The 528,142-nt window shown below is 42.7% G+C and overlaps 3 protein-coding genes, 3 long non-coding RNA genes, 1 other non-coding gene and 1 pseudogene across 12 annotated transcripts; 5 read left to right on the forward strand and 3 right to left on the reverse strand.

Moving 5' to 3' along the window:
• The first annotated feature begins 6,117 nt into the window (after window positions 1-6,117).
• LOC124082014 (uncharacterized) lies at window positions 6,118-382,760 on the forward strand. 2 transcript variants are annotated; one of them, XR_009225308.1, is made up of 3 exons: window positions 6,118-6,250; window positions 262,865-262,930; window positions 382,644-382,760. It is a non-coding gene; the product is annotated as an uncharacterized LOC124082014 (long non-coding RNA). The 2 variants fall into 2 exon arrangements; XR_006848222.2 differs by lacking the exon at window positions 6,118-6,250 and adding an exon at window positions 107,818-107,910.
• On the reverse strand, window positions 148,561-148,667 carry LOC124082017 (U6 spliceosomal RNA). Its single transcript, XR_006848225.1, has one exon. It is a non-coding gene; the product is annotated as a U6 spliceosomal RNA (small nuclear RNA).
• LOC124082013 (uncharacterized) lies at window positions 325,597-330,462 on the reverse strand. The gene is made up of 3 exons (XR_006848221.2): window positions 330,058-330,462; window positions 327,775-327,848; window positions 325,597-326,563 (listed from the first exon to the last, which is right to left on the reverse strand). It is a non-coding gene; the product is annotated as an uncharacterized LOC124082013 (long non-coding RNA).
• A 289-nt stretch (window positions 382,761-383,049) lies between the features above and the next one.
• Window positions 383,050-399,360, forward strand: LOC131423578 (urea transporter 2-like). The gene is made up of 9 exons (XM_058573942.1): window positions 383,050-383,229; window positions 384,726-384,906; window positions 385,887-386,076; window positions 390,352-390,480; window positions 393,390-393,582; window positions 396,183-396,330; window positions 397,291-397,425; window positions 397,813-397,862; window positions 398,364-399,360. The coding sequence occupies exons 1-9, from the start codon at window positions 383,050-383,052 to the stop codon at window positions 398,544-398,546; spliced, it is 1,389 nt and encodes a 462-aa protein (XP_058429925.1). The 3' UTR covers window positions 398,547-399,360.
• Window positions 399,361-403,167: 3,807 nt separating this feature from the next.
• On the forward strand, window positions 403,168-429,933 carry LOC124082003 (urea transporter 2). Of its 2 annotated transcripts, XM_046428460.2 has the most exons (12): window positions 403,168-403,917; window positions 407,173-407,280; window positions 412,508-412,630; window positions 414,918-415,000; window positions 415,620-415,779; window positions 416,497-416,686; window positions 417,249-417,377; window positions 418,210-418,402; window positions 421,173-421,320; window positions 421,988-422,122; window positions 425,639-425,688; window positions 428,934-429,933. In XM_046428460.2, exons 5-12 carry the CDS (start codon window positions 415,632-415,634, stop codon window positions 429,132-429,134), a joined length of 1,194 nt encoding a protein of 397 aa, XP_046284416.1. In that variant the 5' UTR covers window positions 403,168-403,917; window positions 407,173-407,280; window positions 412,508-412,630; window positions 414,918-415,000; window positions 415,620-415,631; the 3' UTR covers window positions 429,135-429,933. The 2 variants fall into 2 exon arrangements, with proteins under 2 accessions (XP_046284416.1, XP_046284417.1); XM_046428461.2 differs by lacking the exon at window positions 407,173-407,280.
• A 3,183-nt stretch (window positions 429,934-433,116) lies between these two features.
• Window positions 433,117-441,546, forward strand: LOC124082015 (uncharacterized). Its single transcript, XR_006848223.2, has 2 exons — window positions 433,117-433,259; window positions 437,739-441,546. It is a non-coding gene; the product is annotated as an uncharacterized LOC124082015 (long non-coding RNA).
• An 8,788-nt stretch (window positions 441,547-450,334) lies between these two features.
• Window positions 450,335-474,842, forward strand: LOC124082010 (urea transporter 1). 4 transcript variants are annotated; one of them, XM_046428467.1, is made up of 12 exons: window positions 450,397-450,472; window positions 450,581-450,641; window positions 451,142-451,204; window positions 453,261-453,418; window positions 456,280-456,436; window positions 456,971-457,160; window positions 459,273-459,401; window positions 461,160-461,352; window positions 463,879-464,026; window positions 464,246-464,380; window positions 470,852-470,901; window positions 472,805-474,842. In XM_046428467.1, exons 4-12 carry the CDS (start codon window positions 453,272-453,274, stop codon window positions 472,976-472,978), a joined length of 1,323 nt encoding a protein of 440 aa, XP_046284423.1. In that variant the 5' UTR covers window positions 450,397-450,472; window positions 450,581-450,641; window positions 451,142-451,204; window positions 453,261-453,271; the 3' UTR covers window positions 472,979-474,842. The 4 variants fall into 4 exon arrangements, with proteins under 4 accessions (XP_046284421.1, XP_046284424.1, XP_046284423.1 ...); XM_046428465.2 differs by lacking the exon at window positions 450,581-450,641 and having other exon boundaries at window positions 450,335-450,472; XM_046428469.2 differs by lacking the exon at window positions 453,261-453,418.
• A 4,227-nt stretch (window positions 474,843-479,069) lies between these two features.
• LOC124082005 (translationally-controlled tumor protein-like) lies at window positions 479,070-479,710 on the reverse strand (annotated as a pseudogene).
• Between the last annotated feature and the right edge of the window lie 48,432 nt (window positions 479,711-528,142).

Here is a 528,142-nt window from a genome sequence, read left to right on the forward strand (position 1 = left end):
AATTTTATTACATTTTATTTCAGTTTGGAAATTCTATGATTATGTTTTTATAGGGCTTTCTTGTTTATAATTGGGCATCTATGGCAATTCACTTATTATTTCCTAGGGGGTATTACTTTCCCTGAACTTGTATGTTTCATGGAAAGCTGAAATATTACATTTTAAAGAAAAAAAAATCATTTGAGCAGTTGGGGCCATAAGCAGCTGCTGTGCAGATGCGGGTCTGGGGAACTCCTGACGGAGGCATGCACATACAAGGAGCTAAGGACACCCAGAGGAGGCCTGCCAATCGTCTACAAACTGTGAATATGCAGGAAACTCAAGTCTCTGGCTTTTCAATCCATTGTGGAAAGTGGGCCTTTTCCAAGAGCATTCTGCTCTAGTGAGTCAATAATTCCCATCACATCATAAAAAACATATCATCCCCATAGGTCACATAATGCCTGGGGAATGTTTTCAGTAATCAAGTGTCCTTGTAGATTATACACTAACTTTACAGTCTGTTCGGGGACCTAATTGGTAAATAACATACAGTTAGGTGCATTTTACAGACTAGATTCACTCTCTCTCTCTCTCTCTCTCTCTCTCTCTCTCTCTCTCTGGAGAAAAGATAGAGAAACTGTGGCATTATAAGAATTTTGAATGGGCCCAGGCAGAAGAGAAGTTAAAGATTTGGGTGTTTGTAACATGGAGCAATCACACAAACACAAATGAATTTCAGGCAGTTAGAAACATCTCTAGTATTGCATTAACAAATTGGAGATGCCCATAATGTTTGATTAATAATAACGGACATTTGAGGAGCCCCTTATATTTTATATGGCATTCACAGCCATTGCCATAGTTAATTCCCATAACAATCCTGTAACTAAGTATTAGACTTCCTATTTTTCAGCAGAGAAAACTGTGGCTCAGGAAGGTTAAGTGGCTTTTCTCAGTATCTCTCAGGTGTCAGCTGTAAAAACTGGACCCCAAACCAGATATTTGACCTATGTATGGGTTGTCATTCTCCCTCAGCCTCCCTGTTGTCCTCTCTTTTGATCCTCCTACAGTTACCTCTGTGAGGCTGAGATGTAACTGCCTGAAGAACAGAGTAGGTATCTGGAGTGCTGCTGTACCCAACCTATTGCTGTGGCCGCAATACACGCTATTCCCATGACCAACAAAACAACTTGGTCTTCAAGATCTTGACTCCCAATAAACGTTTATAAAACATAGTAGTAAAATATGTACAGGTAGTTTCCCCCTTCAAATGCAATTGTTTTAAGGATTTCTAACTTCTATAATAATAATGCTTTATCACCATAGTTAAAGTTACAAAATAAAGTCACATGAGTTGTTGAGTATCAGGTCATCAAAACTTATGGACATTCATTTTTGTTTATTTGTTTGTTTTGGGTACCGGGGATTAAACTCAAGGACACTCAACCACAGAGCCACATCCCCAGCCCTATTTTATATTTTATTTAGGGACAAGTTCTCACTGAGTAGCTTAGTACCTCGCTATTGCTGAGGCTGGCTTTGAACTTGTGATCCTCCTGCCTCAGCTTCCTGAGCCACTGGACATTTATTTTTGAGAGATGCAGATGGGAGGTGAAGACATGGAAGGTGGCCAAATGTGGTTTGTTACAACATCCCTGCTACAGGTTCTATGAGAGAATCAATGATGTAGGTAGGAACCCACCCATGATCTCTTTTGTGCCCTGTCTGGGGATCAGAGAATGAGTTTGGTTGAATTAACCAAAGGGTTCACTTTGGAGAGCAGTGGGTTAAAAATGCAGGGGGCAGAGGGAGACTGAAGTCCAAACTGAGAAGTTGGGTTTTCTCCTGAGAACAGTGGGTTTTGATAGACGTGATGGATAAATGACAGAGTAAGAGAAGGACCAGCCAGTGGATCTGGGGAAGGTAAATCTATAGAGAATCAATCAGATGGGAAAAGTTGGTGTTATAAAGGCATAGTAGTATTCAGGAGTGAGATAGTATGAATATAGAAATATCAGTAAAAGGAAATTATTATCATTGTCATTCCTACCATCATTATTAATAAGAAGCACTCCCAGAAATGACTCTGAATCATTCTAAAATATATGATCCTAAATGAATTTGAGGGATACTGGCACCTCTGGATACTAACAAGTTTTTAAATTTTTGGAGGAAAAAAATACAATAAAATAAAAAATTTAAAGATTGGTCAAACCATCTGAAAGATATGGGCAAAGCCAAATTTAAAAAATTTCTAGCAGGATCTATGAAATTTTAATATGCAAAAATATGCTCTTGAATTTTTGAAAAAATGATAGTGGATACTGCGTTTCCTAAACATTTTAATTAATTAGGATTCCCCCTACCTTTCTTCCTCAAAAATGCATCTTTCAGAATTTGTGGAAATGCCTTGAATCAAAGATTATTTTTAACCAAGATATTAAAGACCTAGATGCTAGTTCAATTATAAACGAATGGTGAACCTTAGACAAAGTTGGGCTTCTATTTCTTCATTTATCTCGCTGTCCTAGCTTGGGGGTTAAGAAGATAAAAAGAAACTATAGGGAAAGAATTGAAGCAGCTCTTATGGAGGGGTATGTCCTCTAACTGAGCTAGCAATTAATTGATGGCTACTCTGCTGAGTGTTCCTGTGCTATATAGCCCTCTAATGGCTCAGGAAATTCTCTAATGGGAACAAGATTAAGGTGCTGTGGTTTAGATGTGGTATCCTCCAAAAGCTCATGTGTGAGACAATGCAAGAAGGGTTGGAGGAGAAATTTTGATTGGGTTACAGCCTTAACCTAATCAGTGAATTAATCCCTGATGGAATTAACTGAATGGTAACTGGAGGCAGGTGAAGTGTGGTTAAAGGAAGTGGTTCATTGGGGCGTGACTATAGGGTATATACTTTGCATCTGGAGAGTCCAGTCTCTCTCTGCTTCTCATCACCATGTGAGCTGCTTCCCTCTGCCACACTCTTCCTCCTTGATGTTCAGCCTCACCTCAAGCTCTCAGAAATGGAGCCTGCTATTTCTGAATTGAGACCTCTGAAATCGTGAGCCTGTAAATTAACTTTTCCTCCTCTACAGTTATTCTGGTCAGCTCCTTTTAGTCATAGCAGTGAAAAAGCTGACTAAAACACAAGGTTTGGGATTTTCCCCCTGTTTGTAGTAGTTTACATACCCCATGTGATCACCTAAGACTGAATGTGCAGAATAGGATGGAAAAAGAAGATCCAAGAGAGTCAAATGTCCTCCTTCTCTTCAGTATGTCTCACCTCCTCAAACATCTCCTCCCACTCCAAAGAGTGATGCTGGACTTTTATGCTAAGATCTAGAGTTTACAAAGCAGAAACATGACATTCTTTTTTAAATTTTTTTTTTAGTTATACATGGACACAATATCTTTATTTTGTTTATTTTTTATGTGGTGCTGAGGATCGAACCCACTACCTCACACGTGCGAGGCAAGCGCTCTGTCACTGAACCACAATCCTACCCCAGAAACATGACATTCTTAAAAACTGTGTGCAGAATAAAACAGAGCTTTGCTGACAGAGGAAACAATCCAAGGGCCATACTCCCTTAAAGAAAGCAAAGTGAGCATTACTGTTTATCAGCTATGTGTCAGATGCTGGCATAGAGGCTTTGAATGTTATATGAGTCTAGAACAGTGGACCACAGAAAGAGTTGGCTTCAGCCAGTCCCTGGTTTGAGTTTTAGTTCTATCACCTACAACATATGTGACTTTAACCAAATTCTTTGAATTTGCTGAGCCTCCTATTTTGCATTTTTAATATGGGACCACTCTTTAGAGTTGGATTGACTATAATGTGATATAGAACAGGGACAGTAAAGCTGCATGTATATAAGTACTCAGTAAATGGTAGCCTTCATTATTACTACTAAATTTTGTTACCAATTCAACTTCCAACACAAATGAAAGAAGAAACAAAAGACTGAGGTTTAAAATGGCAAAAATGTACTTATGAAATTTGCTAAGTAGAATTTTACTTTCAAAGGCAACAGTCTATTCCCGCCCCCCACCCCCACCCCCCTGCCTGGGTTCTGACCTCCCCTTTTAGATAATGTTCATTAGAGAACATTGCCTCTGTTGTTCTGTGACTTTTCTAGAGGGTACTTCTGTGTCTTCCATCTTGTTTTGAAGTGTCAGAGTTTGCCTTTATCTTGTGGCCAAAAAGTCCATTTGTAAACAGCACAACCTACATATTATCCAGCACCCAGAGCAGAGCAGGCTGGAATGCTGCTTGTCTTTCTCCCCTTTGCCAATCCCACAATCTCTGCCAGGGGCTCAGTTCTCAGCACATTCTTCTTTAGCCTACAGAAAATCCAACCAATTTCAGAGACAAACAGAAAACCGCACGGAGTCTAAAATGAATGCAAGAATGATTTGCAAGGTGCAGGGCAGATATTTAAAATTCCATATCGTTTCATATGATTTTTTTTGTTTTGTTTTGTTTTTTGGAACCTTCAGGGGAAAACTGTCATCAAGAAAAACTGCAAACTGTTGCCTTGATTCTTTACCTCCCCACAGTTCCACTTACTTCCTCTTCTCCTCTTTCTTGGTTCTCTCTCCCTCCTCTGCTTCCTTCCCTTCCTCCTGATGGTATCATAAGCACCAGTGTAGACTTCTATTCAGTGCTTGCTATTTGCCAAACACTTAGCTAAATACTCAATATATACTACATTCTTTAATCTGTCCCACAAAAACCACAATTTACAGAACAATACACTTTCCAGACAAGAAAAAAACACTGAGAGGCTGCTGCCCAAAGATTACAATGTCTTCAGTGACAATGAGTGGGTGATGCCAACCATTTCAATGGAAATGGTTCTTTTTGCAACATAAAGAGGCAATGTGAATGGCGTTTGTGTTGTTACCTTAATGCCTATGTATTATGAGGCAAAGAGTGGATGGCTTCAATTATGTCTCCATGTGGATTTGATATACCAACTTTAAAGTAAGCTTAATATTCTTTTAAATGACTTTTATTTTGATTGAATTATGTACTGGAATTCATTCTTGTATGTTTTTCTCTGATTGGATTCTTTAATAATCATTGGGGCAAAAAGGGAGAAAGTGGAATGCTTTATTTATTTAACTTTTTTACAAATATGTGCAGTCCAACATAGATCACGCTTTTGCATATACATGATTTTCGGTTTGTATAATGCACATGTCAGTATTGTTTGTGCAAACATACCACAAACCATATTCCCTGGAGTTAATTTTCACATTACAAGAAACTATAGAAAGTCTGTGGGATGTGAGGCATGACTATATTATGGTTTTGAAGACTGTATTACGGTTTTGAAGTTCAGTAGAACTGGATTTTAATCCAGGCATGGTAACTTTCTGACTATATGACCTTGGGCAAGTTCCATAACTGTATGGAATCTGTCAGATTTCCTGTTTAAAATAAGCAGGGGTTAATGATGGCTACCTTCCACAGTTACTGTGAAGGCTCAATGAAGGAGTACATGAAAAGGCTTAGCTCACAGTACACACTCAACAGAAGCCAGTCTCCTTCTTCCAACATGACTGCCAATTGTGTGACAATGTCCCCATCTGTGTCTATCCCTACATGGACCCATCTCTAAATAACCCAGTGTGTGTATGTGTATATTTACTTGTGTATGATTTCTTTTTTTGTCAGTGGTGGGGACTGAACCTGGGGCTTCACACATGCTAGGAAAGTGTTCTACCACTTGAGGTACATCTGTGTGTGTGTGTGTGTATGTGTGTGAACACATTCATACCCACATATGTAATCATATAAACACACATATATGCCACCACATGTATACCCTTCAATATAGCATCAAATCTAAGGAGGTCTGACATACCCAACTGTACTCACTACAATCTTTATAGTACTCCATATAAGACTTTGCTTAAGGAGGTGAGAAAGCTACCTCTAACCCTCTGCCCTGGGAACAGTACCCGTGGATGCCACAGATGTGTGCTAGCGCCATCTAGTGGGAAATCCCACTTTCTACCCTGTAGTATATATCATGGAAGCTCCAGCCATTCCTCCATCTTACCATTTTGGGAGCTGCCTCCATTACCCCAAAGAATGTCCATGCTCAATAAGCTCCTCTGTATTTCTATTTAGGTTTTTTCCAGTTTTCCTCCTGGGTGTTCCTGAAAGTGAATACATCTCATTGAATATTCCCACCTCTATCTAAGGATAAGGAAAAAGGCTTGGAGCTCCTCCATCCCCTGCACTAACAGAACCTGGATGACGGTGAGTACTCAATCATTTCTAAATCCACATCTTCATGAATTTCCTAGAAAGGAAACTTTACATCCTATAATGTGACTTCCCAAATTAATTCAGTTTATATATTTTTTTACTGGAAAAAAATTTTCTTTCTTTAATTTTGGCCCACAAAAAAAAAATGCAAGAGGTCAATTTTTTTTTCTAAGAGATGAGATGACATTGGTCTTCTTATGGCTATAAAGGAAACCAAATTGATATAGAAATTAGTACTGCTGTCTACTGTTAACCCGTGAATGCAATTGTCATTTCCTTTACCTGGTGGATTTTATACACCAAAAGGATTAATAATAGTGGAGTAAAACTAGGTCATTGGAGTCCTGTCTATGTAGTCAATTGTACAAATTCACTATCCTGTTCAAAATTTTGAAGGTGACTGAGAAACATGGATATAGATGAGGTAAGGAGTAAAACTAGCTTATATCTTGTTGACTGGTTAATTAGACCAAAGAGCTAATAAATGCTATTGAAAATCAGTCAAATCATTATCAATGTTCCAATGAAGTGGACCATTTAAATTACTTATCCTATTTGGGCTGCTCACTTAACAACAGGACATATAAAGTTGGGGAGAAAATAACCTGTGGTCCTCAGGCTCCAACCCACTATCCTAGACTTCTGCTAGGACCCAGGGACATTTGAATTAGTCTGATTTACTACTCACTGCTTTACTTTGGTCATTCCAATACTAGTGCTATATATGTTTCCTACACTTTCAATAAAAATGGTAGAGCTTTCTGCCTTATAATTCTTAACCTTCCAGGGTAAAAGACAGGGTGTAAGTAGAGAAAGGGTAAATGAGAGTTAGAAAAAGGCAAGATGAGGTTCATTGCAGGAATAGATTTGGCACAAACTCTCTGCTAGTAAGTCAAACCAAACATTGTGGAAGAAGATAGGAATTTGGATCAGAAATGGAGTATTCTACCTTTGTTTTGTGCACATCAAGAAGAATTGTACGAATTTACTCCACCTGTCTCATAGTGTGAGAACTTCGCCCACTTGAAAGGGTTGGGTTTGTTTCAGCAGAGGTAAAATGCCCAAGTTTGCCTTGTGGGCCATTTGTTTCAAGGGCAGTGCTGGGCAACCCATGTATCTGGAGGGAAATCAGAATCTCCGTCTCTGGGTTGGAGAGATAGAAAAGGAGGAAATGGAAATACTATGGTTGCTTTCATTATATTTGAAGTTACTTATTTGTAAAAAGGATCTTCATCGACTGAATGCTTCAGTTTCCCTAAGTGTGGCCACTCTGTTCTGCTGTCTTTGTTGGAACGTTAGGTTCTGTATCTAATATTTCTTGCTGCTGCTCAGAAATCATTGTGACTACATTGGTCTTTATCGATAATTTTATGTAGCACAATCCATCACCATGTTGGATGTTGGGCAGGGAGGAGGGTATTACTTTGTCTTTCACTCAGTGTTCAGACAGCTCTTCTATTGATTTCTTGGCTTGCATGTTCGTTAGATGATGATTTGCACTTTTCCTGTATTGTGTTTGTCCAGATTATGTTTCACATGCGTCTACAACGCATCATCATTAACAACAAACATTTATTGAACATTTATGGGCCGTGGATCAGTCTCCAGGCTAGGTACAGGGGATAATAAGAAGAATTTAATGTGATCCCTACACCCTGGAGGGTTTTATTATCTATTGGACCACGTTTGTTAAAGAAAAAAAGATACCTAATAGCTTGAGTCCAGTGAATACCACAAGCAATACATGCTGTTGGAGTCCAGAGAAGGACTTGATTGTGTGGCTGGATGGTCAGTATTTAGAGACGAAACTTGAGTGGCTTCTTAAAAAAAGAGTGAAGGCTCTTTTTATGGGATACTGATTATAATGTATTTCTGAATACTGTTGTGCCAGAAAAAGAAGTAATGCTTGTATCTTTAATCTACAATTGCCTTGTTAATTATTTATGAGCTCGAGACTAAGAATCAATATTCACCTGCATTCTGCAGCGCTTCTTGTAGAGTTATAATGTTAATAGTTGTGTACACCTTGTCTTGTGCATAAAGGAAAATCTGGCCAGGCTGCTGAATTTGTCATTAAGACTTCCCTGGCCTACTTGTCAACTTTTAAGATTGTCTTTTGCTTTGTCTAAAATTTGAGTAGCCCTAATCAAAAAAAAAAAAAAAGGAAATTCAATGACTTCTTCAAGCAAAGTGAAATGGAAGGTAAGAGAATAGGAAAGAAAAAAAAAGTGACTTTCCTGTGGATTTGCTGCACGGATTGGTAAAGAGAACTCCAAGTTTGACCTGGGAGAGGATAGTAATGCCCCAAGGGAAATATCCGTTTATGAGAAGTCCCAGCCTTTTCCTCTACAAGAGAGAGATGTTCAAACAGTTTTGAAAATTGAAAACTTCACTTATTACTTTTGTGGGACTTTACTGGCCCAGACAGATATTTGCCTCAGCTTATTGATGGAAAGCTTCACAGAAGGACCATCTGTGACCAGGATTATTAATATTCTAAGGGATAAGCCCTGTGTCTTTCCTAATACCAGTTTCTTTTTCTATGGCTGCCTTTGTGATTTCTCCTGTGATATTCTTTTAAAAATATCTCTGTTTTACAATATAGTTGGGCTCTGATGGAATGAGAAGCAAGGAAGAGGTGAAATCCACATTTTCCCTTTCCCTTCCTTCATATAGCATATATTTCAGGGCACCTGTTTCAAACAGCATGAAACACATCCAGGAAGTTCCAGCCTACTTCTCAAACACATGAAAAGGGATATCCTTGGTTAAATGGGTCAAAAAATAAAAGAATAAGTTTTTTTTTTAAAACTGTTCTCTCTATTCCTATGCATGGTATAAATTTAAATTGTCCAGTTAAAGGCAACTCAGTCTTTTTAATTTTCAAGTCATGTTTAGGTGCAATCTGTCTTAATTTGGGCAAATATTTAATGAATTTGAAGTATAGATGTTTGATCAAGAATATTTCCCCTTTCAGAGAAAAAAAAAATTTTTTCTCTGTTCCATCCCAAGATGACTGGATATGTGCAGGGAACATTTTCTCTGCTGGCCACCAGAGCGAGGTTGGTTTGTTCTATTCCTGCCCACTGTGGCTAATTTCATCTGGTGGGTTTTTGTTATGTTGCTATTGTTTGTGATTGTGAGACAGTGCCCACAGCAGAAGCCCAGAGTCATTAAAGTAAATGCACGTTGGGGAGGTCCTTGCATTTTTTTTTAAATCCTTCTCATTTAATGCAGTGTTGCAAGTCTTAGCATCCCTGTCATCCCTCACCACCTTCCCAAGCTGGAGTCAATGGGAAACTCAAGGGGCTCCTGCCTGGAACATACAAATCCATGGAATCAGAGCTCTCTCCCAGACCTACCTATTTAAGATGTCTCCTTGGCATTTTAGACCTAGAGAGGCAGAGCAGCCCAGGTGTTCTAAAAGATCTTGTACTATCTAGTCAGGTGTTTCAGTCCCATCTTGACTTGAAGGCTTTGGAAAGTTGGGGCCTTTGTTTCTCCAAGTTTCAGACTAGATTCTTACCCTGGAACAGGCACACAAAATCTTCCTCCTCTTCCTCCTCCTCCTCCTCCTCCTCCTCCTCCTCCTCCTCTAGAATTACTTTCTCTTCTTCTGACCTGGAAGGAACATCCCTTCTTGTCTCCATTCTCTGTACTGTGTGGTAGGGTAAAATGCTCTCACTGGGTTTGCCAGGACTGGCTTCTGACCTGGAAAGGGGAGCTTTTGGAATTTAAACAAATCTTTCTCTCTTGACATATCTGACTGGCTTTCAAAACTTTTTTTTTTCTCTAAGGACTCAAAACCCAATTTTCCTCCTTTTTCTATTTTTAAACAATCCCAATCATTCCCAATGCAATGGATGCCTTTAGCCAAATATGGAGAGGACACACACACACACACACACACACACACACACACACTAATTACCTAAAACTGCTGAGTAAAATGGGCAAAACAGAATGGTTATAAGAGTGTGATCATAGTAAGAGTTAAAAAGTTAGCCCACAGTGAGTTAGAACAATGATGCATGGCTTCTGTAGGCAGGGGAGCTTTCTCTGGACCCTAAAGATGGAAGAGTTAGGGCAGGTGTGAAGAAGAAGGAATGTTTCCACAATCAGTCTTAACATCTGTTCCACATACCTTGAAGTTCTGCATTTATAACTCATGCACATCTCTAAAAACAGATTGTATTGTCCCCAAGTTACTCTTGGATTTGTCTTCCTATACTATTACAAATTACCTGAGGCCAGGATAAACACATTTTGTATTTGTGTCTGTAGTATTACTTAGCCCTGTGTCCTCTTCTGTTTTCAAAATTGAACATGTTAAAATATTAGAATTTAAAAATTATCTTCCCCTTAGCTGTTTCCCCCAAAGTTACTGTGTTGCTTTATCTCCTTTATTATAGAAGAATATTCTGGAAACAGATATCTGTATAGAAATTGCCTTAAATATCCTTTAAATACCAGCCATTCATTCTCCTTTTTCTTCTTAATGTCTTTTCCTTCTGACCTGGGGATGCCCATGAGGTAGTCTACCTCAAGTTCTTCTTTATTATGGTAAAACACGGATAATTTAAAATTTACCTTTTTAACCATTTTTGGATGTACAGTTTAATGCATTAGGTATGTTCACAACACTATGCTACCATTGCCACCATCCACCCTTAGAACTCTTTCGGGAAACCCCCACTCTACTTTCTGTTGTCAAGTAGACAGACTACTTACTGTAAGTACCTTGCCGAGATGGGATCGTACAGCACTTTTGGTACCTGTCTATCTGTGTCTGGTTTCAATCATTTACCAAAATGTCTGCAAGTTTCCTCCTTATTGCAGCAAGTATCAGAATTGCCTTTCTTTAAAAGGATGACTAATATTCATGGTAGGGACATCCACCTGTTGTCTGTCGCATGAGGGTTTGGGGAAGATACAATGCTCATCCCCTGGGCATCTGCAGACATACAGACATCTCTGGGTGTGTTTTGTTGACTTAATCCTTTTTATATTATGATATAAATGTCTGGTTGACTTAAAGGCTTGAATATGATCTTTTCTAAAATGTGGCACCAACCAGAAATAGTATTTGTCCTGAGGCAGTTATTAGTCTTAAGGGGAAGTTAAGTACTATCTTAGATTAAAAAAAAAAACCTTTTAAAAACTCTTTAAATTTTCATTCTTGTATAAGTCTTTAAAGTGGTCAGAAAGATTAAACTTGATTTCCCCCAGACTTCTAACTCTAAAAGGTGTTCTGCACATAGGACATAGAAGATCAAATACACATCTAAACTGAGAATCTATTATTATTATTATTATATTATTATTATTATTATTGGTGTGTGTGTGTGCTCTGAAATATTCTATATTAAAACAAGGTAAAAGGTTTACATGATCACAATATCCAAGAGAGTGAAAAAATGGTTTCTTTGTAAGCCTTATACTGAGCAGATCATGATCTACAGATAGACAAATTTGCTTCAATGTTCCCAGCGTTAGGACAAAGGCACTTACATTCACACTCAGAAGATTCATTCGCTATTTGCTTTAGAATCCTTTAACTCAGCAAAAGAGTTTATCTTGTGTCTACGTAAAGAACGCTGAGAAATTGATGTAGTAAACATTTTAATATTTTTTGTCTGCATTTTTGTGGAAGACATAGTGATGCTATTTAAATGAATTTACTTTAATAAAACGCTATTTAAATAAACTGTTCCTCGTAATCTCTTGCTCTGTGAAGCAGGAAATACGTGCAGGCAGTTACATCCTTTGTAAGAAGTGTGCTCATGGGGAGGTCTGATTCTTCACCATGATTTCCCCAGCAAGAGAAACTGGTAAAGACAAGGAAGAAGTGAAAAGGTGGGAGGAGGTTATCAAAGCCAAGGGTAAAATATTTAGAGGCCTGGATGAGACTCATGGGGAGAGATGCATTTGTCAAAGAGCAAAGAGCAATTACAACAACAACAATAACAAAAACCAGTTTCCCATTTCCATGGCTCTGAGGACCTAAAATACCTGAAGACCTTTCATAGCTTCACTAAGTTTCTCATTGTTTTTAACCTTTTTTCCCAACTTTTCTGAGTAAAAACCTTTGGTTTGCTTTTAAAGAGGCAGTGGGGTTATTGAGGGATTGGAGGCAGAAGAATGCATTCAAACACTATATCTTAGGAAGCCAACAATCCCTGCAATGGTCTGGAGTGAGTGGGCAGTAAAAGTATCTGCCAACAAAATCATATGTGATAGACCATGAAGCTATTCCAGGTTTAAGAAGCAGTCCTCAAGGATGGGACTTATGGAAGGTGAGCACTTTGAATCTCAGTTCAATGATACATTTTTCTGGAGGAAGCTAAGTTAATGTAGTCTGGCTACTTTATTTTTGGATGGCCAGTAAGCATGCAGTAGCTATTTGATGAATGAATGAGGGGTCTAACTTATTGCTCAGATAACATTATTAAATGAAAAAAAAAATGAATGCTATTGATCTTTACCAGGCAAAGCTATTCATAATAGAGCTAGGAAGAACCGGTTCTGGTGGCAGCTGATTTGGAAGTTGGAAAAATGCCCCAGGAAGAAAGTGCCATCCAGTCCATTTAAAGTAAGTCACCTGGGCAAGTGACCACCTGCACTGGGTTTGTCTTGCAGGAGACACTATCTGAGGCAAATGTCACCTAGAAAGAAATGCCAAGCCTCATTTTGCAGTCAGAGTTATCCAGAACATTATTACTCACAAGCTAAGAATTGGTTTTGTCATCAATCAGTCCTAGATTTTTGGATTCTGTAAGGGGGAAAAGTTGTTTAACAAACAAAATATTTCAGGCAGTCCCTAATTTATTAAACTGAGGCATTTTAAACTTATATGATATAGGCTTGACCTGGGCCCATAAATGCAGCCATGGGTGAACGTGTTTATCTTCTTATTGTCATAGGCCTTGGGCCTCAGGATGGGTTGTAAAACTGTTTGAAGTACAGTCACCATTACATCTGAAGATATTTGACATCCTACCCTTGTGCCCTTTGACTGCAATACTTAGAAACTGATCTTGAACTAATTTGAACATATAAACAAAAGAATGGAATGCATGTAGAGATCTGTATTGATTTGCTGGGGCTGCTCTCAGAGTCTCACAGATCAGACGGCTTAAGCAGAAGAAACTTATGTCTTTACATTATAGAGAGTAGAAAGCCAAGATCAGCTATTATCATGTTTTAGTTTAGTTGTTTTTTTTTTTTTTTCTTGAGTCTCCTCTCCTTGGCTTGCAGATGGTCATCTTCTCTCTTGTCTTCAGATGGCCTTTTCTCTTTGTATGTGCATCATTGGTATATTTTTTAAACAAAAGAGACATAAATATGTCCAAAAATCCTCTTCTTATAGAGATATCAGGCATATTGGATTATGGCCTATCCTAATGGCCTCGTTTTAACTTAATCACTACTTTAAAAGCCTATCTCCAACTACAGTCAGTTCTGAGGCCCTGGGTATAAAAGCTTCTACATGTGAATCTTGGGAGCTACACTTCAGCCCACAATAAGAACATGTGATCAAACCATTTAGCTGATAGGGGTGAAACCACACTGGGAAATCAAGAAATCAGCCATGGCCAGATTCTCTTCCTCTAAATATTGTCTTTGTTCTTTTCTCTCAGTCTGCCTCATGGACTCAGAGCAGTAACTCAGACAAGAGGGAACCACAACTTTCTAGAATCTCTGGGTACATATCCTTAGTGCATTGTTAAAGAGGAAAAGGAGTGACTGCCTCCCAGCTTGAATTTAAACATTCCAGGGGAAAGCCTCTGATTGGCCTATCTTGCATCATGTGCTCTCTCATGGACCAATCAGTGTGTTGCGGGAGAGAGACACTTTGGTCCAGATTCACCCAGTGCTGACTACCAGAGCAGTTACTGCATAGCTGGAGGCAAGATCTTACCAAGATGGCAGCCCTCCTCTAGAATGTTTAAAAAAAAAAAAGTGAAATAAGCTGGGCCTGGTGGGCATGCCTGTAATCCTAATGGCTTGGAAGGCTGAGGCAAGAGGATCATGATTTCAAAGCCAGCCTCAGTAAAAGTAAGGTGCTAAGCAACTCAGTGAGACCCTGTCTCTAAATAAAATATAAAATAAATAGGGCTGGGGATGTGGCTCAGTAGTCGAGTGCCCCTGAGTTCAATCCCTGGTATCCACCTACCCCACCCCACCCCCGCCACCAAAAAAAAAAAAAAAAAGTGAAATGGGAGCAAGAGGGGTTCTCCCAAAGAAAAAATTCTAGGGGAAAAGACCCAAACAGATATTTAGTGTGTCATTAGGGATCTAAGACAGTCAAGCAAGCATAAGTGTTCTGAAGCAATGTAATAACAGTGATCTGAATAGGGATCAAATCTGACTCTCAGCAGGAAAATGCAGAGTCCTCCAATAGCACTTGTTGGAAAAACTCAATGTTGACTTGGGAAAGGTGTCAGCAAAGACTTCACATAGACCATGACCCTAAGACAAGTCCTGAGGAGGCGGGGTCTAGCCAAATGAAGTGAGGCTTGGGGAAGATGTGCAGAGGCTTACATGGTAGCTTTAGGGGGACTGTAGGAATTTCAGCACAGTGGAGTAGAATGTAAGAATGAGGCTGGAAAGGGCGTATCCTCAAAATATGCAAGGTTTGGAACACCCACAGTGGATCAAAAGTGAGCACACGTTTTTGGCTATTTTCCCCATTAAACAAAAAAACTCAGAATTCCCCTTAAGATAAAGCTACGAAGGGGAAAATTGATGGAAAATGTGATTTGATTTGGGTTTTCTTAGAAAGCTTATTTCCCATAGCCCGAATAGAGTAACACTAGCCTGATCTCTGACATTAACCATGACTCTGGACTAGAGATACCCTTACATTGATTCTCAGTTTACTCATTTATTTCACATGAAAGGATTTGGACCATAGGAACTTTGGGGATGCTGGCAGATCAGTTGGTTGCTACTTATCTTTCTGTCCAATAGGTATGTCGTTTAACAACTGGTTATCGGTTCCATCTGGCCTCAGTACTGACCTGGTTTTGGAATGCAAAAATCCTTATTTGGCACAGGTCCTATCCATGAAGAACCGAAAACTAATCATCAGGACTTAAATGTGAACAATGGACTATTAGTGCAAGTTCACTATGCTGAGACTAACCCATGAGAGGCCCAGACAGTTTTGTAGGCTCCAAGGGAGAAGAGGAGCATTTGAGAAATGGAGAGAAAAATTTCCCAGAGTGAGTAAGTTTCAACTGAGCTTTAAGGAGGGTTGTGTCTCCCATAGATAAAGATATCCAAGGAGGTAATAGTGCATGGGGGTTGGGTCCTAGCTGGAGGGATGTAAGTGAGGAAGTAAAGGTGGGAAATGGTAAAACATGGAGGTATTCAGATCTGCAAAAGTTACCAACTGCCCTTCTGATATCAATACACTTTCTCTTAAATATTATAAGCTATCTTAATCCCTTGTTTGATACGTCTTATGTTACCTGCTGGGGATCAACTTCCCAAAGAACTGGCTCTATACAGAGGCCTTTAGCCTCAGCATTTTCCAATGACCCTCAGCTAGGTCTTACCAAGAGAGGCTCAGCCAATCCATTAAGACTAACACAGCTATCTCTATCACAACACTCATTATCATTGACCAGACATGAGCCAGACAATCTCTACTAAGGCCTTTATTCCTTCCAAAGCCTTATGAGGTGGAGTCTGTATTATTATCTCTGTTTCTCTAAATAAGAAAAATATTGCCTAGAGAGGTGCAGCAGCCTGCCTAAGACGCCAGAGGTGGTATATGATAGATCTGGGACTCTACAGGGAGGGCACACTCATTGTGTGTGATGTCACCATGGAGGCTCACGAAAAAAACAAACCCTTGCCCACCCATGGATTCTAGAAGTCACTTGCCAGTATAGAGACTATCTGAACCTTTGTTCATTGATGTGGATTTCTTGATAAAATGCTTTTGTGGTGGCTATAATTGGGCATTAGTCTAGAAACCAGGTGAATTTAGAGTAGGGTTATGCTCTAAAGAATATGCAAACTTTTTGCTAAGAGAGGAAGGAGATATTTCAAACATGGAATTTCCATGGACCATATATGGTTGTGGACTTGATGGTGTAAAGATGAGGTTAGACTGGATGGAGAGGTGTGTAAGGCCCTGAAGAGAGGCAGAGATTTACAGCCAGAAAGAAATGGCTTCTAACCTTGACCTTGCCAAATCCACGGACAAGTTACAACATCCCTGAATCTCACTATCTGTAAAGTATGTTATTGGATGGACTGCAGTGAAGATTATACTTTTCAAAATATATAAAACTCTTAGCACAGTGCCAGGCCCTGCTTTTAATATGTAATTACCTTTGTGTTTGAGGATTGAAATCAACTCTGTGCCTGGTCAGCTCCCCAGGCACAGAGTGAACCCCTACCAGGACACTTTAACCTACCACGTACTTATTGTATCCACCTGATCCTTCGTTAACTGACTTCTGCTGGCATTTCATTGAAGAACACTTATTCAATCCCTACTCTCTATCAAGCACAGTGGAGACAAAGACAAAACAGGATACTCTGGTAGATGATTGAGTATCTCTTTTCTTTGAACAAAAATAAAAAGAAAGAAAAAAATCTTTACTATCATCCTGCATGGTGGAAACAATTGGGGGAAAACCACAGTCAGAAATCCTGGTTTCTGCTAAGGGATAGTTAGGGAGGAAACTCAACCCACACAGTGTCTTCTTCACAACATTTTTGTGGTGTATGCATGTGTGTGTGATGGTAGGAGGCAGGCACCCGTCTCATCCCTGCTTGGGCTTCCATGGCTAGTATCCATTAAGTGTCTTTACATGAAAGCCAGCCACTGTCACTGACCAGTGGGGACACAGATGCCCCCTCCCAGCTTCCTTAAAGGATCTGAGACTCGGCCAGCCCTGCGGACCAGGAACGGAGGTCCACCACCTTGGACAGAGCCCTGAGGCTCAGACCCCAAGGCTTTAGGCTCTTCCACGTTCAAGTTGAGCTCTGTGGGGCAACTCTGGGGAAAGAGGGCCTTTGTGAGATGCCCCTTTGATGAGAAGCATAATATAAATACAAATTGCTATTCTGTCAGCTTCTGAGGAGCCACTTCAATCCGTTTGGGCACCTTTGATTTTGCTCTCTCTAATTCCGTTCCTCCTTTAAAAAATTTAATAAGAGCCTGTTTTCATCTGGCCCCAAGGGAGTAATTTATTTATTGAAAGTAATAATAAAGTTTCAGCATAATCCCTCATTCCCAAGGGGTAAAGAGACTCTTTGAACAATTTATTTTTCCCATCCTTGAAGTGTGAGGGCAACCAAGAGGCTGCCGTGTGGGGTCCCGGATCCCACTGCCATGGCAACGGCCACAGCCTCTGGGCTGCCCAGCCACCGGCCGCTGGGAAACAGGAGTCAGATGACGGACTCATAACTCGCCTTTCTCTCCCCCTGCTGCAAGTTCCCCCTTTAAGAAACTGATAAATTAATAACAGTAACTATGGAAGCCCTCCATGGCCAAATCACCTGGGGCTCCAGGGGGGAGGCCCACAAAAGGAGGTCAGGGAAGACTTGGATGGGTGGCTGAATTTTGTCTTCATGATTCCGAGGCCAAGCATGGGGCTCTGAGAGATGGATGAGTGGGTCGAATTTTGGAAAAGAGAGTTCAGACAACTTGGTCTTCAGAGGGTGCTGGGGAATGATAGAACCGCCCGCCTCTACTAGGAAAACCATTGTTATTTGACTTCTATCTGCAAGCCAGTTTTTTTTAAATATTTTATGGACATATTTCATTTGACATTTATGTGAAGCACATACCAGTATTATTCTCATATTTTGGATAAGTAAAATGAGATTTATATAAATTGCATAACTAGTTCAAGGTTATATAGCTAGCAAGGGATAGACCTGCATTCAAAACTGAAATTGGCTCTGGAACCTGTTTTTGAATCTACTATGTTCATTTCCTCTCAGGGTGGACTGGTTAGAGGAGAATGATGAAGGTGGGCATAGTTTCAAATGTAAGTAATAAAAACACCTAACCTGTGGTGACTTAAGCCATTGAGAGTTTAATTTTTCTCTTGAAAAGAGTCTTGAGGTAGGCTACTGTGGCCTCAAACTTGATAGCTCGGGTAGATAGTATAGTTTTCCAGCACTTTCCCTCATGCTCATCACCTCCTTGGCACAAGAGGGCTGCATAACTCCAGACACCACATTTCTCTGTATGCAAGGCCTGAAAGTCACAGTAAGTTTGGTGCCAGCACCATCACCTTCTAGCAAGAGGGGAAATGCTTTTCAGAACTAACTGCTCTACAATAAAAGCAGACTCCACTCCTGTGTCTCATGGGTGAGAAAGGAGTCACCGGACCTTCACTAGCTGGAAGACAGGCTGAGGAAAGCAAGAATGCCTTTCCATGCTCTGCATGGAGAAACAGAATAGTTCATTTTAATTGTGAGGTGGGCATTGGGGGGGTCGGGGAGAAGGGGAAGTCACTAGAGAGGAAAGGTGCAAATATAAGGGTGGGGTCTCCATCACCTTGTTCTACTGTAACACAAAATCGCTGACTGGGTAATTTATAAAGACAGAGGGTTCTCTCTCACAACTCTGGAGGATGGGATGTCCAATGTTGAGGCATTGGCATCTGGTCTGGTGATAACCTTCTTGCTGTGTCCTTATGTAGAGCAGGTGGAAGGTCCAATTAGACAAGAGAAGCCTTTATTGTAATGTCCTTAGTCACATTAATGGGGAGGAGCCCTCCTAACCCAATCACCTCCTAGAGGCCCATCTCTCTCACCTTCTTTTTGGTGACAGTGGGATTTCAGAGGGTGTTTTATTAGCTTTTGTGCTGCTGTGACTTAAAGACCCAACCAGAACAATCGTAGAGGAGGAAAAGTTTATTTGGTGGCACATGGTTTCGTAGGTCTCAGTCCATAGACAACCAGTTCCATTTCTTGGGCCTCAAGGTAAGGCAGCACATCATCACAGAAGATTATGGTGGAGAGGAACATCTTACAGGATATCAGGAAGCAGAGAGAGACTCCACTCTCTGGATACAAAATATATGCTCTAAAGGCACATCCCCAATGGCCACTTCCTCCAGCCACACCCTACCTGCCTTCAGTTACCACCCAGTTAATGGCATCAGGGGATGAAGTCACTGATTGGGTTCAGGCTCTCAGAACTCCAACACACGAGCTTTTGGGGGACACCTCATATCCAAACTATAACAGAGGTGACACTTCCAAACCACAGAAGATGGTGGAGCTTGACTCGGTGTGGGTCTGAGGTTTGCAAGGAGAACTGGTGGAAGAATGGATTGGAAGCCAACTGCGCTTGGGTTACATTAGAACAAATGCACTAGTCCAGAAACCCGAGCTTCCTGTGCACAGGCTCACACTGTTGTTTCCATACTCCTGTCAGCCACATTCTCGGGCTTTAACGAGATGCATATGTTAGTTACTTTAATTTGCTAAATTTCAAAGAACTGGTCCTGAGCCTTGGGGCTGGATTCCTTTGCAGGAAAGAAGGTTCTAGGTTCATATGCGAAGAGATCCTTTGTGCTCCACTTAAAGCAGATCGTATCAGCTTTAAGTAGATAATGGAAGAATTCTTCCTTTTCTATTCCATTTTCCCATTGACAATGTCTTTTCTATAAGACAAGAGAGAATCTGTCATTGATTAAAGGGATTAAGACTATGAACAATGACAATGGGGGTTGTGTGAGCGACAGGATATGGGTGATTTATTATTGTTATTGCAACATTTTCTTTAAAGTTGAATTGTGTTTTAGTTAAAAAGAAAAAATACTTAAGGTCATTGGAGAAGAATATATGGCCAAGTTACAGTGACAGTGGTGAGTTTGAACCAATGTAATTGTCAGAAGCTTGCAAGGTGGAGGCTTGTGGGGGACCCCCAAGGAACACCCTCTCACTAGATGGGTTTCATGCACCCTTGGAGTCTTCCAGCCTCTGTACAGAAATTCTGTTCTCCTAATGATGTATATATCATGCCAGATGACTGCCACCAGCTCAGGATGCAGGTCTTCAGTATCCCTGTTAAAGGGAGATTTTTTTCATGGGGTCCCTCTGGGCCTACCCCACTTCCTCAGCTGATGGAGGAGATGCCCTGTTCAATCTGCAGAGTAACCAAAAGTCCAGGGTGTCTCATAGGACCTTCTCTTGCTTTTCAAAGTTAATTAATTTATTTATTTGTTCTAATTTGTTACACATGACAGTAGAATGCATTTCAGTTCACAGTCACATATAGAGCACAATTTTCATGTCTCTGGTTGTACACAAAGTAGAGTGACTCCATTCGTGTCTTCATACACGTGCCTAGGGTAATGATGTCCATCTCATTCTACCATTTTTCTTACTCCTATGCCCCCTCCCTTCCCCTCCCTCCCTTTTGCCCTATCCAAAGTTCCTCCATTCCTCCCATGACCCCCCACACACACCTCCATTATGGATCAGCACCCACTTATCAGAGAAAACATTCGACCTTTGGTTTTTGGGGATTGGTTTACTTTACTTAGCATGATATTCTCCAGTTCCATCCATTTGCCTGCAAATGGCATGATTTTATTCTCTTTTAATGCTAAGTAATATTCCATTGTGTATATATACCACAGTTTCTTTATCCATTCATCTATTGAATGACATCTAGGTTAGTTTCACAATTTAGCTATTGTGAATTATGCTGCTATAAACATTGATGTGGCTGCATCACTATAGTATGCTGTTTTTAAGTTCTTTGGGTATAGACCAAGGAGTGTAATATCTGAGTCAAATGGTAGGTCCATTCCAAGTTTTCTAAGGAATCTCCCTACTGCTTTCCAGATTGGCTGCACCAATTTGCAGTCCCACCAGCAATGAATGAGTGTGCCTTTTCCCCCACATACTCGCCAGCTCTTATCGTTGCTTGTATTCCTAATAACTGCCATTCTGACTAGAGTGAGATGAAATCTTAGAGTAGTTTTGATTTGCATTTCTCTAATTGCTACAGATTTGAAATTTTTTCATATATTTGTTGGTCGATTGTATATCTTCTTCTGAGAAGTGTCTCACAGGGCCTTCTCTTGTACTCTCTCCTGGCGTCAGATGGCCTTTCACCACCATTAGACTCTGATGCTAAGTGTCACCCTTCTTTGCTCTGAGACTGATTGTATTCTGCACTTGGAACTTGACCAATGCTATGTGAGGCTGCAGGCAGACACCCCGTGCATGTGATCCAGACTCCAGCTGTCTTCCCTGGATGTCACATTTCTTGGTCCCCATCCTTTAAATATCCAGCATTCCTATCATGTGACTGTCTATGCTCACAAGCCCCTGAGCACTTGACCCTGCCCGCCTCTCTAGTGGTCTCCAGGGCCTTCCCCAGCACACACCATCACATGTCTGCCAGGGAAGGAATCACAGAAGCTGCTCAGATGTGGCATTCAAAGACCCTCTCCAACTGTCAGAAGACTGGTTTAGCAGATACATGTTTCCTTAGAATTGCAATACGCATTACTAGCCTTTAGTCTTTTCAGAAAGCAAACGAACAAAAAACTTCAATGAGAAAAAAGCAGGAATGCATGACATAACTGAGATGTTCATTCATTTATTAAATTCTTCTGTAGGAAGCCCTTATGCTAAGTTAGGCCTGCTAGGTGCTTGGATGTCCACAGACAGAAGTCAGATCCTGCACAACCAGGAGATTAGAAGTCAGGAATTAAGAACTAAGAAGCTAAATGTTGAAAGAAGACAATTTGGAAATTAAGAAGCAAATATTAAATACTGATATCCTTTGAGAAAAGCAAGACAGTGGTCCTAAAACCAACTTTAAAAAAAATTATTCCCTTTCACCATTTTCCAACTTTTGCTTTCCTGGTAGGCCAAGTGAGAGCTCACTGAGCCCTACCATGTCTATCTGTGTCTGCCAGGATTCCCTCTGGCACTCTAAATGGCATTAATCCAAGCTTATCCATCCCCAAGTTCAGAGATGTCCCTGGACGCCACTTATGCTACTTCTAGCACAAAGTGGTCTTCTTAGTTTTTTCACTCAAACTCTACTCACCAAATCCAGGAAGTAATCTTCACCTAATCCAGGAAGTGGCTGCTGGGTTCCCAGTACAAGTCTCCACTCTGTGGAATGAACATAGTTAGCAGTATAGATCTACAGCCAGATTCCTTGGATTCATATCCTGGATCTGGGTGGGCTTGATGCATGTCCTTGGGCAAGTTAGTTAATATTCTTGTGTCTCAGTTTCCCCATCTGTAAATTGGGGTCAATAATAAAATGTATCTGGAGCATTCTATGAACGAACATGTGGATGGCTTAGAGCAGGGCTTGGCATACACTAAGTGTTGTTTCAGGGTTATCATTTTTGTCATCATCATCATCGTCATTAATATTGGCTGGTCCCATTCTTGCAAAATTAATCCAGATGCTCTTGGTTTCTGGCAAGTTCTTCTCTTGTTCCTCCCTCATTATGTCATGAGGCCTGTGTTAGCATTTGATTGCCGCCTACAGAAAGTTACCACAAATTTAGTGACTTAAGCGCCATAGTTTATTATCTTACTGTTGTGTAGGTCAGAAGTCCAACATGGGCCTCACTGGGTGGTGCCATGTTTTTTTTTCTGGAGGCCAGGGGAGAGCCCATAGTGTGCTTTCTTCAGCCTCCAGAGGCACCTGCATTTCTTGGCTTGTGGACTTTTTCTTCCATCTTCAGAGACAGTAGCAATGCTTCTGTCTACCATTCTTCTGTAGTTATACCTCCCTCTATGACTGCAGTCAGGAAAGGATCTCTAGTTTTAAGTAGCTGGTGGTTAGATTGTGCCCACTCGGGCTAATCCAGCAAAATCTCCCCATCCCAAGACTCTCAGCTAAATCACACATGTGAGCCCCATTATCCAAGCAAGGTGACATAGTTACAGGTTCTAATAATTCAAATGGTGGACATCTTGGGTGGCTGTGACTCTGCCTACCACAAGATCCTTGAAGAAAAATCTTTCCCCACCCCCAACTATTCCTCATGAAAGCTGGCATAAAAAGGATTTTTTTTTTTTAATGTTGTGGAACTGGGTCCAGTGCTCAGAGTTCCAGCGAGGACTCCAGGAGAATTTTGAAGAGGGAGTTATTTTCCAGAATATATTTCTTAATATTATGATTGGAATTGTTATGTTTTAGGAAGTTATTTCAGGCAGAAAAAGAATAAGTTTTGATCCCAGGTCTCAATCATGTTCAACTTTTAACAACAAAATAGGATATTGGCAGGAGTGCCAAAGCCCATGGTGCTCTACAGTTGTCCTACACAGCCTCCTAGAAACTTCAAGGAGTAGAGTAGTATTACTTTCCATCCTTTCTGGAGGAAGGAACCAATGCATAGAGAGGCTAGGTAATTTACCCAAAGTCACAGTGAGTCAAAAACGGAAAGAATAAACTCTTGGTATTTGGATGATTGAGCTAGTCCTTTCTCAAAGTCTGTGATTTCTAAAAATCCTCTTTTGGATTTGTCTAGACACCCTGAGTATTCCTTTCTCATCATTAACCATTCAAATTATGCCCAATCGCTTTTTTTCCCTGTGTCTTTGACATCATCTTAATATGGCCATAACCCAAACTACTTAAGCCAATGACCTGAGTGGCGATATAGCGCAGGAGAGTTGGGGGCCATGTTTGAAAATGGCACACACTTCAATTGCACTATAGAGTTTATAGAGGAACCGGGTGGTTCATTCAATGAGTAGTTATTGTGCATCTGTGTTTTGGGTTCCCCCACACCCCTTGGGGAGTTTTATAGGTTAGTAGTATAAACCATTCTTCAAATAGATAAGAATATGTAAGAGAGTGTTACCAAAGAAGAATCACAGACTGCTCTGGGAAGGAGTGAGTGATGAAACTAGAAGCCTTTCATATAGTGTCTTGAGAACCAGTCTCAGGGATTTCAACTCAAAGCCATCCCAATCATGAAACCGCAAGGTAATGAGAGCTTGAACAGTGGCTGAACCTATGGGAACAGAGAGAGAAGGACCAACTAGGTCATGATAGGAACATGCCTCAACCCATTGTTCTCATTCTTTGGTGTTCCAGTGATTATTTAGAAATGTGGGAGAATTAACCAATTTGACTTCCAGCTTTGAAGATCCATTTGGCTAACCAGGCTGGCACCATAGACAATCTCTTGGTGACACAACCCCAGAGACTACATTTAAATACACTTTGGATTGTTACTTTTTAAAAAATCCTGTTATAAGTTCAGTTTAATTGGCTTAGTTACAAGGGCTTTAAAGAGCACCTCCTGGGCAGCCTGCTCCAGGCTGGATGTCATGGGAGATGCCACTAAGCAGCTTATGTGCCACTTGAAGGGCATGAAACCGCAAAAGGATAATGTGATTAAAATATAATCAAGTGCCAAGGCTATGTGGCCCAGACTCCCAAGGCTGTGCTGGTTCAAGAGGAGGTCATGAGAGGAGGGTGCAGGTCAACTGCCTGAACCCCAATTTTTCTCCAACTTTAATGCCTGAGATTTTTACCTTGCGAAGTACATTCTCCCTGGTCAAACATTTTTCTCTTCTTGTAATTGTCTTTGGAGTGGTGGGAAATGTTAGCTTTACTCTAAGGAACAACTCTCTAACACTGAGACTTGTCCAGCACCATGCAGTGTGGTGTGGTCGTGAGCACAGAGGCTCACCTGGAACCTGGGTGACCCTCTTCCTGCAGCATCATCACAAGGCGGACTCCTGTGTGGTTCAAGAGTTTCTACCAATCAGCCTCTTAAGATCAGCATTCCAGTCTAAGCCCACTTGACTAACTAAAATATAATATTGGAATGTTGTTCTTGTTCAGGATGCACACCCCCCAACTAATTTCTTGCGTATAGATCACATAATCCTTTGCTCTTGAGGAAAGGCTTGTGTTTTTCTCTTGATGGGGTAAAAATTCAGAAAGGGAGTACTGAGCATCCAAAGGCACTGGAAGAAACCAAACACCTAATTACCCTTGGTCATGACCTTGCTTGGGATCCTTCCTGTAGTCATGAAAACTTTCTTTGAAGAAAGGGCAATTTCAGTGGCTCTGAACAGAAGCAAAGGTCAGCTGTCATTGGTCCCTATGTTTGGCACGACAGACTGACTCATAGTTCATAGTTTCTTTTGGTTTGTTGAGTTGACTTTTGTGAGTACCTCTCAGCCTTATTGCTTCCCAAGGGTGTCTCTGTGTTTCTGGGTTCATTCCTAAGTGCTCTTCCCTTCCCACCCCACCCACTGCCACCCACAGGCATTTGCTGGTGGCCACAGAGCCTTCATGGAGGAAAGCACAATAGCTCATCTCCACTCACTCTGCTTTTCATGGGCAAGGGTGACTTTAAGAAAAGTGAGAAATTAGCTTAGAAGAATAAAGATTTGCTTAGCTCCTCGCTTTTGCTGAGGCTGGCTTGGAACTCACAATCCTCTTGCCTCAGCCTCCTGAGCCACTGGGATTACAGGCATGCACCACCATGCCAGTGAGAACCTGTCTCTAAATAAAATCCAAACAGGGCTGGGGATGTGGCTCAGTGGTCGACTGCCTGTGAGTTCAATCCCCATACTCTCTTCCCAGTAAAAAAGAAGGAAGATTGGATATGAAAGAAAGACTGACTGGTCTATTCATTGTCTAGATTGCTTTCTAGGCATTGTCAGACCTAATTTCTTCACATTATACTTTTGTTCAGGGTCAAATATTCTGTTTGGAAAATTCAGAAAAATTAAATGCTAATTATTAGATTCCTTTATCAGCCGCACACTGCCAGACTACTCAAGAATGTCAAAGGAATTGTAGATATAGTCCCAGGCTGAGGATCTGGCACTTAGGCCACTAGAGATTATTGCCCTAAATAATTTCCAAGGAGCTCCTGTTAGAGTTGCTAGGAAGGATGGCATCTGCTACTAGCAGGATATGGACAAATTTTGGAAGATTACCATTTATTTCTGACTCTACTCAAACAATTTATCTCAGTGCATTTGGGAAGGTCGGGTATCTGATAAGTCTTTGCTTGTACAAAGTATTCTATGACTTAAAACAATTTTAAAAAACACTGATTTTAGTCTAACTCCCTTATTTCACGTGTGGGAAACTGAATCTCAAAATGAGGAAGTGATTCTAAAATATAGAAAATTTTGGAGGTAAACCTAAAGGAGTCGCAGTTATTGTAACAGTAGATGACTGGGAAATGCCAGTTCATGATGCTCTTCTAAATGATTTCATTTCATTTCAGTCATTCTATATTTCTGGCTTCCACTCTGTATGCGAACCACAAATCAAGCATGCTCTGTCCTGGACTTTCCTTGGGTAACCAATTTTCATTCTGTACTGCCTCTTGGGAAGCCCTACCTGCCCAGAAGTCACCCAGAGTTTCCAGAACAAAACACTGTTTCTAATAGACTGAATCATTTATGTAGCAATTCCTTGTTTTTATTAGGTTTTTTTTTTTTTTGCTTGTCAAAATGCATGTTTTTATTTAATGCCTTTTTAAATTCTTACAACATCTAGTGAGACAGAGGTTATATGTTTAGCAAAGTATATGTAAGGGTTGAAGTTGAAAAAATGTGTTGACTATTTTATTATCTAGATGAGCACAGAAAATTGCTTTGGAAGTCTTCAAATTTGCCTCTTTCTTGAATGAACAGATATCTCTTCTAATTAGACAAATGTAAACCTTTTATGTCTTTCAATATCCTGTAGTTTGCTTAGCTGGAAAAGAGAAGTGCAAATTTGTATAGGTGTCTGGGGACCCTTGGGAGGCCAGGGAGACTCTAACTCTAAATGACCTCTTTTAGATCTTCTATGATAGCTTGAGATACCTGCCCTGATGTCTTTTGGTGAGAGAGAACTTTCAACATCTGAAGCTATTGGTGTGGTCTCAAACCCAGGGCCTGAGAGTATTGAGTGGGAGCCCAGAAATCCTGCTGGTGGGCACATGAGTGGAACCACTGGTGGCTGTGAAGAGGGAGGCCCAAGGAGGGAGGTCCAGGTAGGGAGACCCACTGTGGCCAGAACACAGGGACTGTGTGGTGTAGGACCATTTTTATCAGCAGGACCTCTGATGACAACAGAAAAAAAGAGGTGACTCCGTTGGGGAACCATTAAAGGACACCCCAGGCCCCCTAGTTGTCTCCCTTCTGACATTTGAAAAGAAGATTGGCCTCAATGGCCACAGTTTTTGGATAATTCAAGAAGGGGACATTTCAAGAGGAAGATGCTAGCACCTCTGGTAGTATGAATAACAGTGTCCCCAGGAGGGTGACCTGGTTACCTATAGATGAGGTGAGGTATAGTTCTAGGAGAAAAATTCAAAGATTGTGCACAAGGTCAGTAGCTAGACAGAACCCAGGACTCTCAGCTTCCCTTCTGAGCAAGCATCTTGCTCATATTCCTCAAGGCAGGGAGCTTGACTCAGTTCCTAATGGCTCTGCCTTCACATTTCAATACACTCCCCATTTCTCAAGCCTAGGAGAGGAAACCTGACCTTGCAGTGGTGGCAAATCATAAATCCTCCTGAACCTTTCTCTGGCCTATGAGTTGGCAGTTTCCCATCTAATTCTTCATAGAATTAGGGACAGTTCTCGGAAACCATTAGATGCATCATCTAAAGGCCCTTAGGCACACCCTGGAATGCTGAGAGCTGGAGTTGCTTCTGAGAGTCTAGAGTAAAAGCTGATTCTCTTTCTTCAGATCCTTCCCTGAGAGACTGAGAGTGAGACTGGGGCACCCTAAGGTTTTAGCAGAGCCTGCAGGGCCCCTGGGAGTGCATTGTCCTGGCTCCTGCAGACTTCCATTGTGGTCAGTAGTATGCATGATAATGGCAGTTTAGTTCTTTTCCCTAGAAGATAGCTTTTAAATTTGCTCTGTTGGCCTCTTGATGAAATAGCTTCATGCATATTAATGACATCTTTTATTTACTGAGCGGCACCATTAAGCACTTTGAAATTCCAGATTCCACCCGAGGTCTCCGGGGAGACACGCCAACATCTCCAGACTTACTGGATGAATGGGAAACTGAGGAAACAAAAAAAGCTCAGTAACTTCCTGAAAGCAACAGAGAAAGTCCCTGAACTACATATGCTGTCTGCCTAGCAGACGGCTATGGTGTTGACTGGGCAGTATTATCCGGGCCTTCCTGCACACCCATTCAGTCTTAAGACAGGCTTCTATTGAGCCCTCGCCATGTGTCCTGCACTGTACAGGACACTGAGTGGGGAGGAAGATGAGAACAAGGCTAATGAAGCACAGGGGTACATAGAGGGATATGCTGCATTCAAGGAACAGCTAAGTCTCTGCCAAGATGAGTAAGAGGTCAGGGTGCAGAAAGTAAGATCCAGAAGGTCAGATGGCAGCACACTGTTGAAGATTTTGAGGAAGTTGCCCCCAAATGCTCATGCTTTTTTGACCCAATAACCCACTTTGAGGAGGCCAGCCATTGTTAAAAGTGAGTTGCATATGGATGACTTGGAAATGGTGACCTTGATTCAATGAGAGAAAAGTTTGCAGAGCAATGAATTTATTGTTATAAAGGGTATAATATATGCATGTTTGTGGATTTGTATGCAGGCATGATGTGTATGGATAAATGGGTGGGGGTAAAGTGGGTAGGTAGATAGAGAGATGATAAGAGACTAGGAGTGCTAGACAAGTAAAGAAACCTAGGGAATTCCAGGAGGAATATGCATGCATTAGGGAGAGGAGTAGAAAGGAGCATATTCTTATTATTAATTTTATATAATATTATAACATTCAAATTAGCATTGTGCTTTGACATTTTAAAACTAAAACATTCAAAAGTGAATACCTAAAAGCATTGTCCCAAACTTGAGGCCCTTCCAATGCAAGAGAAAAAACAAAAAGCATTAACCATGTTACCTGAAAGAACAATATAAAGACACCCAGAGTCCATGAAAGGTGTTTTCTTGAAAAGTTGCATATAAGGCAAAGAGGCTGCACATTGGAAGAAAGCTCTGCTCCAGGGAGATGGACAAGGGCTCTGTTCCTCCCCCGGGAACCCTGGCCAAGAGCAGTCCCTCTGTGGGCTCTCGGGAAGCCCCTCTTCCAAGCTTCCCACCTTAAGATGAGAACAAGGCTACTGAGGCAAAGGGGTACATAAAGGGATATGCACCTTAAGAGGCACCTTAAGAGGAAACCACAGTCAGCCCAGGCCCCTCAGGTAGGAAAGCATCTTGCCAATACTTGGAAGTTCCCTGTTCCAGTCCCCTGCTGCTCCTACCTGTCTGGAAGGCAGCCAGAAGGCGCCAAAGGGCTAAGGATAGGGAAGATGGTGGCAGTTCCATCAATCCAAATTTTCCCTAAAACTTAAGCTTTCCCTGACCTATGTTGACCCTGAATCTCAGGTAACATAACAGAATTAGATTTGCACTGTACACTTTGGCATGCACAGCAGGACCCCTGAGGTGGCTCACCTGTGGAGCTAGGAGGGCAAGCTGCTAATATTTAGCACAAGGAACCTGCTATGGTTCTGCTACTAGGAAAAAAAAAAGAAAAAAAAAATATATATATATATATATGCCCCACTGTGCAGAAGCATAGGCAGGATTACTAAAAGTTCTAAGTAAAAACCACCTGTGGAGGATGCATTCTGACTAGAAAATCTAGGCTGGCCTCACTGGGGAGAAAACACTTATGCTAAATATGAAAGAACTGGATTTTGATGGGCAGAGACCATGGAAAGGGTATTCTAGGAAGAAGCAATGCAGAAGAATCCAAAATTCCAATAGCTCACACTTTGAGAGCCCTTATTCTGTTAGGTACTGCTCTGAGTTCCTCACATGTATGCAAGGAATAAATCCCCCTAACAGTCTAGGAATCAGGTCCCAGTATTGTACCCATCTTATAGATGTGGAAACTGAGGCATAAAGAAGTTAAGTGATATTCTTATCATCTCAGAGGGAGGACATGGTAACACTGGGAATCAAACCAAGGGGCTTTAGCTCTAGAGTTAAGTTCAAGAACTTGAATAAGTGGAGAAACAATGGGCTACAGGTAAGAGGTAGGGAGCACCAGAGGTAAAAAGTGCAGGCGCACAGGGCCATCAGGCCTAGGAGTGGTGGTATACCTTAGAAGGTGAGCCCACGTTGCAACATGGTGGCTCGTGAGTTGGAGAAAGGTCTGGAAACATAACAGAGGAGCTGGAAGCTCCTGGATATATTTACAGAAGAGAGGTGACGTACTCTGTATGCTGTGTTAGGAAAATCCCTCTAGTGAGGATGGAAAGGCTGACTTGAGTGGCCACAGAAGAGCGACTCTGAATTGAAGTAGTCAATGGGAATGAACGGCCCTTTGGTGAGCAGAAACCACTTTTCTCCTTCTATTTGCTCTCAGGCTCCCAGTGGGAAGTGAAGGTGAAGACTGTGGTGCCATCCTGAGAACAGGTGACAACCGGCAGGAGTTAGCATCTTCAAACAGCCCCTGGGCCTCTTCTGTACTCCACTGATGTGTCTGCTTTTCAGAACCACCCCTGTCCCATCAGCTCTGTGCCCTCTCCCAGCATTTTCTCTCCCCTGACTTTGAAACTAGACACTGGTTGGTTCTGTGATCTAAGTGCCTGAGACGGTGTTCCGGAGTATGGAGCCAAGAGCAAGCATCATGGTCTTGGCCTTTCCTGATCCTGGTTCTGCAGGAGGTGATTTGGACAATTCCTAGGGGTTTGGAAGCAGAGGACGCTGAGCCAGGCCCAGTTTGCTCTGCCCCATTTGTAATTTCCTCACACTGTAAATCGCAGACATTATAGCCGGGCACTCTCTTTATGGCTTACTTTCATCTTGAAATGTTCCCGTGCTACATTTTCATGTAACTTATGCACCTCCAATGTTGTAAAAACTGCCGTAAAAGTCAATATAAATGCAATAATGTCACGTCAGTCAAAGGCAGCGGAGCAGCCCTTTTGAGCAAACAATTGGGAAACTAGAGGGAAAACTCAATTGCTCCATGTTGCAAATTGATTAAAGATATGAATCAGAAAATTAAAGGGCTTTTGGAGTTTAGGTTATTACTAACTGCTTTACTTTATGGAGCAATTACTTTGATTCTATCTCGAGTCCAGTAAAGTGACTGCCAGCATATGGTGAGATGGCGCCCTGTGTCTTCCTTATTAATGTGAATTACTCAAGATGAGGCTAGATGAACGCATACATGCATCTTAGCCACGTGGATTCATTTTTTAAGCCCTGTGTTTAAAACTGCAAAGAAATAATATATCATTGTGGTCACATCTCTGTTATCCTAAACCTGCATGGTGTTCTCACCAGCCAGGAGGACCAAACCAATTTTCAAGGAATGAGACTTTGCACTAGTCATACGCTGAGTTTAGATACATTTAGGCTGTGTTGGAAGTGCAGAGAAGGATGTAGTGTTCTTACCATGAGCTGATTTCTGCCCTATTGAGCTAAGTGCTGAAATGCCCTCCTCTTCTGATTGTCTCAGTATCTGAAAGTCCATAATTAGATAGCCATTCCTTTAGTGCTTAAGACTTTTTGTACTGAGCTCCTTCTATAAGCACCATAGAATCAAATAAATGTGAGTGCAGGAAAAAATCTTAGCAATAATTAATTTGGCCCTTTGGGCCTTGGCAGCCAGGAAGCTAAGAGCTAAATTTAATATTCAGTTGTAGTAATTACCCTGCGCTGGATTCCTGGCCTAGTATGGGGCCCAGCACATTCAGTGGGTGCTCAGGGAAGGAAAGCTGAATAGACGAATGAGAGATAATGAGTAATAGTGGCATTTATTATTGCTTACTGTGAGTGAGAGCTTGCACGGGTGCCAAGGGCTTCACTGTTACCATAATTAATCCCAACAATAGTCTTCTCAGCTATTTCCAGGACCATTTTACAGATGAGGAAGCAGGCTCAGAGAAGTTAAGTGACTTGCCCATGCTCTTCCAGCTTGGATTTCAAGCCAGGTCTATATGACCTCAGATCCAGCACTATGAGCTCCCACTCCAAAGGAATGATCATACTGGGGGGACAAAAGACAGGTACTTAAAAAGATTTGGAAGTAAGGAACTAGGATATCCCTGAGCATTAATTTAGAAATGCATGGTATATCAGAACAGATATTATCTGTCCCCTTGTAGAGAGGAAGGTTTCCAAGCAATTAGGTCTTAATTATAAATGGATTAAAAGTTTCAAGTTGTCTTAGGAAAATGGGATCAGGTAGAAGGAGTGTTGTTTAGCAGTAGATGTACCAATAGGATAATAAGTAAGAACTGAATGTGGGGGAGTGCATACCTGGTAATGAGATACCAGGCACCATTGCTTAGTCTTCAAACATCACAGGCCAACTGGTATCTGAATCTGAACCCATTAACTGTCCCTTTTTCTGATCCTGTGCTTACCGAGCAGCCTTCTTTGACTGTGGCATTCTAAGTGTGTGTATTTACAAGCAGAAATTTGCTACCTGTCTACAATCCAGCACAGGAATTATGGTATTTGGGGTAAATTAATTAATGAGAAGTTTGATTTATATGATGTCTCTGAGGTTCATTGGAGGCAATTTCTAGCCAGTCTACTGATTCTTGGGGACTGACCAAATCTGGTTTCTGATTCTTCAAGACCGTAAAACAGATCCTGAACTGCAGATTAGGCAGCAAGCCTTGGAAACTCCGGGCAGCCCAGCAATCCTTCATTCTGGAACTCTCATTTATTCAATTTTTTTCTTTTACAAATTATTTTCTCCCATTTTTTTTTTCTGCAATGACTCTGGATCTTTAGGTCACTATTTTCGTTTTTGGCTTTGTGTGCCTTCTGTCAGTTTTTTTTTTTTTTTTAAGAGAAGTACTTTTGAAATAAACAGATATGCCTATATGAGAAAAGCCCACTGATGGAAAGAAAGAGAGAGAGAGAGAGAGAGAGAGAGAGAGAGAGAGAGAGAGAGATCATCTATCACTCCGCTATGATCAGGGCCCTAAAGGAATAACAGACAGGGAAGTCATGGTGGAAATAAGCAGGAATAATAATAACCAGAATAATCAGAAAGAGAGAATTCCAAACACTCTTTATAAAATTTTGCCAAGGGAAGATTCCGCTGTCCCACATCTATTCATCTCTCCTGGCCAATGCTTAGAATCAGTCACATATCAAACACTATGGATCCTGGCAATGGAGGCTGAACGCTGATAGCAAGGTAGTTCAACTCTCTTCCTGCTAAATGACAACTGTGCCACATCCAGACATACTTGTCACACAGGTATATGAAGGATATCATGGAGACCCTATATGATTCCACTTAATGCCTCAATCATACTCCTAGGATTCATTACATCCTAGCCCTTTCCTGTACCTATTTTCTGCAGAGGGACCAAAGAAACTATAACAAACAGAGGAACCAATTTATAATTGAAGCTTCTAGGTTGGTGAGAAAGTGTTTGGGGTTCAAGATCTGGGGATTCCCATAGTCCTCCAAACATTCCATCACCTTTAAGAATGTACCTGGAGATTTCCCCAGGACCTCATGGTAGCCGGAATTTGTGACATCTACACTATATACTTGGTGCCACATTCCTGTCCTTTGTCACCACCTTTGTGACCTTTGATTTGCCTATTCTTCCTCAGACCCTATAATCTTTTTGTCACTTGAATGTACTATACCAAAGCTCTGTAAAGGATAATTTCATCATGTGATCTCAGAGGAAGAGAACCTGTTGGCCATTTGGGACTTCTGGAAGCTTTACAGGTGTCTCGCCTCCATGTTTTTTTTTATTAATATGTATGTTGACTCTGACTTGACCTTTTCTCAGTGGCCACAACTGGCTGCCATGTTGACAGGTAGAGTGCTGGTGAAGGGAAGGTGTTATCAGTAAATTTTGAATTTGTTCTGTGGAAACAGTATGGAGAAGATGCCATTTCCACACAATTTAATTCATATTCCTTCATAAGGTACTATGGTCCATGGATCCCTTCAAGCATTTTCTGAGTTCTGTTGAACCCCTCTCCTACCCAGTCATAAACTGCTGAAATTTTGAAGCTCTCAGACATGGTACATTTTCTTCAAGAACACACAGTTTGCTTGGGCTCTTTTAAAAGATTCTTTGAAACATTAGTCATCATCTTTCTAGAGCAGCTTCTGCTGCTTACTAGCTTCTGCGTGGATTATTATTGAATATTATTATGATCTCATTTTATGTCCCAACCCCAAACTCACAAATGGAAGCTGTAATCCCCAAGGTGATTGTATTTGGAGATAGGGTCTTTCAGCAGGTAATTAAGGTTAAATGGAGGTCATAAGGGTGGAGTTCTAATCCAGTAGGACTTCTATCCTGATAAGAAGAGGAAAAGACATCAGGAGTGTGCTCATACACATAGAAAGGCCACGTGAGGATGTAGCAAGCCAGCAGCCATCTACAAGCCCAGGAGAGAGACCTCAGAACAAAGAAAACCTTTCAATACCTTGACCTTGGACTTCCAGTCTCCAGAATTGTAAGAAAATAAATTTCTGTTGTTTAAACCACCCAGGCTATAGTACTTTGTTATGACAACCTGAGTAGACAAATACAGATGATAAGAAGGGATAATATAATGCGGTCCTAGCCAATAAGAAACTTACTAGCTAATACATTTATAACATTATACATATGTCATGACATATGTAATTTATTATATGAATACATATAATGTTATATATGTGTGTGTCTTATGGTAATATATAAGTAAAAAGATCTTTTCATCAGCTTATGTCATTTTGAAACTCTCATTAAGATCAAATAGCAAAAATACCTATACTTATAATCTCCATTTTCAGGGGAAGGAAATGAGACTTCGTAGAGATCTGTGACTTAATCAAGTTTTTTAAGTTAGAGAAGATACTGGAAGGTGAACTCTACCATGTAAGCCTTCCATATCCACAGGGGAAGGAAACACATGTGACACAACCCAAATATGGTTTTGAGAGCATGTGATGAACAGAATATCAAATTTAATGTGTAGGTGTTTGACATCTTAACTCTACTCCCTTCCAATTTAAGCAGGCCCAGTATACAATCTGCACTGGAACATGATGTAAATTCTAAGGCTATTTCAGCATTATCAACAAAATTATCACTTTATTTTAAATGTTGTTTGAATAGTAAATTCTCTAGTACATTTAAAATTTGATTCTCTCTTTAGAAAAACCGATTTACCCACAATTTACACAAATTCATCAATTGTACAAAAAGATATAACTGTTTTAGAGTCCAGCAGATGATGCTGAAAAGATACTGATCAGAAGAGAAATGGCCTCCTTTAATGGATTGTGGAGACCTATAACCTGTGACTGAATAGTCTCACATTCTGGCCTCATTTACTCATCTGCCTTGAGATTTAAATGAGGGAGAGATATTTGCCTAGCAAATATTTGTGGATTTATATGCCTTTGTCTATTCCATATTCCTAGAATTCCTCCCCTGCCCTATTTCCTCAGTAGTTCAAATAGCATCCCAGCTCCTGAGCAAAGGGGGTTCACTAGAGAACTTTACTTTGAGAATCTCAGTTGGTTTATCAGGTAATGTTGGTCTGATATATTAATATAATCAAAGCACTTCCTCTGAAGTTTTGAACTCCATTTCCAAGAGAGGAGACAACTCCCTGGTGATGTGATATAAGCAGTACCAATTTGGGAAACCATGTCCTCTGTTATAAAACAAGCCATTCTATCATAGGAGAAAACAGAGTTGACTCTGACAAACATGTAAATGAAAGAGGGAGAGGAAGAAGAAGGTGGAATTGTTACTTCTGATTCCGAGTGTCCCTGAGACCCAGAACACCCAGGGCTTCCAGCATTGAGTTCAGCTACCAAGTTCCCTTTGTGCCTAGACTAGCTCAGGGGAATTCGTCAATTTTGAAAGATACTTTCCTATCATTGAGGTTCTGGGAGTATATATCCAATAATCCTTAGAAAAGTTGGTGATAGAACAGTCTAGATTTATGTAGTTCATGCTTATCTGGAAGGGGTCACTGAATAGAAAATGATTGGGGGGCAGGAAGGTAGGAGAAAAGAAACCCCCTCCCTCAGTTAGGCCATGTATGAACTTTGCCCTGCAGAAGAAAGCTTCTCCAACACCGTGGAAAAAAAAAGGTCTTAAGCATGTCAAACCCGTTTTGCCCTTAGTAGTAAATGTGGGATGCTCTGATTGGATTTTGATTTCTTGTCTTCTTAAAACTTTGTGAGGCCCATGAAAGCCACTAGCTCTCACAGCAAGGCCCTGATTCCTCAAAGAAAGGGATTTGAGCTTGATTATTCTTATCCCCGTGAGGAACTGGAGGTCTTAGCCTGTTCCACCAGAAAACTCAGCCTTCATAAGACCCCCGGTCGGCAGATTGTGGGACTAAAAAGAAAAATTGGTTGAGCTTGCCCAAACAAAGTTTCAGTTTCCTGACAAGCAATTGGAACTTGGGGTTACGTGTTGAGGTAGACTTTTTAATGGCATTCAGAGACATGGTTCTCCAACCAATTGGCATTCAGGAAATGTTTATCAGTTCTGACAGCCACAAGTTCCACCCTGGCCAATTTTAGCTCCTATGACTGGAAATGACTTAGATGTTTGAAATTCTGTAAAACACAGGCTACTTTTGAAATGGAGCCACAGAATTACAATGGTATTTTGGCTTAGCTCTTAAGCAATTTAGGTCAAACTCCTCTCTCTTCTGAACAGGGGAAAGTTTCCCTGAAAGAACTGGTGATAAATTTTCAATAAATCTGCTGGGTGGCGGGAAATGAGAGAAGAATTTTTTAAATGATTTATGAACCTGAGTGAAATGATATTTTCATTGCTGTCCACTTTCCATAATTTTTCTCTGCTCAATTCCCTTTAATGTCTTTTCAAGGAAATAAGAGAAAAGATCCCTTCAAGACAGTGAGCTCAGAACCATGTATATGCACACCTCTGCTTGTGTGTAAGAAACTTTGCTTGGGAGTAACTGATAACTCTGTAAGTGTGCTTGCTTTGGTATCAAAAGAGAAGGGGATATTTTACCTAAATATGTTTTTTTGAGATGTTTCCTTCTTTAAGTACTCTAAATAAAAAGCATTCTTGTATGCTTTTTAAACTAGATATGGAAAGTAACCATCATTCATTCATTCATTTATTCACCCCTTTGCACTTCTACTTCATTACATTTGGATTTTAGCTACACCCCTGTGATGCCCTACAAAGGACAGTAAGTTTGTAGTCAATTCTGCAGTCTTAGTTTCCATTTGCCAGGCACATATAGGGCATATAGGGTGGAATGTTGGGAACTGCACACATGCACAGACGTACTTAACGTCATGAAATACTTACTTAAGGTTTGTGACATTTGCCTTCCCCACATTGTCATTGTTTTTCATTTGAAAAATCCTTGAAATAAATATCACAACACTCATTTCAAAGAAGACATGACTAGTCTCATAGAGGTGCAGTAACTGACCTGAGTAACCTGACCAGAGAGTGTGTGGCCACTTAAAAATCACCTGGCCTCTCCATCCTTGCCTCCTGTTCTGTCCAGTGAACAGCTGCTTTCCTTCCTCCAGCTGCAGCTCTCGGAAACAGTGACTTTCATAACTAGTTTAGAAAATGTTGAATTCATTCCATGGATCAGACTCCCTGGCTAAGTATCAACAGGTCCAATAGCCACCGGAAGAAAAGAAGGATGCTCACTAAAGCCAGATCCTGGTTTCGAAATAAAAAGAAAGTGGAATGTAAACTCATATGGAAATTCAAATATGATTTACCAATAAGTGCCAATGACACTACTGAAAGTGCAGTCACTATAAAGAAATAAGTGACTAAAGTCAACAATGGGCATTGTGAGAGTTCTTGACAGCGTCTGTGTTAATGCTTTTCTGATCGGTGCATTTAGCTCTAGTTTGCTCAGAGAAACTTTGACCAACACCCACACCTCTGAGAGTACATTTTTTATTAGTTCTTATTTGGTATTTTAATCTTGCTTTTATCCCATGAGCACTTTAAAATGCTTACTTTTCCTACATAGCCTACTTCTCCCCACTGCTTTGTTCTGTTTTCTCTTATTTTCTTTCTTCTGTTTTTTTCTTTCCTTCCTTTGTCTTACCTTTTCGATGACTCTTAGTTCTTCTCTAACCCTGAGTTTTCCTTTTCTTTCCTTGTGATACTCATTATTCTCTCTTTTACTATTTTGTATACACATTTCTCATTTCTCTTGTCCCCAGAGCACAAACAGGGGTCAGAGGGGATTCGATCAGAGATGTCTGTGGGGAGCCCACTGCAGAGGGCTGGCCTGGGATTCAGAAGTGGTGCTGACAGCTCCTGTGCTTCTCACAGAAACCTTGTCCTACAACGGAGTCTTCTGGATAGTTGCTTTTTGTGGCACGGATACATCTTAGAGGAAGAAAAAAGTGTTATCTTTATAGGTCTGTTTCCCTGAATTGAAAGCCAGTTGTGAACATTACTGGAAACTTTGAAGATGAGCCGTATGCGGCAAGTGAATTGGGAAGATGTGCAGGTCCCAAAGCCCTTCTAAAAGAGGTGGTGGCCCGTGGTAGAGAGGCCTCATGGGATGCTCCTGAAGATGAAGGGAAATGAGTTATTATATCTTTGGGAGCTGAGCTGAGCTTTCTTCCTTCTCTCGGCCTCTGTGTGATCTTTCTCTCCTCTCGGTATTTCTCATCTCTCTGTCTTCTTCATTTCTCTCTCTCTCTCTCTCTCTCTCTCTCACACACACACACACACACACATTGTGCGCACGCACTCACAACACTCACACACCCTCTCCATTCATATACCTAATTTTTAAAAATCTCATCACAACTTTTCTGTTGTACAGAGCCCTTGGCCTTAATCTAAAACTTTTAATAAAGCACAATCAACATAGTAGTTCAAGAAATGTGTGCAGAAAAGAAATCAAAGTCAGCTTGATGTGATTAAGAAAGCTGGAATTGGGGTCACGACCTTGGACTCAGTTATGGCTTTTCTGGTAGCTAACCAGCAACTCAGATAAAATCACTTGCCCTAGTAGGACTTTAGGTTTCCTTCTGTAAATGTGGGGGAGGGAAGGAAGGTGGACCAGATGACCTCTTAACTGTCAACCCCATCTTTCTAGGAAGGAGTGTTAGTGATTCTGAATATAAAAAATTAAAATATTGGATTGAAATTGGGTTAAGAAAACCTCATAATTCAATCATAGACATTAGAGAGGAATCTTGCTCAAGAGATTTTCTGTTTGAAAGGAATCCAAACTACCATCCGGGCAGAAAGGGATTATTCCTAGCCACTGGATGGGCAGTACATTCATTTCCTAGGATTGTTAAAACAAACCCCCACACAGTGGGTGGTTTAAACAATATATATTCAGTCACCAATTCTGGAGGGTAGAGGTTCAATATTAAACTATTGATAAGACCATTTCTTTTGAGAACACTCTCCTTGACATGCCAATGTCCATCTTCCCCCTTCTCATCACACTATCATCCCTCTGTATCTGAGTCCTAATCTCTTCTTCCTATCCTTATAGTCACATTGGAAAGAACCTACAATTATGACTTCATTTTAATTTTTTATTTATTAATTTATATTTTATTGGTATCAGAAATTGCACTTGGGGTGCTTAACCACTGAGCTACATCCTCAGCCTTTTTTATTTTGAGATAGGGTCTTGCTACGCTGCTGAGGCTGGCCTTGAACTTGCTGTTAGTCAGTTATTTCACTGCTTTGACTAAAAGACCCAAACAGCACAACTGTAGAGGAGAAAAGTTTATTTAAGGGCTCACAGTTCAGAGGTCTTAGTCTATGGAAGGCTGGCTTCCTCATGGTGGAAGAATGAGCAGAAGAAAACAGCTTACATGCTGATCAAGAAGCAGAGAAAGAGAGAGCGATAATCACTTGCCAGATACAAATCTTACCAAAGCCACGCCCCTAATTCTCACCTCCTCCAGCCATACCCCACCCCTTCAGTTACCACTCAATCAATCCCTATCAGAGGATTAACCACTGGTTGGGTTAAGACTCTCCTGGCCCAATAATTTCTCCTCTGAACCTTCTTGCATTGTCTCACACATGAGCTCTTGGGGTATACCTCACATCCAAACTGTAACACTGCAGTCCTCCTGCATCAGCCTCCAAGTTGTAGGAATTACAGCACATGCCACTGTGCCCAGCTAATGACTTCATTTTAACTTAATTACTTCTTTAAAAACCCTTTATTCAAATACATTCACATTCTAAGGTCCTGAGGGTTAGGTCTTAAACATGAATTTTAGGGAGATATAATTTAGACAGTGATAGATAGTAAGTGACTAGAGTATGCAAATAGCCACCTCTAGTTAGCCATGGTGACAGAATCTCTCCTGGTATCAAACAGAAAAAAAAGAGTAGATTATAGAACATTAAAGTCCTTGTCTTTAATGCAACAGCTTGCTTCAGAAGACTCTGTTACTGATAAAATGTGTTTCTGGAATAGAAAGTCCTTGGTTCCCTTCTCACCAAGGATGTACTGAGTCTCATGCCAAGCTCTGGATTGGACAGATCTTGCTCTCTGAACATCTACAAAAGAATCACAGACTGACTTTATTCATGAAAAAGCCCAGGAATCAATTCTATCATAAAAAAGATTTAAAATCTATTTTCACTTAAAGTTGGGATATTAGAGATGGGGATGAAACCACAGAATTTTGAAAGCTTTCAGGGACTTTAGATATTACATCTGTGTTTTCTAGACTTTGAGTTTTGCCACCAATACTTTTTTTTTACAAGGATATCTTTAGTGTTTCTAATTTTTGCTTTACCAAATACAGAAATTAAAAATGTAAAGAACATGTAAACAACCAGAAGTTTAAAGGCTATAATCCAGACCAAAAGAAGTCCATTAAATTGTATAGTTAACTTTAACGGGCAAATCAAAGGGGAAAAAAAATCTTTCTTTACTTACACATCTTGTCTCATTCTGACAAAAACTTAGAAATGGATCGAGAGCATCTGCTGACTGATGTTTGTGACCCCCACTGTTCTAGATCAATGTTGCTCAAACTTAAGAAAGTTCAGTCTCTCCAGGAACTCAATTTGAGGAACACTGTAATCAAAGTTAAATGTTTTCACTTCAGGTTTTATCTTGGTAGCAAAGTTGACAATGTTAACAATAAGCGATGATGACAACATAGAATTCTTCTTACAGGAAAGACAGCTCAGTGGAAAGAAGTCAAAGGGATGAGCTGGAATACAGTGAAAGTCACAGAAATGGTAGTTTTTCTCCCATTAGATAATTTTAAAAAACTAGATTTGAACATTTCTGCAGATAGGGCAATAGAAAGAGAACTGTTCAAGAAAAGAACAGCAGTTGTAATGGTTGGAAAACAAATCAGTGAGTGATGAAACATAAAAGGCCGAGTCCCTTTATCTTAGTCTTTTTCTGAACTAGTTCCAAATCTCTTCTTTCAACTCCACATCCTCAGACCTGGCATCAGAATCAACTGGAAGACTCATTGAAACCAGAGTGCTGGCCTATATGTCCAGAGTTTCTGATTCCACAGGTCAGGTGGGGCCCAAGAATGAGCATTGCTGCTAAGCTCCAGATGCTTGGGGAATTTTTGCTCCAACACAGTCTGCAAAGGGAAACATCCTCATGGCCCCATCTGGAGAAATAGGGGAAATCCAGAGTGGCAATCAGTAGGACAATGAAGAAGACTGAATGCAGACCAAGAAGCTACCCAGGAAGTTCAGAGATCATGAAGGAAGGAAGCAGATTACCTTTACATTATATTTCTTAAAATAGTTGCTATAAGCATTATGCTGGATGCTTTATAGTCACTCATTACAACTTTAAAAGTCAAATAAATGATTGCAAAAAAATCTTTTGAAAGTACAGAGCCCAGGCACCATCATATTTGGTGAGCACTCATGAAATTCCATCAGCAACTTAGGAGGATAATTAAGCATGAAATTTTTATTTAATCATTTTCAGATATGAATAAACTTCCTTGATCCCTCACCCCTACCCTAAATCATCTGAAAGACAGAACTAAATCTCAGGCTCCAAGTCTTATCTTTAGAGAACAAATAGATTTACTTCAATTTTGTAAACTCATTAAAGCGATTTAAGAAATATTTGATTTAATTCCTATTTCCTAAATTAAATTTTCAGAGCAAAGAGGTTTTTTTCCTTCCCCATAGAGTTCTGATGTACCTAAAAAGAATCTGAGCAAACCATATTTTATTTGAATCCAAGATTTGGATTTGTTAGAAATTGTTAAAAGTGGGCACTATTGGGAAGTGAAGAGGTTTCCTAGCAGAATCTCCAAAGGCTAGAAGGGGCCCTAGAAGTCACCTAGTTCTATCACTTCATTTCAAGGGAGGTACTCTAAGGTCCCTAAGGATTCTTGTGCCTACCGCACACAGCCAGGCAGTGTATTTCCTGGGGATAGGACCCAGGCCGTCTCATTTGCATTCAAGACACTCTTTTGAGCTGGCCTCATTGCCTCCTCAAAGAACCCATGGGGGGTGCTGATAGTCAGGTACCTCGTGATGTACTTACTCTGATTTTAACTTGAAGTCCCAGGACCCTGGGGAAAGATACAGGAATACAGAAGAGCTGGAGACAGCCCTGGGCTTGTGTTGCTCATTCAACATCTCTTGCCCACAGCCAGAGATCTAACATGTTGGAGATTGCACATGTATTTTAATCAAATGAGCTGAGATGCTTAAAATTTGGAAAGGGGTCCTGAGGGAATAAGAGAGGTTCAAATACAAACCACTCAACTGTATAATATGGCAAAGATTTTCCTTCCATCTACTGTAAAACACTTCAATTTTAATGCTTCGAAGGTCTGGGAGCAACTGACCGGATTTTGCTTTTTCTTTGAGAAGGATCTACACTCTTTGCCACTCTGTTTGAGGAGGAAAAAAAAAAATACCCTTGTTGGATTCTTTACTCCAGCACGCTGTGAAAGAAAGGCAGGACCTGGGTTTTCCTGTGGGCCTGGACTTCAGTCTGCAGCAGGCCCAGCTAGGCCACGTTCTCTCTGCTTTCCATGGCTGCCCCAAGGAGGCCATTGATGCTGGCAGGCTCCAGTCTTGTCCTGCCAAACCAGAGGGAAGGGCTTCCCACTGCTTCCCCAGGGCAGGCCTGGGCAGCCGTTCCGATTGATTCCAGCTGTGCAATGCCTTGCTGGCCAAGCCGCCTGCATGAGTAGCGCTCTCAGAAGGGGAAAGGGGCAACCAAATCTCTGCATCTCTGTTCATCTTCTTTTCTTCTGTGGTAGCCATCTTGCCTATTCTCTCCTATGCAATTCTGTTTCCTATTTCTTTCCTTCTCTCTCTTCTCATCCCCTCTCCTCATTTCTGTTACCCACTGTGCCACCTGGTTCTCCTCCTCTCTGCCTTTTTTTTTTTTAAGCTCCTCCCTGAGACCCATCCAACTTGTTATCTCTCCAGCCCTCAGACGTTTCTGTTCCCATCCCTGGCTCACACGTCACCTCTAGCATCACACCAGAGTGAAGTGCTCCTCCTTCCTCCTTTAAAACGGAGAGATCTTGATTTTGCACAGCTGCAAACAGGACTGAGCAAGCTGGTACTTAATAGCACCTCTTTTGTAGCCAAAGAGAAAGAGCGCATTTGTGTGTGTTTAGCTGCTTTGTCTGGGTTGCGTTGTTGTCCGGCGTTCAAGAGCAGATCCTTCATTTGCTGGAGAATCACAGACGAATAGTCAATTTGCTCTAAAAGACTCTTGATTTAAGCCTTCTGAGAGCTCTACCTCTGGCCATGGTTTTGGAAAGTGATTGCCTGTCATCTCCAACATTAGAGTAAACAGCAGTCTGCTCAGCATCACATGTTTATTTTCCACAGTGGCATTTGCTAGGTCACGTGGTGGCCATTTAATTTCCATGACTGACATTCCACAGGTCTGAGATTTCATTCCTCTGGGAGTATTTCAAATACTTGTGGTTTTAGCTAGGAATATTATATATATATATATATATATATATTTTTTTTTTTTTTCCTAAATATGCCACGAGCCCTAGTGCCTTGTTCTAGGCATCCCTGGCAGAATTTTGTAGGCAGTTCCACTGCCCTTAACCCTCAAGTACCTGTAGACACATGGATCTCAGAGAGGAGAGAAGACACCAACAGATGCTTTCCAGAAATTTTAAAAGACTCTGAAATAACTTTAGCATTGCACACTTGGGGGATTTATTTTACATTTGATTCCTGACGCTTGGTTTGGTCTCACCCATGGGAGAGCTGGAAGGTGGTTCTGTCCTGGGTTGTAGGGCTCTCTATGCTTTAAGAGTCTGAACGAATGTCCACCCCTCTCTCCCAGAGCCTTGGATTTTTCCTGGGTAAAGAAACTGATTGTGCCTTCTACCCTTAGTTAAATTACAGACAGTAGCAGGAACAGGAGAAGATTCTTATTGAAGAATTTGGATTGTTGACGCCTTATGGGGAATTAAAGTGAAGGAACAGAAATAGATAAGCTATGGCTACTAAGAAGGAATGAGGTGTCAATTACAAGGCCATCCTAAAGCCAAATCTCGTGGAAAGAAAGAAAACAACTGTATCACCTCCATTTCAACCACTTCTTGCCACTTCCTTGAATTCCAGTGGAACTTAGCACCTTTTTATGATCTTCCAGCTGCCTAGAGAATTCCCTGTGGGTATGTCCTGTGAGGGACAAGAAAGGCGTTTTTGTGTTCTGCCTCTAACTCTATGTGATCCTCCTGGCCTGATCTTTGCTAAGGAAGGTGAACTCAATTATGTGAAAGCATCTTAACCAATCATGTTTTTGTGTTGATCCTCTGATATAATTTCATTTTATCAAAGACCAAATTACCAATTACAGAATTATCATTAAAATTTCAAGTCCAACAGGAAACTTTCTATCACCAGTTGATCGCAGAAATAAGAACCTAATAGCAGTTTTTAACTTCTTAATCCTACTCTTCTTGACTGTCTGGGGAAACAAAGCAAAAACGAGTTAAATTGCAGGTCTACTATGAATTAAGACTTTGGAATGTCCGCACTGGAAAGACCCCAAAAGGTTGACTAAACATCATATATATACTGTGGGGTCCCTCAAAGCCTGGGGCCCAGGGAGAACACTTCAGTTGGTCAGACCCACAGAATGCTATAGATTATTCTTTTCCATAAGCCAGTGTTGCTGCTATCTTCAGATCATATTCCAATGTGGGAAAATTATATTTGCTTTCATCCTGAGAAACAATATTGGAAACTTAATTTTGCCAGAACCTGTTTCTTTTGCCTTCTTTCCTGATACTTCCACCAGTGTTGTTCTAAACAGCTTATCTCTAAAAAAGCGTCAGTGTAGTCGTGGTGGGTCTAGGCAGAGGCTAATAATGGGGACATGTTTTCAAAGAGATGGAAGGTGAACCTGTAGCTGATCACTACCTCCACATATACTAACCTTCATTTATAAAGGAAATTAATTGTCTCAAGGATGGTGGAGGCTGAAGAGTATTAGGTAAGTTCACATACTCCCTATGAATTTATTTAGGGCATTATTCCTAAGATTTGTGTTTGCTAGTGGGTGCAACATATGTATTTTTCAATACATTCCTTGTGGTCCTTGTGTTATTACTGAGGCTTATATTCCAATTCTTATCTGTTTTCTCTGTCTCTGTTTGTATTAAAATTGCAAGTCAGTATTTTATTTATTAATGTACAACATTTAGTTTTCTTTGCAAATTTTGCTAAATTCATTAACATGTCAATCATGGTAAAAAAAAAAATCGTAAATCAGCTGTTGGCCAGAGAGAAAAGTCAATATTTCAGTCAATCTTAATCTATTAAATAAAGAGCTAATAATTAAATAAAGCATGCAAATCATTTATTTGACAAGATTTTTAAAAATCACGCATATGGTTAATATTATTTCCAATTGATTTCCTTATTGCTGTACAGACCTTTAACTAAACTTAAAATATTTATAAATTAGATATTTCCTCCATTTGTCTTCCCCATGAAAGGATTCCTTCAAATGTGCCCTGAAGAAGACTAAGATCACTGGCATCATAGGAACCAAGGGCCCCCAGGGCCAAGTACATTTAGATTACCTAGTTGGTTAAATTCAATGTCTTTAAAGATTTCTCCTATGTTTCAATTCTTATGCATTTTTTATAGACACCCTTCTGAGGTCAGAACAGTTCTCATAAGAACTAGAACACATCGAGAAACACTATTTTAATAATAGTAGTGGTAACAACACTGACAGTAGTCACAACGACAGCTGGCATTGACTGAGCACTTAGTACATGCCAACCACTGTTCTTTGTACTTGGGATATAAGAGACATTAATGTCACCTTCCTCAGTTTTCATTCCTAGCCTCCATTATGACTCCCAAGGCATGTAGAGTGTAAATAATGTATCTGAGGCCACCAGCTGCTGCATTTGGCAAGTGTGATTAAATGATGCCAACCTACCCTACAGCCTGTACCCTCCACTCTTTTCACTGTGCTTCTTTTCACCTCTCTGGTCTGTGACATGAAGTTGATAATGATAGAATACAGTGGCCAGTAGCCTGAGTCCACTGAGCTAGGGATTCATATGCCTAGAGGTGCCTTCATCTCATGTACCACCTCCATTGCTCTCTGGTTAAAGCATTACGAGGAGTCCGGGTGGGGAAGCGCCGTCAGTGTCAGTGTTTCCTCACTGAGGTATGTAAGCATCTGAAATCGGAGCACCCAATTTTATCTGCTGTGTAAATCTGGACAAGCTGGGCACGTTTTGTCTCCTCAACTGAACTTTAAGTTTCTTGTGGTCAAGAACCTTGTCTAATGCTTCCTCCAGACGTGATAAGTGCCTATCATATTGATCAATTATATTAAATGGGCATTTTAATGCCATTCTTTGATTCATTGCTATCGGATCTGTTTTGAGAACCATCATCCACCTGGCCTTTTGAAGTTTGTACATGCTTTGGCAAGTGCTGGGTACTTTGATTCTCAGAGAGAAAGATGTAAGTTGTCCTTTCCCTTTCCACAGGGGATCAGGGATAAGATTTGATCAAAGTCACAGAGCTGAGGTAAAGATGGTGGAAAGGGGACTTCATGTAGATTCTTCACATTCAGACCTTGTCCTTCTGTCGGCTGCCCTGGTGCCCCACAAATGTGTGGAGAATCTCATTTAGTCGCTGCTGTTCTCCTTGGAGTACACCCCTCCATACACGTGAAAATTCCCCATTCAGAATAGAAGGCATTGGATTTGTCTTGCCTAAAACTAGTTTTTGTCTTGTCTTTCTTTTCATGCAGAAAATGAAAGAAGGGGAGGTTTGGAGCCTTCCGTGCCTGAGTTTTATCCTCTCCCTCTCCTCACTCCTTCTTAAGAGATGGTGAAAGACCACTATGGTTCTGGGAAAATTTTAGGGTCAGGAAAATGTAAAAGCTCCTTGGAATCAGGAATCATTTCCCCCATTGAGTTTTAGAGACAAAAAAAAAAAAAAAAGGAAATAATATACTGGAGAGAAATGACACCCTGGGGTGGAAAACAGCGACAGTGTTTGGATAATTCTCCACAGTACAATCACTGCAGTCTGCAAAAAAATAAAATAAAAAATAAAAAAAATAAAAGGAGTTTCAGCCTGGAATCTATGGGACCTCATTTCATACAAATGGCACCAAAGAAATGATCATAAAGATAGCTATAGACTCAGGATTCCAACACGGCTGCCTTATGTTTGGTCAGAAATAATTTAGAAGTATGTAAGTGGGAGAAACACAAAGAAAAGGAAAGGTGAAGAGTAAAGATAAGAGTGATTCATAAATTGAAAGATGATATTTTTTCTTCTATGGAATAATGCATTCAGTAAAGAAACAAGTTCATCTTCAAGGGCATTGAAGGAGTGCAGCACTTTAGACATTGAAAATGGAAGCACCCAGAAGAATACAGCCAAAATGCTTACTAAGAGGGTAACATTTTATTTCTTTAGTAATTTCCAAATTTGAAACTCGAATTGACTCTGACCATATATTATTGGAAGCAAAATATAAAGGAAGGACCTGGGAAAAGGGATGGCATGATTTCTTTCTTTCTTTCTTTCTTTCTTTCTTTCTTTCTTTCTTTCTTTCTTTCTTTCTTTCTTTCTTTCTTTCTTCCATATACAAGAGGAAAAGAGGACAGTGCAACAAGATTGAGCAATGGGCTCACTGCTTCTGAGCCTGCCTTCTCAGATGTGCTACTGACAGAATGATTTTTCACAGAAGAGGGATGGTAGGTGAGGGATGTGGAAAAGCTAACGACTCCCTTAGCCACCCTGATAGAGAACAGAAAAGACCAGTTCTAGCACTAAAGAATTTTCTATATCCCAAGTTTGTTTAAATACACACAGATGACAAGTTGGCCTGAAGCAAAATTGTGAATTTGGAGAACATTGGCTTTAAGGGCCGTAAGAATCTATCAACCCCCAGATATTGATTGAGCATCTTCTCTGTGCTAGGCATCTTACTGCGGACAGCAGAAAAACAAGGCACATACTTCCCTGCCCTCAAACAGCAGACAATTTACTTAGGAGGGCACAGATGGTTTACCCAGCAATGGTAAATACTATCCTGAATAGTTTCATAAAACAAGAAAAAAAATCTTAAAATAATGTTAAGAGCAAACACTGTACAGCTTTTACCATGTTGCAAGGAAACTTGTAAAAACTTCACCAATCTTCAAACAACCCTAGGAGGTAGGTTTTGTCACCACCCTCATTGTATAATTTAGGAAATTCCAACACAGCTCATAAGCAGTAGCATTAGGGTGTGAACTAGGCAACATTAGCCTAGAGCCTGCATCTTAACACCTGTGCATGCTGTTCCTCATAAAACACTACTATGTATGATGAAAGGTAGATATGTTAGGTCATAAATACAGAGGGGATTCTGAGTTACTGCTTTGGCCCAGTCTCTCATTATGTCTATTGAGCTTAACAATAGCTTTGTAAGGCAGAGTGAGTAGATCAGTGTTTATGCCTATTTTTACAATAGAAGTGAATGAACAATATTCTTATGGTCTTACTGCCAAAAAACAATGTGATGAAGCCAGAACTAGAATTAAAGTTACCTTATTGCGAGTGAGAGCTTCCAACTCTGGGGGGAGCCATACTACTTTTAAGTCTGGGCACCCAAAACTGTGAGTATGCTCACCCTGCCATCGTTCTCCCAGCCAACAATATTAATTGAGCATGTTGTGATAGGCTGTATAACTGTAAAACTAGAGCCAAAAAATTTCCTGATACCTGTCACCCAGCTTCCACTAATGTCAACATCTACATAACCATGACACAAATATCAAAACTAAGAGATTAACATTGATATAATGTTAATCACCACCTTTAGACTTTTTTTGTATTTCACCAATTTTTTCATTAATATCCCCTTTTTTCCCTTTCCAAATCTAACCATTGCATTTAATTCTCATCATTTCTAAATCTACTCCAATCTGTGACAGTTCTTTAATCTTTTCTTAACTTATGTAACCTTGATACTTTTGAAGAGTTTCGATCATTAATTTGGTAAAATGACCTTAGTCTGGGATTGTCTGATGTTTTCTCTTGATTAGATTGTAGTTACGTATTTTAAAATGTACCAAGGAAATGATGTTTTTCTCGGTGTCTCAGATCAGGGGTTGGGGTGTTGGATACTATTTCAGGTGTGAGGGGTGGAGCAGTTTTCAAAAGTGACAAAAATCCTTGCTTTTGTGTAGTGTGCATTCTCCTAGGCAGAAATAGAGAATAAAGACAATCATTAATCAAGGCATGTAGCAAGTTAAAGTTGATATGTAAAGTTGATTTTTAAAAAAAGGGGGGGGGGTGGTATAAGGAAACTCAAGTACATCAAGAAGTTGTGCTGTGAAATGCAAAGGTCAGGGTTTGTCTTCTTGAGGAGGTAACTTTGACCAGACTTATAGGAGGGATGGTGGTCTTTACTACTATGTCTCCATCCTGAGGAACAGGATAGAACAGTATTGTCAGGTTCCCTTCTGCATCTAGGAGGTCATGTGACCTGTCCTGGCCAATGAACTATAAGAGGAAGTGAAAATATCCCATCTTAGGTTGGAGCATTTATGTTGAATTTGAAAAATTCAGGTATCAATTCTAACAAGTTTCATTTCCTATTCATGATACACTAGAGGCTGATAAGGGAAACAGGACTGGGTCAAGCCATGATAATTTTAGAGATCTTTCAAGTCATGGACTTCATTCACCTATACTGACTCCTTCCATTTGTGTTCTCTAAATTTTTATACAGACTGAGTTAGCTGAAATTCATTGTTTGTAGGGCCTCATTTTCATGAAGAATTCAATCAAAACTCCTTTCATGTAGAAATATGTATATATAAATATATATATATATATATATATATATATATATATATATATAAACACATTAAATCTGGTCAAACAACAAATATTTTCAAAATTAGGTTATTTGTATGTCCTTTACATCATTTCAAGGCCATAGTTCTGTGAAAAGCTCATTATAAAGTAGAAATGATCAGTTGGTGTATGATCATTCTCTGGGTACCGAACACCCTTCACAGACACATGGCCAAATTATGTACACAAATTCTGCACATAACTTTGTTATAATTGGAGATTCATAATTTTATTGCTATGGCTGTTAGACTGGATGTTGAGCTAAGTGAGTAGAGTACTTCTAGCTGCAGATTGTGGGGAAGGAATGTAATGTGTGATCAAACAAATGCCAGGCTAATACCCTGTAGTTTTTGTAACATGTGAGAACATTTTCTTGTGAGTTAATGAGAGAATGGAGTCAGGGCACTGACCAAAACATGATACCAATTTGGAAAGTAACCAAGCAGCAGTGTATATCTTAAGGGCCCTGAAAGATTCTCTGGCTTTACCAGTGATGGTGTTCTCCTTGTTGTTATCTTGTCTACTAATATTTAGTGTTTATTATTCTGCCCAAAAGGTCAACTATTAAAATTTTTTTAACATTCTGACAATATACACAGAGAGAGGTCTGTCTTGTAAGGTTTATGTTTTCAAACATGAAGTTGGTGGGCATGTTAGTTAGAGAAGGCCTACTGAGAGTTGATCCTGTTCACACTACCAACTCTGCCTCCCTATCCAGACCTTTTCTTCTCCATACACTACTGTCCCATGTCATAACTCTATAACATTGTATGAGCATATTAGTCAGCTTTTTCACTGCTGTGACTAAAAGATCTGACCAGAACCACTGTAGAGGAGGAAAAGTTTATTTGCAGCTCACAATTTCAGAGGTCTTACTCTAGAGAAGGTTGGCTCCATTTCTTGGGGCTTGAGATGAGTCTGAACATCATTGTGGAAGAGGGTGGGGGAGGGAAGCAGCTCACATCACGGTGATCAGGAAACAGAGAGAGGTCTCCACTCACCAGATACAAATATATACCCAAAGCCACGCCCCAATTCCCACCTCCTCCAGCCACACTCTACCACTCAATTAATCTTATTAGGGGATTAATTCATTGATTGGGTTAAGACTCTCACAATTAAATCATTTCTCCTCTGAACCTTCTTGTATTGTCTCATATGTGAGCTTCTGGGGGACACCTCACATTCAAACCTTAACAGTGAGGTACCACCCTTCTTTGCTCTCCTCTTCCTGACCTCAGGATCAAGAAGATACAGTGCTCCATTCCACTGTGCTTTATCCCTTTGAGACTCCTGGTTTCCAATTTGGGGAGCAGTAGGCTACTAGCAATCCATTCTGCAGTAGGCATTCAGCAATCATTATTTAGAACCTAGTGCGTGCCTCTGCTAGGCATGGCCATGTAACCATGAAATAAAAATGTTCCAAAACCATCAAAGCTTTAGTTTCCAAAGTATTCCAGATCCTGCAACTCAAACACCCTTACCATTTACTAAATGTGGAAGACGCTCCTGGCCGTGAACATGATCATCATTGTTAATAGAAAGAAACCAAAGAATGAAGGACAAGAGAATGAGATAAGTGGAACTTTGGCCAATCCCGGCAAGGAGATGGAAAATAAAGTCACAAGCAGGAGTTGTGACTTGAGAAATGATGAAACTGTGAAAGGCACTATGAACCATAGCAGCAAAAGCTGAGCAGTAGAGAAACTTCCTGAGGCTGAGAACATTTAGGGTATGAAGGTGTTTCCCAATAGCCATGATAAAAACTGGATTCACACTACCAACTCTGATAGCAGCTTGCAAGACTAGACTAGGCAATTGTAAAGAGATCAATTGAAGGGAACAGTTTGGCATGGTATGAAGGATAGGCCTGTTTTGTGTGGTTCAATCTCATCTCAAGTTCATGACTAAAAATTTTACTTAATTAGGGATTTTTGCATGTTTGTTATGGCCCCTGTAGTCCAATGTCCACAATGTAGCACTTGGCTGGAAAATTCCTCACATCTAGCTCTATTTGCTTCAAGCTCATTAGTCTTAACTCCCCTCCTGCTAAATGCAATCTTCAGGGAAAGAAGAGTATTATAAAGTCTTCCTCTGTAAATCCCACAGTAACTAGAACAAAGTTGAAGAAAATACCAAGTGCTCAATAAATATGTATTGATAAACTATGGGTTTATTTAATGCAAATATCTGCCTAAGCCCTATGCCAGGAGCTGGGGAATGTAAATATGTCTTTTCCTCAAAGTATCAGAGAAGTAGAAAAAACCTACAAGTAGTTAAATATCCATATAAAAGTTAAATAGAAATTCTGAGCACTACTACTAATAATGATATATAATATAAAAGAGATCAAAAGCCATCTCTGATACATGATAAATAAGTGGTATGATATGATAGGTGCCACCATTGTAAATTGATCATTTCATAAATGGTTGAAGTTAAAATGACATAAGATTTTTGTCTTATCTGAAGTAAAAAAAAAAGGGTAATGCACTTATTGGCCTCTTTCCTTCTTGTCTCTTGGGATAGCAACATAGGAATGTAGTATTTAAATGTATGGCATGCAACAGTTTTTGAAGCACATTTATACAGTTATAGACAGTAAGGTCCAGCCTCAAGGGCAGGCAGCAGGTGGTAACAGTTCTGAACTCTAGGCATTCCATCTGACTTGGGTGGACATGAGTGGAGTGCTGGTAACCATCAGGGGTCAGGCAGACCAAGGTTGAGCATCACATGAGCATCAGTCATGGACCCTGAAAGTAATTAGAAAGGTCCAGCATGCAGCAGGTTAGAGTAGAGAAGCAGAACTGAACTGGAGACATCTGGGAAGTGCTGGCCAGGTGAAGAAAGCCTTCAGTATCACTTTTCTCCATTTTATATAGTTGGTGTATGTGTGTGTGTGTGTGTGTGTATACAAAATGTCATCTAAAGAAGCTTGGATCACTAGTAATGATCATTGACAGAAGGAAGGAGATCCTGAAGGTGAGTCCTGCTTCCAGAAAGAGACATTCATGAGCAGGCTTTACAGTGGTAAATCAGGATAAAACAGTGAGAAGGACCTGACCCTGAATCCCAGGAGTCTATCCTTTCATTTCCACTTTTAGGGCTTTCCTTTCTCAAAAGTGACCTGGGAAGGTCACTTTCATTAGTTTGTGAGTTATGCCTAAAAGTCATTCCTTTGGCTTATGTATTAGTCAGGGTTCTCTAGAGGAACCGAATCAATAGGAAGTATAGTTATAAAAATGGGACTTATTAGGTTGTCCTGTGCAACCAGAAGCTGGATAGCCTCAATGGCCCTCTGCAGGCTGAACAGCTGAAGAACCAGTAGCTGCATAGTCCAAGAGGCTGAAGCCCCAGAACAAGAGGGATCAATGCTGCTACCCTAGTCCAAGACCAAAGGCTTCTGGAGAATCACTGGCAGAGTCCACTTTGGAAGAGTGAAGAAGCAAGAAAACTGATATGCTCAGACAATTGATTGCAGCAGCAATCAAGACCTATTCAAGAAGAATTGAGCTTGCATCTGCTACTGCTTCCTTGTTCTTACAACTTTTATTCTATCCAAGCCATTATCCCTTTGGTTGGTGCTGCCCACATTTAGGGGGGGTCTCCATTTCAGTTGGCTATCCTACATGCCAATCATTCCTAGACACACCCTCATTGACCCACCACAATCCTCTGAATCCTTGGTATTTCTTAATTCAATCAAGTTGACGATTCAAGTTAACCATTACAGTTTAAGATTTCATCTTAAAACAGGGATATGCCTTATAGGAAAACACAGTAAGGTTTTAGCTGCCATTTGCATACGAATGAAGATGTTTCCAAATCCTTTCATATAGAGGAAGAGGCAGAAAGCAGGCATGGATAGAGAGGGGTGTAGCTGAAGATGCCAGTGCCCACATCCCCCAGCCTCACCATCCCCTGTGTATCCCCTCACCATCTCTTGTTGCAGACCCCAAGACTGTCTGAGGGTTAGCACTCATGGAAACTATCTTTGATTAATTATGGAGTGACTTGGTGGTTGGAGTCTTCTTGTCTCTTGGTGGGGCAGACCTAAGGCATGATACATACAGTCTTTTGGAGGTCCTCAGTGGAGTTGGGCGCCTCTCCCTTAGCAGAAACCCATTCACTAATGTAGTGCCCTTCCCTTCTTACTTCTTTCCCCATTTTTCTACTGCTGTTTCCATGGTTCCCTTCCCAAATAAACTATTCACATTCAGTTTTTGTATTTCTTTTCTTTCTTTTTTTTTTGGGGGGGGGGGGTGTGAGGTAGGGGGTACCAAGGATCAAACCCAGGTGGCTTAACCACTGAGCCACATCCCAGTCCTTTTTATTTTTATTTTTTTTTAATTTTGAGACAGGATCTTGCCAAGTTTCTGAGGCTGGCTTTGAACTTGATATCATCCTGCCTCAGTCTCCTGAGCCACTGGGATTGTACCTAGTTTTTATAACTTGACAATTACATCAAGAAAAACTGAATTCAAGACAGGGAAGGAGAAAAGAGATTGAGGGAGAGAAGGCACTTGTTGCTACCTTCACAATTATCTTGAGGTCTGACCCCAAATACCTCCTGGTACTGCATGGGTACTATTCATATGAGATCTACAAAATTACGAATCATTTGGTTCAATAACTTTATTTTATAGCTTAGACACTGAGTCTGAGAAGTTAAAGGACTCATTCTGGAATATATATTTGCCTAGTAGCAAAACCTGAACCAAGAAGGTGTGCTTAGTTCCTTCAACAAACTGTGAGGTTCTGTAAAAAGGAAATGGTCACTGGATATAATGACTATGCCACAGGTCACTTTCACTAAGAACTTGTATTGACAATTGTCTAATCTAAGCTCCATCTATGCTTAGATCTTTCTATGAGGTTCTAGGGAGTGAACAAGTCCAGAGATTTCCAGGAGAAATCAAATTCAGATAATAGAATCATTAATACTGTAGTATAATGAACTACATTATTAATTGAAATTAATAATTATTAAATAAAATAATTATTAAATGAAATTACTGAATTTTAGCCTAGGCTAAGTCCATAACTAGACCTTGGGCTTCACTCACTGAAATTAGCAAATGAAAAAAGTATTCTCAAAAAAGGGGGAGGCAAAAAGGCCTTATTGGTTTTAAGCAGATGGAAATTCAGCTTTCAGCAAAGATATCACAATTAATTTGTAATAGGGAAAATGCCTTTCTTTGTGAGTTTGTAAGGCAAAACAATTCTACAGCAATTTTATACTCTCTACTTCCTACACTCTTCCTCTTCTTGCAGCTCGTATGGGGGATCCCACTTCTAGGTAAAGAATACTGGTAATGCTTTTGCTTGAAAATCAAGCTGCATTTTCAGGGCCTAACCAAGTTACAAGAGCCAGGGGAAAAGTAGTTCTTGTCAAAGCAAATAGTTCTTGTCAGCCCTTCCCCAAAGGAAATGCCCTCTGTTGTACAGATATCTTAGTGATTGGGCCAGTCCCGTTTTAGTTATCTCTAGCGATAGTTGTTTTTCCCTTTTCCTCTGGGAGATAATTCCAGAGGTTAAAAGACCATTCTAGTCTCTTTCCTAGAAAAATCAGGAAATTCACAGCCTGACTGGAAATACAATCTATAGTTAACCGTAAGTCATGATATTATGTGGAAGAATGCAGAAGCTGGAAAGTGCCTTTAAAGGAATCAGCAAAACATCCTGATAAAAAGCTACCTAAGCCAGTAACCAAATCCCTTCTAAGGAGCCTAGTCATTAAGAAAACAACACTATAGTATCAGTCAGGAATTTTGCAATTTTAAGCATCAGACTAAGGGACCCAACTGGTTTAAACAAAGGCTGATGTTTTTCGTTTATGTAATTGAAATGTCTAATGGTTTTCAGATCAGATGGATCAAGGAGTTCTATCATCAGAATGGGTGTGCCTCCATTACTCCACTCTGCTTTGCATTGATTTTATTTTCAGTTCTTCCTTTCTTTGGAGAAGTGAAACGATCACCCAGCAGTTCCAGGAGCAGTTCCAGGATTGCGTTCTGATAGCTCTGAGTTCAGCCATGTAGAGAAAATGTCTCTCTAGCATAGTCCCAGAAGTCTTGTAACTGCTTCCTTGGCTCCGATTGGTTTACATTCTTATCCTTGAACCAATTACTATACCCAGAGCAAAGGGATGCTGTGACTGGTCATATTTCTGTCACATTCTTCTCCTTGGAGCAGGAGGTAAAAATCAAGTTAATACCTGAACCATGGAGATCTAAATTGGGAGAGGAATTCCCAGGGAAAAAAAAGAAATTCTTCTACCAGATGAAGAGGAAATGGGTGGTGAGCAATACAACTGTGAAATACCTCTACATTTTAGACTCAACTTTTTATTTGATAATGGGGGTATTTATGTGGTAAAGAGTATCCAAGAGGAGGGAGAGAGGGAGACAAGCAGGTAAGCAGAGTAATTGTGTCTGCAAACAAGTGACCAATAGTCTATAATGAAAGCATTAAGCAGGAGCTAAGAAGCAACATGTATACCAAGTAGGAAAACAAGTTAGATTCAGCATATTGGCACAGAGTTTCCTTTGGGTAAAACAAAATTCTCCTCTCTTTTGGAAATTAAGATTTAACTGTGACAACTGCAAGAGACTTTTCCTCTATGGGCTCAGCATGGTCATCTATAAAATGGAATCAAAGAATAAAAAGGATTTAGTTTGACCTCACACTAAGATTTCATTATGCTATAAATTTATGTTACATTTAATGTTTAATGAATTTAATTTAATTTGCCTTTTATTACAAAACAGGAAAATGAGAGGATTAAGAAAAATGTAGTCAATACACCAATACTTCCTTATGTCCTTGGATTCCATTGGATTCTGTTGATAGTGGCTTGCCAGGAATCCCTTTTACTGGTGATGGCATAACCTAACTTGATCAACAGTGACTATCACAACTTTGAGATCTTCTATGTAGTGAATGGGTATAGAATGGGAGATAGGTCAAAATAAATTAATTGTTTGGGATTGGAATGAATATTTTCACCCCTGTTGGATCAATTCAGGCAAGATATATGTTTTTCTTGTCAATGAGGTTAAACATCTGGCTTAGAGAAGAAATTTTAGTCTGCTTGTATTTAGACAGAAGAACTTAAACAGTGTTCTAGGATTATTTAAATTGTATACTATGTTCTTTTTTTCTATTTTATTTTTAGAAATCTTTGAGGTTAAAAGATGCCCTTTAACAAGACGCCACTGTTTGCCAAGGCTAAGACCCAGTTATATATTTTTTAGGATCTTTATTATAATCATAGTCCGGCCTTCCACAAAGTCCAGATTTTCCAAATATCTGATTCTTCTCCAATTTTAAATACAGAATTTTGTTAAGCTACCTTTTTTATTTAAGTCACCCAGAGAATAGGAAATCCATGCCATAGATAATTTATGTTTTTAGAACAGATCCTTCCAGTCAACAAATGCCTGATATGGGACTTCCATAGATCCAAATTTAAAAAGACCTCTGTAGTAGTATCTAGGCCTTGCACAAGAGTGTCCAGCTCACTTAATTTTGTTTGATTTCCTTAATACTCACATGCCATCTTGAACACCATTGGCCCATTTGTGAACACATCCCAAGCTCCCTTGGAAATGCCATTCCTGTGTTTCTCGAACACGGTTTTCCCAGAGCAGTGTTTCTAGGCTTGATTTTCTGTTTGATAATACATTTGATGGTGTCTTCCAGGGATAAGCCATGGAGATACATTAATAGAATTATCTCTCTTAAAATAACTCCTTAGCTATGATCTTTCCTTTTCTTATTTGAAGATTGTTTCCAAACTTTATAGAACCTAGGGCCTGGAAAAGAGTGGTATCATGTAGACAAAAGTAAAACACTGTTTTTCATGCTTCATAGAATGTGTGGTAGTTGTCAACATTCATGGTGACTTTATTGCTAGATGAAAGCAAATAATAATGAAAAGTTATGTGTATTACTTTTTATAAGCCTGTTTTTGAATACATATCTATGTATCTATCATCACCTTGGAAATAATATATGTCATATTTGTGCAATTCCTATAATACAAAGACTTGTATACATGCAATTCTAGTGGGAGATCAGAAGACCAGAATGCAGAGAGTAAAGTCTATGTTCATGAGGTTTCAGAGAAAAATGAGGCTTCTACTGGGAATTCGACTAGAAGCTACTCATATTCTGGCAAAAACTTAGCTACATTTTGTCCATTTTGTCTATGTCCTGAGACTTTGTATGAGACTGATTTTTAAAATGATGGGCAATTAATCTTTTGTAGGGAATTTCAAGGCAACCCAGCATTCCGTCAGTGGCATGGATAAAGCTGATATTTTTTTAAGGAGTATTTTATCTGAGAACCAGGAGCAGAAATCAGAGCTAAAGGATTTAAAAACTTGTAGTTTGACCTGAAATACACATGCAAAACTGGGCCAAGAAAGTTGTTCATATAGAAGAGATTATAGCCCCTACAGAGATGCCCAGTACTCTAAGAAGAGACAAAAAGAAAGATGCCTTGAGGGCATCTTGAGAATTTGTAAGACCACACCCATTGCAGACTCAAAGATGTAGAAGGGAAAATTCCTAGAAGAAGAGATCATGAGAGTACTCTGTTAGCATGAGAGGGATTTAGGAAGTTGTTTGGAAGATACTCAGCTACCTAGGCACTCAGAGGACTCTATAGCTGTGATCCCAAGGAACTGAACTACTGCAAGAGCTGGCAGCAAAACTTGGCATCATCCACTGCTTCTGCAGGAATGCAGAATGCTTAAGCTAAGGGGTCATGGAGGTTCCCATGGAAATTTCAAAGGAAGGCCTGGGAGTTTAGGTAAAGTGTAGCAGGGGCAAAATCTCTACAGGCTACTCTGTGAGGCAAATGCCTAAAACTGTTATGATGAACCCAAAGTTGGAATAGAGACCACAGGAACTAAAAGATGTCAATAATGTACACTGTCTGCCTCTGCTAGCTGCAGAAGGAGATAGGCTAAAAGAGAGGCCATGTGTGCTACAATGGGCAAGGCCAAAGGGGTGGAGCTGCTTAAGCCATTTGTGGCCTAGTTGCTATACCTGCAGTTACTGGACCTGTTTGCTTAGCTGGGTTCAGTCCTGTTTTAGTCCCATACCTTGTTTCTATGCCCCTTTTCCTTCATTTTGGCATGGGAATATTGACTCTGTACCACTGGATATTGGTTTTGATTTTTACAGGGGTTCACAACTGAGAGCCTGCCTTGAGTCTCAGAGGAAACTTTGGACTTAGACTTTTGAGTAATGATGAAAATTTTAAGACCATGGGACTTTTGGAGATAGACTAAATACAATTTGCACTGTGAGGTGGACATGAGCATTGGGGATCAGAGGTGGAATTTTATGGTTTGGATAGGAGGTATCCTCTAAAAACTCGTATGTTCATTGAGGAATAGTCAGAGGTGAAATTATTGGATTTTGAGAACTATGACCTTATCATCCATCCTAGCTCAAATATGCAGATGGGGCATGGCTGGAGGAGGTAGATCACTGGAGGCATGCTCTGTAAGTATTCGTCTTGCCTACAGTCCCATCCCATCCTCCTCTCTGCTTCTGACCCTACCATGAGCTAAGAAGCCTTTCTTCACTGGGCCCTTCCAGTGCTGATGTGCTGCCTCACCTTGGGCCCAGAGCAATGGACTCAGCTGTCTGTGGAATGAGCCCTCTGAAACCATGAGCCCTAAATAAACTTTTCCTCCTAAGTGGTTTTTTGTCAGGTATCTTGGTCACAGCAATGCAAAGTTAATTAAACCATTAATCAACTCACTCATTTTTAAAAAATTAACTTGAATTATTGGTTACCATTGGCAGAGAAAAAATCCATTGTCTTCATTGAATTCACATTTCAGTAGGAGAAACAGATAAAAATTTTCTTAAATTAGCATAAAATATGGAGGTCGTCGGTAAGTGCTAAGAAGAAAACAAAGCAGAGATGAAGGAAGAAAGGTGCTATTTTTGACAACATGGTCATGGTCAAGGATTACCTCTTCATGCAGTTGACATTGGAGCAGAGACTTAAGAGAAGGAATGAACCATGACATCGATTGGATGGCAGAGAACTCCAGGCAGTTGTAGCACCAAGTGTGAAGGTCTGACGCCAGGCATCTAGGAATAGTGAGTTTGGGTAGAAGTGTGTGTGACTGAGATGTCAGGGAAGTGTGGTCTATGAAGTAGCCCAAGCAGATCATATAGAGCTTGTAGGCATGGTAAAGACATGTTTGAAGTGGGCATACTTATTTATTCATCCTTAGCATACTCTGCCATGTGTGGATCAGGGGTTGTGTTTATGGGGGCTTTACAGATGAATACAAATGTTTAATGCAGTTATACAGTTATTATAACACAAGTGTGGGGAAAGTGCAGAGAAAGCCTGAGAGGTTCTTAAACCTGAGGAAATCAAGCAAGGCTCTCAGGACATTAGTTTCAATAAGCGAAGTTTGACTAGGAGTTTTCTTTTATATATATATTTTAGTTGTAGTTGGACACAATACCTTTATTTTATTCATTTATTTTTATGTGGTGCTGAGGATTGAACCCAGGGTCTTGCATGTGCCAGGCGAGCACTCTACCACTGAGCCAAGACCACAGCCCTGACTAGGAGTTTTCTAAGCAGGCAAAGGTATGAGGAGCAACTGAGGTAGAATAGTAATTTCTAATAATAGCAATAAGACATTAGAGAGTGTGGCATGTGTAGACACAAAGTCTGATAGAGAAAGCCTGCTATTGAGCATATAATTTGTTTCTTAATAAAATATTTTATTGAGCAAGTATATATTGGACATTACATGGGACATGTTAACATTGAGTTAGAATACCATTTGGAACAAGTTTAAAATAAAATTTTTTAACTAAGGACATATTAGTACCATTGGAATAGCTGAATTATCATCAAACACTCCTTAGCTAAAATTTATTTTGTTGGTTTGCAATCTCCAATATTAGTCTGAATCCCTGTTCCAGTATCCAAAATAACCTATCACAGAAAGGTTGATGTCTAGACCTAACTTCCAACTCTGGCCCTGACTACTACACCATGACATAACTTTCTTTTATAGCTTGTCTTCTCTAGTAGACTTAGATCCAATCTTTTCTTATAGATGTTAACAAGGGCAATCTCAGGCCTTTGGTGCTTATCTTCTTCATTCTCTCCTATTAGTTTAAAACTGCTCTAAAACCAGAATAACACAAATGTTCCATTTTTCTTAGCTTCTCACTGGAGCCATTCAGTCATCTCAGGAAAAAAAAAATACTCCTTAGCAACTTTCCTATAGGGCAGATACACCCCATACTTGAATTTCCTTGCTGGATTGTTGTGAAGATAAATGAGAAAACATATGTAATGTGGAATATCATATGTAAGAGACACACAAAAATATGCAGAGGTGAAGTTCCAATACTTTGTTATTCTCTTTTCCAAAGGAGCTTCTTTTGTCCCACCTTGTACACACATTTAACGTTGATACAAACAGCCTCACATTGTAGATTTCTCCCAATAAGTATAACATAGTCTTACTCCACCTCCTCTCCCATGACATCCTGTCTCCCTGTAATTGCTCACATGCCAGAAGACTTTACTTATGAAGTCAGCACTCATGGTCAAGATATTCCCCCAAACCCCCCAATTCTGTAATGACCATTGCGATTCTATGGTTTAGCAAACAAATGGTAGTTTACAAAGGGCTTTTTTCAGGAACTTCCCATGGAAACACAGCCCTTGAGATGAATCAATGACTTCCTTGTAGACTGTGGGGTTTTCTTATGTTTATTCAGTGTCTCATTCATGTAGTTGGAGGGAATAAGGAGAGATTTCCTGTTAAGACAGTGTTTCTCAATGTTGACACTAATGAGATTTGGGGTCAGATAATTTCTTGTTGTTGGGGGGGTGGGGGACTGTCCTGTGCATTGTATGATGTTTAGCAGAATCCCTGACCTCTCTCTGGTAGACTGACAGTATCCACCAGTTGTCCCCAAACTTCAAATATCCCCTGGGGGAAACAAAATTGCTCCAGTGAAGAACCACTGAATTAGGGCAGGACTTCTTACTCTGGACCTAGATGGGCACCTGACTTGGGCAGGAAATAGCAACATTGGTTCACATATGTCCCAGGGTGATGGCAGAATAGATAGAACTGAAGGTGTGACATACTGGTGTTACCATTCTTATTTTCTTCCTGAACTATGAAGGAAGACTGTCATTGGGTTTGCTTTGCTAAATGCCACAGTTGCTGCCTGATGCTTCCCATGACACTATATCGAAGGTGTGACTAAGACCCAGTATATATTATTTCACTGCAGTCCCAAGATACAGGCAGCATATGTACCCATTTCACAGGAAAGAGAAATATAAAAATGACAAGAAACTTCCCTGATAGCACCTGCTGGTGAGTCATGGAGCTGAGATGGGGTCCCAGAGCCTGGTTCTGATCAGTTTTGCAGGTCGTGGGGAGGGTTCTCTTCCTCAGAAGCCAGTGGGTCAAGTTCTCACTGGACACCGGGTAATAAAAGGGAATGTGAGAACAGCAGTTAACAGATGGTATGAGATATTTTAAGATAATTACAAAGGACCAATAGAAAGACCCTTTAAATTTACCTATGATATTTTCCAGCAAAAACAAGTCACTTGAAAGATTTCCGATGAATTTATGTGGAAAGGTGAAATTTCCTCACACTGGCCGGGCCCCCTTCATCTACCACTTTGATGGCTTGCAGAATTGCAAAGGGGGGGTTTAGTCAAACAGGGTTTCTTTTGTTGTCGACTTGTGGGAAAGCAGACTTGACTGTCTTTCTCTTTTTTAAATTGTTTTTGAGTGATCTGGATGTGGTTGTAGTGTGATCTACTGTTGGGTTCTGGGGATGGGGAGAGCACAGGGTTTGTGTAGTTTACTTCTGTCTCTGTGAATAATGAACTGAGGGCAGAATACCAGATTGATCCTTTTGCCAGCAGAATCAAAAGTCTTTTCTGTGATTCATTTTACTGAGCAGTTGATGACTTTCAGGGCTTTTCACTTTGAAAAGTTCTGAAGGAAAAGCAGTACCACCCCCTGCCTGCCTGCAAGGAGCTTATGACCATCCTAAACCCCACACAAGCGTAAGGAATATACAGAAGCCATCACTGTTGAAGAACCACTGTGCAAGCTGGGCATGGTGGCACATGCCTGTAATTCCAGCAGCTGGGGAGCCTGAGCCAGGAGGATCACGGGTTCCAACCCAGCCTCAGCAACTTAGCAAGACCCTAAGCAACTCAGCAAGACCCTGTCTCTAAATAAAAAATGAAAAGGGCTAGGGATGTGGCTCAGAAGTTAAGCACCCCTGGGTTCAATCCCCAGTACTCCAACACCTCCCGCCAAATAACCCACTGTGCACAAACATTTCATGTGCCTCAAAGAATCAGAACAAAGACATAACCATATGCAGCCCCCCAAGAGATTGGGTACCACCGGAGAAGGGACCTCAGTATAGATAGTTGAGATTAAAGAGAAGAGGGTGAGGTGCAGGCTGGGAGAAGAGGGCAAAAGCCACAGAGCGCAGAGTGACTCTATCCCTTCGGGGTGACATTTGTACAAGTCCTGGAAAGAGGACACTTTCCCTCTGTATGGTTAGCTCTGGTTGAGCTCTCCTGACCCTCAGCCCTCCCGGGAGGCATTTGTCATTGGGCTTTTCTTCCTGGAGCACTAAACGAGCCATGCTTGCCACAAACTGCAAAGAGAAATAAAGCACGGGGGAAGTGATGCTTATCCCTGCTTGGTCTGACTTTTGGCCCCTGCTCTTCCTCTTTAATAATCCCCCAAGAGGGAGACCTGGTAAATACAAGTCTGCCCTTCTCGCTTCACCCTGCCACCAACAGCCCAGCAGCCCAGCCTCTCACTGCGCCTTTATCTTCATATCACCTCTCTCCCCTCCCTCCACTTTGAAAAGAATTCCCGAGCAGGCTTGTCAATCTGTCACAGAGGTCTCCAGCCTCTCCCCCTCCCCCTCCCCACGCGCACCAAACCTCACCAACCAGCACCTCCTTGGCTCTGTCCTGAACATCAGTCTAAACAGTCATTCGGTGTCTGTCAAAATACTGACAGCGCTTCTCCCAGCTCGGAGACATCAGATCCCATCTGTATCGCAAACAGTCTTCCAGGTTTATTTTGCCTATCACTTCTGAACACTTGCTATTTAAATTCCAAATCATTTTTCTGGGGGTTAACAGTGTCCCTGCTATTCTTGGAGTTTACTCACTACATCTCCAACTCAGCCACCTTATTTGTATGCTGCTAGTATGATAGACCCATGCACTTACACACGCGTGGATCTGGTACACATGTGGTGTGTGCACAGATGTGTCAGTCAGGTCTCAGGCCACACCATGACCACCCTAAACATCAGGAAGGGCTCTCATTGATCTGTAAGTTACATGAGCAACAAAATATCTGAGATCGTTCCTGCTTTCAAAGACCATTTGAATCGTCAGCAGGGGGGAAATAAAATAGGAAACAAGTTTAGAAATTTTGTTTGTTTCTTCGGGTCCTTTCCAGTCAAAATTTAATTATGTGACTGTGTCAGTCGAAATATGTTGGGAACGCTTGTCATCAGTCTGTCCCTCTCTTAGACATTGGAGTTGGGGGAGTTTAAAGTATTCCTTGGTAAATAAAAGATGACTGTCACTTTCTCTGTCACTAGAAACAAGACTACTTAGTGGCCAGGGAAGTGCAGTAATACTGCCTGTGTCAAGGGCAGGACTCCCTTACCAAATGTGACCCTTGCCTGTTCATGTAAAAAGCTTCTGGGTCCAACAACATTGACATGCCACCTCCGTTGTCTTTCCTTCCCTCTCTTACTCACTCTCTTATTTATTTCCTTCCTTCTGTTACTCCTTACACCTTTTTCATTCACCTTTTGTGCATTTGTGTGAGTTCCCAGTATGAATGTATTAAACATCAAAAGAATTTGAAAACATTTATAAATTATGTGTAGAATATGAAGACTAGCAATGCAGTCAACACTCACGGGCCCAACCCTGAGTAGAAGCCATGACAAGGCCACTTTTAAAAGCCCCTGTCTCATTCTACCCTCTCCCATCAGAACTAATCAATACACCAACCTGGGTGTATGACTGTGAGCCTCATGGCCTATTGAGACTTCTCACAGCCCCTAGATTCTGCATCATTACCTGCTCCAAGGAAACTTTCCATCCAATTCTGGAAAGATCATAGTAGGACAGATTCAGAGCACTTCCAGTCTCCTTCATTGTGAAAGTAGAAACTATTACAAGTTAATATATCCTCATTCGACATCATCCAAAAGAAACCCACAGATCAATAACATAGCTTATGATTCTGAAGCTACTTAATATGATGTGTGAAGTAGTTTTAAATGTTATTAAATCTGGCGTCAACAGCACGTCACAATATACAGACTTCTACAATTTCTGTCCCACAGGTTTCTGTTGTGTTTTCCCTCTTTAAGTTCTGAGTCCAGTCAGAACTTGTGCAAATTTTCACTCTTGTGAGGTCTCAGATGTGTAGATGTACTCTAAGATGGACTCTTTCTGACCTCAAAAATCTTATACCTTCCTCAAACTTGAACCATAAGAAATCGCTGAGAGTTCTTAAAACTGTGATTTTTAATAGGGATCCTCTAAGCTCCCATGATCATTGAGCATTTGAAATGTCTGAATTGAGAAGTATTGTAGGTATAAAAAATATACTGGATTTCAGTATGAAAAAAAAAATAAGATATCTTATTAAACCTGGTAATATTGATTACATGTTGAAATGATAGTATTGTGGATATATTGAATGAAATTAAATAGTATTAAAATTCATTGCACTTCTTTTTATTTTTCAAATGTGGTTATAAGAGCATTTAAAATAGCAAATGTGGGTCATATATCATGGCTTGCATTATATTTCCATTGAATAGGGCATTCATCTGGTGTTGTTTTTCTTTTTGTTACTATAATGAAATATCTGAGGTTAGCTACTTTATTTTTTTACAAGAGGTTTATTTAGCTCACAGTTCTGGAGGTTCAAGGACATGTCACCAGCTTCAGCTCAGCTCTGGGGAGGACCTAATGATTGGAGCACATGCAGGAAGAAGAGATAACACTGCCAAACAGGAAGTCAGAAAATGATGCAGGGGTCAGGCTCAGGGTTTAATAAACACTCACTCTCTCAAGAACTAACTCATGAGTCCATGGGAACTGCCGTCATCCCTTCTGAGAGTATGCCCCAAAGACCCAAAGACCTCCTATTTTACCCACCTGTTAATGTCAACACACTGGGAGGATTAACTCAGACCATACCCAAATAACTGCAGTAGCTCTGTCTTGGAGGTATCCAACAAAACAGGATGCAGTGAGGTATTAGAGGGTGCTTCACAAGCCACAGGCACAGTGGGGGCTTTAGCATTTAGCTCCAGTCCATCCCTTTTATCTCCCCTCTTTGCTCTGCATCACAGTGAGGCTGACCCAGGGAGACTGTTTCCATGATATCTGGTTTTGATTGAGTTTCATCAATAGGTGGCATTGTTGGGAGATGAGAGGGCAGGAAGAAAGGAGAAGCCAGTGTGTTTCTCCCTTCTTCCCATCAGTAGAAGAACTGATAAAAGAAGATGTACTTCCGAATAGTCCAGGAATTATTCTATCAGCCACTGTGCTATTCCTGGGGCAGGTGATCTTCCCTACAGACAACAGGAAGGAAACCAGGGCTAGAGTTTGGTGCATGACATTCCTCAGGGTCGGTGCCTATCCAGCTCTCTCCTTTGGGGAACATGTTGGGCCATTGATTGAGGGAATCAGCCGCTGCCCCACATTTCCTCGACCTTGGCTTCCCATTAGAGTCAACTGAGGAACTTGAAAAACACCTGTGTCTGGACCCAGTTCTCATTTAACTGGTCTACTTAGGAGCCTGGACATTGGTAGTTTTAAAAAGTTTCCTATAAGTGTCCTAGATTGGCTAGCAGCTCTAGAAGGTCATACATTCTGGGTTGATAATTTCCCTCGCTATGCCATGGAGCTAGCTGATGCTCTGGGTATAGATTTCCACAAACACTGTATTCAGTCAGGTGCTTTTCCAAGGTTCCTCTTCCACACTTCCTAGGAAATATTCATTTATCACTTGGAGACTTCCCATTCATCTATATTACTATTAGCATAATCAAATATCTCATTTTTACCATGATCCATTATTTTCACCTTTTTTTTTCTTTATAATCACATGACCTTATGGTGACGCTCAAAGATATTTGGATTTAATTATGTATCAAAATTTTGAATTTGGTCTTTGCCAGCTCTAGCCTCCTTTGGTGTCTCTTACGATGCCCCACATCTGTACAAGTCTAAAGCTTTCATTGCATGTGGCCTCTCTTCCCTTCTTCGTTAAAATTGCAATTATAATTTCTGACTTATACTGAACCTCAAAACTTAGAATCCAAGAATTTTTTTTTGAATGTATAGAGCTAAGAGACTATCCCTACCCTCATTTCCTAGGAGACTAAGGGATGATGCTCTTGTTTTCAGCTGAATATTGCCTTTCCTCCACTCATACTCCTACAGCTCCCTTGCAGAAGTTGAGGAACCGAGGGCATTTCTTTCAACTGCTATTTGTGGTTCTAAGGTATGCATATCTGTGTGTGTGTGTGTGTGTGTGTGTGCATGTGTGCATGTATGTGTTAGGGTCACAATATACAGTACCCATAGATGCTCACAGATGTTATGGAAATAATGGAAGGGCTGTGCCAATCACTCACATACCAAGCATGCATTATCCTAAGACTTTGGCTTTCCAAATGGGAACCTGTAAAAACAGATGATAGATTTATGTTCATATATTAACCAGGCCACCCAGCCCCAGTGTAAAATTAGGGTGACAACTGAATACATCACTGTTCCCAGCAGCTACCTGGGTATAGTCATTACCCAGTGGAAAATGGTCCAGCCTTGCTCATTAGAACTCCCTTCTCCTAAGGAGAGTCATTTACACGCTGTCTCATTTAAAGCAAACCAACCAACCCCACAGAGACTTAAAAGAAAACAGAAAGACCTTTTCCTGAATAGCCCCCTGGAAGGTGGTGTGTGTTTCTCCTGTTTGCCTGTGTCTGGGTTGTCATGGATGACGGATAACTGCACACCTGCTCAGAAGAGGGAATTGTTTCCTTGTGGGAGGAGGGATTGCCTGCCAGCATTAATTAGAACGAGGTGAAATCTGGTAAATATTTTGGGAGAAATTACTGCAACTTGCACGAACAGCATATTGATTGTCACCACATCACCTCAGAGAAACAAATGGACTGATTGGATTTGGAGGAGGAAGCCTGGGGAAGCAGCGTGTAGCTCAAGACCCTGCAGGGCAAGCTTGAATGGCACAGGGAGAGGAGCAGCTTGTGGCCACCAGAAAGGAGCTCCTTGTTAGACCAGGAGAGTTCATGGGGACAGGGAGGAAAGGGCTGTATCCTGGGCTTTGCTGCCTGTAGCTTTACTCTCTCAAATTTTGGCATGATGGAATTTGGGAAGAGAAGCTGAGGCCGCAGGGCAGCATGGGAATCCAGTGATCCTGCTTTACTCTGCCCCTCTGTTCTCCTTCCTGCCCCCTCGACAGCTGTGGGCTCCCCACTTCCCTTTCTCTCTGGCCCTAGGGTTTCTCGACAGTTCTTCTCCTTCTCACTTGGGCCCTCCTTGATCTGATGAGCCAGGTGGGAAGCACCATGCTTTGACCTTTCTCCTAAGTGCCTCCCCATCCTCTCCCTCTGCCTGGATATAGGTTGTAGTGAATAAAAATTGGTCTTCCCAGCACCTCAGGACCTATGCTAGCACAGCCAGCCGCCAGCCCTGGCCATCCTTGACCCTAAGGTGTACTGGCCATCTCCAAAGCCATCTATTGCTACTGAGTTCTGCTGAGAGCAGGATAACTGCCCTTTAGTCCTTGTTCCCTCTTACACAGTGGTTTTGAACCAGTTGCTTTCATGCTACGTGCTTTCTCCTTTCTAAACAGGGAGACTATGGAACAGCCCCTTTACATACAGAAGCATTTTGTTTACAGGGGGAGTTTCTGTCTCCTCCTCCTCCTCCTCCTCCTTCTTTCTCCTCCTTCTCCTTCTCCTTCTTCTTCTTCTGTATCACTTAAACTGTTACTGTCCAAGTTAGAGACCTGAAAAACTCGAGAAGACCACTCAGCCATCTCCTATGTGAGTTGTGACACTGAGAAGGAATACAGAACTGGGCTGAGGTCTCCTCCCTTGCTGACAAAGTGGACAAAGTCAATGAGTTCTTGATAATAACTTTGACAAGCCTTCAACTGCCGAGATCCCATCTGTGGCTGATCTTCCCTCCTCCCATCAACCTTTAAAAGATTCTATTGTACTGTTTTAAGGTCGAATTCTTAAAAGCAAGGCAAACTAAATTTTTCCTGAAACTTCTCAGAGGTTTGGTGCACCTCGTTGCTTTCTTGAGGTGTTTGCTGGGTCCAGTTCCTGGCTGAGGCTGGGGTACATTGCCGGACTCAGGAACAGCGAAGCGGGATGAGCATTGTGGAAATCGTTTGCTTCTCCCTTGTGTACTGAAGAGTATCAGAGGGCTAGGAGATGTGACTTCTGTTTCTGACTCTGCTACTAACTGGAAATGAAAACTTAGACCCCTGTTGTTCAACCTACGACCACCAGACCCTGTGGCTACAGAGCACTTGAAATGTGGCCAGTCCCAAGTGAGATCTGTTGACAGTGTAAAACATGCAGAGTTTCACACTCTTGACACGAAAAAAAAAAAGAATGTAAACATATTAACAGTATTCATGTTGAATACTTGATGATATTTGGGATATATTGGGTTAAAATATATTATTAATATCCACTGTGTGTTTTTACTTTTTTAATACAGCTTGTGGGGGAGAGAGAGGCTTGTGGAAAGCCGGTGGTGGCAGTTGAGGCTCTGAGGGTTTTTCCTGAGAGACTATTTTGTTTGTCGTGTGTGGTTCTAAAAATAAAGTTAGTTTCTTTTGACAAGTGGCTCCTGATTGTGCCCAGCCAGACTGCGGCATTTGGTGGCCCGTACGGGGAACGAACCCGCGACCTTGGCGTTATCAGCACCAACGATTTGCTTGCTCATAAGCCAGGTGTTTTAGTAATGGCATTGCTTGTTCTGTATTCCCAAAAACTCTGGTAGCTGTTTGAATAAGCCTATCTACAAATTCAGCATAAGGTTCATTAGCTCCTTGTATTACCTTAGATAATTGACCTTGTAAACCTCCATGTCCTTGTAAAGTCTTCCATGCCTTAATTGCATCTGCAGCAATTTGTGCGTATACGCCAGGATCATATGCAATTTGTTGCTGCTGATCCTCATAAGGTCCCTTTCCTAACAACATATCTAGATTTCTCTGAGGATAACCAGCTGCTGCACCATTATTTGACCCATCAGTGAATATATTTGGAGCATTCATGATAGGTGTTTTTCTTGTCATTTTTGGAAAAATTACAGGATGCAATGACCAAAAAGACAATAAGCTACTAGAAAACAAGCTACTAGAAAAATAAAATTTCACCTGTGTCTTATATTTTGTATAGGACAGTGCTGCCTTAGACAAACTTGTATAGCTTCCCCAATTTGGAAAATTAGGGGCATTAGAAACCATCACTGACAAATAGTAATTTCCTTGCATGAGCTGTATCTTCCAAGGTTCACTGCTTAGTTGTTTTTTAAATGGTTTTCAGAATCACCAACAAATGTTAGAGTAGAATACAGAACATCTGTCATGTGCTGGCATTTGGGTGCCCACAGAGATACAGGAAAAAATAAAGAGAGGGAAGAATGGAACAGAAACACAATTCTTAGCCTTCACTAGCCAATGTTGGGGGTAAAGATAAAGACATATAAAATATAAACCAAGTACTAATGATATAAAGTCAAGTGTGATTAACTGCCTGGTTCATTTTCTCACAATTTAGGATGCATGAGGCTTTAACAGGTCCAGAGCACTTCAAAGTGGGGGACTATTTTCTATTGAGAAGCAATAGTTAAGAGCAGAAACAAAGAGGAGATTACCACGTCCATCTCTTTCTCCCATAAATAATTGCACGATAATCACAGGGAATGACAGTGAGCGTGGATGAGTTAAAGGTTGTTCACTGGTAACGGAACATGCCTTCTGGTTCATTATCTTTCCCTCTTGGAATTATTTCCCTTATTTTTCCCCAGCAAGACTGGGAATCATGTGTGGTAATACTCACTGCTCCTGGCTCCTCAGAAGCTCAGCATTTTCTCCTAACCCCCAAGAGTGGGGAGCTGGAGATGATGTGAGCCCCACCCCATCCTCCCATCCCAGGCAACAAGAAATTAAATTAGAAAATCCTAGTAGAGGACAGTAAGGGCATAAGGTCTCTGATACTCCTCAAGGAAAGAGAGGGAACGGTGATTGAACACCCCTCCTTGGAACTTTGGGGATCTTCCATGTCAGCTTTGTGAACTTCTTTCCCCCATCCTAGGACCAATCCCCCCCCTCTGCAAATCTGAACAGAGCATTCCAAGCTTCTGTGGGACTTGCAGTGACGAATCAATCGAATTGTCGTCATGTTTTTCTGGGTTCCTCTGGGGAAATAAATCCTTTGGAGAAAACCACAAACTGGCCAGCACCCTCTCTCTCCTTCAAAGTTCTCCTCCCAGGTAATTGAGGAAATAACATCTCAGAGGCTCCTATCTTGGCATGTGTGGTGTTTTTAAATCCTTTCTAAATGGCTAAGAAGGTAATTCTTTTCAGTCATTTGCTGTGTGCTGCCCCCCCCCCCCTTCCTGGCAGAGACAGTGTATGCACTCTATTAGAGCATTTTTTTTTCTTCATATAATGGCACCAATTAAATTACCTTGCAGCCCGACCTTAATCTGGCAGGAATGATTATTCCATGAAACAGTTAGGGCTCTAATTGACATGAAGTGCCTGCAAAATATGTCTTTTGCAGCAACCCCTGTCAAAGTCACATTGATATGCTAATCCCTATAGCTGGCAGAATCACTTCATAAAGAGAGACATTGAAAATTGAATTATTTCAATTTCAGTACCTAGGAATCTAGTGATCTGTCTGTATATGTAACTAAGTAGGTGCAATACTTTATATGGGTAAACAGCTGTACTAGGGCGTTGCCATGGAAACTGCTTGACTCATGGCAGTTGTGTTAGTGATGAAGTCATTAGCAGTGTGAAATGTACTTTGAGGTTGTCAAGTGTAACACTCCAGGAATATTTCAGCGGTATTAGTGGAGCCTTTTCATTTACATAATTTAGGTTTTCACACATGATCTCATTATGGTGCAAGAAAGGAATGGGTTGTGGGGGCAATCGTACCCAGACCAGATGAACCTTTGTTATGCCACTCAATAATTATTCTTCCTCCTCAAATAGGGTCCCCCAAATAAGTCTTATAGGAAATTGATTACTCCCTCAGAATAACGACTTTGCAACCCTGTTGGTGTGTGACCACCAGATTGGCCTCCATGTTGCTTGTACAGTTAGGAGCTTTCGAGGAGATTGGGATGGCACCTCCTCACACACACCAGTTACCTTTGTTCTGATCGTTCATTGACCCTGTGAGTTAGGAAATAAAATGTGACAGTCAGGATACACACTTTTAAATCAATATTCAAGTCAGTGTTGCCTACTTTCATGTACATCCCAGTGTCTCCGTAATAATCCCCATGATGATGGGATGGGCAAGGATTTCCAATTTGGAAATTGTCCTCCGGGCCTAATGATGAGTTTTGATTCTTGACGCTCACTGGCCCCCAAATATGACTCAGCTTCCTTTAAGCTCTCTAGATTCAGTTCTGAATAATTTCTGCCTATTTCCCCAAATCAGAACACCCTGAATCAGGCTCTAAAGAACCCATCAAAAGGAGAATTCTGAACAAGTTTCAGGCAGTAATCACATCATTAGAGTAAGCAGATGCCTTCCCATGGGGGAACTTTTTAGACCTGCCAAGCACTGTTATGCACTGAAGTACATGAGTATGTAGCCACTTCTTGGTGTTTAGTTTGGGGTTCTGGTGGGTTTTTTTTTTTAAATTTTTTTATTAAGTCATTCAATCTTTCGTGTATTTATTCACCAAATATCTACTGAGTTCATATAAAGTACATGCCAGAAAGTGTTCTAACTTTACTGGAGGTAAGTGGAAAATATATGGACACAGCCCCTGTCTTTACAAAGCTTGATTTAATGAAAAAAAAATATACTAAAATGTGTATTTGTGATTATAAGAACCAGAAACAATGAGACAGAATAATGGAAAGTGCCCAATTTAGATTGGCAGGCTTAGACAAGGTCCCCAAGAAGTGCTCTTTCCGCCTAGAACCAAGAGAGAAAGGGTCTGTCCAGTGAGAGTAAAAGGAAGCACATTTCACAGGAGACAATACTGATATTGTGCATCCTGGGCCAGAGGAGTTTTCTGGGACTGAGGAATTTAAAGAAAGAGGGTGTGATCCAGGCAACAGTTTGCCCTCAGCCTCACTAAGAAAACTAATATGGTAGGGAAGATAGATGCCACCTGAAAAGGTTATTGTGCTTACCATTTGAGTGGTGATTTATTAAAGGATGCCATCCATATAGATGGAAATCTTTACATTTATCAGAAATTTAAGTATGTGCCAAAATCTCAAATAACCATGTTTTTGTTTCTGCTTTTCCTTTGTGAGGGAGTGTGTGTGCATGGGTGACATACAGTCATTCCTCAATATCCACAGGGGATTTACTAAAGGATCCCTGTATATACCAAAATTCAAGGATGCCCAAGTCCTTTCTATCAAAAGGATTAGTATTTGCATATAACCTAAACTCATCCTCCTCTATACTTTAAATAATTTCTGGGTGACTTATACCTAATACAATGCAAATGCTACACAAATAATTATTATAGTGTATTGTTTAGGGCATAATTACAAGAAAAACATTTGCTCATGATCATAGATACAATTTTTTCCAAATATTTTTGTTCTGCGATTGGTTGAATCCATGAACGTAACCTGTGGTTATAGAGGGCTGTATATATGCTGAGATATCACACAGGTACTGAATTTTTACTTAAGAAAGTAACTTCTAGCCTATGTCATAGGGCCTGGACTAATTTGTTTTTCTTTTCTTAATATCTAAATACAGCTTCTTTCTAAAGAAATTACATTACATTTTGTGTATGCTGTCAACCCAAGGTGTGAATTAATATTAGCTACCATTAATATCAACATACCTGTTCCTGTTTATGTTTAATTATAATACTTTTAAGGGCAAGAACAGCTGTTATTTGTTTAGGATCCCATCAATTATCTTTTAGAACTATGTCCTAGAAATATCATAGAAGTTTCTGGAAGGAATGTATGAACAAAACTAATATGCAGCAAGACATGCACCAACCCTATAAAATTCCTAAGTGCCTACTAAATTCAACTGTTTTCTGCGGAAGAGTCTTGTACATGTTCATAGATACAACCTGAAGATGATTGCCATCATCAAATATATTTGGCTACACAATATGACACCTTTGTGAAGGCACACAGTGTGTGTCGGCATCTTACAAACCTGAAATCCTGCTTTAAAGATCAGACTTGAAGTTATATAAGTTCCCAAGCTTGGTTCATTATGGATCTCTCTCCAACCCCCTCTCCATTTTTGACTAAACCTATTTTAGCATTTATGGAATAGATGAGTTTGGAGACCTCAGTTCATTTCAAATCTTTTAAAAACATCTGAAATATACATAATTGCTTTCCATTTTTAAAAAGCATAAACATTCTTTAGTTAAAGTGAATATGTTATGATCCATCATATTTATCATTTCATTCCATTACTTATTCATCAAGCATATATTGATGATCTCCAGTAGGCAGGTAGTGTGCTGCGAGCCTCAGTCTAAGGGAAGTGACTGATGAGAAAATCCACTCCTGCACAACAGTAGGGCAAAGGATGGAGCTGAGTCCCAAGGCAGGCTGTGCTGACACAGAGGTGCAAGCCCTTCCACTCTGATTTGGATCCACAGAAGACAGTGCTATATATACAATAATGGGTGATTCTTCAATTTGTTTCACATTGTTCATCCATTTTAAGCATCAGCTTTAAAAGTAATATACCTATTGCATATATTTATAATTAAATATATATATATATATATATATATATATATATATATATATATATACACACACACATATATATATGTTTAGAAGGATAATTTCTGGGAATAGGGGGACCCTTGTGGGAAACACAGCTGCTCACAGCCCTCTGAGTCCCTCTACTCTTCCACTTGCAAGCTCACTGGTGACTGTGACCATCATGGGCATGGGCATCATTTTGTGTTGTTATAGATCATTGTCTGTCTAAAAGCATTGTTAAGGAACTGTCCCTCCTTTTCCCCTCCCTTAGCTTTCCATATCTAAAAGAGGAGGCACACCCGTAATCCCAGCTACTTGGGAGGCAGGAAGATCACAGGTTTGAGGCCAGCCTGGGTAACTTATCAAAAATTTTTTAATTTATCAAAAAAAAATGTTCTGGGGATGTAGCTCAGTGGTAGAGCGCCCCCAGGTTCCATGACAGGACTGCAGAGGGAGAAAAAGGAAAGAGTCCATTACAAACATTTTCCTAGATGTGTTTCCTCAGAAAAGGTCAGGGCGCAGTCACTGCTGGATAAGAATCAGCACATTTCTCGGAAGCAATCCCAATCCTTTCCATCAGTCCTCCCAGTGAGGCATGTCATGTTCTGTCCATTTTTGCAGGCCTTGTCTATCTGCAGCCTGCCTTTTTGACTTGATAACTGATTTCTGCACCATCAGTCGCATTGGCTGTGGGAACTATCTGAAGGACCGCAGAAGTGGGCAAAGGACCAGATTTACACTTTTTCCCTCTTTGGTGTCTTTTATCCTAGAAATACTTTGTTAGATCCTGATTTTAGTTTTAAGACCATGGGCTACTGTGCTCATCTCTAAGTTAACCATCTGCAGAATGAGAAAACACACACACACACACACACACACACACATACTCACACACACAAATACCTCAAAAAGGCTGATGTGATTATAAATGAGACAGTAGAGAGAAAACACTTGGATGTTAGGGTTTAGATATGAGGGGTCCCCTAAAATCTCATGTGTTAGACAATGCAAGAAAATTCAGAGATGAAAGGATTGAGTTATGAGAGTTTTAACTCAATCAGTGCATTAATCCACTAATAGGAATTGGGTTTGGCTGAAGGAGGTGCACCACTGCGGGCATGCCTTTGAGATTTATATTTTGTCCCTGGTAAGTAAAATTCTCTCTCCTTCCTTATTGCCATGTCCTGAGCTACTTCACGTCCTTCCATCATGATCTTGGATCCAGAGCAATGGAATCAGCCATCTTTGGACCAAGACCTCTGAAACCATGAACGCCAAATAAACTTTTCCTCTTTTCAATCGTTCTTGACAGGTCTTTTGGTCACAGTGGCAAAAAAAAAAATGCTGACTATAACATGAGAGGAACCTAACAGGTAGAGTGTACCCAAAATATGTGTTATATTTTTACCCATTTCTTAGCTGTCTTTGTCAAGGCAGGTGTGGAATCAATTTTTTAAAGTCTTACCTACTATTTGAGTTAAACAAGGCTTCATTGAGCACCAGATTTGTAATTCAGCAAATATTTGTTAAGTACCCATGATTTGCAAGGCTTTGCACAGGGCTCTGGGGAAATATAGGTAAATAGGATAGCAGTCCTGCCTCCAAAGGAAAGCACTGTGGAATAAAGGACCTCGGAGTTCAGTACTGTGCTAGAGACTGGGAAGGGGTGGGATAGTTACAAATGTAGAAAAAAAATAGTTCTCTTCTTGCAAGGATCCTATAATTTGGTTGTTATACAGAGACATCAACTTTTTATGGAAGTAGTAAGGTAAGCCGAGACCTAATTGGACCCCAAATTGTCAGGAGTGTTTCTGAGGCATTAAGTACAGAAGCCAGGTGTGAAGTTAACCTGGTTACAACCTCTTGCCACTCAGGAGTTAATTAGGTATTTTAGGATTAGCTGAGTCAGTGTCTTGGTCCTCTCAGCCTCCTAGGTGACCCAAGCTGCATGCCAAATCAGGAAGTCAACTTTCCCTCTGGAATTCTCTGTTGAACCAATCAGTTACAAGTGACTGTGTTCCTCTGCTAGGGACACAGCGCTCTAGACCCACTGATGGAAGCAGGCAGTCCCCAGGCTGTTTCTAAAGGAAGCAAGTGAAGGAACTGTGGTCTCTACTTCCCTGGTTTAGGGAGAAATGTAAGATAACTTCTTTTCTTACAGTATTTCCCCCAAGGTAGCCATCATAAAAGTGTCAGTCTCTGCTGACTGAGATATTTTTCTCTTTTTCAAATATCCTATTGTTCTTTTCATGTTTATTGTTTCCTTTATGCCCCTTGATAGCTGCTTTTTGAGGACTTGTAGGATATTTTGATACTGAGTTACGAAGCCAGATGTGAGACCCTCTATTATTCCGCCTCTTATTTTGATTTAAAGTTACATGCTCCCCTATGGAAGAAAACAATAAAGATACAGTCCTGGAAGAGAGAAGGAGTGTGGGAAGATGAATAGGAACCTATTTCATTGGAGAATGAAAGAAGAAGGATATTGAGTATAAACAATCAATACAAGAGATCATGAGTGACATTTAGGTAGTCCTTTAACCCAATAAAGTCGTGTTAGATGACTGTATTTCTTAAAGGTACAGCAGCTATTAGCAGTCAACCTGCAACTGTAATTTCTCTCAATATTTTATCCAATTCAGTGTCATCATCATCTTTGCATATTAATTGCAGCTTAGTTTTGCAATTGGAAAGAAGGAAAGAGCTGACGTTAGGCCAGATTTGATTAGCCTTCTTTGACAGGATTCTTATAGGAGCTGGCCTTCTGAATATCATACCCTCTAGGGACAAATGTCAGTAAGTTTTATTGTGAGCAGGGTGCAGGTCACCCTGGGTGCTCCGTGTTGGACATTACGTGCAGTGTGGAGGCAACACAGATTCAGCAAGACCTAGTTCTAATCCTGCTCTATTACTTGCCAGCTGTGGATTTAGGACAAGTCACTTAACCTTTCTGAGTCTCAGTTCACTTCATCTTTAAAACAGGAGTAAAAATAGCCAGTCTGTTGACCTATACATGATGGTTTGGAGGATCTCATGGGACCATGTACGTGAAGGCACATGTTGTAAACTTTCAATTGTTAAGCAAGTGTCAGAGTCGTCCCTGAATGACCAGAGACACCATTCCCTGTTGGACAAGTCAATCCATCTGGACTAGCGTTCAGGGTCTGGGCTCAGCATTTCTGTGATAGCAGGCACTCAACCCAGGGGACTGGCCAAATAGCCTGGCTGCCCAGTCCGGGCATCACCCTGAAGGACAGACTTTACAATCCCATTTAGGAGACAGATAAAATGTGACAAGCCACTCACTCAAAAGGTCAGAGGAAGTTCACTTTAAAAACAAAGAGGCATTTTAAACTCATGCCTATGTCTCCATTTGAAAAGTAAGTGGAAAAATCCTTCAAAGACACATTTGCTTAAGCCATAGTTTGAGCCGTGAAAAAGCTGTAATCATAATATAATATCTTCTGAATATTTATTACTTCTAACCTGACATAGCATCATTTCTTTTATTCCTACCATCATTCCCTGTAAAGTAGCAAGGGAGATAATTTAAGATTTAGGAAAGTGTGTTCCAAAACCATTTGTCTGAGGAGACATCCGGGTAATTGGTAGAGCAATGTTGAGAAAGCAGGTCATCCAGGGCCATGCTCGTTGCCGTTACTTAGAGGAAAGGCTAATGAAAAAACCATTTATTTAAAGTGGTCTGTTTGTTTTGTTTTTCCCTTGATGCAGATATAACCAGGTAGCATGAAAAAAATCTACTGAGAGCCCAGGCTACACCTACCCAAGGGCAATGTCAGGGAAAAGCATGGTGTTTGGGACTCTTACCTGTGTCCTCATCAGATAGGTTCAAATCGGGGTTTCTTTCTCTGGAGACCCCTTTATTCCACCTTCTAGGCCACAGTCAGGCCCCATATAGATGAATATTTTTTCCTCTTGTTTAGGTTAGTAAACATGATCAAAGACTATCAACCTGCTGGATTTCAGCTGAGGTTAGCCTAAGTCAGAATGTCATTAATGTCTGATTACATATTGACATCATTTTAATCACAGAAACCGAAAGTTAAATAAAAGTGCTCCACTTAAATGTCTCCTGGTTTCACCCTCTGTGGGGTTCTCTGGGTGAGAAGAAAGGGGTTTTCTCTGACCTATTTCAATGGAGGAATTCGTCTTACAGCTCTCAAAGACCTGGTTTCATTCCTTACTTTTTGATATTAAAATGACATCTTTCTCATTCTCCAGCATGAAATCATTTTTGAAAAATTTTGTGTTTCCCAAGATATAAGCTGGAGCTGAGGTACTTGACCAATTGGTTGAGAAGCCACTGTTTAGCTGTAAAACAAACAAACAAAATTACAGAATAACTTGAGAGAATCCATCACAACCCCTCTAACAGTTTTTTGTTTGTTTGTTTGTTTTGCAACAAATCAGATTCTTCCACACACTAAGAATTTGGTGATAGAGATAACAGCATTCAGCCTCAGCCTGGGTCCTGAATAGGTGATGGTCATCTAGAGGTAGCTCAGCTCCTAATACTGAAGCCAGGGGGTACATGTGAGCACAGTAACTGCTGAGGCCAAACGGTCACTGGGAATGAGAATTCTTTAAAAGGTGCAGCATTTTGAACAGTAGCAATTTTTCTAATGTTCTGGGCAAAGATAGGGTGTTAGGTAGTAGGTTTTGCATATCAGCTTGCCTGTCAATGGGATCCCCATGCTGTTTGATGTAGATTAGATGTCAGGAATAGTCAAGGGTGCATGGAGTGCACACACTCCCTACTTTAAATATAGCTGAGGAAAAAGGAAGGAGCACCAGAGTTCCCTCCATTGCCCGTTTCATGTCTCAAGTCCTGGCCTAAGAGAGGGTTTTGCATTTGCGTTCTTGCTATGTCTTGGCATGTCTTCCATGGCTGCCCACACCACCACCACCACTACAGAGAGCTGATGCTTATGGCTAGGATAAGAATGTACAGGAGATGGCTTCCTGGGTTTGAACTCTTTTTAGTTATTTGGTAACTAGGTGCAGTTTCACCTTATGCATTTTGAGCAGCAGGAAAAGGAGCCTCTCTGACATCCCTGATTATGGTCCCTTTGTCAGGTCAAGGTTTGACCTAGGCACATTTCAGAAAAGAAGGCCAGGACAGAAAAAGAAAGAACCTCTAGACCATTCTGTCTGGTGTCACACTGTTCCCTGCTACTGTTTTCTTTTGTGGGGATTAAGCCCTTTCTGAGGATTTGCAGCTTCCTGGGTGCTATAGGCACCATTCCTTGCATTTATCAATAGGACTGGGGAGTTAGGGACTATTGCATCTTCATTTTAAAGTGGAGGGTACTAAGTCTCAGAGAAGTTAAGTTGTGCTTCTATGCCAAGATTTGTCCACCCACAGATCAGCTATCTCCACTTTTATGGGGTGGCATTTGTAGTATTCTACGGGTGAGATGATATTCCATTGTATTTTTGATTTGCATTCTCCTTTTAGATAATGGTATTGAGCACATCTTCATATTTTTGTTGTACTTTGCACTTTTGAGAGGTGTAGTCAGATCATTGGATTATTTAATTGAGTTTATTATATATTTTTGTTATTAATCTTTTGTCAGAAGAATAGTTGGCAAATATTTTCTCTCATTCCATAGGTTGTCTCTGCACTGTTTCCCTCCATGTACGGAAGATTTTTAATTGGATGTCATTCCATTCATCTATCTTTGATTTTGTTTCCTGTGCTTCCAAAGAATCATTTTCTATTGTCTTGAAATGTTTCCCCTGTATTTTTTTCTGAGTAGTTTCATAGTTTCAGGACTTAAGTCTTTGATCTATTTTGAATTTATTTTTGTACAGAGTGAGAGACAGAGGTCAAATTTCCATTTTCTGTGTATGATTATCCAGTTTCCCAAATACCACATATTGAAGAAGTGTCTTTTCTCCAATGTATGGTTTTGGCACCTTTGTCAAGAGTGAGTTGGTTGTAGATGCTGGGTTTATTTACAAGGTCTCTATTGTTATAGTTTGGATATGATGTGTTCCCCAAGAGCTTATGCTTTTATTTGAGAAAATGCAAGGAGGTTTGGAGGAGAAATGACTAGGTTATAAGAACCTTACCCTAATCAGTGAATTAATCCCCTGACAGGATTCACTGAGTGGTAACTGAAGGCAGGTAGGACGATGTGGCTGGAGAAGGTAGGTCATTGGGGGCATGCCTTAGGGTGTATCTTTTGAATCCTGCCAGTGCAGTCTCTCTCTCTCTCTCTCTCTCTCTCTCTCTCTCTCTCTCTCCTTTCTGATCATCATGTGAGGCATTTCCCTCTGCCACACTCTTCCACCATGATGTTCTGCCTCACCTTGAACTCTGAGGTATGGAGTCAGCCGTCTATTGATTGAGACTTCTGAAACCATGACCCCTCAAATAAACTTTTTCTCCTCTAAAGTTGTTCTTATCAGGTCTTTTAGTCACAGCAGAAAAAAAAAAGCTGACTAAACATCTATTCTCTGCTATTGGTCTATATGTCTGATTTTATGGAAGTACTGTGCTGTTTTTGTTACAATTGCTCTACACTAAGTCTTGAAATAAGGTGATACCTCTAGCTTTGTTCTTTTCGTTCTGATTGCTTTGACTATTTGGTTCTTTTGTGCTTCTATAGAATTTCAGAATTGTTTGTCTTTAGTTCTTTTTTTAAGCTTTTTCCTTATTTTTTATTGGTGCATTATAGTTATACATAATGGTGGGGTTTCTTGTTATATATTTGTACATACACATTATATAACAATATACTTTGTCCAATATCATTCCCCAGTATTTTCCCTTACCCTGCCCTGTTCCCTCCTCCTGGAGCCTTCCCCTATTCTATTGATCTCTCTTCAATTTTCATAAGATTTGACTACTGCCTTTCTTTTCCCTTAGAAAAAATATATGACCGGGCTGGGGATGTGGCTCAAGCGGTAGCGCGCTCGCCTGGCATGCGTGCGGCCTGTGTTCGATCCTCAGCACCACATACAAACAAAGATGTTGTGTCCGCCGAAAACTAAAATAAATAAATAAATATTAAAATTCTCTCTCTCTCTCTCTTTAAAAAAATTGACCATTGACTTTTTGAATTTAACTCATTTAATTTAATATTTCCAAGTTCTATCCATTCCCCTGCCAGTGAGATAATTTTACTCTTCTTTATTGCTGAAGAAACTCCATTGAGCATATATACTATATTTTCTTTATGCATTCATCTGTTGATGGACATGTACGCTGGTTCCATAGTTTGACTATTGTGAATTAGGCTGCTATATACATGGGCATGCATGTATCACTATAGTATGATGACTTTAATTCTTCAGGATAAATACCAAGGAGTGATATAGCTGCACCATATGCTGGTTCCATGCCTAGTCTTTTGAGGAACCTCCATACTGATTTCCAGAGTCACTGTACTAATTTACAGTTCCACTAACACAAACATGTACATTTTTCTCCATTTCAACTAAAGCATTTATTCATTCTTTGTCTTCTCAATGGCTGCCAGTATAACTAGAGCAAGAAGAAATCTCAGTATGTTTTTTTAAATTTTTTTATTTGTTTTAATTAGTTACACATGAGAGTACAATGACTTTGACATATCATACATTTGAATCAGATGGGATATAATATCTCATTTTTCTGGGTATACAGCTTGCAGAATCACATTGGTCATGCATTCACATATATACACACAGTAATAATAATGTTTTTAGTTCTGTAAAGGATGTCATTTGTATTTTGAAGGGGATTTCATTGAATTTGTAAATCCCTTTGGATAGCATAGACATTTTAACAACATAATTAATAAAAATATTAATTATTACTTATACTATTTTTAATAATTAATAACAGTATTAGTTCTTCCAATCCATGAACATGGGAAGTCTTTGTTGCATGTTTTTCATTTCCTTCATCAGCGTTTTATAATTTTCATTATAGAAGTCTTTCACTTCCTTGTAAGAGACCATTTGAAAGGTAGAAAACACCCCTGGGACTCATTCCACAGTGTTCGTGGTCAAATGTAAAATAAGTACTTCCACCTTGACTTGTGTCCCAGGTTGGAAAAGTGGCTGAGTGCTGATGGCATGGGGTGGAGGGGGCCACAGCATTTCAGGAATAACAGCAAGGTCTAAGTGAAAGAGAGGGTAGACAGCATGGTTGTTTGGGAGATGAGATATAGCCCTAAATGGAAATAAGTATTAAGGAAGGAGTCTAAGGTCCCCAATCCTCTTTTTAGGCACCTAAAAGTGAGTCTGCCTCTAGATCATCAAGAGGAAAGTCACTGTATTGTCCATCAAAGGTCATGGGATTTCAAAATCTGAATCCTGAAGAGTACTTGAGTGCTCTCTAGGTCAATATCCACCCCAGTGGGAATCGTCACTCCAAGATTCTAGAGACTCTTCCACTTAAATTTTTTTCAGTGGCCAAATACACTGCTTCCTGAGGTGCTTGTTCCTTCCTGGTGGTTTCACTATCAGGGTGATTTCTTCCCACTTTTCCGACATTTCTCTTCTCCTGTTCTTCCTTCCCTCTATGACCAAATTCCCCCTGAAAGTTACCATGCTTTGCTCCAGCCCCACCTGACTCACCACACATCCACCTACTACTGGAAATACAGAGCTCTCCATTGGACCTGCTATCAGCCTTAGTCACCAGCTTATTGCTTCTTATTATATTAATTGCTATGTGTAGCAAAGATTATTTTTTTTCTTCCTGCCAGATTTCTCCTCAGCCTTATTATTGTTCGGAAACCATAAAACTGAAAACTGCATTTTTATGACTCCAAATGACCTTCAGAATTCCAGACACGGCTGACTCCTGCTTGGCTATAATATTTTGGCTCATTAATTTCAGAGAAGATATTCTGATGTATAATTTTATTAAGTTTCTGAGGATTTTTTAATACTGTGTTTCTAAATATGATGAACTTCCCTCCACCAAATTTTAATTAGGGAGCATATTAAATCCTCAATTAATGCTTGCAGTAATGCATATTTAATATCCAATAACATTTGATCAGGATCCTTCCAGAGGGAGGGACTGGAACATCATGGCTCCTTGGTTCTCATTGACCAATAGAATAGTCACATCTTTCTTTCAGTCTTCCTTTGCCAGTAGAATAGAAGCCCATTAGGAGCTATTGGCCAGAAACACAATTAACACTCTCATTATTAGCTTTCCCATTGGAGTGAGAGGGGAGTGACTACCTCTGGGTATGTTAGAGGAACAGTGTGGATTTTGTGAGCAAGCCATTCAAAGCACAGAGCAGAACTTTTAAAATTATGCACCTTAAAGATACCTCATTTCCTTTTTTCACTTCTAACCCTATTTCCCATGCATATGGGAAATATGCTTTAGTACAGATATCTGCAAATGCTTCCTGTAAATGTTCAAATAAAAATATTTTAGGTCGTGAGGGCCATAAAAATCTCTGTCACAGCTAAATGATACTGCCCTTTTAGCATGAGAACAGCCATAAACAATATGTAAATGAATGAGGGTGATTGTATTGCAATGAAACTTTATTGACACTGAAATTTGAATTTCATACAATTTTTTGTGTATTACAAAATACAGTTATTTGTTTAACTTTGTTTTCAAACATTTAAAAACAAACAAACAGAAAAACAAAAACAAACAAACAAAAAAAAACATTCTTGGCTCATGATCTAGCCAATGGCCATAGTATGCCAACCCCAGTTTGAAGGGGAAAAGTCCTGGAAAGAAATCTGGAATCTCAGTCTAACTCTGCCACTAGGTCACCAAGAGGAAAGCCATTGTACTGTCTTGGAAACCAGTTTCTTCATTTGAAAAATGATCATGATCATGCCAATGAAGTTTGAGTTAGATCTTGTTTGAAGGATGATTTCTTCCCCATGAGTAACTTGTTTGGATACTCTTTCTATAGTCCACAAGAACGGTCTCTACTCATTTTTTTCTTTCCTCTTAAAATAACCCCTTGCTTCCACTATCAGAAGACTAATAGAAAATAGGGCAAAAGTAGCCAGGTCAGCTCAGGAGTGCTGGTGGCTCATGATCTGCAGCATGGGAGAACAGAGCTTCATTCATTTCTTGGCTCTAACAGAAAATAATTCTTCCATGGTTCTCTGTCATCCCCATTCTCTAGAGAGCATTCAAATATTCATCTAGAAAACCTATCCAGAAAGAACCAATCACTGGGAGAGACCCATAAGATTCAGAAGCAATTGACATGGCTGTGGGATAGTGAGCATGCTACTTCTTCCAAGGGCTGACCCCATAATCAAGATGCTGAAGGAGGAAGAAGCCCCACCCCCAACCCACTCAGCACCCCTTTCTCGCTCTCTGTCCCTTTCATAGCCAGGTCCCTCCCTTAGTACTCTTCTATTAAAAATTATCCTTATGATAGGGATATAATTTGATGGTTCATGTTAAGATAAGAACTATTGCTGAAAATTTGTAGTACTGGAGAATGCTATAGGAAGTAGGCATTGATAACCATAGGAGCCAACTGGGTGCTTAGTGTATGCTAAGCTGTTTGCGGGGGGGATGAGTGGATGGGTGTATGTGTGTGTTTTCCTAAAACCTCAATTTATCCAAGGTCACTACCTAGTACGCAGCAGAACTGGGATCTGAACCCAAGCACTCTTACTCCACATGTAAGAGCTAACATTCTTACATCATACTGTTTCTAAAATGGTAAAATTTGGGGGAAACAGTAAATAGAAGAAATGTATTTGAAAGAGCTTGCCTGCACTACAGTACCACTCGTCCCCGATGCTGCTCTTTTTGTCTCTGTGGGGGCTGTCTCTCCAGTCCCCTGCTTTCCTTCTCTCTTTAACAATTTCCTGGGAGGGAGGGTTCTTGTGTACTAGAATCCAGGAGGTGATTTTCCTCAGAGCTGTTGGTTCTGCCTCCCTCCCTTCGTCCCAGGTGCCTTGCCATCCTTTGCAGTATGATTTCATCCAGATGGTCAAATAATAACTTCATTATAAAAATAATTGGTTAACTAAAGCTAATATTTATGATTTCTACTCGAGATTTTTCTTTCCTCCTCTTCTGAACATAACAAAAACACAACACTTTGAAATGCTATCACAGCCATCTGTTCGTTCCTATCAGTTCTTGACGTCATTTGAGTGGCTTGGTTATTTCGGGGTTTCTGTAATGGAGAGAGCACAAGAAGCATTTCAGAAAGTGCTAGGACCATCGAACAAGGACAGAGACTTGGAAGGGACCCATAGCTCTCTACTCCTCCCTTCCCTGTTCTCCGAGAATTATTTCTAAGAATGTCTGGTAGGTGGAGTTCAGTTTTGGAGTCCCCTGATCCAGTGATTGAGAGATTCATTTGTTAGGAAGTTCTCTATGTGCTAATGAATCATCCCTCCGTTCCTACCCTCTGGAACTACACGGAATACGGTGCTTGACATGGGCAGCTGTTCTGAACTTTTAAAGCATAAGCATGCCATTTAGGAGGCCTCCTTATTCCACAGGGAACAATTCCTTCAAAGGCCTTCCATTCATTATACTTGCTTTCCTAATCTTTCTCCTCCATTAACTTCAGGGCTCTTTTTTGACATGAGTTAACTAGTAATTCTCAGAAACACATTTAGAGTTGTCATACCATTGAAACTCCACAAATCCCCTGTGAACAAGAAGGACATTACAATCCCCATTGCACAGACAAGAACACTGATACCCAAGTGGATCAAATGATGTGTCCAAAATCTATCACCAACTTCTTTACAGTACAGTAGAAAGTCACCTTGTCCAATGCCCTTTTATCCTCAGCCTGTTACCTGCTGCTCATGGTTCAGGGCCTTGTAATGAAGATGTTTAGAATTAGTTTTCCTTTTTCTCCTCTCATTTTAAAATGAAACAGCATAAGAATTTAATTCACAAACACTTCTGTTGTCACTACCCAATATAATAAAGAAAACATAACCGATAACAATAGTATCTCTTTGAATAATAACCCAACCTATGTCCTTCCTTTTAGCTCAGAAGTAACCATTATTTTAAATTTGATGTTCATCACTCTCCATTTTACATCTCTTGCTATACAACATACAGTATCATTTTGTATTTTATTAAGTTTCATATAAATGCTGTTCATAATAGGTATCCTGACTTTTTTCGCTCAATACTTTGGTTTTGGGATTCATCCACATTGATACACATGACTATAGTTCATGTTTTTGCTATACCCTATAATATTCCTGTCAATGGATATTCTATTTATTTACCCATTTAACTTTTGATGAACATTTAGGTTCCTTCTCATTTTTGTCACTGCAATAATACTTCCACAAACATTGTGCTGGTCTCCCTGAGCTTACATTTTCTCTAGGGTTTGCTTAGAAATAGAATAGCCAGCTCATAGAATGTGTGCATTTTCAACTTTATGAGATATTGCCACATGGCTCTCCAAATTGGTATTTTATATCCAATAGCAATGGCTGAAGGACTCCATGGTGCCACCTCTTCATCTATACTTAGCTGTATCCTGCTTTGCCAGCTTCATAGACATGATCATTATTATTTTGAACAACAATATATTACTATTTCTAATTTATATTAGAGTGCTGAGAACTAAACTTTATTAAAGCTAATTGGCCACCACAAACCATACAATCCAAATTGGAATATGAAGACTTTGGCAGGACTTAGAATTTGGTCCATTAGTCACCATTTCCCAGGTGTTGCTGCAGGCAGTACACTACCCTAGGTGCCATGAAATTCACAGGAAATAAATGTATACTTGTTAATGCTGATGGAGGCAGGAGACAAGAAAAGTGAGTTTGTAGTTTGGACTTCTGCTACTTTCAGAGATGTGCAACATGTCATTTTTTAAATTTTTTTTAATCACAGGAAGATGTGCTCATGTGGTTCTATTGAGCCATGGCCTCAAGAAGGTTCTATTGAGGTTCCATAGCCTTAAGAAGGCCACCACTGAATAGGAGAGCCAGCTAAGACCACAACAGTATCCCAGAGGGAGGGTAGAGTGTTGCTTAGGCTCAAGTTGTAGAAATAAAAAGTCAACTCAACTTTGAATATGTGCTTGGAGAAGCATATCCTGCTGGCCTATGGGTGACAAGAAGGCACAAATGACTTGGGATATGAAGATTCGCTGGTCAGGGAGGGTCAATCAAATATTGAAAGCTAAGGTAGGTTGGTTATGGCAGGAAGAAGCAAGAGGTGGGGAGGTGGGTGCAGCAAGCCAAGTGCATCAGCTCTCCTAGGACAGTTCCCTTTAGGGGGCTTATAGGCAAATAGTACAGAGAAGGCAATTGCATCTCCCTTGACGCTGCTTGCTGGTTTGGGGATCCCAGGGAAATGGCTACATAATCAGGTCCAGAAAGCAAGCTTGTAGTGGTGTCTGTACATGCTTTTCTGCATGCCTACCAGTTCCAAACCCTGGAAGTACTGAGGAAGCAGGCTCAATCCTTGCCTCAGAGTTGATATCAAGTTGGAGAGCAAGAACAAGATACAAAAAGTCATCCTAGGCTTTGTACACACAGCCCCTAAGTTAAAAGAGAGAAGTGAACACACCATGGGGGGTCCAGAGTAGGGAATAACAGCACCAAAAGCTGAATGTCTGAACACAGTGGTGGGGCTTCTACGATGCTGGAAACGGTGACCATCTCTCACCTGATAAGAGCATCAGCACTCCTGGAACACAGCAGTGTTATACACGAGGCACTAAGCACTCTGAATACTTTATCTCATTTCATCCTCTCAGTAATCCTAGGAGGTAGGTATACTCTTATCCTCATTTTACAGATGAGAAAACTTGGCATAGAGAGATTGAGAGATGTCCAAAATCTCACATTATCCAGTGGCAGATCTAAGCTTTGGACCCACGTAGGGTGGCTACAGGGTCTGAGCTGCCAATGATCACATTTTAGTCCCACTACAGAATCTAGGGGTTTCTAAGTACAGGTGAGTTAAAAATTGATGTACAGGGCAGGATTGTGGCTCTGTGGCATAGCATTTGCCTCATATGTATGAGGCACTGATTTGATCCTCAGCACCACATAAATAAAATAAAGGTATTGTTTCCATCTACACCTAAAAAAAATTGATGTCCAAATGCTTGGCCCCATTCTAGACCAGATTTGATGCATCTGAAATATAGAAAAACCCCTGGTTGTGGTGGCAACCAGCTGCTTGGATTTCAGATAAGCCTGAAAGCATCCCCAAAGTTATATTTCTGATCAGGGGAGTGTCAGAATCAAAGGGGTTTTTCAGGATGGTGGATCTGGCAGTTGTGCAGTTTAGCAGGGACTAAGAAAGCCAAGAGTGCTTAGACAGGGAGGGAGGATTAGGAGAGAGTGGCAGGTTGTACAGAGGCCAAGACAAGGGAGATGAGAGGCTGGATCTGAATGGAAGAGGAGAAACAAGACAAACCATTGCTGCCAGAGATCAATTGAGATCATCTACAAAGAGTCATGGAAGACTGAGTGAGTGACAAAATCTTCATGCTACTGAGTCTACCAGCATGGTTAACATGAATCCTGTTCCACACTTACAAGCTGTGTGACTATGGGCAAGTTACTTAACCTTTCTTTGGCTCATTTATAAATGCAAAATAATAAAACTTCCCTTATTGGGTGATGAAATATACTTATAGGCCTAGGAGTATGTTTTTTCTCACAATACATGCTCAGTAAATGCTACCTCTTATTATTTATGATTAGAAGAAGGAAAACGGGTATGCGGTTAGTATGAGATAATAAAGTAAAATCTGAAGATTTTTGATCATAGCTGTGCCAAGATCTCTGATCCTTCAACAAGATACCTTCAAACTAGGGGAGAAAAAAAACACGCTGCTTTTTCCAAAATGATAGCAGCTTCATTTTCAATGAAAATGATGCTAATTACTGGGTATTGACCCAAGATGAATTTCTCTTTGATGAACTACATACTGCTCTTCTGAAAACCTAGCCAAATCATCTCAAATACCAGGAAGTGTGGGGTAATGCAGCAAATTGGGGGAAAATGTGTATCAGAAAAAATTATTGCTACAAAAATATTTTCAGTAAGTTTGTTCCCTTCATAAATAGTGTGAATGGAATGCCTCAGCAATCAGCTGAAAGCCCGATCTTCACTGTGGGCTAATTGCTCGTCTGGTTAGTGCAGAATTTAATTTGTGCAATTGTGCAGGCAAGGCTGAGAGCGTGAAATAAACAATGTGTGTTAATTTCACGTTTTCCAGTCTACTTAGCCAAAGCGAATGCTTAGGCTCCTCTGAGGTCTCAGCCCACCCCCTCCTCAGCTTCTCATCCTGGAGCCTACAGACCACTGAGTGGTGGCATGGTGTTAATGACAGGTGTGGATTCTTGCTCCAAGACCAAAGGCTCAGAGAAGCAGCTGGCCTGGGCAGTGATGCTAACTGAGGACATGCGGGGTGCAGTCCACCCATCCTGTGCCCAGGGTTGGCATTGAGATCATTCTTCCAGTGAACGCCTCCCCTCCAGTTGGATGATGCCTTTGGTTTCCTATGAAGCAGCTTTTAGAGACACAAATGAAGGGCTACCATATTGAATAGCATCTGCACTGAACAGATTAATCTGATGAACTGGGGGATTCTTTCCTGTGGAGGGCAGTAGAGGTATCCTGAAGATGGAGAAGAGATGCCAGCTTCTAGGATGGGATTGGAAAGAGGCCAACATGGCCTCCCTTTCTGCTCTGAGTAATTGGTGCTGAGCTGCTCTCACAATTTGTCCCTGTGGCTAAAGGTCCTGAGCACCAAGAGAAGTCACCGGGGTCATAGAGGTGATCAGTAGCTTGAGTAGGCCTCCAACTAAAGCTTGCATCCCCCTTGTACCAACCACTCTTTCCCTTGTGGTATTTCTCACCAGGGTTGCTAGAGTGAGCCACGTTATCTTCTCAATAGCTAATTTATGAGCAGAAACCTTGAGTAGGGTTGCTTAAATTCACATCCTGGTTCAGGTTAGGTTGTATTTCACAGGCTATTTAACCCTCTCCGTGCCTCAGTTTCTGCATCTATAAAATAGAAATAATGGCATATAGTTCACAATGTCATTATAAGTATCAAATTAATGAATACCGGAACAGTGCTTACAACAGTGCCCGGCAAAAAGTCCTCAGCAAACATCAGCTATGAATATTATTATATTAAGTATTATTTGAAATATTCTAAATTTCCAACCTATTCTTATCATAAGGTTATTTTCGTATGTGATCAGATATTCTTGTTCCCCCAGAAAAGGAGGACCTTCTGCTCCCTGGCCTTCACTTTCGCATCCATCCTGCTTTTATTTTTGAAAATCTAAGAGGGGAGTTCTAGTTGTTGGAAATGCCTGAGGTTTCCTTTTAATTGAGAGATGAGCAGAAGATCTAAAGTCATTGAGGCAAATCCTTGCAGTGTCAGGAATCTTGCCTGCTTTGTCCCACTCTCTCTGGTGCCGGCACAGGCCTGACACCTAACGCATTTGGAATGTATGAAGAAGCACCAGAGAGCATAGGGGAGTGGTCAGACATGGTTTTCAAGGCTTCAAAGCCAAAAAAGCACATGAAGAGAAATCCTTTACTTTGGGGGCTTCTCTTGATTGTGGAAATGACTTGCATTTCTTTTCAAAAAAAAAGATCAGTCTTATCTTAACCCATTAGAGCATAGGGTAGAGTCACCTCTGCCTGGTTCAGATACATGGACTGCTGTGTATGTGCTCAATGGAACTTGCATAAATATTTAGTAAGCCCTGTCTTATTCTGTTGAGGACATCAAACCCTGAGCATATGAAGATCAAGCATGTCCTCAGGGAGGCCTTATCCCCATAAGTAGGGATCATATTCAAAATTATGCAACTAGATATTGAAGTGGCTTCATGCAGTTTTTATGTACCATATTGACCATTCCTATATCAGGATATCAGGATGATAATGGATGGAGGGACTTGCCCAAGGTCTCCCAGCAAGGATGTGACCTGGTATTTCTTGAATTAAGGTTCTCTCTTCTCTCCACTACACTGATCTATCCTGCTATGAAATAAGGGACATTTGTCCTGACAAATTTGATCCACTCTTTGTTCAATGGCAGGAAAAAGGAATGTCTTATAATGGAGTTGGTGGGACAATATAACCTGGAGACACACACAAACACACACACACACACACACACACACATACACACACAAATGCTTCCAGAGTGTTGCAATGTATTTTAAGACCAGGAGTCTAGGGAAAGTTAATAGTGCTATCAATAAAGCATCTACTGTAAGAGTTGAGAAAGGAGGCCCAGAGATGAATCAGATACTATCCCTGCCTCCCGGTGCATCACAAATTCAAGAAAATAACATGAGTGTCCACAGGAGAGAGCTTCAAGTTAGTATGTGGAGGCAGCTACTTGAGTTGCATAGGCTGGATGTAGCTTAGCATTTGAGAGGAGATTAGAATCTAAAAACGCTGCACTGGAGTTCAGTGTACAAAAATAGAACCAAGTAAGAGAGGACCCCAAGAGCACATGACTGACTGCAGGTAGGTGTCATCAGGGGGAGCTTCAAGAACCTACAGGGCCTTAGAATTCAAATTACAGGAGGAGTGGGACAAGAGATTCCAGAAGGAAGAATCAAGATCAAAGGTACTTGGAAAGGTAAAGATTATCAAATCAGTCTCCAGTTGCAGTCTAATTGGAAAGTTCGGTGGACTTGAATATTCTTGAAAATGGAGAAGACATCTGTTTAGTGCCTCCTGCAATAAAAGATGGGTAGAAAGAAAGGGACACTTGGGATGAAGGCCCTTCCATCTGACTTTGCTCCCTGACCAGAATGATTGGCCAATGCTCACAGATTAGACATTGAATAGAGGTTGAACATTTTTGAACAAGTGGAGAGAAGCTAGGAATTTCCGTGGATTAAGGGTGCTTGAGAAGTTTCCCTCCATAATCACATCTTCCTTTCTCAGAACCATCCCCTGTGACTCAGAGCTTAGGGCTTGAGGATTCTCCAGTGTGTTGGCAGCTAGAAGGGCAGGAGAATGGTGTGAAATCTACAGTAGCTCATGACCCCACCAGCTTCAAGGAAACACTGCATGGCACCACCCCCGCCCACACACACACACACCGTCAAGATTCCCTTGAGTTCATTTGCAGCAAAAATGTACAGGTAAAGGGGAAGAGGTGGAGATGAAAGAAGAATGGAATGTTACCTATGAGAACCAAGCATTCCAGCTGGGGCCACCATTCGTCTCTTTATGCACTTGGAAGTGGCTTGGCTTGTTGGATTTTTCTCTATGCCTGTTCTGGAGAGTTGGCTTCTCTGCACAAAGTTGGGGTCTGCATTTAGAGACTTCTTTCTTGACATGGTAAACTGTGCAGCCAATTAAGAACCCAGAGGGAAAGGACACTGAATCAGGGGCCTCAAGGCAATCCCTTTGTCCTCACCATCTTTTAGCAGACTTATGCAGGCTTATCTTAGGCTTTCCTTCCTTGGAAAGGCCAAGGAAAGACTCGGCAGGGTCCAAAATTTGTGCCCTGCCCACCCCTCCCAAGGCAGAGTGGATGATGGTCACTAGGAGGCTGCAGAGTTGCAGAGGTCAAACAGAAGGAAAGGAAGTTCACTTGGGATGAACTCAGACACCATGTAGACCAAGAGGAAGATGAGGTGGCTTTTCTAAGTCCAGAACCAGACTGGAACCAGACTTTGGGACATTGGAAACTTCCAGACATAACAAACTGGCTTGGGTTTACATATTCCAGAGAAACTGATGGTTTGAGCACTTGTGAGGACTACAGCATAAGTTTATTTGATTATTTATTTACTAGATCTGGGAGAGCCTGAATTCTAGACTTCTCATGATGAACAGACCATCAAAAGTTACAAACATGAGAATTCTGAAGTAAGGTGCCAAGGGAAGGTGGCATTCCTCTGGATGTTCTGCCCTGAGAGATCACTGACTACAGGTTCTCTCTGTGGGGCAATGTCCTTGAAGTGTTTTTCCTCATTTTTAAAATTGGTGCATTATGGTTGTACATGTTGATGGGATTTATTGTTACATATTTGTTCATATTCATGACATAACAATATGATTTGGCCATATTCTTGAACTTATTTTCGAAGGATGGAAAAGGTTTAGGAGTTGGAAGAGAAGGCAAAGGTAATTTTGCCCTTGGAAGTTCTGCAGAGCTGTGTTCTTGAACCTCTTCTAGCCCTGACTGGGCACATTATTATTTGATGTTAAAACTGCCTTTGATTATAATTTATCTTGCTAGGCTCTATGAGAATGTGAAGCAATGTGACATATATACAACTTCTGTCCAGAAAACTGGAAATCTAGATAGAACAGTCAGGCAGTGAAAACACAGGGCCCACATGCACACATTGGATCACAATATCAACTGATATTTACTGAGCGTTTAGTATGGGGCAGGCATGGCGGTAAACTCCCACAAGACCCCAAGGGGGACCTCAGTCTCTCTTTCAGTCTCTATAGACCACCGAGGGAGCGAGTCCTTTAGCATTTGCAAACAACTGTATAATTTACAGTGTGAAATATTTGGGAGAGAAAGTTCCACCTGCTACAAGAGAGAGTAAGGGGACATGTTTCAGGTGAGAAGATCAGAGGTCTCCCTTGTTATTTCAGCTGAGATTTGAGAGATGAGCAAAAACTGGCAAAACTGAAAGAGATTGAGGTCTGGGGAAGGAAGATCTCCGGTCAGAACCCCAAGGCAAGAAGCAACTGGAGCTTTAGAGAAACACACCTAACCCAGGCAGCCAGCTGGGTGCCTCAGGCTTTTTCCATTCTCTTTTGGATTTTGGAGCCCCAGCGCCCACATTCTGAATGCCCTGGGCTGAGCAGATGGTTCCCCTTCTGTCTCCGCCCCTGGTTTATTGCTAATGACGTTATCCACAGCTTCATTGTGAGCTGGGCCTCTTTGCTTTGCCCATTTCCTCCTTTTGATCAAGGCGGGGGGCTCCTGGACCACATGGACAGTATGGCTCGTGGTTCGTCTCCTTGTCAGAACCCCTGGCTCGAAAACTGTGCTTTCATTTGGGCCTCCTCTTCCCCAGTCTCTGCGGGAGCTAGGACCTGGGAAGGACTGTAAATTGTATACATTATTTCCTTTTTGATTAGGTGAATAAATAACTTGATTGAGACGCGTCTCTTTGGAGGGCGCTGCTGGCAGGCTTCCAGGAGTGGAAGGCAGCTGGCTCGAGCACAGAACAGCCAGCAACAAAGGCCCGAGGGACAGACATATCGCAGGAGTCTTGGAATCCAGCCTGGCACTCGAGAGTGCTGGCCACAAACATTAAGGGAACGTGGTCTTGCTCTTCCCCGTCCATGAGAGAGAAGGCTCAGGTTTGAGATGCCTTTCTCAGCATTGAACCATCTAACCCATCTCCTGCCTTCCTAGGAAACAAACTTCAGCCAGGAGGAATGGGCACAGGCTCAGGAAACGGTTATGTGGCCTCAGTGAACAGGTCTCAGGGAATGTTCTTCACATCCTGGGTCCTTCACATATGTCTTGCCATCCTATGTGGAAAAAGGCTGTGGTTTAAGAAAGGCCTTTTGTAGAGGAATGTGCAAGGTGCGTTGCTGTGTAGAATGTATTCACTGGTCATTAGGTCAGACGCCTCCTCCTCACTCTCCAAATTTACTGTGTGAATCTAAGCTGGGATTCTCTGCCCTCTCCATACCCACCTGACAGCTAAGAAAAGCTCTGGTCATAATGACCCACCATGCTGTCTAGCAGGGGCAATTTCAAAGTGTATTTCTGTAAGTGTAAGATAGAAAGTGATTCCTATTCCAGCCGTACAACAGCCTCCAGAATCCTACCTGAAGGAAGGAGAGGTGAGTCAGTTATTTCTCAGCCCTATCATAGGTGCTAAGATTTGAGGCATCTGGAATAGGCATCTTAGTGAAAACTTGCTCTTCCTTGCTTGTCATTAATCTACCACCAGAGCCCTATTTTTCCAGTTAAATTAGGTGACTCTGGGGTTAAAAACCTTCCTGAGATAAAAAAAAAAACATATATATATTAATTCAATTTTCGTCATTAACATTTTGGTCAGAGAATAGCTCATGGCTACCCTTTGGAAAGAGTCTGTAGGGTCCAAAGGGAATAAGACCAGGGAGATGATGGAAACATAAAACAATGTGCTTCCATTTATGGGGCATATCTGAATCTATGAAAGTTCTGGGTCCATCACATATGCCTTGCCATTCAAGCTCCAGGATTTGAACTCAGGACTGTGCAGTGACAACTGTTATGCCCTTTCCACTACACCTGCTACCTCTGTCTGAATGGGATGTCAGGGACATGAAACTGTGCTTGAGAAATACTACCCAAGAGACCCCTGAGAGCTGCTCTTGAGTGTCCAGTCTTCAAGAGTAGAAGGGAGGTCAGCACCAGCCAGTAGTGTTCCAGGTTGGACTCTGGTCAGCCTGCGGCACAAGCCTCACACTGGCCCCATACTTTGTATTCCCCATTTCTGGGCACTGAGAGCCCTTCCTCAAGTCCTCCCCAGACTGTGGTCATCACTCAGCACCAGTCAGCTCGCCCGCTTCCAAGAAGGTGTCACTGAGTTCCAGGAAAGAAAGAATGCACAGCCACTGTTCTGAGCCACACCTGAGCTCATGGGGATGGAGGAGCTGTCAAAGGAAGCAAAGAACCTTACTTTGAGCTGGTGTATACATAAACTGCAGTGCTACTTCAGTAGCATGTTCTTCAACCTGCCGTGTGAACTCCAGGCTGGCTTCCCTCAGGAAAAGACTTCTCACCCACAGGAGTTCTGTTCAGCTTGGATGCTGACCTCCAGTTGCTCCAACTGCACCAGCTCTTCTTTATGAACATTATCTATGGTTCTCTCCTTGTTCTTGCTAATTCCCTCCCATGCTTCGAGGTTCACAGATGATCTTTCTGATGCAGGGTGACCTCACATCTCCCTCTTCTCATTGCTTGCTTAACCCTATAACAACACTTATTCCCCTGCCACACCTATCCTTCTCCCCTTCTAGATGGGAGACCTCTTGAAGGCAGTGTATTTCTAGTATCTAGCACAGGGTCTGGCATATAGTGGCTCTTGGAGGAAAACTTTCCTGGCCATCCCATACCAGCCTCTCACAGTCTTCATTGGCTATGAATTCTCTGTACACCCACATTGTGCTACTTACACATAAAAATGATTGGCACCATCCAATAGCCATAGCTCCAGGAGAATTGAGACCATGACCATCTTGTCCATCTGCCCAATGGCCAACACATTTTGACACTTTGGAAGTGCTTTATAAATACCATTGAGCAAATACACAAGTCAATCTGGGCTTCTGGAGACCAATTCAGTAATAGACTTTGCCTGAGCCCTGGGTTTATTCCAGCAAACACCTTGTTCTCTTAGTCCATAACCCTTGCTGTCACACTTGATCTGTAATTGCCCACAGTGACAATATCATCAACTGTGCTCACCTCAATCACTGTGCTGGGGGCAGTCATTGTAGATAAAGTGCTCTAGTAGGATGTTTAATTGTTTTTTCCAGAAGTGCTGGGTTTTTTTTCCTTTGCTGTAGTACAAACAGAACATCAACAACTACTGAATTTTTTTTTCCTATTATGCACAGGAGAGAAGAGAAAGTTTATTCCATAGCAGGTTTGGTACTTGGCAAACCTGGGAAATCTGTGAGTGCTATCTTGGAAACAGCTTTCTTCCCAAGAGTCAGCTGACCTCTCCATCATTTCCAGGAGACCTCAGGCAGATTCACTGAAGGGACCTGAGATTTCTAGTTTGTTTAATAATTATTGCAAAAATATTAAAAGTGCATTCCAGAAGTATAGCCTTTTAATGTTTGTGAAACTTACCATGTACTGTATCTTGTTTCCTGACTCTGCAAGGTAAGCAGGCCAGTGGGATCATTCTTAATAAGGACATTGCACTGAATGATCTCTAATTTTTGTCATAGCATTCAGTTTTTTAGAGATTCAATTTCAAAGCTTTGTTCCCTTTGACCCCTGTATGGAATCCCTTCCCCAAGGTGGGATGGAGGGCTCTCACATAGCCCAATCACATGAGTCACAAAAGATTAATTCATTCACATGAGATGCTAAGAAAGAAAACCCAAGGGATTTATCCTCCGAAGACAGGACTCCCTGGTGGAGCACTTTCCCACAATCATGACTAGATGTGGGGGTTTTTTGGCAAGAATATCTTCCTACTTTCTGAAAGTCACAGACCAGGGCTGCTGGTCCCTTGCAGTACATCAGGCTGACCTTGCCTTGTGGTTTAGTGGCCCTGGTACAGGGTCTTTTGTGCCTGGTAGGAATCAAAGTGCTGTCAAGTCAAGTCTGGACTTTTCAGTTGAAGCTCAGTTAAAGGTGTAGCTCAAATACTGTCAGCCAAGTTCTATCAATTACCATCATAAGACAACACAAGACAACTAATTTTTTATACTATTTTTGAAATATGAGATTTAAAGAGATGAAGCAGCGGGCCCAAGGTAGCCCCAAAATGTAGTAGTCAGGACAAGTGGATACACCACCCACACCCTGAAGGAGGAAATGCTACCTTTCCATCTGAAAGTGCCTTTCAACTTTGACTACAATGGTATCTATGTGCATGTTGTTATCACCAGTGTCGGTGAGCTTGAACTTAATAGAAATCATATGATTCTATAGAAAGAACTCTGGGCAAGAAGACAATGAACCAGAAGTCTGGCTGCAGTCCTGGAGAGGGAATCACTCTATGGGAAGAGCAATACCCTGGGCCAGTTTATTCCAGAAGATTGCCTGAGAGAAGCGGTTCTCGCTCTTTGGTCTGAGGAACCAACTATACCCAAATCATCTGGATCTGTGTTGATAAAGGCAGATATGCCTGGGCTTCCCCAAGGTCTATTGAATCAGAATATTAAGGGGCATATCATAGAAATCAGGGAGCAAAACAAGTTACCTGGTGATTATTTTATATACTAAGGCTGTCCAGTCACAAACATGGGCTGGGATGATCACTAAGACTTCTCCCCAAAATAGCACCTGATGTCATCAATATAATTGTTACAAGGTCTCAAGAAACAATAGCTAGGAACAGAGCCATGTTTTTGGCCTCCTGGTTCTTCATTCCTGACCCATCTGTCCAGTTTTATGCAGAAATGAGATGCCTTTTGAAGAGATAGTCCATTTTGTGAGGCACTGTAGTTACAGGCTCATTCTGAAGTTTCTTCTAGGCTGTTCTGGAACACGAAGCCTCTTGTGGTGGGGTGAGAGGAGAAGAAAGCCTGTTCTGTGTTCTGAGGGAGAGAGAGTCCCTATAAACAGCAGTCCCAGAATTATCCCCCAGCACCCGTGCTATTATAAAGAAGAGCTGACGCGGCAGAGTCCAGGGGATGCTGTGTGTCTGTGGCGCACTAATCACAGAGGCAGGCAGGCTAAATGCAAAAAGAACATTTGCACAAACAGCACCTGTACTGAGCAGTCATCTGCTATTTTTAGAGCTGCTGCAAAGAGCAGAGGGACACTTGGAGAGGCTCTCAAAGGGTGTCAGTTAGCAGGAAGGTAAAGGTTTTGGCAGATTGTGTGTGGCTGACTCTATAATCCCCTAACTGAATCACTGAAAACTTGGGTAGTCTGACATTTTTGTTTTGGGTTGGTTTTTTGGTTGAAGATGGGATGCAGACATGGTGGTACAAGAACAAGGGAGAAATTATAGGCGTCACCCTGATCAGTCACTGATATTTAAGATTACAGAACACACACTTAAAATTCAGGTGATTTTGATTCCAGAAAATAAGAAAGAACAGTTTGTTCTCCAGGATTGATTCTGGAGCAGCCCAAAGTAGGAATAAATGGCAAATACCTTTATTTCCGTCATTTAGTTCAACTTCAAACACATTGTCCCTTTTGAGATTGTCACCCTTTGCATTTGTGATAGAATAAATTATCTAATTTAGTGTTGGGCATCTGTTGGTTAGATCAGGTTAGAGCTTGGAGATGGTGGCTATTTAGAAAGAACACTGACTCATAACATCAATTCTTATTTTCAAATAAAAAAATAGTTGTAAAGACTAATTGAGGACTCAAGGAAACATTTCCAAGGGCGGGTCCGTTGACAGTTGGCTAATGACATCGACTCTACACACAAGGGTAAAACGGGACTTTCAAGGCATTCTGACATGTGGAATTTTCCATCAAAGTGCACCTAATCGATTTGATAAATGTTACACATTTGTTTGACCTTTCAGGTAGATTCAGAACACATCAGGTCAGCAAAGGTCATTTTCTGATGTACCTCCTCCTCTTCTCCCACTTGCAATTAGAAAATTCTTCTCTCTCTTTCAGCTTCACAAGGAAGGTTGAACTGTAATGAGGCATCTGGTTCAATCCTCTCCTCTTACAGATTAGTGATGATCTTTCTCAAACCTACTTTGTAAGCCCACTGTTGCCTGTTTGCACAGGTGGCATGAAGTTGGTTGCCTGACTCTCAGCCCAGAGCTTTCTGTGCTAAATCGGAGAACCTAAAGCTCCTGGAATTGGAAGGACCTTAAAGCCACTGTCATCCAGCATAATCCATTATCCTCAATGCTCAAATTGTCAAACTGCAGAACAGTGGACCTTTTTCTCATAATTGTTTTGAAATACAAAATTAGACATCAGAGATGGATGCCAAGTTCAAACAATTTTGAATTCTGCCTATAAATGAAGCAAACATACAAAAACTTCCACCTGGTTATATCCTAATTTGAAGTAGTCTCGAGCTGTGTAATTCAGAACTTGTGGACCTTTCGAGGCTATTTTTGCAGGGTAAACAAAATTGTGATGGGAACCAATCTGGGATTTTGCTACTTATATATATGTTCACTAATGTATTCTGACTAATGCAGACACTTTGAGACTGTTGGAACAATAACCTCAGTGAACTCACTATACACAGAACTATGAAATAACAAAATTCATCTTCTCTAATGCCCATTCTGTTTCCCAATGATTTTTCCCTCCCATTTTCCTGGATCAGACCTCTCCCCATATGCCCCGCTGTGTTAAACATCATCCTTTGGGGTCTTTCTCTCAGCCAACGGCTATATCCTCCCTTAACATATTTGCCCATGAAGATTTAATAAGTTTGGAGAGGGTAAAAAGAATAGGGAAGGGAAGGGAGGTTTACCAAGTTTTTCTCTGTCCTCCTTCTTATTATGTTTTATTCCATTGTGACTCTTTCAAATTCTGCTTTACATTAGCTTGAACCCTATAAAATTGTCTGTCACTGTCGTAGATCAAACCTGCTCAAATATCAAAAATTCAGTAGGGTTCAACCTGATGGCATTGGGTCAGTGTCTTCTGGTGCCTAATGAAGCACCACTGCATGAAGAACTTCCCCTGCAGCCACCCAAATAGACCAAGGTGCCCGACTCAATGGACTTTTTTGCCAAGGCAAGTTCCAAACACTTGTGTGTAGGTTGACCTCTCCCCTTTATCTTCCACCACCCAAAATACACCCTGTTTTCGGAGACCTTTGCTCTAATAAACATTGGGAAGTAGCAGGGTTTTCTCTTAGGCTTCATAGGTCTTCTCACAGATGACTGTTGAACTGCACTTAGCACTAGGTATAAAAATGCATGCACTGGAGATTTCAAGTTTAATGCCAATGGGGAATGAGGGCAAAAGGAGAATGTGAAAAAGGCATTATAATTTGAAAGCACAAAAAAGCACTGTGCTTTGTGGGTTCAGGGGATATATACCTATCTCAAAGGTAGGTATTGACTGTTTCAAACCCCAAATCAGCAGGAACATTAGAGTTGTTCAACAAGTGTCCATTGAATCAAAGTAGAACACTGTGTTGAGAGGCCATATTTGTGGATATAGGATATCTCTTTCTGGGTATTTTTCTTTTCTTTTCTTTTCTTTTTGCTGATTTTATTTTTTTTAATATTTAACTGATTTTATTTTTAAATACATGACAGTGGAATACATTACAATTATTATTACACATATAGAGCACAATTTTTCATACCTCTGTATATAATGTTTGTTCACACCAATTCATGTCTTTATACATGTACTTTTCAGGATGATGTCCATCACATTCTACTATCATTGCTAACCCACTGCCCCCTCTCTTCCCCTCCCACCCCTCTGCCCTATCTAGAGTTTGTCTATTCCTTCCATGCTCTCCCTCCCTACCCCATTATGGGTCAGTCACCTTATATCAGAGAAAACATTCGGCATTTGATTTTGGGGGATTAGCTGACTTCACTTAGCATTATTGTCTCCAACGCCATCCATTTACCTGTAAATGCCATGATTTTACTCTCTTTTATTGCTGAGTAATATTCCATTCTGTATATATGCCACTATTTTTAATCCATTCAAGTACTAAGGCATCTAGGTTGGCTCCACAGTTTAGCTATTGTGAATCGTGCTGCTATAAACATTGATGTGGCTGTGTTTCTGGGCATTTTTCAAACCACATCATGGAGCAGCCAGTGATTCTTTGTAGTCACAAAACCAGCTTTGATCCCAGTTTTTTTCAATCATTTTACTCTTCTCTGCACCCAGGCACTCTCCAACAATTATTTTAAGCAAGATTCACATCTCTAAGTCCTCCTTTATTCCTCTCCCCAGGACTCTAAAAGCAAAGAAAACAAGGACTCAGGAAAGTTGGAGTCTTTGAACTCCATCCTGGCCTCACCCCATCGTGTCACACCCTCCCAGCTTTTGCAGGACACAGCTCCACTCCCCTTCCAGCCTCTGCACCGGCTCCCGGGGGTCTGTTACCCTATCCCAAGAAATTCCAGCAAGTCTTGGAACAAAGACTGGCAGCAAATAAAAATTCCCTGTCTGGACTGAGACTAGAATGCAATTAGTCAAGGAAGGTTGTGAAATTTGTTTTTAAGCATGACGAATATTTTATCTCCTGACCCTCACCTCCAAGATATTCCCCTTCCAGCCCTCCCCCTTACCTCGAAACCCCTGCACACAGGATCTTTGCAAAGTAAAGTATGACCTTTAGATTGAGACGTCCTCTGTTGCAATATGTTGGAATATGTTTCAACACGGTAACTCGAGATCTATTTACTAAACTGTTTGGCACATTCCACACGTCCTGGGGGAAATGTTGGCAGGACCCGCGGTGCGCTTTCCGCTCCTCCCTGATGCATTACCAGACATAAGGTCATCCCAGTCTAGCAGAGATGGGTGCTGCACAGGGCTCATTACCTCGCAGCAAGCCAGCCAGATGAGGCCGTGGGATGTTTTCTCTTCATCATTCAAGCTTGAAAGGAAACTGTCAGCCTCCACTTGCTCTTAAAACAATGAAAATTTAGGTGACAGCGCTCTCATTAGCTCAATGGAAATGAAGGATTCTGGGCAAAGATGTCCCCCCTTCACAGCATGCTAACAACTCTTCCTCTGGAGTCATTCTGGCAGCCAAGACACAGGATGGGTCTCAGCCTCCTAGGCAAACATGGTGATCACATCGAGGACACATTCTTCTTTGGATGACCAGAAACTTACAGATATGCAGATTCTGAGCTTGGGAGAGAAAGGTAGATTTTTAGATAGATAACTGGTTTTCCCTGATTCCTCTGCAGGGAAGTAGATACATTTATGGGGCTGTCCTCTTGTGACTTACATACATTCACATTATCAGAAAATAAACAAAAGTATCATTACACTGCTAAATCCTTTCCCTAGGAGAGACTCAAACAAAAGTACCAAGTACAGACCCCATTCCTTAGACTTGCATTGCACAATTTCTTATCTAAGAGGGTTTTGTTAATATTTGATGAACCACTTGGATAATGCATGGGACTGTGGGAGCCCTGATAATTGCTTACATCTGTACAGCATTCTATTCTAGGACATCCTGTGCATTATATTCTCATTTGATCCTTTTAACAGCAATGTTTAAAGGCCTTGATAGGTATTCAGACTCCACATTTATAAAATCTTAACACTACTAGAACTGAAAGTGACCCTAGCTGTAGTTTTGATTAGTGGAGGCTAACACAGCTACAACAGATGCATATTAACTGACCAACGTTGCTGTTTTCTAAACCTATGCCCCAAGTCACCCTACTAACTCCCCAACTTTTTGTTGCACCCCAGCACACACATACAGGGTCTGAATCAGTAAATGGGAGTGAGATTTCAGGCACAAATATTTTTTAGAAAACACCCCGGGTGACTCCAAAACAACCTGGTTTATTGCACTGCTCTAGATTAAGCTGGCAATGAAAGCAGCAATGCGCTTGACCAGCTCACACGTGATGACAGGTCCCAGCCTCCTGACACTGAGTGAGGGCCCTTCTTTCACACTTTCCTACCATTTCTTTCTGAATTGCAAAGGGAACTGCCAAGATATTTTAGCCCATATTTTGCTTCTTCATATCCAGGAGGAAAAATAATAAGAAATTCTCTGTTCAAAATAGACCTGATGTGAGTAAAACTCCAAACACCGCAGTTTTCTATTCTATACTTTTCCACTCAAATGCATATTCTTAACGGGTTTGCCCCTCAGTTCTAAGATTGGTCTCAGACCCTTATCAATAGTGGTTCCCTCTTTCTCTTGGGGATGCCTCCTATTGATTGTCTACTAAACTACAGGAACATTCCATTGAATTGTGGGTTCATATTATCAATGACTTAAGATAGGTGGGAAAGTACTTGTGAAGAAGAGGCAGGACTCCATGTGTGCGTGAATTAGTGGAAGAGAGGAAAAACGTGTCTCTCCCCCACCTCTCTGCCTCTCTGACAACCAAATTCTTTGTAAGTAATTTCTCTATTCCCCTTGTCCTCTCAGACAGGAGGGTCTCATGGAATTGCTGAGTCCTTCACAGGGTCATATTCTACTCATAAGCAAATGACTGTGAAAAGGTAGAGCTCTTGGTCATGTGCATCCTAAACCCAAGCACAATATGCAAAATCAAAGGCAGATCTTTCTTCTAAGCATGTTTTTCCAAGGCACAGTTGGACAAGCAGCACAAAAGCAAGCTCTATGAACTTCCTACTCTCCATTCCTGGCCAGGGTACAGGATCCTCATTGAGGCCTCAACTCTATACCATACTTTCTCATCTAGATTCTAGTAGAGGGTCTTACATGGAGGTAAGGTGCAGGGAACAGGAGCACAGAGAGCTGATCTTCCTTACAACAGCCAAATCTCAGCAAAGAAGGGCTTCATTTCTCTCTTCTATATAATATGCATTATATGTGTAATAATGTCTGTATATGTATATATGTACAGATGTACATATACATGTATACGCACATCTGTACTTTGTGTTTACATATATGCATAAGCATGTATACTTGAGTATATATGTCCACGTGTATACACACACATACATAACCTATATATGCTCATTAGAAAATTTGACAGTAGAGAAAATGTAGTGCTGCCCATTCCATCTCTCAATAGAACACGTTCTATCCAAAATATCCCTAAATTGAATAAGTTTCTAAACATCATATTTTTTATTACAAAGCCATTCCATCTACTTGGTAGCAGCTACAATGTAATTAATTTACTTCTTTATTTTCAAAGAATATGCATTTAGTGCTATTTTTCTAATAATAAAGGGCTACAAATCAATAGCTCAGTCACTTTTTTATTGTGGTAAAATATACATTAACACTTTTGCCAATTTTCGCCATTTATGTATATAGATCAATGGTGTTAAATATCTGTACAATGTTGTGAAGCCATCACCGAAATCTAAGCCATCATGGAAAACACCTCCAGGAATTTTATCTCACATAGAAACCCTGTACCCATGAAAGAGCTCCATTCCCTCTTGCCTCCTTGTGCAAGCCCCCTCTATTCTACTTTCTGTCTCTAAGACTCTGCTCCAAATATGTCATGTAAGGATAATTATACAATATTTGTCCCTTTGTGGGCCGAATTATTTCACTTAGCATATGTCCTAAAGACTCATCTATGCTGTAGCTTGTGTTAGAATTTTATTTCTTTTTATAGCTGAATAGTATTCAATTGTGTAGGTGCCACCTTTGTTTATGCATTGTTCTTCAGTACTTCAGCATGTCACTGTTCGGGTTTGATGCATTTTTATCTAAGTTGCAGGATAGAGTCAGGGAAGGAAAAGATGGAGATTTGTGGGTTCACAGGAAACCTCTATGAGGCCCCATAAACTATAGAAATACTATAATGCTCATATTTTTTTCTAAACTAAAAATGAGGACATGATTGGACAGATACTGTTTGTGTAGGGATAACTGAAGGGAATTCAGAAACATACTATCTAGGAAATTAGGCAGGAGTAGTCACCATAACTCTTAGCAACCAAAAAGACTAAGTTGAAAAAAAAAAAAAAACTATAGCTCCGTAAGGATTCTCTTCTTCTCAAGCAAAGGTTACAGAACTCTCTGCTCCCTGCCCGCATTCTCCCTTCTTCCCAGGCCAATTCCTTGGCTCTTTAGTCCAGCCTCTTCTGTGAAGGCTAGTGTTCTTACTTCCCAAAGGTGTGGTCCCAGAGACCTGGGAAGAGCATCCTAGGGGAAGCAGCTAGTGGCCCAGATAAGATGTCTATGTCATCTCAGCCTCGTCACCTTCTATTCTATTATTGCAGGCATATGGACATAGCCATGAAAAGTAGGAAAAAGAAGCCAAAACCAACCCTGTCAGAACTTTCCAGGGCCTGATTTGCACTGAGATTGAGCCCAGTGCAGCTGCTCTGGGTTTGGATGATACAAATGAATATTGAGATTCCTGAAGTCTCAGAAACTCCCTCCGGGGCCATGTCATCTGCCTGGAGAGGTATCTGGACATTATGAAGTTGGTAGCACAACAAACGGATGAAATTTGCGATTGGATCTAGAATAAACTCCAATAAAGCCTCCTCTTTCTTTGCCCTAACGGGTGGATTCAGTTATGTAAGAAGCACATGCTTCACCCTGAGGGTGGGAGTTACCAAGGGGTGATGGTGGAACACTGGGGGAGGGGCTGAGTGGTTTTTATGAAAAGCAAAGGAATTATGGAAAGCACATTGCAAGTCTTGTTATTTTTCTCATAATATGTTCCAAACCCAAACAAACTCAAAAAAAAGTATGTGTGCAAAAGTAAACCTTAAACCATTTTGCGAATCCCGCCCTAGATTTCACATTTCTCCAGTGAGGCTCACATTCCTTTATTCAGATTCCAAAAGTAGAGATAATTTGTTCCAAATGTTTCCAAAGTCGACGAGCAGAAGGGCCTAACGATTTTTCCAGAGCTGGAGAAAACAGTGAAATCTTCTACACTCCACTGGAGCATTCAAACTGAAAGAAAAAGGTAGACAAGCGAGGGTAAGGGGGAAAGAAATGTTGTGATGATATATTTGTTTATTTTCTCAGTTAAGGCACTTTGACAAGGTCTAAGGAGGCATTGCCAATGTCCTATTTCCTTTGGCAAGGTAGCATTTTTTCTTTGTTATGAAGCATAGAGTGATGAAGAAAATGACCAAGCAATTAGACATTTCATGCAAGATGGTGAGGGAGCTTATTTCAAGGAGTCTCATCCTGGGAATCCTTGGGGATGGGTATAGATGTGTGTGCTAGGACACCCAAGCCTCTGCAATGATCCCCTTTCTCCACCCTAACAGTACTTCTGATAACTACCAACTTGCAGTCACAATTCCCTCTACTGGTAAAAAAGACTCTGTCCCAATGAAGCTTCCATATGGAAGCATGCTTGGGCACGAGGGGCCAATGCTGGTGATTAACTACAGGTGTAACTTCTAAGGACCAAGCAGGCATCCATTGAACTGATAGGAAAAGGGTTTTTTTTTTCTTTTTTTTTCTTTTTCTGTTACACAGCCAAAAGACTGTGATGTTACCCAGTAGTCTAAAAATCAGTCTTAATCTCTACAGTGCTAGAAGAGTGCTTGACCAATAATAAATATTTATTTGAAGAGGGGAGACAGAATGGAATATCTAATGCACTTTAGTTTATTAAATTTGTATGGAGCCAAAGAAAACTTAGGCAAACTCAAGTGGGGAGATAGCAGATCAGATTTCAAGCAATGATTTGTGATATAATACGAATATCTTATTACTATTGTTGTTATTACCTTGATCGCCATTTGTTGGAGTTAAACTCTGTGCTATTACAAGTGCTCTAGATACTTAATCTCCTTTAATCTTTACAACACCTCTGCAAAGGAGAAATGGTTCATTCTGCAAATGAGGAAACTGGGGCTCAAAGAATTAAATAATTTTGGATTTCAATGATTGAATGAGGGTCAGAACCAGCTTGGTTGGTGAATCCTTATGTATGAATCCAAATGTATGAAAGCAAACAGAGCTGGTGTCACAACCAACTTAGTCACTGGGGCCAGTGAGGCCAAGACCATGCTTGTAACTTGAGGGTTTGTGTTGCATCAGGAGAGACTTTTTGGGGGGAATTTCTAACCACACCCCTAAAGCCTCGTCATCTGGACTTGAGATTATACAGTCAGATATGTAGGTAGCCCAGGAAAAATGCATCACTAGGCTTAAGGCTGCATTTCAGAGCAAATGGTCTTCTGACTGGCAACTGGAGAAACATTTGCATTTATGAGAGATGATAGTGTGTGGTTGCCAGGGTCTGAGGGGGGATGGACACAGAATTCTCAAAGACTACTCACAGCCTTTGAGAAGTGAGGGATTTACTAGATAAGATAGGATGTGCATTCACCCTGAGTGGGATCCAGGAACATGGATATGGACTTCTTGGATGAGCACAAATATCCCCTTATACACAGATGTGACATCATTCTTATGATGCAGCCAGGCAAGTCTTTACTCTCCCAACCAGAATCAGCATCTATCACTCATGCTCAGACATCTAAGATCTTGCCCACCCCCAAGGACTACCATTATTAGGAAGTCTCGTGTTGGACCTGGAAACTGTTGAGTTTGAAATAAGAAGATCCTGAATCTCATTACCACTGAGTACTAGAGAAGCCATCTCTCTGAGTCTCCATTTCTTGAGATAAAAATTTGGTATAATCTATGACTTTCTGAACTTCCGTGATTGAATTGCACATAAAATTATACACACGTCATACCCACGAGCTTGAAATGCTCATGCATTTTCAAAAAGCATATGATTGAAAGGAAGTGTGATATATCATAAAACCCAAGGAACATAAGAAAAGAGAGAAGTGACTCAATTTATTGATAGATATTTCTGTACCCAAAATTCTGTTCCACACTTGGATGACATAACTAGAAACATGGCACATACTTTACCATGAGGCAGAGTAGGTAAAATTTTAGTTAAAACTAGCAAATGTAATTGGATTATTGGACAGTTGAACCAAGTAGGGTGAAAGCAGGAAACAAATTAATTCCTCCTGTCACTGGCTTGCTCCATCTTTGTTGATATCTCAAAGTTAATAATTTTCCAAGACACTTTTAGATTCAGAAAGTGACTTAAACCAGATACAGTGATGCACACCTGAAATCCCAGTGGCTTGGGAGGCTGAGGCAGGAGGAGCATGAGTTCAAGGCCAGGCTCAGCAATGTAGTAAGGCCCTAAGCAATACAGTGAGACCCTGTCTCTAAATAAAATATTAAAAAATGGCCAGGATGTGGCTCAGTGGTTAAGTGTTCCCGGGTTCAATTCCTGGTACCAAAAAAAAAAAAAGGGGGGGGTGGGGGGACTTGATTGATTTTCAGGCATTTGAATGTTCAATAAAATGTTTAACCCTACCCCACCTGAGCTCTGGAGAAAGTGGGAGCCACAACCTGTTTTCCATATTTACCCTCATACCTGCTCCTCTTGGGAGAATCTCAATGAGAAAAATCAATTCTCCCCAGCCTTCTCTCTCCAAAGTCCCATCCTATCTGGTCACAGAAGGACAGAAGAATCAAGGTGTGGCCACTGCATTAGATTCCCAGAGCTGTCATAATAATTACTACATGCAATTTCCCTTCTCTCTCCCTTTCCCTCCCACCTCTCATCCCTGTTAAATGTTAATCTTCTTCTCCTGCTCTTCGTCCCTACTCTGATCTTAGTTACTCTCCTTATATCAAAGAAGACATTTGGCATTTGTTTTTTAGGGATTGGCTAGCTTCACTTAGCATAATCTGCTCTAATGCCATCCATTTCCCTGTAAATTCTATGATTTTGTCATTTTTTAATGCAGAGTAATACTCCATTGTGTATAAATGCCACATTTTTTTTATCCATTCGTCTATTGAAGGGCATCTAGGTTGGTTCCACAGTCTTGCAATTGTGAACTGTGCTGCTATGAACATCGATGTAGCAGTGTCACAACAGACACTAGTATGGCAATATGTAAATCAATGGATGTGTAACTGATGTGATTCTGCAATCTGTGTATGGGGTGAAGGTGGGAGTTCATAACCCACTTGAATCAAAGTGTGGAATATGATATGTCAAGAAATTTGTAATGTTTTGAACAACCCACAATAAAAAATTAAAAATATAAAAAAAATCAGAATATAAAAAAAATAATAATAATTACTACAAACTGGGCACCTTAGAATATTAGAAATTTCCTTTCAGTTCTGGAGGCTTGCAGTCTGAATCAAGATTCTCTGACGGACAATCTAGTCCCTGACTCTCTGGCTTCTGATGGTTGCTAGCAATCATGATGTTCCTCAGCTTGTCAATGAATCATACTTGTCTCTCTTTTGTCTTCATATGACAAACTTCCCTTTTCATGAATCTCTGTGGGTCCTCTCCTTTTCTTATAAGGACACCAGCTATTGAATTTAGGTTTCGCCCTAAACCAGTATGACTGCATCTTAACTTGATGACATCTGCAAAGCATTTATTTACAAATAAAGTCATACTCTCAGGCAGCTGAAATCAGTGTGTGTGTGTGTGTGTGTGTGTGTGTTTTATATACATATATACGTAAAATTTTGGGGCAGTACAGGGGTAAGGAGACAATTCAACCAAGAACAGCCATCTTCCTAGCAAGCACAGCATATTTGTTTAGGCAGCCACTTTAGAAAATATAGACACCCAACTCCCTTTGTCTTCAGATTTTGGAAGTAAAGCCTAAAGTAACATCTCCTATAGCATTCTCTCATACAGATACAAAATTATTTTGAAATTTACATAAAAATTCTGACAAACAAAAAAAGTCCTCTTTCCTCAGTTTCTAAAGGTGATGAAGAATTAGCTTTCTCTTTTTTTACCTAATTTTTTAATGATCTGATATTTCATATATACACAAAAATTATGGTCAGATACCTCCAGGCACCCCCATTCACCTTGAGTGATATTCACATTCTAGTACTGTTGCTTCATCTATTTCCCTCCATCAAAAACACAAAAACAAAATACGTATTTCTGGATTATTTCAAAGCACATCCTTGGCATCATATCCTTTACCTGTAACTATGAAGTAATCTCTTCTGATTATTGGGGTTTAGGCTATATTTGGACCTTTAACTGTACAGACCATGGGTGGAATTAATAACAAGAAGCATCATCTCTACCCATGGATGACCGCTGTGTACATCAGGAAAATGTCATTATATGGAGGATAAATCCTGGCCCCTTTGAAACCTGTGTCCACTCTCACATCTCCTCTTAAACTTCTACAAAGCTAAGGGAGGCTATAACATTTCAATCAACTACTATGGTGGATTTTTCTGCTTTCATCCTGCTAGATTTATCTTGGGCCATCAATCTGTTCAAATATGCAATAAGGGCCTATGAATAATCAAGGACCTAGGTAGATGCTGCAGAAACTTCTTTCAAAGTTAGATGATATGAAGGAAGAAATAAGACAAGTGCACACAGAAACAAAAACCCAAAGAAATATAAAAACTTGCAAAGTTGAGTCAAAAGAATCACCCAGATTGATAACTGCCATTCTGGTGTCAAGAGAAATTTCTGGAATTATAATTTCTAAGCTAAAACCACAGCTTAAACTGCAGTACAAGTACTGGCAGCCATTCGGATGATACAATTTTGCATGAGGGGAACAGCAGAATAGCATGAAGTCTCTGGCCTAGAGACATGTGCACAGCGAATTTCCCAGCTGTGCTTCTCAAGGCTCAGTCCACCTTGGGGAGCAAAAGCAGCCATCCAGATCCTGACTTTCCATTTCCAAGTTCTTTCCTCAAGAATTCATAAAAATGCAGCTGGGGGTGAATGGGCTGAAACCTCCTAAGCTACACAGGGTCTGGCAATTTATCATTCAGCAAGCCTTTTCTCCAACTCAATTCAGCTTTTTTCCTCTTTGTTAATAATAGAGTGTTTAGGGCAGCTTGTGGTTTCAGGTTATCTCCTTCCTCAGCCAAATTATACTCCCAAATGCATCAATATCTTCCGGAGAATCATATCCATTGACAGAAGAAATTATTTCCCTTCTGAGAGGATCAGGGAGAGTGGTCTGGAACTGAGAGATGAAAATATTTAGATAGGCAAAAAAAATCCTTATTTATAGTAGTAGCTACATAATGCAATAGAGCCAGTGAGTGACCATCTCTTAGAGTCAGTATGTGGGTCTCATGAACACAGGAGGGAGGTAATTCAGGAATGAGGCATAATGCATGGAGGGGCTATTTTTTTGAAATCTAAAGCATGATATAATGCCATTTGTTTAATAATGGTGGTGTAATTTATATTTTAAAGTATACATTGTCCTAGAATTTGTCTTGAGAAAAATTGTGAAGTTTGTAAATTATATTCACTTAATCCATCAATCTTTGTTGAGCACTCAGGAGGAGCACCATCTTGCTCTAGGACATAATGAGAAGCTTGGAGGGTACCAATTCTGCTCCATGTCTCAAGCAGCTTATGCAGCCCATAACCCACCAGCTCTTAACACACCTTGTCAAAAAGGAACAGCAGGGTTATGTATGACTCATTGTACTTATCGTGGGCAACAGGATCTTGACTCTATTCATTAATGTAATAAGTGTTTATTGGGTGCCAGGTACTGAACTATGTACTAAGCCCACCCAACATCTATGCCTATTAATATAATATTTGTAATGGTTGTTTAACTTAATAAAGTGTCTGTTGAGATTAACTGAACCCAGGTATAAAATGAGAACTATTTATAGTTTATTGCACCTAGTGGTATACAATCCACTACAAAGATACCTAACAGGTCCTGACATTAGTCTCAATTTTTTCTTACAAAAACAAATAATCTAAGGGTAAAGGGACTACTTTTCATTTGCAATGTATTTTATTCCATGTGGCCCACCTTGCTTTTGTGCTTTGAGGTGTGATCAATGCTGAAATGTTTGGTTCAGAATCGGTCATCGGTGACATACTGGAAGAGATAATATAAAAATTGAATCAGGCATTGCCTTTTGTTGTAAGTGTAAGTTTGCATGTTAGGAATCCAAAGGGCAGTTGCATTCTATTTGGCCTATTAGATGAGAATTTCCTGTTGCTGCTCTGTTAAGGCCATTTAGACAGCAGCAGTAAAGCTAGGGGGCAGGAGAAATTTGGAGATGGGCAAGCGGTCGCCACATATTCTTTGTCCATGAAGACTGCACCAAGATATTCTCCCTCTTTCTCTCTCTCTCTTTCCCTTTCAATTTCTACCAACTTCCACGATAGTCACAGTTGCCAAATTCCCATTATGCTTACTGAAGAATAAAAGATAAATTCCTTAAGTATGTTGTCACCATATCAAATAAATGTATTTATCTCTGTGCATCTGTCTTGGTTTTTAAAGTCATAGAAGTTTGGAAAGCATCCTTTGGATGCCCCTTTTAAATGACCCCTCACATTCAGAACTCACTTTACCTTGATCTGTCTTTTCTTTCATCTATAAACAGGTACCACAAATAAACCAAAACCCACTTTGTGCCTTCATCTCATGGGGCTGTCATGATTAGTGCCTGAGTCATACCTGTGACATTTGCATTTGCATTCAGTGAACAGGGACAGTGACTCAGGACTCTCAGTCTTATGCTGGGCTCCCCTTACCATGGAGCAGGTTCGCTGCCTTCACCCTAGCTGAGAAGGGATGCTTGGAAAGCCCTGGGATTTGCCTCCCTTCCTCCACCTCTACTCCCACAAGTGCTTCCATGGGAGTGAATAAATGTATTGTCTTTATGTCTGTGTGTATTTAGGGAACTTTATGGAGGTATAATGACGATAAATAAGAGCCACTTATTTAAAATATGCAACTTAAGTTTTGACAAATGCATACATCCTTGAGAACATTATCACAATCAAAATAGTGAACATACCCACTTCCCCCAAGTTACCTGTGCCCTTGGTAATCTCTCCGTCCTGTCCTCCCTCCTTTCCTCCCCTACTCTCCACTCCAGGCAACTGCCAACCTGCAACCTAACCGGAAGGTCACTACAGATGACTTTGCATTCTCTAGAGTTTTATATAAATGAAACCACACAGTATAGATCCTATGATTTTCCTCTCCCACCATTCAGTTTTTTTCTTGGTCTTGCTTCTTTTGTTCACCATAATTATTTTGAGATCCATCTAAATCCTGTGTATAAATGAGACATTCTTTTGGGGGGACATCATACTAAAAGCAAAGTCATTAATTAGAGTAGAAAAGGGAATAATAAGAATGACTATATTCAGACAGAAGAATGCAAAGCATTTTTCATTCTGGGTATCACACCTCCTATTTTGCAAGTCTCATGTCATTCATTCATTTAAGCCAGTAGAACTTTGGTCAATGAAAATGGCTTCCCATAAGCAAGGAAAGATCAATTTGGGGTAGACATTCTCTATTTTAGAATATATGGCAATGAGGATATTTCTTCCCAAATATTTAGAATTATTTTGAATTTTCAAGCCAAAAGAAGGCATCTTAAACTACCTGGAAAACCTGGCATGCCAGATGATTCCTTCCACAGGATTCTGAGCAGCCAAGGTTTTGCTATACTTCACTCAAGGGGTTTCTTCTTCCAGCCAGGAGAGGAGGAGCCGTTCCTGACTAACTGGGTAAATGGCTTCTCTCAGAGGAAGGTGCTAAACTCTTGCTGGTTCTCTGGCCTGGACAGGTAGATGAAGCTCTGGGCTTCCATAGCATCTTTGCAGGCTTAATGGGGCGATAACGAGGAGAAAATGGCTTAATCCGTGTTTTGGCCTCCTTCTTGCCAAGCTGGTTGGAATGAGACAGGTTGTAACTTTGGGAAATCTGGTCATAAAATAGTTTTGTTGTTTTTTTTAAACATGGCTGGTTTTGGCAGGGGCAAAGAGACCCTAAAGGAGCAAGGCTCTGCCAGCTTTAGCTTTGAAAATGAACCAATTAATTAGGAAAGTGAGGGGTAGCGGAGGAGATACATCATATACCACCTGGACCGCCTGTTCCTCTGTTGCCTTATTTGTAAGAAAAACAGATTTAAAAGAAGTGTATTTAAAAGAAAACAAAAAGGTATTTGAACCAGGAAAATGTCATTTGGGAAGTAACCTAACTGAGTATAAAAGGTGAGGGAGAGAGCCGGGGAGAATGGAGCTTTCCAGGGGCAGCAGCAGGGACCCCCCTATTAACATCAGCCTGCCATAGTTAATAACCCTGTATTGGGCAGGAGGCTGAGCCAGATGATCTCTAAGGGCCCTTTCTCACTCCGAGATTCCAAGATGCTGATATTTATGGTGCAATATTCAGAACCTATAAATCGACTACTCTCGGAAGGTGTGCCTTATAATGTCTCTTTTATTTCATCAGTTTTCCCCCTGGATCTTGCCTCCTTCCCTCTGTTACCTCATTGCCAACAGAGAAGGAAAAGTGCATTCATAGATCCCTGAGTAACATCTGGAGGATGTGTGTTGGCCTCCGGCCCTAGACAGATGTTCTGAGACTATTCCTTTGGCCCCATATTTCACATGGAAATGTAACAATAACTGCCTATGATGGCTCCCAGTGTCCTCCACCACTAAATTTAAACCCACAGTCCAGAAGTGCAGATTTCAGCCTCCCCCATCAGCTGGCCTCTACTTGGTTGTACAATCCAAATACATGGAAACTCAAGAGTCAGGTCCTTCAGTCAGTTGATTGGCCAGCAAGCATTTACTAAGAATGTAATATGTGTTGACCTTTAAAGTACATCCAAGGAAAGAGGATATTTATACTTGGGATGTTAACAGCCCTGGTTTTTAAAAGTATTTATACAAAATTATTTAGAGAAGAAAAAAAATTCCTTAGACTATATAACCGTATACTAGGTTGTATGGATGCTCAGAAAAGGAATTCAACAGGACTTGAAGTAATAAGCATGATATTTGACTATGAGAACCACTTGAACTGGACTGAGAAGGATGGGATCGAATGGGGACGGGGAGGGGGATACAAAGAAGACATCATCAGGTAGATGAGAACAGGCAAAGGGCACAGAACTCTTTTCAGATTGATCCCTGCCAATTATTGAGTTATTTTTAGTAGGTAGTGGTAGCCTCCCAAGTTAGAAGTAGGAGAGGGCTATAGGTGTATCTCCCTACTAATTTTCTTCCAGGTTGTAATTTGCCAGGAGACCAGGCTTCTAGGTAGTACTCTATTCTGCCATGCACACACAGTTGGTTAGCCAGCAGCTAATCACACAATGAGCTGTAAGCAACCCGGGTCCCGTCCCACTATTCTTCAATGGAAACCTGCACTGAAGCAGATGTAGTGGTATTCTCCTGGCAGGATTCCATAATCCTCTAGCCTGACATGAAGACACAGGGCCCATTTGACTTAAGCCCTAGGGACATTATCCCAAAGTGAAGGAAAAAAAAAATCCCTGTTACTAGATTCTTAGACCTTCTTTCCATGCCAGTAGTATACTGCAAACTAAACTCACAATTGTAGGCATCAATGAAGAAATGGTTTCTAACATCGTTTAATTAGTCAGCCACTGGTCCTAAGCAGAATGACAGCGGAAAGCCTGCAGTAGGTGCCTCTGGAGTTATGGTTTCTGATTAAGGTCTTTCAAATGCTGGCTAACTACTTTCACCATTTGCCTCTAGAATATAGACTAAAATAAACACAGCATGCACGCGCACGCGCACACACACACTATGATGTCCATGCCAGTGCATTTTGAAATCAGGAATAATGTAACCAGATGAAGATGAGGATAATATAGGTTGTAGACAATGAAAGGCCCATCATCTGAACAATAGATAATGGGAAGAAAGGAGAGAATAGGCTGCATGTTGCATAGGTGGGTTTTTGGCAGACTGGTGACGTGTTAGATTCCAGGATGAACGGGTTTGCTAGTGTAGCCAACGGATGGGATGACTATGTAATTTATTGTTCAAAGAGTGATACTTTAGAGAGTAACAGGAGACATTGTTAATAATAACACAGGACGACAATTGAAAACTGGCTCTGTTCCAGGCAAACTAAGTCATGTAGTCGGCCTAGCTATGGTCCCTAGAGGAAACATGGAGAAGACCTGATGAAGCTGTTTCTCTGAAGAGTCATCCATCAGACACTAGAGTACAGACTCTGCTCTGTCTCATCAGGACACAGCAAAGATTGCTCTGTGTGACCTGGCAGGTCAGAGGTGCTACCTGGGAGGGGAACTTCCTGGGACTATACCTTGATTATCTTAGATATTTTGATCTGGAGCCAACCTGGAATCCTACCCTTCTCTGCATATCTTAAACATATTCTGTATTCCCCAATTTTGACTTGGCCATGAACAATTATATGACCGAGTAGAAACCACCTCCCTCACTATTTTGCTAATGTGAACTTGGATAATTATCTTAAGATTCAGAGAGTACTAAATGCTTTGGCACTTTATGTGGTATCACTTTGGGAATATCACAGTATGGATATGGGTGAAACTATTCGTGACTACTGGTGACCCAAGGAGTGGCCCATGCTATGAACTCAAGTGACCAGCAAATGATTAGAACTCAGAGGAGACAGTCCCATACAACATTGCAGCTGAGCCTGAAGAATATTATAATAGATGTCCTAGTAATAATCCTTATTATCCATCCCAGAATTTCCCGTCCAACAGAGACCACAAGGTTGTTGTAGAAGGGTTTGGATTATTTCCTAAAATGAATAGACAACAAACCAAGATTATTGTTTTAGTTTCAAAATAGTCTCAGGCATCCCTTGCCTTTGCTCTTTCACTGCACAGGTATTCATTAGGCCTCTTTCAGTTTCCAGGCATTATTAGGTGCTATGGATCAAATGTAAAGCAAAACCCCAACAACCCTCTTATCAGTGGAGGATTAAAATAGAGTTGATCCTTATGATTTGCCAATTCCACATTTGTGAATTTGCCTGCTCACTAAAATGTATTTAGAACCCCATTTGCAGACATGCACAGAGTGTGAAAAAATTGGAGTTGTCTGATGCTCAGGTTCCCAGCTCAGGTCAAACAACACAACACTGTCTATTGTTTCAGCTTTCACGTTGTCAACAAGTGACTTCTTATGGTCTCCTCAGGGTCACATTTTTTTTTTCATTTCTGTGCATTTCGTTGGCGAATTCACCCTTTCAACTAGGCCCAAGCATACAGCTGAAGTGCAGTCTCATGTTTCTAATTACAAGAAGACTCTGATAGGCCTTCCAAAGAAAATACCTACTAGATAAGCTTCCTTCAGGCTGGAGTGATAGTGCTGTTAGCCATGAGGTCAATGTTAATGAATTAACAATATATATTCAATTAGGCATCTTTAACCAGAAGCCCACATAAACCAAGGCTATATATTGATTGGTTGATGAAATTATTATGACCAGAGGCTTGCTTAGGAAATGAACCATACCTTTCCCTAGGACTAACAGTTCCATATTCCCTAATTCAGAGTTTGTGGCAACTTTATAGTGCGGATCTTCCATGAATAATGCAAATCAGCTCTGTTAACTAAAACACTCCAAAAAAATATGAATGCAGCTAGGAGAGCAGCTGGCACTCTGAGGCTAGGATGACCAGAGAAGATTTTTCTGGACAAAAGAGGCATAAGCTGCAGTGTAATAAATCAGGAGAGAGGTAAAGGAAGAGTACTGGGGAGCAGAAATAGCAGGGGGCTCTCCTGAAATGAGAGAGACAACAGGTCTCTATAGCTGGGTGGAGAGTGAAGAGAATGTAGTTCAAAGGCAGGGTCAGAAACAGACCATGGGCCAGTTTATGTTTGGTCCTATTGAATTTTAATTGAGAGCAAAGGTGGGAGCAAAGTCTGATTTACCTCATAAGGAGTTGCTTTGGCTGAAATGAAACTTTCGAGAGCAACCAGAGTGGATACAAGGAGTCCAAGAGATTATTGCTAATGTTTTGCTGAAAGATGTTGAGTGTTTGCGGCAGAATCTTGCTGATTAGAATGGAGAGACACAATTATTCAACACATATTTAGGAAGTAAACTGGGCAGAACTTGGTGATGAACTAGGATCACAAAGCTATCAGGATTGGACCGTGGTTTCAGAGACCCTCCCATGACAATGCATTTCAGTGACTGGGGATCTTCTGAAACCCAAGCATTGTCCTTGGGGGCCAACACAGGACTTCCAGACTCACTTCTATATGTGAAACTAGTTGTAGAGCAGGACCCTCCAGGTCTTCCAACCTTCCTGCATTGAATATTTGCTATTAAATCGGGCCTTTCATCAGTCTTTCTTTTTCAACTGAGTCACAAACCGAGAGCCATTGTCCCTGTGCTCTGAAACCCTGATGAGTTGCTCCATATGGCTGTAACCAGGGGTCAGAAAATTAGACACAGAACCTAAATCTGGACAGCCTCCATAGTGACCTCAACCATAATTTGACTTTGTCCTCCTACCAGGTGAGTGCTACTAGGTATTTTCCTTTAGTTCTACTGAAAACCCTTGTGTGAATTTGATCTTCATAAGTAAAGCCCTGATCCAAGTCCAAGAGAGGCCTCCCAAAGCTGCCTCCATTTTTTGAAGTTTGCTTAATAGAAGCTCTATTCCTTCTATAAGAATTTACATTTGAAATGAGCCTTGCAGAGGAGTTGGGTCTTTTATTTTTTTAATTTTTTTGTGGGGGGAGTACCAGGGATTGAACCCAGGGACACTCAATCACTGAGCCACATCCCCAGCCCTATTTTGTGTTTTATTTAGAGACAGGTTCTCACTGAGTTGCCTAAGGCCTCACTAAGTTGCTGAGGATGACTTTGAACTGGCGATCCTCCTGTCTCAGCTTCCCAAGCCACTGGGATTACAGGCATGCGCTGCCATGCCAGCTGCACTGGGTCTTTTTAATTTGGGCAGCATTCTGCCTATTGGTGTGTTGGTTCAAGCTGTTTAAAGGTAATTAGTAATGCTAGGGGCTGAGGGTACTCCTGGATGGTCCCTTTATTGACGGGGACGCTCCTGTGGACCTGTTTCCCTTGTGTTACCTGCCTCCTGTGACCCCGGTGGCCCTGCTGTGACAGAGCACAGAGCAGGCAGCTGATCCAGCGTCTGCACCATCCAATTAAAATGTTTTACTATCTTTCCTTTTTATCTTGCCTTTGTAATTGGATTCCTACTTTCTTAATTTTCATGGCAGCAAAAGGAGGGGGGAAATGATAGCAAGTATCTGATAAAAATAAAAAAGCTATGATTTAATTCCTGCTGAAGGGATTCTCTCTTGCCTTTATGAGGCCTTTGAAAGGGTTCCTGAGCACCTGACCCACTCAGATTGTGGCCCTAGTAATAATAGGCACCATAAGAACAGAAAAATTGAAAACCACCAAATGCACAAAGGATCCAGAAGGGACAATTTGTGAGGTGATGACAAGACTAGATCTTGTGTGACAGCAATATCTGATTATAGGAGACCTCAGGCATCCTATAACTATGAAGCTCCTGGAGTGGGATCAGGGAGGTCCTGTAAGACTACCCTTTCCTAAGAAAGGAGACATTCGCAATGCAATTTATGCATGAAATAAACTATCACTTGCTGGTTCTGTAAATTTCATAAACTGTAACATTCCAATTTTGGTATTAGGATGGAAAGGGTCAAAATGTGTGAAAGCCCTCTGTGTAATTCTCTAGACAAAGTTTGTTACGGTCATTGTCATTGTTATATTATTAGTACTCCTATTATGTTCCACAGTGCCTGGTAGATTCTCCTACTATATCATTTACTAAATAAATATGTGTACACTGATGGATTCACTGAGAGATTACTTAACCTTGATGCATTCCCAACACCAATTCTCCAACACTAACTGGGTGTCCTACAATTCAATTCAATTCTGAAGCCAACTGCCCAGAGTTCTACAAGACCCATTAGGCTAAAGGCTCAGGGAGACGAGACTATCTACTTCAGACACCAACTCTGAGTTCCAGGTGTCTCCAAGCACTTCCCACTACCTGGCTTGTAATTCAGGACTTCCCACAATGTCCTCAGATTCTATAATGCACTGAAACAACTCAGGAAAGCTTGATATTTACACTTACTAGTTATATTGTATAGGATACAAAGGAACAGCCAAATGAAGAGATATGTAGGGCAAGCTCTAAAAAAGTGGACAGCAGATATTTTAAATACAAGAGAGAAGAGTCAAATCCCAGGAATGTAGTCAGAACAGAGCCAGTGAGTACTCTGGGAAGAACCAGAGTGAGAAATAAAGTTGTCTGAAAGCAAATGCAATGAGGCCAGCCCCAAAGAACACACTATATCCACTGTGTGCATCTTTCTACAAAAAAAAATAGACTTAATTATTGTCATTATTCCTCCATTTAAATTACATTATTGAGTATTTATTATATGCCAGTAGGTGCTAAAGAGATAGGGATTTAAAAAAAAGCCTACTGAGATCACACTATGAACATGATGGCCTCAAAAAGATTTCCTACAAAGCACAGCCCTGACTGTCTTCCCTTTGATTTATTTTCTTGTTCTTTCTATGCAAACCTCTCCCACCAGATGTTTCCTCTACACTTAATTTATGAACTTTGTTGGGGGGGGGGGGGTGGTCAGGGTACTTGTGTTTAAACTCAGGGGCACTCGACCACTGAACCACATCCCCAGCCCTATTTTATATTTTATTTAGAGACAGGGTCTCAGTGAGTTGCTTAGTGTCTCGCTGTTGCTGAGGCTGGCTTTGAACTTGAGATCCTCTTGTCTCAGCCGCCTGAGCCACAGGGATTACAGACATGCACCATCATACCCAACTTAATTTATGAACTTGATCCACGTGTCCTGCCTGGTTCACTAGCCCTGCTCCATATTGCTCTACTGTAGGACCACTTCACAATTTACTCAATTGCTTTGATAGATTTGTGGGTTAGTTCCAGTTTTGCATCATGATTGATTCATATACAGATCCCTTGACCTCCCTATGATAATGTAGGAAAAATACTTACCAGAAGAACTGCAGGAATAAAGAAACTGTACATCTTCAATTTTTCTAGAAAATTTCAAATTTCTCTCTCCAAAATGAGAGAAGTACCAATTTATACTCTCATTAACAAGATATGAGAGTTCCATATCTACATTCTTGCCAACACTTGAAATTGTCATATTTTCGAATATTTGCTAACATCTTGAGTGAGAAACTCTAGCTCACTACAGTCTACTTTGAATTTCCCTAATAATAAGGGGTCAACTTCTGTTCATACATTGATTGGTGATTTGTATTCCTATTCTGTGAATTCTCTATCCAAGTAATTTTCTCAGTATTGAAAAATCCTATCTAACTTAATTCATGACATTTTATTCTTAAAAAATGTTTTGCTTTCCTTATTAAGGTCTTTACCTAACTTCATGTTCATGGTATGAAGTCAGGATCCAATATTCAACTTTATTTTATTTCCATGTATATTACCAGCTGTCTTCACACCAAAACTGGGCAAATCTAAAGAACCACCTCTGTCAGAATTCCAGAAAATTCAAAGAGTTTATTTCTGGCTCTTTATCCCGCTCTCCATCAATCCCTGTGCTAATACTATGTGGTCATAACAACTATAGCTTTGCAAGAAAACTTAAGATTGGGATGTTGTATTAGTCAGCTTTCAGTATTATAACAAAATGTCTGAGATAATTAACTTATAAAGAGAAAATATTTGTTTTGGCTCAGCATTTTGGAGTTTCCAATCCAACAATGCAGACCCATTAATGGCTCAAGGCCTCTGATGGCAGTGCCAGATGGCAATGGCAAGGAGCATGTGGTAGAGCAAACTGCTCACCTAGTGGCCAGGAAGCAAAAGGGAAAGAGGAAGAAGTGGAGGTTCCATTATTTCTTCAAGAATGGACCAAGAACCTTCCCCAGGCCCCACCTAAAAGTTCCACTGCATTCCAATAGCACTACCTTGGGACCAAGCCTTTAACACCTGGGCCTCTGGGAGACATTCAACAACCAAACTACACTAGACATGAATCCTGATCTATTCCGAATCTTTGGTCCCTTCTCTTTTTCCTTTAACTGCCTCTAGTTCCCACTCACTATCCACTCAATTTTCAGGACTCAGTATAAAATTCAGTACTGCCATAAGCTTTCCCAGAACAAACCATTCAGAATTATTATGGTCAATTGCCAGGCCCCTTTAACCCCTTTACCCTAATGGTAATATTACATTTTGAATTTTTTTTTTTTGGTAATTCCTCCTGACCCGCAGGGATTACAGGCATGCGCTACCACGCCCAGCTTAATTTATGAACTTGATCCACATGTCTTGCCTGGTTCACTAGCACTACTCTATATTGCTCTACTAAAGTCAGCCTTGAGTTCTGCCATTGTCCCAGGTGTCCTATCCCACTTCTCCTCATGCCCATGCATCTCTGAATGTCCTAAAAAACAAAACTTTCATCTGCATTCCAGTGGGACCTCACACAGAGTGCATAGCAAAGATAGACTCTAGGTCATTGTGTTGGCACTGACTTCTGTTGGTCACAGCATCCAGGGCACTGGGACAGTTTCCCCTGCAGAAGTTTACTCAATTCTTCTACCACATCTGGGTCACACTGACCCACAACCTACAGGAAGCCAAGAGTGTATAACATGGCATCTGTAAGGAATTCTAGCCTGTGAGACATGTGTGAAAATTACTTACAAAATCTGAAATACCATAGCAATAATATTTAGTTCTCTAATCCATTTATGAATGTACAAATAAAAATTTAGATTTTTTTTCAGAACTCTTGCACATTGCTTCTCTCACTTGGATGAGAAGACAAAAAGGGTCCAAACTGCTGAGTGGGAACCCCCTGTTTGCCCACTGATACCCAACTTCCTCTGCTTCTCTGGGACCCAATTTCCTGACTTTGGCATACTCTACAAGATCAGTCCCAAGGTCACGTCCAGCTCAAACATTCTATGACTGTGGTTTGCTCCTTCGTGGTCTCTATTGTTGCTCCTAAAGTGCCAATTCTGTGTCACCTTGACATCTCTGAATTCGATAGTATCATCTTTAACAGACAAATATGGGACTCTCCTGCCTCTGTCCAGCAGGGGCAGCTGAGTTAAGGTCGCTTGTGTGAATTTGTGGTGATGATGCAAAATAAAACACAGACAGAAATTACCTTTACACAAGCTTTAAGATGACTTCCTCCAGCTCTCAGTCTCAGGCTCCCCAAAAGGGAAAGCAAGAGAAAGTCACAAGAGGCTGATAAGAAAGAGAAGCAGGTTCGAAAGTGAGTTTTTGTGGGGGGGGGACACTGTTCTTAGAAAATTCTATCCATGAAAGGGCAGAAGGGGTAGGACTAAAAGGGAGCAGGTGAGTATAACTCAACCCCAGGGGTATGCCTACACCTGAAGACCCGCCTTGCTATCCCAGGTGGGACAATACACTACCACGAATGTAGTGATTGGTCAGAGCCTCATGTTTCAGGACTGGAAGGCACAGTCATTCAGAGTGGCTCCCCACAAGACTCACCAAGTGATTTTCATTTCCATTACTATGATTTTATGCATTTCCTAATCAACCTGCAAGACAAGTCTGACAGCAGTGACTTGCTGCAATTAAAAATAAGGAACCCAAGGCCAGAGAGGTTAAGTAGCTTGCCTAGGATCACACTGTAGGAAGTTTAAAAAAAAAAAAAAAAAGCAAAGCCTCAGAGTTTGGGCTGCAGAGGTAGAGCTCAGCATCTGCTTTCTGTCTCATTTTCTCCTTGTGGCTTTGCATGCAGACACCAGTTGTGTGGCTCTGCTTTTCTTTTGCATGGCTCATCACAGCATGGATTTATTCCTTGCAAAATTCAGCAGCAGTGAACAAAAATACCAGTGTCAGAGGTTTTTACTTGCTTCAGTTCCTACTACCCTCTTGTGTTGGTGATGACCTATCATTGACCCAAAAGAAAAGGCTGGGCGTTCAGTACAATTTGTGTAGCTTGAGACAGTTTGTAATGGGGTTTCAGTATGTTCTGCCCAATTTCTCTATGCTCATTTTGATTTCTTGTTCTCAAAGGTGCTTCATGTTCCCCATCCATTTGGACGTAGCAGATCATATTTGGAAGGGCTATAAGTTCACAGGGAAACTTCACTTGATCAAAAACACATGATTCAGTCTGGGGATAATATCAAGTGGGAGAAAAGCTATAGGGTGGGGATTGCATAGATATGTTCCAAGATGTATTTATACATATATGTGTGTGTGTGTGTGTGTGTGTATATATATATATATATATACATATATATATATATATATATATATAGAGAGAGAGAGAGAGAGAATATATATATATATATATATATAGAGAGAGAGAGAGAGAGAGAGAGATTATTTTTTGCATCCACTTGAAAATTTTCAATATAGCAAGAGTGTCATGTTAGGCCCACTGACCACGTTGCAATTACAGAAATGGATTCTGTAGTTAAAAAATATATATATATTGCCAGCAATTCTTTTCCCCTGTTCCATCTTTCAATTGGCTGGCCACATTCCAACCTCCTTCAGCAGATGGAATAGATATCAATGGACCTCCTAGGCAGCAGACCAGCACGAACACAGCAAAGGTCAGGCAGAGACAGGCAGCAACAGTTGTCCCTAAGTTGTACCGGGCATTTCAGTTCTGACATGTTGTACCGTGAGTCAGCAATCATGGAAAACCTGCACAAACATAACCCATGTTGGTTAAAGCACTTTCTTCTCCTGGGCATTTTCCAAAATGTTTTCTTTGAATTATCCAAGGTGCTGTCATCTGTAGATTGTAAAAAATTAAAAGGCAAGAAGTGGAACATAGATGAAGATTAAGAGAACTAACTAGGCATAGCTTAGCTACAGGAAAATGCCAAAGGACCTGAAAGACATCTCTAAGTATTTTCTGTGCCTAGGTAATTTGGCAAAAAGGCAACAAATAAATGCATCGATGGTGAGAAACAATGTCTGCTTACAGTAATATAAAAATCAGTCCAAAAAAATCACCATTGGGCTGGGGATATAGCTCAGTTGGTAGAGTGGTTGCCTTGCATGCACAGGCCCTGGGTTCAATCCCCAGCTCCACACACACACATACACACACACACACACAAAATCACCATATTGAACAAATATGATGTGTCCACCCCATTGCTGGGCACTGAAGAGAACTTAAAACAAAAGCAAAACATGCTATGGCAGCCTTCCTCCTTAAGGACAATGAGATAAAAGACAAAACACTTTCCCTGCAGTGGAGTCTAGGGAGATTGACAATATGCTAAAAGAGTTCAGAGCAGGGAGAGTGCCCTATGACCCAAGGTGACCAAATAGCCAGAGAAATGGATTTAGAGTATTTTCTCCAAAGTGAAGAATAAATGTCACTCCAAACCAACCGGGATCAAGCCCCACAAATCACCATGTGTCACTGAGATGCACGGAACAGTTGCTGTCTCTGATTTCTCTGAATCCCAAGAACACCCCTATGACTCAGGCAGGGCTGATTATCAAATAAACACACTCATAGCTCAAGGTCACAGGGACAGCACGTTCATCACAGTGAGGGAAATTCCTCAGGAAGAGGCTGGGTTCCTTCTCCTGACAGCAGGACCAGTGCGGCCCCACGTGCCTGATAATTAGGAAGCTCAGTTTAATTCCAAATATCTGGGCAACGATCGATAGTGGGAGCATGTGGGGTGTGTGGCTGGACTGGTTTATGTGACGGGTCACACATTAGGTACCTAATTGATGTGGCTTCTCGGGATGTGGTAATGCCGCTGACGCACACCACTTTCCTATTACTGGGCTTAATGGCTCATCTTTTGATTTCTGCCTCACTCCCAGCACAGTGTTATTTAAATAAGACCCTATTAGGAGATTTATTTATCACAAGAAAAAGATTTATCCAGGAAAAAAAAAATCCACTGAGACACAGCCATTCCCTTTTTCAGAGGCGCCATAATAAAGAAGACAATAGCAATATTTTTACTGTTTAGGTCGATACAATTATAGGATGGGAGAAAGCAAGAAGCAAAAAAATATAAATTTCACACTCAGTGACCTAGTAATTTGTCAGTCATTTTCTGCATTAAACCTAATGCATCCTCTGGGACTGGGGCAGAGGATACCAGAGAAATCCCACTCCTGGCCTGGCCATCCCTAGCTCCACGCCACCCCCTCCTTCATTCTCTCTCCTTGATCTTTTCTTCTATATTTAGTTGTCTTTGTCTTGGTTCCTGGGCCTTTCTGATGGCACTGTCCTTTGGTCTTCTATTCCAACACCAATTGCTCAAACATAATCTCCTCTTTACCTCCCAAATGAACATTTTTTTTTCTATTTACTGGAAGAAAGGGGCATAATATGGGCTGGAAGGAAATAAAAAACAGTTTAACTTGCACATCAAGGGAAAAGATGGACTCTCCATCCTTCTTGGGTACCAAGCCTAAACAACGTCTTTTTTCTCTTGCTAGCATTTCTCCCCTCCAAGGATGCTCTTTCAATTCTGCAAACCTTCAATTCCTCCTATATTTCCAGCCAAGTGTTGAGTTTGAGAAGCATATAAATGAGACATAAGGAGGATCATTCCCTTCAGGAGCCTATAGTCTGTGCAACAAGAAGAGACAAAATTAAGACAGAGAACTAAGAAGGATGCTATGGTGCTGGAGAGGTGAGCAAGTGAGCATGTGTAACAACTGTATCCAGATACCAGAAGGACGAGTGGATATATTGTGGGGCTTTGAGGAACCTGAATGGGATCAGAGCAGAGGATCGTTAGGGAAAACAGGTCAGAATAAGGAAACCTTCTCAATATATTGAGCAGACTCATCTGACAGAAGAAGATGATTTCTTTGAGGAGTTGCTGCACTGAGAAGGTATGAGATTGACCCATTTAAACCCCCAATTCTCTGATGTGACAAATATGTGCTTTAGGAACCAAAAGAAGGTACACATTCTTGCATGCTTCGGAAGACTTCAGAGGAAGGCTATAACAGAGTTTGCCCTATGAAAAAAACTGAACTTGCAGAGAGGACATGGGGAAGGGGCTTCTAAGGAGGGAACAACACACGTGCAACCCCCTGCCACATGCACAATGTGTAAACAGAAACACACGCCATTCTTTCCTCTGAATTTCTGTCCAGGGAGGAAATTTCCTTCTTTTAGACAGAGAGAAATGAGTTCATCCATAATCTAGTCAATTCACCTCTGAAAATTCTTGCATTGTCTCCTACATGAGGTTTTAGAAACATCTTGCTTTTTTTAAAATTTTTATTGTTGGTTGTTCAAAACATTACATAGTTCTTGACATATCATATTTCACACTTTGATTCAAGTGGGTTATGAACTCCCATTTTTACCCCGTATACAGATTGCAGAATCACATCGGTTACACATCCACTGATTTACATATTGCCATACTAGTGTCTATTGTATTCTGCTGCCTTTCCTATCCTCTACTATCCCCCCTCCCCTCCCCTCCCCTCCCCTCCCTTCCCCTCCCCTCCCCTCTTCTCTCTCTACCCCATCTACTGTCATTCATTTCTCCCCATTGTTTTTTTTCCCTTTCCCCTCACTTCCTCTTGTATGTAATTTTGTATAACCATGAGGGTCTCCTTCCATTTCCATGCAATTTCCCTTCTCTCTCCCTTTCCCTCCCACCTCTCATCCCTGTTTAATGTTAATCTTCTTCTCATGCTCTTCCTCCCTACGATGTTCTTAGTTACTCTCCTTATATCAAAGAAGACATTTGGCATTTGTTTTTTAGGGATTGGCTAGCTTCACTTAGCATAATCTGCTCTAATGCCATCCATTTCCCTGCAAATTCCATGATTTTGTCATTTTTTAATGCAGAGTAATACTCCATTGTGTATAAATGCCACATTTTTTTAATCCATTCGTCCATTGAAGGTATGTAGGTTGGTTCCACAATAGCAATACTGTGGAACCAACCTAGAAACATCTTGTATCTAAACATTTGCAGTTGCCTATATAGCAGTTCCTTCCCCAGAGAAGGAAGAGAACAAAAAATAGACCAAACTTTAAACTTTTTGTCTTTATTGTTTTTCTATTTTGCTCTTTAAATCCACTATTCTTTCTTCTAAAATGATATGCTGAGGACCTAGACCCCCAAACTAGGTTCAGAGATACATGGAAGTGCAAAGACAGATATAGTCCCTCCCCTCACAAAGCTTACCTTCTATCAGCATAGGCAGACCTTGGCCTAGCAATATTTATTTACAGATGATGCCAAAGAAAAATGGAAGAGGAGAGGTAAAATAGCACATAGCTAGGCCATGGTGGAGGCAGAACAAACTTCCATGAGTAATTTAAGCTGAGACCTAAGGTAAAGAGATGATGGTAGATAAAGGGAAGTGGCAGTGAAGAGTAGCAAGAAGGAAGGAGAGGAAGAAAAATGTTAAATAATATTCTAGGAAGAAGGCTTTGAATTTAGCTCAGTGATAGAGTCCTTGCCTCACGTGTACAACCTCTTGGTTTGATCCTCAGTCCTGAAAAAAAAATCAGGAAAAGAAAACAACATACACAAAGCAGGAGGGAGGCCTACATAGGCAACTGCAAACATTAAGATACAAGATGTCCCTAAAACCTCATGTATGAGACAATGCAAGAATTTTCAGAGGTGAATTGACTAGATTATAAGAGGTATAACCTAGTCAGTGATAGAAATTAACTGGTGGTAATTGTAGGCAGGTAGAGTGTGACTGGAAGTGGTAGGTCACTGGGGGCATGACATGGGGGTATATATTTTGTCCCTGATGGGTGGACCTATCCCTGCTTCCTGGTTGTCATGTCCTGATATGTTTTTGTCTGCCATGTCTGTCCACCATGATGTTTTGCCACCTTGGGTCAAGAGCTATGGAGTCAGCCTACCATGGACTGAATCTCTGAAACTAGGAGCCAATGTAAACTTTCCTTCCTCTATGTTATTCTTGCCAGGTATATTGGTCACAGAGAAACAAAATATGACTAAAACAGAAATTAGTACCTCAAAGTGGGGCTGTCCCTGTGACTAACCTGACCATGTGGTTCAGAAGCTGGTTTGAAGCTGGTTTGCCAGGGCCATATTCTTAAAAGTTTAGAGAGGCAAAGTAGAATAGTTTTAGAATTGGGTGATTATTGGGCAATTCTGGTGGAAGCTCAGAAGACCAGAATGTCAATAGGACTTAAGACAATGAAGACTGGGCTCAGGAGATTTCAGAAGAGAAGGGGGATTCTATTGAAAACTGGACTAGAGGCCATTCATATTATGTTCTAGCAAGGAAGTTGTCAGCATTTTGCCCAGGTCCTAAGACTTTTTGTGAGACTGAATTTAAAGGTGATGTACTAATTAATCTGGCCTAGCAAATTTCAGGGGAGCACAGTATTTAGGCAGTGACATGGCTATTGTTCACAACTTTTAGCCATGTTTGCTGCGATAATTAGAAGCAGAAAGCAAAGAGGAAAGCAAAGCAGAAAGATTTGGAAAAAAAAAATTGCAATTTGGACAGAAAAGTGAAAGTAAAACCGGAACTAAGGAAGGCATGGTTATTAAAGAGATGACAGCTAATAAAGCTATGCTAAATATTTTACCTAGATGACAATGGAAAAGGATAGTTTCAGGGCATCCTAGGAATTGGCAAGTCTATACCCATCTCAGGCTCAAGGGTGTAAAAGTAAAAATTCCTTTGAAAAAATAACATTTAGGTGCCAATCTTGCAGAGGGGGCAGGGCTGGGAAGCTATTTTGCTATGCTCAGTTGTCCAGGAACACAGAGGCTGATGCAACTGTGGTCCTAGGAGGCCTGCTACTGCTCAAGATGGTGGCAGACCTTAGCATCAACCACATGGTACTGGTTCTTCAGGATTGCAGGATGCTAGAAGTAAGGGATCATGGACACTTCCACTGAGATTTCAAAGGAAGGCGTGGGAGAGCAAGTAAAGTGTTGCAGGGTCCTGCATCCCTGTTTCCTATGCCCTATTTCTCCCTTCTGGGGTGGAAATGTTTACTTGATGCCATTATATATTGAATACATGTAACTTGCTTTTGATATTTACAAAACCACATAAGTTTCTCTTGAGTCTTAGATGAGATTTCAACTTGGATTTTTTGGGCAATGCTGAAACTGTGAAGACTATGAGCATTCTTAGAAATGGACTGAATGTATTTTTAACTGTGAGACAAGCATGAGCTTTGGGGGGGGCCAGGGATGGAATGTTATGGACCCATTGACATAGATTAATTAGATGCTAACTGGAGGAAGACAGGGTGTGACAGAAGGAGGTAGGTCACTGGAAGTGTGACTTTTGAACTCTGTTTCCTGGTTGCCATGCCATGAGCTGCTTTTCTCTGCCACATCCTTCTGCCATGATGCCTCAACTCAGGCTCAGATCTTTGGCATCAGCTCACTATGGATTGAACCTCTGAAACCATGAGCCAAAATAAATGTTTTCTCTTTCACGTTGTTCTTGTCAGGTATATTGATCACAGTGATACAAAAGTTGACTAAAACAGCAAGGCACTGAAAGGAAACTCTAGGAAAACTAGTAATCATACACTTCTACAGTGGTGGTGGAATGCAGTTGAATTAGGTCATGATTCATACCCAAGGAAGAAATGTGGATAAAATGATGAAATGTGGGAACCTGGAATTTCTGTAAATATTAAAGTTCTGATTTTGAAAGTTCTTTGAAAAATGGGAAGGTTAACATTCATCTTGTAGGTCAATTGGGTTATAGAAAATGCTTATGACTGGGGTCCATGTGACCTGGAATAGCACAATTTTCTTGCAGACCCATCAGAACTTACATACTAAAACTGTAGTTGTTTGTTAACTATCCAAGCAAGAATTACACTTAGGACACATGAATGGGCTTCCTCTCTACCACAGTATTAAGCCTCAGTAAGACAGGAAGAAGAAGACACATTTGGTGTAGAAAAATCCTTAGACTGGGTACAAAAGTGATAGAAATAATGTAATATGGTACATGTGCATGAGGGCTGTGACTAGTAGTTTCCTTCTTACTACCTTACCAGACTAAATACAGGCATCTAGATTACCCAGTTCTTTGCTACCTATGACTGCTTTAGCCTAGATCTACTCTGAAATCTTAAGAGATTTATGTTACATGGACAGATTAAATAAATTTCTAAGTGTTTTTTCCTTTCTAAGATTAAAAATATTTTTAACAAGGTGATGGGAACTCTTCCAAATAAGGAATCATGGTGGAGATGATGGGTAGTATGTCTCCATTTGGTCTCCTTCCACTATGAGACAAAGGCAAAACTCTTGGGCTCATCTTAAGAACATTGAAGGTACTTGAGATAGCTTTTCCAAGGAGGTAAGCTAAAAAGCAAATGAATAATTGTTCTCTTTAACATCAATACTAAGTAAATATAAAGACAAATTACCCAGACTATAACCAGTAGAAGTTGCTGATTCAAGCTTATCTAAGCTATTGATGTTCCCTGGATCACTAGTCCAACTTGTTAGCATTCTATTTACCAAATCAATAGGCTTCAAGAATCCAAGGTGAATCAATCAGCAAAGCTTCTAAGTATTGGAGTGGCCTGATTTCTGAAGATCCTTGAGAAATAGGCAGGGTGGGATGCATTGGCTTCTGGATTATCCTCATTTGCAGATGTAGCTGCAATTCAGCCCCCTACTCACCATAGCTCATCTTGGGTAATAGCTACCGTGTGACTGACATGGGAAAAAAACCATATCAGGACAGTTTTGACTTGTGGAAGCTCTCAGCTCTGTGGAGCAAATGGACTTGTAGGCATGTACCCAGATTCCTCTAGGATTCTCTGAGCCGTTTCTGTGGAACCAATAGCTCTCCAAGAGCTGGTAACAACTGGTTATGTAGTGGGATCAAGTTGTCAATGCTTTGGTAAAGCCACTGCTCTGATAAGATGATCTCCATGGAAACAGTCCAAAGAAGGAGATGAAGTTTTAGAATTTCATTCTGTATACTTCCCACCCAAACCCTCACTCTCTCAGAGCCATTTAGAGTCTACTGTTCCACACAGTGCCTTATGGATTTTCAACTGGTGTACTGGGAAGAACAAAGAAAATTCCCTTAAGGGTATGTAGTAAGTCCTTATTATTATTATTATTATTGTTATTATTATTATTATTTAAAAATATTTTTTAGTGTTGATGGACCTTTATTTTATTCATTTATTTATATGTGGTGCTGAGAATTGAACCCAGTGCCTCACACATGTGAGGCAAGCACTCTACCACTGAGCCACAACCCCAGCCCCTATGGTATTGTTTTTAAAAAGAAGTATCATATCCTCAGTGGAACATATATGGATGCAATGGAGGAAAATAACTTTATGGAAGAAACATTTGAGGCTGACCCACCTTTGAGATGTGGAAAAGGGCTCCTTCACTTCCTGGTTCTATGATCTGAGACAGAGAGATGATCATGAATTTGTATATTAATCTCTTTGAGGTCAAATGCCCACACCTACAAAATGGGGATGAACATACTCAATCCTCTGCAGGAAGACAGTGTGTTCAAACTACAGGGTCTGGCATGTAATAGATGTTCAGTGAAGGATGATTTGATGATGCTGATAAGGACTCTAATCCCACACAGATATGAGATACTTTTTCTGACTTCCAGGGAAGGTTGGAGAGGAGAGGTATATGGCAGTAGGAAGTGCAAAGACCCTGACCCATGCTCACACAGTCATAGCCTGCATAGGGATTACTATAGTTTCAGTGAGAATATCTGGGTGCAAAACCCCTCAACATTATGATCAGAATTCTGCCACCCTGTCTCAGGATGCTGAGTAGGTCGACCAGTGAGTCTGGCTGGATTTGATTAATAGGGAAGAGATGGGACCAGCTTACCACTAAAGGAAGCAAGAATCAAGGAGACTCAGGGAGAAAAATTCCACCCAAGACACAAGGGAGGAGCTGAATGCAGGAGCTAAGAAGATTAGAGACAAAAAGAAGACAGAGAGACAAACATACCTGGGGCAGGAGATGCTGGGTTTCATACTGCATTATAATATACTAAAACCAAACTCTGTGCAGCCTTTCATGGGCCCCAAACCCCAAAGAATAGGTCTTATGGAGGCTTCAACATATCCTTTACCTTCTCCAAGTTTCAGGTTCTAAATTCATACAATAGAAATGATGCTGGTGGGTTTTAGAGCTTTTATTGAAACTAAATAAGATAATGGATCTAGAACAGCTCTGATTCCTGGGACAGACTGCTATTATTATGCCTGTGCTTATTGTATTTTCAAAAATCATCACCGTATAGGGTACTGGTTAAATAGCAAAGCCTGGTCAACAGACTTTCATTCTATTCACAGAATTCCCCTAGAGTGTGATTATGTTCCACTTATAGATGCTACGAAAATAACCTGCTACATCAGCATAGACAGTGACAAATTGGTCTAATAGGATGTGGGGTCAGAAAGAAGAAAGATGTTGGAAATGCTGAAATCTGGGACCAGAAAGCTGATCCTACTTAAGGTGACAGCAAGAGGAAAAAGAAAAAAATAAAATGTAGGCTTAAAGTCTAGACACACAAGATCAAAATATGGGTTAGGAACAGTATGATAATTAGTGGTTCTTAAACCTGCCTGGATGTTACTAGAATTAGCCTGGGAACTTTTTACAAAAATAAAAAGATTTCCTGAATCAAAATCTTTGGGTGCTGTCGGGAGAAAATATTTTTGAAGTTCCCTAAATGATTGGCATGATCAGGTGACCAGATCTGGAAAGCAGAGGTTTGTACCAGGTCTTGAGGCCTGATGCAAGAAGCCATCTGTCCTTTAGGATCAAGGACCTGGGAGCCTGGGGCCAGGCAATTACCTAGACCACCATGGGGACATGGCAAGAGAGTAAAGGCAGGCTTTACTGGTCTGTGGATTTTGTTTATTTAATTAGGTTTATAGACATTCTAGAAAGATGCGGAAGGGCTTCTACTTGGATGTTGGAAAGGCTGAGTCTGTAGGTGTGAGGAAAAAGAAAGCTACAGAGTTAGCCAGGAGCCAGGAGGAGCATCTGAAAACCAGCACTGACATGAGCAGGTTTTCTCTTTTCATATTCCCTCTCTTCTTTCCCTACACGGTAGCCTTGGGATACACACAATTTTTTCACTGTTTTCAGAACAGGTGAAGAAAACAGCTTGGAGGTGAAAATATAGAGGAATTAGAAGATGGAGGAAAAGAAGGAAAGAAAAATAACAGCAATCCAGAGAGTGTGGATCTGGGTCCCCCTCAGTGACTCCAGTGTGCGGGAGGGTGTGTGAGGAGAAGCACAGGGAGCCCCCAGTCCTTCCCTGGGGTTCTGCTTTCAGGTGTGCCAAGGGTTAGTGGGGTCCAGTGGGTGAGCTGGCAGGGACCCTAGGGAGGATGCTGTCCTCCCACCTAGTGAAAGGCTGGGACCCTGCCACAGCTCAGGACATTCCGGAAAGCTCCCAGTTCTGTGATATGAAGTTGTTTTGGGGGATTTTGTTTTGTTTTGTTTTCTTGTTTTATTTGTTTTTTTGGTTTTTTTGGTAACCACAAATAAATGCTCTCCTTGGAGACACGGCGAAGTTCATAAATCACGACAGACAAGCAGGCAAGGGTAATTCCCTGATCAAGGTGGTTGTTTTTGCATATCTTCAGTTTAAGAAGAAATTAAAACTAAACTCCTGAAGGCAGGAGAGAGAGAGAGAGAGAGAGAGAGAGAGAGAGAGAGAGAGAGAGAGAGAGAGAGAGAGAGAGAGAACACAGATTTAGTTGTCTATGCTTTGTTCCTAATGAAATATCTAAATGAAGTGTCCACATTAAAATCTCCAAAAATTTCCTGGAGGGCGTGAACTGCAGTGAATGGTGTCCTGTGGAAGAAACAGTGGACACCAGCTTCGTTTTCCTGGTCAAAGCCTGTTTACCACATGTATTGATTACTTTCACAGCCACACTCTCTAATGGGCTTAGGTGGCCAGTGATTAATGATGCTCAGACATTGGCCTGATCGTATTAGTATGACAGATGCTACCTCACCCACTCTAACACTGGGGCTTCCTTTCCATGAAGGCCAAGCCCTCAGCAGTCACTGACCACTGACCACTCCTGCAGTCACTCTGGTTGGGCTGCCCTGCTGTGGCAGTGTCTGCTTGGGTTCAGATGAAACTCTGTGAATTGGGACTATTCATAGGAATCCCCAGAGCCCAATAGCTGATCAGAGGAATAGAATAAATCACTGGGTCATAAAGTTTGACTTGGATCAAGTAATTTTTCTTTTCTCATAATTAAATATATAAGGTGAGATCAAAATGGCACAATACAGAAGGGAAACAGAACTTTGAATATTGGATCCAAACCTGACTTCTAACACTTCAAAGTGAGTATATGGCCTTGAACAAGTTAATAAACACCTGAAAAATAGAGGCAAGGCATTAGAATCTGGGGGAGAATCAGATGAGAGAACATCACTATTCACTGTGTCTTAAATATACCAGGTTTCAATCCTATCTCCTAACTGTGATGGAGATTGGATGATCTGTCCATGATCCCTCCCAATTTTTCAGCCAGTTGCTTATATCTCTCAGGGTTCCTGAATCTTTCCATCTGTGGACAGCCATGGCTGGTTCTTTGGAGAAGATGATATTTGAGCTGAAAGGAAGCATTTGACTAGGCAAGCAGATCAGGAACTGGATCCCAGCATGGGCTACAGGAAGGCTCCACTTAGGGCCACTCTGAGCCGACGTGGCAAGTGGGCAGAGGTAAAAATGAGCTGGGAAAAGAGGTAAGGTCAGACAGAGGAGAGGTAAGAGGCAGGTCCACACTTCCCACATTTCTTCCAAAGTGGCTCTGAAGGGCAATAGCTCCTTTCCTTCTTCCCTCCTCCTTTCCCGCCCCTGTCACATCCAGTTAATGTGATACAGGTACCTGCAGGGCAGGAGGCCCTAGAGCCTGAGCCTCCCTTCTGGGAAGTGATCAGAAGCATCTTCTCTGGACAGCCTGGGCTGCACACCTCAGGCCCTAGGCCCTCCAGAGCGCACTTCTGTGATCAGGTGCTTATCTCCAGGTGTTCGCCTGAAGGGAGGTCATAAAAAATCAACACCAATCAGGGCAGTTTCCTTGGAAGCTGAAATTATCTCGCAGGCATCTCGGAGCAGGTGCAGGGCTATTTTGGGCCAGCAATCACTGTGTTCAGATGAGGGAGCATTGCTTCTCCTCTGGATCCAGGCAGCAGCCTGGAGAGCACCAATTATAGGCAGCCACTTCCAGCTCATTATGTCTGTGCCCAGGCAGAACAGAGCAGTGCAGGGCAGGGTCTGCGCAGGACCACCAGTGAGGGCTTCTTTCCAACTGATGAAATGATAGGGACTCAGCTTTCTGGTCTGAAAAAGAGCTTCCTTCACTTACAGGATAAAATTCACATTTCTTAGCGTAGGATTCGAGACCCCTGTGTAGCCAAACCCACGGGTCACCTTCACTCAAAATCTTTACATCCTCTCATGCCCACAGCCAGCACCCCTGTCAGGAGCGGTCTCTATTTCAGCCTACATTAGTTGAAATTAGAGGCCTCTAATCCCAGATTAAGCTGCTCTTCCTCTTCTCCCTTCCCAGGGCAGTCTCCATGTGGCTCTTCTCCCGATCCATCTTCCTCATCAAGGATGCTTCCTTCCCTCATGGCTACCCCAGCCTCACACAGAACTACCTTTTCCCACCCCACCTCCCACCCCACCACACTGGAACCATAGCAGCCAATAGTGCACCCACCTGGACTCCTCAGCTGTCAATAGTGACTTTTATACATACTATATATCTCTCTCCAAAGACCAAAGATCAAGTGGGGGTTGACTGCTTGGTGTCCCGAACATATCTAGAACTAAAGTCTAGGTACTGAATAACTAGTAATTCCATCCCCCTCTCTCCTAACTCCTAAACCTTCTGTAGAGCCTTGCTTATCTCTTCCCACCCCCAAAGCCATCTCTAGCCACTGAAACAATCAATGCCAGAAAGACATATAAGCCCCACCCCATTTTCTAAAGGTTTCTGTGAGCTCATCTGGTCTCTACAGACAGCCTGTTTCTGAGGACAGACCTGCCTTCCTTCCCCAGATGGCACAGAAAGTGGGTACTCCCTGTGTGTTCTGTTTGCCCGAAGGCTCTCCAGCTGGTGGTCTGGTTTCCAAGGAAGGAAACATTTGCACTGGAAACAGAGTTATTAAAATAGGTGCCCACCATTCCTGCCTTTGAAAAGCCAGCAATCTAAAAATATGTCACACAGAGAAAGAGCAATTGAAAAGACAAGAACAAAGAGTAGACAGTATTTAAAAATAGGACTCGGAACAGGAAAGGGAGGTTTTATGGTGTCACACATTCAAAGGTGTCTAAAGAAGTCCCCTTGCTCCCCTGTCCCTGACACCCCTAATTCCTTCAATTCTTTTTTCTATTTACTCCCTCCCTTCTAATATTTAAACTTAAAAAATAAAATAAAAATAGACTCTGATGGATGGCATCCATGTCCAGTACATGTTGCCTTACCCTGAAACTGAGTGGCACATTGTTTGGGTCCTGACAGACCACCCACCTAGATGTCCTCTCTCCTTCCTCTGAGACCTAAGACCAGACAGCATTTTTGTGTGTTTCTGAGATGGCACTGATGAAGTTACCCTGCATTGAAGTCATCATGTTGTAGTTTCCGTCTCTTAGTAGAGTATAAACCTCTTCATAAAAAAGACAGTGTCTCTTTCACCCTGCAGCAGCTGGGGAACACAGAGCAATATTTTTGGTGTAAGAGGCTGGTATTTTGCTAATGGAATGAGCAAGATATTATTTGATCCTCTTCAGGATTTGACAGCCTGTGGACACATGATACGGGTTTAGGTCCCATACAGTTCCTACCTACACAACCAGAGAATCTGCCCACATCAAGTGTATCAGAATTAGGAAGAAAGGAAAGGACACCTCTACAATTTTTTTGAATAGAATCTCAGAGAGAACCCTAATGTAAAAATAAACAGGTAGGACAGTTTAAAACTTTGGGATTTGACAGAAAGGGCTTGGTTGTCCACAGAGGCCTTGGAGTAACCCTAAGGGCCAAGAGCTCTGTGCCTGGACCTAAGGGACCATCCAAGGTGTCTCTCGCTCAGAGCCAGAGCAAGCTGAACAGAGGCTCAGGAGCCAATGTCCCTCCATCCCATCTGCCCTGCTTCTCTCCACTTTATAGTCTGAGATTCTATGTAGAATTTTGCTTGAAGATAGTCTTGCAGTAATTAAAAAATAATAATCTTGAAAACTTCTGGGTTATGACAAAGGGTCCCAATAACTGCTCCATGGCCTCACATCTGTCTTCCTCAGGAGCACCCAGTGACCACTGTTCCCAGAGCTGCTTTTAAACAACAGGTCACTGGGCAAAAGATTGAGCTAGGAGAGGTGGCTACCAGTTCCCCTTCCTCACTGATCAGTGGAAGGAAGCTCCCTCCTGGCCCCATACTCGCTTCCAAACCTTGTCATAAAGGGTCTTCATCATCACAAGTAAATAACTGAAAGAGAGAAAGACAGAGTGCATACAGTGGTCTTAGTACCTGTACCAACTTCCTGGTCAGAGAGAAAAAGAAATCCCCTATATGATAGAGACAGGCAAAGTGACTTCACAGAGCCCTTCTGCTAGATGGTGAACATACAGACTCATTCTCTGTAGGGTCTTTGCCTGTTTAACAAATGTAAAATTTCACACTAAGAATTGAGCACCCATCATTTCCCCTTGCACTATCCACAGCAGAGAAAGTCACTTCTCCCCAAGTCCAGACTCAATAGCCTGCCACCACCGTATCTGCTTATGTGCAAAAGCTGGTTCTGCACAAATGTTTTGTCTGATCAACTTTGGATAGTTTTAGTGGAAAGAGAGTGGCCTCAAACTCCAAGACAAGCATTTAACTCCCACCTGTCCTTTACATCCCTCGGGTATATGCTTGTCGGGCTGTGTTGGATGGAACTGCTCCCCAGGCTAGGGGCAGAGCTACCAGGGGACAGGAGCTTGCTATGGGACACCAGCTGACAGTGTCCAGCTTACAGAATCTGCCCCAGCCGGGCACTTTCCTGTCTGCTCACATCCATTGCCGTCTGCTCTCGCCTGCCCTCCCCTGAACTACCCCCCGCCCATCACCACCAATTCAAGAGTGCTGTATTTCCCAAACCCCATTTCACAGCTATATTGTTTTATAGGGCCCCTCCAAAATACCTTGAATAGTCCCTTTTTTATCGCTCCCATTTTTTGAAAACTCCAGCTGCTCCTCTGAAATCATCCAAATCTAATTAACCGCAGAAGCTGGAGTGAGGGAGAGTAGCTCACTTTCGGGTCCTTAGCATACCCATTCAGGCCTTCTTTCAATATGGGCACAAAACCAGGAATTTCTAATAATTGTATCTATGGGCCTGGAAGGGGGAAAAGAAAAGAAAAGAAAAGAAAAAGAAAGAAAGAAAGCTGCTAATAAGTATGTCTATGAAAGGAGGGAGATCAGCCCCTCGTATGAACTTGGCAGCCTGGCCCCGAGGAACTTGGAGACAATGCCACGGGGATCTAAAAGCTTAGCCTCCCGACTCAAATCTTGTGAGAACATACCCAGGCTGTGAATAGAGATCGGGGTCTCAGCTCTAAATTGTCCCAGCTCAGACTCATTGAAATGTCTTCTCACAGAATTAAAAGAGAGGAGGGCCGAGAGGGTTTGCTGAATATCAATGAGGCTATGCTTAGAAGTGCAAGATGGAGAAACTCAGAGGTTTGTTTCTGAATGACATGGATTAAGACAAAAGGAATATGTTGGGCCTTTGCCAGTGGTCTTGATGGAAAAGGGGCCTGTGCTCTTGGGAAGCTGTCAGGGATGGAACCTACCTGGAAGTACACCACTTCCCGGGGTGTCCCACAGGGCCGGGGGCCCTCAGGTCTTCTTTAACAGATGAGAAAGGAGACTTAGAGGAGGAAGGGGCTTTGGCATGTGCCCTCAGCTTCCTGCTTCCCTGTGCCACATCCCCAGAAGGGCCTTCCTCACAGTTACTCTTCAGTCACCTCCAATGCTTTGCCAAAAGAGGCCATGTACAAATAAATAATCATGTCTACCCTTCCTGCCAGATTTCAAATGGCAGTATCTCCTTGGAGTCTCCCATCGTCCCTGCCTCAGCCCCTTTCAACCCTTAGTTCTGCCCATGCTCTGATATCTCTTAAAGTCTGTCACTCAGCAGGTCAGTCCGGCCCCCTTCTTCTTATTCTAGACATTTTATTCCCTGATCTAGATAACTGATTCCAGGGGACTGTCTTTTACACTTTTGGTATTCCCTGAAATTCCTTATGTTTAAGAGAACTTAAGTCCTCAAATACTGTTTGATTAGAAAAATGAGTGGTCCAGAATGACGCTCGAATTTGGTTCTTCTAACTCTTAAAAGAATTAAAAAATTCACTACATGATGCTTACAGACTCTCAGTGATGGTTGCATGGTTTACTTATTTTGATCATTGCAGAGACAGAAGTGAAAGGAGAGCAGAGGAGTTACTTTTCTGCGGTATGTGGTATGTTGAAGGTGGAAAATTCCAGGAAGACTGTACATGAACATGCATATGCATATATATACATACACATGCATATCAGGAAAGGGAGTGGATGTGGTTTAACAGAACAGTCACAACAAGAGAGGAAGCAGTTTCTTCTGGAGAGATGTCTATAGTCTCATTATAAGGAAAAAGAACTCGAGGTTTTTACAAGCATAGACTGGGTAACCCACAATACTTAGAATTATGCTTGGCACCTAGAAAGCATGATAAGTTTTATGTGATAAGTTTTACTCATTTTTCTTATTGGTGTATGCTGAGTCGCCTTTCCAGGATTCCTTCTCCCATATGAGTGGGAATCTCCCCCAGGGCCACCTAGCCGGTCAGCCTTTTTCTCTTGGTGATGGTGATTTGAAGCCCAAGTGCTGTCCTAGATAGGAAGAAGGACAAAACCAGGATAGAGTAAATCACAAGCTTTCTTGAAGCCATGGAAGCCCTTTCAGATGATGTCATGGGAAGGTAAATAAGTCAAGAGGACCTTCTCTGACTGAGTGAGGCCTGCAAGGTGTTTTCTCCCTCTGGCCTCCTCCACCCCTTCCCACTGCTGGAGTCTAACTCATGGACCTCCCCAGTCCATGGCTCAGAGGAATACTACACAAAATCAGAGCCAGCAGCCCTGGCTACAGGTCCAAATCCTGCCTTTTTCTAGCTCTATGGCCTTGTGAGATCATTCCTAGAGTAATCTTTGTACTCTTGCCTGGGCAACAGTCACCATAGGAGTTTACTTTATATACCCAATAGGGTATATTAGAGAATCCAATGAGATCATGTATATTAAGTGCTTATTAAACAATTAACTCACCCATTCATTTAATAAAAGTTTGTTGAGCACTTGCTATGTGTTAGGCACTTGCAAGTCACTAGCTGCACAGAAATGAACAAAACAAGCATGCATCCCTGCTCTTGCAGAACTCGAAGGACACCAAACACAAAACTAAATTCTTAATAATGTAACTGTTCTGGCTGGGTCATCTTTGCTACCTTATCATTTAGAGAAGAAATTAAAGATGAGAGAGACTTGGTATTAGACACCATGTCACAGAGATTGCAGGTCACCTACAGCTTCTGCTCTTTCTCTGTGGTGATACTTTGGGAGAGGAGGGGATACTGTCTTTGGTTATAATCACACCAGAGTCATGAGACTGGGTTCAGATCACAGCTACCACCACCTAGCCTATAGCAAGCACTGTATGTGTTAGCTATTACTATTACTAGTATTGTTACTGGTAACGGTTTTTCCAGTTCTGTGAATGAGCTCTGTCTTGTACAGTCAGCACACCATAAATTGTCCAATTGGCAACTGGACAACTGCTAGGGCTGCAGCTGGGCCTAGATGATCCCATATGCAGACTAAGCCCCTACACTCAAGCAAAGCAAAAGGACCAAGCCAAAAGTAAATAAATAAACTTCAATAAACTTTGTTTTATGATTTTAAAAAATTCCACCAGCACTGATAGAGTAAGCACCACTATATTTTTTTAGCTTTGTCCCAAAAGACTTACCAGGAAGCACGGTATGACTTGGAACAGAGAACACAGCTGCCTCTTTGGTCAGGTGTCTGAGCCAAGCACCTTGACTTCCTCAAGCTCCCTGTGCTCACTAAGCTCAGCTGTCACCAGGCTCAATCCTCCACTTCACCCAGGGGTCTCTTTCCTGTCTTCCCCATCTCTGCTCTTGTCCTGTTTCATCTCCCAGCAGGGGTGGCTGGATCAGCTAAGACTCTGAGCTGTGTCTAGCCAGGTGCAACCCGGTAGGCAAGGCAGATGTGGATACTCATAGAGACAGAGACACTAACGTAGCTCAGGCTGAGGATCTCTACTGCCATTCCCACCTAGAGCAAAGACACTTTGAAATGTGCAAGGTGGAGCCGCAGCGAGCTCTACACTGTCCATCACTTGCTCTCTCCCTTTTCAGGAGATTTCTTTGTCCTTTAGTGCCTTCTCTTCTCCCACCACCCAGAAGCTACCCTCTAGCAGCCCTCTGGCTGCCCAGGAGCACTAGCTATGGTCAAGGAAATACCTCTGCTCCACTAGGAACTAGGTTTTCATCTTTCTCTCACATTTGCTCACCTTTGCATTTCCCCTGAGGTGCAACTGTCATTATTGGAGGAATTGGCTCCGCTGGTTTCTGGTGTCATACTTATGGATACAGAAGCACCCATGGCTGCTGATGAATTTGATCTGCTTCGGAGTGGTCTATGCATTTCAGAATGGAATAGAGTTTGTATGTAAAGAAGAACATCAGGTCAAATAACAGACCTGTGGGAAAGGAGCTTAAGGACACAGCCTAGTCTTGTGGTATCTTTTCAAATCATACAGCATGCTGAAGCCCTACATGCAGAAAGAGAAATAAAATCTATCAGAATCATAGCTTAATTTAGTTATAGGACAGGCAGTCAGTTATCCAGCAGCATACAAACAAACATGTTACTTTGATTGGAAATTTTCACTTATTTTATGCTTTGGATCTGCAGCTTTTAGACTTTCGGTTTTGAATTAGAAGGATGTAGAACCAAGACTCAGGAAAGTTTGTAACATTCTCATTTTACAGCTGTGAAAAACAGGATAAGAAAATAACTTGGACAAGATCCCATGGCAAGATGGTAGCCTATGGGTCTGGGAAAAGCTACCAAGATTTTATATATATAAGATGGAACAAGGCTTCCAGCAGGTTAGGGGAAGAATGAGATCCCCTTTGACACAATAGATCTTTCTCCTTGTTTGAAAGGATTCTCAGAAACCAGCTGAATCTGTCATGTCCAAGAACAAAAGTACAACTAAAGAAAAAATATTCCTAGTGTATGTAAAAAAATTACCATCTTCCCATTTTAAATAATACATTGGTCAAAGCAGTGAGCAGGCAGAATGGTATGTCATCAACCTGTGTCCTCAACATATTGGTAACCCTACACTCTTGCAAAGGTTTTGTCCCCCATGGTGTGGTGCGGTTTCCACCAAGACAACAGTGGGCATTTTTCCCCAGCTCCAATTTCAGCAACCTCATGTTGGTAGATTGAAATTGGCCATGAGGCAAGTATTTACAACACAGAAGTCATCAAATGCTACAAATCAGAGCTTTTCATTGTTCTTGATCTGGGTTACCCACTTTCTTCCTTCCCAGGAGCTCTATTTATTTGTTACCAGGTACTCTTGGCTCAGTTCACTTCCAGCTCCCAAGTTCAGTAATTGTTATCAGAGCAAAGTGTCAGCTCCCTATCTAGAGATAAAGGTACTGAAGGTGCAAAGCTTTTGTTGAAGAACCAAAGATACATCTTGAGCCTCTGGCTACCACCATGGAATGGAAACAGGAGCATATGGGTGGCTATGACTGTTTTAGTCTGCTTTTCCACTGCTATGAACAAAAGACATGATAAGAATAAGAACAATTTAAGAGAAGGAAAAGTTTACTTGGGGCTCATGGATTCAGAAGTCTCGGTAACAGAAGACCAACTCCATTCCTTGGGACCCAAGGTGAGGCAGAACATCAAGACAAAAGGATTTGGCAGAGGAAAGCAGTTGGAGATATGGCCACCAAGAAGCAAAGACAGACAAAGCTCAGCTCAGGAAATATATACCCCAAAGGCACACTCCCAGTGACCCATATCCTCCCACCACACTCTACCTGCCAAAGTTACCACCCAATTAATCCCTATCAGGGGATTCATGCACTGATTAGGTTAAGGTTCTCATAATCCAGTCATTTCACCTTTAAATGTTCTTGCATTGTCTCACACATGAGCTTTTGGGGGACACCTAATATCTAATCCATAACAGTGACCTTTTATATCCATTTGCTACTCTATGTACAATTGTTCCTCATTCCTATTATGGGGACTCAGGAGTTGAAAGATTGTTTCTCTGAGTCAATATTAATGTGGGAGAGCAAGAGAGAGAAACACTCTGATATTTTTGCTTTACCTGAAGAACTTTTGTGGGTCTTTTGATTGGTGGTTATGAGCACTCCCAAAAGAAATTATGCGTTTCCTTTGAATGGGCACTTTGGCTTGTCATGGTTAAATTTCATGATATTAGAATATATAAAAGAAGCATGAATTGTTGCAGGGAAAATAGAATGCTTAAAAAATATATACCCTTGTATATCAAGGACTAAGAAACCCTGGCCCCTTTGATTCATCATCAGCTTTTCTCTAGGAAAAGCCACTAGCAGTCAGAGAGTGAGATGTGGGTAGAGTTGATGATTGACTCATGGCAGGGTGTATGAAAGAACCCATAGAATATTTCCTGCCACATTAGGCACATGACTTTATAATGCTGTTTCCCTTGTTAAGCATTTGGGAAGTCAGATTTATTATCTCTGCTTAACAATCCGTGAAACTTCACAAATGTCAAATCTAGAAAGGTTTGGGGCCTCCAGTGTTGAGGTCAGAGAGGAAAGGCCATGTGTTCAAAAGAAAGATAAAAAGAACAAGTAAAGATAAAAGGGCTTAAAACAAATCTCAACATCCTCATAATTTTGCTTTGGATTGGCTTGACTCTTAGTATATCTCACACCCATGAGAAACTGGCCCCGTTAGATATCAAAGGATTCCATGTAATGTTAACAGCCAATAGATACAAAATATCTGAATCATCTGATTAATGAATTATTTTTTTTTCTAAATTGTTGGGCCATTGAACAGTAGAATAACTGGCTTTAAGAAGCAGTGAATCCTCGACATCTTCAGTCAAGACACTGAACAACAACTTCAGTTGTTAGGACGTTGTAATGGGGGTTCCTAAATTGAATGGTGATTGCCACCAGTCTACCTGAGATAGGCTGAGAATCTTCATCAGGTGAAGGTAATTATTCTCTATGTGTCTCAGTCAACTTGGAAAAAGAGAAAAGATAAGAAATACTATTGCAGCTCACCTTTCCCTCTCTGCACTCCCACCATCTAAGAGGAAATTAGGCCTGAGGGCCTAAAGCAGAAAAATTGGGACAACTCAGCCTCTGATGAAGTATCAATTTGTAGCTTTCTCTTCCATTATCTTCCTACCTAATCACTCTTTCTTGAGTCTGAACAATAAGGGTGCTCGGTCTCTTCTGTCTTAGGAAACTCAGTTTCCAAACTATTCACATATGGTTTGATATATGCCAATCTAGATGCTTAGACATTTTAAAGAAGGTTGTTAGTAAATTTTATGGCTAAATCCAAGGAAATATCATATATTTATTGGTGAAATTCCAAGGACCTACTATGGGAATGTATATAAACTGGGTTGATTGAAGGATAGTGTTCAAATAAAGGGTAAGCTAAGATTAATTTTATATATTCAAATGTTTTATGCTAGGAACAGTATCCTATCATGCTTTTATTTAATCTTTTTTAATAGAAAAACAAAGCTTTGAGAAAGGTATATCTGTGGGGGTTGGGGCAAGAGAGAGGGAGAGAGATGAACTTGACTCAGGTTACATTTTCGTTAATAATCACCTGTCAAGTTCATGCATCAGGCACAATGCTAAGCCTCAGGAAACTATGAGAAGCTCAGTAGACATGTTGACTCTGTGAAGCTTACAGTCTAATGCCTATCCCTTCTAAAAGGTCTAGCAGACTCAGTCTTCCAGCTCAGAATTCTTTCTACTCTCTTAAAGCTGACTTCCAGAGAAGTTATAAGAAATGGCAGAGCCATGATTGGAAGATTTTCTCCCTTAGAGGTACCCCTAGAACAAATCAGATTCTTTTTTTAATGATTTTTTCCTTGTCTTTTTTCATTTGTTCTTATTAGTTATACATGACAGAAGAATGTATTTTGAAATATTATACAGATATGAAGTATAACTTTTCCTTCTTCTGGTTGTACAGGATGTAGAATTAATTGGTCATGTAATCATCTATGCACATAGGAAAGTAATGTCTGATTCATGCTACTATCTTTCCTATTCTCATTCCACCTCCCTTCCCTTCATTCCCTTTGTCTAATCCAAAGTACTTCTATTCTTCCTTGCCCCCTCCCTTATTTTGAGTTATCATCCGCACATCATTATTTCACTTAGCACAATAGTCTCCAGTTCCATCCATTTACGTAAATGCCATAATTTCATTTCTCTTTATGGTTGATTAGTATTCCACGTGTATGTATGCCACATTTTCTTGATCCATTCATCTGATGAAGGGCACCTAAGGTGATTCCGTAGTTTAGCTATTGTGAATTGAGCTGCTAAAAACATTGAATAAATATAAAATGCTTCACAAATTTGCATGTCATCCATGCACAAAGGCCATGCTGATCTTCTCTGTTATCATTCCATGTCTGACCATTTCCTTTATTCAAATTGGATTCTTGATGAAACTATAAACAGGGGCAACACTTTTGAGGCTCCAGGCAAAGCCATCTTCTCCGATCAGCACTGAGGCATCTAGCCAATGCTTCCTCCAGCTTTCTCTTCCCTGTATCTGCTACTCTTTTTTTCCTCCACATCAGAGGTAGCCCTACTAATAAATACACAAGCAACAGCAAGTGGGTCAGTTCCTTTCTGGACAAAAGATATAAAGGTCTAACCACACAGGAGAACTCAAAGTCCCTAATGCTGGGCACCTACTTCAACCACTCCCCATACCCTGCATCATTTTTCTCTAGGATCCCTCAGAAACCCCAAGAAGAATCCCCATCAACAGGGAAAGATTCAGGCAGGCCTTGGGAAGGAGGGCTGGGAGGAAGTGAATCCAGGCAACTCCATCATCTGCTCCGTGGGAGAGGAGGCTGGTGAGCTCAGAGGCCTGTTTTTTCCCTCAACAGATGCAAGAAAGGAGCCGGAAAAGGTCAGAGATAAGTGCAGCCTTCACTTTGTTCTGCATATTCAAAAGGACTTCTCTAAAGAAAGACCCAAAATATATGTATGTTCACTCAACCTTTTCTCATCAGGCACAAGGGTTCCAGATATGGTCATGACAGAGTAATCACCCAGGAAATCTTTGCAGTTCTGCAAAACAGCAGAACTTATGAGCAGGGAACCCCCAGAAAGAGTATACTTCATGAAGGACCCATTCATTAGTCTACTGGGAGGAAGGGAATCTTGGAAACAGAATATTATTTTGAGAAATCATTCCCAGAGGGGAGCAAAAAGTTCATAAGGAGAGTGTCAGGGAGGGAGAGAGTGGGAGACTGGAACATTGTCATCAGAGGTGGCTTGAATTGGAAACAGTTCAAGACGTCATCATGGCTGACATCCCCGCGCATAATCAGAAATTCCTTTCAATTATGTGGGAAAAGTCTCTCTGCATTGGCAGCCCAGATGCCCCTGTGAAGAACGAGCATGAAATGAGTCTCAGGGAAATGTCAGCGTGGGAGCCAGAACCGATTGCCAATGGCTTGCTTGAGGGAAGACAGGCCAAAGAGATGGGGCTGATGGAATAATCTGTTGTCCCTAAAAGCAACACCAAACAAAATCTCCAAAAGTGAAGGGACTCTGCACCCTGTTTGTTGATGCTGACACCCATTTTATCAACATCAGTGAGAAATGTTCAATCCCACAACCCTGAAACATCTTTTCTACCCTCAGTTTCTACAAAAAGGACCCAATCTGCCTTTTAAACCATGGTTTCTATCATGTCCTTCTGTCCACCAAACAGTCACTTCAAAATCCACATCCCCACCTGTAACAAATGTTTGATACCCTCATGTCTCATGTCTGACCTCATGTCTGACCATTTCCTTTATTCAATGTCTATAGTCCAAATACTAAACTCTTCACTACTTGCTGTATGAGTAAATTCATTGAAGAGTAGGAATAATAGAATAAAGTTTTAAAGGGGACATGGTTATTTAGCAGAGAGTCATTAAATGTTATTTAAAAATGGAAGAATATTAAATGTTATGGTGAATAATTAGTTTCTATCCAATAACAAAATTTCTACATTATAATCATAGGGTCATAGCCTGCTAGGACATGAGTCCAGGAGCAGCTAATGTGGCTTCTTTTTGTTATATATGAGAAATTCGAAGTGATACTGGGGACAGACCTTGTTCTTGACTGTTCAGGAGGTTACTGCCAAAGACGGCACTGTGTAAGTGTGATAACTAGAAAAAAACAATCCATAAAGGAGACATGGAGTCACTAGTAGAGTCTATTATTTCTCAAACTTGAGTGTGAGACCAAATCAACTGGGGTCATGTCAACATGTAAATTCTGATTTAGTAGGTCTAAGGTGGGGCCTGAGATTCAACATTCCTAACAAACTCCCAGGGGTAGTCTTTGTACTGCACCTAAGGAAGCCAGGATCTAAACCAGCACTATCTGATAGAAATATAATGTGAGTCACCTATGTCATTTTAAAATTTTTAGACATTTCACATTCTTTTCTTCATACTCATCTTTGACATCTAGTACACAGTTTAAATATCCAGCATAATGTAGGCGAGTCACACCTCAAATGTCCAATAGCTATGTATGGTGAATGGATTCCAGATTGGCAAAACAGTTCTAGACCACTTCTCTGTCACTGGTACAGTGTCTTGTGGAATCTGTGCCAGTTAGAAGTCTTGAAACCCAACTAGAACAACTCCTTCCAAGAACAGAGCTCATTTCTGTGCATGCCCCATGGTGTTGTGCCCAGGACAGAGTACTTATGGAGCAGGTAGGCCATGAAGACACCCTTCACTACTTCTTCCCTTTCCTCTTAAAGGCAGAATCTCCTTTCCTCATTATCTTCACTCACCTTATGATTCAGCTCAGGGCTCTGTGCTGGGTCTGTTAGATTGGGATCCTTCCAAGCTTCTTTCTTCTTCCAAGAATTGATGGTTTTATCTACTCTAACATCATCTTCAGCTATTGCCCCAGATACCCTCTCAGCTTCCTCTTTTTCTTCCTAAGAAATAGTTCCTATGGCGCTCCCTCATTTCCCCTTTTAAAAACTCATTAATCACCTTCCTACTCCCTCTAGAGCCAACTTCAGACTCCTCTCAGATTTAGAGGCTTAAGTGGAACACCAGAGTCTAATAGAGGACAACTGGGGGCACTATATCAGATGCTCCTGTTAGGACATACCCACAGAACTCAGGCTCCTGTTTATATACGGCCCTGAGAAAAATGGCCCATGGTCAAAGTACTAAGTATCTACGGAAGAACATAGCATCATGGTTAAATGCTCAGGCTCTGGACCCAATAGCCTGTGATCAAATACCAGCTCAGCAGTATGTAAGAGCAGTATGTAAATTCTCTAAGCTTCAGTGTCTCCTAATAACTATGAGGTGACATGACAATCTCAGGAAAGGACTGATGACAGTGCCCCTTCATAGTGTCAATCAGTGGCAGGTTACCATCGAAACTGGTGATTTTTCAGTTGTGAGAAAAGGAGCCTGATCTTCACAGTAGGGCTCAGCCAGAAGAAATTCTGTGTCGGAAAAGAACTGAACTCACTGTGGGTTGTGCCTAAATTAGAGCACAAATATTTCTATTTCACAGCAGACACCTGATCATTCTAGCCTCAGGACCTTCTGATTGTTGTCCTGTAATGTAGTCCTGTCCCCCGGCTTCCCTCCCCACTTCCACTATTCAGCATTTTAATTTGACCTTCTCCTGGCTCTTTAAGAACCTAGGGACAGGCCTTTGAGGAAATCACCACTAAAGGATCTGCTTGTGTGAAGGGCTTGTCTCTATGCTGCCCAAAGTCACCCTCATGCAGTTTGCAAATAAACAACTTCTCCCCTGGAAGAAAGAACAAATAATTCATAATTGGCAATCTGCATAATGAGTGGTGCATCTATGCAAATATAACATTTGGAATAATCTATTAATATCTCAACTGTGATGTCTGTGGGCCACCACTTCCCATGCTAAAGAACCGGAGCCAAATATTTTCTGACTCCTCTTGAGGTGAGATGAGAGAATAACAAGCTGCTGTCTTCTTGGGGTTCCAATTAGAAATCAGGAGACCACCAGAGTTGAGAAGGATCTCAGGGGCTGTTCAATCTTTACCCCCACCCCCATCTCTCTCATTAAGAAGGAGGAGTCAGAAATGCAGAGAGGCTTCCTCGGGTTATGCACTGTTAGAGGCAGGACTAAGGTAATATCCAATTGCAAATTCCCAGCCTAGAGCCCTCCCTGAGATGCCAGCATGACTCTCCTGATGGAGTTTGTATTGCTATAAAATAAAGATTTCCTTGTGGAATGGTCTTTAGCTCTCCCACCCTACCTCCTATCCCTTCAGATTGAATTCTTCTTGCTGATCTGGACTTCTAATCTAAACCAAATTCCATCACTACAAGACCAAAGGATTGGGGAATTCAGACCAAAAACATCTGATCCCAAAAGAGGTGGCCATTTGTGAGTTAACCTACAGATACAACCTCTAGGTGGGCTGAGCCCCTTTCCTATGGAAAGAGAGAGACTCAGCGCGCGCACACACACACACACACACACACAATAAAAAAGCTTCAGATTTACAAAACTAATACTTCCACTACTGAACTACCAGCATAAAGGCCCTGTGAGCCATCTGTGATTACATCTCCCGACTCCTTACCTTTCATCCCTTTCTCTCCAGCCAAACCTTGGTAGCCTCACCAATGCCATCATTCCATCATGCTCCCCCATTTCCCTAGAGGTGAGAGTGGTTCCCTGACACACAAATATCTATCAAGTAGCAGTGCATGTCACACACCTGCTGGCCAGGACAGGGAAACTGGCTGGGGACAGAGCAATCAGTAGTTCAAACAGGAAATTACCCATTGCCCAGGTTGGAAGGGTATTAGTATAGATGTGGGAGGTTTGGGTTAAATCATGGCATGGACATTAACAAGCCAGCTTTAAGTTTTTGAGCTTTCCTTAAGGACAAGGCAAATACTTACTCCTCACTGTTGGTTTTCTGGACTTAACCTCGCTTCTCAGAGTTAGTTAGTAGCATCTCCTCCTGCTCCCACTTGTACAAATCGCCATTTTGTTTTATACAATTTGAATTTTCCTGAGCTATTTACATCTCTCTTTCAGACTAGATTGTGAATCTTTTTGTCTCCCTGGGGGTCCTGAGCACCTTGTATGGAGTCTGCCACTAATAAGCCCTCAGCAATTGGTTAACAGCTGACAGAATGAGTAATTTAAGTCATAAACCTCTCCAGACTTCAATTTCTGCACCAGGAAAAATAAGTACTTGGGCTTTCTTGCCTTATGTAAGATATTACTGAATACCTGCTATGTTCTGAGAATTAAGGAATATAGGAGACCTGCCCCTAGCCCCCAGGAAGCTATAACGAAAGACAGACACATTCAGGGAAGAATATCATTCCAGGCTAGTCTAGGTTGTTCTAATTATGCAACAGGAGTTCAGTGATGACTACTAGCTGGGGCATTCAAAGATGGTCCTGTTAGGACATGCCCACAGAACTCAGGCTCCTGTTTATATATGGCCTGAGAAAAATAGCCCATGGTCATTTTTGATGGTAGTAGGATAGGCACAGGGAGGGAACTCCCTGATAGGAGGTGACTATTTAAACCAAGGCATGGCTCTAGGCTGGGTTTATAAACCCACTACCTGTTTAAGGGACATGGTGACCCCTGAAGCTCTGATCTTGATTCCTGATTATTGATTCCTAAGAGACATTGACAGCTAGAGCTTTGGTTCTTTCCTCTTGCTTATGCTGTTAGCTTCTCACTTTCTTGCTTCTTCTTCCTAAAATAGGTTCCTGTTTCTCCTGTCTTACTAAAACATGCTGTCCACATTGTGGTCCTCTCAAAAGGTTCCTCCACTGCCTATCCCCATTAGGATGTGGCTTATATCACGGCCACCCATCTGAACAGCCCTTTGCAATCTGGTGGCCTCTACCACCGAGTACTATTGCTGCTTTCTGAAGGGCCTCAAAACATGTGTGACAGCTTCTTTTATTCCCAAAAGCCATTGCTCATCCCGGGTCCTCCTTGCCTTCTGACACTGTTTGATCTCTTGAAATGTCTCCTCTGGTTTCTCTGGCCTGCTCAATAATGACTTCACCAACCCACTTTCTGTCCTTTTCAATGTCTTCTCTTCTTTTATCCTAAATATAATAATTACCCTCAAATACCCTGAAGCTTTTTTCTACACTTAATCCATTGATGATTCCATCCTTTCATAGGACCGTGGGTTCTACCCAAATGACTTCAAATCCCTGGTACCAACTCCAAATCACATCTCAAGTTTAAGACACTGGTTTCCAACTGCCAAATACATAACCTCTTAGCCTGAAGTCCTGACAGAACCAAAAAAATCAGATTTAAAATCCTTCCCCTCTCATGTTCTACCTAACTCTTCTACCCTCCTCTTCATACTTGATCCCCCCTCTTCTTCTTCAACCCTATTTATTTCAAATCTTAAGCCCCACAAAGTCTTCCAACTCCACATCTCAGAGCCATCTCCTGTCCATTTCCTTTGTCCACCCTTTGACTTGGGTGTTCTCTACCTCCTAGACTCCTGACCTGATACTCCTACTTTCAATTTATCCCAGATATCTAGTGGCACCCTTTCTGTGCAATGCCTCTGAATATCCCTCCTCTCTGAGTGAATGGCTTCCATCTCCCATTACTTCCTTAACTTAAAACAAGCCCTTGGATGGGGCCTCTGTCTTCCCAGCTCCCATTTTTACACTTTTACCTCCTATAACTATCTACTCAACCTCCTAATTTCAGTGATCTTTTCTGTTTCCAAAAGCAATTCCATGTATTCTCATTTCTGTGGCTTGTTCATCTGTCTTCCTGGAAGATCATACTACCATAATCATCATAAAAAAATGTACACATCCTTCAAAATTCCTGCAAAATTACATTTCCTTCTTGAACCCAGAAACCAGAGTACTCTAACTCCTTGTTTCTTCCCTAAGGCACTTAGATGTTTTACTTTGAATTTATAGTTATTTATCTGTGGGTTCCACACTATAGAATAAGCTCCTAAGGCTATGGGGCTAAGTCTCATGTATTTCTGAATTCTCTAGAGTATTTAGCATAGTGCTTAAAGGCTCCTATTAAGAGTTGAATTGAATTGAATTGAGCTGAATTGAATTACTAGTAAGGAGATCTGAAGACAGTTCCTTTTATTCCCAGTCTCCAGAGTAAAATCTTTGGAGAACTACTTCTTGAGAAGAATCTATGAGCTATTATAGCACAGTTAACATTTAGAATTGAACTTGTACGGCCATCCCCTATCTCTAGTGAAAACTGACTTCAAAGGTTTCTGGAAGTTGTTTTCACAACCCTGAGATAACATGATAGAGGCAAATTATTCAGCAGAAAGTGTCTGGGATTAAACATCAATTGTCCTGAATTCTAATTTTTCCCTCCACATGCTTCCATGTTAATGGACTGACATTTTTCCTGATGCTATATAAAAGGTAAAAAGGTAGATGAGAATACAATGCCTGCCCTCAAGTTTAAGATCTTGATAGAACTCTGTGAGGAGAGGGGCTATGTCTGTTTTATTCACCAAGATATTCAACCTGAAGCACGTAACTGCTACATACATTTTTTAAATTAAAGTATTATAATTATATATAGTATTTGGACTCATTTTGGCAAAATCATACATACAAGGAATTTGATTTCAATTCCCATTCCCCCCACTCCCTTTTCCTCCTTCCCTCCTTTCTCTTTAACTCTACTCTAATGATCTTCCTTTCACTCCTTGATTTATTTTTGATTGGTATTTTAAGCATATCCATTAAGTTGAAATTCCCTTTGATACATTTATACATGTATATTATCAGGAGTTTGCTAAATTCATTTCATATTTCTTTTTCCCTTTCTTCCTCCCTCCCCCCAATTCTCCTTCTTCTATTCCACTGATCTTCCCTATATCTTTATAATGTCCTATTCCCTTCCTCACCGTCTTCTTATCCTTATTTTGATTTAGCGTCCACATATAGAAAAAAAAAAACATTCAAATCTTGATTTTTCTGAGTCTGACTTATATTGCACTTAGCATCATTTTCTCCATTTACCAGCATATGCCATTATATCATTCCTTTTATGACCAAGTTAATTCCATTGTGTATCTAAAACAAATTTTCTTAATCCATTCATGTATTGACAGGCATCTGGGTTGATTCCACAATTTGGCTATTGTGAATTGTACTGCTGTAAACATTGATGTAGCTGTATCCCTATTGTACAGTGACTTTAATTCTTTTGGATACATACTGAGGAGTGGGACAGCTGGGTCATATGGTGTTTCCATCCCTAGTTTTTTTGAGGAATCTTCTCACTGCTTTCCATAATGGTTGTACTAATTTGCAGTTCCATCTGCAATGTATGAGTGTACTCTCCCCCACATCCTTGCTAGCATTTATTATTATTCGTGTTCTTGATAATTGCCATTCTGACTGGAATGAGGTGAAATCTTAGTGTAGTTTTGATTTGCATTTCCCTGATTGCTAGAGATGTTGAACATTTTTTTCATATACGTTTGAAAATTTTCTGTTTAGTTCTTTTACCCATTTATTGGATTGGGTTGTTTGATTTTGGCATTGAGTTTCTTGAGTTCTTAATTATATTCTGGATATTTATCACCTGTTGAAGGAGTAGCTAGCAAAGATTTTCTCCCATTCCGTAGGCTCTCTTTTTATTCTCTCAATCGTTTCTTTGCTGTGCAGAAGCTTTTAAATTTGATGGCATCCCACTTATTGATTCTTGGTTTTATTTCTTTAGCTTTAAAGGTCTTGTTGAGGAAGTTGGTGTCTACACCTATATGATGGAATATTGACCCTATGTTTTCTTTCTAGTAGTTTCAGGGTTTCTGAATTATTACTTCTTTTGTGTAGGGTGAAAGATAGGAATCCAATTTTATTCTTCTACATATGCATATTCAGTTTCCCAGTATCATTTTTAAGAAAGGCTATCTTTTTTCCAACATGTATTTTTGGAACCTTTGTCAAGTTTCAGATAGCTGTGAGAGTGTGGGATTGTCTCTGTGTCTTCTGTTCTATTCTACTGGTCTTCATGTCTATTTGATGCCAATACCATGTTGGTTTTGCTACTATAGCTCTATAGTATGATTTGAGATCAGGTATTGTGATGCTTCTTGCATCACTTTTCTTGTTTAGAATTGCTTTGGGCATTCTAGGTTTCTTATTTTTCCAACTGAATTTAAGGGTTATTTTTTTTCTAGTTCTGTGAAGAATGTTTTAAGTATTTTGATGGGGATTGCATTGAATATATATTGCTTTTGATAGTATGGCCATTTTAACAATATTAATTCTGCCAATCCAAGAACATGGGAGGTCTTTCATCTACTAGTGTCTTCTTCAATTTCTTTCTTCAGGATTCTATAGTTTTCATTGTAGAGATATTTCACCTACTTGGTTAGATTAATTCCCAGATTTTTTTGAAGTTATTATAAAAGGGATGGCTTTCCTTATTTTTTTCACAACTGAACTGCTATTAGAGTAGAGAAAATTTATTGATTTTGAATGTTGATCTTACCTTCTGCACTTTGCTAAGTTCATTTATCAAATCTAGAAGCTTTTTGGGGGGATTTCTTGGGTCTTCGAAACATAGATCACATCATCCGCAAGCAGTAATAGTTTTACTTCTTATCTAATTGCTACATATATTTTTTATCAAATGAGTCTGATTAGGAGATAGGAGCAGATCAAAAGTTAATTAAATTAGAATCCAAGGTAGTGAATGGTCAATTAAAAAAATTTTTTAAAGTGATGGAATATTATTAGTCCTTGAATTCCCCACTTCACGCTCACTCCACAGAGCCTAACACAGTACCTGACATGGCCTAGGTAGGCATGTTAGAGATGGAACAACCACAAGTGATATGGGCACAAACTTCCACCTGGATCCTCTCTCAAATCCTCCCCTAAATGTACTTCAGGTTATACGTAAGCTCCCTCAGGAATAGTAAGCTTAGTGCCATCTACATTGTTGGACATCTTTCCCTGTTAAAAAGACAATTCCTATATTGAGCCAAAAGCTGGCTTCTTATAAATTCCGCCCTCAGGTCCTAATTCTGCCTCCACAGCAACATAGTGAAAGTCTATTTTCTCTTCTGTGCGATGGCCTTTCCCATGTCTGAAGACAAATATTATATTTCCACCATGTGGAACTATTCTCCTAGCTAACTGCCCCTGCCCTCATTCCCCTAACCATTATTCTTTGACCTGGTTTCAAAATCACTCTTCAGAGCCATTACCTTAGTTTGAGTACTCTCCGGGTACCCACTGATCCTCTGAAAACTTTCCCTGATCTGGACAAAATAGCTTTAAAGTGCTCTGTCTGAATAGTCACTTTCTACAATCTGAGCCCCTTCCATCTCTAAACGAAACCTAAGAGTGCATCAGATCACACCAAAGCTGCATCACTGTTTGTCCAACTAACTGTGTGACTATTTTAAATCTTCATGCACATTTTAGATAAAATCCTCTCCATTGAGTCTCCCATCCTCTAACTTTTGTAGCTATAATAGGATTTAATCATGATTTTTTAAATGTCTTAATGTGCTCTATTTCATGCATGTACCTGTAGAAGAAGTATGGTAGATAAAGAAAGAACTCTCCTTAAGTAGCTAAGGAACCATATGTAAATGACTTTCCATCTCACTTGCCAAATGGTAGAGTGATACCCACCTCACCTTCTTTATCAGAGAAATGTAAGACTCAACTGAAATCCTTTGATTTGAAAGGGATTTAGAAAATTAAAATGAAGACCTAAATAGAAAATGTCAAGACAATTTGTTCTCCTTTTGACTGTCTCCCAGTGTCAGTCACTACATTCTCTGGACCTCTCTTTTGGTAGAGGTAGGGTTAGCTTTGTTTCCTTCAGGATTAGTGTCCTGGAAAGAACAAGGGGTTAGATATTGGAAGACCAGCTTTTTATAACCATGTGACCATGGCAACCCATTTAATGTTTTGGAAACTGTCAAGTCCCTTCAACCAAAAACCACCAGGAACACACTTATAGTTTATAAAGTTGGATTTATTATTCTTTGTAGAAAGAAGAAACAGAAACCACAGGGCATCTCAATAAGGAGGTATTAGAACTTACATGATTTGAGCCTTGGTTGAATTTGCTCAATAGTGGATGCTACCAGAAAGTGGAAACAAGTCTATGATTGTTAGACTTGTTTAACAATAACTCTTATCTATAGTGAGAATAAAGATAAATCTGTAACTAGTAAAGAAGTAGAAGGCACTAATTTTACCCAACACAGAAGAATGTTTGGTATTTTGGAGATGGCACAGTGGCGTTATTTTGTCTATGTTTACACAAGAACCTTACTTTGTCTGACTTTATCATAGTCTCAGAGTAAGCTTGTCTGGCGTTAGTATTCTTTCAGATCATTTATATCCAATAGGAAAATAATGCAGACTGGTTGTGTTTTAGGTTGTCTTGAGTTGCTTTTATCTTTCTTTCTCCAAATCAATTGAAACTATTTTTTTTACCTCCTTGAATTTCAAGGAAACTCAGAAAACAGCAATAATGACACATAGTTCGTTGTCAGGAATCAGGATGCTTGTGCAGATGCTTTGTCTGCTCCAAGATGGATAAATATAGAACTGCCTTGCCAGATCCTGGTCTCCAGGATCTAAACCTTATACACTTTCTTGAATTTTCCTAGGCACTGTTAGGATATCATCCTACAGAAGAGAATTCTTACCTGAAGCTTCATAGCTTAACTTCTCTGAGGAAGCTTCTCTTGAGCTCCTCTAATAATACTCTCTCCACACATGGAGTCAGCCAATACTCTACACTGTTGGACAGTCAAGTATCTCTCCCACCAGCTAGAACTGAGCTGTTTGCTAAGGCAGAACCTGGCAAGCCTGAATCCATCTTCTCATATAATGCAATTGATAGTAATGACTGGTATTTATTTGGTTATTAAATAATTACAGGCTCTTCAAATCAAAACATCATTGGATGTTAAATTTGGATGACATAAAACATATTCTGCACTAAACCTATTACTTCATACTTGAGGATATGAAGGATCAGAGAGGGGAAGATCTTCTGAACTCATTTTCTGTGGTCTCTTGACCACAGTAACCCCAAACTGCAAAAGCCACAAAGACACAGGACTAGGTCTGATATATTCCTTTGGCTTCTAGATCCTGACCTCGGCCAATTGAGGGTCTCTGCATTTGAGCCAATATTTTCTTTCTTTCTTCCCCTTTGTGTCTTAGACACAGGTTTTGATGATCCAATTATGTGGACTTAAGCTCTTCATATGACAGAACTGCCTGGAGACAAAATTCTTATTTCATCTCAATTCAGGTAACATTTGGGAGTAACACTTGTGCAAGATGCTGAGAATATAGAGAGGAATTAAACACAAGCTCTATTTCCAAAGAGTTTGTACTTGTACAGAAAGATGGCACATGGCAGAACCTATTGTGTAGGTATAATGGGGACATAGGACAAGGGGATGTAATTCTACCTGAAGGAAAAGAGGAAGGCTTCATGAAAAATAGGCTTCTATGCTGGAATTAATCTATGTGACTTGGTCTATGATGCATCTCACCATCCAGATTCTCTATAGCACTTACCTCTCCCCACCTCACTTAGGTACCCAGAAACTCAGTGATTTCTTACCATGCATTAGAATAAAGAATCATAGTCTTTTAACTGTCAGAGTGAGTTTAAGTCAATTGTCATTAGCTCCTGAAATATTTGCATTTTAGTCCAAATATTTATATTTTGTATTTGTATTCTTCTCTCCATAAAGAGATTTTAAAAGTTCTAGGCACTTATTAAATACTTCTAATTGATTAATTGACACAAATATTTTCTGATATCTCTTTTTGTACTTCATGTAGCTCTTTTGCAAAAAGCTGTAGAAATCCATTTACAGATGGTCCCCAACTTATGATGGTATGAAAGAAATACACATTTGGTAGAAACTGTACTTCAAACTTTGAATTTTGATCTTTTCCCAGGTTAGCAATATGTACTGCAATATGCTCCTGAGATGTTGAGCAGCAGCAACAAACCACAGCTACCAGTCAACCCCATAGTCACAGGGGTAAACAACCAGCACTCTGCAGTGTAGAATGTGGACTGTGTTTTTTATTTTTTGGGGGGATACAAATATTCAATAAATGGCATGAGATATTCAACATTTATTATAAAATAGACCTTCTGCCAGGCAGTTTTGACCAACTGTAGGCCAATGAAAGTGTTCTGAGTATGTCTGTTTAGCTCTTTGTTCATTGTGACCATACAACCCTACAAGAACACCATAGAGGAGGAAGAGTTTATTTTGGCTCACAGTTTCAGAGGTTCAGTGCATGGTAGACTGACTTCATAGCTCTAGATCTAAGGTGAGGCAGAACATCATGGTAGAAGGATGCAACATTGGAAAGCTACTCAGAACAAGATGGCGCAGAGGCAGAGAGAGAGAAAGAGAAAGAGAGAGAGAGTGAGAGAGCTCTGCTCACCAGTAACAAAATATTAACCCCCAAAGTCATGCCCCCAGTGGCTTCCTTCCTCCACCCACACCCTACCTGCCTACAGTTACCACCCAGTTAACCCATATCTGTGGAGATTCAGGGGTATACCTCCTATCTAAACCATAACAACGTCTAAGGTGGGCTAGGCTAAGCTATGTTCAGTAGGTTAAGTACATTTAAAACATTTTTAGCTTATGATACTTTCAACCTACAATGAGTTTATTGGGAATTAACCCCAACGTAAGTGGCAGGACCTTCATATCTATGACCATGAAAGCCATGGGTAATGTATGGAAAGAAAAGAGTTTACTTTAGAACTGAAAATAACTGTTAAAATTGTCTAATCCAGTGACAGGAAAGAGTTTAATCCCAAGAAAAAGCTCTACCTGGTTGATGATGTCTGTCTTCAGTGCACTGTTGGGAAGGATTCTGAGGATAGTTCAATAGGAGAAAATGTGATTAAATAGCAATGTGTGCCAAGATGGCCTGGCTTCATTTACGCTACACATTTAGGGTCCTGGGGTATTCTAACCCATAAGTTTGACAGAAAAACACACTAGAAACCAGAGAAAGAAAGAGGCTTGCATAAGATTGCACAATGTGTTAGTGAAGTAGGACAGATACCCAGTTCTCCTGATTTCAAGAACAATGATTTTTCAAATTGTTCTCTGGCTCCTAGAAGCACCTGTGAGATTCTGTGCAGCCTTGGTATGGAAAATGAAGAAAAGTGGTCCATTGTATATTTAAAAAGTCAGTTCAAGGTAGAGATACAGTGACCAGGTGGAATCTTCTTCAACCAAGGGCATTTCAAAACTCCATTCAGTTTAAAGAATTCCAGAAGCTGAGGCTTGAGATAAGCTTGGAGCTCAGCCAGGACGACCACCCAACCCATGTCAGAGTCATGTCTCTAGTTCCCCTGATGACCCTAAACAAAATTCTGATACAGGCAAAATTCATATTTGTAACTTTCTCCTCCCTTGTCCTTTCTACATCTCCATAGTTTCCTGGGAATCTTCTCACAGACCTCCAGGAGTTCATATCATTGTGATGCTGTGGATCCAATTTAAATCTTCCACCTAGGCTCAATCCTTCCCCAGGTTGTTGAATGCTTCAAGATTCCAAACTCGTAACATCCCAGTTGGATGTTACAGGAGAGCAATCTGAAAAGAAAAGTAGCCTCGGGTGGATGCCGACTCTGCTTGTCCTACATTTCATTTTTTCCTTCCATTTCTGACCCCATCCATTCTTTTTCCTTTCCTTCCTGCAGTCCCCAAGGGAACCCCGACAGGCACATGAGTGAGGTTAGCCTGAGATTCACTTGCAGGATGAATTTGAGGAGAAGGACTAGTATCAAGGGTAAATCCTCAGAAAATGAACACATTCAGAGGGCCAAGGGAAGTTCCTGGGTTGGAAATAGGAGAAAGAGATTACTTTTAGGTGTAAGACATGCTGGCATAGGCCCTGCCCATGGAAATAGAGATGGGAAGTAAATTGCATTTGTTTGAAAACAAGAGCTGAGACTAGAGGCTTTTGTGCTTTGTCTTAAACCACTAGAATCTAACCCACTGCACCTAAAAGAACAGTCAGAGCACAGGGGAGCCCCACAGACCTGCTCCTCTGCTCTTCCCTCCTCCAGCAGCTGGTGATTCCCCCTTCAAGGTGAAGAGCATCCGTGTCCTGCAGAGCGCCTACCCAGGACCAACCTGGGAATCCATGAACAAATTCTCTTGCTGTAAAAAAAAATGGATCCGAACTTTGCACTCCAAAGAGCTTCCTGGTTCTAGGATTTCCTATTCCCCTAGTGGTAATCAGCCCACCCATATCATAAGGGAACCATTCCCCCTTTCTTGGATCTTCAGGGAATGCCCCAAATTGTCCCCCCAACATGCCTTAACTTATCTCTAAAGAAAGGCAGGAATTTGGGAATGACTATTAGGCACTGCTGCCCTCTGCTGGGTGGTATGTAGCCAACTACCCCCACAAGGTGCTCTTTCCTGTCCATCCTGGGCCCACCCCACCCCCAGCTGCCCAACAGCTGCCCCTGTGTTACCCCTATGGCAATATGTCTCGCATGTCTTATTGCAAGCAGAAAAATCCCAGGGAAACTGAGAACCCAGGAGGGTGTTTGTGAGTCTGCAGAAAGATGTGCATATGAACATAAACCCAAATGGCCAGTTGCCCCTAATTAGGTGTAAGCACACTATGACCTTCATCAAGACGGCTCAGCTGAAAACCTTGCCCAGGTTCCCAGCATTGGGATACCTTCAAACAAAGGTACCCTAATGAACAGGGCTCCTCCTGCCTTTTATTATTGATGAGCTAAAATGCAGAAGCAAAATGGGAATAATTGGATGGCAGGAGAACATCAGGATATTGTAATTGTTCTCCTCAGAGATGAAAAGGGAAGCTGAAAAACATCTGCACACTGAAATCTGCTCCGATACACTAAGTGGGCCAAGAAAACCTGCAACCACGAAGTGGGGCTAATTTACGGCTCTAATCACCAGCATCCAATCTGAAGCCAGACATTATCTTAAAGTACACACCAGTTCCAGGTGGTGCACAGCAAATGTTTGATTAGCGCTACCAAATTCCCCGCAACTTGATAATGCTTCTGAGCATGCAGGAATCACAGGGCTGCCTACCGACCGGGCTGGGTCTCTGCTGGCTCCACAGCATGGCATTTGCCTTTGGTCACAACCTTCCTAAGAAACAGAGCCCAGTCCCTCTTCCCAGGGTGCTGAGATGCTGTGTTCAAACAGACTAAGAAACCCAGTAGGGACAAAAGGAGGTGGATTTAGTAGAAAATAAAGAACAGGTTGTTTCCCGTAAAGCTTGGAAACAAAAGAGAGACTGGGAACTTAGAGCCCCCCCCCCCAAATAGCTTCTCCACAATATGTGACAGGTACTGGATATTTTATATGTCATTAATTCTCATATAACTGCACACAGTCGCCATCACTATCTTCCTATTTTACTGGGAAAGAACTGAGGTTGAAGTGACTCTCCCAACCTGTCTTAGCTAAAAAGAAATTATGGAGCCATGATTTGAATCTAGGACCTGCCTTAAAAACTTTCAAAGTGTGTGATTCTAAAATTCCAGGCATTGGAATGAGACAATACAGATGTTAGGATGTTCTTAGCTTACACAGAAAAGTAAGAGGGAAATCACAGGTCAGTCAGTGGCATCGGAAAAGATGGAAATAAAGTAGGCTTCAGTAGCCAAGGCCTCCACTGAGCCCATCCGTGTCCCCAGGACGGTGGGAAGTACAGACGGTGGGAAGTGAAGAAGCAGCAGGCCTGCAGGAGCTCAGGGCCTCTTTGAAGGACCATAAGGGCAGCAATGTGAATGGCTAGAGGGCTCAGAGTTGAGAGGTGTCTCTGACGCACAGGCATGATTTCTGATCAGCAGAGAAAAGCGCATTCGCCAAATAGTGGAGGCGAAAGTGATGGCGGTAAGTTCTTGCGGGTAAATGAGAAGGCCCAGATGAGGAGCTACATCTGTCTAGCTGGAGTTGGTTCAAAAATTGCAGCTGGAAACTACTTCTGGCTGACTTTTTAAAACCCAAAATGAAGGGTCAAATATCTCATGGAAATTTCATGTCTAAAATCCATGGATGGGAGAGAAGAGAGCCTCAAAAGTGATGGGGAGAGACCAGGCAGAGGGAGGACTGGGCGAGGAGGAACTCAGTCTTAGTGACTTCTGGAAATGGAGCTGTTTCCTGCTGTGTCTTCTAGAATTCAAAGATCTCAGGAGGGTCTTAGAAAACCAGAACCAACCACAGTCTTGTAGTCTGAAGGCCCACGGCGCCCCCTAATGGACCAAGCATCCCTCTATCCCTGGCTTCCATGCCAGGATGTCTCACCTCCTTGGGTTCCAACCTGAAAAATGTTGCTTCCTGCTCCATGGCAATGGGTAGAGTTTCAGAAACAAGTAAATTGAGTCCTGGTCACACACACCCAGGCTCTCTCCACTCATCAATTGCCAAGGGGCCTGCTTTCAGAAGCACATCCACCCCATGTTTGAGATCATGGATTCTGGGCCCCGGGCTGGGTTTGAGTCTCTGCTGTGATCCCAACTGTCTGTGGGATCTTGAACAGGTTACTTCATCTCCAGAAGCTTCCATTTTTCTAATTGTAGAATCAATGATGTTAGTACCAACCTCCCAAGGGCATTGTAAAGGTGATGGTGATGATTCATGTTAACCTTCGGCACATAACTAGGCGCAGTGACGTCGCCGTGAGCACAAGCATAAGTAGCAATTTGTTATTTTATAGCATAATTTGTGATTCAAGCTGCATGACTGCCTATGAACATTCTATGAATATTAACTCTCTCCTTCCAGACCCGAGCTTAAACAGTTTCTGGAATGCTCTCATCTGAAATAATATTTTTCCCTACACTGAGCCCAATCCACTTTCTACTTCTTACATTGGACCTTCACTGACACTCTGCATACAGAGTCCATCCATTGGCTGGGGCTCTGCCTGTGACTATCTCTCAGAGGGCCAGGCTAATAGAGCAGCTACTGTCTCACACTTTGCTGGTCACCGCGCATAAAGAAAAGAGAGATCTGGGTGGTCCCATACCAGCACTTAAATGCTCCAACTCAGAAGTAATACACATGGCACTTAATATCACTCCTTAGCTGTAACCAGTCATAAGCATGTTCCCCAACCCAGAAGGCAGCAAATGCATCCCTACCACACCCTTGAATGGGTGACAGCTACCACATCCTGAAAAGCAAGGACACTCTCTAGTTCTACTTTATCCCATTCGCTAAGGCTACCTAGCAGAGTATGGTATACGCAGTAAGAGCCCAGAAGAAATCTTTAAATGAATAAGTGAATGACTATATTAGTTCACACTTATTATCTCTCAACCAATGAATTTATTTTCCCAGTCATATCTATATTTAGATAAAAATCTCTAAAAGACTACTGGTAGAAATGTCATGTACCCTAAGGAGAAAGCAGAAGGGATGGTTTGGGATATAGAACAGAACTTGATTTCCTCACATCCATAGCTGTGTTTTTAAATACAGAAAGTCGTATTTAACTGGGTGGTAACTACAGTCAGTTACTGAGAAGGATAATTTGTCCTCAAGAAACCGATTCACCCATGAAATAGCTGGAGGACCATCCCAGTCTACTTGTAGGAAATGCACAAAATATGGTATATACCTTGTCCATAGGAGGGACTAAAAGAGCAGAATCCCTTATGAGGTTAGGTTATGTGGGAAGGAGGTTATTCTTGACCTGATTTTTGTTGTTTTGCTTTTTATTTGTTTTTGAACTTCTCCCCCCACCCTCTTACTGTGGTTTAGTTTCTACATATCAGTGAAACATTCAACCTTTGGTTTTTTGGGATTGGTTTGTTTCACTTAGCATGAATCCTCTCCAGATCCATCCATTTACTGACAAATGTCATAAATTCAGTCTTTTTTATGGCTGAGTAATATTTCATTGTGTATTTATACCACAATTTCTTTATCCATTCATCTGTTGATCCTTGACCTTATTTTTAAAGGTAATGTACATTTAGGGAAGGCTCAATGGAGGAAAAAAGTTCTAGATAATCTAAACTTGTTCACCTTGTTCTTATCTTAAAGAAACCACAGGCCTGAAGTGAGGCCTTACTTTGCTATGATTGGAGAGGAGTTTTACTCCCCAGTTCTTGACAGCAAGAGCTGTTGGAATTTTTAGAAGAGACAGAGAACTGCCCAGTTTGGTAGCATTTTCCATCTCTGTCTGGCAGCTGGGATAGTCCAGGCCAATTCTGGTCAATGGCCCAAGACTGGAAGGACCCAAGGTTAAAGATTATTATTTATTGAGATATATTACATATTAAAGATAACCCATCATTTCTGCCATCTTCCTTTATATACACCAAGAGAATGAAGACTAGGATTTCCTACCCACGTTTCTCATCCACCATGCCTACTAGAAAAGCATCCTCATACCCAGATGGCCAAGAGGTACAAGTCACAACTTCCTCCCTGTCATCTATGGGTACAGATGGGAGGGAGGCCTCAGGTGCACACACACATGCCTTTGTGAATGACAAGAAAGGGATTCTTATGTATCCGATTGTGGGTGGCTCCTTCCAAGAAGGCATGCTGATGTGCCAGAAGAATCTAATGAACATTAAAAAGTATTGAATAAATAATTAAGGGGAGAGAGAATTAAGATGTTCCTATATAAATATGTGCATATCAATAGAGACACATAATTTGGCATGGAGTTAACCCTTTGAGAGGCCTAATCTTTTAAATGAAAATTGTTCCTGGGTTTTTGTTTTTGTTTTTGTTTTTATTTTGTCTTAGATTGACAAATAATTTTATGTATTTAGAGAGAGTGATGTGAAGCTTTGATACATGTATACATTGTGAAATTATCAAATCAAGGTGATTGGCATATCAGTCATCTCAAATAGTTATCATTTCTTGGTGTTGGAATGTGATGGTCATCATTATACCAAATACATATATGAAGATTTGAATTTGGAGCCAACATATCTTATACACAAACAGAGATACGAAAAATTGTGGTATATAAATGTATTAAGAATTGTAATGTAAAAAAAAAAGAGTACATGTATAATGGCATAAGTTGGCGTGAACATACTTTATATACAGAGATACCAGAAATTGTACTCTATATGTGTAATAAGGATTGTAATGCATTCCACTGTTGTCATGTGTTTAAAAAATAAATAAATAAGTAAATAAAGAAAATAAAATAAAATCCCTCTTAAAGCTATTGTGAAATATAGGATCCATTATCATGAACTATCTTGCTAAGCAACAGAACACCAGAACTTATTCTTCCTAACTACAACTTTTTACATGTTGATCGATGACTCCCCTTTTCCCACCCCACTCTCCCCACACCCACCCACCAACCCTGCCTGCAGTAACCACCTTTCTACTCTCTACTTCTATGAGTTTGACTCTTAGCATCCACATATAAGCATATAAATGAGATCATGTGGCATTTATCTCTCAAAGACTTAATTATTTCATTTAGTATAGTGTCCTCTAGATTCATCCATGATGCCACCAGTGACAGACAATCTTATTTTTAAAGGCTGAATAGTATTTCATTGTGTTTATATACCACATTGTTAAAAATTCATTTGTCCACTGAGGGACACAAATTGTTTGTGTACCTTGGCTATTCTGAATCATGCTACCATGAACCTGGGAATGCAAATGTCTCTTTTAACGACTGATTTCAATATCTTTGGTATGTACCAGATAATGGGATTGCTGGAGCATATGCTAATTCTAATTTTATTTTATTTTTTTTAAGTATCTTTACTTTGTTTTTTTTTTTTTTAAAGAGAGAGGTGAGAGAGAGAGATAGGGAGAGAGAGAGAGACAGGGAGAGAGAGAGAATTTTTGATATTTATTTTTTAGCTTTCGGCAGACACAACATCTTTGTTTGTATGTGGTGCTGAGGATCGAACCCGGGCCGCACGCATGCCAGGCGAGCGCGCTACCGATTGAGCCACATCCCCAGCCCCACTAATTCTAATTTTAGTGTTTTGAAGAAGCTCCGTATTGTTTTCTAAAATGACTACTCTTTTGCCATGCCACCAACAATGTTTAAATGTTCCCTTTTTTTATATTCTCACCAATACTTGTCTTTCATCTTTTTGTTTAATTTGTTATATATGACAGCAGAAGGCATTACAATTCACATTACACATATAGAGCACATTTTTCATTATCTCTGGTTGTACACAAAGTAGAGTCACACCATTCGTGTCTTCTTATATACAACAGGTTTGAGGTATTATCTTGTGATTTTAATTTGCATTTCCCTGATGCTTAGAAATGTCGAGCATTTTTTTTTTACTTATCAGATGGCCATTTATCTTGTAGAAATATCTATTCAAGTCCTTTGCCATTTTTAAATAGGATTTTTTGTTTTCTTTAAATTCAGTAGTTTGAGTTCTTGGTGCATTTGGATATTAGTCATGTTTCTGATTGGGATAGGCAAATGTTTTTCCCCAAAGCATAGGATTTCTCTTCTCTCTGTTAATTATTTATTTTGCTATGCAGAAATTTTTCAATATGATGCAATCCCAATTATTTATTTTTGCTTTCATTGCCTGTGTTTTGGGAGTCAGATCTAAGAACTCTATGCCCATATCAATGGAGATTTCCCCCTGTGTTTTCTTCTAGTAGTTTCATATCTTACATTTATAATATCTAATCTATTTCAAGTTGATTCTAGTATGAAAGCCAAAATAATAGTCCATTTTTATTCTTCTGTATGTAGACTATCGAGGAAACTGTCTTCCTCAATATGTGCTCTTGACACCTAGGTCAAAAGGCAATTGACCATACATATCTGTGTTTATTCCTGAGCTATCTGGATTTTTTTTTTGGAGGGGGGATATCAAAATCAAGTAAAAGCCTTTATTATCAAGATTAAACCACAAAAGCCTTTAGTTTATTGAAAATCATTCTCTTTACTATTTGTCGTTTTACCATTGCTTTGGTGCTTTCATTGGTTTGTAATTCAGAGGCTTAAATCTTGCAAGTTAGCCATTGTTACAGTCAGACATGGCAAATGGCGAGGCCCACAACCCATCGATTTTGGCTAACACAAGATTTACAACCTAAAGATTTTGTAGCCTTGTCTGTGACTACCCAAAATGACAGTTGAGACAAAGAGCCATCGTATTTTTTTTTAATTTTTTTATTGTTGGTTGTTCAAAACATTACATAGATATTGATATATCATATTTCACACTTTGATTCAAGTGGGTTATGAACTCCCATTTTTACCCCGTATACAAATTGCAGAATCACATCAGTTACACATCCATTGATTTACATATTGCCATACTAGTGTCTGTTGTATTCTGCTGCCTTTCCTATCCTCTACTATCCCCCCTCCCCTCTCAAAGCCATCGTAATTTAAAAAGTTACAGGACCTGTTCATAGGCTAACACTGAAGTTCCAATGGCGGCCACAGATATTTTAAGTGGCAAGAAACTTGACATCATATTATCAGCATGCACCCAAATCAGGCCATTCGATTTTTAACCTATTTTAACAGAACATCTCTAATAACCCACCTAGGCAAATCCTTAGAAATTTAGAAACTCAGATTTGGCTCCACCTCAAGTGGGGCTTTTATTACCCCAGTAGATAATAAAAGTACCTACTTTGATGAAATTACCACAAACAAAAATATCATCTTTGCTAGTTGCACACCTTCCCATAGATGAATACTGAATATGTGATTGATCCTTCAAGGAAAAGAAATAGGAACACTGGAAGTTATTTAGAGATCATCAGTGCTATCGTCTCAGTTTCAACAGGTCAGACCTCTAGCCAAAGCTTTATTGGAAGAATTACCCTTTGGAACTATAAGATGTGGGGAAGGGGGCCACTAAGAAAGGGCAAAAATCCCATCCTAAGACCCTTGAGTTAGAGATCCCTACATACAGACGTGTGAATGATGCTCCTACCTCAGGGTGTCCAGAAGGCAGAGTATCCAACCAAATCAGACTGTTACCCACCCTTAAAGTCTCATGGAATTTTCTTTCTGGATTTTAAACTTCACTGAAACCCATAATTGTAGCCTTTTTTCTTATTTCCTCATTTGAAATTAAAATGTCTGTTGTATGCCTACTCTACCAGCGTATTTTGGAAACACATAGTTGTTCAGTGTCAGAGATTCACAAGTGACCATCCATTGTGCCTCTGGAAAATACAAAAGCATGGAAATCATAGTACCAACACACTCACATTTATTCAGTGTGTACTTTAGACTTTAGTAGATGTTTAGCTCTTCAACAAGAGGAACCCATGTTTTCTTTCAGGAAACTCTTAGTATATCCCTAGAAAATCTGGGTCTAGCATTCAAAATTACTAAACCAGAAGCTTTAATAAAATTAAATAGTATGTGTAATTCAGGACAAATATCCAATTGTCTCTTTTCCTTTATTTGTGGTACTGTGGCTAGATCCTAGGACCTTACACTGGTAAGCACTCTAAAACTGAGATACATCCCAATGGACTGTCTGTTTTTATGGCAGTACCATACTATTTAATTACTATAGCTTTGTAACATGTTTTCAAATCCAATACTGTGATGCCTTCAGTTTTGTTCTTTTGAGTCAAGATTGCTTTCACTATTTGGGATATTTTGTGTTTCTTTATGAATTTTAGCATTATTTTTATGTTTCTATGAAGAAAGACATTGAGATTTTAGGAATTACATTGAATCTGTAGGTTATTAGTGGAATATGAACATTTTAACAATATTAATTCTTTCAATCCACAAACAGGGTATCTTTGCATTTATTTTTGTCATCTTCAACTTCTTTCATTAATGAGATATATATGTATCTTTCATTTCCTTGGTTAAAGCTACTCTTAAGTATTTTTAATGCTCTAGTAATTGAGATTGTTTGCTTAATTTCTTTTTCAGACATATAATTCTTATTGTATGGAACTGTTGCTAATTTTTAAAGGTTTATTTTTGTATTCTGCAATTTTATTGAATTTGTCCATCAGTTCTAACAATTTTGTGGTGGAGTAATAGTATTTTGTATACATAAGATCATATCATCAACAAAAAAGGCAATTTCACTTCATCCTTTTCTATTTAGATATCTTTTATTCCTTTCTTTTACTATTTGCTCTGGCCTTACAATTAATATCACAGAAATACAAAGGATCTTAAGACACTACTAAGAAGAATATATGCTAGCAACCTGGAGAACTTAGAAAAAAATGGATAGATTCCTAGAAACATGAAACTTTCCAAGACTGGATCATGAAGAATCCAGAAATCAGAACAGTAATGAGTGTAGAGATTGAGCTAGTAATTATAAGTCTCCTAACAAAGAAAATCCCAGGACCAGATTACTTCATGACCAGGTACCACCAAACATTTAAAGAAGAATTAATACCAGTTCTTCTGAAACTCTTCAAAAAAAATTTAAAGGGAATACCTTTAAAACTCATTTTACAAGGCCAGCATCAGCTTGATAACTAAAGCCAGATAAAGATACCACAAGAAAACTACAGACCAATATCACCGATGAACATACATGCAAAAACTCTCAACAATATACTAGCCAATTGGATTCAACAGTACATTCAAAAGATGATCCACCATGATCAAGCAGGATTTATCCCTGGAGGGTATGTCTGGTTCAACATTGGCAAATCAGTAAATATGACTTTTCCATAATAACAGAATGAAGGACATATGATTATATCAACAGATGCAGAAAAAGCATTGATAAAATTCAACATCTCTCAAATTTAAAAGCTTCTGCACAGCAAAGGATACAATTAAGAGCATGAAGAGAGAGCCCACAGAATGGGAGAAGATCTTTTATCACCTGCTCCTCAGATGGGGGATTAATATTCAGAATATATTAAGAACTCAACAAACTTGACAGCAAAAACAACCCAAATAATCAAATTAATAAACAGGCAAAAGAACTAAATAGGCAATTCTCAAAAGAAGAAATGCAAATTATCTACAAATATATGAAAAAAAGTGTTCAACATCTCTAGAAATTAAGGAAATGCAAATCAAAACTACATTGAGATTTCATCTCACTCCAGTAAAAATGGCAATTATCAAGAATGCAAATAATAATAGTGTTGACAAGGATGTGGGGGACAAGGTACACTCATACATTGTTGATGGGACTGAATATTAGTGCAAACACTCTGGAAAGCAGCATGGAGATTTCTCAAAAAAAAAACTAGGTATAGAATCACCATATGACCCAACTATCCCATTCCAAAAGATCTAAAATCAGCATACTATAGGGATATAGCTGTATCAGTGTTTGTAGCAGCACAATTCACAATAACCAAGCCATGGAACAAATCTAGGTGCCCTTCAATAGATGCATGGATAAAAAAATTAATAAAAAATAAAACATGTGATATACACACACACACACACACACACACACACAAGCAGTACATATATGATGGGGTATTACTCAACCATAAAGAAGAATGAAATTATGGCATTTGCTGGTAAATGAATAGAACTGGAGACTATCATGCTAAGTGAAAGAAACTGGACCCCAAAAGTCAAAGGTTGAATGTTTCTCTGATAAGTAGAAGTGAGTACAAAATAAGGGAGTCAAAGGTGGGGGGTCCACCAAAATAGAAGAAAGATAGGTGGGCTAGATGAAGGGGTTTGAGGGGGAGAGAGGAAGTACGGGATAAGGGAAGAACAGTGGAATGAATCTGACCCAACTTTTCTATGTTCATATTTGAATATACCACAATGATTCCCACTATCATGTATATCATAAGACACTAACTTAAAAAAAAAACTATAAGTCAATAGCAGAAAAACCAGTAGAGTAGAGGAAAGGGAACAGGGGGAGGGGAGGAGAAGGAAAGGGGAAATACTAGGGACTGAATTAGAGCAAATGGTATTCCATGCTTCTATAATTATGTCAAAATGAATCTTAGTGTTATGTATAACTAAAAAGAAGCAATAAAAAGGAAAAAACTCTCAACAAAACAGGTATAAAAAGAGTGTTTCTCAAAAAAATAAAATAAAACTAATAACCAAAAAAAAAAGAGTTTTTCTCAACCATATTTGACAAACCCACAGCCAGCATTGTGCTCTATGGGGAAAAGTCAAAGACTTCTTCTTTGAGATCAGAAGCAAAACAGGATGCCCACTCTCACCATTTCCATTCAAATCATTTTATGTGAGCCTTGATACATAGAGGAAACTGGCCATCCTAAAACTATTTGCAGGTAATCATCTTCCTGACCAGTTATTAGGTGGCTGTGGTAGTTCATAGCTTGACAAGTGAAATGGAATGTGTATGTTTGATTGCAGGGTAGGCTTTTGACTAGCTTTCTTGACAGAATTTGGTTGTTGGTTTGTTGCTTTGTAATTTTTCTTTCTCATAAATATGGGCTACAGATTCCATATACATCATTCCTTAAACCACGTAACACAGCGCTCGTTTTCCAAAAGTAATGGTCAGTCCAGCAAACCCAATAATACTTTTCCAAAAGGATTGTCTCATTCTTCATCAAAACAAATACTATTCACCAAGCACTGTTCTTCATATTCAAGTCCAGACCATTTGTGGGCATATGGAAGCATTTTTAATATAAAAGGCATGGTTCTTGCAGTGACTCTCAGACCCTAAATCAACTTAAACTAGCATTCCTCCTTCCTTGGATTAAGTTAATGGATGAACATTGCAAAATTGTGAACTTCTAAGATTTTGCTACAAAATGTCTCCTAAATAGCTGTTCAACTAAGGAACAAAAAAGTGCTTTTATTTGAGAATATTTGCTTATAGGTGTCAAGAGCAGTACAGGCTTAGGCAATTTCAGAAAACTGGCAATGCTTGACAAGGACCTAATGGTTATCTTATTCTTTTTTTTTCCTGAGCATAGTGTTCCACACTCAACCCATGCCAAAATACCTGCAAATTAGATCCCACAACCACTCGAAGAAATAAAATTATTTTCCCCATAAAAAAGACCTCTGCATTTTGACAGATGTCCAAATTTCAAGCAAAAAGAAGCTAATTTAGCATGCAGAAGTCCCACCGAGATATATCCAGACCTTCTTCCTCTCAATTCTACTGTGACTCTGAAACTCCTCTAAAATAATATAAAGGATTTTTGTTGTTGTTGTTGTTGTTGTTAAATTCCCATTGATTTGGGGGAAAGCATTTGAGAGGAGGAAAGAGGTTTTCCATAGTCCTTGAAACTACAGAACATAGGTGGTCTCCTACTCTCCCTGCACACAGAGCTGCAGACATGATGGGTGGTGACATGGCACTGGGAGAATACTAAGGGCCGGCGCTGGCATGTGCAGGTGGCACCTACAGGAGGTAGGTGAACATGCTCCCTCGTTCTTATGCCCTAGCCTGTGGATGGGCAGCGACTTCCTGATCAGTGAAGATCTCATGCCGTGCCTAGGCCCTGCCTCAGGTGTTTATAGGGTTCTAAGTGGGGGACAATAGAGGTCAGCTGGATAACCTGACATCCCTAAACCTCAGGCTGGGAACAGCCCTCTCCTGTGCTGCTCCTCGGTGCTCTCTGCCCCACACCCCTGGCAGTGAATCCACTCCTTCATCATTAGGCAAAAGCTCATGGAGCACCTGCTAAATGCCAGGTCATGTTTTGTTACTGAACGGAGACCAAAACCCTAACTTCATTCATGGAACTTATATTTTATTATCTGAGAGAGAAAATAAAAACAAATGCATAAATATTCACAATGTTAGGGAAGGGGTTAGGAGGTAAGGGAGAAGGGGGAAGGGCATGATTTTAGCTGAGGTGGTCAGGTCTGAAATCTCTACCTATCGTTGAATTCCCACTGGGACCAGGCACCCAAGAACTGGGTGAGACAGTAGGGATCATGTGCCCATTTCACAGATGTGGTAAGCAGCATTCAAAGAAATTAAATAACTTATCGAGAAACAGTGAAAGGAGGTACAAATCCCAGGTTCTAACTACATTGTTGCATCACCTTCTTGGAATGAGAAAAGAGAACAGCATTCAAATCACCCAAGGCCATTTGAGGTCCCCTCAGGAACCCTAGAGCACCTCCTATGGCCTCACCAACATGCACACACACAGGCTCTTGCCTGTCTTGCCTGGCTTTGTCATTTTTTCCTAAGAATTTAATTCTCCTTGAGCTACATGAATTCTCACTGATAAATGGACCAAAGGAGGAAGATCGAAAAACACGCAACTGAGCTGGACACGGTGGTACATGCCTATAATCTCAGTGGCCAGGGGGCTGAGGCAGGAGGATCATGAGTTCAAAGCCAGCCTCAGCAAAAGTGAGGCACTAAGCAACTCAGTGAGACCCTGTTCCTAAATAAAATATAAAATAGGACCAGGGATGTGATTCAGTGGCCAAGTGTCCCTGAGTTCAATCCCTGGTACCCACCCACCACCACAAAAAAAAAAAAAAAAAAAAACACGCCTAGACTGGGTCCATGTAATATTAGTGCCAATGAAGGTCTCCTGGCTTCAGCTCAGCCTGGCAAGCAATGCACATAATGTTACTTAGGCTAGAGCTCACTAAGGACTATCGGCTGCATTTCACAGCTCTGTTTTACATGGGTCGGAAAGCAACCTATTTTAAAAATATTTTCAACCCAACTGACTATTCACGTTAAGTGACATGCTCACCTGAAGAATTCACTTATCTAAATACTGAAAAAAGGACATCATTCTATGTAACCATACACTTTATATCTGAACCTCTACATATCTGTACACACGTTTACATGCAAATACACGTGAATAAAGCTTTTCAGTATCACTTTGAAATCAAAATAAACTATTAGAATTTATAATCTTTAAACAGTTGGGATTAAACTTGTTCTTTTTTAAGAGTACATTTTTTTCTAATAATGTGAATCAAGCATTTTTTTTTTCTTTTTCAGAAAGCAGTAGTTTGTTAGTAAATGAAGACAGAGTATGGAAGATTTTTATCAGCTTCTAATGTTCTTTCTACAAAAATATTTACTTGTAAATCTCCCTGTCAGTGTCTCCCCCTTTATCTTATATGATAATATTTTTGTATCAATTTTATCTGCTGATATATTTTAAGGCTGTTTTTATGCATATGATTTCAGCCTATAGAGAGTCCAAGAAGATAAAAACTCCAAACATGCCTTGCTCCCCTTGACTACCCCATGCCTAAAATGTTGGCCAGGAGTTGATTCATTCCTTTGGTTGAAGCCTTGACTTCTCAGCAGCAGGTTATACTGCTCACATGCCTGGGGAGAAGTAACCCATCAGTTACCTTAACAGGAAAGCAGTTGCCAGTTCCCTTTTCTCCATGGAAGGGGTCGTGACAATAGATCATTCCTGTACATCATGGGAACCCAAGGTCTGGCACACAGCAACACTGGAAACCTCTGGAAGGATCACTGGCCCCAGCTAGTGGGAGTAAGCTTGAAGCTGCTGGCAGTGACAGAGCACTAGAAAGTGTCCCTGCTCCCCCACCTGGCGGGGCCTTCTCTAAGCTGCCTGGGAGCCCCTCTTGCTCTTCCCCACTCTCCCCAACTAGCCCTGGGCTTCTTTGCAGGCTGGAGGCACCACGCTCTCTGCAGGGACTACTCCCTGGTTCTCACTGTGGGCCACACACCTTCCACACATTCTCATCCTCTGGAATTCTCTCCTAAGCTCAGTGTGGTTTTATCACCCAGTTTTACAGAAGAGGAAACAGGGTTCTGAAGACTCGCCCTTTGTAAGGGAAGAGGGTGGAATCCGCTCTCAGGTGCAAACCCTCAGCCCTTCCTCACACATCCTTCAAACCATCTTCATCCACTTACTCACTTATCCACTGAAGGATTTCATCCCTTGTTTTCTTTAAAAACCTAGAAGTAGGGTGCCCATTGAAGAGTTCACTGAACTGTGATGTGATGCTACTTTGGTTGGCCCCAGCATTACATGGGGCCAATTATTTGCACAGTTGGATTCTTTCCATTCTCATGGCTACATTTTGGTCACTGTTATGCTGCATCCAGGGCTGTTACAGCCACTTTGCTTCATCGTCATTTTACTCTTTTATATGTCCCTATTTCCTTTTGATTGCTTTCCCATAATCTGTTAGGGTGCTGGAAAGCATAGAACCATGCTCCCTAAAATGATGTGTAAATTGAAAGTAAAGAGAGGCTTCACTTCAATAAAATATATATAAAATTTATACCAACCTTTGAAACTCAAAATATTTTGGTTACTCCAAATTTAGGATCACAGACACTCTAAGTAGATGTTACTTAACAACAACAACAAAAAAACAATCTCTATTTTTTTATAATGAGCACTGTTCTAACAGGTGTGGGGTGATCTTCCATGGTGGTTTTGATTTGTGTTTCCATGATGATTCATGATATTGAGTGTCTGATGACATATCTGTTGGCCATTTCTATGTCTCCTTTGGAGAGATGTCTAGTCAAAGCATTTTTCCATTTTTAAATCCAGTTTATTTGGTACTTTTTGCATGAGTTCTTGATGTAGGAACTCAAGGCGGTCCTGATGCACTTTGATGTTAACTTCTTATCAGATCCATGGTTTGCAAGTATTTTCTCCCATTCTGTCTATTCATTGCCTTTTCACTCAGTCGATTGTGTGCTGGCCTTGGAACCTGTGTACTGTTGGTGGAAATGTAAAACAGGCAGTTGGAAAATAATATGGATTTTTTGCAAAACTTAACCTTAATACTAGCGTATGATAGAGCAATTCCATTTCTGGATATCTATCCAAAATAATTGAAATCAGAATCTTGAAGATATTGCTTCACTCCCTCGCCCATGCACCAGCACTAGCAATAGCCAAGAGGTGGAAACAACTTAAATGCCTATTTATGAAGAATGGGTAAAGAAAACATGGCATATACATACAGTGGAGTATTATCAGCTTTAAAAAGAAGAAAGTCCTGTTACTTGCTACAACATAGATGAAACCTGAGGACATTATGCTAAGTAAAATAAGTCAGACCCAGAAAGACAAATATTGTATGGGATTCCACTTATGTGAGATATCTAAAGCAGTCAAATTCACAGGAACAAACAGCAGTAAGGTGTTTGATTGCCAGAGGCTGAGGGAAGACTCTATCTAGAAGCTGGTTGGAATGGGGATTGCAGTTCAATGGGCATAGAGTTCTTTCCTTTTTAGCTTAATGCCCATTTCAGTCATGCAAGATGAAAAGTTCTAGAGATCTTCTGTGCAACAGTGTGATGTAGTTGACAATGTTGGCCTGTACATGTGCAAGTTTTTCAAGAAGGTAGATTTCATGGTACTTTTTTGAACCACAGCAATAAAAAAAAGAAAGCAATTTAATCCCAGAAGCTTGGGAGGCTGAGGCAGGAAGATAGCAAGTTCAAAGCAACTTAGTAAGTCCCTAAGCAACTTAGCAAGACCCTGTGTCTAAATAAAATATTTAAAAAGGGCTGGGGATGTGGCTCAATGGTTAAGCACCCAGGGGTAAATCTCTGGTACCAAAAAAAAAATTGTCTAATCCAGCAACTTATTTTTTTAAGATGAGAAATAATGAGGCTTAGAGAGAGTAGGTGGCTTTCTCAAATCACAAGGCTAACTAGGGAGAGAGCCAGACTTGAGCCCACACACCCAGAGCTCTACCCCTTTCGATACTGAGATTGCCACCTCTTCCTCCTCCTACTTCCCCTGCAGAGCCCTCAGAGAGAAACCCAAGAGTTGAAATTTTGGATGCATCAGGCCTGGAGGTAGAAAGAGCATGTAGCCACAGTCATTGAATCCAATCCACTGCCTCAGGGGGAAATGCCACCTAAAATCCTCTGACAGCCAGTCCACTGATTTCTGCCTGAATAAAAAGATGAGCTAGTCAGTATTGCCAAGAGAGTTCCTCCCATTCTTGAACAGCAACAATGTTTAGGAAATCATTGATCATGTGACATTGCCATCAGACCCTTACATCTTCCATTTATTTATTCTGCTACTTAAGATATCAGCAAGAAAAAAAAATATTCCTTTCCCCCCCAATATGGTAGCCTTTCAAGTATTTGGATACAACTGCATTATGTCCCTACAGATCTTTTCTCCAGTACAATATCTTCACAGTTAGGTTGGACCTCTTAACCAACAGGACACGAGGGACGTGGTTTCCCGTCTTCTCTTGCCCTGGCCTTTCTTACCTCCCTCTCTACCTAACCATTAGGCTACCCAGGCTGTTGTTCAGCAGGACTCCACCATGAAACATTAGTGCTAGATGTGATCAAACCCACGCAGCGGTCTCCATCACTGTGTAGATACTGCGCTACTGATTGCAGGGCCTATAGGTGTGTGGCAAACATACCCACAACTGAAGCATAAAATATTTCTGGCCAAATAAATCATTCCTAATCTTTTTTTTTTTTAACTGCGGGTAGACCAGTTCATCTATATTTCAGCTGTGCAGTTGTTTTTTTTTACCAGAGTTCAGATCTTTATGTTTATCATTTTCAAAATTCTTACTGTTTATTCTTCATCCATCTTACATACTGTCATCTGGTAACTGCCCTTTCCAGACCTCACTGATCTTGGGATTCATTCTACAGCTTCATACAAGCCATTGACAAAATAAAACTTCTGATCACGTGTAAGGCAGAGTCCCATGGAGCTCTACTAGAGACTCTGCTACATCTTTATAATGGCCTATCACTCACCTAGGTACATATTCACTCAAATGAAATAGCATCCACGGTGTCCCCTGTTTTTCTCTATGTGTCACAAAATCTCAGAATTCTTTCCTTTTTAGCTTAATTTTTATGATTTTAAATTATATATATGATTTATTTAATGTGAAGACAGTGGAGATCAGCCTGTTTTATTTGAATCCTGTCTCCATCACTTACTAGCTGTGGAATCTTGAGAAAATAGATGAATCTCTCAAAGCCACAGTTTCCACATCTGTGATTAGAAGTAACAATTGGACCTACTTCTTCAAAAAAGATATTGAGAGAATTGAATAAATAACTGAATTAATCAATATGATAAACTTAGTGCCTGGCCCATGGAAAGCCCTCAAGTCTGAGTGATGATAATGATGACGAAGAAGATGATGAAAACCAGGCATGATGGCGCACCCTTGTAATCCCAGAGACTTGGGAGGCTGAGGCAGGAGGATTGCAAGTTCAAACTGCGGCTTTGAGAAGTTTTGAAGTTCAGCCTCAGCAACTTATCAAGGCCTAAGCAACTCAGCAAGACTCTGTCTCAAAATAAAAATATAAAATTATCTGGGGATGTGACTCAGTGATTAAGTGCCCCAGGACCAAAAAAAAAAAAAAAAGAAGATAATAATAAATCACCTAACTGCTAGTTTGTGCAACTTTTGACATTAATCCTAGCAAAAAAAAAAAAAAAAAGTTTAAGTAGTAATGTAAATTGAGGGCTGACCATATGCCAAGAGTTTACATATATGATCTTAGTTAATTTTTTAAGTAGATATACTATGTGTGTGGAAATCATTTTACATATGGAAAAACTGAGACTCAGAGAGAGTAAAATGAATAGTGAAAGGCCCACTCAGCTTTAAAATAACTGAAGCAATATTCTAATGGTGTTGTTTCTGAGCCCAAAGCCTTTGTTCTCCACAGCAACCTCGATCCTTCCTGCTTCTCTGCCTTGTCATGTAGCTGAGATCAAGGGTAGATGTTAATTTCCTACCTAAATCAAGCAATAAAAGCAGAAACAAGATGGTCAGCCTCTCCAGTCACAATAGGTTCTTATCATAAAGTAGCATGGATTAATGGGCAAAGCTGTAGCATAAAACAACAGCAAAGTCCAAAGAATTGAAAGCAGGGGTTTAAAGAATTGTCTTTTTTAAAAAAGTCAATTTTTTTAAAAAAAATTGTCATTTTTCACATAGCTGAAGGGTGGAAATAACACAAATGGATTAATAAACAAAATATGCTATATATTTACAGTAGAATATTATTCAGCCATAAAAAGGAATGAAATCCTGCAACATGGATGAACTTTGATGACATATGTTAGGGGAATACGCCAGTCAGACCAAAACAAATTTGCTTGATTTCACCTACATGGGTGCTAGAGCAGTCACACTCACAGAGATGGGGTGTAGAATGGTGGTTGCCAGGGGCTGGGGAAGAAGGGGTGGATGGTTATTGTGCAATAGACACAGAGTTTCCATTTGGCAATGGCTGCATAACAATTCGTAACAATATGAACAGACATTTCAAAATATTCAAAATAGTAAATTTTGTGTTATGTGCCTTTTACCACAACAAAAAATTGCTCAATCATAATAATGTAATGACACTCGATGCAAAGTCCCATCACTTAATCACTCACAACAATTTCAAGAAGTAGCACCTATTAATGCTCTCAGCGTCCTGCAGCAGAAGGAGGTTAAGAAACCTGTGTATTCACAGAACCAGTGAGGACTGCAGTCAGGATTTGATCCCAGGCAGTGTGGCTTCTGAGTTCCTGCTCTCATGCTTCACTGGGCAAAGCCAACTACCAGTCCAGCCTCGAAAGGGAACCTTGGGCTTTAGACAATGAGGCACATTCCCTGAGTAATTGTGGTGACCCCCAGAAGGCAGGCTTGTAGTCCTGAGTCCCATCTGCCCAGATGGTGAGTCCCCAAACCTGCAAAAGGGCTGCTGGCTGACCCATAACCCTGGAAGCCACCACCACACTTCTCAAAGAGGCAGGGCTTGGGGTTTGCCTCCAGTTCTGAACGCCTTCCCAGAGCCTCATAAATAACCAAGACGTGGGAGACCCAGCTGGAGTCCATTGACAAGAAGGCCTTGTGGGTGAAATGCCACCGCTTTGGCTTCCGCTGTTGCTTGGCACAGAAGAACTTGGGAAGTTTCCTGGTGGTAGCTGATTTCTGTTTTCTTCTTTTCCTATCATCATCCTGCTTGATGGAGTTGTGGTGTGGGGGGAGAATATATATTATGGTAGGACTTGTTTTTTCTATTTGCATCTATTTTTCAGATCTTTCTTCTGTTTGCTGCCACCCACACACTCCCAGCCACGCAGGAAGACAACTGGTGAGATTACATTTGGAGTTAAAAGGGTTCTGATTATGCTACTATTCCTAGGGAAAGATTTGCAAATGAGAGTTGGTACCAAGAGCCAAGTGACAAAGCCACCCTATCAACACCCTCTTCTTTCTTTCCTTCCTCCTCCTCCTCATTAGAGTTGGCTGCAGCCCCAGAGGTTCTGCAGCCCCAAGGCAAGTAACTGATCACCATCCATGGTCATATCATTAGTCAGTTGCAATTTGTGTTGCAAGGAGCTTTCTTCTGGCAGTAAAGTATGAGAATTAAGTGTAAAAATTTTTAATGTAAACAAATTAGAAATAAATTCAAATTTACAAAAAAATTGCTAGGATAGTACAAGAATATTTCATATGCTCTTCGCCTAGAGATACCAATCAAGTGCCACCAAATGCTCAATGAGGTCCTTTGTAGCTAAAAGGACTAATCCAGAATCCTGGCTTAAATTTAGCTGTAAAATCTGCCTAATTTCCCTAGATCTAGAACTTCTCCCTCAATCTCCTTGATCTTTTTGTCAGTTCCAAAGTGTTCATTTTGCAGAATGTCCTTCAACTTGGTTGGTCCAACCCTTTCTTAGGACAAGGCTTGGGTTATGCAATTTTGACAGAAATTTTGCAGAAGCACTACTCATTCTTCTCACTGGCATTTGTTGGGGGCCATGTTGATTTGTCCATTGTTGTTGATAGTAACTTTGATCACCCTATTTATATGGTGCTTTCCAGGCGTCTCCATCACAAAGTTACTTTCTCTCCTTCATGCTTATATATTTTCCCTGCAGTTACTTTAAGATCTTATTCATTACCCCACTGTCACTCATTGGTTTTAGCATCTATTGCTATCTCTTGCTTGAGTTAATTACTATCATTATGGTTGCCAAATGGTGGTTTCCTAATTCCATCAATCCTTCTACATTTATTGGTTGGCATTCTGATGTGAGCAAGATCTTTGTTCTCTCCCCATGTTTTTAAATCATGTGTTTATTTATATCAATATTGACACATGGGTTTCTATATTATTTAATGGATTGTAATCGATTCCTATCATTATTTGTTGATGCTTAAATATGTCCTAGATTTGGTTAGCAGGAGCTCCTTCAAGCTGGATCCTATGTCCTTTTCACCAACAGTGTCATTCTTGGAGAAATTCATATGAATTGTTCTTTCCCTACCCTAATTCTGTATTCAACCATTTCTCTAGGGATACCTAGCTCTTAGTAGCAAAGAATGGCCTTTAGGAGCTAAGATCTGGGTGGGAGGTGTGCTCAGACACACTAGGATGTTGCTACTCTGAAGACATCCCAAAGGCAGAGCTCACTCCCCGCCTCCTTCAGGTCTTTACTTAAATAACTCCTCTAAGAGGCCTTCCCTATCTACCCTATTTAAAATTGCAACCCTTGACCCCCATCCTTAGCCACTCCATTCCTCTCCCCTTCCTTAATTTTTTTCCTATCACTTACTACCATAAAAGAATATAAATATGTCGTGTATTTACTTTATTATCCCACCCACAGGAAAAAAAATCAAACACTGTAGGCTCTCTGAGACTAAGAACTATTTTAGGTGGCCAATACAGATAAAATTTTTGTCTCCATTAATAAATGAAAAAGATGTATGGGAATTACCCATGAAAAGGTCAAGGAAGTACATGCATCATGATGCTAAGCTTAGGGAAGCCAGACACATGAAGAAAATGGCAGGAGGCTGAAGTCCATGGCTGACGAGGGGAGAGGGGTGGGATGAGAGCAGAGTGTCTCAGTTCCACAGGGGCGTTGCTGTATCTCATTATCTCCCTACAGAAGTGACTTAATCTATTTCATATTTTTCAAAGATCACACTGGTTACTAAATGGAGAATACATGGTGGCAAGAATCTTAGCAGGGATCATTTTCCAGAGATCGTTGCAGTGACCCAAGGGAAAGATAAGGGTGGTGCTAGTAGGGACAATGGAAAATTTGGGAAATATTTTGGAAACAGATTCCCTAAAAACACCAGTGATGGATTAAATGTACTGGGTATGGAAGAGGGAAGTGTCGGGAATAGTCCTCAGCTTAATGCCTGGAAAAAAAAATTGAGATTCTTCAAAAAACTAGGAATGGAAACACCATAAAACCCAGCTATTCCACTCCTTGGATTTTATCCAAAAGAACTAAAATCAGTATATGATGGTGATATATGTATAACAATATTTATAACAGCACGATCCACAATAGCTGAGTTACAGAACCAGCCTAGGTACCCATCAAGAGATGAAAATGTGGTATATATACACAATGGCATTTTACTCGCCCATAAAGAATAATGAAATTATGTGATTTGCTGATAAATGGATAGAACTGGAGAATATCATGCTTAGGGAAATAATGCAGTAAAATGATTCAGACTCAGAAAGTCAAGGTTCAAATGTTTTCTTTGATATGCAGAAGCTAGAAAGAAAAAAAAGTAACAAATTAGGGTCTTGCAAAAAATAGAAGGTAAAGCAATAGAGTAACAGTGGGGGACAAAGGGGACAGGGGAGGAACAGAGGGGAAGGGGAGAAGAACTGGGGAATGAGGTTGACAAGATTATGCAATGTGCAAGGATAAATATATCACAATTCCTTCCAATTTTATATACAACTACAGTGCAAACCAATGAAAATAAATAAATAGAAGGAAGACCAATAGAATGGAGGACTGGGATTAGAAGAGGGGAAAAGGAAATACAAGGAATTGCAATGAAGAAAACTACATTATATGTATTTATGAATACGTCAAAATGAGCCTCACTATTATGTGTACATACAATGCACTAATTTTAAAAGTCTTGGCAAAATTTTTTAAAAAGAAGAAATTGAATCTGGACTGTCTGGCTCCAAAGCCTGTCATTGTATCTACCTTGGTGTCTCTAGATGCCCAAATACAAAGAATAGACCTTTGGAAATGAACGTTAGTAAAATCTGTCCACACCTCCTCACCTTCCAGGCAGCTAAATACCGCTCCAGCCACAGAAATGATGTGTAGGCCCTCAGCACCCAAGACAGGCCCACAGTCCCGGTGGAGGTTTTAGCAGAGGAACCCTCATGAACGCCCAGGAATGAGGAATCACATTCCAGTCTTCTCACCCAGCATCCCCCCCCTTCCTTTCCTCCCACAAAAATGTTTCTTTTTTGTAATTGTCTATAAAAGATTATTGTCTGCATTTTATTTAATTATTCTGTACGAAGTAATTATGAGAGAATAATCAGCCAGTTCGCCGATAATAGATGTTTCATAAAAGAACACAAAAGACTCTAATAAAGGCAGAGCCAGCCCTCATCGCTGTCATTATTAGTTTCTCTACATCTTTAATTTTCATATATTTTTATTGTTTGCCTGAAATTAATTGTCCATTTCTTTCCCCAATCAGGTTTATTGCAAGTAAACCCCTTCTAGGTAGTTATACCATTTGCGTGTTTATCTGGCAAATGGCCCAATAGATCTTGTCAACACTGAAATATCTATTTAGGAGCCTAGAAGGAAAAGAATCATAAAATCACTGTGTCTTGGCACTCTCAAGAACCTTACAAGAATTCAGCACCTCTCACCACCCTACTCCTGCCTGCCATCCTTGTTTCACAAATGAGGAATCTGAATAATTGAGAAGAGCTTTCACAGCTTGTGAGAGACAGAAAACCAGGACCCAGATCTCTTGCATGAGTCCAGAATGGTGAAACTACCCCAGGATTTAACCATCCTCCAGTGAAATTCAGTTCCCTATCACAAGTGTGGTATGGCCTTTCCACACCTATGCACACTCTACTTTCAACTCCTAGTTTCTACATAAATCTTATTATGAGTAAGATATCAGTGTCACTCAAGAGGATGCATGAGTCAACTCAGGATGCCATCACAAAATACCACAGGTGGGGTGCCTTAAACGACAGAAATGTATCTTCTTAGTTCTAGAGGCTAGAAATCCAAGGTCAAGGTGCCAGCTGGGCCCTCTCCTTACCTTACAGATGGCTGTCACCTCAACTGTGTCCTTCCATGGCCTTTCCTCTTGCACAAGGGAAGAGCGAGATCTCTGATGTGTCTTCCTCTATTAAGAACATCAGTCCTATCAGATTAGGTCCCCACTCTTAGAACCTCATTTAACTTTATTTACCTGTATGAAGGATCTGACCCACTGGAGTTGAAGCTTTGACTTAGTTTCCCTGATTAAAATGCCTCAGCAACCCTGTGTCACTCATGCTGTGAAGGACTGACTGTGCTCTACCCCTCTGTTCTCAGGGCCTTCCTTTGGCAATGACCCCTTTCACCCTTATCTCTGTCCATGATATGCTTCTTGTAGCTTCCAGAATACCCAAAGCCTTCCAATAGATGTGTCTTTGCTCACATTATTCCCTCTGCCTGAAAGGCACCTTCCTTTATCTGACTGACTGATTTGGGGCATCAGAATTGCTTCATGAGTTTGAGAGGTCCTTCATTTTCTGGACCATCATGAACTACTACCTTGACCTTTGCCCCAGTATTATGTGTGCCCACTCTCTTGTCTGCCCCTCCCCGCCCCCCACCCCCCTCTCCCTGCTTAGGTACAGGATAACTCACTAATCTGTATATTCTCACCATCTAACACAGTGTCTGGTACACTAGAGATCAAAGAGCCTAATGCATTAGGAAATACACTTTTGTCTAATGTAAAGTAACGCCAGATTTCTAACTGATAAACCAAAATCCAGTTCAGTACACACTTCTGAAAAAAAGTTCATGATCTTGAGAGCTCAGGGAATTTGACTGACTCCTGACCTCCCCCCAGACTTTGCCCTCTTCCCATCCTTGGGGAGGTATCTCCCTTGTGGCCTCACCCCTGTCAGAATGGGAAGCTTGAAGGTCAGTAAGTGGTTCCCAATCTGTCCAATATCCTGAGAACTTATGATGGCGTGTTTCCAAGCGACATTCCTTTAGTTCTGGTGACGCAGCAGTCTCTCCAAGAGAGACTCCAGGTGTTTCTGTGATGCTCCCCAGTGTTTTCAGTGATCAGTCAGTGGTTATCACTGGCATAGGAAGGAAACCTGAGGCTCGAGTTCCTACCTGGTCCAGCCACCGATGAGCTGGCTCTCCTTGGGGAGGTCACTCTCCTCTTCAGACCTCCACCCAAAGAGTGTTTAACAAATTGGTGTTTGCCTGCTTTGTTTTCTTAGCAGTGGAACAGAAGTTTCCATCGATGCCCAGTACATGAAATGAACAAAAAGCAGGCTTGTGATGGTTGGCAAGGATTTACCTTCAGCTTCCTTCTCACTTACACTTTCATTGCCCTTGGGGTTGATTTTGTCAGCTATTTCACTGCTGTGACCAAAAGACCTGACAAGAATAATTTTAGAGGAGGAAAAGTTTATTGGGGGTTTCCAGTTTCAGAGGTCATAGTCCATAGACAACCAACTCCATTGCTTTGGGCCCAAGATAAGGCAAAACACCATAGCCAAAGGGCGTGATAGAAAAAAGCAGCTCAGGATTTGTCACTCAAGATGCAGAGACTAAACTTGGCTCACCAGAGACAAAATGTATATCCCAAAGGCACACTCTCAGTGAGCCACCTTTTCTAGCCACACTCTACCTGCCTGCAGTTACCACTCAGTTAATCCATCCTGGTGGGTTAATGTGCTGGTTAACTTAAGACTCTCATAACCCAGTCATTTCGCCTCTAAATCTTTTTGCGTTGTCTCACACATGAACTTTTGAAAGATACCACACTATCTAAACCATCACAGGGGTCAAGTCCTCAAGGCACTTCCATGTGGGACTTCTAGGGCTTTCTAGCATATCATTTGAAAAACCCTAGTCTGTCCTTTCCAATTGTGTCATTTTGTGGTAACAAAGTGGTTACTTGGAGATGAGCCCTCTGGTCCCTTTTTAGACAGAGCCTCGGAAGTGGCAGATCATCTTCCAGGACAAGAGAGCACTCTGAGAATGTGGAGCAAGCCATTCTAAGACAAAAGGCAGAAGACCTGGGACCAGGTCTGGAGTTCTGAAATCCAAAATGTGCAGGGAGAGGGACATGAGTGAGCAGAGAAAGTCAGCAAGCCAGCAAGCCAAACCCAAGGGAGGGGCAAGTGGCAAAGCTTCGAAACAGAAAGAGAACCAGTGTGCCTGTAGGTATCCCACAAAAATCTAACGTGCTGAGTACTACACAGGAGGGAGATATCAGGAGTCCTCCCACCTAATTCTCCTTCATGGAGGCAAAGACAGTTCTAATAAATCATTGATATCCATTTGGTTCTGTCTCAGGACACCACCATATTCTTAGAACTTATATTTAATAACAAAAACTAATGGAAAAGAATTCGAGTCCACACTGGTATCTTTGAGGTTCAGTTCACAGCACAGCAATGATTCCCCCAAAACCTTTCCTTGGCTTTCCAGCTCCTCCCTACCCCTGCTGTTTAGGATCTTTACATTCTAGAAGTTCCTCATTTTCCACATCACTCTCCTGATTCCACCCAACACGCAGATGAAACTCACCTTGTTGGCCACTCTCCGACAGATTGCAACAATACAACAGGTGTGTGTTACTCAGCTCATCTCCCATACAGCGGGGAATTCGCATAAAATCTCTCCTAGGCTTTCCGGGGGAGGGATTATCAGAGCGAGCCTGCATAAAGACAAGGGGAAAACTAGAGACACCTGACCTTCAACTCCCCCACCCATCAGTGGCGAAAACGAAAACTGTCTAGCCAACGCTGGGGGAGGGGCAAGCGGAAAAAATCAAAACAATAGAGTGCCGGGGTTCCCAATAGACACCCTCCACATCCAACAAATGGCAGGCCCAGAGTACTGTTTGAACTGCCGAGAGGCATCACTCAGGGGAAATCTGGTCTAGCAGGAGAAACCAGGACTAGCAGGAGAAACCAGGGGACTAGAGGCCAGGCCCTCGCGATGGGGCGGCTGGAGACCGCCCACCCGCCAGCGACCAGGAGCTAAAACCAACCAGAGACAGTCCAGTCCCACCCCCCCATTCGGACACCCCGGCAAGGAGCCTGGGGCCAGCCATAGCAGAGAGGTGACGTCACTGGAGCTCGGCCGTTGGAATTCCTTCCCAGAGGAATCCACTTTAGCAGGCATAGTCTACCAACACAAAGGAGAGACAACAGAGATATACAAAACCAAAACAAATCTATAGAAGAGAGCAGAAATACAGCAATCAAATAGAGCTGGAAAGTAACGTGAACATCATGAAAAAACAAGGGAAAAAAGGAGTACAAACAATGCAGGACAACTTAATTCTACAGGAGGACCTAGAAGCATCAGAAACAGGGATAGGGAAAGAACTCAAGGCATACCTAACTCAGATGGAAAGGAATATTAGAGAAGACACGAGGCAGCAACTCCAAGCAATAAAAGTATATTTTGAAAATGAATTAAACAAACAAATTCAAATGGCAAAGAACGAGCTTTACCAGGAGATAGAGATCTTAAAAAAAAATCAAACAGTAATCCTAGAAATGCAGGAAACTATAAACCAAATTAAAAACTCAAACAAGAATATTACAAATAGACTAGATCAAGTAGAAGTCAGAAATCAGATAATGAAGACAAAGTTTATCAACTTGAAAAGAATATAGTCAACACAGAAAAGATGCTTAAATCCCATGAGCAATCTATTCAAGAGATATGGGATGTCATAAAAAAAACCAAAATTGAGAGTCATTGGGATAGAAGAAGGCATAGAGATTCAAACCAAAGGAATGGACAACATATTAAATGAAATAATTCTAGAAAACTTCCCAGAGATGAAAGATGGAATGGATTGCCAAATCCTGGAAGCCTACAGGACCCCAAACATTCAAAACCGTAATAGACCAACTCCAAGACACATAATTATGAAGATAGCCAACATACAGAACAAGGAGAGAATATTAAAAGCTACGAGAGAAAGGAGGTAGATTACATTCAGGGGTAAACCAATTAGGTTAACGACTGATTTTTCATCACAGACTTTGAAAGCGAGAAGATCCTGGAACAATGTATTTCAAACGCTGAAAAATAATGGATTCCAACCAAGAATACTGTATCCAGCAAAATTAAGCTTCAGATTTGACAATGAAATTAAAATATTTCACGATAAAAGCTAAAAGAATTCGCAGCCAGAAAATCAGCACTGCAAAGCATTTTGAGCAAAATACTACAAGAAGAGGAATTGAAAAATAGTGCCCAAAACTAACAGCGGGAGGTATCCCAGTAAAGGGGGAGGAAAATAACCAAAAAGTAAAAACTAGCCAAACTAAAATAAATAAATAAATAAACATGACTGGAATTACAAATCATATTTCAATTGTAACCTTAAATGTTAATGGCCTAAACTCACCAATCAAGAGACATAGGCTAGTAACCTGGATCAAAAAAACAAATCCAACAATATGCTGCCTTCAGGAGACTCATATGATAGGAAAAGACATACACAGGCTGAAGGTAAAAGGTTGGGAAAAATCATACCACTCACATGGCCCTCGGAAGCAAGCAGGAGTGGCCATACTCATATCGAATAAAATCAACTTCAAACCTAAGTTAATCAAAAGGGATAAAGAAGGACACTATATACTGTTAAAAGGAACCATCCACCAACAAGACATAACAATTATCAATTTGTATGCACCAAACAATGGAGCTGCAATGTTCATAAAACAAACTCTCCTCAAGTTCAAGAGTCAAATAGACTACAACACAATAATTATGGGTGACTTCAACACACCGCTCTCGCCATTAGACAGATCCTCTAGACAAAAACTGAATAAAGAAACTATAGAACTCAACAGCACAATCAATAACCTAGACTTAACCGACATATATAGAATATATCAACCATCATCAAGTGGATACACGTTCTTCTCAGCAGCACATGGATCCTACTCAAAGATAGACCATATATTATGCCATAGGGCAACTCTTAGTAAATATAAAGGAGTGGAGATAATACCATGCACCATATCTGATCATAATGGAATGAAACTGGAAATCAATGATAAAAGAAGGAAGGAAAAATCCTACATCACATGGAAAATGAACAATATGCTACTGAATGATCAATGGGTTACAGAAGACATAAAGGAGGAGATAAAAAAAATTCTTAGAGACAAATGACAATACAGACACAACATACTGGAATCTATGGGACACAATGAAAGCAGTTTTAAGAGGGAAATTCATTTCTTGGAGTTCTTTCCTCAAAAAAAGAAAAAACCAACAAATAAATGAACTCACACTACACCTCAAAAACCTAGAAAAGGAAGAGCAAAACAACAGCAAATGTAGTAGAAGACAAGAAATAATTAAAATTAGAGCAGAAATCAACGAAATTGAAACAAAAAACCCATTGAAAAAATTGATAAAACTAAAAGTTGGTTCTTTGAAAAAATAAATAAGATCGACAGGCCCTTAGCCATGCTAACGAACAGAAGAAGAGAGAGAACTCAAATTACTAACATACGGGATGAAAAAGGCAATATCACAACAGACACTACAGAAATACAGAAGACAATTAGAAAGTATTTTGAAACCCTATATTCCAATAAAATAGAAGATAGTGAAGATATTGATAAATTTCTTAAGTCATACGATCTGCCCAGATTGAGTCAGGAAGACAAACACAATTTAAACAGACCAATAACAAAGGAAGAAATAGAAGAAGCTATCAAAAGACTACCAACCAAAAAAAGCCCTGGACCAGATGGGTATACAGCGGAGTTTTACAAAACCTTCAAAGAAGAATTAATACCAATACTTTTCAAGCTATTTCAAGAAATAGAAAAAGAAGGAGTTCTTCCAAATTCATTCTATGAGGCCAACATCACCCTGATCCCGAAACCAGACAAAGACACTTCAAAGAAAGAAAACTACAGACCAATATTTCTAATGAACTTGGATGCAAAAATTCTCAATAAAATCCTGGCGAATCGAATACAAAAGCATATCAAAAAAATTGTGCACCATGATCAAGTAGGATTCATCCCTGGGATGCAAGGCTGGTTCAATATACGGAAATCAATAAATGCTATCCACCACATCAATAGACTTAAAGACAAGAACCATATGATCATCTCGATAGATGCAGAAAAAGCATTCAACAAAGTACAGCATCCCTTTATGTTCAAAACACTAGAAAAATTAGGGATAACAGGAACTTACCTCAACATTGTAAAAGCTATATATGTTAAACCTCAGGCTAGCATCATCCTAAATGGAGAAAAACTGAAGGCATTCCCTCTAAAATCTGGAACAAGACAGGGATGCCCTCTATCACCACTTCTATTCAATTTAGTTCTTGAAATACTAGCCAGAGCAATTAGACAGACAAAAGAAATTAAAGGCATAAAAATAGGAAAAGAAGAACTTAAATTATCGCTATTTGCGGATGACATGATAATATGTTTAACAGACCCAAAAGGGTCTACAAAGAAACTGCTAGAGTTAATAAATGAATTCAGCAAAGTGGCAGGCTATAAAATCAACACGCATAAATCAAAGGCATTCCTGTATATCAGCAACAAAACTTATGAAATGGAAATGAGGAAAACCACTCCATTCACAATATCCTCAAAGAAAATAAGATACTTGGGAATCAACCTAACAAAAGAGGTGAAAGATTTATATAATGAAAACTACAGAACCCTAAAGAGAGAGATAGAAGAAGATCTTAGAAGATGGAAAAATGTACCCTGTTCATGGATAGGCAGAACTAACATCATCAAAATGGTGATATTACCCAAAGTTCTCTACAGGTTTAATGCGATGCCAATCAAAATCCCAACGGCATTTCTTGTAGAAATAGAGAAAGCAATCATGAAATTCATATGGAAAAACAAAAGACCCAGAATAGCAAAAGCAATTCTAAGCAGGAAGTGTGAATCTGGAGGTATAGCGATACCAGAGTTCAAACTGTACTACAAAGCAATAATAACAAAAACAGTGTGGTACTAGTACCAAAACAGGCAGGTGGACCAATGGTACAGAATAGAGGACACAGAAACCAATCCACAAAATTACAACTTTCTTATATTTGATAAAGGGGCTAAAAACATGCAATGGAGGAAGGATAGCATCTTCAACAAATGGTGCTGGGAAAATTGGAAATCCATATGCAACAAAATGAAACTGAATCCCTTTCTCTCGCCATGCACAAAAGTTAACTCAAAATGGATCAAGGAGCTAGATATCAAATCAGAGACACTGCATCTTATAGAAGAAAAAGTTGGCTACGATCTACATACTGTGGGGTCGGGCTCCAAATTCCTTAATAGGACGCCCATAGCCCAAGAGTTAATAACAAGAATAAACAAATGGGACTTACTTAAACTAAAAAAAATTTTTCTCAGCAAGAGAAACAATAAGAGAGGTAAATAGAGAGCCTATATCCTGGGAACAAATTTTTACCCCTCACACTTCAGATAGAGCCCTAATATCCAGAATATACAAAGAACTCAAAAAATTAGACAATAAGATAACAAATAACCCAATCAACAAATGGGCCAAGGACCTGAACAGACACTTCACAGAGGAGGACATACAATCAATTAACAAGTACATGAAAAAATGCTCACCATCTCTAGCAGTCAGAGAAATGCAAATCAAAACCACCCTAAGATACCATCTCACTCCAGTAAGATTGGCAGCCATTATGAAGTCAAACAACAATAAGTGTTGGCGAGGATGTGGGGAAAAGGGTACACTTGTACATTGCTGATGGGTCTGCAAATTGGTGAGGCCAATTTGGAAAGCAGTATGGAGATTCCTGGGAAAGCTGAGAATGGATCCACCATTTGACCCAGCTATCGCCCTTCTCGGACTATTCCCAGAGGATCTTAAAAGAGCGTACTATAGGGATACTGCCACATCAATGATCATAGCGGCACAATTCCCAATAGCTAGACTGTGGAACCAACCTAGATGTCCTTCAATAGATGAATGGATAAAAAAAATGTGGCATCTATACACAATGGAGTATTACGCAGCACTAAAAAATGACAAAATCATAGAATTTGCAGGGAAATGGATGGCATTAGAGCAGATTATGCTAAGCGAAGCTAGCCAATCCTTAAAAAACAAATGCCAAATGTCTTCTTTGATATAAAGAGAGCAACTAAGAACAGAACAGGGAGGAAGAGCATGAGGAAAAGATTAACATTAAACAAAGACGAGTGGGGGGAGAGAAAGGGAGAGAGAAGGGAAAGCATATGGAAATGGTAGGAGACCCTCAATGTTACACAAAATTACATATAAGAGGTTGTGAGGGGAAAGGGGGGGGGGAACAAGGGAGAGAATTGAACAACAGCAGATGAGGTAGAGAGAGAAGATGGGAGGGGAGGGGAAGGAAAAGTAGCAGAATACAACAGTCACTAATATGCCATTATGTAAAAATATGAGTGTGTAACCGATGTGATTCTGCAATTTGTATTTGGGGTAAAAATGGGAGTTCATAACCCAATTGAGTCAAATGTATGAAAGATGATATATCATGACCTTTGTAATGTTTTAAACAACCAATAAAAAAAAGAAACTCACCTTGTTTGGCAAAGACCCTGCCTGGCCAAATTTCAAACATGTGCATCCCTAGCTCACTGTTCCACATACACACCTAACTCAGTCCCCTTCCTGAATTTCTCTTCTTTCAGTTGAATTCACTCCATAATTATTTTGCAGCATAAGTCAAAAAAATTGTTATTCTTATTTTATATCAGTCACTTAATTTAACAAATTATAAATTACTTAACTTTGAGAAAAAAAACCTAATTGAAAGAAAAAAAATCCATGGAATCTCCAATAAAGAATTTTTTCAGCTTTTTAAAAATTTTTTAGTTTGTTTAAATTAGTTATACATGACAATAGAATGCACTTTGATACATCATATATAATGGAGCATAATTTCTCATTCTTCTGGTTGTACTTGATGTAGAATCACACTGGTCATATAGTTATATATGTACATAGGGTAATAATGTCTGATTGACTGATTCATTCTACTGTCCTTCCTACCTCCATAACCCCTCCCCTCCCTTCACTCCCTTCTACCTGATCTAAAGTAACTCTATTCTTCCCTAGTGCCCCCCGCCATTGTGAATTAGCATCCGCATATTAGAGAAAACACTTGGCTTTGGGTTTTGGGGGATTGGCTTATTTCACTTAGCATATATTCTCCAGCTCCAAATGACATAATTTCATTCTTCTTTAAGGCTGAGTAATATTCATGTACATTTTTAATCCATCCATCTGTTGAAGGGCACCTAGGTTGGTTTCTTAGTTTAGCTCTTGTGAACTGAGCTGCTATAAACATTGATGTGGCTGCACCACTGTAATATGCTGACTTTAAATGCTTTGGGTATAAACAGAGAAGTAGGATAGCTGGGTCAAATGGTGCTTCCATTCCAAGTTTTCTGAGGAATCTCCACATAATTTTAAGGAATTTTCTCAATTAAAAGACATACTTTTGAATGCTGTATATAATGTAGATGTCTTTCTTCAGTCTGAGCTTTGACATTGAACTCCGCTGGTTTGAACCTGGTCCTTCCTCCCACCCCACACCACCCTTTCTCCTCCTGTCCTGAGACTAAATAGACTAACCCAGGCCCTGGGGGCGGGGAGCTTCTGGTGACTCAGGCTCACAAAGAGCCAACTTTCAGGAGCCAGGAACAATGATTCTTCCCCTCTCACTCTAAAAACTTTTTACATAAAGGCTGAGTCTCCCTGATACTTCAACTTCTGGTACAAAGCAAGGAATTGACCTCACTTAGGGCAATAACAGTAGATCCTTGTGTGATCTCAACCTTTAAAGTCCTGAGTTCTCTCAACTGGGGCAGGACACAGTCCCAGGCCTCATGGACTCTCTCTGTCTCTCCCTGGATGCGTCAACTAACATGAATGTGTCTGGTGGCCATGCAAAGCGGTGACTGCCAGCTGTAGTCTATGGGCCTGCTTAGGAAACTCTCTCATAAAAGCAAACCTTGCCACTTCAGCCCACCTAATAAGCAGTGCAATTATTACCCTCCCCACGTTGCTTCTTAATTACCTAAATCAGGTGGAAATAGATGTGGTGGCATTGAGCTGGGTTTGTTGAAGCACAAATGCTCCAGTCTTCATTGCTGGGGAAATCAAACTGGCATCTGTTTTCGGTAACCACCACTGAGATCATTTCTCCCTCTCTCTCTCTCTGGGGTAATCCTAAGAAAGAAAAGTGTTCATAATATTATACTTGCCATCCTCTAGTACATTCATGTCATGTGGCACCTCCAATTAATGAGTAGTACTTGTAAGGATATGAGTCATTACAGCAGAGCATTTATTTCATTCTTCTCCAGCGAACTGGTTTAATCTACCCTGAGTTAAGCCGAGCTCTAACACACCTTTGCTGAATAGAGTACCAGGAGATAACATGGCGTGTCCGAATGGCAGCAATTTTGCCCACGTACTTAGCAGCTTCAAGCCTGGGATCTCCAAGAGTTGCCTCTCACATGGTAATTGATGGCACCTCTAAGCGTTACATTAAACATTTAATTGAACAGTTAAATGTGGATTAATGAGGCCATTAATTAATACAGCAGGGAAGTCTGCAGTTCTTATCTGTGGACCACAGAGAGGATTTCCTCACACCATGTATTTGAAATTCCATCATGAAAATTCAAAATTGTGAAGCTGTTGGAAGTGAGGAGGAGGGAAGAGTGTGATAAGAATAGAAATAGCCATCCATGACTGGCAGAAAGAAGATCCAGAATTTAAAGATGAGTTCAAGACCAACTCTACTATTAACTGCTGTGTGAGTTCGTGTAAATCTCTCTACCTCTCTGACCTTGGTTTCCTTATCTGAAGAATGAGGGGTGAACAGCATTGCCTCTAAGGGCTCTTTTATTTAAGCAATGCTCTGAGTCTGTGAGTTTAACCAAATGGATTCTGCAAGTGGTGCTGTTATTTAGGTTATGTATGTATCCGTTGACTTCAACTCATTAAACATTAGGCACAGAGTCCCAGCCTCACTAGTTAAGCCCACCGAGGAGAAATAGAAGAGGCCTGGATTTGGATACAAAACTCCCACCTTCTGCTCTTCTGCTAGAACTGAGATTCTAGAAGTCATGTATCTGTTTCTGCCGTTCTTCAGTCTTAAACTGTAGGCATGATAATCTATGGAGAGGAGTTGGTATGAGGGTTAAATGAAGTATTTTATATGAGAACCAGAGGTGTGATGTGTGTGAGGAGCCATTTGTTTTATGATTTTCACCCAGGGATGGGGACACCTGGTTCTGGGACTTATGTCAGTGTCTATGGCCACTCCCTCCTCTCTCTACTTCCCTTCCCTTCTCCTCCATTTACCTTAAACCTCACTCTGGAGTTTCCGTTTCCCTAATAAATTGAAAACTATTTATTACCATGCCTATTGGTACCCATAATTTTTCACTCACTAGACTCTTATTAAATCCTTTTATGACGATGGCAGTGAACATTGAACAGGAAGAAAACTCTGACGTCCCAAGTGGGTATTGCCTCTCTCAAGTCACCCTGACCCACTTAGCTTCAAGGGGAGCTTCCTTCCATTCACCTCATTTCCAGAGGAGGGTTTTCTGGATTCTTCTTAGCTGGAAATGAAAAAAACAAAATAATTAAGTAAAGACTTGTTTATGTTTTGCCCCAAACCAGAAATGAGTAGTATATTCTGGAGACCTTATTTAACTTTATGTGAACTTCATAAACTTTCATGGGTAGGTCATTTGGGTTGGTCTGTAATGAATCTATGAGGCATATAGCCAAAGATTAAATTATGTTCAGTAGCATTTTACTACTAAATATGCATTACTCCACAACCGCATATGATATATGGGAATTCTCTCCTAACCCTTGTTTTTTTTTTTTTTACTAAATAACATATATTATTAATTCAAAAGGTATTTATTGGACACTTAGTATTACCAGGTAGTGCACTGAGGAATATACTTAATGTATAGAGATCTATTTCCACCTATTTATTATGTGCACATTCAATTCTCATTGTTCATGGATTCTGTATTTAAGAATTAGCCTACTCACTAAAATTTATGTGTGACCCCCAAATCAGTATTCCAGAATAATGTTCACAGTCATTCACAGACAGACACATGGAAAGTGGTAAGGTTTTGATTCATCTGATAAGCACATTTCTGGTTGCGATCCAATCAAGCCAAACCCTTCCTTCTTATTTCAGCTCCTAAACAGCAAACAAGGCCTTTCCTGTGCCACCTATGATGTACTTTTTATTGGTGATTTTGCTGTTGAAAATGACACCCGGTGCCATGGGGAAGTGCTGTCTGGTGTACCAAAGCTCAAAAAGGCTGTGATGAGCACGAGAGAGGAGAAAATAAACATATTGGACAAGACTCGTTCAGTCCTGAGTTATGAGCTATGGGCAGTTGATTGCATGATAACAATCAACTATGTATTACATAAGGCACCTTTAAACAGAAACGCACATAAAACAAGGTTTTGCACCATACCAACTGGTGGGCAAAAAATGTGACCAGAGGCTTGCAGGAACCTAACCCCATATTTCCTCAGGAGCAATGGTTCAGTATTCACTAACTCAGTGTTTGCAGCAACATTACAAAACGTAACTACTACAAATAATGAGGACTGAGCATGGTGTGTGTATGTAATTAAGTACTAGACACTGACTACAGAGGAGCATAATTAGCAAATTTATCCAGTGCTTTTCTATTTAGCCTCTTAATCTCACCAGAAGTTGCTAATTTAAATGAGTGCCTCAGCTTTTATTAAGACAAATGAAAACTAGTTAGCTCAGTCTTAGGATACAAAGTAGCCAGCCTTAGAAACCAAACTTCACTGTGTTAAAAATCTTAATTAAGGAAATCGTGCAACAGAAGCACAATGAGGTGGATGTCATTGTACCACTTGTGACCATAAACCAAGGTCAAGTCTTCTCCATAGCACACAGCTTCAGTTCCCCAAGCCACCCACACTGTGAACTGTGTCACTTCTATTCTCTCCTGCATCCCCACCCAGTCAGCAATAAACCTTCACTCAGATGTATTAGGTCCCAAATTCTGGCACATAGACAACAGAGATGACAAATCCTCATCTTCACAATTACCATAATGCATAATGGGCTCATAGGAAAATAAGAGAAGAGCACGAAAGACAGCTCAGGCTGGAGAGAGTGTCTCCAAAGGCCACCCAGAAGAGGAGGTGCTTGAGCTAAGAGATGAGGAACACAGCAGAGTGACCTGGGTGGGAACCTGCACTCAAGCATCCGCAGCATTCACTCTGGAAAGTTCTGGAACAGACAGCATGGGTCATTCGAAGATGATTGAGTCAACATCCTCAAAGTCCAGTTTCTCATGAAAGCTTTCCTCTCCTCTAAGAACACACACGACCCCATTCAAAACTAGATCTGGAACCTCTCATCCTCACACTTCCTTGATTCGTATCTGTCTCCCAAAGAGAGTGAGTGCAGGGGCCAGACCCTGGTTTCCTATTCTCATGTTTTATCTCCCACTGCTTGATGTCTTGCCTGACAAAAGCTATAAACAACTACATGAAGATTGCTCAATAAGGTCACAGTCTCTTCTCAGAGGGGAACGAACTTGCCCAGAGATTTTGCAAGGTCACAGTAATTGTAGAACTTTCTTTCGGAGGGAGTAATATTTTATCCTGAGAAATCAGTGTACATTCCCTAGGTGTTTTCTTCGTTCACCATACTCCACGTTTTCACTGCGTGATCCTTTCACCTAGTAATGAGTTCTAGAAGTAACTAGAACTGAAAAGAGAGAAAACAGAAGTTTCGGGTCTTCCAACTTACACTCCAAAATGCAACCTCTAGTCCCAGCAGTTGGCCCAAGTTCTCTGCTCAAAGAGGGCCCAGGGGCCTGCTTGGATCATCTCTCTTACTTCCAGATCTGTGCTTGAGAATCTCACCCCTTGGGGAAATATTTAATCCCCCTCAGTCCCCTTATATTTCCTTGCCATGAAGACACTTTCTCTTCAGGTTTGCAAAGTAAGATAAAGTAAGTCCAAGTGGGACAGAAGCCATTCGCATCAACATTAGTGTGTATCACCAGGAACCAGCAGGAGGTCAGCCCTGAGATAGTAGAAAAACAACGCTGTCAGGACTCAGAACCAGGAAGCCTGGCCCTTATCCTGATTCTCACTCTTTATTTTGGCATTCTCACAACCAAATGCTCTTGTGGCACGCAGGTGACATAAGTAAGAGTTGGCGAGGTGGAACAGAGGGAAACCCCATATGAAGGGGCTAGCCACTACTCAGATCCCTCAAGAATTTAGGACCAGTGTCACCAGATAGCATGTTTTTTCAAGTGAAAGCAGAAATCTGGCTTGATATTCAAGGCAATAAAGATAAATAGAACCTTGTGCCCATCCTAAAAGAGAGGTCTAGGAGGGAAGCAATGTTGTTGTATAAAAGGATTTATGCAGTAGCTTGTCATCGATCATTATCTACAGAGAAAGAGTCCTGAAAAGTTTTATTAAGCAATTTCATTAGAAGAATATCCTCTATGTATTAACAAAACAAAACAAAACAAAACACTCTACTGTTTCTGTCCACCTCCCCAAAAAAGGAAACCAACAGGACATCACTGCTCAGCTTGTAGAGCCACGGAGTTGCTTGGAGAGTGGATCAAAAGGCTAAAGAAGGAGGTTCTGTCAAAGATGCGTCCACATTAAAATTACCATGTTCCAACAATGATGCCATATGGCTTTCTGTGGCTCCCTTTCTCTTTTCCTTTGTCCTCAGCTGGATTCAAACTCAAGTCCCTGAATTCCAGTAGGACACCCTTTCCTCTTTTTGCTTAAGAAGAAGCAATCCAAATTAATACATCAGGCCAAGTAGACAACTTGGTCCCTAAGTCACAGTTTTCTTGTCTGTAGGTAAAGTAATGATAATGCCTACATATTGGGTGATTTTGACAATGAAATGGGATTATACAGGTAGACACCCTGTAGGTGTTCTACAGGGTGGGGTAAGCAAGAAGACGTTGTATTAGGAAAAACAGAGATATGTACCTGGCACAAAGAAGAGGTCAGGTAAAGAGAATCAACATCCTTATTACCAAGTAGGGGATTAATGTTTTAGTCAGCTTTTTTCTCACTGTGACCAGAAGACCTGAAAAGAAAAGCATGAAGAAGGAGGAAAAGTCTATTCTGGCTCCTGGTTTCAGAGGTCTCAGTCCATAGATGGCTGACTCCATTGCTCTGGGCCCAGGGTGAGGCCAAGCATCACGGGGGAAGGATATGGTAGAGGAAAGCAGTTCTGGACCTGAAAGCCAGAAAGGAGAGAGAGAGACAGAGAGAGAGAGAGAGAGAGAGAGAGAGAGAACACTCTGCTCACTACAATAAAATATAAACCCCAAAGACCTGCCCCTAGTGACCTACTTCCACTAGCCACACCCTACCTGCCTACAGTTGCCAACTAGTTGATCCATATCAGGGGATTAATCCACAGATTAGGTTATCCCTCTTGTCATTTCATCATTTCAACTCTGAAAATTCTTGCATTTTCTTTTGGGGGACACGATATATCTAAACTATAACAGGGCACAATTACTTCCTTGCAATGAAGTACTAGACAAATTTCTAATTTACTGCAAATGGAACAAGTTGGTCATAGTAAACTCAGATTTATTATTAAATGGGTGATGGATAAACTTTGACCTGGTCAAAGGAGGAAAATGTCACGCCTGATGTTCAGAATGAACCATTATAGGACCAAATGAAGGTGCAGAGCATGGAGTCCAGTGCTGTACTGCACTTTGGGGTTGGGGTGCAGTTGGAAAATGTCCCTAGTTAAAAAAGAAGCAATGATATACTCAGAACGTTCCAGCGTCTTTAGAATTCTAGTATAAAGAATGGTTTGGAGACAGAGGAGACTTCTGAGAGTATCCAACAACTTCAGAGGAAGGAAACTCCTTCTTCTCTCTCTCATCATCCTCTTCTTTCTTCTATGTATACAATAGGGTTTGAATCAGAACACTTGTGTACCCATGCAATTTATTTTTTCGAAGGAAAGTTAGTTCTCTGCAGAGTTATGTAATGCACCAATTCATCAAGGATACAGTGGGCCTTTCCACGTGCCCAGCACTGTGCAAAGCAATAAGGATATTAAAATTGGGAGATACAGTCCGTACCCTCAAGGATCTCATAGTGTCAAGCCTCAGTCTTCCCTTTACTCCTTTCCCAATGCCTCCATCCTGAGGACTCAGCATGTTAGTTCTCTCGCAGCAAAATGTCTGATCAACTTCTCTGTGTTAAAGTCTCCATGTTTAACCTCTCTGAATCACAGGGCAATCTTTTTTAAAAAAGGAAATGATATATCTTAAACAGAAAAGGTCGCCCCCCCCAAAAAAAAAATTTATTTCAACACTCTTGAAAAGGTGAGTGGAACAAACTTTTATAAATTGGGTATACATTGCTGACCTGAAATGAGTTAGGTATGTGACTTCCAGACACATCTTGATCAGGGTATGCCTTGGCCTACTGCATAGGTTTAGTGAAAGTCCTACATCTTGTAGCTACCCTTTATCACAGACTAGTGAAGAAGCTTATGCTTTGACAGAGTTGAGGTCCAGGATAAGAGCGTGTGTTTCTTTCATTATTCTACCCAATAATAGACAAAAGGGTATTTCTGGCAATTCCCAAACAAATATGTTGTTCCTTGCACTTTTTGGGATACCCCAATCCCTGGATATAGTCTAGAATGTGATCACATACTGAATATACCCATCAAAGCTCTCAGATTGAGCCATCTCTACTGTGATATGGCATGTGGCAAATATTAGTCTTAATTCAAGCTTAATTCACATTAGATTTTTCTGCCATTCTAGATAACTGCAGAGCCAGTGGCTCTCACATTTCTAAGTGTAAAAGAATTGCCACTTCAAAGAGTTCAACTCTTCCCCAATTTTTATTTAGAAAACTGATAATGGTTGAAATAAGCCACAGGGGGTCAAAGAGCCAGGTGGCCAGAGAGCTTATACCCAAGATGAGAAAAGCCTAGCTACCTGCTGGTTTAATAGGCTGCCCTTATTTCTAATGGGGCTTGAGTGGAGCTGAAATCGAGGCGGAGAAGCCATATCAGAGCGATCTTAACATTGAACCACCTGACATTGGGTCTGTGGGGGATATTTCATCATTGTCTGCTTGACCTTTGGCCCCTTAGACTTACAGCCCATCATTTCTGGGAAGCAGCAACTAAAAAAGCCATTTGTTCCCACCGAAGGTACCTGTCCCGATGTGCTGTCAACAGCTGTTTGCATTGCTAACTGTGCCAGGGGAAAACAATTGATGCCGGCAAACTCGGATTTCTAACCACCTCTCTTATTTTTGTCACTCCTGGTGCTAATGATGACCTATATTCTCTACCATAATGATTATCTTAAAAGTCTTTTTGGCTTTGAAGAGAGCATTTGAGTCCTAAGTGCCTGTATTGTGAAGGAATATAATGTGGAGAGGTCTATTATCTTAGAATTCATTCGCCTATTTTTTTTCTTTTTCTCTTTTTTTTTTTTTGAGGCGGTGCTGTAAATTAGACCGCTTGAGTTGGCTTTGTAGGTTTCTTTTTTATTTCCTTTTTTTTTTTTTTTGCATACACAGCAAGGATAACTACACCTCAGATTTATGAGCATTGTGAACAGGTTGCCATAGCAACCACTCTGGCTGCTCTACACCAAATAACCTTGTCATGTGAGCGTTTATCACAGGAACATCAAGGACTGGATTGCACTGTACGCTCTTTGGCTAAACAGCAGGATTTTTCTGAATAATAATTGGTCACGGCCTTTTATTCCACCAGTCAGAGTTAATCATCCTCGGAATCTGAAATTAACCATAATGCATTCAAGGCACAGAGTGCAGCCATTCAAAAATTCCTCTTTAGGGGGAGAAAACTTTGCAATGATCTTTGCTCTTTGTTGTATATGATCATTGTTGTTATTGTTATTGTCATTATCATCTGGAAGGCTCAGGAAGAGAAGGATGAGGATTGAGAATGGCATAGACAACTCATTAACATGGTATAAGTAAAATGAGCTTTTTAACTAGCCTAGTATTTATTAGAAATAAAAGATATTTTAAACTGCCACCAAAACCAGCTGGTTTTTTTTTTTACCCCTTTCCAATTACCTTTCCAGGACATTTGATCATTTGAATGGATCTTACTAGGTTGATTTCTTTTCCATGGATACGCATTTTCATACACATCCAGAAAGCTCAATGTGCCTCTGATGTATCATCTCAGAAGTGAAAATGAGTGGGGTGTAAAGGACCAGTGAGGTCCCAGGACCTACACAGCACGTGAGTGTGTACACATGCATGTGTTACTTGCAGCCTGCACATACACACACACACACACACACACACACACACCCCACACACAAGGCAGACTCAAGGAAGAAAATAATTTTATCACAAGGATACAGCTGGCTGTCCATCATGGGCAATTATGTTATAGCTAGGGGTGGATGAGTTTTAAAAAATGTCAGGATTTTGGACATCAGCAGAGAGGTTTTCTGGTCCTTGAAGGGACATCTCACAAAATTCTGCAAGAGACGGACCAAACTTCAGCAAATTCACCAAATTGTAGCTTGTTAGACATCTTAATGCGTCCCCTCTTTGGTGACTTGCTCCCTTACCTCCTCTCTTGGCACATCCCTGGTCCCTGAATCTTATTTCTTACCTGCCTTACATCATAGATATTGTTGATAATCATCATCATGCCTTACATGTGACCTCACCTAAGAATAGTTACATAAAATGTTCAAAAATAAACATTGAATCTCCAGTGGATGAATTTCAGAAATTGGTAAAGAATATTTTTCAAAGAAGTGATTGAAAATAGGAAAGCACATTTTTTTTAAAGCTCCCATCAAGTCATACCTTCTAGGGTGCCACCAACTTTACCAACTTCTAAGACTTTTTATGAGAAAGACCTGCCGTCAGTTCAATATAATGAAGCTAAATAATTGGATTTGGAGATGAAAAATAGCTTTGTGGGAAGATTTGGAATGCAGCTTTTCAGGGAAATGGCACCATCCATCTCAAGTCACATTCCTGCTCTTGTCTTTTTTGCTGTTCTCCTTTTGAAATAAATGCATATACAGTATATAAGGGCCGGCAGCGAGTTAAGTTTTAGAAAAGCAAGAAAACCGTGCAGTAGTGGGAACACAGTAATTCATGTATTCATCAACTATATATTATATTTCTTGTAAATGCTAAAAACACAGTTAGGTGCTGTGGGGGGAACAGCAATGAAGGAAACCTAATTCTCATCCTTGGGCCCTTATCATCTGGGAGGAGAGATAAAAATGTGTACTCCACCACGTGATGAAGAATCTTTACACAATTGAGTCTGGAGGCCAGGGCTCATAAGGCAACCCTGCCCTGGATGATCCCCAGAGCTCTTCTCAGCTTCTTCTTCCTTTAGGGAGTACAGATGACATGTGGAGGTGAAGTTTAACTCGTGAATAAAATGGCAAATGATTCTCTCTCTGGTGCCTCTTTACTCTTTGTTTGTTTGTTTGTTTTATTTTATTTTTTTTTTAGTTCTAGAAATTTGCTCAAAAGGATATTCACCATCTTTTCTCCTTTTGACATTTTATGAGACCCATGAGGACAAGAAGCAACAGGTCCTTTTTACTCTGAGTAGAATGAGCATTCTTCTTGCTATGAATTCTTAATATGAATCACCTTAGGTTCTCCCTGCTTAGAAAAAGTAAGTCTGTCAGAAAAATTTTGTCATCTAAAGATGCCCATCAGATTGTTTCAAAACATTATGGCTTAAAGTAACAATGATATTTTCATGGTTTCTGTGGGTCATAATTCAAGAACAGACTAACTAAGCAGTTCTGACTTGGGGTCTCTCATGAGGTTCAGTCAGGTGTCAACTAGGGCTACACTGATCTAAAACTTGACTGGAACCCGAGGATCCATTTCTAAGATGGTTTGCTCACTGCTCACACGACTGGCAAAGTAGTACTGACTTTGGCCAGAGTTTTCTGCTCCTCAACACCTGATTCTCTCCAGAGGACTACTTGAATGTTCTTATAACATGGTGGCTTGGCCTCCTCCAGAGAAAATTATTCAAGACACCTAAGTGGAAGCCTTTTGGGTCAGATTTGAAAGTCATTCACCATCACTTCTATCAAATTTTGTTGAAAATACAAGATGCCCTGTTCAATGAGTGAGGGAATTGTACAAGGTGTGAACTTCAGGATCCATAGGACAGGAGGTTCTTGGAGAATAGATACCATGGAAGTGCCGTATCTTTGTACCTCACATATGGGTGTGTGAGGTTCTGATTCAAAAGAGCTAACACTCTCTTCTACCCACTTTTCTACCATGTTATGGTTGAGTGGTACTCAGTAGAGAATTCCTTTGATCTGACACAATCTAAAACAATGGTTGATAATGGGAAATGGTAGTCAAATAATTTTAAACATGTATAAAAACACTAACATTTTTATTTTAGCTTAAATTTATATGTGCATACTTATATGCCAGTCTTTTCATAAGACTGATATTTTTAAAGAGGGTCTTCTGTGTCATCTTTTCCCCCATTCATTTCCAGAGTACATCATTTACATTATCTAGTTCTAGTTTCTTCAAGGTGAATCAAGAACCTAAAATGTATTTTCTGGGCCATGTAAATGCAGAATTCATTGAGACCCTCATGTTACTCACTTAGGGGTGTCACGTACAATCAATTCAACTTTGATTCTTTTTAAATCGCCTTCCATTCACTGACTCTTTCCAGAACAATCAACATAGTTTTTACAAAACAACAACCCTATGTATCCATATTTTATAGTTTTGCATAATACTTAAGTATATTATATCAATTATAACTACAACCTGCATAAAAAGGTTTGGGAACTAATACAATTGATTCTGTAAGATTTCTCTAAGTACAGGGCACCAACCTCCTAGGGAGGAGTATACTAGTCCCAAAGGTTCATCAGAATGTTTTAAAGATGGACTGGGCAGCATTAATTAAGCAGTCATGTGTTAAGCCAATGTTATAATCAATGATTTTATTTTACATTCATTTCCTTTTAAATGTGGATCTGATCTTTGTATTCCTTTCCCAAACCTCAAATCGGTGCAAGCAACTGTTCTGGGCAGCCTTAGTCATGCAGTTGATCAGATAATCAAAGATTATCCAGGAATCCAATTTTCTCACCAAAAATGTAGGAGATGCCCAAGGGAGACCTCGAAGAACAAGGAGATGAATGAGTAAGAGTTAATTAGTTAGGTTTGATCCCAAATTTTAGTATGTTAATACAGATCAATGTCAAATTCTATGCTGAATGTAGAAGGCCCAGGAATTAAGCATATCAGAACCCTTCTCAGTGGGCAGGGTAGGCTTTTTGGAGGAAGATATAATGACCTTGGCTTTGAGTAAGATATGAAACATGCAATGTGACAGGAGGTTATACCATCAAAGTGAGAGTAAGTGGGGAAGATAGTTTGTGGAATAGCAAGGAGAACATAGAGAAGAGAAGCTGGAAATATGACCTCTCAGGGAAGGCAGGCCAAGGAGGTCTAGCCTTTTTGATTCACTGTTGGAAACAGGAAGCCACAGAAGTTTCCAGAATATGAAACAAGCATATGGGGTATTTGAGGACCATCAACCTGGGGAGATGCAAGTGGGAAGAAGCTGGAGCCCAGGCCAGTTTGCAGGGTGTGTTACAGTGATTTGGAAGTGAGATGTGAGAAGGTCCTGACAAAGGTAGAGTCTGGGAATATAGAGATCTCACTAGGGAGAAGAAAAAAAAAAGATTTGGGAGCCATAGGCAGGGGAGGATAGTTACCATGCAAGTGTCATATCTTTGTACCTCACATGGGGGTGTGTGAGGTTCTGATTCAAAAGAGAGACCACTCTCTTCTACCCAAGGTTATAAACTGGACTTGAAAGTTTGAGTCTAGGGAGATGAGGGAAATAATAGTTGGTGCCATCTATGGAGTATAAAAACTTGGGAAGAGAGGCGACAGTGTGAGTGAAGGAGTGAAGCACACAGTTAGGCTGAGTGCGAGGTGAATGTTAGCATCCTTCCTCCCCTTCTGGAGGCCCCCATCCTCTGCCTGCTGGATCTCCCTTGAGTCAAGAGTCAGTTAGGCCTTAGATAAGCACATGCCTTATTTCAACTGATGCTTCTTTTTATATCCCATGCAGATTCAGCCCGGCTCCCCGAGCCTCCCATCTCTACCTTTTCTTTGCTATCCCTCCTAACTTCCTCCTCATCCCATTACCCTACATTTCTCCCTCATTAAGGAGGAGAGGCCCTCCATTAGGACTCACACTCTACCGTGTCACATGTCACTTAAATATCTTTATCACTTTCCCATTGGGAAAAACAGTAATTGATAGTATTTCCATTTATCTTCCCTCTCTATGCTCCGTTTGGGGAAAAGATGACGGTTTCAAATAGCTCATTATTTATTTTCCATTCAGGCTCAAGTTGGTTTCCAGCACCATCCTTATGGGGACCCAGACTTCCCACAATCCCATAATGTTTTATGAGCAGTTTTACAATCCAGACACTGTATTATCATGTCCTTCTGAAAGGTGGTTATGTGGATCATCGGGAAACGGGAGCTGAAAGACAAGGCAATCTACGGCAGCTTGACAGTTAGTTCACACACCCGCCCTGGTGAGAGCCTTTTGCTGGAGTGCCTGTGTTGAGGGGCTTCCGAGGCATCGCAGGGTGAATGCTAATGTTTTAAAATGCTCTCATATTCCGTTACAGCATACACAACCTGAGGAGGTACACACAACCTGAGGAGGTATACTAGAACATTCTATGGATATGGAATGTGATCAACCAGACGCATACATACAAAGATAAGCCAAGCTTTCTGACAGTCAAAATCTTTAAAACTTTATTTGGCTAAATACATCACACCTCTGACATTCCACATATCTCTTCAACTGTCCTAAGTGAAAACAAAAATCTACAGATGATGACATACAATCATTCTAACTTGATGCTTTATGTTGAGAAAACAAAGTGAGCAGAAGTCCTGGTAACTGGTGCACCTTCACAGCGTTGGGGCTCAGATGCTTCACTTTTTATTCATCTTGTCAGGCTGCATCATTTCAACTAAGATTGATTGAATCGATGTGTAGCTTTTTCCATCCTTTATTTATCTCTCTTTCAGTTTTCCACAAGAGAGAAATAACTGGAGCTGAGAAGAGGCGCTTTTGCCCACTGTGTGTGAGATATGCTGACCAATGCTACTCTTGGGGCTCGCTCCTGGAGAGATGGCTGAGATGTGTAGAGAGAGGGAGGGAAAGACTTAGCATATCAGCATCAATTATGAATCCTAGCTGAACCCCGAGCAGATGGGATTTCCTGTAATAAAATGGGGTCAGGAAGAACAATGTTTAAAAGGCCTGAGGTGAAGCACACTAAAAAGAACACTGAACTTGAACTTGGAAACTGATTCTGACTTTGTTACCAAATAACTACATGACCTTTATGTGTCTCCGCGTTCTGGTGTATAAGGGATGGTTCTGTCGACTCAGAGCCCATCTAGCTCTAACACTCTGGGATTCTGTGGAGTCTGTGCATCTGGGAGATGGGGCACAAGGATTACAGTGAACATGGGCGGGCGGAAGGGAAAAGCCAAGGAGAGGCTAATGGGAAACACATGGTGTGGACAGCTAGAGGCAGGAAGAAAGGGAGAGGGTCAGCGGGCCTGGGGGCTCCCCCATGAACACTCCATTTCTCCAGGGGTGAACTGTTTCCAAAATCACAAGTGAACATAGGCACAAAAATCTGGACGCCCATAACTTAGGTTTTCATAGCTCATCAGAGAGGAGCAATTTATAATCATCTCGGTTGACTCTCAAAAACACCCCTGTGGAGTGAACAGATTCTATTATCATGGGCTTGCAAATGAGGTAACAGACTTCTCAAATATTTATTGTTTATGGGCTGAAATGTTCAAGACCCAAAGTTTCCTGGGTCCTGGTCAGAGGCCTTTTCCAACGCAGCTTGTTAGAGCAACTACTTATATTTCTACCAAATTTTTAATTTTTTAAGTTATTAAAAATTATTGCTTCATATTTATTCTGTAGAAGCCCTGTCAGTCGGGAATGTTAGGGGCTATTTCTCTTGTTTTAGCGGTGAGGACACTGAGGACTGGGCAAATTGATTTTCCCTGAGCATCCTATTCATTCAACAGCCCTCCCCGGGTACTCATGATCTACCAAGCACATCTGGGACTTGACCATCCAATGGCAAAGACAATTTTGGTCTCTGAATGTTGTGACTCCAGTTTCTTTTAGGAGCTCTGAATTTTAAGGTGCAAATAAAAGTTCTCCAAAAAAGCTTCCAAATATGGCATAGGCAAAATGACCCTGGTAATGGTAATGACCCATTCAAATGCTGTTCCTCCATTGTCCACCCTTATTTTAATAGGGAATCAAAGTCCCAGAATTAAAGACTCAGGAGATCCATAAAAATTCTAAGAGATATGAAAAATAATGGTATCAGTGGATGAGGGCATCTGACAGGTGGAGGCTTCAACATTGATTGGAAATAGGCTAAGCATGCGTGAATGCTGTCCAGACTCCCAGTGTGGTCTCCTTCCTACCTTCTGGATGTCATGATTCCATAGGCTCCTCCACCCTAGAGCTGTGACCTTGGTTCATTTCCCCCACAGGTCACCTGTGTTAGGTCAACAGTCCATCAGGGGCATAGGCTGTCACAAGAACCGCAACTGGGGGCCAACTCCTAGAGACGGCTCTGATGATGTCTGTCCTGGGAGTAGATATAGGCTTGATTGCACTCTGCCTCTCAGGAGTGCCTCTCAGGACATTCCCTCAAAGTACTACAAGTGCCTTCTAATAATATGGCATCTCAGAATTTGGCCCCTTTTTCAGGCCCCCAAGTATGGTGATAGGTTATCCAGAGCTTTCTAGTTTGTGCAAATTACGGTGACCTTCTGCAGATCCTCAAAGCAATACATTTCCACGTTTCCCTTCAAGCCTTTTCCTGTAGATAGTTAACACAGCCCTGGTACATTAAAAAAAAAAAGAGGGAATAGACTTCATTTATCTGAAAAACTATGTGCTATTTCACTTCAGAAATGGTGCTTCTCTCAGAGGGAGATGAGTAGAGTAAATGAAAGGGACCAGGGAGCTGGAGGAGCAGGAGCCAGAGGTGGAGGATGAGGGGAGTACTGTGGAGCCGCACTGGCCAAATGGTACTGTCCTATTGTGTGCGTGTACAAACATGTAACAACAAGTCCCACGGTTATGTACAAACATAATGCACCCATAAAAAATGGGGAGGGAAAAAAATGGTACTGCTCATCCATTTCCACTCAGGATGCTTTTTAAGCCTCTGGAAGTAGAAGCAAGTTTGGTCTGAGCTTCCCACACTCCCTTGCATAGTTCCTTTGTGAGTAAGAGACAGACAGTCCCTGGGCACAAAGGAGAAGTCTGTGCCCAAGAAAGTGAGCCAAGCCAAATCTCCTCTTGCCCCTTTCCCCACCCGTCTCCTTGCCTTTCTTCTGCCTCCCCAGCGCGCCTCTTACGCTCCAGTAAGCCATAAGCCAAGCACCAACTGCAATCCTCCCTCCCTGGTTCTTCCAGACCTTCCCACCATCTCAAACCTTTCCTTTTTCTGGGCTGCAACAGTCAGTCTTTCTCTTCCTCCCTGAGGGCCACTTGTCATATTAGCCTCCAATTGAGAGCTAGTTTGCCAAATGGGTAATTGTAACTGGAGAGTAGACTCCCTGAGGACAGAAGACACTTCCCTCATCTATGTACCTCACGAAGCCTTACATTAGCTGGTCACATAGTCCAAGGTTGTTGGTTGAAAAACTGACTTCCAAGAGGAACACGCCCTTATTTTAGAACTGATAACAGAGTAGAGTTGAATTGGCTAAAGCGCATGTATACTCAATGGAATAACAGTCCTTCAGCAAAATTGGACTTTTTCTAAAGGAAGCAGAGTGCTGCCGGGGTCTGGGTCCTGCCCCAGGGAACTTGCTTTGGTCACACGTGCCTATGTGAGGAAGTACTTCTTTGCAGCTTCTGGACCACCCATCACAGCAGCAGGAAATGGAGTCATCTGCTGTCTTCCCTCAGGGAATGACTGCATCGCAACCTTCTCCTTTCACCTCCTAAGATGCCAAATGTATTCATTCTTTCTTCAGCACAGAGCTGGGGAAATATTTGTATTGGCTGAGTTGAGACAGTGGGTCATTTTACTCAGTTAATAGTGGTCGAGTCATTCCAAAATACCTTCTGAGGGACATAAGTAGCAGGAAAGTGGACACCCCACCTCCTTGCACTGCAAGAATGCGGGAGTGATTCTTTGTATTTGTCATGGGGGAAACCAAACCCCTGTTCTAACGTTCACTTAATTTTTCTTCATGGGGAAAGCTGTTGACTTCTCCTATTAGTGGGGTTAGAAAAAAGGCACGGGGCCTGAAAACCAGGAGGCCTGGTCTCACGCTGGCTCTGTGCCCACCCGCTTCCCCCCACCATTCTTTCCATAAGACCACACCACTTGCACACCTGCCTGTCACTTAGTGCCAAGCAATGGGTTCATCTGGGTGGTAGCATTTCCCTGGAAGACCACCCTGAAGTTGCTTCTGACACTCAGGCTTTCTGCTTGAAATTACGAGCAGCAGGAGACCAACATTTAAGGTACATGCTATGTGTGCAGAAAGGTGTCAAAGTGCTACCCGGAGGGTCCAGGGACCAAGTTCTGTCTCATCCCATGCACTGATCCATGTGTAACCAGGAAAGTCCCTTAAGTCCCTGTGTTTGTTTCCCTGTGCATTAGAAATAATGACTCAGATAACCCCCACCCAGGGATTTCTCACAGGGCTCTTGTGAAAATTATATGAGATCAGGAATATGGCCACATTCTAAAAGTAAGATGATGTGAAGAAGCAGGTGGTTATCAGAACCTCATGGTGTCTGTTCAAAAGGACAGTAACTAGACCAGAGACAGCATCTGGTTCTAGCTTGGCAGCCTACTATGTGATCTCATTGGAGCCATAAGCCTGCTCTGGGCTTCACTTTCCTCATCTGTGAAAGGGGTTTAAAATAACTGGCCCACCTTTCCCTCAGGGTGCAGTGAGATCTGACATAGTGTGTAAGAAGGATACCACAGCGGGTTCCAGAAAAAAAGAGTTCAACATTTTTAGCAAGTCTATTCAGACGGAAAGCCTTTTGTTCTGCGTAAGAAACTCAGAAACTCACCCTCCTCAGAGGGAGTCCCAGGGGGAGAGATTATATGTAAATTACCCAGCCACTGCACCTGCATTACTTCTGAAAGTTGTGTGGCTCACAACATGAGCAGCACTGGTCTGGGAATTGAGGATGGAAGCTAGCCATTAACAGGGAGAACTCACAACACAGCCAGTCTCTGGGGAGAGCATAGACTTTAGCAGTATTATATCCAATTCCAATAAAACGACACCTTTCAAGGGCATGGTGTCACTTCTTCGGATTGTTGGATAGAAATGATCCATGTTTAAGAAGCTATAAAATGGCGACCACAGACCATAACTTTAAAATAAAAAAAAACCCGCTTTTCTGAATTGTAACAGAGCAAAATAATAATAATAAAAATAATGTACACAATATTGGAAATGTGGAGGGGATGTGGGGCAAGCGAGAACAGAAAGCAGAGAGCCCTGCCAGCAGCACATTCGCTCTAGAAAAGGAGCTTCTTCACTCAGGGTGGGAGGTCTTGGGAGCCTCTTGGGCACACCCCCACCAAGTTTGTCCCAAAACATGGGTTGTACTTGGAAAGGCAGAAAGGAGGGGACTGTGCCGTGGGCATGGTAGGTCTAGGTAGTGAGGTGAGCAGAGGGAAGAGCAGTTTTAATGACAGAATGCACCAAGTCCTGAGACTGCACTTATAAAAATCCCCATCCTAAGAAACAGCCCAAGTCAAAGAAAAAAAACTAAATGAAGATTCCACTTGGGTTGTAGTTAATAAGCACAAGGCACACAGAAATTCAGTTCCTCTTCAGGATGGCCGAATGGCTGTTCTCGATGAGGTTCTGCATTTGGTTCCAGATTTCAGGGAGCAGATGGGTGCCTGTTGCTCTCATGGGAAGAATCTATACACATGGCCTGTAAGCACCAAAGCCATCCCTCACCAGCACCCGTAAGGATGAGGGGTCTCAGTATGGGGTGGTATACTACTGAACAGGGTGGTAGAGGGCAAACCACTAAAGGCAGAATTTACTTTTTTATATATTTGGAGGAACATTCGCCCTGACCCGGAATGAGGAGAAGCCATATAAGAAAAAGAAAACAAGGACAATGATGTCAAAGTTTTGTATCCATTGACATGAAAAAAAAAATGTTCATGATACAGCATTACATTCAAAAATTTACCTTGTAAAATAATAATACTGTATGCCTTATTTTTTTATAGAAAAAAAAACACACATTGAATGAACAAACATTGTTACTTTTTTGAAGGCTAAATCCATAAAACCAGGAGACTGTCCTAGCAATGACCTGCCTGTGACTAGTTTTGGCTGTGGCTAAGCAGAGTCTGTCACTCTGTGCAGTGTGATTGGAGAGATGGGGACTCTGAACAGAAGCATGCCGGCAGGCTTGGGGTGGACCATTTCTTGCCCACACCCAAGGTGTTCTAAAGAAAGAAAACTAGCCCAGTCCTTGATTCCCTGTGTCAAGGCTGTCTGATGAAGAGTAGATAGATCCTAGGACCCTATTTAGAGTCAGAGAGACCTTTCCAGACTAACTCATCTCAGAATAAAATTAGCAGGTAGTTTCGTATAGAATCATCCCCATAAAAACTACAGTCTTTGACAACAGTGAAGAGAGAAAGGAAACAGAAATGTTTGAGTCTGATCCTCCAAGTTACCTGAAGGGCACCTACAAACCTCCCTCTGTGGGTTCCCTGGGTGGCTGAGTTTGAATCTCAGCAATAAGAGGACCTACCCCTGTACCTGGGTCCAGTGAAGGACTGGGATGGAGAATCAGAACAAACCTTGTCCCTTGATTAAAGTTCTTCTAGTCACTGTCTAAAGAATCATAGGTACTCACTTGAAGATGAGCAAGACTTTGGACCAATTATTTTTTCAGGCTGTAGGGAAACTCTGTAATCAAGCTTTATTAAGTGACTGAGCTACCTCTTGCTTCTCCATTCATGTGTCTCACACACTGACTCAGTTCTCAAAACATGGGCATGTTAGGCAATTCATGTTTTGGATGGGTCTTTCTCTGCAACTTCCTTTCTTTGCAAATGTTTGATCAGTTCATTAGAGCATCATGAAACCTTGGAAAAGGTCTCACAATCTTTTGCTCAAGCATTGCTCAAACTTCATTATTTTGGCAGATGGAGAAAATGGACTTTGAGTGTTAAGTAACTCGCCCCCAAATCACAGGGCTGCAGATCTGGGACAAAACAAGTTTCCAATTCCCTAACCCAGTGTTCTTTATTTTTACAGCTTTATTTTAGCAGTTATATTTGTTGGATATTTGCTCTGAGAGGTTAGAGAAAAGTGTTAAAACATGGCCCCTACCATGCTGGCGATAAATCAAGTTGATTAAACAAAACGTACACAAGAGAATGAGAAGGCTCTTGTAAATAACTCATGGAGCACTGACTATGGATATCAGCCCAGGGAGAGGTGGGTGTGGATTAGAATAACTGGACTGGCTCCCTCTATGGAAGGAGACTATAATATTAGTAAGACAATGAAGAGAGAAGTTTGAGAAGCCAAGCTGGAAGCAGAGTGGAATCCAGATGCAGAGGGCTTGCAGAGGTGGTCACTTCCCAGGTTGGGAAAAAAAGAATCTGCTCACTGCCCACAAGGACAGCAAGATTTGTGGAGCAGAGGAGCTGACAGGTGGAATGGGCTCCCAGGCCTTTTAGCCCTTGTCCAACGTGACTCCATGTTTAATGAGACTCCTTGGCTGGGGTGGGTGATATTTTAGAGGAAGGAGAAAATAACCAAGGAGGGAAGTTAGGACCCAGACATGAGAAATATTTAGAAAAAGATGAGCAAGGAGATAGAAGATCTTACATAATCTATGTTACTTTTTCCTTGGAAGTAATCATATCACGTTTCATTTGCATTGGTAATTAGATAAGGCTTCATGCTTGTTAGGCAGGAGAAATAGCGTTCTGCATGGTATTCCTTGTGCTGAAGTTTGACAGTGACCATTAGACTCTCACAAGATTTCTAGAGAAGGTGTATTTTGAAATAATTAAGATGTTATATGAACAAAAATATATTACATGTCTAACAAGGGAATGAGTGGTATGTATATGTGCATATGTGTGTATGTGAGTATGTTTTCTGACTAATGAGTGAATCCTCACCTCTCACAAATTCATTCTATAATTTGGGTAATTTGCTGAGCCTCTCTGTGCCTTTGTTGCTTTATGGTGAAATGAAGATATTAGCCCTACTTTATAGTATTCAAAATAAATCATTAAAATACACAGAGTCTAACATATAGTATGCACCCAAATAATGTTAGTTCTCTTTCCTGTTTTCTATTGATACTCACCTAGCAAAGAGTAGAACTTTGGAGAAAAAGAATATGGGGGCACAGAAGGGGGTAGTTACTCAAGCCACAGGGACAGTGCAGTTAGAAACCACAATCGTGGGTGCAGTGATATGTGCCCTGTGTGCTGTGGGACAAAGGAATGCACGGTGATTGCAGATTAATAGAACCGGTCAAGAGCTGGTGGTCTGCCATGATCACTCACCCCTCAGTGCCAAGGACTGGGCTTTGTAAGGGCTTTGTAAGATGATCCATCCATAAGATGATAGCAGCAAAAGCCTGCTGTTGAAGAGAGGAAGGAACACAGGGCTCTGGGTGGCACCTTTGGCCCTTGGAGGGTTCCTGTCCCTCCATCAGAGTCTCTCTTGTTAAGCCTCTTGACAATGGAAGCCCTACAATGCAGGCGCTGAGTGCACACAGCCCTGGTTTATGTCGTCAAAGAGGGAGGGGAAACCCCTGCACAGAGCTCTGCTGTTGAATATCACTCCCTCAGCCAGACAATGCCTCGTTTGAATATTTGTTCTTAGTCACTATTTGTTTTTATTCTGAGCAGCCATTAACCTCCTACTATTCTCTATCTTTTATAATAAAAATAGCAGTGTTAGAAAGGATAACAACACTCCCAGCACGGCACCCTCCCAGGCGGTGTTCTGCATGGCAATGAAGGAATGAAAATGACAAGACACTCCTGCACAGAATGATAAGGCCACAGGGCCAGGCAGGAGACAGGTGACTGCTGGAATGAAGCTTCTTCTGGGAAATCGGCATTATGAAACCACCCTCCAAAGCAAGGCGCTAGAAGACTAAAGGGGTCGTTAATTAGCAGGTAGCATGGAATACTCGGTCTACAATCTGACCCTTGCCCACAGGACAAAGATCACTGTAACCCAGGGTGTCCTCTGGGGTGCATCCAAACCCAGGAGGCTAGGCACCTAACCCTGGTTCTGATAAGCAGCCAGAACCATGCAGGGGTGGCAGGGCCCCTGAGAAGTCACTTATTCCAGTTTCTATGCCACGCCCTAACTCCCAGGCCTTGACCTTCATCTTGAACGTGGCCTTGTAAATTGACCATGAGATGTTCATGATTCCTAGACTGTCTGTACCCTCACTGGCCAGTATTTTAGTTTTCCCATACAGCATCTTCTGGGTGCTGAGGACAGCATGGTGGGAAACATCTGAGTCAAGATGGAACAAGACATAGCCTCAGTCAACAGTCTACAGGGTTGCTCCCAGGACCATCAAATCCAATTGTAGGAGCAGGTCTTTTTCTGAGACTTTGATCCCACTTATTAACAAATAAATCTCTTTTGCACATTTTTTTTCACAGTAAATAAATAGATAAATGAGAGCCCAAAGACTCTGTTGCCATTGCAGCAGATGTGCTAACCAGTATCTCTCCTTCCTCTCCTTCCCCAGCCCCTCTTCATCCTCCCCTCATTCCTGAGGGTGGGGATCCTTTAACATTTTTATCTCCTCAAAATGAGTCTTTACTTCCCCTGCACATCCTTCTCAATGTAGATTAGATAGACAAAGTCTTAGCCCCATCCTTTACTAGCTGAGAAACTGTGGACAAGATCCTTCACATACCTGAGCCTCAGTTTCCCCATGAGCACAGTAGGGGTGATAGGATCCCTCTTACATACTGACATGAGAGTTCAATGAAATAGTGCCTGTGAAGAGGGTAATGCCCTGCCTGCAAGACAGAGCATGTAATAGATGTTATTTTATAACTGATGGAATTCTGTTATCAATACTCTTAGCCACACAGGGCTATTGGCTTTTCTCGAATGGCATGTCAGCTTGCATCTGCCCATGTCTTCGTCTCCACTTGCCCTTATCTTCCTAGACTTTTTTTGTATGATGCATATAAAAGCTTTAATCATTTTTTAAGAGTTGTCTCAAATGCTTTCAATTGCCTCTAATCCTTCAGACTAATTTGCTCTCTCTTTAGCTGTGAAACTCAGAGGGCTCCATATTATTCTGGTGCCACTCACCTTATTCTACCACTTCTCTTCTCTGTACCTGCTACTGGGTTAAAAAAGTACCTAGAAGCTTGGGAATATTCAGCACCCAGTTGAAATCAATATTTGTATGTTATCTTGCATAACCTGTTTTTTTTTTTTTTTTGTACTGAGAGTTGAACTGAGGGCCACTTTATCACTGAGCTATAGCCCCAACCCCATTTCTTTTTTATTTTGAGAAAGCTCTCACTAAGTTGTTGAGGGTCTCACTAGATTGCTTAGGCTGACCTCAAACTTGTGATCCTTCTGCCTCAGCCTCCCAAGTCACTGGGATTACAAACATGCACCACTGTATCCAGTAGGTCACATTATGATGATGATGATGATGATGATGATGATGACGACGACGACAGGTTCTACTAAATTGCTGAGGCTGGTGGTCTTAAACTTGCAATCCTCCCTATCTCAGCTAGGATTACAGCATGCACCACAGTGAGCTGGCACAGGTCACATTACATTCAAGTTTGTTTCCTGATATCTGTATTTGGAGCTGGGAAGCAATTTAATTTAATTGGATTCAAAGCAAGAGAAGGTGAATGTTTTTTAAGGTTACAGGCCATTCAGACCCAGCTACTGATGAGACCAAAGGTAAGGAATGGATATGGGGATGCTGAGTAGGCTGTGAGTATGACTATGTTTACAAAGAAAAGAAAGTATGGTTTTACTCCTGTGAGAGAGGGAAGATGGATGCTAGGGAAGGGGCAGGTGCCAGTCTGGCTAACTTCTCCCTGCCTTCCTTCAGCTCATCATAATCCTTACTCCTGATCCATGCATCTTCCCTAAACACCAGATGGGCCTTTCTACCCAGCAGACCCTCTTTCCCATCTCTGTGGGATCTTCCTGGGTTTGGAGGACCTCGCTTTCAATTTCTTAATTTTTCTACCTCTGAATCATAGAACCCCATAGTTGGAACACCCCCACACACACACATCTTGATTTCATAGATTGTCTTATCTGGGTCCATATGTAAAGCATGAGCCTCCAGGCCGACACTATATCTTCCCTTTCTTTTCTTGATTTGTGGCCAGCCACAGAGAGGGTCCTTAAGGATTTTCCCCAAGACTAATGAGTTGGGAGTCCCTCTCAGAAATGCAGGTGTCTTCCATGCTACAGAGAGGTTTTCGCTCTGACAACTCACAGATGTCAACTAAAAACAGTTAACAAGTCAAGGAAAGGGTTATATGACCTATTTCATATTTCAAGGACTAAAAAGGCTGGCAGCTTAACTCAATTGAATCGGGCAATTTTGCAGAGCTTTGTTGTTTTTGTTGACAGTTTTTCCCATTTTAAATAATTTCAATCCATTAAACTGTTTTGCACATGTAGATGGAACCCGTGGCAATCTGGTATTTCTTGGACAGAACCAAATGCAGGGAAAAACCCAAGTGCCAGGGCGGTCCCTGGAATTGCTGTATTGTTAGAGGGTTTACTAACTGTCAGCCTGGAGGCAATCTATTTTATTAAGAGATTGAAAAATAGTTTAAAAAACCAGCATGTGAAGATTTCAATCAGAAATAGATGGGCACTTTTTAAACTGCAATTGGTTTCTAAAGAATGGGCAAGATAAGAATTGATAGAGGTGAATAGCTATCAAAACGTGGGATGGAAAAAAAAAGAAGCAAATTGCCACCTACTTGAAGTGAATAGCTCTTGTAATGTAATGGGTTTTAAACTTTAAAATTGTTTTGTACTATGACATACATAACAGTGGAAGTCAGGATTGAGAGTGTTTATTGGTTTTTTCCAATGGAAGATTGCCTGTTTGGTATTTGAATAATAATCTCCATATAAAAATATGGTAATGTAATTATGCTAACTAGTATTTTCTATAATTCAAGACTCTGTTTATAATAATATATCATATTTTGCAGTCATGTAAGAATCCATTTGTCCCCTCCACCTGGGCCCGTAGATAGGGAAAGGAACTTTAATATACAGTTCTTCACAATCTGGTCTTCTCTGGAGTTAGAATTTTCTAGAAGGTGAGGCGGTGAATCTTACCAAAAATACCTTCATTTACCACATGCTGCCAGGTGGAGATGAAGCCAATTCTTCTTCACAATTTTGCAGATAACTTGCTTTGACTAAATTCACAGATGAAAATATGCTAGCATAAAAATATTAGCCCAATTCAATAACAAAGGGAAGAAGTGTTTAAAATTGCTTTAGAAAAAAAACCAAATAGAATAAGTCAATTACATCTGCTATTACCCAGTGTGTTATTGAGAAATTTATGAGTTAAAAATGAATACTTTTCCACCTAGTATTATATCACATACTCCAAAAAAATTACAAATTGTTAAGTTGTGAATGAATTTTTGGTCAATTGAGTGCTCTTTTAAATCTGCATTGTACTAAAACAATTCTGACAAGATTAATTGGCTCTTATTTTTATACTAAGAACGTCAGTAGTGGTAGAGCTTCTGGCACCTTCCAAATAAAAAGTTTGTCTTTAACTGGCATACCAACCCCCTCAAAACACTGATTAATAGAATAATAGCATCCCAGTGAGCAGTGGCTGGTGGCTTGTCCCCAGGCTCTGTATGGACCCTGTTCTATAATATAAGGTTCATTAGTCTTAATGACTAGAATGAGGATACAAAAAGCTGTCATTTAAGTAAAGTGATAAACATACTGGGAGTTATGTTGTCATTCGAACTGGTTTCCATGGATTGTACAATAAACGAGATTTAACCTTCAATTTTATGAGATTCAAATAAATGTCTATGTTTAGAGTTCTATAAAATTCACAACACAAATATATTTAGTCGTATTAAATATAAATAAGGTTAAATACAAATTTCTTTATTGGGTTTCCAAAACATTCACAAAGCAGCACATGATAGGAAGATGTGGATAAACAGTAGCATACCAGAGGAGCTCTAGGAGAGCTCGGGCTCTATTAACAGTAATACATGGCAGAGAGAGGGAGGTGACCATCCTTCACTGAAAGCGACACATTGGATATTTTTTATTAAAATCAGGGGTACCACCTTTTAATAAAGAAGTGGACAAATTGAATTAAATTGCCCAGAATGGTAAATGAGAAATAAGTAAAATGCAAAAGGCTGTTTATGTTGAAAAAGAAAAAAGAAAAAAGCAGTCTGTTTTCAAATAAGTCTGGGGCAATCAGGTAAATTAGAAAATGGACTTACTCTAGCTGCCCCCAGAAAATGGTGCAACTCCAGTAAAAGCCTTAGCCATGGCCCACCTTCCCCATCCTCTAATGACCCCCCAAGGCCCTGGGACCATGCAGCATTGTTAATCTTCCCACTATAGAGGGGAGAGCTGAAAAGGAGGGAAAGTTGGGGAAAATCAAAGTAGCATTATAGATCCCTCCTTCCAGAAGTAGAGATAAGACCCTTCCAAGATGCCTTCATTCCCTTATCTCCCATCACTTTTTCCCTATCTCCCCTCTTCCAAGAGCTTCCCCTACAATTCTTCTCTTCTCATAGGAGTCTTGGAAAATACTGATCTGACCAGGAAAAGTGTGTTGATTTAAACCTCTTGCAACTCCTGGTTATCTTTCTATTTTTGTTCCATCGCAGTGACAGGGGATTGGAGGCGATGATAAATCCATGCATTTAGAGCCTTGATTGCCTGAATAAATAGGTTGGATAGCTTTGGGAGTTGGATAATTAAAGCAAAATGGAGGTGCCAGTGGGATCAGAGACTGAGGAAGGGTGGCTGGTGTTTTTCCATGTTTGAAAAGCTAACGCCCAATCAATAGTAGTACCAAAAGGTTCAAATTCACAGCAAGAGATGGATGCAGGGGAGAGGACACTTGATTTTACAGAACTGAGATGCAAATGAAGAGGAAAGACCCACCTCACTTCTTTGTGTCTCAAAGTATGTCCGTCCCCAGGTTGGGATTCTGGGTTGGGTCCAGGAGAAGACCCCGGAGGCACCCTGTTCTCCTCCCTGTCACACATACACACAGCTCTCTGCCGTGTTCTTTCTTTACATCTTCCTCCTGTTTCCCTCTCATGCTTACTTGACCTTTAACTATGGTCCTTAAGGGCTGTCATGAGACTCCAAAATCTGTAAAAGCCACTAGAGAGGGACTAAGACACTGCTGTTATCTCCAGACACCAGGGGAACAGAAAATAGGGTAGGGCCATAGTGTTTGCAGATCCTTGTTTGCACATGGTGCAAACACCTCACAGTGATAGTCACTCACCCAGGACCCCACTGCCAGACAAGAAGATTAAGCTATTTTCTCTTCCTGCTACTGGTCAGATGAGCTTCTGTCCAAAAGCCAGACACACCCACCATCATAGAAACACTGGGAGGGTCCAACAAGAGTCCTGCCCCATTCAAGCCTCCCACATAGAAGTTGGCACACTTATTGGCTCCAGCCCCTAGCAGCCCCATCTCCTGGGGCTCCCATCTTTTTCCCATACACACCAGTCTGTGTTAAAGGTTGTTCAGTGTTTGCCATGCAGCAAGGACCTGGCCACCACCCTCCAACCCCACCCACGGCAGCAGGGAAGTTACCATGATCACACTGAGGGCCACTTTGCTGGACACTGTGCTAAATACATCATCCATGTCTTAACCCTCAGAATTACCTACAGTTTTTCATTTTACTGATGAGGAAATTGAGACTTGAAGAGGATAGCTAACTTCTCGACAGAGAATAACTCCCAGAAAGAGGTTTCACATTCTCACTGGAAGCAAAACATGCTCATAGTGGACCTGATGCCCTGCTGCCTTCTGAGAGCCTGGGAAAACTAGGCTGATAAATACCTCTACCCCTCTGACTTCTTATTGGCCTTCAAGCTACAGCCCTATAGCCAACAAAACAGCTATAGGGCACCTGCTGTATATGGAGGGACTGTACTAGGCAAAAAGCCACAGAAGTGAACAAGCATCATAATGCTTTCGAGGACAGAAAAAAATAGACTTCCAGTAAATACAAATTATAGGAAGTTCTTTTCATACGGTGGTGCCCAAAGCATATTTGTTGAATTTGAGCAATAAATAAATAAATAAAGCAATAAGTAAAGTCACTTGAGTTGAACCTCCAAGATCATTTCCCTGAGAGTAGGCAGCAAATCAGCACCTCTTTGTAGGACTGGCTTAGGCAGCTGGTGAGGGGCAGGGGCAGTGCAGAGTGGGGAGGTCTCCTCCATTCCTACTGCAGCCGCAGATTTTTCCTGAAAAACACAGTGGTGTACACCTGTAATCCCAGCAGCTCAGGAGGCTGAGACAGGAGAATCCTGAGTTCAAAGCCAGCCTCAGCAAAAGTGAGGTACTAAGCAATTCAGTGAGACCCTGTCTCTAAATAAAATACAAAATAGGGCTGAGGATGTGGCTTAGTGTTTGAGTGCCCCTAAGTTCAATCCCTGGTAATCCCCTCGATGGCCCTCCATCAAAAAAAAAAAGAAATATTTTTGACTCCACAACTAAGAAAAGTCACCTCCCATTACTGTGTCTACATGTACAAACTTGTTTGAAGGGGTTCAGGAGAAACTTTAAGGGAAGACTGTGTGTGTGTGTGTGTGTGTGTGTGTGTAGTGGTGTTGATGATGATGCCCATGTGCACAAGAAAAAGAGAAAGCAAGATTGAGTGATCAATAGATTGTTGTGGAAGTCTCTGGTTGTTTAAGATGATTTTTAATAGCCAAAGCAACTATTTAAAGCCAACCTCTTCTGCGGGAGTCCATTACCATTTTCACACAAACAAGCTGTGAATGAATTCTGTCCTTCAAATTGGAAACTAGGAATAATAGTAACCTTGTGATAAAGCAAGAAAGTTGAAATTAAAAGTAAAAGTTCATGCCTGTCCTATGGTAGGAAAGTGAACCAATGAGCCAATGAAATTTCCTAGCTAAGAATTTGGCAGGGAGCTTGGGGGATTCCACACAGAGTTTTTATCTCCTATCAGGCACTAGGCACATTCTGTACAATATTGCCTTTAAATTCCCCTGTGACCCTATGGAACCCTGGGACCTACCTGCTCAAAGGAAGATAGTGACAGATCTGACATTGGATACCCAAAAAAGATACTTGGTTTGTTTGTCCATTCCCAGCATGTCGTTAACCTGAGTTCGAATGAGTGATTTGGTACTCCTCAAAGTATTCAGTGAAACAATCTTTACTAGCAATGCTTTCTGTATTTTCTAGAATATTTGCTTTTATTTTCCTCTTTGAAAACCAAATTCAATGAACAATTATTCAGTGAGCATCTACAGTATGCTTAGCACTATGATAGGTGCAGAGGATTTAGGGATGAACACATCCAACATGGTTCTTGCTCCTATGATGCTTAGAGTCTAGTAGGAAAAAATGCCAATGGAATAATTACATCAATTAGCTTAATAATTATAGACTGGTCTCTGCACTAAGAAAAACAATATATTCCAGGTTTTCTAAGGAATCTCCATACTGCTTTCCAGATTGGTGGAATCCCACAAGCAATGTATAAGTATGCATTTTTCCATTCCACACATCCTTGCCAACATTTGTTGTTGTCTGTATTCTTGATAACTCCCATTCTGACTGATGTGAGATGAAGTCTTAAAGTAGTTTTGATTTGCATTTCTCTAATTACTAGAGATGTTGAATATTTTTTCATGTATTTGCTGATCAAATGTATATCTTCCTCTGAGAAGTGTCTGTTCAGCTCCTTAGCCCATTTATTGATTGGGTTGTTTGGTTTTTGGATATTGATTTTTTTTGAGCTCTTTATATATCCTGGAGGTTAGCGCTCTATCTGATGTGTGTGTGGCAAAAATTTGCTTCCAAAATGTATCCTGCTCCTTGTTCTATACCCAAAGGACGTAAAATCAGCATACTATAGTAATGCAGCCACATCAATGTTTATAGCAGCTCAAATCACAATAGCTAAACTATGGAAGCAACCTAGACACCCTTCAATAGTTGAATGGATAAAGAATCTCTGATATATACACAATGGAATATTACTCTGCGTTAAAAGAGAATAAAATTATGCCATTTGCAGGTAAATGGATGGAGTTGGAGAATATCATGCTAAACGAAGTAAGCCAATCCAAAAAACCAAAGCCCAAATGTTCTCTCTGTTTAATGGTTGCTGATCTATAAAAGGAAAGGGGGAGGCATGGGAAATTGGAGGAACTTTGGGCAAAGGGGAGGGAGGGCAGAGAGGGTGCATGGGAGCAGGAAAGATGGTGGAATGAGACGGACATCATTACCTTAGGTACATTTATGACTGCACATATGGTGTGATGCTACATCATATACAACTAGAGAAATAAAAAGTTGTGCTGCAATTGTGTACAATGAATCAAAATGCATTCTTCTGTCATATATACCTAATTAAAATAAATTAATTAATTTAAAAAAAAAAAAAGAAAAACAATACAGAGAATAAATTTGCATACACTTGATGCAGAGTTTGAAAGGGATAATGGCACCATATCCAAAAGAGCACGGTGTTGGGTTGGAGGCACAGGCATGGCAATGTAAGGAAACCCAGGAAAGAAGCATCTTCTCTGAGGAAGGAAGTGGTTCCAACTGGCCTTTGCACTTGGAGAGTCTCCCCGAGACTCTGTCCTGCCCAGAGTAGGACTTGGAAACTCTGAACTCTGTTCTTAGGAGCAAGACCATTCCTTTACAAAAGATTAATCCCACTCTGAAAAGCTGGGTTCTGTGTCCAGTAATTGGTTTAACTGAATGCTCACCTTTCCCATGAGTTTCTTTGGCATTATTTAAGCCCAGTTGTAATATTGTGGTTCACAGGAAGCTAAAGGGTGACCTTTGCAAGTTGATCAAATCATAAAGCTAATGAAAATGGATGGCTGGGTTTTCCAAAGGGACACGAATACAGGCTCCGTTCTGGCAGCAGAATGTCCTTTACATACACACACTGTTTTAAAGAAATTATATTTTCAAATTCTTTCTTCTCTTCACAGTAGCATGAATCAAATCCAGAAGGCTTGTTTTATGACTTTTACCAACACATGCAGGGCTCCACTGGCTGCTCACCTCCATCCTCAGCCAAGTCTGTTAAGGGGCACTCATGCCAAGGCCTCACAGCTAAGCAAGACTGATGCAGGCATTGGAAATCAGAGGGTATCCTCTGGGCACTAGGCCCCCTGTTCACATGAGTAACAAACTTGCAGGTGAACCCAGTAAGTCTACTTCATGAGTGGTGGATGCACCAGAGGTCAGGGTCTGACCACCACAGCCTTCTATGACAGAATTCTAAGAGTGAGACACATTAACCAGAGCTCTATGTCTTACTAGGTGTGTGACATTTGGAAAATTAGTCTTTCAAAGCCTCCACTTTGTGATCTGTAGATGAGCCCTCAGAGCCACTCAGGACCCAGAGACATGGTACAATAAAGGAAAATCATCACTGCTGTTGTCACTTGGGCTCATAGATGAGAATCGGCCAGGAATTGAAGACAATAGGTAATTTGAGTTGTTGAGTCTCAGGCTGGCATTTAGTCACCAGGATGTTGGTCCCTGCTCTATCTGGAGAATAAAGAAGCAAAATAAAGAGCTTCCTATTTGAGGGCAATCAAGGGTACCTCTTGGGGGTTGTGTTGTGTTTTGCTCTGGCATTGACCTTGTTCCCCATTTCTGGTCTTTCTTTTTGGCTGATCTCTGTAGCTACACTGTTGGCTTGGAATTGGCCCCTGCATCCCTTCTCATGGACAACCGTGTCTGGCCTCTTCTACTTAGCTTTCTGACTGCAGCCCACTCACACCAATGTTTTAGCCTGACTGGTTTGAAAAAAAAAAAAAAGATCCCTTTTTACAAATACAGTTTTACATAGTTCCTCAGCTTGGGAAACCCTAAGGACCTTTCATGCAGAGATTTCAAGGATAAGTCTGGAAGTGCCCTCCTGCAGAGGGACCCAAAATTCAAATGAGTTGGGAATGGGGTCAAATCCAAACTGGCAGCCATCTCCTGCCCTGGGGGCTCCCCTGTTCTCCCCCCAGTCAAAACCCTGAAACAAAAAAAGCCACAAGCCTTTGAGACAAGACCACCATGGATCTTGGCTTCAGAATAGACAGTGGGAAAAATGCTCCTGAGGATGAGATGGTTACTGTTTCATGCTGGATGGATGGTAAGATGAGGAGGCCCTGGAGGAATCTGGTGTGTTTGGCATCAGTAAAAAAGCCAAGTTCAGCTTTCCAAGTGTGTGTGTGTATGTGTGTGTGTGTGTGTGTGTGTGTGTGTGTGTGTAAAGTCTGCATGGATGGATTCCAGGGAGCAAGGGGTCTTCTGACCATAGAAGCCAGGCATAAGGGAGCATTTTAGTTCTAGACTTGGTTTTCCTTTCTGCTCCTGATATATTCAGAAACAATGAAAGCAGCACACTGCATCTCTGAGCAGCAAATGCCTTCCTTGGGCTAAACAAAGTAAAACGAGAAGATGGAAGCAGGAAACTTTATTTTTTTAATATCAGCCCTTGGCATCTGATTGCGTTCTGCTAACTGCTGAAAGAGGAGAAACACGGGGAACAGAGAGGACTGGCTGGCCTCTGGGTGCTGAGTTACAGATAGGGTGTGGCCTGGGAAGACTGGCTGCCCTGTCCCAGGCCAAGAGAGAGCATGTATCGTATCTGGTTTATAATAGAGGAAAAAAATGCCCTTTTCCACCTTTTACCAGTACATATACCAGGTAAAAGCAGCAGATCAGGCAGAACTGAGGCTGAATAATGGTTTTGCCTCTTGGAAGCTGTTTGACCTTGGGTTAGTTATTTAATCTCTCTGAACCTCAATCTTCTGGTGGCAAAATGAGAATAGTAGGGTCTAAAGGCTTTATAGTAGCATGGTAGTGCTTCTGTAGCAATTCCAGTAGCTTAAACACCAGAAGTCCATTGTCTCAAAGTCCTAGAGTTTGAGATCAAGATGTTGTGGGGGGAGGGGTTCCATCTGAAGTTGTGAGGAAGAATCTGTCCCAGGCCTCTCCCCTAGCTTCTGGTGGTTTTCCGGCAATCTTAGGCATTCCCTGGTATGTAGAAGTATCAACCAGGTCTCTGCTCTTGTCTTCACATGTTGTTCTCCATTCACATTGTCTTCATGTCCAAACTCCCCGCTTTAGACAACACCAGCCATACTGGATTAGGGGCCCACTTCACTCCACTATGAGCTTATCTTTAATTACATCTGCAGTGACCCTGTTTGCAAATGAGATCACCTTCTGATATACTAGAGGTGAGGATTTCAATGTATGAATTTGGAAAAAACACAATCAACCAACCCATAATAGGCTCATTATAAAAATTTAAAGTGAGGCATAATATACATTCAGTTCTTAACACAGTTCCTACTACAAACTAAGTGTTCAATAAAGTTTTTGTTATTGTTATTTTTCCTAAACCTTCATTTGCTAAAACCTCATCTTTAGTCCAGATGACTTGAAAAAAATCACCTCCCATACACATCACCCATGTCATCTAGGTTACTAAGCTTGTGTGTGTGTGTGTGTGTGTGTGTGTGTGTGTGTGTGTGGTCTAAGCAGGATCTACATGGGCCAGCTGAACTGGCAAGTGTGTGTTTATAAATGGGCAAGTTTTGAAAACAATTTGGGAAAGTCTTCTTGCTCCAAAGTCAAAACCCCCTGAACTTAAACACGAAACTCATCTTTGATTTCAATTAACAGTTTCCCTTGCATATCAGTTGCCAGTCACTCAGATCTCATTTTCAATGATGACATGATGCATTCTGCTTCTTTGTTTAAAATATAATGATCGGGCATCTGGATATGAGTAAGGTTTGGAAAGGGAAGGAAGAAGAAGACCTGGACAAAGGGTCCTGTCAGCAGCCTGAGATTTCTGGAAACATACCTGAGGAGGAGGCCACCAGGCAAAGTGAAGAAGCCCAGGGAGAAGAAGTGAGAACACAGTACAGTAACTGTCACCAACTTTGCCAATGTGACTGTATTGTACACTGTTAACACTGTAGGGAAGGCAGGACTTTGTGCCTATGCAAGAGATCTAAAGCCCTTTCCAGAGTTTCAGAAGTGCTAGCAGGTAAGATGAGATGACAGCTTGAACTTGGGAGTCCTGAGGCTGAGGTTCTGCCCCACCTCTGTTGCAACTTTGCTGGGTGAGCATGGGCAAGAGTCCTCCTCAGTGGCCTCATCTGTAAAATGAGTAACCTGAAGGCCCTGCTGGCCTGTTATTCTAATCTTGGCTCAAGTCTAGCCCCAAAGTCAATTAGAAAGAAATGCCACTGGATTATGAGCATCATGAAGGATAATGCTATCCCTCAGTTTCTTCCTAGCTGGGATGCTGCTGTGCTTGGGCTGTGTGTCTGGAGCTAACTTCTGGAAGGCAACAGGGTAGGAATGCGAGGAGTTCAGCTATTTATATTAAAAAGGAAATAGTCAGATGCCATGGCACATGACTGTAATTCCAGCAGCTCAGGAGGCTGAGGCAGAAGGATTGCAAGTTCAAAGCCAGCCTCAGCAACTTAGCAAGCTCCTATCTCAAAATGAAAAATAATGTTTAAAAAAAAAAAGGATTGGAGATGTAGCTCAGTGGTAGAACACCCCTGAGTTTAATCCCCATTACCTCAGGCAAATAAGTAAATAAATAAATAAATTTAAAATAATAAAAAATAATGAGCAAGGTGCCTTGTGACAGGAAACCTGGATCAGGCGGGCTCATGCCTGTCTCTGAAGTGTGGAAATCTCTGAACAGTGTCAGTGAATCTGATGAATTCAGCTATTCGATTAAGCAGAATGAAACTGGAGAGGCAGCTTCCTCTGCCTTATTTTGCCTAATGGCTGTAATCAAAAATCAGGCCATCATCTCTTCAAAAGTGGGAGCCAGGGGCGAGGTTCATGGGTGCCTGTGAGTCTGCAGCTCTTCTCAAGACGACCTCTCTTCTGGAATCCTCGAGAGGCTGAGAAAGTGGGGAGCTGGCTGACGATGTCTCCATCAGCCACAAAGTAATTGGATCACTTTGTCAATTCAGTTAACAGCCCGTTGGTTCAATTTCCTTTTGTAAATTTAGATTAGATAGCCAATGGCTGGCACCAAATAATGTGCTTCAAAAATATTTGTTAAATGAATTAATCAATGAATGAATGGAACGTTGAGGGGAATGCATGAATAAATGGGTGAAACCCTTGCAAAAAGAAGAAAGGTGCAAATAAATTTTTTAGCTCTTCATGGCAGACTGACATTGTTTTTGAGAGGACATGAAAGACATTTGTAGTAAAGGACCCAACTGTTTATTCCTTGGAGATAAAAACCAAGGTGTCTGTGTTTGGAATCCAGCTCTTTATCTCACTTATTACTTTAATTTTAAGAGATTACTTAACCTCTTTGTGCTTCCTTTTTTTTCATCTTTAAAATGAAGCAATAATAATACCAACCTAACTCAAAGGAATCAGGGAAGATTGAATGAGATGATGCATGAGCCCTCGTCACAGATATTTGCCCACAAGATTAGGTTGGGAAAGCCAGAGTCGGCCTTACGTGTGCATCACAGGTGGAATATGCAGCTGCCTTTATGATATGAGTTCAGGGAGTAGATTAGGCCCTTCTCTTTCAAATATTATCCCATTGATCTGTGGTGTCCCCAAAATTCTTACTCTTAGAATTCTCTTTGAGAAAAAAGAAAAAAAAAATATATATATATATATATATACATATATACATACATATATATATATATATCACGAGAAGTCACGTTGGTGACACGTCAGGAGGATCCACTAGTTATTTCCCAAACTTCAAACTACCCTCAAAAGACAGAGCAGTATGCAATAGTCATTAAAGCCTTGACTTCAGAATCTCTGGGTTCAAAGTTAGGTTATGCAATTTACTTGCTGTGTGGCATTAGACAAATTACTTAACTTTCCTGAGTCTTAGTATTCTCAATTGTGAAGGGCTGATGATATTTACCTCTTAGTGTGACCATAGGGATTATAGGAGGTAATGTATGTGTAACTCCTTGCATATTTCAGTTCTATGGAATTATTGGTATGATTACCTTCCCCTTGAAGAGGTTCATGAGAACATTGTGATGGATGGAATAGTTTTTTCCCCAAAAATTTCATAAGTTGAAGCTGTAACCTCCACTCTGATGGCTTTAGGAAATGAGGTTATTAGGAGGTGAATAGTTCTGATAAGGTCATTAGGGAGGAGCCCCAAGGGATTGGTATACCTATGGGAAAAGGAAACTGGAACTCTCTCTCTCCCTCTCTACCAATTGAGGACATAGAGAGAAGATGGCTGCCTACAGGCCAGGAAGAGAACTCTCACTAGAACTCAGCCATGCTGACAACATAGTCCCAGACATCCAGCCTCCAGAGCTGTGAGAACATAACTACATTTTGTTGAAGTCACTCAGTCTACAATATTTTGTTATAGCATCCTGAAGTGACTAATACCAACATGAAAGGCAATTCTCAAAGTTCTAAACAATATCTGGAGCAAAGGCAGCTGAAACAAATTCCAGCTCCCAATGTTCCAGCTCATCTTCATGTAGCCCTGCATCACACAAATCAAGTGCAGTGTTGACTGCTCCACGCTGCAGGTGAATGCCAGAAGGAACAAAGGACGAGGGAAGGTCACTTGAACGAGGTGATGTCAAATAGGGAGATGAGTAAGATGATATGGGAAATGGGGAGCGTGGTCATTCCTGTTTCCTATGACTGTCCACATTTTTCCTCCTTTTTCTCCCTGCCACCCCACTCCTCATTCCCCACCTTCCGCAAAAAGGAACAGAGAAAGAGATTTCTCTTCTTCCAGAGATCTCTTTTTTCTGTTTATTAATTTGCTCTCATTATTTCACAGTTCTGGATGCTGGAAAGCTGTTCCCTGTGTCTAGTTTCCCAATCATAGCTCCTGGGGCCAGTCATGTCCCTTGGGAGATGTCCAGACCCCAGGAGAAAGTGCCAAGCTAGAGAATGTAAGGACTTGTGAATTTGGGTCTTGCTTGTTTTAGGAACCATCTTGCTCTTGTGACTGGAACCTTGCCTGGTCTCTCTGCCCCATGAAAGAATCAAGGACACCACAGCATCTGGAGACAGTGACCTCAAGATATCCAGATTTTTCACCTGCGCGTTTCTAGGAGATTGGGGCCTAGAAAGGAGTGACAAAAGACACAAGCAACACAAATACATGCAGCACCATATTCGAGTGGCAGCAGATAAAAGGGTTAAATAGAGATTTTCTTCTCATATCTTATTGAGATCATTTTCATGGCTCCGTTCTCAAGGGAAACGAGCGGTTTGCACATTTACCGTTTCCTATCAGCCGACCATCTGTAGACACCACCTTTCACAGAGAGCGTATACATTAACTGGTCACTTTATCATAGTAATATATTTGGAAAATCAAAAACCAGCTGTTATAAAGCTATAAACTGGAGACTTTATTACATATTGTTTATCATTGCCTTAGTATTTGGAGATTCATAATGCACGAACTTTGAGATCTATCTGTATTGCCAAGGAGGCCAAAGTTTATTTCCCTAATAATATGCAAATGGAGCCTTTATACCAGATAATGAATAATCACTTTAGATTAAAGGCTGAATTTTCTTTTAGTGGTACTGGCAGTGCAGCCTTTCGCATGCAGTTAATAATTAATTTAAAGAATTACCACTTCAGTGAGCCCTGCTTACATTATTTATTAAGTGTAATTAAAGTATTTATTAGTCAAGTAATAAATGAGGGACAACCCCTAGCACCTTAACGGTGTTGTAAAATAATCACAGACCATGTTTATCTGCAAAGCAAGACTGAGTGTGGCTCAAGTGTGTTAATAGATTATTCGTGACCATTCAGTGTGTTATCCATGGACGTCAGCAATGGGTGCATGTCTGTCATGCCCACATGATTCCATTGCTTGGTTCATTCTAGGGAGAATGGATGTTTAGGTATTTTTTTTCCACTGATAATTTGTGTTTGTTGATTTAGAAGAAAAAGAGAGAGAATTTCTTGGTTCGAGCTAACACCCCCTCCCCTATTAGATCATTTGCTTGCAGCTCAAAACAGTTGATTCAACACTGCCAGCTTAGAATTTCAGAAAGGCAGTCTTCATAATTAAGATGACTGTATAATTTATTGTTCAGGGAAAGTTTTAAGAATGAAAGAGGTTTTTGTTAGTTATCACATGCAAATTGCAAGGGTTCTAAGTCTACTATCCAAAAATTAATGTGATCTGTATCCATCTCTTTGAATTGCTTTTAGCAATAAAAGATATTAAATGAAATGAGAAAGAAAGATGATGAGAATTAGCTTCTAGTACTGGCTGCTAAACAAGATATAGGTTTTAGATAAAGCTAGACCTCTGCCTTTCCTCAATTTCAAGCAACTTCGAGCTGTATGGAGTCTTCCCAGGAACCCTCCCACCCCTGCTCCTCCTTCAGAAGTGACATCTCCCTCCTGTCACTCTAAGGCATTGCTCTCTTGGTTCATATTTCCATGGCTTGCAGCGCCACTAATGTATTTGTTTTTAACTCCACTCCATAAAGAGATTGCAAACTTTCTGAGGATAGAGACAAACTGTGTTTGCAGATTTCTAATTCTTCCAACATTCTTGCCCTGCTTCCTTCCATAAATATTTACTAAATAGATTTCTGGCTGGGAAGTACAAAGCCTTGTCTTTCTGATCAAAAAAGAAGGTAAAATCTCAGTCTAGGATCACTGACCAGAATCTGCTACTGAGCAGATGGCCCCGTGGAGTGGACATAAGCACAGGAGGCTGTAACCAGCAGGCAGCCCTCCCAGGGGCCATTATGGTCAACCATAGGAACCACATGGTTGAACTCTCAACCATGGAGAAGCGGGATTTAACTGGTGAATCAATGCACAGATCTTCAAGGTTCATCACAGTCAGGCCAGGACTTCGTTGACCCTACAGGATCATGATCTTTTTTTTTTCCAAGTCCTTTGTCTAGAAAGTTCTCCATCCTATGCTCTTCTGACCAACAAGGATAATGTCTATGAAAATGTATACAGGTTCAGGTTTTCCTAAATTTACTCAGATGGTCCCGATACCTCTGCCCATCCCGCCTCTTCCTTTATGTGAACCCCACCTACCCCATGTTCCACTCCTCTCTGACACCTCCCCTGCCACCTCCCTCACCATTTCAAAAGCTCACATTTTCCATGTTTTCATCTTGACCCTTTGCATCCTTGGAATGCTCTCCCTTCTACACTCCTGCTCTCCAAGGAAGAAGGATGAACTCCCTGTTTCTACATGTCTCCTGGGGCTGGGCACACAGTCAGCCCTTGGCAAGTGAAAGGAGACCTCACCTAGCCTCCTGTCTGTCTGTCTGTCTGTCTGCCTATCTGTCCACTCATTTCCCAGGATGTCTCCTGAAGGGTATGGTTACTTATCAAAAGAGATCATCATATTAAAAAGGCATTGGGCATTTAGGAAAACAAACCCAAAGAATCAAACTTCATATTTTAGTAACAGTCAGCACTATCCACCCCAAACTTGTGGACTTCTAAATTGATTTGTCTTCGGGCCCCCTTTGCAGAGCTGTTTCTAGGCGACGGACAGGTTGGCCGTATATCATGTGCGCTGAGGCCTCGTGCTGCGCCAGCCTCCTCCTGACCTCTTAATCAAGCCAAGAGCTGGGGCACGGAGAGGAGATACGCCATTACTTACAGAAACACCCAGCTGGCGTCAGTCCCACAAGCCATCTGCCTGTCTCGCTATGGTCAGACTATCTGCTAATGCCACCTTCTCCTACAAGCCATTTATGTATTTCCCCACCCTTTTTTTTTTTAAGTGGAAAACAAATAGCATTATTGGCCGTGCTCTGCTTGGCTGCAGCTGTGAATCACAAAGTTGGAAATCAGTCCAAGACGGAGTCAGACAGCACCTTCTCTACTTGATGGGGGAGGTCCAAACTGCTGATCCAGCCCCATTTGATCTTTTCTATTTTATTTATTTATAAATCGGATGCGACCTTGTTAGGAAATATCTTGCTGTTGTGTGTTTCCATTCTTTTTGTGTTTCCAAAGGGAAAGGGCCTTTGCTTTCGTTGTAACCCAGGGTCAACATTTCTTCTTGACCTTGTCAGAAGGTAATCAGCCTAAAGACACTGCTGCCTGAGAATTATATACAGCTGTTAACCACAGGGATGGGAGAGGGGTAACAGGGGTTTGACAAGTTTCTCCTAAGCTTGTCGCTACAAACCAAAGTCAATAATAGATCACAAATACAGAGAGGTGAACAGAACCAGATGAACTTGTGGTGGGACCCTTGCCCATCCCTACTGCTCAATTCAGTGGAATGTGGGAGATAGCATCAGGCTGTCTGAAGGGTGATCACACAAGCCCCCTATCTGCAAGATAGCACTCTGACAGTCTATTAATCATCCAATCTATGCGTCACTGTTAACTATTCCTCTATGCCTGTCTTATTTGACCTCCCCCAGCAGCAGACCCTATGGTCAAGGTTGGAGTGCAAACCATTTAGTTGAGGAATTGCTGCTAATGAGGAGAGAATTAGAGAAAGTAACAGAAGGAGAAAAGGCAGTAAATAAAGAGTGCATCAGCTAGCCAGCTATTGCTGTGAGCCACGAGAACCCAGCTCTCAGGGAAATTCTGGGAAATCATTCCAAACGCATGGCTTGAAGCCATTTCAAGGGGTGAGGGAGCTCGGTGTTTATACACCAACTTCTAAAAGTCATCCATTTGAGGGCTGCTTCCTGAAGATGATAATTCTTTGAAACTCTGGCCTGCCTTGTATATAAATAGCAAGCTTTTCCCAGCCAAGGCTGAAGAGGGTAGCCTACAGGCACAAAGAGGCAGATACCAGCAGATGTGACTTAGCTAGGGCCCCTTGAAGGCTCTAAGGAATAAGGGGATCTTGAAAGTGCCTACTATGACTCTGTCCCTAACAGAGGAGGCTCTGTGGAAGCAAGAAGTTTAAGACACACTTTCTGTATTCTTTACACAATCAATTTGGAATAAGAAACTACCAGAAAGCAATCGAATGCTAAGTGGCATAATGAAGGAATTTAGAAATTCAGGGGAAGAAAATAATTAGTATATAACTATTGAAAAAAACTTAGAAAAATTAGAGCTTGAAGAAAGGGTAGGATTTGGACTATGGAAAGGAAGAGGATACAATACATTTTATACCCCAAATTGTGTATAAAAGTCAAACAAATAAATAATCAAATTGAGGCCAATGAAGTCTTTTTTAAAATCTTTATTAGTTATTGATGGACCTTTATTTCTTTATTTGTTCATATGTGGTGCTGAGAATCGTACCCAGTGCCTCACACGTGCTAGGCCAGTGAGGTCTTTTTCTTCTTCTTGATGTTCATATTATCTTCTTAGAAATAGTTTATTTATAGCCACAATTAGCCATTTTTTAAAAATTTCTTGGCATCTTCATTCAATAGTCAGGGATTTGGATCAGATGATGTCCTTTCCTATCTGAAATTTTTAAGAATTTATGGATCATTGACAAACTATTCAAAGGACCACATAGGGTATTTTGAAAGAGTGTTTTGCTATTACATGACTAAGGGCCTACTGATTGTTCTGGTCTCCCATTCTGCAAGCTATACCTCAATTCACCATAACATTTTAGGATTTGGGAAGTGCTCATAAAAAGGGTGAGGAGAGTTGGGGAGTTGTCTGTCTGTGTCACTGTGACAGAGGACCGGGTTCCGGTGTAAGTTATGCCCTGGTATTCTGATTTGACCCTGTGTGGGTGAAGGGATTTTGCCTAGGGCTTAGACCCAGCAAAATCTGGCTTTGAACCTCCTCAGGTCTTCCATTTACAAACTTCATGACTTTACGAAACTTGATCCTATCAACCTCAGTTTGCTCATCTCTAAAATTGAGGTAAATATATCAACTATCAGAGTATTTTTCAAGAACAAAGTTTAAAAAATACAGTACATATAGAATAAGTAGATCAGGGCTTGATACAATGATGAAATACAAATACATTTTTAGCAAGTGCATTGTTATGGTTTAGATGTGGTATCCCCCAAAAACTCACATGTGAGACAATGCAAGAAGGTTTGGAAGAGAAAGGATTGGGTTATAGCTTCAGCCTAATCAGTGAATTAATCCCTAATGGGATTACTGAAGTGTTAGGGTGTGGCTGGAGGAGGTGAGAATTGGGGTATGCTATGGGGTATATATTTGTATCCGGCAAGTGGAGTTCCCTCTCTCTTTGTCTTCTGGTCCCCATGATGTGAGCTGCTTTCCTCCACTACCCTCTCCCGCCATGATGTTCAGCTTCACCTTAAGCACTGAGGAACAGAGCCAGCCTTCTATGGACTAAGACCTCTGAAATCATGAGCCCTTAAATAAATTTTTCCTCCCCTACAATTGTGCTGGATGGGTCTTGAAGTCACAGCACTGAGAAAGTTGACTAAAATATGCATTAGAGCCAATCACTTAAATGTACACACCTCCTGGTCTCAGCTCTTCTTATCACTTGATTTTACATAGTACCTATTAAATCCCTTGCTTATATGAGATGTGGGAATTGGGAATTTCTGACTGGATAACTTGTATTTTAGTCAGTATTTGCATTTGAGGTTTAGGATAAATAATACAAAAGAAAATAAACTGAATTTTAGGTTAGGAGCCCAGAAATTGGTTTTTAAAAAATGTAACATTTTATGTGTTGATGACATTTCTTGTCGTTTGTATTTTTCTATCACCACAGACTAGAACAACACTGTGCTTCTTTGTGAGTGTTGCTCCCAGGATAGCTATTCTGTGATGCTGGCAGTAGGTCATAAGTCAAGGCCCTGAGGGTCCAAGGTTCTGGCAAGGCATAGGCAAGAACAGACATGTGAAAAGTGGCCACAGGGCAATGCATAAGACCTACAGAGCTTGGCTAAGGTCTGAGGTGGTGCCTGAGGAATTCTTCCAGCTGAACCAAAGATCCTCAGAGATGAGGACTCAAGTGGAGGACAAGTGTCTTTCTTCTAGTGCAAAACTGCTTGGACGACCAGGCACTTCTGTCCCAACTGTGGATAAGCAAAAGAGAGCAAGAGGAGGCTCTATTCATAACCACAATGAGGCAACTGTGCAACCAGGGCCTTCCAGGGCAGGGTTCACACTAGTCCTGACTGTGTCTTCTTCCTTTTCACTTGCAAATGCAGACCCACCTACTCAGCCTCTTCTGCATGGGAATCCCAGCTTTAAATTCTTAGGTCCCACTAGCTGTCCCCCTAATCCCCTCTCATCCTGTTTCTCTTCCAGAGGGAATGGGTGGCAAGAAGCCTCTCCCCACAAAATGTGTCCTTGCTCTCTCAGGAGTCAGGACTAGGATGAGGCATTCATCCCCAGCACCAAATTGGTTTGACAGAGATTACACGAAGTTCAGTATTCAAGAAAAATGAGATTTAAATGCAATGTTCCTTAAGAAGCAAAGTTAATGTTCAAAAAAATCCATAGCTCAGTGATAGACTGTGCATATGAGACCCTGGGTTTGATCCCTTAAAAATCATTAAGGAATTTTTGTATTTTATTAATGTATTTTATTTTTATTAATGTATTTTCACATTAAAAACAAATGGTGAGCAAAATACCAAAATTTTATAAAATGACAAGGTCCTTAGCAGTGCTGTGCCACTCAAGACTGCAGCCTGGAGAAAAAGGAAAACCAGTAATACTGACCTTGTCTTTAGGTAAAATCCTGATGTTTCATTCATTATGAATTTCCGAATCCTATCTTGTTTTGTAAAGTACTGCATCAAAATATTATTTATCTTCATTGCTGAGTATTTTGGCACCCATTTAAAATTTGTGCCTGAGGCTAGTGCCATTCTGCATGATAACGAGGCTACACTCACTGCATCCGCCTGAAGTAGGGACTGGAGGTCCACACCTTGCGTTCACAGATGCACAGAGCTCTCTTACTGAAGTCTGGCCTCTCCTTCATCCAAAATTCCCAAGGTGAATTCAACTTTCTTTTAGAATCCAAAAAGCTTAGAGCTGAAAAGACCCATTGGGACATTCTAATCCTCAACTTTCTTTTTTATTATGTGAGAATCCAAATACATACTAGAGTGGATAAGGGGCTAGTCAGGTTCACACACGTTCACACATCTATTTGGGACTTATATCCATACACTCATTAACAAATGCTTTTTGCTTTGTTTTGTTGTTTGTGTTTTGAGCTGGGGATTGAACCCAGAACCTGGTGCATGCTAAGTGCTTGCTCTCCTACTGAGCTCCACCCCCAGTCATTAACTGAACAAATATTTATTGAGCATGGCTTTTTCCCCATCCTAGATATTGGGCATAGAACAACCAACAAAGGAGACAGTGTCCCTGTTCTTGTGCAATGTATATTCTAATGTTGGAAGGCAGGTAACAAACAGATATTTTGTGGACATACATTAAACAAGGGGGAGCTATGAAAAAATTGAAGCAATGGTGGAAGGGAAAGGGTGATGAGGTGAGGTATAGGGGATTCGCTTTGTTTAGTTTTGTGGGTTTTGTTGTTGCGTTTCGATGGAAGATGGTCATGAAGGGTTTTCTGAGAAATCAGCTTTGAGTAAATACCTAAATAAAGTACAAACTAGAGGAAGTCATGCAGATGGGGTGGCTGAGCTCCTCCTAGGCCAGGGTTTCTCCCCTTTGGCACAGTTGCTGGTGATTCTTTGCTGTAAGAGCCCGGCCTGTGTGTTATAGAGGTTTAGCAGCTCCTTGGCCTCTGTCTCCTCCGGGCCAGCAGCACCCTCCTATCAGTTGTGACCATCAAAAGCATTCCAGGACTTTGCCAAGAACCCTCATGGGGGTTTAAATCATCTTCAGTTCAAACACCCAGGACTAGGCAGAGGAAGAGGAAATACAGAGGCCCCCAGTAAGTCAGGCTTCTGGCAACCAGAGCAGCGCCATCTGCAGACATCAGACCCAGGTTGTACTGAGCATCAGGCTCCCCAGTCAGTGCCACTAGGCACACTGCTTGCATTTGGATTCATTTCATGCAGGCTGTGGGTCCTCTTCCATCCACAAGAGAGAGAACTCCCTGAAGACAGGTGTCCAGCCTCACAACTTGGGATCCACCGAGGCCTGGGTTCCTGCATACTGTGCTGCACATCTGCACCTCCTCCTGTCTACTTCTTGATGGTGGAGACACTCCAAGGGCTCAGGGCGTGGGACTAGCTCTAGAGAACAAAGTGTTCCCAAACCGCAGCCCAGCCCATGTCCCCTGTGAATTACCCTCTGCTTATATTGAAGGGTGTGCAGCTTTCTCAAAGGGACAACATGTGACAAAAGTTCACCTTCCACTCAATTAACCTTGAGAGAGAGGGTTTTCTTTTTTTTTTTTTTTTCCTTTTCTCTCCCAAGAGACTTTTTTTTTTTTGATGACCTTTTTGAAGCATCTTATTTTCTGGGCAAAAAGCCAAATGATACACTCTCTTCCCAGCTGCAGGGCTGTTGCAGATTTTCAAAGCTGAGGTAAAGACAGCCTTTGGAATAAATGCAAGGTGGGCAGTGAGGTTGTGGGAACGTGAGAAATGCTTTATTATTGCAGTCCAGATGTGCCTGGAGGGACAAGGCCTTCATGGAGGACGTGCCTGCAGGACCCAAGAGATTCAGGGACCTGGAGACCTCAGGGCTGCCAGGCGCTCCCCCCCAATTAGGGAGCAGGCATGAATACAAATTTTAAAAAATCAATTCCACTTTGGGTGAAAGTTGAATATTAATAAGTCATAACAAAGCACATCTTGCATAGTACTTTGCAATATAAGAAGGTTTTTTTAATGTTTAATCTCATTGAGTCTCAGACTCAGCTATCAAATGAGATTGAATCTTATTTGAGACTGGATCAATAGAGTAAAATAAATAGCAATATCCATTTTTCCAACCAATCTGTCAGGCTATGGTACTCAAAATCCCTCTACTCATCCCAGATGTGAAGCATCGCTAGTTTGAGGCATGTCCCTGGTGGTGGAACTGGGAAGAAAGAGCATGTAGGGGTCTCCAAAGTCAACTGCATATATGTAAAGAGGGGGAAAACCAAAGGAAGAACTCCAACCACCTCCATTTCCTCATGGAGTCTCACCTTTAGCAGCTCAGATGGCAAGGGGGTTTTGTGCAAATGTCCAGGTTTGCTTGGTGTCACAGATTTTGCTCTGTTTTCCTGAAACTCAAAGAATATTGGGAGTTTTAGAAGTATTATTTGAAAGCAACAGGTTAGAGAGAATCACTGGGTGGTGGCCAGCGCGGGGACCAGGAAGCCATGACTGGGCATCAGGAAAGTCATGTGGTTTGGAGAAGGCAGAAGAGCCATGTGATCATGAGTGCAGGCTCAGGAGCTAGGCTACCTGGGTTCCTATTCTGGCTTTGCCACATACCATCTGTGAGAACGTGGACCAGTCACTTTACCTGACTGTGTACCTGTTCTGCCATCTCTAAAATGGAAATCATGAGAGCAGCGACCCCTAGAGAGTAGGACGGGAAGAGGCATCCTGGGTTCAGATGCTGTTCAATGGGGAGCTGTGTATGAAGATTCAAAGTTGCCGGGAGACATGGCGAGGAAGCCAAGGAAGGGCACCTGTGGGCTCTCTCAAGAGAAGGATGTGGATACAAGTGCTGAGGGGACATTGGGATCGTGCTCCAGATGTGCGGAAGCAGGAAAGAACCTGGACTGAGGATTTTGGCTTCAGCCCTGAAGGGCGATAGACACAGAAGATCTATCATCTAGCATCTGCTGTCTGCAGCCCCTAGAGTGAGGTCAATGAAAGCTGAGCAGCACAAAGGAGCTTTCTGGAAAGGTTTGCCGCCATGGGCATTAGTATAAAGGCATCTCTTATCCTGATTCCTATCATTAGTCTCCATTTGCTGTCACAGGGTCAAGTACTGGCAATTTGTCTTCCATGAACATGTTCTTCTCGGAATATAAGGAGAGGGAAATTGGCATCACAGCAAAACCCAGGGTGCCCTGGCAGCTTCTGGACAAGAGCCCCATACTCAGGGGGTAAAACCCTTCCCTGCAGGCCATGGAGATCCTATGCCCCCAAATCTCTCCACTCTCCTGATTAAGAGTCTTCTTTTCTTCCTACCATTGGGCTTGAAATGATCAATTAATGATATATGTGATTTCATAAACCCCTCCCCAGGCCCCTCAGCTGTTTTACCTCCATGACCTGTACGAACAGAAAGAAAGATTAAACTGTCTGAAGTCCAGCCCCCTTTTTTGAAGCATAAGAAGCTAGGACCTAGAGAGATGCATGACTTAGCTAAGGGTGCATTAACCATGCACGTGACTCTTTCTGAGTTCCAGTGTCCTTATATGTTTGTGAAGCTGTAATGGAGAGAAGGAGTGAAGTCATTTGTCAGCAGAAGTCTAGACGACCCTTCCTTATAACCTCTCCCAGTGCCAGCAAAGTATAAAAATCTAGATGTTTGGCATCGTGAACATTACTGATGTATACATAAAGTTATCCTTTGGGGCACAAATGAAGGTGAAATACAATAATAAGCATGAGGTGCTCTCTAGATAGTGTAGGAAGTTCCCAGATTGAAGGACCATGTGTGACTGTCAGTTCTGGGTGAGGGTTGATATTTGGAGATCCCTTAGTTTACCAGTGTGACATGTCTGCCAAGTGATTCCATAAGCGTGACCATTGAATCCAAACTTTCTCCAGCAAAGGGAAGGGCATCATCTCAGAAGAAGCTAGCTTGCCGTTCCATTTCCCCAGGCCTCCTCTCTCTCAAGTTGTGAGCAAATGAGTACCTTCAGGTGGAAATAAAGAAGGTTCAAAGCAAGGCTACTGCTGGGGACTGGGACGTTTTCTAAGATTTTGGTTTTGAACTTGTTTCCAGATGCTCTAGAAGAGCACAAACTCACCCTCTTCACATTGCTCTCAGTCCCCTGTTTGCCCTTCCAAGAGCATCCCATGTGGTCCCACTGGGGGCTGCTGGTGTGATGTCACATAAATGCATCTTCTCTGCCTCCAACAAGCTGTGTGACCTCGAGCACATATCTCCTGAACTGGGCACCAAGACCCTCACCCATGTGAAAAGGGATGTGGCTGAGGGAATAGCTATCTGAAAACATATGGGGGGAGGGTTGCATCTGCAGATCTCCATTCCCAGAGCCTCCACTCATGCAGGGAACACGGGCTCTTCAAAAGACACTCACGGAGTCAGAACAAGGACAGTCTCCATCCTGCTCTGATATTCAGGAGCTAGATTTGGAAACTAGAAGCTCTCATTCTATGATCTCTCTCCCTTAAATGTACGACTTTGATCTTGACTTTGAGAGAGGCACTCCATTTAGGTGAATCTATAAATGTGTGCAGAAGGCCTGCCTTAACCAGCCCTCGAAAACTATACATCAGGAGACCTCAGCTGAGACCTAGAGAAAGCAGCATTCAGAAGCGCATCCTCGCCCTCCCTTGTAGCATGTCTCCTTCCTCCAACCCTCAGCCATTTCCCACCAGGTACCCAAGTCCTCTTGTTGTCCCCACCCAAGTCCGCTCCTGTTGGTCAGCACCCCACGTTCTAGACTCTTGCATCTTCCTTTAATGCTGAAAACTGCTGTCTAACACAGAGCCGTTGGGGTCTGAGGGATTGAGAGAGCACTGTCAGGAAGATGTGAGTGATCTATTTCTTTCTCACTCCTATTCTCATCTAAGAGGAAATAAGAGTGGCTTAGCCCAGGGGTGGTCCTGACATGCTGGTACGCCGGGCAGCCAGCACAGCCAAATAAAGAAGAAAGGGAAAGACAGAGAGTTCTTAATGGTGGTGTTCCACCAATCACAGTGGCCACTGTGTTCTACCCACCACCACCTCCATGATGTGCCTTCCCAAATCTTCCCATTAAAGTATTGTCCCTGTGTGTATGCCCACTCTGCCTTGGGGTAGGGACAGCCCATAATCTATGATTCAGGGAAATTTTTTACTATTCCTGAAACCCCTCCATGATAGAATTTTCCTTTGTAAAAATTTTATCTTGTGAAAAACTAGTGTTGGGAGGTCCTGGTTATCAGTAAAACTGTGAGAGTCCTAGTGAAGTTCATTTGACCCAACAATAAAGACTATACACTAAAGAAAGAAAATATCAATAACATTCCATATCGTTTAAATTATTAATAATGGGTACTAATGAGTTCTGCACTATTAATTCCATTTACCATCCCTCCCTCCCTGGAAAGTTTTCATGTTCATCCTCCCCTGCAGTTTTAATGAGATACTTGTAAATCCATTTTGCTTTGCTGCAGAAAATACTCACCACTCATTTGGAGTGAGCAGGCTTGGACCTCGGGTGTCTGAGATTTTATTGGCTTCTGCCTCCTGAGTCTTGCTGTAAAACTTGGAAGCTAGCTAGAAAGAGAAAAGCTTTTGACTTGCCTTTATTTAACTTATTTGGTCCAGCTGAGTGGGCACTTTTTTTTTTTTTTTTTTTTTTTTGGTACTAGGGATGGAACTCAGGGGCACTCAACCACTGAGCCACATCTCCAGCCCTATTTTGTATTTTATTTAGAGACAGGGTCTCACTGAGTTGCTTAGTGCCTCGCTTTTTCTGAGGCTGACTTTGAATTTGCAATCCTCTTGCCTCGGCCTCCTGAGACGCTGGGATTATAGGTGTGTGCCACTATGCCCAGCCTGAGTAAGCACTTTTCAAACCCTTTTTGCAATATCTGGTATCCCAGGCCCTGGCACCTAACCCAGTTCCTCCTACCAGCTTTCTTCTCCTTCCATGCTCACAAAGGCCATTTAAAGCCAAGACTGCTCATCTTTGGGAGGCTCCAAAAGCTTCACCCCTATTCTTTTACTCCACCATGTCCAGACCATTCTGTTTCTTTTTATTCCCAAGACTGACAACCTGCAATCACAGTGGCTCTTATTTGCTGAGCAGATAGGCAAAAAAGCACCATCTACTAGAAGTTTGCAGTGTTGGGGAACTTGCCCTGGAGAAAGTGTTTTGTAGCTACTTAACTCCTTTGCACTGAGGGCCACTGGACTTAGATAACAAGTCATCTCCAGAAACCATCTAGGTTATGCATAACTATGCAATTTATTAATGAGAATTTCATTTGCTTTCTTCCTCCCTGGCTAGGAGCAGGATTCTTAGTCATCCCTGGGTGGCAACAGACTAATTAATCTCCTTTTAATAGGGCTTCATTTAATTTATGGGATGAAGCCCTGGGATCTATCTCTCAAGTCTACTAGAAAGCCTCAGATTTTGAGATCAAATTGTCTAGAATAATTTGGTTCTGCAAAGACATACTTCTAAAACAAAATCCATGTGGGTCATCGGAGCCTAAGATGGAGCCCATCAATGCCTATGTGATATGACATGAAGGGGCAACCAAACACTTTCAGATTCCAACCAGACTTACTTGTTTCACAAGTGCCTAAAATTACATCATTTGTGAGTAATCATGTACTTGGGAGTATTGCTCATCTCCAGTATTTTTTTTAAAGACAAAAATCAAAAAGAGATTGCAACCCATCAGCTGTTTATAATTACTGTGAACTAACACTAGATTGTTTTCCTTCCTGGGAAAGTCAGAGGTGATACAGGGCCTGGGATCACACAGGTGGGAATTAAAAAGGGAAGATGGGGTGGGAGAAACGCAGAGGGTGGAGTAGAAAGTGTAAAACAAGAACTTCATATTTTCCCAGCTGCCAGTCTTTCTGCAAGAAACCTGGCCTTCTCCAAGCCCCAGAAAACATCAAGTTATCATTAAAAGAGTGACAAACCCCAAGCAAAAAAAATCAGTGTTTCTGTTTTCATAAATACAAAGACAACAACATTTCTTTTTCCCTCTTCAGCAGTTTCAAACACAGGGCAAATATTTTCATACTACGCCATAAATCTAGAGTCTGTTGAGATATAGGGCATTTCTTCGTCAACTGTCCCCCATAACAGTATTGAAAAGGGAAATAAAACCTCAGTACCAAAGGCATAGACTTTTAGAGCTGGCTGACTTGCTGGAGCCAAGCCCTGGTTTCCGTAGAGAGTCTGTGGGTCTGTGTCTTGCATTTCGAGCAGGCGAGGGACCTGCGCACCATCTAGCAGAGCCCATAAATTTCCCAGCTTTAGGATCCCATAGTGGGACTGCCAGGCAGGAGGTATATACTGTCCACTGGAGTCTGGGTTCTGAAATGTACAATTGGAATTGGAGCAAAGGAAGAGTGTAGTCAAAGATGATGTTCTGCCTCAGACTATTCCAGGTGATTGAAATATAGCCTTTTAAGTACTAGGGAAACTCTGGAGCTTTAATTATTTAGTAGGGAAGCTTTCTAAATGATAGTATATATTCCTTGAGATGCCTGAGGTGGAAAAGCTTTGAAAGCAGGTGGATTGACATTTGAGTCCCAGTTCTACACTTAAATCTGCAAAGGTTCCGTGGGGGTTTTATTTTTGTTTTTTTGTTTTGTTTTGACATCTTTGCATTCTCATTTCCTCTCTGGCAAAAATGGGATCATGCCTAATTTGCAGAGTTTTGTGCAGCTTAAATGAGGCACTCGGCAAAAGGCTTGTCACCTATAAGCCATTCAATATTTGGTTTCTGTTATTGTCACTGACACCATTAAGAAGATTCCTTCCATTTTAAAACAAAACATGCTGAACATACACTAATTTTTGTTTCCCTTCTGGTAATTGTCTGACAAATGTCCATTTTTATAATGTGTTCTGATACAGAATTCCTTTTGGAGCCCAAGAAGTGTACAGGCCAGTTCAGCCCCAAATAAAGAGTCCCATCTGCCACCACTCATGGGTTGGCCTGCTTCTCTTTATGGCATGAGCTGTGCACCACCAAGTCACCATATGAAGCCTCTGCCCCTTTGCTACCTCTAACCTGGGTTCCCTGTAAGTCAGGTGAACAAGAAATACTTGGGTGGAGTAGTGAGGAACGCCCAGCTCCCTCAACCAAGCAGCTGTGTGACTTTGGTCTCCCAAAAGCCTCAGGAAAAGAGCTGGCAGTGATGTCACTGTTTCGTGGGGCAGAGTGAGGATTAATAGAGACAATGTGGGGGCAGCTTCTAGTTTAGAGGCCTCTAGTGTCAGCTGCATTGTAGATGCTCAGTAAATGACAGCTATTATTATAGTTTGAAGGCCACCAGAGAATGACCAAGGCTGTTCATCTATGGCTTTACACTTGACCCAAGAGTGAGCCTCATCTGGTCATAGTCAAGTGTATAGGATAGTCTTTAACCTTTCAGTCTTTATTTATTTATTTATTTATTTATTTATTTATTTATTTATTTTTTGCATACTTCCATTTTCAGTGAGGGTTTTCCCAGTGTTGGGTGAGTTGGAACCATAGCATGTAGGGGTAAAGCCCTAGTGCACTGGTGGGGAAATGGCTGCAGAATCCCATGTCCAAGAAGGTCTCTGTGTGACAGTGTGTGGGATACAGCATTGCATGCAGAGGACATGGGTAACGCTTCATGTAATGAACCCAGGACACATGACAGGCCCTTGGCAAAGACGTACTGAACATGATCAAGCACTTTCATGCAGGGCTTTGCCTCAGCTCTGAGTCTCGAGTCAGCCCAGAATGATCTCCCTGCCTGCCCTTCCCCTCCTCTCTCCATTACTAGGGTGCTTTGCCAGGTTAGTTGACTGGTTGCAAGAACATCTTTTCAAGTCAATGAGATATCCAAATCCTAACACCTAATAACTCAATGAACTGGACAGAATCATTTCTCTTCCTGGGAGCCCCCATTTTCTCCCTAGTTACAGAATAAGAATTCCACCCTATCTCCCAACAGAGGGGTGAGGCGCAGAGTGACAACATTACAGGAGCCTAAACCCCCAGCTCTTTTCTTCCCTGCCTATCAACTAGCTGACTCACTGAGGGTAGCTTAGCTTCTCCTCATCTTCAGCTGAAGGATTTGGAATAAATAACCTCACAAGTCCCCATCAGCTCTAAAACTCCATCAACTTCTGAGACAGAGACAAACAGAGATAGAGACAGTCAGACAAGAGCTGTGACTCTGTTTACAGAACTGGTCAGCAGCCTATAAATGTAAGGTCCACTCCCAGTCTGGGATCAAGCATTCTGTCAACTTTCAAGGAAGTCTTATGGATGAATTCATTTTAAAAATTTCAAGTAAGGTAGATTCCAAAGCCTCCTTTATAAAAAATGAAATAAAAAATTGGGATGTGTGGCAAATGTCAAGGTGTGTGTAAGGGGTGTGGTACAGTGTGAGATTTCTTTTCCTTTTTTCTTTTTTCTTTTTTTGCTGTTCTTTCCTCACCTCTGGGAAATGCTGAAAAGTCTGATACAGGGTCGTGTGCAAATCTGCCCAATGTCAATTCCACTCGCAGAACAGTCCATCTTCTCTAGAGTATGTGTGACCTTTGCAGGTTGTCACATCCTGGGCACAGCACCAAGTGATCCTCCAAGGGGGCTGGCATGGAGGAGCGGGCCCTGGGCCGCGGGGCGGTGCAAGCGGCAGTTTCTGGGCCCTGTGCCAACCTCCAGATAATTGCCAGCAGCGGGAGAGAGGTGGTCGAGGTTGGCGGAGCCTGTCTCTGACAGATAGATTGTCCCCTTCTCAGCGAGGCAGCACCGTGGCAGCAAGATGGAGCAGGAGGGAAAGCCAGAATGCACACGGGGAGGAGAGTAACCAGGAAGAGCTGAGCATCAGAATGAGACAGAAACAGACAATGGAAGGGTAGAGAAATGGCAGAAAGAGGAGAGATGGTGATCACACAGGTAGCAGCTCACAGGAGAAAACAGACACAAAGTTTGAGACAAGCAGAGGAGGCCTCAAGACAGACAGATAAATGCAGAAATGAAAGAAGAGATGAAGAGAAAGCAATCTCCAGAGCAGAGCGGCAGTCCACAGTAACCCTTGGCTGTATTTGCGGTTTTCAGTAAGAAAGATGTAGCTGCCAAAGCAACTGTGTCCATGCATCAAATGCATGCAGAGGAAAAACGAAAAGAGAGCCCCAAATCAGCCACAGAGCTGCATTTTTGCAGTTCTGGTGGCAAAGGGGGGTTCATGAAAGCAGCCAGGCAGGCTTTGGCTCCCAGTTTTGTCTCAACTCTCTAAGATCCAGGGCAGGGAGGTGAATGGGCATAGGCAGAGAGTCCATGGCAGACCATGGCCTTCCCTGGCATCCCACGGCAGAACATACAGGGGCCTGGGTCTGGGCCAGAGGCCTCATTCCAACTTATCCATCCTCCATTTTCCCTCTTCCCATCCTTTCTTGTATCCTCCTTTCCTCCCCACCTCCTTTCCTCAGTGCCCTACCTCAGGAGAACCATAAAAACCTACCTGGGACAGGCAGCCCACAGGCTTGGTCAGTCAGATACCCACTGGCCCAGGAAATACTCTCCTCAAGGTGGGGCCTCTGTGGCCAGGGGTCAAGTCCAAGTGCAGAGTAACTGGCAGGTTGGCTCGTAGAGAGGAAACTGATCAAGAGGAACAAGATGTGGGAGACACATTACTAAGTATGACATGGAGAAATCTCGTGTTGCAAATAGGACAGACCTCCACTGGGTGAAAGATGAATAGGACAGTGTTTTCTGACCTTCTAGATGCCCCCAGAGCAGTAACTAACATTTACCTCTTGAGCACTTTCCATGCCTGGCATTGGGCTAAGAGTGTGTTTTGTTTGTCAGCTCTAGGCCCATAAGGTCTGTATGATTATTCCAGTTGGCAGATAAGCCACCCAGCTTGATTCCATGTGCTTGTCCCAGACAGGTCAGAGCTTGCTGTTTTACACTGAATTGCACAGATTTGCCTGTGTATTAATGTTTCTGCTTTGTGTGAGTCTGCGTTGGATTCAGTTGGCAGGGAAGTGCAGTGGTGGGTGATGGAGAAAAGGAGGACATAGGAAAAAGTGATGAACAAAGAGAGATGGGAGACCTCACCCAGGGAACCTGCAGGCCACTCAGGGAGGGATGGCACTTGCCCCAGGAACTCACCTTGGTACAAGTTAAGAGAGACTCCCAGCTGGAGACTGCTCTGACGGCTCAGCGGAGCATGAAATTCTTTCTGAACATGAGGAGTAATGTATGAGGTCCATCTGAACTGGGCCCACAGGCATGCATTCAAAAGGTGGGACTGTGGAATGCAGAGAGAATAAGCAGCCCAGATGGATGGAATTGTCACGCGAGGGCACAGAGGCTGCAGAAACAGACCACAGTGGGGTTACCTAATCTCCTACTGCACACAACGAGGCTCTTTGAACAAGTAAGGGAGTTGACAGAGGCAAAGCTAGACAGGTAGACTGAGCTTAGAGAATAGAGAGGGTTAAATTTGGGATGCAGTGGTCAGTGGCTGGAGATGTCTAAGCAGAAAAAGAGAAGTGGCTGAGTCCGCTGTGTAGTTCTATAAATGAACCAATGGCCTAACTCACTGATTCTCTCATTTAGCAAATATTCATCATGTGCCCACTCTGCCCCCGGCCCCAGCTAGACAGATGGGCACATCATGAACAAAGCAGGCAGAGACCCCTGCCCTTGGATCCCTGATTCTGGCAGGGACACAGGCATTTTATATCTCAACTTCTGACCCTGGGAGAATGTCCATGTGGGGGTGGGATTTTCAGGGTTCAGAGCAGGCAAGAATCCATCTCCGAGAAACCCACAGTGCTGCTCTGTAAGGACACCTGGCCTTGGGTAGTTGGGGGACAGTACAAGGGCAGCTGGGACTCGTGATGGAAATCACTGACAGAAGGGATTATATTAGCCAGGACTCTCTTGGTTGCAATTAACAAATCAAACTGGCTTAAGCAGTAAAAGGTGATTTATAGGCTCGTGGAGCCAAGCTCCTGAACACTGAGGTGTCAGAGCTGGCCTCATGAATAACTAGAATTGGGGATATTGATACCACCCATCCCTCAGCCCCCACTCATGCTTTCCTGTGGCTGTTATGTCATTTCTTCAAATGGGCTGTTGTTGAGAATCTGGCATCAGCCCCGTCAGACTGATATTCTGACAGTTCAATAGCCAGAAATGAAAGTTGGCTTTCACTGTGCAACACTAATATAGGAACTGACTAGCTTAGGTCACATGCTAACCTGTCAGGCCATCATGATAGCCAGGGAGGTGAAGTTCTAGGCTGCACCCAGTCTGGACTACCTGCTCCCCTCATAGTTGTTAGGAAAGGAGGGGGTAAAAATAATAGGTGTCTACTACCATGACTGAGACAACTAAAAACTCGCTTTACCTAAGGGACAATTTTGCTGAAGGGTGACTTCAGCCACCTTCCAAAGCACATAATATTAAGGTTGTTTCTACTCAGACTGGGTTAGAAATGTTATTCTCCCTCACCCCACCTTCCGTGCATGCAAATTATAAAATGATAGCATAGAACCATTTAGAAGGGGGAAAAACATTCTATAAATGAGCTCTCTTAGAGGAAGGGAAACAGAATCAATTTGAAGACAGTGTTGGGGGGTCAGGGAGAGGAGAGTTACTCAAAACAAAACCAAGTGCCAGCCAATTCCAGGGCTCACCAGAGCTGTATCAGCAGAGTCTCTGCCCACCTTTGCAGAGCATCAAGGAGGTACTTCCTTCCCCTCCACCACCAACCTCCACCCGCACTTCCCAGCAGGATGGGGACACTTGGTCAGAGCAGTGCCTGCAGTTGGAGGCTCTTCATTAGCTGAGAAGGCCAGCCCTGCAGGAGGCCCGGATTTGAGAAGCAAGAACAATTTGAAAGGATGCAGGAAGCATTAAGCCAGAACAGTTCTCCAGGGGGTAGCAGAGCTAAGTGGAAACTCCAGCAAAGAGGACCAAAGGAGGAAGGAGTGAGGCCGTCATTCAGAAAAGAAAAGAATGCTTGCCATCAGGGAAGAAGGCAACATCTTCACCGGGAAGGAGAAATCAAAGCAAAATGAAGAGAAATGTGAGCAAAAATCAATGCTTTAAAAATATACATTCATACTTCCAGAGAGAAGTTCTAGAAACTCGAGCAAGTATAGCAGTTTGCTCCACTGTGAAGAATACCGGACTAGAAGCAGGAACTGGGAGGTTTGGCCCACTTTCGCCAGCGGCATGCTGGGTGGTCTTGCACTCTTGACTTTATTTCCTCATTTGTAAAAGGAGTTGACACTCCACATTGTATAGAGCACAGCGTGATGTGAGGGTCCACTGAGACGGTGGAAAGGAAGCAGTTTTTATAATATTAAGCAATTCTATTGTATTTAATTAGGGCAGGTGAATACTTATGAGATGACAATTAGAAATTGGGGTCATTCTAATGAAGGAAAAGAGGAGGAGACAGTCTAAGGCTTAGGATTCAGGTGAGCTAGCATCCTGCTAAATGACAGAAACAGAAGCAATGGATTCTATATTCCAAAAAAGCATTTATGATTGCTAAGTACCTACTATATTCTCAGTCCCTTGTAAGATGTCAAGAATAATGTAGAAGAAGCATAAAATATGATCCCTGAAGCTTATTGTCTATCTGATGAAATGAAACATGTGCAAATAAAGTACAAGTCACAGCATGAATTAAGGTAAAAGTCAAACTGAGTTGTTGATAATAAACATCAGAAGAGTTCAAAGTAGAGATCTGTGGACTGAGGGGCCTGGAGAGTTGCCCCTGATCTTGAAGCAGGATTTGGAGAGATATGGAGAGAGAGGGAGGAGGACATAAGGAAGGTAACTAAGAAGCAGGTCAGAAAGAACATAGAGTTGATGTATATGCATGGCATGGGTGGAGGGGTGTCAAGTGTGCCTGAAATGTGGGAGTAACAGGCAATCACTTTGGAAAGGCCATTTGTGTTCAGGTTGTAGGAATTCTTGATATTAGACAAAGAAATTGATTGTAAAGGAAAGTGACCCATTGGAGACCTCGGAGCAAAGCAGCTGCTCAATCAGCTGGTAGATGGATGCAGGGACACAATTCTGCATCCACAGGGGAGGTCGAGACTGGTAGCAAAATACTCAGAGAAGCCCGGAGATGCAGTGGGTCAAGTGGTGCAGAGGAAATGAAGACTAACGGAAGAATTGGCAGGCCTTTGTACCCAACCTACATGCGTAGGAAATGAAGAAAGAAGGTGGAGTAAAGGTGTCTCTGGGTTAGTTACTGGGTTAGTTACACCTGGGTTAGTTACACCTGGGTTAGTTACACATGGGATAGTTATGGGCTTTGAGCATCTACTAATCATGTCATATGCACACTGGGGTTGGAAGCAAAGAAGGTTTCCCAGAAAATGTGAAATGTTCATGAAAGTCTTTTGTTCACCTGCTACCAGAGGGAATAACAAGTGTCCAGGGAGAGGAAATGCCACAGGACAAGGCAAACATGAGGAGGTATGGAGAAAAGAGTCCCTAATTTGGGGGATGTCTGTATACATGAGGAGACGGAGATGGCTAGAGCACTAGGCAGGCTCAGAGTGTGGAGGAACCAGGATTCATGCAGCAGGTCTGGAGAGCTACAGAAGCATTGACAGGAAGGGAGACACAGTCAAAATTTTCTTAAAGCTGTTGGTGCAAATGCAAGGCATTGAAAAGTAAAGATAATCTGCAAATGAAACATAATGTGACTCCAAAACCATTCAGAATTCTCTAAAGAAATTGCATTATTCTGTTTCTATTTATATATTTCTTCCTTTTCTTTTTAGTTTAATAAATGTTACTGCTATCTTTTTTGGTGCATAAATATTCATAGTGCTTAGAGCATTGTTGTAAGTTGCAAGAAAATCCCCGTCTTTGTGTCATTTACTGTTTGATATGTTGAAATCAATCTTGTCTGATATATTTCGGACATTAAAATTAGGATCTCTGAGTTTTTGTTTTCATTTTTTTTTTCTGTTTTGTTTTTTGCTTATTTGACTATTTCTGGTCTTTTCTGGCCTTTGCCCATTTTTTATTAATTTTCAATCTTCTAGTCATTTTGTTTTAATAGTCTCTTGCTCGAAGTATCTAATTGATTTTTACTTTATAATTGAAGCTGAGGAATTATTTTGACTGATAAACATTTTACATTTATATTTTTGATAACATGGATATGCAGAGAGAGGGAGGAGGACACAAGGAAGGGAACTAAGAAGCAGGTCAGAAAGAACGTAGAGATGATGTATATGCATGGCATGGGTTGAGGGGTGTCAAGTGTGCCTGAAATGTGGGAGTAACAGGCAATCACTTTGAAAAGGGCATTTTTGTTCAGGTTGCAGGAATTCTTGATATCAGACACATTACCACTATGTCTTGCCCACATTCATAATGTGATTTGTCTTAACATTCTATACTTTCTGTTTCTGTTGCTTCTTTTTAAAATTTTACTTACGGTCTGTGGCTTGTTTTATTTCAATGTAGTTTGCATATGGTTTCATAGATATTTATCAAAAGGTTTTAATTTATTTTTTCTTTCATTGGTTATCTTTATGATACTATAAAATGTGTTTATTCCCTTCACTATTGACTGTCAGCTCTGCAAGCTGGTGAAATTTATGATGTTCTTCTTTTTCAGCCTCTTGCTTTCCTTCCATATTCAATCATAATTGATGGTGATGATGATGATGATGATAACCTTGGTCAGCTTTTTCACTGCTGTGACTAAAAGACTCAACCAGAACAATTATAAAGGAGGAAAAGTTTATTTGGGGGCTTACTGTTTCAGAGGTCTCAGTCCATAGATAGTTGGTTCCATTCCTTGGGGCTAGAGGTAAGGCAGAAGATCATGGTGGAAGAGTGTGGCAGAGGAAAACAGCTCACATGATGATTAGGAAGCAGAGAGAGAATCCACTTGCCAGATATAAAATATATACTCCAAAGGCATGCCCCCAATGACCCATCTCCTCCAGCCATAGCCTACCCACCTCCAGTCACCACTCAGTTAATCCCATCAGGGGGATTAATTCACTGATTGGACTAAGGGTCTCATAACTCAATCTTTTCTCCTCTGCACCTTCTCGCATTGTCTCACACATGAGCTTTTGACGGACACCTCACATACAAACCATAACAATAATGATGTTTCTGCTAATTTTTACTAATAGCCTTTCATACAGATTTCTATTATTTGATTCATTACCCTTAAGTAGCAACTTTAGATCATTCACTATTTGTCACCTTCTCTCTCCCCTCACTTTTAAAATTTTGTTAGTTTCAGTGTTTTTATCATTTTGGTAACTCACAAATATTTATATTGTTTTTTCCATCATAATTGCCCCAGTTTGTTATTTGTTTGACATAATCATACATTACATTTATTAAAAACTCACCACCAGTCTTTCCATCATAGTTTCTCCGTTCTCTACTGGTTGGTTGAAGTTCAGCTTCTGGTATATTTCCAGACAAAATCCAGGTCACATGTGTGCTGGGTAATAGGTGTTTCATGTAGCATGTGTACCTGAGCAAGAGTTGCAGCATAAAAAAAGGTATTTAATTCTTCATGAGGTTTTGTGAGCATCATGTTGCTGTGGTAAGCTGTGAAACCTACTTAACTTTCCCCCTTCAGAAAGAGATTTTGTACTTGGTTTTGCTTTATTTTGTTAGTATTGGTTTTTGTTTGTTCAAATGGCAAGAGGATTTCTTCAACACTGGGGTTGATATCTCTGTATCAATTTTTCTTGAGACAGTTTATATTTTATTTCTTATTGTTCTTTGCTTTCTTTGTAGATTTAAATACTTTATTTCTGGGAATATTTTCATCTTATTCTTTCCAATAGATTTTCTGTTCTATTTTTTTTTCCAATACTCTTCCTCAAGTTCTGCATTTATTCGTATGCACAGACCATTTGGATCCATTTACTTCCATGTCTATCACATTTGTTCTTGAGCCTTTTTAACCATGCATTACCCCTGTGTCTTGCCCACTTCATCAATCCTGTTCTTATGCGTGTTTTGTATTTTGAACAGGATCTGTGCACCTTCTTGTCTCCTCTGATGGGTTCCTAACTCTTGGGATGCCTTTTGTCTCTCATCTGCTTTTCTTCTGAGCTCTCTCTAACAGCTCACTTTTGTCTGTCAGTTGTCTTGACATTTCTTCCTGGAGCTTTTAATTTATATGATTTTCTTCATTACAAAAAGTTTTTGTTGTTCTGTTTGGTTTTAGTTTCCATATTTTTAACTGGTGCATCATAGTTGCACAAATTGATGGGATTTGTTGTTACGTATTTGTACATGCACACAATGTAACAATACAATTTGGCCAATATCCCTCTCCAGCACTTCCTCCTTCCTCCCTCCTCCCATCTTCTGGTCCCTTTCCTCTATTCTACTGATATCCCTTTGCTTTCCATGAGATCAACGCTCCCTCACACCTTTCTTTTCCTTTTTTCTCTCTAGCTTCCACATATGAGAGAAAACACATCACCCAGACCTTTGACTTATTTCACTTAACAAAATAATCTCAAGTCCATTCGTTTTCCTGCAAATGACAATTTTATTTTTCTTTATAGCTGAATAAAACTATTGTGTATATATACCACATTTTCTTTATCTATTCATCCACTGATAGACACCTAGGTCAGTTCCATAGTTTGGCTATTGTGAATTATACTACTATAAACATGGGTATGAATATATCACTATAGTATGATGACCTTAATTCTTCAGGATGAATATGGAGGAGTGGTATAGCTGGGTCATATGGTGGCTCCAAGCCTAGTCTTTTGAGGAAACTTGTACTGATTTCCTCAGTGATTATACTAAAATATAATCCCACTAACAGTGTAAAAGTTTTTCTTTTTCTCCACATCCTCTCCAGCATGTATTATTGTTTTTATTCTTGATAATTGCTGTTCTGACTAGAGTGAGATGAAATCTCAGGGTAATTTTGAATTTTATTTCCCTAATAGCTAATGATGTTGAACGTTTTTTTATATATTTGTTGACCATTTGTATTTCTTCTTTTGAGAAGTATCTGTTTAGTTCATTTGCTCATTTGTTAATTGTGTTATTTTTTGAGTTCTTTATATAGTCTGGGTACTAATCTTCTGACAGAAAAGTAGCTAGCAAAGATTTTCTCCCATTCTGTAGGTTCTATCTTAACATTCTTAATTATTTCCTTAGCTTTATTGTTTTGTTGTTGTTGTTGTTGTTGTTGTTGTTTTTCTATTTGTTCTATGGTAATTTTCTTGGTATACTTTCCTTTTGTTTCATGGCACAATTGAGTATATGATCTGTGTCTATTTGTTTTCTCTGATTATTACCTTCTCCTAGAGTATGTTGAAAGAACTCCTCTAATGGTTTCTTTTGTATTCTGGCTCCTATTTGATTGAGATAAACTCTTTCTTTAGGAATTTTGGAAAAGTTTATAGAGGCTGTCAGCCTATGATAGCATCAAGTAAAGTCTCTCTTATTCACAGGAATGCACCTCCAATACAGGGTTGTTTGTATGTGCCCATGTACATGTTGACTTAGCCTTCCCTTTTTTCCAGAAAAAAAAAAGAAGATATTGGAATCAAAAGACTAATTTGTATAGAAACTGTCTCCTAAGGTCTTCTTTACCAACAGACATGCTTTAGATGGCATGTCTAAATATTTTCCTGCCTGTTCCACCTTCCCTGTTCTTAATGGAGCCAAGCAATACCTGGGATGCTTTTATAGCAGCCCATTCACCTTGGACCAGTTGTTTCCAAAAGACAATGGCACTTGTGCCATTGTTCACAAACCCACTTTGCTTGAGGTCTTTGTTCATACACAGCTTTCAGCATTTATCTGCTCTAGGTTAAACTTTCCAGCTTTGGGCAGCCTTTTGCCAACGAAGGCGAGGCTTGTATTTCTGTTTCACATTTTCCTTCTTGTTTTGGAATGAATTCAGCACAAGTGGGCAGGGCTGTCTTAATACAGCCATCATAAAATCATCATAAAAGGACTGTGCACCCCTGATGGTCCCAGTGAATAGCCAGTACCCAATACTGTATTAGAAAAGAGAAGGTCCTTTATAAATATTTATTAAATGAAGTAAATAAATCTAAAAATGAGTAAGCAATTTTTAAATAAAATAGTAGAGACATAACTGCATTCAGAGCCTCTAAACTCATCTTTTTCATTGTACATCTTCACAGAATTAAAGTCAGAATGATTTATTTCTACCCCATTTTGGTAAGAAACATGGATAATCTATAAGCTACAGCAGCAAGCCCTTGAGTCCTACAACAGACTGGACTCAAGGGCTTGCTTCTGTAGCTTATAGATTATCCAGATGCAGCCAGGGAGGAAAGATTCTGTGAGAACTAGAACACTGTAAGATGTGGACACTTGTGGGACCCCTTGTGAGTTCCATGGGCATCTGCAGCATGGTGGATGGCCTCCTAAGCAAAGCTCAGCCTGACTCAGTCAGTAGAGCTACTAGGGTAGGTTTCTCTCTCGTTTCCTACTCACAAGTGGAGGGAGGCTTTGACTCAAGGAATCTATACCTTAAATCTCCTGAGAACAAGAAGTATGTTTCAGACTACACCTGTGACTTTTTATGGGGATGTAATAGGCATTTGAAATATGCACATGTTCATTTCTAATTTTCCTTGACTCTGTAGGTAACACCAAAAAAAAAAAAAATGTCATATCTGCCCAAAACACTTCAATGTCTAAGCACAGGCAAGACTCCTCATTCTTTTTAGAGATCATCATGGAAATTTTCCTTTCTATTCTTCTGTTATCTTGAGTCATCCAGAATTCTCCAGATTGCTCATGCTGTGTACACTTCTCACTCCTGAGCTGACCACAGTTGGCCATCCATACCAGCCCAGACCTGTTTCCATGGAGTGCCCATACCTGCCTAGACATCAGTATTAAATGAGTAAGACAGCAGGAAAGAGATGCATTTCCACAGTCTGCATTAGTGTTCTCTTTAGAAGTGCAATGACCGGCCATTTCTCCCCAAGTTGGACACATCAGTGATGTTTCTTTCAGACACACTGATATTACCCCCATAGTTCACCTCACCAAAGCTCCCTCTCATATATATACCTGAAAACCTGTGTTCACTCCCATCTAAACCCTGCTCTGGTGTCTACATGGGTTTTCATTAGGGTACCAAGCATTCTAGTTTTCCAAAGCTGTCCCAGTTAATGTCTGGTGTCCTGTCCAGCTAAGCAGTTGTCCTCATCAAAAGTGAGTTTAATTGATGAATTACAAATTCTTCCATTAGTACAATGCTCAACTTTCAAAATGCAACATGAGTCAGAGTATCTCTAGTTATATACAAAGTTCTTCTCTCCCTCACTCCTTTGTAGAAGACTATTAAGACTTACCAAGAGATGAGGCAGACAGACAGGCACCCAAACCACCTGAGGATGGTTGGGGAAAGTTGATAATATTGCTAGATAGGCTCAGAGAAGTTTGTGTGAGCCTTGAAGGAAGAACCCATCCCAAAGATTAAGAAAGAGGAGTATGACTCCCTGTCCAGGGAAAACGTTTTGGAATCATGTAATCCTTCGACCAGGAAGGGGACCACTTACGGAGGATAGGTATTTTGTGTGGCTCTCATTCCTCCTTTTGTGCCTATACCTCCTGGCCAATAATGCACCAGTGATCTCTATTATTTCATTTATTTCAGTGACTTTAGGTCTTGGTTTTGGTCATAATGGTGATCTATATGAGCCATCTATAGTGGGCATGGTTAATGAATCCTATTTTATTGCTTAATTAAGAATTTGAAAGTCCCGCAAATTACTGCAATTAACATGGATTTTTTTCCTCATTTATTTACTTATTTAGATTCCTGAAATTGCACCCTTAGCTTAAGCCAACAGCAGGGCTTAGAGCCTGTTAAAATACATGCCATTTATTAAAATACTTATTCTTCCCCAACAGTGGGGGCAGCAATTTGGAAATGGTGGTGGTATCTATGTGTACAAAATGTTTTGAAAAGAATATCCTTTAAATTCAGCTGGTTGAGCCTGGTAATATAAAAGTTGAATTTATTGAAAAACCTGTTGTGTGACTTAAATAAACTTAGGATTTTCAAAAGAGCCTGTTGTATGTTGACTTCACCTTACCTGTTTTTATTCTTTGGTTTTGTTTTTGTTTCTAATTCGTTTGCATGGAAACACAGCTCAAATAGCAGTGGTTAGAATTAACCAAACATACACTCCCAACTATAGCTATCAGGAGTACAAATAGGTATGATTCTACAGAAAATGTTTGAGAAATAACCTATTAAAATCTTAAATGAAGCCTAACCTTTAAAATCCAGTTATTCCACTTTGAGAAATTTATTCTTAAAATGAAGAATGTGCACCAAGATTTAGCTACAACAATATTCATTGTAGCCTCATTTATAATAGGAAAACAAATAAAATAACCAAAATGTGCAGCAATAAAAGATTGAGTAAATTTTGATACAGTCTTACATTAGAATTCTGAACAGCTACTAAAAATTTGTAGATTATTCTAGTTATCTATGACTGTGATGCCCTAAAAAATAATGACTTGGAACAACCAACATATGTCACAGTTCCTGCAGGTCAGAGACTTGGGCACAGCTTAACAGGGTCTGACTCGGTTTTCTCACAAGACAGCGGAGAAGGAGTCTTCTGGGACCACAGGCATTTAGGCTTGCTGTGGAGAGGAGCCACTTTCAAGCTCATTCCCATGGTTGGGCAGGTTTTAGCTCTTCCCAGGGTGTAGGTCAGAAGTGTCCTGCAATTCCTGGACACATGGGCACTTCTGCAGAGCAGTTCATGACATGGCTTCACCACAGCAAGCAAGTCAGAAGGCAAGAGAGTGTGAATCAAGGATAGAGTCTTTTTGTCACCTAACCTCAGAAATGACATCTCAACGCTTTTGCCCTGTTCTGTTGGTGAGAAGTCAGTCAGAGGTTCAACCAACACTCGATGGCAGTGAATTACACAATTACACAATCATGAGACCAGGAGGAGGCAGGGGTCACTGGGACCCATCTTGGGTGCTATCGACCAAAGCTGAAGTCTGTTTATTAGCGAAAGGTATTCATAATATCTTATTCAACAAGACAAGAAAATCACAAACAGTATGTGAAGTATGGTCCTTGTCTTGTAAACTAAAACCAATTTTGTATTTTTTTTCTTTTTCTTTTTTCATGAAACAATCTAAGTGTCTCATGGGTTATTAGTAGTTATACCTGGATGGTGGAAAAATAAAGGAATTGGATGTCCTGTTTCTTAATCTGTGTTTTTTTGGTTTAGTTTAGAATTTTTAAAAAGAATAAATGTTATTAATTTTTTTAAAAAAAGCAATGTGAATGCTCCTGTGTTTCTGACCTGCACTCTCTTTACAGGACTATATCCTGCTTACTACTTGAAGACAAACAGAAGTTCACAAGACCACTGTGACTGAGGAAATTGTAAGTGTGTTCTAGAACTTGCTGCTATGATTGTGTCTTCTAAAATAGCTGTTATCACCAATAATAATACCATGAAAAACTAGAATTATGCTCCTCTCTGAGGTCACTGTTACCACTGAGGGACAGTGATTGGCCTGAGCAGGTAGGAAACCTGAAGACCTGTCTCCTGTGCCGGTGTCTTCCCAGCTCAGTTCTCGTTGCCTTCAGTCATGACTAGCATAATCACATGGCTATTTCCTCTGCAAAATTCCAAAGGGAGAGGTTCTATTTATATGTCAAAAATAGATGAACAGATCTGACACTGCTGAACATAATTGCAAGTTTGAAAAAGGAGAGGGGATGGGAGAGAAAAGATAAAGTCATTAATAATCTCCACACTTCATTAGTTTTCCTGTTTCATGTCACCAGGAGGGCCTGAGTTGGGATGCTACTAGTTCAGGTTTGGAATGACTTCTTCAGCAATGTAAATGTTATCTTAAGGTCACTTTCTGATGAAAACTACTCTATTGCCAAGCACAGATTTATTGGTTGCTTGACAGGCAGATCAGCTGCTCTATACCTACACAGAGCACTAAAAAAAGAAGCTGTTCAGGATGGGCAAGCTGGTACGAATGAGGAAAGAAGGTAGTAGTCTCCAAGATGGCAGGGGATTCAGACCTTTCATACTAGTGGGTCTCTTTTCACTGGGATCTCTAATACAATATCTGTTATAACAGGTAATAGCCAAACCTTGGTGATTTAAATATGAATCATCTTTTTTTCCCCTCTAATAAGTTCCAATTTGGAATTTATCTAATTGGTGACTCGGAAACCCACCTGGCTCCTATCTGGCTTCATTGTCTTCTAAAGCCAACAAATTTTAGGTTGGATCATCTGCATCTAAGTGGTTGGTTGGGAAGGAGAAAATGGAGATGGCATGCCATTTCCTACCAACTGTGGCCTACGATTGACATTCATCACTTCCACTCATATCCCATTGGCAGAAACCAGACATAAGGGCCTTCTCTTGATGGAAGCAGCCTTGAGGTAGTTCTTAGATGGCACTCACTTCCCAAAAGCTCCAATATGTGATCTGAGAACACACACCATGAGTTCAATCAAGAAAAATTATAGTGTTCAAAAGTTCCTGCCAGAAAAATTCTGGGTGGGAATTCATACATCCATCATGGAGCAAGAATTAGTTGATTTATCAACTGCCCTAGGTGAGGGAATTCTAATACCAATCATATCTCTTTATCATGATAACAAGACTATAAATAAGGCTGTCCTTCACCAGAGGTTCTAGATGTGCCTGCCGATGCTGGAAGTCATAAGAACCCATTGAGGTTTCAAGACATCAGTGTTCTAGCCACTTTGGTGGGGAAGTAATAATGCTATCAATCACCCTTTACGAAGGCTATAACATAGCAGGTTGCTGGAAATGTCTCCAAAAAACATGAGTGTGGCTCCAGAAAGAGGAAAAGTGAGTAACCACGGGTCTGTTTATTGAGAAAACACTGGCCAGAATCACAAACCCTGGTAGGCAGGTACAATCTGGGATTCACTTCTAAGTCTCTTATAGTTTTGTTTATCCTCCATTCAGCTCATGGGCCTTCTTCAAGCTAACTTTAGGATTAATTCTTCAGTGACTTTGTTTTCTGTTGAATGTAATAGGAAGGGCCAAGTGTTTTCTGTAACCCTAGGTTTGCAATGTAAGTCTTTGGAGATAGGCTGGACTCTGTGTGGGGTGACCTGAATGGCCAGAAGCAATGAGCTGTAGTAGACAGAGACCTCAAGGTGGAGACCAGTCCCATCCCCAGAACTGCTATGGACTGCTGTGAAGGCAATAAGAGTAATTTGGACTCAGATGAGGCCACGTTTTCCCCAAATGTCGAATGGAGTAAATGGTGCGCACCTCTCTACTCCCTTTATTTTCTTAGGAAAATACGGAGAACTTGGGGCTCAGACAAGAAATTTTACAGTGCCTTGAGAATCACAGCATGCTAAGCAAGTACAGCAGAAACTCGCCATTATCTCTGTCCTGCTGCCATTACTATTTTGCAGCCAGCTCAGCTTTTCTTATCACAAAGCAGTTAATAAAGTGGCAACTGTGTTGTTAGCCTCTGGGGGGGGGCAAAAGAGCCAAGTGAGGCTCTATTTTTATCACATTTTAGTGTCCTGGTTTTCTTTCACAAGTGGATTTGGAAGTCTTTTAATTACAGTAGTATTTTACTATATTTGCTTATGACAAAATTCAGGATAGAAACATTTTTTTTTAAATACTAAAAAATGGAGGCTTCTCCTAAAGGCTGAGTGAATCTTTCCCTGCAGCCAGAGCACTGACACCTCTGATCCCACCTCCAAGTTTGTTACCTACAATTTTTAACAAATTATTCTCTGCATACCCCCGTCACCCAGAGAAAGAAATATATCTGCAAATCCATTAGTAAAGAGAAAAGTGAGAAAATCCATCAGTCTCAGGGTTTAGTTCATAAACTGGTCACAAGCTAAGAAGGATTTTTTTTTTCATGGTCACAAGGAGTTGTGAGAATAGGAAATTTAGAAATCAACATAAAGACAGATCAGAAGAATTCAGTCAAAAAGAAAAGGATTTTCATCCCTGACCCTGGGGCTTGGCTATTCCACTATTTCCTAAAGCATCTCATTTAAGCTTTCCTCAGCAGAGTCATCAGAAAGTCAGGTTGGCAGTGCCTCATTAAAAGGAAAAGAAAAGACAGGCATGGTGGTGCACACCTGTAATCCCAGGGGCTCCAGAGGCCAAGGCAGGAGGATCGCAAGTTCAAAGCCAGCCTCAGCAAAAGCAAGGCACTAAGCAACTCAGTGAGTCCCTGTCTCTGAATAAAATACAAAATAGGGCTGGAGATGTGGCTCAGTGGTTGAGTACCCCTGAGTTTAATCCCTGGTACAAAAATAAAGGAAAAGAAAAATGTTGCAAAATAGGGAATTCAGCCAATTAGAACCATAAAATGTTGAATTGGAAGGAGTTTTGCAACATACGAACCAAAATGTCCATTTTACAGATGAGAGAATTCAGACAGGTGAGCATATATTCAAAGTTGTACAAAAGAACAAGTATTAGGACAATTCTCAAGGGAGTGTATTAGTGTCTACTGTAACAAATTACCACAAATTTTGGCGGCTTAAAATGGCAATGAAGTTTTATTTTATTATAGTTCTGTAGGTCAAAGATCTGCTCGGGTCTCACTGGGATGAAATCCCATGTAGTAATGTGTTGATGGGGTTGTGTTTTCTTCTGGAGAGTCTGGAGAGAATCCATTTACTTGTGCTTTTCAGTTTCCAGAGGCTTCCTACATTCCTTGGCTTGTGATTCTTTTATAGTCGAACCTCTGACCACAGCTGAGAAAGTTCTTCCACTTTTAAGACCTCATGTGATTAGACTGAATTTATGGATTTAATCACATCTGCAAAATCACTTTTGCCATAAAAGGTAACACATGCACAGGTTCCTGGGGATGAGGATGTGCACACTTTTCAGTGGGGGTGGGCACTATTTTGTTTACCACCAAGAAGAAAGGAAGAAGATAGTAATTCAAAAGAGAGTTAGTTGGTTGAACAAGAAATAGCTGTGGACAACTGTTGCAGATTGGGACCCTGGAAACCAGTATCTGAGATGGAGGCTTACATAGTCAAAGTAAGAATGTTCTTAGGGTCAACCCCTACAGGGGCAGGAAGGGAGGGTAGCAATAATGTGCAGTGGGAAAGGGTAGGCTTCAGGCTTGTCACAAGGCCTAGGTTGACTTCATGGGGATCCCTAGAATAGGATGGCCCTTTGGAATTGTCATGAGGAGCTGAGCATTTAAACCCCTTTCCCTCTGACCTCTGTGACCACATCAAGCAGTCTCTAGGATGTGACCGAGTCATCTCTCTTCTGACAGCTTCCAACAGTTGTGTAGTAATATGTTCTTCATTTATTAAGCAGAATCCAAGCAGGCGATCACACCTCAGACTAGAGCACCCATTCCTAAGCTTCATGTATCTATGTGATAAAAAAGAAGGTCAACTGTGGTGGGTTCAGAATGATACTTGATTGGTTGATCTCTCAAAGTGGTCCTGGACTCACAACTTAGAAATCAGAAGGGAGAGTGTTATGTGCTTCATCTTTGGTGTAAGGCTAGATGAGATGGTGTCTGAAAACAGAGTAAGATGCATGAAAATGGGAGTAAAAGCAGGTGGGAATAACACGGGGATAGGAGATTGAGATTGTATCAGAAATGCTGTGGATTTCAGAGTTAGCAACAGGCTGTGCTGGCTTTACATCACTGAGACAAATATCTGAGAAAAACAACCTAGAGGAAGAAACCTTTATGGATTTATCTGTGGTGTCTACTACCCTTCTGCAGATGTTGGGCTCACAGCTTCAGAGGTTTTAGTCCATGCTCCATCAGCTTTATTGTTCTGGATCTAAGGCGAGACAAAACATCATGGCGGAAGGCTATAGCAGAGGGAAGCTGCTCAGCTCATCTGGGAAGCAAAGGGAGAAAAGGAGGAAGGGGTGTAAAGAAGACAAACCCTTCCGTGGCATGTCTTCAGTGACCTACTTCCCCCAACTAGGTCCCACCGCCCAGTAGTCTAGTCAGCTATCAATAGGTCAGTCTATCACTGGTAAGGTCAGAGCCCCCAGGATCCACTTGTTGACTAAAAGCTCCACCTCTGAAACTTGCTGCATTGGGGACCGTGCTTTCAACACAAGACTTTGGGTGAGATTTCAGATCTAAACCATAACACAGATCATGCACTCTGGAGACTAACATCCAAACCCAAGTCAGAAATCTAGGGCTCTGTCCAAACCACAGCAGAGAACTAAGTGGCCGCTGGCAGAGGCTGAGGGCAGGGTAAGTATCATGATAATGGTTTATATACTAACAACTTGCAGCAGGTGGTCAAAAAAAGTACAGTCCAGGATTGGCCATGGAAGTAGCTGGAAAAATAGATTAAAACATCCTCTTTAGTAGAACTAAAGAAAGGATAAGAATTTAATTACCAAGGAAAAGGACATTCTGTGTTAGATGAAGCAAGTGGGCGATAGCCTTGAATCATCTGGCCCATGAATGTCACTTGGCCCAAGCCCAAGTCTGATCCTGGCACAGGAATGAGAGATGCTGCAGTCGTGTGAGTAGCAAGGGTTAGAAAGATGCAGGGTAGAGCCATATGCTCACTCCAGGGGAGGTGCTTTCACATTACATCAGGGCTGACCTCACTGTTCATTTTAACTGAATAGTGTCTGCACTCAGCAAGGAGGATATAGAGACAGATTTGTTCACTTCCCTGAACCCCCAAGGATCTCACTCCCTGAGGTCAATACTAAGCATAGCCTCTGCATCTGGGTAACTGCCAGTTGTCCAGACACCGTGGATTACTTGACCACTTCTACCTCTCCACACACCCAGTCTACAAAGCCTAAAAGAAATGATATTTAAGAAAAAGACCAACTGATTCTTTCAGAAGAAGGCAGAGACATTGTGTTGGGTCAAACATATTTGGAAATAAAATAGGTTTGATTCTCCTGCAGGCCTTGATTCAAGTGGTGAGGGTAAAGCACTTCGACATGTCAAACATCCTGCCTTCCTGCAAGTCATTTCCACATGTCAATGTCACCAAGAACACCCATGCCTGGGATTCCTATAGGGCCTCACCTTTTACCACTCACTTTTACCCATATTATATCTTTTGAATTTCACAACACTACTTGGAGAAGAAAATTATTATTGTGGTTCTTATAAAGAAGAAGACATTGAGATTCAAAGCATTTAAGTACCTAACCTTAAGTCACAAAGTGATAGTGTAAAATGGGACTCAGGCTTATGAATTTAAGCTGCCTCTAACCCCTTATCATGATAAGTGCCCCCCAACCCCTGAAGATCTTTGCATCTCAACACTGGAAGTTTGGGGAAAATGGAGGGTCAGGAGGAAAACTCTGAGGGAAAAGTAGTCTGAATTTCACATTTTGTCTCAGGCCATCCTGAGATCATTGCTTTGAAGCATTCTCACATTCTTATCTCAATTAATCATTTCCTCAGCCCTGTAAGGTAGGCAGAGTAGATCTGAGAGCTGAAGAAACTAAAACTCAGAGAGGCTAGGTGACTTACCCAAGGATTCCAGGCATTGGGTGGCATAATTAGGGCTGGAACCTAGATCTTTGGAATGACTGGGATGGGAGAGAAAACTTTGCTGAAGGAGGTAGAAAGGAAGCTGTGTATTAAACGACTAGCCATATAATTCATACTGAAGTAAAAATGGCTAAAAATGGTCAAAAGAAGGATGCAGAGAAGAACTTACACTACTGTCAAGACCAATGGAATAAACCAGAAAGTTCAGAAAAAGATCCATGCCATTTTATAAATTGGTAAACAAAGGGAAATTACATATAAGTAGGCCCAGAATGGGACATGTGACATACAATGTCACCAAAATAGGCTCTTCGTACTGGGAATTAACATCAGCACTGTATTTCATATAAAATATTGAGAATAAATTCCAGATTGATTAAAAGCTAAAGGATTTTTTAAAGTTTTAAAAAACATTTTTAAAAAATTTTAGAAGAAAATTTAGAGAAATAAGTTTTATAAAATCCAATCAGGAAAAAATTTCTTGGGGCTGGAGATATAGCTCGGTTGGTAGAGTGTCTGCCTTGCATGCACAAAGCATGGGTTCAATGGGTTCAATCCTAGCACCAAAAAAAAAAAGGACAGAATTTCTTAAGATCCCCCCAAAATATGAAGAGATGAAAGAATTTGATGATATTAGCATTTAATATTTCTATATGACCAAAGACACCATGAACAAAACTGAAAGACAAATGAGAGATTTGAAGGAGGAGTTTGCAATGCATCTAACCAACAAAAGATTAATATTGAAAACACGTGGAGGGAAAGTAGACTGACTGCAATATAAAGAACCCCATAAAAATGTGCCAAATATGAAAACAAGCAGTTCACAGGAATGAAACAGAGATGGCCTACAAAGATATGAAGAGATACCCTGCATCCCTAGTAATCAGAAAAAAAAAAAAAATGCCAAAGCAAAAATATACCCTCCCACACCTCTCCCATTGTCAAAAATTAGAAGGTTTGACATCGCCAAGATTCTGTGGGAAAATGGATAGTGTCATCCAAATGGAATGCAAATTGTTATAATCCCCTTAAAGAATCATTTGGAAATATCTTCTAAAAGTGAAGATAAGCATGCCCTGTAACAACTAGTTTTATGTCTAGAATACATACCCTAGGAAAACTCTTATTCCTGTGGCATGCAAAATTATTTTCATTACTGAATTATTTGCAATATTGAAAACTGGGAAACAACCTATATACTCATCAGTAGGGCATCGTATAAGCAGGGGACAGCCACAGAAGTGAGCTTCGGTGAGCTGGACCCACATATCAAAAAGGATGATATTTGAAAACTTTAACTGAGTGTAAAAAAATCAACCACAGTATCCATGAAGGCACATGTTTTAAAACATACAAAACAATGCCATTAATTATTTATAGACCCAAAAGTATGTTCGGTAAAAGCACAAAAATGCAGAAGAATGAGAACAAGTTCAGGAAAATGATTTTTCAGGAGAAAAATAGCACCAAGAGAATATAAAGAGGATTCGATCGTATGTATTAATGTTTCATTAAAACAAAACTAAAACAAATCCAAAAAGAAAGATCAGCATTATAACATTCTGTGCAGTGTACATTGTGCAATCGAGTAAACAATTCAGAAAAGGAAAGAAAAACTGAGTCGCCAACTGCCTCTCTTCCCTCCAGTGGAAATGAGAAAGGCATGGGGACAGGGGCTGCAGGAGAGCAGAGCTGACAGCTTTGAAAATCATTTTGGCTTTGGATTTCTGCTCAGGCACACACACGGACACAGCCCCACACACGGGGGCAGTGGGGTCGTGGAAGGAGCTCCACCAAGTGAGGTAGCCAAGCAGCACCAGGTTCCTGGCCAGGCCCAGCTTCTCTAGAGCTTTCCATGGCTAAAAGAAAGCCAGGGCTATCAAATGGCTGAAATTTGAAGAAAGTGTGTTTCTCTCACAAGAAGCCCAGAGGTCACATTACAAGGACAATATGGTGGCTGTGTGATGTCCCCAGGACTCAAGCTTCTTCTGCTTTTCTACTCTACCATCCCTAGTCACATGGGTTCCATCTCCAAGGTGACTTCATGATAGGAGATTACCACCGCAGATCTGAGCCATCCAAATAGGAAGCAGGAAGAAGTGGGGTTGGGAGCACCAAATGGTACCCCATCAACGGGGTACATGCTTCTAAAAATTCCTTCCTGGAAGCCCTTAACCAAAGGAGGCTAGGAAATGTTTTCTTTAATTCAATCAATAATGTGCCCAGTGAAAAAATTGGGATTTTTACTGCCAGGGAAGAAGGTCAAAAGCTAGTTGATCAACAGCTGATTAGTAGCTGCCATAGCCAGTAACTCTGCCCATGGATGAGAGCCTGCTTCCTTTGGACTTTGTTCTCCCATCCATGCAAGAGAGCGTATGGAGTAGTGCTGACCTCCTCAGTGATCTGTGCCTCTGGTTGCTTCATACTTGGGTCAGACTTCCACTTGGGACAATTCTACTTAAGCCCTTGTCTTCCCATCCACTTTCCTTCAGTCCGGGAATATGTCTGACTTAGGCTTGGAAACTTTTCCCTCTCCAGAGTTTTGGTTCCCCACATAATTAGTATTCCACAATTCCAACACTTTAGGGATTGCAACTGCTCTTTCAGGTTTATCAACTGCTAGAAACTCATAAATTTTAACTTTCCACCTCACCTCCTCCAAGGAGGCCTCCCCGGCTTATGGCAGCCTCTGAGACCACTTTATCTCACTATCTATTGTCTACTGTATATTTTTCACTCCAGAGAATCAAATGCTTTTATTAAGGATGGGTCTTAGACCTTAGGGCCTAGTGACTTGCAACTTTTTTTTTCAGAGCCTCTTCTTCAAGTAAAAACTTGTGTGAAACTCCAAGATAATAAAAAATGTGGAGTCAGATGAGGAGGAAGAATCTTCTCAGCATAGTCTGAAGAGAAAATGTCCTGTCCTCATTGTATGAATGAGGACATTGCTGCATAAAGATAGAATTGACATATCTGTCCTCATATAGCTCATAATGTTGCTGATAACATCACTAGAGATAACACAGTTGGTGTCAGGCACAGGTTTGAGTGTTTTATGTGTATTAATTAAACCTTGTGATAACCCAAGTCACACAGCAAGTCCAGGGCAAAGCCAAGATTTTATCTAGGCCTTCTGAATCCAGAGATCAGGCTCAGAACCACTATTCCATAAGCAGTTAAGCCACAGAGCTTTACAGAATTCTAGTCTTCTGACTCAGAGACTAAAATTCTCTTCATTGATTTTCGTTATACTAGTCTATTGGTTTTATAGATTCTGGGTGTGTTTCTTAACTTTAAGTTCCTCTGTGCCTCGAATCTATTTTTCCTGCACACATTAGGCATTTGATGAGGACTTTGATAAAATATTTGTACTCTGTGAACAGGGACCAACTGCCCCTCACATAAGGCTTTGTTGGGATTTGAGTTGACCCAATAAGGATATTGTCTAAGGATTAAATAGAAATATCAAATCACATCCTCAATCATCTGAATGGAAAGCCATGTCCCTGCCACATCATGTCTGTCAGAAGAAAAGCAAGCATCTCACATGTGCTGTGCATGTCAGCTTCGAAGTCAAGTCTGGTAGGCTGGAAAGTGGGTATCCTTTGTTAACATCCTCATTTATTTCTCCAGAAAGGAAAGAATAGGGTGGCCACTTGTAAATCCAAGCCTGGCCGTGTCTTCCTATCTTTAGGGATAATTGAACTTCACATTTTGAAGATCATCAAGTTAGTATCAGAACCAGAACATAAGCCCACACCAGATAGCAAAGCCCACATCCTCTTCTATACTTCCCTTCCTCCTCCAAATCCAAAGAATATCAGCATTGCAAGGAGCTTCAGGGGGTGGCTCACTTTACCGGAAGGTGGTAGCAGTGAGGTTCATGGTGGCTAGCAGCCAGCTGATGGAAGTGAGGGGAGGTGAATCTGGATATCTTTATTCTCAATTCTGCTGTCTCCTCACTGCTGCTTGGACTCAAGCAGGCCTTGACTTGATAGCCAGATTCCCTCGAGGGTTAGTTTAAGAAAAAGGTGTGGAGTCCCAACCAGGTGCCAGGTACTATGCTAAGCCAGTAGAGGCACAGCAGGTTCAAAACAGAGTGCCTCTGTTCCCATGGAGGTCACGTTCAATTGAGACAGACAAAACCATCTTTCAAGTGGAGGTGACACATCATATGCCCAACATGGAATAATAAACCAGAGTGACAAAGAGTAGTAGGGCAAGAAAATAGAAAAGGAAAGAAAAACTAAGTCGCAAAGAAGACCTACCTGTTGGCACCTGGCTCTGAGCTTGCCCAACAAAATATATTTCAACCTTGATATACACACATTTCTGCCAGGGTATAGCATGAGGCTGACAGTGAGCATATTAGACATGCAGAACAGCAGACAGGGGGTCCCCAAAGGGGAAAGGCAGATTCCAAAACAAGTCCCAGCACCATCACAGTCCTGCCATGGACAGTCTCACTAGCAGGGAAAGCAGCCACCAGCAAGTATGAAGAGCAAAAAGAATTTTTAGAGGATGAGTCTGTCCCTGGAAAAAAACGGTCCAATGACTCTGGAGCTTGAGGAAGCTGTTCTTGCAATCTGGTTCAGCCTTCAAAAGCCTTCTGAACACCTTCTATTAGAAAGGGAACTTGAAGACGAAGATAATAATAGGAGAAGTTTATGGCAGGGAAAAAGCCCCATATGTGCTTCAAGGTCTCATTGAAAATATTTCCTACATAGGCTTGAGAGGTTTTGTCACTGGAAAAGGAGCTAAAAGAGAAATAGGAAAACTGTGTGCCTTAGAAACAATATGGAAACCTATTCCTGTCCAAGGCCCAGAAAAAAACCCTTTATAAACAGAAATTGCTAAATATAATCTATTGTATAGCTATAGCCTGATATTTCTGTACACTGTGTAGCGTAAGTTTTCTAAACGATTTAGCAATCAAATAAATCAACAACAAAGAAAATAACTGCCCAAATACATTTCTATACTTACTACTGAAATCATCCCCAGGAGAGTTCTGTGAGGCTAGAGGTTCAGGAGAGGCCACAGGGAACGACTGGGGTTGCACCTGGCAGGGTCAGTGCCTGATGCCACAAAATAGACAGAACCAACTGGAAAGGGCGGTGAGGAGCTGCCAGAGGTCCAGAGTCAGGAGGCCTGTGCCTGGAGGGGACAGGAAGCAGCCCGACTGGATGGTGTAGCTTGCTTCCTGCTGCAACCACCCTAAGTGCCATAAGGATGGAACTGGTAGGAAGTGTGCAAGAAACTCACACTTCCTCTGTATCTTCACCTCTCCCTCCCCTCTCTACTCCTGCTCCAGAAGAGTCTCCAGTCTACTCCATCTCAGCTCAGGGTCCAGCCCCTCCTATCTCCTAATCAGGCTCCTTCCCTCTCACCTAGCCACTCCTTTTCAATCAGATTCTACTTCATCTCTCATTTTTAAGGAGAAGAGAGAGAGAACTTTCCTTAGTCCTGCCCCCACCCCCAAGCCAGCATTCCATCTCTCCACTCTCCATATTGCCATATTGGGGACAAGTATTTCCACCACCTCCCCTTTCTCATATCTACCTTTACACCCCATAGTCCGCTTTTCTGTTCCCACAATCCTACAAAACTTCTCTAGCTGCAGAACACACCAACTTGTCCAAGACTTTGACCTCAACAGTAATGTCACTGTTTAACCATTATCTGGACCTAGCGTTTTAACAATCATAACTTGAGGAGAATACTACAGAAATGATCACCATTAAAATTATTAATCAATGATCTAGCCTTGGAGTTGCAGTATGTTGGGGAAGATGGACCAACAGGATGTCCATGTGAGTTCTAATTTTGTCTTGGGCACCATGTCACAATTTGACCTGGATCCACTTCCCAGTTTGTAGGCATGGGATGATAATAGCTATGATAGCTACTTCATACGGCTAGTGTTACGTATCAAATGAAATGATGAATGTGGAGGGACTTTGCAACTCAGCAAGACTGGGACGCCTGCCCTTTCTCATCCTCTGCTTTGTCCCTCTCCAAGTTCATAATTGAGCTCTGTGAGCACAAAAGAACGAGGCTTTTCTCACCCCATGCCCAATGATGGAGACTCCTACAAAATAATTCCAGACCAAATTAGACTCCAGTGAGTTAATCATAGATAATGTAATTATAAGAAGTAGTAAATAAATTGACAATAATTGCCCATTTACTAATTTTAAAAGGAGGCATGGAGAGAAAGAATACAACATATGGGAAAGATTAGCCTTTGAAGAAATAATCACTCCTCCTGTCCTCTTGGTCACTATTTGAATCCATTCCCAGGAGCTCTGGTGTCTCTTTGGTGTGCTATAAAATACTTCCTGTCCTGATGTCCTGGCTTTACCCTGGTGCATGAATGTCTGTAGTCTCTAGAAGGATGTCTAGGTCTCCAGCTCCCCAAGAAAGAGCAAGACAGTGGTAACCATTGCTCATTCCTTGTTCCCAGCCCCTCCTGTGCCAGCTGAAATGCAGAGTGGTGGAGATCAGGGACAGACCCAAACAGAAGAGCAAGATTAAGGTGAATCCACATCTGCCTTTACACCAGGTTCTCTCTGGCTTCCATGAAGAAATGAGGGCAGATGAGAGGAGGGTCTCAGGGTCCCTGGGCAGGGGAAGGAGAATAAGAAAATGAGGGAGAAGTCAACAGTCATCCATCCAAGGACATCACCTACACTCATTCAATCCATTCAACAATACCTTCAGGTGTAAGTTTTTTTTATCCCATTTACCAACAAAGGACTTAAGGCCCAGAAAGGCTAAATATTGCTCAAGATCACAAGAGAGTAAGGAACCGAGGGAACTCCACATCCCGGGCCATTTCCACTCTGGTTAGCTAGCTCACCAAAGGTGTCAGAGGTCCTTCCAAGAAAGGACACACCCAGGAAAAGACAAGTGACCCTCCACTGTGTCCTGTCCATGAGCATTTCCTCGCTAAGGGATTTTATTATTATGGTAGTATAGTTGAATAAGAAGACTCCAAGCATGGGTTTGCCTTTGACCAGCTTTGTAAATTTAACTAAATCCCTAAAACATATCTACATAATAAACATGCCATCTATCTGGAAAATGTGCACATTGCTATGTATTTCCAATGCTTTTTGGTAGGCGGGCTGTAATTGGGGATTGAACTCACATCCCCAGCCCTGTTTTGTATTTTATTTAGAGACAGGGTCTCACTGAATTGCTTAGCGCCTCACCATTGCTGAGGCTGGCTTTGAACTCGCGATCCTCCTGTCTCAGCCTCTCGAGCAGCTGGGATTATAGGAGTGCACCACTGCACCCGACTACTCCAATGCTCTTTATGAGAATGTGTACACTGTGCCACATCACCAGGTAGAGAAGGTAGCACTGCCTCCATTCACAGGGCTGCTGGCATTGGCATATCCCTGGAAAGAGACACAGACAAGCTAGGGCTGCAGAGGTCCTGGGACACTGGGCAAAGACAGAGGAGGGTCCAGAGCACAGCCAAGGTCTGATAATGAAGTACACAGTCACAGTAGCCCTGACAGAGACAAGGGACACTGCAAGAGATTCTTACCACCTTCCCAAGGCCAGAGTGACCCCGGCGTCCTGAACAAAGCTAAGTCTCCCTGGCCAGAGTGGTGGGGATCAGGGACAGATGCAAACAAGTGATTTCTACCCTGTGGAAAAGAGAGTCACAGGAGAAAGAAGCTCTCGCATCTTGGCTAGGGCAAGACTAACATGACAGAGGAGGTTCAGCTCTGCTTTTTCTCCCCCTCACCCCTGGATATGATGTCCTAATTTCATGACTCCTAGGGATAAGTGTGGGCTAGAAGGAACAGATCCTATACTAGATGTTCCCAGATGTTTTATAGAGCCTAGATAAACACAGAGCTCAAATAAGTGGTCCATAAATGCAGGATGCCATCCTTCTATAGGTCCCCTTAGTTGACTTTTCCCATGGCAAACTTTAATGACAGGCAGAAGACGCCCAAAGGACTTGTTACCCAGATTCCCAAGTTCCAACCCCAGAGATTCAAATTCAGGGACTGTGGGTGGGGCAGAAATATGCTTTCTTAACAAACATCCTAATTGTTTCCAATAAATATAATTCTTGGGGAAAATCTTTTGAGAAACCTTTGGATAGTCTTTTGTTTCATCTCAAACAAAATTTACCTGTTTATGGCTCTAATTCACCACCAGAAGCAAAGTTCCTCCAAGACAGGGCCTTTGTTTTTCCTTATAATCTGGAGACCAGCAGGGCACCTGGCACACTACAGGTATTTGCTTGGGCTAGATGAAACAAGGGAACTATAAAAAGATATCACATTCTCATAGAAACAGTTTGATATCTAGAGTTTGTGCTGTTGACTAGGGTCACTGTGTACCCCATATCGTAAACATAGGCAACAATACTGAATCGTGGGTGCGAGAGTGATCAAACTAAAAAGTACCCAAATCCACTCCCACACTCTTAAAGTGAAAGCACAGCTCTGACCCACACTGTCATTTGGATTAGTAAAATTATGCCGCAAGAAGCATTTTAATGAAGCTCATCTTACCAACATAGTGAAATTTACTTTACAGTCACTCAAAGGATGGGAGAACCGAGGCATAAGAAAGTTAATTGACATCTTCAAGGTTGCAGCATTATTTAGTGTCTGACCCAGAACCCAGACCCAGTTCTCTGGATTTTCTAGGCAGGGAATCTTCCAAACCACAGGATTCTGAGAAGGACCTTTGTTTCTGTTTTGTTTTTAAAGAGTGATCAATAAAAGCTTTTTCTTTTTCAATGCCTCTACTGCTTGCTACAGTGAAATTTATCACAAGAAGAAGAAAGCATCATTTTAAAGTTCCCCGTACAGCTCTTACCAGAGACCTGGGCCATGAAAAGTCTTCCCCAGAGCCTCTAAGAAATCTACGAAGGAAACAAAATTAGCGTTAATTAAATGTGTGATTAGTGTTGAGTGTGGCAAGCGCACTTCTTTTAGGTCAGATTGATGATGCAGGAGGTTGAGTTCTTACTGGTTCTCCTTTCCTTTCCTGTTCCTTCTATTTTGGGTTGTTTGCCATTGCAACCCTCCTGTCTTCGAGGGTCTCTGTGGCTTTGGCAGGCTTCAGTCTCTGAGAAAAATGTTCCTATTGGTCTGTTCCCAGACCCAACTTTTTTTAAATTAATTTATTTCTTTTTACCTAATGCAAAGTCTCTACACCCTTTCTTGGCAACTCTAGTCAAAAGTACTAAATGACGGAGACCACAGAGCCCTTTGGTAGTGGATCCCAATGAGACCTTGCCCATCTTCTAATGGGTTAAAAATAAATCTCTCTGTTAGTTCATGTGCTGGTCTGCTTTGGCTTAATCAGTCTCAGGGTAGTTTTCCCACCAAAGACCCTTCTCTCATGATGCTCTTCACCCCACTCAGTAAGTAAATAAGACAGAAAGGAATCTATCCATTTTGCAAGTTCTGAGGTGGAGGTTCACGATCAGGCTCCTTTCCAGAACCTCAGCTTCCTATCTTTTGGTCTAATGGTCTTTAATCCTTAGTTGTCCCTGATCATGCTATAGCCAAGTGTACTCCCAAGTTGGCTGATGCATCCACAGTAGGACAAAGGAAGAAATCCTTGTTTTCATCTCCTGGAATGTTCCAGTAATTCCAGCTGTGGCTACAGTTCATGACTGGGGATTTTTTGCTTGTTTGTTTTCTTCTGAAAGAGTCTATCTAGATTCCAGCAAATAGTACTTTGAGGCAGCTGGGGAGGGGAGGGCTGTTCCTTCCCTGTCATATGTCCTTAAAATAACACAATGGGGGAGGCAAGCCCTCAGGGTCCCCTCGAGCTACCAAGGATAGCATAATGAATTGGCTAATCATAAACTATTCACTCCTGAGTTCCAAGCGATATGGTAATGAATTGCCAACGAGCCATTTGCCAGACTGCAGCCATATGGTAAGGGATGGGACCCTGGCACATTGTAGCCATACTGTGGGTTTGTCTGCATAATTGTTCCCATCCAGAATCTTCCCATCTCTATGGCTGCTAATTAATGTCCTGTTGTCAAAACTAATCATGTGTTTGTTTTATGCAGATAGGTCTTTCTCTTATCTGGTTAGTAATAGTGACCATTAAGAAATGAAAATGTGTTTGAGTTCACATAAAAATATTTGAGTTTCACATCTCGCTTTACCCAGTGGACACCCAGACCTAGCAGCCCAAACCCGTGGTAGCAACTCAATCCAGGAGCTTATTAAAACCAACAAAAATCATCTTTCCCTACAGAAACACAAATGAGGATTCAGTTCATTAATTTCGCCATTGTTTTTCCTTTTTGTGGACATTACTCAGGTTGGATCTATAGCTGTAATATGTGGATTTTATTATAAGAGCAATAATAATAAAAATAATTAGAAGGAGATTCATTTATCAGAATGAGGCAACCTTACACACACATGTTCCCTGCTAGTTGGATGAGACAGTGAGATTTTGGAAAGAATGATGTTGTTTTCCTCCTTTTCTGCTGATCTGCCATTTCCTTTATTGGTTTCCTTATGTAGTTACCAAACCAAGGCTGGAGAGAAAGAGTTTGGAAAATTGTTTAAATTTTAAAAATTTTAAAAATAACAAATCTGCCCTGGGAATGAGGAACTACTATTAGTTAAAAAAAAAAAAAAGCAAAGAAAGTATGAAAGAACAATTTTGTGCAGAATAAGGGAGTGCAGGGGCTAGGGGAGGCTATGACTTAAGATGTGCCGGTTATAGCATCTAGAGGGCACCCCTTGTCTAAGCTACACACACACACACACACACACACACATACACACAAACCTTTCTGAGCTTTGACAGCTTTTCCCCACTAAGACCGCCTATAATTCATGTGAACTGATTTTTCTTTCATAACAACGTTGAGGGACATGGGGAAATACAGGCAAAAAAGAGAGAGAGGTGAGGAAGCCCCCCTCCCCAGTAACATTGCCTGAGACCACTCTGGGGTCCCTCACTTCCTATGGGACTCGGTGGGAACAACCACTCTATTTCACAACTTTCTGATTTTTCCCCGCATCTGCGTACAGCACCCCAGAAACAGCCAATGTGTTAATTGCAAGGTCAGGCCAGTGTCTTACGTGGCATCTGGGACGTGATATAATGCAAACAGATTTCCATATGTGGTCCCTTCCAGTAGTCCTCGGCCCCCCGAGCACCCATACCACGTGAAAACTCGGCTTCTCGAGAGAGGCTGACATTTTAATTGGAAGCATCTGTCGCCTTTTCTGTTATTTTTGGCCAGGTTTGGTTTATTTGTATGAGCCGATGTTTGTGTACAGGCCCGCCTACGTGTTTCACAAAGCCTAGCATCGCGTCCCCTCTCATTTTCTTCTCAAGTAGCCGACTGGGATGTGTGACAGGGCCCTTTGCCTTCGCCCCTGTCTGTTTGAATGTGGATTCTCTCAGAAGAATTAGGGCAGGGAGGGCCCAGCTGAGCACAGAAAAGCACCTTCCTAGAAAAATGGATGTTTCTGGTGGGAGGCCTACCCCCTTCCACCTCCTGCAAAGGGTTCTCTAGTCTCCCAGCAGGAGCTGCAGGCAACAGGGTGACCTCTCCAGGAGCTCTCCCAGCATGAGCCCCTCCTCTGCAGGGGAGTGATGGTCTCATGGTCCTTTTGCTCCAGCCCTGGCTTCTTTCCTCATAGTCACCCACTCATCCAACCTCTGCAAGTCTGATCCTTCTGTCACTTGACCCCGATGCCCACACAGTCACTGAGGCCCCACCCTCAAGTCTCCCAATGAGCCTTGCCTCCAGCAGCTCCTAAGGCCCTATCATCCACTTTCTCCTCCTTCAGAACATTCAAAAAATTTTCTCTCCATCAAACCCCTGTCACCTCCCCCAGAGCAATCCTCTAGGTGTCCTGTAGTCCTGAGCATACACCAACAGTGCTACCATCAATTGACCATCTAACTGTACTTGGTGGAATAGTTAGTTCCTCACCCCCAAAGATATATCTACTGGGAACCTCAGAATGTGAGCTTATTCGGAATAAGGACTTTGCAGATAAGTTAAGGATGTCAAGATGAAGTCACCCTAGATAGCCTAGTCCCTAAAGCCAATGGTGGGAGAGACTAAAAAGAGAGAGAGAGAAAGAAAGGGCCAGTAAAGACACAGGCCCAGGTGGAGAGGCAAGAATGGTTCTTCCCAGAGCCTCCAGAGGAAGCATAATTTTGAACTGCTGGCCTCCAGAACTGTGAGAGAATACATTTCTGTTGTTTTAAGTCACCAGGTTTGTGGTCGTTTGTCACAGCAGTCCTAGGAAACTAACATACCACCTCTGGGCTAGGGTGACATATTGACAAAATTCTAAGGATGAAGGTGTATTAGAATCTGCCCTGAACTTGAGGTGAAGGGACCTGACATTCCTCCCAGGTCTGTCACACAGCTGTATCCCCCTGAGGAAACCACTTGAGCTCCTGGCTTCAAATTCTAGCCTGTGCATTGAAGAGGGTGGACAGGGTGGTGTCTGTTACCCCCTGTGGCTCTTCCTTGTCTGTTTTGTGTAAGAAAAGGAAGGTATGACAATAGGAGAAAGTGTCTCCTCCTGAGTCCCCGCTATGAGATGTAAATGGAAAAGAACTTCTCAGATCAGAGAAGGGGAGGGATCCAGGGCTGGAGTGCAGGGAACACCCTCTAGAGAAGGTGAGCTCCAAGCCCAATGGCAGATTGCTGAGGCAGAGGAGTAAGGGGGACATCGGGGTCAAGAGGCAGGAGGACCACCGCCCTCCCTGTAGAAGTTGGCAACTGGACCCGCCATCAAGAGAAGAGATTGACTCTGTGGAAGAAATCAGACTGCCTCTCAGCTCACACATATCTATGCATTGAAAAATAATAATAATAAAACAAACATTTACTAACACTAAACTGTCACCCAGCAATGTCCTGGACACTGAAGAGTGCATGTGAGCATAGTCTCTGTCCTCACAGAGCACCTGGGGTAAGGGCAGAGCTCTGAGCAGGTACCTGTGTTCAGGGTGGTAGGGACTTTAGTCAAGAAAGCACACAGCAAAGCCCCTGCCTTAGCTTGGGGGCTGGGACATCGTCCTAGGAGTGACTTTCAATCTACCTACAGATGATTAAAAGTTGGCCTGTTGACAGGCACACGGAGAGCTTCCCCATAGCTCTCCCTCACGTGAATATGTGTAAAATAAGGAAGCAGTATACAACGGGAACACAAGGGATCAGTGAGAAAAGGTAAGAAGAACAATCAATTAGGAAAACATGACAACCTGGGGCCATCTGGCACAGGGGCAAATATCCCTGCACAAGCAAGCGCCTCCCAGGAGCCATGCCAAGCCTATAATACCAGCTTAAAATAGATTAAGTGTACCCTGCTCACCCTCAAAGGTAATAAAGACAAATATTCAGGAATGCTATCATCAACATGGCCAACGGAGGCAACTCAGCTCCCTAGAAAACCATTTGGGTAGACCTCTTGCTCCTGGCTGGGGCTGACCTCCTGATTCTTCCTATTTTGACTTATATATAGGGCCCGTCTTAATTGAGATTTCTCTCCCCAAGGCTTTAAAAGAGGATCTTGAGTTACTCAAGGGCTGGGCCTTCATCTCTTTGCTTGTCAAACTCCTCAGGGTGCCCAATCATCTACAATGTTTTCCTCTAGAAGTAACCACTGTTTATATGGTGGATTCCTCCACCCCTGGCACTTCTCCATCCATTGCCCAAGAGAAGCTGTCTGAAGATACTGGCCAGCAATTCAGCAGGAAGTCATTTAGGGGCCACGAGGCTCAAGGCTTCATGCTCACCCCAAAATGCCTGCTCTCAAGTAGCTGTGGAAACAAGACGCAAACGTGTAAAAATGTACACAGAACCACACAATGTCAAGATGTGTTGAGCTCCTAGGACTTTTGAGTTGATTTTATGAATGGCAATGTCAGCATCATCCAAATCCTTGCCTTTAGATTCATCCAAGGCCCAATGGTGGGGACAAGAATCCATAGCCCTGGCTTTGGAGACCAAATGTAGATGGTCGTGACTCTTTCTTGAGCCACCTGTATAATCAATGGTCTCAGAAAAGTCCAAGAAGAAGAAGAAAAATGAAAGTTCCACAAGTCCCTTCACGGGATAGCTTTTCTTGTCTTACCCAACTCATCAATAGAATAGTTTCATTGCCTACCTCTTAGAAGACAGGAACATAAAGAGGAGGTGGGCCATCGTCCTGTCTCTGTCCAAGTTTATCTCTGTCGCCTCCCCTGCTTTCTCTGTTGCCTCCCCTGCTTTCTCTGTCTCTCCTCTCTCAAATTCTCCACAAGCCACTCCACCCCCACCTCTTTCTCTGTCTCTGTAGCTTTGTGTTACAGATAACGCAATTACATTTTTCCAGAAAAACCCACTACTCTTGTCACAGTAATCTCTAGTTCTAGTTTATTTTCATGGAGAAGATTAAGGTTAAAAGAAGAGAAAATGATGGCTAAATTATATTGTTATATTGTGTGCTTGTACAAATATGAAACCACAATCCCATCATTATGTACAACTATAAAGCCCCAATAAAAAATATGGGATAAAAGAAGACAAAAAACACATTTACAGGAAAACCAAGGTAAGACTGTAACAACATTTCAGAACACGGGTGGGAAAGGAAAATAAATTAGAATGGAAAAGTTGTCAACCATCTGCCCCTTCAGTAGCTGTTATTCCCATACCCCATGGGCCCTCACCCCACCTCTTGTCCTCATAGGAGGTGCTGGGGCAAAAGCCTTTGAGAAGTCCCACTGTGGTGTCTCTCTTGGCCCACAGCCTGCTCAGTTGCTTCTCTATGGAATGCAGAGGTTATGGGGGAGCTTTGGTGAGAGGATCTGTTCCATCCTCTGCTTAACACATAGGGAAACTGGGTCCTTAGGTGTTGGGGGGTTGTCCAAAATCCCACAGCTGATTAGAGGCAGAGCTGAGTCCAGAGAAGTTCTCCCCACCCCCTCCTCTCCCTCCCAGATTCCCATCTCTGCTCTATCATTAATGGGTGACTTTGAGTGAGACACTAAATATCTCTGAGCCTTGGGGCTATAAAATTAGGGCTATGGAAGCAGCAATTTTTTTAGGCTTCTTACAGTATGCCAAGTGTTGTTTATAATTATTCTCACTTTGAAACCTGATGATAGTTCTGGCTTTTACAGTAGTCACTTAAATTCCCATGTTATAGGGGAGAAAAATCAGTGTGTGAGATTAAGTAAATGCACTCTTTGGTATTTATCCAAAAGAATTAAAGTCAGCATACTTTAGAGATACATGCACACCCGTGTTTATTGAAGCACAACTCACCATAGCCAGGTTTATGGAATCGGCCTGTGTCTGTCAACAGAGTAATGGAGAAAGAAAATGTAGCATATATACACAAGGGAATTTTATTCAGCCATAAAGAAGAATGCAATTATGTCATTTTCAGGAAAATGGATGGAACTGGAGAGCATCATGTTAAGTGAAGTGAGCTGGTCTCAAAAGGACAAATGTCATGTTTTCTCTCATGATAATGAGAGCTAATGGGGAAGAAAAAAAGGACATCAAAACAGAAGGGACACCACTAGAATAGAAGGGTGCCGCAGTCTGGCTGGGCACACAATCACGAGCCACCACACAGCTTGTAGATTCAAACAGCAACTCTTTATTCCCGAACTCACACCAGCCGTCTACAATCACGTTCTGGGGAAATCCACGTTCTCTGCCCAAATCCACCTCCACTGGGCTTCTGTCTCCCAAAAAATACTGTCTGAATCCCGTGAGAACTCAAGGGGAACTCAGGCAGCAGGATACGCCCTATTCCCAGCAGGAATAATCTTAAACCTGGAACGCCCTAAACCCGATTATCCTAAACCGGGAACACCCTAATCCCGGATCCGCCCTGGTCCTTGAGCAAGGTCACCTAACTGCAATGTCACTGCAAAATGTCCTATTTCCACGAGTCCTTCCACTAAGCAACATGGGGTACACTGGCAAGGAAACTGTCATACCTACTTGGCTAATGGCTCCCAGCATCTCCCCCCTTCTGATTAATTAAACAACAAGCAATGTGGCTTAAGGACCGTGCCTGGTAGGTTGTCCAATTCAACATATGGTTCTTACCCGTCATGGGAAAAACTGACCTTTAGGCGTCAGAAGGGGAGCAGGAGGATGGAGAACTAGAGAGAAAAAAACAGGTATTGGGGAGGGAAACTTATCAAATTATAATATATGTATGCACCAATATATATATATCACAATGAAACCCACCATTCTGGATAATTAATATGCACCAATGTGGGGAGACCAGTAGCCTGGAATGTTTGAATTTGAATCCTGATCCCAGTGGTTTATCCTATGCCCCAGCTGTCCTTGGAGGAAAATGGAAAGCAACATGGAGTTGATGTGCAAGCTTTGCCCCTCAACAAACAACCCCACTTCCCAGTCCCTTCAGGCAGCTGCTACCTGTCAAGGCAGGGAGCTCCCCATAACCAAGACCTGCCACCAATGATGTACAGAGCAGGCTGTGCTTGCAGGGGACAGCTTATTCACTCTTATGCAATGTCCCAGTGTCACTCCAGAAAGTAACCCACGCCAATGCTCCATCCAACTACAGGGTGAAGAGGCCTCCAGCCACACCTGTAACATGTGGGTGTCTGCCCCACCAGGACAGAAGCATTGAGAAGGACCAAAACCCTTCTCAGAATAGGGAGCTGGACGTTCAAAGTCAGAGAAGGGACTTATTTGAAGATGTGACAGCTCACTAGCTTGTTCGTGTCCCTCTGGCACAGCAGAGCAGCATCTCCAGCTGACATTTGCAAAGGCCATTCCCTTCACTTCACATTTAGGACACTTCTTCACCAGCCAGGGCTCAGAACTGGCTGCACGGTTAGAGGTGTCTTTGGACACACACTCACACACACATGTCACTGAGTTCTGTTATTTTTTAAATAAATCTTCTTTTTTCTCACTCCTGCCCTAGAAATCCAATAGAGCCCTCCACAGGGCAGAGGCCAGCCACCTCCACCAAATGATTTTTCAGACAGAAGAGAGGTGCCCACTCCTAGCTCCTGTATGAACTCCCCTTTAATCATTCCCTGGGTCACTCCACGCCAATAAACTTACTCTTCTTGCCAGCTTTCCACAGGGTGTTACCTGGGCCTGACATTTGGCATTTGACATATTCTTGTCACTTGTTTCTGCCCGAAGTAGCACTTCATTATATCTAGTTTGCATTATTATTTCACTGTTGACTGCTTGAAGAAAATTTTTCCCCAGGGAAGATACTGTTATCTTGGGGCAGTGGATCTCTGAAGCTCTAGAATTTATACAGTAGTTTAAACATTCCTTTTAGACTCTAATACACTCAGTGGTGAACGCTTTCAGGGCAGCCTTTCCCTAAAGATTCATCCAGAAAGCGTACTCCTCCCCCTCCTTGAAGGTCTACTTCAAATGTGACTTTCCGGACATTCTGCGCCCCATCCCCTATTCAAACCAAACTAGTCACCCCTTCCCTGTGCTCATGACCTTGGCGCTTGGTGCTCACCTTTGTCATTTCACAGCAGTTCACATTTACCTGTTCAACCTCCAGGTGTTTTCCCTCCTGGGAGATGAGCACCAGGTGGGGACGTTCTCTAACCGGAAGAGCTTATAGGTGGGGGGGGGGGGCAGAGTTAGGTGCATGTGCCTGAGGGAAAAGGAAGTCATAAGTAGATGGGAAAGGAAGAGGAACTACCCACAAAAATTCTCTGTGTTAGGCATAGCCCCACCCCTGTTGGGCAGAGGGGGGACAGTGCCTTTGGAAGTAGAATACAAACCACAAGGAGCAAGATGTTCAGGCCTCTCTGGATATCAAAGGGCTCACTTTGGAAGGTGGGGCATTATTGCAGGAAAATGCCCAGGAATAGTAATTGAAGACAGGTGGGTTGTTGCATCAAGACTTTCAGTCTCAGTCTACTGATGGCAGGACTCTCATAGCAAAAAAGCTAGAAAAATGGACTCTCAGAGAAGGGTGTAGCAAGAACCCAAGGGAGGCAGACCAGAGGCTGAGACACTGTTTCAAACCCAAAAGCAAATGAGGAAGCTGGACAGGTAAACTGCAGCAGGATCCCAGATGCATGTCCCTAAGCATATTGCAGGGGAAAGATAATGCTCAGGGACTCTATGCCAGGACCCAGGCAGCATTCCTGGACAATAGATTAATTCCACTTTCCATTAGATAGTGGAAGTTAAGTTCTTTAGAGAGTTCACATCCTTATTACGTGTGGCCATGAATTGGAGGTGAACTGGACCATCATGGAAGGAATGGGAGGCAAAGAAGCAACACATGATGTGGAGATACCCAGACCAAGGAGAAGGGACCTTTCTCAATTTTACATCTCCCAGACCCAGCAAGCTGCCTGACCCATACTAAACAGTCAAGAGAAATTTGTTGGCTGTAGCGTAGAACAGAGAGGTTTCCAGATACCTTTCCATCATTTTGGCAGGTAACTCCAAGCCTTCCTGGCCAAGCCCTGTTTACTGGAACCCTCTGTCCAGTGCCACTGAGAAAATACAATTCCCCTCCTGCACTGTTGGTCATTACCAAGAAAAATGACGGCTTGATGGTCTTCCAGCAAGAGAGAACAATCCATTTCATTTGGAAGTTTGGTAATTGATTAAGGCAATAGATTTTCTTCAGGGCAGCGTCTCAGGGAGAGTCTGGCTAGGGCACAAGATTTACATACATCAGGCTCACTCTGCCTTTCAAGTTGGTCTTAGAGGATGAGATCACGAGGCCATTACTGGAGTGGGGGAGGTGAGTTAGGAGGGTGGGAAGGCAGAGTGGAATTCCCAGACATCATTTCTCAATGTGGAAAGTCACGGCTAGTTCAGAATGCTTTCAAGTACTTTTCTGTCAGTAACTTTTAGATAAATCCATTGCCAAGGGTCTGTCTGCTCTGGGGTATTATCAGAGCAAGTGACATTTTGAGGTCTCTCTGAGCCAAGCTCCAATATAGATGGGCCCCTGGAATTTCCCATTAGCCTGTGTGGTCCCCAGTCAGAGAGACTTCAATAAGGACTATGTTATCCTGTAATTGAACCCCAACTTCAGCAAAGTAGCATTCTAAGAGTTTATATGATGGGGTGACTGTAGAGGTCAGCAGGGCCATCTTTTAGCAAACCCTATCTCTATTCAGACATCATCTGGGGAACATCCTGATCTTCTATTCCACCCTCTTCCCCCGGTTTTACTTCTGTTTCTGTGTCTCTGAACGAAAATTTATTCTAGGAAAACCTTGTCACGCACCCCAAATGTAAATATCAATCATGATGTGCCCTTTCTTAGAGGAAACTTTACTTTAAGCCCCATCACTAATTCTCTGACAAAGAAATTTCTAGCATCATTGAATTGATAAGACATGGAGGGAGATATGTACCAGCACAAAGGTGTTTCCATTATAATGATGTTCATATAATGACACTGCACATTCCATTATAGAATGATTCTGCCTTTCTTTGGTCATGATGCTATCCTCTAAATCAGTCAAGGTAAAGAGGAGTCAACTAGAAAGTTGATTGTGATATTGTTTGAATTTAATTTAAAATGCAAAGGTCAAAGTGCAAAGTGTTTAGATTTTTACCTACGCAAAAGTCAGAATTGATAGAATTGTGTCTGGCTCCAGATGTCTGAACATCTCCAGTAAGAGTCAGGACTATGATCTCATAAACAATAAGGCTGCCAAGATATATCTCTGGAGTGGCTTGAGGAAATGGGAACCTCATCTGGTCTGTACCATTCTTATTGTCCCTACTCAAACTCAGAAGTTTCTTCTTTGGCCTGCTGAAAATGGACCCAGTTTCCATTCGGACCACAGACTAAGAGAACAGCATCTCTACCTGTTTCTTTCTATTCAATGCTCTACCTGGAGAGTTGGAAAACTGCAACCTTCCATGTCCCTCCTAGGGCTGTGATCCTATTCTGTCTGCCCTATAGTTCTGAATTTCATCTCTGAATTGATACCAATGGTATCAATCAGCAGATGGAAGAAAAATACTCTCTCCAAAGATGATGCCATAGAGGTAGATATCCACTCTGATCAAATGTAGAATGGGCCGGTGGATGATCTTGAATTACTATGAAAGTGCTGTGTCTGCCTCTGGTGAGCACTGTAAGGTGGACCTGACCTATTTTACCTGTTGTGCACGGGGTGATACTGGGAAACATATCTGTCAGTCAGTGAACTTACTGAGCACCTATAACATGCTAGGTTCAATTCTATGAGAGGTACCAATATGAATAAAGCCCAGTTTGTGTCCTCAAGATGCAATGGGAAAACAGCCATGAAATAACAACCACAAACTCCCTGTGGCTTACATGGTACTGAGATAGCTATTAATATATCACAATATCCATTAAAATGTTAATTGCTACATTAACAACTGATTTTATTCCTATTCATCATGACTACCTTCTATCCCCTGCTTTGCAATTTATCAAAAATAGAAATGCCAACACCAGATTCAGGATTCTCTTGAAACACAACAGGAAAATACTAAAAATGCTGTTAAACATCATGACAACACTGATTTCCCCTAGGATGAGTTGAGGGGGACCTGTTAACCAATCAGAATTAGCACACCATCCACAGACATATTAAAGTGTCCTGCAGCTTGTATCTGACATCACAGCAACATCTGACACTAAGCAGTTTATCGATAAATATTGTGTTCAATGAATGTTTGAAAATGGAGGAGATTTTAAGGGTTCTTAATATAGCTATGAATTCTGAATATTGTGATTTTTAAAATAATTATTTTTCATACTAATTAGAGCATCAACGAGCTGAAGTGAGAAATAATTCTAGAAGGTGGAGACAGAGGGATCGAAGACTTGGGTTGCAAGCTTGGTTCATACTAACTAGCCAGGTTGGTCTTGGGCAGGTCTTTTAATCATTTCAAATTTCTGTTTCTTCACGAAGTACAATGGGAAAGGAAGTACAAAGGGATCAAGAGAGAGTGTTAAGGAAGAAACCAAACAGGAGCATCCTGGCCAGCTTTCAGGCACTTTCATTGGGAGGGTAAGGCTGGTCGAGGGCACGTGTTGCTGGTTTTTAGTTCATAAAAGCACACAGCATGGGAAACAAGACCCAGGGAAAGAAGATTTTAAAACAGGCCATATGAAGCAGGACGTGTTCTGCATCCTTCTTTTCAGGTTTCCACAGACTACTATCCTCAAAGACCCAAACGACCATGTTAACTGGAGGAATTATTAATTGTATAACTTCAAAGTTAATGGGCAGTGTGAAATTTTAATATTAATAAGTGGTTGAATTAATCATTGATATTTATTCCCTAAATTCCCTTTCTAAAGTTTCTCCTCTCAAAAACCTAACATTTGGGTTTCTTTGAAGGGAGGGGTTTGCACCATGCTTGTTGATGCTAGGGTCCGAGAGGAGGAAATTCAACTCATCTGAAATGGATTAATATCTATTATTACCTGTTATTCAGCATTAAAAGAGAATAAAATCATGGAATTTGCAGGTAAATGGATAAAGTTGGAGAACATTATGCTAAGTGAAGTAAGCCAATCCCAAAAAATCAAATGCCAAGTGTTTTCTCTGATATGAGGATGCTGATCCATAATGAGGACAAGGTGGGGCAGAGCATAGAAGGAAACTTTAGATAAGACAGAGGAGAGGAGGGGAAGGGAGGGGGCTGGGGAGTGGGAAAGATGGTGGAATGAGATGGACATCATTACCCTAAGTACTCGTATGAAAACCCGAATGGTGTGACTCTATATATATATATATAATATAAATATTATATATATATTATTCCCTTTGTTTCCTTTTCTTCCCTCTCACACCTTCCATCCCTCCCTCCATCTTCCCCTTTCTTTCAGCTGAAAGTCAATATCATGAAGTGGAAAGGTCACTTGGGCAATACTTTGGAGACTTTGGTTCTCCTCCCAAATTAGCCACTAAAATAAGTGTGTGAACCTCCCAAGTCACTTTATTTCTCTGGCCCTCAGCTTCCTCATTTGTAAAGTGAAGAGGCTCCACAGAGCCATAATTTTTCAAGCGCTGCTCCAGGGACCAACATGAGGGTGGAAGAAAGATAAGAGATGGGATTTCCAAACCTTTGTACTCTCCTCAACTAGAAGAACCTAATTTCTTATCTGCTTTCGTTGGGAGAAGAGACTCCAGAATAGTTTATTTTAAAAGAACGAAAGGTACATATTTGCTACTTAAGAGCAAAAAATTACAAATCCACTAGACTAGTTGACCTCAAAGGTCCATTCTCATTCCAGGGTTGTAGGTTTCTACCTTTTATTGAGTTTGTCATGTGAAAGACCTTGTGCTCCATGCCATAAAGATGGGAGAAATATAAGACAAGAGTCTATAGCTCCAAGAAGCTCACCCAGCTTTGAGATTTGCAATGAGGGCAAATCAGTGTTGGGGGCACAAAAGACCTAGCACCATGTAATAGAAGAGATCAGAGAGGGCTTCCAGGAAAAGAATAAACTCACAGAGGAGTGGAACACCAGCCTTGGAAGATGAAAGGAATCAAAAACAGGAGAGAGGGCCCTGTAGGCAAGGAGGGCCATTCCTTCCCTCTGCAGGTTCAATCCCTATGCCATCTGTGAGCTGGGCACAGCAGGCTCCCTGCCACCCTGGAACAACATACAGTTTGGTGCACCAGGCACAACACACCAAAGGACACAGTGGGCTCAGGGCCCAGATCCATTTGGTAGGCTTAATAGTGAGACCGAGCTTTTCCCACGAATTCATTTGAGTCTAGTTAGCTGGGGAAAGGCTGCCTGAGTCAGCAACAGGGCAGACAAAATGACCTCCCCAAGCAACTTCTCATGAGACCCAGTCCTGGCTGATTCGGTTTGGCTGGAATTCCGAGACATTCCAATATCTGCACAAAGGGCAGGCCCTCGCCCCAACCAGGCTGACCTCAGCCTTCCTCCTCCCCCAAAATAATTACCCCTTTAGGTCTCCAAAGCAAGCCCTGTTGTGGGTAACCCTTGGAAGTGACATGCTGCCTTCTGATGGGAATTAAAGGGTCTGGAGTAGCCAAAAGGCTTCTCAGCGGGAGGGCTTGTTATTCTTTTAATGGTGGCATTAAACCTCAGGCTAGTGTTACATAAACATTGGTGCTGCTTTCCAACCTGCAGAATTAGCTGCTTTTGACAGGCTTTATCATGGCCAGGACCAGCCTCACCCAGAGGTGAAAGCAGCCACCAATTCTTGGCTAGGAGTTGTAAATCCTGAAACTCCGTTCCTGACCTTCTCTCCCAGGGCTTTCTTGCCTTTTGAGTGATGTCTGAAAGTCTACCTTTGGGATTTGGGGCTCTGTACTGAAGGCTTGAATCTCTCTTTCCCTAGGAGGGAATATTAGTTAAATTCATAAAGGTGCAAAAAAAATTGTTCACCAATTTCATACAATAATTAGAAAACAAACAGCTTGCCCAAGAGGGCAAGTGTTGTAAGACTAATGGGTTTTATAGCAATTGTTGTAGAAAATTATTGATGTGCAGTGTCCAAATTAATATCATATCTAAACTTGGATATCTTAAAGCACACATCTTACCTCCAAACTAATAATACTAATGAATGCAAATCTAGATTCAGTCTGTTTTCTACTTCAACTTATAGGACACATAGTCTTCCAGTTGCAATCCCATTCTTCAAAGGAGCTGTTGCTCATTACACCACACAGTTCTGGGTTACTGATGAAACATCTTTGAGATTATCCATCTCAATTGACAGCTATTGCAAACAGGGTAGCTGTTCATGTGCTTCACACCTTGGCTTTCAGATTTTATTTTAAAACATAGATAATCATTCTTTTTTAAAAATGAGACATCATTGAAGTTAAACTCCAGCATAACTCCCCCAAGATGGCATTTATATTCATTCATTCATTCATATTTTTACCAACTGTTAAGATATGCTGGAGACTGTTGGAAATAAAATGCCTCAGCCCAAATTCACAGTTTGGAGATGATATATACAGATTAGTAGGTAAAACTGCCCTGTGACTGCTGGGATTGAATAGTGACTGAGAAAGCCCAGAGGAAAGGACTCTTTAGACTTGCCTAAGGCCCCAAAAATGCTTCACAGAGGACTGGTTCAAGATGCTGGATCTGGGCTTAGACACTGATGGCCAGGGATTGAGACATTATAACCAAAGTTTCCACTGCTTTTATATTTTCACAAAAGAATGGATAGTCTAGGGCATGTCAGTTGAATTTTTTTTTCTCGTTCTTTTCTTACAAAAACAGAAAAGTATTTCGTGTTTGGGGACATCTCTTCAACAGAGTGGCTCCTTAGCTCCTTCTCCCAGGAGAGCAAAGCCAGGGGCAAGCAAGCTGGTTTGCACAGGTGTCAGGGAAACGAGAATGCGTCCACTGTGCTTCTGGCAAAGCCGAGAGCCCCTGCTGGCAAGGGGCCAGCCTGGTGGCATGCAAGTAATATAATGCACAATCTAAATGCAAGCATTTGGGGCCTGTTTGGGGAATCAATTAACAATAAGCATATACATCCACTTACAAAATAGCAGTGTGCGAGGGTATATCCACATTGTAATTGGAAACTAAAATAATACCAGGAGGAATAATCATTTTAAAAAATCTTCTCCAAAAAGCCAAGAATAATATTAAGAAAATAAAATAAAAAATGTCGTCCATCTGCAGAGTTACATCCTTAGGGAAGTACTGCAGAGCACACTAACAAGCAACTGAATCCATGTATAAATGAACTGCAATCCATGAAGGCAACAAAGGCCAGGTGGGGCGTAGATGGAAAAAGATCTCCCTTGTAGATTAGCTACCCCTGAATCAAGTGCAGTTACATTTGATCGCTTCTTGTAGAAGATGGGATGCTCCGAGGCTGGGTATGACCCTCAGGGGAAATTATTCTTCATCTGCCCATTCACAGGGTCCCTGGCATTAGTTCTGAACCTGGATCGTCCTCTCCCATTTATACACCCCCATGCCCATGCGTGAGCCCAAGCACGTGCACATACACCTCACTCACTCCCCCTAGGGGGAATCCCAGGAATGTAATTTACTGTTAGCTGCTAGCTGGGGAAGAGTCTTGGCAGAAAATTAATTGGAATAAGGGGACAGAGTTAACATAAAGAAGAGAGCTTATAACAATATATACTTGGTCGTCCAAAAAGTGCTAAACCAAGTATCTTCTGGCTAACAGAAATCTAGAAGTTAAGCTAACAACTCAGAGAAATCTTTTATACACTGTAGTGGTAAGATCTGTTGTCCTCAGGGAACTGTAGTCTGAAAAGTCCTGGGGCCAAGTCACGTTGGGGTCTATGATAAGTTGAGGTCTCTCAGTGACATGAGAGACAGGTGAGATTCCTAAGCTGGGAACTAATGGGCTGGTGCTACAAGACACTGGGAGTGACATTAGCTCCTCTGGGCAATGCACAGGCCTTCACATTCATGGACAGAAACTGGCAGCTACTGCCACTTTCACACCCTGGAAATCACACCTGTGGCATGTTTAGAGCTTTTGGGACCAGTGGACATGACCTGTACATACGGTTTAAGTTCCTGGAGGGTGGGTGGCATATTTAGTCCTTAGAGACTAAAAAGATGTTTTAGCTGGGCACGGTGGTGCAAGCCTATAATCCCTACAGCTTGAGAGACTGAGGCAGGAGGAGTGCAAGTTCCAAGCTAGCCGCAGCAACTTAGCGAGAACCTATCTCAAAATAAAAATTTTTTAAAAAAGGGCTGGGGATGTGGCTCAGTGGTTGAGAACCCCTGGGTTCAATCCCTAGTACAAAAAAAAAAAAAAAAGCTTTAATTATAATTTCTGAATGAGTCACTTCAGCCTAATTGTCTCAGCAACACTCTCTCCATGAATGTGGGTCACCAAGATGTTGCCGTAACAAAGCTCATCGAATAGACGTTGAACCCCTGCCAGGCATAAATCAAATCCCCCCAAAAAATCCTTCAAAGTATGCATATGCTAATTGTGATCATCTGATGCAGACCTGAGGTAATGAGTGGTACCACTCTTGGGTCCAGGTCACAGGTAACCTGTCAGTTGGTCAGACATCCTCTAACCTGGGCCAGCTGTTCAGATCCTATATATCTCAGAGAAGAGGGTGGAAGGCCGTGGGTACACCCATCACCACTGCTGGAGAAACTCAGACCCCTAGGCCCTGCGTTCATTCATGTGGGCCTCTTGCAATAATAATAATTACGATAACAGCACTTCCTTTATCTTCTCACAATTACCTACAAATTAGGTAAATTGTTCCCTCCAGGTCTACAGAGGAGGAAATGGATGTTCCCAGAGGTTAAGTGAATGGCCCCCAAGGTCACACAGCTGGATGCCTGGGAACATGCAATTTCATGCTCTCCCCGGGACACCCCACTGCTTCTTGTCCTCTGGGCCACACCTCTTCAGAATGGAAACTCCCAGAGAAACACTTATCTGCAAAGATCTAACTCATTGCACAGGCAGAAAATTTATTCCATACATTTTAATTAAAAAGAACAGAAAGAAATGCAATTTTAAATACATTTAGTCAATCATTCAAAAGGTATTATTTAATGCAGAATAGTATGTAAAAGCTTCCTATCAGGCACTGTGGGAGACAGGCATGCCCAGGAACCCATGACTTGCACCTCCCATCGCCCTGATCTCATCAGGTGATCTGTCAACAGTCCTGTGTAGCATACATGTATTTTTGAATGGAGCTGTTGAAAGTTGATACTTTGGTTCAAGTGACCTTTAAAATCCATTGTGTTCCCTAAACCAGCAATTTGCAAAATTTAATGTGCAGCAGAATCACTTGGAGGGTGCATTAAAAATGCAGATTTCTACAGAATCAGAACCTCTGGGGTTGGCCCATCAAATCTGCACTTGTACCAAGTAGCCAGATGATTTGGGGATTCAGTCTCCTCGAGGGTAGGAGGGTGTGTGGCTGGTGATGAGTATGAGCGGGTCACCTGAAGACAAGAGGCCTTGGGCCTTAAGCATCATTTCTCCTTTGGCAGATGTTTCTTTTGGGGGCACCTTACAGAGAAAGGAGTGCTGGGCTGGAAGTCAGGAAGTAGGAATTCTAGTCCTGCCTTTTCTAGTCCTGCCTTGACTCTTTGGCCCCAAGTAATGCAAAGAAATCTTCTACCTTCTGAACCTCAGTTTGCCACATCAGATCAGTGGAGATAGCAATATCCCTTACACAGAGTCATTATGGATTTCAAATGGAGGTATAGATGCTAAAGCAGCTTTAAGAAATATAAAGTACTGTAGGAATGCTGGCATCATCAGGTTTGGGGTCTGGTGTGTTGTGGAAATGAAACATGTCTTACCTTGACTCTTGCTTCCCAACACAGCTAAGCCCTAGAAGCATAAACACCACGAGCCCCTGAGAAAATGTCCAGTTTATAGTGACAAACTCCAGAAGCCGGCCCCAAAAGGTTTGCCCTTAACACTGAAGTTCAGGGTGAGTTTTAACCCTGTCACCTTAGGTGCGGCAGCTTCCCGGCACCATCCCTCAGTCCCTGCCTCTCATTCCGCTAGAGATGGCCCCGAGCTCAGAGGGAGAAGAGCCCTCCATAACTCACTACCCGGAATGGAAATGCCACAAAGCACATTTAATTCTGCACTGACAGTTCCTGGGAAACAGGCCTAGTTCTCCATCGACCTCTAAAATAAGCTGATGGTTTTGGTAATAAGACTTTCTTCAGGAAATTCCATTCATGTATTCATTCATTCATTCTAGACCACAAATATTTATTGATTTTTTACAGTGTGCTTCTTGCTGCTGTTGTTGTTTGCTGAGTGGGGATTTCTGTTTGTCTGCTTGCTTGCTTTCCTGGATCTCACCTGATTTCCCAATTCTCATTAGAAAATCTTATTACCCAGCAACTACAACCCCAACGCCTTGGGCGATGGGAGGCTGAGGGCAGCGTATTGAGGGTGCCTGGTTTAGACAGTCTGAAATACTTGGGGTTCCCATCGCTGCTTTCTGATGGGGAGAACACCAGGGTTTCGGCATACAAATAGCAAAACAAGCTAGTTGATTCAGAGTTCAAGTCCACAGCCATCCTGCTTTCCTAACAGGATTCTATGGGTGGTCTACAGCAGGTTGTGATCTGCACTGATCACCTGGGAAACTCGGGGGTCCCCACTTTCCCAGCTGACAGGACTATGGTTTACACTCAAGTGCAGGGAAAGATTAAATAAGTAAAGGACAAAAAAGACAAAGTCCCACCCACTTCTGGTACTGTGCCGAGTCTGGATCACCCAGCCCGGATACCCTGCAGGTACACCTGGATAAGCAGCCCAAGGTCAGCTTTTTCAAGGCAATAGTAACCAGAGCCCTGGCTGGTCACCAAACTCCGAAATCACCCAACCCAATGTTGGAGACCTGGCTCAAATGACATGTCCTTGCATGAGGTCCCACATCTCCCTGTGTCAGCCTCCACCCCGCCACAGCAGATGGCCTGGGCCTCCCCTGAGGCCTTCCTTGAGTATTATTACATCTCCTTCTCTACCTACCCATGTCTCTGGCCGTATTTGCCAGGTACTTACCTGTGACTGGGCCCCAGAAGTGTATTTTATCATTAATCCTTACATCCTTCCTATGAAGAAGGTTTTGTTACCCTCCTTTTATGGAAGAGAAATGCAGAAAGGGTGAGTAGTTTGCCCAAAGGTATCTAATATATAAGGAGTAGAGTTGGAGTTAAACCTCAGGAGCTGATTACAGAACTGGAGCTCATTGGAATACACTGGGCTGCATCTAATACCTGTCTTTCTCAGCTGTTTTAAGGATTAGCAGTAACAAATATAAAGTGCCCAGGATGGAGTCTGATACTTTAGTAGATGCTCAATAAATGCACCTTTTTACTGCTACTCTCAGACTTGGGCTGAGTCTTGATTGTGAGCAGATCTGTGTTACCCTGGAACTTTGAGCAGAGAGTGTGCTTTTTTGACTTAGTGCTCTCCATACCCTAGCGAGTGTCTGTTTTGTATTCATGAGGGCCTCCATAAATATTTGCTGAATCTCATTGTACTACATTGAATTCAGGAGGCCTTGAAGGCCTGGCAAGGTTTGAATAAGTGGGGAAAAGAGAGGGTACAAACAGGAAGAGGGATGTGCCCCAACCCTGTGTGGGACCAGCCTCACTGGGACTGAGGTGAGTTGAAGGTTGAACACACGCCCCAGGAAAGCTCAGAGCCGCCCAATCACCTGCACTAAGCAGGTCACTCATCCAACTATTACATCCACATGGGAGGGTAGCAAATGATGCTTGCACATGAAACTTTGGCATTTTACTCTTCTTCTTAGTTCAGGCTCATTTAGAAATGTAGAAGAGAGAGATCTCGATGGAAAGAAGACAGCCTCTAGAATGAACATACAGGCAAAGACCCAACCCTGCCAATCCCTTCCCTCTCTTCTGGCCTTAGTCTCTCCAACTATAAAATAGAATGTAGGACCCCTGGCGCTGTCAGCCTCTGCCATCCATGATTCTATGGCTCTAACCAAAGCTGACAACCAGAATTGCTTTTCTTACAACTTGAGCACCATTTTATTGTCATCTACCAGGAATGAACGCCTGCTCTGTGCCTAGATCAGTGTTCATCCCTGGGAAAATGTAAAAGAAGGAGGCAATTCAAACTCAGGGGCATTTTCTGCTAAGCAAAATAATCCAGACTCTAGAAGTCATGGGTTGTATGTTTTCCCTTGTATGTGGAAGCTGGAGAGAAAGAAGGAAAAGGGGTGGAAAGATCTCATGAAAATAGAAAGACCAGTAGAGTAGAGGAAGGTGATTAGGGGAAGTAGAAGGAAGAGAAAGGGGAGGTCCTAGAGAATGAAATTTATCAAATTATGTTATGTACATATATGGATAGGTAACAACAGATCCCACTGTTGGGTAGAATTATAATGGAGACTATCCTCAAGGAGACTAAGTCTACTATAGAAACCAGAAGAAACACTCCTGAAACCATGACCCATAGCAAGGCCAACGGGGCATTAAATGTGTATTTGCACATCCACATATTCAGCAGTCCCTGACTACACCTGGGCTGCCCCAACAGCACCTGCTTCTGGAGCCCTGAATAGGTATGAGGTTGGAGAGAGGACTTCAAGACTGCCAGGTCTTGAGCCAGGTTATGGTGAGTACAAGCAGTGGGACTTCCAGGTCAGTGGAAGCCAATGATTCCTGAAGGTTCCGTCTGAAGGCATTTGTTCAATTCCTTGTAGATCCTAAACTGGAAGATGCCCTTCCAACCAGGTTGATTTTTCAAAATGACAATGGCACTCCCTGCCCAGATTCATCACCAAGGCTAGTTTTCTTAACCTCTCTGGGGAGAGATAGGCTGGGTAACCCTGGGCTTCCACATGCAAGTATTCTGTTGTTCCCACTGTTTTATCTATTGAAAAATTCCTGGCAATACCCGGGTAGTTCCTGAAAACTTTCATTGGAAAATGCCTGGTTCTTGTGGTTCTCTGCTCCTCCCCCATCTTGCACTCTGTGTTTCTTCTGGACCCAAATCCTTCCAGTTCCTCTGTTATTCTTTGAGAGTCCTTGTCACATTTCCTGTGATTGCCAGCTCATTCTACCAGTTCCCCCTCTGCATGCCTACGTTTTAGCATAGTACCTGGCTATTGGTGGGACCTAGTAAATATTTGCTTAATAATCAAATAAGTGAATGAATCTAGAACTTTCCAAGTAGATACAACAGAAGATTTAGGAGCTCAGGGGCTTGTGTCAATTCTAACTAGAGAGCTCTGAGTTCTTTCCCATTTCACCCTGCTCCCCTCCCCGCCTGCTCCTGACTCCAGACACATAGGATACCAACCAGCTCCCCTGACATTAGGATAACTTTTCATACCCTCCAAAGAGCTACCACATAGTTATCTCATCTGAAGCTGCAGAGCACAGTGAAAATAACACAAGATTTGGGTTGGAATCCTAGCTTCTGTCATTTAGCAAACCTCATAACTTGAACAAGCTGCTTAACCTCTTTGAGTTGCAGTCACTCGTACATAAGACAAAGATTATACTTAAAAGTGCTTTGTTGTGATCAAAGAGGAGAAAGCATGCAAGGGCCTGTCCCGGTAATGGGTTCTCAGGATTGCTGAGCTTTTTCCCACTGATCCCTACATCTTCCCCGGAAGCCACAGGGTGAGCATAATTGTCACTCCATCACCACTACCAATTAACAGATGGAGAATCCCAAGTTGAGACAGCCAGTGAACACCTTGCCCAAATATATGGCAGTTAATCACAGAACTAAGCAAATGAAACAAGGACTTTATGGGATTGGCCCTGGCAGTCGATCTCCATGTCTCCCTCTCCTAGGAAGGTCCAGTGGATTGAGCTTAAAATGAATGATCACAGTGCTTCCCTACAGTCCCCACTCTGAATTTCTTGAGCGATGTCCCTTCTCCTACCACTTCCAAGATCCCTAGGGATGTGCTGCTTAGCTAGTCCGTGGCTCTGTTTCCCTTTATTACTGGTTATTAACTCCTTTGACTTGTATTGAATGCATGCCAAAGCCTTTGGCCCAGACACAGAAATGGCTTTTATTAAACACCAGTGATAAAAATATGCTTATATCGCCCATGGTGATTCCAAAGTGCTCACAAGTGGAACTGGCCTATTTGCCGTGCATTCCAATTCACATTTTAGAGATCTGCTCAAGAATTATTTTCACATTTTAGATGCTGCTGCTCCTAAAACCAGGATTATATTTCTGTTGGTGTCATAGATGAACTGTGACCCATGAACACATCCAAGGCAATAGCCAACTCCAAGCTTGTAGTGGTACAAAGTTTATGCAAAATGTGCCATTTTTACAGCTGTCAGCAGCCATTTTGTTCCTAGGTGTTTGCCAAGTCATGATGGAAATCAAGGTGCTACAATCTTAGGGCTCTTTGATACTGCACCAAATCTCGCCAAAATCAATCCACAAGGTCAAAGGATATTTCTGTGCAAGTAAATAATTAAGTAAAAAGGAAAATTAAAATGCTAAATAATTAACACAGCATAATTCGCCTACTTAACAAAAGAAAGAAAGCAGCAGGGCTTGGGAAGTGCTTTTCCACTGTGTGGGACAGCTTCGGCAGAAGGACCTTGGTGCAGCTGCAAGGATTCGGGTTGTGCTGGGAGGGTCTTTAGTGTAGTACATCTCAGCCTGCAAGCCATTCTCTTCCCAACAGTGACCCCTCATGGTTTATAGTCACTGGGATTCCCTGTCCAGCTAAAAGGAAGCAAAAAATCCTCTTCACTGGTGTAATCTGAGAGAACTCCAAGTGACATGGCCAGAAGTCGCTGTCAGGATGCCTTGACTCTACAGTAAAATGTTAATTGCTAATTCTGATGCCTAATTGGGAGGCAGGCTCTTTGGAAAGTTCACCAATAGGCTGGTACCGTCAGGCTTCCTCGCCAATCAATAAAGCCAGATGCTTAGCACTTTGGAGACACAGAAGGAGGAATCACAGGCTATCTGAGTCAAGTAGCTTATAATTTACTTGGAAAGATAAAGAAACTAACCAGAAAATCCAGTAAATGGAAAGCAGTAGGGCCAAGCCAGTGCTTCAGATAAGAAACGATATCGGCGTGAACCTGAGAGGCCAGCAAGGGGTCACCGAGTGTACAATATTAGAGAACTGAGCCAAAAGGGAGGAGGGATTATCTGAGCTAGAACAGGAAGTTCATGCAGGGATAGAAGAGGAAATACACTGTGGATAGGGAAGGCAGAAGAAGGCTCCAAAGACCTTAGAGGCCAGGCTAAGGTCGGGGTGGGTAGATTTTAACTCTGAATATTTTGTATTAATCTGGAGCAAGAACTTTACAGGCAATGAAGAAATTCACCATGATGCCCCCACAGAATATGAATAGATGGCATTAATTAAAGGAAGAGGAAATGAGCAGGAAGAAGTTTTTGAAAATCAGAATAATAGCCAGGTATGGCAGCACATACCTGTAATCCCAATTGCTCAGGAGGCTGAGGCAGAAGGATAGCAAGTTCAAAGCCAGCCTTGGCAACTTAGCAAGACCCTATCTCAAAATAAAAATAAATAAGTAAATAGGTCTGGGGATCGGGCTCAGTGGTTCTGCAGCCCTGGGTTCAATCCCTGGTACCAAAAAAAAAAGAAAAAAGAAAAAGAAAACAATCAGAATAATAGAAACAACTGAGTCGATAACAGTGAAGAGTTACAGGAAAGTTATAACCATATGTGAGATATCAGAGCTACAAAGTTCTTAGGGATAATCATACACATACACTTCCTCACCCTCTCTATCTATAGGCAAAGATCTCCAAAGCCTCTCAGTAATTGTTCCCAAAAGGCATTCTGTTTGTCTGGAAGGCACAGGATTGTCCTAGATTTAAATAGCAAGGCAGACATTGAAAACTGCCACTAAACTTTCATTATTATCCCTGTTGTTTCAAATTTGGCTTCAAAATCCACAATGCTGAAAAAAAAGCTCACTGACACCCCAACATCTTAGGATCCTACCAGTCACCTCCCACGGACCAGAGGCCTCGGAGCAACTACAGTGTCCAGGACCGCCTACCACACAGGGTCATAAATCACAGACAGTTGTAGTCTATTTCAGGTTACCTCATAAATTAATCAAACAGCCAATTGGAACCCCATTCTTTCACGCCCAATTGAGACACACACACACACATACTTGGTTCAATCTGAAACAAGACTGTAGAAGACGTCGGAAATACACAGAAGAGAGGTCTTCAAACCCATTCAGTTAACTGAAAAATAAATAAGCAGTGAAATCCCTGCTAGATAGCATCCAAAGCTTGCTGACATCAATCTTCCCTTCCTTATATGCTCCTTCCATCAAAAAGTAGAGACTAATTCACCTACTCTGGGACTGGCCTTGAGTTTATTGACCAATAAACTGAGGTGAACGTGACACTGTGCCTATTCCAGGCCTAGACTAGAAGCTTCCATTTTTCTGCTTTCTGGAAAAGCCAGCCACTATGCTGTAAAGAAGCCCAGGCTAGACTTTGGAACATCAGATAACACATGGGGAGAGCGGCCACACCGAGGAGAATCCCCAACATGTAAGTGAAGCCTCTTGCCTCTTGCAGCCCAGCCATCTGCTGCAGGCAGCTAAGTGACATCAGGGAGCAAAAGAGCCACCCAGCCAGAAGGCTTGCTCAGATTCCTGGCCTACAGAATCATGAGTAATAATAAATCTTTGTTTTGGATCATTTGTTAGGCAGCAATAGATAACTGAAACAAAATCTGTGGTAGGAAGATGAAGATAATCAGAACAGCTATTTAGCCTTGTACAGTAAAATATTAATTTTTAAAAAGCAGACATTTAGCTATGGTCCCCTTTATAATTATTTGACCATATACTGAAATAGGTATTTGATTACACAATCCTATATGAAGAGCCATGGAGATTAGGGGGAATCCCAGAGGTAGAATTTGTGTATCCTGTCACCCAGTCTGATACTTTCTTAACCCTAAGGTAGTTTCCCCTGATAAAAATGACAGATCTTCTATTTCTTTGAACTTCTCCTAGTAAAGGCATCTACATATTGTTCCAGGTACATAATAAGTCATCAATAAATATGAATGGTCAAGCCCCAGCTTGTTCCACCCTCTCCTTTCTCCTTTCTAGTGTTATCATGGAGACCAAAGACTTGTGATTAAACTGGAGTCAACCATCCAGCAAAAGAAAGACCATTTTTATGTTATAGAAGAGCTCAAGGTGCAGGAGGGTGGGGTGATGTTCTTTGATGGGGGTAGGGATCTGTCTTTTGTCTGATGGTTTAAAGTAAAGGGATAGCCAGAATGGACTTCTGCATTTCCTGTACCTGCTCCACAGAGGCATGAACCCTGGCGAGCCACAGGATGGTTCTCACCCATCATTTACTACAAGGAGCTGACATTGATCCGGCACCACTCTTTCCAAAGGCCCCCACCTGCTAAGAGCCACAGCCAAGTAATATGATGCATGGCATTTTTGGTTGAAAGGTGACGCCAGCAAGCCATTGAGATGATATGATTATGTTAAGATCTGCATTCATATGGATATTGGACTCCTGCTGTCAACCTTGGCCTGCTACGGGACTCCTGGAGAGTTCCCATTGGTTGGGGAAGTGCGGTAGGAGGGAGAACGCTGCGTGTGTCGGTCGTCATATTTCCTGGGAGCCTACGGGGCATTGGCAGCAGTTTCAAAATAAAGTTTGTTCCTGCTTGAGTGGCTCATGATTTTTACCCACCTGTTTAGTAAATGAGCGGGTCCATAAAGATTTTGTGCAGTCAATTGTACGAAAATGTGATATTGTACATAAGAAAATTTTTCAACAATTCAAAAACAATCTTTCAAGCAGTCCTGTTTCACTCATTCATCAAGTATTTATTGAACATCTTCTATGTACTAGGCACAGTGGACACAGAGATACAGACCAAGTTTCTTGCATTCAAATGAATCTCATCAATAATAACCTTTTTCTGGAACAAATTTTGCAAAAATAATCTTTCTGAAAATATTATTTCCTCCCTACTTTCTTCTAGGACAATTGATTCAATTGATATGGCCTTTTCTCCATAATCATTATTAAACAGTGCAAAAATCTCATAAGTGACTGAGTTCCTAAGGCTACTTGCTTTAACGTCTGTGTCTATAAGGATTTTGAAATGTCCCTATATTGATGTGTTTTCATGTTGGATCTAAACACTTTTTATTTTTCATCTCACACTCTCAGCTTTATTCTTCCTAATGCCAATACCTCTCATAACGCACTTTCTTTTCTTATGTAATTTAGTTTAATTTGGCATTATACATGCAGATAGGAAGTCTGGGAAGAAAAACACGCAGTATATAATAAAATGGATGCTGGCTATTTTGTCCTTACCTTTTCTTGACTGGGTGGGAGACAAAGGACAGGTGACAGGTAATGCCTATCATGTAACCTTCGTCTTGGAGCAAAGTTCCTCTAGAGGTGTTTGAGCCTGGCTAACACCCAGGCTTCCAACCAGACTTAGTCATTGTTAACATCTTGTCTCCTGTTTTTGGTCTTTTTCATCGTAGCCCACTTTCCACTCCAGTTCTCCACCTCAAGTCTTCTCTAAGCCTTAGCAACAACTATGTCTAAATGTGTTGGAATTGTGTATCAAACAAGAAGAGTCAATAAAGTGCTTCATAAGAGCTTAGGGACAGAGGAAGGTATATAGGTTTTGCTGTTCGTAAAAATTCTGTGGGAAGCTATTTTTCTCTTCCGAAGGTTTTTAAACTTGCATGTGGGGTCAAGGTCTGAGTCACTATTAGTCTGTCCTCAGAATAAATGGGGCACTAAAATAGCATTTTGGCATTAGTAAGATAAAACACTCAGGTCAACCACAGCCTAAGGAGTCCCAAGTATCCTGCTACAAAACCGATTTTACAAAACTGGAACATTTCAGGTTCAAATATGTCCTTTGAAAACTGGTGGCTCCATTCACCATAAGAAATCACTTTTTTTTTTTTTGCTCAGAACCAGAGGACAAGGTCAGAAAGAGGCTTCAGGAAAGGTCAAATGATCCAATTGACAAGTCTGGAGCTGTGAGCTCACCTCCCACCCAAGGTTGCATAGGGCACCACCTTGTCTGATGAGTACACCTGGATAAATAGTTTTATAACACACCTGGTCCAAGAACCCAAGCCAGGAAGAAGGTGGCAAAGGAGGAAACCCCCTTGTGTAGTGTCTTAAGCTCTCCCATGCTTTTAGGCTCTATACCAATGGAAGAGAGAAGTGTGGCAGAACTATGATTTTTCTCAGCGAGGTGTTTTGAGTCTGAGCTACAGTTCTGCAGCTGGAAGAGAACCTGAGGGCTCATTTCATGTGCACTCCCTCCACCATGTGTACTCTCCCCTCTATCACTGCAGAGCATTTCCTTTGAGACTTCAATGAATTTAAAGGGATAATTTTTCAGTGGGCTTGTGAATCTTAAAATTATGAACTAGAAGGATCCAAAGACAAGCTAGTTCAAGCACCTTAATTTAGGAGAAAAAAAAATAGGTCCAGGGAAGTAGATGGGACATTCATTGCCCAGGACATCAAAGCTGGTTTGCAGCTGGGACAGAACTAAAACTCAAGCCCAGCCCCGTGGTTTTCCTATCATACTGTGTAGTCTGGCTTTATGAGCTACTTAATTTTGTTTTGCCACAAACACTTGCAATGAAGACCTTGTAAATTTAATCTTCTAATGATGATGATGATATGATGATGATGATATGATGATGATGATGATGATGATGATAATGATGATGACGATAAGACATGCATCCTTGAAACAGTAGCATGGCAGGTCTCAAATGGACTTTGGAGTTTATACTGTACAATCCTCACATTGTAGAGACACCTATTGGGTACAGTGACCTATTCAAGGTCAAGTTAGGAGCAAGTTGGGACCTCATGGTAGATGTGGGACTTGAGTGAAGTGTTGAAAGTAAAACGGAAATATATGAAATTACAGGCTTAGGAAATTCAGACATCATCAGTCCAATCCTGCATTAGATGAAAAGCAATCCTGAGGTCAGAGAGAACAGGCCAGGTCACCTGTCAGTGAATGGTAGGTTGTTCTCAGCCCATGTGCTGTGACTGCATCACTAGGTATCTTTGTAGTCACTGATAAGAAGAAAAACACAACCTGCAATCACAATACAAAATATCAATTCACCAGGCATGGTGGCGCACACCTGTAATCAACAACTTGTTAACATCTTGTTTCCTGGTTCAGGAGGCCGAGGTAGGAGGATAGTGAATTCAAAGCCAGCCTCAGCGAAAGTGAGGTGCTCAGCAACTCAGTAAAACCCTGTCTCTAAATAAAATACAAAACAGGCTGGGGATGTGGCTCAGTGGTTGAGTGCCCTTGAGTTCAATCCCTGATATAAAAAAAAAAATCAATTCACTGGAACTCTCAGGAAATGCAGCATTCTGATTAAATGGATTAACTGATTAATGAGACCCCAGGTCTGGCCCAGGTCTATAACTCTTGCACACTTTCCTATCTGCTATGATACCTGATCTTTCAGGAGAGGTAACCAGAAAGCATTCTGTTTCTGATTTAATTTTGGAAGTTTCTCCAAAATGTCAGATTCCCATTTCCCTTTCCTAGTCAGTCAAGCCTAGTGAACATCATGGGGCCTCTGTGTGCTGATGAAGGATCGTGTTAGCACTGTGTAACACTTGCTATTAATAACAAGGCTGGAACAGATTATTTTCCATACTTCCACTATTTTTGACCACTTTTCCAACTTGAGCTAACTGTGACAAACAAACACTGCTGAATATGCAATTTGATTCTACTATCTTCTGGTCTAGGGCATGTGCAATTAGAATACAAGTTGAGGGATTAGGACTTGTCACATGTCCATGGGACAGAGGCTAAGTTCCTTGGTGCCATTCTCGAATCCTACCAACCATATGTGAGGAGCATATTGCCATCCTCATCTTTCACACGAGGAGTCTGCAGCTCAGAGAGGTTAAATAACTTATCCAAGATTGTGTAAATGATGGGGCTGGGATGTGAACCTAGCTCGGAGCTCCTCATTAGTGGTGAATGGGCAGGGCTCTGGGTGTAGTTCTCTTTGACTTTGAGCAAAAGCCCCAGTGTCCACAATTCTGTGCAGAGGCAAAATGAAAGTATTTGGTGGCTCTTCATCTGTTGAGGTTACTTTTTCTACCTGGGTCTCAGTCTCCACATTTGTAAAATAGTAAATGGAAAAAGTGGACCAGACCCCTACTTACTAAGCTGTCTTTATCTTCCAATAAAAATCTCTTTTCTCTATCAAAATTGGACTTGGGACTATAGACAGTGAAGGAGACAGATCTGTTTCTTGTCCTCTAATGACGTTTAATCAGAGAGACAGCCTAGCAATGAATGAGTCCAGAACAGTGGATAAGATATGCTGTCTGCATCTTCTCAAGCCAATAGAATACATGTGAATTGTTAAATAATCCAGATGTTCTGGAGTTTTAACCTTTAAATACAGGGATGCTAAAAGCATCTAGTCCCTTCTTATTAATCTGTACAAGAGGGCTTCTTGGAGGAGATGGGATTCTTGTGTTATGCATGAGAGTGAAAGCACTCTGGAGAGCACCAGGGTTGGTGTCCTCCAGTGGTTCTGTTAATGCCCTGAGGCAAGAGCAAGAGGTCTTGAAGAAATCATAAGGGTATGTATGCTGGTGACCTAGGGCTGCCATAACAAAGAATCCCAAGCGGAGTGGCTTAAATCAAGAAATTGATTCTTTCAAAGTTCAGGAGTTAAAATTCAAAATGAAGGAATTGGCAGCCTTGATTCCCCCTGAAGGCTGTTGAGGGAGAACCCATCCCATGCCTCACTTCCAGTGATGACCAGCAATCCTTCATGTTCCTTGGCTGATCCCTGTCTCTGTCTTCATATGGCCTTTTCCTTGTGTGTCTTCCTCTTAACAAGACATCAGCCATATTGGTTTAGGGGCCCACCCTTCTCCAGGATGCCCTCACCATAACTTAATTACATTGGCAATAATCCTACTTCCAAAAAGGCCAGATTCTAAGGGATTGGTGGTTGGGACTTTAATTCAACCCGTGACAAAGTGAGAGAAGCAGAGAGGCTACAGGTGGATAAAAAGAAAAAAGAAAAAAAAAAGAATCCAGCAAAGTGAAAACATCTAGAGGCAGCAAAAACCCAGAGAAGTGATGATGTCCAGGTTTTCTGGGTAGTAACAGGAGGGGGACTGAGAGGCTTCTGGGATGCCATGGGGCAGATTGGTGGATGTCAGTTTCCAGGCTGGCCTCAGCAGGGCCTGTCACTGGATGCTGTGGGTAGGGCATCCACACGGGCCTTCTGGGCTTCATAGTTTAGCTGGGAGGGAACTGCATCTGCTAAGCCACAATTCAGACCAAGCGCCAGACCTCTCAGAGCATGGTCCTTCCTCCTCTCTTCCCTCTTACCACCCTTCCTTTAATTATCAAACAAATACTACTGACAACTATCATGCAAAGAAGCAGTATCTTCCAAATACTGGGACAGAGTGATGAGCAAAACAAACAGCAGCAATGAGAATCCCTGCTCTCATGGACCTGCTTATACACCAGCAGAAATGGGGGAAAGACATAATCAATAAGCCGAATAGGACTTTCCAAAATTTTAAAAGAAGAAAAAAAATGAGAAATGAATTCTGTGAGTTTAGGAGATGGGGCTGCAAATTTAATAAGGTTGTCAAGGTAGATCTCACAGAGAGGAGGACACCTGAGCAGACTTGAAGGTAAGAGAGTGAGCTGTACAGATAATTGGGGCGGAGCGTCCCTGGCATGGAGAAGAGCCAGCATGAATCCCTGATGTGGTCAGCTAAAAGGTCAGTGTAGCTCCCAGCAAGAAAACCCATGGGGAGAGAGTTAGAAGATGAGGCAGCAAAGGAACAAGACCAAGTGCAAGTGCAAGACCTCTCAGAGTGTAGTCCAAGACCAACTGAGATGGGAAAAAAACTGCGGGGAAGCAGGATGGGAGAATAATTAGTGGTTTTAATTTTGGAGTCTAGGGAGGACAAGTGAAGGAGATAGCAGGACGTACAATTCTCCAGTTCAGCAGAGAAGACTGGGTTGGAAATTAAAATGTAGTGTCATAAACATATAGATGGTGTTTGCGTTAGTTTCTCATTGCTATGTAATACATTACTTCAAAACTTAGAAACCTAAAAAGCATACTCATTTGCTCACATGGCCTCTGAGGCTCAGGAATCTTGGAGCAGATGAATTGTGTGACTGGCTCAGGGTCCTTCACAAGGTTGCAGTCAACCTGCTGTCCAAGCTGTGGTCATTCCTCCTCCTTCCTGACACACAGTTGCAAGTCACTTACCATGAGGGGGGCTTTATTATGTAAAGCCATCAGGGTCAGAGAAGATTTATGCAGTCCTTGTTCATGAGGAGCTCATGGAGAAGGCCAGGCAAACAAATAAACAAGTAACCATCCCCCAGAACCATCATATCCCAATAACTACACAGACAGGTGCTCTGGGAGATCCAGAGAAGGAGCTGGGTGGATGCTGGAATTCAGAGAAATGTTAGGGCAGAATATGGATTTGCTGAAGAGCCACTGAGAAGCCTTTAACAGCCAGAACCAGCATCAGGAAGAAAGTTGGGCGAGAATAAGAGGATCATTGTACTTGCAAGGAAGGTGAACACCAAGACCTGCCCCCCCCCCACTCCTACTCCCCAAGCAGGGACTGTGCGCTAAAGTTGTATTTCCAGGCTTCTAGCAACCTCCCACCAGAACCCAGGGGGCTTCCCATCATTAGAGCTGTGGCTGCGGGAGCTGCCCAGGCTGCAGGCGTGCGTGAGTTCAAAAGCCCAGTGCACCTCCACACAGGTGGGAATTGCATCTCAGAACTGAGCATCAGAGCAAGTCCAGACCCTGCCTCTATCCCCAGGTCAACCAGCCCTGCTGGAGTCCAGCCAGGCAGCCCATGGATCCCAGCCGGTGCAGGAGAGACTTTGAAATACTGCCGCTTCTTCCTGGGCCTGTTCCCCTCGCCCCCATGGTGTCATTTCCAAATCCATTACATTCCAATGGCTTTGGGATCTTTTAATTACATGTGACGAAACCTCGCTGTTGCTGGAATTAGACGGCCTGTGTTGACGATTTATAGGCCTCGGCTTTCACGCAAGCGGGGTCATAAATAACATGAAATGGGCCCTTCAGTATTAAAAACTTCAGAGCTACCCACTAAGCCATGACAGAAAGGGAAAAAAAAATGAAAAGGGTAAAAAAAATAAAAAAACAGTAATGTCTGTGCCTCATCTGTTTAAAATACTGTATGAGAAACAAGGAATGTCAAAAATACGGGGTGCTGGGCAATAGGCAACTCGTAAAATTTTATCTCTGGTATGAGGGTTTCTAGCCGTATAATGAGGCCTTTCCTTTTTTCTTTCTTTCCTTCTTTTATTTTTCATTCTCCTCTTTTTAATCCTGGGCACTTTGTGCCTGATGGGGTGACCAATGGGGGCAGGTTAGCTGGCACACCCATTTTGTGGCTTCCCCAGATTTATTGACAGGGTAAAGACTTCGGCGTGAAGCAGCCCCAAGCCCCTTTCAGATGCTCCTCGCAGCGCCTTGACCTGCCCCTTCTCCTCCTCCTTCTCTTAATGGAAACACAGCCCACTCCTTTCCATTCAGCCACATTCCCCACTTCCAGGTGCCCAAGGCCTCCTCAAGATCATAAATCATCTACCCCAAAAGTGTTCCACTGGGAGGCAGTGAATGCAACCTCAGGGAGTCACCAGGCCCCCACATGCTCATAGGCCTTGCCTGTTCTATGCCAGGGAGGGGACAGGACACCTTCCTTCTTCTCTGTTCCCTCCTGGCCCTTGGCATGGGCTTGGGCATACAGCAAAAACTCCACAAAGCTTTGCCCTTGCCCTTAAGAAACTAAGAATCACGAATTCAGTTGGATTCCAATCCAGAGAAGCAGTAAATAATCTTGGAAAGAGGGTGGTCAGAGAGAGGGACAGGGCTGCAGGAAAAGGGCCTATGCCTTACCTCAGCCCTTGGGTTGGAAGGAGCATAGCTGAGGAGGCCTTAAGGCAGAGGGGCCTCTTCCCAGCCCAGCACCACAGATGGGCATCCAAGTGGCTTGGTATCCAAGGCCACTCCAAAGTTAGGGATATTTTGTGCATCAGGAATCCTTGGTCTTCTCGCCAGTGTTCTGCTGCCACCGTGACGGAGCTATGTGCATGTATTTACACACGTGTCCATGTCTGCTGGCCCAAAGAACCCGATTATGGAATCAAATTGGTCCACATTTGTCCTTTGCTCCTTTAGGCAAATCTTCCAAACCACAGCTATCAGGCCAGCCTAGAGACAGCCTGTCACAGGATCAGGTGCCAACCCTCGTCCAGTCACCCAACTTCAAAGGGAAGACTTGTAGACATCAACTGAGCTGCTGGGGTATAAAAGGGATGAATGATACATTTTCCCAAGGGGGAACTAAGGAATGACAGACTTTCTTGGGGTTTTTCATATAGAATGATCCACATAGGAGATTTAACTTGGTTCAATGCTTCAAAGTTGAATCAAATATAATGTGGTGGCTGCAATTCTAGGCCTGACAGAGTAACAGACTGAAGTGCCAGACCTGATGGCCATGAGACACCCAAGCCTTATAGATAAGTTCTAGATTTTCAAATCTGAAAAGGAGAGAATTGGAAAGAGGCACAGAGGTAGAGGAGAGTATATGAGTTCCAGTAGCTGGAACTTCATAAAATATAGTCTCCATATGAGCAGAAATCATGGATATCCTTTTATTGTCATGATCCTGGTGCATAAAATAGGGTCTTGTACAAAATAGGTACTTGTGTGTTGAATGAATTAATAAAGTTGAAAGGCAGAGGCCTCTTCCTGACAGTAGGCTTACTTTTTGACAGACATTATAAGATGCATCTCTCCTAGGGGCTTGTTAGATGAAAGAGGAAAAGGATTTCTTGCTTTTGAATACCCTAGGCATCAACAATCAGAAAACACAGCTTAGGTTTTCGGCTCTCTCACCTGAAATATCCTCCAGGACTATTACAAAGGTATATTTCCCTGATTAATAATACCTTTCTGATCTCTTTGGGCTCAGAATTCTCAGAAGTCTGAGAACCGTAGTTAAGGACTGTGGATGTATCAATAGAAACCAAATGGATGATGTGGGCCAAAACATTACCACTAAGGACCACATCTCCCAGAGGATGGACAAGGGGGAAGCAGAGAGTCAAGGTGTGTCTTAAGCATCAAAGGTATTCAAGTGGATTTTGACAAAAGAACAGAGAAACAGGGAAGTTAGCCTGAAGACACTAAAGGTGGTAAGCAACACAAAGCTTCTGGGTCCTTGTATATTTTCTTTTGTCCGTGAACTTCCTGCAGTAGATAACCAATGATGATGATATCTATGAAGATGTATTCTGTTTTATACAAGAAAAAGAGAAAAGAGTCCCTGAAAAATACTAAGTAAAGAGTGAATCCTATTTTCCCACCAACTTTATATTACTAGTCTCAAAGGATCAGTGAAATATTGCCTAATGAATCTAGAAGTTACCCTAGAGGTTTAGATCAAATCTCTTAATTTACAGAGGAAATATAGGAAACTGGGAGAGTCCATGACAAAAGTAACAACATGAGCAGGAGCTCTCTCCGGGGGGTGGGATGGGGGGATTGTCAGAGTATGCAAGTCAGCAACCACCATTTACTCAGTCTGCGGCTCTCTGGCGATTAGACATGGCACTTGACCCCTGACCCCTGACCCCTGGGTTGTTACTTATATCATATTAATATTGTTGAATATGTCCTAATTAATTATTTTCTCCTAATTTACTATGGAATCTTATTTAATATTTTTATTTATCTATTTATTTGGTGCTGAATTAAACACAGGGCTTTGCATACTAAGCATGAGCTCTACCATTATGCTGTATCTCCAGTTTCTAATATTTATCTGTCTCACATTTAAAAAAAAACCTGCTTTTTTCTAGTAATATCAGTGATTAGGGGAAAATACATATATTTGCATACCATTATAAAGTAAGGTTATGTTATTATTTTATATTATATGTATAACTACATATCAAAATACACACATAAACATTAAACTACAAACTCTGCATTTAGAGGTGACCTAAATCAGATGATTGTCTTGTCTACCACAGTGGGATATTCTTGCCCTTTGGGATATTCTTGCCCTAGTCATTTCTAGGCTAAATGACTTCTATACCCTCTCCAATATTGAGATTCTACTTCTCTTCCAAAAAATGATAATGCCACATTCCCTTTGGGCCACATGGGTGGGGTTGAGTGGAATTTGCTAGTGTTCTGTTTGCTAAAGTCCCCATCATTCCCTGTGGCCTCCCTAAAACTGAGCTGAATACCAATTACTCTTTAGCATGCTCTTCATCTGATTTTCTTTTGCTATAGTTAAGAAAAGAGTGAAATATTCCCTTGTCTTCATATGATTATGAAAAACTAGACCAAAAGTGACAAATAGGGAAGGTGATTGTTTCCAAAAAATGGAAGAGAACTTATCTCTGTAGTCTCCTTTTTGTGGGCTGAGGAACCCCAGGGTACCACAAGGAACCCACAAGAGCACTGGAAGGTATTTATATTTATCAAGGAATAGGCCTCATCATTCCATATTATCAGACACTCTACAAACTACCAGTTTGAGAGAGGGAGTTCAGTGGTTTGATATTCATTCACACTGCCTTTGATGTCATCATATCTTTGCAAAAGTGGATTTTTATTGGTAGCTGTGTTAAAAAGCGAATACCATGCAAAAATAGAACAGGAAGTGAGAGTAGACGTGTCTAATCAGGTTCCAGTTTAACTAATTGCACAATGCCTAACAGTTGCACATATCCCATTGTAAATAATTATGTTTACTTAAGAATGAAAATACAAATATTATTGATTTCTTCAACTTATGTGTAACTTTTTTTCAAACAACTTCTAAGTTGTTAGGGTATAAATATATATTAGTTTATTTGACCTACAAACTTAATAAATCGAACTATGAGGCACTTGTTTTGGCTTAGGGATGCTATGAAACTATTCCTCAGACAGTTTGGGGAACTTGGATGTATTCCTTGAGGAACTGCAGATGCTGTGCTGAATGGTTTTACTCCTAATTGGTCTCCACCTAGGTGGCCACCTTATCATTAGAGCTTTAAGTGACGCCTGTGTTAGATATATGTACAGATGGTCCCCCAGTTACAATGGCTCATGGGCCAAGGTTAACAACTCATTGTTAACAAGGAGTTACAAAGAGTTTTTGAATTCAAGATGGTGCAAAAGCTATATGCACCCAGCAGGATCTGTACTTTGAATTTGTAATTTTTGCTGGGCTAGCAATATGCATTATGATACTGTCACTACACTGGATGGCACCAAAACATCACAGCTCCTGGTCACTCACAAGATCATGAAGGAAACAATTGACTCTTTACAGTGTGCTGTATGGCTACATTGTGATGTTCAATAGGTTATATGTATCAAATACACTTAGAACTTATGATATTTTCAACTTTAGATGAGTTTGTTAGGCCATAACCACCTTGTAGGTCAAGGAGCATCGTGTGATATCCAGTCTGTACCCCATCCCTGGGACATTTATATTGCTTTGTACTGATTAATAAACAAAGAGGAGCATCTTCAGAACTCATATTCCCTACATTCACGGTAATGTTCAGTGCTAAGCTCCTAGAAGAATTGCTGAGTCAGAAATAATATAAACTTTCAAAGCTTTCAAAACTGATTTCTGGATTGATTCAGCTTCATTTGCAAATCCTGAAGATGCAGCAAACAGCCCGATGCCCAAGTGAGGCTGAGTGCACATGGGACCAAGTTCAACTTAATTGCATAGAAACAAATCAGGCTGACTCTCGCCAAGCACTGGGCTGTGCTTTTCCTTCTTTGTCCGAGGGAGGTGGCCTTCCCCTTTAACAGACACAGTGGGCAGCACCACAGAAGAGCTACAGAAAGCAAGACCAGGGGCAATTCTTTTACAAAAGCCTTATCTGAACCCCGAAAGATCAAAGAGCTTAGCAGTCAAGGGACCGGCTTTGTAGCCAGACTAATATTGAATCCACTAGCAACGAGTTGTTAACTTTGGCCCATATCTTAAACTTCTGTGCCTCGGTTTCCTCATCTGTAAAATGGAACTAATAATACAACCTACCTCATGAAGTACTGAAGGAAAAAAACGAGATGCTTTAGCCAGACACGGCAGTGCATGCCTGTAATTCCAGCAACTTGGGAGTAAGGCAAGAGGATCATGAGTTCAAAGCCAGCCCCAGCAACTGAATAAGGCCCTAAGCAACTTAGTGAGACCCTGTCTCTAAATAAATTTTTTTTTTAAAAAAAAGGGACTGGAGATGTGGCTCAGGGGCTAAGTACCCCTGGGTCCAATTCCTGGTGCCAAAAAAAAAAAAAAAGGTAGTTTATGCTTACATTTTGTACATAAGTCTCTCGATGATAGCTATTAATGTAATTTGTTATTTGTTCCTTTGTATGCTTTTAGACATCCCAAAAGTAAGATCCACCTGGGTTTTCATTCCTTACTGCCAGCTGCTTACTCTGACTGCTATTAAAGCCAGAGAAGAGACATAGAGACCCACATCCTGTGCTCATCCACCCACCGGTCCTTGGGCCCTCCTGAGCCAACCCAAGCAGATGACACTTTCTACCTTCTTTCTGATTAGGGTACCAGCCAGGATGTCCAGAACTCCTTCTTTTCCTACACAGAGGTAGCTACCGGATCAACCAGTGCTTCCAGTTATGAAACCAGGAATGTTGTTACTTGCACTAAGCAAAAAGAAAAAGAAGAGACAATGTGTTATTGATTTGGGCTTCAGAGGCACCGCGGTGTCTAGAAACCCATTACTTAGAATACCAGAGAACACTGTCCCTACCTTTAACATGTCCTTCCAGGGAGAATTTCCTCAAGGACATTTAAAGTTTGAATTTATGTCCCTAAAATGTTCTGCACCCCGACCTCTTCCAAGTCCCCCTCATCCTGCAGCAGCTTCTCCTCTGCCTCCTGGGGTGTCTTCAGCCAAGAGAGCTATGGCACGGGTGGCGAGCCACTCAGGAACAGACTAGCCAGAGGACACAGCAGCTCCCTCCAGCCCCCACGGAGGCCTGACCCTCACAGCTGTGCTGGAACGGATGAGTGCTCCTAGCTTGCTTCAAGGCTGCATACAAGTTTCTATCCCACCCCTCTGGTGACAACCTTGTGATCTTAGGCTCATTTAGGCCCCTTGACTCTCTGTCTACTCACCTTTAAAAAATGAGGATGACAATGTCCATGAGACAATAAAAAGGAGATGACCCCCATGAAAGTGGGTGGGAAGATATAACTGTGAGAGATTTTAATTAAGAAAAACAGCCAGTGTCTATCATTCTGCTCAGGAATACCTGAGGGGACAGACCCCAGCAAAAATGATTTTTGATTAGAGAAATAGAAAGCAGGTCTCCAGCCTCCTCATTCAGAGACCCTTCAAGTCCCTGTTGGTGACCTAGATGGAGCCAGCACGTGTAGGACCCTGGATGGAAGAGACAGGCCTAAATGGCAGGCTGGGCATCTTCAGTGGGTACTGTGAAGCTTCTGAGCATCTCATAAAGATGAAAAGGGTCCCTAGAGAGTGAGCAGAGACTGGCATTAATGACCAACCCCATGATGTTGCCAAAGGTTGTTCTCTCCCCCATCCTCCTTCTTACACTGCCAATCCCCTTTTCTTCATCCCAGGATTTGGGATGTGTTGCCGCTGGAATGAAAGCAAAAATGGTGGCCAAGGGCTAGAAATGTGACCACATTAGTCTCTTTCACCATTTTCTAGAATCAAGTGAAGCATGAACTGGGCTTCTAGTTCCTCAATGCTCCACCCCCCAACCTCCAATGGGGACCTGGAGCCAGTGAACTGGACATCCCAGGAGATGGGCTCTGATGTGCTGGGATCACAATTTGTGCTGACAACTGAGATTCAGATGTGCCACAAGCCACGGCAGGGCCAGAGCCAGCTGGGCTGTGGGAACATTTGGGAAGAGGGATGGAACAACTGCCTTCTCCGATCCCAAGCACCACCTCTGTGGGGCCTGAGCTCTGCTTTCCCCAGACAGGAGACAGCTTGTTCCAGAGACACCTGTGAACATGAAACGGGAGAGGGAGGGAAGCAGGGGAGAGGGATCCACGCTGCCTCATAGCTTCCAGCCATACCCCAGTGGAGCGTGGGTAATCTGTTATGCCTAATGAGTAGTGCTGCCTTACACGGAGGCAAAAGTGCCAGTAGAAGGGTGAGGTGAGTTGCTAAGGGAGACCCAGGGACACCCCCCCCACACACACTGGAAGTTTGTTCTGACCAGGGAGTCTGAGAGGGAGAGAAGCCACTGTCTCCTTCCCACAGGGTACCAGGCCTTTGCAATATGCTGACTCTTCTGGCCACCATTGTGGTTGGGCCTCATTTCCACCCCGTGCCAAGACAGAGGCCCAAAGGAGGCAAAGGCAGGGGATGGATCTATCTTCTGGTTTCCAGTGCTTTCCATATATATTCAGCTTCTTAAAAATGGTGTGTCATGTGGCTGAAGGCAGAGGGAGGACTTCAGGGAGATCCACTACACCTAACTCCATAGAAACACAGCAACGGACAATTTAAGGGGAATCAAAGGAAATCTCACTTCCATAGAAGAGGACCAACTCAGATCTCACTACCAAAACAACATCAGATCAACACACCCATTGCAGTTGGAATGATAACTGAGGAAACCTGAGATGAGAGTCTCTAGTAGAGACTGCCCTGCCCTGGGCCCTGGGCCTTTCAGAACCATCTTTCAGCACTGCACACATCTCCTATGTCTCAGTTACATCAAGTCACATGGCCGCTGTCCAAGTGCACCAGATTCCTTCCACTTTGGTGCCTGGGCATCCTCTTCCTGACCCTCAAGTCCAAATACTAAAGTTTTTTAAATCCCATGTTGATTTTAAGATTCCATATGGTGTTAATCACTCTCTCTCTCCTGATTCACTTTGAAATATTCATATTTCCTCTAGCCTCCTTCTCCACAGGACTGTGGGCTCTTAGAAGGTAGGGATTATGGCATATCCATCACTAAACCTCCAGGATCTGCCGAAGTGCCTGGCACTTATCAGAACCCCAACAGATCAGTGTTGAGATGTTCAGGGAAGAATCTGAGCAGCCTTTGGGAAGAGGAAGGGAGCAGAAGGCATTTCAGGATTCTAACAGGAGCCTCCTCCTAAGCTGTGTTGTATGGTGACTACAGATCAATACAGGGCACAGTCCCGGTTGTTACCAGGCTGAGAAAGACACAAAGCCAACACAGCTGAGAAAAATAGAAGAACATGGAAGACTGAGTGCTAAGAAACTGCCATTTCCATTATGGAGATTTCAGGGAAGGGAGGCTGAAGTAATCAGGAAGGCTTCATGGAGGGGGCGACATGAGCTGAGCTGTGGATTATACTGACATGGAGGAAAACAGACATGCCTAGAATAAGGAACAGCCAGAAGCCTCCAACAACAATCAGGGGACTGTGAATAAGCAACATACAACCCTAAATCCATCCTTACAAATTCACCAGAGATAGAAGAGACATGAAGAAACGACACCTTCCTTTGCACCAAGACACTGATTTTATTTTTTTTTTTAATATACAGAATTAAAACAAAAAGGAAAAGAACTCCAGATGGATTTTAAACGCAGTGGGGAACTGGGCGGTATGGTGGCAGATGGCTATTTCAGCTGCACATGGGTAAAAATAATTTCAGCTCCCCGATACCCAGGACTGCTCTGAACTTGTGAAAACCTCTCAAGGAAAAGGTGCAGCACGATGCTCAAAGCGCAGAGCTGCACAGATGGGGCCGAGGGCTCGGAGCTCACCAGCGAGAAAATATCTACTGCTGTTGGAGCAACAGAGCCGGGGCCATTTGCAGGGCTCCCTTCTGACCAGGTTCTGTTAGGCCCGGCCCTTGGTTTTAGCACAAGCCAAGGAATGTTCTCTGGCATTGTCTCTACTTTGACAGCAAGAGGAAGGGAGGTCCACTGCTTGAGGCCTATTGAGTATGGAGGCTGCAAGATGAGCATGTGGGGGAGCAGAAATATACAGGAAGGAGTGTGCTCGTGGAAAGAAAGATTTGTCCAGAGGGTGGTAGGGCAGTGACTTTGGGAGCTGGCATTTCCAGAGGTTCCATGACTCCCTCCTAAACAGAGGCAGGTGCCTTCTGCCTTGACTCCTAGCTCCTGGTGATTGGGGACTGCGCAGGCCCATTGATGGGCAATGATTTCCTGGACACCATGGCTTTGCCCAGCCAGTGTGCCAGGTGCCCATGAGGGGGAGGATGGCATAAGTCACTGTACCAAAATGGAAAGCCTGGGAACACACTGTGACATTAGAGGAAACTGGGTTCTGGAAAGGAATCATTGACTGTGTCCCATTAGGGTGCTTGGTCTCTCTAAATGAGAGTGGCAGAGGGGAAGGACATAGCCACAGGTTTCTATAGTGGTGATCCTCAGTGACAAAGACACAGGAAGCTCTCAACACATGAATTCAAGGCTCCTAGGGCCAGGACCAATCAGAAGGAGAAGCAAGGAATGAGACATGTTGAACTCTGATCTGTGAACTAAAAACTCTGAGGCTCTGTGTGTAGTTCCAGCTCAGGAAACACCAGAGCAGGACTTTCTTTTCTTCCCTGGTTCAGAAAGAGACCCAGGTGGCTAATTGTGCTGTGTGTGAGGAAGGGATGCTGGGAATACGTTTCTAAATAAATTCACAGCTGGACATCATGGTGGTGTCTGCCTGTAATCCCAGCAGCTCTGGAGGCTGAGGCAGGAGGATTGCAATTCAAAGTCAGACTCAGCAATTTAGCAAGACCCTGTCTCAAAATTTAAAAAAAAAATAAAATAAAAAAGGGCTGGAGATGTGCCTCAGTGGTAAAATGGCCCTGGGTTCAATCCCTAGTACCAAAAGAAAGTTAAATGAATCCACAAATCCACTCCCCAATAGATTTTCCATATTTTTTTAAGGAGTACTTACATATGGTTTTCAGACTCGCTGTGGCATTGTGGCCCCGTGTCAAATTCTCTTGTTTTTTCCATTCTCTTGACCAACATAAGCCCTGTGCCTGCAGCCTCTCTGCTCTAGTGGGGGTCCAGGAAGTTCATGTGGGCTAAAGAATCGATGGGCAGCAATGATAATTGAGCAGGGATCACAACCTGGAATTGATCCGTAGTTGAGATTCAAAAGACCCGAGATCATTCTGAAGTTGTAGGCAGAGTGGGTGGACATGTGCACAGGGGGGTTGGCTTCACTAAATCCTCAGAATCAAAAGGGAGAGTGGGGCCAGAGCCCCAAGTTGAATCAGCTGTTCCTCCAGATGCCATATATGTTCAGTAGGGACTTCCACTGACTAGCCCCAAACAGGGTGCACCAGGTGGGGTGGGCAGATTTTGAAATCATAGGCTTCAATTCCAAGCGGGAAGGGACCCTCCATCTACAGAACATAATGTTTCTGATTCCAGCGTACAACCGTTTCTTCCTCCCCAAGTCAGCCTTGGATCCTACCTATAAAATGCTCAGCAAGAATTTGTGGAATGAAAAAGTACCATACACGGGTTCCCTTCTGAAAAGAACAGAAAGGAAAGGGTCTATGGACCACGAGATCACTCAACAGGAAACTCATGCATTTGGAGAAAAATAAATAAATAAGGCAAAGGCTGAATGCTAACGACCCTTAGATAAATCACACTTGATTTGAAGGTCAAGAGCATTACAATGCCCCGCTTTACGAAGGTGCACAAAGGCTGAAGCTTTGAGGAAGGGAGAAGAATTTGCAGGGTATAATTATGCACCCCCTAAGCGTCCCTGCCTGCTTTCCACACACGATGTGAAACAATGTGTCACAGTCCCATACGGTCAAAGCGGTAATTTACAAGAGTCAGCAATTCCGCAGGGCAGGTAGGCCATATTTCAAAACGGGAAAGGGAGTTGGGGGAAGCAGGGGGAGCCAACCGATCAATTTACAAAGATCCTGCTTCTCTGCCACTCTGCCGACCTTTCAGGCAAGACCCAATGCCAATTAGCTCAGTTATAAAGTCCATAATTCTTGTGGGGAAGGCCGTGTGTAGCACATGATCATTTTACAACGTTTGCCCTAATTTGCAGCCCCCAAACATGGACTCCTGGGGCTGCGAGGGGGTGCTGGGGTTGTTGGCAAGAGTCAGGAGCAGCTGGAAGGGATCACAGAGCACAATTACTGTCTGCGCATGGCCACATCTGGAAAACAGCTCCGAGCTGGCTTTAAAATAGCATTAATGAAGAATGGAACTTTGTGCTGGGAAGGACGGGGTGGGGGGTGGTGATGGGGGAAATAAGAGGGTGCCCCCTGCCCAACATGGCAGGAATGAAAAGACAACAAAGAAATCAGCAGGCAGGGAATAAGACCAAATCCAGGGAGAAAAGGATGTTGACAAGAGAGGGGCGATGGAGAATCTGGTACTTTAGGGTGATATCTCTAAACTCCCTATTTCCTGCCGTCTTGAAACCCGGGCATCTGTTCAGGGCTGGCCCTCTATACACTGGTTGAGTACACATTTGTCTATGATGTGAGATTTTAGTAGTCTCTGGGCAATTTCCAACTGAAAGAATATAGATCACCAGTACCTAATTCTAAGCATTCAGTTCTTTGGTCAGAGGCTCCTTTTTCCTGAGATGGATTTGAAAGTGCGAATGTGCCTGGAGCCTTTCTGATACCCAGCACATAGTAGTTACTCAATAAATGCTCACTAACTAGGCCCAAATTGAATGAGTCATTTTGTGACTGTGAACAAATTCATTCATTCATTCATAGCTCTGATTTCTCAGCTGCAATGTTTGCACTAGGCTGGTGACAGCAATTGCAAGGTCAGACAGAAAGGGTGGCATGTCCTTCTAAGGGATGTGTCAAGATTCTATGAGGCATTCATTGAGAAAAGGGAACATTCATTATTTAGAAATTCAATAGTATAATGTAGTTGCATATTTGAAAGAGTCTACCTTTGACTTCCGTGATACGATCTATAGAAAGAAAAACTGAACAGATTCTTCTTGGTTACGTGAATATTCAGAAACTGACCCAATTCAAAATGGACACTTCCTATCTCATCAAAATTCCGGCCATCTCTGAATCTCTAGAGGCAGTAGGAAAAAACTTATTTTATTATGGGTAAAAAAGAGTCAAGAAACTGAGTAAAGTATTGGAGGGCTCAAGTGCCAATCTTCTCCATTTGACTGCTTTGTTTCCCTTTATCATGACAGATCAGCCACTTGAGTCCCCAAAGGCTAGGGTACCTTTAAAGGGACAGCCAAGACAAATTGCAAAGAAAACAAGGATTCAGAGGTATAAACCATCCTCACCCTCTTACTCTCACCTGATTATTTGCCTGCCTAATACCACATTTTGGCTTTGCACAGGGTGGCCCACTGCCTTAATCCATGCAGACTTCCATAACAAATTACCAGAGTCCAGGTGACTTATAAATAAAATAAATTTATTTCTCACAGTTCTGGAGGCTGAAAGTCTGAGGTCAAGGGTGCCAGCATGGTTGGATTCTAGAGAGGGTCCTATTCTGGGTTTCAGATGCATCTTCTCCTTGTTAAAACCTCACTTGATGAAAGGGGCAAGATAGCTATTTAGTGTCCCTTTTGTAAGAGCACTAATCCCATTCATGAGAGGACCTCCCTCCTGACCTAATCATCTCTCTAAAGCCCCTCATCATCAACTTAAGGGGGTTGAGATTTTAACATGAATTTGGGGGATACTGGCATTCAGTCCCCAGGACCCACCTTATTGTGTTTCAGTGTTTGCCTAAAAACCCCAGAGACCACATCATAGGCCTGTAGAGATAAAAGGAGTCTTTTACACTCTTGCCCCTAAAGGAGAAATTTTCTCATTAGTGTTCCTGACAGACCTCCCTCCTCCAGCAGAGCATAGAGAGCAAGGCCTTCAAGCAGACCTGAGTTCAAGTCTTACCTTGGTCACCTACCAGCTAAGTGATCATGAGCAATTTACTTAATCATTCCTTATCTTGGTTTCCTTTTCTGCAAAATGAAGATGATGCTAAGTACCGAAATCATGGAATCCATGTAAAGATTAAACAAGATAATGTGTGTTATTATATTTCCTAGCTGCTTAGAATTCCATATTGATATTTATGCAACATAATTTATATAGATGTACCTACGACCTTGCATGCAATCCATATACAGTTAGATTCAAAAGTGAGTTGGGTGTGCGATCCAAAAGTGATGTTGGCAGTTGTTTGTAACATAGAGGGGCACACTGGTAGCACACCACCCATGGGAGCGCACTGGGAGCACACCACCCATGCTACTATTGCCAGCATTAAGTATAAAAACTTCATGCACATGAGAGATCTTAGAATACTCTTACAAAAAGAAAGCATTTCTGTGTATTTCAAATAAATGCAAAATAACATATCAAACCTGAGCTTAGCCAGCTTTCTGCTGCAACAGACTATGACATCAGGCCTGCACCTGCAAGTGCTCAGGAAAGTGTAGGTGACAGCAGGCAGGCCCTTTGCTTGCTGTGCAGTCTTCAAGGACTGGGAAACCAGCACTCTCTACATTCTTAGGTGTTTAATATTTTTCATGTTTAATTGACTCATAATAATTGTACCTATTTGTGGGGTCCAGTGTGACATTTCAGCATATGTATACAACCTGTAATGATCAGATCAGGATAATTAGCATATCCATCACCCTTGTGTAGGAAACACTCCAACTCTTCTCTACTAGCTATTTTGAATTATATAATTTATTGTGGCCAGCTATAGTTATCCAAAGGTCCCTAAGGATTCTGTCTTCCCAACCCATCAACAGGTATATGCAAGTTCCCTTCTGTGCCCAGTATTGTGCTAGCTAGAAAGAGAGCACAGGGATCGCAAGCTAAATATACTCAATTCCCTGGCAGGGTTTCTATTATAAAAGAAAAAACAAGGCACTTAAACTGCCACAGTGTGGGGCAGGAAGCACTGAAATCCCAGAGGTGGGGAGAGACACAGGGCACTCAGGAGGCAAGAAATGGCAGAGTGGGAAAAACCTAAAGGAGTAGTTGAAGTGGAACCTTTTAACTGAGTGAGAAGAACAATGTAGTAAACCCATCAGACTCCCAGAGGAACATGGGGTTAGATGCTGTTATTCTCATCCTTTCTACTTATCACCAAGATAGTCAACGTATGTCATTCACTAACAGAGAGATACAAAGATAAGGCATTGTCCCTGTCACCAGGGTGGCTAGAGTCAAAAGAAGCCCTGCAGAGAACAGTACTGGGCAGGAAGGAGGGGGCAGGGAATGAGAGCAGGTAGGAGCACAGTCACCAGGAACAGAGACTTGAGCTAGGCAGAGGGTTCTATAGTTGAATATGTGCTATAAAAGCAGAAGCTGTAGTGAGGACATTCCACCAAATCAGAAATGAGCCTGATAAATTTCAGGGACAATAAGAAAGTCAGCCAAGGTGAGTCAAAGGGCAAAGTACCTGTGTGTGGTGCCCACCATCATCCATAGGCAGCAGAAGATCCTGGAACTTTGCTCAGGGGTCTTCCTTCCTTCTCTACACTACAGTCCAGCTTTGTCTGGGGATGCTCCTTGCAAAGGGTGACAACAAAACCAACAGCTGGTTTCCCCTGCCAGGGCTGCTGACCCCAGGAAGGGTGTTCCAAGGGCCCAATTTCAAGGTGCCATCCATCACCTACTCCCACATTCTCCAACCTGACTGAGGTCACCCAGCTGCGGCCCACTGCAGAGAGGTAGGAATGGGTCCAGCCATGTGCTGTGCCAAGAGAACTCAGAGGCCGGTGGGCAGCCTACCATCTCTACCTCACTGAAACTCACGACCTTACCAAGCACCATTGCCAAATGTTAACCGCCTTTTATTTGCACCAGATTTTTATAGTGGAAAGAAAAAAAAAACATCCAGAGGAATCAAAAGCTTTTGGGTCCTACTCCCCATTCCCCTTCTTCCCACTCTGGCAGTAGCCCCCACTATGAACTGCATGGATCTATTCCTCACCCCCATATTCATATATGCCTGTGTTCATATGGATCCATAGAACACTATGTAGTACTGGCTGGTGAAGTACTGAGTTTAGGTAATTGCATTGTAACAAACATATTGTCTCAAACATTTCTGTCTCAGAGATCTATACATATTAAGGATTCAACTCCATTTCTTTATTTTAATGCTTTGTGACAAATCACTATATTTTACATTTTCTTACTCATTCTTCATTGATGAACATTGTTCTCAGGTTTTCTTTTCTTTTCTTTTTAAATTTTTTCTGTCTGAAAATCACAGCACTGAGCTCCTTGTACTTCTACCTATTTCCTGAGGCAGACAATTCCTCCTGATATAGAGAAAATGTCAAAATTCTCCATTCCTGTTCAAATGCAATTAGAAAGCTTTGGTGGGATGCAGAACCCCAAACTAAATGCACTGAACCATGCAAAGGGTGCATACAGAGGAGGTCCTGCCTCTGTGGAACTGCCAGTCCAGCAGGAGGGACAACATGGTGTAAGGCTGTATGTAGAAAGCTCTGGAGCAATGTCCAGACAGCCCCAACATGATTAAGAAAAGGTGCAGTTGATTTGAAGGAGGAAATCTAAAAGCAGATAGTGTAAAGGGGAAACTACATGACTATGGGCTTTTCCAGGAAAGCTTTCCCGAAAGAACTCCATCTTGACAAGGGCCTCAAAGAAAATCTAGGAGTTAAGTGCTCAGGGGTAAGGGTTCAATGCCTAGGAGAGAGGAACATCCTGATGGGAGAACAGCAGAAGCAAGTGCCCCAGGGCAGGACTCAGCATGGAATGTGAGATGTCTGGTCTGGCTGGAGTGTCTGGCTGGGATGAACTTGGAACTATTCTTCCAAAGTTGAGCTCAGCCCCACATTCGGGATGATGTCCATGTGGCCTGTTGCCCCGGGCAGCCAGCCCGGGTGGTATTTTTCCATTACCCTGAGAGAAGAAGAAGTTCAGTCACTTGTTGATAGCAATGTGGCCATTCAAGGAGAAAACAATTAGGGATGCTGAGCCCTGGCCCCCAGAGAGGAGGGAAGGAAAAAATTCTCCCTGGGGGGAAGGGGCTGGGTGGGAAACATCCAAGAGGGTAATTGGTAAATATTATTGTTTCATTCCCTGTTTGCCTGCTCTGCTCTGGTCCCCCTGCGAGTGGTGCATTTAAATCACACTGTCTGACTTTGGCAGGTTTAATTGAGTCGCCACTGAAAAAGAAATTATCCCTGTGCTATTAATTTTTATAGTTCCTCAGGGCTTTTAAAAAGTGTTTGGATTTTCTAGGTCTTTGAAAATGAAAACATTAAATTTTATTAAAAGGAAATGTAGGGGGGCTGGCAGGGCCCAGCCAGGCCCTGACAAGACGGTTTGTGGGAAGGTGGTTTGGGTCCCTTTGAGTCAGTGTGACAAAAAGTTTTGCCCTTGGTAGAATAAGAGGCAGGTGGTCTCCATGGATGTGTGATGTCAGCAAGAGCCACATTCCCCACTGGTTGTGGTGAGTGCTTCAACAATGCCACCCTGTTCCCATGTCCCCTGCGGTGGCAGCCACAGGCTAGCCTGCAGCTGGGAGAGAGTGTGGTGCTCTGTGCAGGCTGAGGAGACACAGGGCAGAACCAGTCTGTGAGGCCCGAAACTTTTATGAACTAGAGGGAATCTCCTAAAACACATGAATTCAAAATTACGAATCAAAAATTATGTTTGAAAGTGGAATTTAACTAAGAAAGAGAAAAGTCACTACAAACTACACATTTTAAGCAGCCGACAAATCCCACAGGCAACACCCAATCTAGAACAACTAGCACATCTGTAATATTTTCCTTCTACATTTCTTTAGCTACAAGTGCTTTGATCATCTTTAAATGACTATAATTTTTCAATATTAGTTTTATAGAGAGAATAGGAAGATAATTCAGTCTCCCCTCTAACGAGTTGATCAAATTTTGTACTTTATTATTCACAGTTTGGAAAGGTGTCTTTCAGCCTTGTAATTTGTCATCGGTAATGCCATGTGAATTTTCGGGATTGCTATTACCTTTGCAAAAACCTCTTTCGAATATCTTTCATATATGAGCTATGAGATTTTCAGGGCATTTCAATTTTTCTATTATAGCGACAAATCTAAAATGCTCTTTGAATTTATGAAACTTACTAACCAGATTGTCATCGATGTCCTCATTGTAGTGGCGTATAATGAGTTTTATGTTATCTCCATCAATGTCGGTATTTCCTGTCAAATCAGCAAGACATTTAAACATGGGGATTCTGATAAATTCTATGTCAGTAATTCCCATCAAAAAAGAAACAAGATGAATAGTGCATTTGTAATTGTATTACTTTGCATGATTGAGTATATTCTTGACAAGAGAGAACTTTCACTTTGACGAGGCAGTGATGAGAATCCTCTGCTTATGACTTCACACACCTGATGATTGGAGGAATTTCCTATGAAGCAGCTTCTGGATCCATGCATTTTAGAACCTTTGTTTCTCTCTCCCATCCACTTCCAGGGCCAGGCATGGCCGGACACAAGCATGCACCACCCCACACTGCAGGTTCCCTTCTGCTCCACACAGAAACCATCTGCACAGTGGGTGTCAGGAGTGGTCCTTGAAGCCTTTCCTACACTTGCCAGCTAGCGACTCGTGAATTACAGAGAAGTGACTACACACCCTGTGAATGCATCTGACTGAACCCATACCAAATACATGCACAATTCAACTGCTACGTACTAGTCTCCAAAGTGCCACTCCAATGGCACATAAAACGAGAGAGGTAGGATGGGAGAGATCAGTGATGAAAGAAATGGTATTATGAACAGATTATGGTTAAAATATCTCACTTTCACCAACTACATAAAAACAGAATGACCTTGTAAACATGTTGTGCTGATAAGTTGAAGTGGCATTAGCATTATGGGACATGCACGAGGAAGATGAGGGAGGGAGAACCCTAAACCAGAGCTGTCAGGGAATCAGCTATGCATTTGGAGGACAGACATGGCCCAGAACTACAAACAGCCAAAACTGGACAAAGAAATTGAAGTGGGATTTTGTATGGTGCAGACTTAAAAAGCAGACAGGCAGGTGATCAAATTGGGCTGGGAAGGCCCAGGAAGGTAGAAGGTAGAATTTGAGCTGGATATGATCAAGATGGCCGAGGAAGCATTCTCATGTATCCATGTGTATGTGTTTGTGCATACACATGTTCATGCACACGTACATGAGATATACTCTCTGGGTATGCGTGTGCCTCACTATACGCCTATGTTGTGTGTTTGTGTGGGTTGGGAGGAATTAAAGATGAGCATGAAGTCTGCAGGGGAAGTGACCTTGAATCATGGTGGACATCAGTCTGACAGATGACACTGAGACCCTCAAAAGTGAGGCAACTCACCCAGGTTTCCATATTTAACCAGTCGTGGAACTCAAGCTATCCCCAGGCCTCCCGGATACTCTCCCCCACAGATATAAGTTCCTACCCACCTGCAGCCTCTAGCTGCTCTCCAGGACTGCAGCAGTGTGCCCTGACCCTCGTCTCCCCAGGTAGAGCGCCCTTCCAGGGACAGGAAGAAATGCCAGTGATTGTGATGGCCCTCTACCTCCTCCTCCTAAGGGGTCACTCTGCTGTTATAAATCATCCCAGCCAGCCCTGACTCTGGCCTTGCCCTTTTGCCCTGGCTCTTCAGCTCCAGCTCTGTCCCCATGCAAAGTCACAAGGCACCAGAGTGTTAAGTGGAGGATGAGTTAAGGAAAGATGTGGGTTTTGCTTCAATGACAGAGCACTGCTCCTTAAGGAAACAAAGCAGGGGTGGGTCACTTCTGTTGCAGAAGTAAGAACTTTAGATGGTTTACCCACTTTTTCAGGGAAGGAAATAAAGTGGAATAACCTAATATCAGTTCAAATAACAAAACAAGGAATAGTCATGGTAACTTTGAATTTCCTACCCTGTGCTGGGGACTCAACTCCATACTATCACTTCTCTGATCACCCATTCTACAGACAGGGAAACTGACATTTGATGAATTTAGAGAGTTTTATCAAGGGACACAACTAGAAGTAGCAGGCCCAGGTTTTAAATTCAAATAGTCTGACTTCAGAGCATGTGTTCTTAACCATCATGATACACTGTGTTCATGGAAGAAAATAGAATAATCCTCCCATATGCACAGAAACTTAGCCAGATCCCCTAAAACTTGGGAACACATAAAAATCCTCTAAATAGAAAAGTAATGGCTACTCTTTCCCTACTGTTACCCCACATGTGTATACACACACACACACACACACCACATCCATGACACCACTCACCCCAGCCTCCCCAGCCCAGCCAGACTTTTTTCCTTGTGACTATTCCTCCTCCCCCAATTAATGCATCATCCAGCAATTTGCTGATCTCTGATTCCTGTTCAATCTCCACCTCGACCTGGGGTACTTACAAATCTTGCCTCTCATTATTTCGGTGTATTAAAAAATGAATCCTGGAGGTGGGAAGATTCTCTCTCCACTAACTGGTAACTGCAGGGCAGCTTGGCTTGAGAATGCTTCTAGCTTTGCCCAGGTCAGGTTCATGAGACGTGTTGGTGAGGGCTAGAAGCTGGGAAGATTTCAAAGTACGTTTATTGTCTGTCTGTGTGACATGCTTTCAAGTGACAACCAGTGTTGCAGTCTTATCTGGTCAATGGGAGTCTGGTGACTTATTGGAGCTGAGGATTTGAGGAGATCTAGAAGGGACTCACTCTATCCCCCTGTCTCAACTTACATGTGTGCTCCCCTGTACCACCAACAAGGAGAGAAAGGGCCAAAGAATCACCCTGCACAGATGAGGGGACCAGCTCTGAATCTTCCCCCTAACTCTTGCCACTGGAGCAATCCGCTTGCTCCTGCAGAGAATTCAGGCCATGTCTCCCTCTCAGGCTGAACTCATAAATCCCCATCTGTGGGAACAGCCCCCCCTCCCCTTTCCAAGCGGAGATAGACAGAGATGCTGGCCCAGACACAGGGTGTGGAAACTTCCACTGGCCTGTATTTGACCCCTCTGCCTCCAAGTTTTTGCATCTTAAAGGGACCCTGACTGATAGAGAGCAAGCTAGCTTGGCAGCCCAACCAACTGCTCATTTCCAGCTGTTATCCGTGAACAGAGGGAAGCATCTCTGTTTCGTTCAATACCTGGAATGCCTTAAAAACCCGAAAAGAATCAGAGTGCTCCTTAAATTCTGAAGAGTTGAGGTTATCTTTGCCCTATTTGTAAAAAAGCTGACCTATGTTCAGGGACTAGCCAGGCGAGTGTGGGGCACTCTGGAGTGTGAGGGAGGCAGAATTCCTGTCACTAGACTCCTGCCTGGAGCAAGCCACCCGCCCCTGGGCCTCCACCAGGGGTGGGGTTGTTGGGTTCAAAATCGAAATGGTCAGTGACCTCAAGATGGGGCCTAAAGAACAGCCTGCTTCACAGGCAAGGGTGGATAGTTCCATGAATAACACACCCCACTCTGGGTGTTTCAGGACAAGACCACAAAAATGTGAAGAAAGGCAGCCATGGTCTCTCACAGACCATACCTCAGGGTCCTATGTCAGAAGAGGGACCATTGGCTTCACCTGGCTGTTCTTTCTCAAGTTCTTAAACTCAATTCCCTGCAATCAAATCAGCCAAGTGTTGAGTTATCCTTGTCCCCACATCCAGCCACCATGGAGGTGCCCAGCTTCCAATCCTGAGACGCTGGGGAACTAGACACTCAAACAGGCAGCACCGATATCCTGATCCTGAGGAGCAGCCCCTTTTCTGTGTCTTGCTAAAAGAGTCTTCATGTCCACTACGTCCTCATGCCTCACCAGCTCTGCCTCAGGAGCTCTGTGGCCTGTGGCCTCTGGCCTGTAGGACTGTGTAACGGTCAGCAATAGGGCATACACAATGCGTCACTACCTGTGACTGGCTCTCTGGCTGGCCCCTGTGGCACTTCTGCCCCAGAAGCAGGAGACTAGTCTGGCTGGAGGGGAAGGGTCGTCCTCAGTGTGGCTGGCTAAGTATCTTTGGGCCTCCCCACTCAGGGCACATGGTCTGACTACATTTCCTGTTCATCATGATAGGCAGAGCCACAGGAGTGGTTCTGGCCAATGTTTGTGAGCAAAGCATCATGCCATGATGCTTTGGGCTGGAGCATCTAATTGCCAAAGCAATACCTGGGGAACATCCTTTTCTCTTTGGTATGAGGACCAGCGATATTCAGGAAGTCAGTTCCTTTGTCAGCCTGAGTCCCTGAGTGAGAATGTAGAGCTGAGGCCAGCACCCACCAACCGTAGACCATAGCAGGTATTTAGTATGAGCAAGCACTAAACCTTGGTTGTTGGAACCCACAGAGACTTGGGAGTCTGACTGCAGCACAGTCCACCCCACCTGAGGGAGGCTGGTGGGAGTCACCTGGGGCTAGGGAGAGCCGTGTGCTGAATGCTGTGGGATTGGTGGCAAACTATAGATGCAGTAAAACAAGATGAACTCATTGCAAGTGGCTTGTCATGCTCTGAGGGCACTCCCAAGAGACTGAGGAGGATTTAAATAAGCTTGGTGAGAACAAGAAGAAGTAGCCATTTTGCCCCATTTTGCCCTGAATGTCAGGTGCTAATTCAAGCCCTGGTTGCTCTTCCAGCATTTCACTTGTTAGGAGGACGCCAGGCCTCAGTTACATCCCGCAAGACTCACCCCTCTCATCCCACTGCCCCTCAACACACAGTTTCAACCCTCTATTTATTTATATCTTCACTCACCCTTACTTCCAGTCTGAGAAAATACAGACTGCACCCTCCTCCTGTCTAAATCCAATCCTTCTTCTCCACTGGTTCCATACCAAGAGCCTATAAATGCTCTCAAACCTCCCTATCAAATTAAAAATTATCTCTCAGCCTTGAACCAACCCTTTTACTCTGGTCTACATTATCCATTAATATACCAATTCTACTCTTCTCATCCCTTTGAATCCACTAGGAGCTTCCTCCTCACAAAATAAAATTCAAGATTTAGGGATCCAGTGCTATAAAAAGCAACTCAAGGTGTATTTAATCTAGATTTCCTATCTCGTTCCTGGCCAGCAACAACCATCTCAGAACCATATATCTAGGAAATCAATATTCTATGAAATAGGGATTTCAAGGGGAAAGTTCACCCTGGCTGACTACATGTGGGTAATTAGGTAAGCAGTAGTGACAATGGGCCTGATTTACTATGAAATGCTCATGCCATTACGGTAAAATTATTTGGCTCATTAAGCAATCTATCTGCCAAGAGTGCAGACACACACCAAATACCCACTCCAAATGACAGAAGGATGGAAGGCAGGCGTCCTCGGGACACTTCCCAGCTATTTCTGACCAACTATGTGGCCTTGAGCTTGTCACATACCGTCTTCAAGCTTCCATTTGCTGCCTACTCACCTCTGACCTTTTTTCTTTTTTTTTTTTTTTTGAGCTAGGATCTGGCTGTGGCCCAGGCTAATCTGGAAGTCTGGAGTTCCTGGGCTCAAGTGAGTCTCCCTCCTCAGGCTCCAGAGTAGCAGAGTAGTACCTACTTCTACTCTGAGAATTTGACTAAGAGCCCAGCAATGACCTTTCAGATTGCAAAATTCTTTGACTTTTCTCTCTCTCTCTCTCTTTTTTTTTTTCTGTGCTAAATTGTAGAGTTGTCAAAAATGAAGAAAGAATTGGAACTGGATCAATTTGTTCCAGATAAGCAGGAAAAAAAAGTATCTTTCATCCTGTAGCAAGTGTGTGCCATTGAGGGGGATCAGCTGGTGAGCGTTGATGTGGACCAGTCCGTGGTTAGTGTCCCTTAAGAGAAGGGAAACAGAAAGAGCACAGCCCTCTGTTCTCATCCCAGCCGCATCCCTTAGTAGCTGTGTGACTTTAAACATGTCACTTAACTACTTTAGCTCTAAAATTCTATGACATCTCACATGTTCTTGAAGACCCAGGCTGCAGACTCCTCAAACCCTCACCTTGAAACGAAGCTTTTCTTGGTTTATCTGGTTGTCAACCCAAATGGTAAATCATAAGGCACTCTGCTCAAAGTCCACCTGTGCTATGTGTGCTCAAATCCTAGGGTCTGGGAGTGACTCAGGAGTAAGAGCGTTTGAGAAAAGGCACAGCTTCTAGGCACCAAATCTGCTGTTTTCTGGAACACAGTACATGAGCAACTTGGAAGCATAAAATTCTAAAAAATCTTAGCCATCTCTTACATTTACAAAGTACAATAAGATGAAGTCTTCAAGCAGTGTGACTTTCATCACCCTGGTTGATCCCCGCAGGATTCATATTCTGGGTTCTTCCAGCTAGGGCCTGGGCAATACAGCAAGAACATGGATGCAGGCCAGGGCCTGGCCCACACACCTGCTCCTGGAGCACAATATAATACCTAACTTGATTGTGAAGCAAGAGCAGGGAGAGTGCTATGGGACTTAAAGCTATGAATAACATTTCCTTGTTTGCTGTGTTAAACAGATACAGAGGAACTGTGGCATTTGTTTGAACATAAGGAGACTAGGGTCTTTTTTATTGTTCTGGGTTGAATCCCAAGTCCGTAGGTGGCATTCACATAGCAGACAGTCAGTAAAATTGTGATGAGCAAATGAATGAATGCATATCCTATATGAATTTTTAAGCTAAAACTTGAGACTTTAGGAAAATGATATATTACTTACTACAAGTGTGTCATATTAGCTGTGTCACACTCTTCTGTGGCATTGAAGCACTTCCCAAAGATGGATTCACTCCACTTTACAGGGGAGAAAGTAGAGAGTTTAAGGTAAATAAATAACATGCTCAAGGATACACAACCCATAAGGAGTAGAGACCAGACAGGACACTTGCCCATGTGACAAGCATTTATTTAATAAATTTTGTGGGCTGGGTATTGAGTTGGTTGCACTTTGAAACACAATGGAGCCAAGAGGGTCTCTGCCCCATCTGGCTTCCTTCTGGCAGCCCTGCTCTTGCCTCTGGAAAGCTGTCTGTCCCTGGGGTCCTTCTCTCTAGCCATGACACCATGAAGCCCCCAGTTTTTCTCAGGCCCTGACAATAAGCCTGCCGTCCTTTGGCAAATCCAAGGATTTGCTGGTGGCTGCTTTGGGGCTGCAGAAGAGAGCATAAAAAATAAACATGAGATGGCTGTAATATTCTAAGAAATCAGACAATGTTTTACAGTTAGGGTCTCTGGGCACCATGCAGAAGTCCTCACAGGCTACACCCTGAGTCCCACCATTAGTCCACTCAGGGGGCCCATAACTTATGTTTCTCCTCTGGGTCCATATTTTGTAATATGGCAGCCAAGATCACACATGCCTGCCAGACTCTCCATCCTGCCAAGATCATGGCAATCAGCTCTATTATTTCAAGAGCCACCAGAAATCAGAGACAACCAACATCTGCTACAACAGAAGCATTTCCGTACTGGGCAGAGCACAGTTCAGGTCACTGGGGTAGTAGAGCCTTGCTTGATATCTGCAATGACATCTGAACCCTTGGGGTGGTGGGTCACAGCCCTGGTTGCACATCAAAATCTCATTTGGGGAAGGTTTTAAAACATAACCATGCAATGTACCCCTGGACCAATTAAATAAAAATCTCTGGGGCGAAATCCAAATTTGGATTTTTTTTTTAAAGCTCCCCAGCGATTCTCACTGAGAACTACTGCCATGATGAACTTGCTTCCTCCCCTCAGCGGGGCTGAAACTGTGTTTAGACTAGTCTTTAAAACTGTTAGGAGTCAATTAACACCTGTGTATTTAGACTGGCTCCATTGAGCCGGCCAAGCACTTCTCAAGATAGGGTTCACGGTTCAGGTCTTGCTTCTTCCAGAAAGCACATGAAGAGATGCCCCCAGTATGCCACCAGGTAAATATCTCACCAGCCCTGGAGAAATCTACATGACCAGGGACCTCTCATACTAGTGCCCCTCATAGAGTTTCCAGATTCTTTTGCCACCACCAAGACCCTTGACACTGGCGCTACCTAACACACACTCCTGGTCCTTGGTCTACTCACTGTCCCCACTCTGTATCCCCATTTAGGTTGCATGTTTAATCCTGTCATTCATCTACCCGGACTGACTGGGAAAGGCTGACATGTCATCTCTCCATAGTCAGCTTGAAGTCCCAACTCAAAACCCTTCTTTGATGTGCAACGCCAAATATGTGACCTCTCCAGTTCTCAGAAACTGCTTCCTTTACTGAGTTTATTGTCCATCACATGTAAGGTTTATTCACTCACTTCAAATATACTGTATGGACAAATATGTGTGCTTTGCCCCCTGGGTCATAACACCTATGTATGGTCAAACCAAGATTCCTCAATAATACAATCCAATGAAAAATAATGAGAGGCTGGGCTCCTTTGATTATGGGAGGTTAAAACAAAATGCTGTGAGCCTGCATGCAATGAATTGTTTGATCTATAGGTAACTTTGTGAAATATCAGTTATTGTCACCATGTCCCCAGTCAAAAAAAAAAAAAAAAACTAAAAGGAAAATGATCCATTTTTATTCCCAAAGACACCGAGACAGAGAAATTGTTGTGAGGAAACTAGACTCAGAATGAGTCCCATGGTCTATTAATAATAGGGCCAGAGCCAAAATCCAGGGTCTACACAGCTAGCTCAACATTCTTTCAACTAATTGAAAGGTTCTCAAACTTCAACATGAGTCAGAATCACCTGGAGGGCTAGTTCAACTGGTGCTCTGAGCTGGGTTCTAATAATTGCATTTCTAACAAATTTCCAGGGGCACTGATGGTGCTGGCCAGGGACCATACTTTTGAGACTCATTGCTCTAATACCAGCTGTTGCCTGGAAGAAGAGAGATAGAAACAGGAATTCCAGACCCACTAGGAGAGATGCTAGAAAAGCAAACCAAACATCATGTGGAAATAATAAGAACCAATAAATAGCTGAACATATTTATTTCAGCAAATGCTTGTCTACAAGAGTAATTTGTTATAAATTACAAATAAAAATCTTAAAGTTAGTATAACAAAATCATTCTTAGTAAGAATTCAGGCCAAAATATCAATACATTCAATGGGATTGAAATAAATTCTGACACGAGAGCTACATAATAGATCAGAAATAGTCCTGTGGAATGATAAAAAGTGGCAAAAGAAGAATCAAAGGCAGACCACCCATGCTCTCTGAAGATTCCCTTGCATGGGAGGGGGGTTTGGCAGCAAATCAGTCCATCCCTCCATCAATCTGCCTATCACTTAATCAATGTATTCTTGCTACACATCAACTTTATGCCACTAAATTCTGCTGGACAATAATGGGAGATGGAAAGTGGCCATCTCCCACTAAGTGGCTTGTGCTCACCAGAAATGCATCTGCAGAAATACAGACTCCGAGACAAAATGTACAACTGGGAAAAATTGGAGAATAGTATAGAAAATTTGTTAAACTCTGGAAGTGTTGATACTATACAAAGTCAAAATTGGAACAATAAAAGTCAGGGCGCGTTAAAATAGGGGAAAATATGTCTCCATGGCTAAAACCCAGGGCCTGATATACAGAGAGAGTCAATGGTTAGGCAGGAAATAAATTAATGAAGTGTCTCTAAGATGTTGAACTTGAAGTACATCTTTTTAATTGGGTAGAATTTAGTGTGGGAATGTACCTGGTTGGTAGAGCACTTAACTAGCATGTGCAAGGCCTGAGGTTCAATCCCCAGGACTGAAAAACAAAATTGTGATTTGGATGAGGGAATGATATTCAAGACATAATAAATGTTGTGAGTCATTTGAGAGGAAGGAAACTGTTCACCCACATGAAAATGTGTGCATGCGTGTGTGCATGTGTATGCACTCATGGTCACATGTGTCTGGTGGAGGAAAGTGGAAGGGAGGGGAGCCAGGAGTAGGGAAGGGGCTGGCACTGCCATACAGAAAGTTCATAGAGGGAGATAGTGGAGGAAGGGAGGTTAAGGACAGTAGATTGGGTCCAGAATGTCCCCTAGGTCTTCAGGGTTCTTATTGTAAGAGAACCATTCTTGACTCTTGGGCTGAGGAGGTCTGAGAGGTAAGTTTAAGTTTAAAGTAACACCATGCTTCAAATATCATCCCAAGGGGCAAGGCCAGAGAAAGACTGGGATTGATGCAGATGACACAGAGACCAATGTCACCTTCTGCCTCTGCCCTTTGCAGAGACCCTTTCCTAGCATTTTTAGGTCCAGGACATGAGTACATATGGAGGCTTCCATATGCCATCTGGCTGGACAGGGAAGGGTTATAAATCAAGATGACAAATGTCAGATACAATATGCTGCCTTCTCTTTCATTGATAAATATACTTTTGCATGAACCTGGAAATCCAAGTTTGAATTTCAGATTCTCAAAACCCTGTTTTCTGGAGCAAAGCTGGAAGGCTCTGGCCTACGCTTCTCTCTCTTTCCATCCTTGGCTCCATTCCACTTTTTTTAAGAGCCTTTGCACATGCGTGTGTCCAAGTTCCTCCATTGCCTCCCATAAAAACGCCAGCACGTGGCCATCCCTCAAGTCTTGGGATATGCACAGCACCAGCGTGGTCTACCCTAAGAAGGAGGACCCAAGAGGAAGACGCACGCAAGCCATCAAAGTGGTCCTGAGCCATTTGTTTGGGGAATTACAAATCTCAGGTGCCTCTGGTTGAGTTTGAGAAGACCATGGGCTCCAAGTGAACCCTTCTCCTTAGCCCCATGAGTATCTTGCCAATGGGATGGCATGGTGGGAGGAGAAGCAGCACGGGAACTGAATCAGGGGCTTCAGGGGATTCCTCTACCCTGGGACTCAGGGTAAGTGAACCTCTGATCTGAACTCTACTGCCTCAGTAGAGCCTGTATTCTGCTACCACAACCCCATGGCAGCCGGTCCCTCCCTTCACGCCCTTGCCACGCTCTCCATATTAGAAGTTTCTCCCTCCTAACTGAAGAGTCACTAAATCAAAAGGCCGCCTGGGCTCTCAGATCCACACTTTGATGGAGGGTTCAGCCGATGGGGAAACCAGCCACACACAGCCTCCTGCAGGGGCTCCACCCGCAGCCATCCTTCACAGCTGCCTCCCTGCGCCCTCGGATCCAGGGCTCCACAAGCTCATCTCATGGCTTCTTTTTTAATCTCCACGTGAGCACTTGTGCCCTCCTTCAAGTGCGCCGAGGTAATTTTAAAGAACACCTCATTTTGCTTTCATTTTGCTCTGGCCTGGCCTCCCCATAAATCAGGGCTGAGGCAGAACTTGAGAGGACTGGGCTAATCAAGACTTCAATCTCAAGAAATGTTTAAATATAAATCAAAAGAGTTGAAGGCTCTCCAGATCCTCAATTTTCTTTGAAAGCCTAGTTTGTCTTGTTTTCTTTTATTTTTTTATTTTTTTATTTTTCCTCCCCCACTTTATTTTTTTCTGATTGGCCCTGCTGAGCTCTAAATTTCATCTTGGTGCCCTTAGAAATATTTCTAAATAGTTTTAGATGTTTTCTTTTAGGCACTGTACCAAGCGATACAAAAGGGATATTGCTGGTGCCCTCGGTGGCGGGGTTGGGGCAGTCTACAGCATCTTGCAAGAATTGGAAGGATTTCAGATTTTAGGCATAAACAGTGACTTGGCAGTCAAAAGAATAGAAATAAAATCAACAGAACTATAACTTTGACCATCTCTCTTGTTTCAGATATCTATGGCTCTATAACGAGCTCTCCAAACTTAGAGTTAAAAAAATAACAACTGGTCTTTATTACATTTCTCTCTCAGGGTTCTCAAGGTTGATTGGCAGTTCTGGCTTAAGGTCTTCTTGCATCTACAGCCAGACAGTGGTCAGAGCAGGGGTCTTTCTGAAGATTCCCTCACACATGGCAGCTGGGCTGAGATAGCTGGGATGACTGGGTCTCCTTGGACATCTCCCCTCCCTCTCTTTGTAGTGTCTCTATGTGATCCCTCCTATAGATTTCACATATGGTGTTTTAAAATATAAGTTTCCTTATTCAGGGTTGGCTTGCCGTTGATCTCTCCAGTAGAGCAGGAGACAATTGCTATTGAAAAGATGGCTTGGAGGGGGCACACCATGCAGTGGGAGGTTAAGTGGGGAAGCACCAGCAACAGTGGGTAAGGACTGAGGGTAAGGGTGCGGCCTGGCTTAGAATGTGGGTAAGGGCCTTTATTGCATTTAGGTAGTGGTACAGGCAAGGAAAGGTGTGGCAGCTTAGAATTAGCTAGTGTGAATAATTTTAGTGGACCCTGAAACATAGGGGCTGTCCCTAGTTGGCCCTAGAGTGATATGATATAGTCAGATGGCTAGAGTGGCCAGGAGTAGGAGGGATCCATAATGGTGGCTAGGGGTGTAGGCCCTGGATTGGTTGGTTTGTATATGAACGGTACACACCCAGGAGTGTTGTTTACTACATCTGAGAATTAGCTAACCCTTCGAGGGACAGTTCCTCCTGGGTCAACAAGGCCTGAGACGCTGAAGCATCAAAATACAGAAAGTAAGTAGCTCTGGCTTCCAAAGCTACAGAGAGAGCCAATCAGAAGCTATGGTGTTTTCTATGACCTTCAAAATCACCCAGGATCACTTCTGTTCCTTTCTATGTATCATCAGTAAGTCACTAAGGCCAGTCCATGATCAAGAGGAAGGGAACTAGACTCTCCCTGCCAAAACAAGGAATGCCAAATAATTTGTGAACATGTGCTAAAACCAGCATTTCTTCCACAATAGAGTCTCCCCAAAACGTCATTAATGACTAATAGACCCCTCTCCCCATCCCTTACAACCCCAAAACCTTAGATTCAAAAACTCCTAAATCCAGTTGCCCATCTGTTAACACCACCTCATTTCTCAGACCAAGATGCTGAGCAAGGTGGTCAGAATTAACTTCTGCACTCTCTTAAAATAGCAGAAGTCAAGTGTGAGAAAATGGGGGGACCCACTGGTGTGAGTTATAGTGAATGTGTCCATAGTGAAGCTCACGGTCAGTGGATCTTCCAGTAGATGTCCAATGCCATGGATAATACAAAGTAAGGAGGAAAATGGCTCTACTCTCCAAGCGTATAAGCTCTGGTGGAGGAAAAAAGTCATGAAGTATTTAATGAAGTACACAGCCTTCAGAGAAATGGAGAACTAGTCTTTGCAGTCTCTGGGGAAGGAGGTTGACCTTAAAGGATGTGGAAGCAGCTCACATCCACTTTCATAGCTAACTCACTCCATCCCAAGGCCAGAAGTATCTCTAGCCTCCTTATCTGTCCCTCAAACAAAAAAACAAAAAAAATCACCCTCCTTTTCTCCCCTGGGCCCGACAGTCTCCCACCTTGGAGGGCTCTTCCCCTTCCCCTTTACCCACTCAAATCATGTCCTGCCTCAGGGCCCACCTTCTCTGTGACCCCATTTCTGACAACTCCACATTGTACAGATGAGAAAACTGAGGTACATGAAGGTTATGTCCAGGCTCAAGGTCACAAAGCTTGGCAAAGGGCAAAGCTGAAACTCAGACTGTCGGAAAAGGCTGAGCCCCGTATGCCATGGGGCTGTCTCTTCACTGTGAGACGCAACTTGTCTCCTCACAATGAAGAAGGCCACAGCAGGCGGGGCTGAGTGGAAAACAGGCAAGTGGTCAGGCCATGGGGACAGAGAACTGTTGGGGACCACACAGACTCAGATGTCTGAGTGTGCAGGGTTGGGGACTCAGGAAACAGAGGCAGAGAACAGAGGCCTCCTTTAAACCTGGTGGCAGAGGGGAGAGGGCGTTAAGCCTGTACTGAAGGGGGACAGTGAGCCAGGGATCGACTTCAAGGATGGGAGAAGCAATTACATTTCCAGCCCATTAGAAAACTGCTGCTGGGGAGGACTGAAGGTGAAGATAGGGGATAGCCTGGCAAAGTGGAGCTGGGGAGGAGGCAGGAGGCCTGCTACTGCTCGGCAGGGCAACTGGAAGGAGCAGAGGCCTTGGGAGGAGACGCCATCTTTCTCTATCTTGGAGGACAGGCAGGGAGGCCAGAGCCTCTAGAAAATAAAAGAAGCTGCTCTCTCATTTCTCCACCCCCCACCTTGCCCCCAGCCTGTTGAATCAGCCCTACTGCCTTCAGCCTCTCCCCAGAGCCTCTAAGAGTCTGTGCACCCACAACCCAGGTCTCACAGGACCAGTTCTACTTCCAAGAAATTGCTTTCCTACCTAAGATACCTATCTCCTCTGCCCTCCAGCTCAAGGAGGAGCAAGTCAACTATTTTGCCACCTGACAGCCTCTAAAGCATTGGAAATCAGCTATCACCATGTCTGCCCCCACCCATGACTTTCTTTCTTTCTTTTTCCTTTTTTTTAACCTAAATATGCTCAGTTTCAAATAGACCCATGTCCAGTATTTCCTGCTATTGGGCTTGTTAGGGAAAGAGCTTGAGAGGAACATTGCTGGAGCAACTGTGACACTTTCTCCATCAGCAAGTGCTCACTGAAGGGTACAGAGTGCGAGACCCATCAGAGTCACCTCAGTCCCACCGACTCCTGGGTCGTTTATGAGGACTTTCAACTCTCATTATCTGCTGTGCATTTCAATCCTCAAAAAAATCTCTGTGGGGATGGAGTTGTAGCTCAGTGGTAGAGTGCTTGCCTCGCATGCGTGAGGCCCTGGGTTCGGTCCCCAGCACCACATAAAAGTAAACAAATAAAAATAAAGATATTGTGTCCATCTACAACTAAAAAGTAAAAACTAAAAATAAAAATAAATCTCTGTGAAGGAGGATTAGCAATTGCTTTCCCATCTTATAGACAAATCATTTGAGGTTGCCGAAGAGGTGAAATCTCATGTTCATTGTCACGCAGCCCATTCATGGCAAGGCAGTCACGTCACCCTGCTCCTTCACACACAGGGTCTCTGTTCTCCTGGTCTTACAACTGTTCTGGAAAACCAGATAGAGGCAGGAGGAGCCCAGAGGGCATCCACTGTAGGCATTTTGGGGCACACAGGGCACCTGTAGGGCAGAGTTAAAAGGACATTTCACAAAAAGGAGAGAATTGACAAATGTCTAGAAGGAATTGAAGTGGCAGAAAGGAAACTGGCAGTGTCTCTGCACCTGGGGTGGGAATGGGTGATTAAATCACCAAGGCAAGGGAGAAGAGGGTGTTAGCTGAAGGAGAGACAGAAGGCCAGCTGGGGAGGGCCTGGCCGACCAGGGGCAAAGGTATGCCTTTGGTTGTCCCAAGAAGCCACAGGTGGCTGAAAGGCAGAGAAGAAAGAATAAGATAAAACTGTCCTTTAGAGGAACTTTTCTCACAGAGGTGGCAGAGTGGCCTGGGGAATGAGATATCAAAAAGGTCGTGCCAGGCCCCCTCCCTTTCTGAATATTTTTGCTCTTGACCCGTGGATTTCCACAGTGGCAAGATGACACCAGACACCAGGAGACAGGAGCCAGGAAGGCCTCCCCAGGGACACCTAGCCCAGGGAGCGGAGCCTCCCCCTCTGGCATCTCAGGGTACAGTGCCAGATCACAGAAGAAGTTGAAATAGCTCCTAATAGACGAGACGGGAAATGACCCTCCTCGGTAGGGATGCTGGGAAGCATGAGGCCCCTTTGCCCCTGGGTTAGAAATTCTGCATTTCAGGTCTTAATGTTATCAGCCATATCAGAGCACAGGTATAAACTGCTGAGGCGAGATCACTTTTATTTTCTTTTCCTGTTATAAGCTACTAATCAGTTGTGAATATTGACCAACGACATCTCTATAAGAAAATTTATTTAGAGTTTATTTTGTAAGAAATAGAAAATATTTCAGTTACATGCTTAGAACTTAAGAACATAAAATCATCAACAATGTAGTAAATATCAAAACACATAAATTTAGTCCAATGCAATCACTCTAGAAGAAACTGAGGTCAGAGAGGGAATGATGTCCCCAGGCCACACAGCAAACACTGACCATGTGCTCATCCCCCCTCTTTCCTGTGTCACAATCTGTGACTTGCTCCTCCTGACCCTCTCCTTCCACTTCTCACCCTGACTTTAGTGCAGATGGGCAGAGATCTTATTTCACCTTCATGTGGCTTCTCCAAAGAGCCACCTAAGGAAATTCCCAAGTGCCATTTAACACTCCAACTGCAAAATGGACCCCCGCCCACCCAACCCCACCCATGGACTTTCTGTATCTATCTTGCTCCTCATCAGCAGAGAGCAGCCCATGCCCAGTTTGACCTCAACCCCCACCAAAGTCCAACATTAAAACCTTGTTTCCTAGGAGAAACTCCTGCCCTTGGGTCATGAGGCTTTGAAGGTTAAAGTTAGGTACTCTGCATTCCAGTTCTCCTTTATTGAAAGAGACATCAGGGAAGGGAGCAGGAAGACAAAGAGGAAATACATGGGTCATGTGACTTTTTAGCATATTGTAGAGAACATTCCTTGTGCTCCAGATCCTCTTTCAGTCTGATCAAACATCACTCCCCTTTCCTACCTCTCATGCTATGGTTGCTATGGCAACCCCCAAGCTACTTATCAACCCCATTCCACCTGAAAAAAATCTTCCCAGCTTCTCTCCTGAAAAACTCCTATTCATCCTTAAATATCCAACCCACACAGCCCTTCCTCTCTGAAGCCTTTCCTACCCCTACTTCTCACACTTAACCCAAACATCTGGGGCTGTCCTGGTCATTGCATTCCACCATCGCACTGCCACCGACGGCCTTAATTTCTGTTCTGTTATAATGGCAAGCTCACTAGCTCTTGAATGCACCAAGAGCAGGATTGTGACTTATTTATCCTAAATTTTTATAGTCTAAATATTACCTTATACATATTATTTATGCAGTGATTGTGGCCGAATAAATAAATAAATATAGTCAGTAGGAGAATGATACAGAGGAATGTATACAGAGGTGCCATACCCAAGTTGCATAGCCAGAAAATTAATATTGGGAAACAAAATATCCAGAATAGATGAGAAATACAATGTGGAGCATAGTATGCTGGTAAGCCACCTCTAAAAGAGGAAAAAATGAAAGAAGAAAAGAAACAACAACAACAACAAAAAAAAAAGCAGGCCCTAATTGGTGGCATTTTCCAAACTTCATGGTGTAACAACTCCCATGATGGTTGATTTCATTCAACACACTAAACACAAAATTTAGGAAGAAGGGCGTACGAATGATCATCATAGACCTGTGTAAGACAGCCCTAGCACACCATGGAATATAGTCACATACATAGTTCTAAATTTTCTATCATCTCAAAAGTCATAAAAACAGTTAAAATATTTAGACCAATAGAGATCAAAGATATTTTTAAATGATTAATGAAATATTTTACATTCCCAATTTCATACAAAGTCTTTGAAATTCCTTCGTGCATTGACACTACAACCCATCTCAGCCTGAACTCACTGCAGGTGGTAATAGCTACCAAATTGAAATAATGCAGGTCTAGACTCACAAAACCAGAGCCACAGTGGGGCAGAGTAACATGGCCATGATGTTGTTTGTAGAATTTTATCAGTGACCATAATGTTTAGAATAGTGTTGCATTTTTGCAACTTCAGGCAGAAACAATGCTGCTCCCATGGGCTCCATTAATTTGAGAAGAGGCCAGTTCTGTGGCACCATAACAGGATCTCACGTTCCTCTCTCTCATGTACTCACTCTCTCATGATCCCGTGCTGTTAGAGCCTGTAAACAAGTCTGGATGGCGCCTGGCAAAATGCCAGAGGGAGTGGTTTGTGAAGTAACACCAGAGAGCCATTAAGTGTGGAGATTCCTTATTGGTTGACTGATGTATCTAGTTTATGCTAATTAAATAAGCTGTGTGGAATGTATAAATACTGCTCCTGTCCTGCAATAAACGGCTTCCACTCCTGCTGTATCAACGTACACAAGTTGTTCGTCACCCCCCTGGTTATTTTGCTGCAGCCGGACTGCGGCACCGTGCCATGTGCCCACACTCATTAATGACCACATACTCTTCCCAGCTTTCAGCATGTGAGATTGAAGGCAGCTAATGAAAGCCCAGTTGCACTTCCTCCTCGGTTCCCCATGGAAATTCTCCATGAGAAACCACCATCTTTCTAGGACTTCCCACCTCGTGACTGCCAGAGCACCTGGGAACATCCAGAAAGACTTGATCTCTCAGGAGCTGGATGTGAACACACAGTGCTCAGAAATGCACCTGCTGATTGGCCAGCGAGTCAACTGCCACACAGGGGTCTTGAGGTAGAGAACGTGAGCCCTTTTGTCATGGATAAAGAGTTCTGCCGCTTCGAAGCAATAGCCAGGTCAGAAGTTATGGATTCATCTCCAGCTCGGTGTAACTGTCAGAAAACCCCTCATCTCTATAGTTTGGTGGATGCTTCTGGAATCTGATGTTGAAAATCTGGCTGCAAGTTGAATTCAGAAACTATTCAATAGAACGAAGTGATGTCATTGAAAATGCTCTGCAGAAATGTTAGATCCTGAAATATTGAGATCCAAAGCAGCAGGTCTTAGTGGTAGGTGTGTAGAATGGACATAGGAGAACCTGTCCAAAATAGGCTGTGGGCAAGTCATTTAGTCTCTGGGCCTTTCCCCAATCATTAGAATGAGAGGGCCAATCTAGGTGGCCAGTAAAGGTTAGATCATGTCATCCTCTACCACCTTCCAATGGCTCCCTATCCATTGACCTACCTACCAGAGTCTACTGCCTTACCTACCTCTGTAACACCATCTTCTGTTCCGTCAGCCATTCGGTTCTCTTGCTGTTCTCTTGATCCTTGCTTATGACTTAATTGACACTTTTCAGTGAGGGAATTCCCTGACCACCCTATTTAAAATTGTAACCCCTTCTCCATCTTATATATATAAAATATATAATCTACTTATATATTTTGATATTGGCTTTTCCCCTCTAGAATGTAAACTCTCTAGAGACAGGAATTTTCACAGGTTTTCTTAGCCTCATGTATTTTCAGTGCCCAAAACAGCATATTGTAGGCACTCTGCAAATATTGGTGAAATGAAGGAATAAATGGAGACAATTTTGAGTCTGACATTCCAAGATTGCAACTTCCTACCAATGGAGATGAGCATGCAACCCACAAAGGTTAAGAGCTGAGATTCTAAAAACTTTCCTGCTAATGGGAATTCCCTTTTTCCCATGGAAAGGTTGACCCAGCTTAGTCCCCCTGGAGCTCTGAGCCCAGAGAACAGAAGCAAGACTCCCAGGGTGGCCTCCTCTGTCAGATGACCCCACCCCCATTCCCAGTCCTGCTCTGGTCCTCACTTCCACCCACTCCTCACTCCAGATGCCCCAAGCCTCTGTCGCCTGCCTCCCTTACCTTCTGCATGAGCCATTCTTGGGAGGTGCTCTGGTGGTCCCCTGAAAGTGTTGCTCCATGCAAGTGTGAGGCCCTGAGCTGCCTTTTCCTGAGCATGTGACAGCTTCGCCCTATCTCACATTTAGATCAGGTTTGAGGTTTTCCCTGTGAGGCCGTCACAGTGTGTTATTGAACATGCTGTAAATATGCAGGCAGACAAGGCAAAGGTCTCTGTCCTCCCATGCAGAGCCTGGCAATAAACAAACATGCTAATGAATACATAATACACTGTCAACTGGTGATAAATCCTATGAAGAAAAGTGAAGTGGATTCGGGGAGAAATGACAGGTACTACTACTTGAGGAGAACTCAGTGCAAATGAGGGAATAAAGCACATATCTAGGAAATACCAGTGCCAAGGCCCTGAGGCAGGAGCATCCCTGTCTTGTCCAAGGAACACTGGCTCAGGACTAGAGCATGAAAGAAGAGGAGGTGGGAGAGACCTCTAGAAGCTACTTCTTATAAACCTTGAAGGCTTTGTCACTGATTGAGACTTTATTCCCAGTGTTCTGGAAAGTGACCAAAGGGCCCAAAGCAGGGGAGCAACATAATCTGATTAATCTTTTCAAAGGATCTTTTTGGTGGCTGATGGAGAATATTCTGTAGGGGACAAGAGTGGAGGCAAAATGGCAGACTGTTGCAATTGTCCAGTGACGCACGATGGTGGCCTGGACCAGACTGTGGCTGCTTGCCCCTCCCACACTGCAATGTAGCAAGCTTTTCTACCTTTTGAGCCTCAATTCTTCCATCAGAGTGCACAAGTCTCCTTCCTCTAGCCCTCAGTCTCCATCTGGTTGGTAAGTGGTTTGCAGTCTTGGGTCACTGCTGCCTGCAAGCCAATGGCTCTCCATAGACTACCTGCTCCTAGGCACAGGCAGGGATTGGAGGGGGTGTCTTGGGTCATGAGAGCAAGGGAGATAAATATAACTATAACTGTGCACCTTTCTCTACCAATTAAAAACATATAATAGAATGTGCCTGAGTGAGAGTGAAATTGTTATGTGAAAAAAAAATCTGCTTTAATTTTTTAGTCGTGCACCCCTAAACTCAGTACTTTAACTGTCACTGAAAACACATGGCTTACAACATAGCAGTACACAGTTAGTTGCTTTCATCAGTGTGCCAACCCTGGGGTCAGGATCACCATCCCGGGTACCCTTTGGGACATTCAGTTATAAAATCTTTCTCCTGTCCCTCTGATTCTGCCCTCTAGTTCTTAGCTGATGAACGTGAATGTAGGTTTCTAGGAAGCAAAAGCCATGCTTTCTCCTCCTTCATTCAAGTTCACTGTCAGCCCCAGTGGATAGAAGGGCTGAGGGTACCAGGATCTAAGACATGGAGGTCCTCAACCATGGCCTTGGCTCTAGTTGGCATCAGCAACTCCCTTGTGATGTGTTGAACTAGAAGGGACCTTGGAAGTCATTTTGATACAGTTCTCTGATTTCCAGATAAAGGAACCAGCCTCTGAGGGAGATGAAGTGACTGGCCCAGAAAAGTCAGATGAAGGTAGAGAAGCTAAGAGAGGAAGTCCCTACTGACCACCATGCTGGTACTGTGTTCCTGCCAAAGAGAAAGTGCAGAGGAAGAGGGAAACTCTTCTTCCCAGTGCAATCCCCAGAGCCATTCTAGAAGGCAGGAACAAATGGCATAAATGTCCCCATTTCACAGTTAGAACATGCAAAGCCCATGTTCTGCTGAGTGGTCTAGATGATATATTGGACAGAAGGGGAAGAGGAAGGATTGAAATGCTATATGGGTTCTTCCTTAATCCTTGAAAAGGGCTAAGTGGAGATGAATAAAATAATGGAAAGACTGTCATGAAAAGAGGGATTTGGATTCTTCTGTGTATCTCTAGAGAACAGAATGGAGGTCAGAAAAAGCAAGGAACAAGAATGAGGATCTAGACTCAATAGAAGGGGCAGCTCTCAACTCTTGAAGGTCTCTTAAAGTAGTGGGAACTGGTGGGGGACAGGAAGAGCTCTTGATTCCTGAAGGACTTGGGCCAGGGCTGGAAGGCAGTCAGTCTGTTACGCTGCTGAGGACACTGGTTCTTCTGGAATAGTTGGATGGGTGGACTCTGAGTTCCCTTCTAAGCCTAAAACTTGGCGATGCTGTACACAGGGAGTTGGGTTCTTTCCCCTTGAAACCAGAAAGGGCTTCTCCCACCCACTTTACGAGACGCATTCTCTCCAGTGAGGTCATTCCAAATGATGGTGACTAAATGTCTCCCACCCCCAAGGATGGAAGGAGGAGAACCGGTCTTACATCACGTGACTTCCCTTGGGCCTATGGAAGACTTCTCTCCTTCTGAGCTTAGAGGTGGAGTTTAGTTGCCAGAGGGTGTTACTGAAGCGCCCGCCCCTCTAGGGATCTCTGAGGTTAGCATGGGCACCCACGAACCTCAGAGCTTTGGATAAAGCAGCATTGGAGGCAGGGGGATGGACTCTGTGGCCTCTGACAGCGCCAGCCAATTCACTCCAACTATAATTCTATGATCAAACCATCAGAGGGCCCGAGGTGGCTTAGCCTCATTTCTCCCATCTTGGTGATTGAATACATTTTTTAAAAACCCTATAAACCCTAAACCATAATTCTTTTACTGCAAAGGGTAAGACAGGACAGTCATGCACCGTTTGGAGCAAGGGAGTTGCGGGGAAGGGGTGAGAGGGAGAGGAAGGTTGATTTAGGTCGTGGTCCTCCTTTGTTGTTTGGGGTTGGGGTGGGGGATGTTCACCGTGGAGTTTGATGACTGAACGAAAGCAGAGCAGAGGAGAAAAAAAAGAATGTGAAGAAACTCAAACCTGCAGTTTTCTGATACACAGAAGGGAAACCCAAACTCCGCTCGCTCATTATGGCGCGTATTTATGGCAGATCATAACATTAAATTACAACTCTGCAGCCTCAGCCAGAGGCTGCGGACTCTTCCCATGTGCTTCCAATTAAGCGCGTTTGAAGTCGCTCTGGATATTTATTTGTAGGGGATTTACTGCACAGAACGATTAAAGTTTGTTCTTGTTAGGAGTTTGGGGCTAGTTTGGGGGGTGGCTGAGATGGAAAGGGAAAGAGTGAGAGAAAGGAAGGAGGGGGGCTGCAAGAGCACCCCAAATGAATCTATGTGTGTGTGTTTTAAAAGTGCACACAAACTCGCACACAAGGGCCCTTTGTTTTTTGACATGGTGAAGGTCCAACAGCCTGGACTCTGATTTTGTTTATAGGAAATCCTTTATAATGCACGTTTAGTGTTTCCATATGGAATTCTCATAGGACATTTCCCCACACGGCCCTCCCCCCCTCCTCTTCTTTTTTTATTTGGATAAGGCAAGAGAAAAGGGACTGTACATTCCAAAGATTCATAGTCATTCCGGATCAAATTCAATGGATTTTGGCAAGAGTTGAAAAACCCAGATGCAGGGCCTCAACCTCCCGCTGAGCCGCCTCCAGCTACGAGTGTCTGGTGGAGGCACTTTGTAAAATCATGAAAACCCTATTAAATTCATGAAATATGATATACTGTCGTTTCAGACTAACTTTCCATTGAACTGTCCACCAAGAGAGAGCTTGGTTAAGGAAGGGGGAGGTGGCGAGGCTGGGATGGGGTACGGAGCTGGGAGGTGCTGGTAGGGAAAGAGCAGCCCAGTGTCGGGAATTTTGAAGAGGTTGCAAATTTCTGGATCTGGGTGGGAGAGCTCCTTGAACTCCAGCATGGCCATGTCGGCTTATCTCAGAAAGGAGGTGGTCACCATGATTCTGCTCCCAAGTTGGTAACATCCCACTGTGACCAGTTTGACTGCTAGGATGATTCATTTCAGAGCCCATGAGACTCTGGCAATCCTTGGCAGACATATAGGTTCCGCCCCTTCTTCCCCTTGTTTTACAGCTGAGGGATCAAGGAGAGAGAGAGAGAGAGAGAGAGAGAGAGAAACTTGCCCAAGATCCAGCAAATTGAAAACCCAGGGCTCCTGAATCCCGACTTGTTTCTTTCCACCCAAGCATGCCACTGTCCTGGATACGCGAGGTGGAGAACGTCACCGTGGGCCCTGGCCCTCTTTGCCTCAGCTCAGGGCTGCTGACAATATTGTTTTCTGCATGAACTCACAGGCCCAAACCCCCCCCCCCCCCGCAGCTATGAACCAGCCTATCCTAAAGAAGTTGGGCACTCTCAGTTCATTTCCTATTGGACTATAACTCACATCATAAAACTATTGCATGTTGACTTTCAAACAGAACAGAGTGAGAAGTCCCTGGAGGTGAATTCGTTTTGCTTTCTGGAAACCACCACAGGACATGGGCAATTGCAGGAGCTCACATGTGTGTGCAGTTTGCTTTGCAGGAAGTCAAGTGGAGCCCTCCCTGCCCGTGTCCTGGTACCCTAGAGATCTAAAGTCCCGACCCCTGAAATGCAAGGGTGTGCATCAACAATTTGAACCCATCTGACACCCTTGCAGTGGTCCCTGAAATGGAAATGTCACACCATGCAAATGGCAACATCCCTGACTCAGCTGCCAGGGACAGCTTTGTGGATGGAAAATGATCAGAATAAAAGCTGACGTTGACTGAGTGCTTACAATGTGCTAAGGCTTTTTTCTAAGGGCTCGACATGAATTAGTCATTTCATCCTGCCAACAACCCTATGATGGAGTGATACTGCTATCCCCATATTGCAGACGAGAAAGCTGAGGCATGTTGCCCCAGATCTCAGACCTAACTAAAATGACACAGCTGACATAAGAGACTGAGCCAGTATTTGAAACTCAGCAAGAGAGTTCCAGATTCTGAGCTCCCAAATTGCCCACTACCCTCCCCACACCCACCCCAGCCCAGTCGATTGCACAGACCTGAAGACCAGGTAGATGTCAGTCACTGAGGTCCTGGTTCACCAGCTGCTCACCCCCTTTGCAGGTGTATTTTTAAAATTATTTCATATTCTTTCTTTATGTTTGTGATATGCAAATACCATTGCGAGTGATAATACCTAAAGTGACTAATAACCTACAGCTTCTCGAACTTTTGCGGGCACACAGGTCCCCTGGCAGTAGTATTGCAATGCAGGTTCCCATTCAGAGCTCTGCAGAGGAACCCGAGAACACATGTGTCATGTTTGTGCTGCTGTGGGAGAAGAGAGGATCTGGGGTGTTTACCTGGTGACTTTCCTCCACCAAAACAGGCACCTACAGCACAATGAGAGACCTGGACATCTGGGGTGAAGGCACGTGCGGAAGGAGGGACTGGGAGAGCCAAAGACATTTCTTTAATTTCACAGCCATGGTCTAGAGCAGCCTCATTGACACCCATCAGCAGAGCTACTAGTTTTCTAAGCTTTGAGAGCCAGGCACAAGGAGACACGAGCAAGGAGACAATCTTTGGGGCCACTCAAAACTCTTTGGTTTTAATCTTTGCCACAGCAAGCAACAGCCAAATGACAAAGTCCAGTATCTCTATATCCTTGACAGGCAGTAATTAATGTAGAGCAGCACAAAAAGCCTTACTTGCATCCGAGGGAAGAGGCTGACTAAGGAATTGGCCCTGTCATGCTATGGCACCTCTGGCTCCGTGACTTAGGGCAGACATTTAACCTTTCTAGTTTTGTTTGTTTGACTTGTAAACCGAGAAGCTCACACTAGATGGTCTTTCAACTTCTCCCACTTCCCCATCCCAATTATAAGGCTATAAAGGTCCTATGATTAGACATTGAATGTCTAAATATTCTGATGTCATAGTTGCCAATGCCACACATGAAGATATCAGATGGAACGAGTCTCTTTTTCCAGTTGGAGGCTGAGCTCCATAAAAACACAGCTTCTACCAGAACCTGGGTGTCCCATTCCTGGTCTACCTCTAGGGGGACAATTGCAGGAAGGTTAGTTCCCCACAGTTGCCAAGAATCCTGCTGGAGACCCGAGACAAGAAGGCGGGAGGCGAGCCCCCGAGCACGGCTTCCCAGCCAAAACACACCATATTGTGTTCCTACCAGCTCTGAAGGCCTTGCACAGCCAAAAGAAACAGGCATTGGAGAGCAGGAAGGGGCAGCACTTGACCCCTGGCCTCTGCTGTCTGGCTCTCTGACGAGGGGAGGCAAAGCACTGTGGATTAATCAGAGCCAGGGAGGCCCAGTAAGCAGTTCAAGTGCAACAGAGCGGCCCCAAGTCCTAGATCTCCTATCTGTGAGTTATGCACTTTCAACCTTTGTGGCCTTTAGCGTCACTGTGGACAGAGTAACATGGCACGGAGCAAGTGGGCAACAAGGTGAAGCTACTTCTTTGATTCCTTATTGACCATGAATCAACACTTCCCAGATCTGTTCTCTAACCTGGCCAAGTTCAGAGGGACCCCTTGGAACCTGCTTTGTCAAACAAGACCCAAGGTCCCAGAGTCAGAGCTTTCCAGTAGAAACATGGCGTGAGCCATCCATGTGATTCAATGTGAGTTCGTGGGGAGGCTGGTGAGATGGAGCCCTCTTCTCATCTCCAACACCCCCAAACCATAATATCAATACAATAAAATCCAAAGAATAATGTTCTTCAATGTCGTGGCTATGCCATTTCCTCAATCTTATGTGAAGGGTGAATAAATGGAATTTTAGTAAACTCTGCTATTTTTACTGATCTCTTATCCTTGCAGCTAGGTGAGCTTTCTATGTCAAGGCAACTTTGAGACATTAGCACCACCCCCTCTTCCACCAAGACTGTCACCCCTAAGCTTCTTCAATAAAAATTTTCAGATCTCTAGACTACCAGTTGAGAGGACATTGTGTTTTCCTGAGTTTCTCCACAAATAAAGTATTTACGGCTATTCACTTTTTAAATTTGATTTAAATGAGGATATCAGTTTCCAGAGCATAGTGTGCTGGACGAACTCAGTGTGGGTGTAGGGTTTGGAAAACAGAACGGGGGTAGCAGGGAACAGAAAGGAAGGGCTAGCTCACTTGGCACAGGTCATTGTTTGGGGTGACAGAGGTAGAGCTTGAAAATGCCACAACCTCCTCTAGACAGAAAATGGCGCTGCAGGTACCACTGAGCTCTGGGAGCCTCGCGGGTCTCCTTCTGGTTTTCTTCATTCCTCATCTCATCATCAGGATTTGTTTCAGTCGGCTTTTCACTGCTGTGACCAGAGGACCTGACCACAACAACTGTAAAGGAGGAAAGCTTTATTCAGGGGCTCACAGTTTCAGAGGTCTTAGTCCACAGAAGGCCTGCTCCATTCCTCGGGGCTCAAGATGAGGCAGGACAACATGGCAGAAGAGTGTGGAGGAGGGAAGGAGTTCACATGATGATCAGGAAGCAAAGAGAGATAAAAAGTAGGTACCCCAAAGGGATGCCCCCAATGACCCACCTCCTGCAGCCACACTCTACCCACCTTCAGTTACCACTCAGCTAACTAATTAATCCCCATCAGGGGGATTATTTCACTGATTGGACTAAGGCTGTCATAACCCATCATCCCTCCTCTGAACCTTCTTGCATTGAGTTTTGGGGGGACACCTCACATCCAAACCCTAACAGGTTTGCTCAGCTCTGTTTGTCCCTCCCTCCCTCCTGACCCGCTTCTCTCCTCTCCTGGACCACTTGTTGCCCCTGCTAGCAGAAGTCACCTGGACAGGAATCAGCCAGGGTAGAGTGGGAGCAGCCCTGCCTGAGATGAGGCCCAGCACCTCTCCTGGCCCACACTTGCCTCTCACTTATAAAGACTGGGAGAATAGCCTAGACTGAAAAGACCAGAGGCTAAACCAGATGTCTCCTCGCTCTAAACTCCAGAATGTGAGGAAACAAGCCAGAGTTCTACAGCCTAAGTCTCATAACCAAAGCAAGACATGATGGTCCATCCCCAACCTTATTTGAGTACCCTGGATGGAACCTGGGTTGTCCAACAACTAAAGACACAAGGTCAGAACCAGAGCTGCCCAAGGGAGACATGAGCCATCCTTGTGAATTAGTGTGAGCTTGTGGTCAGGGGGTAAGATTTAGCCCTCCAACACACCCAAAGCAAGAATATTAATATTCACAAATTCCTAGGAATAGCAATTTTAAATATGGTAGCTATATCTTATGTAAAAGATACATAAAAGGATTTTTAGAAAACTGCCATCTTTTTAGAAAATCACAAACCCTCAGTCAGAAGAGGGTCCTACCAGGCAGACACTGTGTTTATCGAGTACCTTCCCCCAGGCCAACACACACGCACATGACTTCCGCCTCTGAGACTTCTCAGCCCTCCCAAAAGGACGGCTTTGCTCCCAGAACCTCCTTCTTTTCTCTTTTCAGAGTCTGTCCAGATTTCCCGTCCCACACGACTGGTCTCCATTAACCATCCTCAACTCTGAGCATCTCACTCATTTATCCATCTTCTCAACATTTTTACCTGCTTGCAAAACTGCCTTTTTAAAGTATTTCCTAGCATTATAAAAATAATAATCTGCTTTACACATTTTCAATGTGTTTGCATATCTGTTACAACACTAAGCGTGTTGTGCCAAAGGCAAGACTCCTATACAAATGAGCCAGAAAAAAATCCCTTTCACCTTCTCTCTATATGAGGAATTAACACTAGCCAACATTTATTTAGCACTGTGCTAAGCACTTCATCGGCAATATATCATTTCATCCATAACTCGGTAAGGAAGGTATTAATTACATTTTGTAGATTGTTTTAAAGTTGAAGCATAGAAAGTTCTAGAACATTACACGGTCTGACTTCAAACCCCACACTTTGCCATTGCACTCAACTACCTTTCCCCTTAACTATTAAGTAAACCAAGGCACTCAGGCATTCAGTGAATTACTCAGTGGAGTTGTTAGAACCCATTCACTCCTCAGTGAACCTCGTGGTCTCTTGCAAGCTTTGTAATTGAATTTTCTCTTTCTTAAACACAGAAAATAACAAAGAATGTCATGCCAGGCAGATCCTCTGTTTCCCTTTCTGTAAAAATAATCATAATTTCCTAGCAGGTTTGCTATGAGTTAAGATGGAGAAAGACTCACACATTGTCTGGCGGGTTCCAGATGTTCAATCAGTGACAGCCTCCAGCCCCTTTCCTCCCTCTCAGCCTCCCTCCTCCACATATTCTGAGGCCTTGGACATCCTTGTTCAATTTGCCCGACTCAATCTCTGATGTTTGGAGCCAACATCAGACTGAGCCAGCTGCCCCCAGCATATTCATTATGGAGTTTCCCTGCCACCCACACACCAGGAAGATAGAACATGGAGATGAGATCAGGGGACCCATATCATTCTTGATTCATAGAGCTCCTCCTGCTGAGAAGTGTGACCCCCTCCCAGAACAAGAAAGCCACCCATGACGGACTGCAGGGAAACACTGTCCATAGGTCCCTGGCTCCCTCTCTTCCCAAGGAGCACCGCCCCAGCCCTCCTTCAAACTCTTCAGCCCAGCCGCCCCTCCTGCCTCGCCCGATGGCATAAGGCTAAATTAATTAATGTGGGTAAACCATGTGGAAACGCCTGGCTTGCCAAGTGCTCTCAGTAAGTTTGGAATAGTATTGGAAGCAGTGAAAATTGGCTTGACTATCTGAAACAAAATTAGTCTCACCCCCAGGACTCCTGAGCTGGATTTTGGTTAATGGAGACATGAATGGATAAAGCAAGGCTGGGGCTGTTCCTTGGACCATGCCATTCACTTGGAAGGCTGGTGGGTGTATTTCAAATCCTTTTGCGGGGAGCAGAGAGGTATGAGAATTAAAAGGAAAGGAAACATGGCCTGAATGGCATTTCTGATGAGGTGCTAAGCCCAAAGGTATTGCCCAGAAGATGGACCAGAGGAAGGGGTAAGCAAAGGGAGGGCTCTGGGGCCTGGTTGGTTTGGGTCCCTCTGAGATGCAAGAGTCAGTCTTGCCTTGCAATGTGGGAGTATTTAAGCACACACAGGTGCACAGACGGTGTGTGCCTTCCCCAGGTGAGCTCGTCTCACTGCCTGCCACTCCCAAGGCTCCTGATAAAGAAGCAGGGCAGAGGCATCCTTGTCTGGAGAGCAGACGTGGCTAGACCCCTCCTGAGCAGGCTGAAGCAACTGTCCATCTTTGCTCAGGAAAGCTTCAGTGCTACTTAGGAGGACTTTCACCTGATCATGTCAGGCCCACACCATCCAGGATGGCCTCCCTTTCTTAAAGTGAACGGATTCCGGGCCTGAGTCACAATTGCAATGTGCCTCCACACAACACCTGGGTTGGCATTTAACTGATGAACTGGGGACTATCGTCTCAGCAAGATGATGCATAACTGCCTCCCACTCAGCTCTACCTATCTTTTCGACTATCAGACCTTCTACGGTCTCCTGAAGCTGATGCTCCTCCCATGATCTCTGGTGTCCCATCCTCTAGGAGTGGCCCTTATGCTGCCTGTCACAATCCCAACCAAATCTCAACCAGGTCTCCAAGAATGATAGATGGACATCTTCTTACTGTGATTATTACTACTCAAATAAGCCCCGAGAAATGTCCTCCGATCTGGTCTCCTTGCCTCCAGAAACATTGTAAAGAGAGCGTATTCCTAAGCTAGGTAGGCTGTGCTGCGACCCCTCCAGCCTCCAGCCACCAGCCTTCCAGGTGAATGGCACGGTCCGAGGAACAGCCCCAGCCTGCATCCCACCCTCCCACCTTCCCCTCTTTGCTATGACCACCCTGTGCTTCTAGGGTCCCTGAAACTGGCCACGGGCTCAGTCCTAAGCACCAAGACCATGAGCTCCTTCCACCTTCACTTGTGGCTCTCGCTCTCATTTCCAGCACTAACCAGTGAGCACTGCGTCCTTGTCCCCATCACGCCCAGTGCCTGTCCCCACATCCATCTGGCCTGCACCGGGCGCGCCACACGTGTTGGTTGAATGAATGGCAGAATGTCGGTGGGTGGCACAATCCCTCTGCCCCCTCCTCTCCCACTCCTCCAGCCCACCTCCTCGCTTCCTGCCTCTTCCCATAGGCCACTCGGAAGTTTCCTGGGACAAGGGAGTGGCTTTTGCTCCCCTCTCTCTTCTCTGTCAATCTGAGACTGTTCTGAGCAATGATCTTGTGACAACTGATGACATAAAAGTTAATGCTTGAGACAGTGGGACTGCTGCAGACCAGAGGACGAGGCGGGCAGGTGAGAGGCAGGCTGGTCCTGCACAGCACAAAGTCACCCTCAGGGGAGGGTCTCACCAGGGAGGAGAGGCCACCCTGTATCTTAGCAGTGCCCTCCTTGGGCTTGGGCAGCAGGAGGATGGGACAGGGAGGTCAGGTGCTGGCTTGCTGCAGGAAAGCACCTGTGAAGGGACCCGTGACACCAGGAGGAATCCACACTATTCATCTGGGGATCCAAATCTGTGATGAAATGGGAAACCCGCCTGTCAGGGCAGCTGTGCACACATTTTTAAAGAAGAGACTACTTCAGAGTCACAGCCCTTGATTCATTCAACAAATGTTATTGAGTTTGTGACTGGATTCAGGCCCTCAAGAGTGAGTAAGACTGGGTCCCTCCTCCCAGTGGGCATATGATAGGTTGTCATGTAGAGGTGAGTGTTCTGAGGAGTGTTCTGAGGAGAAGCCACAGGACTAAGCAGAGTAAAGAATGACAGGTACAAAGGCCCTGAGGCAGGAGTGGGTGTGACATGCTCAAGTTAAGAGAAGTGAACAGGAGTAAGAGATGACATCAGGGAAGACATCCTGGGCAGGACATAGGAACCAATAGACCATGATTTGTGTCTGAGTGAGCTGGGAAGTCACTGGAGGGGTTTTAAGCAGATGAGGGACTTCTGCTACATAGTCACAAAATCACTCCAGTGCTGGGTGGAGAATGGATCAAAGGCAGGCTCAGGAGGAAGCAGAGATGGTTCCAGAGGCCACTGACCTAATCCAGAGACTTGGCCTGAGACTTGGCCACTTAGTGATGAAGGTGATAGATAACTCAGAGGTAGAGCTCACAGGAATTGCTGAGGCACTGGGTTTGGGGCAGGCATGGAAGAGAGGCTGACAGCCAGGCAGGTGACGAGATCTGGGAGCCTCCCGGGAGAGCAGGAAGGAGAAGGTCCAGGTCAGTTGGTACCCACAGGGCAGAAGTGTTCCACACATCTTGCATTGGACTCTGTGGAATTCTCTAGGTGCACTGAGGAGCACAGGACTGGGAAACTCTCAGTTCAAACGGCTATGCCTCAGGTGCGGGGAGACCCTGAGACCCAGAGACCCAACACACCCCCAAGGCCTTCTGATCAAAACTGAGCCAGCTGGGGCTCTGCACTTAGTGTGCATCGGCCCGTGTAAGACATCTCCGCTGCGCTTTACCCATGTAATGGATTGCGCAGAGGGGCCCGTTCCCTGTTTGAAATGATCTGTCTGTAGAGATCAATAACAAGACATTTGACACATGGGAGCTTAAAACAGGGGAGGGACTAGAAAGGAAGCAGAGGCTGGACCCTGGGGGGCGGGGGTGCTCAGGAGACAGGCGCCCTGACCCTCCCACCACTCTCTTAGGTGATCTCTGTCAGCAGGGCTACATTACACTTGTGGGGGGCCCAGGTACTTTGCTTTTGTAGATCCCTTCCTCCGTAAAAAAAAAAAATATTAAAAATTATATTTTATGACTGTGTTGGTATCAAAACAAATATAATGCTCGCTGAATTCGACACATTTTTTTTACTTTTGATTTTAAAAGAAATGAAAGCGTTTTTCATGAGCCCCTAAATGTACCACGGGGTCCAGGCACCCCACCTGCTGTGCCCAACTGCTGAGTAGGCCCTGTGTACAGAGATGGTTCTGGATTAGCCATGGGTAATGGGAGAGTGGGGCCCTTGTCCCCCACCTTCCAAGAGTGCCCACCTCGAGAGGATCCTGAGCTTCCTAAGGAGGGCAGGACTGGGCTAGTTCCCAGATACCAGCTAACCCCCACAGACCTCTAGCTTCAATTTTAACTCTCCAACCCCAAGGGAAGTGTCTTCCCCCACCCATAACATGACACTCCCTCCCCAGCCCTGGACCTCCTCCTCTCAGCACATCATGGCTGGCGTGTGCAGGCACTGGTTTCCAAAAAGCAGCCATAAAACCATAATGAGTAGAGAGACACCAATGTGAAAACGACAGAGAAAGCCATAAACATTCAAATAAATATATAAATATACACAAGTCTATAAAGCAAACCCTGGAGGTATTTTAAACGCATAATGTAGCATTTATATCTCTTACTTGGCGCAGCCGAACTTTCAAAGGAAATTCATTTAATTCTATTGCTCACACCCTAAGCCCCATCCGGGAGTCATCGCTAATAACCAGCACTATTACCACCTCCCCCGACGGAGGGTTCATTTCACAGGCTCCTTCTCGAATTCATTATCTCGTCCCAGCCCTGAGTTGAAATCACAGAGCATGTGGCCGCAGAACCACTGGGTTCAGTGAGACGCCAGGCACAGGCGGGGCCCCGACCTGCTGGATTACGGAGGTAGTCGCTGCTCCATCCCTGGGCTGGGCTGGGCAGAAGGAAGCAAGTCAGCACTCGGGAAGAGAGCAGATGGTTCTGTTTTGTGATGGGCTTGATGGGTGAAGGACAGCCTCCCGTGGAGCAAGGCTGTGGCCCTCCCTCTGCAGGACCAAGGGTACCTAAACAGGGCCACGCTGCCCTCCAGCAGCATCCAGACTATGCAGAGCCTGTCAGGTTCATGTTCGTCTAATCTCCATGACAGATACGGAGATACAGCCAGATACAAAGTCTGAGGAACTCAGTGCAAAATGAAAATATAGGGCCCTTGTTCCAAAAGCAAGAAAAATGAGATGCGGTTAAAGCTGCTAAAACATAAACCAAATTTCTTTCTTTTACGGGTCATGTTCATCCTCTCTGTCTCTCTCCCCATCCCCTCGCTGATACATTTTGCCCTACAAAATGAGCACTTTACAAAGGACCCACTGTGGCCCTGTCTGCCCTCCCACCAGCTGTCAGCTGTCACACTAATGCACCCTGATCAACCAGGAGTGGAAGAGCTGAGCCAGGCATCTCCACCCCAACCACAATGAGCAGGCAAGCCTGGGCAAGGCACCAGGAAGCACTGGCCAAAGGGTTGGGCTAAGATGCTACAGGGGGCATGCTTCTTGCTCCGACTCTCCCTGCGCTGATGTATGCTTCTACACAGGGGACAGCGGCCGACTCTGGGTGGGACACCAGGAGGGAGACACTGAACAAGGAGGCTGGGAGTAGGCAGTGCAGAACCAGGAGAGTCTGGACTGGAGGCCGAGTCAGGGACCCCAGCTAAGGATTCAATGGCTCATGCTCTAAACAAATTCAGGATTTTTGACTAATTGAAAATATTTGAATTATTGTGAATTTTTAGTGACTGTAGAGCCCCATTGCATGCAGGGCCGCATGCAATTGCACTGGTAGCATACCATGAAGCTGACCCTGGATTGAGTTTATCACTGTCACCATGTTGCAGATGGGAGAACTCAGGCCCTATAATCTGACCAAGGTCATGATCTTGAGATTAGTGCTTTCTGTTCCTCTGTCCGCCAAACCTGGCTTCCTTCCCTCAAGGTGACCAGTGTTGTACCACGTGGATCCAGTGGAAAAGCAAAAGAGCATGCTGCCTAGCCTGCTCCACCATGCTGACCTGGCCACCAGCGGGCTCCATAACCTTGGGCAAATCACTTAACCTCTCAGTACTGGACATTAACTCAACCTGCCACATAGTGGCGCTGTGGAGAAAAACCCATTCAGTATCTGCTAGGAGGGCCTTAACCAGAATCCAGACCTGTCAGTCATCTCCTTCTTCCCCAGGCTTTTCCTCACCCTTCTCTAAGCAACTGACCCTGGCCCTGAATGTCAAGAGAGGACAGTGTGCACCCTTGCTATGGAACTGTTCTGTGGCCTCACAGTAGGGGAGGTGCAAGTTGGACCAGTCCTCTGCTCAGGTCTTTGGGGCTTTAATGTTTTCTGGGTCTGCACATAGCTACTTTGATTTCATCGACTTAATTCCAGTGGGCCTTTTTTCTGTCCAGTCCAACCAGCTAGCTCTCTCTGTAAGTGACTCAGAAGCAGTCTCCCAGCCCAGCCTGAACTGATGTTTGCTGAACATATGTCACTGGAGGTAATATATGCACAATGTTTCTCCTCAAATCAATTGATCAGACTGACCTACTGGTAGGCATTGACTTGAGGCATGACCTCAGATCCCAGCACGTGGGTGATGCTTCCTGATGAACTAGTGACTTGTACCTCCTGGGACAAAATCTGCAGCATTTCCTTTGATCATATGCAAGAGGCATCTGCTTTGGCAGGACTGGCTGAAAGACAGGAGTGGTCAGAGCCTTGGTGTTGGCCTCTGCACTGACTTGCATCAGGCGAGCGTACGTGCTGCCCACACATCTCTTCTTTCTGGGATGCAGGGCCTGCTCTGGGAGTGCCAGCTCAGCACTCAGACCAAGCCAGATGTATCCCAAAATCCACCAGAACGTCAGCTTTAAATATCAGCCAAGGAAGTTTATGTCATGAAGCAGCATAAGACCATAGATGGGCCATCTGTAGTCTGTGGCTATGAATGCTAAGTGAGGGAACAGTGAAGTGCCTAGTACAATGCCTGGTACATAGTAGGTGGTCAACTAACGTCGGTCCCTAAGGAAAATGCAATCCCCCTTGGGAAGAACTAGCAGAGTGATTTTTCATTTTCCCCTTAGTGGGATTTAGAGATTACTTGCCCTGGGCAAGAAGAGTCCTGAGGACACTGTAGACCCTCATGGAGGCTGAAGGAAGCTGAAAAGGAAAGTGAGGCAGGGCAGGGTATCAGGAGCACAGATAACAGAAAACTGAAAACCCCTTCACCCACAGTCCTGCTTCTCCAGGGCTGGCCCTGGCCTGGCCCCAGGCACAGGGCGACGGAGCGAGGTGAACTTTACACTCACCCCCATTCACTCCTAGTATTTTTTATGGCTTCACCCTCCCCAGAGATTTGAAGAAACATGGAACTCTTCTTGGGCACATGGCTTGATATTTCCTAGAGAAACTCAGGTTTATGTAAGAGATCAAAAGACACAAAAAATTCACCCAAGTTTTTTGTTTTTGTTTTTTAAAAAAAAAACTCTCCTCTTTCAAAGAATTAGCTTCTTTTTGTATCTCATGGCCCAAAGGCTTTGTGCCTCTTCTTTGGAAAACACAGATTTTCTAGTGCTTTCTCCTGAGCAGGACTCAGTTGACAGTCCTCCCCATGGATTCAAACTATTTGACTGAACTCATTCATATTCCCATCAGTTTAGTCAATTGGTGTCGTATCAAATATCTGTCAGCACAACCAGCCAAGTCGATTAGACACCTGGTCTTGTTAGTTAGCTAACTTGTTATTTCCGAAAACAAAAATAAAAAACCAAGATAAAAATAACCCTTCAATTTAGTTAGCAATCGACTGATAAATTCTATCCAAAAAAAAAGCTCGTTTTGGTCAAACAAATGTGATTTTTTTTTCCCCCTGAATCTACTGAGACAATCGGTTGTGGGGAGGGGGTGGTCTTGAACACTCCCGTCAGCTTGCCCAATAAGCAGCAAGGTACACATCAGAAATAAACTATCAAAAAATTCCATCAGAACAGCCACTGCTCAATCATCCCCAATAAGCGAGAAATGGGATCCTGCAAAACATACACCAGGTAACTCTCAATCACAGCCATTCTGTGCTTGGAAGTGCATTTTTCTATTCTTTCTAGAAACTCACCCTTCCTGTCTCTTGTGTGTCCATAATCACTAAGAAAATGAGAGTGATTTCCCAGAGAATGGTCTGATCGGGTCCTGGGTCACCCCTGCAGAATCAGCAAGCAGAAGTCGAGGTCATTGAAAATTGAGAATTCACTCTTTTCATGGGGCTTCCTTGAATGTTGTATTATTTTGAATTATTCTGAAAGACGTGATTCCTACCTGAGTCCAGAGGATGACAATATAGTCAGTGGCTGACATGGTCTATTTTAGAACTGAACTAAAGGGTTAAAATTCAAGTCAAAACTTAGACCACTAGAGCTGGTCTTCTCATTTTCCTCCTTCTGCCTTTTTACTCTTTTCTAAGCCCTCAATGCTTGTCACCTGCTCTCACTTCCCTTCCCAGGATGCCCAGAGCCCTGATGCCACCCCGGAGCTCCACCAACAAGGGAATCATTGAATAGACAAAGTCACACTAAAGGGTCATTGACATGCTCCTTCAAGGGACGTGTGTCTTTCAAAAGAGGATTCCTCTGCTTAGCCTAAAGGAGTGGATCACTCATGGTATAATTTCAGATGCCAGGCAACTAACTGGAGAGGGTCTAATAGTAGGCAGATGTGTTTTGACAAAAGGAGGTATTTGAAGAGCCATCTTGCTGAGAGAACAGAACATCCTCCCTCTTGAATATATTCCTACAGAATGAAGTGGCCCGCATTTGTCCAATTCAGACTTTCCCACTGGTCAGATTTTCTCCTGGGCACAGAGAGTTCTGCAATGGGAATGGCTGATTATTTATGACTCTTCGCACACCGCCTACAATTCACTTTTCCAATTTTCCTCTGTTGCCTATACTGTGACACTCTGTCAATCCCTGTGGTTTATTGACTCGGTGCTGATGGCTAGGGTAAACAAATTACTTCAAGAGTGACAACGGTGCAAAAGGGCATTTCTTGCTGGGTTCTAAATGATGGAATCAGTGTGGGGGCCTGTTGGTCCTCATGTCAGGAGGCAATTCACCATCGCCAGGATGCAGGTGACCAGAACCCATCCCATCAGCAGCATAATTTTGTATGGCACATAATATTCACCATTGTTGTTATTCCAAGTAAAGATCTGACAATATCCAGATTAAATTGCTTTGCAGTTAAAACACTCTAAATCATAAAGTGGACTCCTTTAAGCCACATGGAAAAGGTGCTGCATAGAAACAACCCTGCTGTATACATGCATCAGGTACATAATCAACTGGAGAGTCCACATTCTTATGTTACACCAAAGGACATGCGTGGAATCTAAGGAAAATTCTTGAGTCCAAGAGCCAAGCCTCTGCCTAACTCAGTGGTCTCCAAATTCTTTGCTGTGTAATCTACCAGAAGGAAAAAAAACATATTTTTGAGCCAGTATCTCCAATGTGTTTGTTTAATTGTAAATTATATATATGCACTTATATCAGCCACTATGTTTAGGTACAATAAACATTTAGGTGAGGGCCCTCTTTAATAACAGCAAATATAAGTCCTTATTTAAATAGACTTCATACTTTTGACTTTTTTTCCGGGGTAGGGGACCTAATTCTCTTCCTGGCTAAATTGTATCATTGACTTTACTTCCTAACGCAGCAGCTGATGCGACCTTAATCAGAACGAAGGAAGCCATAGCCCCACCACGTTCTTGTGAATTATTTGGGCTGATATTAAGACTCTTTTGCAAAAAAAAAAAAATATCATTGAGTGTCCACTTTGGGTCAATCCTTCCACACCATGAGATTTATCTTCTCCTGAATGATCATCATGAAAATATAGGAAAAGAAACCAGTAAAAAGCATTCACCCAGGCAGTCTGGCTCCAAGGTCTGCATAAGCAACCACCGTCCTCTTACTTTTGCAGTCTGATCTTGACACATGATGGATAAGGACCAAATGTGACAGAACCCAACCTGAAAAATGATCTGAGCCAGGACACCTTATATCAAATACTAATAAAGTTTGATTTCCCTTTTTTTTTTTTTTTTGTACCCGGGATTGAACCCAGGGGCACTTAACCACCGAGCCACATCCCCAGCCCCTTTTACATACACATATATATTAATTACAGACAGGTTCTCACTGAGTTGTGCTTAGGTCCTTGCTAAGTTGCTGAGGCTGGCTTTGAACTTGCAATTCTTCCTCAGCCTCCTTAACCACTGGAATCATAGGCATGCACCACTCCACCAGGCTCCTTAATTTTTAGATTAAAAAAATATACATAGGCATTCGACCCACACCCTAGTAGACTGTCTTGTGCACCCTTCAGCATGAACTCCCCACTTTGGGGACTGCTGGTTTTAGTTCATTTTAAGATACAGCCCTCTATGGGACAGGAGGCAAGGCAGACTTCACTCCCTGCCCAGGAGCTTTGACATCCTGAGGGCACCAGCAAACATTAAAGAGTCTTCAAGGAGAGGAGAGATGATCTGACTTGTATTCTGACAAGATTATTCTGGGGGCACTGAGAAGAAAGGGTTGTGGAAGATACACAAATAACAGGAACTGAAACAGGAGAAACCAGCGTGGCCTGAGTTAAAGTTGCAGCATTTAAACTAGAAATGGGAAGACCGGCAAGATGATAAAGAGTTGCTTACTAATTCAACTTGCCCAAGGTTAACCATCTAGTAGTAGCTAAATTTAGACCCTAGGGCTTGCCACTCCCATGCAGCGATTTTTCTTCTGATTTGCTGTGTCAAAGAACACCTGGCCCCTCTGTTTTGCCCTTCCCCGAGGAGGTAGGTGATCCGGAAGTGAGTGTAGACAGCAGCTTACAGTCTCCAGCAGGGTGATGAAGGAAGGTGACAGGAAAGGAAACACACTGTCTTTTCCAGATGCATTTATGTTTGCACGACCCATGAGGAGCTCCATGAGAATCGGCTGAGTATCGAACCCCACGTAGAAAGAACACATTTCTCAGTGACAACAAACAGAAACTCCAAGTAACTTTATTCAAGTCTGGGTCTTAATAAAAACCATAACCCATACAGCTGGAGGGAGAAAGAAGATGGGAAGTACCAATTTGGGCAGGGGGAGAGGAACAGCCTCTTAATTACTCTCACTTGGGAGCTGTGGTCTGTCCTCTGGGCTGTTTTAAATCCATAGTTCTTTATGCTAAGCATCCGCCCTCCAAAAATTCCTATTTATCCCCCCTCTCAAAAACACTCTGTGGTTGCTTTCTTAGAGCATCTATCAGCCTATCAACAAAGGAAACAGAAACCACTATAGGTATTGTAAGCAGAAAAACATGATAGGTGTTTAAGGTTGCACAAATTTTGGGGTGGGGTTGCAGAAGGGAGCTCTGAAGCTTTAGGCCAGAAATTACTTCTGGAACTCTACGGTTTGATCTATCATAGGAGCTACTATCTCTGAGGCCATCATTGGAACTATTGAGTTCAAGCATCCACCACTGTATTACAGGAACAGGAATCCAAAATCACATCAGCACTGGAGCTACGGCCTCTCAATCTCCACACAATGGTGACTAAGGACTGAGAGGCAGGAAACCATCCTATGTCCACCCGCCTTAATTTTATCAGCAAATAGCTGAACAGCAAGAAGAAGTCTTCTGCTTTATCTCCACTTTCTAAATACTGCCTAAATGCCTATAATTAACAACCCTGATTGTCTTCTAAAACTCCAGCAACAAAGGATACTAAGAAACATAATGTTTAGCTGTCCGGTGCCTTGGGTGTTATAAGGAAACCTAGAAAGAGAGTTGAGAAAGTCAAACTTTATGTTCTACCACAGTAATTTTCCACATAATACATACTATGTCTTTTGAAAGCATCTAACCACTCCTCAATTCCCAAAGGACAGGGAATGTAGATTTTACATCCTTCAACTACAAATGTTACAAATGAGGGGTCCTTGCTAAGGATGGACAGATAATTAAATGACAGAGCACCTTGCTTGATCTAGGTTTTATTACTTTGCTTTCTGATTTTTTTTCATGCATTTAAGTGTTGCTTCTATGTTCAGTTTTCTTGAAGGCCATGCTGGTTGTATTTCTGGTACATTCTCAAGGGGGGAGCCACAGGGCTGGATATGTACTACCTGAGATTAGTACGTTGACTGTGTCTTCAAAACTAATCTCCAGTCAAGGTTGTTGTTGTTTTGGTTTGGTTTGGTTTCCCTAAGACACATTCTGCACCATTAGACTAAACCAATAGGAAAATAATTTTCAGCAAAAGTGTCAGGCTAACAAATTTATCATTTATTTTGACAGCAGACTACCTTCCAAGTGGCAGGCAAGTGCTCTCTGCTATTCTGCATGTTTGCTGGGAGGATTAACTAAGATAACACAAGTAACAACACCTATCATATAATAGATACTCAGTAAATACTGGTTACTTCCTTCTCCCAAGAATCCTTCGTGTGTGTGTGTGTGTGTGCATGCATGTGTGTGTCCTGCTAAGAGACAGCTAATTTGATCCATGAGGAGGTGTTAATAGCTAATATGTTAATTATCTATTTACATGTTATAGATTGCTCAAGTGTAGCAGGTTAACACAACAATAAACATTTATTATCTTCTCACTGTGTTTGGCCAGGAATCCAGCAGCGGTATAACTGAGTCACTGTGGTTTAGTATCTCCAGTGAAATTGCAGGCAAGGAGAGATGCTATCACCTACCACTGATTGGGGCTGGAGGATTCACCATCAAAGCAGCTCATTTATACAACTGGCCAACTGATGCTGGTTTTTGGCAAGAGGTCCCAGTCCCCCTCTGTGAGGAGCTCCATAGGGCAGCTTGAATGTTGTCATGACGTGGTAGCAGTTTCTGCCACAGCAGGTGACCCAAAAGTGCAACACTGAAACAGCAGTGTCTTTCATGACTTAGTTTCAAAAGGTGCAGACCATCATTTCACAGTTCACCTCTGTGACTACCAGGGGGCAAGGATCCTTAAGGACCACTTTGCTGACTGGCGGCCACACCTAAGGATAGTCTAATAATTAGCTCTTCTAATATGATTTACGAGGGATTTTGAATATCTTAATGCAATATTGTGAGATATCCTTAGAGATACTTGTATCTTTGTCAATATTTTAGCTCTGGAGTACACTCATGAGACACAGAAAAATGTGAAAAATGAACAAATTTGTCATTTAAAGCATGCATAAACATGGAGCACTCAAGGGATACCTATAAGCCTTTCATTTGAACAGACACACACACACACACACACACACACATGGATGATGTATTATGTGTACATATGCATGTAATAAAATGTTATGAAATAAAAGAACTTAGGACCCTGCAAGTTATGATCAAAGAAATAGAAATAATCTCTCTTTCTGAATTCCTTTATACATAGTTATACACACACACACACACACACACACACATACACACATATATATACATGCACACATATATTCTTCTCTCTCTCTCTCTCTATATATATATATATATATGTATGTATGTATGTGACAGCTGTGAATTATAATCATAGAATCAAACCTTATCAACCTTGACAAAATTAGAATAACAACAATAATAAATATATTTGTTATTAATAGTCATTTAGTAATATTTAACAAATTAGTAAATTAATAAATTGTTTAAATTTTGATGGCTATTAAATTAATTAATTTTTAAATAGTTTGATAATTATTAAATTACTTTTGAGCAATTGATCATGTTAACTTAGAAATTTTAAATTCGATTTGGTAATTGTTTGAATTTAATTTTAAGACAGTAATTGCTAAGTTAATAAATTATAAAATAAAAATTCAATAATTAATGATTAATAAATTACTGCCTGACAATAAATAAAATTATTAATAAATAATAAAGTTAATAAAGTCAGTAAAAATATTTAAAAATTAATGTTCTCATTTTTCTTAGCAAAAAGATAATTGTTACTGCCGAAGTATGAGATCTGGATTTTTTTAAAAATATTAAGCTCTTCATGTTTTACAAAGTAGTTTTTCTGTTTTCTTAGCCTCACAGGAACTATAAAATCATAAAATAATACTGTTACAAATAACTAACTGAAGTTTTTTTCATTTTCACTTTAATTCATTTCCTTTTGAAGTGAAATTGGTTTGAAAAACCCAAGTAAAATTAAATATAATACATTCAAAGTTTTAAAATATTTCACGTGGCATAATCCTGTTTTGAGAAAACTTCTCTTCTGTCCATTTATCTTACTGCTTGTGAACATGGACAGAGAGCTGGCTGAAAGGACCACTCTCTCACCTCACTTTCACATACCCTTTTCCACATTTGAAAAGTGGCCGTTGTTTCTGATCTCTTTTTTGTATCTTTGGTAGTTGACCTCTTCGTGGTGAACGTGCAGATGTTTACAAACTTGATAATGAGGAGCTTAAAATTAAAGAACATGATTATTTGATAGACTCCACCGTCATCACATTTTTAGTGCACACCTCAAAGAACGTCTCCATCCTACAGCCTCAAACGTCCAGGGAGATGTTACACATGGGTCATTGGTGCTTAGAGGTGTGTTTGACCCGAAGGCTCATGTGTGAGCTTTCTGAAGCCACAGATGCTGGAGGTCACATCCAGCTGGGCTCCTCGTCTTCTCCCACATCTGTAATCCCATCAACAGCCCTTCCTGGAGCTGAACCCTCTAAAGCAGTGTATCACTGATCACGGAGTCTGTACCTCCTGGAATTCTGACCAAATCCCACTTCTCCTTAGTGTACAATCAGTGGCAACAGCCTTGATAATGAAGGATTTAGGGACATTATGTTAAAAGCAACATAGTTGTCATGTGGAAGGAAATGCCCTAGGGGAAAAAAAGGATGTGCCCATAAAAGAAAAGAAAAGAAAAGAAAAAGAGCATAGAGCCCCTTAACATCTAGTTCAAAGCTCTCTTAAAAGCCGATCTTAGGGAAATGATAGAATTAAACATGTGTCTCCCGAAAGGCAAGTTCTTGGTTTTCACGGCTGTTCTCCATTCATGCTCTGCCAAGGCTTCTCACTGAGGTTCTTGAGTGGGACAATCTTTTCTTGTACAGACTTGTCATGCATATTACAGGATATTTAGCCTCCCTGGATTTTACCCAATAAATACTAGTGATCTCTCTCAGTCATTGCAACAGCTGAAAGATGCCCTTCCACCTTCAATCCCCACCAAGCAACTAGTGGAAAGCCCTGCAACCCCAAGCTTAGGCATTTATAATTACTTTGTTTCCATTAGAGCAAGAAGAGCTCTTTTTTATTCACTGTTGAATCCCTTGTGTGGACTGGGACAGAATAGGTGCTCAACAAACACTGTTGAATAAACAGTATCCAACATGGGATCTATTTGGTGCTTTAGAAATTGATGCTCTAGAAAGATCAATCGTTCCAAATATTTACTTCTGCAAATCCACTCATTAAAACCCTGGTAGTTGGAGTTTTTAGACTTGTGACCAACCCCCAAAAAGATAGGAGGAGAGGTGGCAGAAACTGATACTTGTTGACACTTACCACAGGCCAGGCAGGGTGCTGGGCCTCTGCACACTGCCATATGAGGCAGTTCTCACCGCCCCTGTTTCCCAGATGAGGAGGAGGCTATCCCCAACATGGAACCACAGGAAGTGGCAGAGCCGGAGTCTGGCTGCCCTGAGTCTATGCTCTCTTTGTTCCACCTGCTGTGACCACCCTGGTGGGTTTTCTCATCAACACTCACCCTCCTTTTAGGAGACACTTCTTCAGAGATTTCACAACAAGCTCAATTTATTTTCTAGTTATTTCCAGACAAATTCCACCTTTTCAGAGACTTGACTGTTTAAATACAGCCAACTTATCTGTCCTGTTGGCTCAGCCAAGCCCCAGAGTGGAGAGATGGCGAGGACCTTGGCACCACCAGCCGCTTCCAGAATGCATCTGTGCCTTAATGCTCAGTGACGGCGACCTCGGGGGCTTCTTTGGGTTTCTGAAGAAAGCCCATTTTGTAGATCTGATTAGGCGTGAGGGAGGAGAAAAGGAAAAACAAAGCCGGAATTGTTCAGCTCCTGTCTCCATGCCAGGTCACCTCTGGTTCTTTTTCTCCAGTGGCTGGTCCAGAGGCTGTTTGAAAGCCCAGAGGGTTTGCCAGGAGCCACAGAGTGATGGAAAAGAAGAGCCCAGGGAGACAGAGCGCTGCTGGAGAAAGGGAAGGAGGCGGGAAGGAGCCTCCCCAGGGAGTCTTTGCAGCTTGAAGGCCATTGTCCCCTCTGAGAAGGGACACCTGGCGCAGGAGCAGCCACATGTCTCCCCACCCGTCCCCTCTTCTGCTCTCCTCCTCCTCAGCGTGTCCAGTACCACCGGCCTGCAGCCTCCTCCTGTGCTGCTGTGGCTCCTCATTTTCATCTCCACCTCCTCTAATTATTCTTTTCTCTTTATTATCCTTTATTCTTCTTCCTTTTTCCTTGGGTCTGTCTCTGAGTTCCTGATCCTTTCACTGTTTCCTTCCTTTCTGCCAATTTCAACTGCACCTATTCTTACGACTTCCACAAACGTCCCTTCCCACGCCAGGTGGGCCTTCCTCTGATCTCCTCTCCTGGGTCTTGCACAGACTCACTGTTTGGGCACTTAGGGTCTTTGCTAGTGCTCTCTGGTCCAGCGCCCACGGACCCCAGGATCTCCCCCACTGAAGTTTGTAGCAGAGCTCCACAAGGGTGCCTCCCTAAATCCTGCTGAGTTTGATTCACCCCAATATACACAGGTCTGGAGGGCCATCCTCTTCAGGGCTGAACAAACCAGTAACCCATCTGGACCCTCCCTCTGCCATCTCCTGTGGGCTTACAAAGCAAAGGCCAGCAGCCATGTATGCAGTGTGTCCAAAATCCAGGAGCCTCCATGCCACGGCCTGCACATTTTTATTTCTGAAATCCTACACCACCCACAGCTGGCTTCCTCAGGAGCATGTCATTGCTATGACCTGAGCAGCTTGTGTGGAAAGCAGGGATTCAGCTCCCACAGGCCCAGACACTGGCTGAAAATCACTGGGGTGCTTGCACCTCCTTTCATCAGGAGATAGAGGAGGTAAATAGTGCTTAATTAAAGTCATAAATCGAGCTTTTGTTTTGTTTTGCTGTTGCTAAATCTAATCGAGCTTTGCTTTTTTACTGAATATTTGAACCATAAGCAAAAATACTGAAATCAGTGAAAATGGTTTTCAGGACCCCATGCTCCATCCCCCCCCCAATTCGTGGTACTCACTACAGCCATAGCCAACTCTCAGCCAGCAGTGCTGCCCAGTTCCAGACCCAGGACTCTACGTTTCAGACCTGAAGGAGCAGAAATCCACTGGGTCTCCTTCAAATGCAGATCCTGTTTCTGGAGGTGGAGCCAAGAACCTCCCAGGCGAAGCTGATCCTCAGCCCTCACCTAGAATGGCAAGAAGTAAAACGTGTGCAGTAGGAACACAGAACCAGGGACCTAGGCCAAGGCCTCTCCCTCTTGGGTGGACATTAGCATCACCTGGGGAGCTCTGAAGACATCCAATGCCCCATCCCAGGGCACCTCAGACCAACTCAGTCAGAACCTCTGGGAGAGGGGCGTGGGCCTCAGCATTTTCAAATCTCCCCAGATGGAGATGACCATGTGAGCAAGGTTGAGTGCCTCCGCTCCCAGGAAAGAGCTTTCACATCCAGCTGAAGGGAAAGGGAAAGGGCCTCTAAAAGCAAGGCCTCAACTGAACAGAAAAGAAACCTCTATCACAGCAGGTTCAACTCACAATGGGAGGCCAGCAGGAGATAGATCTTGAGACTGGTGGACCTGGAAAAGCTCTCCAGTGCCGTCACTCCCTTGAATTCTAGGCTGGTCTTTTTCCTGGAGGTGTGTTTTGCTCCACCCTGATCTCCCCCAGCACCCACAGATCCGCCCCAAAGCAGCAACCACACCCACGACTCACCCACTATGTTTTATACCAAGTCAGGCTAAAAGGGTTCGTCATGGGCAGGGAGTGCGTGAGCACGGCCATGTTTGAAGGATGGTAGGCTCCCTGGGGAAAGCCACTGCAGGGAGGACTCCAGAGCACATTATGTCATGTTTGGAAGCTCCATGAGCAGGCCCAAAGGAGGGGCAACCCACCATGCTGCACCAGGAGGACCCGGCGCCAGGCCCCTTCTTTGTGCCTAAAAGAGTCCCAAAATTCCACCCCAGCCCATAACTACCCCCATCTCACCCGGCACCATCTCCTGTCACTCTAAACTCCTCCCTGCCTGCAAGTGGCCCTTTCTCCCACCCAGGGGACTTCAGTAGTCCCCTGATTGGGTTTACCTGACTAAGAGGCTCTAGACGGCTCCTGATGTGATCAGTCCCAATTTCTACACCCTCCCAGGGATGGGCCTTCTGTCCCTCTCCACTCGGTGTTGCTTTTAAAATACAAACATAGGCACAGAATCAAAGTCTTGTTGTAAAAGAAGCAGTGGGTCAAGGTCCTAAAAGGACATACAAAACTAAGTCCTGGAGCCTGCATCCCTGCACAAACGAAGGAAGGAGGTCATGTGTCACCCCTGCCTGCACATGGGAAGACCCAGCTTCACACCGTGCCCAATGCCTGAAAGGACACGTGTGCTCATACGCACTCACTCCAAAGGCCACAGACTGCATGAGGCTGGACTCTGAGAGCATCAAGGACCCATCAGCTCATGGTCATTGCAAGAGACAGACATCTTTAAGGATGATGCCAGGGTAGAAAGAGCCCAAGTCTAAACACAAGGAGACTGAGTCAATCCCAGGTTCTAATTCAACTTACTGTGTGACTTCAGGCAGGCACTTTTCCTTCTCTGGACTTGTCAAATGAAAAGAATGGCAACATCTACCTCTTCCCCTCCATCATGGGATCATTTAAGAAAATAAAAGCAAAGTGCTCTGTAACATAAAATATCATGTGTGCTATGATTCAAAAACAGGGCAGAATTTGTAGACTTCATAGTCTCCAAATCCAATGAATGCTTCACTCATTCGAGTATTTATTAAGAACCTACTGTGTGTAAGATTTCATACCACAAGGAAAACAAAGAACCTGCCCTTAGGTTTCTCATCTGGGGGTAGCTACTTTCAGATCTTCTCAGCTTCTCCTCCTATGTAGCCCCAACTAGTGGGAAGACTGTACCCAAGCAGCCCAAGGGCACAGCCAGAAACAGTCACCTACAGATTCAATTTTTTCTGCTCAGACATTTTTATCTTTAAAATAAAAACTTTTCCATTCAACTATGTTATAAACCGTGTTTGCTTACCTATGTAACTATTGTTCTAATTATTTCCCTTCAAATCCAAGTAGCATTCAAGAAACTGCTACTTTGTACCCTGGGCTTCCCCTACTCCCTGCCTGCTCCAACCCCCAGCTCACCCTTTTGTGCCCAGAAATGAATGTGCCAAGTTCATCAGACTCAGACATGGAGCACCTTAGGAGACTCTGGAGCAATAGCACAATCAAGTACTTTTGTAAGATAATTCATCCAACCAGGCATGGTGGCCTGTGATACCAGTGACTCAGGAGGCTGAGGCAGGAGGATCACAAGTTCCAGGCCAGCCTCAGCAACTTAGCAAGGCCCTAAGCAACTTTGTGAGATCCTGTCTCAAAATAAAAAATAGAAAGGGCTGGGGATGTGGCTCCATGGTTAAGCATCCCTGAACACAATCCCTGGTATCAAAAAATAGAAAAATAAGATAACTAATTCATCCCCAGGGCAAGGTGGAGAAGACCTAGGAGTGGCAGTCAGAGAGTGAACTAGACACTGACCTGGGCTAGGGAGGACCTGGCCCAGAAGTGGGCTGGTCCAAACGGAGCACATGGAGGAGAACTTGATGGTGTAGTAACTGCTGTTGATGAGATGCCATGAGGCAGGGGCACAATACAGAACTCTACAGGGTCACCCTATTCTAGAAGTGTCCACTGAGAAGGGTGCCCCCACCCCCTCCAACGTCCTTCCAATCACATGCTCATATCTTCAGAAGGGTGAAAGGAGGTCTGGTCTTGTCCCCCGGGGCCATGGCAGACCCCTTGCATGCTTGTGCCCGAGGGTCACAGTTCCCGGGCCAGGCCTGGTTGGATTTTCAGCTGTAGCACTCCAGCCTGCAGGAGAACCCAGGCACATGGAGCCATAGGCCTGCTGGCCATCAGCCATCTCTCACCCAGACAGTCTGCAGATGGCCCCAAGGAGACTGGGCTGCCTCTGACCCCTGCCGCACCCAGCCTGACCCCCTGGCCCTGTGAGTCAGCCTCCTTTCAGCTCAGATCGGTCTTGGGCCAGAGCTGCCAAGAAAAGCTCAGAGACACCCCTAGTGAAAGACAGCCCTGAGCCAACCTCTTATACAACGCAGCCCTGAGAAAGGCCTCCGTCCCTTTAGCCCAGCTACCAGCCGGTTCACCCACTCTGCCTAGTAACTGGGCTTCTCCTGACCTCCCTGGGGTGTGACCCACCAGCCCCTCACCCTTTTTTTAATTTTATTTATTTACTTATTTATTTGGTACTAGGGACTGAACCCAGTAGTTCTTTACCAATGACCTACATCCCCAGCCCTTGTTTTATTTTGATGTTTGTGTTTTGTGTTTGGAGACAATCTCTCTAAGTTGCAGAGGGTCTCACTGCCAGCTCCGCACACCTGATTTCTCTCTTCCAGCCACGTTCCTTGGTGCAGGGATCAGTATACCCTGCCCCAGCATTCCAACATGACTGAACAGGGTCCTCTCAGAGTGATGCTGTCACTGTGATCCTCATGGCAGGGTGGCAGAGTCTGGGATCCTTGTTTGGTGAGCCAGATCAAAGAAAATCAGAGGGTTTCCCAGAGAAAAGAGAGGTTAGGGCCAACCTCTGAGGGGCTCTTGAGTGAGAAAGGGGGGTCCACATGTCCTGTGCAGACATCATGGGAAGAACAGAAACCAGCCCTGGGGTATAGATATTAGTTCCATGGATACAAGGGTATGCAGCCATCAGGACTGTTCACAACAAAAAACAGTCAGACTTGTGGGCTGTGGAACCCCAGGTCCCCAGACAGCAGGAGACATCCATCTGTCAGGGGTACTAGAGAATGTGAGAGGACAAAGGACATCTCCCTGGATCCTAAGATTGACAAAATGTATAGAAGTCTTCCATGCATCCATTGCAAAGTCTTGGACAAAAACAACCAATTCAACAAATATTTTTCAGAACCTGCTAATCACTGTTCTTCCCCAGAGCTGCTGCAACCTCCATAACTCAGTTGGTTAGAGGGGGACATAAAAGAGGCCACTCTGGACTCACCCCCAGATGATCAGCTCACTGTTGTGCTTAAACCCAGGAGACCACAGCTCTATACTAATTCACACCAACAATTTGAGAAACCCCTCACAGCCTGGACCCTTTCCACCCATGGCGGAGGAGCATGCTGGAAGGGGTCTGGCCTCTTCCCTTTGGCCATGGGCATGTTTTTTCATTTCCACTAAGAATGAATGGTCTTATAGAGAAAAGAGCCAAAGAAGAATTTTAAATTTAGCACAATGGAGTAGGAGACACATTTTCTAAACATTGGGAAAAGAATCCAACTGCTTGGCTTCATCTTTGATTGCTGACACCCCTCTCCATTTGATACCAGGGTCCACACTGAGATTTCCTGGCCCAAATCAGGAATTTTCTCAGGCATTGCTTTGGCTACTGTGTGATTCTCTTATTTGCCTGCTTAGCCAGATCTTGACAGGAAGGCTAGGCCCTAGTGTCCCCAAGGTGGAGAGGACAAGGGCAGCCACTCTGTGCTCTCCTGGGGTGGACTGGCCCTGGATCCCTACCACCCAAATTCAGCTTTTGTCGGCAAGTCCTGCACCTCTCAGCTCTGCTCTTTCCTGGGGAGCTCCTGGGTGCATAGTAGGTACAGACCCAACAAAGAGGACTCTTCCCAAAGAGAATGAAGGAGCCAGTCTGTTGGGTGAGACTGGCTTTCTGGAGAGATGTGGGACTGATCCAAATAGCCTTTCAGTCAGGATTTCTGAGGGAGAAGAGGTGTGGGCAGCCAAGGAGAGCGTGGGAGTGGGCCAAGGAGATCATTATGTGTTCTTGGAAGTAGGTTTAATGGACTGGCTCTAAGCTGAGCTGGGAACAGGCTCTGAGGCCCTCAGACAGGACGTGGCTGGGCCAGGGATTCCACGTCCAGTTCTAACAAGTGGCGACGCCTTATGGAAACTCTTGAGAGACGTTCTGTTTCAGAGGAGCCAGCTTGTACTTCATCTGATAGCTCTGGCCATCTTTCCCCTCAATTTGGGAGCACAAGAAGGGAAATGAAAATCACCAACTGCCTACTATGTGCCAGGAACTAAGTCAGCAGTTTTACTGTCCTGAGAATCCCAGATTGCCCTCTGAAGAGGGAGATGAGGAGGCTCACGCAGCTAAAGCAGCCAGGCTCCTTCCAAACACAGCGACCTTCTCTTTATGAGGCCATTTTTTGCTGCACGTCTCACCCTTGCCCTCAAGCCAAAATTCCCCCCATTTTAATAGGATAAACATTCCCATGGCAAAGGAACACTGTGTTCCCTAGAGGAGATGTAAGCACTTCACTCCTGCTGAGGCATGTGGGCTTATGAAACAGAGGGCCAGGCTGAGGCCTGGCCCCAGCCTCCAGGGCCAGACACCAGGCTCTATGTGCCCCAGCTAGGCCCACAAGGCAGGAGGACTAATGGGAGATCCCCAGGCAGGGAATGGGGTCTGATCTCGACCCTGCAGCAGCTATCAGTTCTCCTGGTCTCTACCTCCTATAGACCTTACGGTAAGGTGAGCTTGCTTTGGAAAAGTCAGAGAGTTTCAGTCACATGAGAAACAACTCCTGCTTTGCAATTTCAGGGCCTTGATTTCTCTGTAAATGGGAATAGTGTCTGCTTAGAGAAAGGACACAAAAGTAGAGAAGAAAGTGCCTTTTTGGACAGTGTTTCAGAGAGCACTTGCTTTGTGCAATCATTCATTTCTTTCCTTAATTCATTCAAAATTTATCCAGGAATTAGGACAGGTCAGGCTTTCTGCCGCTGGCACAAATACAGGACTTAACAAGCCAGCAGTCCCTGTTCTTAAAGGACTCATAATGTATACACATATGTTTCATGAAAAAAAAAAGTATTTCCAGTCTTGTGATTAGAGAGTAATTCCTGAATTCATTCATTCTCAACTCCTAACTGTAGACTTGAGCACATCACTTAAACACCACCCCATGTCCTTGATTGTGTGATATATGTTGTTTTCAGAAATTCGCATTTCTGAGATCAAGATGCATCTTACAATTGTGATCAGCAGCGTTTTCTTCTTTCTTGTCGATACATATAATGATTTATCTTACCATTGATAACATTTTAGATTCAATGAAATAAGCATTTTAAATATTGTCATCATTATTTGACAATAAAACCTCGATAGTAGGTTTTACAGCCACTGAATTTAACACGAGGTCTTTCCAGAACATTTCCAGTTCATCCAGATGACACACATCCAATGTCCACATTGGATGTAGTGACCATTCCTCACTTTTCCTGAGGAAATTTTTACAAAGGGGCTAGGAGTGTTGTGTCACCTCTTGGCCACCAGAGGGAGCAAGCACATTGGAGAGGGACAGATTCCAGGCTCCTTGCAATCTACTGTCAATGAAACCTTTCCAGCATGATCCCTCCAGACCAGAGTGCAGCACCTCTCCCTGAAACCCCACCTGCAGGACCCAAGTAGAGGAAAGCACCCCAATTCCAGAGCGATGGCAGAATTGAGTGGGTTGGATTTGAATGTTGTTAGAACCATACAAAAAATTAGTTGTTGCTTAATGAGCTCTTCCTGGATGTGAGGACAATGTTGGTCACAAGTAAGGGGCTTTACCTTATGGAAATGCAGAGACAAAGCCCACACTCTTCTTATATTATTGGAAACTCTTGAGACCCCCAGGGATTTGTAAAGTTCTCCAAGGAATTGTTCCCACTCTAACCATCACCACCTGTAGCCTCACTTACAATTCCTTCCTTTTTCCTTTCTGCCTTCACCCTCCCTTCCTTTCATTAAATATTTATTTATTGAGCATCTACTACAGGCCCCAGGCACCATGGTAGGAGCTAGGGATACAACAGAGAAAAGAGGAGGTCACTGTACTTGTGAATCTTGAGTTCTTGGGGATTTATATAAATTAGTACACAAATCTGCTGTAAGGAAAAACATCGGGTTCCAAAATAGCATGGGACAGGAGAGGGCTGAGGGAGGCTGGATCTGGGAAGGTTTCCCTAACAAGTTATAATTGAGACAAATTCCTCTAGGAAAGATGGATGGGGAGGCCTTCCAAAATGATGGATCCTGCCCACCGAGATTCTGAGCTGGAAAGAGCTCAACACCTTCCAGGGACTATTAATAGACTATTAATAGGAGACCCGCATGAGCCCAGAGTAATGCAGAGCCTTCCACACCAGGATAAGGGCATATTTTTTCACATGAAATTATTAAAGGGTTAAAACAAAGAACCAATTTGAGTGGATCTGGGTATTCATGTGACAGCTCTGTCCCATGGAGCATGGCTTGGAAATTAAATCTGAGGGAAGGTGGAGGTATCCAAGTGGGAATTACTGGGGAAGTAGCAGGAAGTTATGGTAACTCCTTGGTGACAGTATGTTCTAGAAACAGAATTGCTGGGTGTGGAGAATAATATAGAAGGGACCATTAAAACTATCTCCTAAGTTTTCTGAAGGAGCAGCTTGGGAGAGGGGGAACTTGCTCTGGGTGGACACCCTGTGACAGAGGACAGGATTTGGCAAAGCAATATTATGAGCCTCTTAACTTCTAGCCATTTCTGGAACCTCCATGTACAAGTACAGAGTAGACAATCACATCTTTTAATCCAGTGCTCAAAACTGGGCTAGAAATGTCAGATTTGAGAGTCATCAGCATATACATGGAATACAAAGCCACAGTGACAGCTGGCGTCAACTGGGTAGGAACAGCAGTGAAGAGAAAATGGTCCAGAACAGAACTCTGCAGGATGCTCACATATGCAGGAGGCAGAGCTAGCCAAGGAGAGGGGAAGAAGCAACCAGAGAGCAGATCAGATGTAAAGCCTCACCATTGTGTCCAATAGGGATGACCGAGTCTTGGACTCCACTAAGAGGTCTAGCGAGATGAGAACTGAAGTGTATTTGGATTTGCCAACATGGCGGTCTTAGGGACCTCAGCAAAAGGCCATAGTAATACACTGGGATGAGGTGGGCTGAAGAGAGAGAGAAGGAGGCACTGGGTGTTTGTTCAGAAATGGAAATCACAAATACCAAGAGAAAGCAGCACCCAGGGGATCAAATTGATGTTTAGCCAGGTTCAATGGCTCAATGAAAACGTGGAAGAGTTGGAGACCTGGGTTCATCCTGGTTGGGATCTCACCACAGAGGCATGAGGGAGGGAGAGAGGAGGAAGGTGGCTGAAAGAAGTAAAACGAAATCTAAATTGGTCAAGGAGGGAAGGGAAGATAGGCGATGGGTGGAGCCAAGGGGTTGGAGATCTCCAGGAGGTCAGGGGGCTGGGTCAGAGGGGACACTTGAGCAGGGGAACTAGAAGGACAGGAGGTAATGACCAAAGGAGAGATTTGACTTTTGAGACTTCAGAGCATGTGTGACATCAGGCCCATGCTGTGACTGTGGAAACCGGTGACTGGAAAGAGAAGGTGGAGTCAGTGGAGTTGAGGAAAACAAGGACCTGAGAAGCCAGAGAGGGGGACAGTGGGTTATCTGCCAGGACACTGCAGTTGCTTAGAATGATTGGCAGGGGGATGAAGATGCCTGGTAGGAGCACCTAGAGCCTTCTGGAAAGTGACCAGAAATTCAGTAGCCGCAGCAAGCAGTTGGGAAGCAGGTGACCAGCTGGTGTTCACCTCTGGGATGAAAGCTTCTGCACAGTCAAGGTCAGTGGCAATCTGGAAACCAGAGTTCCCCCTTCTATTGGAGGAGGAGAGTAAATGGCCCAGGGAAATGGTACCATTATAAGGAATGGTAGCAGCAGTGTTTGGAATCTGAGATCAATGTCCTAAGGGAGACTCTGGGCACCTCAGGACAGGCAGCTGGAGCAATGGGGAGAACCTTAGGTCTTATGGACAGGAGCTGTGAGCATGTTCAAAACCACTTCTCAAAAAACACAACAAAGCAAATAAAGATGTGACTGAGCTGGAGGAGACCAAACAAGAATGGCTAAAATAATAGAATGGGAAGGAGAGACATACAGCACTACCATGGTGGCTGGTAGGAAATTGGGTGAAGCAGGAAACTGGGGGCCTTAAACAGAGGAACTTCCACGAGCCCTGGTCCTCAGAGTGAAGGGAAAAGAAGCCAGACACAGAGGAGGAAGGACCTCCAGCCTGGATGCACACAGCTTCCAGTAGGACATGCCAGAGCTTCGTGCTCCTTCTGGGGAGGAACAGGAGGAAGGAGCTAGAAAGGGCCCAGAGGAGAAGGAAGAAAGGGGCCATTGCAGGTTGACTGTAAGCAATGCCATCTCCATAGCAATTTGGAGAATGAGTTTCTTTTGACTCCTCAATTGGTAAAAGATCTACGTGCCTACATCAAGGGACAAATATATGTACAAATAACTACCACAATAAGATAGTACAAGGGGCTACATGAAAGGTGAAGAAAAAATATTTCAGTGATCAGCAAAGAGAGAGAGAGAGAGAGAGAGACTTCTGCTGGGTATTGTGGCACAGAATTGTAATCCTAGCAACTCAGGAAGCTGAAGCAGGAAGATTAGAAGTTTGAGACCAGCCTGGGCAACATAGTGAGAACCCCTAAAAATAAAAATAAAAAGGGTTGAGTTGGAGCACCTAGTGCTACAAAAAAGAAAAGTGGAAGTGGGGAGAGAGAGAGAGGGACTTCTAGCAAGGTAGTTAGGGAAGTTTTTACAGCAAAAATGGAGTTTCTTCAGGACTAGAATTATAGGGAGATTTTGAAAGGAAAAGCTCACATGGCTAGAGAAATGGCCCCAGCCCTCCTGACAGCACAAGCTACTGAAACAGTAGACCCCACATGTGTCACTGTTCACCCTCTGACCCCCAGACCTCATGCCTCCTGAGCTGTCAGTCCGGCCTCAGGCCAGTCCTCTGGACCCATCCTCAATCACTGTCTTCCCTTTCCCTCTCACCAGCTGTATGACCGATGAGCAGCTGCCCCTCAAGGAGATGTCTGACAACCACAACAGCCCTCTCCTGCTAGAGCCTCTTTCCAGCAGACACAAACTCTACGAGTCAGAGCCGAGCAGCCCTACCTGGCCGTCTAGCCCCCAAAGGTAGTTAGGGAAGTTTTTACAGCAAAAATGGAGTTTCTTCAGGACTAGAATTATAGGGAGATTTTGAAAGGAAAAGCTCACATGGCTAGAGAAATGGCCCCAGCCCTCCTGACAGCACAAGCTACTGAAACAGTAGACCCCACATGTGTCACTGTTCACCCTCTGACCCCCAGACCTCATGCCTCCTGAGCTGTCAGTCCGGCCTCAGGCCAGTCCTCTGGACCCATCCTCAATCACTGTCTTCCCTTTCCCTCTCACCAGCTGTATGACCGATGAGCAGCTGCCCCTCAAGGAGATGTCTGACAACCACAACAGCCCTCTCCTGCTAGAGCCTCTTTCCAGCAGACACAAACTCTACGAGTCAGAGCCGAGCAGCCCTACCTGGCCGTCTAGCCCCCAGGATACACACCCAGCCCTGCCCCTGCTGGAAATGCCTGAAGAAAAGGTGAGCCATGTCCAATCCAGGATGCACTCCAGGTGAGGATTTGCGGGGAGGGGAGTGAAAGGTGCTGCTTTCCGGGCCTCCCAGTGGACTCCATGATCAGTCCTACCTGGCCTTAGACATAAAAGCATGGCTCTCTGTGGAACATGACCGTAAACTGCAAGCAGACAATGCACGCACTCACACACCAGGCTTCCAATCTGTCTCCAAAATCTTTCCCCTTAGACTTGCTCCCTGAGTTACTCAGTGACCTTCAGAATAAAAGCCTTTTCCAGAATGTGGGCCCTGGCACTCTCTGGACACAGGAGCAAGAGGTGGACTGGATAACTTGTGACAGTGGAGGGGGACACAACACTGAGACTTTCTAATGAGATAAAATTCACATGCCATAAAATTTATCCTTTAAAAGCATATATTCAAGTGCTTTTAAGGATATTTATAGAGTTGTTCAAACATCACTACAATCTACTTCCAGTATATTTACCTTGTCTCAAAAAGAAAGCCTGTGTCCATTAGCAGCCACCCACTTTCCACCCTCCCCACCCGCACCTCTAGCAACCACCAATCTATTTTGGTCCCTATGATTTTGCCTATTCTGAATATTTCACATAAATAGAATCATACAATATGTGGCCTTTTGTGACTGGCTTCTTTCATTTAGCATGTTTTCAGGTTCATCTGTGTCACAGTAAAAATTAAGACTTCATTCCCTTTTATGACCAAACCATATTTCCCTGTGTGGACACACCACAGTTTGTCTATCCACTCATCAGTTGATGGAGATTTAGGTTGTTGCCACTTTTTGATTTTTATAAATAATGTTGTTATGAACATCCATGCACAAGTTTTGGTGTGGGCGTATGTTCTCATTTACCTTGGGTATAAAGCTAAGAGTGAAATTTCTGGATCAGGTAACTCTATGTTTAACATTTTAAGGAACTGCCAATCCCGTCAAAGCAGTTGGACCACCATCCATCCTCACCAAGAGTGTCCCATGTTCCAGTTTCTCCACATCTTCATCAACTTGTACTGTCCATCTTTTTTTTTCCTGATTGTATACAAAGATTGGGGTGAAGAAGTCCCATATAGCCACTCACCACGAATTTTAGATTGTAATAGGCAATAGATCTGATGCACACATACAGACCACAATTTTTTTAAAATACTGTGGTAATTGCATTTCAATGTAATTGGTTTTCTTGGTAATCTTATTTTATTTTATACATTTCCAAACATTTTTCTGCAAAGAAGTTCATAGGCTTCACTAAACGGCCAAAATGGATCCCTGGTACAAAATGTTAAGATACCCTCTCATGAAGGATGTGTGGCAGTCCCGGGAAGGGTGGGCTTGCATGGAGTGCTCTGGACAGCTTTAGACAATGAACATGTGCCCCACCGTTTGTGTCATGATCCTTTACCTTTATCAACAAAACACACCCCCAATGTCCCTGCTCTCAGAAGAGTATATTCTGATGTCTTCTTGTGGCCTTTCTTGGAAGGATCTCCGATTATCTGACGAAGACAGCCACATTGTGAAAATTGAAAAACCCAATGAAAGGAACAAAAGGAAAGGGAGCAAGGTGTCCCACAGGGGCTCTGCAGACGGGGGAGGCTTCAGCCTCTTCCAAGCAGTGAGCTACCTCACGGGGGAGATGGAAGAGTACAGGAACTGGCTGAAAGGTAAGCAGACGCCAGCAAAGGAGCCGTGGGCCAGGCCAGAGACAGCCCTTGTCTGGTTTAGAGGAGGAAGCTACTCCCTCACACCGCATCCCAGGGCTCCCTCAGTTGAGGGGTGCTCCAGCCCCGAGTCACTCCAGATACGCATCACATACCATACTGAGCTGCATTCCCAGGGTCAGAATGAAATGCCCTCCACTGACTTTAGTCCTTTGTAAGTCATCCGAGTAAAGGACAATGACATTGGCAACATGTAAACCCTTTCCCAAACAAACCATTTGAATAGCCATTCCTTCACTTGCACCACAGCTATTTTTTAATGTTGCTTACCAAGAGCCAAAAAAACAGGCATCATCTTTCCCAGGGTTCCAGGGTTTTTTCCTTTTACTTCTTCCTGAATTAAATGCTACACCAAACACCACACCCTCCCCGTCCCCACCTGCCCCCCACCAGCATGGGTTGTCTTAGAAACCAAATCGGGGAAGGAGGCACACTGTGTCTCCCCTCTTCTATACCCGGCTTCCTCTGGGCCCTGAATCAATAATGATTTTCACAGCTGGGCTAAAACAATTTCTTTTCCCACTTTCCTTTCTTCAGACTACTTTCTTTGCTAAACTCAGATACCAGTCCTCAACTGAGTCATGCAGCACTACACAAAAAGCGTTTCCCTCCCTCCCACCCCTTCCCTTGGACCAATAAATTTTCCTTGGAGTGCTCCTGGGGTTTTCTGGCCAACCGAGCCAATGGCTGGAACTCTGTTAAATTAGTCTCAGGACAGTGCCTCAGTCTTTATGGCAAAAGGAACCATCCAGTCTTGGGTGTCACCCGCACCCTTCCCCTTCACTGCCCCACCCTAGGCCAGGCTGAATTAGGAGAAACATCCTGGCTTAAGCATCCTGTATGCCTTGGTTGCCATGCCAACCAGTGGTCCAGTGGGGCAGTGCAGGCTAGACCCTGCTGATGGCTCTGTCTGTCTCTTGCAGATAAGCCCTTGGCCTTCCAGTTTGTAGACTGGATCCTGAGGGGAGCCGCTCAGGTGATGTTCGTCAACAACCCTCTCAGTGGGCTCATCATCTTCATCGGGCTTCTGATCCAGAATCCCTGGTGGACCATTGCTGGGGCTCTGGGGACAGTGGTCTCCACCTTAACTGCCCTCGCCTTAAACCAGGACAGGTGAGTCCCTCTCTAGAGGTCTCTTGGAAAGATGTGTGGGGCACAGCCAGGCGAGTCCCCTGAGGGCCAATTTCACACAGGTCACTGGAGGTTCCTACAGAATGAAGTTCACAGGCAGGGATGGCACCCGGCTCAATTTGACTGTGGAACTTTCTGGAAACTCTCCCTCTGAGAAAGGTGTAGAGGGACATGTAAGCTATTCTTCCCTCGTGGGGCCTATGATCTAGTTTCAGTAGACAAGATTGACAGGCAACAGATGCCTCCGAATACTACAGGACCGTACACACCAGAGATTTCAGAGAAGATAGACATCTCTGCCTGCTGGGAAGACTGGGAGGCACTGTTGAGGTAGACATGTTGGGTATGGAGAGAAGTTGAGAAAAAGGGAAGGGTGGTGTGGGAGGGAGCCTCTGAGGAACAGGATAGACAGGGGCAGCAGGAAGAATAGAGAGGCGTGGGGGAGCCAGCTATTGTGAGCCAGGTAACAACAGCAACCAGCATTTGTAGAACTAGACTGTTTCTTCAGACTTCTGCTACGTTTTTCTCCAACAGTTCCCAAACCTTCCTGATCAGAATCTCCTGGGACGATTACCAAAAAAACAGTTTCAGCTCCTCCTCCCTCCCTCCCTCCCATAGCTATTCTGATTCAATGGATCCAGGAGGAGAATTTTTAACAAAATCCACCCAGAAGCTTCTGGTATCGGAGAACTTTAGGACATGAATACAGGATTATCCCATATCTTAATGTTTTTCAATTTGGAGCTTATGGAATCATTAATTAATTACTGACAGCAATTTTTAAAATTAAGACCAATAGAATAAAATTAATCTGACTAGAGCAATCCATGTGCGATAAAGGTAAATATTATTTTGTGAAATGTTTGCTTGAATTCTGTTGGAATGTGGTGGGGGAAGAATTTGATCATAATATAAAAGGTCTTTCTTTGTACCACAGTGAATCTCACCATTGTGTCCATCCACAAAAATGGGGTCCTAATTAGAATAAGATATATTCCATGCTTGTATGATTGTATCAGAAAGGAATCTACTGTCATGTATGACTAAGAAGATCAATTTTTTTCTCTCAAAAAATTAAAAAGAGCTGGGGTTGTAGCTCAGTGGAAGAGCACTTGCCTCGCATGTGTGAGGCACTGGGTTTGATCCTCAGCACCACATAAAAATAAAATAAAGATGAAAAGAAAAATTAAAAAGCACCACTCTGCCTTGTCACCCAAGGCTCTTAGCACTGCTTACCAGGGCAGATGGTAAGGGCAGCAGGTTTCATATTTTGCAAGGGTAAGGGGACCTGCAAGACAAAGGTGCTCACCTAAAGTGCCACAGGCAGGGGTGGCAGGACGTGGGCTTGGACATATGATATGTCGTGCTTGAAATCATGCTGTCCCTGTCATTGCACCTGCAATGACAAAATGGCCATGGTAAACACAGAGCAGTGGCAGTAGTCTGAGCAGCCAACATCACGCCCTGGCCCACCTGGCCTCCCACATACCACCAAGGCAAATGCTTGGGTCAGCTTGTCCCCATGAGGAGCTGCCCATGCACCTCTAAGGTGGCCAGAGGGCCCACTCTGGCAATCTGGGCAGCCATGTGAGTTCAAGTGGAAGAGAGGCTGCCTTCTTTGGAGGGCAGGGCTGGTGGGTAAGGAGACAGTGGGCTCCCACCAGGATTTTGGGTCTGCTTCAACTAGGGGCCCCTGTTCCTCATGCCCACTTCCCTATCAGCTCATGGGCAGCTGGCACAGAACTGGCCCCCAGACGGGATCAGCTCCTGCCCACTGCTTCCCCAGTGTTTGCTAGAACTTTCTCTGGGCTGAACACTACCCAGTCCTCTGCCTTCTTCACTGTGACCTCAGGCCAGCACCTCCCTCTTTTCCTATCATCCTCATCTGTCATATCTGTGGCTCTTAAACCTGTGTCCGTCACTTCTTGGTTTGACAGTCGCATGCTCTGCTTTTTCTCATGACCATATATACTGGTAAACTCATCAAACCATTCAGAGTTGCATCAGAGACTTCAGTTTTACACCAGGCCCACCGAATCCTCCCAGACAACCCAATTAAGAATTCAGATAAAAATCCAAGCCCTCAGCTTGGCTTCCAGAACCTTCTTTGAGGGCCAGGTCTCAGAGTCACTCTTATCCTCAGTTAAGCACTCTCATGATTTCTGTGATTGACACCTGGTATACCTCTGCCTATCCAATCCTACCATTCCTTCAAATCTCTCCTCCTCCAGGGAGGCATTAGATTTTATTAGATTGTTCTTTGATTTTTTTTTCCTGAGTCTTCTCTCCATGGAGTATTCAGGACAGCAAGACCATTTCCAGTATTCCATATTATACCACAGCACCTAAGAAAAACTCAAGCTTCCTTGCTGACAGGCAATCAGCATGTTTTACCCCAGAGGCCCAAAGCTCCAGGTCCCCTTCACAACACACCTGCCTATCTCCTTCCAAGGACTCCATCACTGTCCCCAATGAGCCACTGACACAGCTAGCTGTGTGTCCTAGCCATAACCTCACCCCACTACCCCTCAACACCCCACTGCCTCCCTCCTCCATCTGCACTGGTCCGAGGTACACTTTGTGAATAAGAACTCAGGTCAACACACTGACGTCATTTGTGGCCTGATGGAATTTGGACTTGGTGAGGACCTTTTTGGCATTGGGATAGAACCTAATTTTATATCCCCAGTGGTCAGGGTGGGGATGTAAGGCAACAAGTTTCCTTTTGATAACTAAACCCAGAAGCCAGCACTTTTGGCTAAAGAGAGAGGGAGTTCTGGAAAGAGATGGTCCACAGGAAACAGCTGTTGAAGCAGGCTTGAGATGTCCCTCTAATTTTGTCTCCCCTGGACTCTCTCACCTTGACTCCTGCTACCCTGGCCACACTCAGCCCCTGGGACTGCAGAATCCCCCCGTACACAAAAGGGGCCAGCCAACTTTCCACAATTTCCCTAAAGCAGCTGGTATTGACACAAAGAGAACTCCATTCTAATAAGAAACACAACTGGAAAAGATGGAGAAAACAGAAACACACTACAGAGAAAGATTCCCCCCAAACAAGGGTTCTGCTCCTGAGGGGGCCCCAGATGTCTCTGCTGGTGCCCTTCCCAGGCCCTGGTATGTCTCCAGCTGCCCAGGAAACTGCCTGGCCTCAGGAGTAGCTAAAGACCCAGCTGATCCTGTGTCCAGTACAAGGGACTTGTGTCCACAGCTCTCTTGGCAGGACCCTGTCGAAGTGACTCTCCTGCCACGCCCCCATGCTGCACGCACTCTCCCATTGTCTAGTTCAAGATCTCCTGGCTACTATGGAGGGGGAAGCTCCTCCTGACTTCAGTCCTAAGTCATGGCCCCTGCTGGGCACAAGCCCTCCTCTCAGAATTCCCTCCCTTCATCTCAGGGAGCCGGGAGCTTCCAGAAGCCTCGGCCACACAAGAGCAGCCAAAACATGACTAGGATTAGTACGTACACATATTCATTCAACAAATGCTGGTTGGGTGACTACTGTATACCACACACTGCTGAGGTAGGTATACCAGTGAACACAGACAGGCCCTTGCCCTCAGGGAACTTATAGCCAAGTGCCAGAGGACAGATCATAGGCATAAGGCTCATTCTCTGGCAGGGACCTTGTGTAGGATTTATCCAGACCCTTCCCCCTACCCCCTTTCCTGCTCTCCTCTCCCAGCAGTGCTATTGCAAAGGTCAAGGGCAATGTCACTCAGGATCAGGGAGAGAGGTTTAGTACAGCAAACTTCTCTGAAACAGAGACAATGGACCCAAGCTTGGTTCTACACAGCTCTGCCCCCATCCTCCAACACAGACCTGGGTGGGGGTGCTTGTGGGTACCCCAAGATGATTCAGCACTTCCACTCCCTCAGACACACAGGGAAAGCCCCCAAAGCTCAACCAGAGAGACCATGTCTCCATCTGCCTCCCTTCATTCCTCAGCCCGCTCTCTGGTCTTTCTCCCTTGCAACACACACACACACACACACACACACACACACACACACACACTTTCTCTGAGTCACACCTCAAACTTCTATAGATTTCCTTCTGTACCTGGCAGTATGAGATGCCCCCAAAAGAGCAAAGGAAAAGTGCTGGAACTACCCAACTGCCCAGTATTCATTGATCAAGCTGACTTTTTAATGTATCATTAGTAAAGTTATCATCTAAATTACCTTAGAATTCTTGGGGGAAAGAGCCCAACAGGCCACACCAAATTTCAACTCAAACTTACTGTTTCACCCCTAGATCAGCCATTGCCGCAGGACTGCATGGCTACAATGGGACGCTGGTGGGACTGCTGGTGGCCGTGTTCTCTGAGAAGTTGGACTACTACTGGTGGCTTCTGTTCCCTGTGACCTTCACAGCCATGGCCTGGTGAGGCGCCTCCTTCTTTCTGCATACAGATCCGTGGGGCCCCAAGATGCCTGTGCCTTTCACTGGACAAGGACAGGCCGTCCACTGTCAGTGGACACTGACACTCAGTGTCTTCATGAACAGGCTGATTTGTGTAGCAAGACACCATGAAAGCTCAGGAGCTCAGGAGCAGCACAAGGGGACAGCATAGAAATGTGTTGATAAGCTTCCTTGAGTGACAGTCTTCATAATAAAGGCTAACTTTGAGTAGCTCCTAAATGCCAGGCACAGTGCTAAGCAAGATGGGGGTGTGTGTGTCCCAGTTGACAGAAGGGAAGACCAAGGCACGCAGAGGTCAAGTAGCCTGCCCCAGGTCATGCTCTATGAATGTCTGTGATGCTTGCTTTCTGAGTCCAGAGTGGGCACTATCAGACCCCAGGCTGTGTGGCAATCATCTATTATGTAGCCTACCCTAGACCCAAAAGCTGAAAATTCACTTGTGATAAAACAGAAGGCTTTCTTGGGACAAAATGCCCCCTGTAAACCGGAATATTTGAACTAGAAGTATCACTTGTGTCTTCCTCAAGGTGAAAGGGGGTTTGAAAAAAAAAAATTCATTGAGTGCAGGGTATGTGCCTGTCACTCACACACATGACTCTTAGCTCATCTGAATTTACAGCAGGTCAGCAGAGGGCCCAGAGGGTCTCAGTAGTGTGCCTGCTGTCACGTTGAACCCTTGACCTCCACCCCTGACTTCCTGTGTGCATTCTACCCTGGCCTCAACTCCGCTCACACATGGTGATTTATTCCTGTTCTCAGTGATAAATCAGACATGGTGACTTATTTTTAACATCTCTAAGAAATAAATTCTTTCTCTGGTTTTAAAGTCTGGAGTTCCTAAAACCAGTTAGTTTCATTTAGCTTAAGTACTGTTTCATTACTTTTTAGTAGTGCTTGCAAATAAATTACTACATTAACCATTCTGGGCAATTTATTTTTCTTCTTCGGATTTCTTTCTGAATCTGTTGGGACACAATGATAAGGCAGTCATTTCTGTGGGGATTTCTTTAATGCTCACCCCCTGTGAGGAGCAGAACTTGTCCTCATTTGCATTAAGTGTGCTTTATAACTATATAGATTAAGCCCCTCAGCCAGGTGGCACTAGGTGGCAGTTAGACTTCAGTGTCCCCCACTTCCCAATTTAAAAGAAAAACTACATTGATACTCTACCCTGGGCAGAGCATTGTGCTTCATTAACTCTACTTCATAATCCATTCATATGGTCTTTCAAATTTATCTAAGTAGGGTGGGTATTGGTAATGCCACATCCCGGACTGATTCAGTAAACAAATATTTGTGTTGATTTGACTATTGGTTGAGTGCAGGGATATTCTAGAAGCCGAGGATAGTAAGGAAAGGTAAAGAGCTCTGTTCACAAAGAGAGAAATGAACTCATAAGCTAATTAATAAAAGGAGGTCATTTCAAAAAACACAGTATGTAGTTTGGAAAGCAAAATAGAGTCAATGGAACCAAGAGTGATTCCGGCCATGGGTGGTCAAGGAAGGCCACTTTGTAGACGGGACATTCAAAGATCTAGAGAAAGGGTTGTCACAGGTAGAAAACCCAAATTGGGGAAGTGTGATGTGTTCAAGAAGTAGAGACGAGACCAGTGGGCCAAGGCCCCGAGAGTGCTGGAGGAGGTGCAGGAGGGGAGAGCACAGAGGAGATGAGGGCTGGCCCCCTGCTCCCTGGAGAGCCAAGAAGTCTTATGATTTTTATTACAACTGTAGTAAAACACAGGACACAGGATTGACAGATATAATTTATATTTAAACAAATGCCTCTGCTTGCAAAGCAGAGCAAGAATGGATGAGGGAGCACAGTCTGCTATAATGAGCCACAGAGAGATGAGAACAGTTGGGACTTGGGTGATGAAGGAGAAGACACTTCCATCAAAGGAAAGAGGCAGAATATGTGGGTGTGAGGTTTAGTTTTGGTTTGGTTTGGTTTCTTTGGTCGGAAAAATGAAGGATTTCTCATTTTGTCATTTGTATTTTTTTTTTTAAGGAGTAAAGCCCGGTGGTTGGCTGAAAGTAAAAGGGAAGCAGATAGTAAAGATTTGAGGGAAAGCCGAAAATGTGAAATAGTCCTTAGTGTGTTGAAGAGTTTGTGAGCAGGGGAGGTGCGGTAGGGTAAGGTAGACCCCCTTGAGATTCATGGTCATGAATTGAGGGTAGACTGTGCAGGCAGATCATGTGATTGCATGTTAGGTATCTAGGGTGGCTGGTCCCTTCCAGAAGAAATGGAAGTGAAGAGAGGTTCATTACCTAACGTTGCTCATTTGACCTGTAAGCATAGTAATGAGGATTTGTATCCAGCTCCATCTGCCTCCAAAATCCATGCTCTTTCCAAGGAAGAGGCCAAGAAGACAGAAGGTACAAACAACTGAAGGCTCACTTCACCTGGCAGTTCTCAGAGTAGTTCTTAGTATTCTTGCTGAGTCCAGGCCTGCACAGGACCCACATACCATACCAGCCTCCTCCTAGGTCAGACTCCTAAAATGCTATCACAGTCCAGGACAATAGCTATTATCCATGCTGATTGTGAAAAGCAAGAATTGCATTTTTTTTTTTTTAGAATATATTGGTTTCATTTTCTCCATTTAAGAAACAAGGAAATGCTTAAATTATTTATAATGTATTCTATTTAAAATGTTTCAATATTTTCAAATTTTGTTTCTCATAGCTGTGAATTTAAGTTGAACATCTCATTTCCAATCCCAAAGCAATGGACCACTAGAATCTTGAGGGAGTCAGAAACGACTATAACAGGAGAGGGGAGGGCAGAGGGCACAGTGGCCAGAGCAGAAGGGACACTGTCAATGTAAGGGTACTCACAGCGATCGGCCCTCTGTCTCTTCCACCTTCAGCCCAGTTATCTCCAGTGCCCTGAGCACCGTCTTCAGCAAGTGGGACCTGCCAGTTTTCACGTTGCCCTTCAACATCGCTGTGACTCTGTACCTGGCAGCCACAGGCCACTACAACCTCTTCTTCCCCATGACGCTAGTAGAGCCTGTGTCCTCGGTACCCAATATCACCTGGACAGAGATTGAAATGCCCTTGGTGAGTTTCCCAATGGCGATGAGTTGAAGCCCCTCAATTCCATGGCAGATCCTCTTGCTTCCCAGCCTGTACCTTCCCCAGGTGGTCAGCTTCAGCTTCACCAGACACTGTCCTTGATAGTCCAGAAAGTGTGGCTGCCACATCCAGACACCCATTCAACAGAACATATTGAGCATCTGACATGTGCCAGGCAATTTTCCAGATATTGAGCATACACAAGGAAGAAAGCAACAGCCCTACCCTCCTGAAACCTACATTCTATAGAGGGGAAGAAATAACACAAGTGAACAAATAAGGGCTACGTTGACTGTGCAGGATGATGTGATTGTGTGAAAAAAAAATATTAGATAAGATAGATAAAAGAGTAAGAGACTAAAACAAATGTTTAAAATTAGGATGTTACAGGTGTTACCAGTAGAAGACAATGGTTAAACTTTCACATACTCTCTGTATTAATGATTCTCAAGCAAAGGTGATTTTTGCTCCTTGGGGACATTAGGCAAGGTCTGAAGAAACCTTTTTATATCAAGACCAGAGAAGTACTTCTGGAATACAGCAGGTGGGAGCTGTGTACCCCCTGCTCAACGTCCTATCATACACAAGACTGCTTCTCACCACCCTCAGCAAAGAATTCTCGTCCAAAATGTCTATAGGACCCAAGTTGAGAAACTCTGCTTGATATCCTACCATCACAAATGTACAGTTGCTGAGAATACACTGTCACCCATCCTCTGGCCTTTGGGAATATGGACCCATTGTCCCTGGCCCACATCCAAAAGTCACTATTTAAGCACCCACCATAGGAACATGCGGCTTGACCAGAGAGAAAGGCCCACTCCACACTGTGAGGCCGGACAACCCAGTCAGTGCTGAGGGGACCTGTGTGATGTGGGTCACAGAGAAGAGGACCCTCTTACTCCTCCTCAAAATAAACAATGAGAAAGCAGGTGAACCAAATCTGGATACCCTGAGGCCCAAGCTCGCCCTCCAACTCCGCAGCAGCCCACCACTCTAACAAACAGCATCCTTCTCTCCCACATCAGCCAAATCTGAATTTTGAAGAATCCATGCCACTTCCCTGTTTCTCTAAAGCATTGCAGGGGAAAGACTTCGTTTTGTTTAATCAGCTTGTTGTTGTTCGTGAGAATTATAAGGAGTATGAAGAAGACCAGGTGCTCGGTAAATTTCCACCACACACCTGACTGCGCTTCACCCCAGGGTGTCAACTGGGCCTGGAGAGCAGGGTTAGGGGAAGACTGCACAGTTCACCAGGCTAAAATATGGACCCTGGCAGAGGAGCTTCATTCATTCATCTGCATATGGCTCTATTCCAAGGCCCCTTGTTCCCTCATTCCTCTCATTCTTGATTGCTTGAGCTTACAACTGTGTTCCCGGATGGACAGGTAGAAGCTGGATTCCCCTCAGCACTCCGCATCCCCTAGACATTGGCAGGTCATTGGGATCTTTGTTGAGTAGACTTCTAGCCTGTTCCACATGTAAGCTGAGTTCCCTGGTCTGGTACAAAGTATTTTCTGGAACCAATATATAACACTGGGTAGGGTCTACCCTGCCATTCCTTGCACAGGTTTATAAGCTAATCAATACATATTTTTATGCACCTTTTGTATACTCAGTCATAAAACACCCTATCCTCTAAGAATCCTATGACCCAGAGAAATGAGCTACAGAATTTTAAAGATGGAAGGACCTCTGCTAGGCCAGCCTCCTCATGTCGCAGAGGAAGACACCAGAGCCTGGAATGAGGAAGTGACACGCGTATGGTCACACAATGAGTTCCCTCTGGAAGCTGGAGTCCTGAATCCCTAGGCCAGTGCTCACCCTCCTCTACCCCTCTCCCTCTTTTCCTCTTTGACCTCAAAGGACTGCAGAGATATGGACAATTCAGCCTGGCCAAAGAAGGACTATTCAACCTCTGTCTCAAATCAGTCATCCCCAAGCCCTCCACCACCAGATCACTCTCAAGGCTCAGGGGTGTTGGGGCTGCGTGCCGTTCTTCAGCTGTTCCAGAACAGTACTTTATCACTCTGCTAAGTGGAAGAGCAGGGAAAATGCCTTCTCCTCCTTTCCAGGGGTAGAATAGAGAGCACCTAAAAGGATGTATCAGCCATGTGGGGGTGGTAAAGACCTGGCTATAGGTCAAGTTCAGAGGCTCTAGCTTAGGGAACTCACTCATCAAAATAACCTGGGATATCTCAGCTATTTGTAGATATTTCTAGGATTCCAGGAGGTTGAAAGGAAATCCCCTAGTGCCCTGAAACCCCAAAAGGCAGTCTGAGAAGGCCCTGCATTCTCTTCCCCTCCAAGCAGAAGCTGTGTGTTCCTCAGAAGCATCTGTGCCTGGACCCCATGTTGGGTCCTGCCCACCTGGGTGCATGAGGTTGCCAGATGCCTGGTAGGTGGTGGAGTGGGGAGCTGTTTGTTCCAGTTTTTGCCCTCCCCTGTTCTCACACTGGAGGGCACGGTCATCCTCCCGTTCCACCTCATTGCCCCCTCCAGGAATGGCTCAGCAGTGGCCCACAGGCCCGGTCTTTGCGTTATCAACTTATGCTCCAGTGACTCGGGTTCTGTTGATTTTGCAGCTGTTACAAGCCATCCCCGCTGGGGTTGGCCAGGTGTATGGCTGTGACAACCCCTGGACCGGCGGCATGATCCTGGTGGCTCTGTTCATCTCCTCCCCGCTCATCTGCTTACACGCAGCCATCGGGTCCATCGTGGGGATGTTAGCAGGTAAAGCACGGCCCCTGCTCGGATCCTCAGAATAATCGTTGTAGGGTCCGTTCTCCCCACACACAGCAAATATTCTAGACGTACTCTCTTCACTGGAGTTTTAAACACTGTCAGGGGTAGGAACTTAGTTTTCCTTTTTTCTGAGTCTCTAAAGGGAGCAGATTGCAATGTAGGGGGACGGCAGCTGCCTGTGGGGGAGGGGCGCAGGAAAGCCCAAGCTGGACACACGGCCAGCACTTTGGAGTTTTGCATAAGCTAAAAGGAAAAGTTTTCCCAAAATTGGATCAGCATTTCACAAGTGCAATTTCACCTTCCTCCACCTATGTACATACATAGACGGATATGCTGTGTACCACAAGAGCCAGAAATGAGGAAGGGAATGTTGGGAGTAGAAGCCTGTTTTTTACTTATTCCAATACTATTCAATATTCAAAGACATTTGGAAGCAGCCACCTTAAACATTTTCAATTGGAAATACTCTCACACTCATCAAAAAATCACAAAAATAAATAATACCAGAGGTGCCCACTGAGTCCTTACCCAGACTTACCTGTTGTTTGCATCCTACCCCTGTGGCTATGACTCGCCTCTGTCTACATGTGCCTATAGTTGTAGACTCATAATTTTCAGCCATTGGACATGGAATTTTTAAAAATCAAATCGCTCTTGGTAAAAATGCAGCTTCTCTGGCTAAAGGAGTGGGTAGGCTGGACTCCCACTTCCGCTGCCCGTCTGTCCAGCAGTAGTCACACCTCTGTGTGAAAACCCTGCCTTTGGAAAACTGTTTGGAAACCACTGCTTTCTTGCCATTGTCAGTTTCCTGAGACCAGAAGCCATCTGCAGAGATTCCTTTGATAGACAAGGTTGTAGGTATAGGGTGAAAAACCAGAAAGGAACTGAGACCTGGCACCATCCTCGGGGGTCCAGAATCACTCAGAAATACCACATCTCATTCCACAGCCCTGACGGTGGCCACGCCCTTCGAGACAATCTACATGGGCCTCTGGAGCTACAACTGCGTCCTCTCCTGCATCGCCATCGGGGGCATGTTCTACGCCCTCACCTGGCAGACCCACCTGCTGGCACTTGTCTGTGGTGGGTATTCGAGAAAGTGACAACAAAGTCAATTCTCTATTCCTATTCCTAGCTCCCTTGTTAGGTGCCTGAACTAGCTCATCCCCCAGATCAATAGGAACAAGATGTTTATTGTCTCCTGGCTCCATGCAAGTCCATCATGGACATGGGGAGGGAATAAAAGAATGTAAGACTTTAATGTCTTCCCTCATAGAATGCACCATCAGGTGGGAGATAACTGCAAAGATGTCAAACATACATGCCCCATGTCAGGGCACAGTGCAGACACCAAGGCTGCAGGAAAGAACACAGGAGCCCTGCTCTTGGTCTGGGCTCTGCCAGGGCAGTGGCTGGAGGGGGAGGGGGCAGGCTCTGGGAAGCTGACTGTTGGTCCTTGTAACTCCACAGCTCTGTTTTCTGCATACATGGGAGCAGCCCTTTCTAACATGATGGCGGTGGTAAGTTTGGACTCTGTCAAGCACCATCCTAAAGTGTTCCTGCCCTATCAGAGCTTCCGGATGCTTGGGTTCTTGTGCAAGGTCCTGAGTGGATTATGGTATCTGGTACTTAGTACTTCAATCAAGGCTTCACTAGGGTTTATCCAGAGAAGAATCTGTGCATGTACCTCTAGGAAGAGTGTGTGTGTGCATGTGTGTGTGTGTGTGTGTGTGTGTTGAAAGAGAAAACAACAGAGAAGGACAGATGGCACTATAGAGATGATGTAGGAATCTATGTCAAGACCAATTTTTAGCTCGAGTATTAAGTGATTCTGATTTTGCCCAAAGGGACCACCTCAAATTCCTTGACCCACTCCTCAGACATTGAATTCAGGAATAGCAGTGCCTTCCCTAGAGAAGGATCCCCATTCTCAATTCCTACCACATCCTTCTCCCCCAGTGTCTCTAGCCCAACACAGGAGCCTAGAATCATTCTTCAGACCCCGATGCTTTTATTTCCAGGTGGCTGTACCACCAGGCACCTGGGCCTTCTGTATCTCCACCCTCATATTCCTGCTCCTGACAACCAACAACCCAGCCATCTACAAGCTCCCGCTCAGCAAGGTCACCTACCCGGAGGCCAACCGCATCTACTACCTGACAATGAAAAGCAGTGAAGAAGAGAAGTCTCCCAGCGGTGATTAGCCAGCTCCGGGCAGAGATGCTCTGCCCGGACCTTCTGTTCTCAACTCTGGGACAAGCAGCTCAGTGCTTCCTTCTTTGCCTTTTCTTGCACCTGTATGGAATCAGACACAGCTGTCATTCCCTGTCCCTGCGGCTGAGCTTCTTTCTCTGTCCAAATCCTCACAATTGTCCTCATAATGGCCACATTCAAGGAAGTCAGGGATGAGATTGCAGAGTTAGAAGGAAGAAGCATGTTTTACATTGTTGGTATACAACAAAAATATTAAGTCTTTTGGAAAGGTGACTAAAAAGTGATCTTCTTGGACTGATTAATAAAACATAGATGCTATAGAATTAAACTTGCTGAGTGGCTCCTGGACAGACATGGAGTAGGGGACACGTGCTGGAGATGAAGGCACCCTAGGCGCAGAGCCAGTGGCTGGTGGGGACCTCTGGCCACACTGCTGGAGTTTTCAAATCAAAACAGGGACAAGCAGGGGACTGAAAGTGTCTAAATAAGTTCTGAATATTCACGTTTTCCCAAACTGGTGATTACTGCCCCTTTCCCAACACTCATGTTCAAAACCCTGTTTCTATATTATCATGTGAGCAAAATACCGGAGGGCTTACCCTAGCTGGACTCCCTGCTTCTCCGATGCTCCTTTCCCACCCTGAGGAATTTACAATTGCTTCAGGATCCACCCCCAGTGCCCCAGACCTTTGAACACTGGACTTCTCCCGTCATCTCCCACCTACATTTCGCTGAGATCATTTATCCTTTTTAGTTTTCCCCTTGCAATATGCCTTTTATTTTTGCAAAGAATCCTATACCACACATTCCTGGTAGTTCTATTATTTTCCACTGGGGTTTACTGTGAATCCTGGGATGTTACCTTTTATCATTCTTTCTTCTGTTTTCCATCTTCCCCTGCCTTACAACCTCTATTCTGGTTTGTTCATTCCTTGTTTAGAATCCTTCCTTGAGTATATTCTTCAAATAATACAAGAGAAAATAAGGTAGCATATTCCTGGACGCTGTGTCCACAGAGTTTCTTTCCCTTGATAGGAGAACGGCATTTTGACTGGGCACTGAGCCCCTAGGGTGCAACCCTGCCCCTCGGATGTCTATACATGTTCTTTCATTTTCTCTCAAGTGTTAAAATGAGAAATCTGAGGCCAATCTCATTCTTTTTCTTTTGTGAATAGCCCTTTCCTTCCTTCTAGGTGACCACAATCTCTTGTCTTTGAAGTTCAGAAATTTTGGGAAGCTACGCAGGGGAGTGTGTCTCCTCTCATCAGTCCTGCCTTTCCCTCTGCAAACTCCAGCCCTTCTTGAGCTCAGCCGGCTTTCTTCTAGCATTTACTTGATTACTGCTTTTCCCCCATCTCCTCTGTCTTCTCTCTCAGGAACTCCAATATCCATCGAGGCTTCCTCGAACTCTGGTCCAAGTTACTTATCTTCTTCCAGTTTTTACCATGCATAATTTTGCCCTGCTTTGACATATTTCTTCCACTTGATCTTTCAGCCACTGATTCATTTCCCAACACTAAACTTTCTTCCTTAGATTCAACTGATAAGTGTAATTTGGGATATAGATATAGCTATAGATATACGTATATACATAGTCTTTGTTTTAGAAAAATCTTTGAGATTTGAGCTAAAATGAAACCCCTATGTGTGTTCATATTATTCTTTTGTTTTTATCTATCTCCTTTTGCTCCCCAAATCAAAGTTACCTTCTGGTAACTTGTAGCCCTAAACTTAGGCCCATTCCCCTTCTTCCATCCCATATGGGCCCCTGTGCTGATTGCCCAGAACCGTCCACCTGTGTTTGTGACCTAAGAAACTCTGTCTTCTGCCTGACCTCATTCACTCACTGACCAAGGAAACACTGTGTATAGAAATATTAATATGTTACTAAGTCCCGGGCTTGACAGTAACGGAACCAGTCCCTGCCTTTGAGAAATTTATTTTATGGGGATTTGCATGACCAGGTGAAGAGTCTTACCTGAGATAAAGATGAGGCTAAGCAATCTTCATCTTGAGGAAATTATCTGGTCGGGTTGGTCTTTTGTTTAGGAAATGTATCAGGCGTGATTTTAAGGGTTCCAGGAAAATAACTGTGCCTCTTTTCCTGTCCCCTGTGTTCCCATTACCTGCTACCAAAGCATTTCCAGCCATCCCTTTGATTTAAGGCTCTGAACCAGTTAAAACGTAAACAGCCCTGGGAGGGTAACAGAGTAAGCATGATCAATCATTTGCATCTTAGGTCGCAGGAGCCATTTCTGAGAATAGGTTCGATGAAAAGGGAGGGCAGAGCACAAAGAAACATGAGCAGCATATTTTAAGATAGTCTTTGGGAAGAAAAAAGAAAAGGGCATCCTGAGATAAGGCCAAGCTGGGTGAAGGAGGGTCTGGAGCACATGGTCCCACCAGGATGACTGTGAAGCTGGTTGTATTTGGCTTGAAAAGAAGATTTGGCTGAGGTCATGGCTGTGTGCAGTAAGAGGAAACACGTGTGGAATAAGTCAGCTAGACGTCCCCCCAGAGCACGGGGCACAGAGGTGGGAGTGGTGAGCAGGCCCCCTGAATCTGTGGAGAGGGATGCATCATAGCAATGGCGGAGCCTGAGCACAAGTGTCCTGTGAGACTCTCAGGCCCCTACTTGGCATTGCAGGGCTGAAGGCCTGCAGGGGACATTTGCTTTGGGTGGAGTTAAACCAAATGACCACTGCAGGTACTCTCCTCCAACTCCAAATTTCTGTGATTCTGTGGCCCTGAGCTCCTGCCAAGGAATAAGGTGGAAAATCACTAAGGTGACAAAAACTCATGGGGACAAAAGTTCAAAATGTACCATTATTGTCTTTTCAGCTTTTCCTAAAGCTTGACCAGTTAGCCATTTGGTCCGTTTTACCAAAATGCTCAGCATGGTTGCTTGGAGGACCACTGTCTCTCAGCTGGCCCTTCTCCTTGACCTGCTCCTCCCGACCCTCTCCCCTCTGGGGGATTCTTCTTCCTGTCCATCCTCTAAGCTCTGACCGTCACTTGGTCTTCCTGGCCTGTGTCTGTGGCTGCATCAAACGGATGTGCCCCAGTTTGTTCATGGTCCCTGTGTGAGTCTCAGCTTTGTTCTCTTAGGCCCTAAAGGTTGTGAGGGCCTGGGGACAGCTATCACATAAAACCAGGTGGGGAATGAAAGTTTCAGTGTGGGCATGATTTCTACTCAATAAACTGCAGTCTCACTTGGCAGCTTTAAAGGTATTCACATTTTATGTGAGATTTTTTTTGACTTGCCTGGTTTTTCTCGCCTCTAGCCATTCAGAGCAGATAGAAGGACCTATAGGGACCCCTTCTACCTCTTGTGGAACTAGAAATTCTAAGGCCCCAAGGAGGGGGTGGGAGAATGACAAGTCCTTTTTAACCCTTTGCACATTGGTAACTAAGAGCCCCCAGTTCCCTGCTACAGCTACTGGGGCTGCTGGAGCCCAAGGAAGCAGCAATTTGCTTGCATTTTACAAGCTCGGGATTGGTTCTCTCCACAGGACCTTGGCCCCTTCCCCTGGAGGAATCTGACTGCCCTGAGTTAACTCTGGGAATTCGTTTCATTATTCTCCCTCCACAAGGTCAGAAATGTAGCATTGTGAAGAAAACATCATTCTGAAGTGAATTCTGGTTGACTGAGCCTTCAAGGAAAGAGTCTCTTGCACAAACAGATCTCTTAGATAGTCCTCAATACCTGGGTTCCAGACTTTGGTACAACCCACAGGGCACAAGATTCCATCTCAGCTTTTTGCTGCCTGGGAAGTGCTGGATTACCCTGCCCTGGGTCTCACATGCCAATGTGTGTGACAGACACTACACTCCTAGGAGCTATGGTTCCTTTCAGCTCAGGACTCATGATGAGCTTCCTAGATGGCTTCTCCAGGGGACATCATTTCCTTTCTTTTCAACTTGGTTCTATATTCTTCCCAAGTGGCATCTGTCTGTTATGTTTGGGTGGGTGGATGCTCAGGGAGCCGGAGTGAGCTCACTACAAGAAGTTCAGGAGCCCTTAGAAGAGGCCAGAGAAAGATGGCAAGGGGCGAGCATCAGGGCCTGAGCCAAGAGACTAAGTGACGGGGGACAAAGAAAAGGTGAAGGCTTGCATTGCCCAGAAGATGCCAAGGCCCTGACCCAGCACACCCAGGAAGGCCCCTGTGCTGGGAACCACCTGCTCTTGCACACTCGGCCTCTCCCTGGAATGCAGAGGCCTCCTGGATGCTCCTACCCTCTCCTGCCTCCAAAGCACTTCCCTAAGCAGGAACCCTCTTCAGCAGTTCCGAAACACCTGGTGCTGTGGGACGGGGACCTTTGACGTCAGCGGGGGAGTCTGTCTACTCAGGTGTAGCTAATTTTCTCAGTATGAGGTTCTGCTTCTCATCCTGAGTAAGGCCCACACTCCACCTCTGAGTGTGTATTTGGGGGTGGGGTGGTACGTCAGTCTGGGATTGATGACCCATCATACTAGCCAAACAAAGCATGTTTGGATTGGGCCCCCTCCCCAACCTCCAGCCCACCAGACCCCATGGCCTCATGGGACTTGGGAGGGCCTGCTTTCATAATATATAGACCTCAGAGTTCTTTCTTGACACAGGGGTTAGGTCATGCCCTCCTTGCTGTGAGAGGGTCCCGCAGAGCCCTCCCGGCCCCAGTCGGCAAGAGTTAGGAGGAAAGGTCTGAAAATTTCCATAGAACCAGAAAGACAAGATCTAGCATAGGCTGTGCAAAAATTTCCATGGAGACGCTGATGGCAAAACTGCTCCCCAGTCTGCACCCCGCCTGGATGGGGAATTAAAGGAGCTTATTGAGGTTGGAAGGCAAATTGGCCCCCAGAGGAGACAACACTTAGATAATTGCTTTAAAGGCAAATGCTAGAGCTAGAATTCTAATGAGAAGAGGTGACGCCTCGAGACAGCAGGGCGGCTACTAGACATCCCAGCTCTGCCCTTTGAAGGAAAGCTGCCTGGTCCCCCAGCTGGGGAACCATGGTAGCTGGCACTCACCTTCCCCTGGGGGTTTAGGAAGTCATCTTTTGACAGGAAAGCCAGAGAGAGAGGGAGTGCTGCAGAAGGGGCATTTGTCCCTCCTGTCCCTACTCCTCCTCCGTAGTGCCCTTCCCTAACCCGCAGACTTGACCGGAATGGGTTTAGGGGATGCACATTGATGAGTTTACAGAAAGTCAGCAAGAGGATGCCTGGAGGGCTCGGGGAGGTGAGGAAGTTTGAGTTTAGGAGAAATCATAGCACCTGGAGCTGAGGACCACAGACGCTGCCCATTTGGAAAGAAGTTTCTTCCCGAGTCCTGATGGTCTAGATTCCTCCAGCCCTGTGCAGGAAACCCAAAGGAGCCCAGGTAAGAGATGCTGGGGAAAAGAAGTGGACCACGTAGATCCCCAGCCAACAGCAACATCGGGCACTTCAAAGGAAAAGTTTTAACTCTTTCTTCTGTTGAACTGCATCTGGGAAAGACTGTCATGGAGTGAGAAACTCACTAAGAAATCCAGATAGAAGCTAGGTTTTGGAAACTTTGAGATGAAATGGCTCTTGAGTATTTGTAGCTCAAACTCTGTATTTTATAGACGAGGAAACCACGGCTAGCCAGAGATGTGTCCAGGGGACTAAAGAGCCTGGGCAAAAGTCCAGGATCCTAACATGCAACCCTGGGTGCTACATGCTCACCTGGTGATGAAACCAGGCCAATTTGCCAGCCTTCTATCCCCCCTCCACTTGCCCACTGGAAGGGCTTTATAGCATTTGTCACCCTTCCCACAGGCTATGACCCCCCCCCAGCTCTGACATCACCAGTATGGCTCCCAGGGCTGTGCTGCATTGGGTTGAGCCTCTGGGAAGTAACTTCTGGTTAATGAGGTAGCATTGAAAATGTTCTGCAAGCACTCACTACCTGCTGCTTCCAGAGCTGAGCACTGCTCCATGTCCCTGGCTTGTCTCCTTAGGTCCTATATGCCTTCTGCAGAAGAACAGGACCAACTAGTCTCCACTCGCATCTTAACCTCACAGCTCCTCACAACCGAAAGTCCTCGGTAACCCCTCTCACATACCCATCTGAGATTACCATAGACTTATTCTGTGTAGCCACTGAGAAGATGTTTCTGGAAGACAGACGCAGGCCATAAGAAGCAACATTTCATGATATTGAAGTTATCTAAGTCAAAAGTGGATAGCCTGTAAGGTTGGTGACCTCCTCCAAGACAGGCAGCCGGTGATATGAGCCTTGGCACACTTGCTGGCAAAATCCATCCTGCAAGGCTTGGCTATGTCTGACGCTCTGCTTGTGGTCAAAACCCTGGCTTCCATGTACCCCTTCTCTCAAATGTGTGTGAAATCTACAACCTTCTGTGAGGCTGGGAGAGAACTTAAGTTTACTCTTAAGTGTCAAATTTGGCTGATTGGTATTGGTTTTATGGATAACCGGGTTAAGAAGGATTCTTAGGCTGCATCTAAACTTAGTGGAAAAAAACTCTGTACCCAAATAGCTATGTCTACCACAGAAAGTGAGGGGAGGGTACAGAAAAGAATTGCAGGGGACAGAGTATGGAAATGTTTCCACAAGAAAAAAAAAACTAACATATAATGGCCCAGAATTTTCCTTGGCTTTTTCATGGGTGTCACAAAAGTGATGACACATGAGTGTTTATGATTTTGTGCAACTTTTGTTACTCCTCTCAAAATATGAATTATTTCATAATTTTCTTAATTTAAAAAGTCACAAACCCATTGCTATTATTTAGAAACCTCCAACTATCAGTAAAACATCTATTTGCAGGAAAAAAGAATTAAATCAGGAGGTTGAAACCTGGCTTCATAACTAACCAGTTAGATAGTCTTAGGTAAGCCACTCCTCTCTGGGCCTCAGTTTCCTTCTGCCAAAGCCTGGATATTCAGATCACCTGGTTAAGGAAAAACATGTATTGCAAAGTGGTTTCAGTAGGTTGGAAAGTATTTATGGAGTACTTTTCATGTGTGTTGCAAATATCAGTATAAAACTCTACTGTGCACTTGTACAGGTGCTATCTAGAGTACTTTCCCCACACCATGGGCAATCGGAGTACGTGGATTCATGTGGGCCAGCAAGCCAGGGATAGCTTTCTGGGGGAGTAGAACATGACCCAGATGATGAAACATACCTAGAACTTAGGCGAGAGAAAAGAGGAGGAAGCACAGAGAGCAGTGAACAAGTCAGCATGGGCCCAGTAGGATGCATGTTGGAAGAAAAGATGGTGAAGTTCACCATATTGTGGAACATCTGCAAAGTCCAGCAGAGGAGTTGGAGCATTATGCTCTTGGCAACAGGGAACTATGTGGATTATTGAGTAAGAAAGTGACATAAAGATATGATCAAGCAATAGAAGCATAGAATGGGTTGAAAGGAGAAAGGCCAAGATCAGGGAGACTGGTAATGTGGGCATGCAGTTGTGAGGGCATGGGCTGGGTGTTTACAGTGAGCAGAGAGTGCAAAGCCATTCCAGAAGATGGGTCAGGACCCACCCCAGTTACAGATGGGGTGCTCTTTGGATTCTCTTTAATTTCATTTATGAGGTTATCATAAAGTATTGTGAAGCTAATTGAGATATCAACTCATTTATGATCATTAATGTCTTCCCCATGAAGTGAGTCGAAGACACCAAAAGAAATAAATCCAGGCAATTCCATAGGTCAGCTGGGACCTGGGCAGGGAAGGAGCAGAGAACGAGTTGAAATCATCAACTGTGAGGCTTATTTTACAGTTATGGTGACTCCTATCTCACCTTCCTAAAACATTTTTAAAAATCAGGTACCTAAGAAGCTGGAGTTTCCAAACAATTTATCTCCAAATGTTCCTATAGGCCAGGTCTTCCTCTTTACCTCGCCTGCTCTCAACCCACCTCCAGCCAGTTCTATTAGGAAGGCGCAGGCAGACTGTGGGGTTTTACTTGAGGAAAGGGGACTACAGTTCTAGAAAAATAAATTCTAGAATATGCTATTGAGCCCTTGCATTCGAAAGCAGAATTAACTGACAGACCAAAAATAAAACCCTCATGGGAAGTAATGTTTAGGAAAATAAATCTTAAGACTACGAGGCAAAAGACAGAGCAGACCTATATAACACCTCCTCCTGGCCTTGTCAATAGCTGTGTGACCACAAGCAAGTCACTCCATGCTCTAGGCCTCAGTTTCCCAATCCATAAAATCAGAGGGACTAGAGAATCTCAGAAGTCCATGCCTCTGATAGTTATCCTCCAAACTATCAACTAAATACAGAAAAAGAGGTCACAAGCATCCATTTCTCTCTCTGTGTGTGTGTGTGTGTGTGTATGAGAGCTTTGCACTAGAACTTGTAATTTCCAGGACTGGAAATTACATGTTCTAGTGCAAAGCTCGACTTCCACATAGGGAAACATCTGCCCAAATTGTGGCCAAACCATAATCATGTAGAACATTTTGTAGGAAAAATCAAACTATATAGATGTGTTACCTCAAAAAAAAAAATGTCATTGACGTTGCAGCTAGGAAATTGCCCTGTAGTGTGTGGGTGTGTCCCCAAACAGCAGAGTGAGGGAATAAGAGGCCCAGGGAGCAGGGACGGATGACAAACACCTCTCGATGGTAGATTGCAGATGCTCCATGTGTTGATACTGCGTGTGATGCATGGCCGGCATTGATGCGCCTCCAGGAGAGGGCGAACCCTGATCCAAACCTGAGAGACAACCTGTAGAAGGTATGTAAGCGTTGGCCTTTTGGGGTTGATTTTTACAAAGACAGACCAGATCATTTTCCTCTTCTGAAAGACATCAAATAGGGTTCAGGTGTGTTTTGTTACCTCAAAAAAATTGTAATAAGCCTCAAAATTTGATTTCACAGGTGGGCTCTTCTGTAGAATCTTTTTTTACCACTGATAATTTGAAAGGCTGGCATCTCCTGTGCATTAGGGGTCAGTAGAGGCAGGAGCTCTTGGGGACCACTGTTCCCCAGAGAAAGTGTTTCTGAAACCAATCAGTGCAGCTCAGACTATTCTCTCCTTCTGAATCAATGGGAGAAAGCATCACGGGAGGCTTGCTGTTAAAACACGGGAGGGTGGCAGTCCTGGAGGGCAGAGACCATGCCCCTAAAGTGGTCCTGAATGGCCCCTGTCGTGAAGCTACTTGCATAGGAACACTTCATGAGCCTGTTGGAGGGGGAAGAATGGCCATTTCCTGCACCAAGTGTCATGCCAGGGAGCGACTCGGCCACTGAGTTACTGAGAACAGAGCTATACCCCTGAGTGCCTCAGCATCTGTGTAGCCATGTCCAAGGAGCAGAGAAACATGATGGCCAGTGTCCTTGGGGCCCACATCTGTTTACTGAACCAGGCCACTCGAGTTCTAGTTTCTGTGTGTGTCTGATGTTTGGGGGAGGGTGACATGATAAAAGCACTTATTGAGCACCTAGTGTGAACAAAATTTATACTTGGGATAGAGGCCCAGCCCCACCTTTAAGCAGTCTTGGGCTTCATGGCCAGATGGAATAAACCCATGTAACATCTGGTGATCAAAACAAATCGCATCAAGCCAGATCTCGATCTTCCTTGGCCTGTTTTCTTCTTTCTCATTAACTGAGTTCTTCCAGCCCCTCTTACAGGACCATTTTATCAACCACCATCTATAAACTTCCATCCTTTTAGCCAAGTAATTTAAAATAGTCATCCCTCAACTTCCAAAATCTACACAACTCAACTATAAATTCTGTCATCCTCCAAAAGCTTTCCACCTCTATTTCAATATTTATCAATCATTTAACATTTGCCATAAGAAATATTATTTTTAAAATAGTTCATACTCTGGGGTATCCAACGACTATACTATTCAGAAATTAAAATTTGCAGATTCAACTACACTTCTGAGTGCCTATGGTATACCTGGTACCTGATAAGTACCAGGGGTGCTAAAGGAAGTTAGTATGATCCTGGCTGTCAAGGACCTCACCGTCCTATTAAGGTGACAGTCGGGAACAAATGATTAATCCTCAGCTAGGTAAGGGGCAGCACAGGTAGGTGTAAAATACCAGGTGTCTGAGACAGAGGATGGATCCTTCCAGTGCCATCTGAGGGGAGTTTGTCCTTTCTAAAGAAGTCCCCAAGGGAGAAGCACTGCCAAATTATTTTCCAGAGCATTTTGCAAGCATGATCTCATTTTATTACAGAATGAGAAAGAAATGGCAGGTATGCCTCTGAGATGTCTGTCTCATTCACAGGTAGGATTTGCAAGATCAGCCCGACAGATCCTGAGCACATTTTCCAGGGAGAATTGCATGCCTGCACTTGAGGAAACTGTGAGGTCACATGACTTGCAAAAGGCCAAGCAAAAATTAGTGACTTCTGGTTCTCAGTCAGTGTTGTTTTCTTTTTTTTTCCCCACCACACCAATGGTACATCTCATTTCTAGAACTTTTGATAGACATGCTCATAATATTCTTGAAATTGCCTTTATCCATTATGAAAGTCTTGAGAATTTGTCCCAGAGGCCAGCAGTAAATTGCTATCACCTTCACTTTAAGGGTTTGCCAGCCTTGGGAAGCTGGTTATTTCATCTCCAATCTTCTTTGTGGCATTTGTTCCCACCTCTCAATCTCAACCCTCCCAGACACAGCCTGAAGGGCTGCAGCCCAGTACTTCAATATCACCCATACGACAAAGGTGCCTCTTAGTGTTTGTTTTGCTGAGGTTTTGTTTTTATGTTGTTTTGTTTCATGGCTTCTGGGTTCTGAGCAGGCACAGAATCGGAGCTACTAAATATGCAGACCAGGGGGACAGAGGCTGAGCCACCAGGCTTCTGCAGCCACCTGTATGATGTAGGACAGATGAGGCTAGATGCCAGAGGAAGTCTCAGGAAGCAGGTTTATTTAAGCTGCAATGGTCCAGAGGGGCTGATTCCTAAAAATCTCTGGATCCCAAGTCTTGAAATTCTTTTAGATTTCTACTCAGTGGGATAGTTACAGGACAGTGGGAGTGGGTGGGAACATAACAGTTACTCTTTGTCCCATATTCTTAGGCTAGAGAGAGGTTTCACACATTTTGTCTACAAACCTGGCATTTACAAGAAAGAGGAAGCTTCAAACCACATTTGAGCTCTTTGCAGAACTCCTGTGAAATCCTGTTGATAGTCTTGTAAAAGTCTTTCTGACAAGAGAAGAAGCTTAATTATGGTGGGGGAGGGTTCTTTGGGGTGGGGGGGACGTGCTCTGCTTCATGTAAGCCCTGCCTGATGGATAAGCTCAGCCTCACCCGCACCTTGGCCAGTAAGCCCAGCTTGCCCTGCCTCTACTAGTATACAACTCAGTGAACAAAATCTAGGGTATCTTAACAACCAGCAATTTTCCCTTTGGATTGCCAAGACTTTCGGATAAATGTTGCTTTGGTTTGCTAAACTGAAGGACCCTCTTTGTACATATGAAAAATAACACAGGCTCATAGGCAGCATGTGTTGTCCCCTTTGATATCCAGGACCAGGTCCCAGGATAAAAAGAAAGGAAGACAGGTCTGTGCTGCACCGTGCAGCCAGCCCTGGGTGGAGAGAGCAGCAAAATGAGCATCAAGAGACCTGATGCGATTCGCAGCTCTGCCGAGATTAATGAGCTGTGTGTCCTGGAGAGTTGATTTCCTTAGACAGGGGAGGCGGGCTGTGATCCCGAAACGCCCTTCAATTCTGCGTTTATGATGCTAAGGTTAAAATACAGCTCTGCCAAGGAGATGGCTGGGTGGCCAGCACTCGTTATACGAGGAACAAGAAGCAATGGTCCAACAGAGATGCCCTCCCAGTCTGACAGATGTGCGCTGGGGATTGACATTATGGGAGAACACCCTGCTTTGTCAGTGGTGCAAGGATGCCCCTTCCATTCTCACCCTGCATGAACCCTGTCTGCAGAGGTGTCTGGGGGCAAGCTGACTTCCGGGTGTCTCTGCGGTGCATTGTTGACTTCCACTCCCCAGCTTGGGATGAGGCTGAAGGCTGACCCACACACAGGATGCCTAACAGTAACTGCTTCTCCACCTGAGCCAGAGGGAAGGGACAGTCTTTTGTTACCTTTCAATCTAAAAGACTAAGCAAGGCCTCATTCTTTGTTCATGCATACCCGCAGACTCTTGGGGTTTTGTTTCTCCTGTGTTCTGAGCTTTGTTAAAGTTGTCCCTAGAGGGGCTGGGTTGAGGCTCAGGAGTAGAGTACTCGCCTCACTCGCCTCGCACCTGCGAGACCTGGGTTCGATCCACAGCACCACGTAAAAATAAATAAGTGAAATAAAGGTATTGTGTCCAACTACAACTAAAATAAATAAATAAAGTTGTCCCTAGAACAGTGTGATGGAGACCAGTGTTTTCAGATTTCAATGTACCTCCAAATCAGCAGGTTTCTTACTTGAAAGCAGATTTCAACTCAGCAGGTTGGGGATGAAACATTCCCGGCAAGCTCCCTAGTGATGTCCATGAAGTTGGACCATGGACCAGACTGGGCGTTGAAGATGCAGAGAAAAGGAAAGAGTCCCCATTTGTAGGTTGCTACAGAATACTCAGTGCTCATGTGTCCCTGAGTTCAATTTACCATACCAAAAAGAAGGAGGAGGAGGACGAGGAGGACGAGGGGGACGAGGGGGAGGAAGAGGAGGAGAAATCATCTTTAGCCTCAATTTTTCATCTTTTGGCAACATCATTTTCTAACCTGTGTGTTTCAAGGTACCATTGAAAGAGCCAACTGTGTTAACTTAGAAAATGTGCAAATGTAATAGTGTAAATGTTTTCCACTCTCCCAGGCAGCTACTGGAGCATGTGATTCTGGTATACTAAAGAATCTCTAGCAGAGTGTGTTAAACTTGCATGCCCTAGGAATCACCAAATATTCCAGTAAACGGACCTTGAGTAGGCCTAGGCACATGCAATTTAACAAAGCACCCAGGTGATTCCATGCTGTGAGTTCTCAGACCATGCCTTGAAAAATCTGTTCCTAGTGGTAAGAGTGCTCTCCTACCCGTAGTATGGAAATTGAAGACCATATGATACAGAACAGGGATTCTTGGAGCTGAGAACTTATTCAAGGCACTTGGTTCCCCATAGATTGATATTTGTCAAACTTTAATGTGCATGGAACTCACTTGGGGAATCTTGTTGAAAGACACATTCTAATTCCATCAATCTGGGGTAAGACCTGAGATTCTGCATTTCTAACAAGCTCACAGCTGATGCCAATGCTGGTCCGGGAACCACACTTTGAGTAGCAAGAACCTAGACTTCTCAGCCCTGGCTGCATATTAGAGCCATTTTTAAATACATGGGCATTAAAAACTTCGATTTTTTAAATTAGTCTGGGGTAAGGCTCATGCATTTTTTAAAATCACCCAGGTGAGGTAATACACAGCCATTTAGAACTCTCTAGCCCAGGTGTGTCCAAGGCACTGGCTGAAGAGTAGTGACTGGGCAGTCAGCCCAGGATCCACCTGTTCATGCTGGTCTAAGGTACAATTAAATGGCTCTTAGGCTGTCTCTTCCATCTCTTGACACAGATGTAACTCAGGTTTCTGTAGGGAAAGTAAATAGCAATTGCCATGGATTAGAAGCTGAGGGCTGAAAGGCTTAATACAGAATGATATAGAAATCATCCTGCGTCTCAATTTTCCATCTTTTGGCAATATCAACGCCCACCTATCCATTTCAAGGTGGGCCAAGTGAGTTAACTTATAAAGTGTGCAAATGTAGCCATGTGAACGTTTTCCACTGCTCTGGGCAGCCTCTGGACCACGTGCCTCTGCTGCGCAGTCGCAGTGGAGCGCTTTATACAAAGACTGATGTAGTCACTACTCCGGATCAGACTGTCACACTCTACTTCCCAGCTTCTGGGTGTGGTTTTTCCTGGCTCTCTGCTTGGCGCTCAAGGGTATGGACCAAATGAGGTGCTGACCTGTCTCTTCTCGCCCCTGGCTAGGTGGCAGTGGGGAGCAGTCACCACCACCAGGCCCGAAGGCCGAGGAGGGCTCTGAGGCTGTGCTCCCCAGGCACAGGAGCGTGTTCCACATCGAGTGGTCGTCCATTCGGAGGAGGAGCAAAGGTGTGAGCAGTCTCCCCCTCGTGTGCAGTCCCTGGCTTCCTCATCTCTAATAAAACAGGGGCAGTGACAGTACCTGCTTCACAGCGTGGTGGGGAGACCTATGAAGGTCAGGTTCATTCTTTTTATGTGACCACTGACCAAAGACACCATTTTCCTTGGTCTGAACACACCCTGCCTACGGGCCAAGCTGTGGGCTAACACAGGGCTAGGCCAGGGGTCTCAGCCTGGCTGCATGTATCCCATCCCCAAAGCTTTAATTTAATTCATCTGAGGAGTAGCTGGGCTGGCCTGGGGTCCTTTAGAGCTCTTTATGAGATTCTAATTTACCACCAATTCAAAAACCACTGGTCTGGGAGATTATAGTTGAAAAGGCCTCATCTGAGACAGTGGTGGGAATATCAAGGCCAAGGGAACAGGAGGAGGGTGATGGTGAGGAGGGGACCAGGGGGAGCAGCCAAAGCTGAGCAGGTGAAGAAGCCAGAGACCTGGAAGATGAGGCAAGTTCTGGTAAACAGGGGGAGTCTGGAGAGATCAGCTGCAGTGTGGAGTAGCCTCGTGGAGAGACAGAGAGCCAGTCCCAACCCCAACCCCCAGAGAGGGGAGCAGATTGCCTAGGGTTGCACAGCTAGCCAGAGGCACTGTAGGAGGTAGAGATGACTCCTCAGGTAGTTCCCCCCTTACAACACATGCCTCCCTGAAGATGCATCAGTATTTCCTTCCTCCAGTTCATCTAATCTCTCCCTTGCACATCAGAAGTCAGCAAGGCCAGAGAAATGGGCCTGGGGAGGTTATAGGAAGATTTACAAGGTGGAGAGAGAATTGCAGATAACTGAAGGGCCCCCAAGCCCTTTAGTGTGTCTTTGACAGGGGCCTCTGACATGGTGTGAAAGAGCATTGTCTCAAAAGGTCAATAGCTTCCTTCCTAATATCTCTTGGGATGGTGAGCTGGGGGCATGGTAGAGTGGGATCCCATGCAGAGGAGCCTGGAGATGGAGTGCTTGGGAATTCCACAGAATGGCAGGCAGAGGAATCTCCAGACAGAAGCAGTGGGTCTGTCAGGAGATCACACATGATCTGAGTTATAGGACTTCTCTCTGCTCCTCCTTTCAAAACTTCCAAAATTAATGTGTTTCTCCTACGTGACATAACATCCCAACCACACTGGTATTTTCAGCCCGTGCTCCTTCAAAAGTGGGAACACAGTGCCTTTGACACATCCCTTTCAGCCTAGACACCCAGAAGTCTCAGGAATACAGAGTGGCAACCGCCAATGCAGTCTCAAAAATACAGGAGGGCAGAGTCCAGCCTGCCATTCTCACACTTGACCACAAGAGGGAGCCATAGCACCAAGACGGAAACTTGCAAGGGCAGATCATTCAGGGTGCCTAAAACCCTACTGAAATTGGTCATCCACAAAAAATAAGCTGTCCTCAATAATCAAAAGTGTTTAGAGTCACATTACAAGAGTTTTCTAGAATTAAAAGTATACACAAAAGGTTATATGAAGTATCTACATGGATATCACTTATCCTGATCCAAACAGCAATTGCCATCTATTAAAATGCCTAAAATTGGGGCTGGGGATGTGGCTCAAGTGGTAGTGCACTCGCCTGGCATGCGTGCGGCCCGGGTTCGATCCTCAGCACCACATACAAACAAAGATGTTGTATCCACTGAGAACTAAAAAATAAATATTAAAAAAATTCTCTCTCTCTTTAAAAAAAAAATGCCTAAAATTCAGAGACAAACATCAAAAAATAGAGAATAAGAGAGAAAGAGACAGAAACATAGGGACAGAGAAAACCAAAGACCAATCACCCTGAAATCAGCCAGCTAGGGAGAGTCAGAGTCAAGTTCAAACCCAGATCCTTCATGGCCCAGGCAGCCTACTGCTTCATAAGGAGCAAGTGAAGGACGGCAACCCCATCCAGTCCCTTCCTCTTGCACTGACTTGTGGCATAGGAGAAAGAACTCTGGTTTCAGGGGTCACAGGAAAGTCACATCCCTCAGGGCTCCTGTTTCCTCATTTAATGAACATAGGAGTCGAGCTACATTGGGGCTTCTTCATCAAGGGTCAGTGAACTCCCGATACTCCTCTGAACTCCCTATATTCCTTGTAAAACATCCTGTTTACATGATCACGTACATTTTTTTCCCAAAGGGAGGACCCAAATGGACCTAAGACCAGTAAAGGAAGGTACAATATGCCCAAGAGTCTAACTCGAGCCTTGTACTAAAGTACTGCTGAGGTGCCCGAACTGATGATTCTCTTTCCTTCCTTCTTCAGTGTTTGGAAAAAGCGAACACCAGGAGAGACAAGCCAAAGAGCCATTTCCCTATCCATACCGGAAGCCCACCATTGAGCTGCTTGTGAGTACAGGGTGTCCCAAATCAGGGACAGCACCTTCCAGTCACACCACCTGTAGTAGATTAGGGAGCTGAGGTCTGTCAAGGAGATTTTCTCATTTAGGCAAATTTTTCTTGAAATTCATATTTTCAGACATGTAGGGACATTTAGATAAAATGGTCACGGTTTGCTTTGTGAACTTTCATATTCCTTTTATTTGAATTATCTCTTATCAGATTTCCTCTAAATCAAGAATTTAGGAAATAAGATCATGCCAATTTTCAAAAATGGAATCTTCACTTATTCAAGTTCATACCTTTATATTCATGGCCAGTTCAATTTTAAAGAGTAGACATGCAGAAGTGAAAACGATTTCTTCTAGAAAGAAGAGTATGGTATATATATTTAAAATTCTAGACATCTGTGTTTAACCTTAACCCTACTGTTTGACCTTGACCTTTGCAAATAAGAATCTCTGTATGCCTGAGCCCTCTACCACAAATGAGAATGAAAATGTCCTCTCGTCCCTCATTAAATGAGGTGGCCTGTCAAACAAAAGAAACAGGTCCCTGAGGACCACACACATCAGTGTGAAAACCACAGGTGACAGGAGGCTCTTGCCCATCTCTTCTCCCTGGGCAGGATCTGAACACCATGGAGGAGAGCTCCGAGATTAAGGTAGAAACCAGCACGTCCAGGACTTCCTGGATCCAGAGCTCCATGGCCGCCAGCGGGAAGAGGGTCAGCAAAGCCCTCAGCTACATCACGGGAGAGATGAAGGAATGCGGAGAGAGACTTAAAGGTACAGTTTTGTGACAGCAGCCCTAGATCTACACCTAAAAGGTCACCTTGGCCACCCCAGGAAATGCACTGCCATAATGGGGGCTGAGGAGGTGTTTCTGTAGACTAAGAATGAGCTCTATCTAGGGTTTTCCAGGAAAGCTAGGATTTGCTGTTACATAGTCTCTTGGGATATAAATACAGGTACAGATACATGTGCAAACTCTCATTTCTAAATGGCATAGTCCTGCGCTCCCAAATGTCCCACTCAGATAAACATTTGTAGTGCTGGGATTCTAGAGAGTTAGCAGCATTCTAGAAAAATGCCTTCTGGCTGACGTACAGGAGAACTGTCTACCAGGTCAATAGATTCTCTCCAGCAATGCCCCTGAGCTCAGCTCCTGGGTGTGGCAACCTCTAGGAAGCAAGAGAGTTTTCTGGAAACTTTATGCCACTCTTATGGGAAGCATAGACCACACAGGGGACCTAACCCCCACCGCAGGAAGGACAACCTAGAGACGACGTCCAGCTGGCAAGGGGTCCCAAGGTTTTGGGCAGTCAATGCTCGCCCAGGTTCTCCTTTGACACTCTTCTGTGGCAGGTGACAGCAGGTGGCTGGCTCCCTAGAAGCCCACTTTGGATTTTCAGAGAGATCCCACACTCCCTGGGCCTGGCCACCAGACCTCGCCCGGGACCTCCACACCGAGCCTTTGCCAAGTCCCTCCCTGTTCCGTTTCAGACAAATCCCCAGTGTTCCAGTTTCTGGACTGGGTGCTCCGGGGCACGTCTCAGGTGATGTTCGTGAACAACCCCCTCAGCGGCATCCTCATCGTCCTTGGCCTCTTCATCCAGAACCCCTGGTGGGCCATCTCGGGTTGCCTGGGCACCATTGTGTCCACCTTGACAGCCCTCATCCTGAGCCAGGACAGGTAAGTCCCCAGAGACCCAAAGTCCAAGTGTAAGGCCAAGAGGGCACTCCTCCGAGAGGACCCCTTCTCACCCCTCAGCTCAGAAACCCCTCAGAATAAGAGCACTGGTAGCTGAAGGCAATATTTCCTAGGGACATACACATTTTTCTAGAGAAAAATGCAGGGGTGATAGGGCTGTGTCCTCACCCAGTCACTCCCATAATGATGGCCTGTGAAGCATGTGGCAGGAAAAGGCCCTGGGAGCCAGGAGTGGTAACGCACGCCTGTAATCCCAGCAGCTCAGGAGGCTGAGGCAGGAGGATCGCAGAATCAAAGCCAACCTCAGCAACTTAGCAAGACCCTTTCTCTAAATAAAAATATTAAAAAGGGCTGGGGATGTGGCTCAGTGGTTAAGTGCAGAAAGGACAACCTAGAGACGACGTCCAGTTGGCAAGGGGTCCCAAGGTTTTGGGCAGTCAATCCCCGATACCTAAATAAATAAATGAATAAATAAATAAATAAATAAATAAATAAATAAAAGGCCTTGGAAAACCTCCACTTCACCAGCCCCATTTGTCCCCAGGTCAGCAATTGCAGCAGGACTCCATGGCTACAACGGAGTGCTGGTGGGGCTGCTGATGGCAGTGTTCTCAGACAAAGGCGACTATTACTGGTGGCTTCTGCTCCCTGTCATCGTCATGTCCATGTCTTGGTAAGTCTATTCTGAGGTCATGGGTTCAAATCCAAAGGCCACTGTTCTTTTTACCTTGACCCTGTGACTGCCCATCCGTTTTTAAGTGCCTTTTGTTTAACTTGCACGTCAGAGACACCCACTGGAAACCTTGACTGACATGATGCTGCTGCAGCCCAGTGTACAGGTTACCTATACACCGGGTCTCAGCTACCATCCTTTCTTCTTTTGTTAAGATCTAAAAGGGTTTCTGCTTAACCCTGCCAGAGCACAGAGCAAGAAACTGAGATCCACACAGGGCAAGAACCACACTATGGGGGCCTGTCAGTTTCCGGCAATCTCCTCCCTCCTGCTCCCACATCTTTCCTCTGTCCCTGGGACCCAGACCAGGGTAGGCTGAAGGACAGCCGTGGGGCAGAGCCCTCAGAACACCAGGCTCCTCCCTCACCTCCAGAAAACACCGGGCACCCTGGCCATGAGGCTAGTGAGCTTGGCCACTCAATAAACACTAGCTAAATGACTGAGTGACTGTGATTCCCTCCCCACTGCTCCCCCAACCTGTCCTCTCTCCTCCTGCCTGGGGAGGGAGCTGTATGAGGAAGTAGTGAGACTTCTGTCCTTTAAAACATCTCCCAGAAAGCCCTCTTTCTGGAGGTGAGTGTAGGCATCCCTTCCTGTACCCTGCACAGGGAGGGGGCCCAGGGAAGGCCCTGCCCCAGGGCCAGTCATGCTCGGGAAGGACCCCAGCAGGCTGCTTTTCTCTGGGAAGGTGCAGGGGTCTCCTGCTGCTGAGTGGCCCGGTGGGGGAGCCAGACAGCTTCCTGACCACCATGTCTTGTGCTTCTGCCATCAGCCCCATCCTCTCCAGTGCCCTGAGCACCATCTTCAGCAAGTGGGACCTGCCAGTCTTCACGCTGCCTTTCAACATTGCTGTGACCCTGTACCTGGCAGCCACAGGCCACTACAACCTCTTCTTCCCCACGATGCTGCTACAGCCTGCATCCTCTGTGCCCAACATCACCTGGTCGGAGATCCAGGTGCCCCTGGTAAGTGTCATGGAAGGAGGAAGGGCAGTGTCGGTACAAGCTCAATATCAAAGTGGTATCTGCTTATTGTGCACACAAGGAATATCCTGAGTGATAATTCCTGACAGTTATACAATCCAAGACATGCTTTGCACACATTACATGACCTACCCTCCTTGCCTCCTTCTAAGGGCTAAAAGGATTATTTCTGGTCCCACCTGTTATAACACAGAGAGCAGAATGGAGGCCAAGTTTGGAGACCCACCTGAGATCACACAACAAATTAGTAAGGAGCAAACTCCAGACCCCTGACTCCAGGCCTGGGTTCTTTTCTTTTTTCTTTTGTTGAAAAGTATTTGTGAGCAGGGCATGGTAGGAAGCACATGCCTATAATCTCAGCAACTCAGAGGGCTGAGGCAGGAGGATTGCAAGTTCAAAGCCAGCCTCAGCAATTTAGCAAGGTTTTAAGTAAATTAGCAAGACCCTGTCTCTAAATTTAAAAATGTTTAAAGAAAGGTTTGGGATGTGGCTCAGTGGTAAAGTGACCCTGGATTTAATCTCGGGTACCAAAAAAAAAAAAAAGTATTTTTGATGCTTTACTCTGATTTTAATGCAAGTGTGTCTTTTCTTCCCTCAATATCATTGAATCATTAAAAATGTGTACATTATGCTACCATGTATTGGCTTAAAAAGTCACAGTTATAACCTCCAGAGCTTATTTCATTTGCTCTCTGAGGCTGGCTCATGTTTTAAAGCGCAGGTGTTCCCCCAATACGAACTATATATAACAGAGCTTTCAAAACTGTTTTTTTTTTCCTCTTTAACAAGTATTCTGTATAAAATGCTGACCTCTGGAAGTCTGCCAAGATAATGAATAAGAAGCTACACTAAAAGCACTAAATCAGCTTGAGAAACATGCCCATCAGCCTTCTTATCTAACCAGGCACGTTTTCTCCGAGGCCTCCTACTTTCTATTACACTAAAAGGCCCCCCAGTCTGACACTCACCCTGAAACTTCATTATTGAAATTCATCACCACAACACCACTTGGGCTTGTTGAAGGAACTTTTGGAAATAATGAAGCCTGGTGTCTCTCCACATTCCACAACATGGGTCAAAAGAGCCCTCCATTTGCACTAAGAAGCATCATTAGTTAGCAAAAGAAACCTTTGTGATAGCCCCGTTTTGTTGATTGTTATGTTTTTCCAAGGTCCTTCTTGGGTCAGAGGTGAGAAAAGGTGCTGTGTTGGGGTTCAGCTCCCCAGATTTCCCAGTCATGGTATTTTCCCAATTCAGTTCTTTTGGAAGCAAAATTACTCAAGCAGTGTGTTATGAGATGATGTCAGAAGTTGCAAGTTTAAGATATTACATTCTCTGCACCACGTTTTCAATTGGAAAAATATTTTCATCACTTTATAGAAATGAAAAAAAAGAAGAATTCTGTATACATAATTTAGAAATCCAAAACTCAAGGCAGGGGGAGCCAATTTGTGGTGGTCATTCCTTAAGAAACACCTTTCTGGCTACCTGAATGAATTATGATAATGATTCATTTATTGGATCGTCTTGACAATTCTAATTAGAGTCCAGTTTCTGAAAAATATGTGGTCAATGTCAGAGCAAGGGTCTAAAACTGCCAACAGGTTTGAGCCTCCCTGAGTTCCTCTGTTCTCGTGGCCATTAGAAAGGCTCCTCAGCTGGGGTAACTATGCAGGGATCAAACTACCCAGTACTACTGCCTCTGTCCCCAACTCTGCCACCTGTCCCCTTGCCCCTGGATGGCCATGCCAGAGCTCCTACTCTGTTCTCCATCCTGGAGTACAGGGTACTGGCCTGCAGGGTTAGCCCACTAGGCCTGTGCTCCTGTCTCCGTATCCTCTCACTAGGTGTGAAGCCCATGAGCTGCAAGTTCTCCGTCCCCTGGCACCCACAGGGACAGTCTTCTCAGAGGGCTCAGATTGACAGGAGACTTGCCATAATAGATAACACAAATTCACCCCAAGATTCTGCTTCTCCCCAGCTTACTGTCCCAGGGGCAGGCAAACCCAGCACATGCCAGTGTGGCCCAAGCCACTTCCACTCAGCACTTCACTGTACCAAGGGCCTTTGGCCAAACCCTCCAAGACAAAGGACCCAGTGGCAGTCACCAGGGAAGCCTGCATCCTAGTATCCTCCTCTCTGACTCCAGGGCATCTGTGCAAGTACCTACAAGATTTCCAACTTTCTTGAATGCTCTGTCACTCTCGAGTCCCATTGGACCTCAAAATACCTGGAGAACAGAGTCAGGCAGGGTACCCCAGGTTAACCAACAAGAGAGCAGATGGCGGACATGCCACCTTCTCCAGGCCCCTTCTGTGTCTTGTAGTTCAGCCAGACAAGACTCATGTCACCACACCCAGACATGTGGTTCTTGGAAATACAAAAGTACATTTTCCATCTTCTAGTTAGTCTTCTTGTCATCTTATTTTGTTTGAAAAACATGATGAATGTTTTGATCAGAAATCCATTGCTTTGCTAATGAATAATGCCCTCGAGTGAAAGTTTTTCAGTTTCTCTTCACAAGGAAGATGAGAGTCTTACCCTCCTGTTCCTAAATGAAGGAAACTCAACATCCTGACCCCTGGGTGTTCCAAGAACTCAAAGTTAAGATGATCCTTCTTGTATTCCTCTTAGAGTTGACCTATTTGAGTCACCTTGGAAACCAGTGGCAGTATGTGTTGGTGCTGAATCTTGGAGCTAAGGTTGAAGTCATCTCTTTGGCTTCCCTAATAATGTGACTCTGTATCCACAGCTTTTGAGAGCCATCCCCATTGGGATCGGCCAAGTGTACGGCTGCGATAACCCCTGGACCGGAGGCATTTTCCTCGTGGCCCTGTTCATATCCTCACCTCTCATTTGCTTACACGCAGCAATCGGATCCACCATGGGGATGTTAGCAGGTCTGTGTCATCTCTTTCCCTTGTTAATGAGCTGCGGGGACCCCAGTGCCTGGAACCAGCTGTAAAGAAACCAGGGACACGTGTCTTTATCGCCACATCTGCACATTCCCAGAATTCCAAATTCCCCCTCCTTCCACTGCATTGTGTTTCTCCACTATTGGTGGCAGCGCCCTCTAGCTCCTCCAGGTAAAAGTGGTCCTTGAGAAAGACTGGTGCCAGTCACTGACACCGTAGTGTAAATGTAAAGTTTGGGAGAGATTTCCTCTAGGCATTTTCAAAATCTTATCATCCCCAATGACAAAAAGGAGCTGGATCTGTTTGCAAAACGATTCCCTCCCTCCCTTCCCTCCTTCCTTCCTTTCTTTCTTCCTTTTTCTCTTTGGCAGGAGAAGGACATTCTCTGGACTGTTTAAATCAGATTTTAGAGTCTTTTATCAGAGGCTCTTTGCAGCTCCGAACAGCTTAACCACTAGAATTCATGTGGCCCTGTGGCTATTTATTCTGTTTTAGATGTAGTTTCACTGAATAAAATCAGAAGTCCTTTTTTTGCATAAATACCTAAGAGGATTGCTGGTTCTGGGCTGTGAGGACTGTGGCGGGTGTGGGGACAGGCTCACGAGCCCCATAGGATCCATGACTCAGTACTGACACCTGCCTTCTCTTCCAGCGCTCAGCATTGCCACGCCCTTTGATGCCATCTACTTCGGCCTGTGTGGCTTCAACAGCACTCTGGCATGCATTGCCATTGGAGGCATGTTCTACGTCATCACCTGGCAGACGCATCTCCTGGCCATTGCCTGTGGTAGGTACCTCTGACAGTGTCCCCAAAAAAGATCCACCCTGTGAAAATTCTGCTACTCCCCAAAGATAAATAGGGGGATCTGTTTGCTTTATAGCTGGGCTTTTAGTTAAAACTGTCTTCAATAGCTGCCGAAGGATCAAATGGTTACATGCAAAACTGTTTTCTCCATGGACACGATATTTCTGTCTCATGGTGGCAGGTTTGTTTTGAGGTTATGGCTAGTTCATTGTTGAATTATTTCATTGTTGAACTGCGAATTTCCTGAACAGTGATTGGAGCTGACAAGTGTCTCTTAAGCAAGTTAAGCCTTACACATGAAATCTGGCGATTTACATCACATACAGCATTGAAACTTAAAGATCCAAACATTGACCATAATCCTTTCAAATGATCCCTCTGAGTTACATGCTCAGTGCCCCAGGAACCTGGATTAACCATAACAATTGGCATATTTTTATATTTTCATCCTTGAACATTTTTTATTTCTTGATGTTTTATGAAGGAAAACCGAATAAAACTCCTTTTGAAACAGAGATTTAAAACAGAGATGCCTCAGCACAGCATAGATTCCGGAATATGATCTCCATTAACTTAAAGAATAAGTTTACAATCAAAAGCTTCCCAAATATTCTTTACTGGGGAAGATGTTCTGGATCAGATATTACCATAGACTTGTTTCCTTAATATAATTGGTATATATACTGTCTTTTCTCTCTTTTTTCTTTTTTATTATTTTTTAGTTGTAGATGGACACAATATCTTTCTTTTATTTAGTTATTTTTGTGTGGTGCTGAGGATCAAACCCAGTGCCTCACATGTGCTAGGCAAGCGCTCCACCACTGAGCCACAACCCTAGCCCCCAAGATATGTTTTCTTTTGTACTTTATGATAGTCACTGCAAACATGAAGAAGGCAAACCCTGAAGTAGGTGTGAAGGGTTAGTGCTGCTGTATTTTTCTTCCTTCCTTTTAAAAATTATTTTGTGACCCCAAAAATCTCCATTGTAAAGCCAGGCACTGTAGGTACTTATGTAATTATTTTTATTTGCTCATATTGACCAAATAAGCTTAGCACTAAAGAGGCATTTTAAGTGTCACCTGGCTAGCCTACACCAGCTCTATGAGGCTGGTTTTTTTCCATTTTGTGAAGGTGAAAAAAATTCCTCAAAGAACCAGGGCCTGGATGAGGATGTGACAAATGAGGCAGCTCAAATGCAAAACTGCAGGAGGTGCTCACTGTTAGTGTCCTGCAGGTGATGAGGTCTACATGTCTCCATGACCCTGAGCTTGAAGGCCACCTTAAATTTTATACCTCACTCACCTCTCCAGAGTTCCAACCTCCAAAAAGGTTAACATGTCAGATGTTACACCAGTGATTTTCAACCAAGGGTGATTTCCCCCTTACCTGGGGACATTGGCAATGTCTGGTGGCATTCTTATTTGTCACACCTAGGGGAAGGAAGGGATTTCTATGGGCATCTCCTGGGTAGAGGCCAGGGCTGCTGGTAAACACCCTACAGCGCAGACACATTGTAGCCTCCACAACAAAGACTGTCCATGTGCCGTGGTTGTGAAAGCTGACACGGGTCATCTCATTCAATCTTCACTACAACTTCAAACCATGTGGGTCCAATTACCATCCCCACTTCACAGATAGGGAACTAAAGCTAAAGGAAGTAAAATAAATTGCCCAGAATGAGGTCTGTAAAGACTGTGTCTGTGCTCCTTGGAGGGGATCAGATTCCTTCCTGAAGCCAGTGCTTTCTCTTCGGGCTGAAAGATCCAGAATAGTCATGGTCCTTTTCTGCAGTCACACAGAGAGGGACAAGACAGGTGAGGTGGAAGGCTCCTTCCATCGCAGCCTGCTCTATCTGTCCCACAGGACAGACAATTCTCCCTCCCTTCAACCCAGACGGGCTGCATGTCCTCCACCCCCTCTGCTGACTATCCTTCCTCCTCCCTCCTCACAATGCAGGCCCTGCAACTGCAGATGAGCAGACATAAGGTTTTCAGAGAGTTTTCCTGTTGGTAACAGATCAAATTTGATTAAAGATATCAAATCTGAGAATAACTCCTCCAGTTCCTGGGCCAATAGCTGAATCTGATGTGTTGGGCTCTCAGGCCACCGCCTCAGCCTCCACCTCAGCCTCCACCTCAGCCTCCACCTCAGCCTCCGCCTCACCCTCCACTCTTCACCAGCCACGCCCAGAGCCCCACTCAGCCTTCTGGCTCCCCTATTATTGGGGGTCAGGCGGCATTGGATTGACCTTTGACCCTTCCATCTGCCCTGCTCTTTCTAACCTCAGCCCTGAGAGGCCACTGGGCACAGTGGGTAAGAGCCCTGCCTTGGAATCAGGTGACCAGGGCTCAGTCATTTGTCAGCCATATAGTCCTAAGCAAGTCCCTTGAACTCTCAGTGCCCGATGCTAACTGCCCACCTCATAGAGCTGTTGTCTAGAACAGACCAGATAATTCATGAGAGCAATGAAAGTAATTCCCAACACCTAGGGAGTGCCCCCCGAAGTGCTGACCGGGTTTTCTGTGGTCAGTAACCTCTATTAATTAACCAGGATTCAAATGATGCAAAGGATGCCTGGGCTTCTCCTGTTCCCTCTGAAAGAAACTGGCAGGTGCAATGCATGGAACTACTGCGTGCCCGCGACCTCCTCATAGAGGTCATCTCTTAATCTCTCCTGCTTCCATCTTGAAACCCTACCCCAAACAACAGGGACTTCTCTAACTCAGAGACAGCGTGACAGTCGCTCTATGAAAGCTCTCTGAGCCTCAGTTTTCTCATTTGTGAAATAAAGACAATAATAGTGCTTCCATCATAGGAACGCTGAGGGACATGGTTGATGTTCCTACTAAGGGGGCACACGGTGACTATTATGGGTTCACTGTTGTCGGTGTCCTAGGGACAATTGGGACTTTCTCTGTTGAGAAGTGAAGAGCTCAGAGGCAGAGCCCAATTACGCCGTCCCATTTCCATCACTTGTCACCCCTTGCCAGCACCTGGCTCTGGCCAGTGGGCAGTGTGGTCAGGCCCTCCTCTCCAGCACCCAGAAGTCAAGGCCGTCAGCAACATTTGGTGCCCCAAGAGCTGACAGAATGCGGCTTCTCCCTGGAAGCTCATATTATGTTAATGCTTTGTCATGAAATACTCCAGCAGGGAATTGGGGGACTCGCTTGCCTTTGCTGTATAGTAAAATTTTCATTTATGGTTTATGCTGTTAAATGTTCCTTTACTGGAATGCAAGGTGGTGGGACCCAAGAGAACTGTAACAGCCAAATTCTGGCCTTTTTTAACAAAGTTCATCTGCCGACTTAGCTGTACTGGTATTTGCGTGGAATTTAACACTTTTAAACCTGCCAAGCAATGGAAACATAACTCAGTGATTTTTTTTTTAAATCTGAGATAGCATTAGTGGCATAAAATTAATGAAGAGAAAATATGTCGACCAAGCCTGAGAAGCTGTGAAATAGTTATTGGATATTTATGGATGGTTCTTTCTTCCAGCACTGTTTGCAGCCTACCTGGGGACTGCCCTGGCCAACATGTTATCTGTGGTGAGTCAACATCTCTGGGCTGCAGATGTGCCCACAGTTCCCTCTCAGCTTCCCCCAAACTTGTTCAAAACCCTCCTTCACAAACCCTTCCCAATTCTCCCTCTTGTCTCTAACCACATACCTAGAACATAGTAAGTGCTCAAGAAATAGCAAATGAATGAAGCCCTAAGGTCACAGCCTCAGCACAGGGGAAATTAGATCTGGGGCTTTGCATCTGAATGGCAGAAACTCTGAGAGTTCCCTGTTACCCCCACAAGATGAAAGGAGTTGGTTTTCAGAAGTTCAAATGTCAACTGTTGCTCAATCAAATCCCATTGTCAGTGAGCCCAGGGAGCTTCCCGCAGGGCAATTAGAAGTGTGTTCTCTTATAAATCGAACTCTTTTCTCATGCACTATTCTTTAGGATTATTTTTAAATCTTTATTATTTGTTTTTTATAAGTGTCTATAGATCATCTGCCCACCTGGCTTGTGGGTCAATGAGCATCTTTGTCTCATAGCAAATAGCACAGTTCATGGGGGTGAGGGGGTGTTGCTGGCAAAGATCTCAGGAAACAGGGAGAGTCAAGCATTAACCAGCAGAGAGAAGCCAGAGTGGGCAGCTATGCCCAGCAGCCCCAGGGCCCCTTCTATCTGCGCTCACATTGGGTGGTACGTGAGGTCAGGAGGAGCTATTGGCCAGCCCTAGGTCCAGCACATAGTCTTGAGGGCTCAGCATGCAGTTGCTGCCTCCTGTTCTTAGATAAGGACTCAAGGGACACATCACATGAACAACCAGGAAAATTCCTGTTGCTCCTGCAGGTGGGACGGTGGGGACATTCTGCTCATGGCTGTCAAAATTCCTCCTTCTCCTCTAATGAAAATGGGTGTTTTGAACTTAACCTAGGACAGTATTTTCTAAGCAGTGGAGTTAGCTTTCCCTGATACTATCTTGTCTCCCCCAGTGGACTGAGCTCTTCCTCTTGGGCCTATCACATGGTGAGCACTCTGGCTATGACACTTGATACACAGTATTGACACATGTCTGGTATTTGTCGGTCCTCTTCCAGCTTTAGCCCATGCGTTCCTTCAGAACAGGGGCCCTGTCCTGTTCTTCTCTTCATCTTGAGTACCAAGTACAGTACCCAGCACATAATAAGTGCTCAAGAAATAGCAAATGAATGAAGCCCTAAGGTCACAGCCTCCAGCACAGGGGACATTCAAGCTGGGGCTTTGCAGACGACTGTCCAGAAACACTGAGAACAACAAGAGGGTGCAGTCTGACCTCCATGCCTGCTGCCTTTTCTGGCACCATCCATTCACCCATGTGCCTTCCTTGGACAAGGGACCAGAAGAGATGCAAAGCAGGAAGCTATGGTTCCTGGTCACTGGTATTTCCAGTGGTGATCAGCCTTCACCTCTGTGGGCAGAGGAGTTACAGATTACAGCGCTCAATTTAGACGTTTTTCAAAATGAAAACAAGCTGATGTCCTGGGTGCCTCCTGTGTTTAAGACACTGTGCTGACCACAGACAGGGATACCAAAGCATGCAGGCTATTAACTTACCCAGAAGTCATTTCCAATCTTGTTGAGGAACAGGGTATTAAAATGTTGAATGACATTTATGAGACCATTCAAGCCTCCTCAGAAGAGCCCTTATGAGCCACACTCCTTTGCTTTCTAACGGGCACATGTATCTGCAGCCCCGGGTCTTCAACAATCCTGCCATCTGCTTGATGATAATGACTATGTCCTGAGGACCATTTATTGAGCATTTACTATGCACTCAGCACCATCTCTCCAAGTAGGTATTGCGATCTCTGGTTCACTATTGAGGAAATAGGTCTCAAAAAGATTAAATGATTATCACAAGGTGATCAGAGCTGAGATTTGGATCTGAGTATGTGGAGCTCAATGTCCTTTCCACCATGGGACTCCAAGGGATGCATTCCAGAGTACCTTGTGCACCTTGTGCTTTGGAAAGACTCATGGAGCAGCATGTATCACTCAGGGTATCCCGCAGCCTCTTTTCTGTTCTGTTCTTGTTCTTCCCCCAATGCCCATCCAATGGTGCCATCTTGACACATATGAGTAATTGGTGTTGTCTCTCCCATGGTACCACCTGAGGTTCTTCCTGCTTATAATAATATGATATTTGGGGAAGAGGGGACTTGATTTGATCTGCTTCAGAGTTGAATGTATAGGCTCTCTGTTTGCAAACGATGCACTCAAGCTATCTCAAAAGACTGGGGAAATGCATCCAAAAGCCTCAGGGCACCTCAGGGAATGAAAAACCTGTCACCATCATGAGGAAGGGATGTGGGGATGGAAGAGCCCTTGAGAGGAGAGGCAGCTGCTCTTGTCTCCAGCTCCCAGGGACAAGGCTATCATTCCTCCCCCGACTCCACTGTGTTGCGTCTGTCTGTGAAGGGTTTCTCTGTGGCATGAAGCTTCTCAATGGCCACCTGTCACTGTGCAGTTCTCAAGTCCCTCCAGTTCATATAAGACCTATGAACACTATCTCTGGACCTTTCTTTTTTTTTTTCCTTTAATTTTTATTGTTGGTTGTTCAAAACATTTCATAGTTTTTGACATATCATATTATCTCTGTACCTTTCAGTTCATGTTCTCAGAAGTAAAGAATCCACGCAAGTTCAAAGCCAGCCTCAGCAAAAGCGAGGCACTAAGCAACTCAGGGAGACCCTGTCTCTAAATAAAATACAAACTAGGGCTGGGGATGAGGCTCAGTGGTTGAGTGCCCCTGAGTTCAATCCCCAATACCCAAGAAAAAAAAGATCCATTAGTCCAAGCCACCTGCTTATGGGAAGTGGTGTTTGAGTGGGGTGCCCAACTCAAGTCCAGTGAGTTGTGACCAAAGACAAAGGTCTTGAACTTCTAAATGTCTGCCAAAGGCATTCCTTCAATAACAGCTGGTGGGAGGAGACACGGAACTACCGCGGTTCCTAGAGCTAGACAAGTGGCCCAGCCAGACTCCCCAAGACAAAGCACACCTTCCACACAGAGGCATGGTAACCCCATTAGAGTTCCAGAGCTCCATTGCCGGAGAGTGTGTTCCCTGCTATGAGGGGGAGGCTAGTGCCATGGTCATGATTTTATTTATATTGGCTTTCAATTAAGCATGCCCTCATCAGTGCCCCCCGGGGACCCCTTCCTCCACCCAGGACCAAAGGCCATTGGTGAGGGCTGATTAAACAGGTGCTAGCACCTCATTAACTCAGGCTTCTCTTTGTGTCTCCCCTCCCTCCAGTTTGGATTACCACCCTGCACCTGGCCCTTCTGCCTCTCAGCGCTCACCTTCCTGCTCCTGACGACCAACAACCCCGCCATCTACAGGCTCCCACTCAGCAAGGTCACCTACCCAGAGGCCAACCGCACCTATTACCTGTCCCAGGAGAGAAACAGAAGAGTATCTACCACAACCAAGTACCAGGCCTACGATGTCTCCTAAGTGGCCCTTTCCAGCAGGCTACCTGTGTCCCCAGGCTAAAGGTCACTTAACCTCCCCTCTGTCTGTTCTGTGATTCTCCCTGCCAAGCACAGACCAAAATGTGTGTGGTCACCTTCAGGAGCCTCCCTAAGATGCACGACACTTGTCCACAACATGTTAGTTTAGACTTGACACCCACCGCTGGCTCTATTGGCCCAAGAGCTCCCTTTGAGGGGACTTGCTGTCTTCTGCAAAATAAGCTCATCCTTAAAGAGAGGTCACCCAGAAGGGACAGAGATGGGTGACAAGATCACCCAGCACAGTCAGTTAATGTAGCAAAGCACAGTCCAGAGAAATGTTCATTAGCCTGGAAAGCAAGAGGCCTGATCCCCTCCTAGCTCTGCCACTAATGATCCCCAACTGTCTCAGGCTCAATTTCTTGTTGGCAAGGGTTTCTTTATGACAGGGAGGGACTCTAAAGTCTCTTCCACCTCAGAAGTGTTGATTCTTCTCTGTCTCCTATAAACTGATCAAATCAGCATGACCGGCAAGTGTTACCTTAGGTTAAATAATACAAGCAGCAGCAGGACAGCGCTACGGCTCTCCAGAGCTCAACTCTCAGATTAGAGAAGTTCTCCAGATTTGAGGTTAGGAATCTACTTTCACCAGAATTGCCAACTGCCTTTCCTGACAGAACAGAAATGTTTCTGGAGATGTCATAAGATGATCTCTTACAACACTTGAATCACAACATAAAGAAGTATCTTTCCTTTTGTAAAATTCACAATCATAATGTCATTAAACTGCTCTAACATTGTGAGTTGGAACCAGGGTTTCCCTCCACAGTCACGTGCTGCCCACTGGAAGGGTTTTCCTCTGTCACACCTGTCTGGAAAGAGACGAGGGTGGGGTAAAAACTGTCAGAGGAGGGTGTGGTTTGCTGATGGAGAGAGTTACACAGAAATGACCTTGGACATTGCTTTCTGTTTGAGCTGAAGTGCAGATTCTGGTGACCCATGTGTCTTTGAGCATATTTATCCTTGTGTGCCCAGAATACAGACCCAGCTCCTCTTAGATGGCCACTAACTTCCATTAGTCGCTCTGGGGATAGCACGGACAGAGCTCCTAAACCACAGGACTCCTTTGTGGGAAGCCATGTGCCCCAGCCCTCCCACCTTTCTCTCAGCGGACGGTAAACCTCTTCTTGCCACAGTGACACACACACACACACACACACACACACACACACACACACCACTTCCAGTTTAGCATGATGGGACAATGACATAAGAAGAGAGTGGGGAATGGAAGAGGAAGAGGACAAACCCCTCTATGAACACAGCTTTAAGAAAGAACATTTTACACCAGGCATGGTGGCACACTCCTGTAATCCCAGCCGCTCAGGAGGCTGAGGCAGGAGGATCACAAGTTTGAGTCCAGCCTCAGCAACTAAGTGAGGCTCTAAACAACTCAGTGAGATTCTGACTCAAAATAAAAATGGGGGTTTGGCTCCGTGGTAAAGTACTTCTGGATTCAATTCTCTAGTACAAAAAAAAAAAAAGGTGCACTTTACCAAATCCATCCTTTACAAAAAGTTTGTTTCTCCCTGTGTCTTCTCATTCCCCCATCTTCTACAAGGTCGACTGGGCTGTATGTTTGCCTTCTAGTCGTAGCTAGCCCATTAGGACTTCCCCAGGAAAGTGGAGCACTTCTCCATGGAAACAAGTCCTCCACACAGGAAAGGGAATGACTCACATTCCAGAGCTCCCTCTGAGTTCGCCATCACACCTTGAGGCCAAGAAGGTCCCAGGCTGTATTTTAATGACCATAGAATTACAACTCTCTGAGGAGCACACATCCAGGACTTTCCCCAGAAAGCTGTTTGCTCTCAATTCACTCAGCTGTCCCAGAACCTCCAAGTGATGACATTGAACTATTAAAGTACCCGTTCTCATGCACTTACCACCAAAGTCTTATATAATCTGGTTTTATTAAGAGCAGGAAACCCTCCACGTGCATGCCATTCTGATTACTGACCACTAATAAAACCTCTCAGCTGTTCTAAGTATTCCAATACCCTTGCCTATAAAGCAAGCTGAATTGGCCCAGATTCCAAGCAAGGTGGAAATAGATGGGGTGAAAGAACTCAACCTATGAAAACATGCAATGTCTACAAGGCACCAGAGTAGTCAGTCTAGTCCAACACTTAATTAAGCATCAACCGTGGAGTTGGAGTCAGCTCCACACTGCCTGAGAGCCAACTGAGCAAGCAATGCCATTCAGTGATGTCATCCTGGCAGCTTGAAATCAGCCATGGAGGGAGTATTTACACCACAGAAATTGGCAAACTATGAATCTGGGTGTGCACACAAAACCATGATATACGTTTTGCAGGACACACACCAAGAAAAAAAAAAGTGCTTCGGAATGTAGGAGGGAAAATGGTGAGGTTTACAATTAAACACACACACACACACATACACACACGGCTTCATGAATTCTAGAGAAAGGCTTTCAATGGACCAATGAAGATAGCATGCTAAAGACTAAGGCACGTGCTTAACTCAACTTTCTGTTAGAAAAAAATTAAAGGAGAGGGGTGGACACACACACACACACACACACACACACACACTCGAGTTGTTTTTGTCATTTATCTCTTCTGTACAGAACTAGCCCACCGATGGTACATAGTAACCTTGAGCTGGTTGAGGAACTGGCTGATAAGATACCACCCCACCCCTTCTCTCCTGCCCTCTTCACTTATCCTGGCTAGAATTTGAAATCTGTTTCACAACACAATCACATACTTATAATAATAGACACAAGAATCTCAGGCAGGCAGCAGACACAATCTTGTCTCCAAAAATGGCCGCCTGTGACCTCCCCCAACCTTTGGTAATGGTGTTCGGGGAAAGAATGCTTCAGAATGGTCCACACAACTTAACCCTAAACTTCTCATCATTATATGGGCAATAACTTCAAGCCCAGGCATGCCATCTTCCACAACCATCCTTTCCTTATGGCGTGTCTAGACTGTGGAGCCCCAAGTCATATGATGGCCTCAGGTGAGACCAGTAGATGGTAGATCAGTAGTTCTCAAACTCCCACAAGTATTGAAATCACCTCAAGAGCTTATTTAGCACAAATTACTGGGCCCCATTCCAGAATTTGATGCAGTAGGTCTAGGGAAGGGTCTGGGTATTTGGATTTCTAAACACCTTCTCAAGTGGTGCCGATGCTGTGGGCTTAGGGGTCACACTTTGAGAAACATTAGTGTAAACTTAGAAATAAGACACTGTCCCCAGTCACCCTTTCCCCTTCACTGAACATGACATGCCCTGGTTGCAAATTCTCATGCATACAAGAACCATCTGCAGAGATTGTTAAAAAATGGATCCCTGGATCTCAGCCCCAAAGATTTGGAATTGGAAGATCTAGATGGAGCCAGGAATCTGAACCTCCCACAAACTCTTGGATTATACAAATACTGCTGGATCAAGGTCCAGACTTCAAGATCATTGCATCAACTCTCAGCCCTGGTAGCTTAGAATTGACACATGGGGCCTACCCCAGACCAACTCAGCAGTGGGTCTGGGTACAGGGGTGTTTTTAAAGCTCCTGGGGTATGTTCTAATGTGCAGACAGGATTTAAAACAACCATAGTGTCTGTTCTCTGGGCCCCAACTGGTCTCCAATCAGTCACTCCTAGAGGCTAGTAAGCCCTAAGCCTCCATCCTCAGTCTGCAGGTGGGTTTTGAGTAAAGGGCAGAAGGCCCAACATGAAGTACAGTGGGAAGCGCTGGGCACCTGGGGGCAGGAGGTACAGGCACACCACAGAGATCCTGAAAAACAGTCTTATCTCTTTCTCAATGTTGTTGAGGGCTGTCCCTGCACCCAGCAGAGACTAAATAAAGAAAAATGAAACCACTAACCAGAAACATCCGGCTCAATAGGCCAAGCAGACAAGCAAGGTTTGGTATTGGCCCCGGAAGACTATCAGCTGAGCACCTTGGCCCAAGAGAGGAAACGGAAGGCACTGAGGCAGTCCACAGCCCAGCCACAGTGTCCTCAGATGGGCAGCTCAGGCCTGGTGGAGGGGTGTGGCCGCAGGTGGGATGCAGCCGTGTTCAGCCCTGTGAGCAGGTATGGGATGAAGGGCTGCCCAGGGTGGGGCTATAAGATGGGAGGAGTCGGGGTGACAGCAGCAGCTGCTGCTGCAAGTGGCCAGGCAAATGGGGAGATGGTACAAATAGGAGAGTAGCCCCATAGAGGCCCTGAGCAGGTAGGCAGTCGAGATGAGAGGTCAGGAGGTGGAGAAAAGCAGAACACAATGACGGGCAAAAGAGCAAGTACCCGCGGGCCAGGTGGTACTAGAACAGGAAGGAGGAAGAGGGGGAAATGGGCAGGTTTTGGTGGAGAAGTGAGACTCCAGCCATCTGCAAACTGCCTGGTGAGGCCAGGAGTGTGACAGGGACAGGAAGGAGCGCTCACTCCTTTTGCCAGCATCTGTGTCTTGAGGGGTCAGTCTGAGTCACAAGGATCCACCATAATGTTGGAAAGAGGGACTGTCCCATGAATGTGGCCTGAGCAGCCATGGCAAGGAGCATCACAGGGTAGGGAGGTAGGCACTCATACGAGTGGGACATGGAAATATCCCAGTGCCCAAGCCACAGCCTGGCCCCATCAGATCTCTAGGGCAGACCCACGCATGCGTGGTTTCAAAGCTCCCTGGGACATACGAAGGTTGCTGTGGGGCCCATAGATGTGGAGTGGTCCCTACTGTCAGGTGGGCTACAGGGAGGCTGCAGGGAGAATTCTCTGGAGAGTTCTCAGCTAGGAGGACCCTCAGACAGCATGGTTTGTCAAGTGGTAGTTGTCCCCATACCTGGGTCAGAGGTGGCATGCAGTTACATGCACTTCTTGAGCTCTGGGTCTGGAGACTTAAGCTGTATTCCAGGCCCTCTACAGACCTGTGGGATCCTTTTCTGCTTGTCTATGGATCATTTTTATTTTAAGCTCCTTGAGAGACATCCATGCTCTGCTGGTTTCTGGCAACCCTGATGTAGACCAAGAAAGAGAGCTCAGGACACAACCTCGAGGAGAGGATCAGGAGGGTAGGCCAGGGCCTCACACAGGGTGATCTCCCTCATCACCCATCCTGGGCAGCCACTGCCCTCAAGGGCCAGCTTCTCCACTTCAGGGCCCCACCTGGCTCCTTGACAGGAACAGACTCTGAGCCCAGCACAGGGCTTTGTATGGTCTCTGAGTCCCCACACTTCCTGATTCTCCATGCCCCCCACCCCGCCCCCGCCCCAAGTATAGTGAGAGGGCAACATCTCCAAGACCACACTTCCAATGAGCTCAGGTTTGGGATTCACTCTTTCATGAGGATTTGCTTATATTTTTTTGAGGATGTGCTTACTGACTTGAGTGCTAATGGATCTTTTTAACTTGCTCTTTGAGAATTAGAACAACAGAGTGATCGGGTTTTTGTGTTTGTGGAATTGCTTCTTTTATCTTACACCAAGTCAGAACCCATATGAGACAGTTCACCTGTGAATTCCTCTGGGTGTCTTTTAGCAAGTGGATGCAGGAGCCACATTTTTGGATTGCCACTAAAGTATCAATTTTTAAAAAATATAAACAGTAAACAGTGTGTTGTGTTGTATTGTGTTGGCTTGGTTTTTGGAAGTGTGGTCCAAGAACCATCCAAATCAGAATCACTCAGTGATTAACAATGCAAATCCCTAGGGCCCCTCCAGACCAAATAATCAGAAGCTCTGCAGCTGGAGCCTGATTCTGCACCCTAAAGCTCCCTGGTGATTCCTGTGCACATCAAAGTTTAAGAACCCTACTTATCCTTCAACTGAGAGAGAGGGGGAGAGGGAGAGACTAGTTGGTTGTGTGTTAAAGAGATTGGGCACAGAGGCTGACAGATACTTAGGACCAAGATGTCTCTTCCTGTACCCAATCCCACTCCCATAAGCACTGCCCCTTCTGTGTCCTTTTGCATGTGGACATCCTGTGTAGTCTGTGTGCCATCACTGAGCTCGCGCACACTATGGGCACCTTGGCTTGTGATACCTCCAAATTGTCACCAGAGGGCACCAGAGCATCTCCAAAAACCTCTCAAGGCTCCCTTGTTCTTGCTCTCCATTTCCATGGCAGACAGTTCACTCTCCACAACTAGGATCCCAATCTGTCCCCACTTCACTGTCACTGATTCTCAAAGGACACTGCAGCTCGTCAGAGTGAACAGCTGCTAAGAAAAGCATTAACTAATCGTGAATCCTGAGGAATCTACCTTATGCTTCTAAGACTGATTTCTCCTCCTAAAAAAGAATTATCACAGACCTATCACTGGAGTTCTTTTCAAAGTGAAATGAGATAATAGAGGAAAACCTCCTCGACCATATCCTGGTTATTATTCTACCATCAGGAAGTGATGTAAATTGCTAGAAAACCAGAAGCCTTGAAATGCAAAAATAATTTTTTTTAATTTTATTATTAACAAATCAAAATTCAGTCATGGCTGTCTTTCACACATATATTCCAAAATTTTTCCACCCTTTTTATAATTTTTGGTCTCTGCCTGTATTTTCCACGTAGCACAGTTCAAAACTCTGCTGGTGAGCAGAAAAGCATGGTTAAAAAAGAGGAATCGCCTCCAGCAGGCCAGGCCAGCTCCTCAGCTCACACCCGACCCACCTGACTCTCTTTCTTAAGGCTAGGGGGTTTATTTTTAAAACAGGTGTAACTCAAATTTTGTTCCCTAATTCATTGTGCTGTACACAGCATTGCAACAATTTATTCTGTGAAGATAATTATAATAGGAACTCTGATGGCAGAGGATGATGTGGAGGTGGAGTAGATGGAGTTGGTGGTGGTGGAAGTGGTGGAGGTGACAATGGTGGAGGTAGTAATGGTGAAGTCGGTGGTTTTGGTGGTGGTGGTGGTGGTGGGTAGGTGATGGTGAAGCTGGTGTAGTATTGGTGGAGGTAATTGGTGAGGGTGGAGGTGTTGGTAGCATTGATGGGGGTTGATGGAGGTGGTGGTAGACTCTCTTACTTAGCATCCTTCAGAAGTTTCTCTTGCCTGAAGGATCAAGCTCATGTTCATGACCCAGCTCCTGCTTACTTCTTCACTCTTACTTCTCATCAGCCACACACACACACACACACACACACACACACACACAGTCTCTCTCTCTAACACACACAAAGTTCTTCCATACTTGAAAATCTCTGAGCCTCCATCCCAATGCAGAATTTTATTCTGTTTTCATTCATTGCTGCTCTGACCACTTCTTTTCTTCAGTCTTCAGAGCCCGTTCAGTATTCAGATCCCAGTTTCAATGTCACTATCATTTTTTGCATTCTTCAATACTTCGGTGGCATTTGGGGATACCTCATCTGTAATTTCTCTGGTGTGGCTTGTAAGAAATTCATGGGGTCTCTCTGCCTGCCAGAGGTGGCCTTTCAATTGGTCTCTCCAAAGGCCCATTTAGACTGATCCAAGAACCCTAGCCAGTTCCCGTGCAGACCCTGCAGTCCCGCCATTGCAGTCTTACAAACACGTTGTGAGATCGGGTGACAGAGTAGTGTGTGCTCTAGGCTCAGACAACCTATCACAAGTCTTTTTGTTTCACTTTGTTTTGTTACATCTTATTAAACTAACATCTTCCTAGAAAAGTTAACTAATCATCAGGGTGTCACTTAGTCAATGAATTTTGCATAAATGAACACACCCATGTAACCAGCACCCAGCTCAAGCAAGAGAATATCACTAGCATTCAGAAGCCCCTCAACAGTTTTATTTTTTAAAAAGTAGGTTTAAACTTATGATGTAAATATGAGCTGCCACATTTCAAATATGTGAGTAGATAGTAGCTTTTTCAAAGATCTATTAAAAGTTTCAGAAGCCAAAATGCTTCCGAGGAAGTCGCTTTAGGGATCTGGATACACAGTGTTCCTTTCCAAAGCAACACCCAAGCCCTTAGCTAACCTGGAGCTCCTGCGGGGGAGAGAGCCAGGTACACACACTACTTGAGTGAAAGGACCAACGATGTTTGGAGAACACCACGTTAACTGTAAGGACATTCCGAAGAGGTTCAGGGAATGAGATGGGAACACCTACGTGGTTGCCTGCCAACTCCAACATGTCTCTCTATGAGGGACATCACAGGTACCATCTCACCAATTCCCTTGAGTGGGTCACCCCATTTGAAAGCAAAGTAAGCTGAGGAAAGACAACAGACTTGTGTCAAATCCACAGATTATGATGTTCAAAAGCCCCTTAGAAACAGGATTTCAGTCATCTGGCATCTTACAAAGAACAGCATAGGCAAAAACCCTGGGTGGAAGAGAGGACAGCTCCTCAGGCACTTCCATCCCAGGGGCCCTGACACCTCTGTGCAACGTCCCCCCTAGGAGAATGAGAGTTAAGGATGGAGGGGCAGGGTAGCACCTTCTTCCGGAAGCAGGGTCCTGGAAACCAGGTGGAGGGGCTTTAATGCAGGGTTTTGTGCCTTATCCCTACTGCCCTTCCCTGCATGATGGCTGGGAGTTCAAGGTGGGGACCTTGCCCTTCTTGTATAAGTGCACCTTCTTCTGTATTTCTAAGGACGCCTTGATGTTTCACAAGGATATTTCGCAGTCCTCCTGCGCTGGAAATGTACTGGCTCTGTTCCTGACACATTCCTATGGCCCCCAGCGTCACACAGGTGTTTGGGACAGCACCTGACCTCCTAATCTGATGGGCTTACAAGGAAAGGTCAAGCCCCACAGCTCACACAAGCTGCAGGACAAGTCTGTGGTGCTCAGTGTGTGCACAAGGATTCCAGAACATTCCCTTTATCTCAAGAGGCCCTTGTACCCCGAGCAGTATACTCCCAGGTTAACTCCCAGGCCCTGTCGAGCTGCCTGGAGGCCTCACTCTGCTCTGCCCTTTGCAACTGCTGAGGGAGTCACCACGTCCCCTGGAGGTGCAGCAGGACTGGCGCCCTCACAATGAACCTCATCAGCCCTGGACAGGTCACCTCGCCAACCCTTGGCTTCCTTGGCTTCTAAAAGGAATATGATGCCACCTGAAGGGTTGAAGGAGCATCTGCCCCCATCTCATCAAAAGTACAAGCTCTAAAGGACCCTCCATGGCCAGCAGAGCTGAGCAGAGGGACCTGGTATGAGGGTAGCTGAATAAGCCTCCGGGGAATGGCTCTGCTTCCTCATCCTCCTCCTGCCTCTGACAGCTCCCCTGCTGTCCCAGAAGACCCTCCCTGGCCTCATCTTCCCTGTCCCATCTTTGTCAACAATGCCCAAGATTCTTTCCCAGACTAGAGACCCACAACTCCAACACCATCCTGGGTATTTCCAGACATCTCAAACGCATGTCACAAAATAGACTCCCACCCACCTCTTCTCTATGCCATATTGTGACTTTAAACTTTTCATGACGTATACAGACTCACCTTAAAGTGCACATGCACAAACTGAAACACCCAGGGCACCAGCACCCAGATGAAGAAACAAACATTGGTGGCACCCCAGAAGTCCCCTGTGCCCCTTCCAGTAGGGACCAAAATCCTGACTTCTGTCAGTTTAGCCCAGTTTTAAACTTGGTATAAATGGCATCATTTAGTCATACCCTCCTGTCACTAGCTTCTTTCACTCAACACTGTGAGATTGACCCCCAGCCTTGGGAGGAGTTGCATGTGATTCGTTCTCTTGCAGGGTGAGGGTCTCACTAGTTGTCTACTCTAGTGAAGGGCAATTGAGCTGCTCTCCATTTGGGGCCACTTGGGTACTGCTGTAATGGAACATTGTTGTGAATGTCCACAATTTATTGCTTAAGTGTACATCACCTGGCAGCATTTAAGAGAGTCTGACCTATATATGGTAAGATGGGAAACTGGGGAGGAGTCATGAAGGAATATGGCCTCCAGCCAAGGGAAGATGCTGAACCCAGGCAGCATGGCTCACAGCCTGCAGCCAGGCTCTACAGAGGAGGAACTGGCCATACCTCAACCCCAGTCCCTGGGAACTCCAGGCCTCCTATATTTGGGTTGGCCTGGGTTTGCAGCTGAGGTTGGAACCATCCTAGATTGTCCACAAGGAGCCCTGTAGAAACAGGCTTCCTTTCTGCTTGCCAACCTCACAGTGGCCCATGTGTCCCCAGAACTGGCCAATCTACATGCCTAGAGAGGCTCAGCCCTCCCCAGTTGCTATATAGCCCTAGAGGGCGGCCGAAGCTTCCCTGGAGGGCTGGCTGATGGCTGTTTTGTGCCTGAGGATGGTTGACCTGCAACAAGAGCCGATGACCAAAGGCCATCCATGCACGTTGCAGATGGCAGAGGCATTGTCCCCTGGACTACCTGTCTAGTCGTAATGCTAGAGTGCTGGACTGAGAGCCATGAAAATATACCCCTACCCCTTTGCTACCCCCAAGACACACATGCCTTATTTCAGTACCATTCAAGAACTCATCCTAGCCCTTCAAGTCCTCAGAGTGACAGTCATTCACTCATATAGTCACCCATAGACTCGGCATACAGTTATTGAGAATCTTTGTGAGCCAGATACTGATCCTGAAACTGGATTAAGTAATGAAAAAAAACCAGCCCAGACTCTGCCCTCAGGAAGCCTGCAGGCTGGTGAGCAAGCTCGGTTGTGGCAAATAAGCTCCCCCGTTTTGCATCCTACCAGGTACCTGTGTCACTCTGGGTGATGCAAGCCTATAGTTGCAGCTCTGGCCTGAAGATTGACCTTCTCTCAGACAGAGAGATTTCCTTTGGAAAGTGTAGTCAAGTGTCCATGAGTGTAATGTAAGCTACAGAAAGTACAGTTTCACACAGGTAGGATATTTTTTTTTGGAGGGGAGGGGTAACTTTTAGCCAAAGGAATTGTATGCTGGGGTGTGGTGGGAAGGAATCACTGCAGGACCCCTGGGTTTATAAGGTCAAGGAATCCAAAATGCAGACCCAAAGAGTGCAGGGGAGGGGCACAAGGCAAATGCATAGGGAAGATCCCAAAGCCTTTTTAGGGTTGGCCCTGCAGGACAGGAGACATCAGTCCTGTGGAGGGCAGGCTGCAGAGGTTTCTGGCTGGATGGTAGGCACTGGTGCCAGGCCCAGGCCTGGAGGGAGCCCTGCCCTCTGCAAGTGCACATAAGCCTCTTGTGACTGTGATGATCTCTCTTGGTGACTGACAGCCGGGAGGCATCCACCAAGCCTGTGTGAAGCAATGGGGCATCAAGCAGAGGGTGGGGCAGACTAAGCTAATGGAGCCTAATGGGAGGAAGGGGTGACAGGCTTCGCCTAGAGCAGCACTTTCCCCAGGCACAGCCCAGCTTGTGACAACACGCTCCCTGCTGCCAGCTGGAACACGACCGTGACTCTCTTGGGCTCACCATGGCATCTCCAACCAAGACGCTGGAATCTGTGAACTGTCACCACTCCAGGAGGCTGACTGCATTCCTTCTTTCCAAGTCTCAAGGAGAAAGATGTCCTAGGGGGGCGCCTCCCAAATGTAAGGTGCACACAAATCCCCTGGCGCTTAAGACAGCTCGGGACTCGGGTGGTCTGAGTGGGACTGAGATTCTCATTTCTCACAAGTTCTAGAGTGTGCAAAGCTACCTGTGAGTAGGCCACACTTTGAGTAGCAAGAGTTGAACATTACCAGAAGGGAAGAAACCAAACTGTCACCTCGGTTTGGGGCGGGGTGGGGGGGTTGGATCTAGCACCTGGTTGTACAGGCAGTTTTTAAAGTACAGATAACTGATTTCTTGAGCAGTCTGCTTCATGAGATGCAAATAAAATACGGGTTTTTAAGTCATTCTCTTTCAACAATCAGAAAGCTTCTTTTTTTTTTTTTTTTTTTTGAGTAATGGAACTGAGATGATGGCACCATTGTTAGAAATAGGGAAGCCATTTAAAGAAGAATGAAATTATGGCATTTGTCAGTCAATGGACGGAGTTGGAGAATGTCATGCTAAGCAAAATAAGCCAATCCCAAAAAAAAACAAAGGCCAAATGTTTTCTCTAACATGCGGATGCTAATTCACAATGGAGGCCCAGCACTAGAGAAGAATAGCATTACCTGAGATTAGGTAGAGGGAAGTGAAGGGAGGGGAGGGGAGGGGATGTGGAGATGGAAAGATAGTAGAATGAAACAGACATTATTACTGTATGTATATATGTGACTACATGACCAATGTGACTCTACAACATGTACACTCAGAAAAATGAGAAATTATATCCTATCTATGTATGATATATCAAAGTTCATAAATGCATTCTACTGTCATGTATAGCTAATTAAAACAAATAAAAAATTTCAAAATTAAAAAACCCTCAAAAAAAGAAAGAAAGAAGGAAGCCAGAGACAGATGGTTTAAAGGTAAATAATAATAAAAACCACCTTTGCTTCAATGCCAATCATGTGCTATGATCTTGTTTCATCTTTTTATTTGGTAAATTAACCTTCATTCATTTTATGGTAAAATTAACTTCCCTTATGCTGTTATTCCTCACTATAATTTGAACCTTATCTGTCAAACTCCAAAATCCATCTGATCCCCCTGTGACACACTTCCTTGTGGTGGGTGAGGAATCAGGGTTAGGTGGATTCAGTGTAGTAGTTCTCAACCTTGCCTGTGCATTAGAATCACCAAAAAGTCTTCTGAAACCCCTACACCTCAAACTAACTCCATAAGACTCTCTAGGGGAGGAACTCTTCATCAGCATTTTTTAAAGCTCCCCAGATATTTCCAATATGCAGACAAGCCTAAGAGTCACTGATTCAGCCCAACTCTTCCTCTAATAAGTGAGGCAGTTTGTTAAGCTAGTAGGTGAAGTGCCAATTCCATCAGAGTCCAAGCCAGTAGACAGATCTCCATTCCTACCCCCCAATAAACCAATAACCAGCTGACCATAAATGATGCTGTAGGATGAAGTAGAACAGGAGGGGAAGGAGGTGGAATCTTGCCAAGGGAAAACAAGGGGAGAAGACTGAGAATTCAAGCCAGCGCACATTTAGAGCTGAGAAGATTCAGAAAGATAGAGAAGTTCAAACGACTTAAATCCTTGGAATGAAGAACAATATCTTACTCAACTAAGAACCTTATTTTTTGACATACATTCAACAATGGCCAGATGGGTGATTGAATCCAATGGACCAAAATATTGAGAAGCCAGGTGGAAGAGAGAAATGGGGTTCATGTTGGTACTGAGGAAGGGGACAATGACAGAAGAGACTTTACCTGGTATGCAGCATCCAGAGCGGCAAAAAAGCATGTGGCCATCATGGGAAAACACGTTTGGGGATTTTGTTTTGAGGCTTGGGATTATTTTAAACTAATAAGACAAAATATACCAGGTAGAGAGATAAATGAAGCAATCCATTTGAAGCAAAAATGTGGAGGCTCTGCTAGGGACCTCAGTCCATCATCTCTGTCCAACTGAGCTGAGAGGCTGAGGCTGCCACCCTCTCCTCCAACAGAAATCTCAGATTATAAAATGAGCAAAGCTCTGGGAACCCAACCTACCACCAAAGCTTTCTTCAGGCAACTTATTTCCACCCTTCAGACTGTCATGAATATTATTTTAAATCTAGTTTTTCTTTTTTCAATGCTGGAAACTAAAGACTATTAAAAAATTGCTTGTTGGACTTGCATGGCAGTTCAATATCTCTTTGAGATTCATGGACCCCAAATGGGGGGGAAAAATAAGTCAGAATTCTAAAGGATGTTGGGCATTCAAAGCCTATATGAGGATATCATATTATTATTTTTTCATTGCTATGAAAGAATACTTGAGTGGTACTTTATAAAGAAAAGAGCTTTATTTAGCTCATAGCTTGGGATGCTAAAGTCCAAGATTGGCCTCTTCAGTTTACATTCTTGTCAGGGCCTCATGGTGGATGGCATCACAATGGTGTGAGCTTCTTTGAAAGCAATTACATGGCAAGAGAGGAAGCCAGAGAGCAGGAGGGATCAGGCCTCACTCTTTTATAAAACATCCCTCATGAGATGCCCCAGCCACATAACCACCTCCCACGAGGCCTCACCTCTTCAAGGTTCCACCACCCATTTACATCATCACACTGAGGACCAACTTCCAACACACGTGTTCAAAAATGACATCTCCTGAGCTGCATCCTACGTGCTCTTCTGTGTGGAGGAGGGACTTCTCATCCATGTGTGACCTCAGCTGACACTTGAACATGGATGTCCAGTGTCTCACTGAGTCATGCATTTGGGGAATAGAGAGCTAATAATAAGGCATAACTCTGGCTTCACTCACATCAGCACTACCCAACCCCCACAGGCCACCATAAAATAACTAAATATTAGCCCTTCATTCAGTTACATCCTTTGATCCAGGCTTTGGGAAAATAAATAACTTAAGCTTTGGGAGAAATACCACAGGTGGGAAAAACAGATAAAGCCATGGGAAATCTGTTCTCCTTGTCCATAATCTACCTTGTCCCACATTTCTATTTCTCCAACACCCAGTATTGACACCGCAGTTGGGAGAAGGTACCTCTGGTCCCAAGAAACTCAGGCTTTAACACAGATGTTTCCATTATTGGAAACAAAGTTGATGTGAGCATATCTCCAAATAAGAGTCACCACCGAGTTAAGATTTCCCATCTTTTATTTAAAAGCAGGGACTCGTGGTAAACTAGGAACCCTTCTAGTCCCATCACCACTTTTGCATCTTAGTTTTAAATGAGAAATTGAAAGTTTTGTACTGTCCAATAACTGCATGGAAAACATGATAATATAATGCTTAGCTGATTTTTAACATTTTATAAGAGATATTGCATCAAAAAAAATAATGCCCTCTCCACCAGGTTCAATTTTGGTTTTGAATAAAACATGGAGTCATTTGTACTTTAACAGCAGGATGCAGCATTAGGGGTGCACAGAAATTCTCCACCATGTCTATCTCTCTTAGCACCCTGGCACAATTGCATTTCCTGGACCAATACTCTTGTAGTGAGAGTTGCTAAGACTCTGATACAAACCTCTGGTCACATTCATATAAACCAACTCAGTTGGTAAACTCAACTTATCAACTCAACAAGTTGGGGAGGCAATAAATTTGGTCCACTTTCAAGCTAGCTGATGGCACAACACCATCATGTTTAAAAAAAAAAAAAATTCTTGTTCATCCAGAGTGGTCTCTTTAAGATGACTGACCATGAATATGGAGCAAGGGACATGCTCCCTGTGTCAGAATTTTAGGTAGCAGGGAGCATGAAGGTTGCCATGGAGTTTTTGTGCTTATCCATCAGGTAACTGGGACAAGGCTGGCTGACCATGCTCCACTGTGTGCCCCACATGTGGAAGAGTAGCATAATATTGGGAACCACTTCTGGCTGCCCCACTTGAACTTAATACCCTTCCTGTTGGCCAGCCTAGCCATTAGCTTGATTTGACACAGCTGCAGAGCCAGTGTCTGAGTGGTATGTCACATGGGAACAGCACTGTGGATCTGAGGATGGTTAAGGACACTTTCTCACAAGGACATCAGCGGCCAACTGAAGAATCTGAGGATGCAATGTGGTTGGTCCAGTTTCAAATAGGCCCACGGGACAGTCACAGAATCATTTTCCCTGATGTTCCTTTTACCCTTAGCCCTGACTCCAGGCTTGGCAGATACCAAAAGAAAGAGAAGAAAAGGCCAGGGGAGTGGGACTGTGGAGCACTTCTGATAACACAAAGGGTCCTTTAAGTCAGGCTGAGGATATTAAGCCAGAAGACGTTAAACCTCCAGTTGGGACAAGGGTGAGGAACCTAAGTCGGTGGCCACCTCCCTAGCTTCAGAGAGCAAGCTCACTGGAACACATCCTCCCTACCCCCACCCGCTGATAGTCCCCCTGGTGAGCCACCAGGATCCCCAGTGCTCAGAGAGTCTCATTCTCAATGGTGATGCCAGGTGCATCCCATCTTCTCTTCCTGGGCCTGTTGTAAAATAAAGCACAGCTTCCTAAGCCTGGGAGCAATAGGACTGTGTCTCCCACAATGAGGAAACACTCACTGTGACTGGGTCACCCTCAGGAGGAGGCCCAGGGAAATGTGTGTCCCTGTAACTTACTTTTCCCAACACTTGAATCCTTCCTCAACTAGTCTAATGAAATTCAAAAGATTCTCCTCCTACCCATATTCCTCACCCCTTTCCTCAGACATTTGACTGCCATCTGCAAGAATTTTGTTGCTAGAAATGTACACTTCTAGGGTATTTGTTGACCTCTTAGACCTGCAGCATTTGTACGTGCACAACCTACCCATTCTTAGGCACTGCCTGAGGACATCAGAGACTTGCACTATGGACCTAGACTGGCCTAATTTTAATTTAAAAGCTGGAAAAATGATCCCTGTGGTTATCTGATGAAAGTTGCACGTAGGGATTGAGATCCTGTCACCTTTCTGCTTTGTGCCGGAGTGCTCCCAGCTATTAAGCCCCATTTCATTTCTTAAATGGAGCTGGATAATTGCAGAACTTTACGAACTGAAAACATAAGTACATCCATACCTCCTGCCATCAGCCACCCCAAGCTCCCCAGGCGAGGGCAGGCAGCAGAAGTCTGAGAAAAACATTAGCACTAAGCGCCTGCCTGTCGGTTGGCTGCGCATCTGGGCAATGCCTACCACAAAGGGTGGCCCCCAAGTAGTGTTCTGGGTCAGTGGGAGATTTGGCTTTCATCTGGTGCTGTTTTGTCTCACTGTTTACCAAACCAAAACCTCCCTGGGCTCAGAACATACTGCAGGGGAACATTCTGTTCCAGACTGTGATCTCTGCTGCGCCCTCGGTGCTAGGATAAAGAAGAATGTGAATGCTTTTTCTTTAGCACTCTCTCTGCCACTTAGAAAAGACTTGCTTGGGATGCAGAAGAGCCTTCCAGCGGTCTCTTGCAAAATTCCCAATTGTGGGCACTGCCCAACTGCATGTGTTTAAGGTACAGAGTATAAATAAAGTTAAACTTCCTATAAACAGATTCAGAGCCAGCAGTAACCAAAATGAAATTGTGTTGTAATAAGTCCTGAGCCAAACCCATATTTAGAAACATGTAAAAATGCAAGACATCATAGAGAAACGTTAAAGCTAGTCATTATCCAATTTTGTTCTTCCTTCTTCCCCGTTTCTTCACCTGACTCTTATCATCTCTTACGTTGACCTAACCATCTTTCTGGAAAGAAAGCCATTGATCATCAATAAAGAGAATTATTGGATCCTGATCTTGTCATCCAGAACCTTCCAGCCCAGGTGGGACTGTAAAAATGACAAGATTTTTTTAAAAATATAAGACAAAAATTGAAGGGAGACCAGCAAAGTGGAGGGAAGGGACTGGGGGAAGGAGGAGGAGGAGAAAGAAAGAAATACTGGAGAACAATATCGACTAAATTGTATTTTTATATCATGTGCATGTACAAATACATATAGTGAATCCCACTATTATGTATAATTATAATATGCCAATGAAAAATATGAAAAAAAGTTCAAATTTTCTTATAATTCACTGAGGAAATTAATTATACTAACCAAACAACATCAAATAGCCCTCCCCACATTTGTAGAATAAACTATATTGAGGCATTATAAATAAATAGATAAATACAAAAGAAGAAATACAAACAAATATATGAAGAAATACAACAAGTATATGAAGAAATGTTTAACATCTTTAGAAATTAGGGAACCGCAAGTTAAAACTACACTGATATTTCATCTCACACCAGTCAGAACGGCAGTCATCAAGAATACAAATAATAATAAATGCTGGAGAGGATGTGGAGAAAAAGGAACACTTTCACACTGCTAGTAAGATTATAAATTAGTACAACCACTATGGAAATCAGTATGGAAGTTCCTCAAAACACTAGGCATGGAATCACCATATGACCCAGCTATAGCACTCCTTGGTATTCATCTTAAAAAGTTAAAGTCATCTTACTACAGTGATACATACATACTTGTGTTTATAGCAGCACAATTCCCAAGAGCCAAATTATGGAGCCAGCCTAGGTGTTCATCAACAGATGGACAGATAAAGAAAATGTGGTGTTTTATTCAGCCCTCCCTCAAGAAAAATGGAATTATGTCATTTGCAGGAAAACAGATAGAACTGAGAGCATTATGTTAAGTGAAATAAACCAAACTCAGAAGGTCAAGGTTGTGTGCTTTTTCTTATATGTGGAAGCTAGAGAGGAAAAAGGAAAAAAAAAAGGTGGAGGAGGATCTCAGATACCAAAGGAAGATCAGTAGAGGAAAGGGACCAGAAGGTGGAAGGTAGGGAGGGAGGAGGGATGTGCTGGGGAGTGATATTGGCCAATTACATTGTTATATTATGTGTATGTACAAATACGTAACAACAAATCCCACCATTATGTACAACTATAATACACCAATAAAATGTGTAAAATAAATAACAATATAAGGGGGCCTGGGGGAATGAGAATATAGACACAAATTGCTCTAAGCTCACAGGTGTCCACTGGGAAATCCAAACAGATGTGGGCAGAGTATGGGTAGGAAGACAGGAGAGAGAACTTTCTCTGAGCAGAAATTCCATAAAGAAAGAAGACAAGAGAAGTTCTGTGTATCTTCATTTATGACTGTAGCCAGGCAGAGATGGAAGATGGGTTTTCGAGAACAGGGACAGAGAAGGGTGTGCAGAGGACAAGCGGTGGAAAGACACAGGGGAGTCAAAGAAAGCAAGGCAAGGGCAAAAACACTTAGCAAGTGACACTCTATAAATGACACCAGGAGGCAATGCAGAGAGAACTAAGGAAAAGGCAGTGAACTGGGCCATCAGAGCTATTTAAAAATCCCCCAAACACACACGTGCTGTCAGTAGTGGGTGCCCAGTTGCCTCCCTGATGGACAGCCTGGGTTCTCTCCAAAGCCTGGCAGCAACCAACCTTGGCATCTTTAGATCTTGCAATATGAGAACTTTTTTTGGGGGGAGCAGGTACCAAGGATTGAATTGGGAGCTTTTGAACACTAAACCCTATTTTGCATTTTATTTACAGACAGGGTCTCACTGAGTTACTTAGTGCCTCACTGTTGCTGAGGCTGGCTTTGAACTCACAATTCTCCTGCCTCAGCCTCCCAAGCCTCTGGGATTTACAAGTGTGCACCACTGCACCTAGCACACAGTATGAGAAATTTGCAAGCCCTGTGTCAACCTCCTATCTGACTCAAGGTTATGGTCCAATGTTTGCCTCCATATCCATGTCTGCATCCTTTTGGAGGTCAAGGCTAGGAAGAATATTTTCCCCTAGTTCAAGCTGTGGAGAGAGAGAACCATTCAGTAATCCTCCAGGGCAAAGCAATGCTGATTGAGAGGGGCAAACACAGTGGCACTTCATGCGTCAGGCACAGAGCTTTCCATCTGTCACCCTTCGTTATAACCTTATAAAGGAAGCAAACTTACTCCACTGTACAGTGAGGAATCTGCGTTTCAGAGAGGGTAACATACCTAAGGTCTCACTGCTTGTAAGGGACAAATCAGGATTCAAACTCAGGTTTGCCAGAATTAGAATCCCAGGTGCTTTGACTACCTGTGCATACCATATAAGGAGGCTGTCTTTTGTGACCTGAACTTAAGGTCAGAGGGCGGGGAGGGAGGAAGGGCGTAGTGTAGTAGGAGGTGGTTCTGCTAGCCCTGAGACTTGCTACACACCCTCAATCTGACCCGGGCCAAGACAGAAGGCTGCATGGGTGCCATTCAGAGGTGGCTTCCTGATGAAGTCTATAAATATGTGTTGATGACTGAGTTAATTCAGTTAATGAATGAATTAAGCAGACATATGAGCAGAAATTGGAAATATTGGGCAGCACTAGAGTGATGAACAGTATAAACTTTGATGTTATACTTGGGGCAAGTTATTTAGGCTCTCTGGGTTTCAGTTTCCTCACCTGTGAAATGGGAAGCATGTAACTTACTGCATAGGATTTGTGCTATAGTTACATGACTATTGCATGAAAAATGCTTAGCACAGTGACAGCAGCCAGAGGAGCTGCTCAGCCATCTGTAGAAATCCTTGTCATTATTGTCACCATCATTATCATTAGCATTATTAGCATGAGGGACTTTGGTCCATTTGTGTAACAAACTCTTGAAAACACTAGTGTGATTTCTCCCATTCCCAAAGCAGACCCCCACACTCTTGTGATTCATTTTTCTCTTTCAGGGGACCCCAGGGGCTTGTTTTCTCCTCATTTTACCAGGAAAAATGTTGATTTTCCCAACCTGAAAACCTTGCCATCAACCTGACCTACAGCCCTCCCTCCCAGGGCCCAGACAAGCCTCTGGGAAACACCTGCAGGGAGGGGGTCCCATGGGGATGAGTAACCCTGTGATCTGGCGGGTGTCCAGGGGGTGGAGCCCAAGAGTCCCAGCCGCCTTGCCCAAGCGGATAAGGACTATCTGCACCTCCAGCGGGTGGGAGGCCCGGATGGAGGAAGATCAGACACATCTGCTCTGCTCTCTGTGGGGATTTCGCAAAATTCCAGGCGCATAGAAGTGCACCTGAGTTTGTTAGATTCCTGCCACCGTGGAACAAGCCACAAAACTGAAATTAAAAGAAAAGGGACGGAAAGGGCTTTTAAATTCAACTGTAGAGTTTCCTGCTATGGAATGTTTGCCTCCTAACTTTCAAAAAACAGCAGAGTTCTGTCTGGGATTCTCACCTGGGAAAAAAAAAAAAAAGAGCATTCCAGGGAAACATCTGTCTTTCTGTTTTCCTCAGAAACGGCTTCTGTACACCTTGTCCTCCCACCCTGCACCTCGCGCCCCAGGGCCTTGCTGCTCACATGCCTGTGCAGAAATTGCATCAAGTCTAGGAACCCCACCCTCACCCCCAGCCCCCACTCCAGGGAGCAATCATTTCCCTCCTGAGTCCACTCTGCAGCAACCTGTCCCGTGGTTTTTGCTTTAAGTGGCACTATGTGGATTCTTTTTGGTTACAAATCTTTACAAAAATATTTCAAGGGAGGTTAGGGTCTAGAGGAAATAGCATGGAGGAGAAAAAGATGAATTTCACTGGGATTCTCACTGGATAAAGACCTCAGGATGCTGTGGAAACCATGGCAAAGTTGTCAGCACCAAACCAAGAAGAGAGAGACAGCAGGTACTGCAGCCAGAGGACCAGTTCCCCAGCATTGCTTTGGCACTGGTGGCTGAAGTGGGAGGAGAAAACCAGTCCACAGATATGCAGAGTGGGGCTCTGGGTATAAAAGGTTAGGTGCCTCCCTCCAGCACTGTCCTCTGCAGCTCTCTCTCTCTCTCTTAACAGTGCCTGGCAGGTCTCTATCAGCCATTGCCTTCTGCCACCAGGACACCAGCTGGAGGGTAAGTACCCTCCTCATTTCTAGTAATTTCCAACTGCTCGTTTTTGAGACTTGCCTTCTTAGTTCTCTCTAAATTTTGCTCTTTTTCTCTTTTCTTTGTTTAATGGAGAGCTATGTCTCAGATTGTCAGGACTGAATAGAAGCAGCCAAGTTGGAGTTCTGGTAGACAAGTAAGCAATTCACAGAAGCCACGAGCTTCTTGCTGGACGCTTCAAGGCAGTGTCTTTAATTGCACTTCTAAAACAGGTAGAAGCAGCCCTGAGCTACGTGGAGGATTGCTTGCTACAGGTTGTCCACTCGGGTGCTAAATGACTGTGACTTAACAGCACTATTAAAAGTTTCAGGCTGTGCTCTTGGAATAATTAAGTTGGAGATGAGCATTTATATGGCTCAAAAGGAAAACAAAAGTGGGATGCTAGGAACTGTGCTTTGCAAGTATGAATTCCCGGGCTCTTCTGCAGGTGCTATCATGCTGAAGGGACTCTGCCTCTGTACCCATCAGGGAAAACGGATGGGTCTCCACTGCAGGCACAGATTTGGCAACTTCTTGCAGCTGCACTTTCTGGCATGTAAAATTCAAGGCTTCTAGGAGAGCTGTCTACTGAGAAGCGAAGAGTTTTGCACAGGAGTTAGAAGTACCTGACAGCATTTTCTTTGTTTCTGATTACAGATTTAAAGAGAACTGAGCACTTCTGACACTTACAATCAAAAACTACCTAAAATAAAGATTACAGTAAGTACCAAATATTCGTCAATGCTGAAAGTCTTTTTAGTATGATAGAATATGAATGTTTAAATACTTCTATATCCATATCCAAAATTTTGTATTATTTTTGAAGTGATACTTGAGGCACAGAAAATTGAAGACTCGGGTCTCTTCAATTGTGCAAATTTCTCCAATAATGCTCGCAATGGAATGAGTTTCATTCTGTGTAATAAAATAGGAAATAGCAATTGAATTGAAATCTTGATATTGTTTCGTATCAATTCTGAACACTGCCACATTTCGCTAGTGATCTGGGCTGTGAAAAGCGATTTCCAGCTTCTGCTGGAAAGCTCACCAGGTGCAGCTTCCAGAATATTCTTGGGATGTTACATGCAAACCTTGCTCTTGCTATATCAGTACTGCAGAAGAGTGAGGTTCCCTTTGAGGTACAGGGAGATGTTTGCTTATTGGAGAGTAACTGTTTCCTTGGGAGGGTATAGGATGAAATTTGGGCTGGCTAAGCCTTTTCTTTTTTGTTGTTCAACACCCCTACACACACACCTGGGGCAACCATGAAGAAAGGTTCCTGCATTCACTACATGGCTGAGCCCTGGCATTCACTGCAGACCCTACCATATAGAGCAGCTCCTTCTAGTTGACTCGAATAGAATCTCGGGCAGCAGTAATGTGCCTGGCCCCAGACAGAGGACAAAGAACCACCAAGGCTACCGATTCCCTAAGGCATACTCTGCCTGCTGCTTGCTGAGTGAACATCAACAGCTCCCACTCTGAACCTGAGTTTTCTCTTCTATAAAATGAAGCGTGGTTACTATGATTCTCTATAATTCCAACTAGCTCTCAAATTTTCTTTCTCTTGGATCTAAGAAAATATTGACATTGAGCTCAATGATGTGGTTCTCTGAGTTTCGTGTGAGTTTGGTGATGGACAAAGGCAGACACTGGGGGTGGGGGCATAGGCTTCTACAACAAGAGGGGGTCCACCCTTCTTGTCTTTCTTTCCTTCTTTTTTGTTTTTTCAGAACCTGTATATGAGAGCCCTGCCACCGGTTTTCTTAATGCTATTCTTTATCAAACAAAAATACTCGCAGAGCAACTCAGACACATGAATTTGGTATATAACTAGCCAGATAATTTAACATGGACACACACACACACACACACACACACACACTTTTTCCTAAGACATTTCAGGAATATTTTCCACAACTGTACACTTCTAGAGCTACTCTGGTGAAGTTTTCAGGTTTCACATCAAGCCAGTAGAAGTAAAATAAACGAAAGAGGGAAGAATAAAGAAATAAATACTACACAGACAAATTTTCTGAACTTTTGAAGGAAGAAGGGTATCCTTGGAGGCAATTAAAGAACAAGAGAGGAAGAGAAAGAAAGGAAGGAAGACAGAGAGAAAGAGAAATTTTTAAAACCTGCCACACTTGTTGAATTCAACTAACAATTGTTTATTATTAATGGTGATATTCGATATGTAAGCATTCTTAATCAGATAGAAGAAAAAAGCGCCATTTCTTGGCCTCCTAAATGGGCTTTTGCTGTGTGTAAATAGTGCAGCTAGTATCTTATTGAGGCCACTCCATGTCTTCGCTATCTCACACTTGATTAAGACTGGGCAACTTGTCTCAGTGTTGGTCCCCCATATAGAACCCTAAATTTGCCACAAGCACTTTGGAGCCTGAGCTCACCTCTCCCTTTGGAGAAGGCTTCACATGGGCCAAGCCTCCTGCCAGCAGAGAAGAAAAACGCAGCAGAACCAAGCCTGGGCCTTGGGCTCTGCGCATCAGCATGGTGGGCTGCCATTTTTTTTTTTTTTAAGTAAAACAAAATGAACATTCCATTTCTGCAGTCAGCTCCTTGTCTCTCTTCCCTCCGGCTGCAAGCTCTTTGATGAGGAGGAGGTCTGTCCTTGGTGTTGGAGGCCCTGTGCAACCTCCAACACCGGGGCCCCATTGCCCCCTCCCCACTGCCCCCATCTGGGCTTTCTCGTGCTCACTGGAGCCAGGGCGCATCCTGCTGATTCATGTATTTTTGCCCTTTGTCATGTATGGAGAAAAAGGAAGGATGAATGGACGGTCTTTGATTGGTGGCGCTGGTGACGCCCGTCATGGTCCTATTTGGATAGACCCTTTTGGAAATAAAGCTGGTGAGGCAGCGCACGAAGGCTTTGCCCGGCTAAGCTTGGTCCTGGCCCATGAGCCACAAGAACAGGTATGCTTTCCCCTGCAGCCTCCTCTGGGGAACCTGGGAGCCTGCTGCAAGCTCTGGTGTGTCTTTTCTGAGAAGAGCCTGGGAAGTGGGGGGTCAGCAAGCTCCGCTGAGCTCAGGGCTTTGGGCTGAACCAAAGGCCCATGATTCCTGTGCCAAAAAGCCACTTGGTATTGCCTGTGGTTTAGAGGTCTGACCACTGAATTGGGGATTTCTGAAAGCCTTGCAAAAGCACGGGAACCATGGCCTGGGATTTTACATTTATCCTGCTCCTATTAGAATTCTTTTTATTTTATTTTCCTCTCAGTTGAAATGTAATGGTCTATTTAGTCGGGATCAGGCAGAGCATCTCCATAGCCTCTCACTGACTTCACGTGTGGAACCCTAAATTTCCCTAAGGAAATGCACATATTCTAGCATGATCAAATTCTAGAGAATCGCAACTTGAAATTACTGATTGCTCCTAACCAGTTCTCCTGCCTCAGTTCTAGAACAAGTATCAAGGTTCTCAGGGTTTTGAGAATGTTTGTTGAACTAGCAGTTCAGAATAAATGGTTCATAAGATCTCTCTTGAACGCAGCCTCTTTCTCAAGTCAGGAGAAGCCCCTGTCTCTAGGACATCATAGCCCTCCCACGCATCCCAGCACATAGATATTGGAGACACAAATAGCAATAATAAGCCTTCTGTAGGTTGGGCTGTGGATTTTGAACAAAAATTATTTAGTCTTAACTGGAGGTGGCTGAGCAGGGGACTCAGGTCATTCAGGTTCTCAATCACGTCTGGCCAGTTACAGTATCAGGTTTTGAATCCGTATCTCTAAAATCTCTGAGGTGATGGGGTGTTTAAAATGCTCTAAAACAAACAAATATATCCTGGAAATTTTGAGAGCATGAATTTTATTCTGGAATTTGTTCTGTAGTCAATGGGAAATACCACTCCCCCACCCCTCCCCCTGTTTTCCTTGGAATCTGTCACTTTTGGGACCTTATATATTCAGTATAGAAACTCCAGGAAGTTGTGGCTTTGTGCTTTTTGTGGTTACCTGGACTGAAGCCCAGGGCCTCTCATGACTTGGTATGGCTTTGAAAATGGGTCATTGAGGAAGGGGCTTACCGTGCCATATTTTCAGTTGTGAGATATGAAGAAGGAGATGTCTGAAAATAAGAAATAGTCATCATTCAGACACAGTATGAAATAAAGAGTAATTTTTCATAAATGCTTAATTACTCAAGTAGTTTCACATCTTCACAGGTATAATAAAGTTTAGGTTCCTGGCCTCCAGCAGTTTCCAATGTTAGAAATTCTTTAGAAATTTCACAGATATTGGTGTTTGACATTGTTTTGCCAAAACAGAATGAATGACCTTGGCCGACATTGCATTGTATAAATAACTTCCACTTCGTGCAACAATTAATGGTTCACTATTGTTTAAAAAGCAGGATGATTAGTTGGGCAGTAAAGTAATACAATTGAAGTATAATTGTTACTCAGAAATAAATCAGTTACCCATGTTTATTTCTGTGCTGGGCTTAATAAACACCAAAACAAGAATCAGGATGTTAAAAAAAAAAAAAAAGACGTAACTTTATCTGTGAATAGCAATTTGATGTAGCAAATGGAATAATGATGAGGTCAGAAATAGCCATGAGAACCCTTTGTTCACAGCCTTGCCTTGGGGGAAGATGAGCTGGTTTTCTGCATAAACTTTGGTCATGTCTTATGTGACTTTGACTTCGGTATTCTATATCTGTATGTTCTAGGGTCTTATGATTTGGGGTTTGCTTGCTTCCTATTGACCTGGCTGTGCTCTGGGCTTTTCTTTCACACCCAAGGAGCTTTGGCCATTGTCTTTCTCTGCTTCTGAAATTATACCATTGATATTCTTTTATATCTACTACCATAAAACCCTCATTTTGTCTACGCAGTACCATATTGTTGTCGGGTAACATTACATACTTACTGTATAAAATAGTCCCATAGTGAACACAAGCTGTGGTTTCATCGTTTGTCTTTTGCCAAGGCATGCTTACCATAATTACACCCTATAAATCCTTATACCATACAATCCTTAGATTATGACTGGCTTTTGACGGCATAACCTTTCTCAGTTTCTATATCTTTGTGGAATATCATTCTTACCTGTGTTTACACATTTAAATGACAGGTTCCAAAAGAAAAGAAGATCTGAGACAGTTGCATGATATAAGAACAAATTTCATCAGTGTTGGATTTGGAGAGTGGGGGTGGAAGGCTGGTTCCTTAAAAACTTAGGAAGATTCTTAAAACACACAAACTGTTTTGTTTTTCTTTTTGAATTTCCCCTTCAAAGTCTTAAATAAAAACTAGTATTTTGTCATTTTAAAATTTAATTTAAAAAGGCACTTTCCTTGGAAAGTAGCTAATCAGTCTGCTTTGGGAGCAAGTCATTCTGTAACTTGATCTTGCTCCTCCTTTAATTGACAGTATGAAGTTCAAGCACTTGATTTTAGCTCTTCCCGTAGTGTTATTTGGCTTGTCATGTTAACATTTTTCTTTCTTCTCAATTAGACCGAGCCCTTGAGTACAGGAAGTTGGGGTTCAATAAATGTTTATTGAACTAGAAATTGAACCTTATATTATTGCAGTCTAGAACTTTCTCATGGTAGCATTAAAGACATTGATGACCAAGGTAGTGTGGAATTTGAGTTTGGATGATAATCTCCATGATGTTTCAGGAGGAAAACAGGGCTTTTTTAGTCCCATGAGGCATGTCCTCATGAATGTATTTAAACTCCTCTTTTGTGGCTACTGTAACTAGGCCCAAGTTGGCCCACCTGGAAAGTTCTACATTAGGGATATTTATGAATTTTGTTCTTCTCTGAAGGATCCAGAAGAAGAACTAACGATGGAGGACAGCCCCACAATAGTCAAAGTAGACCACAGTGAAAACCAGGCTGCATCATGTGGAGGGAGAAGGTGCATCCCCAAGACAATTGGCTATGTCACCGGTGATATGAAAGAATTTGCCAGGTGGCTTAAAGGTATCTATGCATCCATCCCTTGGAGAAACAGGAAAAGTGGCTTTGGGGAAATGGTTGACTGACAGTTCTACTTACATCTTTGGTTAGATTCCCCATTACTCTTCACTCTCTTATTTTTTATCTTCAACCTTCAAACCTCTTGATATCTTTTCCTGGAATAGTGGTCAGGGCCTGGATCCTCCTCAGAGGAAAGCAATAGTCTCCATCTGTAATTTCAGTACTTAAAAATGAAAATTTTACTATAGCTAATTTCATTCCTTTGACTTAAGAATCTGTACCTCTGAGGGTGGTAAGTAAGTACATTAGATTCTGAAGCTTAGATTTCAGTAGGGACAGTATAGGTTTTGCATAAAAAAAAAAAACAACACAATGATTTAGGGGATCTGGGTGCCACTAAAGAGGCAAAGGGTTTAGAGGAAAGAAGCTTAAGGAATATCAAAAGTCAGTTTCATCTCTGAGGGACCCTGGTGTTTCTGCTCGGGGTTGGGGGTTGAAGTGGTCCTGCCACATCTTAACTTATCTCATCTATCCCAGACAAGCCTGTGGTGCTCCAGTTCGTCGACTGGATTCTTCGGGGCATATCCCAAGTGGTGTTCGTCAGCAACCCCATCAGTGGAATCCTGATTCTGGTGGGACTTCTGGTCCAGAACCCCTGGTGGGCTCTCAATGGCTGTGTGGGAACAGTGGTCTCCACCCTGACGGCCCTCTTGCTCAGCCAGGACAGGTAGGCACATCTGTCTATGGCATTGTGGCTCCCTTTCTGAGATAGTAGCCAACCAGCCACTGGGAGCGGTTGACAGCCACACCCTTCCTGGGAGAAACAACCTTTACTCCACAGATCTCTTCCTATTTGCCTTGAGTCAGAAGTCAGGGAATCATTTATTGTCTCTTATTCTTAATATCTGAATAATTGGCCAGTTTGAATGATGCCACATTCTCACGATAAGACAGGGTAGCCAAAACTCAGCTACAGGTGATTACCAGAAGAGCTTCTAAGGTGATCTTCTTTAATGGTCAATAAAATTATTGTCTTCAGCATTTTGTTTGAGCAAAAAAATGCATATGAATTCATGAAAGGCTTAATGGCTTTTAAAAAAGCCCTTTATATTTTGCTTCATCATTAGTTTAGCAAACTCATTCTTCATAGACAATGCAAAGTTCAGCTCAGCTCTCAGAGGGACAAATCTAGTGTCGTTCTAGGATCATGCTGTACTGAATAATCCCTCATTGGTTTGTTCCAGTGAAATATGATCAACCCCACTTCCTTGGCACACTATTTCAAAGATAAGTCATATTTGCATGTTTGTTTTCAAATCTCTTTGACTTTCTTTGTTCGAAAGACTACACTAAAATGACATTTCTGTTCCAAGTGATGACATATCATCTTCCTATTGCTTTTGCCATGGCTTCTCCAATTTGTAGATGTCACCATTCATTTTTCATTGACCAAACTCAGGCATTAACTCTCCAAGACAGTTGTCGAGAGGGCAAGTCTTTGCATAGCTCTCCACTGTCAGCCTGCATAGTCCCACTTTCTGGATTTCAGCAATACAATTTCCCAGGTTCCCTGAAGGATTAGTGAAGGGAGACAAAGGACTTTTCAACAGGGAGTCCCACCTCTGATGTTCTCACCCCAGTAAATGCATGTGACATCAGCATTGGAAGCTCCTGGCCCAGTTAGAGACAAGAGCCAAGACTTCTCTCCCTGCCCTTCCCATCCCTCCCTGCCCCGTGGCTCCCTGGATGCAGGCTCTGCATTTGACTTTCCTCACTCACCTCACCATCTTTGCCCCCTCCCCGTAGACATCACCTGAAGATCCAAGCTCTTGGGGAGTAGACCCTGTGCCCTTCATGGTCATTGAAGTGGTCCTGCCACATCTTAACTTATTTCATCTATCCCAGACAAGACTGTGGTGCTCCAGTTCGTCGACTGGATTCTTTGGGGCATATCCCAAGTGGTGTCATTGCCAACTCCAGGAGCCCTGAGGGGGGCTGGCTTAACAGGCCTGGGCTTATTCTATGGAAATATTCCCATTTCTCACTCAGGGTTTCTAGTCCCCAGTTATGAAATAGGAACCATTATGGCCAGAGTAGACACCTACCTATAGGAAAATCTTTAGAAGTGAGATTAAATATCTAGCAAAGAGAGATTTCAAAAAGAGGCACTAAACATGCATGTCATTAAATGGGGTACTTTGCCAAGTAAAATATAAGTAATTATTTTTCTTTGCAGTAACTTAGAAATATATATTTCACTATGAGATATCAGTGCATGAGCAAGGCCCTGGGTTCAATCCCCAGCACCAAAAAGAAGAAGGAGGAGAAGGATAAATGCATATTTAGACACAGCAATATGAAAACATATGCTAAATTGAAAGATTTGGGAGATTAATGTTTATAAAGATACTATATTTACATTTCAGGAATCTAATCGGTTGCACCAAAATATCAGGGTTAGGAAACAGTTTTATATGCAAAACAAAACAAACAAACAAAAAACTCTACTTAATGATTTAAAATAAATAATAAGAACTTTCTGCAAGAAAGATTAAATGAAGCAGAGCAGGTGGCCTGGCCTATTCCCCCTCCTCCCTCAGACCCTCTACACCTGTCCTTGGTTGTGACACCTATGGAGAGGGTTGTTCTACATGCACATTTGAAGTTTTATCTATGTGTATACTTCCTGTTTTTATTAGTATTTATATGATGCTTAATAGTCTTTGAAACATTTCCAAGTATAATCTCATTTTCTAATGTGAATGTGATCTAAAAGTTACAAGTATAGTTGACATGCAGGCCTCCCCATGTCTACTTGTGCTGTGCCTCCTGCCTACAGGTCTGCCATAGCAGCTGGGCTCCATGGCTACAATGGCACCTTGGTGGGATTACTCATAGCTGTCTTCTCAGACAAAGGAAACTATTTCTGGTGGCTATTATTGCCTGTATCTGCTATGTCTATGACATGGTAAGTACCTGGTTTTCAAAATGCCTCTGAAAAAATTGTAGAGGGAGGGGCTGGGGATGTATCTCAGAGGATAGAGCCCTTGCCTAGCATGGGGTAAGGCCCTGGGTTCCATCCCCAGCACCATTAACAAAAAAGTATGGAAGGAGGAAAAAATGAGGGGTTGGTGTTTAATGGGTACAAGTGTCCATTTTGTAATATGAAAACTGTCTTGTGAACTGACAAGCTGTATAACAGTGACAGTTGTATAACAATGTGAATGTACTTAATGTCATTGAGCTGTACACTTAGTAATAGTTAAATGGTAAATTTGATGTTCTGTGTATTTTACCATAACATTTTTAAAAAATAAATAACTTGGGGGAGGGGTACTAGGGATTTAACCAGTGTTGCTTTGCCACTAAGGTATATTCTCAGCCATTTTTTTGTTTGTTTGTTTTGAGACAAGGGCTTGCTAAGTTACTTAGGGCCTCCCTAAAATACTGAGGCTGACCTTGAATTTGCAGTCCTCCTGTGTCAGCCTCCCTAGTTGCTGAGATCACAGGTGTGAGCCATTGTGCCCATCTGAAAATAGAGAATTTTTTAAAAATTAGATTCACTAATTTAAATTTCCGCTGGAAATACTAATAACCACCTAAAATTGTATGCTTCCTTCAACCAGTTATTTGGCCTTCTACCAGTTCCTCCAATACCCTTGTCTCATCCAGAAGCTCTCAGCCCCAGATACACATTAAGCTCACTAATGTATGTGGCCACAAACATCACACACTCACACCAATCAGTATCCTGATGTGATTGGTGATCTTCCCAGGTGATTCTAAAATATACCAATTCTAAAATATACCAATGTTGAGACCCACCCTCACATCAGTTGTTCTCAAACTTGAGTACTATCAGAATCACCTAGAGGACTTATTAAAACACAGGTGGCTGCTCCCCATTCCCAGAGTTCCTGGTTCAGTCTGTCTGGAGTGGAGCCTGAGTACTTGCATTTTTAACAAGTTCCCAGGTAATGCTGATATGGCTGGTCCAGGAACCCCATTTTTAGAACTCAGCTGTGGCCAGTGGGTGTTCACCACACCTCCCACAACCCAGGAAATCTGGAGTTCTGATCTTAGAAATGTGACTTCTTGATTGGTTCAATAAGAGGGAGAGACACAGGCCCAAGGACCACCCAAACCAGTCCTAAATTTACAGACCAGGAAACTGAGGACCTGTGTCTTGCTTAAGGTCACAACACTTGTCAGTGGCTCAAAATTGTCAACTCTGCCCGCTGAATAGAAAATCTCTTTCCTCTAACCTACACTACCTGTATCCTTCCTTGGGCAAGTATTTCTCTTTTCCCAAATAAGATGTGCATAATAGATCCATGAAGAGATGGATGCAGGAGTCTGGTATCATTTGATGGGAGGAAGGGACACATGATCCAGTGTTGCAGGGCACCTTAGCTCTGTACATACTTTATTAAGTACTTCAAAGGTATTTTTAAAACCTTGATGTAGAATTCACTCTGAGCAACCCCAGAGTATAGTTTTTCAAAAGCCAAAGAAGCTAAGAGTTGTTTTTTTTTTTTTTTGTACTGTGTTTTTGAATTATCGTTTCCATGATGAACATATCCCATATTTCCAGTCTGTGGGTGGTTTGGCAACAGAACACTTTAGGCACATACTGGCAGGCGATGCAAAGTCCTTGATGGTATAAAGACCCCGTTTTCCAGTCTGGCTTGTCACATCCAGATTGTTCTGTTCCGTTCCTTTTTAGCCCAGTTTTCTCGAGTGCATTGAGCTCAGTGTTCAGCAAGTGGGACCTTCCCGTCTTCACTCTCCCTTTCAACATGGCATTGTCAATGTACCTTTCAGCCACAGGACATTACAATCCATTCTTTCCAAGCCAACTGATCACACCTATAAGCTCAGTTCCCAATGTCACCTGGTCTGACCTCAGTGCCCTGGAGGTAAGATGCCCTATCTTCTCACAATCCCCTTTCTCCCTTAAAGACACCCAGGTCCTCTGGCTCATTGCCCATGGGTATCTGAGTCTCCTAGATACTCAGTACTTCATGGTCTTTCTGCCTTCTGCTTACCATCTAAAACAATGGTTCTACTCTGGAGCTTTGGTATCTAAGGGATTTTTAAAAATAATTATTTTTCAAAGCTAAAATTTTCCCCTTCTTAAAAAAAATCCACAGTGCCATCTCCAGACTATAGCACCACTGGGATTCAGACACACTATTGTGAATGGGATTCAGACACACTTTGTGAGCTTGGCCCTTATTTGGGTGGATGTGATGGAGACTAGGAATCAGGATGGTGGCCTCTGACCTGGAGCTCAATCTTCCATGACCTGGTTCCTCCTGTCAGAAGCACTGCGGGCTGACTCTCACTGCAGAACCTCTCTGTTCTGCCTTTTCTTCTGGCTTAGCTCATACAGTGTGCAGAGTAATCCAGGATTCTTGGCTTTGGTAAGCATCAGAGTCACCCAGAGAATTTTTTAACTACCAAAACAAGCTCCATCTCAGACCCTCTAAATCTTAATCCCTGAAGCTGGGGTCTGAGAACCTGTATTAACAAACCCCCCAAATTGTGATGCAGGCCTGACTTTGAGAACCACTCTATCCCAGGATACAGGGTGCAAAGTGTCTCTTTGCAGATGGGTGTGCATGGAGAGAGGACAGATTCTTAAACCCCTAGTTAACCCAAATTGAGTTACAGCTCTTCCTGCTTGTGTTTATGGAGTAAATATGCTTAAGGTTTCTTGATCATTAAGAACAAGAGAACACTTGAAATCAGGAGAAAACCAAAGAAAACTTACCTTTCTTTATGTGCAAAAGACTGGCTCTCCCTCTCTCCAGTTAGGAAACACCCTCTGCTGTGCTCTTTGCTGAGCAATGAAAATACAAGAAAAACTCATGAGCCTTTGCTTCCTACCCAAAGAATGAATAGGAGCTTTTGGAAATAGCCAGAAGGAAATTTTTTTTAAAAAAGTATTAGAACTACTTATAAAGAAATAATTTATAAAATAATATGAATCTCTCTAGAACTGTTGTGTCTCATATACAGCCTCATATGGCTCAATTTAGATGTAAATTAATTAAAAACTCAGTTCCACAACTTCACTAGCCACATTTCAGCTGCCTGATAACCACAGGAGGCTAGTAGCTCCTGCACTGGACAGCATGGATGTAGACAATCTGTGATGGACAGGCTGACCTGGGGCAGGGGAGGGTTTGTCCTCTCCTCTCTCAGAACCTATATCAGCATGCTTACTTGACATCTCATTCAATTTCCCCCCCCCCCCCCCCCGCTACCTGAGGGATAGTTATGCTATTAAGTTCAGAGATAAAAACCTATACGTTCTTTGCCTGTGTGAAGCTGCCTGTTCTACAAGAAACAAGCAGGAAATTATCTTGTGTAAACACAAGGGCCCAGCCACGTCCAGAGGAATTTAGAGCCCATGTCTGGTGTGCTGAGCAGAGACCCTGCCAGCATGTGGAAGCCAGTGTGAGACCCAGCCTAAGACACGAGGAGAAAGGACACATCCCCTGTGCCAGAGCCGGGGCTCCCTCTGTCTTTACCTGCAGAGGGTTCTTGCCTAGAGGCACACATATAACCCAGAACAGGTGAAGGGGCCACAGGAGAAGGCATCTTTCAGGAATTATCCTCACTCAAAATGGGAATGTCAAGGTGATGATATCTATCCTGGCCCTATCAAGAGTATTATTATAAAAATTATCATTTGAGTCAAATTCTGTGCCTTCTTGAGAACTCCCATTCTGTGAAAACTTTAAATTCAGGCCTCAATCACAAAGTAGAATTATGACATTTGTGTGTATTTTTGTGTTTTGATGTCTGACTGACAGGTGTTAATAACTGGAATAAGTTACGGATGTGTTTAAACTAATACATGTCCTACTTAACATCAAAAGGGCAAATATGGTCCTGATTCATGACCTTGCTTATAATCTTTTCTAAATTGTGTCTAAGATCATTCAGCTCCAGGTCTCTGGCCCTAGTAGAAGCCCTCAAATTGCATGGTAGTAATATTTCTATTGAATAGGAATATTCAATAGAATTGATTATTGCCCTCAACACCATTAGATAATTTGAAGCAAAAGGAGCTGTAGTTCCTACTATCCTCAGCAGAAGCTGTGACAGATCCTCACAGCCAGAAGCAATGACTATACTGAGAGCCTCCCAGTGATCGAGGCCAAGGGCAGGACACATCAGGGAGTCAGGGCGCACAGGAGATTTGGGAAAGGTGTGCACAGCTGCACCAGGGAAGGGCAGATGTACCTGTGTGGATAAAGCTAAAGAAGGATGGAGATTTTGTTTTTTGTAATTAAAGGAGAGAATTTTAAAGATTAGTTAAAACTGATATGAACATGAGAATGCTAAATCTAGAATAACACTGAGTTTGGGGGTGTCCTGTAGGTTTTATGATCAGTCATTTGGGAGCCTCAGTTTTGTACTTGATTTTGCAGCTTTTGAAGTCCCTGCCAGTGGGGGTTGGTCAGATATATGGTTGTGACAACCCATGGACGGGGGGCATCTTCTTATGTGGCCTCCTACTCTCCTCCCCCCTCATGTGCCTGCATGCCGCCATTGGATCACTGCTGGGGATAGTCGCAGGTAAGCACAAGACTCGTTGCCAAATACTGAGCTCCTCTGGCATCCTGTGCATTGTCTCCGGTGTCTTCTGTACTCCAGACCTTTCTTGAAGTCTCTGCTTCCTGGGGACCAACGGGAGATCTGTGATGCTCCCCCTGACCCCAGGACCACACCCCTGTCTCATTCCAGAGCATCCTCCCTTTTGTCCAGAGAACTGACCACTTCTGTCTTGCCTAACAGGACTCAGTCTCTCAGCGCCATTTAAGGACATCTACTTTGGACTCTGGGGTTACAACAGTTCTCTGGCCTGCATTGCAATTGGGGGAATGTTCATAGCTCTCACCTGGCAAGCCCACCTCCTAGCACTTGCCTGCGGTGAGTATCCTACCATGGGGTAGGGGGAAGGTTGCTCCCAGCAATGGGACCCACATCAAGGGAATTAAAAAGGACTGTGTAAGATTAGAGCTGGAATCCTAACTCGGCCCACCTGAGATTTAATGGTGTGAGCAGGTCAATGATGTCCCCTCTCTGGGAGTATTAAAGTCACTTTTGCCTCCCTCATTGTGAAGTTAGGAGCCTATGGAGTCATGTTGACAACACTACATTATGTATATTTGGGGGGCCTGGACATCAGATTTGTCCTGCATTCTTTGTTTATTGTTTAACCCCCCAAAATAATTAAGTAAAATAAGCTAAATATCAGGCCATGTTTCTTGGCGAATCAGGGGGAAGTACAGGTGGCACTTTGAGAATCACATTCATCCAGCTGTCCTCACACTTCAGCAGGCACAGAACCCAGATCACTGGGTCTCACACTGTGTCTGCAACTCAGAGGTAGAGGCAACGGAGAGGCATCTGTCTCTAGCAATCTCCCAGCGGGGCCAGATGCTGCTGGCCTGCGGTCCACACATTGAGAGCTGATTTTTAAAACCTTTCCGACCCAGTACTAGCCAGACTCTGCCTGTCAGAGCTGGAAGGCGTCCTGGGAGAATTCCAGTCCAGTCTTCTCACTTCTCAGTTTGGGTAAGGAGGACAAAGGTTAAAGGAAGTGAGAAAAGACCTTCCGCACTGGATTTTCTAAGGGTAAACCCAAACCTACCAGCCAGAACCTGCAATTGCTCACCCTGCCCCTGGCTGCTCCTCTGTTACAGCATTAGGCCCTTATGGCAACCCCTCAGGCTAAACAGACCTCAGGAGATTTGGATCTGAAATGCTGGTGGCTTCCCCAAGCTGATTATAAAGCGCATGCTGCTTCATCCTGAGATGTAATTCAATGTAATAACAGTATTTAAGATAATGCTCTGGAGTGGAAGGAGTGATACTCCTTTAGATACAAAAAGGTGAGAGGGATAGTGGAATGTGGGAAAATTATTTCTAATCTGGTGGAAGTATGTGTTCAGAGTCATTTTCTCACCATTTAATTGATCCAAGCTACCTAAGTAGTCATTACAATGGTGGATCACATTTCAGGCAAGAGGTAGAGTGGGATTTCTGCCCTGGTCAGAGGTGAGATGGAACCAAGGGTTGGTAAGGCCCCATTCAATTGTGATTTGTGCTACAGCAAAGCTAATAGTACTCAGGCTGTGGGAGGCTGAGGCAGGAAAACTGCAAGTTGAAGCCTCAGCAATTTGGGAGATCCTAAGCAACTTAGTGTGACCCTGTCTCAAAATAAAAAATAAAAGGGCTAGGGTTTAGTTCAGTGGTAGAGCACCCCTGGGTTCAGTCCCCAGTGCTGCAAAAGGATAAAAATTTTAAAATAAAAATAATTTTTTTTAATTTTAATTTTTTATTTGTTTTAATTAGTTACACATGACAGTACAATGATCTTGACATATCATACATTTGAATCAGATGGGGTATAATTTCTCATTTTTCTGAGTGTACAGGTTGCAGAATCACATGGGTTATGCAGTCACGTATATACATACAGCAATAATAATGTCAAATTAAAAAAAAATTCAATTGGTGTCACCACTTAGATGTCATTCTGTCAGTTTCTTTATAGTTACTCAGCTGTTTCACCTAATATCTGTATCTGTTTTGTTCACTCTTACATTTGTTCACAAGTTCAAGGCTAAGAAGCTGTGGACAGATTCTGTGGTCATCTGAGCTTAGCTGGGTTAGACACTCTCATCCTCCAACCTTATAGCTTTATTCTGAGACTGGTTTCAGACCTCTATTTGCAGTAACAGCAAATAAGTATTAAACAGTCATGAGGCAACCCAAAAGCTTTAGGTCCCAAGCAGTTCCTGAGCACAGAGAATGTTAGAGTGGACAGTGGAGGCTGGGGAGTAAAGAGGGGAGCCTCTGCAGAATTAGTTGCATAACAAAGAGAAATCTGCAGCACAGGCTCCTCTGGGGGAACGTCAGTCACAGTTAGAATCATTTCAGAAGTCCCCCCTAGAGATGGTGGTTTTTCTGTGAGTCCTAAAACATTGGAGGAGGAGTTGTGTTTGGTGGAAAGAGTAACACAGTTCAGTGTGGTGACAGCCTGAGTGCATCCTTCAAGGTCAGGCAGAAACTCGGTCACAGGAGATATTGATGTGGTTTGGCGGACCTTGGAGGGGGATGTGTTTTCCCAAAGTTGGAATATCTTCCTTATTTCCTTTATGATAGTAGTGTGGTCTTATTGTACAAAACAAACAAAAATCCAATCTGTATAAAGAAGTATAAAGTAGAAAATGAAAATACCAGCCAGATACAGTGGGTGTACACCTGTGATCCTAGCTGCTGGGGAGGCTGAAGCAGTAGGATGGCAAGTTCAAGGCCAGCCTAGGAACTAGTGAGACCCTATTTCAAAATAAAATAAAAAGAGACGGAGATGTAGCTCAGTGGTAGAGTGCTTGCCAAGCATGCAGGAGGTTCAATGCCAAGTAACAAAAAAAAAAAAAAAGTAAAAATATTCCATTCTACTCCCTAGGTCCAATTTTTTCACCTCTCTTTTATTAAATTGACACTTGTAGTAATTTGGAAGATCCTTGATAATCTCCCCATCTCGAGGACTGTAACTTAAGCAGAGTTTCACAGTCCCTTTTGCCACATGAGACGACACAATCACAGGTTCTGGGAATTAGGATGTGGGCATTTATAGGGGGCACACTTACCTTCCTTTGGATAGAACAGATATCTTTACTAGCATAGAACAGTGGTTAAAGTAGTATATGGAACTAGTTCAGATCATCACAGACCATGGTGTCAGACTTGTAGAATCAAATCCCAGCTCTACTTAGCTTTCTGAACTTAAGCAATTTATTTAACTTTTCTGTGTCTCAGTTCTACACTTTAAAAAATGGGAGTTAAGTACCTGCCTCATAGAACTGTTCTGAGGATTAGTCCATGTGTACATAAAGCACATTAAACATAAATAGTGTCGAGCAGCTTGTTTGCATTATTTAAAACTGGAAATTTTTTTCTGGTGGCTTTGCATAACTTACAGGAACCAACCTTGCTTATTATTTCCTCTCAATTTGTTAAATTTCTTTTTTTTATTTTTGGTACTGGGGATTAAACCCAGGGGCACTCTACCACTGAGCTACATCACGAGCCTTTTTTAATTTTTTTATTTTGAGATAGGGTCTTGCTAAATTGCAGAGGCTGGCCTTGAAGTTGCTGGGATTATAGGTGTGTGCCACCACACCCAACCTCAGTTTCTTTTTTTTTTTTTAAATTATTTTTAGTTGTAGATAAACACACAGTATCTTTAGTTATTTTTATGTGTGCTGAGGATCTAACCCAGTGCCTCACACATGGGAGGCCAGTGTTTTACCACTGAGCTACAGCCCCAGCCCCCCAACCACAATTTCTTAAATTTAACAATCCCTTTATCTCCTCCCCAATCAGGACGGATATCTCAGCCTGCTTTACCTCCTCTGGGGAGGCCTACCCACTAACATCTAGGGAAACCATGTTGATACTGTACAGAATTTTCATTTGGGGTTTATTATGCTTTTTTGAAAACTTGCTTTTTTAGGAAACTATAAACTTTACTGATTTATCTTTTCACTCCTCCCCACCCCCCCGGCCATGTTCAGAGAGAGTTTTGTGGGAGTTTTAACACCCTGTGTGTCTTAGAACATCTTTTCACTCTTATTTCAATTTTAGTTTAGCTGAATGCAAAATCCCAGATTTAACTTTTATTTTTCTCAATACTTTGAAAATTGCCTCAAAGAGTATTTCATTGTCTTATACCCAAAACGGTTATGAGATGTCTGAAGATAATCTAATTTTTGATAGAGGTGATTTCATTTTTCTCTCTGGACTCTCCAAATTGTCTTTTTACATAAGAGATGCTTTTCTATGGTCCATCTATCATGGATTTTGCATTTCCGGTGTTATTAGGCACTCAGATCCTCTCAGGGTGAGCCCTCTATCTTCCTCTAATTCTAGGATATTGCTGGTTTTTAATTTTTCGGGTCTTTTCTCTCCAATCATTTATCCCTCCCCTTCTAGGGCTCTTAGTCTTTGAATGCAATACTTTTGCATTGACTTTTTCAGCACTCTGGATGTTTTCTTACTACTTCCGACTCTTTATCCCTTCACAAGGATCTCCAGGTTAGTTGACCAGCAGATCCATCTTTGGCTCCATCCATTGGGCCAGTCACCTCACCTACCAAGTGCTTCATTTCTGATTCACTAATTGATCTTATCTGCTGTCAGTTGTTCAGTTGTGCTTTCTCTCCTGGTGTTTGCTCCCCTTGGGTGTCTCCTTTTCTTACCCTGGGAGATTATTTCCTGTGGACATCAGCAGTTTGGGGATGAGTCTCAGAGTGGGGAGCAAAAGCCAGGTATTAGCTGGCATCTGTCCTGGTGCGTCAGGGGAGGGCTGTACCTGCTGGAGCTCCAGGCAGCAGAGACAGCCACGCTGCAGATGTGTTTTATCACGAGCACTCACTTGCTGGGGGAAATTCACAAGGCTTCTACTTCAGGGCCATTTCAAACACTGCTACAGTGAATATTTTGGTACAAATATCCTTGTGTACTTTGTGCAAGTATTTCTGTAACATATTTCTAGAAGTCTAACTGATGAAGCAAAAGGAATGCCAACTTAATTTCCATAGATGCCAAATTCACTGCCCCCAAAGGGCTGTATCCCTCTCCACTGCTGCCAACAGTGTGTGAGAGCATCTGTATCTGTTTGAGCTCCAAGGGGTCCTATCAGACTTTTTACTCTCTGCACATGAACTTTTGAGACAGACTTCCAGCCCCTCCTGGAAAGCAAGTCTAGCATGTAAAAGGCCACAGCAGGTTTCAGCTTGTCCATATAACCCTGACACTGCCAAACAAAAGGCCGCTCTTGTCCACAGGGGAAATAAATGGCCAGCCTGGATTACAGAGCGGTCCTTTCATTCACTCCAAACATGTTTATCAAGAGGAGAACTGAGAAAGCTCTGATGGCACCTGGCAGAGCTGCTAGGCAGTGGCCCATTTTGTTATTTATCTGAGGACGCTCTAAATACATCAATGGTCGGGTTACAGTAGGACTCATGCATGACAGTCCACTGGAAGGGACATCATCCATGAAGAGCAAAAATCCAGTCAACTTTCACAGTCCAAGGACCTTTTTTCTTCATCAGCTACCAAGAATGCTGTCAGGGAGTCACCCGTAAATTGCCTATGGTGTGTAGAAGTCCCCCTCCAATGTCAGGCTTTCCCAGTACTTAATGGACAAGTCTTAATGGACAGGTACCACTGCTTAATAGTCGGGCACTCTTGCTGTGGAGAAAAGAGCAACTTAGACTTGGAGATCACTTTAAAACAGGGCAACTGCACGAAACAGGAAAGTGCTGAAATTAGGCCTTTGAAGTACAATAGGCATTAAAAGGAAAAATGGAGATCAGGTCTTATGTGCTCAGGGAAATGTTTCTCAGGAGCTGGCACTTGAGACAGCAGAAGGCCCAGGAGGAGTGGTTGAATGAATGAAGGTGATCTTAGAAATGAATGAGATTGATGAAACTACAGAGGGAAACCTTCCAACCCAAGTGGTGAGCACTCCTCTGCGCAGATAGTAACTGTCACATGGTAAGAGGGATGAGTTCACAGCTGCTGTTTGTGGAAATGCATGCATTGATTTGAGACTCATCACCTCCTTGGAAAGCAGATCTTCAAGCTGCCTTTTACCAGATGACAAAACTAGATCCTGAGAAAGACATGGATTTGTTATTCAACAAATAAAATGGGAGAGCTAGGATTTGAAACCAGGGCTGTTTTGCCAGATGGGGTGGTGAGCCCCTGTAATCCCAGCTACTCAGGAGACTGGGGCAGGAGGATCACAAGCTGGAGGCCAGACCAGGCAACTTAGCAAAAAGGGCTGGGAATGCAAATCAGTGGTACAGTGCTCCTGGGTTCAATCCCAGATATATAGATTTTTTTAAAAAAAGATATATAGATATATTTCCTAGATTCAGGGAGATTATATAGAAACCAGGTTATACCCAGAAACTCAACTATACTTGGATTAAAGAATGAGGAAGTTTATTTGTCATGGACATACTAGCCATAACAACAACAAAATAGCACCACAGACGACCTTTATTGAGCATTTACTATGTGCTAAACATAAGCATTATTTCCTTTGTGGCTTTTATCAACTCTATGGGATAAACCTTTTACTTCCATTGCATAGGCAAGAACATGGAAGCTTAGACAGAGTCTAAGGGCAGGATTTCAATCCTGATAGGGCAGGATTTGAACCCAGAGTTTCTGACTCTAAGTTTAGTACTTGTAATCGCGGTGTGGGGCTAGCTGGATATATGTGCAAATGTGCCTTCCATTTGTTCTATATTGGAAGGCAGTCTTTCCTGTGATTCAAAATACATCTCCCAAGCATTCTTTCTCCTTTCTTTGTAGCCCTGTTCACCGCCTACCTTGGAGGCAGCCTGACACACCTGATGGCTAAGGTGAGTTTGCTTCAGTATCTCTGTCCCGAGTATGATTGATCAGCTTTGAATTACATGGAAAACCCTTCTGAAGTCCACCTGGGCAGCATCCAGTGACAGGATCCATGACTGTGATGCCCATTATTCCTCACTCCTCCTCCTTCTGGAGCTTCTGGGTCACTCTCACCTCCAATATCACAGTAAACTTTAGTCCAAACTGCAATCACCAGGCATGTTACAAATATCAGATTGCATGGTTTAAAGAGTAACTTTAACAATACTTTATCAATAACTGAATAACATTTTATCAAGTTCATAGTCTAACTGTGTCAAGAAGTTGACCTTAGAGTACCTTTTACTCAAACAGAAAGCCAGAACTATATAATAATTGAGAAATCAGGAAAGGGCAAGAAAGATAATTGACTAAAAACCCAGATGTTATTATTGTCGTTTTAAATCCAGTCAATAGTGTTTTGTGGTTTGTTTTTGTTTTTTTGTTTTGTTTTGTTTGGGGGGAGGTGAGGAGTACTGGGGATTAAACTCAGGGGCACTTGACCACTGAGCCACATCCCAGATCTATTTTGTATTTTATTTACAGACAGGGTCTCACTGAGTTGCCTAGTGCCTTGCTTTTGCTGAGGCTGGCTTTGAGCTCATGATCCTCCTGCCTCTGCCTCCTGAGCCACTGGGATTACAAGCATGTGCTACTACATCTGGCAATAATTTTGTTTTGTTTTTTTACTTCTGGTCTTTATTAAATCCTTCATCCGTTGTCAAATAAGACTTCTAAGGCATGGCTCCTGGACAAATTATTCAATAGGCACAATCTTTCCCATTAACTGTCTCTTGCCACTCTTTCTCTTTGTAGAACTGTCCTTCTGTCCTTTGACCTTCTCTTGTCCCTCACTCAAGGAGCTCAGTCTCTCCTGTTTTGAGAGAATCCTCCACCTCCGAATGCCTGAACTTTCTTCTCAGCCTCATCCACCACTGCAGGATAAAAAGGGCCAGTTTCTGTCGGCCTCGTCCATGTTGATGTGTTCGTGGCTGCTAATGGGTCAAGATAGTACCTGGCTCTCTCAGTACTAGTATAGAGAGTTTATCTGGGAGGGTCTTTATGGAGACATAGCATCTTTAAAATGAGAAGCCAAATTCCCATATAGGATGGGAAGTATATCCAAGTCTCATGGAGTTCTTTGCATTCCAACAAAAAAAATTTACAGGTGCCAGTCCATAGGCTATATTGAACAAACTGCTGAATTCATTATGAGATTTTGGAAAATACAGATCCTTAGGCCCAGTCCCTCATCTTTCTGATTGAGTGGATCTTGTGTGATACTTGGGCATCTGTTTTTTTGAACTCCCCCAGATGATTCTGATGTGCAGTCAGATTATACTCCATCACACTCCACAGGGCATATGCATAGGACTAGAGATAACCAGTGGGTATGCTCAGAACTGAGTGAGTCACCATGGTCAGCACAGAAGGACCTACCCTAAGAAACTGAAGAGTCTATTTGGGAGACAAAATTCAAAGAAGTGAAACAAGTGGAGTCCAGGACCTAGACTGAGTGAAAGTCAAAGTAAATGGTCACCATGGACTTGACCATTCAGAGGAAGTCTTTAGCAATGCACTAAGTGTCTTTTCCATGTACCAGGTGTCCACATCTGGTGTAGGAATTCTGGATGTATGAGAAGTAAGGAAAGAAAAAATAGAGGCCTAACTGACTAACCTAAAGGACACATGAAGAGAGTTCCATTGTTAAACCCCTGAGATCTTAGGCTAGACCTTCTTGGGCATAAGCGGAATCCAGAGCAATGCCCCTGGTACCCCCGGCCCTGCCAGGGTGAAAGTATAGAGTGGTGTTGTGTGGATTAGCTTTCCAAGGGGATCTCAAAGGAATATGTGGCTTTTCTCTTTTCCCAGGTTGGATTGCCGGCTGGTACCTGGTCCTTCTGTTTGGCTACACTTCTGTTCCTCCTGCTGACCACAAAAAACTCTGGCATCTACAGGATGCCACTCAGTAAAGTCACTTATCCTGAAGAAAACCGCATCTTCTATCTACAGAGCAAGAGAAGGATGGCTGAGAGCCCTTTGTGAGAGCGACCCCACCCACAGCCATGGTCACGAGTCATTTCTTATGTTCCCATTGACTTACAGAGTCTCAGAAACTGTGGTTTTCTACTGGACAACTTCATACTGACTGTTAGCAATCTGTTCTTTTGTTCACTTTGCATTTTGCTTTTTGACTCCAGGAATATCCTGAGACATGAGGACCACGTCCAGGTGACATGCTCTAGTGTGGAATTTGAAACCCCAATGAGAGTTGGCGCTAAGACTGTAATGTATTTATAAAGTCAAATGCTTCGATAGAAAGATCTAGTGAACACAGAGCTAACTATTGATATTCTTGGTGCTTAGTTGGCCAGATCATTTTATCAGTATTAAAAATTATGCTTTATAAACCAACTAAGCCTTAAGGAATTCACAAAATTGAAGTTCAATCCAGAATTCTCAGATAAGCAGTATGGTTTTTTAAAATTAATACAAGTTACATGTTGCAGTTTTGATTGACATCACAAGGGTCAGATAGGGTGTGGGTAAGTTCTCCAATTCCTCAGCAGAATGGCCTCCACGCTCTCCAGTGTGTGTGTCACATACATTTATAGGAGATGGTTGAGTTTCTTCATGGTGACAGAACTGTAGAAGGGGAAAAGGGATTTTATCAAAATTATTCTGAATTGCCACTTTTCTTGGAGATTGTGAAGGATGTTTTAGGTAGTTCATTATGTTTTCTATAGGAAATTTCTTTCCAACATAAAATAAGAGAAGTTCCTGACTTCATCAATCCCTAGGCATTAAAGAAAAATGTACATATTTATAAACTACTCAGCATAGGTATTTATAAAATGCTCAGCATACTGTACTGTAATCCCTCCTTTGATCTTTCAAATACACAGAATCATCATGAAACTCCAGAGCCCTTTAAATTCACATTTTTAATTCATTTGAGGATGTCTTTAAAGACTGGATGTTAAAGTGAGTTTGCTTATAGATCTTATTTTTAGAAGTTGTTGAATTTCTTTTACAAAATCATTCTTTTCTGCACCTTCGTAATATTATCTCTCAGAAATGAATGATATTTGAACTACCCAAAGAAATACAGGTGAGGAATTCTTCTCGTTTGCTTTTCTAATTTAAAAGCTACAAGTTCTGTAAAGGTTCTATGGCTAACTGTGCTGAAGAATGAGAGGAAATTGAGCTCATCACTGCCACCTCTACTCCCTTCAGCTTTGTATTTTGGGGGGTGAAAAATTGAGACTTTGGAAGTCTCAAGATTTTTCCCTCTTTCAGTTGTCAGTGCTCAGTACAGGATACAGTTTTGCTGGATGGATAAACAAGTAGGGCAGTAAGTAACCCTCCAAGATTTTAGAGAGAAATTCACTTCTTCCTATTCTTAGGAAAGCAAACAAGCAAACACTATTTCAATTCTAAAACCTGGTGACCAAAACCTTTTGAAACTATAAATTTGTAGCTGTCATAAATGTAATTAAAAAATTGAATTTTCAGTGTTGGGACTAATATCTCTCTTGTTAGAGAATTTGCAAAATAAGAATTGAGAGAAAGCAAAACTAAGCATAACCAGAAATTCCCAGCAGTGAAGAGTCCAGGCACAGCAAAGAAAACCAGACGCCCCTAAAATAGACCCAAGGTGACCTTCAGAACAGAGCTTTGATGTGCTCATGGAGCATGTTCTCCCCATGCACTCACACAGATCTGCCAATAGGAGCATTTTAAAGCCTTGTACATTGCCTTATTTAAATGATATTTTCTCAAGCTATTTTTGTTACTAAGTATTATCCTAAAATTAAATGAGAATTCTTAGGGAGCATTTATATTTTTTTCTGTTATCTGTATAACAAATTTCTATGTAAGTATTTTAATAAATTATATTCATAGCTCAGCTTTGTATAATGTGTCTTTGTAGCTATTTTGGATATGAACAGTTGCATACATAAGTATGTACAGCTCATACATTCTGACATGCTAGAGCCCTTTTTCCTCTCTTAAACTTGGTACTAGCACCAGATGTGTAGTTGGGCAAACCCTGTTCAACTTTCAGACTGACAGACCTAATTCTCTTGGATGTCCTCTTAACCATCCATTGTTCTCCCAGATCAAGGATGAGGATGAGCTCCTGAGGACATTTACAGATGTTCAGGACATGCCCCTAATGCTGTGAGATCCATGTCTTAAGGGCCAACTTCCATGCAGTCCCACAGTTCCAGGCACCTCCATCAGAGCCAGCCCTGGATGTGGCATGCCTCAGGGGTCAGCTCTCTAGGACAACCCTCTTCTTAGAATGTTATATCTGAAGCCATGGCATGCTTATCTCTGCCACCTCCTTTCACCCTGAAAGAAAACATGGTGCAATGTAAATGCACTTCAATGAGTCTCACTGAAGAGTTCCAAAGAAGCCCAAACAGGAAACAGACAGCCATCATGGGATGCCCCATGGAATGATCCTCTGTAACAACAAACCCTCTCCTGCCTACTGTTCCAGAAAAATACATTTACCAGCATAATCCATCCAAAAGATAGCCTCTTTCATATGAGAAAGAAAAGATTGGGGGGGTTTGAGTCTCCAAACATCATATCTTTATGAGCTATAGGTGCTAATTTGCATGTTACCCACTATTATGGTGGGATATACCCCCAAAGTCAATAAGTCATAAACTTAATCCCCAACAAAACAGTGTCAAGTGGCTTTAAGAGGTGATTATATTGTTAGGGTGATTAGATCATGAGAGTTCTGGCCACATGAATGGCTTAATGCCCTTACCATGGGAATGGGCTAGTTATCACAGGAGTATAGGAGTGTGTTCTTTCTCTGCCCACACACACATCTCCTCTCCCTTTGTCCCATGGATTATACAGCAAGAAGGCCCTCACCAGATGCTGGCACTATGATATTGGATTTCCCAACATTAAGAACTCTGGTATTCTGGCAGCACAAAATAGACTTAAGACTCCCATGATACCTGACTAGCATGGAATAGGCCAAGATTGCATGGGGGCTTCTTACAGACAATCTGTGAGAATGTTTCTGTGGTGAGTAAATATAGAACAAAGTCTTATGCACAGGAATGTTTTCAACTTCCCTCCTTATCTAACAAGTTCCTTCCAAAGGCTTTGATCTTGAGAGTCTCATCTCCTTATTGAGCTTGTGTTGACAAAACCATTCCACCAGAAACCATTATAAGGACTAGTAGTGTCAGGGCTGCAAACTTTCATTTGTTAAAAAAAAATCAGTAAGACTGGATCCTGAAGGAACTTAAGGGTTAATAAATATAGCAAATAGAGTTGGGGTTGTGGCTCAGCAGGAGAGCACTTGCCTAGCACATGTGAGCCACTGGGTTCAATCCTCAACACCACATAAAATAAATAAATAAAATAAAGGTATTGTGTCTATATACAACTAAAACTATTTTAAAAAAATAAAAATAACAAATACAGCAAATAATAGGCTTTTTTAAAAAGGAGTACATATATAACATGCTTTTGCAGCTCTTAAACTTTAAAACAAGTGCAGTAGGGTCATAGAAAACATACATGAAGCCACCTAAAAGAAAAGACTCCTCTCAGAACTGACCTAAGCTTATGTAGCATTAATGTGATTGGTGCTAACATTTAAAGCAAGCTTATGTCTTTCTGATGGGGTAGCAAGTCAAACACTAAAGCTTAGGGGAAAGAGGCAGACAGGAAGGGGTCTTCACACTGGAGTGGGAAGCAGGAACAGGTATTAAGGGAGACGCTTTGGTGGACATGGGTGCACTGTGTATTAGGACTTAGTAAATGAAGCCATGCTTAGATCAAGCAGCTAATGGCCTTTATCTGATCCTGTACCCACAAGCTATTTGCCTTCCTGTGTATACATAGTTTCTGATCCTTGATAGATACATTTTTCATTTTAATAATTCTCTTCCTTGATAGTCCCCATTCATTCATTCATTCATTGATATGTGTTAAATGACTAATTATTAAATAATATTAATGAGAGCTACACTAGTGAATCATTAAGTCACAGTCTCTGTCCTCAAAGGAACTTTATGAGGTGCACTGACAAGTAAAAGTACTAGTGTGATGAAGAGGATGGGCAAGACAGCCAGGCAACAAAGGTGAAGGAAGAGTATTCCAGTGACCTTAAAGAAGCAGAAGACAAGATACAACATTAAATACCAGGCACCCATGCAGTTAGAATGCTTTGGGCTTCAAGCAACAGAATCCCTGATTAAAGGTAGTTTAGACAATAGGAATTTTGTTTCTAGAAGTAGGAAAGTTCCAGGTTTAATGTAGTTTCTCAACTACGTCATCAAGGGTAAAATCTTTTTCCCTCCTCTTCATCATTCTAAGCATCCATATAAGTCTCCACTTTCATACTTGGGCCTATTGCTTTGAAATGTCAAAATAGTTGCTCTGGTTGCAAACATCACAACCACATCAAGAAGAAGAGAGCAACCAGAGTTGCAAGAGAGTTAAAGAGATTTATTCTCTCATGTCTCTGTCTCTTCCCTCTCCTCCCCTCTCTTAAACAGCAAGAGAAGTCTTTCCCAGAAGCTCCTTCAAAATGCTTAGGCCTTTCTGGCACATCTGGGTCTTAAAGCTGCTCCTAGCTGCAAAAGAGTCTGGAAACGCATGCATGTGGTATTGTCATGTTCTGCTGTAACAGGTGAGCTCTTCCATATTGGAACAAAAGCAGGAGGAGTGGCTATTAACAGACTGCTAATATGTCTTGTACAGTGATCTACAGGACACACAGTATATAGAACCACCACACATATAGTACCTATTTGCCCACACTGGAGACAGCCATGTGGCAACAGGCAAGACTGTATCTTATGGGGTTCACAAAGGGGATTGAGACAGAGATCTACACCAAGACCTTTAACACAGAGATGGTTTGTGGAATACTTGCTGGAATACTCCTGGAGTACTTTAGGATGTCCCAGCCTCACATAAAGTTGTGTAGCTTCTGACTAACAAGATCCTAAGCAAAAGAGGAACTTTCCTACTTCTAGTGATAATGATCAGGTGAGGAAAGCTTAGGGTCAATTCATGTTCTAATTTATTATCTTGAGCTAACAGTTGAAGCTTCTAAATCATTCCATATTTGAGATGCTGTTGGAAACAGTTGTGTTTTGATTCAGTTTCAACTCAATGAAGCACTAAAAACAAGTGTCCGACATTTTCTGGTTCACGGTTTCAGATAAACAATGAGAAATCCAGTTTCCTGTTTGGGTTGGGTCCATTGGATTGCAGCCCATTGAAGCTTTGAATTATACTGCAGTGGCAGGCAAGGACTTGAAAGGGAAGAAATGAAGCACAGAGGAAAGTTGTCACAGTGCCAGGAAACCCAGCTAAAATTAAGTCCCTCAGACTACAGGAAACAATGGCAGCTAGGACATGAGTCAGTGGCCCAAAGGCAAGTGTACCCTGGGGCAGTAAAAGCACAGGCAAGCAGTCCACAGAATCAACAATGAGGCCTTTCTACATTCTGAGACCCACATGTTGGGTAAAATCTGAGAGGCCATGTTGGCCTCTCAGTGAGGGGCTAAATCTGCCTGCTGACTAAGGTAGCAATTAGCAATATGTATCACATTGAAATGAACCTAGTCCAAATTGAGATCTGCTCCACATGTAAAGTACACACTGGATTTCAAACGCACTCACAAAAAAGCAAAGTACATCAACAATTTTTGTATTGATTAAATGTTAAAATGATAAGAATTTCCAAAGGTTTTTTTTTTTTTTATTTCAACTGAGTTAGTGTCTCTTTATTCTTTTGGTAACCTCTTCCAGGGTTAACTACTTCCATTATAAGTGATGCAACATGTAAGGTTCCACTTTTCAAATGTTGGTACTGCTATGAGCATGCTCCTTCCCTTTATTACAAGTCAGAATTAAAACTTTGATTCGTGTTTTTTAGATTCCAGTTGCAGAAGTAGTTTTCACTGCAGGAGTTATCTAAATACAGTCAGCTTTATACTGGTGGACTACAATCAGGCTCTAGCTTCTCCAGGAATACTACAGGTTGGATATAGTTCAAACTTGTATTAAACTAAGAGAACTTCTCTCAAGAGAGTTTAAATGCACTTTATTTTTAGACAACCTTTTTCTTAAAAAGCAATGCCTCCACTCCAAATAGCCATGGTCAAAATAAATGTGCTCAAGATGACATCAGTTCCATTTGTCTTAAGTCCTGGTGTTGTGTGGATGACAAGCAGCAGCCAGTTATGATGACAGATGATAGATCCAAAGTAACTGCCAAATTTGTTAATATTTCTCCATTTCTAAACCATCCTTAAAGAAAATCATATATGGGGGTCACATCATCTTCACGGTAGCCCAGGAAAGCGACCATGCCATCTGGATTCATGTTTGCACCAATGAAGAACTGGTAATTTTTTAAATTAGCAAGGATGTGCTGGATTTGTTCTGCAGCCCCTGTCATAAAAGGTTTTACTCTCTCTGGTCTCTGTTCTTCAAGTTTGCCTTTCATCGTTTTCATGTAATCTTTGATGTACTTCTTGTATGCTTCTTTTGTGAAGCTGGTTTCCTGCAAGTGATGGTTCATGACAGACAATATCAACACCAGTGATTACTGCTTTCGGTACCTTCCCTTCGGGTCCTTCAGCGGAGGCATTTCCACCAGTGAGAGTCATCAATGTCATCCTCTGTCCTAATGACCATCTTGCCCTCCACATCCAGGCAGAGCCCGGGCACGATCTCCCAGATCTTGTAAATGTCGGAGAACATCTCATCATGGGTGATAAGGTCCAGTAGGTAATCTTGATTGCGACTGCACTAGCTTAGCAGGAGCTCGGAGCTAGGAGCTAGCCCAGTGGAGCCTGAGCGGGGCTGGGAGTGGGGGCAGAGTGGGGAGTGAGCAGAAAAGCTCCACAGTATTAATCTCACTTTTTAAACCCTTTTTTACATGGACAGTATAAAATCCTAAATTATATATGACTTATATTTGTGGTCCTCACAAATACCAGCACTCAGTCCTGAGATATTAGTGGTTATAAAATCTCCAAGGTAACTCGGATGGTACTAAGCCATCCAACAGGAACTCAACTTCTGCAGAATCCAATCTTCCCTTCAAATTCATAGATAGCAATCCTTTTCTCTCATGTTCCATTTGGAGCCTGAGCTTGATGATTCTGGAGCTTCTGTCTCAACTCCATCAGTTCAAAGACTGTAGCTATCAGTTTACACCTTACCAGGAACACTGTCTCTGTGCACTTTGAGTCCATCATGTTTTAAAATAATCATAGCACAGCAACAGAGAGAGGAGACTGACTTTCCTCATGTGTTATAAAGTTGTGCTGATGGCAGCACCTGAAGAAGGGCCTCAAGAAGAGTCAGTGCTGGGTCAGTACCATTGGCATAAGTGAGCTGCCTGCCAGTGTGCCCACATGCAGGATGACCCTCTGGGAGATATAAGTGCTCATCAGTCATAAACAATGAAAAAAGCACAATCTCATATTATAGGGCTATGGGGAACAGTGGGGACTGTAGCAAATTGGATACTGGTTCCTTCACTAAAAGATTCAAATTCTGGAGGGGGCCCCCTTTTTTGGTACTGGGAACTGAGGCTGAGGGCACTTTTCCACTGAGCTATATCTCCAGCCCTTTATATTGTTTATTTTATTTTAATTTGGGGGATACCAGGGATTGAACTCAGGGGCACTTGACCACTGAGCCACATCCCCAGCCCGATTTTGTATTTTATTTAAAGACAGGGTCTCAATGAGTTGCTTAGCACCTCGATTTTGCTGAGGCTGCCTTTGAATTAATGATCCTCCTGCCTCAGCCTCCCTAGCTGCTGTCATACAGGCATGTGCCACCATGCCCAGCTATATTGTTTATTTATAAATAATAATAAGGTCTCAATAAGTTTCTTAGGGCCTCAGCCTCCTCATCACTAAGATTACAGGTATGCATCACCTCCAGCTTCAAATTCAGATTTTTTAACACTATGTTGGCCAAATAAAGCACCCCTGAGGGCTGGATTTCTTCTGTGGACTCCATTTTTCAAGTTATAGCCCCAGGCACCTCATTTATGCTGTACAATGTTTCTCAACCAGAAGCATTTATCCAAATTATGCCTAAGGACCTTGGAAAAAATTGAGTTGTTCCAAACTCATCTTGGATCTGGCAGAACTGAACTTTAAAAGCACTAAGATGATTCCAAGGGGCTCTCTTACACAAAAGTAGCTGAAAGTTCAGAAGACCCTGCAGTAACCAAGGATGGCTTCTGAAGAGGTGGACTCTGCCTGTGTTCTGACACATTTCCTCCCTGATTCACCTGGACTTGTTTTGGAGGCTCCTGTGAGTTCCTCCTGAATCCTTCAACTATTGCCCTTTCCAGAACCACTGCTAGGGTTAAAATAAATGATGCTCTTATTAAGACGCCATGTATTGGCAGGCCCTGATGGTCACATGGTAGGTGGTGTATTCAAAAAGAAGGTAAGTTTGTAAATTAAAGCAAAGTATCATTTCTTCCAAGACCATAGATGGGTTGGCCTGGGACTTCAGATATGAAAACATTTCAGATATTAAAACCCTAGTTAAATAGCTTCTATCCAGTCTTTTCCCACTTGATAGTCTGCAAAAGCAAGTCCTAGGAAAGGGATTTGAGAAAGATTAATTTGGGCGGACAAATCCAAAAGAGACTGTCATGCAGGAACAGCACGGATCATGCAAAGGAAATGAATAAGGAGGGTGGACACACAGAAGGAAACCAAGGACAATGAGCAGTGTAAGACATAACTCTCACCCTGGCTGATCACCCGACACAGTGAAGGGAGAAGCTAGTGAGGGGAAAGAGATCAAAATTCCAATAGGGTGTGGGCCTATGTCTGCAGGGCAGTTTGTGGGGCCAGGAATCCTGGTGGGTGAAGAAGCAGCTTTCCTCCTCCTTGCCATTTACAATGTAGTTACTTCCACTTCACATAATCTTGAAATTCCAGTTTGGCTGCTCAGATGGCCATTGGTTTTTTTCTTCCCAGCATTCTTCCCACCTTCTGCTGGTAACAGTACCTCCCTTTTCCTTCCTCTCCACAGGGTTCCCTTGGGACCACCAGTCTCTATACCCAACTCTCAGACACAGCGGAGTCAAGTGACTCAGACCTGGTCTATTATAGAACAATCCCAAAGCACAGGCCTTGACCCAACGCACAGCCACCTGGCTCACATGGAACCAATCAGATTCTCCCCCACAGGAATTTGAGATCTAAGTAGACATCCCAGGCTAGAAGGAAGTTGGAGCTGGGTCTGACAACAATTAAAGGTCAGGAGATACCCAAAGCCATCCTGGTTTCTCTTGCTTTCAAGACAGGTTACTATTACTTTGATGTCATGAACTGTCCCCATGTCTTTCCAATAAACTCAGTTCATTTCATAAGAATCTGTTTCTATTATGGCAACCAAGAACCCAAATTGATACAAAAATATTGCAAGAGACATTCATTCCACTCTAGAAGATGGAACAGGCTGACTCGAAAAAAAGCAGGAATCTGACAGTCCTTGCCACATGGCTAAACTATGAACTGATATTGTACATACTGTGACACAAACCATGTGTCCTAATAGCTAAAGATTTAGGGGAGGCTTGGTAGAAAAAAGTCATGATATTAGAGAATTCTGACTACTTTTTTCCTTCTTACACTAAAGCAGGATATATGGGCATGCTGAGGTGTCTCTTTCTCTTTTTAGCCAATGTTCCAAGTCTCCACTGGAGGTTGAACGATAGTGCTCCCTACCCATGCAGGTTAGTAAGCTATTTACTAGATCTCAGCTCCAAACTCGCCCTCTCATACTCTTTTGTGTAACAGCTGGGGCTGGGATTCTACAACCCACAGTTTTCCTTTGCCTGTTGGCTTCTGTCAATAGGGTAAACTAGAGAAGACTGGGAAGTAGGTGAGGTAAGAGGGATTTTTACTACTGCCACTTTTAACAATAGTTTTCAGCTTCTTTTCATGCTCCCTTAACCTGGCTCATCCTGCCTCCTGCCCAGCCCCCCAAACCCCAAAAAGCCCAGAACCTGCTGGGTATCTCCTCCTTAGCTGTACTAAAACTAATGTTCTGACTAGGAATCGGCTACCTGGGAGGATTAAGAGAAACAGGGAAATCTAATTCCCCAGGGCCTTCTCAAACACCTTCTTTTATAAATTCATTCCTTGCCAATACTTAAAAAAAAAAAAAGAAAAAGAAAAAAAAAAGGATTGGCAGCTCCAGCTTATAATTAAGTGTCATTCACTTGGGAGCAGTTTAGGGACAAAAGCAATACTGACATAGACCTGAATAGGAAGAGCCCTGTCCTGACCCCCTAGGCTTTCCCAATCTGACCTTCCTCTGGCCTTTTCCTATAAATAAGGAGCCCACAGAGCCAAGGGAAAGGGGAGCCACCAGGAGACTGAGACCCCTTCTAGACTGTGCTCCAAATACTCACAGTCACAGAATGTTCTGTCCAGATATCCCAGAGCCTGCTGCCTGAGCCCATGAGGGCAACTTTCTAAGTCTTTTTTCTGAGTTACATATCTCTTAGCCTAAGGTGCTTCCAAGTGACAAGTGACGGAGGCTGGAGTGAGAGTGGGTACCCACTGAGTTTCCCACATGCTTTCATGGGGCCCCACTGAGTAGGACAGAGCCAGATGGGAAGAAAAGCTAGGATTGGCTGGACTTTGTTCAGTGCTCCTGCTCTCGCCACCCAAATGCCAGGGGGCTTGGTGGGAAATAAGTTCCCTCTATCCCTGGAGGTAAGGCAAAAGCCAATAAAGCTATGAAGCTGAGATCTAGGGAAATGAACTAAGAAACACAACTACAAGGCCAGGACCCAAATTCAATATCACAATTTACCCACCAGTAGAGCCCCCCAAATGCCATCATCGAGGATTTAATGAAGCTAGAGAAACCCTAGGCTGAGCAAGCAGGACCTTGTGATTATCATTCCCAAGGCAAACCCCAGTCCCCAAAGCCCATGCCAGGGAGCAGGGGGACTCTAAGTAGACAAACCTGGCAGCAAAATCCTCCCTGCTGCTCCTCAGGGGCGGCCCAGCTGACCCCTGGATAGGAGATCCCCATAAGCAGGGAAGAAACACTGGCTGACAGAGGACTCACTCATGGCCAGACAATGAGCTGACAAACACATCTGACTGATTGCTCACTATTCCTGACAGGCAGTATATGGTGTCCTCTGGGCCAGTGCCTGTCCTCTCCTGCACACTTCCTGCTTTTTTAAATGAGAGTTTTTATTGTTGTTTCTCCCCCATTGTGGTTACACATGGTTACACATGCCTCTGCAAGGCAAGGGAAGCACACCCAGGTCTGAGAGAGAAGGGTACACGGTGTTCAGTAGACCTTGGTTCTCTCCCAAGGGAAGGAGGTGTGAACAATGCACTATTACTTTAAGTGGGGACACGTTTGAGATTTTTGAGATTGTGTATATGAGAGTTAGGGAATGTGTGACATAGGAGGCAAAGTAGCTATTATCTTTGGCAAGTCTGTGCCCGCCCCTGACACCCCTGACACTTCTGGTCACTTCTGACTACAGAGGGGGGGCCCTATGAGCTAGTGTGGGATAATCACTGCGCTTCACCTTAAGCACAGTGATTAATCAAGATGGGTATGTGCTGATCTCAGTCCTGGAGCTGGAGCTGATGGTGGTCTGGCTGTTGGGACTGTGAGACTAAGGCTGTCAATGGCCATACTCCCTACTGTGTGAAAGAAAGTCATCTGGAGTAGGAGAGAGTGAGGCAATGGGTTAAAAGAAACAGAGTGGTGGTGGGAGGTGGTGTTCTAGAAGCCTCAGGTCTCTGGTTCCTGTCCCTAAACTCCTCAGAGATTCCTTGATTCCTGCAGGTTTTTCTTTGATTGTGAGTATCCTCATCTTTTCTGCTTAAGCTAGAAAGCATAACTGGCCCTTTTAACTAAGAGTCCCAACAAATCAACTAATGCTTAACATTTGAGTTAAACATCTTTAAACTCATGGCCCCCTACAATATTTTCTCATTCTGTTTGTATAGCCTCCCAATCAAATAAATTTATTGAGATTTATTTTCAATAGATGCTAAAGAAAAATAGCAATTGGATTTATTAGATTATGTATGACTGCAAGTAACATAAACTCAACAGTGGCTTGAACCAGAGAAATATTTTTCTCTTCCATGTGGGAGTACAGAGGTAGGCCGCCCGAGACTGATATGACGGTTGTGCTCTACCAGCCCAGGGACTCAGCCTCCTTCTACCAATTCCAAGGGCACCTCCTGATCTATAGCTGTCCATCAGGGTGATTTTGCCTCCCACAGGACAACTGATAGTGTCTGAAGATATTTCTGATTATCACCACTGGGGAAGCAGGTGTCACCAGCATCTAAAGAGTAGAGGCCAGGGATGCTGCTAAGTGTCCTATATTCTGTGACGACAAAGCATTATCCAAGCTCTTATCCACAGTACCAGAAAAAATTATCCAATCCCAAATTATGAATAATGTCAAGGTTTAGAACTCAGTTCTCAATTCATCCATCACACCTGTGATCCAAGATGCAGGTAAGCATATAGAAGAAAGGGGCAAGAGGCACATCTTTTAAGGAAAGCTTCTGAAGCTGTTGCATGTTCCACTTAGATTCCAGTCACCCAAACTTAGATCCAAGAGAGACTGGAAAATGTAGTCCTTATTATTAGCAGCCATGTGCTCAGTTAAAAATTAGAAGTCAATCAAGCACAGTGGCCATGCCTGTAGTCCCAGCTACTTATGAAGCTGAGGAAGGAGGATCACAAGTTCAAAGCCAGACTTGGCAACTCAGCAAGACCATGTCTCAAAATAAAAATTTTTAAAAGGGGAGCCTAGGATGTAGTTCAGTGGTAGAGCACCCCTAGGTTCAATCCCAAGTACCACATACACACCCACACAAGGAAAAAAAAATGAGGACAACTATCAATCTTTAACACAGCAATTAAATTGTATGTGATTTTTAAAATTACATTTGCCTTTCCCCCTTGCCAACTTTCCCATAATTAACATCCAGAAAAATATCATTCATCCTCCCTTGCCAAGGAATGGGTGGTTCCCCAATTTCTGCTTGGAGTATTGCCACCTTAGGAAAAGAATAATGTCATCTTGGATCATTAATTCAAAACCACCTGAGATTCTTTCTTGCTTCATTGACTTCACTCAACAAATATTTATTGAAAGGCTGTAATATGCCATGCTCTGTAATGAAGACAGCTTGGATCTATTCACTGGGTCCGATCAGACACAGGCATAAGATCAGTTAAGCAGGGCCACTTAGTGATAATGACTAAAGTAATCTGGAGTCTATGTTACAAAGATCTTAGTGTAAAGACAAAGGTCCCAGAGGAACCTTTGTCTTCCACCTGTCTGTGGAAGAATGAGAATGTAGTCAGAAATCTCTGGTGCCAATTCTGGACTTGCAACAAGTTCATATGACCTTGGACAAAGCATGTAAATTACCTGAACTTTCATTCTCTCCTTGTAAGCCTGAGACTTAGATAGGTTTCCTAGTCCAGTAGTGAGCTAATTACCTGAATCACTGGGGAAATGAAGTTTAACATGTAGGTTCCTGGGCCCACTCCAAGATTCTGATCTTGTAATGCGGTCTGAGAGATTGTTTTTCATTTTTAAGTGCATTTTTTCTCATGCCCAACGGGTGTGGGAATTTAATAGACTAACGGAGCTCCATTAAAGCTCTAACAGTCCAATATCTTAGAAACTACAAACAAATCCACACTAATGTGGCATGAGTAAGTCCTGCAATAATTCAGGAAACACAACATATCCAGGGATAAAATGAGAGCTGGGGGAGCCATAGAAACTAAGGAGGCATCCTTTCTCCAAAAAAGCATTGCTAATTCAAGTGCTTCAAGGGTGGGAAGTTGTGTTCTTTTAATGATACAGAAGAGGTAATAACATTAGAAATGGTATTAGCTGGGCACAGTGGCTGATGATTGTAACCCCAGCAACTCTGGAGGCTAAGGGAGGAGGATCACAAATTCAAAGCCAGCCTCAGCAATTTAGTGAGGCCCTAAGCAGCTTAGCAAGACCCTATTTTGAAATAAAAAATTAAAAAGCCTGGGGATATGGTTCAGTGGGTAAGCGCCTTTGGGTTCAATCCCAGGGAAGGAAGGAAGGAAGGAAGGAAGGAAGGGAGGAAGGAAGGAAGGAAGGAAGGAAGGAAGGAGGGAGAGAGAGAGAAAGAAAGAAAGAAAGAAAGAGAGGGAGGGAGGGAGGGAGAGGTGGGGAGGGGAGGGGAGGGGAAAGAAAGAAAGAGAGGGAGGGAGGGAAGAGAGAGGGAGAAATGGTACTTTTAAAAAGAATATCATTTTCTGAGCTCTCAGACTACACTTCAGAGGGAAAAGTTTGATTCTATGTCATTATGAACCCAATTTCTGACAGAGATAATGAAAATACATGGAAAGGGAATCAGAGCCTCCTATTTCTATTTGGTAGAATAATCATCCTCAGGAACTGGCAAAAAGATATTGAGAAATCCTCTCTACATCTTTATCACCAAGCAATCTATGCCTGCTCTTGGGCCCAGAACATGTTGGTTCATTGAAGATTCACTGAAGACAAATAAAAGCAAATGGAAGCAATCTACCTAATATTCTGAGTAGTACTCAAATTGAAACAAACAGCAAATAAATAGAAAATGACAAAATTTTTACCTCTTGAGTGTCTACATTCTCATAGCTCATTAAGATTAAAGTAATTTTAATGAGGTCCCAAGTTTGACAGACTAAGAACACAGAGGTTTTTACAAGATGCGCAAGAACACAGGTTCATGAAAGAACTATCAAAGGAACATAAGAGAAACTGAGCCTGAGGCTTAGTATATTTTCCTCACAAAAGAGTTGGAAGAGTTGCAAGATACCATTGAAAGAACCAATGCGCACCAAGATCTGCATGTAAGCTGTACAATTAACTGCAAGGTGTTCAGTGTGTTTGGAGCCTTGAAGGAGTAGTGAGGGGTATGGCTAGGAAGGTAAGCAAGGCCACAGCATGAGCACCTTACATTGTAAACATGTACAGGAGTGTGGTCTTTGTCTTAGGGACAATAGAGAGCCACTGGAAAGTTCCAGGTAGGGGAGCAACTCCAGCAATATAGAGAGAGTGAGTAGTTCTTCAACTAGAGACACTAGTAAAAAGCCAAGGTATTAGCCCAAATGAGATGATGGAAATCTGATCCAAGAGAATAACACTATAGTGGATAAAACAAGAGATTCTAGAGCACTTTGGGTGATGAAATTAGGACTTAGTGATTGCTTTCACATGGACAATAAGATAAAAGGAATAGGGAAAGATAATGAATGGTAGTGACATTTTCTAAAACTTGAAACAGAAAAAAAGCAAGTTGCAAGATTTGGGACAAGGGGATCCAAGTAGAGGTTCTCACAAGGCAGTTGACTATAATGATGTAAGACTCAGGAGAATGATTTTTGTTGCAGATGGCAGTTCAAACCAAGAGTCAATAAAACGATTCTAGGAGAAAAGTGAGAAGTGTAAAGAAGATGATCACGGGACCTCGGAGAAAATCGTCTTTAACTGCAGCAGAAGAAAAAGGGCATAGGAAGGTTAATAAAGAGTGGCCAAAGTGGCAGGAGGAAAGCCAGAACAGTGGGTACCACAGGATCCGAAGGAAGGAAAGACTTCAAGGAGGGAGTGGAGATAGGGGTAACTGCACCCCAAAGGTTGTCCATGAGATTCCACAAGATCCCCAAAGACCTTTGGAGGCAGAATTTACTGTGGTAGGAGAAAAAGTCAGTCTTGAATTTAAAAGAAAATGAGAGGTTATATGTAATTTTGTGTAACAATGAGGATCATATGGAAATGGAGGGGGATCCTCATTGTTACACAAAAATATATATAAGAGTTTGTAAGGAGAAAGGGGAAAAAAAACAAGGGAGAGAATTGAATAACAGCAGATGGGGTAGAGAGGGAAGATGAGAGGGAAGGGGAGGGGGGATAGTAGGGGATAGGAAAGGTAGCAGAATAAAACAGTCACTAATATGGCATTATGTAAAAATGTGGATGTGTAACCAATGTGATTCTGCAACTTGTATTTGGGGTAAAAATGGGAGTTCATAACCCACTTGAATCAAATGCATGAAAGATGATATGTCATGAGCTTTGTAATGTTTTGAACAACTAATTAAAAAAAAAAAAAGAAAATGAGAGGTTAAAAAGTAGAGACAGTGAGTCAGAAAGTCCCTGGTGAAGCTAATCTGTAAAGAGTTCAAAAGAGGACAGTAACCAGAGCTGAATGGGAGATGGGAGTGTGGCCATTTTAAAAATGCAAGATATTTTGAATAATTTAAATGACTTAGATATTATTGAGTACTCACACATGATCTCATCAGAATACTCGTGAGGAATTTTTCCTACCACAGTAAATTCTGCCTCCAAAGGTCTTTGGGGATCTTGTGGAATCTCATGGACAACCTCTGGGTGCAGTTACCCCTATTTCCACTCCTCCTTGAAGTCTTTCCCTCCTTCGGATCCTGTGGTACCCACTCTATAGATGTGAAAACTGAACTGAGACTAAATGAGTTAGGAACACAGGGAATACTAACAGTAGGGGTTGGAAGAGGAGGCACAGCCATTGCTTCCTTCCCTGTATTACTGCTTTCATCCCATCACACTGGAGGTGTAAGACATGGAGCATGGAGAGAAAGAAGGAAAAGAGAATCAGGAAGGCAGACTTCTAGCCTTCCAACCAATAAATCCTACCTACCAACTCCCAAGCAGATGCTGTGATAAAGTTTCATCCTACAAGTTGAGAAAGGTCTGAAGGCAAGAAAGGTCACACTTTCACCAGGTCACATATCCACAAAGTGACAGCATCTGGATTTGAACACAGACCTACAGACACTGAGGTATCTTCTCTATATCACTTCCTCATCATTTCTGGTGAGCCCTTTGGCCCAGGTTCCTACAGTAACCGCTATCAGTCTCCATGCCCACCACCCACATTTGACGGATGTTTTTCTTCTTCTTGGTGCTGGGGTTTGAACCTTGGGTCTTTCTACCACTGAGCTATACCTCAGCCTTTTTTTTTTTTGAAACAAGTTCTGTTTCCCAGGATGACCTTGAACTTGTAATCCTCCTGCCTCAGCCACTCAAGTCACTGAGATAACAGTTGTGTGGCATCATGCCCAGCTTGACTTGCTTTCACTCCAGTCTAGGCTCACTCAAACCCCACATGGCCACACATCTTTCACCAAGATCAGGGTCCTTACCATGGTGTGTGATAATGATCCTGGAGGAAAAGAATCTGAAGGACATCACCCCAGATCCTTCTCTTTTACTCAGTGGTAAGTAATTTAAAAGATTACATTAAAAATAAACATGGAGGGTTGGGGTTATGGCTCAGTGGTAAAGCACATATAAAAATAAACTAAATCCCAGCATAACTAAGACTATAGACTTACCCTTAATTTTAATAAGTCTTTAAGCCATTTATTTGATTAATTTAAAGTGTTAAAAAATCAGGCTAGTACTGTATAATCTGCACATTTTTACTAATTGCATTTGCTAGAGATGTTTTTATAATAAGCTATAGAAATGGACAATGGTTACCTTAGGCCATATGGAAACTCATCAGAAGGATTTGTAGGATCTCACAGGATTGTTGGGAGGGAGGAGAGGATGCTCAAGAACATGGATGGGAAGCAGGATTGGGGCTGTGGCGCAGTGGTAGAGCGCTCGCCTAGCATGTGCGAGGTCCTGGGTTTGATCCTCAGCACCACATAAAAATAAATAAATAAAGGTATTGTGTCTAACTACAACTAAAAAATAAATATTTAAAAAATAATAATAGAGGGCTGGGGTTGTGGCTCAGCGGTAGAGTGCTTGCCTCACTCGTGTGAGGCACTGGGTTTGATCCTCAACACCACATAAAAATAAGTAAATAAAATAAAGGTATTGTGTTCAACTACAACTAAAAAATATATTAAAAAATAAAATAAAAAAATAATAAATAAACATGGAGACATCAATGGGCAAAATTTTTAAATTGTGAATTTCTGAGGTGAAATATGACATTTCAATTAAATGTCTTATTTGCAGCGGTCACTTTGGACTCCATCCAGCTCTTTTTAAAATATTTCAGTAGAAAAGTATAAAAAGAAACTGGCAAACAGGACAAAGGGCTTAGGATGGAATTTCAAAACTTGTAGTCCGTCCAGCTTGTTCTCCAGGCTCAACTAACCTCCCTTCCCAACAAGGACCTTATTTGATACCCCTACTGTATCCCTTAAGTTCTATCTCCTCATCTCCTCTGCTTTCCCTGCAGCCTGGAATGTTCTTCTATTCCTTTATCACATTCACCTAATATAAAGTCTGGGATCATGTCCTTTCCCATCCAGTAAACTCCTATACTAAGCCAGCACCTGCCACAGCTACTGTGCATTGTTATAGTACCCATCGGTATTATAGATTTGTCTCACTAAGATGCTTGAGAACAGGAACTACACCTGCTACAGCTTTGTGCACCAACACGTGGAGATATTGTTCCCATAGAAATAAAAACAACACTAGCACCAACATGGTTTAATGAGCACTTAGATATATGATGTCACTTAAACCTCATAAAATCCCATAAGGAAGTTTTCCTATTCTACAGATGTGAAAACTGACACTTAGAGAGGCTAAGTGGCAATTGCAAGGCCATTTAGGTGGGAAGATATGATACCATTCTGACTCCAGAGTCTGTACTTTCTCCCACCATGCTAAGAGAGTGCTCAAAAAAAATTTTAACTAAGTCTCTAAGTTTTGGTAGCTTGTTAGGTCTCAAAAGAAAGCTAGAACACCCTCGCCAGTTCTGAAACAGTCCCCTCATGATATCTGGCACTACACAATGTTTTCTGTATAATTATCACTGACTGCACATTATACAAAATTTGTGACTAGTGTGCTCCAAGCTCCTTGTTGATGCCCCTTCAAGGTCCTCCCACACCCAGGGGTCTTCCTGAAGATCACCTCAGGCTCCCTCCCTCAAGATGCCCCAAACCAGCCAGGGTGTGGTGATTCACACCTGTAATGCCAGCAACTCAGGAGGCTGAAACAGGAGGATTACAAGTTCATGGCCAGCCTCAGCAACTTAGGGAGACCCTGTCTCAAACGTTTTAAAAATTGGGGGATGTAGCTCAATGGTAAAGTGCCCTGGGATTCAATTCCCAGTACAAAAAAAAAAAAAAAACAATGCCCCAATCCTTGGAATCCTTCTGATCTCTCTTCATTGCCCTCCTATCATTCTTCCTCTTTCCAGTAAGGTCTATTTCATTTTAAAGGAATAATTTAGTAGCCCAAAGAATCTACAAAGTGATGAAAAGAAGAGAAATTAATATAACATTTAGAGAGGAGAATTGGGAGGAGAAGGCCAAAGCCCTCAGTGGTCTTCCTGGTCTTCTCCATCTTTCATCCAGAGTTTCCAATACAAATGAGAAGAAAGCCATCAATTTCATACCAGATGTGAGAAGATGCCTACTCCTACTCCCTTCCCCCAGCAGGTCTTCATTAATGCTTTCTGTGTCCTGAATTTTAAAATGACTTCACAGTTCTCCTTTGAAGCAATATTATAGGTTTCATTACCTTTTCAGAAAGAAAAGTCTATTATAATAAATAAAATATTAATAAATGAAGTATTTTTTCATAAAAATCAGCCCTCCCTGGGAATGCTTTCTCTTCTGCTTGGATTATTATATTGTATCTTTCCCTTCTAGCCCTGCTCTGATTATTAACTAAGAACCCATCGAAACTGACATTTCTTCAGCCTGCTTCACTGGTGTTGACTAAGCTATTAACCTTGTTTAGACATAATTTTCTTAATCAGAAAGATCACCACAGAAGACAAATGTCCTCTCCTATTATGTGGCTTCCCCAGACAGCTTCCTGTTTCCTGGTTTGAACCTCATGTATATGCCCAGACCATGTGCCATTTTCACAGTGGCTCTGAGGGAGGTAGAAAAGGCAGCCCTTAAGACTTCATTACTCAGTCTCTATTCTAGGTCTCAGGTGGGGCCTAAAATTAGGGAAGGGAGATCACATTCTGTGGCTTTACCGAGGCTACTGGTCACATTCAAAAGCAGGACTCTGAGGTTTCACATATTGACATGCACTTCCCACCAATGTGAGCCTCCCCTCCATCCACGTTGGTCATGCTGTTCCTCACCTCACTTATCTCCTATTCCACTTCCAACCAGAAAGTCCCTCTTCTGTTCACCTAGCTAATGGCTACCCAGCCCTCCTAAGTACACTTCAAGCCACACCTCCTTTCTGAAGCTTCTATTGACCCCTTTTCCCCCAACATTCACAGATGGCAACATGGATTCAGTCTGAATTATTCCTAGACACACCTCCAGAGAAGTGGAGTGGCTTGTGAAATCTACCTGTGGCATTTGTCTTCCCTTCCCAACATTATATTTAAATTCCTGAAGGGTACAAAGTTTGTGCTATCCATGCCACGATGTCTAGTTTTAAAAAAAAAAAAAAACACGTAGATTGAAGACTCACGATTAATAATAAACTAAAGGGCTCAGCATCGTTCACTTATCTATTATCAATAATTAATAATAATAGTTGTTATATTAAGCCTTAGACTGCAGAAAGCAAGACAGACACCACGGAGACACTATAAACTACAAGACCCAGAGAACTAAACAAGCTTTAAAAATCCCTCTTGGGGAAAAGGTACTCATGCAATTAAACAAATTGGCATGTACTTTCAAGAATTGTTTTGTTTTTAATGTCATCATTGGGGTTAAAATTTGGCCTGGTGTTCACCTAAAATATAAACAGTGTAATTATAAAGTGAAATAATCTTAAGTATGATGTATGATACACCTGCATATAAATGAAAATGGAGTGCACACAGACACTTTACTATGGGAACTGTACTGGAAGATTTATGAAAGCATGTGAAATTGCACCTAAAATTGTGTTATTAGTGACTATAAGCAGCAATGCTAAATTTCTTGTACTTGATGAATGAATGTACTTAGTCACAGTAACTTTGGTTTAAATGTCTAAGTAATGTCTTTAGTTTTTTTTTTCTTTTTTTTTAGTGTGTTTGTAATTTGTACTATTGATGGGGGTTATTCTTGGACTGCAGGGGTTATTGTCAATGTGTGATTTGTGTTTTTGTTTTATAGATTCATCTAATGTGATATACCAATTTTTATAGGTGATATTTAGATAATCCTAATAACTGTGTATATTTGACAACCTATTAAAATGTTTTGCATTGGAAAAAAAAAAAATCCCTCTTGCACGAGAGAGGAAAGGTGGAAGTCCCTGACCTTGCTTGAGAACCTTCAGGCGGACGGAACTGTTGGGCTGCGGGGCAGCCGGGCAGGTTTTGAGGGACGTTCTGGACTGGGCGGGAGAAAGTGGGGGAAGGAGAAGGGTGGGACACTTGATGGCCGGAAGCTGGGTACCTTGCGGCTGGGCGTTACTCTTCCGGTCCCAACAACAGCCTTAATCCCAGGTACCTCAGTAAAGTCGCGTTTGCGGCAATTATTAAACTGTCACATTGCGTGGGACCCACGGTTCTCAGAACAAAACCGCCTCTGGCGATGCCAAAAAGCTTCTCAAACTCAAAGTGGCGGCCGCGGACCCGGAATCGCACTGTGTTGGCGTGGCTTCAGACCCAGTCACTCAGCGTGGGCGCCCGTACCGGGTTCTCCTGCGACTGGGTGGCCACCGCCTGCAAAGCAGGGTTTCTGGGCAGAGTGGGCCCTGATCATGGGCATGTTGGGACCCGCCTGCTGAGGTACCTGCCTGAATTCACTTTTAAAGTTGCAGCCCCATAGTTTAAAATGTTTTTTTTTTTTTTCTTTAAAAGTGAGTTCTAATGTAGATTGGTACAACCAGTTACTTTGCCTTATGGGTGATTGAAAGTGAGATCACTGAGATTTGGGATTCTTGAGGAGAAGGACGCCCTGGAGATAAGACTAGTTAATAATAACTTCCTCTCTACCTCTCAGTTACTCATCTGGAAGAAAAGGTTGGACTAGAGCACTGTTTCCAGTAGTTCCCAGACCAGCACCATTGTCACCTGGGAAATGCAGAGTGTAGCTGGGCATGATGGTGCACATTTGTAATCACAGCGACTGCGGAGGCTGAGGCAGGTGATCATAAAGTTGGAGGCTGGGCAACTTAGCAAGGCCCTGTCTCAAAATAAAAAGCACAGTGGTAGAGCACCCCTGGGTTCAATCCCTAGAACTGGGGAGGCGGGCAAGATATAAGAGAAAAAAGAAGTGTAGAATATATAGGACTATGTCAGACCTACAGAATCAATAACTCAGCGATCAGCCCATCAATCTTTCTTTTTACAAGCCTTCTAAGTGATTCTGATTCATGCTCAAATTTAAGAACTGCTGGACTAAATGAGCTAGGGAATCCATTGGAGAGGAGAGAGCTTTCATGCTGTTTAGTGTGGCTCATAACCTTACACAAAACACTCAGTATTCTGGTGTGCATGTAACTATCCAGGAAATCAGTAGGTTTCTACATCTACATATAACTGCTAAAAATTCGCTATAAAGAGATTGCATTTTGAATACAAATGCCCTTAGATATGCTATTTCTTCTTCCTGAAATAGACTCTTTTCTTCCATTATCTTGCTCCTGTTTGTTCTTCAAGCCTTGTTTTGGTGGTCACCTCTTCCAGGAAGGCCATTTAATACTTCCCTCCCCTGGGTCAGATATATCTCTGCTTTTGCAGCATCTTATGAATATCTATATCCATCACCACCTTTATCAGGTCCCCCACCAGACTGAGCTAGGTGAGGATAGAAAATTTATTTCTGCCCACAGCCACTTAGTATGTCCTTATCATGTCATTGCATAAGTGAGTAAACAGATATCTTAATTCTGTTATCAGCTTTCTGAAGGGTCACATAATGACTTCTGATTCTTCTAAATCTGTCAGCATTGATAATTCAGTGTTCTTCATATTATAAATTCCCATGACTGCTTGATCTGTCAGTGCTTATTACTTTTCATAATTCTTTATAATGTGTTATATAATTCAGATTCTCATATCTATTATCTATCCCATTTAAGTCTCAGCAGTACTGTGAGTTAGAGTAGGTGCTGTTTTAGTCATTTTAACAACTAAGAAATGACTCAGATATTAAATTGCTTTCCATGGTTACCTGTTTCTGTAAATATTATTGTTTCTGTGTACAAAACATTGTAATGGACACATAGGAGATACAAAAGCTATTAATGGCATGATCCTTGTCCTCCAAGAACCTATAATCCAGAAGAAAATAAAACTTACTGTCCAAATAACCCCAACATAAAACAGTGTACAGTAAATCCAATCTTGAGTGATTCAGTCCTTCAAGACTCTAGGAGTTTGGTGGACACAGTAGTCATGGATGGCACAGTAGGGAAAATATGATTGTGGCAGAGACAGAAATTGTGGGATGACTAGACAGATGTGGATTTTTAATGTGATGAGAGGGCCTCACAGGAGAAAGGAATCAATTAAATGAACAAAGACAGGAACTCAGGTAGTCGGAGATAGGACATAGATCTGATTGCTGTAGCCTAGGTATTAAGGGGAGCTGTGAGAATCAAAGATAAAACTGGTAGGGCCACTTCATAAACCACTGAAAGTTAACTTGATGGGATTTTACACACTTTTATTAATATGTCATGTCTCCTCTTGATATTACAACATCCACCCTTGATTTATCAGACCTAAATATTAACTATTACTTTTCCCCCTTCCAGACAATGTAAAGTCTTAAGACATTTTCATTCCATTTACCTCTTCATAATCTGTATTCTATTATCATGTTTTTGATTGTATATTTTAAACCTCACTAGACATAATTATTTTGTTTTATATAGTCAGTATTTATCCAAATTTACCTGCATAGCCATTTTTATCCCTCTTTATTTTTTGTTCATCTACAGACTTCCATCTGAGGTCATTTTCTGTTTCTTCAAAGAAATATCTTTGAACTGGACATAGTAATGCACTACCTATAATCCTAGCAACTCAGGAGTCTGAGGCAGGTGGATTGCAAGTTCAAGTCCTACCTTGGCAAGAGAGACCTTGTGTCAAAAAATTTAAAAGCTTACAGGTATAGCTCAGTGATAAAGCACCCCTGAGTTCAGTCCCCACTACCATAAAACAATAACAAAAAAAATGTGTATTTATTTATTTAATTGACTGGTTTCATTTTACCATCATTGTTAAAGGATAATTAGGTGAAAAGTTCCAGACTGTCCATATTTTCTTTCAGTGAATTGAACATATCACTGTACTATCTTCTCATTTCTGTTGTGTTTTTTGCAAAGTCTGCCCTCTTTCTGTTTCTCCTGACTTTTGTCCCCTGCCTACTATTTTAAAGGTTTTTCTCTTTGCCTTTGACCATCTGAAATTTGACTATGAGGTATCTAGGTGAGTGTCTCATAATTGTTTTGCTTGAGATTAATAGGACTTTTGTCAATTGGGGCAAATTCTCAACATTTCTTTCTTCAGATCATTTTCATTCATTCTCTTCCCTGCCCCTCCTACTTTTGGGACTTCTTTTGAATATACTGTACATTCTTTTACTATATTCTATATGTTTCTTACTATATACTATATGTTGCATTTCTTATCCTTTTTCTGTTATGTTGCTTCTGACCTGCTTTATAATTCTCTTACTGCCAGTATTTTCTGATAAACATCTGTTGAGATTTTTATTTTGGTTATTATATTTTTAATTAGAATGTTTCTGAAGGTTCTTTGTCAAATCTGCACAATTATGTTTTATAGCTACCAATAAATTTTAGCTATTGCTAAATTTTAAGTTTGGCTTTTATATCCTTAAATACATAATAAGTATAGTTTCTTTAAAATCTATGCATGATAATTCCACAGTCAAGAATAACCATGAAGGTGGTCTGTGCTTTAGTCCAGCTACTAAGGAGGTTGAGGCAAGAGAATCGCAAGTTGGAGGCCAGCCTTGGCAATTAAAAAAAAAAAAACTATCTCAAAACAAAATAATATAAAAGGAAAGAATAACCATGAGTATTTTTATTACCTCTTGTTTGTGCTGGTTCTCATTTATGTTATCTTTGTTCCTCATATGCTTAATTATTTTTTATTGTGAGTTGAACATTATGTTTGAAAAAGTATCTATGGAAATAATTTGAGAATTTAAGATGACATCTTCTTCTAAATAGGATTTTTATTTTCTATCAGGCATCTAGGGACACTAGCAATCCATGATCCCTTTAATCCAAATTCAAGGCTTCAGCCAGGCAGGAGAGGTAGAAGCAGAAGAATCTCAAGTGAGAGGCCAGTCTCAGCAATCTTAGTGAGATCCTGTCTCAAAATAAAAAGGATTCAGTGGTAAAGCACCCTTGGCTTTTAAAAAATGTTTTTAAAAAGTCAAGACAAGTTTTTTATGCCATCCAGATAGCTAAGCTAAAGTTTGAAGCTAAAACTGTCAAATACAGTTTGCTTCTAATTACCTTTGGAACCTCAACTCTTAAGTACCAAGTAGTTTATCAGAGCCCATAGCCTGGAAAAGAAAGTAAGCAATAATATTTTAACTTCTGGGCCCATAGACACTTGAAAATTTTTAAATCCACTCATTTCTCAATTATTCTTCAGATCAGCAAAGGCTTCCTAGGCAAAAGTGGCCCCCCAGCTCACTTCTCTGGATCATCTACTAGATCTTCACTAGCCATTTTGTATATCTATCTTATTAGTTTTTTGATGTTTTAGGGGAAAAGATTTTTAAAAATCTTTTTTTAAAAAAGTTCACCAAGCTTTTCAGTTTTCTGCAGAGGGAAGTTTGACCCATATTGCCTCATCTGCCTCTCTGAGAAGTAGAGGTCTGGTAGGAGCTGTGGATGTAAATGAGGGCCAAAATTTTTGAGGAACGAAAGGACATGAACAAAGAGATTAATCAGAAAGTGGTAATAGAAGCAAGCACAATGGCACACCCCCGTAATCCCAGCGCCTTGGAAGGCTGAGCCTGGAGAGCTGCAATTTCAAGGCCAAATTTAACAAGACCATGTCTTAAAAGGTTAAAAGGGGGAATACAGCTCAGTGGCAAAGCATTCTGGGGTCAATCCCCCATGCCAAAAAAAAAAAATAGTAATAATAAGAAGAAGTGATGAGTAAGATAATATGAGGGAGCTCTTGCAAGGGTCTGTGGAAAGGTAAGATCAGAGGAAAAATTGTTTTTATTGGTTTCTTTTCCATACTTCAGCCAGCAGAAAGTATCAAAGAATGTATTGAGTTAATGCTCAAATTGGTACTTCTAATCCTAGTTAAACCTGAGGCATTTCAAAACCAGGCAGCATCGTCTAACTTGTTTAATTGCTTCCTTGTTGGGGAGTCTCCTAATCCAACTTCAGGTTCTGCCAAGAGGAAAGGAAAACCTAAACCACAGATGGATTAAGCCCCTCTCCAAGAGCACTGAACCATCATCCCTCCTTTCAGAAAGCCACTCTGAGCCATGGGACAGAGCTACGCTACCTAGACTGCACTACTGAGGCAGAAGCCCAGGGCTGAGGCAAAAATCTGAAGTTGAGGCAGGTAAATCCCCCTGGCTGCCTGCCTTCCAGAGCTATAGGTGCTGAGTAGAGGTGATAGCAGACCCTGCTGCTTGACCTGCACAGCATCCAGCCTCCACTGTTTCCCCCTAGGAGCACTCTCTACTGCAGAGTTGAAAGTAGGTCAATATTCATTAGCCCAGACTCCCTGCTTCTTACAGTGGTCATGGGATACAGTACTGGCCAAAGAGATATATTCAGAAGATTGGTGGGACAGTTCTGAGAAAGCTTTAGCTTTGCTAATAAGACACAAATGAGGCTGGCACTGATTCCATGCTTGAATGTAGATGTATTGCCTTGAAGTAGCCTTCTTGTGACCATGAGGAAGGGAAAGGCCCAGAAAATCTTTAAACCATGACCCCTGACTTTGCTTTCTTCTGTGTGAAAGCAAAAAAAAAAAAAAATTACTGTTGTTTCAATCTCCTGTGGTTAGATTTTCTATGATTTGCAAGAAAAACCACTTCTAACCAATGCTGGGAGATTGAGAATGTCAAGAACCAGCATCAGAGTAAAATCTCCTCAGTCTTCAGAAAGAAATGATCAAACATCAAATATTGATGGACCTGCCTGTGAGCCCAGTGGTGAATGAATTGGTACTGTAGACATTGCCAAGATAGATAGCACTGAAGGTACTCACAACCTAGTTGAGAGACACAGTTCAATACAAATAAATGAAATCTCATTATTGAATGTTAGAAAAGGCTTAAGATAATCTAGTGAGTTTGGACATGTTTTAGCCATAGTTATCATTCTAACCAAACCCCATACAGAAACTCAAGGTATGCAACATGAAATCTGCTTCATTTGAAGAAGAGCTAAGCCACCTAGAAACCTGCTCAATTGACTCCTCTGTATCTTTGATGATGCAGGGTTGAAAATTGTGATTTGACATTTGAGGAAACTGGGGTCTCCCTGGCAGAATGAGAGCAGCTCATTCTAGGAGATATAATTTTTCATGGTGCTTACATGAGACTTTGTCTCCAAGAACATTTTCCTGAATCAAAAGAAAGGAGTGGTGATCCCATGTTAAGCAGCATAGCAGTGGCAATGATGGGCATGGGAACCCAAGCCATGAGAAGTCAGCATGAGCAGAAGTAGCAAAAGTAAGTTCCATGGAAGAAGTGAGGATGAAAGAGGAACAAACTCAAAATAGATCAGTGGTTCCATGGTCCCAGAGGACACCTGACAGTGTCTAGAACTGCTTTGGGGTGTCACAACCTGAAAGGGTAGGTAGCATCTAGTGGGCAGAAGCCAGGGATGCTGCCAAGATTGTGATACACAGGAAAATCCCCCACAGGAAAGAGTTATCCAACCCATAATGCCAATAGTGCCCAAGCTGATAAACCCTTGAATCAGTGGAGAGTAGGTCAGGCAGAGGGAATGGTGTGAGCAGAGGCACAGAGGTAGAAAGAAGCCATGAGTTCCCTGAGAACAGACACTGGGCTTCTGCATCCCCAATACACAGTAGTAACTGCCTGGTGTGAATTATATCTTGGATGAATGAATGAACACTGGCCATTCTTTGAATTCTACCCTAGCTCTTTGACAGCAAAGTCCTCTACTCAGAATAAAGAAAGAAGCCAGCCCTGCCTGCTCAGTACTTCTTTTTCATATTTCCCCGGCCAGAACTTTGCCTCATCTCAAGTCTTCAAAACAAGGAAGGGAGCATCTCTTTCTCATCCTCCTTAATTCACTTAAATTCTGATACCAAGCCTGCTCTCAATCCTTATGAAAGCTCTCTACTACCTGGTGTCATCCTCCTGGGTCTCAGGAACTAGAGGAGGTGCCAGTCCTCACCCTCATCTAGCAGGCAGGTGACAGGTGATAGAAACTGTATGTGTACTTGTATTCATAACATCAGGTCTTTGGGATTCCCAGTAGCTCAACCCAAACCCTAGCTTACACACATGTAATTAGGGGAAGGGAAGAAGAGTGGAATTGCTCATTCTCCTGGTGCCAACATATACCCAGGATGGAACTTGGGTTCCACAGTGTCTCACCCTCTTCCGGAGGATTTCTTCAAATAAATGGTAGTTTCCCTGCAGGCCCCAATCCCTTGCACACCTTTTTATGCATATGTTAATGAAAGACATCTTGAAATCCAGGTGCTTCCCAGAACTCGATGCCATGTTTTTATTGTGTACAAAGAGTGCCCAGTGAAACAGCAAATGCAGACTTGGGCAAGCCTCAAGGCATCTGGCTCAGTAAACAAGGTATCCAAGAAACAGCAAAGGATTAAACAACCATCACAGTGCGGGAAAACAGGACACTTTGTCTATGGCCTGTCTCCACCCTGTCCTCTCTGTAATCCCCACCCCCATTCCTCTTTGGATTCTCATCACCATGCTCCTTTACTCCTTACCAAAAGCTTTCATAAGATTCCTTACTAATCACTGACACTTCAGTCTAGCATAGCTCCAGGGGGCTACAGTTTCTTGTCTGGTTGTATAAGAAAAAGAGAGACAGTTGTCCTTGCAAAACTCATTTTAGGCTCCAGGGAGCAAGAAAGGGTAAAATTTTGCATGGTGTTTACAATGGTGTACAAGGTTCTTCTCTGGGATTTCTGAGATTCCTGAGCATTAGCTCTTCCTGAAGCCCAACTCTTACTCTTTCAGATCAACTTATCCCCATTCCTCTCAAGATTCAAGGGGCTAAGTGATGTGTTCAAGTTCACATAACTAAGTGTGGGAAATAGTAGGGGAGAAATCACTGCCTCCCAAGGTTATTCTTTCATGACTTTAACAAATTCCTTCTTTTTGTTCAGGTACAGGTACTGAAGAAGCCATTCCATTTCCTTTTGGTTTGTAATTTAAAGGATCAAGAAAAGACAACACCTTATTAATTGCTATGACTTTAGCAGAACTTGAAGTGTGAATGCTCCCTGTCCCTCCCCAGCCACATGTTTGCTGCATCTATATTCTCCCTCCCTTCTCCTTCCTTTCTCCCTCCCTGCCAGGCTGCCCCCCAACTCCTGAGCTCAAGCAATTCCTCTGCCTCCCAAACAGCTGGTACCATAGGTATGCACCCCTGTCTAGCTTGCATTTATTTTATGGTGACCATTAGGGAAGGAATGCCCAGGCCTTTTGTCTACCTGTGCATATTGGGATGTGTGTTTCCAGTGTGTGTACTGCTGTTTTTCCATGTACCCTTACTGAAATCTGTTAATGTAGGTTAATGGATTTCCATATGTGAGCACATTTTGTACCCTTTAGTGCCACTTTCCATTTCTCTTGCTTAGGAATGTTATGGCCTCAGTCTCTAGGGTGGAACAAATCTTTAAGGAGGACAAGTAGGGTTCTGAAAGATCCTCTGGAAAATTCCCAGCATAGAGCCTGAGTCCTTCTGACCTTCCGTGCAAAGCTCTTTTCCTGCTGTGGGGAAGCCAGTTTGGATTAATTGTAGCCACTGTCTATTGTTCTTAAGCAAGGTGCACCAGATCTTTGTGTCCCTTCCAAGAAATTAGTTGCATGTTAGCCCTCAGGAATAGTCAGTGGGACAATGCTGGCCTCAGGTAAGGCCCTGGACAGGCCTCTGCTGTTTGCCCCACCATGGAGTGAGTTCCTCCTGCCCCTGAGAACATTCTATGGGCTGGCAGTCCCCACTGAAAGGTAAAGGGGAGCAGCACTGGTCATCATAACCAACAGGGAGCAGAAAGGGGGATGCAGGGAGCAAGAGCTTTCGTACAACAAATCATAGTTCACACCATCAATAATAAAAATGAACTCTAAGGCAGAAAAAGAACACAGTGGTAGATGACAAATGACAGAAAGGCTGGGGAACTAGACTTGGAAAACAGACTGAAACAAGCAGCTGGTGCAGCCCTGGGGACAGTCTAGAGGGATGGCCAGACTGGACTCCTTCAGCTACCTTCTCCAGACTCTCACCTCCACCTCAACTGTTGAGTAACCCCAACCCATCCCTCCTAGTGTGTCATTCCTCCCAGGTTCACAGTCCATGTGGAATCATCCACCTGGTCACAGACTCTGACCTTAGCTTCCATGGGCAGGAGAGAGAGAAAAATCTGCAGAGCTGGATTGATTCAGCATAGACCCAAAGAATAGAGTAGAGATGAGGGGAAGAAGACTTCAACTGATAAGATATAATCCATGCTTGTATAATTATATTAAAATGGATTCTTGTGTCATGTGTAATGAAAAAAACCCAATAAATTAGAAAAGAAGGGGAAAAAATACTTCAATTGAAGTCTTTCCTATAACTGAGTTATAGGAACACCACCACCCCCGCTTGCATTAAGTGCTCAGTTGCAGGCAAGGCCCCCTCTTAAAAGGCTTCCATTCACACCTCCACCTGCTGAACAAGTTTAGAACAGTTTCTTCCTCCCAGCACGTCCTTCAAACACCATCTCTTTTTGTACCATAGTTTTCTCCCTTGTTAGATTAGAAGCTTCCTTGAGAAAGAGAACCAGATTTTATTACTTTTATGTCCCTCAGTATCTACCAGAGCATGCTACACTGAGGGACACTGAGCAAAAATTGGTCACATAAAAACAGGCAGTTCTTATCCTGTATTATGTTGGAATTTCATTTTCCAGCTTTATGGTAGACAAGGTACTTAGCAAAAGACCTCTAATACAGCACATTTAAAAATCTTGGGTTTATAAAAGATATTTAAATTTTATTTTTCATAAAAGATATTTATGAGCTTGGAGGAAAGGAGGAGAATTTCCAGAAGCTAGAAAAGATTGTAAAATGCAAACACAGTGGACTGAGAAAGTGCCAGAGCTGGGGCTTACCCTTGGAGGTATCTGCCAATCCCTGTGCCCTAAGATCTATGAGAAAGGGAGAAGGGATAAAAACCTAGGGATCAAGCAGAGTGGGCATCACATTATATTAAGACCCCCAAAAAGATGGCCCCCTCATTGTTAAGCCAGAACATCCCCTGCTGTTGAGAGAAAAAAAAGCTGCAGTTATGTGTCTATCTGTGCCTTGGCTCTGGATGAAGCCAGGAAAAAATACAAGAAAGAGAGAGAGAATTCTTAAGAAGCTCACATTCACACGGGGTGACCAGGTGGAGTCCCATAACTAGAGCTTCCAGGGCAGTCACCCCAAGCAAACAGCCTCATTGATAGTTCACCAGTTTACTGTAGAAAATCTATGTGTGTCATGACTGGGAAAAGGCTGAGCAGCACAGAGCTAAGTGTTTACTTGGTACGGGGTCTGCCAGGTTCTTGTATACCTTAGCTTCCAGAAAATAGGATCAAGGCCCACGGCCCCAGGAAAGTAACTACAGTGTATTTCTCTAAAGATAATCCCTAATCCAAAACGAAACATCTAAAGATACCAGCAGGGTAGGCAAAGTGGTTCATACCTGTGATTCCAGCAACTTGGGAGGCTGAGACAAGAGGCATAAATTTGAGGCCAGCCTGGGTAACTTAGTGAGACCCTTTCTCAAAATAGAAAATAAAAATGGCTGGGGATATAGCTCAGTAGTAAAAAGCTCTTGAGTTTAAACCCTAGTACTGCCAAAAGAAAGATACGTACATACATACATACTTACACACATACAAATCAACAATGGAACAGTCCACACAGATTATTCTATGCATAAGGCCAAAATTGGAAGCCCCACCCACATAATCAGAGCTTAAATTAATTCTTTATTTATTTGTTTGTTTATATAATTTTATTTTGGTACTGTGGATTAAACCCAGGGTCACTTGACCACTGAGCTATATCCCCAGTCCCTTTTATTTTTTTTTTATTTTGAGACAAGGTATTGCTAAATTGCTTAGGGCCTTGTTAAGCTGCTGAGGCCAGCCTCAAATTTACATCAACCTCCCAGGTCACTAGAATTAAAGGCGTGTACCACCATGCCTGGACAAATCTACTTTTTAGTTCCACTGTTAAATAAGGAGTCAGCAACCCATCACTAGCTTTTAGAGGAAGTATCTACTGTGACAGAGTCCAAAATAAACCTTTTTTGAAAAGAAGTCTGGGGCTGGGAATGTAGTTCAGTAATAGAGCATTTGCCTAGAATTTATGAAGCCCTAGGTTCAATGCTTAGCAATGAAAAAAAAAAAGTAGTATAGAGGAAACAGAAAGCTATGCAGGGAGAAGAAAATGTAAAACAAAAAGCTATTATTATTATTCTTAGAGATTTTTTTTAAATCATAGAGCAAAAACAAGAACTAGAAGCTACAATGAAAAAAAATATTAGAAATTAAAAATATTACAGTAGAACTGAAAGTTATTTTAAAATAAAGTTTTGAAGATATTATTGAAGAACTCTCCCCCAAAGTATAACAAAGATGGAAAATAGCAGAGAATAATAAAATCCAAAGGTAGGACAGAAAATCCTCAATAAAATAAGTTTTTTATGGTTCTAGGGATTTAACCAGGAGAGCTCTATTACTGAGCTACATCCCCAGCCCATTTTTTATTTTTATTTTTGAGATAAGGTCTTGTGAAGTCACAGAGGCTGGCCTCGACTTACCATCCTCTCTCTTGGGCCTCCTGAGTTGCTGTATTACAGGTGTGTGCCACCACACCTGGCAATAAAGTAATTTAAGAAAACTTCCCAGAATGAAAGGGCATAAGTTTCCAGATCAAATGAGGTTACCAAATGCCCAAAGTAATATATGGAAATAGATCTACAATAAGGCACAGATTTCAGGACACCAAGGACAAAAAGAAGATCCATACAGTGGGGTCTCAGGGGTGAAATATGCATCACTTACAAAGTACAAAGATCAAAACTGTCATCAGGCTTCTCAGCTGGCAGACAACGGGGGAATGCTTTCCAAAGTATAAGGAAAAATGACTTCAACCTACAATTCCCTTGCCAGTTACATTATTAACCAAGTGTCAGGGTAAAACAAAGATATTTGCATATGTTAAGGACTCAAAACTAATGTACCCTTTGTCATCTGGATGATGTGACCCAAGAACACAATGGATTGATACAAGAAAGAGGAAGATGTGGAATCCAGGAGACAAGTAAGGGGAAAACTGCTGGATGGTTGTAAGGGAAGCCTTCAAGGCAGACCACGCCAGACCAGCAACCAGCCCCAGGTGCCGCAGGACAGCAGACACCTGGTAAGATACCATCGAGATGACGAAATTGATAGACTAAGAATGTGGTTGAACACATGGAGATCAGATATCCACCAAGGGGACTAGGGTGAGTTTGCATTTAATTGTGCAAAGTACTTAAAAACTAAGCATGCATTAAAGTCTTAATTATACAGAACGGAAGAAATTGTCCAAGGAAGACAAATAATTGCAAAAGCAGTTATATAGCAATAAGATTGATCTAGTAAATATTGCAACATAATTATATGGAAACATAAGACAATGGGAGGATAGGACATGCATTGGGATGAGAAGGTTTATATGAAAGAGAACTAAACATTCAAACATTATATGCATATTATTTTCAAGGAACAGGAAAAGGGGATTGGGATGGAGGGGAAGGAACTGCTCATTTTTTGAAAAGCCTTGTTTATCCTTCATATTTCATTTTTCCATGCTAGGGATCAAAGGGCCTAGCATCTGCCAGGCAAGTGCTCTATCACAGAAATAGGCCCCCCAGCCCTTCTTTTACATTTTAAACTGCATTTGTGTTCAACCTTAATAAAAATTATAACTATCTAAAATTTTTTAAATATAATTTAAAACAAATATTCATAGTGTGGGAGCAAAATACTGGGAACAGTCAAACATTATCAATAATAGATAATAATACAGTGTTGATAATAAGTGAATTCAGCTAATACATCCATGTGACTAAATCTTGAAAACAAAATATTAAGCAAAAAAATGCAATATATATATATATATACTGCATGATTCCAATTATATAAACATCCAAATTAAATGATGCAATGTTTTAGGAATATACCCAAGTGGTAAAATAAAACGAAAGGTAGTCAGACACCTTTGGGCACGCCTATAATCCCAGCAACTCGGGATTTTAGGTATGACATTATGTTAAGTGCATCTCTGTATACATCACGAGGAATCACACTATTATGTATAATCACAGTAGACCAAAAGAGGCTGAGGCAGGAGGATGGCAAGTTTGAGAACAGCCTGAGAAACTTAGTGAGACCCCCAGCAACCTAGTTAAGACACTGCCTCAAAGTAAAAAAGGACTAGGGATGTAGCTCAGTGGTAAAGCACACCTGGGTTCAGCAAAGGGATCTGAGCAAATTAGTGGAAAAAAAAAAAAAGATAAAAAGGGCTGGTAATGCAATACAGTAGTAGTATTTCCTAGCAAGCATGAGGCCCTAGATTCAATTCCTAATACTGAAAATATAAATAAACAAACACTGAGAAGCAAATCCAAAGAGCTAGCAAACACAAGACAATCAAATCTAGTAGACAGAAATAAATATTACACAATAATAAAATATCATTTATGTCTTTTTTGGTATTGGGCATTAAACCTAGGGGTGCTTAACCATTAAGCCATATCCCAGCCTTTTTGTAGTTTATTTTGAGACAGGGTCTTGCTAAGTTGCTGAGGTTGACTTTGAACTTGGAATCCTCTCTCAGCTTCCTGAGTCACTGGGATTACAAGTGTGTGCACTGCACCTAACTCACTTCATATCTTTTGACAAGCAAATAGATTAAAAAAACTAAAATTCCTATTGCTAGTGTGGATGTGGAAAAATGATATTCTGTATTGCTGGCAGAAATGCAAGGTATCAGAACCATTTGATTTTATTTTTGGTGTATTATGATTATACATAATAGTGTGATTCCTCATGACATATTCATACATGCACATAACAAAATGTCATCAATTTCATTCCCCAGTACCTTCCCTTTCCCTCCCCTCCTCCTCCACCCCATCCCCTTTCCTCCTCCTTGCTTGTCTCCCTTCTATTTTTATGAGGCCCTTTTAAAAATTTTTCTCTCTAGTTTCCACATATAACAGAAAACATAAGACCCTTGACTTCCTGAGTCTTGGCCTTATTTCATTTAAAATGATGCTCTCCAATTTTCATTCATTTTCCTGTAAATGACATAATTTTGTTCTTCTTTATGATTGAATAGAACTCCATTATGTATATATACCACATTTTCTCTTACCTATTAATTTGTTGAAAGACACCTAGACTGCCAACTGTTTTAGTGCTATCACTAAAATTGAAAATGCATCTACCTTTTGACCTTAAAAATCTTACTTCTGGGAATATTTCCTATAGGCATAAAATCATCAGTACAAAACGATATATGTGCGAGGACATTTGTTGCAGCATGTTCACAAAGAGGGAAAATGGAAACCGATGAAGTTACAATTCATAGGAAAAGAGCTAAAGACAGTTTGGTACAACACACCAGGGAATAATATGCCAATTTGGGGGGCAGGGTACTGGGGATTGAAGCCAGGGTGCTTTACTCCTGAGCCACATCCTCAGCCCTTTTTCTTTTTAATTTTGAGACAAGGCCTCACTGAGTTGTTTAGGGCCTCACTAAATTGCTAAGCCTGGACTGGAACTTATGATCCTCCTATCTCAGCCTCCTGGGTTGCTTGGGTTACAGGTGGATGCCACCACACCTGGCCTTATGCCATTATTTAAAAGAATGGGTTAGATATGGGCTATGGTTTGAATATGCATTGTCCCCTCCAAAACTTGAGTTGAAATTGGATTGCCATTGTGGTGGTGTCAGGATGAAGGGTATTTAGGAGGTCCTCAGGTTACTAAGAGGGACTGGCTTCATTATTTCCAAAGCAAATTGTTTAAAGCAAAGCAGCTGCCTGTGTTTCTCCTCGTGAGCACTTGCCCACTCACCCTTTCACTTTCCACCATGAGTTGAGGCAGCATTAGGCCCTGGCCAGCATTGTGCTTCTCCATCTCCCAGTCTCTAGAACTGCAAAATCTCAAGTTTTTGAAAATTCCCCAGTCACAGTACTTTATTATGGCAACAGAAAAATGGACTAAAACAATATAGAATACCTGACATAAAGGGATCTCCAGATAGCTTATGGGGGAATAAAAGCAAGTCACAGTCAAGTAGCCATTAACTTGTACACTAATTGTCCAAAAATGCTGGGTATATAAATATTTGTATATGTATGTATATATGCAAATGAATGTATACACATATACATACACTGCATATAGACACATGTACCACCGTGGCATCACATAACATGCAGAAATATGGCCAGGGGAAGAGTAGTTATGAACATGGGTTACCTGAGGGAAGGGACAGGACTCTGTTGTAAATAAGGAAGGGAAGAAAGGGAAGTTAAAAGCAAACAAACAAAAGAGAATAAAGAGAGGAAAAAAACTGTGTACAAATGAGCATGGGTTATATATGGCACATGCAATTATATTTTTGCAGTTACTGACTTTGTGTTTGCACTAGGATGTGAAATTAAAAGTGTCTGGTATTTCAGGGAAATAGAGCAGCTGCACTGTCTCAGTTTAGGGAAATCCAGTCCCCAGGGCCCTGCAGCCTGGACCATGTAATTGGGACAGGAGTGGCACTTTTGGAAAATCTCTGCCTACATCAGAATTGAGAAGACCTGTCCTTCCAGAGCCGTAGCCTTAAGCAGCCACCTGTTGCCTTCAATCTCAGGTGACCCAGATGATAAGGCCAAAACCTGTGTCCATGACACCCTAACCTGCCTTTCTACCTCCCATTCTCAAGTGACTCTCAAACCCTTAGAAATCCAGACCTCAGCACACAGTCACAAGTCCCTTCCCTCTTCTTGAAAGTCCTGTGGTGTGTGGCAGGAGCACACGACTTAGAAGTTGGAAAACCTGTTTAGACCTCCCTCTACCTCTCACCACCAGATGCCTTGGGTAAGTTCCTTATCATATCCAAGCCTCTGCTTCTTCATCTATAAAATGGGAATGGTGCTATCTCTCAGGGCTGCTATGAGGATTCCATTACATACAAAATACTCAGAATGAAATTAGAACTTACCTAAATATTTGTTGATTTTGTGTGTGTGTGTGTGTGTGTGTGAGAGAGAGAGAGAGAGAGAGAGAGAGAGAGAGAGAGAGAGAGAGAGAGAGACTTAAAGGTGACATTTAATGGTGTGATACTTAATGGTATCATTATTTGGGGGACAGGCTAAGAAGTCTGGCCCTTTGATGGGAGGTCAGAGGGATGTGTAACTTTCCTTGTGAGCAAACCAACATGAGGGATTTTCCAGCTTGCAAAGGCCCTCTTAAAATAACTTGAATTTCCACCCAGTGTTCGTGTGAATGCCAACTGGTACAAAGTTTGGAAATAATGAGGTGGAGGACAATGGCTTAAGAATGAGCCTCAAGCTCTTCCTCAGAAGGAAAAGAGTCTAGGAAAGACAGGCTCCCGAGGATGAAGGGAAACCTGTGTTGGTCAGCCCACCCCGGGAGCCCATACTAGAGGACTTGTGCACCAATGGGTCAATTCAGATTGACTTGAAATAACTTAAAAGGGGAAACAACTCAGATATGCAACAATTTACCAAAAAAAAAGAAAACACAATTTTTAAGTAAAATAGACCCATACTTTAGACAGGATGTCATGTAGCCATTTAAAATGATGCTTATAGCTGGACTCAGTGACTCAGGAGGCTGAGGTAGGAGGATCATGAGGTCAAAGCCAGCCTCAGCAACTTAGCAAGGCCCTAAGCAACTCAGAGAGACCCTGCCTCTAAATAAAAATATTAAAAAGGGCTGGGGATGTGGCTCAGTGGCTAAGCACCCTTGGGTTCAATCCCCAGTACCAAAAACAAAACAAAACAAAAACAAACAAGAAAAGACTTGAAGTGAATGTGTCCATTCTTTAGAAGTTGGTAGTAAATTATGGCCCATTTTCTTCAACCCCTTATCATTTTCCCTGATTTCTAAAATTTCTTACAGTGAGCAAAGAGCACCATGAAGCCTAGAAGGAAAGCTAAAAAGAAAAATAATGTAGCTCAGTGGTCCAGAGCTCACCTAGCAAGGGCGAGACCCTGGGTTCACTCCCCCACTGCAATAATAAAGCAAAAGTGACAACAAATGCTGGTGGGACATTTCATTGAGCCCTGGCTGTAAATCTGTGGCCGGAGGTCCCACCTCTTGACTCATTTGCAAATCTTCATGCACTTGATGCTGCAGCTTCTTTTTCTGAACTGCCTTTTCTGCTTGGGGAAAGATGCACCCCTCCTATTGGGCTACCCATGGGTATCAGGTAGCAACCTCCAGACATCCTGTCCCTTCCCAGTCACAAGTCCCTTCCCTCTTCTTGAAAGCCCTGTGGTGTGTGGCAGGAGCATACGACTTAGAAGTTGGAAAACCTGTTTAGACCTCCCTCTACCTTTCACCACCAAAAATGTTCCTTCCACAAGTCTCTGTGTGATGAGACCAAACATTTTCAGAGAAAGTTCCGACTCTGGCACTCCAAATAGAGAAGCCTCTTAGAAGGAGAATTCAGAAGAGAACTTTAAAAGAGGGAGTGTATAGACTCCCTGCTTTTTATAATTTGATGAAGGAGGTTTGATGAGCAAAATCTCAATAGTTAATAAACAAGAAGAAGGAAAAGAATCTACCCAAACTCAGAAGAGGAGGAGGTGGGAGGGAAGAGTGGGAAGTCCTGAGCTGAGTCCAATCGGCAACACAGAATTTTTGTCGTTTGGATCACACACCCTCTTACTATCCCTTCCGGTTTTATCAAACTTCGCCTCCTTTCCCCTCTTTTTTTTTTTTTTTTTTGGACCTGGGGATTGAAACTAGACGTGCTTAACCACTGAGCCACATATATTTTATTTAGAGTCAGGGTCTCGCTGAGTTTTTTAAGGCCTCATAAAGTTGAGGCTGGCTTTGAACTTGTGACCCCCGCCTCAGGCCCCCCCCCCCCCCCGCGCCATTGCTGGGATTACAGGTGTGCACCACCTCGCTCAGCCTTTCCTGTCTTTTGACCTCCTTGTTCCTTGCCTCTATCCCCTGCTTCAACCCTCCTGGAATCCCAGCCCCAGGAGGGAAGAGAAATGAGGACACATGCTTCCCCTCCCCCAAGGCCCTTGTCTGCAGCTGAAATGGGACTTAAGTTAGGGACTTAACCCAGAATGCTTCCCTGGCAGGATTTCAGGCAACAGCTAAGCTATCACAGGACAACTCTGACACCCAGCCCTGCCATCCCCAGCTCTCCCAGGGAACTGGGCTTTATCACACTCTCTGCAGGAGGGCCCCTAGGTTCTGCCCACCCCACCCGCAGTTTGATGATAGAAAGACTAAAAAAGAAAGGTGCCCATGCCTTCTGCCTCTGGCATCTTACTCTCCAGTGTCCATTCCTTCCTGCCTCTGCCTTCCCTGGTCTTGGCCACTGTCCCCATGATCCCCCTCTGGTGAGGGCCAACAAGTGAAGTGGCTCCTACCTAGGGATTCATGGAATGAGAGTGGTCCTTCAAGAGTATCTAGTCCATTGCCATAGTTTTATAGAGGGAGAAAAGGGAGAATATTTGTATGGTGACTTCCAATTGTCCCAAAGCTGTTCCGTCAGAGAAGACCAAAGTTATAACAAATGCTGGCATAAATCTTTAGGAGTCGAAGCCTTCCCAGCTACCCTCAAATAGCCAATCCCACCCCAATGCCCAGAGAGGGGGTCTAAAGACAGCAGGGCCCTATGGGCCCAGAACCTCTAAGCGCTCCCCACCTGGTCCTAGCACCTCCCTTTACCCTCCGCTCCCCTGCCTGCTCTGCTGCGTGACTGGATGACTTAATTCAGATTGCATTTATTTGCGCACTTCTAATCACATCCTAGGATCTCATGCCCTCTTGATGGTAAATAAAAGTGAACAGAGATGCCCTCTAATGACCCAGTAAACTCTCCCAAATCAGAGTCCACATACTCTAAATCTAGTCAAGTCAGAACCAGACATTAGCAGGCAGCCCAACCTCTTGGCCATTTCCTCTGTCTGATCTCTTAAGGCACAGTGAGTCACTCACAGGGGTTGGCTTGGCCCTTCATGAGTCAGTATCTCCTGTTTGTGTACAAAGGCATTACTTTCCCTGGTCTAGAGATGGGCTGGGTGTTGTAATCTGAAAGGCATGGACAAAAATTCCACTTCTCTGAAGATATCACCAGCTTTACGTAGTATCTGAAAACCTACCATTTGAAACATTTCTCAGAGCAATGACCTTTCATAAAATATTTGATGAGGCCAGAATAGCTCTGTAGTGAGTGACAGTCAGTACATCCAGGTGGTTACGAATCAGAATATGCACTGTGTTCCACTTTGGTATGACTACACTCACCTTCCTTAAATAACTGTAAACAGGGATGGGGGGCGGTAGGCCCTGAAGAGTACACAGAAGCAGGCCAACTCTAGAGGGAAATTGACACTTAGAAGGAGGGGACAGTATGAGGTGCGTCTCCTGATTTGATGACTTTTATCCTGAGGGCCAGCGGAAGTTAGTGTCCTGACTTGCAATTAAAACTGAAAGGAAGTCCACAGTCCATCTGGCCTAAAGAAGCAGGAGACAGACTTTGGGGCAATCAGAGCTGCTAGAGAGAGTGGGAGTCCTGGAAAGAAGAGAGCTGGAGAGAGGAAGTCCCAAAGTTCATATGTAAACTCTGCCGAGGTTTTTGCCTGACCCCTTGTCATCCATGTAAAGAAGGATAGACTGTAAGCAGTCCAAGGGCAAGAAAACAGGGGCTGGGGGTATAGCTCAACTAACATGCGCAAGGCCCTGGGTTCAAGCCCTACCACCACAAGAACAGAGATATTTGAGATGCCACTTAAGAAGCAGTTTATAGTCTGAATCCCATCAAGTTAACCATTCTTACAATACTTCCAGCTACACCCCCAGCCCACTAGTTGATTTCTATTTTGCCTTGTTTTGTTTTGTTTGACTGGGGATAGAACCCAAGGGCATTTTGCCACTGCGCTACATCCCCAGCCCTTTTTCAAATTTTATTTTGAAACAAGGTCTCTCTAAGTTGCTGAGGCTGGCTGTAACTTGCAATCCTCCTGCCTCAGTCTCCTGAGCATCACCACACCTGGTTCAATGTTATTTCTTAGTTGTGAAAGATGCACAACAATAATGTAAGAGGTTAACTTTCATGGACAGTATGCATGCGCTCCTCTTTGCAACTTTTCTGTAGGTCTAACATTGTGCAGTAAAGAACTTATTGATAGACAGGAAAGAATGAACAAAAGAACAAATATCAGAGAAGGAAAAACAGAAAACCAATGAAATAATACTGTATAAAATTATTAATAATTACATTAAATGATTGTATTAACATAAATACTCCAATGAAGTCAGATTTTGTCAGAATGGATTAAAAACCAAAATTATAGCAAAGTATATACTGTAAATGAGACCTACTTTAAATATGAAGGTATAGGTAGGTTGAAAGTAAATTGATTCAAAAGTATATACCATGCAGAAATAAAAATACAATTCAAGACAAGAATATCACCAAACAAAGCTGGGGCTGTAGGTCAGTGGCAGAGCACTGGCCTAGCATGTGTGAGGCACTGGGTTCGATCCTTGGCACCACATTAAATAAATAAATGAAATAAAGGTTTTGTGTTCATCTACAACTAAAAAATATTTAAAAAAAAAGAATATCACCAAACATAAAAATCACCATCTCAAGATGACTGAAATTCCATCAGGAAAGCTAAGAAATCTCATGTGTGTCTTCAGCTGATAACAGAGCTTCAAAATACATGAGCAAAAATCGAGTATAACTAATTAAAACTAATAAAACAAAAGAAATGCCTGTATTGGAAAAAAATTGATAACACTAAAGGAAGAAACAGACAATTCTATAACCAAAGGTTGTTAAGGAATTTTGGAGATTTGATCACCTCTCTCTCTCTCTCTGCCTTTGATAGAAAAACTAAGAACAAAATTTGAGATCCGGGTGATCTGAAAACACTGTTAACCACTTTTTGCATCTATAAAATGGAACTAATAATGAACCCACATTTGGAGGTGCTGTAAGGATTAAACAGGTTAATTGTTTAGCCAGTCCATGTGCATAATAAATCATAATAAATAGTTATTAGCTATTATTAGCTACTCATCTGGGTAGGGAAAAGCTTCCATCCCAATAGTGTCCCATTAGCAGGAGTTAATTTGCCAAAGTATCTAGTAAAGAGCAAATCCTTAAAGAGTTAAATATAAAAGAAAACATTGTGTTTAATCATAAAACTACAGCTGAACATGGTGGCTAACACCTATAATCCCAAGTACTTGGGAGGCTGAGGCAGGAGGATTGAAAGTTCAAGGCAAGCCTCAGAACTTAGTGATGCCCTGTCTTGAAATTTAAAAAACAAAACAAAACAAAAAACAATAGCTCAGTGGTAGAGTGCCCCTGGGTTCAATTCCTAGTGGAAAGAAAGAAACAAAGATAAAAGGAAGGAAGGAGGGAGGGAAGGGAGGGAGGGACACATTTATGCATATTATAGAAAACTATGTTACAGAAGAATAGAAAAGTAAAAATTAATTTTTCCCTTTCTTTTTTCTTTCACCAGTTATACTTCTATTAGTTACCTATGATCCCACTACAAATATCATAAAACTATAATGGTGTAGCTCCACATTTATTTCATCATTTCTGTGGTACAGGAATTCAAGGGCAGCTTATTAGGCCTCGTGTCTTTGTTTGTTTGTTTTGGTTTTTGTATTTATTTGCTTATTTACTTACTTATTTTTATTCTTTTTAGATATACGTGACAGTATATTGTGTTTTGACATATTATACATACATGGAGTATAACTTCCCATTCTTGTGGTTGTACATGATGTGGAGTGACACTGGTCGTGTATCCATACATGAACGCAGGAAAGTTATGTCCAATTCATCTACTGTTTTTCCCATTCCCACCCCTTCCCTTCATTCCTCTTTGTCTACTCCACTGAACTTCTATTCTTCCCTCCCCCACCTTATTGTGGGTTTGCAGCCACATATCAGAGAGAACTTAGAGCCTTTGGTTTTTTGGGATTGGCTTATTTCACTTAGCACGATACTCTCCAGATCCATCCATTTACTGGTAAAAGTCATAAAGTCATTCTTTTTATGGCTGAGTAATATTCCGTTGTGTATATATGCCACATTTTTTTTTATCCATTCATCTATTGAAGGGCAGCTAGGTTTGTTCCTCTGTTTAGCTAGTGTGAATTGAGCTACTATAAACATTGATGTGGCTGTTGTCACTGTAGTATTCTGATTTTAAGGCCCTTGAGGAATGGGATAACTGGGTCAAAAGGTTGTTCTATTCCAAGTTTTCTGAGGAATCTCCATACTGCTTTCCAGAGTGGTTGCACAAATTTGAAGTCCCACCAGGAATGTACAAGTGTACCTTTTCTCCCAAATTCTTGCCTACATTTACTATTACTTGTATTCTTCATAATTGCCATCCTGACTGGAAGGAGATGGAATCTGAGTGTAGTTTTTTTTCTGTTTTTTAATTTATTCTGATAAGTTATACATGACAGTAAAATGCACTTTGACACATCATACATAAATGGAGTATAATTTCTCATTTTTTGGTTGTACATGATGTGGAATCACCCTAGTCATGTAGTCATTTATGTACATAGGGTAATAATGTCTGATTCATTCCACTATTCTTCCTATCCCCATACTCCCTCCCCTTCCTTTACTCCCCTCTACCTAATCTAACTCTATTCTTTCCTAGCCTGCCCTCCTTATTGTCAATTATCAGCCACATATCAGAGAAAAAATTTGGCCTTTGTTTTTTAAGATTGACTATTTTGCTTAGCATGATATTCTCCAGCTCCATCCATTTACCAGCAAATGCCATAATTTCACACATTTTTAATTTGCATTTCCCTAATTGCTAGAGAAGTTGAATATTTTTCATATATTTGTTGACCATTTGTATTTCTTCTGTGAAGTGCCTGTTCAGTTCCTTCACCCATTTATTTATTGGGATTTTTTTTTTTTGCTTTTGTTTTCGGTGTTAAGATTTTTGAATTTTTTTTGTATCCTGGAGATTAATACTCTGAGGTGCAGGTAGCAAAGATTTTCTCCAATTCTATAGTCTCTCTCATCACATTCTTTATTGTTTTCTTTGCTGTGAAAACCTTTTTTAGTTTGATATAATACCATTGGTTGATCCTAGATTTTACTTCTTGCACTTTAGGAGTCTCACTGAGAATGTTGGTTCCTAAGCTGACATGATGGAAAGTTGAGACCCAGGATCTTTAACGAGATTATGGCCAGGATATTCACAAGAGTGCTAAGGTTTAGATATCATTTGATTTGTATAATTTGAGTGGCCCACAAGGGTCTATTGAAAACACAGCGTTGGTCTGCCAGGTGGCACTACTGAATCTTAGGATCTGCCTAGTGGGATGTCATTAAGGGCAACTCCTTGAAGGGGATTTGTGGAATCCCTGGCTCTGTTTCCCTCTGCTCCAATTGAAGGTGTGATCCTTTGCTCCTACACATGTTCCTACCATGACGTGTCACCATCTGCCACCCTCACTAGAGGCTAAACAAATGAGGCTGCTCCAACATTGACTTTGAACCTCCAAAACTGTAAGCAAAGAAAACCTCTCTTTACTTCATAAGTAGCTTGTGTCAAGTGTTTTGTTCTAGGCTCAGAGGGTTGGCTAACAGCATCTACAATCATCCAGAGGCACACTGGAGCTGGCAGATGTGCTTCTATGTTCTATCATTCATGTGACTATTGGCAAATGGTCTTAGGTCCTCACTGGCTGTTGTCAAGATGGCTTAATTCCTTCCCACAGGAACCTCTCCATAGTCCTGAGTGTCCTCATGACATGTCAGCTGGCCTCCCCCGGAATGACTAACCCAAAAGAGAGAGAGAGAAGGAAGCCACAACAACTTTTATGATATAGTTTTAAAAGTCGCAATCAACTTCTGCTATACTCAATCTATTAGAATCAGGTCAATAAGCCAGGCATGGTGGAGCACACCTATAATTCTAGGTATTTGGAAGACTGAAGCAGGAGGCTTGCAAGTTCAAGGCCAGCCTGGGCAACTTAATGAGACCCTGTCTCAGAATAAAAAGTAATAAGAGCTAGGGATGCAGATCAGTGGTAGAGTGCCCTGGGTTCAACCCAGCACCAGCAAGAAAGTGGGAAGGAAGGACAGAAGGAAGGAAGAAGTAAGGAGAATGAGCCAACACAGGCAGGCTCTAAGGGAATTAGGCTTCACCCTCTGAAATGGAAGTGTGTTGTTGGAACATGGCATCTCCCCAGAAGGAAATACCTGACGCATGTTTCTTCTGCATCTTTTCAGAAATTGTGTATGCCCACACAAACTTATCACCCATTTTTCTTTTAAAATAGGTAAAATTTTCACTATGTATATTATTTTCCCCCTTGTTCATTTCAATCAATAACATATTTTGAGAATCTTCCTAAATCAGCACTTCTAGATCTCTTCTAGTCTTTTTGATAACTTGAAGTACCCAATCACATACATGCTTAACACACTGAAGAGGCCCCTACCAATTGCCATGCAAGTTGTCTACAGTTGTTCACTGTAGCAGAACAATACTTCAAGGAAGATTCTAATATGTATATATTTTTTAAATTTTAAAATTTATTTTAATTAGTTATACATTGACAGTAGAATGCATTTATGTACTTTGATATACCATACATAGATGGGATATAATTTCTCATTTTTCTGAGTGTACATGATGCAGAATCATATTAGTCATGTAGTCACATATATTCATACAATAATAATGTCTATTTCATTCTACTATCTTCCTATCCCCACATCCCCTCCCCTCCCCTCCCATCACTTTCCTCTACCAAATCTAAGGTAATGCTATTCTTCACTAGTGCTCCCCACCTTACTCTGAATTAGCATCTGCATATTAGAGAAAACATTTAGCCTTTGTTTGTGTGGGATTGGCTTATTTTTCTTAGCATGATATTCTCCAACTCCAACCATTTACTGGTAGATGCCATAATTACACTCTTTTTAAATCTGAGTAATACTCCATTGAGTATATTTACCACATTTTCTTTATCCATTCATCTATTGAGGGACACCTTGGTTGGTTCCATAGTCTAGCTATTGTGAATTGAGCTGCTGTAAACATTGATGTGGCTGTGACACTAGTATTCTGAGTTTAAGTCCTTTGTATATAAACCAAGGAGTGGAATAGCTGGGTCAAATGATGAATCAGGTCAATAAGCCAGGCATGGTTATTCCATTCCCAGTTTTCTGAGGAATCTCCATACTGCTTTCCATAGTGATTGTACCAATTTGCAGTCCCACCAGCAGTGTATAAGTGTACCTTTTTTTACCACATCCTCGCCAACATGTATTGTTGCCTGTATTCTTGATGATTGCCATTCTGATAGGAGTAAGATGAAAACTTATAGTAGTTTTGATTTGCATTTCTCTAATTGCTAGAGATGTTGAACACTTTTTTATATATTTGTTGATCAATGTATTTCTTCTTCTGTGAAGTGTCTGTTCAGTTCCTTTGCCCATTGATTGATTGATTGGGTTATTTGTGGGTTTTTTTTTTTTTTTGGTGTTAAGTTTTTTGAATTCTTTATACCCTAGAGATTAATGCTTTATCAGAAGTGCATGTGGTAAAGATTTTCTCCCAATCTGTAGGCTCTCTCCTCACATTATTAATTGTTTCCTTCGCTGAGAAGAAGCTTTCTAATTTGAATCCATCCCATTTATTGATTCTTGATTTTACTTCTTGTGCTTTAGAAGTCTTGTTAAGGAAGTCAGATCCTAGGCCAATGTGTTGAAGATTTGGACCTATTTTTTCTTCTGTTCTAGTGCCTAAGTCTTTGGTCCACTTTGAGTTGATTTTTGTGCAGGGTGAGAGATGAGGTTTGATTTCATTTTGATACATATGGATTTCCAGTTTTGCCAGCACCATTTCTTGAATAGGCTATCTTTTCTCCAGTGAATGTTTTTGGCACCCTTGTCTAGTATGAGATAAGCATATTTACATGGGTTTGTCTCTGTGTCCTCTATTCTGTAATAGATAAACCTCTGGCCATGCTAACAAAGAGAAAACTCAAATTACTAAAATACAAGATAAGAAAGAAATATCACAACAGACACATTTGAAATACAGAAGTAGACACTACTTTGAAAATTTATACTATAATAAAATAGAAAATATCAAAGACAGTGACAAATTTTTAGAGACATATGACCTACCCAAACTGAATAAGGAGGTCATACATGATTGAAACAGATCAATTTCAAGTAATGAAATAGAAAAACCCCATCAAAAGCCTACCAACCAAGAAAAGCCCAGGACCAGATGGATTCTCAGTGGAGTTCTACAAGACTCTCAAAGAAGAATTAACACCAATACTCAAAGTATTTCATGAAATAGAAAAGGAGGGAACCCTTCCAAATTCATTCTATGAGTTATTATCACCCTGATACCAAAACCAGACAAAGACACATCAAGGAAAGAAAACTTCAGACCAATATACCTGATGAACATAGATGCAAAAATTCTCAATAAATTCTGGCAAATCACATACAAAAACTTATTAAAAAGATAGTGGAGCTGGGGATGTGGCTCAAGCGGTAGCATGCTCGCTTGGCATGCGTGCAGCCCGGGTTCGATCCTCAGCACCACATACAAACAAAGAGGTTGTGTCTGCCGAAAACTAAAAAATAAATATTTAAAAAGAATTATATCTCTCTCTTTCTCTCTCTCTCTCTCTCTCTCTCTCTCCTCTCTCTCTCAAAAAAAAAAAAAAAAGGTAGTGCACCAAGGTAAAGTGGGATTCATCCCAGGGATGCAGGTTTGGTTCAACATATGGAAATTAAGAAATGTAGTATTAAGAAATGTCCTATTAATAGACTTAAAAACAAGAATCATATTATCATCTCAATAGATGCAGAAAAAAATACAGCACACCTAAAACACAAGAAAAACTAGGGATAGTAGGAACATACCTCAACATTGTAAAAGCTATATATGCTAATCCCAAGGCCAGCATCATTCTAAATGGAGAAAAATTGAAAGCATTCCCTCTAAACACTGGAACAAGACAATTATGTCCTCTTTCACCACTTCTATTCAACATCATCCTTGAAACTCTAGCCAGAGCAATTAGACAAAAGAAAGAAATTAAAGGGATACAAATAGGTAAAGAAGAACTCAAACTATCACTATTTGCTGATGACATGATTCTATATGTAGAAGATCCAAAAAAATTCCACCAGAAACCTTCTAAAACTAATAAACAAATTCAGCAAAGTAGAAGGATATAAAATCAACACCCATAAATCAAATGCATTCCTATACATCAGCAATGAATCCACTGAAAGAGAAATTAGGAAAACTACTTCATTCACAATAGCCTCAAAAAAATTTTTTTTAATACCTGGGAATCAATTTAACAAAAGAGATGAAAGACCTCTACAATGAAAACTACAGAACACTAAAGAAAGAAATTGAAGAAAACCTCATAAGATGGAAAGATCTCCCATGCTCCTGGATAGGCAGAATTAATATTGTCAAAATGGCTATACTACAAAGCATTATACAGATTTAATGCAATTCCTACTAAATCCTACTGACATTCTTAATGTGTGTATTTTTATCAATTTATGTAAGGATATCTAAAGAATTAATTCCTTAGCCAGGCATGGTAGGACACACCTGTAATCCCAGCAACTCAGGAGGATGAGGCAAGAGGATCACAAGTTTCAAAACCATCCTCAGCAAGTTGGTAAGACCCTGACTGAAAATAAAAAATAAATAAATAAAAAGGGCTAGGGATGTAGCTTAATGGTAAAGCACCCCTGTATTAAATTATTTAATCCCCAGTATTTAAAAAAATAAGTTCCTGGAGTAGAATTGCTGAATGAAAGGGCATAAGAATCACAATCCTTTTTTTTTTTTTTTTTAAATTTGAGGTACTGGGAATTGAACCCAGAAGCATTATACCATTGAGCCACATCCCCAGCCCCCCGCCCTTTTTTAATTTTTATTTTAAGACATGTTTTTGCTAAGTTTCTTAAGACCTCACTAAGTTGCTGAGCCTGACTTTGAACTTGGGATCCTCCTTCCTCAGCCTCCCAAGTCACTGCCACCACACCTAGCTCCATTTTGTTTTATATGCTATGTTCCCTTCAGCTTTGAAGACTATTTATACACTCTCTACTTCATTTTATTGATCTGAAATTTCTCTCTAAGGGCAGTTTTTGAAGCACAGAGAGAAAATAAAGTTCTGGAGCTTAGGAGTTTAAAGCCAGAAAGGAAGCATAGCTGGGCAGGGGAAGATATAGGGAGCATGCAGAAAAGACATAGATGTCTAAATTATATGATTGTATTTCAAAAAGCAATTATGTTGCCTCTCCAAGTAATGAAAACTAGTAATGAAGACTTGTCTATATTTTAACAGACAACAGGACAGTTAATTAGCTCTCCAAATGTTTCTACAATGCCTGAAATCGTTTTGAACCCCATAGGTATCTATTTTCACTACAACCTGTAACTCTTGAGCTCATGTTGATTTTTCATCAGAATCTGAATCTACGGCCAGGCATAGTGTCTCACGCCTATAATCCCCGGGAGGCTGAGGCAGGAGAAACACAGTTCAAAGCCAACCTCAGCAAGTTAGCAAGGTCCTAAAGCAACTCAGCGAAACCCTGTCTTAAAATAAAATACAAAAAAGGGCTAGGGATGTGGCTCAGTGTTTCAATCCCTGGTGCCAAAATTTTTTTTTTTTTATTTTAAAAAGGATCTGAATCTATTCATATTCCAAGCAGATGGGACCCAAAATAAAAGGATTACATTGCATTTTTCTGATGATTACTTGAGTTCTTACTATGAGCCAGGCCCTGGTCATCAGCATTTGTCAGCTCACCTACCTTGCAACAACACTGCAGGGAGGCCATGGTGCTCATCCACACTTTACACAGAAAACAAGCTGTTGCCTAGAGTCTTGGTAGATAGTGGCAAAGCTAGGCCTCCACTCCCATTGACTGGCACAGAAGCTGTGCTCCTGCCTGGATGCACTGCGGCCTTTCCCCTGTGATTTATAGAGTGAGGGGAAAATGTTACGGAAGACTGAAAATAACCAGGCTTTTCAGAGAGGAGGAAATGGAGAGAACATGTGTGGAGGAACGTCTTCTCAACCATGGAACCCCAGCATCAATTTACAGCTCACCCCCAGAGACCCTGTGCACATACATCTCAACCCCTCAGACAGTGCCAAGGAAGTTAGAAGGAAAGGGCAAGCTCTGTTCGGATAGCTGAGAATCCAGGTGCTCCTCACTTATGGTGGGGTTTGCCCTCATAGGCCCATCAGAAGATGAAAATGCATTTAACATACCTAACTCCCAAGACATCACAGCTTAGCCACACAGGACACCATAGTGTCAGCTGTTAACCCTGGTCACCTTGTGGCTGAAGAGGGCTGCGGTTTGCTAGGGCTGCCCAGCATCTTGAAAGAGGATCATACTGCACATCCCCCACTGCCTGGGGAAAGACTGAAGTTCAAATTTTGAAGTAGTTTCTGTAACAAGAACTTAGACTCTTCACTTTTACCTCCAAATATCCGAAGGTAACCAGAAGCTTGATTACGTCTTGGCATCTCTATCTCCGTTTTGCATTCGTCTCCTTGGCTTTGAGTCAAATGGGATTCCAGGAACAAGTGCTAATAGATAAATATTTTGAGATGAGTCAATGCCATCTCCCAGGTGGCAGCTACTGCCTTCTCTCAGACAAGGCCCTATCTGACCAATCCTGAGATGATGATGGACAGGTCACACCTGATCAAGAGCACCTATTGTGGCAGCTGTGCAAAGCCCCTAATCCTTGCCCTGTTCTCCTTTTTATAAAACCTCTAAGTCATTGTCACCCCCTCAAAGATGGGCATAAGGACACAGGCCCCCTTGTTTCCTGACATAGCTACAGATTGAAGTTCCTCTCCTGCTTTTCACCATTACCCCTCCTGTTTGGTTCTTGGGATGTGTGGCTGGACCTGATTTCTTCTCTCTAGAGTCAGATCTCTGGCCTCGGACTCCAGCAACAGCTCTACCAACTGTATATCACTTTCACACCATTGTCAAGATCAAAAGGATGCAAGTAAAACCATCATAATTGGACAGGCTCTACTTGGGCTTCCTGCCAGCTCCATGAATACCCCCAGTATTCCTGCATGGATCAATAAAGCATTTGAGACATCTGCAAGAAGTTCATGGTACAGGATGTTTCTTAAAAAAAAAAAGGCATCCACGTGTGGCGTGCCCAGGATAGTCCTGGGTCATGACTATTATACTGGTGTCCCAAGACTTTAGCACCTGTCTAGGCAAAAGTGTCCTGATTTGGATAGTTAGTTATACAGTCACATTTATAAAGCACCAAAAGGGCCTGCCCAGGTGTAACAGGACCGCTCCTCTGGCAAATTGTCCCTGGCAGAGTTACTTGGCTTCCATCTCCCTTTGCCCTTCCGCCCTCCCCTAATCCTTTGGCAAATCCCTTTTGTACACCATTCTGTGTTCTACAGAGAAGCCCCACCTAAATGGTTAAGATGTTAACTGCTAAATAATCTTTCTTCAGATTTACAGAACCCAGTATTCTTGCGTAGATCTGGCGACCTTTGTAACACCCCTCCTTAGTGTTTGGTTTTGTGCATCAACTAACACAAAGCACAGAAATTGGTGTGAGGTATGTTACCGCCTGGTTCAGAAGCTCATTCCAAGGAAAAACCAAAACCCAAGAGTCGAGTGTTGGGGAGAAAGAAAGGCTTTATTCAAAGGCCAAAAAACAGAGAAGTGGGAGCCCTTGCTCACAAATGGACTGCTCAACTCCAGGGGTCAGGGGGTTACAGATAGAGGAGGAGTAGTGAGGGAGAGGGAGAGGCTAAGAAAGGGAAGGAGTTCACTGTCTTTTCTGAGAATAGGCAGAGGTCTTCCAGGAACTCGGGTGCTACCTACCTCTTCCTGACTTTCACTCTGCTTTTTCCAGCCATGGTAGTTGGTACGTGTCTTTAGCCTTAATGGGGGCGTGGAGGTGGAGGCTAGGCAAATAAAATCAAGTTAACTCTATTTATTGTTCTGGACGATATATTTCTCAAATGTTCAACAGGTCTACTGCAGAGTTAAGTAAAATCTGACCCAAAAGTTAAGGCAACAAAGGAGACAGATACAATATAAAGACAGAGATGCCAAGCCTTTTGATCCCATTTCAGCCACCCATAGGACATCAGCAGGCCTAAGTGAAGAGTCAGGCTGCAAAAGCAGTCCTCAGGTCCCTGAAGAGTAACCTAGGCAACTGTTACTATCATAATCCACACGTTAGAGGTTATACCTACAAAGTTAGTGGGAGGCTAATAGTGGTGACCTCCAAAATCAGTGATTTTTAAGTAAACTAAGGGCAAGTAAAACTTAAGGGTTTATTTAAGGTTTTTTATTTAAGGTTTTTCCCTAGTAATAATTTAACTTGCAGATGGTGGAATGAATTGGGCGTTATTACCCTATGTGCATGTATGATTACATGATCCGTGTAACTCTACATCATGTACAACCAGAATGATTGTTACACTCCATATATGTATGATATGTCAAAATGCATTCTACTGTCATGTATAACTAATTAGAGCAAATAAAAAATTTTTAAAATGATTTAACTTGCAGAAAAGTAATATATCTATCTAAAAAGAATTTCAAGAGCTAGCCCCAGATGACCCCAGGAGGCCATGGCCTTGTCATGTTCCAGAGAAGAAGACATGTGTCCTGAATGATGAAGACCCTGCTCAGCATGTAACCCTCCTGCCCTGCCCCTCCTTCCCCTCCCTCTGAAGCCGTTTGTGCTCCTGAGCCCCCCAGGATGGAGCTCTGAGATTGACAGCCACTCCATCTTCTTCAGGGCCAGACCTTGAATAAACATGACTCCTTTCTATGGACTCTCATGTTATGAGCAAGCTGTGCCATTAACATTTGTGTCTTCCACACTGTCTGAATCTATTAAATAACAATAAATTCACAAAAGACATCATTTTCATTGGCTGCAATTCACTGGTATTTGTGGGTCACTTGGTAGCCATAAGCCAGGCCATCTCAGACTCACAAGTTCTTTTATTCCAATGTTAATTACTAATGTCTACAATACTCAAGTCACACATCATACTTCACAGGAAAAAAATTATATATATATATATATATATATATATATATATAGAAAGGTTAAGAAAAGGTGGTATCAGTCACAAGACAAGGCTTCAGGATGCAATGCCAAAAAAGGCAGAGAGCAGAGACAAACAGGAAAGAGAGTCACTGCAGGTGATCAGATAAGATCATGAACTAGCAGAGAACCTGTCCTGGACACAGTGCAGACAGCAAAGAACTTCTCTTCCAGGGTCCAGACGACAGACAGTTTGAAATGGACCATGTCAAGGGAAGTCAAGCTAAGCTGAAGCCCAGGGACAAAGAGTCAGAGGTTTGTTGCCTGTTGATCTCGTGACATGTTCACCAGACGGCCTGCTTAAGGGTCAGTGTGTGCCACCCTAAGTAGTCTTGGGGTGCTTCTACTCATATGGATTACAGGTAAGGGGGTTGTATCTAGTGAGACTGATAAGTGCATGGGCCTGCTTTTTCTGATATGATTTGTTATACTCATATATCCACGTACTTCTGATTTACTTCCATAAGTTAATAGGTGGTCATTTTTTTTATTAATTTATCAGTTTGTGTCTTATGATTGTACTGTGTAAATGGGAGTTATTCCTTTTGATAAGTTCTGTGTGTCCAACATCTGGTGATTATCTATTTACCCAAACAAGTTACCAAATCACTCTTCCTTAGCACTTGTACTCAAAATGGAGTAGCTCCGGGCTAGGTTTATATGTTCCAGCTCAGAACAAGGTACAACCTGCTCCCCATACCACTCATCTCTTGAATATTGGTCTTTGAGCAGTAAGCAAAACAGACCTTAATCCATTAATACAGGGAGACTGGGAGAAGGAACATCAGCTTCCCATTCAATAATACAAACAGAAACATCAGGGTGTGTGTATACACTTATGTATTTCCATACACACACACACACACACACACACACACAGAAGCTGGGCACTTAAGTCCAGCCAAGCTTTGAGAATGTGGGACACTGATTCACTAGCTTAGTCTGCAGGTGAAACTTCTATTCTATTATCCTCTTCAAGAATACTTGTTGTAAACCAGAGCCTGGCCCGACTGTGATAAGAGAAGCCCTGGTGTGACAGGGCCGCTCCTCTGGGGAGTTGTCTTGGCAAAGTCATTCCCTTTGCCCTTCCCTTGCCCAAGGTTTTGCACCTCCCTATTCCTCTTACGTCATCTCCTCCCTTTTCCCCAGCATTCTAAGTTCTAGAGAGAAGCCCCACCTAAATGATTAAGGTGTTAACTGCTAAATAATCTTTAGATTTACAGAACCCAGAACATCTGATGACTTTTGAACACTTTTATAAGATGTACCTGGCCGACTAAGAAGGTGAATCAAGATGGGATGTTAAAGCTTGGGCTGGGTCTTCAGTGTCCAGCTTTGTGTATGTATGGAGATATAGATGCACACACACACACAGTATATATACATAGTAACGGCTCAATTAAATGAGTTTTAGTTCTAGACACCAATTAACAGAAAGCATATAAATTGCTATGGGGTTTAACTTACAGAAAAGCAATATGTCTTTCTAAAATGAGAGACATTTTATAGAAGCT

This window comes from Marmota monax, unplaced genomic scaffold (assembly GCF_021218885.2).
Source record: "Marmota monax isolate L192 unplaced genomic scaffold, Marmota_monax_Labrador192_F-V1.1 WCK01_AAM20220418_F8-fsc00031, whole genome shotgun sequence".
NCBI classification, from domain to species: Eukaryota; Metazoa; Chordata; class Mammalia; order Rodentia; family Sciuridae; genus Marmota; species Marmota monax.

Coding starts and splice junctions, on each gene's coding strand:
- LOC124082003 (XM_046428460.2), top strand. CDS start 415,632: ATGGAGGAGAGCTCCGAGATTAAGGTAGAAACCAGCACGTCCAGGACT. Junction 417,378..418,209: donor ATCGTCATGTCCATGTCTTG/GTAAGTCTATTC, acceptor TTCTGCCATCAG/CCCCATCCTCTCCAGTGCCC. Junction 425,689..428,933: donor TGGCCAACATGTTATCTGTG/GTGAGTCAACAT, acceptor CCCTCCCTCCAG/TTTGGATTACCACCCTGCAC.
- LOC124082010 (XM_046428465.2), top strand. CDS start 453,272: ATGAATGGACGGTCTTTGATTGGTGGCGCTGGTGACGCCCGTCATGGT. Junction 456,437..456,970: donor ATTTGCCAGGTGGCTTAAAG/GTATCTATGCAT, acceptor CATCTATCCCAG/ACAAGCCTGTGGTGCTCCAG. Junction 464,027..464,245: donor ACTGCTGGGGATAGTCGCAG/GTAAGCACAAGA, acceptor CTTGCCTAACAG/GACTCAGTCTCTCAGCGCCA.
- LOC131423578 (XM_058573942.1), top strand. CDS start 383,050: ATGACCGATGAGCAGCTGCCCCTCAAGGAGATGTCTGACAACCACAAC. Junction 390,481..393,389: donor ACCTTCACAGCCATGGCCTG/GTGAGGCGCCTC, acceptor TTCCACCTTCAG/CCCAGTTATCTCCAGTGCCC. Junction 397,426..397,812: donor CCTGCTGGCACTTGTCTGTG/GTGGGTATTCGA, acceptor GTAACTCCACAG/CTCTGTTTTCTGCATACATG.